This window comes from Leucopleurus acutus, assembly GCF_964270905.1.
Source record: "Leucopleurus acutus genome assembly, chromosome: 2".
Taxonomy (NCBI): Eukaryota; Metazoa; Chordata; class Mammalia; order Artiodactyla; family Delphinidae; genus Leucopleurus; species Leucopleurus acutus.
The window spans coordinates 128658385-129124138 of record NC_139143.1 but is presented as its reverse complement, the minus strand read 5'-3'; the positions used below and the strand labels follow the sequence as shown (position 1 = coordinate 129124138).

General features: G+C 37.6%; 4 protein-coding genes across 5 annotated transcripts; 2 read left to right on the top strand and 2 right to left on the bottom strand.

The window, feature by feature from the left end:
• Positions 1-6757: 6757 nt before the first annotated feature.
• On the top strand, positions 6758-14646 carry FPGT (fucose-1-phosphate guanylyltransferase). Of its 2 annotated transcripts, XM_082863247.1 has the most exons (4): positions 6758-6876; positions 8213-8380; positions 9537-9629; positions 11679-14646. In XM_082863247.1, the coding sequence occupies exons 1-4, from the start codon at positions 6795-6797 to the stop codon at positions 13133-13135; spliced, it is 1800 nt and encodes a 599-aa protein (XP_082719373.1). In that variant the 5' UTR covers positions 6758-6794; the 3' UTR covers positions 13136-14646. The 2 variants fall into 2 exon arrangements, with proteins under 2 accessions (XP_082719373.1, XP_082719374.1); XM_082863248.1 differs by lacking the exon at positions 6758-6876 and having other exon boundaries at positions 8237-8393.
• Positions 14647-33007: 18361 nt separating this feature from the next.
• Positions 33008-318729, top strand: TNNI3K (TNNI3 interacting kinase; the record flags this gene model as incomplete). Its single annotated transcript, XM_082863164.1, has 26 exons — positions 33008-33090; positions 38186-38338; positions 38947-39055; positions 49250-49335; positions 50144-50241; positions 71257-71367; positions 118733-118831; positions 122613-122751; positions 129179-129323; positions 129409-129513; positions 133306-133400; positions 133997-134146; positions 146832-146918; positions 147492-147548; positions 148501-148593; positions 148680-148737; positions 148864-149058; positions 149794-149898; positions 217286-217338; positions 217656-217708; positions 221547-221679; positions 234909-235018; positions 260471-260530; positions 263686-263855; positions 315344-315423; positions 318653-318729. Exons 2-26 carry the CDS (start codon positions 38299-38301, stop codon positions 318727-318729), a joined length of 2508 nt encoding a protein of 835 aa, XP_082719290.1. The 5' UTR covers positions 33008-33090; positions 38186-38298.
• On the bottom strand, positions 240411-253671 carry LRRC53 (leucine rich repeat containing 53; the record flags this gene model as incomplete). The annotated part of the gene is given in 6 exon segments (XM_082832897.1): positions 240411-242704; positions 245377-245874; positions 250483-250914; positions 250917-250980; positions 250984-251270; positions 253584-253671. Coding segments are annotated over 6 exon segments (3663 nt in total).
• A 21706-nt stretch (positions 318730-340435) lies between the features above and the next one.
• Positions 340436-459320, bottom strand: ERICH3 (glutamate rich 3; the record flags this gene model as incomplete). Its single annotated transcript, XM_082859163.1, is given in 20 exon segments — positions 340436-342663; positions 348154-348279; positions 362406-362855; positions 379615-379845; positions 384809-385107; positions 390374-390560; positions 397998-398178; positions 406009-406227; positions 410562-410720; positions 415367-415495; positions 417108-417179; positions 420835-420960; positions 423409-423502; positions 458125-458173; positions 458176-458205; positions 458208-458379; positions 458381-458413; positions 458415-458453; positions 458457-458541; positions 459316-459320. Coding segments are annotated over 20 exon segments (4914 nt in total).
• Between the last annotated feature and the right edge of the window lie 6434 nt (positions 459321-465754).

Genomic DNA, 465754 nt, shown 5'->3' with positions numbered 1-465754 from the left:
AGCTAGGAAATCTCCAAACAGGTGGAGATTAACAACACATTTCTAAGTAACACATATTTCTAAATAACACATAGGCCAAAGAAGATCACAAGATAAATTGTTTAATATTTTTAACGAAATGAAAATAAAAATACAACTTATCAAAATGTGCAGGATGCACCAAAGCAGTGTTTAGAGGGGAGTTTATAGCACTGAATGCAGATACTACAAAAGAAGAAAGATCTAAAAATAACAATCTAAACTTCCATCTTAGTAAACTAGAAAAAGAAGAGAAAATTAAATCCAAAGTAAGGAGAATAAAAGAACTAATATGAATTAGAGCAGAAATCAATGAAATTGAAAACAGGAAATCAACAGAGAAAATCCATTAAACCAAAAACTGGTTCTTTGAAGAGGTCAATAAAACTGATAAACCTCTAGCCAAGCCAAAGAGAGAGAAAGAGAGAGAGAGAGGACAGAAATTACTAATATCAGAAATGAAAAAGGGGATGATACTACAGATCCTGTGGACATTGGAAGGATAATAAAGAAATACTATGAAGAACTCCATGCACACAAATTTAATAACCTAGATGAAATGAACTGATTTCTTAAAAGAAATAATCTGCCAAAACTCACACAAGAACAAATAGACAATCTGAATAGGTGTATACCTATGAGAAATCGAGTCAATAATTAATAACCTTCCAAAACAGAAGCATCAAGCCCAGATGGGTTCATTGGGAAATACTACCAAAATTTAAGGAAGAAGTTACATGAATTCTCTACAATCTCTTTAAGAAGATAGAAGCGAAGCAAATACTTTGTAATTTGTTCTACAAGGCCAGCATTATCCTAATACTAAGGCCAGTCAAAGACATTACAAAACTACAGACCAATATTTCTCATGAAAACAGATGCAAAAATACTAAAAAAAATTAGTAAATCGAATCCAACAATGTATAAAAAGAATTATACACCTACCACCAAGCTGTATTTATCCCAGGTATACAAGACTGGTTCAACATTCAAAAACCAGTTAATGTAATCCATCACATCAACAGGCTAAAAAGAAGAATCACAGATGCAGGAAAAGCATTTGATGCAATCCAACACCTATTCGTGATAAAACTCTCAGTCAACTAGGAATAGAAAAGAACTTCCTCAACATGATAAAGACTATTTACAAAAAGTCTACGGCTAACATTGTGCTTAATGGTGAGAAATTAGAAGCTTTACCACTAAGATGAAGTCCAAGGCTAGGATGTCCCTTCTCACCATTACTTCCCAACCTTGTACTGAAAGTCCTAGCTAATGCAATGAGACAAAAAAAAAAAAAAAAGGAAATAAAAATGTACAGACCACATCTCTGTTCACAGATGACATGATTGTCAGTGTAGAAAATTCAAAAAAACAGACAAATACCCTTGGAACTACTAAGTGATTAGAGCAAAGTTGTAGATTCAGGGTTAATACACAAAAGTCAATCACTTCCCTATATACCAGCAATGAATAAGTTAAAAACACAATACCATTTCCATTATCACTACCATAAATGAAATATTTACATATAAATGGAACAAAATATGTACAAGATCTATAAGAGGAAAACAAACAAACAAATGCTGATGAGCAAATTCAAAGAATAAATGAATGGAGAAAGACAATGTTCATGGATAGAATGACTCAAAATTATCAAGATGTCTGTTCTTCCCAACTTATCTATAGATTCAATACAACCCCAGTCAAAATCTCAGCAAGTTATTTTATCGCTATTGACAAACTGATTCTAAAGTTTATATATAGAGGCAAAAGACCTCCCAGTATCTAACACAATACTTAAGAAGTACAAAGTTGGAAAAATGATACCACCTGACTTCAAGACTTACTATAAAGCTATAGTAATCAGGACAGTCCAGTATTGTCAAAAGAAAGATAGATCAGTGGAACAGAATAGAGAGCCTAGAAACAGACAGACATGAATACAGTCAACTCATCTTTGACAAAGGAGAAAAAGCAAAGACAGACTTTCAACAAATGGTGATGAAACAGCTGGACAGCCACATGAAAAAGAAAATGAATCTGGACACAGACTTTATACCTCCAGAAAGAATAATTCAAATTGGATATATGACCTAAATGTAAAACATAAAACAATAAAACTCTTAGAAGATAACTTAGGAGAAAACCTAGATGACATTAGGATGATGATGACTTTGTTAGATACAATGTCAAAAACATAACCAATAAAAAAATACTTTATAATCTATAGCTCATTACTATTAAAGACACGATCTGCAAAAGGTAATGCCAAATGAATGAGAAGACAAGTCACAGACTAGGAGAAAATCTTTTGCAAAAGACGCATCTGCTAAAGGACTCTTATACAAAATATACAAAGAACTCTTAAAATTCAACAATAAGAAAATGAACAACCAGATTAAAAAATAAGCCAAAAACCTTAACAGACACTTCAGCAAAGAAGATACATAGGTGGCAAATAAGCATATGAAAGTCTCTCCTTAACACATATCATCAGGAAAATGCAAATTAAGAAAACAATGAGATACCATAACACACCGATTAGAATGGCCAAAAGTCTAACACTGATAACACAAACTGATGACAAGGATGTGGAAGAATAGGAACTTTCATTCATTCTGGTAGGAGTGCAAAATGGTATAGCCACTCTGGAAGACAGTTCGGGGGTTTCTCAAAAAACTAAATACACTCTTACCATAAAATCTAGTAATTGCATTCTTTGGTATTTATCCAAAGGAGTTGAATACTTATTTTCACACATAACCCTGCACGTGGATATATATAGCAGCTTTACTCACAATCACCAAAATTGGGAGGAATCAAGAAGTCCTTCAGTAGGTGAACGGATAAATAACCTGTGGTACATCCATACAATGGACTGTTTACTCAGCACTAAAAATAAATTAGCTATCAAGCAATGAAAAGACAAGGTATAACCTTAAGTGCATATTATTAAGTGAAATAAGCTAATCTAAAAAGGCTCATACTGTAGGATTCCACCCATATGACATTCTGGAAAAAGCAAAACATGGAAACAGTAAAAAGATCAGTGGTTGAAGGATTTGCAGGATTTGGGGAATGAGGGATGAATAGGCAGAGCACAGAGGATTTTTAGGATAGTGAAACTACTCTGAATAATATTATAACAATGTATACATGTCCTTATACTGTGTCCAAACCCATAGAATATAAAACACCATGAGTGAATCCTAAGGGAAACTACAGACTTTGAGTGATTGTGATGTGTCATTATAGGTTCATCAATTTTAACTAATGTATCACTCTGGTGAGGTATGTAGATAATGGGGGAAGCTATGCATGTGTGGGTATATATGAGGGTATACTGGAAACCTCTGTAACTTCTTCCCAATTTTGCTGTGAACCTAAATCTGCTCTGAAGATACAGTCTTTAAAAAAATTAAGAGAGAAAGTAAAATAGAAGTTTAGGGGAAAAAAGTTTTCCTTTGCCCTCGAGAAAGATGGTAAGGGTTCCTTCAATAGGCTACTGTGGGAAAAATTAGGGAAGAAATAGTCTGAGACCAGGCTAACTGAGTAATTACACTCAAAGAAAGGAAACAGTAAAAAAGAGATTTTTGCTTTACACTCCACATCAGGAAGAGTAAGAGGAGAAAGACTGGTTAAACAGAGATGATGCACAAGTAATGGAAAAGATGAGAGCCCCAGCATGAACTGGCCAAGCCATGTACCTAAGCTCCATGGTCCGTAATCAAGGACCTGCTCCATGTGGCTTAAGCTTCTTTTTATGAAGAAGAAGAAAAACTTTAATGTGCTTCTCTACAACTTTCACACAACAGTCATATCCATGCCTATAGTAATAAAAATAACCTAACAGGCATTAATTGTAGATAAGCACAAGGCATCTTATTGGGGTGATGGAAATGTTCTATACCTAGCTTGTGATCATGGTTGCACAACTCAGTACATTTACTAAAAATCATTAAAACTCACTTACAGTATGTTAATGATAGTTAAAGCATACCTCAGTAAAGTTCTTAAAAAGTCTATCTCACTTCTTTTCATGCCACTTCTTCAGATACTCTCCTCCTATAGAAAAAAAAAAAAAAAAGCCCAAATGCCTCCAAAAAACATCTTTTCTCAACTTATTATAGTTTGGTTTGTCTGATGTCCCCCCCTTTTTTTTTAATCAACAAATCTTTGAAATCTTTATTTTAAATCATATTTGTTATCATTTTGATGTCCCTTTTGAAATGTGGAATTCAAGATCAAACACATCATTTCCATTTTATACAGAATAATGGGTTTACTACAGACCTGTACTGACATATTTTATTCTGGTCACAGTAGCTTATGACTGTTTAAACAACCATTATCACACTGTCTGATTATATAAAACCTAAACTTAAATAAAATCCTTTGACTTTTTTACCCACTACAATCAACTGCCAGAAATTTACTGCCACTCACATAGTATACAACTTTTTCATTTTTTATTTAAAAATTAATATTAGTGAAAATTTGAAGAAAACAGAAAAGACAGAAGAAGGACAAAAAACATAGCCGATATAGTATATTTACGTCCAGCACATTTTATGTAATATAATCATATCAGCAAAAAAGTAGCATCCATTTCTATGGCCATTCTTCCCAGGTCCAAGAAATGCTCTAACATACATTTAACACTCTGTTATAGAGTCTATCACATCACCCTGTTTTAGTCCCCTCACAATTCTTATCATTTCTTAAGTTTTCTTATTTAGTTACCTTTTTCAGCATTTACCTCATTAGTATGTACAATCCCTCAGTTTATAGGCTCTATTGCCCTTTCTTTCCTTAGGACCTCATCTAATTCTGTAGTTTAAAAATTAACTCCATCTATATGCTGACAACTCCCAAAATTATATCTCTTAAGTCCGGACCTGTCTTGTAAACTCCAGACTCATGTATAATGCAAACACATATACATACAAACTCCCATAACATATGCACTGCACATATATACATCTGTTTACTTTCCACATCCAAAACCAAATTCTGGACTCTCCCTACTACCCCAATAACCGTCCCTACTTCTCCATCCATATCCTTTCCCATTTCAACTGGTGGTCGCTCCAGCCTTCAGGCAGTTATCCTTGACTCCTCTCTTTCTTTCACATTCCACAGCCATTCCTTTAGCAAATTGTATTAATTATGCCTTCAAACATATATCCAGAATCTAACCAACTTCTCATCACCGCCACTATTCCCATCCTGGCCAAGCCTTCACCAACTCTCACCTGTTTTGCTGCAGTAGCCTCCAAACAAGTCTCCCTGCTTCTATCATTGCCCCACTCTCCGCTAGAGTCTATTTTCACATTTCCATGAAATGCTCCTTTTAAACATAATGTAAGTCACATAAAACCTTGCAATGGCTTTGTTTCACTCAGTTAAAAAATAAAATCCTTTATTTAAGCCGTTATCTCACTTTCTCTCTTGCTACTTCCCCTTTTGTTCTCTCTCACCTCACTTAAGTCTTTTGTATTTTCTAAATGTTCTTATTAAGAATGTTTTGTTTTTATTAACAAAAAAGAGAGCTTTTAAACAATAAAACTATGAAAGCATAATCTCCCTTTTCACTCAAATTCTTTCGCTCTAAGTACTGAATTAAATAACAGGGTCAATTCTGTAGAAGAAAAACTAAGTTAAGTTCATGGTAAGAACTTGTAAGGCCTTGAATGCCTATGTTCCTGATGAAACTTTAATGAAAGACAGGCTTCTCAACTAAATTAAACTGTATGGTGCGGTAGAATGATGTCGGAGTTTGGGATTGAAATATCTTGCTTAAATCTTCTCTCTACTACTTAACTAATTGTGAGAGCCTGACTAATTCACTATTCTCTCTCATTCATAGCTTTCTCACGTGTAAAGATAAATAGAAGAATCTGTAAAACTCATCATAAACTTGGTGTTTTACAAGAGAAGAAAGTTATCTATCGATACCTACCGAAAACACATCCACTAAGGCCAACTTATTCCCAGGAATGCTATTGAAAGTTCTAGATTAATCTGCATACACAAAAGGTTGCCAGAGAAACAGCCAAAAAGCCCCAAACGTTAAGGGCCTCATTGCAGAATTTTATACAACTTCCAAAAGCCTCTTAAGTGATCTCAAAACTGAGAGGTGTGGAGTGGCTCACTCTCTAGTAACTGCAAGGGCAAAGAAGCCACAAAGCTTCCTGAAGAGAGTACAGATTTTAAAAGTTCAGACTATGTATGTATCTGGACCTGGGGTTGGGGCAGATGGCTTCAGACGACGACCCAAGGGGAAGAATTAACTCTCAAGAGGTCCTTGGGAACTGCCCCTGGCTAAAACAAACCACGAGTTAGAAAGGACGAACGGCCTTTGAGAGAAAGCTAGAAGCTAAGTTGTAGTTTGAACTTCTCCTTAAGCGAGTCAGTTCTCGAAATTTCGCCGCCCAAGCAGGACAACTCACCGGGTCTACCGAGCTGCAAGGCTTTATGAGTTGGTAACAAGCGGCCCAGACCCGTCACAGTCCGACAAATCACTAGGTGGCCATTTATCCGTTCCGGAGGCCGTTGCTAGGGAAACGGAGCGAAGCCCGGGGCTCACCCCGTCGTGGTTTTCCTTAGGCATGACAAAGAGCTTCGGGGGCGTAGTTACGTGAGTGACGCACGTAGGGGGCGGGACAGAGACGAAACCGGACCAAAGAACGGGTTACGTCCCAGGGCGCATGCGTGCGGTGCTGGGCTGCGGGATCGCTGGAAGTCCTCGGCGGTGTTGGGGAAAGTGAGCTATGGCAGCCACGAGTGCCCTTCCAGGCGTATCTTTGCGAGAAGCCACCCAGCGAAGGTTGCGGAGGTTTTCAGAGCTTAGAGGTACCAAAGGAGGAACCCTGGCTCTCCCCGGCAACGGACAGGGAGGGCGCTTTACGTGCTGGTGTATTTGCTGGACTACCACTTCCTTTTATTAATCACTTGCGGGCCTAGGACGCTGGCCCAGGCGCAGTTAATGTTCCTCTTAAGTTTTTTATTCTTCTGTCACTCTCCTTTCTTTACGTTATGCTTGTTGCTTTCTTTAAGTTTATTCCCAGTTGCTTATATATAAATATATATATATATATGTATGTATATATATGAGGAGGAATGAGAAGACAGTTATTAGCCTGACTAGTGAAGCTATAAATCCAAGTTATTCGTTTGGTTAGCTCATTAGCAAAAATTATTTTAAATAAACCTAAAAGATCTAAAGCATAGTGATTTGACTCTTACAAATCCGATTTTAGCTTTCTTCCACTCCCTACCTACTTCACCAATTTGTTCCATGATGTGAACGCTTACTAAGTGAAAAGCGAAACAACACGGTGAAATTATGGATTAATAATTAAAAGGGGTAACTTTGTATCAAAATGTTTTTTTAAAGGACTATGCCACTTGTCATTTCCTGTACAACTATCTAATTGGTCATATTTTTGTTGACGTTACTGCTTTAAAAATACAGAAAATAACACTTGGATTACAGTAAAATGTTCAGGACTATTAGATTCTAGCTGACTAGAATTTGTTAAAAATGCTTATTTGTCTTGTTTATCAATAAAGAAGAGCTTCCAACTGTCAGCCAAAAGTTCATTCTCTTATTGAGTTCATCAGGGAGCTGGGAACTTTTCTGTTATCCAGAATTTGGTGTCATTCTCCAGTAACCTTTGTAAACTTGCATGGCTCATTTTAAGGCGATTAAAAAGTAAAGTGCCCACATTTATGAACACCAACATTGTAGCAATGGGTCCTTGGATTTAATCTTTCTTAGCCAACAAACATTAAGTGGTCCCTGTATGTGAAAACTGATTTTCAAAACTGGAGATTAATTTATTCCTTTGTCTCCTCTCTTTATTTAAGAATTGAGCTCATCTTTAGCAAGTCAAAAGTACTTCTCTTAATCAAGAAACATTACAACTCTCAGAAAATCTAAATAAATGGGACTGTAGACCATAAAAGGAGCAAGTAATCTAAAAGGAAAAAAAGTAGAATTTGTGAACAATCCTCATTAGAACTATTTTGAATCCTACTAGCTGACCACTCATTATTCCCTAATTCTCAAAAGCAGAAGATACATTTTTGAAGATACTATTACCTCTTTTTTCCTTCTTTCCAAATAGGTAAACCTGTAACAGCTAGAGAATTCTGATAATATTTATCACTTTCTTCTTACACATAGGCAAACCTGTGGCAGCTGGAGAATTCTGGGACATTGTTGCAATAACAGCAGCTGATGATAAACAGGAACTTGCTTATAAGCAACAACTGTCAGAAAAGCTGAAAAAAAAGGAGTTACCTCTTGGAGTTCAATATCATGTTTTTGTTGATCCTGCTGGAGCCAAAATTGGTACACATTTATGGTCAGATTTATATAATAAATTGTGGGCAGAATAATCACTGAAGAAAAGCTTTCCTGTGGCTTACAGTTTATACTGTGTGTCTTACCACCTATAGTCTTTAAAAATTTTTTAATTTTTATGTAAGTTCACTATTTTTTAAGAAAGATAAAAGGCATGGCAACTGTTTTTACACATTGTGGACTTACCATGAAAAACTTCCAGAATGTTATGTTACTTAAAAGAGAATTTTATTAGTCTTAATAAAATTTACTCAGGTGGTGAATATTCTTTTGGACCTTTTCAGTAGGACTCTTAAGGTCCCTCTGAACTACACAATTTGCTCAGAAACTTACATGAAGAGATCAAATCAGAAAAAAATAAATATTTGGCCTCTTGGGACCACAATGCAGAATGCGAAAGAGCACAGTCTAATGGCATAATTATCATAGATGTTTACTTTTAAAAACCAGTTTGTCCACTTTGCCTTTTGACCTTACCTTGCAAATAAAAATACATGCTATTTTCCTGGGGGCCATTTTCCATGTGATACTTAAAGCTGAAGCTCATTGATACCAGAGTTAGGGTATCTGTATCTGATACTAGCATGTCCTAATTAGCCAGTGTTTTAATCCTCATAAATATGTGGTCAGTACTTTTCTGATTCCCATGTTTGAATGAGATTCAGGCACAAAATGTTAAATAACTTGCCCATGGTAACTAGTAAGTGGAAGTTACATTTAAGATGTTTTTTAGGAAAACAGGTTCTAAAAATCTTTTTAGAAAGTAAATCTAACACATATATATGATCATATGGGAGAATTATTTTAATGGGTTTTACAGTTCATTACTCCAAGTGAACGTGTAAACTTACAGTCTTATAGTGTTGCAGATTGCTTAATTTATCATTTCTTTCTTTTTACTACTATTTTCAGGAGAAAATTAACTTTTATTACCAAGGGCTCATCTCTGGGTTTTATTACTAATTATTTAATTGCTAAGAAATGTGTATTTAATTTGATTGTTCTGCCTATACCTTTGGTCTCTGCCTGGTTAATTGTAGCCAGAGGTCATATCCTCAAAGTTATAACACTTAAATTTACTGTAATAACAAAGTTTTTGTAACTTTATATGAAATAAATTGAGCTTTTTAACTTTGTTTTCAAGGAAATGGAGGATCGACACTTTGTGCCCTTCGATGTTTGGAAAAGCTTTATGGAGATGAATGGAATTCTTTTACCATCCTATTAATTCACTCTGGTAATGTTACACTTTACTAATTTACATTTTCTTTTAGTATATTACCTTTTATATCCAAGGGGCCTTTTTCTCCATTACTAATACTATCCCCCTTTTTTTTTTTCTTTTGTCTTTGAAGTTATACTGCTTTGGAAACAAATATTTTATGCTTTCCTTGATATTTTTAGGTTGTAAGTAGCATAATATTTTTCACAAAATTTAACCTTAAAATTGTAGATCACATACATCCTCAACTTTCATGTATTGTTTTTGGTATACATATCGAAAATTATTTTCCTAAGATAGAACTCATCAAAATATGAACATTTCTTGACAATGCTTTAGAAAAGATTCTTGCTGTAGGGGAGAGGCTGGTTTAGTACTGTGATTACCAGACTTTACACAAAACCTGTTAACACATTTTTATCTAGTTATTGGTGACCAAAGTCCATAATCCTTAGGAGTTTAAAGACAAAAAGAAAAGGTGGTGACAGAACATGGAGTTGACAAGAAAGTATAAAAGAGGGAAAATCACACACCAAAAAAGGGAACAGAAGGGTAGGAAAGAAGTAATCTCAGAGTATAATTTTTTAAATTGGACAGATTTGGTTGTATGAAAATTTGGGTTATATGAAAGAGACCTCTGTTATTTTTCCTCTATGTACTGGAGGCTGGCGAAACTTTGTCATGGACTTGTACCAGTTCAGGAACAGATATTTTAGAGCCACTCATCCACATGGTTACCAAGGCACTTTTCATTTTTTAGGATTCATATACGGAACAATGATTCTTTTTAAAGATGATATCAAGTAAAACATCCAAGTTCTGATTTTAAGACTAACTGAAAAAGTAAAAGAAAAATTCAAATTTACAGTTTTATTCCAGAACGAGTATTATTATTAATTTAGTAAAAATTAAGTTAGACACCAGAAAATATATTTTAATACAATCGATCCTTGCAAATATATAATAATGCATTGATCTGTGAGTGGTGCTGAACCCTCACACAGTCTAAAATCTGCATGTAACTTCATAGTTGGTCTTCTGTATAGGCAGTTCCACTCTCCATAGCCACAGTTTCTCATCAGGGATTCAACCAACGTCGGGTCATATAGTCTTACAGTATTTATTGAAAAAAATCCTCATGTAAATGGACTGGTAGAGTTCAAACGCTTATTGTTCAAGGGTCAAGTGTAATTAAAAGTAGGTAATTCTTACAATGCTGAACTTTACTGTTGGTTAGTATTTGGAAAATGAAAAAGAAAGTATTAGCTCATTGGTTGAATGATGTACTCTGTAGTAAGTGCTTTGCATGTATTGTTGATCTCATAAAACATGATAAAGCAAGTATTTACATCTGCTGATTTAGTGTTAAGTCCAAAGATGAACAATTAAAAAGTGGTGAACCAGAATTTGAACGCATTTTTGTGTGACTCTTTCTACTATGCCTCTCACTATAATTAGTTACGTAAAAATGATGTAAGCTATTTAATGTACTTAAGCGAACACACTTTTCAAGGAATTAAGTCATAAGGCTCATCTTAGAGGGAAAGGCCTTTTAAAATTAAAAACAAATATACATTGTAAAGTGCTTTCAAATAAATGCACCTTTACTTCCTTTAAGTGTATGTAATTGAGGAAACACATTCCATCTGGAAATTACTCTTTAATAGATAATTATGTATATTAGTTTTTTGTGACTTTTTTTCCCCATGAAGTGGATTTTTAATGTAGACGTTTAAACATGGTTGAAATTTATTGTGTGAAATGTAGATATAAGGTCATATTTTAGCTCATTGTCCTTTTTACTTGTTATCCAGTTGAGTTAAAACAATTCATAGTCTGTAAAGCATGTTACAGGTCTTTCCTAATCTAGAACTGCATTATAGCAAATCTCTACAGAATTGCTCTGTGAATTTGTCATCTGGAATTTATTATTCTTTCCTGGGATACAGTAATATATTGTATATTTTAAATATCTTTAGAGATATTTTGAGTTGTAACTGATGCTCCTGGGTTTTTAAATCTTATAAACATTTTAAAACAGTTATTTTGTTTAATTTTATATAGGTGGCTACAGTCAACGCCTTCCAAATGCAAGTGCTCTGGGGAAAATTTTCACTGCTTTACCTTTTGGTAGCCCCATTTATCAGATGTTGGAATTAAAACTAGCCATGTACATTGATTTCCCCTCACATATGAATCCTGGGATTCTGGTTACCTGTGCAGATGATATTGAACTTTATAGTATTGGAGAATCTGAGTATATTAGGTTTGACAAACCTGGCTTTACTGCTTTAGCGCATCCTTCTAGTTTGACTGTAGGTACAACACATGGAGTATTTGTCTTAGAACCTTTTAACTATTTAGAACATAGAGACCTCGAGTACAGAAGTTGCCATCGTTTCCTTCATAAGCCCAGCATAGAAAAGATGTATCAGTTTGATGCTGTGTGTAGACCTAGAAATTTTTTTCAACAAAACTTTGCTGGGGGTGACATACCCTCTCTTAAATTAGACCCTGAGTATGTCTACACAGACAGCCTATTTTACATGGATCATAAAACAGCGAAAAAGTTACTTGCTTTTTATGAAAAAATAGGTACACTGAACTGTGAAATAGATGCCTATGGAGACTTTCTGCAGGCTTTGGGACCTGGAGCAACTGTGGAATATACCAGAAACACATCAAATGTTACTAAAGAAGAGTCAGAGCTGGTAGACATGAGGCAAAGAATATTTCATCTTCTTAGAGGAACATCACTAAATGTTGTTGTTCTTAATAACTCCAAATTTTATCACATTGGAACAACTGAAGAATATTTGTTTCATTTTATTTCTGATAGCAATTTGAAGTCAGAGCTTGGCTTACAGTCCATAGCTTTTAGCATCTTTCCAGCAATACCAGAATGCTCTAGCAACAAATCCTGTATCATTCAAAGTATATTGGATTCAAGAAGTTCTGTGGCACCTGGCTCAGTTGTAGAGTATTCCAGATTGGGGCCTGATGTTTCAGTGGGGGAAAATTGCATTATTAGTGGTTCTTATATCATAACAACAGCCGTCGTGTCTGCACATTCTTTTGTGTGTTCCTTAAGCTTGAAGATGAATAGACACTTAAAGTATTCAACTATGGCCTGTGGAGTGCAAGACAACTTGAAAAAGAATGTTAAAACATTGTCAGATATAAAGTTACTTCAATTCTTTGGAGTCTGTTTCCTGTCATGCTTAGACATTTGGAATCTCAAAGTTACAGAGGAACTGTTCTCTGGAAACAAGACATGTTTGAGTTTGTGGAATGCTCGTATTTTCCCAGTTTGTTCTTCTTTGAGTGATTCAGTTACAACATCCCTAAAGATGTTAAATGCTGTACAGAACAAGTCAGCATTCAGCCTGAATAAATATAAGCTGTTGTCCATTGAAGAAATGCTTTTCTACAAAGATGTGGAAGACATGATAACTTATAGGGAGCAAATTTTTCTAGAAATTACTTTGAATAGAAAACAGTCTGATTTAAAGACATCTTAAATATTGTATACTCTGCCTTTCTTGATTGAGCAAGATTGCAGATGCAGGAATTTTCTGTAGACTTGTTTTTTAATTGAAGTGAATTAATGAAAATTATATTAACATGCTTGCTGTAGCATAAAATTAATAACAAAAATAAACCATTTTTAGATGAAAGAATAGCTTAAGGATGTAAGTTCAGAAAAGTGATTTTTTTTATATTTATCACTATTTAAATTTTTCTTTTATAAAGATGACTTGTGGAACATTATTTTGTTCACAAAATACTATAATTGTTTTAAAGGTAATTTTCTAAATATACCTTCAGAATTTTTTCATCTTCTTTTGGGCTTTGGTTCCAATGAAGTTCGATGTGTTCATTGGCAGTTCTCTCCTCAAGTGTATTAGACCTATTCTGATGAACTAATAAAAATGTCATACTGTAGGGTCTTCAAAGCACTGTAGGAATACTGTAGAAGTACTTTTTCAGAAACAAATCCATGGCTAACAGAGTCAAATTAAATGAATGCTTAAAATATTGTGACAGTCTTAATTAATAAATAAGTATTAATAGATGCAAACCGTTCTGAAATTGATGATAAAAATCTATGTGACTTATCAGCAACCCTCAGTTATGATATTTATGTATATATTTTTCAAGTTTCTTCCCAAGGAGTAAATAAAGATATATGGTAGCCATTGTTTAGCATTTACTGATTTACTTGCATAGATTTCAGAGGATGTTATGTGTTTGTCACTCATTAAAAGTTCAATGCTGTATTTCTAATCTAATTAATCTAAGGTGTCATCAGTTCTTAAGAATCGCCATTATTTTATGTTCCACTGAAAAAGAGAAAACACTACCAATAAAATATGCAATGCTTTTCTTGTTACTTGAAGTTTTTATTTATTGGAAATCTTTTTTAAAACCACTTAAATATAGATTTATGTCATTTAACCCTTTTACAAATACATGTAGAGGAACAAAAAAGTGAAATATTAAGATACAGTCAAGACTTTTCTGAAGCTTCACACCTAGAGTCAAACTTTTCTAAAGAAATTTTCAACTCAAGAGTGGTTGATATCCATGTGCTATCTTCTAATACCATCTAGTACCATCTTCTGTGCTATCAAAGGTATTGATAAAACTTCATATTCTACAAGTGCCACCACCACACTGATGCCTGGATTTACCTTCAAGCTATGGACACCAGATACCTGTTCTGCAAGTGGATGCTGATGCTGTTATTACTTTACAGAGTTGTTTCACTTTTACCTTAGTTAATCACATGTCTCTAGAATGTAGTTCTGTTTAACTCAGTGGGAGGTTTCTGACAAATTGGTGGTCACCACGTTAATCATATTCCTGCACAATGTATGGATTCTAGTTGCTTTGAAATGTTATCTGTTCCAAAGAATTTGGCAGTGTCTCTTTCCTTGATATGCATCGCTTGGTGTGTAGTACCACACATGTATCACCAGCAGTGTATCTATCTCAACCAATGTGATAACCACATGCATGAATAAGTAATAAATTGGACATTTTCTCTTGATTTATCATTTTTATTTAATAAAATCACGGCCCTTAAATCGTATATTTTCAAGGTTTGTGAAGGACAGCTACAATTTGTAACTAAATATATTCTGTAAACTTATTGATGAGTTAATAATTAACAATGATCAAGAAGGCATGGAAAAAAATGCAGCTTTTTATATTAATCTCCCTTGGGCATTTGTCTTGCAAACTAAACAAATCAGAAATAAAGAGTGTGCATTAATGCATACTAAGTGGGAATAAAGCTTTGAAAATCCAAGTTATATGCTGCTGAAAATCACAAAAATTTGATGGAATGAATCCAGAATCAATTCTCACAAGCTGTGATGATCCACTCATCTTCTGAGGCTAAGCAATACTACCTATGTTATATAAAGGTTACCAGATTTAGCACAGAGCCAAAATCAAAACTTGCCTGCTGCAAAATATATGTATAGCTATCACAGCTGGTAACTGGTGTGCTACACATGCCATTCACATACACCATAATGCCTTTTGGACTTGAGCAACCTGGAGACCCAGAATTTAGGAAACTTGTTGTAGTCTAGCAGAATTAAAATAGAAAGAAATAACTAAGAAAAAAATATTAATTTGTTCAAAATTGTCTGAGGGATTTCAGGTGTTCTTTTTGTTGTTTAGCTGAATGAAACACAAGTCTTCATCTATGTCTATAACTAAATTATTAATAAAGAAAAGACCTTTTTAAAGGTACTTGAAAGTTACCTTTATAAATTCACTTAGTGCAGGAGAAATAATTCAAGCTACTATTAGCTGCTTAGTTTAACTTAAATTTTTTGTGCCTATAAAATATGTTTAGACAAAGCTGATTTCTATTGTGGTTGAGGAACACAACTTTAGTTGTTTATACTTACTGAAATTGTATTATTAATACTCTTTGTACTGAACTTTGTCACAAGTCACTAACATTCTCCTTCCCTTCAATACCAGTGTGCTGAGCTCCAACATGCTAGTGTTTGTGTTCCCATTTGTCTGTATTCATAAAAATTTTGGACTAGTTTATTTGTTTTTTGGGTTTTTTTTGTTGTTGTTTATTTGTTTTTAGACTTTTTTTGTTTATTTGTTTTTATTCAGACTTGCCAGTTTGGCTGTTCTATAATAGACTGCAATTTGGGATCAGGTTGAAAATTGGAATAAAGGATCTAACTTAAAAATGGGCAGAGGATATGAATAGACACTTTGCTTCTGGAGCTTTGGCCTGAGGGGCAGGCTTCAGGTTTATCACACACCTAGAGGCCTACCAAGCTGCTCTCAAGGAACATAGGCTATGTACACCATCTTGGTGCTCTCCCACTGCCTCGCCCCAGCTCATTGGTATCTCCCAGGAAAGAGCTCATTCACTTGTCTGGAGCCCTGATTTTTGCAACTGCTGCATAGGGGACACCTCCAGATTACCTGTCTCCGGTGGCCAGTAGGGCTTGGGCTTGTGGTCCCACAGGACAGTATATATTTGCATACTCTTGAAAGCTGCTGCATGAAGGTCTGGCTTCCAGTCAGCCTGAATCTAGGTACTGATATCCTCCCCTGTGGAACATTGACAGGTTTGGAGCATCCTTATCTACTAGGAGCTATTAAAAATATAATAGCTGCTTGGACAAGCACAAAGGTTTGAGGGACAATCAAGAGCTGAGGTGGGTTGAATGACAAGGTTGACCTCCTACATGAGATCACTCCTTCAAGACAGGGTGAGGTGGTTATTTCATCTACTGTATAGAAACCAACAGAGTGTTAAGCAAAATGAGAAGGAAAAAAAGATGAAGAATATGCTCCAAATGAATGAATAAAATAAAACCTCATGAAATTACCTTTAAACAGAGATAAGTAATTTACCTGATAAAGGGTTCAAAGTAATGGTCACAAAGATGCTCACTGAATTTGGGAGTTATAATGACATATACATGTCAGTGTAACAAAGAGCTGGTTCTTTAAAAAAATAAAGCTAACAAATATTTAGCTAGACTCACCAAGAAAAAATGACAAAGGGCTTAAATAAGTACAATTAGAAATGAAAGAGGAGATGTTACAACTGATGCCACAAAAATACAAAGGATTATAAAAGACTACTGTGAACAATTAAACGTTCACAAATTGGACAAGCCAGAAGAAATGGATAAATTCCTAGAAACACAACTTTCCACAACTGAATCATGAAGAAATAGAAAATCTGAAGAGACCAATTACTAGTAAGGAGATTGAGTCAGTAATTTCAAAACTCTCTACAAACAAAAGTCCAGAGCCAGACTGTCTCACTGGTGAATTCAACCAAACGTTCAACAAAGTTAATACAGGAGCTTCTCAAACTCTACCAAAAAGTAGAAGGGGAAAGAACACTTCCAAATTCATTTTATGAAGCCAGTATTAAGCTGATACCAAAACCAGTCAAAGACACCATAAAAAAGGGAAATTACAGGCTAATATCCCTGATAAACATAGATGTAAAAATCCTCAACAAAATATTAGCAAACTGAATTCAACAATATAGTAAAAGGATCCTACACCATGATCAAGTGAGATTTATTCCAGTGATGCAAGGATGGGTTGACATCTGCAAATCAGTCAACATGATATATCACATTAACAAAAATGAAGGATGAAAATCATATGATTACCTCCATAGATGTAGAAAAATCATTTGACAAAGCTCAACATCCATTTATGGTAAAAACTCTCAATGAAATGGGTATAGAGGAACTGCATCTCCATATAATAAAGACCATGTATGAAAAGCCCACAGCTAACATCAATTTCAGAGGTTAAAAGCTGAAAACCTTTTCTCTAACTTCAACGAGAAGACAAGGATACCCACTCTTGTCACTTTTATTCAGCACAGTTTTGGAAGTCCTAACCAGAGCAGTTAGGCAAGAAAAAGAAATAAAAGACATACAAATTGGAAAGGGAGAAGTAAAATTATCACTATTGAAGATGGCATGATACTATATATAGAAAACCCTAAAGACTCCACAAAATAAACTGTTACAACTAATAAAAAAATTAGTAAAGTTGCAGGATACAAAATCAGTACACAAAAATACGTTGCCTTTCTATATACTAATGAGAAACTATCAGAGAAATTAAGAAAACAATTTCACTTACAGTTGCATCAAAAAGAATAAAATATCTAGGATTAAATTTAACAAAGGAGATGAAAGATCTGTATATTGAAAATTATAAGACATTAAATGAAAAAGTTTAAGAAGACACAAATAAATGGAAAGATTCTATGCTCATGGACTGGAAGAATTAATATTGTTAAATGCCCATCCTACCCAAAGCAGTCTACAGATTCAGTGCACTCCCTGTCAAAACTCCAATGGCATTTTTCACAGAAATAGAACAATCCTAAAATTTGCATGGAACAACAGAAGATCCCTAATGGCCAAAGCAAGCTTGAGAAAAAAGAACAGAGCTGGAGGCATCACACTCCTTGATTTAAAACTGTATTATAAATCTATAGTAATTCGAACAGCATTTTATTGGCATAAAACCCACCACGTAAATATACAATAGAGAGCCCAGAAATAAAACCACACGTGTATGTTTGATTAATTTATGATAATGGAACCAAGAGTATACAGTGGGAAAAGAACCACCTCTTCAATAAATGGTGTTGGAAAAACTAGACAGCAACATGCAAAAGAATGAAACTTCTCCATTATCCTGTGCCATACACAAAAATTAACTCAAAATGGATTAAAGACTTGAAGTATTGGGTTGGCCAAAATGTTATTCAGTTTTTTCTGTAAGATGGCTCTAGTAGTGCTTAGCTGTCTTTAACTTCATTTGAAACAATTTTGTTAGATTGTATTGTGACAGCTCTCATATCATCATGCATTAAAAAAAAAACATCAAAATTGGTAAATTTTTGTGTAGCCTTTTTTTTTTTTCGGTATGCGGGCCTCTCACTATTGTGGTCTCCAGTTGCAGCGCACAGGCTCCAGACGCGCAGGCTCAGCGGCCATGGCTCACGGGCCTAGCCACTCCACGGCATGTGGGATCTTCCCAGACCGGGGCACGAATCCGTGTCCCCTGCATCAGCAGGCGGACTCTCAACCGCTGCGCCACCAGGGAAGCCCTGTGTAGCCATTTTAATATCGAAGATGAAAGGAAAAACATTTTTGGCATATTATGCTTTATTTCAAGAAAGGTAAAAATGCAACTGAAACACAAAAAAGATTTTTGCAGTGTATGGAGAAGGTGCTGTGACTGATCAAACGTGTCAGAAGTGGTTTGTGAAGTTTTGTGCTGGAGATTTCTCGCTGGATGATGCTCCATGGTCGGGTAGATCAGTTGAAGTTGATAGCGATCAAATTGAGACATTAAGAACAATCAGGGGCTTCCCTGGTGGCTCAGTGGTTGAGGGTCTGCCTGCCGATGCAGGGGACACGAGTTCATGCCCCAGTCCGGGAAGATCCCACATGCTGCGGAGCGGCTGGGCCCGTGAGCCATGGCCGCTGAGCCTACGCTTCCGGAGCCTGTGCTCCGCAACGGGAGAGGCCACAACAGTGAGAGGCCCGCGTACCGCAAAAAAAAAAAAAAAAAAAAAAGAACAATCAGCATAGTACCACACAGGAGATAGCTGGCATACTCAAAATATCCAAATCAAGCCCTGAAAATCATTTGCACCAGCTTGGTTATGTGAATTGCTTTGATGTTTGGGTTCCATATAAGTTAAGCAATAAAACCTTCTTGAACATATTCCGCATGTGATTCTCTACTTAAATGTAATGAAAATGTTCTGTATTTAAAACAAATTGTGATGAGAGATTAAAAGTGGATACTGTACAATAATGTGGAATGGAAGAGATCGTGGGGCAAGCAAAATGAACCACCACCAACGACACCAAAGCCCGGTCTGCATCCAAAGAAGTTGATGTTGTATATATCGTGGGATTGGGAGTCCTCTATTATGAGCTCCTTCTGGAAAACCAAATGATTAATTCCAACAAGTACTGCTCCCAATTAGACCAACTGAAAGCAGTACTCGATGAAAAGCATCCAGAATTAGTCAACAGAAAACTCATAATCTTCCATCAGGATAACTCAAGACCGCATGTTTCTTTGGTGACCAGGCAAAAACTTTTACAGCTTGGCTGGGAAGTTCTAATTCATCTGCCATATTCACCAGACATTGCACTTTCAGATTTCGATTTATTTTGGTCTTTACAAAATTCTCTTAATGGAAAAAATTTCAATTCCCTGGAAGACTGTAAAAGGCACCTGGAACAGTTCTTTGCTCAAAAAGATAAAATGTTTTGGGAAGATGGAATTATGAAGCTGCCTGAAAAATGGCAGAAGGTAGTGGAACAAAACAGTGAATATGTTGTTTAATAAAGTCCTTGGTGAAAATGAAAAATGTGTCTTTTATTTTTACTTAATAGAAGGAAACTTTTGGCCAACCCAATAATACCTGAAACCATAAAACTTCTAGAAGGAAACATAGGCAGTAAGCTTCTTGACATAGGTCTTGGTGATGATTTTTTGAATCTGACACCAAAACAAAAGCAACAAAAGCAAAAATGGACAAGTGGAACTACATTAAACTGAAAAGCTTCTGCACAGCAAAGGCAAACATCAACAAAATGAAAAGGCAACTTACTGAACAGGAGAAAATATTTGCAAATCATATATCTGATGAAGGCTAATATTCAAAATATACGAAGAACTCATAAAACTCTATACCAAAGAAACAAATGATTTGATTGAAAAATGGCCAGAAGATCCGAATGGATATTTTTCCAAATAAGACATACAAATGGCCAAAAGGTACATGAAAACAGGTTCAACATCATCAGTCATCAGAGAAATGTAAATCAAAAGCACACTGAGATATCACCTCATACCTGTTAGAATGGATATATTTTAAAAGACAAGAAATAACAAATGTTGGAAAAGATGTGGAGAAAAAGGAACCCTTGTGCATCGGAGGAATGTAAATCAGTACAGCCACTATGGAAAACAGTATGAAGATTCCTCAAAAAATTAAAAATAGAATTACTACATGATCCAGCAATTCCTCTTCTGAGTATTTATCCAAAAAAATGAAAACATGAATTCAAAAAGATATATGTACTCCCTTATACATTTCAGTATTATTTATAATAGCCAAGATTTGGAAACAACCTAAGTCTTCATTCATGGACGAATGGATGAAGAAGTGGGATATATATATATATATATATATATATATATATATATATATATATACACACACACACACACACACACACATAAACACATATATATAATGGAATACAAAGTGGAGTATTGTGGAATTAAAAAAAACAAAAAAAGCAACAAACAACAAAAAAAATAAAATTAAAACCAACCTCATAGATATGGAGAACAGATTGGTAGTTGCCAGAGGTGAAGAATGAGGGGTGGGCCACATGGGTGACTAGAGTCAAAAGGTAGAAACTTCCAGTTATAAAATAAATGTCATGGAGATGTAATGTACATTATGGTGACTGTAATTAATAATACCATATTGCATATTTGAAAGTTGCTAAGAGAGTAGATCTTAAAAGTTCTCATCAGAAGAAAAAACGTCTGTATACATGGTGATGTATATTAACTAGACTTATTGTAGTGATCATTTCACAATATATACAAAATTTAAATCATCATGTTGTCTACCTGAAACTAATATAATGTTGTATGTCTATTTTACCTCAGTTAAAAATGCCCTCAAAATGGATTAAAGGGATAATAAATGCTGCTGATTCCCTACTGCATTGATATTTGCAAAAACAGGAGGTTAAGGGGGAAACTACCTGTGAATTAGTCACTGCCATCATCTACCTGTGCCACAGCTTGATTATTGACATTTGTGTCTAAAGATGTTGAACCCAGGGACGTTATTACCCATGTAAGTAAATGATTTGAAACTAACAGACAATGTTTCCTTCTGGGCTGGTTGGACAAATAGTCTATCTTTTGAAGCCTCTGGCTACAGGAGTCTAGTAGCCTTCCAAAGTATAAAATCCTATCATTCAAAGAGAGCAATTCATCCCTGATTGTTGCAGATTGGTGCAATCCATCTGCTACTGTCATTTCCTAGCTCTCTATGCCAGAATTATATTTCTTTAACTGTGCTTTAATGCATCGCTGAGACAATCAAAACTCTAATGTCTATATTCTTTGGGCACTCTCTTATGGTGTGTTACCAATCTGCTTGTTGAATCTCCAGCCTCCTTAAAGGCTCTCAAAATCTTTGCTACAACCAACACTTTGTGGCTAAGTAATGTGAATGATTTTTAAAATGTCCTTTCTTCACTAGTATCAGCTCTTTTCTCTCTGCAGATCATTCAGATGGTTCAAGTTAGTTTTCATTTACCATTTCATTGTAGGAGAGTATCACGTTGCCCTGAAAAGAATTAAAGAATTTACATCTTGAGGCAAAAATCTTTTAAAACACAACTCTGGAAATCAAGTAAGTATTTGTTTCATTTGCAGGTTGAGAAATGTTGCACTACTCAATGAAATTTTACATGATTGGTTTCTTTCCTATTATGTTTAGCCTTGGGGTTTGAGAAAGTAAATTATATCCACCAATATGCTATTCTTCAGAGAAATTTCAAACACTTTTAATAAAGCCTAGAACTAGAAAACTTTTACTACACAAAGAAATAATGAGTATAGCAAGTGGTCTAAGTACAGTTTTAAATGTACAGGTGCACTGACAGGATCATAAATTAACTTATGAAATTCACTGCTTATATATCAGTGAGATCAATTTTTAATGAAATTTAATAATAAAGATCATCACTCATTATAATTGGTTAAAGTTAATAGAGTTTCTAATTAACCATTATCCAGTCAGATCAGAAACTGTCTGTGGAAGCTAGTCTATGAGAAGGGAGGGAGAAAGTGTAGAAATTCTTTTTTTACTTGTTACAACTGCTGGTGTTTAAATACAAAATAAGTTTTTGCCATGAGTTTAGTAGAAAAAGTAGATTATTTTGTTCCCTGAAAAATCTCTTTCCCCTCACTATATATGTATGTAAATCATGTAGATTATCTCTGGAAAGTTTAATCCTTCTCATTCTAATAGGTTGCCCAGTTCTGCTCTCTCCAGACCATATTCCAAACACTAGGCTGATCTGCACATATTCAGACACATCAGGATACTTAACAGAACCTAAGGGCTTTTCATTACCAAGATACACTTTCATTAGCAGGCTTTACAGATATAAATAGACATTTCCCCCTGTTATAAAGGTGCTTTCTTTAACTTTGAAAGTTGAGCATAAGGTAAACTAGTACAGCCAAAATGTGTTCCTGTTATTACTGACTGACTGGGCACATGTCCTTACTATAACCCTTTTCTAAGTAATAGCCTCTGCTACATATTTTTGGATGATGATTTACTGTGATTATGGGAGGAGGCCAAACTTAAAAGATGCTTTGAATAGTATTGTATAAAGAGAATTTTTGTCTATAAAAACTAATATATCTTACTCTTATCAACTGAGCTTGAAGCATTTTATTTTCTACTCTTATGAAATCAGAAGCCCTGTAAGACTCTGTAATCTTGTCTGTGTCTTTGCTGCAGTATACTAGTGACTCCAAAGAAGATACAACTTCTGAAATGGGTTCTAGGAATATAGTATATTATTCCTGAAGTTGCCTATCCGCAAATGAACGTATACAGTACTTTGAGTTTTCTAAATCACCATCATTTAGCAATAAGATCATTAAAACATGATCTTCTTTGTAATTTTCCATTCTTTTGAACAGGGATACTACTCCAACAATTCTCTCTTCTCTCTTGTATCAACAGTTTTCCCTCTCTACTGGGTCGTTCTCATCAGTACATAAATATATTGTTATTTTTCTAATTAAAAAAAAGAATTCTTTCTTGACTCCACTTCCTTCAGCTATTACTTCATTTCTCTGCTCCCTTAACACTAAAATTCCTAGAATAAATTATCTGAACTTCCATTCTGCAATATATTTTATCCCATTCACTCTCCAACCTAATTCAGTCTTTACCTCTTTACTTTACTCCACTGAACTTGCTCCTCTGAGGATTTCCAGGACTCTTTGTTTTGATAAATCCAGTAATATCTTTGCAACAGATAGTGACTAGACTTATTATCGTGTTGATCATTTTGCAATGTATAGAAATATTGAATCTCTGTATTGTACACCAGGAACTAACATAGTGTTAAAAGTCCATAACACTTGAAAAAACAAGCAAACAAAGAAGCTGATAGGAAAAGAGATCAGATCTGTGATTACCAAGGGCAGGAGGTGGGGGGAGAGGGAATAGGATGATGGTGGTCAAAAAGTACAAACTTACAATTATAAATAAATACTAAGGATGGATGTGATATACCACATGAATAATATAATTAACACTATATGTTATATATGAAAGTTTTAAGATAGTAAATACTGAGCTCTCATCAGAAGGAAGAATACTTTTCCCTTTTATTTTGTATCTATATGAAATGATGGATGTTTACTAAACTTACTGTAATCATCATTTCATGATGTATGTAAGTCAAATCATTATGCTGTCCACCTTAAAGTTATACAGTGATGTATGTCCATTATGTCTCAATAAAACTGGAAGAAAAACAATTCACTATTCTATCTAGTTCTCATCTTCAATCCAGTTCAGCAGCATTTGTCTCAAGTAATCACTCCTTCTTTGAAATGCATTCCTCATTTGGCTTCAAGGAACCCCACACTACTAGTTCTTTTCCTAACTCATTCATCCCTCTTTTGAAGTCTCCTTAACTTGTTCCTCATCATCATTCTTACCTCGTATCACTGGAAAGTCACAGGTCTTTGTGTTTAGGTTTCTCTACCCACATTTACTCCTTTGGATATCATTCATTCTCATATCATCTGTGTGCTATCAACTCTCAAATCTATATTTGTAATTATGAAAGTATAATTCTCAAAGATGTTAAAAATGTAATTCTCCTATAAATTGTGAGCATTCATGAGAATGCCATTTAATTCATTAATGATTAAATCAGTAGGATGATGAAGTTGGTTTCATATTGTTTCAGATGTTACAAGGAAGAAAGTGTTTATACAATATTAGAAATAACTTTGCTCAATAATAGAGTGAATTGTCTTATGAGATACTAAGCTTCCTAATGCCAGAAGTATTGAAGCAAAGTGATTGGAATACAATTTACACAAGAGTTTTCCCAAGAAGTACTTGTTTTAGGTAAGAGGTAGGATTAGATAATGGCTGCTGGTTAAGTGTTCTGGAAAGCAGGATCTGAAATGGAGTTTAGAGTGCTGTACATTTCTTAATAAGTGCTCTTGAGACTAATAATTGTTCAAGGAAGGGAATAGAAGCAGGATTGAGAAGAAGAGAGGAGTCAAGCTGTGATGCAGGCCCAATGACAATCTTGATTGGCTAATCTCAGGAGGAGTTCTGGTGTCAGAATGGCACTTTAGTGCTGTCCTGAGTTGGACCAGAGTGGCCACAATTTATAGCCCAAATCAATCATCACTGGATATGGCCATCTTGGGAAGGAGTATCTTGGGCAAGATAGATCTCTGTGGCTGAGGCAGTCTGTGAATGGGGCTGACAGCTGAAATGTGTCTACTGACAGCACTCCTGGTAGCTAAAGTAATAAGGTAATAAGCCCTTCATTGAAGAAAAAATGTGGGTGCCACATCACAGTGTCCCCTACAGTAACCTATAAAGTCTAACCCAATGCCGAGATTCTCTTTTTATATGCAACTATTTTAATAAAACATTGCATGTTGTAATTCAAGTTGAATTATGATGACTTCCAAACTAAGCATGCCATATTATACATAGTTTAAGTGGACTCAATCAATGATGAAAGAAACTATGCTTTAGTAGATATGTCAATCATTGATTTATAGAAGCAATTTTTTTATAATATATGTCACAAATCTACATGATAATCCCAAGTGCCAGATTTTACTTTTGACTAGCTGAGCAAGCTAAAATATTCATAAATTCACACGGAGCCAGATGGCTTCCCACTGAATATGCATTTGAATGATTCCTGTACATTATTTATTCCAAGAAGTGCCCAGAATACACCATCATCATAGCAGGGACTCCTAATAATTTTGTTTCAGACAGGAATCAAGGAATAATAGGTGTCCAGTGCTTACCATATTTTGGATTGAGCTTTGAGTCCATGTGTGTTTAAGAATTACTAAGAGCTCTAAAAATTCAAATGTATAACACAATAAAATTGTTAACCATTTTTTATTAAGTTAATCAATAATTTTTGGAGGGTGTATATTTTTTTCTTTTCAGTTTGAAATTCAAGATGTGAATTTAAAATGAAAACATAATTTAATTGGTTTCTTGACAATATTTGGACAAAAATGAAATGAAAAATTTCTGATTTTTAATTTTTCTTTTTACTTCATAGGGTTTCCTTTTCATTGAAGTCTGCTTTTCCCTTTTTAGAGTTTCCTGTTCTCTAGAGATAGTTTATCATTGTCATCTCTCTTGTGCTTACCCTTTCTTTTTTCCTTTAACATTGTCATCTCTCTTGTGCTTACCCTTTCTTTTTTCCTTTAAATATGGTAAGCAAGCACAGTTGTTTTATAAGCTGCATTTGATAATTCCACTAGCTGAAGTCAGTGGGGATCTGCTTCTGATTCTTGTTTTGCAGCTCACGTTGCCATGCTTTCCTGTGTGTCAGATTAATTTTGTTTGCTGCTCATTGTCCTTGGTAAAGTATCTGTAGAAATTCCCCATGGCCTAAGATGAATGGACCCTGCCCCTGGGGCTTTGCATTTGCTTCTGTCAGGAGACTGGAGAGACATTACCAATTGGTAACAATCTTAAACTATGTTCAGCTGAGGTTCTCTAGCCCCAGGCTGTGCACATCCACAGGACATATCCATAGTGAGCATATTTAGGGCCATAATTTCTCAGGGACTTTATTTTACTTTCTTTTTAATTTATCATGTTTTGCTCAATGCCGAAGCAGCCTTTCCACAATTCTTTTGGTCTGGAGTATAGTATGACAGATTTACTTCTAGTTGATCCTTAATCTGAAGGCATATTTTGAGGGGAGTTCCAGCTTAATATATCAAAAATCCCCTCTAAGAATTTCCAACATGTGGGAGCCCTGGGCCACCCTGTGATTATTTGAAACCTAAGACCAAATGTGTGTTTTTAGCAAATTCCTCAAGGCAAAAATGTACTCCATTTTCCACTTATATTTCTTAGTTCAAGCTTTTCTCTAAAATGGTCTGTAAATACTCCGTTATTATTTTTATTTCTTCATTATTTTTGTGATTATTACCTTTATATTTTGTTTAAAATTTAAAAATCAGTCATCTATTCTCATTTATATGAAGCATAAATTATAATTCTTTAATTGACTTATTATTCAGTATTTTCCCTAGTGATGGTATATTTTTAATAGTAGAGGGCATGGTATGTTAGTGGAGGGGATGGCACCAGTAGATGGTATATTTTTGTAATGGATGTCATGGTCATGGACTATAATGATCATGGAAATGCTAAATTTAGGAAGGGTTAAGAAGGAAAAAATGGGTTAAGGTAAACATCTAGAGCTTCAACCCTTTTAGTCCGTATTAAAGAAACCATATAATGAGGTAGACAGCCCAGCACCTAGCATAATGCCTGTTACAGAGATGATAAACTAAGTGTTTTACAGAGGAAGTCAGGGAATGCCTAAGCAGACAAAGGCATGTTCAATGTATGTGCTTTGAAGGAGGAAATGAATCTACATAGTTCCTTCAAAAATAAGATGATAGTTTCAGATAAATAATATAGACCACTGCTATGCCCTCTCTAACTTCAAATTATCAAACGTATATTGAATGTTAACTATGTGTCAGGGCCTTTGCTACACACTAGGGCTATTTTTCCTTGCTCTCAGGGTTTTCCAGTCTAGCAAATGATAAGACAGGGGAAGAAAAAGCCATTGCAGTCACTTGTGATTAGAGCTACAAGAAGCAAACTACAGGATGTTATGGGAGCTTCCAGGATAAGGGACTAACAAAACTACATGATCAGGAAAGGCCTCTTGGGGGAAGTGACGGAGAATATGGTTGGCCTGTTTATATTTCTTTTATTGTTTTTGTGGCGGGTAGGAGGAGGGAGAATGAGCAAGGAAATGTATATTAGCAGTGAGAACAGTGTTTGTGAAGATTGGGAGGAGAGAGTGCCTGGTCATAGGAGGGTCTAAAAGAGGTCCAGTCTGAAGTGTAATGTGTGAGAATGAGTGGCTTGGGGAAATGTCTACACTTTAGGTTAACTTCGGGTCTTTTATAAAAATGTCTAGGTACCTTATTAGAAATTAAAATGCTGACCAAAAATAAGATTGATAATCTTTTTCAGAGAAGAAGGGAGGAAGTGATGTAGTTGTAGCAGTGGTGGTAGTAGTAGCAGTAATAGTAGTACTAGTAGTAGTGTGTGTGATGGGTGAGGGTAATCGTTCTAGTATTTGACTACCAAGTGACAAAGTTGACACTAGACTCTGTTGAACAGTAAGAAATAGGGAAGTAAAAAAAAAAAAATCCAGTGTATCTCCACAGATCACTTCCTAGTAAAACTATAAATTAAGGGAAAGTGGTGATTCATGTGATAAGTTTTCTTAACCATAAGTAGTACATGCTGAAATGTGTAGAACCGAACCAAGAAAAAGCTGGGAAAAAGAAAGTTCACAAGCAGGTTAATATAATATAGTATTTCACAGAGGCTTATTTACTTTGAACCTGAAAAAAAAAAAGCTGATTGAATGCAACACTTTAGTATTTAATCCTGTATTTTATATTCTCTTTAAACACATATTTCTGGGGAATGTTTTTGTTTAGGCATGAAGAGCTACCTTTTGTCTTTGTCAGATTTTATCATCATCTGTGCTGAACTAAAAATTCAGTATGCAGGTGACTTTTATTAATATATAAATGATACCACATATGATGTTATTATATCAATCTGATTTAAAGAGCAAAAAGAATGTGTTTCTGTAGTAAGATACATAGTAGAAAGCTACACAGTAGAAAAATAACATCAGTAATAACCAAAATACTTACATAAATACATATTTTTATAGCCCATAATCAGATATTAGCAAAAGCAATGAAACCATCTTCAAAGTTTTCCAGTGAGTCAAAATAGAATAAAATCTTCTACTTAAGCAGAAAGCTCAATGTAGAGCAAAGTATAGAAATTGGACAGTGTTTTAGATTGGTTCCTAGGTTACCATTAGCTCCCTGTGATCTGCATTAAGCCATAAGTTAAGATATATGAACACCAAAGGCCACTGGACAATGTAAGTTTGGAATGGTTTGATAGAACTTACTAGAAAGCCTTTTGCAAATTTAAATTTAAAACAAAATACCTTCTAAGTGGGTAAAAATGTGCAGCCCATTCAATTATGATATCTAGGAAAATTTAATGGAATTGTTAAAGGAGCATTTAGAGAATATGTACAATTACTGTCTTTAGCCAGAACAAATATATTTCATAACCCATTTCTGTATTTCCAAGAAAAGTTTTCTTTCTTTGATTGTTCTTTCTTTCCTGATAATGAGGTAGGTGTCCAGCATTGAACACTACATATCAAATGTAATCTCAAGAGACTTACAACAAGCAAAATTTTTATTATCCTCTCTATGAAATGATGTCTGTCTTTACACCACTCAGTTTCCTCAATGTTTCTTGCCGTAATGTACCAGGAATTCATATACAGTTTGCATAGTCCTCTCACTGATAGACACTGGCTTATGCTACTCCCCAGGTGCTTCTCTCCTCTGAGAATAAAAGTTTTCTTATTTTTCTAAGCTCTCCTGGTTTGACTTTTTTTTCCTTTTGAAACTCTTATTAGCGTTCCTGTTCCTATTTTTCCACCATTGCTACCACTTTATGTACTGTTATTTGATATTTATGACTTTGCCCAACTTAATCTCATCAATTGTTTAGTCTCAAAAAAATCAAAATTAAGTTTAAATTACTTTGATCCCATCAGTTTTGTTTAGTTTGTTTTACTGTATAGAGCAATAATAGGGATTTTAATGAACATCATCTTAATAATTTCTCTGAACTCTCTAATGATATAATGATTTAAATTGTGTCCAAGCTCTCAATTTATCATATGCTCAAGCTTAGTTATTTCTGTTCCAAGATTTTAAAAACTCCACAAGAAGTAAGACCTATTTAAGTAATGCTATGTTCAAAAACCCTTCTTTAAGGCTTCCCTGGTGGCGCAGTGGTTGAGAGTCCGCCTGCTGATGCAGGGCACATGGGTTCGTGCCCCGATCCGGGAGGATCCCACATGCCGCGGAGCGGCTGGGCCCGTGAGCCATGGCCGCTGAGCCTGCGCATCCGGAGCCTGTGCTCCGCAACGGGAGAAGCCACAATAGTAAGAGGCCCGCGTACCGAAAATATATATATATATATATATATATATATATTTATCTTTGCATGGAATTTCAAAATGCTGCAGTATTTTGTCTACAGACTTGATGATGGCTTCATCTGTATTCACTTTACCTCTGTTCCAGAACTGAGAAGGGAAATATTCAGTAGAATTTCCCTTACTGAAGGGATTTATTCTACTCACTTCAATTGGTTCAATCTAATTCAGTTTGATTCAATTTAGTTCAATTCAATTCAATGCAAAACGATTAAATTTATATCTATATCAATCAGGCACTGTGCTAGGCTGTTGGGAATGCAAAAATGAGTAAGACATAATTTCTGCTCTTAAGTTGCTCACAGCCTAACAGGAGAGATGAATGCATTAATTCTGTCTTCCGTAACGGATGCTTTAATAGAAGTAAGTGTTGCCCTCATATAGGCTTAACTCAGAGTAGGACTTTACAATGTCAGTTTGTTTTATTGTTACTCTTGTAAAAAGTATAAATATATATATATATTTATATATATATACACACATATACACACTGTATATGTATATAATGTATACATATTTATGATATATAATCTATATGCACTCACATATATAATTGTAGTGCATACTTGCAAATATAAATGTTTGACCATAAAAAAGGAAGAGATATAATAACCATCCTTAATAACATCAAAGGATGCTGCCCTGATAGATCATCTTAAGATGATTTTGTGAATTAGTACATGTCCAGATTCAATAGAAAACATGAGAATTTTGGAATAGTTCAAAGAGAGGAAATGTGGTGTTTAGAGGATCCATAGATAACTATTGTGATTAGTTAATAAGTTAACCATTATGTAGCTAAATGAAATGGATGCCTTTCAGCATTATGAGAAGTGAAAGTTTGAGAAAGATGACCATGGAGTTAATTTGTTAAACCCCAATTGTTGACAAACATTCATCTCTCACTGTTCCAAATCCTCACAAGTTCCAAATCCTTCATAGCCCTTCACCAAAGGCTCCATCATTTTTTCCATGGCTGCATATATGAAGAAGGAAAATATGGGGACAATTTTAGGTTAACTGTTTGTGTAATCAGACCTAGACCTCAACTCGGAAAACTCTGGGCAACAATTAGGAAATGTTATCACATAGTAGATCAACTTAAACAATTAGAATTAAGACTTGGAATTTAAGTCTAGTATATTCCACCATGGCTTAACATACCTAGCCATGTGAGACACCCAAGTTGCATTATTTGCTCTAGATCTCAGGGGAGATTGTGATCTTAAAAAGTAACGTTTGTATTATGGTAAGAGTGGGGATCCTCGGGCAGGATGGAGGTGCTTCTAACAGTTTCTACCACTCTGTAATTCACAGAAAGTGTCACTAGTGTGGTTGACAATTTTTAAAAGTTTTTAGACTGAGATAAATCTACTAATTCACATCTTCCTTCCCCACATTAGAATGAAGCTCAAGTGCCACAATATGGGTTCCAGAGACAAAGCAGAATCTAGATACAGCAAGAAGAAGGTGGCATACATAGTTTATGAAGTTGTAAACACCCCTCAAGGTGCTGACACCTAAACTGAGTCCTGAAGTAGGAATACTACTTTTCATGGGAGACACGGGCAGGAATAGTAAAGGCAATCACTCTCCAGGTTACCAAACTGGGAAAGTACAATACACACTTCAAATGTAGTGTTAACTTCTAAATAAGGCTTTACATTAAAACAAATAGTCTTGAAGTTCACGACAATTATAGCCTACTCTTGATAATCCATGTTAAAGAAGGGGGTAAAATTGTGAAGAAAACATGTGTAACTTGTTCACAAATTCTAATTGAAAACATAATTTTTTATATGTACTTAGATTATTAAACTTGAATTCTGAATGGGAAGGATATATTATTTGGATGCCAATAAAATTAGATGTAAATATATTAGGGCATATATTGACTATATAAAATTGGAAGCACTTGGGTTTATTATCAAAAGTCTGCCTGGTATTAAAGATATTCTGAAACATTACTTGCTATAACAAGTCCCCTAACAACTGGCTTCAGAGACAATAGCCCCTGCAAGAAGAAATCAGATATCGGGTGGACCTATAAACTGTCCCAACCAAATACTTTCACCCAACCAAAAGTATTGATCTGTTAATGAAGATGTGGGTAAAAATTGACTTTTTTTACCCCCAACAACTTTACACTAATTTAACCATAGCACCCCTTTTAATTTATATTTAGGACATTCAAGATTATATGTTATAAAATTTCAGCTGTGAAGGGAACCAGCTCAGTTCCACAATTATAATATAACATGGATAGAATACATTTTACAATTCAGTCATTGTCAGTTCTGATTGGTGGTATACTGAACTGGACAATGTAAACTGAAGGGAAATCAAGAATTTTGAGTACATGCCAAAGGCTGATGCCATTTCTGACACTGACATATGATATCAAATGGGAAGAAGGGGGGCATGAAAGTGTATGGCATGATAACCATTAATCACTATTCTCCCACTAAGAAGACATAGGAGGAGATATAACAAAAATAATGATAACTGTGCTTAGACAGACTACTTACTGAGATTGTTTCTGCTTGGAGGGACTAAACAAAGAACTGTTCATATAGAATCACTCAGCAAGCTCTCTAACAACCACATGTTATATAGATCCATTTTTGAAACTTTAAGTAATTTGTCTTACCAACATCAAATTAGTTTTCACTTTGAGGAACAGCCACAACTGGCTAATTGATAAGTAAAAAAAAAACTTAAGTAGAACTAATTTTTTTCCTTTCTCCACCTTTTTTTCCTTTGTTTTTAAATGACAAACCTCAAGACATGGAAATAAGGTATTTGCCCAAAGACAATAATTAGTTATTAATTGAACTATAATTACAACACAATGTTATTTCCTTAGCAGGCCAGCTGACTCTTAGGAGGGGGGAAAGAAGAATGAAGAAGGAATGGAAGTGGCCTGAGTCATGAAGTTTAGATTGTTCTGATGGTTTCAATGCCTCAGAGAAATATTTTCCAATTGAAAGGTAGGTTTTATTAAACGTATCTTCTCATTACGAGTCATGTATGTCTCTATCATTATACAGATGCTTTATTACAATTGCCTATTTACATGTCTATCCCTGGCCCCGTGAGCTCTTTGGAGTGCTTGGTACAGTGCATGCTTATTGAATGAATAATGAATTAATCAACGAATAAAGAGCTAAGCTGACAATTGAAAGAAGTACTATCAATTTGGGAAAGAAAGTTTTAGCCAATGACAGAGATATTACTGTTTAATTTAGATTCTTTATAAACTTTACTTCATGTTCACCCAGCAACAAAGGAAGGCACAAGAAAGATTAAAATCTTTTCATTTTCAGTCATAGTATATTAGAAACAAAAAGAGTAATATTTTTTCTTTCTTTAATATACTCTTACAGTTAGAGATATTGAGAACACCTGTTTAAATTACTATGTTATTGATTTTTTCACATTTACTTTCATTATTATATAATAGTTACTTTCAATATTATATAACAAGTCCTATTCATTTTTGAGGATTAATCTGAATATTACCTCAACAATGTTCAGATTCATAATGGTGATTTACAGTTCCATCCAACATACCCTAAATTTAGATATTCCAGTGGGAAAGAGAGGAAACTTGTTTGACAAATAAGAATCTTACAAATTATGCTTGTTTAATGAAAAAATATATTGTTTAGAGAGAAATTAAAGAATGATTTTAATTGAATAGGTATAGACATCTTAGTGCTCAATTTTTCTTTTAGATAACTTTCTTTCAATATGAGTAATTTAATGTTTATTAAAAGAAGGAAAAAACCTAAATATATACCAATTAGTAATTCTCGTTTACTGTGTTTAAAGCAATGATTCTTTTAATTGCTTGTCAACCAGATGCAACACATCAAAAATTTAAACTTTCCTAAAGCTTGGGCACATCTTAACAAGAACTCATATACAATGGAAGAATGATCTAGCTTTTAGGTGTAAATGAATTCACCATCCTAAATGTGATAAAAATTATTTTAAGTGTATCAGTTTGATTTCTTGGGATACATGTTCTTTATAATTTCTCTGTTAGAATCATAAAGGTAGGAGAAGTGTCAAGGTCAAATTTGTATTTTTCATCTTAAAAGCATCCTTTTAAGTATTTATGAAGAGACTAGTATAAAATATAAATAGCAGATGCACAAGTGTAGATTGGGATAAATAAATCATATAACCGAAAATAAAGGAATTCAAAAAGAATGTAAATAGGCTTATTGAAGGAGTATTAGAACATATCTATGTATATGCTGAAGTGTTCTGATAAATCAGTTGAAAAGATAAAGGCATTAACATTAGATTTAGGCAATTCAGTAGAACACGAAGGTTGGTCAAAAAGGAATAGCTGAAGAAATAAGGTATTTACTAAATCTACCCTGACATTCTGACTGAAAAAAAAAAAAAAAAAAAACACAAGCAAGTGTAAAAGAAAAAGGAATGCTATTAGTTATGTATTCCTTAGAGCCTTAGAGAAGGCTTTTCCTTATAAGTTATAAACAAACATTCCTGGAAAAACTCAAATGGTCTTGTTAAAGAATTACTGTTTTTTGGTCTTATTTATTTATTGTTTCATATTTTCCTTAATTAAAAAAAATTAATAAACCTTTTTGTTAAAACAGTTTTAGATTTACAGAAAAATGGAGCAGAAAGCACAGAGTTTCCATATTCCTTCCTTCCCCCCTCCTGGCCCCCCACAGTTTCCCCTATTATTAACATCTTAAGTTGGTTTGGTACATTTGTTACCATTGATGAGCCAATATTAATGCATTATTATTAGCTAAAGTCCATAGGTTACATTAGTGTTTTACAGTTCTGTGGTTTCTTCCAAATGTATAATGGCATCTATCCACCCTTAGAATATCATACAGGACAATTTCATGACCCTGAAGTTTTCCTGTGCTCCACGTATTGCTCCCTCCCGTTCTCCCTGCTCCCCTGGCAACCATTCATCTTTTTATTGTCTCCAAAGTTTTGCCTTTCCCAAAATGTCGTATAGTTAGAATCATATAGTATACAGCCTTATCTGACTCTTTCAATTAGCAATATTCGTTTAAGGTTCTTCCATGATTTTTCTCGGCTTGGTACCTCCTTTCTTTTATTGCTGAATAAAGTTCCACTGTATGAATGTACATGCACATTCGTTTATCTATTCACCTGTGAAAAGGCATCTTGGTTGCTTCCACTTTTGTGATTCAGCTTTACAATATGACACTATATATGCACAGCCAAATCATCTATTGCCTCACTGATTACCATAGGATAGAATCCATTGAGAATGTGAAGCAATCTTATTTTTCTCTTTATTTCAGTTTTCTCTCCTCTTTTCTCTTACGTGGAATTCAAAGGCTCAAAAACCTTCCAGTGAGTATGCATCTCACTTTAAGCCATTTTAAAATAGTGCTCCTCGAAGTAAGCTACAAGTAGCATCTACGTTAGAATCACTAAGGGTGCCTGTTAAAATTCATATTCTAGGCCCTACTCCTGATCTACTGAATCAGAATTTCTGGGTATGGAGCCCCGGTTTCTATTTTTTTTTTACAAAGCTCCTCAGATAGTGTCTACTCTCACTAAAGTTTGAGAAGGTGACCATTTTTGTAATTAGGTTGTGTTTTTGATAATATATGACATTCTGCACTTCTGGAAATCTCACAACTGGTAGAGTTCAATTTAGAGCATGTTATCAACTCAAGGTAAAAAGAATTTTTACAGAATTTTTTACAGAGAAGCGGAGGAAATATTTTCTGCTTCCATGTGGATGCCCTCCAGGATTCTTTAGGAAAGAAAAGCAGGATTGTTATCCTGGATCATTTACTTATTCCAGCCTTTTCTTCACAGCCCTGAAGGCACCTCCATTGCCCTCAATCCATGACCTAGACTCACAGTCATAAAAGGGCTAATAGATAGTGTTCCTTTGGAAGTAGGAAATTCAATAACATTTAATATGTTAGGTATTGAGATTATCATTTTCATCATTCTTTAGCAAAATTTATTGCCTCAGGGTGTAGAAAAATTCAATTGAGTTGCTGATTGGATTTCCAAACTCAGCAAAAATTGTAGCTTTGAAAGTCTAAGCTTTCATTTGTAAGAGCCAGCCTTTCTGAGAGAATAAAAATATTTTCAAAAATTAAAAGGAAAAGTTCTAAAAATCAGTGCATTAAACTTATGTACTAAAGAGGAAATTGGAAAGACAACGTAAGATGATATAAGAACTAGCTTTTCTTTCATCGGTAGAGGCAACACACAAACACACACACAAACACACACACACACAAACACACACACACACACACAGGTATAAGATTGGAAGTAGTGGAGAGAGAAATAAGAAAGAAAATCGGGAAAAATAAACAGATTTAGATGTCCTCAAGAAGGTCAAGAGCCCTGGCTCCCATCCCTGTCCCTCTGGATTCAAGGTATGAAAGCCATGGAAATCTGAGAGAAGGACGCTTGTGCATTATTTCCCAAGGTGTAGCCCTGGGAGATTGCAAGCCTCTTAAAGAAGACTATCCAGTTTGGTCTTTAGGACTGTACTGAATGCTTGGTCTCCAGTACCAAGCATTTAGGAAGTCTGGTGCATAGGCTGATGGGCCTGAGGGCAGCATGTCTGGGGAAAGCAAAGACTTTCTGACCTGAAGGGATGGGGGTCACACAAGTGCTGAGAGAAAGCTGGTGTAACTGAAGATGTCTGGCCTTCAAACAAGGAAAATGCAGAGTGCATGGATCAATTAACCAAAGGCCACCACAGTGTAACAGACATCAACGGCCATGGCAGCATATACTGAGGAGGGGGGATAAGGAAAGTTATATCCAGGGGAGGACAGAGATGTCCATAACCCCAGATACCTGCTTCTCCAACTGTATCTGATCAGTATGAAGACCCTCCATCTGGAACTTAAATTACCTTTGCTGAGAAAAAGTAGTGAGAAATAATAAATTTGTCTAAGCATTTGCTTCAAAAGGAAACAGTTGTTTGAACATTCAACTATAATAAATATAAAATTCATACCTATTACATTGAAACTATAGCCTCTGGAGATGAATTTCAAGATTGAAATGTATATATTCTAGGTATACTTACATTATCCAAAAGAAATATATAGTTAAAAATTAGATAACTTTTCTTTCTGGGTTTTCCATTTATTCTCCATCTTACCCTGAGTTCATTTATATCAATAGAAATATGCATGTACAAAGAGAAATGCCCTCATGAAGTAAATGGAAGGTGAATTAAAGAGGACTTATGGGAGACATCAATAATAATATCTAACTTGGACTTTAGAATCATATAGACTCAGAATTGATTCCAGATTCCTCCACCTGCTAGCAAATATGGATTTTTCTCATCTATAACATGAGAATAATATATACCTTGCAGGATTGTATGAGGTATAAATGACAAAATGTATGTAAAGCATTTAGACTAGTGTCTGGCACACTGTAAGCATTCCATCTTATTATTTGTGATATTATTCTTGTTATTTTATGAATTGCTATTTGTAGAACTCAGTGTCATATTCTTAACTATGACTCTTATGGTCAACATAATCAACAAGTGGTGTAAATTAATCATGGTCTATGTTGAGAATTTCTTCCTACAAAAATAATTTTATAGCTCTACTCTAGGCCAAATTTACATTCATTTCTATTAGTAGCATGCCATAAGATGTGGCCAAATTTACATTCATTTCTATTAGTAGCATGCCATAAGATGTGGATTTCCATTATATATATACTATAGAGACAAGTTCTATCACCAGTCACTCTTTTCCAATTGTCATTACTTTGTCTCAGGAGAAAATGATCCTGAAAGAAGATCTAGGTAGTTTTAATGGCTCTTTGTGAACCTCAGATGTAACTGAATCATTTTCTAGATTAAAGAAATGCCCATCAAGGTATATATGGGTAGATAGCCAATTGATGAAGGCAAATAATCTTATGGAAGCATTTACTATTTATCTTTGATACAGCTCTTTTAAACAGACTGATTAATTCCCTTTATGATTTCACCCTTGAAAGCACAAACTATTTTGTTCTTTGTCACTGTTGTATGACATTCCATTTGGCGGTCAGCTTATTTTTAGCCAGACTATCAAAGTATTTTTCAACTGGACTGCCACTTCACTTGAACTTGGAATCTTGTAACCTGAGGAACTGCACTTGGGAAAAGAAGAATCTTCTAACAAATGGGAAATTATAAATCCAGACCAACCCAAACTTGTACTGGTAATTATTCTTATATCTTTAAATATAATATAGTTCAATAGTTGTTATATATAGTTAACATTTCACTGGAATATCTGCTAATTTTTACAAGAGTATAAGATAACATATTATATGAAAGTGTTAAGAAGATTATCTGAACTCAAATTATTTTTCTCTGAAAGATCTTTAGAGAAAAACAGAAAATTTCTTATAATTTTCTGTTTCTACTAGTTCCTAGGTATAATGTTGTAGAAAAAATTTTGGAATACTGTTGAATATAGGGATTTTAGGATTACATCTTAAGTATCTAGTATTTAAAACCTAAAAATTCTTGTCTAGCAACTAGAGATTGCTATAATTATAATGCAATAAAATCAAATGAAATAAGTCAAATATATTCTTCTATGTAAATATATTATCCAATATCAAATGGGTTCTTAATTACTACGATTCAATATGATTGCATTTTAAATGTAAACATCTGCATTTTAAACTCACAATCAGTAATTTAAATTAAGTATTGTATAATTCAGAGTAAAAAACAGAGTTTTAATCACTTGTATGTTATGATCTGTGTCTACATTTTGCAAAAGAGCTATGAGTCAATCCCTTTTGTTTTTCCTTACTAGATGAATGGAAGAAGAAAGTCAGTGAATCTTACGTTATTGTAATAGAAAGATTAGAAGATGACCTGCGGATCAAAGAAAAAGAACTTACAGAACTAAGGCATATATTTGGGTAAAGTTGTCAGTTATTATTTCTCTGTATAAGTGTTTTCATTGTTGATCTAGTTTTTAGCTATATCTGTGTTTAAAAACACAACCCATATAACCTCCTATGTTAACCTTAGAATATAAGGTTATCTCTTCCTGCCCATTCATATAGCCCCTAAAATGCAAATATCTTATCTCCTTAAAATATGCCTTGCTGTTCCCATCACTAAAGTTTAAAGAGAAAAGAACCTAAAGGCTAGCCTTTGAATACAAACTGTTGCTGATCTGAATAATCTTCTCTAGAATTAGATCATTCTTGTGAGCCATGCCAGCAACAAACAGTAAGACTTCTCTTCCCAAATGGTGGTAGAATATTGGCCACATTTTTCTTTTTGGACTACTAGAGAACTCCAATTTTAACAAACCCTTTGGTCTCTTGACATTGAAACGCTGTCTGTTAATGAAACTGTGTATCATTCTTCCCCTGAACAATCATATACCAATGTGTAATATTGGCTTCAGGCTTTCAGTGGGTTTTGTTCCATGATAACAAGATAAAAATAATCTGGCATATTGTCACAACCTTGTAAGACACAAAATGTTCAGAAAAGAAGGGCAGAGCCTTTATATACACAAGCAACCTTTTGGAGAAATTGAATCTTGGCATTGAGAAACAATGTATTTTGGAGAGTCAATTTAAGTTAGCTGCCTGACTGAGGAAAAGTTCCACAAAGGCCAATTAGCCATGTTCACTTACAGCTGTGTTATTCATGTAACCCACTAATGACAAAGGACTCTAACCATTTTACTCGGAAAATAAGTGTAAAGCAATGACCAAATGACATACTTTTCAAAAGAAATTTCAGATATAGTAAACATACAAAGCTCACATAACTGGCAAATAAAATTACCCATGTATAATATAGTTTATATAAAATTTTTCAGTGGGTTAATAAGGCCTTCATAAGTATTCAATTTATGGTTTGGGAAGTAGTTAATTTTCCATGTTATTTAGCCCAAAATGATTAACTTAGCTTTGACACTCATGATGAGATACACTGGGATGACTTTTGCAAGTATTATCATATGCTCACTTATGGGAAAATATTTGAAAGTCCTGTAGAGATGTGACTGGCACTTTGGTATAATAGATTTATACATACATATTAATTTTGTTGGAAAAGAGCTATAAATGTAGAACTTAATCATAAACCCTGTAGCTCTTATTGACAGATAAATATGCTGAATGAAATGAGATCAAATTGGAGATTTTCCTTAACTTTATAAAGTTAAAATCTCATTTATTTGTTGTTATTTTTTAAATTTGGGAACTATTATGCAAATATGTCAAGACTAATTTAAACAGACATATCCTTTTAAGGATTAAGCTTGAAATGTACTTTTTTCTCTTACCACATCAACAACAAGCAGCTGTTTCTGCAGGTCCTACTGTAGCTGGATTTATTGTGCCAGCTATATTCAAGGTGTTATTCCAGACACATCAAATATAAACCATTATTTAATCTACACCATGACCCTGTGTGATAGATAATATTACTTCTGGTGGATAATAAAGTAAGGAGCAGAGACGTTGGATTTGTCAAAGTCATATGGTCAGTAAGCACTGGAACTGGGATTTGTAGCAAGGTCTCCCCAGCTTCCTACTACACGCTGATTCTTGCTCCCAGAGTTTCACAATCTGGTTGAAGGGAAAGGCATATATAAATAACTCACAGAAGACAGCCTATGACAAGTGCTAAGTGGAAGAAAAAACAAGATGGCTTTCAAATACAAAAAAAGAAGGGTTGTTTTCTTGATTTATTCATTGGTTTTGTAAAGCATTCCAGATAAAAGGCATAGTTGAGGAAAGATATATAGGCAAGAATGGATGAGTACCATGGAAAGTCTACTGGTAGCAAGAAAACTTAATGTCTTGACCATTTTACCTAAGCTGAGTCAGAAAGCTGTGTCAGTCAGCATAAGGATTTTGCAACCATAGTTTTAAATCCAGTTTCTTTTATTTACAAGAAATGTATCTTTGGGTATATAACTTAATCTCCTTGAGGCTTATTTTCATCTGTAAAATGAGGTTAATAATAACGACCTTACAGGACATTTGAAAAATGATGTCAAATGCTGAGTACAGAGACTAACACACAGTAAGCGTTGAATAACTAATAACTATTATCATGATTGATTGGGTAAATAAGGGCAGTTTGAAAGACTGAAGACTTTATTACCAAGTGAGAGTAACAAATAGTTTATTCAAAGTTAAGAAGTGAGAAAGTTAGGATAAAGTGTTTTTATATCAAGAGGATGTTTTCAAAAATAAAAATGTAAAATGTTAGAACAATTCAAAATGGTGCCAAAATCTGAAGTATAACTTTTAAAGATTGTAATCAAGAGGTATTTGAAGAATTTTCAGACTAGAGTATTAGAAGGCTCATCAAAATGGATGTCAAATTCCCTGAGAATAATGGTAGGGCATTTTGAGGAGAGGAAGACTGGTAGCCTGGTTCTGAAGCCATTAAAGAACCTACAGAAATGTCCCATTAGCCAGAAGTGATAATAATGAGGCTGAGGAGAGGATTACCCACAGCCTAGAATCATGTTTCTCCAAGGGCTAAGGACCTCCTGCAGTAAAATAGCCAGCAGTTCTTGCAAAAATTTTAGAATCCATGATTCTACCCCATATCAAATGAATTAGAATCTCTGGGGATGATTTCCAGAGACCTGAATTTTTAACAAGCTCCCCAGGTAATACTTTTGCATGCTAAAAATGATACTTCAGCTAAAGTTTGAAAACTACACTTCTAGAAAGATACCTAAGTTGCACTGAGAACTCTGTCTGTGGTGATGTGGGTGAAGGGATGAGGAATATGAAAACAGAAAGCAGGCAACTAGTATGGTCTGCAGAGAGTCAAGGGAGCAAACAAACAAACAACCAGAACCAGAGCACTCTGCTTTGTCTGCTTCCATCAAGGCAGATAGCATCATAGGGAAAGAAAGTCGATCCTGCCTAGGGCAGAGTTCTAAGGATTTTCTTTTCTCTAGAATAATATGATGGATGACAAGGAAAGAAAAGAATGGAATATTGAGAATATAAATTGTCTTACTCATTGGCTTACACACCAAAATTTTCAGAGTAGTTGGGAAGTTTAAACATAATATTGTATGAGATCACATTTAATCGAGTATCTAGGACATTTTAGGTGTTAAATCTTAGAATCTTTCTTTCTCATCTTTATTCATGCTTTATGTGATGTAAGAAATACTTCTGTGATGGACACCCGTGTAATGCTGCTTGACATCAGGCTTCCTCTAAACATAAAGATAGAAGGAAAACTATAAGGTGCCTAAAAAGGAGTATTTAATACTAGAGTCATAGATCACTAGTGTAAACATAGATTTGCCTGTGGTTTTTCTTTTTGCAGTTTTTTTGGTTGTTTTCACTTGTTGACAAGTTTCTTTATAGCATTCATGGTAGATACTAATTCCATTCATTAAAAGAGATTTTCTGCATCATAAAGCAAAACTTATGTCACCTCAAATACACAACCTCCTGGAATAGCTTTCACCCACAATATAGTACAGAGCTATATAAGTTCTAAACTTAAAAAAGACAAACAGAACTAAACCATTATCTTGCTTATGCCAATTTATAGCAGCTTTGAAAAAAGAGCTGGCTATGGGAAAGAAGAGGAATGGAAATTGAATGTTCCTTCATCTTCCACAATAAAGTTGAATTCATTCATAATTTTGAACATTTGTTGAGATAATAGAGGAGAGACTGGAACAAATGAGGAAATAGAGAAGGCAGAAGAAGGAAAGACAGAAGTGGTACACTGGAGTATATTGTGTGGTTATTTCCTCCTCTTTGCTCTCTCTGATCTTTACATTTATCAATATAATAGCAGTTACTACCTGGTGCTGTCTTTATTCATTTTTATTATTATTTTATTTTATTATTTTATTATTATTGTCTAACCACTAGTATACATGTTCACTAAAGGCAGCTTCTTTGTCTACTTAGCTTTATTTATATTTGTATGTATTTGCAATAACTATTTGTATAGCACTTGAAAGAAAAACAAATTAACAACTTAGCACCTACCATATGCCAGGCATGCTTCTAGGTATTTTAATATGCATTAGCTCATGTAATCGTAAATGTATATATGTAAGGTGCTTTGAGCTCGGTGACTGGCACATGGTAAACACTCAAAAATGTTAGTTAAAAACTAATCGTCATTGTTTATGTTCACATTCTTCTGGAGTAGGTATTGAGCTTGCCATTTTATACCTGAAGAAAATAAGACTAATCAAAGTAAACTGGCTTGAGCCAGGTTACACAACTTGTACAGTTGTGCAGGGATTCCACCCATCTGTACTTCACTTCAAAATGTATGATCTTCATGATCTTAGTTCTCAAACTAGGAAGGGGAAAGAACTATGGATAAGAATTATCTTTGACAACTTTTCACCTACCCCGTGCCACTCTACAAGTTTGCTATGTCCTGTGTACTAGAACTGTCCCTGCATGTGGGAGTGGAAGAATATATTTTACACTCCCACTCCCACACCTTGGTGATACACGGGTCCTTACATGAACTTTGAAAACCACTTACATGATGGGTCTCCACATGCAACTTTTAAAAGGCTTCCAATTAAATTATTTTGTTTCAATGTTTTTAAATCTTTAGAAATTTTAGAACTATGTTTTTCTGATTTCATTGTCAAGCCTACTTTTAATCTGCTTAATCTGTAATATGTCTATGAAGAGATTCCAAAGAAGTTATAATTTTTCAGTGCTATGACTTTTCAACATAATCAGAAAAACCCTATTTTTTCTCATTTTTAATCTCATTTTGACATTGAGTAGATATACCTTGGTCAATAATGCTAATATCTCACTTTGAAATTGATTAGATTTAATAAATAAAAGTAGTCGAGAGGATGCTCTGTTCCATGGGAAAGCACTTGCACTATTTAGAAGAACTGAAAAAGAAAAAAAACAAAGGAAGTTTTCTGAGATGTACTTTCCTGCTTATTTTCTCCCTGAAAAGTTCCTCTGGGCCCAGCTGCAGTCCACCATACTTATGATCCAAATGAAATATCTTCCAAAAACCTACTTTTTCAGAACTATAACCAATTATGAAAATTAGCTATTATAAAATGAATAGCTCCAGAAAATTCACAGACTGACCTTACCAAAGGAGAGTAAAATTTTCTATCAAGGTGCTAAGTAGAGTATTGAGGAAGTAAATTCCATCTTAAAATAAATAAAATTGAGTGAAAGGATTATTTGGTATGTTTGATAAGTGCATTGTGTTAATTAGCAATGAAACAGAAAACAACAACGAAAAGACCTCAAACCAAAAAGCAGAGACTTCACATTGTCCCAAGACTGTCTACCTCTCTATTTCTTTTCTTGCTTGTCTAGGTAAAACTAGCTAAGTAATAGTTTTACAGGAATATCTTGTAAAAAACCTTGAAGCAGCCTGATATCAAACACTGTTTCTGTCCCTGTCTCTGTCTCTTTCTCTCTAGTTTAGTACATCACTCGCTCTCACTATCTCTCCCCCTTTTATCCTCCCGCTATTCTTCCCTCCTATCCCATACTGCCTCCATCTTCCCTTTCACTTTCCTATCCCCCTTCTCAAATGCAAAGCAAAACAATAAAAAAGTTAAAATAATATCAATGCTTTAGAAATAAAAGTTATTATAGCAGCTAGTATTTATAAAAGTCTTAAAAGATCTAACCCATTTAAACCTCACAATAACCCTATGAGATAATAATTATTATTGTACCAGTTTTATCATCCTTAATTATTCTTACCCTGCCACTGTAGCTCAATAATTGTTTATTGTATGAATGAAAGAATGAATATGCTTCATATTGTCAGTTTGCAGATTTGATCTGGAAGATATTGGACAAATATGTTTCTGGATGTTTCTTGGGGATATATCTTGGGAACAGATCTTATTGATGATTCTTCTGTTTTTATTGTTTGGGGGAAAATCAGCAGCAGCCATCAAGAACTGCACAAGAAGTTACAACCAGCCATTTGAAACCTAAATTATCAATTTTGGAAACTAGGTGATCCGTAACAAATTTTTACATTCTTTCTACTTTCTTGGCCTTTACCTACATTTCAGCCAATGAATTAATTTAAGAAATTTTTCTACCTATCTGAATATTTTGGCTTTGGCCAAGTGTTCAAATGTTACATTTTAATAAGTTTCCATTTGTGAACATGTCAGATATCCTCTTGAAAGGATGAGGTCATGAGAAGTTTAATTGGATCACAAAACTGCATACTTTTCTGGATAAAAGGTAAAGGCTAAGAAAAGAGTTCATTATGCTACAAGAAAGAAAGTAACCTTTGTGCCCAAAACTACCATTTTTAATGATGAAGGACAGAATTTACTATTAGAAATATATTCATATAGTGACTTCATTTTAATTAGGAACTTCATTCATGCACCAGCAAGCACTGTGAACTCATTAGGATATGTTAAGTTACAGTATGGCATGGCAGGTGATAAAAAATGTAAGGGAAAATTAAAAAATAAATTGAGCTTAGGATATTAGAATACATAAGTGATGCTCAACTGGCAGTCAATTTGACACATACAGTTCCTTTAGAAGAGGCAAAAGAAGGGAAAATATCTCCCCTAGGAATGATTGCTTTAAAATCTCGAATATTTTAATTGCATGTATCAAACATTTGACAGGAACATTTGACTAGAAGTTAACAGAAAGTGAGAATTAGGATTCAAGTATAGCCCCAAAGTAACTCTCATTAAAAAAAAAATTACATTCCAGTTATTAAAGTTAAGATAAAAATGTTACTATTAAAATTGTGCTTAACTGACAAACACTGTGGGAGTCTATTCTCTGTTTATTCATTTTGTTGGTATTAATAGAAGTTGCATGAGTTCAGGGAAAATAGAATTCAAGAGGAAAATGAAAGTAAGAGACTACAGCTCAGTTTTGACAAGGAGCTATTTAGGACTGTATACTGATTTACTTATGAATGGTCAAATCTAGCATAAGATTCAGTAAGTTAAAGAATGATTGTTGAATAAAAAGTCTCTAATATAATTCATACTTTCAGTCTTATTTATGTAAACAATATACATTCATTTAGTGTTTTTTTTTTTTAAATAAAGCAATAGACTTTATCACCTTATTTTTTCTGTTTATTCAGTGTTTACTTTCTTTGCAAAGCTTCTTGGAGCATTAGAGATCAGGACTAATGCTAAGGTCAACTGCAGGATTCTCTCTATTGTGCGTGTTCCCAAGACTGATGCACTTAAATGATCCAGGAATTAGTGAACAGTTCCTATCAAGTAGACTGTTGAAAACAACCTGAAATGAGCATTAAGAACAGAGGTGGAGCACACAGTTGGGTGTTCAGTAGGTGTCGTGCCAGACTGATTGAATATATCATCAAAGTTAGAACTTGGAAAAAGAAAGCAATTGAGTCTACCTTCGCCATAAAATGATTTTCAGCACAACCATTTTTCCTTTGGATTTTGTTGTTCTTTTAATATCTCCAGTGTTGAAAATGCCTTCCCCATAGTAATGATGCTACTGGACTTGTATTACAAAACTGTGATTCTAGTAGTTGCTCTGAATCACTGATAGGTATTAGATGTCACAACAGTCAACTTGGTCAAAATAGGGAAATTTTACAGGTTGTGAAATGTGAGAGGTCAAAGAAGTTCAAACTTGGTTTGAAAATTGTGCTAAAGTTCTCTCAAGACTTAGACTACAAAAGGAGAGTTGTACATTCACAGTAAACTTGCTAAAAATAGTAATGATAACATATCATGTACCAAGTACTATAGTAAGCACTTAATTCCATTTTTCTTCACAACACAATGTCATGTGAATCATTTTAATAATTTTATAACTGAAGAAAGTGAGACTTGAGGAGGTTAAATAACTTGCCCAAATTGGAGAAAAAGAAAAAAAAAAAAAGCACTACTTAAAGACAGGAACAGGATACGATTTCAGTCCTGGTGTGAATACAAGGCCCAAGATTTAAGAAGTACCTACACTGCTGAAATGATTTTTTCCACTTTTAAAACATCAAAACATGGTATGTATTGCTGTATAATATTAGAGATACACATTGAAAAACTAATTTTTCTCAAGGGTTTATTGCTACAGAGGCGCTCTCAAGCTTTATCTTCTTTCAGTATTTGCCATTCAGTTTGTTATAGTTAGCTCAAAAGAAAGTGTCCATACTTCCTTCTCCCTTTTTCTCTTAGGCTGAAGGTTGTATAGTTCTTTACATTTAACAGAAGGCTTCCCTCTCCTGCCCCACTCCAATACTTTGTTTTCTGTCTTGTGTTCTTATTGTGTATTTCATTTGCTAGATAATGGAAGGACCAAGGAAGGAAAGCCAAAGCAGCTCAGAGCTTCTGAATCACTGTCAATCAACATCTTCAACTGCTAGCTACAGTTTTATTTTCCTTTTTATTTATGTACACTAATTTCCTATAAACTTTAAGCGAGAAATCAAATCTACCTAGCTTTAAAAGCAGAGTTCAGCTCTTCAGAAAACCTGTACTATTTGAAATCATAACCACGGAGAAGAACTATGAATGCATTTCCAAGTTGGGCTGCTGAGTGTACTTTATTTAGTAGTACCTATTAGTTGAATTTCTCCAAGACATCTATAATACACCTGGCTTTGAGGATTTAGATGTCTGACTCAGGCAAAGGCCACATATTTCCAAGAACCATACTATTTTGTAAAGTTTCTGTTCATACCATGAAATAGCTATACCATTTACAATTAGGCTCCTTTGGTAGACATTTTAAATAGTGGTATTTTCATCAGATTTTTTTGTTTGTTTGCATTGTTCATTCAGCTGGGGAAGGTGCAGATAGAAGTGAGTTAAATTCTTAACTATTTTTCATGAAATCCTGGGCTCCTTGCTATATTATATTAGCAACATTTGTAAAAATGACTTGGTGTTCATTGTACTTCAACGTGTGACATTCCAAAGCAAGTTGAGGTATATTTCTCAATGTGAGTAACTATGTCTGTGGACTTTGCTACTGGGAAGTTGAATATGGAAAGCAAGAAAGTGAAGAGGGTGAGAAAGTTCTGCAATATTTCCATGTCTATGAAAACAAACCACTGGACTTGCCACTTCTAATTAAAGCATTTCACTGAAATCCTTCAAAATCCCTGGAATTAGAGGCTTCTCTTTTTAGCAGCAGCCTGGAGAATAGCACCTTTTCTTTTTCTGTTTTAAAATTTCAGTAGCTTTTGAAGTTCTTAACTAGGTGCCTTGATGATAATGTTCTGAATTTATAGTACCTTTCAAGTGTAAGTACTTTACAAATGATATGGAAGGCTCATTCACCAAAGACTTTGCTATCTCACTAAAGCTGCTGGAGATTTAAATAGGTAGGAGGCAGCTTGAAATTAACCTGGGAGGCCAAAGATATGATCTCATTTCTACTGAAAAATGTCCTGGCAGTACCAGTGACCTCAAGAGGTCGAGAATTTTAGCTTTACATTTTTTTCAAAGGCTACCTATGGTTCTCTAGGGCCCTGCTGGTGCAGTGGTCTTTGTTCAAAGGCAAGGATTTCATTAATTGAATCACTAACACTACTTCTCTTCTCACCTGGGACTGTATCATAGTACCTTATCAGAGTTTAGACCTTCTTTATCTGTGAAATCTGACCCAGTCAAAGTATAAGGAAACTTTGCTTCAGGCAGAATTTGTAATACATTGGGACTGTATTCCTTTCTCCAGTCTCTTATCAAATGATACCTTTTTTTTTTTTCTTTTTGGAGAGAATTTCTTGAATTTCTCCCTAAATATTATATAAGGTTTTGATTGTGAGAGAAATGGGTTTATTTTCAAATACCTGTGTTTTCTACTTATACACAAATTTTAATTCATTAAGGTGTCCTGAAAAGTTCAAATTATATGTAGAACATAGAACTTGTATGATAGTCTTTAATTTAAACTTGGTCTCTCAAACTTTTAATATTATTTTCTCTTGATTTTAGTTATTATTCATCTAGAGGTATACTCAAAATTCTTTTCTCTAGGTACAAAAGAATCCTAGAAAAGATATATTTCTGAATTTGTAGTAACAGTATTCCCTATTATAATTTTTCAAATGAAAAATGATAAACTAAAAGCTGAAATTTATAATCATCTGTAAAATATTTTTTTCAGTTCTGATGATGCCTTCAGTAAAGTCAATTTAAATTACCGCACAGAAAATGGTCTGTCTCTACTTCATTTATGTTGCATTTGTGGAGGTGAGTGCTTGGAACGCAATACTTTATAAGCTGGCTATATGTTTATATGGTCAGTGATTTGAACTGCTTAATAATCTGCAAGAGAATTCTATTCATACCTGATTTCCTCATTTGCTTTGCCCCTAGAACCCTGATAACCTTTAGCTGAAGAAGTAACTAAATACCAGGCAGATATTACAATTGATTTAGCTCTGAATTTAAGTTTTATTGTGCTCCTACCTTGAATCAAATTTGCTTGGGGGGAAAAAAAGTATGTTTCAGTATCGGGCATGGCAGTCATGGATAAGGTTAAATTCAGAAGCACTTAAAGCATTTCCCAAAATATCATCAAGCAGTTGCTTCACAGTCTGTAGTAAGATATGTGGAAGGTAATAAATGCCAAAGATAAAATCCCGAAGTGAAGATTGATCAAAGTGAAGACTAAGAGTTTAAATTCCGCTCATATCTTGTTATGTTTGGTTCATTAATATATCCCAAGCACCTAGGATGGTGCCTGGCTTATAGTAGGTACTCAGTAAACTTACTGAATTAGTGAATGAATAGTTTTTTGTTAATCCAAACTAGTGTCCTTTGAACTCAGTTTTTAAAAGAACACTAATGTATAGTATTGATACTAAACATATCCCTTAACCACTCCTCCCAAACAGACCCTAAGGCTGTCAGTTAACAGAAAACTTTACAAATGGCCTCCAGAACAGCAGTCTGACATCTTCATACATCAGTGTGATATTTATCATTAAGTTAAAGAGAGATTTTTAAGTCACTTAGTCTATCCCCACAATTTAACTTTTTTCATTTTTTCTCTAAGGCAACAAGTCACATATTAGAACCCTTATGTTAAAAGGTCTCCGCCCATCTCGACTGACAAGAAATGGATTTACAGCCTTGCATTTGGCAGTTTACAAGGTACAAAAGTTTTGTATTAGAACCAAAGATGATGTGTAGTAGGCTTTTTTTTTTTTGCAAATTAGTGATCATGGAAAATATGCAGAGTGACCACAGAATTACATTACTGGATAAACTTCTAGCTAACTCTTTGTTGAGCAGATATTATCAAAACACATTCTTTTTTTATTGCTTTCTGTGTTTATCTCATTTAATTTTCACAAGAACCCTGAGAATGAATACTATTATTATCTCCAGGGTTACATGGATAGCTAGTGGTTAGCCAGAATTTAAGACTTGGCAATCTGGTTCTCTTGCCAGAGCTCCTTACAAGGAGACCAAGCTGCCTCTGTGCAGAAGATGAGGCTGCATTTGAGGATGAAAGAAGCACATTGAAGCTGCATTTTTCTGCATGTTTTCCTTAATAAAAATATACCTCTAGGGTTCTCTTTAGCGTCTTTCTTTTATTTCTCCTACTTTTGCTTCAGTTGTTTTTTTCCTTACATTAATCCTTGGTTCCAACATAATCTCAGTACCTGATCATAAAGTAAATATAGAAGTAGATTGGAAAGGCTGGGATACTCAGTGTTGGGACAGATCCTTGAGATTGTCATAAATATGAATTTATGTAACATATAAATTAAATATAAATGTTCATTTTCTGATTGTAGTAAGTTTCAACTTACTCTGTACTTATTATGAGCTAAATATCACTCTAGGTTTTATATACATTATTTCTTCTATCATTAAAATAACTTGGTGAGTTTCATATTAGTCCTTATTTTACTGAAAAGAAAATTGAAGATTAAAGTTGGTTATCCAGTAAATGTTAGGATAATGATTAGAATCAAGTACAGTTGAGTCTTACTGTTATATTGCAAAATATTTTGTTCTTTCTCAATGTCATGTGAGTCTGTGACAGGATTTTATTTCAGTTTTGTATGTGCAGGTGTGGTGGTGGCAGAGGTGGGGGCTGGGGACAGCCCTTTGCTTGTATCTGGATCACTTTCACTTTGCAACCCTCCCCCAACCTTTAGAGAGTTTATCACTGTGGGGGAAGAGAGCCATATTTTCCCATGATTCACATTCACATATTCCTGTGATTCACCATGCAAATGCTCTAATGCTCATCCTTTTTCCGGCCCCATCAATGCCTAGTCAATTTGTCCGATTCCTTCTGGGAAAAAGTGTCAGTAAGTGCTAAATTGTCTTAATACCTACTAATCATCCTACAAAACTTGAATGGAGACTGAGTTCAGGGTGTAGGAAATAGAGTCTGACACCGGCCTTTTTGCTGAATGGCAGGAGGTTAAAGTAGAAGAGCTTCAAGGAATAGGAAGCTGGTGGTGGATAGTCAAGGTGGTATTGTGAAACCATGAATTCTGAATTTGACTGTCTGGGATATTCTCTCTGTATTAGTTCATTTTCCCAAGATTTAGCATGACACAGCCACACAAATGGGTTCTGAATGATCTAAGGCTACAATCTTAAGAAAATATAGTTCCTCCACCTCTGTTTATCAAACCTAAGTTTCCATTTTTAGAGTTCTCTTTGCTCTAGTTATTCTGTTTTCTTATATTTTACAGAAGGATATATGGACTATAACTTTTTTATAACAAATTTAAACAAATTTAGAATCTTAGGACACAAGGTAGGCAAAGATTCTTAAGAGGCCATAACAGAATGCATGATTACTTATTTCTTAACAAAGATAAAAACAAATTAACTTTACCATTCCACTTTAAACATAGAAACAATATAAAGTAGCCATTCATACTACTATTGTATTAAATATAGTTCTAATTATACCTTCCCTGGACGACTGCAGTAGGCATCTGATTCATTTTGGGCTGTGATTCTCTTCCCCCATATATTTTAATTCTTATTTTAGTTTTTTTTTTTTTTTTTTTCCTGTACGTTTTTTTTTTTTTTTTTTTTTTCTGTACGCGGGTCTCTCACTGTTGTGGCCTCTCCCGCTGCGGAGTACAGGCTCCGGACACACAGGCTCAGCGGCCATAGCTCACGGGCCCAGCCGCTCCGCGGCATGTGGGATCTTCCCAGACCGGCGCACGAACCCGTATCCCCTGCATCGGCAGGCGGACTCTCAACCACTGTGCCACCAGGGAAGCCCAGTATTATTTTAAACAAAATAATTTCCAGACTATTACAAGAAACTCCTATATACACTTTATCCAGATTTATTAATTGTTTATATTTTGTCCCATCTCCATCATCACTCTATTTTTTTTCAGAATCATTTGAAAGTAAAGACAACATTCCCTATAGCTACTAAATACTTTTATCTTTATTTCCTAAGAAAAAGGAAATTAACTTACATATTCACAGTACAATTATCAAAATCAGAAAATGTGACATTGATACTATGCTCTTTATCTAATCTATACCCAAAATGCAAATGTGGTCAGTTATCCCAATACTGTCATTTATAGCTGTTTATTTTTTTGTTGTTTAGCATTCAATCCAGAGTCATATATTTTTAGTTTTCTTGTCTCTGTAGTCTCCTTTAAACTGAAGGAGTTTCTCTGCCTTTCCTTGCCTTTCTTGATCTTAGTATTTTTGATGCATACAGAACAATTATTTTTATACAGTTCTTTGGATTTTTAGAAATATTGCAATTGAACTTTATTGTTAATACTCACAAAATGAATAATGTGATTTTCAAATCGTTTTATTGGCCACATTCAATTACACACCCCCGAATGCTGGGCCTGCCTCAGACCTGAGTATTTTTCACAAATGAGGGCATCTCTGCTTTCTAGCAACATCTTGACCTTTTTTTTTTTTTTTTTTTTTTTTTTTTTCTTCGGTACGCGGGCCTCTCACTGTTGTGGCCTCTCCCGTTGCAGAGCACAGGCTCCGGACGGGCAGGCTTAGCGGCCATGGCTCACGGGCCCAGCCACTCCGCGGCATGTGGGATCTTCCCAGACCGGGGCACGAATCCATGTCCCCTGCATCGACAGGCGGACTCTCAACCACTGCGCCACCAGGGAAGCCCTGGTTGGGTTTTTTTAAGGGGTCAAATTTATTGAGGTATAATTTATACACAATAAAATTCACAATTTTAAGTGTACAAGTTGATGACTTTTGAAAATATATATATTCATGTACCATCATTGCTATCATGATATAACACTTTTCTATCATACACAAAAGTTCCCTCATACCTTTATGCAATCAATTCCCTCCTCCATGTCACCTGACCTCTGGAAACCACTGATGTCTGTTCTATCCCTATAGTTTTCCCCTTTCTAGAATTTTATATGAATGCAATCTATTCAGTTTGTTTTCTTTTATATATGGTTTCTCCCACTTATCATAATGCTGTTGTTGTGTGTTTAGTAATTCATTTCTTTTATTGGAAAGTTGTATTCCCTTATAAGGATATACCACAGTTTATTTAACTATCCATCTGTTGAAGGATTTGTTGATGGTTGTCTTTACATCTTGACTATTATAAATAAATTTGCTATTAACGTTCTTGTACAAATCTTTGTTTGAACTATGTTTTTATTTCTCTTGGGCAATATCTAGGAGTGAAATTGCTGGGTCATATCATAAGTGCATTTTTAATTTTAATAAGAAAATGCCGAACTCCTTACCAAACTAGCTACATCATTTTCCATCCCATCAGTAATGTATTAGAATTGTAGTTGTTCCACATCTTTGCCAACACTTCATATGGTCAGTATATTTTATCTTAGCCATTCTATTAGGTGTGTATTCGTATCTCATTATGAATATATTGAATTGCCCCAGTGACTAATGAAATTGAATAGATTTTCATTTGCTTGTCACCAAATTTTTTTTGGTATAGTGTCTGTTGAACACTTTTTCCCATTTTTAAATTTGCTTTATTGTTTTCTTGAATTGTAACAGACTTTTATATATTCTGGATACAGATTCTTTGTTGGATATATTTTTTGCAAAAAATGTCTCCCATTCTAGGCTTGCCTTTTCATTTTCTTAACAATGTAATTTAAAGAGAAAAAAGTACTATGCATTATTTTTTAACTGATGACTCTAGTGATTACACTATGGATCCTTAACATATCACAGGTATTTTTGTTAATATTGGCCTACTTCACTTTAAATGTAAGACCCTTTCAATGATATAGTTCCACTCAATCTTTATTCTTTATACTATTGTTACCGTATACCTTACATCTATACATGTATAATCTCCAATACGTTGTTAGAATTTTTCTGTTAAGCATTAATATCTTTTAAAGAAAGTAAGAGAAGAGAAAATATCTTTGGTTTTCAGCAGATTGGTTATAATAATCCTATGTATGATTTCCTGTGTACAATGCTTTTTGAACATTGAGTTTCTTAAATCTGTAAATTCGTTTTCATCAAATTCAGAAATTTTGACCATTATTTTTTCAAATATGTATGTTAGATTGTTTGATAATCTTCCAAATATTACCAAGTCTCTGTTCATTTTTTTCAATCCCCTGTTTTCAAAATTTGATTATTTCTGTTTATTTGAATTCAGTTTCAACACCATTTCTCTGCCATCTTCCATCTGATTCTAATCTACTAAGAGTTATTCATTTCAGATGTATTTTTCAGTTCCAGAATTTCCACTTACTGTTAAAATATAATTTCATCTTCTCTGCTATGATTACTCATCTGTTCATTTATTTTTCCATATTTTCATTTAAATTCTTGAACCTATCATTAGTGACTACTTTAAGTGCCTTATCTGTTGTTTCTAACATCTGGATTACCTTAGTGTTTGTTCTATTGAATGCTTTTCCTTTTGACTACATGTTACATTTTCTGGTTTCTTTACTTATCAATTTTTATTGCATGTTAGACATTATATATTATTTGTTACAGGAAATCTTCATTATGTCATCTTCCCTTAAAGGTGTTGAATTTTTTTTCTCAGGCAGAAGGCTAGGGCAATCATGGAGTATTGTGGGGACTTACTTTGTATCTTTCCCTTCTCCCAAGATCATAGTTCTTTCTTCATGTTCTTCATTGCCTGAGAATAGTTGTGTCATATATTTTGTTCCACTTTATAGATTTCAGTTGTTAGTAGGGAAAATCCATACAAGTTATCCTGTCATGATCCCATATATTTTTAGATTGCTTCTAAAGTGATCTGCATAAGACACAAATCTACAATGTCAATGTTCATTTAAAACTTTCTATGGTCACCCATTGCCTGTCTAATAAAATTCAAACTCCTAAATTAGATATTCAAGATCCCTTAGTTCACAGTTTTGCTGAATTTACTTTCCAGACTCTTTTTGTGCAGGCTCTGAACTTCCAAACCTAATGGTTTTCAAATTTAATGTGCATGCGAATCATATGGTAACTACAGGCTTAAAATGAATATTTCCCTCTCCATCTCACACCAATCTAATTTGGTACATCTAGGGTAGGCTGAGAATATAAATTTTTTATCAAAGAGTCAAGGCAGTTTTGATGCAAGCAGTCTAAGGCTACATGTTGAGGATCACAGTTCAAGTCTTGCAACTCAAATTGTGGCCAGAGAATCAGCTGCATCTGCCTCAAATGAGAGATTTTTAGGAATGAAGAATCTCACTCCCTATTCAACCAGAATTTGCTTTTTTTTTTTTAATCCCAGAAAGCAGGTTTGCAGGCTAAAGTTTGAAAAACACTGTTCTAGATTACTGCATTCTTTAGATTAAGCACTTTCATACTTCAGTGTTTTTATTCTTGTTATTTCTTCTGCTTAAATACTTTTTAATTTATTTTCCTGATAGGAAAGTATTATTTATTTAAAACCAAGATAAACTGAGTCTTCTTGAGCTTTCTTGAACTCTCAGATTTTACTGTACTATCTTTTGGGTTTCAGTTACACATTCACATTCTTTTTTATTACAGCACTTGTAATTATTTGTTTATTTCTATATTTCACATGTTGGACTGTGAAATTCGAATTTGGTAGTGAGTCTTTTTCTTTCTGATTCCTCAGTGTATAGGACCTGTAAAAGATCCTTGACAAATACTCTTGAGAAATTAATGAGTACCCAAACATTAGTACAAATAATACTTGATATTTATTGATATAATAATGTACCTTAATAAATACTGTTAGCTTAAAAGCTACACTATTCATGTTCATATCTCAGTTCTAAGACTTAATAGTGTTCATCTTCAGGCAAGTTACTCTCTCCCACTGTCTCTCTGAAATGGAGCAAATAGAATTACCTATTTCATTGGGTGGTTTACAATTTTAAAAAGGACAAATCATATGCAGTATGACATGCAGCAAAATACTAACACATAGTAAATACTTAATAAAAGCTAATTATTATTGTTGAACTTCTATTTCAATAAGCATTTAATAGAGACCTAATGTGTCAGCTATTTTACACAGAAAAATAAAAAGAAAAGGACCATGTCCTCTGTATTATTGCATACTGAAGAGATGAGAATACCTAATAATAGATATCAAAGAAATGAAGTCTATACTTAGATCAATGGACTCCAAACATTTTTTATCATATGCCGTATAAAATTAGCACCTCAAAATGTATATAATTGTTCATAAATTATAATCATGAATAAAAATCACCAGTAAATAGCTCAAGGCAAAGTAAACTCTTTGGCAGACAGTGTTAAAATTTGTGGACATAAATTCATACTTCAAATATCATTTTTGATAATATCAAAATATTTTGACAAATTTATATTCAAAGATAATTAGACTGCCATTAATTTTACCTAGAAATTTAGCTTATACAAAGCTCAGGTAAGTAGAATGAAAAACGCAGCTCTGCCATTTTCCTTTTCTTCTTCTTACATTAATAATATGTATTTGATCTAGTTTCATCACAGGAATTTTCTGAAGATAATATGCCATTTTTTTAAGGATCAATTCAGTTAAAATAAGATATTAAAATCTATAAATCCACTGAATTTGGCTCACATAGCTATAATGAATCCTCATATACTAAATGCTAAAACTCATATATTAAATGCAGGCAACTCTCATCTTCTCTCTATTTGGAATTCCAAGTATTGATTTCTTATACTTTGAGTACTGTATGTAACACATGACAAACTGATATATGAACTGAGACCACTAGTGTAAATTTTCATGTTAAATATTGGTAAAATTTTATTATCTTTATATAAAAATAAACATAAGCAGAATTTCTAGTATTTTCTTCTTGCACTTTAATGAATATTTCCTTACAAGACTCTTGTCATATTTGCATTCCACTTTGGGGCATACTTCTTTAGATGGTCTCTACATTGTACTCCTAAAATGAAACACAAGACTTTGGGGAAAAAATTGAGATTTATATAGTTTCAAAGATTTTAAATAAGAATGTTAATGAGGCTTCCCTGGTGGCACAGTGGTTGAGAGTCCGCCTGCCGATGCAGCAGACACGGGTTTGTGCCCCGGTCCGGGAAGATCCCACATGCCGCAGAGCGGCTAGACCCATGAGCCATGACCTCTGAGCCTGTGCGTCCGGAGCCTGTGTTCCACAATGGGAGAGGCCACAACAGTGAGAGGTCCGTGAACCTCACAAAAAAAAAAAGGAATGTTAATGAACAAAAGTTTATTAGATCATCTAATTTAACCTCACATATACAGACAAACCACTTGATGAAATTTCTTTGTGAATAAAAAGTAGCATTTTGATTAGTCAGATTCTTTTTAGCATTTCACAGGATAAAAGCAGATATTGAATGATCAGTTATTCCATCCTGTAGATGTCTAGCAAGATCTCATTCCAGTCATTTAGAAGAATTATTTTATATATTTATTACAAAGGGGAAGGACAAGGAAGGAGGGAAAAATTTAATTCAAGCCTATTTCTGTCTGGGTCACTAGACCTAGGTTCTTATTGCTACACAGCCATGCCTATCAGAAAACTCTGTTTTCTAGTCCTGGTGATTCATAGCCTGGAAACCACTGTATCTTTTGTCCATATATATATTTTTTTCCATAGCATATGTGTTTGATTGCAAAGTTGAGAGATTTTTTTTAAACTGTCCTAAATCCAGGACCCAAAGCACTTTTGCATACTTAACTTCCAGTTAAATTGCTACTTTTTAACACTGACTTGATCCATACTTTAAGGAACTAGGGAACATTTATACCCACAAATTAGAGCAATCTTTAAGATGGATTTCTTTTTATACTCACATTTCTTCTTAGTAACCAAATACTTCATAATCTCTTTCTAAATGAACATGTTCTCAATGAAAAGATAGTGGGATTATAACTAAAGATGTTAACATATCCTTCAGTTCTTATTTTGGACAGCACTATTTCTTGAAGAGGATTCCCTGACCCCATCCCCCCAGGGCTGGATTACATACCATGTACTCTTAGCACCTTATCGCACTGTAAATAATGCTATATTTCACTTTCTGGTTACTTCTCTTCACCTTCCTCTAGATTAGGGGTCACAATCTCTCATGCTTTCAGGAATGAGGCAGTTAACATAAATAAATGAAGGTGTTAGATAATATAGCAAAGTTAAATGGGAACTAATAGACTCAATGTTTTTGAGATACAAAAAGCAGTGGACACTATAGCAAGTTAGAGAATTTATGCCCTATGTGAAGGGAGCAGTCAATATTCAGGTCCAGTTAATCGTTGCCATATAGGAATGTAAGCCCAGTATTGTCCCAAATTTCAGAAAATCAGAAATTATATCAAGTTTCCTGATACTTGTTTGTTGGCCATTAATTCACAAATTTTAGTTTTAAATACAGGTACACATATACAGTACAAACCATGTACATCATTTCCCATTGAGGCCTGTTTGTAACCTCTGATAGGAATTATGAGCACTGCTAAGGCAAGGACTGGATCTAAATTGCTTATTATCTTATTTGAGCACTTACAACAATTCCTCATATATATTCATCAATATATGTGTTACATAAATAAATGAATAAAGTTATAATTCTGTGGTGACTGGGAAAAAGGAAAGTACTTCAAAGGAGGAAGAATTATGTTGACATTGAACAAAATAGTGTCCTATTTTGGTCATTAGAATTGGAAATTAGGAAATTGTCAGATATCTCTGTAAGGGATATTTTAGTGAATTTGTGGGAGTAGAAAGTATGAAAATGGATTGAAAATAAATGGTGCTAGGAAAAAGGAGGCAATGAATATTGATTGCTCCTTCAAAAGGCAATATTGGGCAGTGTCTTGATAAGTGGTGGGATCTTGGAAAGATTTCTACGATAGTGTTTTTGAATCTTTTTTTAAGGTCTTGACTCTTTGGATAAACATAAAAATTCACAGTCTGTTAAAATTTTTTTAATTAAAGAATAAAATATAAGTGAAAGCAAATTAAAGAAATTATAATATTCAATTTGCTTTTTCAAACAGCATGTATTTGCATTCTCCCAAACTTCCAGAGATTCTGATTAGCTCCTCCCTGTTAAATCATATCTATATTATTGAAAGAGAAGACAAACATACTCAAAGGCCAATTGGAAGCAGCCCACAGGAAGAAAGTGATTATGGGAAACTGGAAAAGGGTCAGCAGAGGTGATGAGAAAAAAAAAAATAGGGCAAAAGCAAATTTGGAGATATTACCCTAGTAAGAGTACATGTACTCAATCTAAGAGTGTGTTCCTTCTCTTTTTTCTTTCTTTTTTTCAAAATTTCAAGCAAAGTCAAGTATTTCCACCACACTGAAGTCTTTAATCATTGATATCTTTTGTGAGGATAAATTCAGAATTATTTCAACAAGAGGCATGTAGGTGTGAGCAGTTATTTTTACACTGATTAATGGATCCTTTCATTGGCAATGTCTATGACACATGAAGCAGCTTTAGTCCATTAAATTTTTATACCTAGAACTAAATATATTTCATACTGAAGCCCTGCATAGTTCTTTGTCCTAGAAGAAACCTTAATGTTCTTTGAAGACTACAAAACTGCTTATATTACTTTTATCTTTACAAATACAAACAGGCTATAACAGTTGCTATGTTGGGTTAATTAGGTTTATGAAGAAAAAACTGCTTAGGTAGGCACATTATTAACATATTTATTTATATGTCTTATTTTCACACTCAGAAACGCTGTCTTCTTTCCAAAGCAAGTTTGGTTCTGCCTTGCAGCTTGATGGGACACTTCAGGGAGCATTAATATCAGAGTTGGATAGGATATTACAGAAAACAATTTAGTCCAATTCAGAAATACGTCCAATCCCAGAAATACTGGGAAACGTCCAGTATAGGTAAATCTATAGAAACAGAAAGTAGATTAGTCATTGCCTACAGCTGAGGAGGATTGAGATGCCGTAGCTAAAGGTACACCGTTCCTTTCAGGGTTGATGAAAATGGGGGGGCTTCCCTGGTGGCACAGTGGTTGAGAGTCCGCCTGCTGATGCAGGGGACATGGGTTCGTGCCCCGGTCTGGGAAGATCCCACATGCCGCGGAGTGGCTGGGCCCGTAAGCCATGGCCGCTGAGCCTGCGCTGAATATACTAAAAACCAGTGAATCGTACATTTTAAAGGGGGTAATTGTGTCTGTGTGTTATATCTCAATAAAGCTGTTACCAAAAAAAAAACAAAAAGGAAAGAAATTGACATATTACATGATTTTTTATTTTTTGTAATTTTTTAACATCCTTATTGGAGTATAATTGCTTTACAATGGTGTGTTAGTTTCTGCTTTATAACAAAGTGAATCAGCTATACATATACATATATCCCCGTATCTGAAGTGGGTCTCTTGGAAACAGCATATATAAGGGTCTTGTTTTTGTATCCATTCAGCCAGTCTATGTCTTTTGGTTGGAGCATTTAATTCATTTACATTTAAGGTGGTTATCGATAAGTATGTGCATATTGCCATTTTCTAAATTGTTTTGGGTTTGTTATTGTAGGTCTTTTCCTTCTCTTGTGTTTCCTGCATAGAGAAGTTCCTTTAGCATTTGTTGTAAAGCCGGTTTGGTGGTGCTGAATTCTCTTAACTTTTGCTTGTCTGTAAAGTTATTGATTTCTCCGTCAAATCTGAATGAGATTCTTGCTGGGTAGAGTAATCTTGGTTGTAGGTTTTTCCCTTTCATCACTTTAAATATGTCCCTTCTGGCTTGCAGAGTTTCTGCTGAAAGATCAGCTGTTAACCTTATGGGGATTCCCTTGTATGTTATTTGTTGTTTTTCCCTTGCTGCTTTTAATATTTTTTCTTTGTATTTACTTTTTGATAGCTTGATTAATATGTGTCTTGGCATGTTTCTCCTTGGGTTTATCCTGTATGGGACTCTCTGTGCTTCCTGGACTTGACTGACTATGTTTTTCCCATATTAGGGAAGTTTTCAACTATAATGTCTTCAAATATTTTCTCAGTCCCTTTCTTTATCTCTTCTTCTTCTGGGACCCCTATAATTCAAATGTTGGTGCATTTAATGTTGTCCCAGACGTCTCTGAGACTGTCCTCAATTCTTTTCATTCTTTTTTCTTTATTCTTCTCTGCAGTAGTTATTTCCACTATTTAATCTTCCAGGTTCTTCTGTTCTTCTGCCTCAGTTATTCTGCTACTGATTCCTTCTAGAGAATTTTTAATTTCATTTATTGTACTGTTAATCATTGTTTGTTTGCTCTTTAGTTCTTCTAAGTCCTTGTTAAACGTTTCTTGTATTTTCTCCATTCTATTTCCAAGATTTTGGATCATCTTTACTGTCATTACTCTAAATTCTTTTTCAGGTAGATTGCCTATTTCCTCTTCATTTGTTTTGTCTAGTGGGTTTTTGCCTTGCTCCTTCATCTGCTGTGTGTTTCTGTGTCTTCTCATTTTGCTAAACTTACTGTGTTTGGGGTCTCCTTTTCACACGCTGCAGGTTTGTAGTTCCCATTGTTTTTGGTGTCTGCCCCCAGTCACTAAGGATGGTTCAGTGGGTTGTATAGGCTTCCTGGTGGAGGGGACTGGTGCCTGTGTTCTGGTGCATGAGGCTGGATCTTGTCTTTCTGGTGGGCAGGACTGCGTCCGGTGGTATGTTTTGGGGTGTCTGTTACCTTATTATGATTTTAAGCAGCCTCTCTGCTAAGGGGTGTGGTGGTGTTCCTGTGTTGCTAGTTGTTTGGCGTAGGGGGTCTAGCACTGTAGCTTCCTGGTCATTGAGTGGAGCTGGGTCTTAGCGTTGAGATGGAGATCGCTGGGAGAACTTTCGCTGTCTGATATTATGTGGACCCGGGAGGTCTCTGGTGGATGAATGTCCTGAACTTGGCTCTCCCACCTCAGAGGCACAGGTCTCACACCCGGCCGGAGCACCAAGACCCTGTCAGCCGCACGGCTTAGAAGAAAAGGGATAATAAAAGAAAGAAAGAAAAAATAAATAAAATAAAATAAAGTTATTAAAATAAAAAATTAAAATATTTTAAAAATAAAAGAAATTTGAAAAGTAATAAAAAGAAAGACAAAAGAGAGCAACCAACCAAAAAACAAATCCACCAATGATAACAAGCGCTCAAAAACTATACTTAAAAAAAAAAAAAAAACAAAAACACAGACAGACAGAACCCTAGGACAAATGGTAAAAGCAAACCTATACAGACAAAATCACACAAAGTCCATCGCTTCAATTTTGGGATGATTTGTTGTCTGTTCAGGTATTCCACAGATGCAGGGTACATCATGTTAATTGTGGGATTTAATCTGCTGCTCCTGAGGCTGCTGGGAGAGATTTCCCTTTCTCTTCTTTGTTCGCACAGCTCTCGGGGTTCAGCTTTGGATTTGGCCCCACCTCTGCATGTAGGTTGCCTGAGGGCATCTGTTCTTCGCTCAGACAGGACGGGGTTAAAGGAGCAGCTGATTCGGGGGCTCTGTCTCACTCAGGCCGGGGGGAGGGAGGGGTACGGAATGTGGGGCGAGCCTGCGGCAGCAGAGGCCAACCTGACATTGCAACAGCCTGAGGTGCGCCGAGCGTTCTCCCGGGAAAGTTGTCCCTGGATCACGGGACCCTGGCAGTGGCGGGCTGCACAGGCTCCCGGGAGGGGAGGTGTGGATAGTGACCTGTGCTCGCACACAGGCTTCTTGGTGGCAGCAGCAGCAGCCTTAGCACCTCAGGCCCGTCTCTGGGGTCTGCGTTGATAGCCGATGCTCCATCCGTCTCTGGAGCTTGGTTATGTGGTGCTATGAATCCCCTCTCCTCGTACACCCCAAAACAAAGAGGCAAGAAAAAAATCTATTGCTTATTTGGCAGTTCCAGACTTTCTCCCAGGCACACTCCGGCTAGCTGTGATGCACGAGCCCCCTGCAGGCTGTGTTCACGCAGCCAACCCCAGCCCTCTCCCTGCGATCCGACTAAAGCCCGATCCTCAGCTCCCGGCCCCTAGCCACCCCGGCGGGTGTGCAGACAAGCCTCTCGGGCTGGTGAGTGCTGGTCGGCACCGATCCTCTGTGCGGGAATCTCTCCACTTTGCCCTCAGCACCCCTGTTGCTGCGCTCTCCTCCATGGCTCCGAAGGTTTACCCCCGCCACCCACAGTCTCCACCCGCAAAGGGATTTCCTAGTGTGTGGAAACCTTTCCTTCTTCACGGCTCCCTCCCACTGGTGCAGGTCCCATCCCTATTCTTTTGTTTCTGTTTTTTCCTTTTTCTTTTTCCCTACCCAGGTACGTGGGGAGTTTCTTGCCTTTTGGGAGGCCTGAGGTCTTCTGCCAGTGTTCAGTAGGTGTTCTGCAGGAGTTGTTCTACATGTAGATGTATTTCTGATGTATTTGTGGGGAGGAAGGTGATCACGTCTTACTCCACCATCTTGAAGGTCCCCCGCATTGCATGATTAAACATCTTAGAGTCAGAGTGGACTGAGACATAAGGTGAATATTCTCATTGAATTAGGTCAGTCTTGGGGACAATACATTTAATATAAATATATAAATTTGTAAGGATATGGGGTTTACTAACATTTCCACATGCTTTATTCCATTTTGTCCTCATTGCAGTTACATAAGATGGATTAGATCCAGCAGGTATTAGATCCCTTTTCTGTGAAGAGCACATGGTCAGGGCTTGCACATGAAAGGCAAACATTTTGGAGTAGAAGGGTGGTTGGGGGTGGAAGGTAACATATCATTCAGAAAAGCATAGGATTCAGTCAGAAGACCTAAGTTCAAATTCCAGGTCAGTTTTGATTTAAATGCACATTAAAAGAAAACATTTTATCATATGGTATGCCTGTTTAGTTCTTGAATAGCAAACTCTGAAAGGGATTTAGGAGTGCAAGAGATTTATGTGGAAGTGACACCTGTGAAAGGAAAAGGAAGGAAGGAAGAAATGTTGGTCAGCAGGAGCTGTCAGACCACAGTGCAGACTTGCTAAAATCTCTGCCAGCCCAGTGGGAGCTCCAGAGCACACATTGCCGTTTAGAGGGGTGTCACATTGAGTGGAAATGGCTAGGTCTTTTTACCACCACCTTTCTCAGTCACTGACTGGGGGCCACCATGAAAAAATCGTAATCTCAGCTCTAATGCTGCAGTGAATCCTGAATGAGCTAGCTGAGGGAAGCTGCCAGCTAACCACCCTCCTGGCACACTTTCTTGAAGGGAGATCTGAGTGGCGCATCTCTACATCTTCCAAACATGGGGAGATTCTCATGATTTTATAGTAAAAGAAAAAGGGAGATTACCTACCTCTATGTGTAGTATGAACTCAATTGTGTACATAGTAATTGATGATAAAAATTGTTTCAAACATTGTGATAAATGCATTACATGATTTGATTTAATCCTCACAACTCTATGAGATTTATACTATTATGAACTTCATTTTACAGAAAATATAAAGAACCCACAGCTCAAGAGGTTAAGAAATGACTTCCAAATGTAGGAAGTGGCCATCCGTATGCAAATACAGGTTTGCTTTGCTGTGCTAATCTGTGCTCTATGTAGTTTTATGAAGGTACATACCTAGGAAAAAGAATGAAAGAAAATAAACACACACATAAATGATAATAGTGATTAATGGTAGGACTGCAGGTTATTAAATTTTTATTTATTCCTTTATTTTCTATATTTTCTTCTATGACATATTTTGATTATCTGTTCAGGCAAAACCAACTACCCCAAACTTAGTCCTATAATACAACAATCATTTTATTATTCTCATGGATTCTTATTTCAGAAATTCAGACAAGACATAGTGGGGATGGCTTGATTCTGCTCTACTGTATTTAGGGCCTTAGCTGAGAAGACATGAATGACTGGGAGTTACTCCATCAGCTGGGGAATTAGAATCCTCTGGAGGCTTCACATGTCTGGTGCCTGGGCTGGGGTGACTATAAGGCTGGTCTTAGATGGGTCATTTGATTGGAGAATCTTTATGTGCTATGTACCTTTTCCATATGGCCTAAGCTTCCTTACAGCATGGTTTCCTCAAGTTAGTCAAACTTCTTACATGGTAGCTCGGAGCTTCAAGAGCAAGTTTTCCAGAAAACAAGGAGGAAGCTATGTGACTTTCTATGGCCTAGCCTTGGAAGAAACATAGCTCACTTCTGCCATAGTCTTTTTTTATTTTTTAATAGATTTATTATATTTATTTATTTATTGGCTGTGTTGGGTCTTTGCTGCTGCACGCAGGCTTTCTCTCGTTGCAGTGAGTGGGGGCTACTCTTCATTGCAGTGCGTGGGCTTCTCATTGCGGTGGCTTCTCTTGTTGCGGAGCACGGGCTGTAGGCGCACAGGCTCAGTAGTTGTGACTCACGGGCTCTAGAGCGCAGGCTCAGTAGTTATGGTTCATGGGCTTAGTTGCTCCGCGGCATGTGGGATCTTCCCAGACCAGGGCTTAAACCCATGTCCCCTGCATTGGCAGGTGGATTCTTAACCACTGTGCCACCAGGGAAGCCCTGCCATACTCTTTTGGTCACAATCCACCCAGGTGCAAGGAGATGGGTCATAGATTTCACATCTAAATCATAAGATTGTAAATGAATGCTTGCTATATTTTAAAACTTCCAGAGGGCATATTTCCATAAACAGAAGAAAGTAAAATTTAGACATTAAATAGTCCCAGTTTAATTTTTATTCTGGAATAGAATTGGCAAAAACATACGTGTGTGTGTGTGTGTGTGTGTGTGTGTGTGTGTTTAATTTATGTAATTTGGTAGTAGAGAATCTGAGCTCTCTGACACTAATAGCTACTTTTCCTGGATTTATCTATAGTAACAATTACAGAGTTAACAAGAAGCAAGAGAGTAGATTCTGTATTAGAGTTTTATGCGTAGGACAAAGTTGGAGTCGATACCAGTACAAAAAATTTTCATCCATTTACATAAATCTTCAGAGGTCTATTGTACCCCCAATTCTATTTTTCAAGGAGATAGTTGGACTGATTTTTTTGTCCAAGCTTCACCTTTCCACATAAGGATTTTCCTTTGTTTAAAAATAATAAGTATTGTACATGTGAATGCATTACAGAGGCTTATTTACCCCCACAGTTTAGAATGCTTCTGTGTGGCCCACTGAATAATAATAATGTAAATTTGGCTAGAGAGGGAAAAACCTAAGGGAAAACCTGTCAGTTCCCCAGAATAATATTCCTAATGCAAGTCTTAAGAGTCTTTCTTTTAAAAAACTTGCCCTCAGATACTTTAGTATATTGCAGAGTACAAGTAATAAGCGAGATCAGCTTTATAATATTTAAAATTTGCCTGATGTTTTTATTTTCTATCAATTTCCTTTCCAGGAGATGTGCACCAGATTGCTGAATTTTAAAATTATTCCATCAGGAAACAATATTTCTATAGAGTAGGGGAGAAATATTTGGGACTTGTCAGTTAAATACAACAAAATACAATAAAATGGTATCCTCTCAACTGTTTCCTTGAGCTTGGCACCAAAGAAAGACCAGTGAAAGCACTATGGAAAGTCAAAAGTGAAGTATGGACTTTGGAATCATACAGACCTGAGTTTGTATCTAGCTCCAACACTTACAAACTACTTACGGCTCTGCAAGTACTTTAAATTCTTGAAACTGACTGTCATCAACTATAAAATAGGGTTTATAATATTTTTCTCATAGGTAAATTGTGAAGTTGGAAAGAGATGATTTTACTTGGTACTTAACCCATAGTAAATAATTTATAAGTAGCAGTGATTGTTTTGTTACATTTTAGCATAGCTTGGTAAAATTAGAGTTCTATTTTTATAGTACTTAATAAATATTAAGATATATTTAGATCAATCAGAGGTCAGCTTGAGAAATCCAACAAAGATGGGAAAGGGTAATTTATTACTTTTAACTTTTGTCCACACTATTTGCCTATTCTGAAGGAATCACAACACGCTTTCTCTTAAAATCCACAAATTCCAGCTAAATAAAATACAGACAGTTGAGGAAAAGATGAACGTGTGTTTACAAGAATCTGCCTGATAGATAAATATTTCATATGCTCCATGATTTTCATATAATTTATTTTAATTTAGCCTAATATGGTACTTGTCATAAGGTAGATGTTCATTAATAAATATTAGTTGAATTAAAGAATATCCATCTTTTTAATGATTTGTATGAGTTCTTCATATATTAAATATACAAACCACTTGTCAGTTTTATATGTTGTGTATATTTCTCCAATTTGTCATTTATCTTATAATATTGTGTTTTTCTAATACTTTTATTTGCTCATACTTCCCTCTATTAAAAAAATGATTTTATGCTTAAAAATACCATCTTCACCTCCCTGCATTTAAATGCCTGTCCATCGGCAAGGAAAAATGTTTTAAGGTGATGGCTTTCCCGTTTATCTAGACTATTCATGTCTTTAGCCCTCCCCATTCAAAATTAAAGGTTATTGGTGAGGTGGGAGTGAATTTCTGTGAATTGTTTTTTTTTTTTGGAGGAGGCAGAACTAGTAGACGTTTCTTAATTTCCAGTACTGGTTCAGAGCTTTTTTATGTTTTATTCTTTTGATTATTTCCATGAGTAACTAGTGAAGCAGAGTGAAGTGTGGGGAGGAAGTAAAACGAAAGGAGAAAGAGGAGCTAGACGATGGAGTCAAATCGATATCTTTTTTGGAACCTATACTGAGTCATAGACGTCCATGTCTAATGGTAATGAATTTACTTAGTATTGTTTTGCCAGGTACCATTTAAGTGCTTCAGTGTATATGCATTATCACATCAATTGTGGATATACAGTTTATATGTGCATCAAATCAGGTGGATACAGTTATTGTCCCCTTTTTTTTATAACCGAGTAAGTTAGTGTAATGTATTATGTAACTTGCCTTAGATTACATAGTCATTAGCAGAGCTGGTATTCTAACTAGGGAGGCTAATTCTAGTACCCACAATCTTAACCCTGCATCGTAAGTATACCAAATTTAACATGTGAAAAACAAAACATTTTATTTCTGCCTAAGAAACTACCTTTTCCTGTTCTTCCCTATCTCTGTGTCATGTCATTCTACTGCTATTTATTGCTCTTGGAAAAAATTTGAATACACAATACAGTGGCCTGCAAAGTCCTACAAGATCAGATGTCTTTGACCTTATCTTGCACAATACTTTTTCCTTCTTTTATTTCTTAATCTTATACTCAACACTGGCCTTAAACACACTAAGCTTACTTCCATCTTAGGACTGTTGCACTAGCTATTTCCTGTCATTTAATGGCCATCCTCGAAATTGTGACTTAGATTTCCCCTTTTTGGAATTTACCATTTATCTCAAAGTTTACCTCCTCAGTGAAGCTTTCCCTGACTACTCAATTTAAAGTAGTCATTTTATCATTTGCCTCTTTCCTCTTATAGCCATTGGTACTTTATGACACTGTATATAATATTTTTTTATTTGTTTATTTTCTCTGTCTCCTCTCACATATATACACAGTAAAAATATAAGCTCCATGAAAGCAGGGATTTAACTATCTCTCTCACCTCAGTGTTCCCACTGCTCAAACATTGTTTCAACACATATGTTGTGAGCATATTTATATATTCAAGAAGTTTTTGTTGAGTGTATGAAAGGTTTATTGAAAAGGAGAATGATGTGGTCAAAACTGTGTGTAAGAAAATTTATCTGCTAATAGTGTAGATGATGGACTGCAATGAAAAAAGGCTTAGTCAAGGAGACCAGTCAGGAGGCTATGGAGGGTGATGTTGGAAATAAGGAGAAGAAATGTGAGAGGTACTAGTGAGTCAAAACCAGCAGAATTCTGAAACTGATTGAGTTGAAGTGACTCAAGGTCAGTTGGAATAAGAAAGTGCCATTAATGTGAATAAGGAATGCTAGGAGATGATAGGTCACACTTGGGAAATTATGAATGGTATTCACAAGAGCGCTTTTGAATTTTTAATTTGAGATGCCATTGGTAGGCAGGATATATGGAATTTAGACTTAACAGAGAAGTCAGGACCAAAAATGAAGTTATCAGATTGTATAAGAATTACCAAAGGTGGCAATTAGAATGAGAAAATAGCTTAGGGCTAAGTTCCTAAATCAGTCAATTTTTGGAGACAGAAAGGATATAGATAAAATTAGCTTACCTCAGTGGAAAAAATGTTGGGTTTTTTTTGTCTGTTTGTTTGGTTTTTTTAGAATGGAGAAAACGTTAAGTCTGTAAACTGAGCAGAGGGAGGCAATGGAAGAGTAAAGGAAGATGAAATCTTTAACTTTCTTGCTAGAGCAGGTGTAGAGTGGAAGATTTGGAAACTATAACATTTTTTTATATGAAGTTCTTTGCTAAAGTTTTTCAATTTTTATAACTTCTCAACCTTCACTTATGTGTGACAGCATTAAGAAATCAAACTTCATTTTTTAATGGAAGGATTTTCTTTTTTTTTTTTTTTTTTTGCGGTACGCGGGCCTCTCACTGCTGTGGCCTCTCCCGTTGCGGAGCACAGGCTCCGGACGCGCAGGCTTAGTGGCCATGGCTTACGGGCCCAGCCGCTCCGCGGCATGTGGGATCTTCCCAGACCAGGGCACGAACCTGTGTCCCCTGCATCGGCAGGCGGACTCTCAACCACTGCGCCACCAGGGAAGCCCTGGAAGGATTTTCTTAACTGACAGTATTTGAAATTTTATGTATATGCATAAATGCAATGCCTATCCCATGAAGACTTGATTTTCTTGCCACTGGGTGTGTTTGAGATATTGATGGGCCAAGTATTATAGAAGTTGTGGTTTGAATTCTCACTTTGAGAGAGAGAGTTAAACATGAAGAGCTTTCTTTGCATTCCCTTCCAGATCTGGAGTTTTGTGAATATGTGGCCCTCCACATTACTCTTTTGAGTGTTCTGACTTATAAAATGAGGTTTATAGTAGTAATTTTTCATAGGATTACTTAGAGAAATATTTAATTCATTTTTTATCAACAACTATTTTTGAAGTCTCCATGTGCCAGGTTTAAATAAGTTAATGGGTATGAAAGTTTAATTACATAATAAAAATTCAATGAATGTTAATTTCTATTAATATTATTAAAAAGCACCATGTCTCTCCAAAGATAGAAATACAGTGCAAATAATAGTGTGAAGAAAGGAAGGATTATTTTGGTCATTGCATAAAGTATTCTAATTTAAATGCTCAAGCAATGTTTCAAACATTTTCACTGAGAGAAAACATTTTAATGAGTCAAGTTAAGAAAGACACTACTGATTAATTACATATAGAGCCCATGACACTATGTCATTAATTATGTATAGGACCCATGACACATATGTGTTAGAGAAAAATCAAGTACTGAACTACCATGAAGTGGCCCACTGCAGCCAGTTCAATAGTGCAGTTTCTGGAGAAAGCACATTTATTGGACTGACCTACATGTACGTTTGAGTTGAGTTTGCAAGAGCCTCACCATAGGTAAATGTCCTTTCTGTCTTTCATGGTCAAGTGGTAGAAGATTGATTATAATTGAACAGCCTGTCATCTGTTCCTACATTTCAACCATCTGAGAGCTGCTCTTTGCTTTCTCATGTGCTCTTGTGCCAGAAATCACACTTAAGTTTTCTTTGAGCGCCTAAATTGGCTGACAGTCAGGGAATCAATATATCCTGTTGCACAGTGTTCAAAGCTGCTATTGAGAGAAAAGTAACACTAAAGATGTGTTTCCTTGCAGGATAGTGCAGAATTGATCACTTCTCTGCTTCACAGTGGAGCTGACATACAGCAGGTTGGGTATGGCGGCCTCACTGCCCTGCATATTGCTACAATTGCTGGTCACCTGGAGGTAAGTCATATCTTGGCCACCTGTGAAAACAAACCTACCTCTTTGGATTCTTGTTTTTAAATGGTGGCTTTTGAGATTCTAGGAGTTGGTTTAATTTTAACTAATGAACACACACACATTTCTTTTGGGGTTCAAATTAAGCTATATAAATATTCTTTTGATAGTAAATTCAGTCTATTTTGTAACAGTGTAATCAAACATCAATTAATATAAAGATGGCTGGATATACAGAGGCTATATAGCAGTGATTAAAAGCATAGGTATTGGAGTCAGGCAACTGTTTCCACCACTTGCTATATTTACCTCAAGCAAGTTACTGTACCTTCAGACACCTCTGTTTTCCTCATTTATAAAATAGAAATAGTGATAAGCCTATTGTAATGATTAAATTAGATAATTGGTATAAAGCACTTTGCAGATTGCTTCATTCATGGTAAGGACTCAATGAAAAATTATTCATTAATTCATTCACGTGTGCATTATTTGATTTATTAAGCATCTGTTGTGTGCCAGATACTGTTCTAGTTACTGAGGTGAGAGTAGCAAGTAAAACAGGCAATTGTTTGAAATTTAGTTGTAGTGTTGTCTATCCCTCTAGGTGTACACAAAGCACCGAGCTGATCTCCCTGTGCTAGGCGGCTACTTCCCACTAGCTATCTATAAGGAAACAATAAGGAAACAACAAACAATAAGGAAAAAATATATAATGTTAGTAGTGAGTACAAGAAAAATAATAAAATGAGGTAAAATGAAAGCAGAGTGAAGAAGTGGGCACCATTTTAAATAAGCTATATAGTGAAGCTATCATTAATATATATAGTAGTATCTGCAAAGGCCCTGGGGCAGAAAATAGCTAAGTGTATTGGAGGGGCATGAGTGAGCCAAAGTCACTAGTGTATATGGGCTGGAGGCAGAGTGATGGAGACAAAGTCAGGTGATGGTTACAAACAAGACTGCAGTGTTTTAAAGGCCAGAGGAGGAACTCTGGCTCTTATCTTAAACTTAATTGTTGAAATATTAATTTCATGTATGCAGAGCACTTTAATTTACATTGTTTATTTAATTTACTGAACATATCCTCATGAAATAGTTTTTATTGTCACTGCCATTTAGTAGTTATAAAACAAAGGCTCTGTACAGTAATTGTTTTTACAGATTACAAGGCCATTGAGAAAAAAAAGCCATGTCTGGAATCTTGGTCATTTTACTCAAACTTCCATGATTTTCACACTCTATTAATTGTGGTAATCACATGTAAGCTCAACAGTGTAATAAATAAGCAGTCTTATGTCTTCATTATTAAGTAGTTATCTATTTCTCCCTTTTAGTCATGTTGCAAGTTAAAGTGTACTTTCCTCACTTACACACACATGCACAATTGTGAACAAATAGAGCTGCATATAAAATCATAAATAAAACCTGTAAAATAGGTGTGAGTCATCCCTCTTAACAGTGTAAAGTTGAAGGGCTCTTCATTCAATAAATATTAATATATCTCAATGGGAGCGAAATAGTTTCCTTCATGTTGACATTTCCACTCCTTACTATATTTCCCTGAAAATAAATTATCTTATTTCCCAGAAAATAAATCTTTCTTATGAAATTTATTATAAATATAAATGAATTTGTATTACTTATTAGGAGAGGGGAAATCCCATTAGAATCACTTAAATGTAAATGGTTTCCAAAAAAGAAACCGAGGTTAGTGATAAAGGGAAGGTAATTATATGAAGTCTGGGTAGAAGAATTAATGAGGTAGACATTAAGTCCCAGTGACTAACACATTCAACCTCTTAATGCCAGGAAAATGACAGAAGTTTGGTTTTTTTTTTAACATCTTTTTGGAGTATAATTGCTTTACAATGGTGTGTTAGTTTCTGCTGTATAACAAAGTGAATCAGCTATATGTATACATATATCCCCATATCTCCTCCCTCTTGTGTCTCCCTCCCACCCTCCCTATCCCATCCCTCTAGGTGTACACAAAGCACCGAGCTGATCTCCCTGTGCTAGGCGGCTGCTTCCCACTAGCTATCTATTTTACATTTGGTAGTGTATATATGTCCATGCCACTCTCTCAATTCGTCCCAGCTTACCCTTCCCCCTCCCCATGTCCTCAAGTCTATTCTCTATGTCTGCGTCTTTATTCCTGTCCTTCCCCTAGGTTCTTCAGAACCTTTTTTTTTTTTTTTTTTTTTTTTTTTTTTTTTTTAACATCTTTATTGGAGTATAATTGCTTTACAATGATATGTTAGTTTCAGCTTCACAACAAAATGAATCAGTTATATATATACATATATTCCCATATCTCTTCCCGCTTGCATCTCCCTCCCTCCCACCCTCCCTATCCCACCCCTCCAGGCGGTCACAAAGCACCGAGCTGATCTCCCTGTGCTATGCGGCTGCTTCCCACTAGCTATCTACCTTACGTTTGGTAGTGTATATATGTCCATGCCTCTTTATCGCTTTGTCACCATTTACCCTTCCCCCTCCCCATAGCCTCAAGTCCATTCTCTAGTAAGTCTGTGTCTTTATTCCTGTTTCACCCCTAGGTTTTTCATGACATTTTTTTTTTTTAAATTCCATATATATGTGTTAGCATACGGTATTTGTCTCTCTCTTTCTGACTTACTTCACTCTGTATGACAGACTCTAGGTCTATCCACCTCATTACAAATAGCTCAATTTCGTCTCTTTTTATGGCTGAGTAATATTCCATTGTATATATGTGCCACATCTTCTTTATCCATTCATCCGATGATGGACACTTAGGTTGTTTCCATCTCTGGGCTATTGTAAATAGAGCTGCAATGAACATTTTGGTACATGACTCTTTTTGAATTATGGTTTTCTCAGGGTATATGCCCAGTAGTGGGATTGCTGGGTCATATGGTAGTTCTATTTGTAGCTTTTTAAGGAACCTCCATACTGTTCTCCACAGTGGCTGTATCAATTTACATTCCCACCAACAGTGTAAGAGGGTTCCCTTTTCTCCACACCCTCTCCAGCATTTATTGTTTCTAGATTTTTTGATGATGGCCATTCTGACTGGTGTGAGATGATATCTCATTGTAGTTTTGATTTGCATTTCTCTCATGATTAGTGATGTTGAGCATTCTTTCATGTGTTTGTTGGCACTCTGTATATCTTCTTTGGAGAAATGTCTATTTAGGTCTTCTGCCCATTTTTGGATTGGGTTGTTTGTTTTTTTGTTATTAAGCTGCATGAGCTGCTTATAAATTTTGGAGATCAATCCTTTGTCAGTTGCTTCATTTGCAAATATTTTCTCCCATTCTGAGGGTTGTCTTTTGGTCTTCTTTATGGTTTCCTTTGCTGCGCAAAAGCTTTTAAGTTTCATTAGGTCCCATTTGTTTACTCTTCTTTTTATTTCCATTTCTCTAGGAGGTGGGTCAAAAAGGACCTTGCTGTGATTTATGTCATAGAGTGTTCTGCCTATGTTTTCCTCTAAGAGTTTGATAGTTTCTGGCCTTACATTTAGGTCTTTAATCCATTTTGAGCTTATTTTTGTGTACGGTGTTAGGGAGTGATCTAATTTCATACTTTTACAAATACCATATGCTAACACATATATATGGAATCTAAAAAAAAAAAAGGTTCTTTTAAAAATGTAAAAGAACCTTTTTTTTTTTTAGATTCCATATATATGTGTTAGCATATGGTATTTGTTCTTCTCTTTGTGACTGACTTCACTTTGTTTGACAGTCTCTAGGTCCATCCACCTCACTACAAATAACTCAATTTTGTTTCTTTATGGCTGAGTAATATTCCATTGTATATATGTGCCACATATTCTTTTCAGAATATGTTTTGCAAAACAAAATCCTTTTTGTCTAGTACTGAGCTAATCACATTTTTGAGTGATAGAATTATAACAGGGTCAAAAACAAGGTGGTTAAGAGCTTGGTCTCTTCATCTCCTATTCAAATAACTGTTTTCTTGCTTTATCATAGTATGGAAGGAGATATTATATTGATTCTACCAGCCTTAGGGCAGATTTTACCAAAATAATTCCAAATAGATCTCTACTCTTGTCTCATGGTTCTCCATGGGTTCTCCAACTTCCTTCATTAGCTCTGATATAACATTTAATGACTTTTATAGTCAATCATGGATACTGCATAAAGCAGGTATATATACGTTAGTCTTTATTCTCTTCTTATCTAATGAGCTAATTAAGTTACAGATCATATAGGAAAATGGTATCCAAAAAACCTGAAAGTATCATATTCAAAATACAGAATTTTTTAATTTGAAATATTTCCTTCACAGCTGTTAATTGCAATACCCACTTTTAATGCATTTCCCCACACACACACTCATTCATCCATTTAGCAAATATTTTTGAGCCTCTACTTTTTCCATAACATTGTGCTAGAATATGGGAATGATACAAGAAAATAAGGCATAGATTTTCCCCCTAAAGACTTTATAGTGTAGCTGGACACACAAAATAAATACACAAGAAAGTTTATATAAGCAATTCAAAAGTAAAATATCAATATAGTCATAACTATAGAAGAGAAAGAGTCAAAGATCAGAGTGGGTTTGATATTAGGAATAATTAGAAATATGATCATTACATAGCAAGGAATGGCAAAGAACACAAATTTAGAAGTGTTAGGATTTTACTGGGAATAGAGATCAAGGTGGACTAGAAGATTTAGGGAAGGATTTATGAGAGGTGGTTTGAAATTGGGCTGAACTTTGAAAAGTGGTAAGAACTGGACATAGAAAAGAAGAGGAATCATGTCTAAAACTGAGGACAAATGAGTCGAGTACATTTAGGGGAGAGTGAATAGAATGATAGCATGAAACAGATTGTGAAGGGTCCTTGTAGGATGTTAGGAATGGACCAGATTAAAGAAACCGAAGGGCTTCCCTGGTGGCGCAATGGTTGAGAGTCCGCCTGCCGATGCAGGGGCCACAGGTTCGTGCCCCAGTCCGCAAAGATCCCACATGCCGCGGAGCTGCTGGCCCGTGAGCCATGGCCGCTGAGCCTGCACGTCCAGAGCCTGTGCTCCACAACGGGAGAGGCCACAACAGTGAGAGGCCCGTGTACCGCAAAAAAAAGAAAAAAAAAAAGAAACTGAAAATGGAAGTCCAAGGAGTTTAACTCAATTCAATAAGTAACTATTATAGTTTATGATGTACAATACACAAGACTATATGGTATGGTAGATAAACAGATGGATAAAACACAGAAGTTCCCACACTTAAAGACACTTACAGCCAATAGGATTTTTTTCCACTAGGAAATGAGGAGCCATTGAGACTTTTTGAGCAAGAGAATGATTGGAGACATGATAAATAATGTGTTGAAGAGGATTTCTCTGATTTCAGTATTTAGTGTGGATTCCAGAGTGATGATATGATGATTAAATAGACAAAGATAAAGGATTGGATAAAGGATTCAATTCTGAGGAAAAACCAGTTACCTCCAGACACGTTGATTTGCTGATCACATACAAGTTTTCAAGTGGAAATGTTTGTTAATCATTTAAAAATATACAACTAGTATTCAGTGGAGAAGTTGGGACTTAATGAAAGTTTTTGGAAATTATATGTGATATTTGCAGCCATAACAGTAGCTGAAATTTGGCCAAGGGCTAAGCCTAAGAGAACATCCACAGAGACTTTAGGAATTGCTGAATAGCCATTGAGGAGACAAAGAAGGATTGGTCAGAGTGATATGAGGGAAACAAGGATAATGTAGTCTCACAATAATTAAGGGTATAGAGAGTTTCAATAGATAAAGATCCTGGGTATCATATGGTGTAGAAATGTTGAGTGCAATAGGGTAAAATATACATAATAGTATTTATTTGCTATACCAAAAATTTAGATGCTTATTCCACTCCTAGTTTTTACTCTTGATTAGCAGGAATGGTGGCAATGGATCAGTGGGAGTTTCCTTTCATTAGTAGTCACTTTCCTTTATTGCCCACATTTTTCTGTGAAACAATAACTGATGCTAAATCTGACAGGCCTCTTTGTCTACGCATATCAAATTCAGACCCTCCATTAGTGTCTCAAGTGTGTTTGTCCTCCCATAATTGTAAATTCTATTAAACAGTTTTACAATAAAATTTACATTGACTAGGCAGCTGTCTTCTTCAATAATAGAGGAGAACACGTGTTTCAAACTCCTAGGCATGCTGACTGCAATTTGAGACTCAGATTTAGATTTACTGTGCTCTGAAAAGCAGGCAAATATTGGTTGTCCTGAGTCTCACTACTTCTCCCTGACTAATTTATCCATCTATCAATACATATGCATGTGCTGCTTTATGCAAGGCCGGAGATTCTGTCGACAATCAATAAACATGCATTAAACCCTCTTCTCCCCTTTGAGTCCAGAGGGTACATGAGTCATATACTCTCTCAAGCATGGAAAATGAGAACAATTAACTAACATGTGATAGTGTTTTATCATTCACATACGTTTGTCATTTGGTTCACCTGTGAGATAGTTACCTTTAGACTCAGTTTACCAGTGAGGAAACTGAGGATTGAAGAAGTTAAATGACTTCCACAGGACCATGCAGATAATAAATAAATGAGATGGATAGGACTCAAACCTGGTTATCTGACTTCACATCTGTAGTTTTGTAATTAAAAAAAACAATTACTCCCTTATGACTCTTGTCTGTATTGCTGAAACAGGGCTTGCAGCCATAAGACACTAAACAAGTATTGAGAAAACGAAACAGAAACTGAATATGTTACTATCTAAGGCCCAGATATTGCTACATGTACAATTAAAGCAATATTAATTGATTCAAGTATAACTGTATATGGCACTTAGTAAATGGGCATAAGAACCCATGGAGATATAATGCATGTATGTGAGTATTCAATACACACACATACCCTCACATGCACACACATACATACACCCCAAGTGTACACACCTCACTTCATACTTAGTCTCGAGTATCTCTTTTAAAAGCTGTTACACTTTGGTGTTTCACGCAGTCGTTTCTGCAGTTATCAGGAGACAAATCAATTATGTGTAGCTTTAGGCAACTGAATAGCAAAGAGAAAAGTATGTCTGGGATGATGCAATATATAATGTATAGGGACAATGGAGTGTTTTCTTTTTCACAGAAAGGCATAGTTTCATATATACTTTGTGCAGATGATAATATTATTTTCATAGTTGAATTTATTCTATCCTACCTCATCTCATTTTTGGATTGTAAGCACTTACTCAAGCACTGCTTCACAAATGCTTCCCAGTTCTTTTGGAATTTATATCTGATTTCAAGGAAATGTTGTTGATGTTGTTCCAGTTCATTCTTAACTAAATCATCTGAATGTTTCAGGAGAGAGTTTTGTATACCAAGAAGCTTCTGACCCTGTTATTTCCTTTAAAATGGCTTGAGTTTTCTTTCCAAAGGCACAAACAAGTGAATTCTTGGAATTATAAAATGTAGTTTCTCTCTCTCTCTCTCTCTCTCTCTCTCTCTCCCTTTTAAAGAGATAATATACTCATGTTTTATAGCTTAAAAGTATCAGATATGCCTCCAGTTTATGACTAGGCAATAATCCCTTATGAACTTCATCTGGAATCAGAAAACTGACTTCATCTTCATTCGAGATTTTATCCTCATTTCCCAGATGAAAAAACTGAGGCAGAGAGGAATTACGTAACTTGTCCAAGGTGACAGAGGTAATAATTGGAAGAGTGGGTGTTTACATGCTGTGTGGTGTCAGAGCCAGCTCTCACAATGCTACACTGCCCTTCTGTTAATCCAAACAGCAACTTCTCAGCCCACCTGACCAGAATTTAAGCTTTGGAAGTGGTAGATAGAAACTTAGAATTTAAATGTCAGGGAAATGTGCTCTATTCTCAGCTCTGAATTGTCTCAAAGACTAAGCACATCAAGGTATTCTGGTGCCTCTTTATATGAAACCCATTCTTCTAAGCTCTATTCCTTATCTCTGATATTTCTGCATTACATTTTTAAACAGCTTTGTTGAGATAAAATTTATATGCCACGTAGGTCACCCATTTAAATGTACAATTCAATGGTGTTTTTAGCAAATTCACAGAATTGTATAATCATCACTATAATTTTAGAACATGTTTGTCACCCAAAAGGAAATGTAGTATCCAATAGCCATCAGTCCCATCTACCCTTCACTGCTTAGACCTAGACAACTACTAACATACTGTCCATCTCTATAGTTTTGGCTATTCTAGACATTTCATATAAATGGAATCATAAAATATGTGATCTTTTGTGATTGACTTCTTTTATTTAGCATAACATTTTCAAGGTTTATTTATTTCAACAGGGTTGGTTTATTTCAGAATCATGTTATAATTATAAATGCCTTTATTTAGCAAAACAGCAAAATGTATACAGTTCAACCAGTAGTGTAACTGGAGTTCCTTTCAACTACTCCTCTATTTTCATTATAAATTGATGCTGGAAGAAAAATTTCAACTAAACCTTCAGGTTCTAAACCTGCATTATGTGGTCACAGCATGTGTTCAAGTTGTCAGGCTAGGAACACCTCCATTAGAGAAAGTGGCCAAGTAGGGCCTCTTCCTGAATGGGTGTACCACCTCTTACATGCTAGATAAGGCCCCTGTTCAAGATTATCAATTCCCCTGCCTACCATAGACTCACTCTTTAGATTTTGAAGCAGTTATAAATTTTAGGGCACCTCTGTAAAAATGCAAAATTTCCTAATCCTTGAGGTTAGCTCTTACAGTTAAAATCTTAGTAATCAGTTCATACACTAAAACCTTGCTAATTGAAATATGATCCACTGACCAGCAATGTAGGATCATCAGGGAACTAGTTAAAAAATAGAATCTCAGACCTACCTAAAGTCAGCACTTTAACAAGATTCCCAGGTGATTGATACACATATTCAAATTTAAGAAACACTGTCCTAAAAAGTATTAGGAGAAATAAGATGTAAAGATATCTGAGAGAAAGGTAGCTTGAAAATATGAATGAATAATTAGTAAGAGGTACCACCTTCGTTTGTTTTACAATTTTGCTTTTGGCTGACCCCAATTCAAATTATCTTAATAACTTTTGAAGCATCATTCAGGGCTTCTTCTAGAGCTCAGGATAATGACTACTCACTATGTGTAACATGTGCCTCGTACTATGACACATAGTAGGCACTCCATGCATATTAACCTCTCTTTTCCTTTCTGAGATGTAAAATCTTATAGGAGCAGTATTTAATATAAATGAAAGTTTAAAATATAACGGAGATACAACACAATAATTATAAATAACCCAGTTAAAACATAGGCTCAGGATTTGAACTGACATTTCTCCAAAGAAGGTATACAAATGGCCAAGAAGCACATGAAATGATGTCCATCATTAGTCTTTAGGGAAAAGCAAGTCAAAACCACAATGATATACCACATCATATCCAGTAAGATGAATATAATAAAATAAATCATATCAAGAATTGGTAAGGATATGGAGAAATTGGAACACACATACATTATTGGTGGGAAGATAAAATGGTACAGCTGCTTTGGAACAGTGTGGCAGTTCCTGAAGAAGTAAAACATAGAATTACTATAGGACCCAGTAATTCCACTTTAGGTATATACCCAAGACATATGAAAACTTGTACATGAACGTTCATACCATTATTATTCATGATAATCAAAGAGTAGAAACAAATGTATATCAGCTGATGAGTGAATAAATAAAATTTGATATATCCATCCTATGGAATTTTATTCATCAATAAAAAGGAATGAAGTACTGATACATGCTACAACATAGTTGAACCCTGGAAATGCCATTAACGTGTGAACGCTGATGTGGTAGGAGGGGTGTAATGGACTTATCTTTTTAACATCCATGATTATTTATGCGTATATTTGTAGCTGGGCAAAAGGGTATGTGAATTTTATATTTTGATAATTATTTCCAAAAAGCCTTTCAAGAAGTGGATTTATTTACCTTTTACAGTATGAATACCTGCTTTCCTTTGCATAAAATAGCAATATCTATTATCTTTCCCAATTATATAAATAATAAAATCTTGTTAAGTATAAGGGATACACTGTTGATTCTTTGAATTCCTTATCCTATAGGCTGCCTATTTTTGTATTAACTTTTTTTTCTTACTGACTTGGAAGATACCCTTGTACATTGAAGATTTAAGCTTTGTCATATCTGTTGCAGCCTGTTTTATTAGTTTCCTCTTTAAACATTTTTTAATATATGTTTTCAAATTTATGTGACTAGATTTTTAATTTTTTGCTTTGTGGCCTCTGCTTAGAAAGACTTGGTCCTTTAAAGACTGTGTAAAAAGGAAATCACAAATATTTACCTCAAGTACTTTTAATTTTGTTTTCCCCCCCATATGTAGATTTTATCAGGAATGTCTTTTAGTATAAGGAATGAAATAGGAATTCAGTTTTTATTTTTCTTCCCAAAAGGTTATTCAGGTAGTCAAACAATATGTATTGAATACTCCTTATTTTCCCCTTTGTCTTGTATTTGGGTCTATCTGTGTATTCCAATGCTAATAGCAAACACAACTCTTTTATTAGTTAGTGTACCTTTAGGTTATGTTTTAATATCTAAAAGTGCAGGTACCCTCCCCTGGCACTTCTTTGTTTTCAGAATTTCCTGACTATTCTTACATTTTAAATTTTTATATGAACTTTAGAGGCACTAGATTACAATAGTAAAAAGCATGGACTCCAAAGCCAGACTCTCTACATTTAAATCTCAGAAAATATCTGCCACTTACTAGCTGTATGTAAGTAAGGGAAAGTCATTTATCCTTTCTGGGTCTCAGTTTTCTAATTTTAGAAAGGAGATTATATTATTACCCACCATGTTGGCTGTGTGTGTGTGTGTGTGTGTGTGTGTGTATTAAGTGACTTAATATATGTTAAATCTTAGGCACTGCCTAGAACACAATTGCTAACAAAGTAGGCTATCATTTTTTATTTGTTCTATTTTGTTTCTGATTTTATTGTTATTTGCTTTTTTTTCCTAAGGAAAATATGTGATGGTATCCTAACTAGGTTAAATCCTAATTTATATATTAATTTAGGAAAAATAAATAATCCCATAATATTGGGTCTTCCTATTCAAGAACAATATGTTTCTTTCCATTTATTTAAGTTTCTGCAGAATATTTCCCTTGTGAGTTTGTTAAAATTTATTCCTAGGAATTTTATCTTTTAGCTGCTAATGCAAATGACATTGTTTTGTTTGTTTGTTTGTTTGCGGTACGCGGGCCTCTCACCGTTGTGGCCTCTCCCGTTGCGGAGCACAGGCTCCAGATGCAGAGGCTCAGGGGCCATGGCTCACGGGCCCAGCCGCTCCGCAGCATGTGGGATCTTCCTGGACCGGGCACGAACCCGTGTCCCCTGCATCGGCAGACGGACTCTCAACCACTGCGCCACCAGGGAAGCCCCACTGTATTTTTAAAATTTGTTATAGTTTATATATAGGAAACTTTATTGATTATTGATTTTTAATTTTATAACCATTGAACTTACTGATTTATTGTTTCGAGTAGATATCTTAGGTGAGTCTTTTGTGTATTCCTGGTTGACAATTATATTTCCTAGATGTGGTAATAATATTGCTTCCTTCTAATAATTAAAATCTTGTTTTTCTCTTTCCTAATTGCATTGGCTGATGCTTCCAGAACAATTGTCATTCTTCCATTGAATGATTTTGTACTCCTAGAGTGATACAATTGGTCAAGGCACATTATTCTCTTAGCTTGCTACTAAACTTGTTTTGCTAATATTTCATAAGTGAAGTTAGTCTATGGTTTTCTTTTTTGTGTTATTATATTAGTTTGCTAGGTCTTCCATAACAAAATACCACAGACTAGATGACTTAAATAACAATTTATTTTCTCACAGTTTGGAAGCTAAAAGTTCAAGATCAAGGTGTAGGCAGGTTTTGTTTCTTCTGAAGCTTCTCTCCTTGGCTTGCAGATGGCCTTCTTGCTGCATGTTCACATGGTTGTATTGGTGTACAGATGTCTGGTGTCTCTCTCTCTCTGTCCTAATCTCCTCTTCTTATAAGGATACCAGTTGTATTGGATTAGGGACCACCGTAACTTAATTATGTCTTTAAAGATCTTATCTCAGAATACAATTACTTTCTGAGGTACTGGGGTTTAGGGCTTCAACATATGAATTTGACAGAGTTCAGGACCCATTCAGTCCATTGCAATGATCTTTGTTGGGCTTTGGAATCAATGCTGGATTTGTAAAAAAGTTTAGAAACTTTCTCTCTCTGGGTCCGTCTGTCTGTATTTCTTTCTCTGAGATTCTGGTATGTAACTCTATGTGATTTCACAGTATGCAGCACTGTTAACTTATCTCTGATTTCTCCCAAATTTTGCAGACAGAGGAACAAATCCTATATGAACATAATGGGCTACCACAATTCAGGTACAAAAAGCATAGGCAAGGACCAACTATACGAGTCAATGCACATCATTATAAATTATTGCTTAAATATTACTCTATCCATTAATGATGGATAGGTATTCTTATCACTATTCATTGGTATTAACTTTAAACTTGGTCTGAATAGTCATTTGCAGTTCCATGATGGCAAAGTCTGAGAAAGCTTCATGTCAAATTCGTTAAGTCTGAAACTAAACACACAGTCTTAAATAACTGAGACTTGATTTAGGAACACTATATCTTCTGTGGCATTCAAAAGTGGTTTTCTCAGAAGTCGAAGCCAGAAACTCTATGCTCCAGTTACTGAATGTGCCCTGTGATACAGAATACTGTTTATTAAAGGCAAGGAGGCAGTCTCCTACTGTCTAGGCTTTTGGTCTGGAAATTGAGACAAAATCATAGATCATGCATCATAATCAGTAATTTTATGGTCTCAGAAACAATGCTTTAAGTATGTATTAATTGTAATAATGATGTAAGGGTATGCTAGCTAAGTGTCACTTTTCTTTTTCGCACCTAAGTCTTTGCCATAGATTCTATAAGCTATTATTAAACATTAAGTATTGCTTTCTGGGTAAGGTAAAAAAAAGCATAAGCAGGAAAACTTTATAGGCTAATAAAAATGTAAATGAGATGTTCATCAGCTTGCTACCCTAGAAAATGATGAAAGAAACATTACCTGAGAAATTAGATTTAAAGATTATTGCTAATCAAATCAATCTGAATTAGAAATCCCTTTGTTAACAGTGTTTTTTGTGAATTTGCCTCTCTATGCCAACGCTTCTATGCACTGAATTGATTCCAACATCCTAGGTCCTTCATACATTAAAAAAAGATAGATAGATAGATAGATAGATAGATGTAAATATAGATATAATGATCTTTATATATCATATATAATTCATATATAAATTATACAATTATCAGCTACAGAAATAATTTCCTTGTTAGGTATATAAGAAACAGCTATATATTTTGATGCATCTGCACTTAACTTTCTTTTCCCATGCCATACTCCCTACGGTATTTGAAAACTGAGTTTTGAATCAAGATTTCTATAGCTTAAGTCACATCCCCAAAGTTTCAGAGCCTCCAAGCTTCCTATGTCTCAGGAGGGCAAAAAATTATTACTCTTCTTCCCCTCAATTAGGAATACATTGGAAGACCAATATTTTCTACCTGACCTTCAAATCCAACAGTAAATAGATAACAGTAAAGTAGATTGTGGGTTCCAAGTAACTTTCTCTCAGGAATGCTTCCTTCTGGGATGGTATTTAGGGAATAGAGTCCTTTAAGTATTCTATCTTCTTTGAACATTGAGTGAGTTATTCTCCTTGATGACTCCCTTTGGTGGATATCCAAGAAACCTTTATAAATTTGCTGAGGTTAGGTAGAGTGAGAGGCTAGAACTCCCATGACTGGTGCTAGCAGCTACCCTCTCTCACAGCATCTCTTTTCTGAGATGCCCCTTAAGGGCACTCAGCACCTCTGCCTCATCACATGTTCCTGCACAACTGAATATCAGACAGATGTAGCTATTGTTAAGCATGGATCAATTAAGAAAGGCACATAAAGCCTTCTAGAGTTACTTTGAGAAGCAATTCAAGTGTAACCCCTTGTAGCATCTTTAACCTTGCTGCCCTTTTCCTTTTTTCTGTGCCCTGAAGCCGGCTACTAACTAACTTCCTAATCTCTGGGCTAAGCTATCCCATAATTACTGCAGATCTCCACACCTGGACAGGTCCTGACAGAAGTTGAAAAATCATTCTCGTAATTCCCTCCTGAAAAGGTATGCATTGACTATCCAGGAAACTTGGAAGAAATTCCAAATTAAATAAGACAAAGGGCTATGAATGCAAATCTTTTGTCTAGAGCTGTAAAGGACTGTCGTCATCCTCCTGTACTTCTTGTAGTAGTACTCTGACTTATAAGGCTGTCCCCCAATATTTTATAGTTCACTTCATCCTAAAAACTAAAAATGTACCAGGTTCTCTAAAGCATGACTTTGATAAAGTCACTCCTCTGACCAAGAACCTTGGTGACTCCAAAATACACCCAGAAGTAATGACCCAGCTCTCCTACCTTTTCAGCCATGGGTCCTCATATTCTTCATTTTGCAACCCATGCTCTAAATTAAATTAAATGACCCATTTATATGCCCTGTGCTTTTTATCACACCATAGTTTCTTTATAGTTTGCCCCTCCCACCCATCCTCAAAGTTCAGCTAAAATGACACCTTCATGAAAATGTTGGATCCCTCTACCTTGAGGTGTTTCTATGCTCTTAACAAGCACAGCACTTTATACCTTTATTGTAGCATTTAATACTGTGTGTTTTATAAACATGGTTTTATTTGATTGTTTTATTATATATTTTTCTTGAGCATAGGAACTGCATGTTAAAATCCTTACAGCCTCACAGGTACAAGTTTTGTGCTTTTGCATATAGTACACATTTTTAATAAATGTTTGTTGAATGACTAAATTAATGTTTAAGTGTTATTTTAGAAATTATACAAAATGAGTAAAATCATTTCTCCTCTCAATAAATGCAGAAGAGATTCTAATGATACCTTTTATGAGAAAAGTAGCTTACCAAATCACAAGCAATTTTTCTAAATAGCTTCATACAAATTACTCTTATAAATTCTATAAAATGAAGTATACAACCTATGCAAACAAAACTAATGATCAAGTTTTACCTTTAAAATTTTTTCCCTGTCCATTCAGTATATCTTTTGACCTATTTAAAACATAAAGGAGGAATTTGGACTTAATCTAATGATGAAGCTTGACCCTAACAAAAGAGAGTAGTAGAATTTAAATTTAATTCTACTCCACAAAAAGGGAACATTCACTGTGAGATCTGCATGTCTCTCTATGACTTGGCTGAACTTTACTAATCCCCATTCTAATCAACAGTGTTGTCTCTAATCTAACATGAGAATTGTGCTCTCTGGCATAAAATCAGTTACTGACTCACAGTGCTGTGCTATCACACAGCCTCAACATTCATAGCTTGTGATCCATTTATGAAATGTCAAGATAAATAAAGATCTTTGGATTATTTATATCCACTTTTCCCCCCCGCTGATGTAATACTTAGAGAATTACTATATGTCTAGTCCCTCTCCAGTTTGATTTTATATCTTTTAGTGTAATTGGTTGCCAAAGTGAATACACAACCTTTAAACTGATGATGCTAAGAAGGGTTGAAATGTGTTGTTCTAATACGGACTTAAAAAGTTAAGTTCTTCTAACTTTTCTGTGTTTTCCCTGTGAATCTCCTGTGAGTCAGGCAAATTTAGAATTTCCAGCTAAGTAAGCACTTTCTGAGCATTTCCACATATGAGGTAATATACCAACTATGGAGTGACAGGGATGTATAGGATGCATTCTTTGCTTAAGATATTTTGGCATTCTACATTTCTTTCTTTTTTCAAGAGATCAAGTCTGGGCCCTTCCTGGAATTATTATTGTGTCTAATTTTGGTAACTAAGCCTTTCGAATCTCTCTGAGCTTACATAACATTTGTAATTGAACAAAACCCAGTACCAATATGTGAATAATAAATTTACCATTGAAACACTGCTGTCAAATTATGATAACTTCCTGCATTTTTGGCCTTAAAAGTTTGCATATGTTATGATCCAGCAAATCCACTTCTAGAAATTTATTTTATGGAAATTATAAGAAATTGAATTGCAAGTGTGCCCATGTAAGATAAGTAAGTAAAACAAGCTAAATGCCCAGCAATAAACACTGACTAAATCAAAAAGGTACTTGGTAATGAGAACCTACCGTATAGCTCAGGGAACTCTACTTAATGCTCTGTGGTGACCTAAATGGGAAGGAAGTCCAAAAAAGACGGGATGTATGTATATGTATAGCTGATTCACTTTGCTGTACAGTAGAAACTAACACATTGTAAAGCAACTATACTTCAATAAAAATTAATTTAAAAAAGGTATATGGCACAGTTGGATAGTCTGCAGTCATTAAACATGACATTGTGCAAGGCTATACATTGACATGGAAAGAGGTAAACAAGGACTTGTGAAATATATAATGTTATTTAAGTTTACTTATTACATTTAAAGTTTTTTTCCTATCTTATTACTATAGTGAATACATTTTCTTAAAAAAAAAAATTTACAGAAATGACTATACAATTAATGGCTACCTCTCCCCAGTCATTGTTACCCGAAGGTAACTGCTTTTGATATTTTGATGGATATTCTTCAAGATATTTTCATATATACATATCTTCTTCAAAAATAGAATCATACCAAATGCTTCTAAAGCATCTTTTGCTTATTTAAAAAATACTTTGGACAGCTTTCCAACTGTGCAATACATTTTTTATCCTTTCTAAAATTTATTTTTATTGAGGAAATTATCATGCATATACAAGGATATATATAAACTTATAAGAGCTTCCTCATACGAGCTTTATGTGACCTTCTGGTTTCATCTTGTTTCCCTAGAGTAATTGCTCTCTCTCTCTCTTTTGACTTATAATAACTATTCTCTTGCTTTCCTAGATATTATGTATATGTATGTGTACATGTATAACATCATGAACATCATGTTTTAAATTTTTTATGTTTTGAGCATTGTGTAAATGAAATCACACACATAAAATTTTTGTGACTTAGTTTATTTTGTTCAACATTATATTTGTAAGATCCATGTTAATTTGTATAGCTGTGATTCATTTATTTTCCCACAATTTATTTATTCAGTTTAATCTTGAATGGATATTTGAACAGATTTAAATAATTTTCTATTACAGACAAGGTTGTAGGATAATTTTTGTACATGTTTCCTGGAGTATTATCATAAGATCTTCCCTAGGATATAAATCTAAGAATTGCTGGGTTATAGAGTATGTGAATGTTCTAGGAATTGAACTATTTTACAGTCCCACCCAGTGGATGACTGAATATGTGAGTGTTTTCTTGCTTCACATTGTCACCAACATGAGTATAGTAGACTTGTTTTTTCCCCCAAAACGGTAGCTATGGAACACTGTTACATTTTGGTTTTAATTTGCATTTATCTGATTACTTATGAGATTGAACCTTTCTTATATGTATGTGGCTATTGGAGTTTACTCTTTCTGTGAAGTGCCTTTTTGTATTTTTCCATTGAATTGTAAGTCTACTTTAATTGATTCATTGGAATGATTTTCAATGTATTATGAATAATAATAATAGATTTATACATGTTTACAGGGGTTATTATGTGCCAGGAAATGTTCTAAGCACGTTATACAAATTATCTTGTTTTATCTAGGGGATAGACATCATTGTTAGTCTTGTTTTACAAATTAAGAAACTGAGATGTAGAATGGGTAAATAACTTTATGTAGGTCACATAGCTAGTAAGTGATGTAGATGGTGTTCTATCCTAGGTTGTATGACTTCACAATCCCTGACCTGAACCACTGTTATAAACTGCCTCTCCTTTCTCCTTTATGGTTGTATGTGCTATAAATGGCTTCTCCTGATTTATGGTTAATGCTTGCATATAGCGTTCAAGAATCCCCCAGACCTAATTTCATGAAGCTATTTTCTTCTTAAAGTTCTGCCGTTTGTTTTTAATATTAAGTGTTTTACCCATCTAAAATTGATTCCAATTTATGGTATGAGGTATGGGTCCAGCTTAATTTTTTTCTATGTTCAATTGTCTCAACATTTATTAACAAGCCTATATTTTCCTTATTGATGATCTACAATATCAACTCTGTGATATATTGTGTCTATCTGTGAGTCTGCTTCTAGATTTTATTGTGTTTGATTGGTCAATTTGTCTATCCATAGAATATTATCACATTATCTTAATTAATAGAAAAAATCTTAGACTTTCTATATAAATATTCAAACATCACAAAAAATTGCTTACAATATCCTCTTAGTAATTTTAGTTTTCTACAGTATCAATAGTGGTATATTCTTTTTCATTCCATTTCATTTCATTATTTTGGTGTCTCTTTTTACTTGTCACTCTCATCAGGAGTTTAGCAATTTTATAAGTCTTTTCAAAGAATCAACTTCTGGCTTCATTGTTTATTACATGTTTGTTTTCTTTTTCACCAACTTCTGCTCATACCTTTCTTTCTTATCTTACCTTCAAATTTATTTGTGTTAATTTTTGCTATTTGTTTCCTAATTCCTTAAGGTGGATGCATAGCTTAACTCACTGATTTTTAGCCTTTTTCTAATAACGTTTAAGGCTATACATCTCAATATTCTATTTTAACTATACTGTTCAAGTTTTGGTATGTCATATTTTGTTATTATTCAGTACAAAATATTTTCTTACTTCTACTCTGAATTCTTTTTGACCCACACATTAGTTAGAAGTAAGTTTCTGGGCTTCCCTGGTGGTGCAGTGTTTGGGAGTCTGCCTGCCGATGCAGGGGACATGGGTTCATGCCCTGGTCTGGGAGGATCCCACATGCCACGGAGTGGCTGGGCCCGTGAGCCATGGCTGCTGAGCCTGCACGTCCGGAGCCTGTGCTCCGCAATGGGAGAGGCCACAGCGGTGAGAGGCCCGTGTACTACAAAAAAAAAAAAAAAAAAGAAGTAAGTTTCCAACTTTACAAACAATATTTTTTATTTACCCTTTTGTTATTAATTTTTAAGTTAATTTGCACCATGGTCAGAAAACTTCATCATTAGTTTTCCCAGTATTTCAAATATATTAAGTGTTGCTATATGGGCCAATATATGGTCAATGTTGTGACTGTTTCTTGTGCTCTTTCAATGAATATGCACTCTGCCGTTGTTTGTTACTGTTTTGTGTGTGCCAATTAGGTCAAATGTTTGTGTCCTTCATATTTTTTATATCCTTTTGGGTGGGGGGGCTTATTCTGTCAACTATGTGTTAAAATCTCCCACCATGACTGTGCATCTGTTTCTTGTTTTAATTCTGTAAGGTATACCTAGTATATACCTAGTATATATACCTAGTATATTTTGGTGCTATCTGTTATTAGGTATGCAGAAATTTAACATGATTATAGTTTCCTGGGGAAATGATCCTTTCGTTACAACGAATAGACCTTCTTTATCTCCTGCAATGCTTTGCTTTACCCAAATAGTCTAATTTTTCTTACCAATTTTTCCTGCTTAGAATTTATTGGGCATATCTTTTTTTATCCTTTTAGCTTAAGCCTTTATAAATACTATACTTAGAGGTGTTTCTTATAAATAGCATAAAATTGAATTTTATTTTATCCTGACCCAATATTCATTTTTTTAATTTAAAGATCAATCCATTTGCATTGAATGTTATTACTTATATATTCAGTGTTAAATCTGCCAGTTTGTTTTGTACTTCCATTTGTTCCATCTTGCTTTATGCCAAAAATTAGGTGTCTGTAATCTTGATGGTCTGTTTCTGGACTCTTATTTTGTCCTACTGCTCTATTTGTTTGTTGTATGTCAAAACCACTCTGTCTTCATTGTGGAAGCTTTATAATGAGTTTTGATATCCAGGAGTATAAACGTACTAATCTTGTTCTTAAGATTTTTCTTTGCCAGTTTTGGCCTTTTACATCCATTATAATTTTAAAAATCAGTTTGTCAGTTTCTGGGATGTTACAACTGTGTTGTTTTTCATTTATTTACTTTAATCCCATATTCAAAATATACTCACCCCTCCAATGTCACTACAAAAGCCATATTTCATTACTACATCATGCTCAGATTCCAGAATCTCATAAGATAAATTAGGTCCAAATGTAGATGAGGCTCCTTGAGTTCAGTATCTCTACTATGATTTATCTCAATCTGAATTCCTGTGAACTAAAGAGACAAGTTATCTGTCTTTCATACACCCAGCATACAGTGGCGAACTAGGCATAGATTATCACAATAGGCATACCTGTTCAAAAAGTAGACAATGGGGCTTTCCTGGTGGTGCAGTGGTTGAGAATCCTCCTGCCGATGCAGGGGACACAGGTTCGTGCCCAGGTCTGGGAAGATCCCACATGCTGTGGAGCGGCTGGGCCCGTGAGCCATGGCCGCTGAGCCCGCGCGTCCGGAGCCTGTGCTCCACAATGGGAGAGGCCACAACAATGAGAGGCCCATGTACCACAAAAAAAAAAACAAAAACAAAAAGTAGGCAATGAAGGTACACAACAGACAACCTGATATTGCTATCACAAAGATTCAAACACCACAACATAGTCAGGGAATGCAAATAGTAATTCTTGATTGTAGTGAGCTGTGAGGGCCCTTGGGCATTTATACAATTTTGAAGGTAAGCATTAAAGTAATAAATTGTGGTGTGTGTGTGTATAAGTTGCATTTAAATATAAATGCACAACTACAAATTGATAACTACAATTTTTATTATGCTATATATTAGCTAATATTTCATCATTCAACTTTGGAGTTAAATCATCTAAATTCTTAGAGGTATCATAAATCTGGAATAGATCAGGTCTTAGGTATTTGGATAAATCATCTATCGTCCTTATAAATCCTCAAATCATATCATAATTTTATACTTATCAAGTTTGGGCTATGAAAACTGAGGTTCTTCTCCCATATAATATATAGGACATGCTTTCCTGTACCTTATATGAGAGACACATGAGGGAATAATACTTAAGGTCATCAAAATAGTAGACATCTCATGGTTAATGAAATTCCTAAAACATTTTAGTTGTTTTAATTTAAATTCTAAAGGAATCAGAAAGTGTCCATCTTGGCTTATAAAAATAACATCAGTATCTCTTCTTGCAATGCCATAAATAAGACAGCAACTGGAAGATTTATTATTGATCTATGTTTAATTTAAAATTGTTTTTGGAATATAGGAAAAGTAGTGAAAGGAAACTGACAGCTTTGAAGAGATATATGGTCTGAAACTCTGTACTACATCACTCATTTTAAATTAAGACTTGATATTATTCTTTCTGAATTATATCAGAGGTGGAAAGAGACAAGTGAAGTCCTGTTCTTCAGAGGGGGAAAAAACAGAAATAAAGAACCTCTTGAATTATTGATTTTGTGAAACATGTCACATTATTTGCCACCATAAAGATAGTAGCCTCTAACCTGAGGTGTGCTGATTAGTGATGACCTTATGTGTTTGAATGCTTATGGTTATTGGCTTTTGCACTTACATGACAGAATATTGAAGTGTATTTTTCACTTAGATAATTTATCATTGTATATGTGTATAATCTGTTTATCTTGCTATTTATCATGCTGCTAGTGTGAGCCCAAGTTTTACAGTTACATGTCACATAAGCAGACTAGCATTTTTGAAAGAAACATCTTGATATAGTATATTTCCACTAACGGTATGTCATTGGCTAAATTATTGGGAAGTAAAATATAACACAGATTAAGCCACCTGTCTGTGAAAACAACTTTTATTGAGTGTTTTCAAAATGCCAGTTATTTTCAAAGCACTTTACATTGATTATCTCTTTATATACTCATAATAACTCTATAAGATAGGTGGTATTATTATCCTCATTTTAGAGATGTGGAAGCCAAGTCACCCTATTTGATGTGGGAACATTTGAGGTGGAGGAAACAATACAAACAAAGTCACAGAGGCAAGAAACATCATATGTGGGGGAATACAAGCAGTTCTGTGTCTGGACTTTGAAGTTTAAGATAAGGGGATTTGGAAAGATGATGCTAGAGAGTTAGGCAGTGGCTCTTTTATGGTGAGACTTGTATGTCACCTTCAGGGGTAGGAAACCAATATTTGTTATATTGTATTAAACTGAATTATTTGCTGATATTGGCATCTAAATAAATATGTTGAGTTAAAGAGGTACCAAATGACAAATTTTTTTATTCTTTTTCTTCACATTACAAAGCTTTCCAAACTTTCTAGCTAATTTTATAACTTAAAATTCTATATATTTGTTTTCCTTTTGAGTTCACAGTTGTGGCTGGAGAACTATCTTCTTCACCTCAATAATTTTGTGGGCAGGATTAAATGGAATCTGTCATAATTTCCAAGAAACAAAAATCTAAGCAAATCATTAGACATCTAAGGACATGGTAAGAAACATTTCTGAAAAACTTATTTGGCCAGAGGTGCATTAAATCCAGGCTGTGGACCACAAGAATTGTTTTTGTATGAAAAGTCAACTTTTAAAAGACCTAGAACATTCACAAAGTTATATATTTTACAGTGTATTTATATAGCTACATATATCAGTATCTCAAGTTTCTAAGGGTTTGCTTTAAACACAACTCATACGTGACCTCCAGCCAATGTTAGTTACCATTCCTGATAGAAACACCTTGAGTGGAATTACAGAATTATCATTTCAGTATTAGAGCTGAAGATTGCATCACATAAATTATTTGCCAGAGAGCAAAGTGAAAGTCAGGAGAGTGTCTGGAGAGGAGCGTAGAGCACTAAAATCTTAAACCCAGAACGTTGGTGCTCTATGTCTAGTAAAAACCACACTTCTACTAAGATATTACACTAGAATTGAGCATGATTATTCATAATTCCTATCCCAGTTTTGAACAGATACCAGTCCTGAGGCAATATACCTATTGGTTAATACTGTGGTAATGCTCTGGAGACAAATTTAGGTTTCCAGTGTCAATTTTTCTGTTTACTACCTGATTGGCCTTGGGTTGGGGTGGGGTGATTGCTTTACCTCTAACCCTAAATTTTTTTCTCTCTAATCTAATCATGATAACAATATTTACTTTGTACGTTGTTGTGAGGAATAACTGTAATGAAAGAACCTAGAACTCTGATACTGATATATGCAGGTTCTGTTTCCTTTATTCAGCATAAATACGCTGATGAAGTGTGATTGCGTATTTCAATGTAAATGTATATAGGAACTCTGGAAAAGATATGACTATAAAATACATAGACATTCCCTTTGTTTTGTTTGTGGTAAGAACACTTAACATGAGATCTGCCCTCTTAACATTTTGAAATGCACAATACAATATTGTTAACTATGGGCACTATATTGTACAGCAAATTGCTAGAGTGTATTCATCTAGCATAACTGAAACTTCATATCTATTGAACGACAACTCCCCATTTTCCCCACCCACCAGCCCCTGGCAGCCACCATTGTATTCTCTGCTAGTTATACATCATATAAGAAGAATCATGCAGTATTTGTCCTTCTGTCCTTCTGGCTTATTTCACTTAGCATGATGTCCTCAAGGTTCATGCATGTTGTTGCCTATGGCAAAATTTCTTGTTTAAGGCTGAATAATATTCTATTGCAGTATATAACACATTTTCTTTATTCATCTTTTGATGGACACTTGGGTTATTTCCATATATTGGCTATCTTGAATAGTTCTGCAATGACCATGGGAGAGCTAATATCTTTTTGAGATACCGATTTCAATTCTTTTGGATGTATATCCACAAGTGGGATTGCTAACTCAAACAGTAGTTCCATTTTTAATTTTTGAGGAATATCCATACTTCCATAGCTGCTGTGCATTTTATATTCCTGCCAACAGTATACAAGAGTTCCTGTTTTTCCACAACCTCACCAACATTTGTTCTCTTCTTTTTTTTTTTTTTTAAATAACAGCCATCCTAACAGGTGTAAGGTGACATCTCATTGTGGATCTACGTTTTCTGGATAATGATATTAGGCAATTTTTACATTCACGTTGGCTCTTTGTGTGTCTTCTTTGGAGAAATGTCTGTTCAAGTCCTTTGCCCATTTTTAGTAGAACTGTTTGTGTTTTTGTTATTGAGTTGAGTTCCTTGCAGATTTTGGAAATTAGTCCCTTATCAGGTATATGGTTTGTAAATATTTTCTCCCATTCCTCAGGTTGCATTTTCATTCTGTTGATTGTTTCCTTTGCTGTGCAGAAACTTTTTAGTTTGATGTTGTTCCACTTGCCTGTCTGTGCTTTTGTTGCCTGTGCTTTTGGTGTCATATTCAGGAAACTCTGGAAAGTGATGGATATGTTTATTGCCTTGATTGTAGTGATAATACCATGAGTGTTTTCATATATCCAAACTCATCAAATTGTACACATTAAATATATGCAATTCTTAGTGTATAAATTATACTACAGTAATACGGCTTAAAAATCAAATATGTACACATTTCTCTCTTGTCTGTTAGTAAGGAGTGATATAGAAAATTGGAAGTAACCTAGATAATTTCAGAAAAGGTACGAAAAGAGATCAACAGCAATAGTCATATTAAATGCTCAGGTGGAGAAAGAGTCTAACAGAGAATTCAAATTCACAGAATAGTCACAAGTCCCCAAAACAGAATTGAAACTGAGTGTGGAGAATTGACCCACTGTATTCTGGGAGATGAAGTCTTTGGATGACCCTAGTGTGTCAGAGCTGCTCGTCAAAATCTATGTTCTTTCCTTCTTCCTGGATGTTCACGAAGCCTTCATTTCCCAGTCTTTCTGGCAGTTTGGTGTGGCCTCTGACTGAGGACTCAGTGAAATTCAGGTGCACCATTTCCAGGTGTGGCCTCCAAAAACTCCCTTAGCTGCTCCTCCATATGATTTTCCCCTTTTTGTTGACTAGAATGAAGTCACCTCTCAGAGAAACCTTGGAAACCATTTGGTGAAAATAGCAGAAACTTCCAAACAACTGTGTAGAAGAGGGCTATAATGCCAGTTTGTTTACCTATTGATTATTGGTAAATGATCAAACAATGAACTTCTATTGGGTTTGAGACATAAATTTGAGGGTCTGTTTATTATAATAGCTGGTGTTACCATATTATAGTTATTAATTACAATGATATGGTAATGATATAATGAAAGTTACAGTATACTGAAATAAGACATCTGCTGTTCATTTTTGTGCGCCTCCACAAGAGGAGGAGGCATGGAGAGAGGAGTTGAAAACGGTAAAAGGATGGAAAGAAGTGGACTCTATCTCTAGATTGTGTCTAAGTCAGACTGTCAACTTTGACATTGATCCTCAGGCAGGATGCAAGCAGTTAGATGTTCTTTGAGAGCCAGATTAAAGTGAAAGCACTCTGGAAGCCTACCGTGGAACTCACAGGAAGCAGACTCACACAGACATTAAGTTCAGGATGTTTATCGGAGCCTGCTTTCAGGATCAACACCTATCGGGAAGGGGAGAAAGTAGGACTGAGCTGGGGAGAAACTGGACTGTGATACAGTCTCAACAAAAGCTCAGTCAATCCCTTAGAGAGCTCTGAGGATGGAGTGACCTCTGAGAGTTTTACAAGTTGGAATGAGGAGGCTGGGCTTTTATATTGGCAAAATAACCAATCATTAGATTCTAATGGTTGCAAGGCAGCTCTCTTTAGCCAAGGGAAATCTCCAGAGAAGGCAGACAGCTGAGGGCTGTGCTGTTGGCCCATCAGTATTCCCAGCAGCTTAGGTAATACATTCTTCAGACATTACCAAGCCTCTTATCTCAGGTGATCAGGACCCACTGATAAAAGAGAGAATTTGGGCTTCCCTGGTGGCGCAGTGATGCGGGGGACACGGGTTCGTGCCCCAGTCCGGGAAGATCCCACATGCCGCGGAGTGGCTGGGCCCGTGAGCCATGGCCGCTGAGCCTGCGTGTCCGGAGCCTGTGCTCTGCAATGGGAGAGGCCACAAAAAAAAAGAGAGAACTTATATTCAAATACATACTATAGTTGACTATTTTGTTTTCATTTAACATATAAATACACATTTATTCATAACTCTTTTGATATGAGGCCAAGGCCTTTACTTTAAATGCAAGTCACTAGGTTGGATTCAGAATCCTCTTTCCTGCTTAAACAACCCTTACAATGGATCAGCTACAATTTATTGTTTTAGTATCTTTTGAATGAAATAAGAATTTAAAGATATATGCAAAGTAATCTGAGTATAAAATCTTGATAATTTTTATCACGACTTTTATCTGGTTATATTTCATTAGTCTTCTTTAATATTCATATAAATTACATATATAAAATAACAAGAAAACTAGCATTATCAAATTTGAGATGAAATATGACTTATTTTTGGAAAGCAGATGGTTCAGATCAAAGGAAGTGAAGTTCTAGAAAGAGACCTACCAGTTGCAAATGTTTGGGCAATATATCACCAGTCTCTGTTTTACTTTATAAGCAGCAGTCACTTTGGAACAGGCTATGTGAGCTCCCACTGCAGCTCTTGTTGCTATGCTGACTTTTTTCCAACTTTATTGAGGCATGATTGACAAATAAAAATTGTACATATTTAAGTTGTACCACATGATATTTTGATATGCATATACATTGTGAAATAATTACCACAATCAATCTAATTAACCATCATTTCACATAGTTACAATTTTTTGTGTGTGTGATGAGAAGACTTGGGATCCACTCTCTTAGGAATTTAAAGTGTACAATACAATACATTATTATTAACTATAGTCATCAAGCTGTACATTAGGTCTCCAGAACTTATTCATCATATAACAGTTTTTAGCCTCTGACCAACATCTCCTTATTTCCTCCATCCCCTTAGTCCCTGGTAACCACCACTCTACTCTCTGTTACTATGAGTTTGATTTTTTTTTGAGTCCACATATAAGTGAGATCATGAAGTATTTATCTTTTGTGTCTGGTTTAATTCACTTAGCATAGTGTCCTCTAGGTTCATCCATGTTGTTGCAAATGGCTGGATTTCCTTTTTCTTAAGGCTAGATAATATTTCATTATATATATTTATATTTTCTTTATCCATTCATCTGTTGATAAGCACTTAGGTTGCTTCCATATCTTGGCTACTATAATGCTGCAATAATCATGGATGTGCAAATACCAGTTTGAGATAGTGATTTTATTTCCCTTGGATATGTACCCAGAAGTGGGAATTGCTGGATCATATGATAGTTACATTTTTAATTTTTTGAGGAACGTCCATACTGTTTTCCATAATTGCTGTTCCAATTTACATACCCATCAACAGTGTACAAGGGTTTTCTTTTCTCTATTCGCTTATCTTTTGACTTTTGGTAATAGCCATACTAACAGGTGAGGTAGTATCTCATTGTGGTTTTGATTTGCAAATTTCTCTGATGATTAGTGATGTTAAGCATCTTTCATATACCTATTGGCCATTTGTGTGTCTTCTTTGTAAAAATTTCTATTCAGATCCTTTGCCCATTTCTTTTTTTTTTCTTTTTTTTTTTTTTACGGTATGTGGGCCTCTCACTGTTGTGGCCTCTCCCGTTGCGGAGCACAGGCTCCGGACGCGCAGGCTCAGCGGCCATGTCTCACGGGCCCAGCCACTCCGCGGCATGTAGGATCTTCCTGGACCGGGGCATGAACCCGTGTCCCCTGCATCGGCAGGTGGACTCTCAACCACTGCACCACCAGGGAAGCCCTCCTTTGCCCATTTTTAAATTGACTTCTTTGGTTTTGTCTTGTTTTTTTTTTTTTGCTCTTGAGTTATATGAGTTCCTTATATATTTTGGATATTAGCCCCTGACCAGACATATGCTTTAAAAACATTATCTCCCATTCCTTGAGTTCCCCCTTCATTTTGTTAATTGTCTCTTTTGCTGTGCAGAAACTATTGTGTGATATAGTCCCACTTTTTTTTTGCTTGTGTTGTTTGTGCCAAAAAATCATTGCCAAGACCTATGTCAGGGAGCTTTCCCTTATGTTTTTTTCTAGGAGTTTTATGGTTTCAGGTCTTATGTTTAAGTCTTTAATCCACACTGAGTTGATTTTTGTGCATAGTATAAAATAAGCACTCAATTTTATTTTTTGCATGTAGATATCCAGTTTTCCCAATATGATTTATTGAAAAAGCTATCCTTTCCCCATTGTGTATTCTTGGCACCGTTGTCAAAGATTAGTTGAACATGTGTGCGTGGGTTTATTTCTGAGTTCTGTATTCTGTTCCATTGGTCTAAGTGTCTGTTTTTAAACTGGTACCATACTGTTTCGATTTTTATCACTTTGTAATTTAATAATTTGAATGTAGTGAGTGTGATACCTTCAGTTTTGTTCTTACTCAAGATTGCCTTAGCTATTTGGGCTCTTGTGGTTTCCATATAAATTGTTTCTTCTATTTTTGTGAAAAATGCCATTGGAATTTTGATAGGGATTGCACTGAACCTGTATACTGCTTTGAGAAATATGGACATTTTAACAATTGTAATACTTCTAATCCATGAACATGAGATATCTTTCCATTTATTTGTTTCTGCAAATATTAGTACAACTGATTTTGTGTTTTGATTTTGTTTATTTCGTGTCTTGCATTTGTATTGAATTTACTTAACGATTTTTAAAGTTTTTTTAACTTGGTTAGGGTTAGCATTAGGGTTATGGTTTAAGGATTTCTATATATATGTCCTCTGTAGAGCAGGCCGCTGGGTCCATACCAGTGTACACTGTGGGGTCCTCCATTGTGAAAGCTGTGGAGAGTCTGTGACTGCCATCTGCTGTAGAGGCTATTGAGGTCTTCAGAGAAAAGGCTGCTGGGATCCTCTGCAGTGCAAGTCACTGAGGACCATGGTGGTACCCACTGTGCGGTTGATACTGATATCCCTCACCCTTCTTTGTTCCTAGCCCTCTCCAGACATCTCAGCTATCCCAATCTCCTCATAAATCCTATGAGTGTGATTGTTCTCCAGTTTTTGCTCCATTGCATTGCTGCTGGTTCTTAATTGGACTGTTGGGCCATCCCAGGGCTATTTTCCTTCATGGATAGCAGTCTAACTGTTGTCTTATTGCTGGAGGGACAAAGGCTGGTATCTCCTACTCTACCATCTTGCTTTATCACTCCCAGATGCTTCTTCACTATGCTGAATCTGCCTTGCTTCTGAGGATGTAGCTGACTATATGTAACATGATGGGAAATCAACGCCTTCCTGTCTAGTGCACAAGTATCTGCCATGCCTCCTATTTGAATTTGATGACATGATACCTCTTGTTCATTTAGTTTCACTGATGGGGTACCTCATTCTAACCAAGATGATAGAGAATGGTCAAGTACAATAATCTCCACCACCTCATTGTATTTTCTCCTTGGTACTTACAAACAAAACAAGGCTAACTTTTAGACAGCTGTAAGTCAGGTGGTCCCCAGTTAAACATTATTTCTTTTCAGGATAGAGATTTCAAATTATAGAACACTTATTGCTGGATTAGTTCATTTTTAATTTTTTTCACAACTAATCTTAAAATGCAAGATTCATTGACTTTGAACTATACTATATATGGTAAATTTAGAGCTGTTTGATATTTGAAAACATAACTTTTAATCATTATTCTTCTTTCACAAATGTGGAGCAATTTAGGAGTTAAAGTGAGTTATACTAATAAGTTTTCAGTTCTCATAACCAGAAAATTAATTCAGAACTTGTAGGTTTCTAGGTGTCAGGAAAAAAAAATCCGTCATGTACAATGGAGGGTTTTTAAAATTATTAATTAATTTCCCTCTTAGTAAAAAGAAAAAAGTTATTAGTCCAGTTATAAGTCCGCTTGATTTCAAATGAAGTAGGATTAGATATGTTATGCTCCCTATTTTTTATATGAAAATAGCTATAAATATATTAACACAGAAGAATATAATACCTGAAACATGACAAAAGTAGATGCAAGCCCTTCTTTTTATAATAGACTCCCAGAGCACATTTTATGACAGTATCAAAAGCAGTAAATTGTTTTTAATATGGTTAGGAAATTTCTGTTATCTGGACCAAATTTGAGATTTCTTTGTTCTTTGGACATTTTATCATGTAAATGGGAGTGAGTCTTGCCATGGGTTTGAAAATGAAATTGAAATTGAAATTGAAATTGAAATTGAAATTGGTCTCTGAATACTGAAGTTTTGTGCAGAGAAAATCCCCTGCTTTTTATATAAAGTTCTGTGCTAAATGATGAATACAATATATATTGTGTAGGTGTGTGTTGTGAAGGAATTTACAAACTTCACAGCTTTCAGGCCTAATCATGAGTGATTAAAATATAAATGATAAATCTTTGTATATTGCCTCTCTAACTTTATAAAATTAATAGCCTTTATAACCTCTGTGATTTCCATTTCATATCGTATGTATTAACATTCTATGAGTTCCCTGTTCCCTTGCTTTTTTAAAGAAGAACAGCTTTTCTGGGGATATCTGATTATTATATTGATACTTCTTGTGTGGAAATTTACACGTTTATTCATTTATTTATTTTTTAATTTATGAAGCATATGGTCATAAAAGGCAAGTCAGGAGGGAGACGTAAATACAGAGAAATAGTGGAACCTCTCTTTTATAGATTATTAAAAATAGGATAAATCAACATCAGTCTCACTTGTTATAAGCAGTCACCTGCCTAAGAAGCCAGCAACTGGAGGTCCTTCTGGCTTCTCAGTGATCCTCTATCCCAAGATGTACATGCCCTATAGTGTATGGCATTGGCTGCTTTGGGTCCAGGGCAACACATTTATATAAGATACAAGGCTTATCACAGAATGTGTTCATGGAGTTGCAGCAGAGACAAGTTAAGGGCAAACAAAACATAAGGACAAAAGTCAGGGTGTCTTCTACTGAAGTTAGATCTACTGAAGACTGATCATTTCTTTGCAGACTTACTAGAAGATGGTGATGAGGTCTTTTTCATTTGCAATCTAAATAAACATAAAGAATTTAAATTAAGAGGAGGGCTTAGATCAAGAGGTCAATTCCTGATTATTCTGGACTATTTTCTACTTGGCAAAGTGGTCAAGCTAACCTTGCCATATGGTCTTTTTGGCCATTTCTGTCTTTATCATCACCTTGATTGGATGGTTAGGAAAAGAAGAGATCATGGCATCTGGCCTTTTCACTAGTCACTGATTAAAGGTTCCATAGAGGAGAAGGGGAGAATCTTAATTAAAATGAGAATCAGGGATTATTATAATAATTATAATTACTACAATAATTATCATGAAAGAGTCACAAAATATCTTTTACTAAACCTCCACTAATTGTGACCAAAATACAAGCATATGGAAGTGTATTTCTGGAAAGAAGCCACAACTCATTGGAACTTCTCTCTTATATGAATGCTACATAGTCCATGATTTGCATACAAAGTGTTTATAGAAAGAAATTAGGTTTTGTCATGATTTAGTAATGGGAATTTGTGGCATAATGAAAGAGAGCTCATAACAGCAAGTTTACAAGTAAAGGTGTCTTTAAAGAAGAAAAAGTAATCAGAGACAGTGAAGAGTCCATTATTGGCCTGCTATTCCTAAGCCTGGTGTTTAAAAACATTATATATTTTCAGCCCAGCGAAGAACCACTAGAGAATGAATAATGTATTTATTGTGCATTTCAAATGTATCAAGTATTCCCAAGCAAAAATATATTTTTATTGCATATTTCAGTCAACAAATGCCTACATTTGTACATTGCAACGTTAGTAAACTGGACTGAGACTTGACTGGTAAATATTGTAGATTTGATTTTCTCAGTGTATTTTTGACAAATATGACTGAGTTTTTAGTTTCTTGTTTTAATTGGATCTGTTAGAAAACAAGATAGTTTGCCCCATTATTATTGCTTTCCTAGAGGCAATTTTACAGCTATGATTATAAATAAACTTCTATTATAAAGTCTTATTTCCCAAAAGACAAGAAAATAATCATCATTGGTTCTCCCTTGTGTGAGTTTCATAGTTTCCGGCAATATGTAAACCTTAAGAGTTCATGTTCCCTGTTTAGACTTTTTAAGGCTTATCTTGACTTATAAAACTTTTCTTTTGTTATTCTACAAATTTTTCTTCAAGAATATTTATAGTGTAGAAGATGTAAAAATTGACTAGGGAAGAACAAATCAAGTCAGTAAATGCTTACTGAGCATTTACACACAAGAACGTAGTCTAGTTGTGGTAGAAATGGACAAAAGTATAAAATATAACTTTAAATGCCATCTAGGAGCTTGCAATGTGGTAAAGAAATCAAAGAGTAGAATATAATAATATGTATTCATTCTTTCTTTCACTCAGTTATTCAACGAATATCTACTGAGGAACTAATAGGTTCCAATATCTGTATTTTGGCACTGGTAATTTAATGATGAGTAAAACTTAGTCTCACAGAGCTTACAGTCTGGTGGAAAACATAGGCAATCAAAGAATCACACAAACAAACAGAATTGCCACTGTAATAAGAGCTATGAATGTCACCATGGTCCTATGCCTCAAAGAGGGTAATTTAGTCTCCCTTCTTCTGCCCTTTCCCCTCAGCCTATTCTGACAAGGCAGCCTGAGTGAGCCTTTTAAAATGTATTTCATTTAGAATTTGGAAAAGTAACTTCCACCTTTTTATTATTTGTTGTTTCTCAACTTTAAGTTCCTCAGACATACCAGGCATGCTCCTGCCTCAGGGCCTTTGTATTGCTCTTCTCACTGTCTAGATTGCTCTTTTTTACTAACTGAATATTTTACTCCCTTATCTTCTTAAGATCCTGGTTCAAATGGAATTTTCTCAATAAGGTTTTCCCAGATCATCATTTTTTAATGAAACGTCAAATCTCTGGCACTCTCTACTCTCTTTCCTCTTTTATTTCTCTCCAGCACTGATCACTATATAACAGCCTATTATTTATTTACTCTGCTTTACCATCTGTCTCCTGTGCTAAAATATAAGCTCAACAAAGACATAACCTTTGTTGTTGTTTTTTTCTCTCTGTTGTCCTCAGACACACAATTAGCATTTTTAAAATGAATATGTCCATAGTCATTGAGGTTAGGAGTGAATCTCTGAGTAACTGTTAATTTGGCTTATAACTTAAGGACCTAAGTAGATGTTAAGCAAGTAAAGAGAAGAAGAAATAATACTGATAGTAGCAGTAGTAACAATAACAATTACCTTTAGTGCTAGCTAAGTACTAAGTGTTTTACATATATTAACTCTTAATCCTTTAAATAGCCCTTCAGAATAGGTAGAATTATTATCTCCACTTTATGGATGAGAAGTTGAGACACAGAGAGAGCTTTCCAGGAAGAGGAAATCATATGTGTAAAAACTTTCTGACTATAGGAAATACATCGAGGAAACAGTAAAAGTGTGTGTGTGGATGGGAGCTGATAGAGTTGGGGTATGTGGTGGAAAAGGAAGAACATGGAGAAAAAGGTTGGGGGCCAGGTGACCAATGGATTTATTTGTAGAGTGACTCATACTCCTGATTCCTCAGGAAAGTTCCTGTTCATACCTGTTGGCCTGGTGTGATTAAGTGAACCCCCTTTTACTCTCAAAATCTCCCTGGGTTGGATGATAAACTGAGTTAAGGAGTTCTCTCTCCTTCCTAAGAGTAATAAGAAGCCATTAAGAAGTGGTAACGTGATCAGATTTCCATTCTGATAAAACAACTCTAGTTACAATGTTTAAAATCAACTGAATTTGAAGAATTTATGCAGGCAGGTATATTTGGAGGCAATAATCTATAATGATTGCCTGGGTATGGGTGGCATTAGTAGAGATGGAGAGACAAACACAGATTTGCAAAATATTTAGAGGGTAAAAATCAAACTAATTTGGTGATGGGTTACCTATGAGCGGGATGTAGGAGAAGTTGGTGTCAACAAAAACTCCTGGGTTTCTGGTGTCAGCAACTGAATAAAGGATTTCTACTTCATTGTGATGGGGAACAATGGAAGAATATCATGTGTGTGTATCTTTGTGTAAAATGGAAGGTGGAGGGTTGAGGATCCATAAATGTGAAGATTTTAAATGTCAGTTACATGATAAATGATCAAATAAGATGTCTAGTCAGTAGGTAGGATTTCATTGTTTGGATATGCCACAGTGTTTATCTACCTGTTGCTGGACATTTGAGTTCTTTCCAATTTTTAGGGATTACAAGTAAAGCTGCAATGAAGATTTCTGTACAGGTCTTTGTATGGACATGTGATTTTATTTATCTTGGGCAAATATTAAGAGTAGAATGGCTAGATCATTTGGTAGGTTTATATATAACTTTTTAAGAAATTGACAGACTGTTTCCAAAGTGATTGTACTTTGACAAACTGTTGTACTATTTCACATTCCTACCAGCAGTGCATAAGGGTTTCAATTATTCCATATCCTCAGCAGCAACACTTGGTATATTCGATCTTTTAAATTTTAACCATTCTAATAGGGAATGAGTGGTATCTCATTGTGCTTTTAATTTATATTTCCCTAATGTCCAATGAGTTAAGCATATTTTTATGTGCTTATCTGCCCTTTGTATAACTTCTTTGGTGGACTGTCTGTTCAAGTATCTTGCCCATAATATTATTTGGTTGAAAAAGACTTGATTTCCTCATTGTGTTAAAAAGATATTTTCACTAGATATAGGATTCTAAGTTACTTTTTTTTTTCAATTTTGGTATTTTAAACCTATTACTTACTGTATTCTTACTTGCATTATCTCTGACAAAAAATCTTGTGTCCTTTTTATTTCTGTCCCTCAATGTGTGTTTTTCTCTGGCGCCTTCTAAGATTTTCTCTTTATCACTGATTTTGAGCAATTTAATTATGATTTGTCTTAGTATAGTTTTCTTCTTTCTTGTGTTCAGGGTTTATTAAATTTCTTGCATCTGTGAGTTTATAGTTTTCATTAACTTTGGAAATTTTTCTGCCATTATTCCTTTAAATACTTTTTTCTGTCTCCTCTTCAATTACATGAATATTTGTCTGTTGGATGTTATCCAAATCCTCAATGATGTTCTTTTCATTTTTTCAAAATTCTCTTTTCCCTCCGTATTTCATTTAATAGAGTTTCCATTGCTGTATCTTCAAGTTTATTAACTTTTTCTTCTATAATGTTTAATATACTACTAATCCCATCTAGTGCATTTTTATCTCCCATATTATAGCTTTCATCTCTCAAAATTTGATTTTGGTCATTTTTATATCTTTTGTGCGTCTACTTTCTAAACATATAGAATACAGTATTAATAACTATTTTCTTGTCCTTGTTTGAAAACTCTAACATCTGGATCAATTTGGGGTCAGTTTTGATTGATTACTCTTTCTCTTCATTATAAGTCATATTTTCCTGCCTTTTTCATTCCTATTAATTTCTGATTGGATTCCAGATATTATAAAATTTATTTTGTTAGGTGTTAGATATTTTGAATTCCTATAAATAGTCTTAAGACAACACCTCCATCTCTACTGGGATGCAGTTAACTTACTTAGAAACAATTTGCTCCTTTTAGGTCTAGCTTTTAAGATTTGTTTGGTGAGAATGGAGCAGTGTTCAGGGCAAGGCTAATAACCAACTACTGAGCACTGAGGGAAGTCTGTTGTGAGTATTTTACCCAATGCCCCATGAATCATGAGCTTTTCCAGTCTGGGTGATGAGAATAGGCATTATCCCTGGCCTTGTGTGAGCACTAGGCAAAATTATCACTAATCTCTGTTGGTTCTTTTCCCAGTCAGCTGTAGTTGCTTCACAAGCACACACTAATCAATGCTCAGCTTTACCCTCTAAGGATACCTTCTGCAGATCTTTGTATTTCTCTCTTTATGCAATTTTCTTGTGTCTAGTACTCTGTCTTATGAATTTTAGCTACCTTGGCTTCTCCAGACTAGTCCTTGTTACTCCATAATGGATGCATCTAAGAAGCTTTTTTTTAATGCAGATTTTTAGTATCTAGCAATTCTGATTCAGTAATTCCAGGGAGGGTATCTATAATAAATTCTTCTTATAAAGCCTCAATGTCTTTCTAAAGCTATTGGGATATTTAATCACTTGTCTCAGTGATGACATCAATGAACCTAGAGGTCTAAAAAGATTTCATGAGGCAAGTAGAATTTGAAGTAGGTTTTAAGAAATAGTAGAATTTGGCAACATATATTTTGTGCTAGGTACTGTTGGATGATCAAATATGTTTGAGGGATGAATGAATTGATTGATCTTCGTTTTTTCACTTAGCAAACTTTTACTTCAATTTCCAGGTACATTCCCCCTCTACAGATTTATCTATCTTTCCCAGACGAAATTTATAACTTATACCTCCTTTCTTTTGTTATGATAGCCCAAATATTATCTCCATCAAATCCATCTTTATATCATAGTCATTTTGTTTTGTTTCTTCTACTAGCCTGTATATTGCTTTTGAACAATTAATTTATCTTTGATCCCCAGAACCTAGCACACTGCTTAGAAAACTTAGGTGCTCAAAAATATTTGTTGATTTGCACTGCTGTTCCCCTTTTAATATTCAGAAGTGGGCAGTAGGAACTATTTTAATGTAGAAGTCAGTTATGACCTGAATATTTTTAGTAATGAATTGACAGGCACAATAGTATATTAGCTAACTTTTGCTGCATAAAAAATTATCCCAAAACTTTGTGGCTTAAAGCAACAAACATTTGTTATTTTGCCATTTTTGTAGCTCAGGAACCTCAGGGTACCTTATCTGGGTCCCCTCACTTAGAGTCTCTCACAAGGTTTCGGGTGGGGCTGTAGTCATCTCAAGGACTAAATGGAGAGAATCCACTTTTGTGTTCACTCTTGTAGCTGTTGGCAGGCTTCATCCTCCCGGGCTGTTATCCAGAGACATCAGTGCCTTGCCATGTGATCCTATTCATAGGAAAGCTCATAATAAGACATCTGGTTTCTATCAGACAGAGTAATGGAGAGATCAAAAGAGGGCAAGTTAGATGAAGTCACAGTCTTTTTGTAACCTAATCTCGGAAGTGACATTCCATAACTTCTGCCATGCTCTATTCATGAGAAATGTCAAGCCCACACTCAAGGGTACTATTTAGCCTCATAGATAATAATACCACTTATGTTTTCTCAAAAACAATAACAAATATATACATAGATGGATTTATAGAGGGATTATGTGTTATGTCTGGAAGATAAGGGCTTTATTAACCCAAGAAACTTGGCATGATTCTATACTCACGTTATTTGGCCCTGTCTTTTCTTAGAATCAAAGAGGACTAGCAGGTAGATATAGTGGCAATTCTATTCTCCAAAAACTAGCAACTCTCTTTTGTTTAAAAATGATTTCCAGTATGCACTCTCTGGATGTCTAGCATTCCAGTGGTACCTCAGAGGTTAGTCAAGGAGAAAGGAAGGAGTGCTAAGCTCATGCCCCTTACATTCAGGTGCCACCCAACCCAATTCTATCATAGTACCTCTGCTGAGTACTTATGCTGAGTTCATTAAGTAAAAGTTTGAAAAATTGTTTAAAATGTTTGAGAAACTGGGATTCTAGAGCAATGTTTTTTGGCTATAGCAGTATAATATGGCATAGTCATTAGGTATGTGGGCTCTGGAACCAGACTGCCTAGGTTTCTTTGTATCCAGGTTCTGTCATTTGCTACACATGTGAAGGGATTGAGAAGTCTGGACTTGATACCACCCACAGTTATTTCTTGGCCCTTTCTGTGTCTGAAGCCAAAACTACTTGGGCAGATTTCATATTGCGCTTCTTTTCATTTTCATTGTAGGCTTCAATTTTTAGTCACTCTGTATTTATCTTAGTTTAACATGACCAATGGAATGGTTAATACATTTACCACCATTATTCCTACTGTTTTCTGTCCTGATAATAGGTCTCTGACTGAATGATGTGTGTTCTTTTAATAAACTTCTTATCTAGAAAGAAAATTATCTATAATTGATTTCTATACCTGTCAATGCATACTGTTTCATAATTAGTTAAAATATTTTTACAACTGTGGATTTACCAATATCATTGTGTCACTTATTCTAAGTTATTGCAGACCAACATTTTCAATTATTTTGTTAAATAAAGAGCCTGTAGGATGTAATTGATTACCTACATCTGCTGTTCTAAAACAAATTTAGGTAGTTCAACAAATAGTGAATTTTCTGGCTTAATTAATGAGGAAGCTCAAAAAGGGAATCACTAAATATTCCATATACTGTGCTCATAACTGTTAACTCATTAACTGTGCTCATAACTGTTAACTCATTAACTGTTAGCTCATTAACTGTTGATGCTGTCTTTTTTGTTTTTAAATTCTAGCTGCTGGAAATTAATTGATCATTGAAATAATTTTTAGAAGGATTCTTATTACTCATTTTTATCTAAGAGCCAAAATCTTTATGTGTTCCTTCTTACGTTCTATTAGTTTACTGCAACTCACCTTCAAAGTGTAATGTAGAAGTTGATTTTTCAAGTAGAGGCAAATTACATGTTTTCAATAGGTGACTTGGGCTGGAGAACAAAAGTCATGAGAAAACTCTTTGTCATATGGTACTCGCACCTCTCCATGATTATAATGTCCAGAGTGTGTGCAGTGTTGGGAGGAACATCACTGAAGGTGAGCCTAACTTGTACTACAGTTTTCAAGTCTCTACAATAGCAATATAGTGAAAAATGTTGGACCTTTGGCAAGTTATAAAAATAAACCTCATAAGAAAAAAATTGTGGCTTTTGAAATGCATAGAACATGATGTATTCATAACACAGTGAACATTGAAAGCCTGTTTTCTCAGCCAGGGATTTTAAAATAAGACCCTCACATAAGGAAATGCTGCAAAAAAAGTATATCTATAAGGAAGAAAATAGCACAGCAAGATGATGATTAGCTGAAAGGCTCAGATAAATTTGCCCCTCTTTTCTTAAAAGTTTCTCTTCCATGGGCTTCCTTAACAGGCATTCCTTTGTTCTCCTTCCTTCCCACTTTTTAGCCATAAATATCCCACAAATATGTCCTCTTACCTTCTGGAAGGGGTGTTATCTCCTAGCTTTAATTATTACTTTTCTAAAATGGTACCACTTGTATCTTCTGCCTTGGCCTCATGGCTTCTCATCACTCTTCATCCACCAGCTTTTCTATTTATGCTATCATAATTTCCTGAGAAGCTATGGATTTATATAATCAATGGAATTCTTTTATTATATGTATATAAGTTGATATATCTTTAAGCTGTATTTCTACAGCTTAAGAATATGGAGCTTCCCTTTAATTTCTTTGATAATATTATCTTGTGGAATCATTTTCTGAGTAATTTTCAAACCAAATTTAATTTTAACCTGAGATAATAAGAGGAAGATCACATGAGAACCTCATTTCTGTGACAGCCTGAAGAAACTATTTTCCAATAAGTTTTTGTACTCAAATATTTAATTTGAGCTATGTCAGGTTAAAAAAAAAAGTCATTACAAAAATAGTGTTTTAAGTGAAAACCTCTATAACTATATGATAGAGTTCTCACTGAACAGTTGTAATGGGTGTCCAGAAGTCAGTATATATACATAAAAATAAAAAATTCTACAGAAAATAGAGCATAAAGTCAAAAGAAGTGCTTATTAAATTAAAGCAATGCTACCATCTAAAATGCTAAGTAATGTAAGCCTTGAATCCAAATGGATAAGCAATTAGTGGTATTTTTAACTGGTACAGCTTTTGGTAGTTGTTTGAAAACTCTAGTTTTGTTCACATTTGATTGAGGCATTGACCCTAATTGAAACAGCTGTGGTGTTGGAAAAGATCACAATGAACTGCTAAGGGGAATTGGAAGAAACTAGTTATGACAAGTGATTAATCGGAGAGATAGAAACTATAGGTGACTTACTTCACTCTGTACTCCAATAAAGATCTATAAAAATAAATAAATAAATAAATAAAATACCTAGACAGAAAAAAAAAATATATATATATATAGGTAATGTTCCTACTTCCTAAATTCATGAATTAGGCACAATTTTATCCTCATGCTCATTTTCCCATATAGGCTTCCTCTTTTACAGTCATCATTTATTGATAACTTCCATCATCTCTCCCCATCCCCAGTATGCTGAGTCATGTGATTCTACCATCTTAATGCCTCTAACACCCATTCTCCATCTCTAGGCCACTACTTCTACCTCAGATCATTTTTATCCTTATCTCTTTCTTTTCAACTTACTGCAAGACCCTGCTAACTGACCACTCTAGTCTTGCTCCTTCTTCAATCCATTTGCTAGACTTTTACCAGAAGGATCTTTTGAAGATGTAAATCAGAATATATTTTGCTCCTACTTGAAGTCTCTTGGTGAAACCCCATACGGAAAAAATTTAAGAAAAATCCTAAACTTCTTGTCCTTGTATATATAACTCTTCAAGATCCCTAACATACAACTTCTACTTAGAATCTAAGTTTTAACTTTATTTTTCAGTCATCTGCAAACAATTACAAAGTCAGGATCATTCTTTTTTTTTTTTTTTTTTTTTTTTTTTTTTTGTGGTACGCGGGCTTCTCACTGCTGTGGCCTCTTGCACTGCAGAGCACAGGCTCCGGATGCACAGGCTCAGCAGCCATGGCTCACGGGCCCAGCCGCTCCGCGGCATGTGGGATCCTCCCAACCCGGGGCACGAACCCGTGTCCCCTGCATCGGCAGGTGGACTCCCAACCACCACACCACCAGGGAAGCCCAGGATCATTCTTATTGATATACTGGCTATATAGGTATCCTTGAAAATCCTTGAAGAGCAACATCAACCAAGAGCTATATCCTGTACAGGACTATCTGAGATGGCAAGGAATTACTAGCTGGCTCCAAATAAAAGCACACATAAGAAGAAAAACAGTGGACTTCCCTGGTGGTTCAGTGGTTAAGAATCCACCTGCCAATTCAAGGAACATGGGTTTGAGCCCTGGTCTGAGAAGATCCCACGTGCCGTGGAGCAACTAAGCCCATGTGCCATAACTACTGAGCCTGCGCTCTAGAGCCCGCAAGCCACAACTACTGAGTTCATGTGCCACAACTACTGAAGCCCACGTGCCTAGAGCCCGTGCTCTGCAACAAGAGAAGCAACCGCAATGAGAAGACCACGCGCCGCAACGAAGAGTAGCCCCTGCTTGCTGCAACTAGAGAAAGCCCACGTACAGCAATGAAGACCCAACACAGCCAAAAATTAATTAATTAATATCTTTTTTAATTAAAAAAATACAGTATGGGGTAGTATGGTACTTTGGACTCCTATAGGTCTGAGTTTAAACTTTGGTGCTTTTCCTTAAAACTGTGTAATTCTTAACCTTATTTTTCCTATTTTTAAAATGGGGCTGTTAGTAACAATTCCATGAGATTGTTGTGACCATTAAATGAGATATTCTCATTTAGCTCATAGATATTCTCAAAGCACACATTCTAATGCTTCATTCACATTAACAAAAATCAAAGGACAAGTGATAAAGATGAGATCAATGCAGGGGACGGTATAAACCCAGAGTAAAAGTAATTGGGAAATAGAGGGGAAATATATAACCAGACTATGAGTTGCCAAATAAGGTAGACCCTGTATTGGAGGAAGTCTGGGAAAAACACATGCAGCTGGAGAGAGGAGAGAGAGAGAGAGAGAGAGAGAGAGAGAGTGTGTGTGTGTGTGTGTGTGTATGTTTGTGTCTGTGTGTGTTGTAGAAATAGTAGCAGTAGTAGTAGTAATGATAGAATCAACTAGAGAATGTATAAGGCAAGATATAGCTAATAACTACCACATACTGAATACTTATTCTTAGCTTACCAAGAATATGTCCCAAATTCTTTCCATGTATTAACTTAATTAATACAAGAGAATTAAAGCAGACAAAGGAAATCAGGAGAAAACATAAGATTTAGTGAGGAAAAAGCAACACTTAAGAAACACTTAAGAGATGAACAGAGAGTCACCTCTATAGAGGAACAATAAGAAGTTGGCAGAGAGGTAGGGACCAAACCCAAAGATCGTTATGTCAATCAATCTAAGGGAGGATCGGATCTTAAGAGGAAGACAAATAGTAACAAATGCTGGAGAAGTATTAAAATAAGGAAAAGAGCCAAGAGTGTCCATTGGAATTGACAATTAGTAGGCCTCTGATGTCATGTTCTAGAGAAGTGAGGTCTGAAGTCAGATTGTAGGTGGGCTGAGGATTGAATAGGAGGTGAGGATATGTGAATGAAAGGTGTAGACTACTCTCAAAAGAAATTGAAAATTTTAGGAGAGAAGGCAATGGTTCTATGGGACACAATTGGAACTGGTTATTGAAAGTTAGAACTGGAAATAATTGAAAAATTTCAAATCTAAATCCACTTGCATGTTAATATCTTTGGAATCATTTTGAATTCCTGAGACATAAACTTTAGAAAACATTTTCCTCTAAAGCTTTGATAATACAGATTTTCTACTAAATGGAAATGGATATTAACCCAGAATAGCTTCATGGTTCTGCTCTCTATAAGTCTCAGTAATAAAGGTTAGATAAAGATATACAGAAGAGAAAACTGTAGCTTTAAACAAACTATAAATCCTAAGGAAAACATCAGTGTAGGTTTGAATTTGAGGAAAACTCCAAAGAAGTCATAGGAAATGAGATATCACTTAAAGCCCAGAAAAATTTAATTTCAAAGTGTAGATATTTATTGAAGGTCTACTTGGTAGTATAAGACACTATATTTAATTTTGGCAATTTCTAATCTGATTGATTGCCATTTTATCCCATGTAGAATTTACCTTATTCTACTTTCTCTTCCATGAGACATTTAGTCCCTATTGATACAGTCATTTTTTTCTTCTTCATCGCTGTCATTGATTTTCATAAGATGAAGTTCAGAGGGAGAGCCAAATGGGACCAACTCAATAAGTTAAAGTCCTACTGTAGGAGAAACATTCAGCAAACAAGAACAATGAGGACCTTTGTTCTTGTAGGCATTACTTTTTAAATCTCTGGAATTTTAAATCATGAGGTCTGGCTATTTTAGTTAGAAGGATTAAACTCCAGTACCTCAGGTGAAAAATCTTTTTAACCTGGAGTCAAACCTTCTTGTACTTCACTGAGACAAGCTTAGAACATGAAAAAATAGTTTTAAAAAATTGATATTGTTATAATAATCATTTACCCACAGTGATAATTAATGAAAAGATTAAGTTGTGAGGATAAGTAGTATAAGTATTTAGAGAAAGAAATGCTAAATACAGTAAAGGATTTGTGGAAGGTTCTCAGAGAACCTGGGAACTGAGCTTGGCCTTGAGACTGGGTATGTTATAGGCAGAGAAAGAGAACAGAGGTTTTTTAGGAAGAAAGAGCAGAATGTATGAATAAGTGTTTAAATTACAACCTGGAAATTGTAGAGACTCTACTTGGATCTTTTGAGGAGTCAACTGGCAAATAAAAATATCTTTAAAGGGTAATGTATACAGTAATTCCCTTCTATCAAAACAAAGGGTTCTGATCCATTTTTTTGTGCTCAAAAAATGACCACTTAATGATAGGCATTTTTGGTGCTTATTTCTTCCATCAGTAAAGGATACCAAGTTACTAGCCCAAGTTATTAGCCCCTTGGTTCTTTAATAATAATAGTACTGATATATATGTCAGTTATACAAATCTAAGTATGATAAAATTCATTTCTATAAAGAGTTTAAAGATTATTAAGATATCCTTTCTGTGATAAGACTTGTGTCAAGTATACAATTTCACCAGTAATTTTGTTATTGTTTTGGGGGAAAGAAATCAAAACTATGTATTTTCTCAAAAAATTTTAGTACAACAGAATTTTATGCCCTGCAAAAATCTTAATGAGACAGTGTATGTAAAACTCCAGTCACAGTTCCTGGCATGGAGCAGGCACTTAGGATTTGCTAAAGGTTAATTCAAAATAAATGATCAATAAATGTTCATTGAATTGTTTAAAATTTCTATCATATAATTGGGTCCTAATTGTTAATGTTTAACTTCCCTTCTGACTGATGGTAGATATATATTCCTTTTATTTTTTTAACTAGAAATACAGTCCAATTCAACCATTATTTGGATGCCTATTCTATGCTTAGCATAGTGGTGAATAAAAGAGATTCAGTTTGGGACTTCATGGGACTTCATGTAGTGGAAAACAGGTGAAGTTGACCTACCAGCTCTTTCAGGTTCTGGAGTAGGGGAAGCATGGTTAAAATGATTTGATAGGGCTTCCCTGATGGTGCAGTGGTTGAGAGTCCGCCTGCCGATGCAGGGGACATGGGTTCGTGCCCTGGTCCGGGAAGATCCCACATGCCGTGGAGTGGCTGGGCCCGTGAGCCATGGCCGCTGAGCCTGCGCGTCCGGAGCCTGTGCTCCGCAACGGGAGAGGCCACAACAGTGAGAGGCCCGCGTACCGCAAAAAAAAAAAAAAAAAAAAAAATGATTTGATAGATATATGTTCCAGCCTAAACAATATGAGTGCATTTGTCTTAACCACATGACAGACATATTTGTATATCACGATACATTATATCCCCATAAGATTGCTAGGAGATACACTCCCTATCATGACTCGAAATATAAGAATCAATAAATGCATTCAACTTATATAAATAACCTGTGGAATTATTCAGATAATTCCAGTGTACATTGCTCTCAATAGTTAAATATTTCCTTGAATTTTAAAACAAACTAAATAAAGCCTATAGTTCAATAATGACTCTGTGTGGTTTCATTAAAACTTACATTTTGAAAGTTTCTTAGAAGGCCAACACTTCATAATTAATGACTGTTCAGCAAAAGGTTGACCTTCTGAATGACTGGATAAGTGCAAACTTAGGAGGAAAAAAAAATTGCTTTGGACTATTTATTCAAGCCTAAAAGCCATTATCTTTTAGAATGAAAGTAAGTTCTAGAACTATGCCTAAGAAATTGGCTCTATATTTTAACATTTGAGAATCCTTTTTACAATAAAAATTCATGCCGTCTACTTTCTTTTATGCTATATATAAAATAAGAGAATTTGTAAAAAGCTTCATTTACCTTGATCGTTTGTGACCTCCTTTAAAGGTTCCCAAGATTGAACTCACAGGCATGTGAAGTCTGATACCAGACATTTGATATAAATGGCTCCAGCATTCTTTCCAAGCTGAATCTACAAAGCTTCTACTTTCTACTCTACTTTCTACTCAGAAAGCTTCCTCTTATCTGAGATTGAGTCAGTTAGTTCATTTACTTAAAGGTTAGTGTTAATGAGGTCAAGGTCACAGGAAGGGCCTGATGGAAAGAAACTTCGAAGTCAAACAGGCCTAAATTTGAATTCCAGTTCTGCTTCTTACTAGTTGTAGGACCTCAAATAGGTTACAAAGCCTCCCTGAGGCTCAGTTTCTTCACCTTTAAAATGGGAGAGTAGAACATATCTTTCTATGTTTTGGAGTGAAACAGAGGCACTCCAGTTACCATTTATGCACTCAGTTCAGGGTCTGATACATAATGTGCCCTCAATAAGTGTTAATTGTAATTTTAATTTTTTTATTAGAAAAACAACTCACTGTACACATTGTGTATTCTGTTGATCATTAGTCAGCAATATCCAAATTTAGCAAAAAGCATTGTTCTTGGAGTGTATAGAAGCCTATACACCTGCTTATTATATTTTTGGACCCACCAGTAATTTCAGCTGTTCCAACAAGAATTCCTTTTCTCTTCGTATGACAATTACAATCAGTTGTAATGCTACCCCACTGATTGAATAAACTGTAAGAATAATCATGTAAAATAACATCATTTCAGTTCATATATGCTCAATAAATGGTGTATTGACACATGAACAAATGGATGATTGAATGAATGAACTATTTAATACTCTGGAGCACTTGGAAACAAAGCTTGAGGTGAGAGACTAGAGATTCACTTCCCTGCTAACACTGACTTGCTCCATGACTTTGAGAAATTTCTTAATTCCTTTGATTCTTGATTTCTTCCTCTTTAAAACATACTGGTTTGTTATGTAATGTCCATGACCCCTCACCACTTCTGAAGGGCTCTGATTCAAACAGGCAAGGAAACTTGACTTAGGAGGCAGTTTGTTTCTAGGAACAGAAGAGGTGTGGGAGCATATGTTCCTTGAGCTCTTGGATCTCATCTTCATGTTCTCTCTTCTAAGTCTAACAGACTTTTGAAAATTTCCCCAAATGTGTATTATTTTACCAACTGAAGAATAGAGAGTGCATTAAGAAAATTCACAGTGAAAATGAACACATCTGGAGGAAATGATTTCAATCAGTTTTCTAGAGAAAAGAGTCTTAGAGATGAGCCTTTAGTAGAAAAAATCTAAAGGGTGAGCAGATTTGTTGGCAATCTGTGCCTTTCATTGGCCAATAGCTCCTTCTAGTTTTTTTTCACTCATTCATTCATTTATTCATTCATTCATTCAACAAATTCGTGTTGAATGATTACTATTTGCATGGCAACATGCTAGTGTAGGATTATAAAGATGAATTTGATATATACTTTGTCCTTAAAGAATTTGCTCTTTAATAAGGATAAGGCATGTATATAAATTTTTAAATGTTCTAAATGACATGAAAAAAATTTAAATGAGATTTAAAAGGAAGGAAGACTTAATTTTAGCAAGTCAGTTGGCAACGAAGGGAGGGAAAGTAAAGAAATCTTGGAGGAGATGGCATTTAGCTTGTGTTTAAACATCTGTAGATCGGACAGAAGAGAACTTTTTTTTTTTTTTTTTTTTGCGGTACGCGGGCTTCTCACTGCTGTGGCCTCTCCCGCCGCAGAGCACAGACAGGCTCCGGACGCGCAGGCCCAGCAGCCATGGCCCACGGGCCCAGCCGCTCCGCGGCACGTGGGATCCTCCCGGACAGGGGCACAAACCCTTGTCCCCTGCATCAGCAGACGGACTCACAACCACTGCGCCACCCGGGAAGCCCTAGAAGAGAACTTTTGAGTGAGGAAGTAATGTAAACAAAGACTCTGAGAAGTAGGAAATTGAGTGCAGTTTGTTTGTACAGTTGGGTTTATGAAAGGGAGTAATGGGAAATACATTTAAAAGGATACCATCAGATTGACAGGACCTTGAATGTGATAGTGAGGGGCTTGGTTTTTATTTTCTAGGCCAAAGCTAGCCATTGGAGAGTGCAGAGAAGGGAGGTGGAAGAAAATTGTGTTTTAAGATGGTGACCCCCGAAGAAGAGTTGTACATTGTAATTGTAAAATGAATTTTGATGGGCAGATGCCACCAATGAATCTCTTAACCCAGCTCTCCTTCTTGTCCAGGCTGCTGATGTACTACTGCAACATGGAGCTAACATCAACGTTCAAGATGCAGTTTTTTTCACTCCGTTGCACATTGCAGCATACTATGGGCACGAACAGGTAAGTCAGTGGCATTTCCGAAGCCTGGGGCATCACTTAAGTGTTCCAGGGTTTTCTTGAACTGTACTAGGTTCGAAGAAAGGATATTTAAGATATCCTTTGAATTAGTTTTGCCATCTGCTCATCAGTTCCCCCCTTGAAGAGCTTTTGTAGATCCATAGAAACATAGCAGCTACCAAGTTATACATTTTTACTGACTACTTTAGTACACGAGGGAGGCAGTAGAGTATATGGGTAAGTGGGTGGCTATAGAAATCGGCCTGAATTTGAAAAATTACTAGCTTTATGACCATGTGTAGGTTGTATAATATCCCTGATCCTCAGTTTCTTGTCTACAAAATGAAAAAAAACTATTAATAGCACCTACCTCATAGGGTTGCTCTTATGATGAAATATTAATTTAAAGTGTTTGGCAAATGCTCAACAAATGTCACTGGGATGATACTAACACTAACAATAAAACAAATCATAAAGCCCATTCCAAAAGTTCTCTGAAAAAAGATAACTTTTAGAAATGGAATTTCCTCTTTTCTAGTAACCTGGCATGTGGTAGGCTAAAAAATGTCTACCAAAATATGTTTACATGTTCACGTTCTAATTTGTGGAACCTGTGAATGTTACCTTAAAAGGGACTTTGCAGATGTGATCAAGTTAAGCATCTTGAAATGGGGAGATTATCCTGGATTATCTGGGTGGACCTGATGTAATCACAAGGGTCCATATAATAGAGAGCAGAAAATCAGAGTGAGTAGTAGGAGATGTGACAATGGAAGCAGTACATTAAAGTGATACAAGAAGGGGCCACAAGCTAAGGAATGCAGGCAGGCTGTAGAAGCTGAAAAGTAAGGAAATGAAAGCCTCCAGAAGGAATGCAGCCTGCCAACACCTTGATTTTGGACTTCTGACCTCCAGAACTCTAAGAGAATAAAAATGTGGTTTTTTCATCCAATAATTTTGTGGTAATTTGCTACAGTGGCAATGGGAAACTAATATATGGAATAACCTAGATAAACTAAAAAACAATCACTAAATGTGCTTTAAATATATAATTTGCTTTAAATATATAGTTATGTATCAGAAACATATTTATAAATTTTGATAATCTGTAATTAAGTAATGATACGTATAGAATGCTTTAAAGTTTACAATGTAGCGTCATTCAACAAATAATTTCATTTGACCTTCGTGACAACCTTATGAACTTAATAAGAGTTACCATGTGAGCAAACTCATACTATGGGACAGGCACTATGTTAAGGCCTTTATGTGGATTTTTTTCTAATTTTGCCCCAACCCTAAAATCAGCTGTTATTTATCCCTTCTAATCAATGATACACATGGAGCTTACTCAGGTCAGGTAGCATGCCAGAGTCATGCAGCTAATAAGTAGAAGAGCTGGAGTATGTATTCAGGTCTGTCTGATCCCAAAACCCATCTCCATTCTTTTGTACCGAAGAGCCTCTTCTTACCCCTCTTCTATCAGTGAGCGAAATCATAAAGTCCAGGCCATTTACTGAAGTAGTGGAGCTAGAACTCAAGGCCTGGTGCTGTAATTCCACAGTCCGTTGATTTTCAACCTTAACATATTGAAAGAAAAATTTTATATGCTCTTTTAAAACACCATCTTTTAGCTATACTCAAGAAACTCAATAGAACCAAATAAAACAGAAATACAAATGTAATTAGATAATCAAAACTTAACTGTTCTTTTGACATTCTGTTTTTACTCTTCCTCATTTTCTCTCTCTAGATCTGGTCTCAGTTATGCAGCAGAATTATACCTTTTTACCTTTGTACAGGTCATGCCATTGCACTGCCTGAGGATCCCAAGTTGAAAATCAAACTTCCTTGTGTCTCTGTGCTGTTCTAGTCTTTGTGCCTTTATTTCTTTGCTGGCTGGCATGTGCCTGGACAGTCTCAGACCTGCGAAGTGTGACCTCTAACTAGGGGAGACTGCTCATTTCATTGATAGGCTGCTCAGACTGCACTGGGGTGCCCTGGAGAGCTGAGCACTGAAAACGCTTCTGAAAGTACTGGGTCCAAAACTCAGGTGGCGAAAAAACTTTACACTTTTCTGACTTCAGGCACAGACAGGATATACACAGTGCCTGTTATTTGTAGAGTCATCCTCTTTGACGATTAACCTCATGACCCAGCAGAAACATAAAGAGCTTCTATGCATGTTGTGTGGAGACCTAAATTTGTTTACTTTCCCTGAATATATAGTCACAGTATTATAAAATTATGCTAAAATGTGGATGGCCCTTTTATGATAAGGGACTCACTTTCTATGTGCAAAAACAGCACATAAGTAATTTATGGAAGCTATTGTCATTTACTAAAATATGCTGACAGGAGAATGGCACATTCGATATACAAATGTGCCTAATGTGCCATGTTCCTTGCCATTTGCTTATTTACTTATTTTAAGTGGAAGAGTATTTTAACAACAGCAGTAGTTCCTAGGTATATAATAATAGTGCTTAATAGACAATCGATTTCAAAGATAGTTTAACTCTATCCATTATAAAGTCACATAATCAGAATTTATGGAGCCTGTGTAAGTGGAAATATCTGCTTAGGAGTGCAAGGTTCTTGAGACTAAATGTCTACTGTTCAGGTTTCTCTTGAATTAAGTATTGGTCTGCCCGTTAGCCAAGAAATAGATAAAATACATGTGTTCCACATTGGTGCTACCACTTCTGCTATCATTTATTGAATACCAGGCACTTTTCTAAGTGCTTTATGTGTAATAACTTATTTAATTCTCACAACAACTCTATGAGGCATTCCCATTTTAGCAACGAAGAAACTGAATTTTCAAAAGGCCAAATAATTTATTCAAGGTGACATACCTAATAAGCAGAAGTCCAATTTCAGAACCTTTGTTTTTTACCTACTGCATGCACTAGGAAGTTTTCCCACATCCCACCCAGCTAATTTTTCGCCTAGAATTTCTATCGAATATATACCATATTCTTGAGAGGCTTCTGCTCAAGATATATTTATTTGCTGCCACAAAATAGGTTTAGAGCTTGAATTCACTTTTATGCTGATGCCACAATGGTCAAGACTTTTGAGGAGTCCTCCCATAACTGTTATTTTAATGGCATGGGTGCATCCTAACTTATCTCTTGGGATCACTATGATGAGTCCTAAAATTCACAGAGGAGGTAATGTCAATTTTAGAGAAATTATTTGGAAGGTTCCTAAGTGAATATATAAATAATTTGAAGGAATCCCATAAATCACCTGAAACAACCCCTGGAAACTCTTGAGTTGTTTCTTACTTCATCTCTCTCTGTCCTCTTGGATGTGAATCTCAGCTAATTTGGGAAGATGCTGGGTGCTAGTGTGGCTATCTCCTGTTTACTCACAAATCAAAAAAGGACCCAGAACCCCAGTAGCAAGATTACCATTGGTGACCTATGTATGGAACCACTATGAAAATCAAGAATCAAGTAAGCACTGCTGGCTCTGGCCAGAAGGAAACTTTGGAAAAGATTGTTCAGAGAAGATTATGGGTGACTTGAGAGAAGGTTATTTATGTGTTGATACAATGAAGACCCAACCCTGAAATTGCTCCAGTTTTAGATTTCTTGCTAGGTGATATAATAATAAATTCCTTACTGTTTAGGCCAGTTGAGTTAGGATTTTCTGTTATTTTCAGGCAAAAATTATCCAAGCGAAAACCTAAATGATATGTCTCCTTCCCTATTGCTGAAGGCATTGCATTACTGTTTGGCATTTGATACTAATTTCAAATGCATGGATCCTTTAGGTAACCCGCCTCCTTTTGAAATTTGGTGCTGATGTAAATGTAAGCGGTGAAGTCGGAGATAGGCCCCTCCACCTAGCATCTGCAAAAGGATTCTTTAATATTGCGAAACTCTTGGTGGAAGAAGGCAACAAAGCAGATGGTAAGATTATGTTTAGAAGAAGAAATTTGCTATCTTTTACTTTATGTATGCTTTTTACTTCTACTTTATTTATTTATTAGAGAATAATCTAAGTTGATTAATCTTGTACTCGTACTAATTTGTTCCACAAGTCATAATTTATTATTTTTAATATATTAATTAAACCTATATGTTAATCCTTCTTTACATATTTTAGCTCAACTCTTAATGTATTAGGTGCTGCAGTAAAAATAAGGGGTTTTCCTGAATTTTTCCTACTTTTTGTTATTCACTAATCTTTTTTTAATTGAGGTAAATTTTACATATAGCAAAATTCTCAAATCTTAACTGAATATTGACTTAAGTGAACATTTGCTTGTGGATACACCCATGTAAAAGCCACCCAGATCAAGATATAGACATATTTTCATCTGGAAAGTTGAAAATTTTTCACCTGGAAAGTTCCTTGTTGCCCACTTCTTAGTAACTAGCTTTTGCCACCAAAGATAATCAATATTCTGGCTTCTATTGCTATAGGTTAGCTTTTTTTCTGTTCTTGAAGTTGATATAATTTTGTGATTGCTTTCTTTTGATCGACAAGATGATTTTGACTTTTATCCATGTTGTTGCATGAATCATAATTTGCTCTTTTTTATTACCGAAAATTCTATGAATTTCCCACAATTTAACTGTTTATCCGTTCTCCTTGTAATGGAAGGTTAAATGTTTCTAGTGTTTGACTTTTGTGAATATAGCTGCCAGAAACATTCAATTCTTCTTGTGAATATATGTGTTAATCCCTCTTCGTTGTGTGTGTGTGTGTGTGTGTATTTAGAGAGAGAGAGAGAGAGAGAGAGAGAGAGAGAGAGAATTACTGCATCAAAGGGCATGCACATGGTTAACTTTTTAGGAAATTTCAGACAACTTTCCAAAGTGTTTGCAATATTTTTCACTCCCACAGCTGTATATGAGAGTTCCAGTTGCTCCCCACATCCTCCCCAGTATTTGATACTACTGTTATTTTTAATGGAAATAGAGTTAGAATGTGATCAGGTTGGGGAAAAAAACCTTTAGAATACACAGAAAGATTTTAGATGCATTTAGTAGAATAGAATTTCCTGCAACTTTTTAGTTTTTAATTACAAAATGAATTTTGGAAAATTGAAAGTATTGAAAAAAAGCTTTCTCTTTTTTTCCTCTTCCTCACAAACTTAATTTTTTGACACAAATTCACTCAGAGTTACATCTTGTCATTAAATTCTCTCAGGCATATCCAGCATTCTGACCCCCAAGAGACCTAATTAAAAGCCCAGCTGTAAGAACTGCTGGCCTTTGCAGCAGAAATGATGCACATTTCCAAAAGCACAAGGTTGTCAGATCTATAGAACTGCCATTTCCTTGGTCCAAAATTGAGATTGATATTCAGTTAATAAAACTAATCAATGTTTTCATTACTCTAAGGAAAACACAAAGGCTCCCAGAGACAACTGTAGCAAGAGGCTAGGGCAATTTCATTTCCATGTTGGAAACAGGGCCATTTTATTTGGTAACGTTTGAGAAACGTAGTTTGTATCATTTTCTGAGCCAGTGTATAATAACTCAGGAATTTTTTCTATAGCATTATCATAAACAACTTGTGTTGTCAGGATGCAAGGAATGCTGTTGTCTGGACCTTGTTTAAGCAGTCTATTTGATTCTGTTGGTTTAGGATAGGCAGAGGTACACCAATGTGAATCACCGAACACATAATTGTTTTTGAAACTGCCTCACTCTTCCAAGGGGTCAGGAACCGCTCACATTTTTCCTTTATTATCAAGGCCAACCTCAGCCTTTTATTCCTCTGCACAACTCCAAAGCTCAGTGGTGTCAAAATGAGTGTCATTTATGATCAGCATGTCTCCAGGATCAAAGGACTCTTCTACAAAAGGCATTGAAATGTGTACTGCACCTGGATTCCCGGTACATACCAGCGTCATATAATTTTTAACATTTTCTTTCTGACTCACACAAGCACTACATGCCTCCTACTCAATCATTTAAAAAAAATCAAGTGACATGACTCAGATTTTTAAGTATTTTTACTTCCTTCTAATATACACTTGATATTTAAGTCCCTTTTGCACTTCAACCAATTGCAAAGAATAAATCAGAAAATCTTTTGTGCTGGTGGACACTGCACAAGATTTATTATCAGCTGGTTTACTTATTCCAAAATGTATCTAAGCCTCCAGATGATTTATTTTAGATCTGGACTTTGCCTGTGGTTAATGGACATAAGGGGAAGAATAAATGAATGACCCCAAAAGGAGTGCAATTTGAAATCTGGTATTTACAGCATGTTTCCGTGGTAACAGAATGTCACAAATGAAAATAAATTCAAGTTGCAAATTAGCCAAAATGTATTTCCGAAAGCACGTTCCACACGTTTGTGAGGTTGACCTATTCAGTCACATATGTTTTAAGTCTCTAGTCTTCTTCCTTATACCTCGTAGGGCAATTAAAAAGGAGAACTGCAATGCTTATCGAATGAGATTGAAAAGGTCAAAATATTGCTGGACTCCATAGGAGGAAAATAGAGACACAATTCTCACAATCTATCATTTTAATAAGTTAAAAATGGAAAATGTTAAATTCAGAAACTATTAATTTTTTGTCATCTGAATGTTGAATGCTATAGTTCTCTTAACTGGAGAACTGGATACTAGAGAAAGTCACAAAAATTTCTAGGGCATGGTCAGTAAGGAGAAGTAATTTATTTTTAAAAATGTGTCTTGTCAGAACTATCACACAGATTTGTTACTGAAAATTTATTTAAGACACACTTGGGAGTTGCTTTAGAGAGCTGGTGAGAGGTCCTAACATTGCTGGGTGAATATGGAAATGTTTATTTTATCTTTAAGATCAATGAGCAGAAATAAGCAAGAAGTAGCATCCAGCTACCTACCCATTCATCCAATCTTTCTTTCAAAAGACATTACTGAACATTTACTCTCTTCAAAGTAGAGGACTAGTGACCAAATATTTTCTTAATAATGATTTACATGTATTCCTTTGCTTGAAATTTTCCTTTACTTAAATCTCTAAATAAGATGTTAGAGCAAACAGAATATCATTCATACATTCAGTTTTCCTCAGGTAAGAATAATAATATATGCACTTTTTGTTTTTGCAAATTGGTCCAAGACAAAATTAAGGGATCAGAAGGACTGAAGCAGAAATACGGGTATATATATATATATAAACTGCATCTGATGCAGATTTCTCCTGGCTTGTCCCTTTGGTTGGTATTTTATATCTTCTTTGATGAGAATAATGTCTAGGCCATTGCAGGTAATTCACCAAGTAAAGAGTCTGCTTTGAAGTTTATTGATTCAACTAGAGAAGAATAATGTTGGGTGGGACCAGGCATGGCTAAAGGCAAATTATGAATTAATGGAATATTGTGCTTCATTCTGCTTTACAATGTCCCCTCTGGCCCTCAAGAACTCACATGTGACCTCCTGATGCCCTGGACTCCCTGCTGTCCTCAAGCTTTGACTCATGGTATTGACTTTCCCTGGCTTCCAGCAGAATGTGAACAAAGGAAAAGTATCTTAAAAAGGAAGATAATCAAAACAACCGGGAAAATTCTTCTGAAGGAAGTGTGTCCTTCTGAGCCACTCATTAATAGAAAAGATTCAAAGATTTATTTTTCAATAACAGTCTTGGGAGGAGGAGTTCAGGAACTTTGTTAAAGATTTCCCTTTGGCTTAAGGGCTTGCAGGTTGATAAAATAAGAATTATTGTCTACAAATATAGCAGCTATAAGGCCTAAACCAGTGTTCATTAAATGTTAAATGATGATTATATTTGAACTTTTTAAAATTAACTCTTATCTTGCCTTTCTTTTCCTTCCAACCCTTCATCATTAAAAAAGTAATTTGATCAATTCTTTTGGCTCTATGGATAATTTCTTTTATAGATATATAAGAATGAGAATGAATGGGATTTGTTAAGGGCTATTATTTTCTATTTTGAATAAAGCACCCTGTACAGATGGACAAAGTAGTAAAATAATAAAACAAGTGATTGTAGAGCAGTCGATCTGGTTATTTTTGGTTTTAAAAATTGTGCTAAAGCAGATCTAGAATTTAGCAGCTTGGTGTTGATTTGTTATTACTTCAGGCCTGTAATTATTGACTATTCAACTAGATTGTAACTTATTTGAGGGTATAGACTCTATGCATTTATAGCTTATTTGCCTTAGCACCACTTAGCAAAATTCTAAGAGGGAAATTAGTAAAAAGGGAGAGTGAAGATTTTTATTAAGTATCTAATTTGTGATAAGCATCATGCTAGACACTTTCTAGAAATGATCTCCTTTAATCCTTTCAGCATCCCTGCTGCACCAATAGTGTTATTATATCCACTGTTACTTATAAGAAATCAATATCTCCAACACCTAGCACAGTGCTTGGTGCATATTGATTATTTAATTCTTGTTGAGGAATGACTATGTGTCAGTCAGGTGTTCTTATCTGCAAGTGTTGGAAACTAATACTTGCTAATTTAAGCATGAGGGGAAATATTAAAGGATATCAATTAGCACACAGAATCTTCCCCAGGACAGAGTAGAAAGCCAGGTTTGGAATTTTCACAGTGAGAAATGGTGTCCAGAATCACACCCCAAAACTAATCCTTTGAAGGCACACTGCCACCCCAGCTAGGCACACACACCAACACTTGTGTTTCTGGCACCAACAATGCGGGGCACCCAGTCTGTGGCTGGGCAACAGTACCACTGGAAATTAGATGGAGCTATTCTACCACTGCTACTTTGCCAAGATAGAATAGACTCTCCTTTTGTGTGTCATCAGCTCTGATGTCAGAGTCTGAAATAACATGTTGATTGGAAGAGCCTGTAGATAAGAGTCCAACCAGGACGTGGTTGAGAGTGAAAGGGTCACTATTAAAAATTATTCTAGGATAACAAGCCTAAACCAGGACAAATGGTCACCCTCTACTAATTCTGTGCCCCTAACTGCAAAGGAGGCTTGGAAAGCATATTTTCAGCTTCTATGATAAAAGGTGATCTTGGCCTCTAGTCAGTACTTTCAGTCTAGGGAATTTCCCAAATGTCAGAAGAGGTTATAAGTCTGGATTGGACAAAGAGAAGGTCAAATGCCCACTACTGAGTAATCAATTTAACAGTTAATGTTAAAAAACTATCTTAGATAATACAATTAATAAGGTCTTCCTCACTCTAAAACTTGCTGCCTTTTCATTATACCATGCTTTGTATACCGCAACATGACATTTCTCAGTTAAGGGGACATCAGAACCTCCTACACAGTATTGCGAACATACAGAGTACTAGGCCCCACGCTAACATATTGAGCCAAAATTTTGGGAAATGGTGCTCTGTCCAGAGTATGAAAATTTTAACATCTTCTATGGGGGTGAAAGGGGAATCAATTTGAAAGGAGATAATTGTGGAAATAAGGCTATGAGTACCTTTTAGATACTAGTTTCCTGAACTCTTCCATTGTGCAAGGTAAATTTTTTTAACATCTTTATTGGAGTGTAATTGCTTTACACTGGTGTGTTAGTTTCTGCTTTATAATAAAGTGAATCAGCTATACATATACATATATCCCCATATCTCCTCCCTCTTGTGTCTCCCTCGCACCCTCCCTATCCCACCCCTCTAGGTGGTCACAAAGCACCGAGCTGATCTCCCTCTGCTATGCGGCTGCTTCTCACTAGCTAGCTATTTTACATTTGGTAGTGTATATATGTCCATGACACTCTCTCACTTCGTCCCAGCTTACCCTTCCCCTCTCTGTGTCCTCAAGTCCATTCTGTACATCTGCATCTTTATTCCTGTCCTGCCCCTAGTTTCTTCAGATATATGTGTTAGCATACAGTATTTGTTTTTCTCTTTCTGACTTACTTCACTCTGTATGACAGACTCTAGGTCCATCCACCTCACTACAAATAACTCAATTTTGTTTTTTTATGGCTGAGTAATATTCCATTGTATATATGTGTCACATCTTCTTTACCCATTCAACGGTCGATGGACACTTAGGTTGCTTCCATGTCCTGGCTATTGTAAATAGAGCTGCAATGAACATTGTGGTACATGATTCTTCTTGAATTATGGTTTTCTCAGGGTATATGCCCAGTAGTGGGATTGCTGGGTCATATGGTATGCAAGGTAGATTTGATTAGATGCATTCCATAGATTTATGGGAGCTAGAAGAAAACCTGCTTAATGTGGAAATAGGCTATAGGATAGAATTCTAACTTTTTAAGTTGGTGGCACTTAATTTCCTTTATTATTGTCATTAATTGGCAATTTCCAGGAGTCTCTCAGGCACTTAGAAAAGTCCCTGATACTACACATGAGCAGGTTGAGAAATAGAGGATTCCAGATAACATATGTTTCCCTTTCTTTTGATGACAGTGAATGCTCAGGACAATGAGGATCACGTTCCACTCCACTTCTGTTCTCGCTTTGGACACCACGATATAGTGAAGTACCTGCTCCAGAGCAATTTAGAAGTTCAGCCACATGTTGTTAATATCTATGGAGACACCCCTTTGCACCTGTGAGTATTATGTATACTTCCATAGGTACTGCAGGTATACTACGTGTACCTTCTTACTATTCTCAAAATATTTTCTTAACTCTAGGGCATGCTACAATGGCAAATTTGAAGTTGCCAAGGAGATCATCCAAATATCAGGAATAGAAAGTCTGACTAAAGAAAACATCTTCAGTGAAACGGCTTTTCACAGGTAAAAGAATATTTAAGTGCAATAGCCTGTAAACTTAGCTAACACCCTACAACACTGGAAGTCATGTACATGAAGCAAGAATGAATAGTGGCAGATGTTGCAATCAGAGAGCAAGACCAGAGGGTGGCCAGAGGACAAGGAGCCCAAGCTAGATGCACAGAGAAAAGGTAGACGCAGATGCTGCAGTCAGTACAACAGATGGGGCCAGAGCCAGATGCTGCCTTCCTGGCAGCAGCCACAAAGACAGGGACTGATGTTGCCAAGGCAACAGGCATATCAACATCTGTAAGCATATTGCTCCTATTCCACTACACTCTGCAGAAAGCTGCCAAAAGGAGCAGTGCCCATAATCCTCTTCCGACAAGAATATCATTACCAGAATTCATCAGCATCAAATGTGACATTTTTTCCTTACCACTTAAACCTTATGTGCAAATGTATCTACCTATCTAAGACATCCATCTGTCAGCCTGTAAGAGCTTAGTCAGGGTGGCCACTGAGGTACCTAAGAAGGCATTAGCTCCTTGCTAGGAATCGATTACAGTCCTTTGCAACGTGCTCTGGAAAAGCACCCTGAAGGAGCAGCTGGGTTTGGAAAAGCTGTGACAAAGAAAAAAAGAGAGAGAGAGAGGGAGGGAAAAGTTTGCTAAGAACTCAAGCGCATAACTCCCTAAAATGTCCTAAAGGAAAGCAGATGTTTTATAAAATTTAAAACCCTCATTTTTTAACAGGTTACTGTTTTGCTTATAAAAATAAAAACATAGTCATTTGAATTGAGTAAACCTTGAATATCAGATTATTTACCTACATATTACAGATCTCTTGGCTAGTTAGCAACCTCTAAAACATGCATTTGAGACTAGTATGTTATTTACGTAGTGTTTGTCCTGTACTAGTGAATAAGAGAAATGGGACACTTTTTTTTAATACTGAACTAAAATTAAGCTTACACTTCTGCATCAGGCATCAACTTGTCAAATTTCACTTGGATTTCCAGATTTTTCTTATCACCCAAAGAGGTCAGACAAAAGGGAGGTGAAGAAAACTACCATTTATGGAACAGTGAATATGTGCTGGATGATTTGCATCCATTATCTCATTTCATCCTCCTAACCATTTTATGAAGTTGGATTTACTATCCCTTTTTTACCAATGAGAAAATTGAGGCTCAGGAAAACTAAGTAACTTGCCAAAGATTCTTATGGCTAGAAAAACATGTATTACATGCCTGACTAATTCCAAATCCTGTGTTTTTATATATCTTCATGTTCTAGTACCAAAATATTTGGTCTGTTTTCTACACACTCTGTAACAGAACAGATGCAAGAACTCTTCAGATCATGCCTTCAAAGTGTACCAGTGGAATTTGTCCCTGAAGGGGACAGTTGGCAGAACTGATATGTACGGGTTACTAGTGTCCTCTACCCATTAGGTCATTCTTGTGGAGGCTGACACCACAGGCTAGTTTTCAAATAATTTTGCTACTTTGTGCACATAAATTGAAACCGACTATAATCAGAGGGTTATTGTCACCTTCAGAAGATTGTCTATATGACAAGATTAGTGAAGTGAGTTAAAAGTAGGTATCCAGTTGTTTTATTTTGTGCAAACCTGTGGCTGCTAGGAATAACATATTAATATTTTCATTCTATTCATTTTAAGTACATATTTATAAAAGAAATTCTCCTTTTACATAAGGAACTGACTACAGTTATGAATTTTTCTATGTACAAATCACAGTGCTTTACACATGGTCAGTACTTAGTACATTCCTGTTATTGTTTTCATATGTCTGTATGTATACACATTTGTATACACACGTACACACACACACACACACACACACACACACATATATATGTTCTGAATTTGTCATTTCCTATAAATAGTTGATTTGAACAGAAATAATGAGGTAATTCAGACAACGGAACATTAAAAGTATAGTGTTGGGCTTCCCTGGTGGCGCAGTGGTTGAGAGTCTGCCTGCCGATGCAGGGGACATGGGTTCGTGCCCCGGTCCGGGAAGATCCCACATGCCGCGGAGCAACTGGGCCTGTGAGCCATGACCGCTGAGCCTGCGCGTCCGGAGCCTGTGCTCCACAACAGGAGAGGCCACAACAGTGAGAGGTTCGCCAACCGCAAAAAAAAAAAAAAAAAAAAAAAAGTATAGTGTTAATGGTCCTATTTATAATACAAATAACTAATGGTGATATGATCTATTACACTGAGATGGTTGTTTTTTATTCACTTAATTATTCAAGAAAGGCTTGTTAAGGACCTGTCTTGTGTTGTTGCTGGTAGGAACATTAACATGACACAGTCCCTTCCCTCCTTAAGGGAACTCTATCATAAGGTATCAAGACACACAGAGGTGTATTCATTACCATAACACAATATGATAAGTGCCATAAAACTGAAATTACAAGGAAGCAGAGGAGATAGCAATGAACTCAGCCTTTGGTTCATGAGAAGACTTCATAGAGGAAGCAATAGTTCAACTAGATAAATAATGGCATTTATTTAAAGAAAATAATAATATCCCATGAGAGAAAAAGGATTTAGGTAAAGTCATCCCAGGGAGAGGAAAGAGTAAGACCCAGTGAACTACCACTTATAGAACAAATCTGGAAGGAAAAAACACTGTTTTTCTGTACTCTACCTCAACATTCAATACCTCACTTCTGAAACACATGATACCAGTTTTGTGTGAGATTTTTCTGCACCAAACAATTCTCCAGTTCTCTACAGACAACGAATGGGTGTCCTAAAATTCATTTCAGTTTGGCACTGCCTACCTGAAATTAGCATCAGATCTCACAAGACTGCTCCTCTTCCCACTTCAGGTGCAATCACAAGTCTAACTTGTCACCTAAATCTCTCAGAACCTTCCTGTGTTCCCCCATTCCATTCAGTTGCCCTGCAGAATGCCTAGAAAAGAATTAATATCATAGGAAATATTTAATAAGAAAATGCTAGAAATTTTATACAGCTCCTTTCTTTTTTTTTTTTTTTTTTTTTTTTGCGGTACGCGGGCCTCTCACTGTTGTGGCCTCTCCCGTTGCCAGAGCACAGGCTGCGGACGCGCAGGCTCAGCGGCCATAGCTCATGGGCCTAGCCACTCCGTGGCATGTGGGATCTTCCAGGACCGAGGAATGAACCCATGTCCCCTGCATTGGCAGGCGGACTCTCAACCACTGCGCCACCAGGGAAACCCACAGCTCCTTTCTTGAAGGCCCATATTTGAGAATCTTAGGATTTTATTGCTTTATGTGCTTTTTTTCTCTTATCACCTCCTTCTCCTCTCTCTTTCCCTCCTTCTCTCATCTTTTTGGCATTTGTATAAACATCTGCATCTAGAATAGCCTGGGTGAATCAGGGCTGCTTTAATTTTTTAGGGCTACCATAACTAAATACCACAGACTGGGTGACTTGAACACCAGAAATTTATTTTCTCACAATTCTAGAGGCTGGAAGTCCAAGATCAAGGTGTCAGGTTTGGTTTCTTCCGAGGCCTTTCTCTTTGTATTGCAGACGGCCACCTTCTTTTTGTGTCTTTACATGGTTGTCCCTCTGTTCATGTCATCTGTATACTAATATTCCCTTCTTATAAGGACACCAGCCATATTTGGAGAGGGCCCATCCTAATTATTCCATTTCCACTTAATTACCTCTGTAAATTATACCTCTTTAAATTATAGTCACATTATAAGGTTATGGGAGTTAGGGCTTCAACATATTAATTTGGAGTACATACATTCAGCCTTCTATTTTCCCTGTGTTATATTTTTGCAGTGCTTGTACCTATGGCAAGAGCATTGACCTGGTTAAATTTCTTCTTGATCAGAATGTCATAAGCATCAACCACCAAGGAAGGGATGGGCACACAGGTAAGACTGTGGTGAGAACATCACCAGTTTCTGATGCATGTGAATGCTCAAGAAAAGTGGTGGGCTCGGGGGTGGGGTGGGGGTGGGAGTGGTCAACCCCAATGAGGGGGAATATTTTATCAATGACGTCATTTAAATTGATGGTGCATGGTGATAGTAAAAAGCAGACTGACTTTGCTCAGTTTCATTATTGTGCTAAAGTATCTACAGTCAATGCACCCATTATGATCTGCACCAGGAACAGACTGATCCCACTGCCTTGCCCTTGGCTTGCTGCTGAAAAAAAACCCTTGTTTGGGGTCTTTGTTCTTTGATTTGTACAAAGTTGCTAACATTTATTCTGGTAATTACAGTGGATAGAGAAATACTAGAAATTGTGCTAAGCAAAAGGTAGTCTATATAGATCAACTAGGTACTTCTTTTCCTAAACTATGTCTTGTTTGCTCAAAGACAGAATTAATTCTTTGTCAAAGAAATCAACCCTTGCTGTATATCTCTGGCAACAATTCTATTATGTGGTAGTGACTGTCTTTTGAAAATTGGGTTTCAGTTTTCCCCTTTTCTCTTTTCACACTTTCATTCTTATTCTATCATAGGATTGCACTCTGCTTGCTACCATGGTCACATTCACCTGGTTCAGTTCTTACTGGATAACGGAGCTGATATGAATCTGGTAGCTTGTGATCCAAGCAGGTCTAGTGGCGAAAAAGATGAGCAGACATGTTTAATGTGGGCTTATGAAAAAGGTATACTTTTCACCATTGCATCTCTATAGTGATAACATTGAACTCTGTGCACAGATTATGCCAATGCATCAATAATTCTTTTGCTTGCATGACTTGTATACTCCCATTTCCTCTGGAGATTGTATTTGAATCGTTGGAGACTTGGATCAAAGAGTACAATAGGGAAAGCAACTCCTGGGCTGCAGATGAGCTGAAGGCATTCTTGGTATTGGCATTTTGAAGGGAGAAGGAGATATCACATTTCTAGATACTGGAGAAACAAAATTGTGATAGGTAATGATAGCTACTTTCTTAGAGTAGATGCAGAACTAGTCTTTACCTCTTATATAGGAGAATTTTGATGTGGATTCAAATTATTAAAAATGAAATTAATGCAAAGAAAGAAAGGGAGTATTTGTCATATCTAACCCTGCTATCAATGCCTGCACTAGAAAAAGTAAGGCAACCGATGTTTAGTGCTTAAGTATAAACTTATTTGAGCTCAAAGAGGTGAAAGCTTGGGCAGAACACCTGGTTTTAAATCAAACCATGTTGCTTGATCTTGAGCAAGTTATTTATTCTTGCTAAGCTTTAGTTTTTCATCTGAAAAATGAGGACAATAACAACTTCATAAGATTGTAAATATTAAATTAGATAATATGTGCAAATTGCTTATAAATGTGGCTGGCACAAAATAAATACCTAATAATTGGCATTTCAGTAATAATAACAGTGGTAATAGTAGTAGTCCAGAAATAAAGATTATTAATAGTGAATTTTTCATTTTAAAGGAGAGGAAACTAGACACAATTAGAAGGTCAAATAGCATCTTTGTCATTGTTATTACAATATACTATACCTCTTAAGAGAGCTCTACATAAATGCATAAACTCCAACAGAGTGTAAATTTTCAGGTGACATGGAACAGTACTGAAATCAGAGTTACAGCTAAATACTGTAAAATATATCAGACTTTGATGCCTGCATTGTCTTATTAGGATGTTTAAAGTATGTAAATAAGTATTCTTATCTTTTTAAATGTTAGAATCTTAGAAAACCGTACTTAAAAAGAGCAATTACTAAACTGGAAGATTTCTTAGGCTACCAAGAGGATCTAAAAGGTTTTCTACCTTGAAATAGGACGTGGAGGTCCATTAATGAACAGAGAGATGAAGTTTGATGGATAGAAATAGAGAGCTATTGTAAGCGTATAGACAAGGAGAAAGAAAAACATAGGTCTGAAGACTGCTAGTGAGGAAATGATATAGAAGTTACTTTACTATAGACAAGTGAACAGACATGGAACAGCAAGGAATGAGTTAAGATATAGGCCTGTTATGTTTTTTACTTTTTACTTGAGTATTGTATAAACACACACGCGCATGTGCACACACGTACTTGCACATTATAGCTCAATGAATTTTCACAAACTGAACTCACTCAGTGTCCAGATGAAGAAACTGAACATGGTCAGCACCCAGAAGCCCTACTTACATTGTCTTCCACTCACTCCCCAAAAAGGGTACCCCTGCCTTTTCGAGGCATAGACTAGCTTTACCTCTTTTTGTACTTAATATAAGTGAAATGCTATGCTATATATAACTTTATGTCTGGCCTCTTTTGACCAACAGTTTGTGAGATTCATCCATATTGTTGCAGGTAGCTCTAGACTGTTCATTCTTGTATGGTATTATGTTTTTAATTATATTACAATTCATTCATTCTGCTTTTTCAGGGCATTTGGATAATTTTCAATTGGGGACTATTAGGAACACTGTTGTTTTACGTGTACATGTCATGTACGTGTCTTTTGATGAATAACTATATACATTTCTGTTAGGTATAACTGCCTTCTACTTTGTGTAAAAGAAAGTCCAGGTAATTATATATTTGCATATCAGTTGGAAAATCTTACATATTCTGAAGCCTCGAGAGGGCTTACTAAGTTCTAGTTATGTTGCATTTATTCCAATGATTCTCAGACAGTGTCTCTCAATAAATTTGAGTTTCAGAGAAAGACTGTTTACAAGTCATTAGTCTTCCGGAAGACAGCTCCGAAGTAGCTGCTGCAGCTTATCTCTTCACAGGGTTTGGCTTTGTTTGTTTTTACTTGATTGAGAGTAATGGTTGAAAACTGGCTTTACTTTTATTTTTTGTGGAATTCCACACTTTATAAAACAGTGAATCATTGTGTAAGCTCCTAAGATTTCCTACCAAATGACAACAATAAAAATCCTTTAGCTTAGAGGACTTACCCACTGGTCTCTACAATATATGCCATACTTGTCACCCTTATTTGTTCAACTAATGTGCCAGGCATCAGTGTTGCATTTCATTATTACTATGAATTTTAACAAATTGAATGTTACTACTCAGGAGACAGATGGATGTTTTGCATATGTTCTAGGGCAGAGCAAGTTAAACCAACAAAATAAATTTGTTGCTATTTTCTCTTGCTAGAGAAACGTTGCATTGTTTTCATGTGTTCAGGGAAGATTGAAATGGCCTTGTTAAAATATTGTCAGCAGTGCACTGTCCCTGTTTTCTTTGGCTTTGCTTTCTCCTTCAGAGCGGGAGTCACCAAATTAATTGATATGGCGTACCAAGGATTTTCTTGAGCAACTTGGAGATGGAGTTGAAAAAGCACTAAAACTTCACTTGGAGTTCTTTCTTTGTGGAATAGAGATGATGTAAAAGTGGCCCCATCATGGCTTGCCCTGTACCCTATCCAGTCCTTAGAAAACTCAGAAGAGACTTCATAACCAGGGTCTGTCTATTTAAAAATGAATACTTTTGAACGTGCCCAGTTTGAATAGCTCATCTTAGTCTACCCTCTTAAGATAGAACTAGGAGGCTTTCTCAACAGCACTCATCTCTGAATGGTTAGAAGGCAAATTTTTCATCTGTCCCAAACAAAAGTTTTAGCTGACCCTCTCTGCTATTCTGTTATAGCACATTCAGAGGTGCTTTGGAGTTCTGAAAAGAATTATCTACTATCTTTTGGAATATTTTTAGAAAAGAGTTTACTCACTATGACTCCCTGTGGGATCAGGTATGAAAAATATTTTCCATTTACTTAGCCCTTTTAACCTAAAGATATCAAAATCAATCTTAGAAATAATTTTCCTGGTGACCTTGGTTCTAACCAGTAACCAGAAGCCTACTGGTTTAAGTTTCAATATTTCACTGCCAGATTGCTCAGAGCTCCAATTTTATAATACTTAGAATGTTTCCTCTCCCCAGTCTGTCCTCCCTCTTCTTTTCTACCGTTCCATCTGAGAGTAGCCATAGCTGTCTCACTCACTTGGATTTGTTCTGCTCTTTCCCTTGGGTGCAAAGGACTTCTATGAATCAATTTAAATTAGCCAGAAGAAACAGCCAGCAGCCTGCTTATGTTCAAATCCTCTGCCCTAATCACCAGTAGGGAAAACCCATTGAAAAGACCTACACATAATCTTACATCCATTGCATTAAAGATGAAACTGCTGAATTGAAAAGATCTCAGCCAATTAGAATTGCGCACATAGCTCAATAGTGTGTCTGGCAGTTAGATTTGAAAAGGCTGCCTTTGACAAAGAAAAGCACTCCTTTATGTCAGGCTGTTTAGGGTCAGAAAATAACCCAAACTAGAAACAGAACTAAAACTTATTTGCTTCAGTACTGACACCAGTTAAAGTAATTTACAGAGGCTCCTATCCCAATATCTAATTACCCAGAATACAATATTTGTATACAGCAGAACTACTCTAATTCACAGTGACAGGGAGCTGCAGTTGGAGAATTAGTGAGTAAGTGAGCAAAACAATAAAAATCAAGGTTCCTGTACCAGGATATACACTTTGTTCATTCCTTTTGACAAGTGTAGTGTGGTGCGAATTATTTATAGTAAATGTACCATAGTGTATTCTCTAAAAGTAAGAAGTCTTACAGTTGTGAGTTTCTACAGCTTTCAGCGAGTAAAAAATAACTAAGAGATAAGGGTGAGGGAGGAGTAGAAGGAAGAAGAGGTGGCGTCCTTAAATATTTTGATAACTCTTCATCCATGGATTATAAACTCCCAAACTTCTTCTATATTGAATTCTTACCTCTTTGGAGTTTACTTAGTTTAATGAACATAGTTTAGTGTGCTAGGGTGGATTGGGTTGGGATAGAGGAAGGAATAAACAAAAGATTTAGATGGCATTTTAAAATCTATGTGCAATTTTGTGTCTACTGTTTACCTTTCTACATGTTTAGTTAACTCTATCTTTTAAAAAATAAATAAATAAAATAATACCAACTCTCATTAGAATAGGAAGAACTTTTACTCTTATGGGGGATAACACAAAAATTTTGAGACATAATAACTGTGTAAGAAGCTACAAACATTAACACAAACAGCAGAAGAGAACTCACAGTAATTAATCACTTATTACATATGCATACATAATATGTATATAATTTAATTATCAAAATAACCCTTTAAATTGGTATTACCTTTGTATTACAGATAAAATGTTTGAGACTTGGAGGTGTTGTCACACTAGCTCGAACCACACAGCTCTTAGGTGGAGAGCTGATACCAAACAGAGGTCTGTCTCATTGCACAGTTCAACTGCTTACCACCTCACTCAGAATCAGATAGATCTAAGTCCAAATCCCATACTTATTACTTAATGACCTTGGGCAGGTTATTTAACTGAGCCTTAATCTTCAAATTTAAAATGAGTAAATTAATAACCACTTTAAGAATTCTGCTGAGGGTTAGCGATAAGATGTAAATGTCTGGATCACAGATTCTCAATAAAAATAGTGGTATCTGTTGTTATTAAGTGGATAGCAGAGATACAATCATGCTCCCCAAAGCTTCCAAATCTTACAGTCTTTCCTCATTTACAACATGCTTTAGTGTCCAGTAAGAAATATGACATTGACATATTAGGATAATGGTCATTTTCTTTAAACCTCCTAATGAAGCATTTTATCCCTGCCAAACACCACTAGACAAACCCGGAATATATAAAAGCTTGTGTTATTTGGTTGTATATATATTTCTTGTTTATGACTTAAGTAATACCATTCATTTAAAACTTAAAATTTAAGGACTACAGCAAGATCAAAGAGGTTTTGAAAATCACTAATCAAAATATTAAGCAATTTAAAATCATTGTTCTAATATGTATAGTTGCATGCAAATATATAACATAATATTTTAAAATTTTAGTACAAATTTGCAAGTCTCTTTACTACAGCAGGGTTTTCCTCCTCAGTCATGGAGAAGTATCAAAGATTCTGTGGCCATGTTTTCAAAACATCACACCATCTGACGTGCTGGATCCCTTTACTTGGATACCTGAGGAGCAATTAAAACTCAACAAGTCCAAAGTTGAACTTAATATCTTTTTTGTCCTCATCAGTCGGGTTCTTCTACCATATCCCTTATTCATTATGTCATTTAACGGCATTGCTGTTCACTTAGCACCTGAGTCAAAAATCTGGATTGATGCTTGACTACTTTTTCTCTCTCAACCTCCATTCCCCCATATCCATTCAATCAAAAAGTCTTTTTATTTTACTTCATACTTACATTTTGAATCCATCCTTTTTTTGTTGTTGTCACTGTTTTAATCCATAACCTTATCCTCCTTCTCCTGATCCATTTTAATAGTCTCATAACTACTTATTTTTTGTCTTCGGCATCTTTTGATTTTCTAACTGTAGTCTGAAAGAGGTATCCAAGCTGTAAATAGGACCATATCATTCCCAGCTTAAAATCCTTCACTGACACACTATCACCTTAGGAAAAAAAAGTCTCAGTTTATTATCATGGCATACCTGTGCCCTTCTTACCTCTCAAACCTCATATCCAGTCCCTCCTGGCACATGAGTGACCCCACATGCTGCAATTGTCATCACATTCACTAGATCCCTACCATTCACTAGGGTTTCACTCTATGCCAAGCACATTCTACATCACATTATCCCATCAAATCTACACAACAACCCTGTTAAGCCAGCACCTGTTTACATGGTAGTTATGCAAAACTACTCGCTCCTCTATGCATATCATGTTATTCCATGCTTCCAAGCCTTTTCTCAAGCAGTCCTCTCTTTCTCTACACCCTCCCACCCTGCCTACCTGACCTCACTTCTTAAATTTCTTAATTGTATTTAACCTTCAAGACTCAGTTTATGGATCCTCTCTTCCAGAAAGTCTCCCCTGACATTCCAGCCTAATACACACATCCTTTCTTGATGTTTTATTGTGCCATACGCACATTTCTATCTCATGTTGAAACACTCTCCCCCTAAACTTTTTGAGAACAAACATTTGGGCTGTTAATCTTGATCTTCCAAAAACTTAGTTCAATGGCTGATTCCTAATAGCTGCTCAATACACATTTGTTGAAGTGAAATAGAGAATGAGCAGATATTTCAGTCATAACATTCTATTCCATGTCTCACTAAATGGCATCTGATCAGTCATAATATAGTTGATCTTTTCAAGAATACTAATTACCGCTATTCTGTTTTCTCTGTAGGGATTTTTGAAATATTATAGGTTTTTTATTAACTGAACAATCCTAGTACTCAAATTAATAGGCAGAAGATTTTAAAGAATATTCTAAATACAGCTCCTCTTTCTATTCATTGGAACTGCAAAATTTTTTACTCTGACTAGAATTCTTTTATTTTCCTTTTTTGCTTAATCAACTCATGCTTATCTTTCAAGTTCAGCTTAAAAGACAGTTCCTCAAGGAACTCTTCCCTGACCCCTCCAGCCTATTGTAAAATAGCATCGTTATGCACATTCACAGCATCCTCTACCTTTCCTTCCTAAAGCTTGGCTAAATACAATTTTGAGTGAACATTTATATATATTTTTTCTTTTCTACTACACAACATTCATTACAACAGTAAAGAGCATTTCTGTTTCAACATTACACTCTCGTACTTTGTACCATTCATTCGTTCATTCAAAAAGAGTGTTATAAACTTAATATGTTCTAGACAGTATACTAGGAACCGAGGTAAAACAGTGAGTGAAACAGACAATATCCCCCTGCGCTTAAAAAGTTTGCATTTCTAACAGAAAACACAGGTCACGAGCAAGATAACAAATGGAAACTATCAGATAATAATAAGAGCTATGAATAAAATAAAAAGTAAGTAAAAAGTTGCTAAGTAAAAAGTAAAGTAAAAAGTACAAAGATGGTAAGTAAAAAGTTCAAGGACACTAAAATGGAAAAGTCACAGAGGGCTTCCCCGGGAAGATGTTGTTTGAGCTTGTCTCTCATGGGCACTCAATAAATATTTGTGGAAGGAAAGGGAAGGGAAAATAAAGGCAAAATGGGGAGGGAGAAAAAGAGGAAAGAGGAATGTTAAATGGCTTGGTTTGTATATAATGTCCTTTTGGCAAAAGCATTCATCCTTGTGGATTTTATCTCAAGATGAAGGAGGACTGGTGACATTCTTGTCTGGGCCTGGTGATTAAGGGATAAGAATCATGGAGGAAGCAGGGGGTGTGTTCTCTTTCTTGTGATATCAAAGTAAAGTATCTTTCAGATTTAAGTCATGAGAAGATGTAGCAAGTCTGGAATATTTGTTGCCTCTGATTTAATTGTCAGTGAATGGGACCTGTACTGTCAGGAGGAAAATGAGCCATAGAAGTGCAAACATCAGGGGCCATCCTCTGATCTCACTTTTCAATGTTTCTGGAAAGTGCATTTTTAACATGATGGGAAAGGGGGATAGTAAAATATTGAGCAAAGTCTCTTCAATATCATTGCTGTGAGAGTTTTATTTTTTGAGGCACATGTAAAGAATGGCCCAGGGCTTCCCTTGTGGCGCAGTGGTTGAGAGTCTGCCTGCCGATGCAGGGGACACAGGTTCGTGCCCCGGTCCAGGAAGATCCCACATGCTGCAGAGCGGCTGGGCCCATGAGCCATGGCCACTGAGCCTGCGCGTCCGGAGCCTGTGCTCCACAAGGGGAGAGACCACAACAGTGAGAGGCCCACATACTGCAATTAAAAAAAAAAAAAAAAAATAGCCCAGACTGCTCTTTTGATGACCTGGGCATATGGTACATACAAGATCAACAAGAATTTCTTGGCTTCCATAATTAAGATCAAATCTCCATGTTTTCTACTTAATCTCAGACCCACAGGGTGTCAGAATCACAAAGGTCTTAGTACTGGTGTCATTCACCATTAATCTTCAGATCTAATTCTTAAAATGATTTTCGTAGCAAGCTTTCTTCTATGTTCTTAAAATAATTTCTCATAGCGATGAACAGCATTCATTGTTTCTAAGATGAAATGGTGGAGACTGAGAGACAACCTTATAGGGAAATAATAAAATTTGTACTTTTTCTTCTTGAATAATTAGGAATCCTCTGTTGTATATATGCCCGTGATGTAGATACTAAATTCTCCATGTAACAGCCCTTTGGATGGACTTGTAGCCTTAAAGAACAACCTAGGTTTTAAAATAAAGAGCTATTCAGAAAGTTTGGGGGGTGGGGTGGGGAAAATCACTCCAAATGTAAGGAGTAAAGGAACATAAGAAAAAGACAAATGAAAGGGGAAGCGTGGCATTTTGGGAATATAGACAAGACTGGAAGAGTAGGGAGCAGGAAATGAAAGGCACTTCAAGCCAGCAGGAGAGTCCCATTTGCCAAAACCCTTGGGGGCACTAATGAATAATACTCTGAAAGTACAAATCATTATTCTAACTGCATTAGGCTAATATCATAGCAACCTCCTATTTGGGTAAAATACTTGGATGTAGATAGTACATTCTTAGATATGGGAAAACATTTTATTTAATTAGTGGGACTTCGATTATCTCTGGACATGTTCCATTAGTGTGCCTTGGTTATCTGGGTATATCCATTATCAGGAGTTTGGCTTACAAGTCCATTTAGTGAGTTCCATCAAGGCATTTTTCTGCTTAACCCCTCATAGCCAAGTATCAGGGAGCTGGGTCCTAGTGGTTTTCAGGTTTCTTTGCATACACTTGTAGTTTGTCAGTGCAGTGAGAGCAGAGGAGAATTTCCCATACATGTGTGCTTCAGCCCACAGTTAGCAGGAGGTGGGAAATCAGGCGGAGATGCCTTCCAGAGCCAACGGGGCCTCTTGGCATTTCCCTGGCAGCCTCATGCTTATCACCAGCCAGAACTCAGGCACTCATTAGGCTCTTGATGAAAAGCATCCTAAAGAAAATGCCAGCAAATTGTACCACTGCGCTGGCAGGAAATTAAAACTGCTCAGAGCAAGTGGAGCCAAGAGAGCTGTTGAGATGAAAGGTAACATCAAGGGTGTGATCACTGACTCACACAGGCCTTCAGGATTCAAGATGTGGCTTTCTGCTTCACTAGGGAAAGCAGGAGGCCCTCTCGGCTGTCAGCCACAGTCAGTCCAGCAGAGGGGCTGGGACAGGTGAGGAGGTGGGATCTGTGAATTAAGCTTTGTTGTACTTGGGTAAATGCTTGTGGTTTGGGTTGTTTTCTTTCCCCAAAGGAGCCTGTCCTAGGAAAAACAGAAATAAGAAAAAAAAAAAGCTTGCTTTTGATTTGTTTTTCCTGGTCCCAAACACTTAAAGATCAAATTAAGTAAAATAAAAACTCCAAAAGCACCACAGGTCCTGTTAAAGTAGGAGCAGACAGTGTGGATAGGAGCAGATAAAACCTTAGAACCTAAGAATCTAACAAGGGGACAGATGAAGGGGTGTTTTAATTCCAGAGGAAATTCGTGGTGGTGGTGCTAATTTATCCTTAGGCTCAAATGGCCATTAGCAATGGGGAAGAAGGAAAAGCTGCACCAACAGGCAAACAAAGCACACTGAGATTTGATTTTCATCACAACTAAAGGTGGTAGGCAGAGCAATGGCCCCCAAAGATGCCCGGGTCCTATTCCCTGGAACCTGTGAGTATGCTGCCTTACATGGCAAATAGCAAAGGGAATTAGGATTGCAGATGGAATTAAGGCTGATGACTAGCTGACTTTGAGAGAGAGAATATCCTGGATTTTCCAGGTGGGCCCAGTGTAATGACAGGGGTCCTTAAATATGGAAGCAGAAACAGAAGCCAGAGTGATACAATGTGAGAAGGACTCAGGCCAGCTGTTGATGGCTTTGAAGATACAGAAAGGGGGCCACAAGCCAAGAAATGTTGGTGGCCTCTAGAAGCTGGAAAAGGCAAGGAAACTGATGTTCCTCTAGGAGGAATGCAGCCCTGCCAACACCTTGATTTTAGCCCAGTGAGAACCGTGTCGAACTCTGACCTCCAGGACTATAAGATAACAAAGTTGAATTGTTTAGGCCGCTAGATTTGTGGTAATTAACAATGGCAGCAACAAAAATTGAATATATTGGTATTTAGAAAATTTATCTGAAGTTCCGAAAATGAGTTTCCAAGTTCATTTACAATTCTTGAGGCAAAATAGTGAAGCAAGAAAGCAGTGAAAAGATCCAAAAGGCATATTTATGTGTTAGAACTGTTAGGCATATTACATATATAATCTCACTTAGTCTTTACAACAGCCTTATGAAGATGCATCATCAGTTGTAATCTGTAAACAAGGATATGTTTGAAAAGTAAAGACAAACCATGTCCTTCAGTTAATTAAAATCCTCTAGTAGTCCCCCATCTCATCTGCATTAACACACAAACTCCTTATCCTAACCTATAAAGCTATAAAGCTCCACATCAATAATTTCAAAGTGTGGACTGCTGATCAGCATCACCTGGGACTTTGTGAGAACAGCAACTCTCAGGTCCCACTACAGGCCTTTTCAATCAGGATCTGAGAGTAGGGCTCAGGAATCTGTAGTTTAACGTGCACTCCAGGTGATTCTCATACGATAACATTTGAGAGGCACTACCCCACATGTTGTGCACTCACCGACTTCTCCAGCCAAGCCTGGTACCACTCATCCTTGCTTGCGATGCTCCAGCCACACTGGCCATCTTTCATTTTCTGAACATGTCATGCTTTCTCCCATTTGGGGCTCTTTTCATTCTCTTTTCCTTCTGACTAGTAGGCTCTTCCTTTAGAAATTTACCTGTTGGCTTATGTCTTTCATGTTTTGAGGTTTCCCTGATTGTGAGCACATGAGAGTCCAAAGAAGGAGTATTGATGGGACTGGTTCCCCATTATTTCATCATAACCTGTGTCTATGATTTGAGAAAATCATAGATCTGCCAGTCATGAATAGAAAGCTATGGATGATAAGAAGATGGACACTAGCTGTTAACTCCGTAGATTTAGGTATTGCTACAAGTTTTAACAATCATAGCCACAATTCTTTTTTTGCTTTTTTTCTTGAGGAATCTGGACTTGGAATGTTACATTTGAAAAAGCTTTTAGTGCTGATAAACATCTTAATCATTTCATCTTATGATCCTGCATGCTCTATTAATTTTAATTCTTTTCTGAAGGGAGGATTTAATAAGCAGGCACAACTCACAGCATATACTCTATACATTAGCTAGGTGTATTCAAACCAGTGTTAACTCTGAACCCTTCGTGGTGGATAAGCACTTATACTTTTTCAGTTTCTAAATTTTGCCCTTTGTACAGTGAGTTCTGTTGCATTTCACAAGTTTCTTGGCAGGGTCTTTAAGGTTGATTTTGTTTTCTTCTTGTATAAATTAGCTACAGTAGATTATTTTCGCAGTTAAAGCATAAGATAGTATCAAAGTGTAGTTCTATTGAAAATTGTTTCTACTCAGAGGAGCATTTAGCATTTTTATTTTTTATTTAGCATTTTCACAATTATAAGTCCCTAGTACAATTAACAAACTCCCCAATTTTGGTGGTGTTATGTAATAGAAATTTATTTCTCAGTCATGTAACAGTCCAGGGTGGGTATTTCTGGTCAGTGGATGGCTTTCTCCCCTCCCGTATGGCCTCAGAGCCCTCTGCATCCAGCCAGCAGATAGGGAGAGGAGAGAAGACTCACTTATTTCTTACAGTCCAGGCCTGGAAGTGATTTCACTTTCGCTCATATTTACTTGATGGGAATTTGTCGCAAGGCCACAACTGGCTGCAAGGGGGATACGGAGTTGTTGTCCCTGGGTGGGCAGCCATTCCCAGTGACAAAATCACTCTGTGAATGGGAGCTACAAATATTGGTAGGCAGCCAGCTGTCTCCTGCCACAAAAACCTATGCAGATTATCTTAATGCCCTGTTATACTGCAGTTGCCAGCCAAATGTGATGCTCAATCACAGCAAATACATCTCTCCTTCCTGGGTACCAAATGTGCTTTTCGCCCTTTTAATCGTGCTCTTATTATATACTCCCATAGCACTTGATATGTACTCATTTAGAAATTCTCATCATTTTTATTATTTGTTCAATTACACTAAACTTCCTGAGGGTAGGACCATAGTTGCCTTGTTCATTGCATCCCCCATACCCAGCATAGTGCCTAAAATAGCACATCACATATATCAGTCTTGTTTTTTGTTAATTGAAGTGTACTTGACTTACAATATTATATTAGTTTCAGGTGTACAACTTAGTGATTCGATACTGTTATGCATTACAAAATGGTAGTAGAGTTTGAATGAATGAATGAAAGCACTAAATTCCTATTGCAATGTATTACCTCTTAAGATTAATCTTGTTTCAAGCTACCTTGGTTACTTTTCGATCAGGTGGTGAGCTGAATAAATCAAACAAGAATTAAGACCCTTTGTCCTTCTTTGTCTTTTCATAAAGGACATGATGCAATTGTCACACTCCTGAAACATTATAAGAGACCTCAGGATGAATTGCCCTGTAATGAATATTCTCAGCCTGGAGGAGGTACCCCCTTTCTTATTAAATTTTCATTGTTAGTGCAATATTGTGCCTAAAGGTAAACCTGTGTTTCTATCACCAACATTCTGGGGTTAGGGATGAAGGCATGTCAGATCAGCTTTATTTTAAGAAGATTTACGTCTGGGTGAGGCTGAAAATAAAGAAGCCCCCACTTAGGCTACTTTCTGACTCACCAGTCTGCAGTTCCTCCAAGTTTTACATTCTCTGGACTGGATGTTTATGAGGCTGGTGCATGACTGGGAAGGCCTGGGTAAGCTGAGAGCAGTCATTTTCCATTTCAGTAATCTATTAAGACAGAACAGAGAATACTCATATGCAGACACAAATTAAATCCACTGGAGTCTGCTAGACCTTGGATTTTTATTTCTAATCATTTTATGTACCCTCTAAATAAACACTTGCTGTACAGTTTCAGTATCTAGAGAAAAACCTAGAGTTAAGTTATAGTCTCACTTGGTGTTCTTAGCAAATTTCTTTTGTCACGTGCTACTTTTCATAGTGTTTAGCTTTTATGGAAAAAAATGTTTGCTACCTTTAACTCTATAATTTGATTTCTAGATGGCTCCTATGTGTCTGTTCCATCCCCTTTGGGGAAGATTAAAAGCATGACAAAAGGTATTTTAATATGGGACAGTTGTTATATTTTATTACTAACAATAGCTATTGCCTCAAATATGATAACTTTCTATTTTGTTTTATATATTACAAATGACTATTTTGCAAACATAAATAATATTATTAACAGACCGTTCTTTCCATAATTAACCTCATCTGCTATGTTATTTTGCATATGTCCTCTTAGTTCATGAAGGTATAATGGTGAAAATTCCATATGAATATTAAAAGAAGATCAAATTCACATAGACATTTGTATTTTTAATGAAATATAAATTATAAATATTAATATCTTTAAGGGGAATTGGGAAAAGGTTTGTCATAGGGAAAAAAATTGAAAAATAAATTATTTTTCAAAAGATCCCAAATAAGTAATACTTTGGGAACTTTTCTGAATGTATGCTATACACAGAAATTAATACCATTGAATCAGGAAAGTAAAAAATATTCAACTGTAAATTTATATTTATTTAGAATTTGAAGTTTTAAAAAATTATTTTTGGTTTTGAATGTTTCTTCTGAATAATTCATATGCTTATTTCCTAATTGGCATCTCTTGAAGGTTTAGTTTATGGATATTTGACTAAGCTTTTTGTGACAGGTTGCTGGGATTGACCACATAAGACTCTTTATATCATGATGTGATATGGACTGTTCTCCAGAGTTGCCACATCATACAGACAAGCTAGTGGTTGACCAAATCAGGAATAAACCCTTAGCTCCGATAACAAAGGTCGGGTAACAGAGACAGAGAACTAACGGGCTTTTAATGTAGGGGAATAGGGATCATTTGTGATAAGGTTTTAGTATCTCCAAGTAGTCAATTACAGTCGGAAAATTAAATGTTACTAGGGTATGATGTTTTTGGTTAAGTATACAGGTGCATGTGTGTGTAAGCATCCACATGTGTGCTTTTTATCTTAAAAAATAAAATAATAATTCCTGTTTGCAGAGAAGGCAGATGTTCTCCTTCTAAGGGCTGGATTGCCTTCACATTTCCATCTTCAGCTCTCAGAAATTGAGTTCCATGAGATTATCGGCTCAGGTAACCTAAGAAAATACTAGTCTGTTTCAGTTTAATGAGCTCAGTTTAATAATATGTGTTTACTTGTTTCTCTTAAACAATTTTAGGTTCTTTTGGGAAAGTGTATAAAGGACGATGCAGAAATAAAATAGTGGCTATAAAGCGGTAAGCAAGCAAATGAGAAAATTTAGCATCCAAGTAGAGCAGTAAACTCTGAGAAGTATATGCATGGCTAGCCCCTTGTTTTGATTCATCTGTTGACTGAAGACTTCCTGTTGCTGTCATTTCCAGTTATCGAGCCAACACCTACTGCTCCAAGTCAGATGTGGATATGTTTTGCCGAGAGGTGTCCATTCTCTGCCGGCTCAATCATCCCTGTGTCATTCAGTTTGTGGGTGCTTGCTTGAATGATCCCAGCCAGTTTGCCATCGTCACTCAGTACATATCAGGGGGTTCTCTATTCTCCCTCCTTCATGAACAGAAGAGGTATGGTCTCTGACTTATCATTTTACATGTCATTGGAATTACAGTTGCAACACCTCATACGCTTTCTGCTTAGGTGAGCTGTTACCTTCTGATATCTCTGAGTGCTAGGAAATGTGACATTTTAAAGATGGCTAATAATTTATGTCCAATAATTGTGTTTTAATGACTAGAAAGATTTCTGTGCTTTCTTAACAGGAATTCAGTTTAAGATAACAAATTCAAGGAATTTAAATTGGTAACTGAAGCTTATAATAATTACGCTAAACTTGACATACCAGTAAAGCAGATATGTCTAAGATCAGAATAAAATAATTACCAGGGGTCACAGTATTTATTTTTTAAAGTTTTAAGAAAGAATAGTCTTGCACAAGTCTAATTTGAATTCACTTCCTAGATCTATGCATATGATAATTAGAATGTGGTTTTTACTCAGTGATTCGATTCCATTTTTATGTTATTACAAAGAAATTAAATATAAAATTACAAAGATTATAAAATCAAGTTGACTGTTTAAATAAGAGGGGTTGGTATCTGAATTGATCTATAATTAAGCATTATCAGATGTAGAAAAGCTATTTTTCCAAATTTGTTGAATTTTTAGCTTAATGTTCAATCAAGCAAAAACGGCTGAAATTATACAGAATAACAAATCACACACACTACTGATTCCTTTTAGAAAGGTATGGTATTGGCTTTGACCATTTCATCCTCATTAAATCTATTTTTAAATTCTAGGATTCTTGACTTGCAGTCTAAATTAATTATTGCAGTAGATGTTGCCAAAGGTATGGAGTACCTTCACAACTTGACACAGCCAATTATACACCGTGACTTAAACAGGTATTTTTTTCCCTCTAAATAATGAACTTGGAACTGTGTAACTTACTAGGAGTCTAAGACAGATTTCAGTGAAGATACATTTTAGATTTATTGCAGAACACAGTTTTCTACTCTGTGGGTAAGGGGACAGGCTCCCATAAGCCTAGGGGATAGGAAGGTTTGTCATTGTCTTTTACAGAAATAGAAAGCTGTATAACTGCCTCTCAGGGACCTTTCAAATCTGTGAAAAATATGCAGAAAGACTATGACATCTGTAAGATTCACCAGCTAGCTAGTTCTCAGGCCAGTAAAGTCAGATCAAGGATTGAGATCAATGACCATTATAGAATGTCATGTCTCATACAAAGTCAGGTATTATAGTAGGACCTGTTATAAAATTATCTGAAATGCTACTTTTGTGCTAACATTTTGTTATTTTTTTCTTATAATTATAAACTCAGCCAAAACACAGCAGCTCATTTACCTAGTTATCATGTGAAGATGTTTTCATGTGGAATGGAGACTTGAAACAAATATAGAACTAGAATGTTTTGGTGGTGGAACCCCAAGGTTTTCTCTTTTTTTTTAAATAGTGAATGCTTTCTCTAAGAGAAGTCTTAGAAAAAGGCTGATACACAAAAGGAGCAGCTTTAGTTGAAGGCAGAGTATATGGTGCAAAATTCTGTTCATTTACCACTTCCCACTGCCAAAGAGGGAGATCCTTGAGCCATCTCTCTGGAATCTCAAAGGTGCTAAGGAGAATATCTGGAAAACCACCAATCTGATAAACCACTGGTTTATGAAACAAGCTGGATTATTCAAAATCAATAACTTTCATTTCATGGTTGCCAGTAAGTCAAGTAGATCCCATATATGATCCTTTATACAAAGCCCACAGTTCTAAAACTGCTTAATATTCATTAATTACTCCAGTCATTTGTTCAGTAGCTATTTGGGTATCTGCTATGTTCAAAGCCTTTATACTTAGCACAGTAGAGCCAAGTGAAACTTCCATAGACTCCATTCTCAAGGAGCTTTCCTACTCTAGTAGAGGAGAAAAATACCTAAATATGCTCTAGGTATAAAAATAACAAGTTCTCTTAAGGAAATAGTGGAATATTTTCTATAAAATTTCAGAAAGAAGAATATTAATTACTTCTGAGAAATTTAGAACAACTTTATGGAATAGGTGACCTTCGGGCTTGACCATAAAGGATGGTTAGAATTTGGAAGAATATCCTAGGCTTAGGGAAGACATGAAAAAATAAAAAAAGAGATTAGAAAGTTAAAACCATGTATAGGAGCACTGAATAGTTTCACTTCAGTAGATGAAATGTATAAATGTAGGTAGTGTATTTAATGTGTGAAGAGGACTCTTGGGAAAGAAAAATAAACTGAAACAAGAGCACAGAAATTAGTGAATGCTAGAGTAAGGTAGTTTAGACCTTGTTCTGTAAGCAAGAAGGAGGCACTGAGGATGTTAGAGCAAGGAGTCACAAATTTGGGACTGTAGTATGGAAAGATTAATTCAGTGTCTTTATAATAGATCAACTTGAAGGGAAACTAGTGAAGCAGTTGTTGCAGTGATCTAGATAAGTAATGAAAAGCAGAAGTTCACTAATGGCAGAGGAAATGAAAGGAAGAGACAGATAGGAGAGATAAAATAAATTAGATATGAAGAGTGGTTGAATCTTAGATATTGGAAGTAAACATATATAGGACTCAATCTATTTATAGTTTTTTACTAGTTTTCAACAAAAAGTTATTTCTTCCCTGTTATTTTCTTTACCTCTCTTTTAAAAATATTTATGTTAATAAACATTTTTTCTTTGGGTTTCAGTAACAATGTTCAGGAAACAGATTTAGGTGATAAATTAACATAATTCCAACCGGTGATTTGTGAGTTTTAGGAGTATTGTTTCGTTATCCCAACCATCTTTGCATGTGTCATTGAAACAAATATGCTCACTGAAAGTTTTCTCTTGCTGCAACGCTTCACTTGTGGGGCAACTGAAAGTGTGTTCTGTTGCCCTGTGAGTAAGTGTAAGTTGTTGCCACCAGGTTATAAAGCAGGACCAAAAATATAAATGTTGTTGATTAAAAGTGAAAATAGAACATGTATTATGTAACAGATATAAGTTTATATTTACCATTTTTTCTGTCTCTAATCTAACCTAAATACTTAAATTGTGCCAAAAAGTCTTCAAGTCTTATGAAACACTATTTCATGGGTGCCTTCAATATAATAGAGTACCAAATTCTTGCATTTATTATTTGTGGACTATTTTCTACTGCTCTTTAATCTGGTAGCAATAAAACATTTTTTCAGTTTAATGCAAATGTAGCATGTGTACTGCCCAAAAGAGTCTAAGTCCTTCTCCTCAGGGTTTCTTACTACAATCTGGTTAGGGACATAAAACATATGCCCAGGAAGCAAATTAATTGCCATTTAAGGTGGAAAATGATTAAGGGCCAAAATGATTAATCAGTAATTTTCAAAGGATTTTGAGTAAATTAAAGATCAAAGTAGAATGGAAAGCTTCCTGGAGGATGTAGAGCTAAAACTAGACTTTGAAGGATAGGCATGTATCTTTCCTCAGTCTTTTCATAGCATACTAATCCTTGTATTTGCACAATGCTTACAAAGCCCCTCCCATTGAAAGAGGTAGAGGGAAAGATGTACGTCATAGAGTGAGGAACTCAGGCATTACATTTGTATTGAAATGACCTGTTTCCATGTTTCTCTCCCCAATTTTTCTGGGCAGGTCAGGGCCTCAGGAACAGCAATCCTGCGCTCTTCATCTCAGATTTCCAAAACTAAACATAGTGTCTTACACAGAGGTGTTCAGTCAATGCATTTTTAACTGAACCAAATTCTTGAGGCATTTCGATGAATGTCATTTCAGAAAGCAATGGCCTAGTTGGTACAAGTATGACTCCTTGTAGGTAGAGTCTGACTAACTTGCCCAATACCTTTTATAGTTCTAAAAGAAAGAAGTTGTTTGAGCTTACAGATCAGCCCACAGAGAGGGGACACTTCTATCTTTGGTTTTGTGGTTGTTAATTTATTTGAGAGAAAGGAAAACACTTTGCCTTTTCCCTTATAAGTTTCTTACCATATAAATCAAGGAATGCTTAAGGAAGTGATTCTTTCCAATGATGATGATGAGAATTTATTCAGTGCTTACAATGTGAAAGACCTCTGCTAAGCCCTTGTTATGTATGCACTCATTTAATTTCACAGCAATCCTATAATAGTTATTATTATGTCCATTTTACTGTAAGGAAACTGACTAAAGATATTAAGCCCACAGCCACATGCTTATAGCTATATTATGCTGACGCAACCACAACAGCAAAACCAAGTCAGTACAGAGAGATAGGAGGAGGCTGGGTGATATTGGATGAGCATCGGCCACATTGATCAACCTTGCTCTTTGTACTTCAGTCCTATAGGCGCAATTCCTGTGACCCAAACCATTTCTCATACCATCTCCTTGTGCTTCTGTGTTTCTGCTTTATTTCTTCTTCTACACCCCATGTTCTGCTAGTATGGAGCAGAAGTTGCATATGAGGCATACGGATATGTCTTCTTTGGCCCATAATGTTTAACTATTTTTAAATGTGTCGCTTTAGGCAGGAAGGTACTTTTCAATTTGTCATAGACCCCACCACCTACCAACTTACCAGTTTATACCTTGTCCAACTTATATGCTCATTTTGTGGCATTGGAGCTTACAAAACATGGTTTATAGCTAAACATTTTAATGTTTTTTACTTAATACTAGCAGCTATCTTTGTTTTCTTGGTAAAGTCCATTTTCCAAATTTTTTGATGTTGAAACCAAACATCACTGCAAACATCAAATAAATGGTCTTTTCTGTATTTAAGTAAATAATATAACACTGTAATCAATGAAACAGTGATGTTTCCAACAGAGTGGCCATGGCACTCCCAAGAGAGATATAGAAGAAGCACTATAGAAATGCCAGTTGTTATTGTGATTAATCCCTCACTTGTTCCTTTATAGGTCAAGAATGTGGATGGAAAAACACTCCACAGTATTCTCATCCATACAGATATTTATTTTTATATAACACAACTAATTAATTGGGGGTCTAGGTCTAGATCTGAGGGCTGTTTTTGAGTGTCAGCTTATTCGAGTGACTATAAAGGAAAATAATTAGTGATAATTTAAAAACAGCCAACTTGCTGATGACAAATGACAGATAATTTTAAATGACAATGCTAGTAAAGGCTAAAAGAATTTTAATTTTGAAGGTGGATTTAACTAAGTTAGTGAAGATTTCAGAAGGTATTAAAGAAAAAATTGATTAAAATTTTTAATAATTCTTTTAAGTTGATGTATGTGTTTGCCTTTCAGTTGAATACAAAATATAAAAACCCTGCATTTTTTTAAAAAACAGCAATCAAGTACAAATTAACAAATTATTAATTGTTTTTCTGTTACCTATTAGGTACAATTGTATTCCTTGATTCACATAGATTACAGAGTTTGCTCTCAGCTATTCCTTTCGCTTGTGACTTTTCTAATAAGTGATTATACAGAAGGAATTTAGCATTCACTGGCAAAAACCATCTTGCAAAGAATTCTGAGTACTTGAATGCAGGCCAATTAATTGATTACATTGCAATATTTATGGTAAGTCTTAAAAGAGAACCCTTGAAACTCATGAAATTCTTCACAACTCTACTTTTGTAAATCTCTAGTATAAAACCAGTCACAAGTGGCATTTTTAATTTTGTCTTTTTTTTCACTTATTTCCACTTTAAAATTAAATGAATTAATTAATTAATATAAAATATTTGAATGGTTGATGTGAGCCAGCGTCTATGCTATGCCTGGAGGCACAGCTGAGGATGACAGACCCGTAGCCCCTCTCCAGCAGAGCTTAGAGCCTAAGTATTATTTCCCAGTCATAAGAATCACCTGGGGGCCCTCATTTAAAAATCAAAAACTCCTTCCTAAAAGGCACAGATTGAGAATGTCCTAAATTGGACCTGAGAATCTATATTTTTAAACAAGATTACCAGCCAATTCTTATAATCAAGCAAGGAGAGAAAACATTGTTCTAGTTGAGTGGTTCTCACATTTGGCTACACATTAGAATCTCTAGGAAAACTTTAAGAAAACCCTGATGCTACTTAAATCAGAATCTCAGAGTTGGGGCCCAGGTGTCATATTTTTAGAGAGCAATACAGGTGATTCCAATATACAGGCAGCATTGAGAACTACCTTCTAGTCTAATACCAGTTACTCCTCTTAACCATTTGCTATACAATCTCATCCTTCTCTTCTTCCAGGGTGGAGTGGGAATATTGGGAAATCAAGTCACAATGTAATTCCAAATGTTTTGTGAATCATTGCCCTAAATACAATATAATCATTCATTCATTCATTCAATAACTAACGCAAAAGACAGATCCACATGCTCATGATACCTATGGCACAGAGTAGGTTCCAAGATCCAGCAGTTTCCATGGGAGTTGTGCTATGTATACTAAAGCATTCTTGAGCACCTAATTTATAATTCATACTTAATATTAGAAAAGTTCCCAGGAGTGCAGAATCTTCATAAGCAGCCAAACAGAAGTAAAAGTTTCAATATTAGACAACTGAAGTGCACACAGTTCATACGAGTATTCAAGGCTATAAAACCCTGGAAGAATATAGACCTATGTATAGTAAATCAATACACACATATATAAAGACTCACATAAATGTATATGTGAATATTATACATCAATGCACATATAAGCATGCACATTTTCATGTTTTTGTAATGCTTCCATTCTTTCTCATCTGCAGTTCTGAAGAAATTAAGCCCTATGGAAAAGGATTTGAGAGATATTTTTCTCAATTCTCCCAAGGATGAGACCTAGCTGTTACCATTTGGGATTCATAGAGAAGTTAATTAATTACATACAAGGGATGCCTTGGGGCTTAGGGCCTGAGGGCTTAAGGGGTGCCTAATTATGAAATGTCTATATCCAAAATTGTAAGATGACTTCAGATTTTCAAAATTAAAAAAAATATATAAGTAATCAGTTTCAATCTGTGTCAATTTCATTACTACTATGAGTAATGAGGGGAAAAAAAAACTAAGCTATACAGCTTTCCAAGATGAAATTTGGATTTGTTTGGCTAAGGTATCTGCTGCAATAACAGACCTCAAAATGTATAATGTTTCAAAAACAATAGAAGTTTGTGTCTTGATTGTGTGAATTAACAGGTTGTTGTGGAGGTCCCTTACCCATGAAGTTGTTCAAGACCCATTTTCAGCATGTTGCATCTAGGGTCTCCTTGAGGATCATCTCTATTCAAGTGAGCATAAATGGGACAAGAATATGTGAGACATGCATGAAATGCTTTGTGGGCCAGGTATCAGAGTGGCATATGTCACTTTCAGTCACATCTCATTGGCTAGAGCTCAAATGGCCATGACTGACTGCAAGGAGTACTGGGAAATGTAGTCCAGCTGTGTGCCCAGAAGAGGAAATGAGTTTTGATAGGCAGCCAGCAGTCTGGGTTACATTCGCCTTATTTGCACTAGTGACAACAGGTACTAGGGTTTGGGTAGAAGGGAGATCTAGATTTGCCTGAATTACTTGCACAAACATAATGTCAACTGCATACTAAATATTTTTAGTTTATAAACACATTTTCACAATGTATAAACTAATACCACTAATTGGGAGATGTGGTGAAAGCTACTCAGTAAAGCATATTATATATAAGTTAATTTTGAAATAATTCTCATTCACTTTTTTTTTGTTACATTAAAAACATGAGAATAGCTTTGGGAATGTGGGGACATGTGTCCCTGAACCTAAACATGGTTCAAGAGTAAAAAACATGTACTGTAATAAGATGTAATAGTATGAAATAGGCTATATAAATTCAAAAACATCTCACAGTTCCATTTGCTCTAGGTCAATGAAAACACACACACATTTTTCTTTAAAAGTGAAAATTAAAACACAGACTCTGATCACTCTACTCATAGAACCTTATTATACCATATCCATCTGAAAGGGTTCCTCAGACATTTAATTCTACAAATGAATCCTATTTGCAAGGCTTCCCTGGTGGCACAGTGGTTAAGAATCTGCCTGCCAATGCAGGGGACACGTTCGAGCCCTGGTCTGGGAAGATCCCACATGCCGCGGAGCAACTAAACCCATGCACCACAACTACTGAGCCTGTGCTCTAGAGCCCGTGAGCCACAACTACTGAGCCCATATGCCACAACTACTGAAGCCTGTGTGCCTAGAGCCCGTGCTCCGCAACAAGAGAAACCCACGTACCGCAAGGAAGAGTAGCCCCCGCTTGCCGCAAGTAGAGAAAGCCTGTGCGCGGCAATGAAGACCCAACACAGTCAAAAATAAAATTAATTAATTTTTTAAAAATCCTATTTGCAAGCTTCACTCAGGTGTTGATATTCAGTCACATTTTCCATTCCCACGTCTGACATGATTAAAGTCAGTCTGTCTGTCCTCGGCTCCCTGAACCTCCAGATGAAGCAGACAGTTCCCTCTGACTCTCAAGTGCCTACCTGTTATTTAAATAGAAATTCACTGTCCAGCTCATCCTCCTCTTCTCTGATAGTAGATCCACCCCTGCCCTCTAACCTGATTCCCACAGTTCCCAGAGGGCCAGATGTGTCCCAAACATTCTCAGCACATTTCAATTTGGTTCCTCATCCTGAGCCAAAATAGCAGTCCCCCCTCCTTACTCTATCCTATAAGGTCCCTTAGTCCTGAGTTGTGCTTTCTTTGTACTCCTGTGGAAATAGCTAAAGTTTCCTCCCAGGCCCAGTTAAAACGTTCTTCCTCTCTCAGCTGCCTCCATTAGAATGTCTGGTTTAATTTTGGCTGCATCCACCAATTCTAAAAATAGTGCTCGTACTTAACACCTCATTAAGTAAATTCCCTTAGACACATACTCCCTTTAAATTAAAACAGGTATATTTAAATCAGAGGAAAAGCTCCTTCATTCTGCCCACACTATCATACTGCTAACACAGACCTAGTCAAACCTGCCATCTTTCGCTGAAACTTCCATCAGAATCTTTGCCTCAATCCTCCCAGTTAGACACATCCCTGAATCTCACATCTTAGAGGTGGATTCTTAGCCACGCTCTGCCATTTGACACCATACACAAGATTATGTGTGTGTACAAAATAAATGTATCTGTGTGTAAAGAGAACACAGAAAGTCAGGGTTTGGCCAAAAACAGGAATTCTGTGATACCAAAATTCACTTTTGATTTGACATAAAAATGCTACTAGTCTGCACTGGAACCCGGCCTTAGACTTTCTTACACCCATGCTTTTTGTGGTGAAGTGGTTCAGTCTGCTGCCTCTTTTCTTCAGTACAACAGGGCCATACCCTGGGAATTCCCAAAGCCAGAGACAGGAGTGCTTTCCCTGTGGCAGGGTTACCTTCTGTCACCCCAGGGTGGAGCTTGGAGGAGAAGGGATGCACCTTTCGGCCTGCCAAAACCTTTCCAGTGCTTCCCTATGACTGGCAGTGAACTTGCTGGCCTGCAATTTTCTAGTGTTGCTGGTTCCTCACATTGCCATTTTCCATCCTTTGGGGATATGGCCTGTATAGAGTCAGCTTTTGAAAATGTCAACAAAGGCTTTTCTCTGTTCGGCCTTGTTCTCTGCTCTCATTTCTTGGGAGGCACTGTGAGTGCCCCTCTTGGCACCATGTCAATTTCCTAAGCAGCCAACCTTTCAGTAATGATATTAATGCCACCTTGTGGTTATCTGTGCATTTCTCAGTTCATCATTTTCAACCTTTGCTTGCTGAGATTCATTTATGTTGTTGTGTTCTTCAGATCCTGGAGTTTATAATAGAGAGCAGCCTGACTCGGAGTCCAGAGCCAGAATTGCTAGCTAATAAATGAGGAACAATCTTAATAGGTAGATAGTTTTCCACTGATTGAATTTCAATAGCTCTACCTTTAATGTGGCCTAGAAAAAGAGATGCAGAAAATTATAAATTTTCTTGCCTTGCTTGATATTTTCTGTCTCAAAATCCTCCTTGTCAGCCTTGTGAGGAAGCAACTCTTCCAACAATGTTAGTCTTCTTTTGACTTGCAGCATGAACAGTTCTGGGAATCTGTGTTGGTGTGGGTTACCACCCTATTCGAAGGCCACAGGATGAACCAACTGAGATTGCAGGCTACGGAACCAGACCATGCGAGTTCAAATACCAGCTGTGTTACAGCTTACCTTGGGCCATTTGTTTAAATACCAGTTTCCTAATTTGCAAGATGGCAATAATAATACTTACCTTATTGGGTTTAAATGAGAAGATGCATTAGATATTATTGTCATTATTTTTCTTAAGGAATATTTTCACTACTTAATATTCTTGAATGCCCAAGTTTCTTTACTGAATTAAATATTTCTAAGGACCTGTCTCCCCTTTTGATTGTAGTATCACAAACTTTGTTTATAATATCTCAGATGGCTAGTTTCTTCTTGTCATGAAGATGTAAGAGCTAACTGGATTGTTTGACTGAAGATCTCATATATATATATATATATATATATATATATATATAAAGATGGGCCAGGGAATTCTAATCCTGTATTACTTTCTTCACTGAGACCTCTCCATCCCATCATGGTTCAAACTTGCAACAGAGATTCAGTTTGACACTCCCATTGGGTTGATGCAGATCTATAACAGAATTTGGATAAAAACATAGCTGAGGGTTGACAGGGTTATTTGATTATTCAAGATCCTTCTCAGTGATTGTTCTTCCTAAGGCTCATTCACAAAACTTAAGCATACAATTTAAACATCTGCCATTCAATCATTCAACAGTCATTTGTTGGGAACACAATGGCAGAGAAGGGGAAGCATCATCAAAGGCACATAGCAGAGTTCATGCCAGGAAAAAATGTCAAGTAGGAGAAGCCCTAGTTTTGCAGAGGATGTATGGAGCATCTATGTAGTTAGGCATCTCTCCTTCCCTATGCCCAGTTAGCTCACCAGGCTACTCAACTGGGATATTGTCCTTCTCACTCTAAGGAGCAGGGATGTTGTCAAAGTTAACACTGAGAAGGTTGCCCCCTGCTCTTCTTTCAATAGTCAAAGAAAAGAAAGAATTCATCCCTTCACACCTTCTTGATTCCCAAAAGACAGTCATTTTTCTCATTTCTATTTCTGTTCTCATGTGTCACTGTTGTGATGTCACTTGACTTCTTTCTGCCTCAGATTCCTCATTTGCAAATGGAGATAATGGTGTCTATGTCTACCTTCACAGAGATATCCTTGCAGTTAATAGGGGGTGTCAGGGCAAAAGTACATGGAGCACGTTAGAGAAAGACTCTGCAAGAGAAATCAGTATATCGTTTTTATTAATCACATGGAACTGAGTTGCCAGAAAGTCTCAGAATAAGGTTCATTTTGCATCCAACTGCTGGATCTCTACTATTTGTAGAGTAATCTGGATTATCTTCTTCCCACTGAGGGTGAAAGGTGTTGTGGTTATTAAATGGTATGGGAGACAACACACTTCTTTTCTGAAAGGCTATTACCTTGACCAGCATGGAGAAAAGAGCATGTGAGCCTCACAGAATGATTAGAACTCTTTAATCCTAAAGGGATGGTCTTTGTATCAATTACATTTTAAGCCTTGTATGTGAAGAACGTATTCTTAGTCACTAAATCCTCTTTTAATGGCTTTAACAACCTACAGAAAGTTAGTGAAAAGCATGCCTGGTGCCACAGATGAAACAGTGTTAGAGCATTGATGATGTCTGTCTTCTTTTCTTTGGGGAGGGAAATCCCCTTCTAAATTCTTAAAATAGCAGTTGGCTTTCATTAAATCTATTCAGAGTTAAGGGTCTGAGGATCTTGAGTGACCCCTTTCTTTGGGAACGGAGCACATTTTAATAGGCTTTTTCCTGTCTGTGGTCCCTGAAAGATTTAGCGGCTGGCAGACCTCCTGAATTGCTGGGATTTGTAAAGGAAAGGATTGATTACATGCTTCATCTAATTCTTTCTCTTTCTTTAATTTCTTTTTTCCCATTTCATACAAAGAATGAGAAAGATATTCTGAGTTTCCTCCTATTGAGATATGGTTGGCCTTTAGGGCAGACATTTTAGCACTGAACTTTTATTAACCTCTTCTGGGTTTGACAAAGTTTCTTTATTTTTTTGCTTCCTAAATATGAGGCTAAAGAGTTTTTATTTACCAAGCCTGTTCCCCAGCATTGTAAGCAGTAGGGAGAAAAAGGTTTGGGGGGTTTTCTTTTGTTTTATTTTGCCTTTCTGTTTTTTGTTTGTTTTGGGGTGTTTTGTTTGTTTGTTTCTTTTATGTCTTTATCCACTGAATTGCATCTATATTCTCTATCTGAAAAGGTAAATTTAATATAGAGCTTAACACACACTATTCGTTCTGATGAAAATGCCCACCCCACGATACCTTCTTCCCTTCTTCCCCTCAGTGTCCCTTCTCCCCCTCCTCCAGTATCACTTTTCTCCTGGCTAATTCCTATTCCTTCTTCCAGGAAGTGCTTCTAGGTGTTCCTACAGCACACCATGCTCTTACTTATCTCAGGATAGCACTCTTAAAATTGCTCATGTATTTGAATCTATTCCCTGCTATACACTCAGGACAGGGGCTGTGGATTTTATTCCCAAATGCTTAGCCCAGTGACTGGGCCCTAATAAAAGTTCAAGTAATATTTGTCAAATGCATGAATGAATTAATAACATTTTAAGGAATATGAGAGTATCATATATTAATGTTTCTTTGTGCCAGGGATTGAGCTCAATATTTCCAGGCATTGGCTTATTAAATATTCATAACTCTGTATGATAGCTTTTTTAAAAAGATGAAGTATAGAAAGGCTTAAAAACACTAAGCAAATTATCAAGGTGATACAGCTAGTAAGTGACAGACTAAGGTTATTCCCCATACTATATACTCATATAGTCCAAAACATAGAGATATATAGTCATTTAGTCCCACAAACCAGGAGCGGCTCTGACTGAACAGCTAAGCTATTTGAAAGATTGCCTTACCAAGGGAGGTGTAGTTTATAGAATTCATAACAGAAATGAGAAGGTAATTTTTACTTAATATTGAACAATTCAAGTAGCATTTAATAATATGAAAGTCATTCTTTGGCTCAATTAAGACTGCTATCCCACAGGTCACTTACCTGGCTGTTTTGTGCTGCAGATAATTATTTGCATGCTAGTCACTAAAGCTTGTCCAAAGAAACAGTGAAGACTATAAGAAAAGAAAATGTAATCAGCTTTTTGACTGCTCTGATTTTCTAATTCACACAGGTGAAAAATTAGCCAAACAAGCTGGTTTTGCAATATAGATACAGCCCAAGACTATCTGATGATTCTTAAGAAAAATACAATCCCGAAATTCTAGTAATTTCTAGTCACTACTGACCATGTAGATTTGAGCCAATACCTGCTTTTTCTGAATTGATTGATTTTCCTTCTCAAAGGCAACATTTTATTTTCTAACCTGCAGCATTTCTATGCCTGACTGGAATATTTTTGCATTTGATTAATGTTTTCATTTGACTTTCAATGAGGTATCAAAACAGTTTGGCTTGTCACAGTCAAATTATTTAAATATCCTCTGAAAAGAGTATGTGGGAACTAAAATCAGATTCATGTGAACCTGAAAAACCAGTGGTGACATTTCCTGAACTTGTTATATTTTTATGTCTAAATTAATCGTTTCACAATTTTGCTTTATGTTGACACTCGACTTCTTAAATACAGTGATTATTGGATGCCTTAATGGAAAAGTTTTAATTTTTAACTGACCCAGAAGTTATTTTCTGGCAAGGATTTGTGTTCCTTTTTTAAATATTCCTTGTAATTTCAACAGCACAAATATAATATGCCATCTACTTATATTAAGATTTTTCCCCCTTTTTTTTAACACAAATCCCTAAGTTATCCTTTTCACTTCTTAGTTACTTTTTACTCCTAATTGATCAGAATTATCCCAAATATGGACTCAAATATGGTCAGCGTTCTCTGTCTACATTCAATTTATGCCATGTTAAAGAAGGCAACATTAAAGAGTACCTACCATAAGATTTCATTTACATACAATTTTAGAAAATACAAACTAATCTCCTGTGTCAAAAAAGCAGATCAGTGGTTACGTAGGGCTGAGTTGAGAGAGGAATGAACTATATCCAAGGAGAGTGAGGAATTCTGTTGAGGTGACAGAAATGTTTTGTATCTAATGATTGAGACAGTGGTTTCACAGGAGTATATGTCTCTTAAAACTCACTGAATTGTTGTCTCTAAATAGATGAGTTCTTCCTTCTAATGTGAATACAAATGAATTGTCTAATGTAAGTAGTAAATATTAAGTGAAATCCTTAAAAAGAGATAAGCAAAGTAATATGAATTGTACCTTTCTAATCATGAACAAAAGGTATGTATTTGCTCTTCTTAAAACCATAAAAAGGAGAAACAAACATTTGCCAAATAATCTCACTGAGGATATCAAAACCAATTCTAGCTAGAGAAGAAGAATCAACATAACTGGACTGGAAGAAGAAAGGTTTACTCAGATGCCGTCACTGAATAGAAATCTGTATCACACTAAGGTCAAGTTAGGTGTCTGCAAATGTTAGCGTTCAGTCAAAGGACCGTAGACATTGACAGGAAGGGAGATGAGAGAGTGTCTTTGAGACTATGTGCTTACCCTCTATTTACTCTTGCTGGTTCTGGTCTGATGCAAATGCTATTCAGTACCAGAATTTACTTCTCAGCCAAATGTGAAAGTGCATATATTGAATGGCGAAGAAAAGGCCCAGAGTGTTTATATGTCATCAAAAAACTGGTGGGATGAAGACATTAGATCTCAAAAATTACAAACTGGCAGATACAACATCTGGAAAGAAAAAAACTACCCTAATATCACTAAGTTGATTAAAAGCAACGTGCTGCTAGATATGCAGCATGAAACTGTGGATCATGGGGGTGCAGCCTGAATGGCTTTTTTCAGTTTTCAAAATGTCATTTATGAGAGAAGACATCTAAAGTATCTAATGAAAATTGATGCTGTGATTCAGGAAAGATACAATGAAAGAATTAATTTACAATCAAGATCATGGAAGTGAGACTGCATAAGCAACATAACTCATGTGCAAGAAATATAAAATCAGATTCCTTCAAAATTAGAATTGTAAAGCACTTCTATATAAGTGTGAACAAATGAAAAAGTATATGTCAAATAACTGGTCTGTGAAAAAATGTTCTCATTTGCACTCTGATCTAAGGTCAGTGTAGCCCAAATTCAGAAAATTGAATTGGACAATTCAGAATTAGTTGGGACAAGGGCATGAGCAATGTGAATGTTTAAGCTTCAACAATAAACACAATGAAGTTGTGATAAACTGAATCTTCTCTTTATGACTATAAATAACTCAGAAATGTATAGTTCAGATGGTTCTCATTTGAGCAGTAGTTTATTTAGTTTGCTAAACTTAGCTGGATACTAAGCTTCTCTACTCATTTGCAGGGCAAGGCAGGTTTAACCACTTCAGAGAGCCATTTGTTTACTTGAAAATGTTAAAATTTCTATAAATAAGTTACACGGTATGTTTCAACTATATATATATTATTCTAATTTAGCAAATACATTTAACAAATAGTTTTTGCTACAAAAACAAACAAGCACTAAAGGAAGCTGGAATTGTCTAGTTTCAAAGTCTTACCTCTTTTGGTAAAATGTCTCAACAATTAGAGATTACAAATACCTTATTTTATGTATTTTTTATTTTTACTTCATATTTTTCAGAATATTTTAAGGAAAAGTATGTTTTTTGTCTTTTGGGGTTTTTTGGTACATAAAACCTACTATAGTGAGAACTAAGAGAATATACTCGGTGAAAGAACCCCCCCCCCAAAACAAGCAAGTTAATTAATACATTTAATTAAAATTTATATTTTGAGCATTTGATCAATGAAGTGCTGTTAAAGTCATAAATTGGTCAAATGCTTGTATAACCAGTAAGTTTACACAACTTTATGCACAAGAAGTTTCTGCTTTGGAGGCCAACACTCCGAAGTGTGATTTGTTACGAAAAGAGGACTTTTGAGACTTCTCAAACTGAGGCTCTTCTCTCAAAAGTTGGGCTTGGCTTGCCCGCACTAGCTTACAGTATCATTTCTTGTATGAAAAAGTTACTGTAGGTTTGGGCCAACAACATAGAGACTAAGAATTTAAGAATTAAGGTGGCAGTTTTAAGAGCAGTTTAGTATCAAAGAGAACCTATATCCCAGGTATGTGCATTTTCAAGTCAGAAATATCAAGGCTTGATCTGCCATTTCCTAATGCTGTAATGGCTAACAAGTTGTTTCTAGACATCGGTTTCTTCATTTATAAAATGGGGAAGATATCTACCTTACAGCAGTGTCTAGCACATAGTAGACATTAAATAAATTTTATCTCCTGGTTCCAGACGTAACTTATTTGCATGTATGTTTACCAAGGTTCCAACTCTTATATATTTGCTACAAATAAGAGTTGCAAAGAATATTTCTCAAGAAAAATACTTAGTAATTATTTTTCTGACTTCTCACTCTCCCACTCAACCAAAATTCCTGGTGATCATAACATGTTTTGTTTAACTCAGCTAATCAGAGTGGGGTGGATGTGGAGAGAGAGAGAGAAAGAAGGAGAAGAAGGAGGGGAGGGAGAAGAAGAGAAAGAAGAAGAAAGGAGGAGGATGACAACAACGACAACGAAGAAAATGTGCAGAGGCAATAACAACGAGAAGAAATAATAGCCTGAAGGTCATTATTAAAAATGTACCTCCTAAAAGTCAAACCATAAATAGTCTCTTTCTCCTCTCTTCTGCAGTGACAGACCTTACACAGCCACCTGAGATGCAGATAGGTAAAAAGGAAATATTGGGTCACCATAAATAATTCATAGGTGTATAATTGAGAGTTAACAGTACCCTACTTTTTGTTAATGTTTTGTTTAAACATAGCTTACATCTTCTGACTTATCTGGGAAAAAAAGAACAAGGGAAATGGTTGTTATATTTAGACATTTTCAGGGTATTTTATTATTATTATTTTATTTTATTTTATTTTGCGGTAAGCGAGCCTCTCACTGTTGTGGCCTCTCCTGTTGCGGAGCACAGGCTCTGGACGCGCAGGCTCAGTGGCCATGGCTCACGGGCCCAGCCGCTCCGCAGCATGTGGGATCCTCCCGGACCGGGGCACGAACCCGTGTGCCCTGCATTGGCAGGCAGACTTTCAACCACTGCGCCACCAGGGAAGCCCTATTATTGTATTTTAATTCTTGGAAAATCTACCATCTAATCACATGCACAGAATCCCATTCGAAACTTTCACGCTGCCCTGAGAAGCATCTCTCAGGGATGTCTCTGCTCTAGGCTTTCAAATGGGACACGACTGGGAAGTCCAGGACAGTGCAGGAGCTACCATTCTTGCTAGGAATTCTTGTTCCCTGTCTACAATATTTGCATGCTGCCTGCTGCAGGCAAATACTGCAAAAGTTTAGCCATCCTCAAAGCACCCATGCCACTGTAAGAACGTTGTTGAGTGGGGAGAGCACGTCCTACTTCATTGTTAGCTAACAAGCAAGGGGATAGACCACAGATTCAGGACGCCATAAGATAAAATTTCATAAATCTCTCTGGCAATGTTACAGAGAGTGGCTTGGTATAGAAGCATTCACCATAGGTTGGGAGAGTTAAAATAGCCCAGGCCAGAAGTCATAAGGGTATGAACTGAGACAGTAACAGTGGGAAAGTAAAGGAGTGTAAGGATTAAAGATCTATGGTAGAGATGAAATTGACTGGATCTGGTAACTGATCTGAAGTAAGTGTTAGGAGTAGAAAGGATTGAAAGATAGCAAGATGTCAGCCATGTATGTTTGAAATGCCGGTGAAATAATCATCATTACTTTATGTAAAATTGTGAGAAATATGGTATAGGGCATTTGGAAGTTGTCAGGAGTCCCACTGTTTTAGATGCAGAAGCCCCTGTTTCAATTTCTTGCTGGAATGGATTCTCTACAAATAAGGATAATCCTCCATTTCACGTTTACTCACTTGGTTGACTTCCTGTATTCCACACTCTTCTCACAACAGGCTTTGCAGTTTCTATTTTCTGAGACTTTCAAATAAATGTGAGTTTGTATTGTGACCAAGTACCTCCCCAAATGCATAATTTTCCTCCTTTATCATTTTTGAAACAAATAGATGAAATGCAAAGAAGCTACACTGATGAGATGTTTAATTTGAGGTTTTAATTTTGTGAGCGCTGGAAAGCATAACTAAAGTTCAGGCCGTACATAAGTGTCTTCAGGAATACAAAATAAGCTATATTTTGTATCTAGAATTTTGAGAACATTTTCTGCTTAAACACAAACCTCTTATAGCTGTTTTTCTTTGTTACACAAGCACCCTGGGCAGAAGAAACAGAACATGTAGTCCTCACAGAGATGGCGAGTAAACCGCATGGTTGTTATTGTGACAGCTAGTAGAAAACAATATGCTGGAGGAGAGGTGGTGGTGAGGTGAAAAGGTGGTGGAGGTGAAAAGGAGTGGGCACTGGTTTTATATTTCTTTTATTCTCAGAATTGCAGGGCAGTTTTCTTCAATTTCATTCTAGATGATATCTCAGATAATTCAAACAGTGTGGAGAGAAAGGAATAATGAATTCGAAGGAGATACAAATAGGCTGGTAAAGACTGGGAAAAATGTGAGCACAGAAATGATTTGAAAGCTTAAAAAAAAAGTTATTTACAAGCATTTCTCTGGATCAGCATACCATGTAAGTATTAAAAAAAAAAAAAAAGAAACGCACAGATGTGACTCATTCATCAAGATGGAAGAGGAAAAAAAAAGTGAGTTTATTTTAGATGGTGCAGAAAGCTACTGAAATGGCTATTTCATACCTAAAAATGCAAATGAAAATTTCCCAGGCAATTTCAATCTCTTAGGCAGTGTCTAAACACAGAAGCCAGTTTGAACAAAATTAAGGTGAGTCAAGTAACAAGTACTCACAATATTGCTTTTTTCTACTCTTTTTGGAATAGTATTTTAGATCTACAGTATAAAAATAGTAAAAATATATTGATTGATTGATGCATTCATTCAATAAATACTTATTGGGCTTCTATTAGATTGAACCATGTGAAATTACCCTTTTTTGGTCAAAGTGGTTGCAAATTGACAATAACATATGATTCAAGGTAATACTATCTTTGAAATAATGGAGAAAATTTCTTTTATAATTGAAATCAATCAATATGTATTTACTGAAGATGAACTGTAGATTCAGGACTGCACAGATGTTCCAAATCAGTGGTAGAAAATATTTTGAGTATGATAATCTCTTTTAGTATTAAAAGTTAGACTTCAGGGGATGCTGTTGTACCTTTAGAGTCCATCAAGTGAGAAAATGCATAACCAAGTTGGCGTAATGTCAATAACACTTATAAACAATATTTCTGTGTTTTTTTTACTACAGCAGTGCTACATATATTTGAAAAATAACAGCATATATATACACATATGTGTAAACAGTATATATATATGTATATACACATATATATGTATGTGTGGTACATATACATTTATATATTTAATTTCTAGACAAAGCTTATTGCAAACTTGGATTGTTAGGCTATATTAGACAGCCTTTTTAAGTTGCAAATTGCAGAAAACCCAACTCAGACTGGCTTAAGCAAAACAGAAAATGATTTTTGCTTATGTAACTGAAAAGTCCAAGAATAGATGTGTTTTAAACATGGCTAGATCTAGGATTTCAAGTGATATCATCAGACTTCTTTTTTATCAATCTCTAGGCTTTTTTTCTTACTGCCTTACTTATTCTTGGCTTTATTCTTAATCTTCAACTGGTGGCCACCGCGGCAGTGTAAAGTGGTCCTCTAGTTCCATATTACTAACACATGTCCTAGAATTGTATATCTATAATAGGCTCTGAATGGCCTTGCTATAGCCTCATGCTTATTCCTGAGCCAATTGCTATAGATAGGAGAATGTGATGTTCTAATTGGCCAGGTAATTCATAAACCACTCCTAGGATCCTATATGTACATGAACCTCATGAACTAAAAGTAAGGAGGGAGAGAAATTCCTCAAGGAAAATAAAGAAGTGTGAGTATATGCTAAACAAACAAAAATAAAAGTTTTCCAACTGTGTAATCCCTGTGAAATAACTCCTTTGCCACTAGGGATGATGGTATATGGTTTGACATCACTGCTATAAAGATTATACAATGAAAGATGTCTGTATAGCCTTGCCTTGTTCTTACAGGTAATTGGCTTATTCGTTTATCCCACAAGAATTAATTGAGAATCTATTGTGTATTATGTTTTGTACCAAGAGATTCAAATTTGACTAAGACATAGTTTCTGTTCTCAAGGAGCTCTAAACCTTGACAAAATTGATAAGTGATAAACCAACTATTATGAAAGTACAGAGGAAAGTTTAATCAACTCTGTACAGAGAATATGAAAGAGCTCACAGGCGTAGTGATACTTGAGGTGGAACTTAACAGAATAGGAATTTTCAGCCAGAACAAACAGTAGAACAGCAGTGATTAAAATAAGCAAGGGTAATTTGATGCTTAAGAGGGATTCCTAAACTATTACTACTGTATGAGTTGAGAGAAGAAGGTACATAAGGGTCAGGAGGGAAAACTTTGAGTGTTCACACATACCACAGACACAAATACCAATGGGGTGAGGAGTGTCTGGAGCAGTTTAGAACATTATGGGGATTTAGAGAAGAATCCTATACAGCATCTCAGATTACTGCTTGATACTACAACTTTTCTCAAGAGCTATTTAACAGTAGAGAAGCCAATTAAAAAAGGGAGGAAAAAATGGGTTCACCAGTGCCTCCTGGTGAGAGAGAGAGGAATGGGAAGAAATTCACATTACTGCAGCAATGTCTTTGGGAGCAGAGTACTGAACCATTTCAATTTCTCGGCCTATGAGGAAAGAAGAAAACATCAGAAAAGTTTTGTGTGATTTTTACAATCTAAAATAGAGCTGACCTCAGTAGCATTTAGAAATAGGATGTCAGGAATATTGAAAAGTTTTAGTCTTAAATTCAAGATTCACTTTCTTTTCAAAGTTGATGATGAGCCTTGTACTAAAAGTCAGTTTTTAAGTAGCTGTTTTGGACTGGCAAAGGGATTGAGTGAGCATAGCTTCTATGGGTTTTTTTTTCTTCTATACAGATACAGCTATGCCAGAGACATAGATATGTTTCCTTCTATAATTCATTCAAATCCATGTGCACACATACATATGATACACTGAATGCTATATTTGTTGATTTTTCCAGGTCATAGAAATTCTGGTACTTTGTACATTTCTTTGTGATGAGGTAAAGAAGAGATTTTTTTAATGCATTCATAGTAGGAAAAAAGATTTTCTAAATTCTTTTTCTTTATTGGTTATAATACTTAACTATATAATTCAGCCCTTTGTTATTCACAAGTAGTATTGAATCGTTAATAACACTATCAATGAAAAGGCATGTACCTGTCTGCATTTTGTAACAAAAAGGAGAATATATAAATAGCTTGCCATTGTTTGGTAAATTCTACTGCTCAGTTATGGGGAAGCTAAATAATCCATACTTCATGTGAACAAGTTAGAAAAGAGCATTTAATGAGCTATAGAAGGAAGTATTTTCAGAGTACCACACTCATTTTCAGAAATGTTGCTGAAGAGGCAATTCCTCAAATATAATTCTCCCATTAGGATGTTAAGAGAGATAATAACAGCTAAACACAGAAGGAAATAAAAGAAATAAGATGTCAAATATGATCAGATCTGTCTTTGCCATATGAATTCGAACAACAAAATTGCTACGTAATTATTTTAAAACTCTGCTTATTTTATTTTTCGATATTAAATTCTTCAACCAAGGGTCTGCCAGTACATTTGGATCATCCATAGTATTTGCACTTGAATGGAACTCATTACTTTAAAAGGAAAGAATGCAATTTCGGATCTAACCTTATTATTGCCATCTTAAATGATATTCATAGAGATGATACAAACTTTAGATTGGTATATATTGAACATTGAATGATAAACTCAAGTTGGAATAATCTGTGTTCTCATCTTTCATATTTTTAGTTTATTTCTTTGTATTATAATAACTAGCTTTTATTCCATCATAAAGAGTTATCCAACTGTAGATAAATGAAAATGATACTGGGTCAAGTGACCTGATTTCTTATATCAACTCATTACAGAAATTTATGTGACTCTTGGAAGTGATAGAATGGGGCATTATTAAGATAATTCAGTAGGCAACCCAGGAAGCCTAAAGACTACCCTGATGGTGATTATACCTCTCTTCCTTTAGAAGTCCCTGAGGAAATTTAGTACAGAGACCAATGACAAAGCAAGGAATGGTAAGGAATTCCTGGCTCGGAATTTGGGCCCAAAACCTACTGAAAAACGTGTTTCTGCTCTGGACCATATAGAAAACTCATTTTCTCCCCTGTACTAGAAATACACTGAAGTCTTAAACTGTGGTAGGTCAGATCTTGAACCACCAATCATTACCCCTTCCCTGATCCTGATGTGTAACACCATGGATTAGTTTTGCCTGTTTTTTAGCTTTATATATTATATTCATAGACACTGTTTTTATATCCGGCTTCTATTGGTCAACATTCTTTTTGTGAATTTATTACAGGGTTCTTGGCCTCCTTAATCAATAGAAATTGATCAGAGCCCAGACAAGAAATTCAGGCAAGGCTTTATTAGGGCCCCTGCTGCAGTGGGGGGAACGAGAACAAACAACAGGTTCCCTTGCTTGTTCGCTCCCTGAGGGGGGGCTGGCGAGCTTGTTCCTTGTATGGGGTAAGGGTAGGGGTGTGTCCACGGGTCTGGCCCGAGAGGTGGCTTAGGCGGCTTACCCACACGTTAGGTGGTGGAGTGTGCAGGGGGCGTGTGCAGGGGGCATGAGCAGTACCCTGCTTTTGCTCCAGACCCCCTGCTTTTGTTCCGGGCTCTTCAAAAATGGCAGCTGGGTTTTCTGGTCTCTTTGTATCTTTTGTCCAGAATTTGCCCCAATGAGCATGCACGCAGTTACTTTTAGTCCCATATAGTTTCTTTGTATTTTGTTGCTAGAGGAAAGGTGTGTCCAGGTGCAAGCATTGCAGCACTGCAGCAAAGGGGCCCAGGTCCCAGCATGTCTCATATTCATCCATTTAAAACACTCTACAGTATTCTATTCTTTTTTTCTTAATAGATCTTTATTGGAGTATAATTGCTTCACAATACTGTGTTAGTTTCTGTTGCACAACAAAGTGAATCAGCCATATGCATACACATGTCCCCATATCCCCTCCCTCTTGAACCTCCCTCCCACCCTCCCTATCACACCCCTCTAGGTGGTCACAAAGCACCAAGCCAATCTCCCTGTGCTATGCGGCTGCTTCCCATGAGCCAACTATTTTACATCCGGTAATGTATATATGTCGATGCTACTCTCACTTCACCCCAGCTTCCCCCTCACCCCACCCTCGTGTCCTCAAGTCCATTCTCTATATCTACATCTTTATTCCCGTCCTGCAGCTAGGTTCATCAGTACAATTTTTTTTTTTTTAGATTCCATATATATGCATTAGCATATGGTATTTGTTTTTCTCTTTCTGACGTACTTTACTCTGATTGACAGATCCTAGGTCCACGCACCTCACTACAAATAACTCAATTTTGTTTCTTTTTATGGCTAATATTCCATTGTATATATGTGCCACATCTTCTTTATCCATTCACCTGTCCTTAAAAAACTAAAAACAGAACTACCATATGACCCAGCAGTCCCACTACTGGGCATATACCCTAAGAAAACCATAATACAGTATTCTTTTCTACAAATATACTTATTTTTCCATTTCAGTGTTGATGGGGATCTGGGCTATTTCCATAGTGTAAGAGTATGCTGTGCTGAAGATTCTTTACATGTCTTTTGGTGGTCATATGCATGCACTTCCATTGGTTATTTATTTAGGGATGGAACAGGGAAATTCCCAAAGGGGGAAATTGACCCCTCAATTCTAGGCTCACATCTCTGGGTTTCCTTCTCCTGCTTATCTTAGCCCCTTAATTCTGCACTGTTTTTTAGCCATTTTGTGCCTTCAAATAGATTTTTTAAATGTTTGTATAGCTCCTCTCAGAATGAAGTTTGAGGTGCTATAACCAAAAGTGGAACTCTGAAGACACATCCTCTTTTAACTGATTTTAACTTGTCAACATAAAGTTTCAGGTTCAATTCCATATAGCAAATAGGATTATATTTTGTTCTGAATTTTCTTGCTTCTGAAGTAACATTTGTTTCTCTCTTCTTCTGTATTACTGCCAAACTTTGGGTATCTCATTGCTAATTTAATTAGGCATTGCTGAACATATAGGGGGATTCAATAAACATTTGATCAATAGATTCAAAACAATAGCAAGTTACCTGAGGGGGTAAAAAAAAAACCCATTGTATTTGCTATAGCTATCAGAACACCTACATGACAAGTGAAAATAAATCAGTAGCTTTGTTTATACAGCGCCAAATATGCAGATTTGGGGAAATTCCTAAATAATCTGCTGGGTTTTCATTTTTATATGAATCTTTGGCATCATGTACACAGCCACATGGAAATTGGGTTCCTTGTTAAGAATTCTTGTGCATAGTTAATGAGAAACAGAGTTGAAAGACTTGGTTGAAGTCCATGCTAATTACATTACTGTGGATGATGGAAAATAAGCTATTTGTTTTTAAAGTGCTACTTCTGTGCTTCATCTTACCCGCATCCGATTCTCATTACCTTTATTTGAGTAAGGAGTTGAAAATTGTTCCGTCTCCTTTATGTGTTATCTACTTAGGAAAGTATGTCAGTTAAGAAGCTGGTTCCCACCCCAATATCCTACTATTTGAACTAGATTAACTACTTCCTACCCATGCTAACACCTTAGTTCTGGCTCCAAGTCAGGATGTTTGGATAAGGATTCTAATAAGCTAATGCCTCTCACCTAGGAACAAGAGGTAATACATATCTGAGTCACCTAGAAAGACTTTATTAAATATGAATTCTTACCCCTATCTATTTTATCACACCAAAGGATGTATCAGAATCCATACTTCCCATTGCCCCTAACCTATTGAGACTTACCACCTTAGGAAATATTGGCTCAATATTGCAATCTTATTTGCTTTTTTTTTTTCCCTGTAATTATTTCTCTATCTCTCTATATCTGTTCAATTCCATCAGGATTGATAGCTTAACTTTTTATATCTAGTGTCTCTTAACTTTGCCTTTTCTTCCCAGCAACTTGATCCCTTAGATATTTGACACTGCTTGCTAAGCTCCAAGTGCCTCATCTTATTATCTTGGCCTATGCCAGTGGTTCTCAGACTACCATCTGGAAGGCTTATTAAAGTACTGCTTTCTGGACTCCATTCTCAGAATTTCCAGTACAGTAAATCTGTGTTAGGGCCAAAACTTTGCATTTCTAACAAGTTCCCAGGTAAGACTGATGCTGCTAGTTTAGGAACCACATTTTGAGAACCACTGGCCTATACTGATCCCCCAGTTCCCTACAGTTCATCCCCTATATGAGTCACTTATGTTTGGGCTCTAATTCTTATCTGTATTTATAGCCCACTATATTCCTGCTAACTAAACTCCTGTTTCTGATTCTGGTTTTTTTTTGTTTTGTTTTTCTGGGGGTTTTTTAGCCCTGAAAGCAACCAGAGCTCTGTTAACTGATTTGATTGATTCATTGATTCATTCACATTATTTATTCATTCCATCATTCATCACATATTACTTAATGCCTAGTATGTGACAGTCGTTGTCTATACAAATGAGAAAAATACATACTTTATTATTAAGAAGGTTATAGTTTAAGAAAGAGCGATCATTGAATAAGCTGATGTCAGTACAATACAATAAGTTTTATGATCATATTAAGCTTGGGTTCTACAAAAACACATAGATGAAAGATCTAACCCTGACTACACAGGAGCAGAAAAGGCTTCTAGAAAGAGAAGGTGCTTCAGTTGAGCCCTGAGGTACCAATTTGAGTTATCCAGTTGACAAAGTCAAGGCACCCAGAGAGGGTGGAGCACATACAAATAACTGTGAAACACTTAAGAATCTCAGTGTGGTTGATCAAAAGGTAATAGATGTGAGTCTAAAAAGAACATGAGGCTGAAGAATTAAGCAGGGGCCAAAATATACAAGGTTGTTTAGGCCAAGCAATGAGTATGGATCTGTGGGGAGTCATTGAAGGATTTTAAGCAGGTAGATGATCTGATCCTCATTACATATTTAGAATTAGAAAGTGGTGAAAAATACTACTCTTAGGAAAATAAGCAAAGCTCTAAGTAAATGATAATGAGAAAATAAACCAAAATAGTAAAAACTGATATTCAGTGAACTAAATTTTTAAAAACTATTAATGAAATAGCCCTTATACAAATTCATGACATAAAAAATAAAAATAGCAAGGATTATTTCACTATCTTATGGCAGAACCAATTGGCACACCAGAAGGAAAAATTGAAGAGGCTAGCTAGACAAAAGAATGAAGGTTAAAAAGAAATTTTTTTTAGAAATGGAAAGAAAGAAACATGATTTCTTATGATCAACTGTTAGGTTCCCTGTAAACATCTGAGTAATGATAGAATAAACCAACTAAGGTAGTATTAGTCCCTCATGATTTTCAAAAAGACAATTGAGTGCTAATTTGAAGTTTTTACATCTGAATGTTGACCTTTTTCTTATATGAACATCTTCACATTTAGTTATATTCATTAATTAGTTTCTGCCAATTTGTCACTGCTGCAAAAATTTACCACAAATTTAGCAACTTAAAACAATATAAACTTACTACCTCACAGTTCTATGGGTAAAAATCTGGGTTGGCTTGGCTGAGTTGTTTGTTTTTTTGTGCTTTTTTTGGCAAAAAGAAAAAGAAAAAAACTAAACAAAACAGGGTGCCGGTCGGTCAGGCTCTTATTGGGAGGCTCTGGGAAGAATCCACTTCCAAAGTCATTCAGGTTGTTGGCAGACTCAGTCCTTGTGGTTGTAGGACTAAAGTCGCTGTTTACTTGCTGGCTATCAGTTGGGAGCTTCCCATAGCCCCTAGAGACCTCTCTCCAGTCCCTGCATGTTGGCCACCACATCTCAGAGCCAGCAAGGCACACTGAATCCTTCTCATACTTGGGATCTCTCTGAGTTTTGCCACATCTCTTCTGACTCCAGGCTGAGAAAGTTCTGGGCTTTTAAGGGCTGTGGTGACTAAATTGAGCACTTCCAGTTAGTCCAGGATAATAACCCTATTTTAAGGTCTGTAACTTTAATTCCATCTGCAAAGTCCTATCTATCACATATAGTTAACATATTCACAGTCAAGGGGATGAGAGTGTCAACATCTTGTGCAGCCCATTCTACATACCACAACTCATATTAGGCCTTTCCATTTACTAAGGTAAAGAGAAACCATAGTCCAGTGTGAATGGCCTATGCCATTTACCATTGTCATTGCAGAATTTCTCTGCTTCTCCTCTGTTGACACAAAGAACCTCCATAAATAGGCCACATGAGGCTAACTGCTTTAAGATTACCTCTTTACTTCTTTCTTTCTCCTCCTTTCATCACTCCATTTGTCAAAATTAGTGTCTTTAGTATCAGTGAAAATGCCTTTGTGTCAAAGCTGTCTACAATAAATCAGTTGTTGATTTGAGCTCTTTTTAAGCTAATGAACACACAAGATTAGCATGTATATTTGAAGGCATGATATTCGATGAAAGTCAAAGTTAATGAGAGAATCAATGAAGATTATTTGCTCACATTTTTGCCATCCCTTCCCCACTAAAAGTCAACATTGCATGACAAATAATTCAACTATTGATGATGTAGTTAATATATACTATCAAGTCTACCAGGGGCTTCTAAATATGCTATTAACTCAGAACTCCTTGGAAGATGTAATTGTATAATATTCTTTATTGCAGTTATTATGCTGCTTTGCCTTCCAGCAGGGATTTCTGCCATATCAGATACACAGAAATGTAATTCTGATACCTAATGTGTAAAGGAAATGTGATGGCAGGTATCAATAGGGAATTAAATTAGTATTAACTTTTACTAAAATTTTGTTGAGGGAAACATTTTTTAGGTCTTATGATTAAAGATTTGCATTTTTGCACTTGATACAATCACAGGTTTTATTGTTATTTTGTTTTTCTAAAAATATATATTGGAGTAGAGTTTAGCTGGATCCTTATGTCTTCTTCAGACTCATACAGTTTCTTCATTTTGAAATACTTGGATCGTTATGTGTTACTTTCTTTTAGTATTACAGAAAAGATGGAAGCACAAGCCACATTCCTTGGTGATTTGGAAGAATTCGGCAAGACAAACAATTATCAGAATATTTCTCCTGTCTTTGCTGGCCTTTTTCTGGTTCCTTTTTTAAATCTCCAGAAAAGAAGAATAAATTTAATTTTTTGTAAGCCTAAATCCTGTGGTGTCAGAGACTGAGAGAAATACTTAAGATGCCAGGGGGATGAAAAGTACTATGCCCAACATAAAAAGCACTGCTCTCTAAGTACAGAGAATGTTACAATCCAAGTAGAGATGACGTCGTCTGATACCTGACAACTCTCTGGTCTCTAACCTTCATCCCCTTTCTGTGTTATGAATTGTGCAGGATGGTACAAAATAGAACCTCTTCTTAGGTCCTGGAGAAAGAGTTGGGGCTTTTGGCTTCTCTAGATCTGCTAGAAGCTAATGTAAGGAGACACCACTTATGATGCCTAAACAGGATAAAGGTGGAACTCTGGCATTAGAGCAGCCACCTACTCCTTGAGCAGGCCCTGCTGGGCGTGCTCATGGTTATTACCAAATTTATCTCTTTCAGTTCCATGATGTCACTCATCATCATAGATCTCACTCATAAATGTGAACTACTTTACTCTCGGCCTCAGTCACTGCTTGTACCACTACTACCACCCCCATGGCCAATATAATAAGCATCCTTCTCCAAGAAATCCCCGGATTCCTAGAAACCCCTCCTCTACCACTTGAAGAACAATATGTTTTTCTCTCAACCTCACCACACATATAATGGCTACATATGAGAGCCTTATACTTAGTAACAAACAGTCAACCTTGCTTCCTACCACGAAGTTCTATAGGTATGTGGGTGGGATTCTGAATGCAAAGCTGATGACAATTTTTCAGTATGGCTAGCCTTTCTTATGGAGTATTGGCTTTAGAAAGGACCTTAGCAGTCACTGAAACTCATTTACCTCTTCCACTTAGTAGCTCATGGATAAGATCAAATACTCCATTTTATTCACTCTCACTTTCTTCTTCCATAAAAATTGGAATTAATATTGCCATCTGCACAGTATTCCTGTTCCAATGAAGACTGAATAAGGATATGGTTCTAAGATACCTTTCATACTGCCAGGTGTGTAGCAGATATGTAACAAGTATGTCTCCTTTCCTCAGTTCTCTCCTTCTTGCTTTTGTCAGGTTTGCATTCTTATTTTCCCAGTCATTCATTCTCTCTAGGCAATATACATCTACCTGACACATTTTACCCTCCCACAAATCAAATTCAGAAAAGATAGACCCCTAATTTTGTGTTCCTTATTAATCAAGTTAACTAACATTAGTCAAAAGTCATAGGCCTAGAATGTTAAATCCTTCTTTATTTAGTGTGTCTTGATAAACAAATCAAAAGTCCCTGCTTCAAATCCAAATGTAGCATAGTGTTAATTTTTGAAGTCCTTCAGGCTAAGGTTACAGTTTGACATTCAACTTGACAATTTTATAAACCAAATCTGTATACTTTGTGGTATTTTGGTATTGTACTTTTTTTAATATAACTATAGTTAATATAACTATAGTTAATATAACTATTAACTATAGTTATATTATATTATACTTTTTTAATATAACTATAGTTAATATAACTATAGTTAATATAACTATTAACTTCCAATTCTTTATTTTAATAATGTACGACTTAATACTTCCTAGAGAGGTTATATTAATTCCCCCCAAATCACACAGAGAGTTAATGGTAAACAGAGATTAGAGCGCTGCCCAACTCTGCCTGTTAATCCTAGTGCTTCTTCCACTACTCCAGTCTCCCTCAATATTTGAATTTCCCAAATTTCATGAGAAAATAAATGTTGTGTCTCTTAAGAAGTAGAAAAGTATATTAATTTCTAGCAGAATAAGAAATTTCTATTTTTATCTGCATTTCACAATTGACCTCAAGTTATACTACAGCTCTTTCATAAACATGGTTTCAGACCTTGTCCTGTATTTCTCTTATGAGCTCACCATGTAAAATTAAGCCATGAAAGACCAGATATAAACTTGACATCTAAGAGGAGAATGGGGGAAAAAAGCCTAGTATTCCTTCCAAGATAAAATAGTATAATAGCCAAGATGATGAGATAACTGTCAAAAGCCAATAGGGATCTTGAATTGAGATTTATTCTTTGAAGGCCTAACTATACTCTTAGGGTGCTCTCAAAATCAATAGTCTCGTATGAATGATCACAGCCTAAGAATGGCTTTGAATGATCTCACCAAGAGTTTCAAACAGACTGATTTCTTTCAGTGCTCACTCATGTCCTGTGGCAATTAAGAGACTGTTGAAAAAGAAAGGTTTCTCTCCTTGACAAATGGTGGGTTACTGTGGAAGGAATTTTTTGTCTTTATGTAGTTGTACCTTAGAGCATACATTGCATGCTAAGTTTCAGGGCTGGAAGAGTACTAATGGTCTTCTGCGTTCAATTTTATACCATAAAATTGATGTTTCTGGCAAAATGCATAGCATCACTAACTCTATCAGCTCCTAGGCTTTTATGATATCTATATACCATAGGTTTTTATATTTGAAGATTTCTCAGTGAAGGAAAACAGCATGACCATTCCATTAAATAATAAGCATGGCTGTAAGGCCCCTGAACAGGTAAGGTTCTATTCAAATGCTAATTATCATCATTATAAACCATTTGGGTTGCAACTAAGTGCGGATACCCTGAGATAAAAACTTTTTATCTAAAAGAGAGGATAATAACCATGGGTAAAACTCATTGGCTCTTGTACATATCAACCCGAGACAACCCTCAATTAGAAATTCTCTTAGTACAAATGCAGCAAAAAGGGGTCTAATGAGTCTGTCAAATAGGTAATAAACACTGTGGTGTGCATTGAAGAAAAATCTCCCCTCACCCCACATACGCATATGCACAACTCTTGTCCAGAAATAATGGCTTTAAAGAACTCCGCCTGCTGCCTGAAATTCTGCCAACACATTTATTCACTAAATCTTTCTTGATTGCCTATTATGTACCTTGCCCTGAGGAATAGAAGAATGAATACAAAACAATCACTACTCTCAAGAAGACAGTAGGATAGGTAAAGAAAGAACATTCAAAAGAAAGAATAACACAAGGGATACAGATAAAGTAGGGAAATATTAACATCTAACTGCTAGAGGAGTGGGCATGGGGGAAGAATTAATAGAGAAGGTGTGTTTGAATCTGAACTTGAAGGATGGACAGGATTTGGAGAACAGGCATTCCAGGTTGAGGGAATTAGATAAATTAGAGAACTGTTTCCTAATAATGTTCAAATACCTCTTGAATGTATGCCTATCAATTGATGCCAGGTGACTCAGATTAATTTACTAGATTCAACAATAAGACAGGTAGATGAGTCAAGGAAAGCTCATGGCTTCAAAATCTTTCTTTAAGTTTCTACCTGTGAGAATTTTTTAAATGTTACATTTTTTCCTGTCTTTAGAGAATTAACAAACAAAAACATAAATTCATTGATTCCACTTTTCCTTCCAGTTATCCCAGTAGGTCTCTCCTCATCACAGGCAAGCTTCTAATAAAAATTGGAGACACCAAGCCATCTCTATTTCTTCTCCCATTCCCTATTCTGTACTCATTAATCTGAATTTCTACCTTGATTATCCCATGCAATGTTTTTTTTCAAAACCGTGACTTTAATTATGACTTTAGTTATGATTTCAAAATTTTGTCTTTGGCACAGACCTCTCCTCTGTGCTCAAGACCTAAATATCCAACTACGTATTTGGCCTTCTCACTTGGATAAGTAAAAGGAGTCGTGAACGCAAAATATTTACCACCAAGCTTGTGATCACAACATTGTTCTTATCCAATGTTTCTTTTCTCAGAAACGGTACTGCCGTTTACCCAAGTGCACATACCAAAAGTTTTAGAGTCATCCTGCATAATTTCTTCTCTCTCATTACCATATCCAATCATACCAAGTCCTTTGATTTTTAACACATAAGTAGCTTTCAAATTTACTTGCTATTCTCTATCACTTTGCTACCCTCTTGGTTTGAGCTACTAATATCTCTCCCTTAGTGGCTGAAATAGGCTCTCAACAGGCCCTCCCAAATTTCTTCTTCCTCACATTAATCAGTTCTCTACTTTGTGTCTGGGATGACTGTTTCAGAATATATAATCAATTATGTTACTTTTTGGCATGTTGTTATGTTAAGCCCACCCCACCGCAGTGAATCATGCCTCTTGGGTATCCATATCCCTGCGTAGTCTGTTCTTACCCCAATTCAAGGCTCGGACAAGTGACTAAATTTGGCCAAAGGAGAATCAGGAAACATGACACAAGCAGAGGTTTGATAAGTGCTTGTTCACTGAGACTTGCCCTCTGGAACACTGCTGTTACCATGTAAAGAAACCCATGCTAAGAATGGGGAAGAGGAGGTGGATGCAGCTAAAACTGGGGAGGAGGAGGTGAATGCAGCCAGTGTAGCAGGTTTTTGAATATTTGGGATATTCAAGATTCCTACTAAACATTGTCTCACCTTGACTCTCTAATAAAAGGCCATATAATTTTGTACTGTTTCTTGGTCACACTCAATCTCGATTCCCTGTTCCTCAAATATAGACCATGAGTTCTAAGTGGGCTAGATAAGCAAATGTAGGTAACTCAGGAAAAGACAGTCATTATGGCTAGAAAAGCAATTCAGTGCAAGGTTATAACAGTGATGTCCAATTAACAATGACTTGATTAATCAGTTGGTCTGTTAAGTCATTCATTTATCTGTTTATTCTTTCACTTGTAAGGTAACCATCTATTTAAACATTTATTAAATGTTTACCATGTGTCAGGCATTGTCGGAACAGAGAAAGGAATAAGACAGGCTCTTCTAAAAAGCATTAAATAACAAGTAGATAGATATATTGGTTACACTCATAAGTGTGCTGAACCCAGAGGAAAGTTCTTGTTAGTATTAAGTAATCACTAGAAGATGTGATTTGTTTAACTTTTCTAGCCTTTGCCCAATATACTAACACAATACATTTCACTATATAAAGCTTATTTCATACTTCTCCTAAACAATTCCAAGCTATAGTGGTTTCTAACATAGTGGTAATCAATTTTAAAGGAGTGGTCACAGGAGAGCCACATATTCTTCCTGAATTTCAAGAGTGTTGTAAATTCTGATTTGTTAGTGTTCAAGAAATTAACTGATCTCCTCTGATGAAATGTCTTTAATGCAAATTATACATGTCATTGCGTTTAACGTAATTTTGAAGATTCAACTGTCATGGAAGTTAATTGGAGGCCCTTTAAGTTCTATATGAAGAATATTGAGAGTTCTGCCTAATTTGAATGCAAGGAAGTACCAAAAATATGTTTATAGTGGGGTAATACATTACACTTGGTTTTTTAGTGTGCATCCAAGTTAGTTTACTTTTTAGTGTTATTTCCTAAAAATGCTCAAGATGTCTTTCAAAGAGAATAGAAAAGAATGTGTAAAGCTAGAACAATATATAGTTTACAGTGCAATCAGTTGCAATCAGTTTTTTCAGCTGCATGATTGCAGGGAATTTAAAGCCGATATATTTATTTTGCATTTAGAATGCCTTAAGAGATATACTATCTATTGGATTACATAACGATGAGCAGTCCTTTTCAATGGCTATTTGCTGTGTGGTAGCAGAATAGAAGCATTCTGCTAGTTTTAGTCTCATCAAAACCAACTATAAAATTTTTGAATTAGTGGATCACTGAGTGCATTGAGAGTTAACAATTTTATAATTGAGCTGTCGTGTTTATTAGTATTGTACTGGTAGCATCTGAACTGACCACATTTTAAAAGTCCTTTGAAGTTTTGATTTGAAAATGTTCCAACCATACATAACAATCTATGCTGATTATTTTACGACTTTGATTATATAGTACCAAATGTATTGTGCCTTTTCTCTAAAAGTTATATTTTGAAATTATGATGTAAGAATCTAATAGCAGTTCATTTAAAAGAATAAAATATGCATGGAATTTTGCATGAAAAATTATCACAATGAATGAAACATGGCCATTTTGTCTAGCACACGAATCTTAGCCTTTCTTTTAGTTCTACTTTAGATTCTTATTCTGCTCGTGAATTTACGTCGAGTAATACGCTGATAATTCTTGAGTGATGTTGAGTGCATTTTACATTGTTCTGCTTCTATTACCATCCCACAGTGCTCATTTTAAAATATCTGTATATAGAAATTAAATTAAGTTTAAGAATATTGGTTGTGGGCTTCCCTGGTGATGCAGTGGTTGAGAATCTGCCTGCTAATGCAGGGGACACAGGTTCGAGCCCTGGTCTGGGAAGATCCCATATGCCGTGGAGCAACTAGGCCCGTGAGCCACAACTACTGAGTCTGCACGTCTGGAGCCTGTGCTCCACAACAAGAGAGGCCGCGGTAGTGAGAGGCCCACGCACCGCGATGAAGAGTGGCCCCTGCTTGCCACAACTAGAGAAAGCCCTCGCACAGAAACGAAGACCCAACACAGCCAAAAATAAATAAATTAATTAATTAAAGTACCCTTAATTAAAAAAAAAAAAGAATGTTGGTTGCTTGTTATAAGGCAAATACTATGTTAGTGCAAAGATTCTAAGCTGAATAATAAATTTATTCTGTCATCATGGAACTTAAAGTCTTATAAGGAAGACAGACAAGCAAATCAAGAGCTACAAAAGACATCTAACCAATCTGGAAATTCTGTCACCTCTTTCTTGAACATATGTCCAGAACTGGACCATTTCACACTCTGTGCACCACTACCATCCTTATCCCAACCACTCTCGTCTCTCACCTGAACTATCAAAGTAAATCTCTAATTTATATTCCTCTTTCCATTCTTGGTCCCCTCAACTCTTCATTCTATTCTCAACAAAGCAAAAAAAGGCAGGTTTTTTTTTTTTTTTTTTTTTTTTTTTTTGCGGTACACGGGCCTCTCACTGTTGTGGCCTCTCCCATTGTGGAGCACAGGCTCCGGACGTGCAGGCTCAGCGGCCCTGGCTCATGGGCCCAGCTGCTCCACGGCATGTGGGATCTTCCCAGACCGGGGCACGAACCCGCGTCCCCTGCATCGGCAGGCGGACCCTCAACCACTGTGCCACCAGGGAAGCCCTTTACTGACTTTTTTTAACATTTCCTTGCTATTTCCTTATGTCTTTTGTGTATAGACTAAGTTTTCTTTATATTCCTTTTCCCCAGTGATTTGAACAGTATACACCCTGTTCTTGGTTCTAGGTTGTGGTCATCTTTACATTTTTACAGACCACTGTTGAACTCTTTCTCTCTGTTTATTATGAGGGAGATGGGAGTCCTAGCTTTTTGGCCAAGCTGTGACTACTACGTATGTGTAGCCATTTCTGGTTTCCCTTTCAGGAGAGGCTACTTTTAGATGGTTTGCTTGACGAGCTCTGTGTACAGAAAGAGCACAAAGAATTATCAGTGTGGAAAAGGGAGAACTAGCATAGATCAGGCTCAGTCTGGTCCTAGACTCCTCAAGTCTCAGTTTTGAAATCTTTAAGGGACTATACATTAGAGTAATAGCTATTCTTTTCATAGCAACATTCTGGTTCTCAAATGTCCGAATATGGCACATAATGGTGAGAGGGAATTTTTCCTGCTTTGACATGAAGCATAGCACAGTTTGGAATTCAAAGACCAGAAGAATTCAAAGAGCTGAGTCAGTGTTTCAGTGCATGATGTGCAGCAACCTCTGGTAATAATCACCTTGCACATCATGGTGGGTACTACCAAAAGGGACCATGGTGTGGTGCCCTGGAAGGGCTGTGCTAATGATAAAGCGTAATGAGCAGAGCTGAAGCAGCAGGGACTGTTGAACAGGCATGGAGCAACTGAAAAGAAGTATTTGTTAGCACATATGACATAGTTCTAAGCCTCCTAGAAATTATTAAAGTAGACTTTTCCAGGAGATAGAGGTCTTAAATTAGTAGTTGGGGTTGTGGAAAGAGAGTTTATATAGTTAAATCCAAGAACAGTATTATAACTTTGGACACCCCCAATTGAAAGCAAGGATTCTAATATGCTTTTATTTTTCCACTCCTTAATATTTTCTAATATTATTTGAAATTAGATACATATATTTTTATTAATACATTTTTCATACTTTTATTAAATATCTTGTCTTTCAAGAGTAATTTTAACTCTTGCAATTTAATTTTGTTGTATTCACCACCCTTATTTGGAAAAACCTACCTATTTTGCTGGTATCAATGTTCTCTGGAGTTCTGTTATACTGCAGTTTCTCCATTTCTATCATTTTATTTTCTGTTCATTTCTTCTAGAGTAAATCTTTGTGTAAGACTCCATGATGTATAATTTGAACCTTTGAATATCTGCTAATTTCCTCCTAGTACTCTTATTTTATTTATTTATTTTTGGCCGCTTTGGGTCTTCATTGCTGCGCACAGCCTTTCTCTAGTTGTGGCGAGTGGAGGCTACTCTTTGTTGTGGTGAGCAGGCTTCTCATTGCGGTGGCTTCTCTTGTTGCGGAGCACAGGCTCTAGGCGCATGTGCTTCAGTAGTTGTGGCACACGGGCTCAGTAGTTGTGGCCCATGGACTCTAGAATGCAGGCTCAGTAGTTGTGGCGCACGGGCTTAGTTGCTCCGCAGCATGTGGGATCTTCCCGGACCAGGGCTTGAACCTGTGTCCCCTGCATTGTAAGGTGGATTCTTAGCCACTGCGCCACCAGGGAAGTCCCCTCCTATTACTTTTAGATATTAATAAAGGTTTGGCTAGGTTGTCTCTACCTTTTTACTCTCCACTGAACTCCAGAAGCTTATGGTTAACTTCCCACTGGTTATCTCCACTTGAACATTTAAAAGATATCGCAGAATATATCAGATAATGTAATTTCCAGGGCATAATAATGGCAATGGTAGGAAAATATTTCTGTTCTTAGGAGATACATAATGAAGTTTTAGATGTTATAGCAACTATGAAAATGTGCTGCTCAGATCTTCTATTGTGGGGAGCATAGTTGACTGCTCTGATTGCTGCTCTTATCGTTCCACCTCCAAGCAGTCATCTTAAACCATGAGACAACACATCAGAGAGTGCAAAGCAGAAAAGAAAGGAGTCTGGATTCCTAATGTCTGCAGTTAGCACAAGAGCCCTAGACTTTCTACTGCCAGGATTCTTTAATAAGAGAGGGAAACAAACTCCCATCTAGTTAAAGATGTTGTTATTTGCTATTGAGTTTATTTAGACAGCTAAGTTAAACTAAAACCAAAGATTTGATTTCTATCCCCACTCCCAAATCAACATTCTCCTTAGTCCATTCTTCTAGATTCTTAGGGGAAAAATCTTCCAAAAATCTGTATTTATTTATTTGTCACTGAAGTATAGCTGCTTTACAATATTAGTTTTGTTTCAGGTGTGCAACATAGTGGTTCAATATTTTTATAGATTATGCTCTATTTAAAGTTTTTACAAAATAATGGCTATATTTCTCTGTGCTGTACAATATATCCTTGCTGTTTATTTATTTTATACATAGTAGTTTGTATCTCTTAATACCTTACCCCCATCTTGCCCCCCCTTTTCCTCTCCCCGGTGGTAACCTCTAGTTTGTTCTCTATATCAATGTTTGTTTGTTTTGTTATTTACATTCTTTTTTTATTTTTTAGATTCCATATAAATGATAACAAAGTGTTTATCTTTCTCTGTCTGACATTTCAGTAAGCATAATACTCTCTAGTTCCATCCATGTTGTTGCAAATGGCAGAATTTCATTCCTTCTAAGGCTTAGTAATATTCCATTTTATATATAGAGAGACATTTTTTCATGTGCATGTTGGCCATCTGTATATCTTCTTTGGAAAAATGTCTATTCAGCTCTTCTGCACATTTTTTAAGTAGGTTGTTTGTTTTTTGATATTGAGTTGTATGTAGCTGTTTATATATTTTGGATATTAACCCCTTATCAGTTATATGATTAGCAAATATTTTCTTCTATTCAGTAATTTTTTTTATTTTGTCTATGGTTTCCTTTGCTGTGTAAAAGCTTTTGTTTACTTAGATCCCATTCATTTGTTTTTGCTTTTTTTTTTTTTTTTTAGCCTTAGGAGAGAGATCCAAAAAAATATTGCTACGATTTATGTCAAAGAGTGTTCTGCCTCTGTTCTCGTCTAGTTTTATGGGTTCAGGTTTTACATTTAGATATTTAATCTATTTTGAATTTATTTTCTATATAGTGTGAAAAAATGTTCTAGTCTTATTTTTTAACATGTAGCTCTCCAATTTTCCCATCACTACTTATTGAAGAGACTGCCTTTTGTCCACTATATATTCTTGTCCCCTTTGTTGTAGATTAAGTAACCATAAGTGTGTAGGTTTATTTCTGGGCTCTCTATTCTGTTCCATTGATCTATGTGTATATTTTGTTCTGCTACTATGCTGTTTTGATTACTGTAGCTTTGCAATATAGTCTGAAGTTAGGGAGTGTGATACCTTCAGTTTGTTCTTTTTTCTCAAGATTACTTTGGCGACTCAGGATCTTTTGTGGTTCCATACAAATTTTAGGATTAGTTGTTTTAGTTCTATGAAAAATGCCATGAGTATTTTGATAGGGATTGCATTAAATCAGTAGATTGCTTTGGGTAGTATGGATATTTTAACAGTATTAATTCTTCCAAATCAAGAACATGGGATATCTTTTCATTTGTTCATATCATTTTCAAATTCCTTCATCAATTTTTTACAGTTTTCAGAGTAGAGGTCTTTCACCTCTTTGGTTAAGTTTATTCCTAGGTATTTTATTCTTTTTGATGCAATTTTAAATGAGATTTTTTTTCTTGCTTTCTTTTTCTGATAATTCATTATTATTGTAGAGAAAAGCAGATTTCTGTATATTAATCTTGTATCCTGTAACTTTACTGAATTCACTTATTAATTCCAATAGTTTTTTTGGTGTAGACTTTGGGGTTTTCTACATGGAGTATCATATTATCTGCAAAGATTGATAATTTTACCTATTTCTTTTCAATTTAGATGGCTTTTTCTTGTCTGATTGCTGTGGCTATGACTTTCAAGACTATGTTAAATAGAAATGGCAAGAGTGGGCATTCTTATCTTATTCTTGATTTTAGAGGAAAAGCTTTCAGCTTTTCACCATTGAATATGATGTTAGCTGTGGGTTTTTCATAAGTGGCCTTTATTATGTTGAGGTATATTCCCTCTGTATCAACTTTGATGTGAGCTTTTGTCATGAATGAATGTTGAATTCTGTCAAATGCTTTTCTGTGTCTGAGTTGATCATGTGTTTTTTTCGTTCCTTTAGTTAATGTGGGGTATCACATTGATTGATTTGTGAATATTGAACCATCTGTGCCTCCTTGATCATATACCCACTTGATTGTGGTATATATGATCCTTTTTGAATACACTATTGTGGAATAGTTTGCTAATATTTTGTTGAGGATTTTTTTTTTTTTTCAGTATGCGGGCCTCTCACTGTTGTGGCCTCTCCTATTGTGGAGCACAGGCTCCGGACGCACAGGCCCAGTGGCCATGGCCCACGGGCCCAGCCACTCGGCTGGCATGCGGGATCCTCCTGGACCAGGGCACGAACCCACATCCCCTGCATCGGAAGGCGGACTCTCAACCACTGCGCCACCAGGGAAGCCCTTGTTGAGGATTTTTACATCTATCAGTCAATAGACATATTGGCCTGTAATTTTTCTTTTTTTTGTAGCACCTTTGTCTGGTTTTGGTGTCAGGGTAATGGTGGCCTGGTAGAATGAATTTGGGAGTGTTCCATCCTCTTCAATTTTTTAGAATAGTTTGAGAAGAATAGGTATTAGTTATTCTTTATGCATTTGGTAGAATTCTTATCTGAAACCATCTAGTCCTGGACTTTTGTCTGCTGGGAGTATTTTTTTAATTACAAATTCAATTTCACTCCTAATGATCAGTCTGTTCAGATTTTCTACTTCTTCCTGATTCAATATTGAAAGTTTGTAAGTTTCTATAAATTTGTCCATTTTTTCTAGGTTTCCAATTTGTTGAAATAAAACTGTTCATAGTTTTCTCTCATGTTTTTTTTGTATCTCTGTGTTATTGGTTGTTATTTCTCCTCTTTCATTTCTTATTTCATCAATTTGGGTTATCTCTCTTTTCTTCTTGGTTAGCCTGTCTGGCTAATGGTTTTTCAATTTTGTTTATCTTTTCAAAAAACAGTTCTTGGTATCATTGATCTTTTCTGGCTTTGTTGTTTTGGTGTTGTTGTTTTATGGTTTTTGTTTGGTCTTTATTTTATTTATTTCCTCTCTTTATTATTTTATTCCTTCTTCTGACTTTGGGCTTTGTTCTTCTTTTCTAATTCCTCTAGATGGAAAGTTAGGTTGTTTACTTGAGATTTTTTCTTGTTTGTTGAGGTAGACCTGTATCACTATAAGTTTCCCTCTTAGAACTATTTCTGTTGCATTCTATAGATTTTGGGTAGTTGTGTCTCGATTTCATTTGTCTTGAGGTCTTTTCTGATTTCCTCTTTGATTTCATCATTGATCCATTGGTTTTTAGTAGCATGTTACTTTGTCTCTACATATTTGTGTTTTTCCCATTTTTCTTTCTGTAATTGATTTCTAGTTTCATACCTTGTGGTTGGAGAAAACACTTGATATGATTTCTACCTCTTAAATTTTTGAGACTTGTTTTGTGGCATAGCATATGATCTGTCCTGGAGAATGTCCCATGTGCACTTGAAAAGAATGTGTATTTTACTGTTTTTTGATGGAACTTCCTGTAAATAACCAGACTATTGTGTCACTTAAGTTCAGTGTTGATTGATTGATTTTTCTGTCTGGATAATCTGTCCATTGATGTAAATAGGGTGTTAAAGTTCCCTACCATTATTGTCTTATTGCCTATTTCTCCCTTTATGTCTATTAATATTTGTTTTATATATTAACGTGCTCTTGTACTGGGTACGTATATATTAACAAGTGCAATATCCTCTTCTTGTATTGCTCTCTTTATCATTATATAATGTCCTTCTTTTCCTTTTGTTATAGACTTTGTTTTAAAGTCTATTTTGTCTGATATGAGTATTGCTACCACTGCTTTCTTTTTTCCATTTGCATGAAATATCTTTTTCCATCCTCTCACTTTCAGTTTGTGTGTGTCTTTAACTCTGGCATGACTCTTGTTAGCAGCATATATATGGGTTTTGTTTTTTAATCCAAAAAGTCACCCTATGTCTTTTGATTGGAGCATTTAGTTCATTGACATTTAAAGTAATGATTGATAAGTATGTACTTATTACTATTTTGTTACTTGTTTCCCAGTTGTTTTGGTAATTCTTCTGTTATTTTCTTCTTTTAGTTTCTCCCCATATAGTTCGATGATTTTTTTTAGTGGTATGCTTATGTTCTTTTCTCTCTAGTTTTTATATATATATTATAGGTTTTTGATTTGTGGTTACCATGGGGTTTATATGTGTTGACTAATAGCTATATCTACTTGTTTTAAATAGGTAGTCTTTTAAGTTCAAATACATTCTAAAAGATTTACATTTTTTACTCCCCTTCCCCAAATTTTGTGTTTTTGATGTCATATTTTACATATTCATGTTTATCCCTTTACTGATTCTTGTGGTTATATTTGATTTTACAATTCTTTGTCTTTTCATCTTCATACTAGCTTATATAAGTGGTTGATCCTCAGCCTTTACTATATATTTGCTTTTACTAGTGGAATTGTTCCTTTCCTATATGTACTTCTTATTATAGCCTTTTCTTTTCCACTTAGAGATGACCCTTTAACATTTCTTTCAGGGTAGGTTTAGTATTGATGAACTCTTTTACTTTTTGTTTGTCTGAGAAGTTCTTTATCCCTCCTTCAATTCTAACTGATAATTTTGCTGGGTAGAGTAACCTAGGTTGTAGGTTTTTCCCTTTCAGCACTTTGATGTATCATGCCATTTCCTTCTAGGCTGCAAAGCTTCTGCAGAAAAATCAGCTGTTAACCTTATGGGGATTCCCTTGTATATGACTCCTTGTATATGTATTTTGCCATTTTAATTATGATATATCTTGGTGTGGGTCTGTTTGGGTTCATCCTGTTTGGTATCCTTTGTGCTTCCTCTACCTTGATATATGTTTCCTTCTTCAGGTTTGGGAACTTTTTAGCTGTAATTTCATCAAATACATTTTCTTCCCCCTTCTTTCTCTCTTCTCATTTTGGGGACCCCTATAATGCAAACGTTGGTACACTTGATGTTATTTCAGAGATCGCTTAAACTGTTCTCAGTTTTTAAAATTTGTTTTTCTTTTTGCTGTTCTGACTGGATGATTTCCATTATTGTATCATCCAGATCACTTATGCACTCTTCTATATCACCTAGTCTGCTGTTAGTTCCTTCTAGAGTGTTTTTCATTTCAGTTATTGTATTCTTTTGTTCTAGTTGATTTGTTTTATATTTTCTAGTTCCTTGTTAAAATTCTCACTGTGTTCATCTGTCTTATTCACTAATTTCATTAGCATTCTTATTACTAGTGTTTTGAATTCTTCATCTGGTAAGTTGTTTATTTTTGTCTCATTAGTTGTTTTTTCAAGGGTTTTCTCTTGCTCTTTCAGTTGAGACAAATTCCTCTGTCTTCTCATTTTGCTTAACTTTTTCTGTCTCTATGAAATTAGGTGAAACAATTACCTGTTGTGGTATTGAAGGGTTGTCCTTATGAGAGAGCAACCCTATACAGTCTCTGTGTACTCAGTGGCTTTGATGGCAGAGCTGGATTTGATGTGAACTCAAGTCTCTTTCCTCAGGGTGTGCTTGCAGCTATCATATTGGTAGGAGGTAGGGCTGGAGATGGAGAAGCCAGGGCCATAGCCAGGTGTGAGCTGGGGCTTCCCCTCTGCTCTGTGGCTGTTTTCACCCTATTGGGGCAGGGGGTGGGATCAGATTCCAAGTTGCTGGAGCAGAACCCTGAGTGTTGGGTCTGATGTGGCTCCATTCCCTTTAAGTGTGTATTCTTCCTGCTTCCAGCACTGACACCCTCACCCCAAAGATGAGGAGCGCTGGAACAACAGGGGCCAGTGTAGGCACTCAACTTGGGCTGTGGCAGTCCAGATGGGGTCAGGAGCCAGGACTGCTTCTGATGCACTGCCTGTGTAGCTCCAGTAATGGCTTCCCCCACCCTGCTCAGATGCTACTTTGAGTATATAATTCTCCTTTGTCCCTCATGGCTGAGCTCTCCCCTTGGCCTCTGCCACCTCTGGCCCGCTGTGGAGTTGTACCACAAGGCAGGCAGGGCCTGTGCTGGCTCTCAGCATGTGACAAGGTGCAGGCTATGGCGATCTGGCACCATCAGAGATCGGGACTGCTTCTGGTTTGCTGCCTGTTATAAGTGCCAGTAATGGCTGCCCCACCCTGCTCAGATACCACTTTGGACCTGGGCTGCCTCTGTGTCTAATGGCCAATTTCTTTCCTGATTCATGGTAGCCTTCATTCCAGTGAGGAGCTGTGTCATGAAGCAAGCAAGGCTGTAGCGTTTGCTAGGCTCAGGCTGGGGTGCACGCCGAGCAGTCATGGGAAACCAGCCAGTTACTTATACATTCTCAAGCCACACTCTCACTCTAAACCCTGATTCAGAATCAAGCAAGCATTTGCATGCTCCTCACAAGCAAAGTCCAGGCTTCCTACATCCCTCCTGTTAGTCCCACTGGCCTCCCACCAGCCAAGGGAGCTTGTCTTCCCTGTATCAGACCCCAGGGCTGGGGCACCCAATATGTGGCTGGAACTGCTCACTCCCCAAGGGAGGATCTCTGCCTGTATAATCTCCCTCCCCTTCTGAGTCTCTTCCCGGGAGCACAGGTCCAGACCTGATTGCTTCTCCTCCCTTCCTAGCTGATTCTGTGTGGATCTTTCTCATAGTGTTGGTTGCACAGGAGTCTTTATGCCAGTCTCCAGTTTGTTTTCCATGAGAATTGTTCCACATGTAGATGTATTTTTTGATGTGTTCTTGGGGGAAGGTGAGTTCCACTTCCCCATACTCCAGCATCTGGATCTGATCCTATTATCAGATCACTTTGAATTCCCTTCACTTCAATCTCCCTAACCCATGCATCATGTCTATCTTGGATTATTGCAATAGCCTACTAAATAGTCTCCATACTTCTGCCTTTGTCCCTATTATTTAATTTCTAGAGTGATACTTTTAACAGATGGGCTAGATCATGGCACTCTCAGTTCAAAACCCTCCAGCCTTCCCCATTTCACTAAAAGTAAGATTCAAAATTTTAACAGTGTATTCCAAGATCCTGTGTGCTCTGCCCCCGACCCCTTCTTAGCTTCAGCTCTTACCATGCCCCCCTCAGCTCAATTCTCTCCAGCTGGCCTTTGGGCAGTTGCTTAAAGTCCCTAAGCACACTCCTGCCTCAGAGCCCTGCAACCTGTAACTTCTGTCAGGAACCCTCAGCATCAGATATCGTTCTGGCTCACTCCTTGACTTTCTTCAAGCCTCTGCTCAAATATCACCTTTTCAGAGAGGGTTTCCTGACTCCCCTATAAAAACTAGAATTCCCATCTCCATATTCCCTTTTCATCTTACTTTATTTTGTTTCTTTTCATGACATTTATCACTATATGATATATAGGTATTTGGTGTCTATCTTTTCCACCTTGAACGTAAATCTTATGAGAGGAACATTTTTTTTCTGTTTTTCTTACTGTTCTGCATTATCAATGACTGTAACAGTACTTAGCACATAGCAGAATTTCAAAAAATAATTTTTAATAAGTGAGTGGGGATAGAATGATTTGGTTAAAATCATGTTACCCCAAAGTGCTGCAGAACAGTATTCCATTGTCTTCTGGCATGCAAGTTGTCATGCAAAAACCTAAAGTAGACATGATTTTTATCCCTTTTGCTTAACTTAGTTTCTTTCTTGGATGCTTATAGGATAGCTTCAATTATCAAATTTTTAATAATTTATCAGGATATATTTAGATGTATCTGAATTGTCCTACCTAATAGGTAGTAATAATTGTCACGGAGAATTCGGATGCCTTCTCCTAGTTCCTCTTTTTTTCTGGTGTCCTTTGTTTGAAAATGCTATGCCTGATTTAGCAGGGAATTATTTTTCTATCCAGTCCATCTATGTTAGTTTCCTATGGCTGCCATAACAAATTATCACAATCTCGGTGGCTTCACACAGCACAAATTTATCCCCTCACAGTTCTGGTGGCTGGAGGTCCAAAATCAAGACATCAGCAGGGTTTCATTCTTTCCTGAGGCTCTAGGGGAAATTCTCTTATAGCTTCTGGTGGTTCTTGGCCACATCATTCAATCTCTGCCTGTCTTCAAATTGCCTTCTCCTCTGTGTGTTTGTGTCTCCTCCTCTTCTGTCTCTTATAAAGACACTTGTCATTGGATTTAGGGCCCACACAGATCCAAATAAGATGATAATAATAATAAGACTCCAAATAAGATAATATTCACAGGGTCTGGGGATTAGAAGATGGACATATCTTTCTGAGACCACCATTCAATTCATTACACTATCCATGCTGCAGTTAAGGGGGTTTCCTTCAAAAGATTAGCAAGTGGGCTTTCCTGGCGGCGCAGTGGTTGAGAGTCCGCCTGCCAATGCTAGGGGACACGGGTTCGTGCCCCGGTCTGGGAAGATCCCACATGCCGCGGAGCAGCTAGGCCCGTGAGCCATGGCCGCCGAGCCTGCGCGTCCGGAGCCTGTGCTCCGCAACGGTAGAGGCCGCAACAGTGAGAGGCCCACATACCACAAAAAAAAAAAAAAAAAAAAAAGATTAGCAAGTCACTGATTTGTGCCATTGTATATTATGTGTATATCACAGTGCTATTGTGAATTTGTGTATATATATTTGTGATGTGTGTGGACACATATGTGTGTGTGTTTGGGGTTTTTTTATATTTGAAAAGGAAGCTCAGGTGTGCCTAGTAACAAGTGTCTACAACTTAGATAATCAGGACCTATATTAAATGATATGATAGATAGTTCCTCAGGCAAAAGTTTCATCCCAGTTTTCTTCCAAAAGGTAGAAATTTTTGATAACCTACATAGGATATTATCAAAGTAGCATAACAAATGGAAACTGATGGCAAAAGCTAAGTATTATTTTATTTATTCATTAAATACATATTTCTGGAATGACTGCTAGATGCCAGGCACAGTGCTAAGTATAGAGGTAATTAACAAAGATGCCACAATATCTTAGCAGAGTATGATATAATGTAAATGTCTATATATCAAAATAGAAAATACTAAGTATCCAAGAAGAGGATGAAATCAAGTGGCAAGGGAGTCAGGGACAGAGACAGAAGACAAATATTTTAGGAGCGATGTGCATTACAAAAAAATAATAGATTATTTTTTAGAGCAACTTTAGGGTCACAAAAAAATTGAGAAGAAGTCACAGAGGGGCTTCCCTGGTGGCGCAATGGTTGAGAGTCTGCCTGCCGATGCAGGGGACATGGATTCGTGCCCCGGTCCGGGAGGATCCCACATGCCACGGAGCGGCTGGACCCATGAGCCATGGCTGCTGAGCCTGCGTGTCCGGAGCCTGTGCTCCACAGTGGCAGAGGCCGTAACAGTGAGAGGCCTGCGTACTGCAAAAAAAAAAAAAAGAAAAAAGAAATTAGCTTTGAAGTGGGCCTCAAGGAACAGTCTACAAATATCGGCTGAGAGCTAATCGTGCGCCAGGAAATTTCCTATACACTGGGATATAGTGGTGACCAAGACAGGCAAAGAGCTTATGAGCTTACAATGCAGTGAGGAGGAAATGAGGCTGAGACAAAGGGGGAAAGAAGTGTAGGTCAGGGAAAATCTTGGTAAAGGCCAAGAGTTGGGAATGTGTGCAGTCTGTAAGAGGAGTAAAAGAAGGATGTACTTACTAAATTGGAGACTACATGCTGGAGTGTCATGGGGGGAAACTGAGCGGAGGTGGTGTTGGATTACAAGGGAATTTGAAAGCCAGGGAGGGAATTCCAGGCTTGACACAAAAAGCTAGCAGGTTTTTATATATAGGATGCAATGCTCTAAAAGCAAGGGACTAGTGTTCAAAAATAATCTGAGGTACTGAAAAAAAAAAAAAAAAGTCATTCCTATCCCCACACATGCATAGTGTCCCACATTGTCAACATCCCCCAACAGAGTGTTACATTTGTTACCGTTGATGCACCTACATAACACATCATCATTATTACCCAGAGTCCAAAGTTACATTAGAGTTCACTCTTGGTGTTGTGCATTCTGCAGATTTGAACAAGCTTATAGTGGCATGTATCCACCATTATGGTACCATACAGAGTAGTTTCACGGCCCTAAAAATCCTCTGTGCCTTGCCTATTCATCCCTCTCTCCCCACTAACCTTGGCAACCACTGATTTTTTACTGTCTCCATAGTTTTGCCTTTTCCAGAATGTGATCTAGTTGGACATACAGTACATCATAGAGTATGCAGTCTTTCCAGACTGGCTGCTTTCCCTTAGTAGTATTCGCTTAAGTTTCCTCCAAGTCTCTTTATGGCTTGATCATTTCTTTTTAGCACTGAAAGTATTCCATTGTCAGGATGCACCACAGTTATTTATCCATGCATCTACTTTCAAGTTTTAGAAATTGTGAATAAAGCTTCTATGAATATCCATGCACACGTTTTTCATGTGGACATAGTTTTCAACTCTTTTGGATACATACTAAGGAGTGCAATTGCTGGATCTTTTGGTAAGAGTTATGTTACGTTTTTTTTTTTGCTGTACGCGGGCCTCTCACTGTTGTGGCCTCCCCCGTTGTGGAGCACAGGCTCCGGACGCGCAGGCTCAGCGGCCATGGCTCACGGGCCCAGCCTCTCCGCGGCATGTGGGATCTTCCCGGACCGGGGCACGAACCCGTGTCCCCTGCATCGGCAGGCGGACTCTCAACCACTGCGCCACCAGGGAAGCCCTATGTTACGTTTTTTAAGAAACTGCTAAACTGTCTTCCAAAATGGCTGTATTACTTTGCATTCCCTCCAGCAATGAATGAGAGTTCCTGTTGCTCCACATTCTCACCAGCATTTGGTGTTGAGATGTGCATTTTGTTCCTTTACCACATATGTATGAAATGATTAAATAAATAGATTAGCATGCATTTTTATGCGTATGTAACTACCAGAGGTGTAGAAATCTGTGTAAGTATAAACCAGAAAGTATGTGGAAGAAATTCTAACATACTCGGAGGAGTAAAACTGCAAATAAACATTTGCTCGATGTTTTCTATGTTTAAATTTATACATTTAAAAGCTGCGGTTTGAAAATAAACATTTTAGATTTCATATATCCCATCTATCTAATTGCTCAAAGAAAAGGAGGAAAAGAGCAAGAAAGGATTCTAGCAAGACTGCCAGAGGCAGGTGCTGGGATTTGCTTCCATGAAGTGTCTTTCCTGACTTTCACTTTGCCTTTGAGGTTAGGCACAGGGATTGAGAAATACTTCAAAGAAGTTTTCTGGACATCTATGTTTTGCCAAGCTGTTGTAGCTTTCTCAAAGCTTTCAAAATTATCAAATACCGACATACATCTCCAACATCTCCATTTACTTTATCAGGAAAAGACACTGCAGACAGCATCGTAACTTTCAGAATTCTTTATCATGTCATAAAGCAACAGCAGCCAAGATATCTCCACTCAAGCTATAACAAGGCAATGTTGACATTAAGATGTAATGTTCCACAGATGCCAGTTTTAGCAATAGCTATAATAGGTGTCAGAGGAAACATTATCACATGATAGCTCTTTCAAGCTGGAAATGTGACTTTTATCCATCTTTGAAGGTAATTGTTTGACTTCAAGTTTACCTGCCACCTTCAAATGGGGAAAGTTAGTTTGTTCTTACGTGTACTGTCTGTAATTTTAATTAGTTTTGCTCTTTTTCTTATCTTGAACATGTTTACCTCTGTCCATTGTCTTCATCAGTTACCTATTAGCTTCTAGGTGGGAGAGAAATTACTGGAACTTTCTTAAGAGTTCCTATGAAGTTTAAAGGCTCTTCCTGCTAGTTGACAATTCCTACAACACTGCCAGCATGGATAGTATCTATGGAGTGCCCTGTGTGCAGAAAAAAATCCTAAAACTTCACCAACTTCTAATCCCTGAATATTCAAAGACATAGAAATGAGGGCTCATGATTTTAAGGTGCTTACAGCTGGGTGGAGGATGCAGAAATATACACATGATGAATGGTTACATTTATATAGTGTTCTACATATTAATAAAGTCATACAGACTTGTTTTTCATCCTTACCATAATCTGAAAAGATAGCTCTTATAGATAAGAGAATTTCAGGTAACAACTAATTTGAATAATTTTTTTCAAAACAGACTCTTTATTGGGAGAGCTAGATTAGAGTCCAAGTCTTGTTTCTCTAAATCCACTGTTCTTTCTACTACACTATAGCTGGAAGGGTTTAAACTAGGAAGAAAGATGATTGTAAAATAAAGAAATTGGTAGAGACTTCACAGGAGAGGTCTAATTGCTAAGGATAAGAGTACTGACATCACCTGAAAGCTGGCAGGAGTAAAGATATAAGTCATGTCATTCAGGTGGGTGCCTGCTGGGCCTTCTCAGGCCCACTCTATAGATTACCACCATAAGCACTCTTGCATGGAATGCCCTACTGACAGCCAAACTCTCTATTTAGCAACCTTCTGAAAGCTTCCTTCCCACTTGAGCAAAATCTGAAAAACTGAAGAGTAACATGTAAGTCAAGGAAAGAGAGCTGGATTGTTTTGCTTTTTAATTTATTCAGTTCAATAGGTTCTTTTTAGGACCTATTCATCCTAATAAAGGGTTTTCTAAATCTGGGGGTTAAATCAACCCTTTTGAGATATGTAATGACTTGTAATCTTTGGAACCAATAAAATTTTAGCACATCTTCTGGAAGACTTAATGCTTTAAGGTGATTTCTACCTAAGGTTATTTGTTCTTTTGAGCACAGTTTAAAATTGTTCGTACATCCCCATTCATATGTCATAAAATGAGGATATACGTATATTTTTTATTCCATGAGGAATGTATCATTTGTTTATTTGTGTTGTCATCTTTGTGTCAGGTTTATGTGAATAAACTATGAATGTTTTCACAAGTATTATTTCATTTAATATTTATCTTTAAAAAAACTCACAATGCTAAAGAAGAGAAATTTGAAGTTCAGTAAATTAATTTCTTCCCCCAAGTCACTCAGTTGACTAAATGGCAGAGCTGATATTTGAACCCAATTGCTCTGATTCCCAAAGCCTTACTCATTCCATGTTCCATAAATGCCCTGTAGCCAACCTCCAAGGGTCTGAGTCTGGGGCCACTCCAAATCATCATGTCCTCTGGAGACCAGACACTCAAATAGATGTTTGCATTTGTTTCCTTGACTGTACAGCATGTGTGGATAACATTTATAAGATTGTTGTTTCCATCATCATTGAGTTAAATAGAAGGGCTATACACAAATCAAAACCAAAGCCAAAAACAACAAACAAAACAAAAAACCACTAAATACTTTAGGAACAAAATGTTCTGCAGCGCTGGGTAAGTACAGAATACAGAGTATCCACAACATGCTGGGTAGTAGATGTTTTTAGAATAGTAATCATTTGTCACTTCCATGCTGAATGCAAAGACTGGGTAGACGGTAAACTTGAATAAAATCACCGGGTATCTTTTGGCTTTGTTTCAGCTGGTAGATTCATGAGTAACCCAGTCACATAAGGTCAACGTCATGAAATATGCATGTTGTTGAACTATTTAGTCACATATCATATTTTCTATTAATACATTCTCATTAGATTTTCTAAGCACTATCAAGGACATTCATCCTTTCATGCTCCAGCTAAGCTCCCCCTTCCAGTCCCTTCCATCACCAGCACCCCTACCTAGCTGCTCCACTCCCACACCTCACCTCTCTCCTTCATTTGGTCCCTTTTTGCTTCCCTCTCCATGTCCAGCCTTTTCTCCTTAGTCATCATTTTCTGTCCTTTGTTACATTTACTTTCTTTAATTTATAGACTTCACTATTTTAACGCTCATCCTCTTTGCTTTCAGAAAAAACAGTATTCAAAATAAATGTTCCTAAATTAATGCAACATATTAGAAATTAGGCTGTACCTTCCAATTTAATTTTTCTTAAACTATTCTCTGTGACCCTGTCAGAGCATGTGTGGAGAAAAGTAAATGAATTTTCAAGCCAACTAGATGTGGATTCTAGCATAATTCTGACACTGTTACCAAATGTGTGGCCTCAAGGAAAATTATTTTAAGTTTCTCAGCTTCAATTCCTCAGCTCTAAGTCGAAATATTAATACCACCATAGAAGGCTACTATGGAGACTAAATGAAATGAGGAATTCAAACTACCTAGCTATGTTACCTTAGGGAAGTTACTTAACCTTTCTGCAATTCAATTTTTTCATGTTTAAAATGGTATAATTATTATACCAACCTCATTAGGTTGTGTGACAATTAGATAGGTTAACATATATTGCTTAGAACTATGCTTAGCACATAGTTCTATTTAAGTGTTACTTACTGTTATTACCTAATATCTAACACCATGCCTAACATTGAAAGATCTCCTATCGATCTTTTCTACAAATGGGATTCTAATCAACATTATTGACTTGTCCATAGGGAATAAGTGCTCAATATGTAGGAGGCATAACTGGACAGATGTAGAACATATTAGAAGGTAGAACTGATGGTACATGGTGACATTTTTAAGAAGGGATCGAAGGACAGGGAGGAATCAAGTTTGGTTCCCTGGTTTTTATTTGGGTAACTCAATCATGGTGATAACTTTCACTAAGAGAAAAGAAGCAAGCTTTGGCCAAGAATAGGAAGGGCTTAGGATAGAATATGGTACAAGGACCAACAGCCTGTGGCATTTAGCAAAACAGAAGTTCACATTGGAAAAAAGAGTTTTTTTGGAGTGGCAGGATAAAAAGTGAGAATAGCGTATTGAAGAGGGCATAGTCAGTAAAGAAGTAGAAGCAGTAAATTTAAGAAAACCCTTCAAGAATATGGACCAGAAAGAGGAAGAGAGAAATAGAATGTTGTCCAGAGGGTTACTTTGAAAAAGGCAGGATGTTGTATTAGTAGCTATATTGATTATTCACAACCATAATGTTTCTTGAGCTGCTGTAATTTGCCAAGTCCTAGGAGGCAACATATAATAAAATGTTTTAAGAATAGTTTTAATGTATCTGGGGGAAATAAGAGATATATAGAAAAAGAAGAAATAAGAAAAGAGAACATATTCTAAATACCAAATGTATGGAACTGAAAATAATGTTGTAGGCATTCAGTTTCAGAGTCCCGGACGTGGGCTAGAATATTTGGGTAAGCTTGTTCTTGAAGCTGTTGCTTGCACAAGGGCATGGGGGGAGGGGTCAATGGGGTGAATAGAGCTTCAGGCAGAGCAGTCAATGATCAGTGGGGGAAAGTACGAAATGCTTATTCAGCTCATCTCCTTATCTTTAATGGAAAGGTGGGTTTGTTCTAAAGCTTTTTCTGTGTTCAGCAGTATAGTAGATGCCAAATAAATATTAACCAAATATTTGTTGGGTAAATGCTGATTATACAGGAAATAGACGGATAAGAATTTGCCTGGAATAAGGCTAAAAAGTGAAATCAAGGTTTTAAGTCTCAGAGAATTTATTTTGAGTCACAAATTTGGATCTATTTTAGAAAATAGAAAACAACAGTTTGGTCAGAGTAGCTACAGAATTCAATTCTATGGAATTTAGGAAAAGTCAATGCTGAATATAACCACCCCTTAAAATCCCTAATCATTCTAATTCTTTCCTTACCTTTACTTCTCTAGGATCAAGAAGAAAATTTAATTCAATAAGAGTTTATTATCGATCACCAATAATTTCCCTGGTTCATGGATCTTGTGCCCGTGGAGCTTATAATCATATTGGGGTCAGGTGCTGGGAAAGCCAGGATAAGAAGAGATCACTGGACTGGGTGCTGAAAAATGGGGATATTTATTTAGAGGAAAAGTTGGAAGTGAATTCACATTTGGAGGAGACAACAGGAACAAAGTGAAGGAGAGAGGAAGGAAGGCCCAGGGGCCATGGTGGGGACAGCCACGCAGCATTGACAAAGTGTTAGAACTAAAATAGCCCTAAACCTTCATGGCTGATGAGTTACATTTCTGTGACTAATACTCTATCCCCCAGGGATAGACCATCTAGTGTCTGGAAAAAAACTAAGAGCCCCTCTTCTCAGCAACCAAAGAGACGCTGAACGATTCGGCAAGTTTAAAAAAGAAATAGATCTGTTCATTCCTTTTGAATTTTCAAAGTGTCCTTGAAGGAAGGCATGCAGGATTAAGTACATTTGTAACCTGCCCTTTTGCAGACATGGGCACTTCGTCTCCCTGTGCTCCCTGAGAGGGATGGAGACGCCATAGTAAAAGTCGTAGCGTCAGATTAGTCCAGTAGGTAAACGGTTTCCTTTCTTGATTTACCTACAAATCCCTGCTTCCCGAAGGACCGCAAGCAAGTTCCCCTGAAGCCACGCTGTTCAGAACACTCATCTGTGGCTCATTCTGAGAGTTAGGAGACCCTCCTTAGAGGCCGAGCTCTGCAGGAGCACAGCCTCTGTTTGTCAGAGACAGAGCCTACTCACCTGCTCTCATGGAGCTGCCCGCTTCCGACGCTGCTCTGTTTAATACGGAAACCTTATTTGTTGATAAAGCCCAGCTCTCCTCTCAGCTGTTATTTTTAAGCTCAGCCCTCCTCTGCTCTACACGTGTACACCTACTTTGGGGTCTTTTAACAGGAAACTTGGCACATAATCAATGGTGTTTGTCACGCCGAACTCAGAGATTTTTCTTCTTTTACTTGTATTTCATATATTTCAGTTCTTATTCCATGCTCTCTCTGGCCTTTTCTTTTTCCCTATTAATGTCTAGGAATTAATTTTAACATGCAGAGATAGAGGGTTTATCACAGACCTTTTGTGTCTCAGTGTTAAATAGATGCTCAGAAGGCCCATGGCACATTCCCGAAGAGTTGGTACTGGATCTGCTCTCTTAAAAGTGGGTGAGAGGGCTTCCCTGGTGGCGCAGTGGTTGGGAGTCCGCCTGCCGATGCAGGGGACGCGGGTTCGTGCCCCGGTCTGGGAGGATCCCACGTGCCGCGGAGCGGCTGGGCCCGTGAGCCATGGCCGCTGAGCCTGCGCGTCAGGAGCCTGTGCTCTGCAGCGGGAGAGGCCACAACAGTGAGAGGCCTGCGTACCGCAAAAAAAAAAAAAAAAGTGGGTGAGAAGAGTCCTATGACACTTTTGGGTACAAGTGAGTCTGGGTCGTTTGTAGTTGGTGCCCTTAGCATCTATGTCTCTGTATTTAACATGGGCTTGGGTCTTCAGAGATCAGGCAAAGTGAAGTAAGTGAGGCAGGAAAATGAACAATTAGTCAGGAAATCCAGTAGTGACCTTGACAGAAAACAAAGCTCTTCAAATTCTTCCTTTATAAACAGATCATTTAATAATTTCTAATATCCTTTCAAATTCTAAAATATTGCTTGCTATACCTCTTCTTTGTCCTAAGTCCCCCAAGTTTTTGCTTTCATATTATTTTCTGTGTTTTGTTTTGGTAGACTTATGTACTCTCCTCAATGTAAATAAATACCCAGTGCATTTCAGGGTTTACATACAAAGTGGGGTTTGCATACGAAAGTTAGAGGTTTTAGTATTATTAAAAATCACTGTGTTCGGAAAAGTGACTAGGAAGCAGTATTTAGATGATAGTGGAAGCACAAAAGCTGGAAACTTTTTTGATGCTTTTGGCTTTGTGGTTTTATTTTGGTAATCAGGCTAGCTAATCATTACTTTTCTAACTCTTTGATGTCACATATCTTTGCCATTTTCATCCTTCCTCAAAATCCTGACCATGTGCTTTGTGGGAGAAAAGTTCCCCCACTGTCCTGAGACTGCACCCCCCCAAACATAGGTTTCACAACCAAATGTCTGAAGCCAAAACCCCCTGTTCATCCAGGGTCCCAGTGCATTAGAAAAATGTTAGATCCTGTGAAGGAAACATAGTCAATATGATGGTTTCCAATATTCCCTTTTTCAATTTTAAATTAAAATAAAACAAATGATATGTAATGAATGCATAGCTGTTGATGTCTGTGATATCGATTGTCCCTTTGTCATTCAAAAATGTTCCATTTTGCAGTTTGTGTACCTAAGATTCCTCATAAGATTACGCTCTGTTAAGAAGAATAAGCAATAACTTTAGTGTAGAAATGGAAATCATACTTGATTGTTGATTCTAGGGCACTATTTCGCAAAAACGTCACAGTCAATAGTGTGTGTGTGTGTGTGTGTGTGTGTGTGTGTGTGTGTGTGGTTAGATTTATTCAGGCATTATCACTGCTCCACTCGCGTTTCATGGTGCTGAGCAAATAGTAAGTGAAGAAGAGTATGGAGTTTTTTCACATTACCCTCAATAAATGGGTTTAACCACAACATAAATCTTATAATCCACCTCTTCAATCCCACTGGCAATGGGACAAATCCAGTAGTTTTAGAAGTAAGCTTTCAAATATACTTCTACTGACAGACTGGAGTTTGTTTTAAGAAAAGTCAAGGTTTTGCAATCCTTTGCATTTATTGGAGTTTTCTGTTTCCATGGTTTCTGAGCGTTCACTGAAATTAGGCTTTCAGTGTTTAGAAGTTCATGATATGAGACTTTGGTTAATTCCTTCTCTCTTACCTAGATTATGTTCAAGATTAGCATATTGTTATTCCTGAATGAGCTTGGGGGAGCTATCGTTCTGTCAACATGTTTCTTCTCCTGCATGCCTTTTCCAAAGGACCAGGGCAGTCTGTATGAAGCCAAACTAGGGTCACTTTTTGGCAGCAGGGAAAAATAAAATTACAGTTCTTATTTTTAGTGAAGAACTACCTTCAAAAGATTAATAGAGAAATCCAGGCTTAGGCTTCTCTGGCCTTTGGCAAGGAGGGTGCCCTGATGAAATAAAATCTTAAAAATGAGTTTCAGAGGCTTCACACTTCCTGCAGAAGAACAACAACAAAATTTTCTTTTCGTGGTAGGCATCCTGGAATAGTTTATGTTGAGCCCCAAGGTACAAAGGATGTATCAAGAATATACGTAGGGGCTTCCCTGGTGGTGCAGCGGTTGAGAGTCCACCTGCCGATGCAGGGCACACAGTTCGTGCCCCGGTCTGGGAAGATCCCACATGCCGTGGCTGGGCCTGTGAGCCATGGCCACTGAGCCTGCGTGTCCGGAGCCTGTGCTCCGCAACAGGAGAGGCCACAGCAGTGAGAGGCCCCCGTACCACAAAAAAGAAAAAAAAAAAGAATATACGTAGAGGCTTTATTTAGCTATGAAGCAGAGTATGTGATTTCTGATGTTACTATACAATTGTTACCAGGTTTCTACATGCAGCCAAAATTGTGGAACCCTCAAGTGGTTGCTGAGGGTCCCATTACCACATAAACATACATAATAAGTAAATATCAATAAGTTCTCTGAACCCAAATATGCTATCTCCATTATCTGGGGCTCAAACCCAAGACCTCCAGCAGTTACCCCTCATGAAGATAATGAGTTTTTGATTAACTGTTGTTACCTAATGAAGTAGGAAGCAGAGATGATAGAAAAAAGTCAGAGGCAGAAAGATACCAAAAAGAAGAGACTATGAAAATATGTGTAGACGACAAGGCGCTAACTAGATGATTTGGAAATATTTTTTTAGGAAAGGGTACAGAGCTCCAAAGCAAGTAGATGTGAGTTGCTCTGCATTTCAAGGGTCTAGCTAACACCTTAGATTATACTTGAAACAAATTGGAAGCAGTTCAGAGTATGGGGGTCACATACTCAGAGGTAAAGAAGCCACATTGAGTTTGGCAGTGGCAATTGCTCAAGGATGACTGGAGAGGAGAGAATAATGTGGTTGCCTATGCTGGAGGTCAAGAAGGCAGTGCTCCCCAGAGAGGGGTCTTAGGCAGGAAGAGAGTCCCAAGTGATCACGTAGCACTACCACCCCACCAGCAAAATGTGGCAGCAGGCAGATCCAGGGCCCCTCAGCATCAGGTCTGAGTGATTGCTTGTCAGGCATATGTGTTTGTAAACTAATGACTTTCACAGTGTGATGAGATTGAAAATGAAGCCTAATTGCTTCCACTGATTTAACCCTTGGAATGCTTCCAGGCATGCCGATAGCCATGTGTCTTTAATCATGTGAGTTAATCACCATCAGGCATATAACAGAAAGCAGTGGCTTATAGGAAGTCTGGGAAGCATTGCTGTTCTGTTACTAGATTTACAGTTTGGGGGCTGTCATCTCTTCAAATAAGGACACTGAGAGGTTAGCCATGCAAACTAGTGTTCGTTAGTAGCCACTGACATAGGCAATTACATGGTTGTATAATTCAGAAAAAAATGAATGAATATTTATGCGATTTTTTTAAGTGGCTTAAAAAAACTCTTAATGGCAGTGGAGTGAGAGTTGCAAGTCACCTTGATCCTTCTAAGGCCACCATGAACTTCGGTCTTGCTCTGGAAGAAAGTCAGAATTGGAAAATCGTCTCATAAACAGGCCAGTCTGATTAATAGTGACAATTAGTACTGGACTATAGTGCATAGCCAACTGATTATGAATCATTTGAGCACTTTAGGTAAATTTTCAATACAGGCAATTAAAATGAAAAGACTCATGATGCTTACATAATGACTTCATTAAATTAATTCAGTTCTGAGGTTGGAGAAAATTTTCTTTTGTCACAAGGAACCAGCAGAATTTAACTTCCATTCACTTTTGTTTAAAAGAAAACTGGAGAAAACACTTAAAAGATATAAACACACACACACACACACACACACACACACACACACACACCACATTGAAAACAGCTTGCTCTTTTTCTGAAAATGAACTGTTATTACTGTGGAAGAAAGAAGTGAAGGTCAGAGCATGGGTTGTATTCACATCACTTATTTGAATGAAGTAAATCTTTCCCTCAGTTACATTCTGTATTCTGCTAAGTGCATGCATTGTTGAGGTTAAAAGAACTTTACTGTGGAGTGATCTGTAAGGGACAGACACTTCAAAAAAGATAAATACTCAGTTCTGTTACATAAACAATTGACCCAAATCATTTGCTTCATGATGAAAGACGAAGCTGGAGCCAAGTCCAAATACTGCAGTATCAATGCAGTCAGGGAACCAAAGATTCTTTTAGGTGAAATGCAGTCATTCAATCAAGCAGCAGTAGTATTGTACATTTAGACAATGAGAATGGAAGGAGAAGAGATCTAGGGCTAAAAGTGAGTTGAAATATTCCATAGTAAAGTCAGTTTCTTTTTTTAAAAAAACTTTTTATTTTATATTGGAGTACAGTTGATTATCAATGTTGTGTTAGTTTCAGGTGTACAAAAAATTGATTCAGTTATACATATACGTGTATCTATTCGTTTTCAAATTCTTTTCCCAATTAGGCTGTTACAGAATATTGAGCAAAGTTCCCTATGCTATACAGTAGGTCCTTATCAGTTATCTGTTTTAAATACAGCATTGTGTACATGTCAATCCCAAGCTCCCTAACAATCCCTCACCCCACCCTTCCCCCCTGGTAACCATAAGTTCGTTCTCTAAGTCTGTGGGTTTTGATTCAGGAAATCACTTCACTTTCAAGACTCATCACTTAATACCCAACATGTACACGGCTGTATGGTTTACAAAGCACATTTGCCTTTAAGTCATTACAAACACTCCGTAAGCTAGGTCCTATGTTTATTAACAACAACCAATACTGGGATTTCTGTGGTGGCACAGTGGTTAAGAATCCGCCTGCCAGTGCAGGGACATGGGTTTGAGCCCTGGTCCAGGAAGATCCCACATGCTGTGGAGCAACTAAGCCCATGCGCCACAACTACTGAGCCTGTGCTCTAGAGCCCACACGCCACAACTACTGAAGCCCACGCTCCTAGAGCCCGTGCTCCGCAACAAGAGAAGCCACCGCAATGAGAAGCCTGCACACTGCAACCAAGAGTAGCCCCTGCTTGCCGCAACTAGAGAAAGCCCGCGTGCAGCGAGGACCCAATGCAGCCAAAAATAAATAAATAAATTTATTTTTTTAGAAAACCTATTTAGCAGTTCACAGTTTACAAAATTCCATGTGTTATCTTTTTTAATATCCTTCATTCCCCTCACAATTTTTAAAGATAGGAAAGGAAGACTTGAAAAGTTCAAGTATTATGATTTAATCACAGGACTAGAAACAGCAAAAACCAGGTATCCTGAATATGGGTCCTTGTCCTACATACTACCTCTTATCCCTCCTATTCTTAAGACTCTTTCTTCTCCTTTGTTAATGATCTTTTTCAGAATTAATTCTTACATTCTCTGGATTCTTCTCTAGGTCGTTCACAGTGAAAACTTTAAATTCTAGCTTGTGATGGTAATGTCTCTCCCTTTTATTTTGCATTGCATTCCCAATCAGACTGCATTCTCTTTGAAGGCAGACACTGCAGTTTCTAGCCCAAAACTAGACCTTCACAGCAGGAAGAGTAAAGCTGAGCAGTGCTCACAGGGGTGACCATGATTGCAGCTTATCATTTCTCCTACAACACAGGATGACCCAGGGCAGCAAGAAAGCCGTTTCAGCTGCTGACACTGCCAGGTTGACCCGGCACACTTGTCAGCCAAAGAGCTTGCTTCTGAACGTAAGCCTCACTTGTAACAACAAAATCACAAGTTAGCAAATAACATGGGCTTTTAAAATCATACTCACTTAGATTAAGTCCAAGTGTTAAATCCAGAAATGCCAAAAAATCGCTGTAAGAATTAAGGACCAGTTGACCTTTATCTGCTTAACTTCCTTTAATGGTTTTACCAAACTCCCTGCTATCTGGAGAGCGCTCCTCAGTGACACTTCGCCCTTAACCACGTGTCTGGAGAGTTTAGAAGGCAAGCAGTGTGTGCCGGTGGGCGTGGGCGCTCTTGTGTGTACAGATTGGTGTATTATAGTAGCTGTTCTCTGCCTTCCTCTCGGGGTAGTCTATCTGATCTCCTGCCCCTTACCTCCCCTGGATTCCTTTCCCAGGTGGTAGGATTGGGGTTAAGGTGCTAGTGCCAGCAGTTACTGACAGGTTTCTTTATCAAATTCAAATTAAAAGGGTCTGACTCAACTGTTTCCACCAAATGTGACCATGTGCATGAAGGTGCTCTGTAAAGCATCAGATATAACAGCAGACTCACTCCCCAGAACCTCCCACAAAAGCAAAGAAATAAAAATGAACCTCCCAAATGGTGTTCTGGGGGAGAGGAAGTCTCAGAATTCCCATCGCCTTTCTTTTATTTCTCTCTTTTGATCCTGATGATAGCTTCCAAGCCACTGACACTCCTCATATGCCTGGCTTATTTCCCAGGTCGGATTGCAAGTACCCGTTCACAGTGACTGTGCTTCCGTCCTATGTATGACACATTAATCACACTCTGGGAGGGAGGAAGGTTAGTCTTTGCCTGCTGTGTCTTAGTGGTACAGAGGTGTACTAGATTACTTTCCATGTAGCTTGTTACTTCAGTCTTATGACCTTACAGTCATACACTGAACACAGGTATTTTAGACACTAGTTGGTAGACCATTCTTCACCCAAGCAAAATTTCTGGAATATCTGTCCAGAAATCCAGCCGTAGCAGTTTGGGCTCCTCAGGGCCCATCCAGAGGATGCAAGGGTCAGCTTCTCCTAAGAAGGGCAGACTTTGGAGACTGAAATTTGACTGCTGGATTCACCTCTTACCAGCTGTGATACTGGCCATCTTACATAACCGCTCTGAGCCTCCATTATCCATCTGTAGAAGAAGTATGCTAATACCAACCACAAAGTGGCTCCAGGAGGAACGTAAAAATCTTGAAAGCACCGGCGTGTGCCCACAGGAGGCTCTCACGCAATATTTAATCCCTTCTCTCTTTACTACCACCCTTTCTGTTACTGTCACATGACTCCCACAACTTCCACTATTCTCACCCTTCTCAAAACTTGCAGTTCACGACATATCTCAGTAATAAACCCTTGAGCTCATCACTAATAATTATCACACCACTTCTATTATCCCAGCTCCCAGGTCAGCCCTTTCCCTAGGAACCCTCCGCTCCAATGCCAGTGACCTGTCAGATTACCTCTCTGACTCTGATATGACACCCATCAGGAGGCATTTGTGCTGTCACTAATTAGCACAGATTCCATCAACTTCATCCTTACTTGTCCCCCTCCATTTGCTTCACTCTAGATAGGAAGTATGGCTTAGCACTAAACTAAAAAATTAATGGGTGAATCTTAGAGGTAGTTCTAAAAATTAGTTTTCTTTGTTACTGAGCATTTAAAGAAGAAATGGACAGATCCAAAAGACTATCTTGAGGTGAAGAGAACATTTCATTTTATTCCAGCACTTCCCAAAGTGCTCTCATTCTGCAATGACATTTTCACAGCATCCTTTTTGACATTTGGCCCCATTTGCTGCTATGAACTCACATTGTCCTTATGTTCCTAAATTGTCACTACATCTTTGTTTTGTTTAATTTGCTATTGTTTGTTAGGGACAAAAGAGTTCACTTTGAATGTTATTTCAGTTTAGTAAAAATAATAGCTATTTATCTGGTGAGTCCAATCTTGCCAAGCACAAAAATGACTTTAGTCAAGTTCCTTAGCCTCCCAAGTCAGCCACTATACTTTTCATAAAAAATTCACAGGATTTTTAGTAAGACAGCCATTTCAATTTGGATATGTTATTGCTTTCTGCTTAAGTATTCCAAACTGGAAAAGTTGAAGATGATCCTAAGTTTTCTTTTTTTTTGCGGTACGCGGGCCTCTCACTGTTGTGGCCTCTCCCGTTGTGGAGCACAGGATCCGGACGCGCAGGCTCAGCGGCCATGGCTCACAGGCTCAGCTGCTCCGCGGCATGTGGGATCCTCCTGGACCGGGGCACGAACCCGTGTCCCCTGCATTGGCAGGCGGACTCTCAACCACTGCGCCACCAGGGAAGCCCGATCCTAAGTTTTTTGTTCCCTTTTTTTCTCTATATCTAAGCTGTCCCAAGATCTAAACACTTCTTTCAAATATTTTGATGGATTCATCCTATTTTTTTTGTTTTGTTTTGTTCTCCACTTTACCTTATTACTTTTGTCTTTCAGTACCTCAGATTATTTTTGAACACTAGTCCCTTGCTTTTAGAGCATTGCACCCTATGTATAAAAACCTGCTAGCTTTTTGTGTCAAGCCTGGAATTCCCTCCCTGGCTTTCAAATTCCCTTGTAATCCAACACCACCTCCGCTCAGTTTCCCCCCATGACACTCCAGCATGTAGTCTCCAAGTTAGTAAGTACATCCTTCTTTTACTCCTCTTACAGACTGCACACATTCCCAACTCTTGGCCTTTACCAAGATTTTCCCTGACCTACACTTCTTTCCCCCTTTGTCTCAGCCTCATTTCTTCCTCACTGCATTGTAAGCTCATAAGCTCTTTGCCTGTCTTGGTCACCACTATATCCCAGTGTATAGGAAATTTCCTGGCACATGATCAGCTCTCAGCCGATATTTGTAGACTGTTCCTTGAGGCCCACTTCAAAGCTAATTTCCTTTTTTTTTTTTTTTTTTTTTTTGTGGTACGCGGGCCTCTCACTGTTGTGGCCTCTCCCGTTGCGGAGCACAGGCTCCGGACGCGCAGGCTCAGCGGCCATGGCTCACGGGCCCAGCCGCGGCATGTGCGATTTTCCCGGACCGGGGCATGAACCTGTGTCCCCTGCATCGGCAGGCGGACTCTCAACCACTGCGCCACCAGGGAAGCCCAAAGCTAATTTCTTTTATAACTCCACTGTTTTCTTTGAATTCTTATGTTACCCACACTCATCTAAGCTTTCGTGAGCTGAATTTAAGGTCTTTGAGGATGGAATCTATAATGTTCATCACTTTGCATCTCTCATAGTGTCCTTTTTTAAAAACAACATATAGTTATTCTTTTACATTTGTGGAAGTCAGAGGATCAAAATCAGTTTTCCTGGGCTAAACTCAAGGAATCATCAGAGACAGTACTTTCTTCAGGCTCTAGAGGTGAATCAGTTTCTTGCTTCTTCCAGCTTCCAGAAGCTGTGGCATTCCTTGGCTTCTGGATGATTTGCTTTAGTTGCTGCCTCCATCATCACATTGCTTTATGATTGCTAAATCAGTCCAATGTTAGCATATATTTATATGCTTTTATCTTGATCTCTCTTTGCTGGGAAACCCAAGCAAAAGCAACCGTTGTTATTTGAAAGCCACTGGAGAAATAAGAAAAGAAGAAAAGCTAAAAAAAAAAAAGACCTTGAGTTATCCTTCTTTGTATGTTTTATTGTTATTCTTCTCTCAAGGTTCAGGTCGTCAAAGAAGTGGTATTAAGAAGGCTGAAGTTTCTAAGGCAAAGTCAAGTTAGCAAGGGTAATTAACATTGCTATTGAGTTTGTGTTATCCTAAAATTCAGTTAGTTATCTAAGGTTTTGACTTAAACCGTAGATATAGGAAAAACCTCTGTAGGGAATATCCTACAAACTTGACACTTTTCAAAAAAATTTTATTAGCGTAGAGTTAATTTACAATGTTGTGTTAGTTTCAGGCATACAGCAAGGTGAATCAGTTATACATATACATATATCCACTCTTCTTTAGATTCTGTTCCCATATAGGCCATTACAGAGTATTGAGTAGAGTTCCATGTGCTACACAGTAGGTCCTTATTAGTTATCTTCTTTATATATAGTAGTGTGTATATGTCAATCCCAATCTCCCAATTTGTCCCTCCCCACCTCTTATGCCCAGGTAAATATGTTTTTTTTCTACATTTGTAACTCTATTTCTGTTTTGTAGATAAGTTCATTTGTACCTTTTTTCTTAGATTCCACATATAAGCGATACTGTATGATATTTGTCTTTCTTTGTCTGACTTATTTCACTCAGTATGACAATCTGTTGTTCCATCCATGGTGTTGCAAATGGCATTATTTTGTTCCTATTTATAGCTGAGTAATATTCCACTGTACATATGTAGCACATCTTCTTTATCCGTTCCTTTGTTGATGGACATTTATGTTGCTTCCATGTCCTGGCTATTGTAAATAGTGCTTCAATGAACATTGGGATGTTTCTTTTCAAATTATGGTTTCCTCCAGATATATGCCCAGGAGTGGGATTGCTGGATCATATGGTAGCTCTATTTTTAGTTTTTAGGTTTTTGTTTAAACATCTTTATTAGAGTATAATTGCTTTAAAATGGTGTGTTAGTTTCTGCTTTATAACAAAGTGAATCAGTTATACATATACATATATCCCCATATCCCCTCCCTCTTGTGTTTCTCTCTCACCCTCCCTATCCCACCCCTCTAGGTGGTCACAAAGCACCAAGCTGATCTCCCTGTGCTATGTGGCTGCTTCCCACTAGCTATCTATTTTACATTTGGTAGTGTATATATGTCCATGCCACTCTCTCACTTTGTCCCAGCTTACCCTTCCCCCTCCCCATGTCCTCAAGTCCATTCTCTAGTAGGTCTGCATCTTTATTCCCATTTTGCCCCTAGGTTCTTCATGACCACTTTTTTTTTTTTTTAGATTCCATATATATGTGTTAGCATATGGTATTTGTTTTTCTCTTTCTGACTTACTTCACTCTGTATGGCAGACTCTAGGTCCAGCCACCTCACTCCAAATAACTCAATTTTGTTTCTTTTTATGGCTGAGTGATATTCCATTGTATATATATGCCACATCTTCTTTATCCATTCATCTGTCGATGGACACTTAGGTTGCTTCCATGTCCTGGCTATTGTAAATAGAGCTGCAGTGAACATTGTGATACATGACTCTTTTTGAATTATGGTTTTCTCAGGGTATATGCCCAGTAGTGGGATTGCTGGGTTGTATGGTAGTTCTATTTTTAGTTTTTTAAGGAACCTCCATACTGTTCTCCATAGTAGCTGTATCAATTTACATTCCACCAACAGTGCAAGAGTGTTCCCTTTTCTCCACACCCTCTCCAGCACTTATTGTTTGTAGATTTTTTGATGATGGCCATTCTGACTGGTGTGAGATGATATCTCATTTTAGCTTTGATTTGCATTTCTCTAATGATTAATGATGTTGAGCATTCTTTCATGTGTTTGTTGGCAGTCTGTATATCTTCTTTGGAGAAATGTCTGTCTAGGTCTTCTGCCCATTTTTGGATTGGGTTGTTTGTTTTTTTGATATTGACCTGCATGAGCTGCTTATAAATTTTGGAGATTAATGCTTTGTCCGTTGCTTCATTTGCAAATATTTTCTCCCATTCTGAAGGTTGTCTTTTCATCTTATTTATGGTTTCCTTTGCTGTGCAAAATCTTTTAAGTTTCATTAGGTCTCATTTGTTTATTTTTGTTTTCATTTCCATTTCTCTAGGAGGTGGGTCAAAAAGGATATTGCTGTGATTTATTTTTTAAGGAACCTCCATGCTGTTCTCCGTAGTGGCTGTACCAATATGCATTCCCACAAACAGTGTGTCTTGATAATGTGGAGAAAGTAAATAGTATGCTTTGGGGAAAGGTTCATAATATGACACAAGAATAATTCATAAAATTCACTGATCACCTACTATTTGCCAGGCACTTTTCTAAAATCTGAAATGCTGGCCTAGATGAAGTGGATTCTATATCTTCTCTGCCACTAGCTACTTATATAATGTCTGTTGATACACTTAAATTCTCTGAGCTTTGTACTCCTCCTCTGGAGCTAAGAGGGTTAAACTAGGTTAGTTCTAATTTATCTTCCAATCATATGAGTCTATGAATTTTAAATATTTATAGAATGATGAATGATATTCAATAAGTACTTGCTGATTAACTAATGTAATCTTTACCCTTCCAAACTTGTGACTCTCTATTTTAAGTTTCTTTTATTTGTTCAAGAAATGGTTATTGAGTGATAAGGAGTATAAGCAGTGTGCCAAAAATAAGCACATGCTAAAAATGATGGCGATACAACAATGAGCATAATCCCTGCATCCTGAGACATCCTGCCTCTTTCATACCAGGAAGCACTGGGCAGCCCAGTGACCAAATTCACTTGTTTCTTTTGCTAGAAGAGTAAAATTTTGCTAAACATTTCACTACCCCAGCTCCAGTTAGCTGGTATTGTCATAACATAAAATATTTACTTTAGAGAAATTTAAACAAACAAATGAATAAACAAAATATTTCCTAGACATGTAACTTATTTGGGGGCTTCTCTACATGCATAGTTTTAAGCTATTGCCTCAAGGACTGCTATTTTTGGAAAAGGTGAAGCTTAAGTAGGGGTTCTGTGAGCCTTTCCCTGTGTTTAACTAAGGCAGCTCCATTTACAAATCTGTTTTCTATATTGAGAATATGCTGCTAATTGTTTTGATAACCATTGTTCTAGATAATTAATTTGAATCAAAATTAAATTAATGGATAGGGTACTATACATATAATCATTTAATTTGACTGGTGATTCATGTTCAGCATGTGTTTTAATGATATCTATGAAATGTAACACTCATTATCCTTTGATAGGCTAAGGGATTGTGGTACAGGAAGTCACCTAAATCCTTCAAGGAATCTAGTGGTACAGCATTTTGATGCATTCTTCTTGCTGCCTTTGAACTTCCAGAGAGTTCCTGATGCTGTAGAGTTCTTTATCATGATAGTGTCATTCTCATAGCATGTATTAATTGGTAATTTACAGCTAAAGAGAACATATTGGGGTTTTTGTTTCAACACCCTATGTTACTTCTACACTGAGCTCTTCCAAGCAAAAAAAATCTTGAACACATTCTAGATTTTTGGTAGTTGAAAAGAGGATTAAGTGTATACCGTAAAAGTAAAATTCATTTATGATACAAGAGAAGTTCAAAACTAACTTTCTTATAAAGCTCAACTCAGCACCTGGAAGCACTTATATAAATGGTTCAATATCATACTGGACTTATTTGGGACTAGAAAATAATAAAATTTTCCTTTTTTGATCATGAAGCAAAACAATTAAGTATAGAGCAGATAAATTAATATAGTATGGCCTATGTGCACTAAAAGAAACCCAGTAGGAGATCTCCTAATGCTGAAATGACTCATTTAGAAGCCAAATGTGAAATAAGCATAAAAAAAGGCATTCAGTAAGAAACACTCAAAGGCAATCTTGGGTCACAACACATTTGTCCTAAGGTATCCCACAACTCAGTTCACCAATATGTGGGAGGAATGACCTCTCTTTGGACTGCCCCAGCCTTGATTTACTTCTTGAAAAAGATAGCCTTGATCTAGCTTGAATTCTGGTTTGGAAAGGAGACTTTGAAGACCTTTATATGTTTTCCTCTCCAAGACCTTAAAAAGTAGATTAGCCAGCCTCATTTCACAGGCCTTAAAAACACTTCTTTGTCCTGGGATTCTAGCTAGAACATAATGACCAAGACATTGTCCATAAAGAGTCCTTTTCCTATTCATGTCAGGTGCTGCCTTGAACTGTCCTTATAAGCCTAGGGTTCTAGCAAGCTTATTCCTTTGCTCTGACTCTGATATGCTCACAGGTACATTTTACTATTGCCTGTAGCCAAATTTTATTAACGAATGAACTTCAAAGAGCTGAAAAACTGATCTTCAGCTAATGGGTCTTTTTGACATGTTTAGAAGGTTTATCTAAAGTAGAATACTTTGTATACTTTCAAAGTCAGATATAAAATGACCACATTTTATAAACATTCCTTTCAGATTAGCAAAACTAAGAAAACCAGAGTCACTAATCTGAGATGTCTGTTAGCCTTTTGGGAGTCATTTATCCTCTGGGGAAAACAAGTGATGATTAGCGTCCTCTTCATTGAGAGGCCATTCAGATTAGGAAATAGTATACTCAATATCTACTTTTTTTTTTTTTTACAGTCACAATATTCTTCTCTATGAGGATGGGCATGCTGTGGTGGCAGATTTTGGAGGTGAGATTTCCATGAATAATGCCCAAAATGGCATCCGTTTCTTTCTCCATTACTCATTGGTGCTGATATTATGTGATGAATCTGAAAATGGATTTCACACTGACAGCTATACTTCTCTAAGTCATTCATATTTCAATGAATTTTAAAAGTATATCATTTATTTCGGTTTTTCCTCTTTCATATTCTCAGCTAAAAGAAAGGAAGTGAAAATTTAAATAAGATAGAGGTTTCTTGGGATTTCAAACTTTTAGCTGTAATCTTTGACCTTGGTTTTAAAATATTTCCTTTGACATTAATTTGTTTTCTGTTTCCCTCAGAATCAAGATTTCTGCAGTCTCTGGATGAAGACAACATGACAAAACAACCTGGGGTTTGTTGCTGTTCGTGTTCCCTATAATTATGAAACAATTGAAATGTGTAAACTCAGCATGAGAAGAAGGGAGATGAAAGCAGCTTCAACTGGAAGAAATGTCATTCTCCCAAGGGCGGGATAATGTTTTATGTTTCTATTTTCAGTAAGCCCCCAAAAGAACTATTTCAAGGCTCTGTTAGAGAAATAGATTAGATATATATTTGGAAAATGTTACAGAAAAAATAACAGAATTTGTTTCAAATATAATCGAAAAGTACATGGCAGGCATGGATAATTGGCATTCATGTTTAGATCTCCTTATTAAGTGGTAGAGTTAACATTTAATAGGTAACCATAAAATCCATAGTTTACCCGTATCTACTAACAATTCACAGTTTTCCATTTTAACATTGTAAGGCAATAGGTGATATAGTCAAGCATTAATGTTTAAGAAAAATATAAATGCTAACATCTGAAGCAAGCATAATTGTACTCAAAATGTCTGCAATTAGGTTCATCATGTGCCTTCTCCCATCCCTTCCGCACAAAGAAGTGCACTGTTCTTTCTGGACTAGCTGTGTTATTTAATTATCCAAGCTTGGGCTAATTTTCTGTTCCTTCCTTTTCCTGCTTCTGCTTACACACTGCTCAATCACTTTTTCTGTTTGTTTCTATTCCTTTTCTTTATTAAAGTTCATCCCAAATTCTCATTTACCACTGCCTCAGTTTGGGTCCTCTCCATCTCTTTTCTGGACCATTGCTCTAGGCTTCTAACTACAGTCCTTTCTTCCAGTTCATTCTTTGCAACATCAGCCAAGTGTTGTGTTCTGACAATTCACTTCTTCCTATAAACCATCAATGATGCTTAAAATGTTATACCCCCCCGCCAGATGTGACCCCAAGGCTCCTCTGCGACCTCCTCTCCCACTAAACTTCTCTCAAGTCCCTTATGCCCCCGGCATACAAGCCATCTGGCTATTCCCCAAACATTTCATTCACTTTCACAGCCCTGTGACTCTGCCAGCATCATATTCTCTGCCCATGAAGCCCTTCACTGTACCCCACCTGGAGGAAGTCTACTCATCTTGCATGGCCCAGGAAATTGTATCCATTTTAAGTAACTTCCCTCCCATAAACTTCCTCCCCCCCTTCTCCTCCCCACACACTTTTCTCTCTGTGCTTTTGTAGCACTTTGTTTGCACTGCTAGGTAGTACTCTGACTCACTCAACAAACATTTATCAAGGACCTACAGTGTGTCAGGCATCGTGCAAAGGGCCAGGAATACAAAATGCAAATAAAAGCTTAGTCCTTGATCTCAAGTAACTCATTTTCTGTTGGAAAAAACATAGTAATAAGCAGATAAGATTGAAAGCAGTGGGGACGTTCAGTGACAGAGATGTGACAAAGCATCATGGGAGCTCAGGTGGAATGAATAGGGATAAATAAATTCAGACAGAGTGAACAACAGCATGAACAAAGGCACTGGGGAGGATGAGAAAAACCAGACCTCCTGGGGACTTCAGATAGCTTGGCATTGTTGGCATGCTCTGTGTGAGGAAGACAAAATGAGAGATGAGTTAAGAGAGGAAGGGCAGGAACGACATCATGGACCATGTTGTATTGTAAGTAGGATTAAGCATGCTGGTTTCCCCAATTAAATTTCACTCATTCATTCAACAAGTATTTATGGAATACCTACTAGATGCCAGACATTCTAAGGAACTGGGGATATTGCAGTGAACAAAGTTCTTGTGTTTATGGAGCTAATATTCTAATAGAAGAAGATAAACGTTGAACAAATTAACAAAATATATACCAGACGGTGATGTGTTATGAAGAAAAAACAAAGCAGAGTATATGAATGGAGAGTGATAGGGGGAGCCATTTAGATGAGAGAAAGAGAAAGATAACGTTTGATAAGAGACCTATGGTGGAGTTATCCATGAGAGGAGAAGAGCAGTGTAGAAGGGGGAACAGTAATATCAGAGGCCCTGAGGCAGGAGAGTCCTTTGTGTGTTCAAGGCCAGAGTGACTGGAGTGGAGTAAGCAAGGAGGAGAATGGTAGGAGATGAGAGGTGGGAAGAGTGAGTCCTTTATTGACAGGACAAACAGATCTCATCTAGTACCTTTAACATAGAGATAGCTAACTCAGTGGATCTCAACCATGGCTGCACATTGAAATCACTTTGGAAACTTTGTAAAAGCATCCTTACTGGAATCCAACCCCCAGCAATTCTGATCTCTCTGGCCTGAGGTTGATCTTGGGTACGTGTATCTTTTAAAAGTTCCCCTAGGTGATTCTAAAATGCAGCCAGTTGAGACTCTCTGACTAAATAACCTTTTGTCAAATGGAATTGAATTGAATTTCACCAATAGCAAGTAATATTCCTTTATCCTAGCAGTGGAGTCTTTAAGCACAGCACTACTCTAGATTTATTTTGAAGGTTATTTTCTTTCTTACTAGTTATGTGGCCTTATGTAAGTTTGCTAATTACTCTATTACCCGCCCCTCGTGAAAAAAATGGCCATACTGTATGCCTACTCCCCCTTATGCAATGTTGTGACACAACACATAATATGCTATATAAATGGAGGCTATTTGGAATGTGAAAGCTCGTGTGGAAGAATTGCATATAAGCACCATAATCGAAATGAAGATATTCTTGGAAAGGTGCAATTATGCATGACTTCAAAATAATGTAGACACTTCAAAAGAATTATCAGCAGGCAACACTACACACAGAATTTCACTAGGAGTAATAAAAGAATACTGGTTTCTTTCAGTGGAAATACAAAGAAAGCAGGTATTTGGCAAAATCCATTGATATAGCTATGAAGCCATGGGGTTTTAGAGCTGGAAGGGGCTGCCTCCTCAGTCTTGCCCTTGAGGAATCTGAGGTCCAGGAAGCATAGGAGACTTTCCCAGAACTGCCCAAATAGTCTGCAGTAGAGCCAAAACTAGAATTTGCATCTCCTAACTCAAAATCTAGTCCTTTTTTTCCTAAACCACAAATAAACCAAATTTATGCATCCCAGAACGGAAACTTATATTTAAAAATTAAACGGAAACTTATATTTAAAAATTAAAAATACATAACTGCATGTAAAAAGGGTGTAAATGATGCCGTGAAAACATGAGGGTAGACCTTTGTACAGGGAAACTCGTAACGTTTTATGGGCTTGCTTTCTGGAATATGGCGCAAACAGCATTCAGAAATAACACTGCTGGGCAAACAAAGGAGATGGGGCAGACCTGATCCTGCCAGTGAGGAATCTGCTTCACACGAATATTCTGGGCACTACCCTCAGGCCGTTTCTCTCTTCAGTCATCAGGGCACTATTTATGGGTCTAATTTAGTGACTTCCTAAACTACAACCTGAAGCTCTAAAGGAGGGAAGCTTCCTCCCACAGTGCGTGACTCACCCCCAGGGAGGCATAGAGTTCTTGGATGAACCCATGGATGGCTATTCAGAAGCTTGTAAGGCTTCCAGGGGAAAGATGCTCAGAGTTACACAAAAAATTGCTGCTGCTGTGATCATCATTTCATAAGAGGCAGTGTTACTTGGTGATTAATATTGTTACAATATTTTGGAAAGAATTATGGATTTCATGATCTTCCAATGATAAAAAGAAAATGCCCTTTAAAAAACTAAACAGCAGCAGTAAACACACTGTTTTTGTATGAACGGGCCGGTTTATTGCGCACACTGAGGGCAGTATCGATGTTATTTTAAGTTTATATTTTTGAGAACTTCGAGAGAACACTTAACAAATCCTCACTAAGAAGAACACTATTCTACAGTAGAAGAACTAAGCACTTGGTACATGACTTGTGGATGTTTCTTGACCCACAGAACCTCCGCTGGATGGCTCCTGAGGTGTTCACACAGTGTACACGCTACACCATCAAAGCTGACGTCTTCAGCTATGCTCTGTGTCTGTGGGAACTTCTCACCGGCGAAATTCCGTTTGCTCATCTCAAGCCAGGTAAGCCATGCCTCAATTAAAGTTTCTCTGAGGGAATTCCCTGGAGGTCCAGTGGTTAGGAGTTTGTGCTTTCACTGCCAAGGGTGTGGGTTCAATCCCTAGTCGGGGAACTAAGATCCTGCAAGACGCGGGGTGAGGCAAAAAAAAAAAAAAAAGAAGTTTCTCTGATTTCCAGAGTTCTGTGCATTTTCACAAATTCAAGAAACATTTTTTTTTCCCCAAAATGACTATTCTTGGTGGATTGGCAAGGTGAGAGGTAAGGAAACGGTCTCAAATTGTTTAAAGGTGTGGCCCAATCCAGAAAACTTAATGGCCCATAACTATGTGGTTTTAGATACAGGCACACAGAAGTGTAGGCATATTTTATTATTAAAGTTTAGGGCTTTGATGTATCTGTTGTTAATAAAACAAGCAAATGATAATGGCCGTGTGGAATGTGGGTACAAATAATGTGAACAATGCAATATTTACTTTTTGAGATTAGATTTAGAAGTGCCTTTCTGATGTGCATATAAGAGTGAACTGAAAGTAGCAACACATAAAAATAACCTATCAGGACTGCTTTCTGCTTGTCTCACATTATACAAAAGAGAATTGGTTTTTCTAATTTTGTATTACATATATAGATGCATTCTAAAAATGGAACTTTGTGAGTGAGCCTATAATTTTGTTGTTGATAATATGCATGATACTCTGTGTACATGTAGAAGGTAGAGGTAGGGAATCTAATCACAGGAAAAAATGTACAACTATTTGAGGTAAGTTTTATTTGCATCTCTCTCTCCATTTTATTTGGGTTGCTCTTGTAGATACAACAGCACTGTCACACTGTTTACTTACTTGTATCCACTGTGAGTCTAAAAACTCCTTGACTTTGCATCCCCGGAACTTACCATGCTTGAAAAGTTGTTTTCAAATTAAATCGTAAATAAATTTTAAATGAATTGTATTGTAAGCTTCTTAAGTGGCCACCCTATCACAATATATCAGATGGATCAAGTCAAAAGGGATGTTAGGGAAAGACATATCTTACAAATGTGGATGCTCACGAGTTCAAAGTCTTAACCAGGATCACAATATTTATTAGTACTCATGTGCAGAGCAAAAGCCATAACTCATATTGTCTATTCAAGGCATTTTCCCCCTAATAACCATATGGTCTTTAATTACACTCTGCATAGTGTCTAACAAAGTACTTTTCACAAATTATATGCTCTTTATTTAATCGTCCTAATCTTTCTCTATATGCTTTTATGGTTTTAAATGATGAGATCTGGGCCTTATTACAGGGTGGATGAGAAGACTCTATTTAGAACTGGACCAAAATTGCTATTTGTAATGTCTTGCTCTGATATGCTGCTATCTCTCTACCTCTTAGAATTTGCTTTCTGGTAAGGCTTATGAGTATATGTTAAAAATCCACTATAATTCTAGACACATTGTAGTATTTTCACAAGAGAGAGATATGTCTCTCTTCCTCTCACCTCCTGTGTCAATCCATTCACATCCAATCCATTCCTGTGGATTTTACATCCTAAGGACATCTTGGATCTACCTACTACTTACCGTCATCTACCACCATCCTAGCTCAAGCCACCATCTTCATCATTTAAACTATTGCAATTGTCATTTTTAAAAATCAGGTTTAACTTATATAGTATAAGTTGTAGTATCACTTATGTAGCAAAATTTACCATTTTAGACTAACATTTCAATGAGTTTTAACAAATATATATTTAACAAATATATACAGTATAATCACAGCTACAATCATAATACAGAACATTTCTGTCACTCCAAAAAGCCCCCATGCATCTTTGGAATCAATTCACTTTTCCCACCTCCAGCCCCTAGCAACCACTGATCTGATTTATGTCCCTACAGGTTTGCCTTTTCCAGAATGTCATATAAATGGAGACATGTTAGTACATTTATTGGTAATTTATTCTTTTTCATTCCTGTGTAATATTCCATTGTGTTGATGTACCTCAACTTATTCATCCACTCACAAGTTGATGATCATTTGAGTTATTCTCACTTTAGGGCAATTATGAATATAATTGCCAAAACCGTTCAGGTTTTTGTGTGGATGTTTTCATTATTCTTGGATAAACACGTAAGAGGTAATTACTAGATCTTATGGTAAGATTTTTTCCAAGGCATTTGTACCACTATGACTTCCCACCAGCAGTGTATGAGGATTTCAGTTGATCCACATCCTTGCCAGCACTTTTTTATTGTCTATTTAAGATAAAATATTAACCATCTGAGCAGGTATATAATGGTAAATAATTGTGGTATTATTTTATATTTCTCTAATAACTAATAACGTTGATAATCTTTTTGTGAGTTTATCTGCTGCTCATATCTCTTTCTTTGGTGAAGTATTTGTTCAAATTATCTTATATACTAATGAGTTCTTAGATTCTAGGTAAAATCTTTCATCTGCTATGTGTTTTGCAAGTATTTTTCTCTAGTCTGTGATTTGCCTTTTCATATTCTTACCAATGTCTTTCAAAGAGCAAAACTTTTTAATTTCAAAGAAGTTTACCTTATCAAACTTTTAAATATTTTGTGAATCCTGTCTAAATTATTCTTGCCACACCCAAGATCACAAAGTTTTTCTCCTGTGTTTTCTCACAGGAATCTTGTAGGTTTAGATTTTATATTTATAAGATTTATTAGGGTTATTTTTTTAACACTACAAGGTAAAAGTTGAGTTTGTTATCCTTTTGTTAATTTATTTGTTTATTTTTCAATATGGATCCCAATTTTTCAGCATGATTTGTTTAAAAAACTTTCCTTTATCCATTAAGTTATTTTGGTGCTATTGTCAAAAATTAATTGACCACATATGTGTGGACTCTATTCTGTTCCATTGATATAAGTCTACCCTTATACCAATACTACAATACATTGATAAGTTATAGTAAATCTCAGAATCATTTACTATGAATCCTCCAAATTTGCTCTTCTTTGTTAAAATTGCTTTTGCTATTATAGGGTTTTTGCTTTTCTGTATAAATTTTAGAACCAGCTTATCTATTTCTACAAAAAAAAAAAAGCCTGTTTGAATTTTGATTGAAGTGCAGTGAATTTGTAGAGCAATTTGGGAAGAATTTACAACTTATGCATATTGAATCTTCCAACTGATAAACATAGTATGTCTCTCCCTTCATTTAGGTCTGATTTCTGTCATCAGCATGTTTGTAGTTTTCATCATAGAAACCTTACACATATATTTTTAAAATTATTTCTATGAATTTTGTGTTTCTTGATGCTATTTTAAATGTTTTTTTTAAAATTTCAATGTATAATGTGTTTTGCTAGTATACAGACATGATTAATTTTTAAATAACAACCTAGTACCCTACAAATTTGCTAAATTAACTTATCAGTTCAAGTACCTTTCTTGTACATTCTTTGGGATTTTGGACATAGATGATTAGGGCATGTATAAATAAAGAAAATTTTATTTCTTTCTTTCAAATATGTGTGTATTTAAAATCTTTTTCTTGCTTTCTCACACAGGCAAGGACTTCTAGTACAATACTGAATAGAATTGGTGAGGTATATACCCGTATCTACGTCTAAATTTTTATCCACCACCACTCTAGTTCAAACTGCCATCTTTATCACTTTAACTACTGCAATAGCTCTTTGATCATTCTCTCTTTATTCTTCTCTTCCTCTCCAATCTCTACACATCCACTAAAATGACATTTTAAAAACAAACCTGATTATGTGACCATTGCTTAAAATCATCTATGGCTTCCCATGTTCTTAGGATTAAATCTCAAAATTCTTACTATGTCCTGCAACACTCTACATGATTCAGTATCTCTGACCTTGCTTGCACCATTTCACTTTCTATGCTCCAGCCACTCCAAACCTTCTTTCCTTGCTTCCTTGAATGTGTTGCATTTCCTCTGGCCTCTGGGCTCTTTCACAAGCTCAGTTTCTTTGGTAAGTGCAATTAATGATGACTCCACAGAGATTACTGTGAGGATCAAATGAGATGATTTTGTGAACTTTGTCAATTGAAATCTCTCTGCACTGTAAGATGAAAGATAAGGGCAAACTGTAATACAAGGTCGAGGCTTCCTATGATTCTGTGCTTGAGTGGAGTTCTCATTCTCCAGGGAGCCCATATAAAAACTTCAAAGTCACCATTAATTTTTCTTTCCTTCTTTTCTTTCTTCTTTCCTCCTTTTTGTCTTTCTTCCCTTCCTTCCTTCCTTCCTTTTCTTTTCACTTGTTTTCTTACTTTCAATCCCCCTTTCTAAATATCTTTCAAATCTATCCACTTATCTTGCTCTCCACTGCTACTTTCACAATAATAATTTCACAAGTAGAATCCTGCACAGTATCTTAAATGGTATCCTTGTCTCTAGTTTTGCTCACCATCTTTTTTTCACCAATTGCCATACTATAACTACATTTAGCTTTCTAAATACTCAAATTTGATTATTTGGCTCCCCTTACTTAAAGTCTTCAATGTGTTTCCTTTGTTCTTAAGATTTAAAAAATTTCATAAAACAATCTACAAAGCCCCCATAGTTATGCTTCTTCTTTCCTCCCCAGGTCTACTGCCTGCTACTTGCAGCCTGTCCTCTATGTTCAGCCACAGGGAACTATTTCATTTCCCCAACATGACACATTTCCTCTCACTTCCGTGTCTTTGCACATGTTAGTTGTTTATCAGACACACTCCTCCCCGCTTTTCATCATACTAACTCCAATTTACTCTTAGGCCTTAGCTTAAATATTACTTCTTCCAAAAATATCTTCCTTAATTCTTCAATATTCAGTTAAGTGCAGTGTCTTTGCAATTTTCTCTGCTTTGTTACCCTTTGCTAATTATAAAATGAATAGTTCAAAAAGATAAAGATCCCCTCTCTCATGGGCCCTCAGGAATATATACTCTTTTTGGAGGGAGAATATTATATAATAAAACAGTTAAATATCTTGCCTAAGTATAACTTGAATCCAATATCTCAGATACTGGAATTTATAGTACTTTATTGGCAAAAGAGGTTGTTCATGATAGACACTGAATTTTTTAAAGTTGGACAGTTACCATGCATCAAGAACTGAGGCTGTTAATATCATCACAGTGGTTAGGCAGTCTAGCAAATGTTCAGCAATAAATTATGTGAAGGATCAGATTCAATATAAGCTACATATTAGCCATTTACAATGAGCAACAAATCCATGACTACAGTGTGGGACAGGATTATCAATTATGGGAGTAGCAACATTACACATGGCTTATCCTCCTGGATTTAACAGAATCCTATCTCCTGGGTGAAATATATAAATAGAATGCAAATATTAGCATTGACTCCTATGCAAGTGATGAGTATGCCTTCAGAAGAACTTGAAGTTAGGGTCTCTTTTACATAGTATATGTTCAAATTAACCTTATAATCTCAGGTTTAGAAAAAAATGAAAAAGTCATTACATTCACTGTCCCAAGGGTCACAAGATCAAATGCCTACAGGATCAGGGGAAGCAAGAAAACCCTTGATGCAGGATAATGTGATGAACTGGAAATCACATGCTCTGACTCAAGGGGACAGCTGCTACCCAGCCCCAGCCAAACAGTGCCATGAAGGAAGTATAGGGATGCTTGCTCACTGTTGCCATATCAACTAATTTCTGTGTGTTTGTTCAGATATCGAAAGAGTCTTAAATATTGGCAATTAACTCAATTTTTAAGAAAATATTTTTCAGGCTAAAGAGACTTGGCATAAGTGTAAGAGCATGAGTCTTGCAAGCTTACTCAAACTGCTTAACCAAGCTATACTTCAGTACCTCAGTGTCTTTATTTTTTAAACAGGGATACTAGTAGGACTTGCCTCAAAGGTTTGGAATGATGTCTGGCAACAGTAAGCACTCAATAAATATTAGCTATTATTATTATATTAAGCCATCCACAGTTCTGGCCAGAAACTGTGCGAGAAAACAAAGAGGAAAAGGGCATTCCCTTGTAGTGCAGAGACGGCATGAGAAAAGTACAGTCAGCGGAGTAAATCCCAGCTAGAGGGAAACACAGAGGGCAACAGCTGCTCCTTCGAGGGCTCTCCTGCCCAGACTGGTGGTGGGAAAGTAAATCAGGGAAGGATTCTTAGAGCAGATGATACCTGAACTGCATCTTTAAAAGATGAGTACTATTTAACTGGTTAATAGTGGGGAGATGGTGAAGGCGTCCTGGCAGAAAGCAGCCTGGGCACGGTGCAGAGCATGAGAGATTCACACATCTTTCAGTAGCGATGAATCAGAGAATACAAGGGAATCAGCAGCAAGATACATGCTGTAAATGTAAAGCTAGAGCTACATGGTGAAGGGCCTTCTGTGTCAACAATGGAAGTCACTGCAGAATTTTAAGCAGGGCAATAGTACAACTCTATTATCTTAGAACGCTCCCTCTTGCTACAATGCAAAGGCTGGATTGGAGAAGTTTGAAACAGAGGCAAGGAACCAGGTAATCTAGAAGAGAATGTATAAAATCTTAACTAAGGTAGTGAAGAGAAAGGAGAGGCTGGTTTTGAGAGATTTTAACAGGACTTGCGGACATATTGAGGTGGAAGCACCAGGGAGAGGGAGGAGACCAGGAGGACTTCCAGGCTTCTGGCTTAGCCAGCAGGAGGATGATGGATACAGGAAGAGAGAAGGGCAAGGAGCCACGCTATGAAGTCAAGCAGAGAGACAAGAACCAGGCAAGATGAAAAAGGAGCTGGTATGACCTGGCAAACAAGACCTGTCCTGGATACATTTTTAAAAAAGAAACCAGCACCTGCTTCCCATAGCTTATTTCTCTCCTGGGCCTGTCTCCTTTGGTACCTCATGAAAAACTAAAGAAGAAATCTGGGATGAATTAATCCATCAGTCTGTATTTTATCCAATCCCATTCCCTTATTACCAGGTACCCAATTTTGTGGATCACTTTCAGATTATAGTTTGCAGCCAAAGAAGAGAGCCTGTTATTTTTCTTTTGTTTTCATGTGTGGTGCCATCTGGTTCACAAGAACTCAGCTCAGTGTCCTGGGTTTCCTTAATGCCAGACTCTAAGTCTGGGACATGGCAGCAAATTAAGAACATCTGCAGATTCAGTCTAGCCAGATTCTGGTGAAACTTCATATTGAGGCTTTACCTCAGAGTTGCAAACTGCAGTCCAGTAGCCAAATATGGCTTGCAGACATTTTGTGTATCACAGGTGGTTTTAAAAATTATGAATTAATGTAATTTAGAGACCTAGTTATGTCACAGGTCTCATATATTTATAGCCATTTGCATTTGCTACACCTGCTTAATATTAGATGATTATGTTCTGCTCATATATAATTAGGATCCTAAAGCATCTTAAATGTAATACCCTCAAAGGGCATAAGCACATTGATGATGTGGACTGTGCTTTGACAGGTGATAGGAAAATAGGAGTGAACTAAAGTTCTGAAATCCTATGTTTGCTATGCTGACATCTTTATCAGTTTATCACTGAGAAGAGTAATGCCAGCCACTCACTACACAGATCACTGGAAAGATCAAATCGGTCCAACGGATGGTGATATTTCTATGAAAATAGCTGATGTTAACATGCCAATACTTCATTACACTGACAAAGACTGCAATGAGAACAGACAATGGTGCAAATTAATCTATTCTTCTGACAGTCTGTAATGAGAATGGGATGTGGTTTAAAAAATTAAGCCATTCTTAGTACAATCTCAAGATTGCAATCTCATGGTCTCTCTCAGATGCTGTATGCTCTGGTGATACATCACTGAAAAGTGTCAGTTTAACAAAGAATGTGCCTTAGCTCTTGCTGGGATGGTAGAATGCATTTGCTTTGTCTCACCACAGCCCTGCCCATTAAAAACTATGAAGTAGAATCAATTGTATTTTTTAGAACACACATACACACCAACTAGAAAAAAAATTCTGGCAATTTTATCTTAGTCAAAACTTACAAACAATATATTGTACTTCATTTCTCTCTTTTTTACTTTTATAAAACCTAAGAGAGGAAGCGATAAGTTAACTTTAGGAATTCAGAAGCTAGTACCAATTTATCCAAAAGCAATATAAAGCTGATTAAGTTCATCATGGAGAGCTGCATAGTCATCCTTTCTATAATGGCCACGTTGCGTTATAAACTGGGACTGATGACAGATGAGGTGCTTTTTTTTTTTTTTTTTTTTCCTTTTTGCGGTACGCGGGCCTCTCACTGTTGTGGCCTCTCCCGTTGCGGAGCACAGGCTCTGGACGCGCAGGCTCAGCGGCCATGGCTCACGGGAGCAGCCACTCCATGGCATGTGGGATCTTCCCGGACTGGGGCACGAACCCGTGTCCCGTGCATCGGCAGGCGGACTCTCAACCACTGTGCCACCAGGGAAACCCAATGAGGTGGTTTTTAGCCTTGTGATTTGCAGTAACTCAATGCAATGTTTCACTTGGTATTCATGCTCAAAGAAACCTCACAAAGAACTAAGATTTCTCATCTAAACAGAATAGAAAATATACAATAATATTTTTGATATCTAGTTCTCTAGGTTCAGACTGAAAGGAATCAGTCAGAGCCTTAGATCTGTAGATAATAATTAAAGCAACCATAACAGCTAACACTTGTTGAGAGCCAACAATGCAACAGATGCTCTATGAAGACTCTTTTAATTCTGCCGATAAGCCGTGGATCAGGTTCTATTAGGATAAGATGTATGCTCAACATCACATGCTGGTAAGAGGTGTAGTCAAGACTTAAAGTCATGTCTTCTTGTCCCCAAAGCCCACACTTGTCACCATTACAGTGTGCCCTCACTGCTTCATCTTACATTTAGAGAAATTAATACTCACAGAGGCAAATTGGCTTAATTAGGATCTCCCAGAGAGTTAAAAGCAAAGACAGACTGAAAATTAGGCCTCCAGATATGCTAGTTAAGGATATTTCTTAGTATTTATACTGCTTCAGTTTATTGAAGCCCCCTCCCAAAATGTTTTGAACAAAAGATAATATTATGGACTAAATATGCCACCAGATCTCAATAATTTATCTAAGTATGTTTTAATTTCACATTAAACTAAACATTATATTCATTCTACAGTGTTTCTTCATAGCTATGCATTATGTTCTGTCCTAAAATCATAATAATGGGCAATATATTAATTGGCATTAATCCATCATCTTCATTCATTTGTACGGTAAATGTGTACTGCGTCCTGTATACCATGATCTATATTATTTCCAATGAAATCGTATTTTGAACTATCTCATTTATTGATTCATTCACTGCATATCTATTGAATACCTACTAATTGCCAGTCACTGTGCTAAGCACAGGAGACACAACGCTGAAAAGACACAGTGCCTGACCTCAAGGAGCTTGTGATCTATTTGCAGAGACAAGCAAGTAAATAGGCAATTAATTTTAATATAATACATACTATTGTAGTACAGAGTGCTATGGGAGCCCATAGGAAGGTCATCCAGAGAGAATTCATCTAAGCTAAAACCTAAATGACAGTAGATGTAATGCAGAGAAAGAGGGTAGGGAAAAAGGAATTACAGGGGAAAAAGAATCATATTTCACAACTTATGATTGAACCATTTAATCAGTGAAATATACAGTAATTCATTTCTTTATTATTATTCATCCATTTACCAATTTCTTTGGAAAAGCATAACACTTCGTTTTTTTCTGCCTGTTGTCACTCACATAGAATGTTCAATACATTTTGAATACATGAATGAAGGTTAACACATGTTGTATTGAATGCTTGTTCTGTTACTGGCCTCTTTTGAGAGACAACAATCACAATCTCCTTTCATTTCTTTTCTTGATAACGAAGAACTTGAATCCACAAATCAACACCATGGTTATGCAGACCCTTGAGGTTGACTCACAAATTTGTGTTTAATTTGTCTCATTCAGGATAATGGGAGCTATGCTCTAGAATTGTGCTGTCCAATATGGAAGCCACTAGACACACATGATTATTTAAATTTAAATTTATATTAATAGAAATTAAGTAAAATTAAAAATTCAGTTTCTCAATCACACTAGCCACATTTTATGTGCTTAATAGCCATATGCGACAGTATTGAACAAGAGAGAAGGACACTTTCATCATTGCAGAAAGTTCTTTTAGACAGTCCTACTCTAGAATCTAGATTATAAATTTGCCAAACTATTGATAACTATCTCAGGGTAATACTGAAGAAATAATAGGCACTCAATATTAAGTTATTGATATTTTCAAATGTATCCTTATTTTCTCTTAATAGCAAAGTTTCAGTCGTGAAAGTGGAAACCAACGTTTACATAAATCATTTCACATATTTTATGTAGCAATCAAGGTAAAAATTGATTAATGGGTGACAGTCTCTTTCCTGAATCTGGAATACCAGAAAAGTTCCCAGCAGCTATTGTAGCATGGCCACTCAGGCAAGACTGACACAGCAATCTCAACGGTGACAAATTTCAATTCCATGACCCTTCACATTGCATTGCCCACTTTCTGGCAGAGGTGCTAATGAGTAGTATCACTGCCAAGGGTGCGTAAAGCAAAAGGGAGAAGGAGATGCCGAGACCTTGCAGAATCTACTTTGAATAATGAAGAATTAAATATTGTTCATCTTAAACTGATTTTTCAGACACAGTGTCAAGAAGCAAACAAGTAACTTTATATACTTGATATCACAGTCTAAGAGTTTCAGAGGAGACGTTTGGCACCTGCATCTGAGTTTAACTCACTTTATGAATAGTCCCTCCCCACCCATTGGGATATGTATAATTAGTTTAAATGTGTTCACTACACCGGTTTATGTGCTTATAGCTGTACCAGCTCAACAATATCCAGCTGATCATAAGGTGAAAAAGTAGAGTTAGAAGATCAATGATCATTAAGCATCAGTTTATTTGTTTGCTTATTTATGTACCTCATTCCAAAAAGAATTAAAAATAGTCAAGAGTAGCTACTGGAAGGAACCTAAAAAGCCTAGGTTTTTGTGACACAAAAAACATATTTTTTGAGTCATGTTAAGTTTGCTAAATATGTTTTGAGCAGTCTTTTGTTTCTTTGTTTTCTTAGTGTCAGCAACTGTACTTGATAGTGGCCAGAAATGGTTGGAAAATGTGATAATGCAAATATGTTACAAAGGGCATTGAAGACAAAAGCAGGAATGAAATTCCTGACTCTGCCCTCAGCCTGGAACCATTGTACAATTAGATGACTGTTGCAAGGAAATATTGAAATTCCAAGTGGGCAAAGGGCATGAACTTAATATTTTAAATACAAATAACTAATAAATATCTGGGAAAATATTAAGCCTCACTACTTATCAAAGAACAAAATATAAACAGCAGCAAATGAGCTGATATATTTACCTCTCATATTAGCAAAATCTTTTATAAAATGAGAAAACCTAATTCTGATTCAGGTATAATGACAACCTTCTCATACACTTGTTATTGAGAGTATAAATTATTACAACTGTTTAGGAAAAGTGTTCATCAGTATGTATCAAAAGTCTTTAAAGTGGTTGTGCCCTTTGACATATTAACTCACTCCTCAAAGTACCATAAATGATCTGTGAAATTGGGAAAGTCATATTAAAAAACATATTCTTTGAAGTGTTTACACTCAAATTTGAACAACCTGAAATTGAGAAATAATTAAGTAAATCAAACTAAATGCAGAGTCAATAAAAATATGTTAACATAGAATTTTAATAACATGAGAAAATGCTTACATTTAATTTAGGGGAAAAAGTATTACATAATTGTATATTGGACATGCGCTCCGTGATATGAAGAATATATAAGAAATGCTCAAAATATTTTAACAATTGCTTCCTCTGAATAATAGGATTTTATTCTTTCTAATTCTCCTAATTTTCTGAATTTCTATGAAAAACAAGTATTAACTTTACATTTGGCAAAATTATATAGTAATTCTGAATGATCCATAAAGCAAAATGTTAAGTTGCATTGTATATAATTTCACTACATCTGCTGGATGCAGATCTATAAACAGAATTTAGCTGGAGTAAACTTTGGTGGAAGAGAGATAGTAGTTGTGGGTCACATCTCAAAAGTCATTAAGATATAGACAGATGATTGTGACATCACAATCGAGAACACAGGCAGCAGTATCCTGGAACTTTAGCATCCCACGGGTGCAGAGCAATTTTTCAGAGGAATAAAAGAGCTTCATGTGTTGTTTACAAAGTGCTTTCAATGTGAAATGGCTGAAGATAGCATGAAATCTGAAAAAAGAAGTTGTGCCAACTACTGGTTATATTAAAATTTTTATAAATTAAAAACTATTTACATACACCACACACACACACAACCCACACATAACAATAGCACTTACCTTGCACGCATGGTTTAAAAGGATCGAAAGAACTTATGTGTGTATCTATCATGATACTTGGTACAAAATGTGTTCAATAAAAGTAGCAAGAAGCTTGGTTTCCTAGGGATTATAGAAATCACTGGTTGCAGAACAGAAAAATAATCAGCACTCAGGAATCCACAAAGATGTCCTGAGAATCACAACACAGTGATGTGGAGTTTCAGATGAGCAACATTCAGACATCCAAGCAGGTAGGCCACACTAGAGAGTTCAATCAATGGGAACTATTAGCTAAAATGATGGATTTGGAGTATCTAACAAGAGTTCAGCAAATAGTAACTACTTTATAAATATTAAAATTTAAAATCCCAACAATCTTGTAACCAGTAACCAGAGTTAAATGTAAAAAATAATCTATTTTGCCCAAGTGATACAGGTGCTCTCAGGGGTACAAAGTTCCGGGCATCTTGTCTTGCTATGTGTAGTATAAGCTCTTTAGCCTGGGATTTATGCATTGTATAGGCTGCTCCAATCTGCCTTTCAGTCTTTACTTCCGGAAACATCATGTACATACCCTGTGCTCCTTGCTATTTGTTCCTTTGTCTGTTCCTTTGTTCCTATATAAATCCCCTCTGCTCACCATTTGTTGAATGAACAACCGAAGAAACGAACAATTATAAAGATAAACTTACAGTAGCATATTATCCACTATTTTGCTTAAGCATATAAAAAAAAACAGCATAGAGGCCTCTTTGAATCTCTGCTGATGTTGCACAGATTGATTTTTAATTATTTTTTTGTTGTCTGTTCGTATGTTTCTTGAAATAAATATGTGATTTTCAAGACTGACGTGACCATTTGGTTTGTAGCGGCTGCCGCAGCAGACATGGCTTACCACCATATCAGACCTCCCATCGGCTATTCCATTCCCAAGCCCATATCATCTCTGCTGATGCGAGGGTGGAATGCATGTCCCGAAGTGAGTAATTTTTACTTCATCTTAGAAAATGTGTTATGGTCAACATCTGTCACAAATAGTGTAGCTCCAAAGTCTACTTTCAGTGTGTATTTTAAGACTGTCAAGGCAGGAAGACTGATTTGCTTTCTGCTCTTTAGTCTCTAATTGCCTCAAGAAGTCTGAGTATCTCATATTTCTTTGCTGTTGCTCTCTGATTCTGAAATGTTTCTCACAACTGATTAGTAAGAGACCCTGGTATGACAGATGACTCAGTCTCGTCTCAGCTGCAATTTTATTAACTACGCCTGAACCACACTTAGTCACTTTTTTCAAGAAAGAAGTTTGGCACAAGATGGATTTGTGTGGGCTCTTCACCATGAGGCAGGCCTGCAGGTGAAGACCCCATCACCAGTGGTCTTCTTTGAGCCCTGGCTCAAGCAGGAGGCTAGCCCTGGTCCTAGTCCTTCTCTAACTCTCTGAGTGGCTGTATGACAAAGTAGCTAAGAGCATAGATTTAGAGTTTAAATGGAGGAATCAATATTAGGGAAGGGGACTTCCCTTGTGGCGCAGTGGTTGAGAGTCCGCCTGCCGATGCAGGGGACGCAGGTTCGTGCCCCGGTCCGGGAAGATCCCACATGCCACAGAGCGGCTGGGCCCGTGAGCCATGGACACTGAGCCTGCGCGTCCGGAGCCTGTGCTCCGCAACGGGAGAGGCCACAACAGTGAGAGGCCCGCGTATCGAAAAAAAAAAAAAAAAAAATTAGGGAAGGAATAAGTAAAGTAGGATACGTAAACAGTGAAAAAAAATTAATACGATCATAGATCTGAGAGAGTAGAGGGGAACAGTCATATAATCCCAGAATGAAATCCCAGATCATCTGTCTGTAGGAAAGGATTCTCCCGAAACGTACCAGACAGATTGGTGTCTACTTTATTCTCACAGATTGACAAAGGAGGAGATTTCACAACTTCTCTCTTGATATCACCGTTTTATATAGTGTCTACGAATCCCCCTGCCAGTATGTCTGATGTCTATTGAAATCCTTGTGTTTTGACGTCAGCCCGCATTGATTCTTCTGCTCTACGTGGAGGGAACTAGTTCACACTCTTCGCACTGGAGATCCTCATACACAAAGGCCCAATAGCCCTTAATTATCCGGTCCAAACCATCCTAGTTATTGTTATCCTTTTCTTATATGACCTTGATTCTGATCCTTCCCAGACACTTTACCTCTCTTCAACAAGGGAGCAGATAAAGTAGACTGTTGGTATCTCACCAAAGGAGAAATAGAATAAACCCTAGTCTAGATGTTTGGAGAGAAAGCAAATTTCCCATTCTGTTTCTAAAGGCAAAACCAGACCACGTCATTACCCAATCCTATAAGTATACACAAAAACTCTTATGAAGAAAAAGGAAGATAATTATGGAACATGGACTGAGTATCTTGGAAGAAATAACCTCTTCCTCTGACCATTTAATTCACCAGATTATATATTTATTTGTGTAGAATCTTCTTTCACTACCAGAATGTTAGCTCCATAAAAGCAGGGACTTTTTTGTTTGTTCATTTTGTTTTCTTTGCTGCTGTAACCTCCTTACCTAGAACTGTATCTAGTAGATGCTCAAAAATATATGTTGAGTAAATGAATGAATATCACTATTGCTTATCAATGCTTCCAATCCCCTCATCTGAAATTCAATGTTTAGAAAATTGTCTTGAAAAATTACATGACTTAAAATAGTTTGGGGAAAGCTTTCTTTGTCTTTCAGTATGAATCTCAGGCATATTTTCTGGGAATGACTGTGTCAGGCACCTAATCCAGAATTTCCTTCTCTCCTTGGGGTATGAAATATTCTAAAATATACCATAACAATCAAAGTGAATCCCTTTTGTTTTTATTAACTGACTCTTCATGATTATAGATAAGGGACATGGAAGTTTTAATTTGGAGTAAAAGCAAGTCATTGGCACTTCTAAAAGCATTTTTTAGGTAGGATGGGTACCAGAAGTAACAGTTTGGAAAATGAGAAAGAGAAACCAGAATAGCATCAAAGGAAAATGCTATTAAGGATTAAAAATAAAAATACTAAGAGGGCAAAAATTGAGTGCTTAGTAGAAAAGTCTTGTTGTTAAGCAGGGAAGTACAGGGCTCTGGGGATGAGGTTCTCCCAGAGGAGGATGGAGAGAAAGTATAATAGGAAAGCTAAGTCTCTGACTGGCTGGCAATATTTGTACTTGTCAGTCAGGTGGCTCCCGGTTTGGCTGTGGTATCCATCTCAGCATTATAAATTTGAGCTGCTTCTGTATGTGACATGCCTAAGTCATCATTGCATTGCCCAGTAAGGTCTTCACCTAGTCAGTAAGCTAAGTACTGAGGAGAAAGGGAACAATGGGCTAGTTTTCACTCTTTCCTTAAATAATTATTTACTGAGTCTCTACTATATACAGCCCCAGGGATGGGTGAGGAGATTCAATGGAGATGTGCTCTTAATGGCGCTTAAGTTCTAGCGGTTATATGGAGATTAATAGAATAAACACATTACTGGTTTTATAGTTACAAGCCAAGGTGAAGGAAACCAAGATTAGATGAGAATGAATGCTAAAGGAATACTAGCAAGTGGGGGACAAAGAGCTAGGTCAGGGAAGCCTTCCTGGAAGAGGTGATACTTGAGCTGAGATTATAAGCAAATAGGAATTTGATGAATGAATGGGGTTGGTGAGAGAGAAAGAGTTTAAGGAAACAGAACATGGGCCAATTCATTGTGAGAAAAGACACAAGGGAGAGACTTAGTTATTGGAACATTGTAGCTACTGAGGGGCTATACCAGACCCACATTTGAAACAAATTCATATTTAGATCTAAACACTAACATCATGCTGCCTGGTCATTGTTTGCTAGGTTATCAACTTCACTTCTCATTCTTTGTTTTATGTCTGTCTTTGCTTCATTCCTTAAATTTGAAACACATTATTGTCTCCTGTGCATGTCTTCTTAGTCAAGACCTATAAAAATAGAAGAGGACAATGAAAACACTAGCCTATTAGAGATAGAGGGTGCTTGCTGGAAAACAGTGAGAAGTGGGAAAAAGTTCTGATAATTAGATGGAATCAGATTTTGGAAAGCTTTGGAAACCAGACTAGGGAATTTGGACATGAAATTAGACAATTATATTTTGTCTCTAAAGTAGTGAAAGATATGATAAAAGTAATTTTCTGGAAAGTTCATCAGAGTTTGGTATGAAGGATTTATTCACTTAAAGAATTGTATGTAGTTCCTGTGGTGAGGCAGGCACTGAATTATCTCATAGTGTGCACTGGAATAGCTAAGCATTGTTTCTTAGTGTAGGCTGTGTATTATATGCTCCACATTACCCTGGAATGTTTGTTAAAATGAAGACTCTGGGATCCTATTCTAAATCTACTGAATCAAAATCTCTGGGATGGAGCCTGGGACTTTGCATTTTAACGTGCACCCCAGGTGATTTGTGCCCAATAAAGACAGAGAACTAGTGGGGTGACACAGAAGCAAAAGACAGTGAAGTCAGAGTCTAGCTGGGCTGCTATTGCAGTAGTAATCCAGTTGGTTACAACACAAAGACTACAATGGTTACCATGGGGATTCGGGCGCAGGGGTAAGTGTGAGAACTACTTCAAAGGAAACATAACAGAAGGAGGGAAAAGACCGGATTTAGGAAGTGGATGAGAGGAAAGAGTCCAGGAGAACTGTCATCACTGCCTTCTGAATGAAAGCTAGTGAACAGAGTACTTTTAAGCCCTTAGATATGAGGGACATTGTTGGCAGTGACAAACAAAGCTAACAGCTCTGCAGTAAAATGAAGGTGCTTAAAAGAAAATAGGAAAAGGGAAAAGAAAGATAGTTACAGAGAAAAAGAGTAACCTGCTCTACAAAACTGAGGGAGCTGGCAATTAGAATACACTAAACTTAATGTGCAAGAAAAAGTTGGCATAGATGCTCTTCTTACCTTCAAGGTGCTTGACAAAAGGAAGTGGGATCCGGGGAGGCAGACAGATGGCATAGGAGTTGAGCTCGAGGAGGGAGGGGAGAAGAGTCAGAGTTAAAAGCAAGAACATTTTGAATCCAGGGAAAGAAGAGAGATAATAAGTTTAGGAAGTTTTCAAAATAAGAAAGTTGTCATTTGCTACCAATTCTGAATAGGAAAGAAAACAGGAAATGGGGCATGTAAGCAATATTTACATTGTTCTAATAGCTTTTAAGCTTTATAATATTGCCGCATGTAGCTATAAAGATATAGAGACTTCGATATAGAGACAGGGGAAGAGAAAGTTAGTTGCATTTGTGACCTTTTTTCCCACTAGAAAATATGAAATATTATAGTATTCTATACCATGATGTTAGGCTTTCAACATTTTACTAGGATATCACTAATAATATTGAGTATACCTCTATCTTTCAAATAAGTGTGGCTTTGAATAAGAAATGCTTATTCTACTATGGCTTTTAAATCTAATATTTATAAAGACATTTCTCTCCTGTGCATAAGGAAGAATACTCACACCAAACAGTAGTGGCATGCCAAACTCAAGAGCTCAAGCCTTGAAAGCTTACATGCTAATGGGTTATTTAGTTTTCAAAATCTTAAGTTAATAATAATTGGCAATAAAGCTTGTTAATATTCCTTTTGTTCTGGAGCGATTGTGTTGATTTTGAAGTCCCATTTGTTCTAAAATGATTGAAGTCGAGATCTCCACCTAGTGGATTTATAGGATTTTACAGATTTTACAGAAATGACCTACTACATCTGGAAATCCTTAAATTTTTCTCTTAGAGAAATAACAGTTTTTAAAGACTTCTACTTAGGATCTAGCATAATTGTCAATAGAACAGTCGCAAATGGTTGAAATATGCCAATATGCATATCAGCTAGACTACAGTTAACAAACAAAGCTCAATTTTTATTTTCATACCATAATTAGGAAAACAGATCAGGCACAAGTATGAATGTATAATCATCTATGTCGAAAGAAATATTGTAATACCACTAATTGAGATGTGTATAGTAATTTCCATAAAATAATCATCAAGTGTAAATCTGCTCAAGTACTTTTTCTTATTTAATCTTTCATTTGCTTAAGGCTTTTTTTTTAATGTTTGTTTTCTTTTCCAGGATGAGGCACAACTCTTCTTTCCCATTTTCCCATTCCTTAGAGAAGCAAACTCAATTAATTGTGTCAAACATATCTCGTGGCTCTTTGATTTTTGCATTATATTCAACTGTGTACTTTTATCTTATTGATAACAAAGAGTTAGTGAAGATTTTTCCTCCAAAATACTGCATTTGAAATGCATGCAAAGGCTAGGGAGTGTCTGTGTGTCCTTTTGAAGAAAGCTAAAGTAGAAAAGGATTATTATTTGAGTTATTTTTTTCACTTTATTCTGCCTCTAAAGGTGATGAATTAACGTATTCAGCAGATGGTGGACACAATGTAGGTTTAGGAGCAGAGCTTTCAGCTTCATTTATTCTTCTAAGAATTAGAGACACCCTATTTTCTGCCTCAAAACTAATGTCTTTTAACTCTGGTAATGTCTCCCCTGTCATTGCACCTTCTTTATGTGCACTGTTATCTTTATCTGTTTGAAAATCTTGAACTTCTCTCAAATCATGCATATTACTGTTAATTTTAAGATCTATTTCACTACAAGGTAGTCTATTTTTGGTTTCATGGGAACTTGTCATTCTCAAATCCTTAGCTGTAATAGTCGCCTCAACAGAGTTTGAATCATATAATATATGTTTTTCACTTTTTCCATTTTCCCAAGTTTGTTGCTTTTCTTTTGTGGTGCCATTTAAGGTCATCTGTGTGGTGCTAATTAACATACTAGAATTTGCCTTGCTTTCATCGAACATTTTTTTCTCTTCTTTCCCTACTATTTTTATCTGCAGTGCTTCAGTGCCATCATCTCTGGGCAATGCATTTGTGCTGTCAATTCCTTTTTCACTACTATTGGTTAGAGGCCAGATGGCTTGAGTACTAAGAGAGGTACTGATATCCTTGGGAAGCTCTCTTTTATTTTGGTATGGAATAGAATTTGTCTTCATAAATGTAAAGTTGCCCTTGGATTGTGTCTGGGAAATAGGAGAGGAATCATAAGTTTCTGTTTTAGGAAGTTTCTTTTCTACATCATTTCCCTCACCCATAACACAAATTTCCACAATTGGATGTGATATTTTGGGTTCTGTCATTAACGTTTTTTCTTCGTTTCCAAGTTGTTCGTGACTTGAGAGTTGCTCTGCATGTTGTAAGGTTTGATTTTGATCTAAAGTGTGTTCCTTGTAGGTTTCAGTCCTGTGGATTTGATTCCCCAGGGACAAAGAAAACTGATTTAGCTCACTGGTCTTTGATTTGTCCTGCTCCATGTTTTCAGTGGGCTCTGTCACCCCTTGGTCAGTAGCCCCCCTAAAATGGTGGGATGGTAAAATACCCCTTCCTATGTTTTCCAAAGTCGCTGGTAAATAACAAGGAATGCCCAGTGCAAGGCGAGCTGCACCTCCCACTTGCTCAGTCGAGATGGGGGAGTGTGACTGCCTGTGTTCAGTCACAGTGGGTGTTGGCTGACGCAATGTTGATGGGTTTCCATCAGGAATATGACCCGTAGGGTGACAGTTGCCTTCCATAGAGCTCTGGTTGGCCACTGACAAGTTGTCAGCACTGAAGAGAGGAGCCTTTTTAATGTTTTTTCTGTAATATGGGGTCTGCTTTGGGGTATGTTTGAGAGGCAGCCGTTTTGCAGTGAATCTAACATAGTTGTTACTCTCTGACTGTTGGTGAAAATCTGCAGAGGACACAAGGTTTATTTTGGCTTCTTTCTCAGAAACTTTGGAGAATTTATTAGAAGGTGACAATACTTGTCTGCGTTTCTTTGGGAATTCTGGCAAGGATTTTTCTGGATGGACTCTAACTTTTCTAAAAGGGTTTAAATTTAATTTTATCCTTAAATTTTGTCCTTTAATTTTCCCTTTGAAGTCAGATTGATTGGTTCTCCTCTTTTGCAGAATTTGTGGATCAGTAAGCCATTTTCCTCCTTTGTTTCTCTCCTGAGGATTGCTACGTTTTTTGAGATCCAAGTTGGTCAGGTGGTTACTTTGATTTTTCTGCTCTTTCCAATGGCTTGATGTTTTGGATGACATCACCAAACTATTTTTTTCTACTAAATCAGGATGATGGAAGCTAACCCTCTTAGGGGAATATGTTTTCTTGATTTTTGTTGATAACCCCAATAACTCCATGTTGTCCTCACTCATCAGGAATTTTTCTATTGCTCTGTTAATTTGGATTTGCTCTTTCTTGGGCTTCGAAAGTTCTCGACGATTTGGCTTCCTTTCTTTCACATAATCTTGAAATTGATCACAGGACACATATTTACAGATAAGACAACTGTTTGGCTGCAAATACCCGGGCCTGCTTCGTGTTAACAGCCCACAAGGATCATCATATTTTGATCTATGTTTTTGTAAGGTTTTTTGTACAGAGTGTTCCTCAGGCTCACAAGGCTTGGATGATGAGCCTGTAATAAAATGTCTCAGCCTGTGTGGTTGTAAGCCATTGTGTCTTTTTTCTATTGGAGGCTGCCATGATTCATTTGTTAAATGCTTTTCAAGACTTTCTCTTGCCAAGGCTGAAGCGGATGTTGCATATCTTCTACTAAATGTGTCACTGCTGATATCTGCTGAACAATAAATGCAGGAATTTAGCACTGAGCAGAGTTTTATTACCCCAACCAAACAGACGCTTAGAAGCCTTATGAGAGGTGCAAAAAGGATTCCTCTGGTTATGGCAATTCTTGAAAATTTCCTAATTTTTAACCAAATCCTCAAGGGACATTGGGCAGTTTGGTGTGTTTGCAATGGCACTCTTTATGGCCACATTTTAATCAGTTGTGATGCTGATGTAAAAGTTGTGGAATTAGAAATTAAAATATTCATAGTTGTAAATCTTTAGATTAGTTGTCCATTAGGTTAGCTTTAAATATGAATAATATCTAAATTCTCTCCAAGTGGCTATAGTAATTTTTTTCTCAATTCATTTACCACTTGGGACTAAATATTAGGAAGAACATAATAAAATATTGAGTAATATATAGGTTTCAAGCAGATAATAACCTCAACAATAACAGAGAAATACTTGTGATGTTACTGGTTCCAATAAGGCAGAGTCCGTATCTGGTTTACTTGGCATCACTTAATATTCATTAAATATTTGTTAAATGAATATGTGGTTTGGACTATGGCCTGGTCTGTGTTGAAAGAATCTGTCTGAGACTCTTAAATGGTACATGTTAATACAATATTTATTAATGATACATGTTAAATAATATTAATGACAAAAATATTAGTAATATTTCACCATTAATTGAGCATAAGAGGTAGGCATTGTGTTAAATATTGTGCATTCATTTTTTCATTTAAGAGACCTGATCCCTTGGACAAGTCCTATTTTCCTAGCACATTTACAGAGGAAGAAACAAGTTTAGAGAGGTTGCATGTTTTCTCCCAGTCACATGTCAACTAAATGATATGGCAGAATTTGACCCAGGTCTGTCTGATACTAAACCGTATCCTCTTCCACAATGCATATTAAGTTTAAAATTACATCTTACCAGTGTACTTTTTCTTGTTTTGTGAAATTGGTTTATCCAAAGGAAGAAAGAAGTATTCCTTTCAGTGATAGAAAGAAAGAGGTGAAATAAGCCCCAACTTGCATCCAGTTCTAATCTAAGATCTAACTTCAACTCTCTGAGTAACCTTGAAGAAGCCATTTACTCGCTGGATATCAGGAGATTAGACTAGTGGGAACTTTATGTGGGTATAAAATTCTTCCGGGGAAAGAACTGCTAGCCTTTAACATATTCTAAGAGAGTTCTGTGGCTCAAAGATAAATATTAAAAGCTATTGGACTAGATCACCTCTAAAATCTCCTCTACCCCTGACATACTGTAATTCTATATTTCCGAGTTAGAAGCCCTAATTAGAGTGATATTGCCTCTTACAGACTTCTATTCTGGAGCAGGTGTGGTCTTGAACGTTTTCTCTCCAATAACTGTCCTTTCCAGCTTCAGTACAATGCCTGGCATGTAGCAAAATTTCAAGTCTTTCTTAAAAGTAATTGTATTGATTTGACAAACCAGCATTTGTGTGAAACAAGAAACTGGGTTTTAAATGGTTAAGAGGCCACTTTCCCTTTAGTATAGGAGTTTCCCACAGAGAAGTGAAGGCTCTGGACAAAGCTAAAATGAAACATCTACCTAAGGTATGATTCTATTGAATCATAAGATTGAATCATTGAATCATGATTCTATTGAATCATAAGGCTAAGTGCTTATTGCTTTATAAAATAAAACCTATCTGATTGGGTTTCTATGGCAGATGTTTTCTTCCTTAGCCATTCCTCTTTTCAGTCAAATCATCAGGCCCCCGAAACTGGTAAGATCTGAAGTCTGGGGGATGCAATGGCATAAACTCACATCCTGCTTTATACCACATATGGAATAACATACAGTTTCGTTCTTTTCCAATTGTCCCCAAATCCATCCTTAGGGCCAGATCCCCATGGTAAGAATTTCTTGGTGCAGCACCTCTGTCATTCATATTCTGAGAGGAAGCTCTGCCTGTTGTAAACCAATTCAAATAAATGACAGGAACCTCTTGACAGAGCAGCTGTCAAAGGTTTCACTGTTGAGCCTGAAAGCATTGCCTTACTATTCAGGGAGAAAAAGGAAGACATTTAATTCATTGCCTCCACCTAAATATTGACATCGCCCATGTACCGTGGGTAGATGTCACAGCCAGATTCACTCGGCTCCCAACATGGGACAATGAATTAAGTCCTGACTTTCCCTGAACTGGGAAGTTATCATCCCTGACAGCTCAGCAAGCAAAGTATGTGTCTTGACATCATTCCTGAAATGAATCACTAGCATTAGAAGGCCGATTCTTCTAACATGTCATGCTCTGGGAAGGTTGCTTACTGTAGAACTAGCATTAGACTCGAAGGATGTTGGAATAGAAGCCAATACTCAGCCTCCTATAAATCTTAAGAGCACCATTGCTATTTAAAAGGCTTCTTAAAAACAAACAAACCAAAAAAACACATTGTTAGGTGTCGGGTCACAAAATTCACTTGCCGATGGGCACAAGGTGTACTCTCAGCTCCTGAGGTTGGGAAGTGTTCATCTACACCTCACTCCATACACACAGATACATGTCCATTATCTTTAGGAGAGGAATAGGCTGGTGCCACGATGATTTTTATGGCATTTCTCTTTTGAGGAAATCAAAGGAGGCTACCCTTTCAGAGGCATTTAAACAGAGTGGGATTTTCTAAAACAAGACAACTCACCTATTGTTCTTGTTACATGCTGTGGCAGAGTTTGAGGTTGGACTTCCCCAGGCTCACGATTCCTCAGCTTTTCAACTCTCTTTGGATAATATCTTGTAGGTAAGCTGGCTTCATTAAAAGCTGCCATATTCCCAGGAGGCTCTGAACATCCTGACTGCAGCAGTCTGCCACCAAAGCAGAAGAAAGTACTGTCTGCCCCATGGCCCTTCCCTTTCAGGTTAAGGGCTGTGGACTCAGAGGCCAGTACTGCTTGATGGCTGTTTTCCTGTAAGAGTGGCATTTCCTTTCTGGACCCCACAATGGACATGACCTTTATCTCGTTTTCCTGGGTTAAGTGGCAGTTACAGCATCCCTCAGCGTGGTAATTTCTTGCCTCATGATCACGCAGGGATTCATCGAAGGTTCTGCAAGGAAGGTTTTCTGTGTGTTCATTTGCTTTGCCTTGTTGGAGTTTCCAGTTAAATACAACTAAACCCAGGCAAGTGAGACCAACAGCTCCTGTGACAAATAGAGAGACTATTAAAAGATAACATCATAGGAAGAAACATATAAATCATCAAATGTGAAACCCACAAATATCAAGGTTAATGGCTTAAAGGGTGTCGAAATGGGTGGGAAATCTATCACCATTTGGAAAAATATTAGTCCAGACAGAGGATATTTAATCGACATTGTTCTGTTTTCCACTTTGGATCATTCTTTGTATTGATTAAAAATTATAAGAAACAATACCATCTGGAATGTGTTTGACAGAAAAAGGGTTTTTTTTCATGGACTGAAATTCATTCAAGATAAAATAATTCCTGCATTAAAATTCCTTTCTGCCTATGGGAAATGAAACTTCCTATTTCTTAATCCCATAGTCAATAAAAATAACCACATTTAGCATTATACCCTGAAATTCTCATGTATAATAACCTCCTCCACCCAAAGAAAAGAAGATTCTACAAGCTTTTGCCATATTTTAATCACCTCTAAAGATTCATCCCCTATCTCAGAATATATCATTGGCTTCTATTAGCATAAAGGTCAAACTCCTTGGCATTCAAGACTCAGTATATTCTTGCCATAACCTTCTTTCCTAGCCTCATTTTTTATCATTTCCCACATTCAAACACTATGTTTCAAACTCTTCAATTCATTAGTCTTAAAATGTACTTCTAAGCCTTTGTGTATTCTCTATGATGCTTCTAATACTTTCTCCTATCTCTGCTTATTTGAATTTCATTTATCCCTTAAAATCTAAGTCTTTTGCTATTTTTTCCCATCTTGCAAAGATCACTCCCTTCTTTGAACTACCACAATAAAATTATTGATCTCTAATCTCAGAATTCCTGGTACAGTCATTTCATGTTCTCTATAGGCTAGCTTATCCTCTAAATAACATTGTAAATGGCAGTGTTTCTCAAACTCAAGTGCAGAGTCTAACCTGTTTCTACCTCACTGTTTCTCATCTTGACAAACGGCATCCTCAACGACATAGATGTTCATACCAAAGTCTTTGAGTTACACCCAACTCTCTCTCTGACACAGTGATTTCCTTTTTTCTTGGCACTTATAACAGTATAAAATTATTGTGTTCACTTATTCATTTGCTTGTTCACTGTCTGTCCTCCCCTGCTAAAATTAAGCACTATGAGGAAATGGATCTTTTCAGTCTTATTTGATATTGTATCTCCAGTGCTCTCAACACTGGCACAGAGGAGGCATACCAGAATTGTTTATTGAATATTCTTAAATAAACAGAAGGAATTCTGTTTATGAATCCTAATAATGAAACGCACTGAGTGGTCTCATCTTAAAAATCTCCAAAATGATGATCAGGAGGACATGGTGTCAGTATAGACTGAGTTTGGAGTTCTGCGTTCAGAGTTCAGCTTTACCTATAACTTGCTGTGTGACCCTGGGCAAGTCAGTTGCCCTGGAAACCTCAGTTCCCTGACTCTGGAGATGAGGACAGTGAATAAGATGATACCAGCGTTCTAGACTCCTTGATTGCACTATGCCTGGTTCTCTCCACTGCAGACAACTTTAATGAAAATGTGATGATATTTTTTAAACTTGAAAGAAAAGAGAAGGGGTCAGGCATAGTTGTTTCATTTTTTTCTGTTAAAGATGAAGATTAACCAAATAGAATAGCAGTTTCTGGCAAAATCTGCCAACCTTTTTGTAGCTTACTGGATCGTAACATTTTAAGCCCCATTTTTATTTCTTTGACAATACACTCTTGGAAAGTGCTACAACATATTGAAATTATGAAATCTCTGTTAAAAACACCATGTTTTTTAAAAGTAGTGGCAAAAGTTAGATCAGAACATTTTAATTGCCAAATCCTAGAGTCTGGGTTTTTCCAAAGGTTTTGGTTTTTAAATGTTAAAAACATGAAAATAATAAAATTTTAGAAACATCTCTGTATCTCTTACGTGGAGTAAGAAAACTCAGGATTCAAAGCTCTGTTCTGATACTTTTCTTGGGAACATTTTCTAACCTCTCTGAGCCTTATTTTTCCTCCTCTATCAAACAGGAATAACTAATACTACTCAGAGATCAAGTGAGATAATATATGTGACATGTTTAATTCAGTATTTTGATATAGTAAGATTCAGTGAATCGTCATTGTTATATGTTATTGTGGTTGTAATTGCTGCTGCTGCTTTTTAGGCTTGGTATTGTCCTATTAGATCCTAAAAGCCTCAGCTGTTAGGAAAAAAAATCCAAAACAAATCATTAAGAGAATACTATGTATGGCTGATGCAGTTACTAAACCAAATAATAAAGGAAAGAAAGACCTAAATTTCTTAAATGCATGAATCAGCCACTGAAATGAGAGTAGGCGTAATCTGATTATGGGGTAGAGTTTCTCAGTAAATCGTGTCCAAACCACGAGGAACCACTCACTCTCCCGCTATTGATGCTAGAGCTATGTCTGTGTCACATTACCACTCAGGTATGGTCACTTTCTATTCCTGCGGAGAGCAAAAACAGCAGATTAAGCTCGTAGGTAGGCTGAACCTACTATCAAGAAGATGGCTGAATTTTCATTGCCATGGGCATTGTTGCAATTTTTGAGAAGTATTCTAAGAATATTTCTGAGTTAGAAAGACAACAAAAATGCAAAATTAATGATAAAAATCTCATTGAAGAATTGGAAATGTTAGAGCTTCATGAAAGCTTTCTCTTTTTATCCTCCAGTTCACAGAATAGGAAGTGTCAAGAGGTTAGGTGCCAATTAGCCACTTATCAGTTTTAAATTCACCGAATATGATTTTACATATTACTTGGAATTGTGATGATTTATCTATAGCCAAAGAAGACAATAGAATCAGAGGCCAAATTTTAGTTCTAAGTCTTTTTCCCACAATCTAGAGGGATAGATTATTGACCACACTTTCACTTCAGGAGGAGTAGCACCTTCAAAGGAGTAAATCGGTATCAAAAGTCAGAGCTGTTTTAAAGAGGAATCTCACTTAAAAACAACATCAAAACAACACAAAAACAACACAAAAAAACACAACAACACACAAAAAATTACACTTTTATGGTAATTTCACACACAATAACTTAACATGCATGTAATAATATTCATAATTTATCAACATGTTAAGCTTCCTATCATTTTGACAAAGCCTTTGGAACCTTCCAGAATTTTTATCTATTTCTACACTAATGCACAGTTGCTAACTTGGCAAAATCTTCTCTAAAACTAGACATAAAAGATACCTATAACATACTAAGTATTCTAAGAAACACATTTAAGGAGAAACTCTGTTGCTCTAGTGCTTTTGTCTTTTGTGGGAAATTATTTCTTAGCACGTAAAATTACTGACATGGTTACACATTTTCTAAAACAATTTATCTTCCTGAGAGAATTCCAATTCACTTCCAAGTGAATTTGATTACTGCTGGTGGTAGTTTCACTGTCTAGACCTGACACTGGTCTCCATCTATCCTGATTAAAAGGAGCTAAAAATCTGATGTTCAAGTGATTCACTGGAAACCTGCTATGGAATAATTATTTATGGCACATATTCAAAGTATATCAGTTCAGTCCTGAGTGCCATTTGCAAGCCTCTGGTCCTCCAGTGTTGGGGAACCCCCCACAAACACACACACTTCTCATCACCGTGGCTACCCACAGGTACAAAGGATTTCACCATGCACTGAAAGCATACAAACATCTAGATATCTTGACAAATCTCATGCATATTTGATCTTTGACTAATGCCACAAAGCATCACATTAGATCATTCATCCAGTGAGTTGTAATGATAGCTGATGCATAGTTTAAAAAAATTTTAAACTACCATAGAAAATTTAAAGGATTGGATAGTATTCTCTTCTTAGTCAGTTGGGGGGTGGGGTAATGCTCCAAGTTTATAAACAAGTTAGACAAACAGAAATCTTAAAAGAATTCAAAACCCCCAAATAGAAGAAAACCAAGGCTCATAGCAGATTAATCACTTGCCCAAGTCACACAGCAAGTAAGAGCAGAGCCAGGTTTCAAACCTGGATAATCTAACTGCGGAGCTCATGCTTGTATAAGCTGTATATATGCTCTTGTATAACCTTATAGAGCTTGTATAAGCTCTATAGTACTTATACAAGCACTATAGAGCAGGATGCACCTGGTTGTCATAATAGCATCTCCCCCTGCACTTGGTAAAGCCCACTGATTCTCACTCCACCACAGAGAAGCACACCGATGGGAGTGCCTTGAGGAAATAGACTATGTCTCATCACTTTTTTAACCCCTATCTCCCAGCATCTTAGTGAATGTACCAGTACTGAAATATAGACTATTCCCTCATTACAGACAAGAAAACTGAAGTCTGAATAGCAGGTTAATGTACTCAAGATCACAGTGCTAGTTATACTAGGACTAGAGCTCTTGAATTCTGGTTCAAGACCCTTTCCTCTATGTTAGACAACTTCTTTGCAACAGGTAGTTTTTTCAACCTATGCCAAATCAACTAACATCCTCCCACACTACTGACAACCTCTCCCTTCCACAAGCCCTGGAAACATTCCCCAGTTGCCTGAGAAAGGCATCATTTAGTGTACTTCAAGAATATGGAGAAAAGCTGGGCACAATTCTCCCTGTCATACCTGCAAAGCCAAGGACAGTCAGCAGGGCCACATCCTGCCCTGGGAAGAGGGGACTTCTGTCTTTTAGAGCCAGAGTGAGGTTGGCAGCCTTGGAATTGCAGTTAGTCTCAGACAGCCTTAGCACACTCTTTGCAGTGGCCACAGCCATGGTGGATGGCTGACAATTTAGGTCCTTGGCATTCCTGTGCGTGTGAGCAGAAGACTTTACGTAGTTTCTTAAGAACCAGGCAAGGGGGTAGAGATCACAAGTGCAGCTCCACTGGTTCTTATCTAAGCTCAGAAGGATTAACTGCTTCAGTGGAGTAAAAACACCGGGCAGGACTACTTCCTGTAGTCGAGGCAGCGGCCGGAAGGCATCTTTCCCAATGTAGGAAATACAACTGTTAGATAAATCCAGATGCCTGAGACTGTGGAGATCTGTGCCTCCGAAAGGTCTGTCAGTTTAGTGACCTGATTGCCATCCAGCTGTAGCCGGGTCAGGCCCCTGGTGTTTCGGAATCAAGACCCTTGCGGGGCGCGGAGAGCGTTATTGCTAAGCGCCAGCACCTGCAGACTGCGAAGCTTGCTGAAGCTGTGATCGGTAAGCGAAGAGCTAGATATTTGGTTGTGCTCCAGCAACGACGTCCGCAACTTTGAAAGGGTGTGCAGGGCGTCTTCCCGAACATCCTCGATGCCATTTCTGCTCGAGGAGAGCAGAGCAAGATTAAACAAGAAGGACAGATTTGTGCTGTCTATAGAGGAGAGATATCCATCAGTGATGATTAAAACCCTCGTGGTCACAGGGGCTGCTGTGGAGAAGAAAAGCACAGACTAGAAGCGAGTACACACACGTGGGAGGGGAACACAGTGGAGAGCAGAGATAATCAATACCCTCTGAGTACAATCCTATCACCTGGGTAAGAACAACAAACAAAATGAAAATGATTCTCTGATTTCTCAGTTTAAGGGGAAGGTGGCTCTTTTCAGAATGATGGATTTTTATATTCTTTGTTACCATGACATGTTTATTTGAGAAACACAAACCCATCTGTTCCTTTAGATGTTAAGTTTAATTCATTGTTTTGGATTATCATCATTGATGTTTTTTTGAAAGTGGCTTTTCAGGCTTTCTCTCTGTGAGGCTGTGTACTGACCTGCTCCAGCCCTGCTGGCCCAAGACAGAGTCACTCAGCAGCCGAGCCTGTATCTGAGCTTCCTAACCAGTTTTCCACAAGCAATGTATATTTATGCTGTGAAGCCAATCATCTTTTCTCTCAAACATAAAGGTGTGGATTGGGGTGGCAGAAGTGAGAAGGACCGTTGGTTTCTGCTTTTTAGCTCCAGGCTAAAAGTTGGCAACTTGGTAAGGATCTATGTTCTCTCCAGACAACCTGAGGATCTGTCAGTGGGGTTCTCATTATAGTCTGGGCCATCTTGGCCTCCTGTCTAATATCTGTTCCCTCCAATGAAGTCCATCATGTAATGACAGGTGGTACTCAGGGCTTCCAACTGTTAAATCCCTTCACCATAATCACCCTAGAGCTATCACTGCTCTGTCATTAGAAATCAAAGCATTTTAACTCGATAAAGATGTATTATAATCAGGAGTTATTGTAACACATCTTTATCATGCTAAAATTGTTTTTACTGCAAATGACAGTGTCATAAAGATGGAAGAGTCCATTGTCCCTGGGAGGTCTACAGGTGATATTAGAACAATCACCCATGGGGGAAGCAAATCACAATTCCCTTATGAAATTCAGACTACATCACTGAAACAAAGAGATTTTAAAAAATGTAAAAGACAAAGGATTTCCACAGTGCCTTCTTTTGGAAGAATTGCTCCCATCTCCATAGCACGAATCATGGGGCTTTTGTTTGGGGGTGTTATTTTTTTAGTATTTATTTTTAGTATTTATTACTGATTATTTGAATTCTATTAATTCTAACCAGTTTGGCATTTTGTTCCTTTCATCATTGTTTTTCATGTGGGCTGAGGGAGTTTTGTTTTTAAGGATCCTCAGTCCTCTAGAGATTTCTGACTCAGGGAGCAGGCTATTGTTTCTGTCAATTACTTCTTGTCTAGGACCAGACAGGCTCCACTTGCAAATCATCCATTTAAGTCTCTGTGTTTATGAAATCTAACTTCACAAATGTGACACTTTGTAAATGAGAAGGAATATATAGAGGTGTAGCAATGTAGATGAGCAATATTTGTTTCTTACAAACAGGTATCTCTGATCAAAATTTAAAAATGTAGTGAAGTCAGATCTATTTGAGAGGATGGGAGTTTAGTGTTTGTTAAGTGTTTTCTATACAGATCGGAGACGACGAACTAGCCTTGAAACTGTCTCTTTCCTGTCAGGAATGACAATGCCATCTACCTCTTAATTCTCATGGGGTCATAGGATTTTAGAAATGAAAGAACTCATTTTCTTCCACTCGATCTTAGATTTGTTTCTGAAATTTTTCCATTGGCATGGTTTATAGCTTGTTTATCTCTTCTTGGATATCAGGATGTAAATCACATTCTCCTCAAATTTGTTAATAAGGTGTCTTATTAAATTGTTGACTTTAGCAAGCAATATGTAATGAATACAGGCAGTGTATCTTGTTAGCATTTCTACAGCTCATTTACTACCAATAAAAAAAGACTACACTTTCAAAATTAGATGCACTTTGATAATAATCTGTTTTGCTGGTACATCACTTAATCTTACTAATGCTGAACAATTGCACTTCACGTTCCTGATTCGTTGATATTTCTTCCAGCCTGTGGTAGGTTTCAAATCTGCACAGAGTGTGGACAAAATATAATTAAAGTGATCAATTTTTTTCTTTTATTAAAAAAAGTATGTAACAATAAAATGGTGGTATTCTTTTATAAGAGCAAAATACCTCAGTTACCTCTGAAGGTCTTAAAGTAGTTTTGGTTAAGACCACCAGGGACGAACAGGAAAATAAAATAATATTATCAATCTTTAGTCACTAAAGAAAGCTTGCTCTTTAAAAGTTTACCTCTTTCAGACTGAGCTGAGAGATCAGTCAGTACAAAGAAAGGCATAGCAATGAATTTGTCAGGTACACTGAACACTGCTTTTTAGAGTTACTGGTTTTATTACCTACTGTATAGGTTATCTGGTGACAGAGGGTTACATCCTTGGTGCACACCATACATGATGCAGGGCAGGCTGCCACCAACTGCAGCATAATAGCAAAGAGATGAGCCATCCACCTGAAAGGAAAGTAGAAAGCAATGCACATCATAGTGTTGGCATTTATTATCCAGGGATTTCAGTATATTCAGCTCATGAGGCATTTTGGTGATTTCTGCTTTTTAATGGGCACTTTGACTTCTCACATGATGCTAGATAAATGGCTGAAATCCTTAATTTGAATAGAATTTAAACTGAGCCGTTATAAGGAGCAAGGATATAGTGTGCAGCACAGAGAAATATGGCCATGATTTGTAATAACTTTAAATGGAGTAAAATCTATAAAAATATTAAATCACTATGTTGTACACCTAAAACTAATATAATATTTTAAATCAACTATGCTTCAACAAATATATATGTATACCCACAATAAACAAAAGCACAAACTGAACTGTTAAAGCATTTGACCATAAATTCAGAGAACTCACATCCAAGGCACAGCCATTAATATAGATTATTAAAAAATTAAGTTACTTTGTAAAACACTTGATAGTTTGTTGAGCTTTTGCAAATACATTACCTTATTTAATTCTTTTAATTTGGCAATTCAATTTGAAGCTGAGAAAACTGAAGTTCAGAATGGTTAATAAACCATCCAAAGTCACATAGCTATTAGGTATTTAACACCAAGTCTTTTAACTCCAAATCCAGTGTTCTTTCTAGTATGCAGAACCTAATCTCAGGCACTGAAACATATATTTACAATGAAATTATTCTTCACAGATAGAGAGAGAGAATGAAGGAGCATTAAGATCACAAGCTCTACCTAGCTTTGAATTCAGCTCTCCTATTTACTGACTATACTATCTTAGATAAATTATTTAATTTTTCTTATTTTTTCCTTTTCATGTTTAAAATAGAAATAATAAATGCCTACATTACACAACATTATGAGTTAGATAAAATGTTCTAAGTGTTTAGTAAGTATCATAGTTTTACCATTATTTCAGCTCTCCAATGAGATATTAACACCGTTTTGGATTTAATGTTCAAAAAGAAGGCCATTCATTTATAATGTATTCCCTGATTGGTTTAAAAAAATACTTAAAGCAAATTATAATAAAAACCTTCTACCCATACAAAAAGTTTGAAAATAAAATAAAATGTAAAAAAACATAAAACTATTAATTCTATCATTCTTTCAACAAGTATTTATTGAATTCCTTCTGTGCTCCAGGCATTGCTGAAGGCACTGGAGATAGAATAGCGAGTGATAAACTCCTGCCCTCATTGGATGGACATGCTACGAAGGGATGTAAACAATAAACAAAAAATATGAAAATATGTATTAAGTCATCTGGTGATAAGTTCTATGGAATAAGTAGGGCAAATATGGTGACAAGAAAAAACTGATAAAGTAACATTTGAACAAAGACCTGGGAAAGATGAAGGGTGCTGATCAGTCCAGGTGGGAAGCATGGTAAATGCAAAGTCCCTGAAGGCATGTGTGCTCTCAGCCTGAGGAAGTCAGCGTGACCTGCTACACAAGAGGAAGAGGAAGCCAGGAAATAGCAGGGGCAGGCTGTGCATGCCTTGGAGATGAATGCAAGAGCTTTGGTTTTTTATCCATATAAGATGAGAGTAATTGGAGGCTTTTGTGAGTGGCATTACTTCATCTGTAACACATTTTTAAATAATTATTTTGGCTACTGTGTTCGTTACTATAGCTTTGTAATACAGTTTGAAATCAGGGAGCATGATGCCTTCAGCTGTGTTCTTTCTCAATATTGCTTCAGCTTTTGGAGTCTTTTGTGGTTCCATAACATTTTTAGGATTGTTTGTTCTATTTCTGTGAAAAATGCCATTGGAATTTTGATGGAGATTACATTGAATCTGTAGATTGCCTTGGGTAGTTTCAACATTATTAATTCTTCCAATCCATGAGCATGGGACACCTTTCCATTTATTTGTGTCTTCTTCCATTTCTTTCCTCAATATTTTGTAGCTTTCAGTGTACAGGTCTTTCACCTCCTTGGTTAAATTTACTCCTAGGTATTTCATTCTTTTTGATGCAATTGTAAATGAGATTGTTTTCTTCATTTCTCTTTCTGATAGCTTGTTAATAGTATACAGAAATACAACAAGATCTTTGTATATTGATTTTGTATCCCTGCAACTTTACTGAATCTTTTTATTAGTTCTAACAGTTTTTTGGTGGAGTCTTTAGGGTTTTCTATATCAACTCATCCACATACAGTGAGTTTTATTTCTTCCTTTCCAAGTTGGATGCCTTTTATTTCTTTTTTCTTGCCTAATTGCTATGACTAGGACTTCTAATACTATATTGAATGAGAGTGGGCATCCTTGTCTTATTCCTAATCTTAAAGGAAAATCTTTCAGTATTTCACTATTGAGTCTGATGGTAGCTGTGGATTGGCTACCATGTTGGGAACATACTTTTAATAGGCAAAGAATAGTAGCAGCAAAAGTAATTAGAAGGAAACTATCATAATACAAGCAAAAGATGATGGTTTAGACAAGGATGAGAGGTAGTCAGATTCTGTATAATTTTTTATTATCATGATGCAATTTAATGTAACAAATTTGAGCTCAACTAAGCTATCCTGTGCAGTGGAACATGCTAGGTATACAGGAGTAAACAGGCCTTTGCTTACCCTCAAATCATGTTCCAGCTAGTGATATAGACATGTAAATAGCTAGTTGTAACACAAGAAAGAATGAAATAAATCTAAATAATAGTGAAAAATTATTTTGTGAAATCCTTGGACACTTTATAAAGGATGTGTCTTGTGAGTTGGACTTGAAGAGGGCAGAGGGTTTCTACAGGCAGGAATAAGAGTTAGATAATTCAGACTGAAAAAATAGTAAGAACAATGTCCTACATTGAGCAAAAGATCTAATCTCAGTTCACTTCTTTTAGCCTACCTGGGCTGCTTAGAGTCTGCCCTATGCATATGTGGTTCAGAGGTCAGCCAGAGAATTAGGCAGAGTTTATATGCATATTCTGGGGCTCCCTCTCCCAGACCCCTTTCTTCTAGGATTTCCCCTCATTTTCTAGTGCTTACATGTGATAAGCAGGATTCTAGGATGGCTCCCAAGATTCCTTCCACTTTTTTCCAGGAATACCACCTACGTTTGAGTTTGGACAAAACCTATGAATATGATGAGATATTACTCCCATAATTATGTTTCCTCATATGGCACGACAAAGATTATTCTGTGTAGGTATGACCTAATCAGATGAGCCCTTTAAAAGCAAAGAATATTTCTCCAGTTGGTCACAGGGGAAAAAGTTTAGAGAAACATGCCCTTGCTGGCCAGAAAGAAAGCAAATGGCTATGTTGTGAACTGCTTATAGGAGCCATGTGGCAAGGAACTATGGGGATCCTCTAGAAGCTGAGCGTTATCCCTGAACAACAGTTGCAAGAAAACAGGGACCTGAAGGAAATGAATTCTTCCAGTACCAGTGAGCTTGGAAGAGGCCCCTGAGCCTCAGATGAGAATCACAGAGTGAACTAACACCATGATTTTAATCTGGTGAGGCCCTGAGCAAGGGACCCAGTTAACCTGTACTAGACTCTGACCCACGGAGATAATAAATGGGTATTGATTTAAACCACTTGTGATAATTTGTTACAAAGCCATAGCTAATTCACTCTACCCTAGATGCCCTGAATTCTATCTTCGGGTTCTTCAAGCAGGCAAAACTGCAGGCTTGCCGCCATCAGAATTTTAATTGCTCTCTAAGATGCAGATGGGGCCTACCCTTAGGGAAAATTTTGTAAAAAAAAAAAAAGATAAGAACCTTATCCTATGCCATTCGTTTCTTCTGTGACTCCCCTCCAAAATCTACCTGCTCCTGTTCACTCTCTGTTTCTTTCAGGTCACAGTCTTTTACATTTTATCCAGAGTTTACAGTTGTTATCTGGGGGAGGGTTGATCCAATATAAATGCAGTTTGTTCATTCAGATTCTAGATACATTTTGAAGGCAGAATGATTATGATTTGCTGGTGAATTAGAAGCAAGAGTATGACAAAGAGAGAATTCAGATATTATCCTGTGGTGTTTGGAAGCAGAAAGGATAGAGTTGCCATTTACTGAAGCAGAGAAGACTATAAATGCAAGAAGTTGCATATGTGAGTTAAGAGTTCAAGAAAGAGTACTAAGCTAGATATAGATATTTGGAAGTTGTTTTTTAAAGCCATGAGACTGAATTAAATCCTCAACAAATTAAATAGAGAAGAGACCCAAAGACTGAGGCCTGGTGCAATTTAAAATTTAAAGATAAAGAGGAGAAGTGAAATCTAAAGACAAGACTGAGAAATAGCAAGTAATAGTGAATTAAAATAATGAGAAAATAGTGACCTCAAGTCCAGTTGAAGAATGTTTCAGGGACAAAAGAATGATTATTTGCATTTAATGCTGTGCCAAGTAAGATGGATTTAGCAATGAGGAGGTAAATCTGTATCCTTGACAAGAGCAGTTTCAGCAGTGTTATAGGAGAAAACCTGATTGGGATGGAGGACAGACGGAAGGAGAATAAGAGTCTGCAAATTTAGGCAACTCTTTAGAGCAATTTTGGTGAACAGAGAAATGGAGTAGTAGCTTGAGGAAGAAGTAGAGTCAAGAGTTTTATTTTGTTTTTGTTTATATGTTTTTAAGATGAAAGAATTTATATGTCTGTAGGTTGATGGGATAAAACAATAGAAAGGGAACGCTGATGATGCAAAAAATAGAAGGGAGAATTATTGTCAGAGCAATGTCCTTGAGTAGGTTAGCAAGGATAAGATCTAGTACACAGTGAAGGAATTGCCCTCGGATAGAATCAGGCAAAGTTCATCTGTAGAAAAGGGAGTGAAGGCAGATGATGTGAGTTTAGATATAGGTGGGTGGTTGAAGTATTAGCGGGAACTAGAGGTTTGAGGAAAGAGGAGAAGGTGCAAAACAGCCATTTAGAGAGTGAGAGAGAGTGAGCTAGGTATACAAAATAGACTCTCTAAACAGTACTGAGGGTCCACTTCAGGTTAGAGGGTCATAATTTTGAAATAAGAGCCGTCAGGATGGATTTAGTCAAGACTAGGATTTTTCCAGCTGTGTACAAAATTCATGATAGGGCAAGGGAGTTGAGGCTATGTGGGATGGAGTGAATAAGATTGCCAGTGTAATCTAAGCTAAATCATGGAGGAAATAAGGTGACTGGATGATGGTGAAAAGATGGTAACAGGAACAAAAAATAGGGGAAACATCGGATGATAGACAAAAAGATAGAACAATAGTAGCAAAAACATGGTTTTTAAGGCTGAGTGATATATATATATATATATATATACACACACACAGGGGTTTATTGCACTATTTTCCTTTACTTCAGGGTACATTTGAAAATCTTCACAATGCAAAGCAGCATCTTCTTAAGTGGTAAGATGGTTTATGCAGTCAAAGTTGTTGGAGTCAGAGCTCCGGACAAAGTGAGCTGGGTAGAGAGGAGGTAGAGCCCCAGGGCCATCTGACGGAAACTGTGAGGATGCAGAGCACGGGGGAGTTGCAGGCATCGCTGGTAACAGGGCCTAGGGTATGAATGACCGGGGAGCTAAGTGACCAAGGGAAGGTGGAGGATAAGAGCATTGCAGAAGAGGAGACAAAGGGCCCCAGAGGTCAGGCCACCTTAATGATTATCTGCATGGATAATAAAAGCACTGAGAGTAGTGCTAGAGAGCATGACAGTGAGCCAGATGCAAAACCTTCAGAGAAAGGAGAGGGACTCTGGGGAAAAGCTTGACAAACTGGTGGCTCTTCCAGGAGAAACCATTTGGAAGTTACAATGTCAGTGAGAAAGACACAGACCCCCGCCCCCCGCACCCTGCTTACCCCCAGTACCATCCCCACCCACCTAGAAATACAGGAATATGTGAGAGAAAACAGCTTCCTCTTGAGAGAGCTCTGGGGGAAGCAGTGTCCTCAGGGGAGGGCTAGATATTAAGGGAGAAATTGTTCTACTAAGAATCTAAATTAGTTGGTTACTGTACCTGAATGTTAAATTGGGCTATCCACCTCCTGGCAGTGAAAGTTTCATAAAGGGAGAAATGATAGGTTATGTAACATGTCCTTAGGACCTGAAAAAAGAAGGCATATAATTTCTTCAAAAGAAACCAACTTTTCTAAAATCCCGAGAATTTTTTCCTTAGATCCATAATCATTTATATATCTCTAGCAACTAGAACAAAGCTTGGAATATAATCAGAATACAAGAAATGTTTATTTGACCAAACTCATCTGACACTAAGGTTCATAGTGGACAATATCTTTAATGACAGTTTTTGAAGATTAAAAGCTCATCTTAACCCCTAATGTAGGGCATAGTCATGAGGTTGCTATTGATCTTAGTTTTGAATCTGAGACGGTATTTTCAAAAATAAAGCTAATTATAAAATCAACTGTAGCAGTTCTTTCCCTACAGACACATTGAACAGTGTATTATAGGGCACTGAGATAGTTAATAGTTTTTAGTATTCACTTTTATTCTTTGATTTTGAAGAGGCAAACCTGCCGCGTTAAAGCACACAAAGCTAATTAAAGCTTTTCCACTATTTCATTATCTGAATGTAGTTGCAAATTCTGACTTAAAACTCTTATCAGAGGGAGACTCAACATCCCTCCATGAACAGCAAGTGAACATTCAATTAACACTTCAATACAAGTGTATTTTAAATAAAAATCTACTTTATTGTTAATCTCATTCTTTGCACATGCAAATATCCAATTTTAAAATCCAAAGACAGCTGCATCCCTTTTATTCTTTGGGGAAAAGAAGTCTTTTCTTTATTTACAGGGAAGACCTGAATTTTCTGAAGTTGTTACCAAGTTAGAAGAGTGTCTCTGCAACACTGAGGTAAGAACTTTGGCTTCTGAAATATGTCCATTACAAAAGCTTGAATATCTAATGACATTGGGGAATGTAGTTAAGGTGGTGCTTGTGGAAAGAAAGTGTGTGTCCATAACTCCATTCATATTTTCACCCTGTCAATTAAGTTCTTAGGGTGGAGGAGAATTGACTGCATCTGTAGGGCAAAGGCAAATTCAGAGTGAATTGGGGCCCTTCCAACAAATAATCAGGCAAGCAAATGGACATGGGTATGCATAGCTTAAAAAATTGATATATAAAAATTTAAAAATAACAAATGTGTTAGAAGGTAATTATGTAAATCATTACCTTCTATACAAAATTTCTTACAAACAACGAAATGTAAGCTAAAACATTAAGCCATTGTCCATTTATGTTCAATAAGAACCGGAAAAATTATTACTAAAATTAGCACATAAATTAATTGGGAGACATTGCTTTTATACCACACATATTTTACATAAAGTGATGTGTGTTGGTAATGAGACTAATGGAATTTTCTTTCCTTAATATCAAGGAGCTGTTTGCTTTAATTTTCTCTATAATTGCCTTAATTTTCTATACACCTGTTCAGGAGATAGCATTTGAAAATAGGCAAGGGAACTGAAACATGAGCATTAATTCAAAAATAATAACATATTCCCAAATGCAAGTGAGTGCTACAGGAGAGAGGGATGGACATCACACATACAGGCTCACGTATAAACGAGTGTATGGAGGGGCAAAAATGGGGAAAAACAGCATCAACCTGAGATTGCACAACTAAATCCCAAAGTGGAACCATCCAAGGAAAGTTTTCTTTCCTTAAAATCTTAACAAAGAGTGACTGGAACCTAATCTTTTTTTTTTTTAATATTTATTTATTTGGTTGTGCTGGGTCTTATTTCTGGCAGGCGGGATCCTTAGTTGCAGCTCGTGGGCTCTTTAGTTGTGGCATGAGAACTCTTGGTTGTGGCATGCATGTGGGATCTAGTTCCCTGACCAGGGATCGAACCTGGGCCCCCTGCATTGGGACCACGGAGTCTTAACCACTGCACCACCAGGGAATTCCCTTGAACCTAATCTTTTGGAAAAGTGTTCCAGGTCTGCGATTACTGCCTGAAGTGACATGAATCTTTACTAGAACTTACAAAGAGGAAGCTTTACTCTTTAAACATAAAACTTCCTTTCCCTTCTCTTCAGTCCTGAAACAAACGAGGTGGAGAGAAGTAGAAGTATATTTGGTGGGACTACAGCAGCCCCTACTAACAAGAGCATCTGCCAGAGGCTTGGGATGTTGAGAGATGCTTTTCAGGCTTGAGTTCCAAGTATCTTCTCACTCTGAACCTTTGTGTTTGACAGAGCAAGGCTGTGCCAAGCCTGGGATATATCCAGTTAGATCAGAGAGAGAATTCCAGAAACAGGGACAATGGTAGGATCTGCTAAGCTAGCTAGTCTTGTTATATTGACCAAGCCTCTTAGCACAATCTCCCCTAGTAGAAAAGACGAATAACTATGGGCTATATGCAAAGAGAATTTGCTGAACTGCATTGCACTAATTAATGAACTAGAATCATCTTTAAGGATCTTAACTTGTGTAGCTCCATAAGGCTCTATCCTCTCTACTCTTCAACTTTTTAGTCAGTGGTTAAGATCAAGGTGAGGAAGGCTCTGCTCATCACATTTGTAGATATAGTAAAGTTGAGAGAGACAACAAATATTTGAAAGCAGGAAAAGTAGTAGGACATGTCTAAGAAATAATTTAATAGGAATAAATATATCATCATACACCAGAGTCAAAGAAACAATAGCAAAAGAATCAAATGTTGGAGATATGGTTTAGGAGCATCATGAAGGTTAGTGGATAATAAGCTTTTGGTGAGTTAGAATATGAAGTATCTGTCTTGCATCTGAATAAAGAATGTGATCATTCCTCTCTCTCCTGAGATGGCCAAACAAAATAGTTCCCAGTTATGTCCTTTTAAAGGGATAATTAAAACTGGAACACAAATTTTAGGGAATAGAGATCAGAGTGGTGAATGGATTGAAAATCCTGTATGTGAGAGCCAATTAGAGGAACCAGGGATGCTTATCCCAGAGAAGACAAATCTAGCATGAGTCAACAGCTGTTTTTAAACATCTGAAGAACTGTCATATAGGAAAGGGAATGGCCTAGTTCTCTGTGGGCCAACAGATGGAAATGAAGTACAATAATAGAACTGGTTAATTGTGAGGAAGAACTTTCCATTGGTCGGAGCTGTCCTAACATAAATGAATGGATCTGGAGACAGTGAGTTCCCCATCACTGGAGGTTCCCCATCAGATTGCATAGCTGACTTGAAAAGGATGCATAGAAGAGATTAAATCATTGAAGAGTTTGAAGGTTCATTTCAATACTGACATCACATGATTCTCGGAGCTTTACTTAGAAATGTCTTGGCTACTGTGAAGAGTTTAGAATTTATATATATTATTTTTTTTAAACCAAAGTCTGCTCTCTACATGTCTTATGAAATTATAATGTCAAAGCACTAATATTCTCAGTCGTGTTACGTAGAGTGCATAAGTAACAAGGGTGTCAAAAGTTCAAGAAAACTACTTTCTTATTTTTTCCTCTTCTTTTTCTCATTTTCTTCCCTCACACTCTTCTATTTTCTAACTATACTAAACTATTTGTAAATATTATTTAAAATTCTCTTACAACAACTCTATTTAGTCCTCATGCTTGCTGGACATTAAAGCAGCCTTCATTTTATAAAATGGATTTTTGGGAAAGTGTGTAAATCCATTTTATGTAAAGGGAATAACTGTAAGCTTCCAATTTAAAGGAACTCTGCCATGAACCTCATCACCATAGTGAAAAATGTAGAGAATCTTTTAACCATTAAATAATAATGTTCTATTTTATGAATCTGATTTGAGCCTACTGTGTTTTGTTAAAGACAAGCATAAGTTTTATGGGCCAGCTCTTATCACAGAACTGGGTCAAAAAAAGCTAGCCAGGTGTTGCCATCAGAGGCTGAAAGGAAAAGTAAGCTGAGATGAATAGAAATTAAAATATGAGAAATCCTCGAATGGAAAGTTAAAATAAATCTGCATTCTATACTATGATGTTAAGCCTGTTGGATTTATTAATTGATTGAAATTGCCCCTCCTTCACTCAGCTGATGTCGCCTGCATCAAGTAACAGCAGTGGGTCTCTCTCACCTTCCTCTTCTTCTGATTGTCTGCTGAGCCGCGGAGGGCCTGGCCGGAGCCACGTGGCAGCTTTACGGAGTCGTTTTGAATTGGAATATGCTCTAAATGCAAGGTCCTATGCTGCCTGGTCCCAAAGGTAAGTGGTAGTTGACAGTTACACAGTAAAGTCAGATTCCAGAATTTCATCAAGATAATCACCTGATTTGCTTAGTATCAACAGGGAACTTACCACCCCTGTGGCAAATTTTGAAAGGGGAGTTTTGAACCTATTTTTCTTTTAATATTTTGACCAAAAATTAGAAATTTTGTTGTCTGTTAGTCTAGGTTCTCTAAGCTTCGGGTTAACTCTTGCTTAAGCAAGAATTGTCTAACTACAGCAAGAACTGTCTAGCTACAGCAACAAAAGGAATTTATTGAAAGTATTCTGGGAGTTTCTTATGGAATTTAAGGAAGAATTTCTTGTGTGGGAATCAAGAAGCAACTCTGAAGGTCTGAGCACCAAAAGTTCAGTGTTCTGAGAATTACCTTATGACCCAGCAATTCCACCCCTAGGTATATTTCCAAAAGAATTGAAAATAGATATTCAACAAATACCTGTACTCAAATGTTTATAGCAGCACTATTCACGATAGCCAAAAGGTGGGGAAAAAAAAATCCATCAACAGATGAATAGATAAAAAATGTGGTATCCATACAATAGAATATTATTCAGCCGTAACAGGAATGACGTACTGATGCATGCTACAGCATGGATGAACCCTGAAAACATGCTAAATGAAGGAAGCCAGGGACAAAATTCACATATTGTATGATCCTATTTATATGAATATCCAGAATAGGTGTACTAGTCATTTTGGGTAGCTATAACAAAATACCATAGATTGGATGGTTTAAACAACAGAAGTTTCTCACCATGGAGGCTGGAATCTGACATCAGGGTGCCAGCATGGCTGGGTTCTAGTGGGACTTTCAAATTTTCCTGGTTTACAGATGACCACCTTCTCACTGTACCCTCACATGGCAGAGAGAGCTCTGGAGTCCTTTTATCTTTTGATAAGTGCACAAATTCTGTCAGATCAAGGGCTTCATTCTTCTGACCTCATTTAACCTTAATCACAACCTTAAAGGCCCTATTTCCAATACAGTCACATACGGGGTTAGGGCCCCAACATATGAATTTGGAGGGAGGGGGGACACAATTCCATCAATAGCAATAGGTAAACCCATAAAAACAAAAAAGTAGATTGGTGGCCCCAGGGTCTGGGTTGGGGAGGAGGAAATTGGGAGTAACTGCTTAATGGATATGGAATTTTATTTTGGGGGGATGAAAATATTTTGGAATTAGATAGAGGTGGTGCTTAGAAAACATTGTGAGTATACTAAATGCCACTGAATTTTTCACTTTAAAACTATTGATTTTATATGATGTGAACTTTACCTCAAGGAAAAACAAAAGCCACAAAAAAAAGTTCAAGCAAAGGGGCAAGTCAGAAAAAGAGGAAAAAAGAGTTCAGCTTTCTTCCATAGCAAACTGTGCCATTTACACGCCCCAATCTCCAATACACAGTCTCCTGCATCCTACGACATTCCTTGAGCAAGTCGCATAGCTGAGTCCAACATCGATAGGGAGAGAAAATATACTCAGCCTCTAGTGGGAGGTCCTACAGAGTCATACGGCAAAGGGCATAAATACAAAAAGCATAATGAAGTAGGAATAAGTACAGTCTGCCATGCGAGAAAATATGATTGGTCCCTTTGGATTATATGGCCACCTCTGGTCTAAACAAATGTTGGAGTGAAGGTGGGGTCATATTTCATGTATGTAAACCTGGTCGCCAATGGCCTGATCTGGATGGAGAACAATAAAGGCAGGCACTGTGAGCTCCATGGATACCCTAAAAAGTGCATACTGCAACTCCTGGAAAATCAGAAAAGACTGGTTTAAAATCTCTGTCCTTCCACATGTGCTCCAGAGCATTTGTACATGAGCCATTACACATGCGCACTTATACACACACATGCACATATACACATTCACACATTCTGTCATCAGAGTCAACATTTTTATCCTGAAGGTGAGGAAAGATTATCTGGATTTAGCAAGGATCCTATACCATCTACAAATTGCTACTGTTGCCTTTTTAGCCATAGTTATTATATTCCTGGTCTGACAAAAGAGTTGCAGCTGCAGCTATGAAGAGATGAGAACCTGAATCATGAACTTTAATCTATGGAATGTCATGAAGTTAAGTATCAGCATGCTTGATTGATAACAAGGCAAACTGAACACAATTCTTTACTGGACTCCAGTCTCTCACATAATTTCATAAGGGGCTCATAGGCCAAGATTAGATTAGGTTCAGTCACAACATCATCTTCAATTCCATCTGCTCTTCTTCTTCTTTACTTGTGGTTTTAAAATTAATTATCTGAAGAGACAGATTTTGGTATTTCCAAAGCATAGTCACCCAAGCTTTGTCCACTTGAGGCAGAGGTTAAGAGGATGAGCTGTGGAGTCAGATCTGAGGTTCAGTCTTGGCTTTACCACTTAAGAGCTCAGTGACCTTGGGCAAGTTACCTACATCTTATATGTAATATACAGATAGTAATACTAGCTCTTAGGATTGTTACTGGGAGAGGCAGTATTGTCACAAGAGTGACTGAGTGAAAAATGCCAACAGACCCAAGCAAAGGGTGCAAGTTCCCATAATGTAGGTAAGTCACACAACTTATAATACATAGACAGCTACCCAGATGGGAGGCACAGCAGCACACCCAACTGGATGAGTTGGGGGTGGAGGGAACACAGCTGCTCTGGCCTTCAAGAACCTGGAAGAAGGTACACCACTACTCCTAAAACTGCCCAAACAGGGTGGGAAAAAATCATCAGGTGTTTTGAGATGCTCCCTTTGATATTCTCACATGGTTTTTTATACCCCCCTGGCCCTTCGGGACAGTTATGGAACCCTGATAAGTACTTGTCTGTCTACTTGGTACAAATTTCTCTTAACAGCCTAGCACACCCTGAGTATTTGTTGTGAGGGTGCATTGAAGGTCAGTTTGTAGTTGTATCACTCCTCTAGTAAGGTCAATCTTTGGACTGCTTGAAATCAACTCCAGAAATAAGTAAAGCATTTAGCTAAGTTGTAAGATGCACCATGTAAGATGCACCATGTCTGTTATTCATATCTGTAACCCTAGTAGCTAGCAGTGTAATTGGAATGAAGTCAATATGTAACAAATATTTGTTCTGAGGATAAAAAAATTGGATAAATTGGCTCAATAATTTGTAATTATTATTATTTTGGAGCATAATCAGTCAATAAGCTTTAATTATTTTCTCTATTCTTTCCTTTAAAATAGCTATCACTATTGCATTTCTACTGCATGCCAGGCACTATTTTAGACACTTTGAATACTCATTTAAGTAAACCTTAGAAGTTAGGTATTCCAATTTTTATAGATAAGGAAACTGAGGCTCAGAAAGGGTAAGTAACTTTATTAAGTTTATTGAAGCAGAATTGGAGTCCTCACGCAGGACTCTCCTATGCTTTCTGAATTTCTCTGGCACAGGAGGTGTCACTTTTCAGAAGTTTGATGTATTTTGCCAATACTTGTATTTGCTGGACTTCTTCCAATGTCTTCTGGAAGTTGGTCAGGGAAAGAATTCAATTACTCCTCCCAAGCCTGCCTTTTCAGCATGTGTATAGGAAAGAGCAAATGAGACCAGAGATCAATAGGTTCTTAAAGCCAAAGAATCCAAGGATCCAGCAGGGTCGTGAGTTTAACAACCTGGAATTCAGCCGGCTCTTTGGCTGCACATTAAGAATCACCTGGGGAACTTTTACAAGTACCAGTGTCCAGGACCAATTAAACCAAAATCCATGGGGATGGCATCCAGACTTCAGGAGCTTTTAAAGTTTTCCAGGTGAGCCCAATATACATCCAAGCATGAGAAGCATGCTGAAAGAGAATACTACAATCTAACCTTCCAGTCAATCTGATGCAACTGATGGGATAAACAAAAGAGGACCGTGAGTGCCAAGGTGAAACAGCAGCTGTGACAAAAGGCGACCATTCTGAAGGCTGATAACCTGTGTGGTCTCTCCCAAAAGTCCTTGCAAGGTGCTAGCAACCTCTGATCTAAGAGGCTTTCTAACTAACTCATTACAATCACACAAGGTGTAATTTTTAGCCCAGCATTATTTTTTCTTAAATAGCAACAAGATATGGCCTGTAGTCCTCACCCAAACTGTTCCCAATTTTGGGTCTCGGAGCCCTCAACAATGTCTTAAAAATAGTGCATTTATTTTTTCAATTTTGGGGTTATGAAAGTTACAGCCTGTAATTTTGTAATTCTTGATTTGGCGGGGGTTTTGGTTTCTATTTCCACATTTGTTTTTAATTATTATTTTCCTTTATAAAATAAATATCAAGGTGGGAAACTGTGTCAGATATCTTCTCCAAAGGTAATAGACATTTGTTAATTCCTGCTGCAACCCCAAACTGATGAAATCTGAGTTTGGGGAAGGCACTCCTGAAGTTCTGCCTCTTTTAAAATACTTTGTGTCTTTAGATATATTTGGAAAACTAAGCATGTGGCACTTGCTCCTCCCACAGGGTATGAAATCTCCCATCTTGTACATGGATTACATCATGTAAATTTAGAAATGACAAAGTGATACACAACCTTTCAGATGTGAAAACCAATCAGTGTTTATGTGGGGCTGGGCTCTGAGAATAGAACGCTATGACCTAGTTAGCTGTCCAGGAGAAGAGAGCAGAGATCCAGAGATTGGAACTGTGAAACAGATTGATTTGGAATTAATTTTTCACATTACAAAAGGGTCCATGAAAGGGTTCCTTTAAATAGAAAGCTTGCCTAGTGCACTTAGAATGCAATTCAACTTATAAAAGTTGAATATGTTATCAAATTTTAACTTACACATAGTTTTTCCAGAATGCAGCAACTGTGTAAGATGATAGCACCATGAAACCAATGCTCCTAGGAGGAAGGGAAAAAGGAGCGGTGAGGGGCTTGTGTCCACTCGCTTCTGTGGAGCAGGATGGTTTATCCAGTTTCAGCCGTAGTGTGGTGTCTCTTCACCACCGAAGGGCAAATACTCCCCTTTTTAGTCTACTACCTCTACTCCATGCTTCTTTGTACTGAAACTTCCCTCAGGCCCCTTAAATATTCACTTTTCTTCCAATCCCTTCTTCATTCCCAATTTATTTCTCTTGCCAGCTCACCACAATCAGCAGTTTCAACCCATGGCTCCAACTCTCTGTCTCTCGCTCTCTGTGTCACACACACACACACACACACACACACACAGTTAGCCCCCAGTCCATATGTCCAAACTTGGCTGCTCTGCTTTCTTTGTCATGTCTTTAAATTCTCTCCCTCGAGTCCCAGCTTCCCCATGCCATAATCCACTTAACCCTCTACTGCCAGCGTAATCTTCCTTCTGTAGACGTCCAATTATATCACTACCCTACTTTAAAACTACCAATAATTCCACATTGCCTCTAAAATTAAGTGACGTTATGTCATCCAGAATCCAAAATGACCAGTGAAACACATTTCCAGTTTTACCCCGCAGTGAACATCAGATGTTCCAGTGGTTCTAGACATTGATCCCATCACTTCTCTTCTCAAAAAATTCTCTAGGGTTTTGGGAACTGTAAGACACATTTTTTGGTATTTTGGTATTTTTGGTATTTCCCAGTGACAAGGGAGGTGCCAGTGATATTTAGTGGGGGGGGGGCAGAGTGTTGAATTTCCTACAATGTTTTGGATCCCACAAAATAAAGAATTATCCTGCACAGAATAGCAATAGCATCCCTGGTGACACACACTATAGACAAACTAGAAGTTCTACTATTTCCCATACACACCCCATGTTTAATTTACTGTCAACCTATTCCTATATCCTATTTTTTAACCTCAACAGTCCCGCCCAATCTTATCAAAATATTAATCAGCCTTCAGTAATATCTAGTCAGCTTGATCACTATGTCATGAAAGAGCCTTTTCTGGGACTAACTCCTCCTCAGTTATGCCTTACCAAAGGCCACGGTAGTTTGTGCCACTTTATACATTTGTGTTATTTTGTCTTTTATTATGATCATTTATTTTTAATTCCCCATTAGTTCATAAATACTTTAAGGGAAGAAATTTTCTTTTGTGTTTTTTTTTTCTGGTGCCTACAATATCTCATTTATAACTGAACTGTAAGTGGTGAATATTAAATGTTTTTATCTATAATAAATTAGAGGAATCATTAGTTGGCCTATGAATACCATGCTTTGTATTTCTGAAATTTGAGTAAAACTGTGGCGCTCAGAATTTTGACCCTTACTTTCTGGTCAAGTTCAAATTTTTTTTGTCCAAAAACAATGAACAACCAGTTAATTCAAACTTCTTTCCATCCCACCCCCTCACTATTAGGGCATTAAATATCTGCTTACTTCTTTGTAATAAACAAACGAATAGAATTTGGAAAGAAGGCACTGACACATTCATTCCCAGTGTGTTTTAAAAGGGGAGTTTGCTTTGAGTTGAGGTAGTTGAGAAAGGTTTCACTGAAGAGAGAGATGATGGAAATATCGTTCAGGTATAAAGAGAACAGGATGAACAAACATGAAATAACGACCATGAACTTTCTTTTCCTCCTTTTTAAAAAGAATAGTCATCCCTTTCTCAGTGATCTATAAAAGAAGTTCTTTCACATATCAAGGATCTACATTTAGATAGGTCTGTTTTCAGTTTTTCTATTCTGTTCCATTGGGACATTTGTTTATCCCTGTGTCAGTTGTATACGATTTTAATTACAATAGCATTATTAAACTCTTGATTTCTGGTAGGGCACAGCCCATCTTGACTATTCTTGATTATTCTTGACTTTTTTTCTTCCATATAAATTTTATAATCAGCTTGCATTTTTTCACAAAAACATAAGATTTTGATTATAGGTATTTTAAACCTATAGATCAATATGGGAAGATATGACATCTTTATGATATTGAGTCTCCCTTTCCATGAACATAGTACTTTTTGTATTTATTTAGATGTTCTTTAATATCTTTTAGTTAGGTTTTATAATCTTCTCTGCAAGGTTCTTATACCTTTTGTCATGTTGATTGTTACATTCATTGTGATTGCTGAAATAATTTGAATTCATTGCTACCATATTATTTTATTCTCTCTGGGTTTTTTTCTCACTCTGTCCTTTGCCTGTTTTCCTTTGGATTATTTGAATAGGCACTCTGGTTTTCTGTTCCTTAGTGGGTACCCTAGAAACTTTAACATATTAAACTTAATAAATTTTATATTAATATACTTGTCCTACTCCCAAATAAAAGAGAGATTTTAGAGCATTTTAGTTTCATTCATTCCCTCCCAAATTATATAATTCTATCCATTATTTTATTTTATTATGATTTTTCTAATTCCATAGCTTAGATATTATTTTAATGTTTTACACAGCTATGGTTTATTTAGACTTAAATAACGCAAGCTCAGTAGTTATGGTGCACAGGCTTAGTTGCTCTGCGGCATGTGGGATCTTCCCAGACCAGGGCTTGAACCCATGTCCCCTGCATTGACAGGTGGATTCTTAACCACTGCGCCACCAGGGAAGCCCTCTGTTCTCTATTTTATGGCCCCGTAATGGGAGATATGTAACCAAGTTTGGAAAAGCTATGGGATCTCTCATGAAGCTACATAAAAACAGAGGGATTTTAAAATCTGCTGGGATGTTTGATGTCAGAAGAGGCTACCCAGGTAAAAGGCCAAAAAGAACAGCCTTCCTTCACAAGAGCATTAGTTCATGAACACATTTGTCCCCTTAGGTAACTCTCACCTGAGATTCTCTTATCTTACTATTGAACGGGAAAGGAGTTTTCCATTCTGAAAACACCTTTATTTTCCCTCTTTCTTGAGGTATATTTTAGTGGATATGGGATTTAAGGTGTTTAATTATTTTCCCCTGAAACTTTAAGGTGCTTTTCCACATCTTTGTTGTTGTTGCTGCTGTTAAAATATTATCTGTGAATCTAATTGTCATTTATTTTATTTTTAATCTGCCCTTTCTAATTGCTGTTAGAATTTCTCTTTGTTTTTGGTATTGTACAGTTTAACTATGTTGTATACAGGTATGGATTTATTTTTATTTATCTTGCTTTGAATTTATTAGATGTCCAGAATCTGAAGATTGATATCTTTCATAAATTCTGGAAAATTCTCAGTCACTACCTCTTCTAATATGTCTTTACCCCATCTTCTCTCTTCTCTCTTTATGGACTTCTAATTAGATGTATTTTAGATCTTCTCACTCTATTTTCCACATTTCTCAATCTCTCTTTTTTTTTAAATTTTCCACCCTTTACTTTCTCTATGCTGCTTTCTGGTAATTTCTTCAAATCTATCCAGTACACTTGGTAGCTGGATCTAATACGCTGCTCTCTTCATTGCATTTCTAATTCAATTCATTTCTAATATCTATTCCAATTCTAGAAATTGTATAGCTTTTGCAATTTGACTAGACTCTTTTGAAAATCTGTTTCTTCTACACACTTCTAAATTATTTCTTCTTTTCATACACATTTATTTTAGATTCTATTAATATATCTGAATATCTGCTATTTCTCTATCTGAAGTTTTTGGATATAATTATGTAGTTCATTGTTCCTGATAATTCTTGCTCCTTGTTTTAAAATGTATTTAGAAATTTTTGTTTCTATTGTAGCTCATATTCCTTGGAACTTTATCGCTGGCAATTTTTTGACCTTTATTTGGTGTACGTTACTTCACAGATGATTTGCTTTTGCTCTTTTTGACTATCTGGGGACACTAACCCACCAAACCACTTAAAAACTTCAACTTGGAGTTTTCCATAAAACACATGTAGTGATATTTTTGTTTTAAAACTTGCATGTGAATGGGCTTGTGGATCGGACCTCTCAGGGAAAATATTTCATTTTTTCATTTTTCTCAGTTTATCTGGAGCCAAGGATGACATAGAGCAATTATCATCTGTATCTTCCTATGTAGAATGGATGTTATTATTCCTGGCTCACCCAATCTTGGTGTTGTCCTTCAAAGATTTTAGCTTTATACAGGTGTTTATTAACTGACCTCCCACCTGGCGTGGGCCCATGCTATTTCTCCCATGTAGTCCAATAAAATTCAACCTTTAGACCCACAAGAATCAGTAGAATAGCTTCTTCATGGCACTTACATCTGCCTGGAGGTATAGTTTTAGCCAATCACTTACTTTTTTATTGGTATCTACACTAAATTGTAAACATCATGAGAGCATGAATATCTCTCCTTTTCGATTCTGTGTCTCCAGTACTTAGAATAGGGTCTAATAGTTGCTAAATACATACTTGTGGAATGAATGAATGATCATGATAGGCCTCACAACATGATTCCATTTAATCCTCACTTATGAAGTAGGCCTCCTGGTTTCCATTTTTCAGTTTGTTTTACAACTGAGACTCCAACGATTTAAGTAATTTTAATGAAACTGTATAGTGGGAAAAAAATGGTAATTAATAGTTGAATCTGGGCCTATCTGGTGGTGTTTCCATTACACCATGCTGCCTCTGGAGACTATGCTTGGCTAACATGTTTGAACTGTCTTTAAGAAGCAGAAACTTCTAACCTCTGGTTTGGGCTTTGAGGATAATCAGCAGGGAGCTATCCAGAGTACTGAACTACCTGCCTGGAAAACTCTTCCAGCTTCAATGGAACGTAGCTCATTCTCAGTCTATGGCCAGTACAGCCTTTGATTGAAGGAAAAATTTCCCTTCTCACTCTGACTACCTCTGATACTAGCCACTTTACCTCAGCTTATGCCTGCTCATAACAGATCTTTATAATCAGCTGCCTGCACTGATACACACCTAACCTGAACAAAACAAATTCCATATCTGCTGCCTCATTCACGAGCAGACCGTGGCCTAACCCTGTCCTCTCTCTCTTCTTTAATCATGTCTCTGGAAACCAGCCTGATTCCCTGGCCACATTTCTAGAAGCAGCAAAAACTAATCAGGACATATAAAAACGTAAACTCCTTCCTTCTAAATATTTGGGGACCAGTTTTGAACATTACTTTAGTATGATTTCTTTATTGAATTAAGTACCTTGTAAAACCAGACATCTTTTTCTCATTAAATGTACTCTCTACTATAGTAGTCAATTGAATTCACTGTATTAAAAACAAAAAAAGAATCTTTTAGCTGATATTTTTGTTCAACAAAATAAAACCTATCCAGTGATGAAGGTTTCATGAGTTTTTCAGTCCTGGAAATGAAGACAAACACTGCCCTTTAACTCATAAACACAATGAAGGCCCAGAATCTTTTAGCTGATGCTACATAGAAATAATTTTAAGATCTATAAATTTAAGAAAATAATAAAAAGCATCTTTGGCTTTCTGAACTCTCTTTTAGTTGTTAAACATTGTTGATTTAAAATATCACATCTAGTGTTTACAAAAGAACTCAGTGTGTATCAGAGCATCACATTAATACCTAATCCTCAATTCAGCAATGTATTTTGAGCTTGTAGAGAGTGGTCTAACTCACTTAAGTTCTATGGGCCTTGTTCACATTGTTTGTATAGTGAGGAGAGTAAGACATTGCTTGCCTAATCAAGGGAGAAGACTTTTTTTCTCAGGACAGTTATCACCTCTGGGATGTATAATTTTTGTGACACTCACTTTCTGAAGGTCAGTAATCAAGCTCATTAAGGGTCTGTGCTGGAAAAATATAAAAGCCAAAGGAGAGCAGCTGGAATCTAAGCAAGTGGCGTGATGCCTGTCATTTGCCTTTTATCTCTTTCTTTTTAAGCTCAAATCTGTCCATAAATTTTTTCTAATTAACAAAAGCAGAAAATTTCTTAATGTCATGGGGTATGGGGTTGAGAGAGATAATACATAGCTACACATGTTGTGTGAGGTTGTGAAAGTACTTCTTATACCTCTTCATTATGTGCTTGAATGTCATCTACTAAGGAGGGAAAATTAAAGAAAGTGGAGGAAGTTAAAACTATTTCCATAAAGGTCAAAAAATAAGCATATCCATCTATTTATATTTATACAAAACCTCTTCACCACAGCCCTAGGTACCATACCCAGAAAGCACTGTAGTGAAATAAGAAAACAATTCCCAGAGGCACACATACACACAAAAAGTAAAAGGAAGACAGAAGACTGTAAATTGATTGCTGGTGCTCTCTGCATCTCATGTTGCTGATATCCTACAAGTCATCAAAATTGGAAATAGTCTGTTCTGAAATGCAATAGGGCTCAGTGTAAGAACTTCCTTCCAGCTAATGTGGACCTACAGCGGTTGTGTTAGTAGCTCTTTTCTAGTTGCCTTGCTCTCTAGCGCCACCTAGCAATCAGTTGACAAAGCACGGGTGAGGCCTTCGGCCCTCTGCTGTACTGAGGAGACAGGCTTAGAGATTTCACTGAACAGAGGCATTCAGCCTTAAAGTTAGGAGCAGGTGAAAATGTCAATTCTTTCCTTCAGTTCCTTGACTTTAAAACCACCCTTAGTTTGAAACAGCCTTTCTCCATGAAAAATGTAAAAGAAAGAACATCAAACAAAATATTCTGTTCAAAAGAGGAAGTGATGAAAAATAGGAAATTAATAAAAGTGAAGATATGAGAAGAACCCTACATGTGTAAAATTGACACCTTTTTATAAGCTTCAAGGACCTGATTTATTGTCAAGCAAAAAAGATTTGCATGAAAAGAGTGAGCAAGTGACATATGTAGGTTACTACATATGCACTTGAGAGAAGGAAAGATGCAGCTCTTACGGTGGCTGATGCTGTAATCTTGGGTTCTTTTCTATCCTTCAGCAGTGCTTGTTAGCAACCTAAAATGGGCTCCCTCATAACCCAAAGGGTGAGCCAGAGTGCATTTCCCTCTTCAAGCATTTTGTAATACTAATTAACTAATTCCCAGCCACAGGAAGGGAACCTGCAAAGATTCGCCCAAGGCAAACTGCTAAATAAATGGTGACAGATTTCTCAGTTTTCAATTAGGTGAAATGACATATTGGGACAATGACTAGCCTGACTTTCTAATGATAAGAGTTTTATGAGTTTTTCATTCCTGGAAACGAAGAGAAACTCTGGTCCTTTCTCCATTCATAACCAAAACGAGGGCCCAGACCCACTCTTGCCTTCATCAAAGCACACAGATCCTGCTTTTGGCGGTGATGGTTGTGCACGACTGAGAGTAAAAGACCTGGTCCAAAAAAGCTGCTTTTGATACTGCTGCTGCTCTACTGAAATGTCTGACAGGACACAGCACGGGGACCAAAGAGAACAACTGGCCTAATTAAATCTGTGCAGGCAGCCCTGTGCACTGTTCAGCAGCCCTGACTCCAGCTCGGGCCCCGCCCTGCTCCCTCCTGACTCCAGTGTTTGTGCCGAATCTCTTGCTAGCATGGCAACTGTTGCCATGTTTGCAGTAATAAGAAGTGGGTGATGCTGGTGTCTCTGTAATGCTTCAGATACAAGAGCAGAGATTTCTAAATAGATTTCTGAAGAAGCTCTTACAATGGCACTGCACAGTTTAGCAGGTTTAATTCCTCATAGATTTTTTTTCTTCTTTTCACCTTTACCATCTTCCAGGTAGACTGAATCTAACCCTCATACAATGCAAAAACTGCAACATCCTTCTTTTGCTTGCCAGTATTTGAAACAGGAAATTTCTCATTAGAGAAGACATTTCACAAATCATTGTTTCTTATTATCTCCTTGAAAACCATGAGATTGAGTTTTTCTTAGTATTTAGGTAAGCAGTTAAGACAGCCTGAAAAAATCATGGACCCAGGGAAAAAAAGGTATTAACCAAAGTGGAATGAAAAACGTCTATCATTAATATTTTTGATATTGTCTGAGCATTTTCTATTAATGAGCAGGTGTTTTAAAGGCCTCAATTGCAAAAAAAAATACCAAGAATGCACTAATGGAATATGTTTATTACCTTTTTAATCCTTTTCCAAAGAGACAGCAAAGAAAAAAAAAATTAAATCCTCTATATTTGGCATTAATCAGGGACCTATTTGCCAACCAGTGTTAATGGCCCCCCCTGCATGTCAGTGGATGCCAATACAGCCTAAGACCTAGGAGAGAGATGTCAGAGATGAAGCCATGTGCACTGATGACAATGTTAACCTGGTCAAAAAAGCAAGAGAAGGCACATTGCATGTTTTGATCACTTACTGTGTTCCAGACACTATTACACATTTTCTTGTATGCCGGTCAGATCACTGACTTATCACAACTCTTCTACAAGTTAGGAGTTATTTATCAGTATTCTACAAATGAGAAAACTGGAGCACAGAAAGGATAAATGACCTTCCCAAGGCTTTGTAACTAGTAAACAGCAGGGCCAAGATTGAGCGTAGATCAGCCTGACTCCAAAGCTTATAATCTTTTCACTACTTGCCGAGCTGCTGCAGTGTGAGACAGAGGGCTGCCCTCATACTAATCAACCCTGTGGCGTGAGCAAGTCCCTTCCCGCCCTGGGTTTCAGTGACTATTCTGAGGCATGTGAACTGGACCTTGCTACTCAAGGTGTGGCCCACAGACCACCAGCTTCAGCATCACCTAGGCGCTTGTTAGAAATTAAGACTCCTAGGCCTACTGAATCATAATCTGCATTTTCAAGATTTTAACACGTGACTTGTGAATGTACATTAAAATTTAAGAAGCACAGGACTTGCCAATCTCTGTGGACACTTCTAGCTCTAGTATATTTAGAATGCTGTCCCCATTGTCTCTATATTTCTAGATCCTACCCCTTCTTCAAGGTTGCATCACCTCTCCCTACAAGCATTCCTAATTCCATCCTTACACTTGATGGAAAGAGTTTTCTCTCTTCTAAGAAAGGTTTCATTTACCTTACCTCACTTTCTACTTAGTATCATGTCTATGTTGTGTAAGTTCCTTGAGGGGGATACCCAACCATGTGAAATAATTTTATACTTGCAATACCAACTGGCATAGTCCATTACACTAAAGAAAATATGTTGAAAGAAATGTTGAATGAATCATTATCTGAATTTTGTTACAGATATCATATAGTGCTCCAGTTGCAAGATCCCCGTATTATCCATTATCCATTATCCATATGTCAAGGCAATCACATTCCAACTTGCAAACAGCACACACAAGAGCAGGTTTCAAACTTCCTCACCCCACCTCCACCTTCTTAGCACACAGATACATGGAAGAGTCAATGAAGGCCAAGCTCAGCTCCAAAATCTCTTCTTCTTGGAAGTCTCCCTGGATACCTTCAATTGGCTAGATACACATCATGTTTGTTGCCATCTTATCCCGTGCATATCCCATCAGAATCAGAAACTATATTATAATAATTATAATTATTTCAGTTGCCCCCCTACACACAGACACACATAGTAAGTGGTAGGTACATGTATCTTAAATGAATGAATGAATGGCTCAATCAATGCAAACCTTTTGACTGACTCTAAAGTCTACTTTTTGTTCCACATTAGGGTCCATTGAAACTAAGAACATGGAGAAGCACAGTTCTGTGGTGAGATTTAAGCACTTGTTTTAGCCACACTGGCAATCCCTAACAATACAGCACTTTAATTTAGTGTCACATGAGGTAGTCATCCAGGCACACGAGCCCTGATGCATAGGAACTTGAGTGCCTTTTAGACACCTCAAGGTTGAAAATCGAAGCACTGTTTGTTTTCTTTCCTGTCTCAGTAAGTCAATCATCCATTTTACATAGTGCCTGCATCATACCAGGAGTTTTCTAGGAATTGGAGAAGTCAAAAAGGGTACATAGTACAATTTTTCCTCCCTTTAAGTAGCCCAGTATGGAATATAGACCCCAAATGTATTTATAATACAATGTGATTATACAGTATAAGACTCTTGGGTCATGTAAACACAGAGGGAGGTATTTATGAGAGTGAGGAGAGACATACCATTGGCCTTGAGGTATGTCCAGCAGGTTGCCCATTTGTCCTTCTCTGGAAATGACAGTGAATTAGAGAGTAAGAAGAACACTAGCTATGGATTGCCAGGCAATGAATCTATACTGAAGAGGAGAAACACTGAAATATAGGATAAAATAAGGAAAGCTGGTGGGGCACGGACTCATTAGTGGCACATGGTATAAATTTAAACAGAATTTATGGGAAATTTGTTACCAGATGGCAGAGAAGGAAGACCCTGAGCTCACCTCCCCCCATGAACACACCAAAATTACAAGTACTTACAGAGTAACTTTCTATGAGAATAACCTGAAGACTAGCAGAGAAGGTCTTCCACAACTAAAAATATAAAGAAGGAACCATAATGAGAGAGGTAGGAGGGGTGGAGACATGGTATAGTGAAGACTCACACCCTCAGGTAACTGACTGACAAACAGGAGGATAATCACGATTGCAGAGGTTCTCCTCAAGGAGCAAGGGGTCCAAGCTCCATACCAGGTTCCCCAGCCCAGGAGTCCTACACTGGGAAGATGAACCCCAGAATGTCTTATTTTGAAGGCCAGTGGGGCTTGCATATGGGAGAGCCAGAGGGCTATAGAAAACACACTCTACTCTTAAAGGGCATGTGCAAAATCTCATATACTCCAAGTCCCAGTGCAGAGGCAGTAATTTAAAAGGAACCTGGGCCAGACCCACTTGCTGATCTTGGAGAACCTCCCAGAGGGGCAGGAAGCAACTGGGACTCCCCCATGGGGACATAGATGCAGGCAGCTGCTGTTTTTCAAAGCTTATTCTACCACGAGGACAGTGGTGCTGGCAAGTGGAGTCTTCCCACTAGCCTATTAGCTCCGGGTTTACCAGCAGGTCAGCACGAGGCCTGGGACCCTCCAGGCCACACAGTCAGCTACACTGGGACTCAGCCCTGCCCACCAGTGGGCTGGCAGCCAAGAGGGCTGAGTGCTAGCCCCACCTACCAGTGCACCCAGAGTAGTCAGTCACATCACAACAGAAGAGCCCATGCAGCCACATAGAGGGCACCCTTAGAACATTAGAGGGGAATATGCTGCTCAGCCTCATAGGATGTCTCACACATAAGGCCACTTCTCCAAGATTAGGAAATTTAACTGAGCTACCTAATGCATAGAAATAAACACAGAGGGTTAGGCAAAATGAGGAGATGAGGAATATGTTCCAAACAAGGGAACAAGACAAAACCTCAGAAAAAGAAAAAAACAAAGTGGAGATAAGCAATCTACCTGGTAAGGAATAGAAGGTAATAATCAAGAATTCAAGGTAATTATGCTCAATGAACTTGGGAGAAGAATGAATGAACATGGTGAGAAGTTTAATATAAAGTTAGAAAATATAAGGCAGAATCAAACAGAGCTGAAGAATACAATAACTGAAGACAAAAATCCACTAGAAGGGATCAAAAGTAGATTAGATGATAGAGAGGAATGGATCAGTGAACTGGAAGAAAGAGTAGTGAAAATCATCCCAACTGCACAGAAATGAAAAAAGAATTTTTTAAAATGAGAATAGTTTAAGAGACCTCTGGGACATCAAGCATACTAACATTCACATTACAGGAGTCCCAGAAGTAGAAGAGAGAGAGAAAGAGGCAGAGAACTTATTTGAAGAAATAATAGCTGAAAACTTCCCTAAGCTGGGAAAGGAAACAGACATCTAAGTCCAGAAAGCACTGAGACTTCCAAACAAGGTGAGCACAAAGAGATCCACACCAAGACACATTATAGTTAAAATAGCAAAAATTAAAGGTAAAGAGAGAATCTTAAAAGAAACAAGGGAAAAGCAACTAGTGACATACAAGAGAACTCCCATAAAATTATCAGCTGACTTTTCAGTGGAAACTTTGCAAGCCAGAAGGAAACAGCATAACAAATTCAAAGTGATGAAAGGAAAAAGACCTGCAATCAAGAATACTCTACCCATCAAGGCTATCATTCAGACTTGAAAAGAGATAAAGAACTTTACAGAATAGCGAAAGCTAGAAAGAGTTCAGCACCACTAAACTGGCTTTACAAGAAATGTTAAAGGGACTTCTCTAAGCAGAAAAGACAAGACTACAACTAGAAATATGAAAATTATGAAAGGAAAAGATCTCATTGGCAAAGCAAGCATATAGTAAAAGTAGTAGATCAACTACTTATAAAGCTAGTGGGGGGGTTAAAAGAGAAAAGTAGTAAAATTATCAATATTCACAGTAAGTAGTTAAGGGATACACAAAACAAAAATGTGATGTCAAAAACATTAAACATTGGCCAGGGAAGTAAAAACGTAGGGTTGTTAGAATGCATTCAAAATTAAGAGATCATCAACTTAAAATAATCACCTATATATATAAGTTGTTATATATGAACCCCATGATAACTATAAATCAAAAGCTTATAATAGATACACACACAAAAAAAGACAGAGGAATCCAAACATAACTAAAGATACTTATCAAATCACAAGGTAAGAGAACAAAAGAATCAAACAAAAATGGGCTACAAAAACAATCAAAAAACAAAATGAAAATAAGTACATACTTATACATAATTACTTTACATGTAAATAGACTAATGCTCCAATCAAAAGCCATAGAGTGGCTGATCATGTACAAAATCAAGACCCATATATATGCTGCATAAAGACCTCACTTCAAATATAAAAACACACACAGACTGAAAGTGAGTGATGGAAAAAGGTATTCCATGCAAATGGAAATAAAAAGCTGGTGTACCAATATTTATATCAGACAAAATAGACTTTAAAACAAAGACTGTAACAAGAGACAAAAAGTACAGTACATAATCAAGGGGTCAATCCAACAAGAAGATATAACAATTGTAAATATATATGCACCTAACATAGGAGCACCTAATTACATAAAGCAAATATTAACAAACAAAGGAAAAAGTTGACAGGAACACAATACTAGAAGACTCTAATACCCCATTTACATCAATGGACAGATCATCCAGACAGAAAATCAATAAGGAAACATTGGCTTTAAACAGCATATTAGACCAGATGGATTTAATATATATATAAATAACATTCTATCTAAAAGCAGCAGAATACACATTATTTTCAAGTACATATGGAACACTCTCCAGGATAGATCACATGCTAGGCTACAAGATAAGTCTCAGTAAATTTAAGAAGATTGAAATCATATCAAGCATCTTTTCTAACCACAAAGGTATGACATGAGAAATCAACTATAAGAAAAAGCCTGCAAAAGAAAAAAAAAATACATGTGGAGGCTAAACAATATGCTACTAAAGAACCAATGGGTCACTGAAGGAATCAAAGAGGAAATCAAAAAATGCACAGAGAAAAATGGAAACACAATGTTCTATGGGACACAGCAAAAACTGTTCTAAGAGAGAAGTTTATAGCAACACAAGCCTACTTCAGGAAACCAAAAAAATCTCAAATAACCTAAACTTACACCTAAAGAAACTAGAAAAAGAAGAACAAACTAATCCCAAAGTTAGTAGAAGGAAGGAAATGATAAAGATCAGAGCAGAAATAAGTGAAATAGACAGTTAAAAATGGAGAATATCAGTGAAACTAAGAACTGGTTCTTTAACAAGATAAACATAATTGATAAACCTTTAGCCAAATTCATCAAAGAGAGAGGGTCCAAATAAAATCAGAAATGAAAGAGAAGTCACAACAAACACCACAGAATTACAAACAATTATACACCAATAAAATGGACAACCTAGAAGAAATGGATAAACTAGAAATGTACAATCTCCTAGAAATGTACTAAATCAGGAATAAATAGAAAATATGAACAGATTAATTAACAGTAATGAAATTGAATCAGTAATGAAAAAAATTCCCATCAAACAAAGTTCAGGACCAGATGACCAGATGACTTCACAGGTGAATTCTACCAAACATTTAAAGAAGGGTTAACACCTATCCTTCTCAAACACTTCCAAAAAAATTGAAGATGAAGGAGTGTTCCTTATTCTACAAGGCCAGCATCACCCTGATACCAAAATCATACAAAGACACCAAAAAAAAAAAAAAAAGAAAATTACAGGCCAATATCACTAATGAACATAAAGGCAAAAATTCTCAACATTAGCAAACCGAATTCAACAACACATTAAAAGGATCATATACCAAGATCAAATGGAATTTATCCCAAGGATGCAAGGGTGGTTCATAACTGCAAATCAACCAATGTGATATATCACATTAACAAACTGAAAATAAAAATCATATGATCATCTCGATAGATGCAGAAGAAGCTTTTGACAGAATTCAACTTCCATTTATGATAAAAACTGTAAACAAAGTGGATACAGAGAGAATATACCTCAACATAATATGTGACAATCCTATGGCCAACGTCATACTCAACAGGAAAAGGCTGAAATCATTTTCTTCTGTGATCAGGAACAAGACAAGGATGCTCACTCTCTCCACTTTTATTCAACATAGTATTGGAAGTCCTAGCCACAGCAATCACACAAGAAAAGCAAATAAAAGGAATCCAAATTGGAAGGAAGAAGTAAAACTGTCACTGTTTACATATGATATGATATTATATATAGAAAATCCTAAAGATGACACCAAAAAACTATTAGAACTAATAAATGAATTCAGTAAAGTTGCAGGAGAAAAATTAATATACAGAAATCTGTTGCATTTCTATACACTAACAACAAACTATCAATTAAGAGAAATTAAGGGAAAAATTCCATTTACAATTGCATCAAAAAGAATAAAATACCTAGGAATAAATCTAACCAAGGAAGTAAAAGACTTGTACTTGGAAAACTATAAGACATTGATGAAAAAAAACTGAAGATAACACAGACAAATGGAAATATATACTGTGCTCATGGATTGGAAGAATTAATATTTTTAAAATGACCATACTACCCAAGACAATCTACATATTCAATGCATTCCTTATCAAAATTCCAATGGCATTTTTCACAGAATTAGATAACATAATTCTAAAATTTGTATGGAACCACAAAAGACTCCAATTAGCCAAAACAATCTTGAAAAAGAAAAACAAAGCTGGAAGTATCACATACCCTTATTTCAAACTATACTACAAAGCTACAATAATCAAAACAGGATAGTACTGACACAAAAACAGACACATAGAGCAATGGAACAGAATAGAGAGCCCAGAAATAAACTCACACTTATGTGGTCAATTAATCTATGACAAAGGAGGCAGAATATACAATGGGGAAAAGACAGCCTTTTCAATAAATGATGTTGGGGAAAGTGTACTTCTACATGCAAAAGAATCAAACTGAACTACTTTCTCACACCATGTTAAAAAATAAACTCAAAATGGATTAAAGACTTAAATGTAAGACCTGAAACCATATAACTCATTGAAGAAAACATAGGTAGTATGGATTTTGACATTGGCCTTAGCAAGAAGCTTTTGGATCTGTCTCCTCAGGAAAGAGAAGCAAAAGCAAAAATAAATAAATAGGACCACATCAAACTAAAAACCTTTTGCATAGTGAAGGAAACTATCAACAAAATGAAAATACAACCTACTGAATGGGAGAAGATATTTTCAAACAGTGTATTTGATAAGGGGTTAATGTCCAAAATATACAAAGAACTTATACAACTCATTATCAAAAAAACAAACAATCCAATTTTTAAAAAATGAGCAGAGGACCTGAATAGACATTTTTCCAAAGAAGACATACAGATGGCCAACAGACACATGGAAAGATGTTCAACATCAACTAATCACCAGCTAAATGCAAATCAAAACCACAATGAGATACCACCTCATGCCTGTCAGAATGGCTATTATCAAAAAGACAACAAATAACAAGTGTTGGTAGGATGTGAAGAAAAGGGAACCCTTGTGCACTATTGATGGGAATGTCAATTGGTACAGCCACTATGGAAAACAATACTGAGGATCCTCAAAAACTTAAGAGTAGAACTACCATACAGTTCAGCAATTTCATTTCTGAGTATTTACCTGAAGAAAACAAAAACACTAATTCGAAAAGATATATGAACCTCTGTGTTCATTGCAGCATTATTTACAAAAGCCAAGGTGTGGAAGCAACCAAAGTGTCCATTGAAAGATGAATGGATAAAGAAGACATGGTATATATACACAATGGCATATTACTCAGCCATTAGCTTTCTGCTCACACTAACATATCAAATAAGAAAGCTTTCAACTGAAGGTAACAGAAAACTCAGTGATAGTTGTTTAATAAAATAGGGGCTCGTTTTTCACACATAACAGGAAGTCTGGAAGGAGATAGTTATGGGCAATGGTACTGCTGCTTGCTGGGCTCTAGAAGACCCAGGCTAATTTTTTTCTCCTTCATCATTTTCAGCATATTGATCTGTCTTTTTCATGTTTGTAGGTGCTTGGTCACAAAATGACTGCAACAGCTCCAGGCATCATGTCTTCATTTAAAGCAGACTTAGGGAGCTAGCAGGTACCAGCATGGTTTTCTGTCCTATATACTTTTAGCAGGAAATCAATAGCCTTCTGGGAATATCAACTGCAAGTTAATGGTCAGAACCTGGCATGGAACAGGTGTCAGGTAGAAGAGAGGCTCAGGAGGAAGGGGATGATTTGCTGATAACAGAAGTGGAAATTGGTGTGCTATGCTAGAAAAGGGCAAGCATCTTGGAGCCAGAGATATCTGTGTCAAATCCTGGTTCTGCCTCCTAAGCACAGTGTGAACTTGGGCCTGAGCTTATTAAAATAGTTATCATGATATTACCTTGCCTGATTTTTGCAAGGATTGGAGGAAATACTTATAAAACACTTCAAATCATCCCTGGGAAGTTTGTGTTGTTTGTTTTAAACTAGAGCTAATTGTCCACTACTTCATAGATCTACTCAGAGATGTATAAACACCATTCTGAGGCTGAGAAGAGAAAAATTCTGTCTGCCAGGAATTCAGAATCCTAATTCAGGCACTCTCTTCTCCTTTTTATCACTTATTCTCTTTGAGATAGTAGAATACTCCTTTTTTCTCATTAAATAGCAGCTTTACCCATAAATTTCTCATAGCTTGCCCTGACCCATCTACACTACTTGTTTGTCAAATTCAACATCGTTGACCACTTCCTAGTCAAGCTGCCATTTGGATTAAAGTCAGGGTTTCTGGATGTTTTCTATCCAATAGCTATTTGCATGAAAATGACAGAAATCAGGGGAAATGACTTTCAAGGATTTCAATTTTTCTTTCTTTGTAATCCCTGAAAAGAAAACTGTAGTTAATTGTAAACGTGCCTGCTAAATGCTAGAGTGCTACATGAAAATGGAAAAGATTTAAAATGCTTTAGAAACAACACATCTAAATATACTGTTTTTACCCAAATGAGCATTTTTCATTCTGTAAAAGAAAAAAAAAATCCTTTATCGTTCAGGACAACATGAGCCTTATACATTTTTCTTCAACAATATTTTACCAAATCAACATAGAGAAAACAAATTATGGAATCATAAAATAAGTAAAATAAAAATTGATGACAGGGCTTCCCTGGTGGCGCAGTGGTTGAGAGTCCGCCTGCCGATGCAGGGGACACAGGTTTGTGCCCCAGTCCGGGAAGATCCCACATGCCGCAGAACGGCTAGGCCCGTGAGCCATGGCCACTGAGCCTGCGCGTCCAGAGCCTGTGCTCTGCAACGGAAGAGGCCACAACGGTGAAAGGCCCGTGTACCGCAAAAAAAAAAAAAAAAATTGATGACAAAACACCATGTTAAAATGTTGGTTGTTGTTTTTGACACATGACATATGTTAAGGAATAGAGTACTTCACTGTGAAAAGTACCTGTGAAGTACTCTCTGGTACTGAGTGATTTGAACTTCATTTTTTTAAACAACTTTTCTGTTCCTTGTGTATTCTTTTGCTATTTTCCTTCTATTTTAAAGGGCAGACAGTTCTGAGTTTAAAGACTACTTAGAAAAGTTAAACTACCTTATTCACCTCCAGATTTTTACTTCCTGAGATCTTTAGCATGAAGGGCAATAAATTACCATCCTTTTCTTATATCTGGATGGAAGGAGAAAAGTGAGATAATTGAAATATTATCAAGTTTCTTGTATTTTTTTTTCAATTACTGACCACTGAATTAGGCCAGCACCTTACACTATAGTTTGTCCTAAAGATCTATGTGTTACATTTGTTTAAATAAACTCCTCTTTATCTTAGAGAAACAGATATAGGAACTTGAACAGTATATAAAGTTTAATTGAATATGGCTAGAATTGAAAAATTCATGGAATTAATCAGTTAACTCACAAATATGTGTTGGGCTCCTACTAGGTACACAGAACTACATCTGGCCCTATCCAGAGAGCCTCCAATATTTTGATAGCTAGACTTGTATACAAACTCTTGGCAAATTGAATACATTATCATTTGTTCTTTCCTACCTCTTTGTCTTTCCCTTTTTTCTTTATTTAAAGGATTAACAATATTTTACACATTGATGAGAAAATTCCAATGAGTATGTCATGTTCCCTATTCCTCTAGCCCCTTCATTTCCAGGGCTAGATTCTGTCGCTTTTTCTCTAGGTTGTTCCACTGGAGATGCATTCATCTAACATTTACTAAGCATCTAGTATGTGCCAGATTCCGTAATGGATATTGGGAATACAAATATGGATAACATATCTCCCTAGCCCTGAGAGAATGCAGTCTAGTGGGGAGGTCAGAGAAACCAACAGGAAGCTAAGTACTGAACCAGGTGTGGCATGCCCTGGGAGTCTGGGGAAGGTCAGAGGAGGCTTCCTGAAGCCAATGCTATTTAACTTGAATTTGGGCGAATCAGCCAAGCAGAGGAAGGAAGGAAAGGTATACTAGGGAAAGGAAGCAATAGGGGCAAAATTAGCTAGATGAGAACCAGTGTGATGCATTTGGGAAATAGCAAAGAGCTGGGTGTGACTAGAGCAGAAGAGATTCATGGAGATTTAAAGTGAGCAGAAGTAGAAATAAGAGAAGAACATGGAGACAAGGGAGTTCAGTATCCAAGGAATATTGGAAGGAAGAGAACAGCTTTCCTTTATGTAGTTTCCCATCCAGTTGCTAAGACCTCAGACTTTGCATCCAGACAGCATGTAAGGCTTTGGATGGGACTAGATACAGCAACCAGTAGTCTTTGTTGAGACTGCACTGGAGCATGTCTCTAAATTCCACGTGACTCCTAGTGAGCATGATTTCTGCAACTGTGAATAGAATGGGTCATTGGAGAGACTCAGGTGGGTAGAGAAAAGGTGGTAATATAGATGAGACATCAGTGACATAGACACAGTAAAGCTCCACCATGACCCCAAGAATGGCCCCTGGGACTATGCACACCAGATGGCACTACAGGGGTGGCTCTCGACACTCAGCTAATTGATGACACCATGCACATGATCATCTGTTTATGAGGCTGTCTCTTTAAATGGTGAAGACAGTGAAATAAAGATGTAAGGATCCAGGCATCATGATTTAAAAAAGAAAAAGAAAGAAATTAACTTACCCAAAGGTTTCACAACCTGTAGTTTGCTTATCCCTACCTTGAAAGGTGGATGATGAAACTGAGACCTACTGAGGTAACGGCCCAGCATCTCAGCCGTATGCCTTATTCCTCTTTACATGCGTCTCCACTCCCATCTACCTCCATCCTTCAATGACTAGAGTAGCTCCTGGCACATGGTAGTTCCTCATCAAAAGTTCATTGAGTGAAAGAACCAGCACCTACCACTGACAGAGTGCTATTTATACTGTTCCACGTTCCCTGTTGGGAACTTCATACTTTGTCCTTCAAAATGGGCATGCCACTGCTGCAGGCCTCACTCCACATGGAAAAGTTCTCTCTTACAAAGCCCTACGACTGGGCAGGCCGCGTGCACCCAAAGTTGGCCTTTTCTGCCTCTCACCTGGGAAAATGGCTCATCATGGAAAGTCATAGATGACTTTTGCCATCTTCTGAGCATTACTCATGACAAGACACTAGAAGAAGAAAACAGTCTTGACTCTTTAAAGTTGACGCTAGTTTGTGATGGTTAACACAGGCTTTGTCAAAGCATTTTGTTGTTAGATCAACCGAGCACATGGGTTCCTCTCCCAATATGTTGACTGGCCTGAGATCACAGCTCAGGTGCCTGAGACGAGGAATTGGCTGTAGAGAAAGAGTTGGCACGACCCAGAGGGCCACATGTGCTTTTCTGGTTCATTCACTCAGCTGACGTTTATTGAGCACTTCTAGTGGGATTTGGGAATGTACTTGACTAAGACCCCATCCTTTCTCTCAATGAACAAATAATTTTAACCCAGTGCACTAAGTGCTCTTGTCAGAGTGAGTCCGTGGAAAGGTGGAGACACAAGGGCACTGCCAGGAGTTGAGAACCTGATGGTGACTCTCTTGCAATGTTCCCTCAGGAGAAAAGGTTTGTTCAATAGGCACATGCCTCTTCAGCATCCTCCACATCTGCAGAGAATTTTGCATTCTCACTGCAAGAGTAATTCCTTTTCCGTTCCTCCCTCTTCCTTCTTCTTTTCTTCCCCCTTTTTGTCTAAACCAAACCTAAGCAAGTCTGCATTATCCAGAGGCAGCTGGTGCTACAATGGAAGAATGTTAAATGTTTAACATCTTGTCACTTGCAAAACTGATGGAGTCATCCTTTTTGTTTCAGAGTTTCATGTTTAGGGGTTGAAAAGCTAGATTGATGAGCATTACCAGAGAGAAATATTTTTTGAGAAGTAAGTGAAGCTGATGACACGTTACTTTACAGTTTAGTGAAATTCAGCAAATCTAATTCTATTATCCTGTCAAAGCCTCACAAAAGGGAGACCTGAAAGCACATTTAAGATGAATCTTTAAAGATTTCGGAAGCCACAACCACATCTGCAAAAATCAGATGCATCTGGTGCTGACAGACCTTTGTTTTTTGATAGACTAAAGGGAGTAAATAATCTTCCAACAACTAATTAAGTTTAAATAAAATTATCTTGGTGATGCAGCACCTGCCTCTTCCGCCTTGAAAAGATTGTCAAGCAGTAAACCATAACCATGGCTTCTTTTTTTAATTCAAAGGCTTTTCAAAGTTTACATGGCCAGATTTGTCCAGGCACACCAAAACAGAAGTTTCCTTTATGAATCAGAGAACAGAGTACCGAAAAGCAGATTTTATAGAGCACCTAAAGCCAGATCACTTAGGCCCTTGTTTATTTTCACAATCAAGTATGAGATACAGTCTAATAAATGCATTCTTACCAAAATGTCAGGAGTGATTGTTTTAAAGCATTTATTCGCAACTCTATGTTTTTGTTTGAGGTTCACTAGCTGACAAACTGAAAGGGCTTTATCATGCTTTTGACAATTGGTGTGACTGTGTACATACTTGTACTGAAATGTTCGTTATTAAGTCCCAGAGAAACATTGACGTGAAGGTTCCTCTTAATAGAAATTGACTTTTTCTCTTTCTGCTATTTAATAATCATTCATTAAAGAAGGAAATTCTCAATAGAATTTATTGAGAACTTACTATGGACTGTACATACATTATCTAATTTAATATTCCCAGCTACTTTGCAAGGTAGAAATGTATCTCCATTTTGAAGATGACAAAGCTTGTCAAAACAGGAAATATGCCCTGAGATGGTAAATAGGGAAGCTTGGGTTGACCTCAGTCTGACTAATCTGACTAATCCCAAAGCTCATATGTGCTTTTTCCAGGACAGCGTAAGAAATTCTCTTTGGAACTCATGATGAAAACAAACTCATGGCTATGGTTTAAAATGTGAGAGGGATGTCCCAGGTTGAATTGTGTCCCCCAAGAAGATATGTTGAAGTCTTAACCCTCAGTACCTCAAAATGTGATCTTATTTAGAAATAGGGTTGTTGCAGATGTAATAAGTTAAGGTGAAGTCACACCGGAGCATGTGGGCCCTTCATCCAAAATGAGTTGTGTTGGTATAAGAAGAGGAGAGATGCACAGGGGAATGCCATGTGAAGACAGTGAGGCAGAGGTGGTGGCATCTACAAGCCAGGAACACCGAGAATTGCCAGCTGTCACCAGAAGCTGGAGACAGGCATGGAACAGACTCCCTCCAAGCCCTCAGAAGGAACAAACACTCCCAACGCCTTGATTTTGGACCTCTAGCCTCCAGAACTGTGAGAACATTAATTTCTGTTATTTTAAGCTGTCTAGTTTGTGGAACTATGTTACAGCAGCCCTAGGAAACTAACACAGGGTATAATAGAGCTATACCAGGACCAGCCTGAGACTTGACGTTAGGCGGATGCCCTGCATGAGAAGTAACAGTCACTTATTTTTCCTTCATCATTTGTGATTGTACAGAAAACCCACCCCTAACCCAGGATGAGAATTGAAAAACATCCTTTTGGTGAGTTCTCAGAAAAAAAAGTATGACTAACCAAAGTTATGGTTAACCTGTAACATTTTATAACACCCACACGTGTCCCAAGGACACTGGGAGAGGAGGTGTTTTAACTGAACTTTCACCGGTGCCTTTCTGATGGTCGATGTTTGCAGCCCGTCCTACAAGAGGCACAAGCGAAGGCCTAACTAGGGCAGGGGTCAAGAAGAGATTGCAGGTAATTGAGGTCAGACACAACTGAGGTCGGGCAGGTGACTGACATCCGATGTAGCCAAACTAAGGGGATCAAGGTTTGAGGCGGGCAGAGACAACAGGTGAGGACTGGAAACTGAACACTGATGGAAATTACATTAAATTAAAAGCTGGATCTGACAAGGACATTCGAGCTAGGTCAAACAGTAAATATAGAATCTAAGGTAAGTCTGAGGTTTTTATGTTCAGAAATCTAGTCTCCCTCAACTGGCTCTTTCTTTAGTCTGGAGATCTTCGGTTCTTAAAAGAACTGTACCCCTACCCGTGCTAGCCTAATGCCCAGTGCAGCTAGTTTACCTCCTTAGTTCCCTCAAGATGCTGATATCTGACTCAGCAGAGAAGGAGGAATTTGCCTTCTGTGGAAAACGTGAATGGAGAGTCCAAAGTACTGACGTCCTTAGGAGCCTCATGGAGAGGAGGGAGAGATCATCCACCTAACCCTTGATGAAGTCGTCCTCTGGGCATCTTGGAGCCAGAACTAGTCTAAGAATGTAAACTTCAAGTGCAAATCATCCATAGCTATACTTTTTACTAGTGATAACTTTGGTATTTCAAGATCTTTAAAAATCTGGCCATTTCTCTTTGTTCTAAAATGTCCCATTAGCCAGAAAAAAATTAGCTCAGGTTAAGACTAGTCAGTGAATGCTGCTGTCCACTCATTCATTCACTTGTTTGGCTAAGCATATTTGCTGGAATGGGGAGGGGGTTCCTAACTTCCAGACGTTTTGATAAATGCTGGTTCCTGACTTAAGATGATAACAGTTCAGTCAGGAAGGCATTATCAAGTCCATAGAATACAATACAAAAGTGCCTGTAATCAAGAGAGCAAGTGCTTCCACCGTGGGGATTCCTGTGTGAGGGAAACCGTGAGAAAGTTTTCTGTGGGTGAAGCCGCTATGAGGCAGGCAGCAGCAGGGTGGAGAAGTAGACCTGGTCTGTGCTGGGGACCTGAGCCATGGGGCCTCGACAGAAGGTTGCATGCTCAGCCTTGTTTTATAGGAAGATCGTTTCCACAGCTCTGCTGTGGCCTCGAGGCGGGGAAGGGGCTGCCTAGTGGCAGAGGAAATTCGTTATAATATTGTCCTAATCAGGCTTTAGTTAATCTTGCTGGGTTTAAAAGAGGAACGACGAGACTTGGGGAGTATTGCAGGTTACAAATAACATGGTGCCTATTTAATATACGAAGATGGCGTTACGTATTCCCAATCACTATTTCAAACATTTTATTTCTCCAGTACTGATAATGGATATGTGCCCTCCATATCTACACTCTTTTTCCATCCATTATTATGACAGGTTAAGGCAGCTTATTCCTGGGATTTTCCAGTGTTAGAATATTCTTAGACAATATATCCTTACTGACAATTCACACAAACGATCTCAGTAATTGTTAACCACATGATAGACAATATTTTCTTTAGCAATCTCTCTCCAAATGTGACAGAAGTCTAAAAGAAATATTTACAGTGCATGTTCCCATAAGCAGAATTATAGGAAACACTGATAACAATTCAAAACAGAAACACCATTGTCTCCAGCTCTGTTGATGTAGATTATTCATAGCATGTCCCCATTTCAGCAGATGCAATTCATTACAATGTATCACAGGAATCATTCTCCACACCTGTGGGCACTTTTCAGGCGCAATGTATCTGTAGGGGTAATTCTTTTAAAGGAGGTTAATAGCGTTAATCCCATTTTACAGATGGGAATAAAAGCAACTGGTTTATCATATTTTCTCAGGTCAGAGAGTAAATCAGTGCCTCATTAACATTCATTAGAATTTTCACTCCATTTAATTTCAAACTAAGCTCCTTCCCTAAGGCACTTAATTAGTATCAAGAATTTTCTGGCATTTACTCCACACTGATACTCACGTCGGTTGAGCCCATATATGAGCAAGGCACTGGGTTAGTGGTACAAGACCTTCCAGGAAATAGTGAGTGGGAGAGCTGAGCCAGCCTGCAGAAAATAGGATCAGTGTAGGGGGTAGCCTTTAATAACAACAGCTAGCAATAGTGATATTTATGGAGCGTTCCATATGTGTGGACCCTGGGTTGAGCATTATTTATGATCTGTTATTTATAACTCTTAGTGGCCACCTCAATTCGACCCCATTTTTAAAATGAAGAAATGGAGGCTCAGCGGGTGACTTGTGTAAGGAATACTCTAAGTAGAAAAAGAATTTGAGACTATACCGTCTGAGGCCAGAGTTCATGGTCTCAGTCACTAAGCCAGAAGTTCTCAAATTTTAGTATTCATCAGAATCATCTGAAAGGCTTCTTAAAGCACAAATTGTCAGAGTTTATGCTTGGGTATGTATGATGCAGGGCCAAAATTTTGCATTTCTAATCAGTTCCCAGAGATGCTGAGGCTGGTGATCCAGATACCACACTTTGAGAACCACTGCTTTAAGCAATACTTAGTGTAATCATCTCTGACTGTGTTCAGCACAGCGTGGGAAGCCATTCAAAGTTTTTAGGCAAGTCATGACCTGGCCAGAGTTCTGCTTTTAAAAGATTAATCTGTCAGCTCTGTATAGGGTACTAGAGGACAGATGGCAAACCAGGAGTTTTCCATGTCAGGCAAGTAAAAACAGAGAGAGAGTAATAGATGTGAGGAAGCATTACCTCAGTGGAGTGGAGTGAGAGGACTTGCTGATTGATTGAGGGAAAAGGAGTCATCAGACGTGACCCTCGGCTTTTTGGTCTGAATGGTTAGAAGAATTGTTGCACCGTTACTAGAAACTGAGAGGACAGAGGGAGATCTACCTTCTTGTGTATTTCATCTGTTTCCATATAGTTTCCTACCATTTGCTGTCTTTATTTACTCTTTTTATTTATGAGATTTCCAAAGCATTTTCCTTCCCTTTACCTGTGGGACCAATGTATCCAAAGTGCACCTGTAGACTCTTGCTCTCCTCTGAGATGCTATTCGTATTGCCAGAAGACCTCGGAATCTCCCACTTTCCCCGTCAATTCCTCCTTTATAGCATGGCAGTGTAGCTCACACTCTGCTCAAGGACCTTAATGGATTCTACTAATCATGACTGAGTTCATGGTTTCTGTGTTTTACCTGCAGCCTGTCTGGAGAACACACTGTCAGTGACAGAGGCCTCGTAATCCATCATGAACGGTGTGCAAATAATATCTGTTTTTAAGTTCAAAATTACTGTATTGGTGTTTTGGTCTCACATTTTGCTTTTATGTAATTTCTTTTCCATAAATAAAGAATGCGTTTTTAAAACCCCATTTACAAATAAGCATCCTTGAGGGAGTATTTAGTCTTCAGTTTAAAACAAATTATCTTACCTTAAGGGTACAATTTTTAGCAGTCCTTAAATTGATTTTTCTAAACTAAAATAATAAGGAAGCTAGAATAATAGGAAAGAAAACTTCTGAGAATCTCTTTCTAAAGTGAATGGTTCTACAAATCAACCCCACAGAATGTATCTTTAAAAGAAAATTAGATTTTATACATGGAAATTTTCTAAAGCGAGGATAGGTATCTGTAATGAGGATATGTTATGGCTGAGATAAACCAAAGGGGTTAACGTTTATCGTGTTCACTATTCTATTGTGAAATGCTTGTTGTCTGTGCTTTATGAATGACAATTTGTTTTTTCAAAAAACTGACTGAACTAGAATCTTTAGTGTCAAAATGTAAATGCATGACATTTCAATACACTCAGAGTTCACCTGCTACTTTTCTTAAGAATCTGAGACCATCTCCCATGATTGCCACCAACTTTCTTCCTCAGTCCCTCCAAACCTCTCAAAAACCTCATGAATCCTCTTCTCTTTACCTTCAGATAGAGAAACAGTGCCCCTCCTTTCTACAGCTGGCACCTCCCTCTCTCCCAGGCCTTGCTCCCTCCACTAATGTCCCTGTCACCTCCTCTGCCTCTGGCTCGTTCTCCCTCAGCCTCTGCTTCAAACTTCTCTCTCCCCCACCAAAGCTGGTGTCTCACAACTTTTAAAAAATGATAAGCTTATCATTCCGTCTCCATTTTTAATATAATGATAGCAAAAGAGGGGGAAGGAGGAAGGGATCCCTGGAACACAGTAAGAGGTTTTGGGGTCTGGTCCACTTCAGGGTGACAAAGAAAGGAGTCCCTCTGAATTGAAATATGTCTAAGCAGCTGGGTTGGGGGGACTTGAAGTCAGTCTAACAGAAGGCAGGGGAGGCCCTCACTAAACTAGACCTGGAAGTTCCATGTGTAGCTGAGTCATTTTGGGGTGTTTGCTTGGGGGCTTCAATTTGCTCAGTTTTGAATAGTGGTGATGTGGGAGGCAGAGGGAAGCTTGAAGAGTCCCCAGCAGTCCCATGGTGGTGTCGGGGTCTGATCCATGAGAGCGCAGATCCACTTCCTCCGTGCTCTAGGCGTGCTGACTGGACAGTGGTCTTACAGCCCAATCCTCAGCTTCAATTTCAGAGCGTTTTTAGAAAATGTCCTCTCTCCATCCCGTTAAGGGTTTACAGAGGTGAAAATGATGATATATATGGAGGCTACAATCACGATATAGTAGTGATTAAGACCAGACTGTCCCAGTCAGACAGGCTGGGTTCACATTCAGGCCATAACATTTCCCACGTGTGATGTTGGCCAAGCTGATTATAATTAACCTCTTTCTATTTGCTGCCTCATCTATAAAATGAGGAAAATAATAGTACTTCATGATTATTGTGAGGGTTAGGTGAAACCGTCTATGTAAATCACTTAAAACAACAGCACATAGTTACTGCTCAGTAAATGTGAGCTATTATATGAAGTATGTATTCTTGTACCACAAATTCCTACTTTATCGTACACATGCAATGCACACACATATATATTCCATATTAAGTGCTACTATTTCCATAAAGCCTTTTTCATTTCTTCCTTCCTCTGTTTAGCAAGTAATTAGTAGGGACGCACTATATTCCAGGCACAGAGGATACAGTGATGAGTAAGATGGACCCAATCCCAGTCCTACAGAGTGGGTGAATGGGCATTTCAGCAAAGCATGATAAGTTTTATGACAAGAGGGAGACAGAGGCTAAGAAGTGAATATATGAATGAATAAATGGGTGAATGAATGTTTCTAGCTATTTTTTACTTAAATGTTAAGTGTTTTGATCCCTGAAAATAAGTAAAAATTTCTTTAAAACCTGTGCTAGTGTATTCATAATGCCATTTCTACTATGAATCATAACTGCTCCAAAGCCCAGAGTGATTGTGGGTCTGCAGTCAACTGTTGTTAATCTTCTAAACAGTTAGCTGGGATACAGGTAGAGCAAAAAGTCCAGTTGAGGGAGATATTTCGATATCCTTCCAAAGATAGATGGTGGGAAGTAATTACTATCTGTCTCAGTTCCTACCCTTCTCACTTTTCCAGCTCTCTCATGCTGAGATTCACTGGCCAGGGATCGTTCTTTTTTAAAAATCTAGTTCAGGTTCTATTGTAAACCTATCATAGCAGGTGATGCATTCACGCCCGTGATGAATCGGGGCCAGACACAAATAGAAGGCTGTGGACTCAAGGGTTTCAAAGAGAGACGTTTAGGGCGGTTCTGCACTTGGAGCTGCTGCTTGCACTTGCTCAGAGCCAGATTCCAAAGGAGGCAGCTGCTGCAAATGCATATAAAAAAGGGAGCATGTTCCTGGCGTTCCTATGGGAACCTGCGGCAGCTTGGATTACCCATTCCCCAGACACCGTTTCTTTTTAGCTTGGTGTCTCATATTAAAAGGGGGACCGAGGGATACACTTCCTGAGGGGTACTTGGGGGACATTTGTAGTGGGAGTTGCATGATTCATTCTCCCAACATAGTATAGAAGACTTACTACTGAGGATATTATACATTTAAAAAGCAGTATGAAAAAGAGGGACTCTGTCTTTTTTCCACATATTCCAAAAATGTAAGCGGTTGTTTTTCTAAGTCCCTAAAGTGTGCAAGTGTGTGTGTGTGTGTGTGTGTGTGTGTGTGTGTGTGTGACAGAGACAGAGAAAGAGAAATATCTAAGGAAGTAATCCCAGAATAACATTATTCATTTTCTGATTTGAATATTGATTGCGAGATTTAAATCTGGATAAAAATCGGTGTTTCTTCAGGTTCAAACTCTGTTGCCTTTTTACCTTAGCCTCTGACTTTAGTGGAAACTTTGCCTATAGAGGGAATTCGAGATTAGACTGTGAACACATAAAACCTAGCACTGCATGATCCAAAGCTTCAATAGGTTCATGACCAGAAGCCCGAATTTCTAACACCGAGCCCACTCATCCACTGGAAATTGAAAAATCCAAATTGCTAATGAGAGAAAGAACCCCATGTGTTCCCTTGCTCCAGCAGATCACAAGGCTTTCTCGAATGCAGCAATGCAGTAGAGCAGAAAAACAGGGGGCCACCGAGTGTGTTCTGATCGTACTCCTCCCGTATTAGTGACCAGGTCACTCACCTCTGCAAGTAACCTGACCTCTCTGCCCTTCAGTTTCTTCAAATAATAATAATAGTAATAATAGTACCACCCATCCTACATGGTTGCTGGGAAGATGAAATGAGAAATTAAATATATATGTGAGATAGATGTTCTAACATTTAGGATTTTAAAAAGTGCTTTTATAGGCATGATCCTAATTGATACTTGTGTGGAACTTAATGGCTTTGTAGAGCTATGTATCACAGAATGGTGAGTATGATATTTGTGTTTTGCTATATTCTCTCTGTCATGTGTCTAAGAAAACAAAGTAGTTCTCCGAAGCCACAGTCCCAAAGGCAGGGGTGCATGTGGAGTTCTTGCTCTCCCCAGAGAAGTGTTTTTGCAAAATGTTGGCATTTGGCAACAGCCCAACTGTGGCCAGCCACAAACAAAGTCAGGTGATTTTTTCCTTCAGTGTCCACAAAGGCGTCAGTGAATTCTTCTATGTGAAAAGTCTTTAAAACACACAGTAACTATGTGGTACTTGGCATTAATAGTGTTTGGAAGCATTCAAAAGAGCCTGTTGGGTATTTCAACAGCCTGATCTCTGCCCCATTCAGCTGGTTATGGAAACCTGCAGCGGAGCTGCCTCTGTGGGCCTGCCTGGAGTGGAGGGGGTTTGGCCCTTCTAATAGTGAGGTGCAGGCCCTCTGCCCCTGGACCTGGATGCTGCTGCCTAGTCCCCAAGGCTGTGGCCAGACCTGGGGTAGAACTAACTGCTAACTCCCTGCAGGGCCTCCTATTGTATAGGAAAATGCGTTAACGAAAGGCCACATAAATTATTTTTTCCAGGAAGAATTTCATAAAAGATTTTCCATTTGTCTCAGTTCTGAGAGCTATGAGCATTCTTATTTAATCATTCATTTAGCAAATGTTTATCCAGGGCTTAGACTTCTAGGTTCTATGGTTACTACAGCAAATGAAACAAACAAACTAGGAGTGACAGACACTTTTTTTTAAAGTAAATTATGTAGTATATTAAAGCAGGGTTAAGGGATAGAGATTGAGAAAGAGATGTATTCTGTATTTTTAAATAGGATGGTCAGGGAAAGCCTCACCCAGAAGGTAACCTTGGAGCAAAGCTGTGAAGAGAGAGAACAAGAAAACCACAGGCCCCCAGGGAAGAACATTCCAGATTATAAGAACAGCAAGTATAAATTCCTCGAGGCAGATCGTGTCTGTGAATTCAGGGAACCGCCAGGAAGCCAAAAGGAGCAAAATAGTCATAGGGAAGAGTAATAACAAAGTAGAGACGCAACGGGGGCCAGATCATGAAGGAGGTGTAGATCCTTGGGAGGACTTGGGATTTACTGAGATTGAGAGACATGCCAATGCAGGGATTCAGCAGAGAAGTGCTATGATTAGGCTGCTTCCTAAAAGGATCACCCTACCTGTTGTACTTTATGGCACTGAAAGGAATAGTGGTCAATTAATTTGCTTTTTAAAAATTTTTTATTGAAGTATAAATTTTTATTGATTTACAATATTATGTTAGTTTCAAGTGTACAATTAAGTTATTCAGATATATATATATATAATATATATATACTTTTTTCAGATTCTTTTCCATTATAGGTTGTTATAAGATATTGAATATAGTTCCCTATGCTATACAGTAAATCCTTTTTGTTTATTTTATATATAGTGGTATATATCTGTTAATCCCATACCCCTAATTTATCCTTCCCTCCCCCCTTTCCCCTTTGGTAACCATATGTTTGTTTTCTATGTCTGTGAGTCTGCTTCTGTTTTGTAAATAAGTTCATTAATTTCATTTTTTTAGATTCCACATATAAGTGATAGCATATGATTTTGTGTTTGTCTGGATTACTTTACTTAGTATGATAATCTCTAGGTCCATCCATGTTGCTGCAAATGGCAATATTTCATTCTTTTTTATGGCTGTGTAATATTCCATTGTATGTATATGTGTATGTGTGTGTGTGTGTGTGTGTATATATATATATATATATATATATATATATATATATGCCACATCTTCTTAATCCATTCGTCTGTCAATGGACACAGGTTGCTCCCATGTCTTGGCTATTATGAATAGTGCTGCTATGAACATTGGGGTACATGTATCTTTTGAATTAGAGTTTTTGTCTTTCCAGATATATGCCCAGTAGTGGGATTGCTGGATCATATGGTAGCTCTATTTTTAGTTTTTAAGGAACCTCCATACTGTTCTCCACAGTGGCTGCAATTGATTTGCTCTTTTAAATCTACTTTTCATTCATACAATTGTTTAGTAAATATTTTATTTAGCAGAGGCTGTGAGCTAGGTACCAGGGGAGACAGACAAGTTTAAAAAGCAACGATGAAGGCCTTCCCTGGTGGTGCAGCGGTTGAGAGTCCGCCTGCCGATTCAGGGGACATGGGTTTGTGCCCCGGTCCGGGAAGATCCCACATGCTGTGGAGCGGCTGGGCCCGTAAGCCATGGCCGCTAAGCCTGTGCGTCCAGAGCCCGTGTTCCGCAACGGGAGAGGCCACAACAGTGAGAGGCCCGCGTACCGCAAAAAAAAAGCAACGATGAAAATGTGATAAAGAACATAGCAAAGAGGGCAGCTGACCAAGTGTTGTGCAGGAGGAAGCCCGGGCCTGAAAGCTAAGTAGTGTTATCCAATGGGAAAGGAGAAGGAAAGAATGCTATAGGCAGAAGTGCTCATGAAAATGAGGGCGGTGTGTGTCAGGGATTCTTCTACCTACTTTACATGTATATCATCATATAATGCACACAAAGACCCTATGACTATGGTAGTTACTATATTATTATCCTCTGTTGTGCAGAAGGAAAGCGAGGCACAGGAAGATTAAGTTACTTGCTCAAGGGCCACAGCTAGGAACGGGAGGTGCTGGGACTGGAAACCTTACTCTGTTTGACTCAGACCTTAGGCTCCTGACCACTTGGCCAACCTGCACAGAGCACTGAGGCTGAGAGATGGAGCTGCAGAAATGACCAGGAGTTCAGTTCTGCCAAACTCATTTTTAAAATATGTGTTGAGGGCATACTCTGTGCCAGGCCCCAAATGCCAGGGTGACAGGAATAAATAACAAAGCACGGTTCCTGTACCACAGGCGTATACAGTCTGCTGTGCCACACATCAAGGCTCAATAAATACCAATATAAAAATGGCCATGCAGGGCTAGCTGTGCAGACAGCCACAGAGAACTTCTTAGAGAATCCACAGTCGTGTTCCTGCCACCTCAGAAGGCAGGGGCAGTGGTGGGCCCAGCAGGCACTGTCAAACCCCGGGGCTGCCCCAGGAGTCAGAGAAACATCACAGCACATCAACCCAGAGTAGGGTAACAGCCCCCATATTGCTGGCATGAGAGAGCTTTTCAATGAGAACAAGGCACCCTAGCAACCTAATACTATTTTGTTATTCAGGGTCTGACAGCAAAGAATACACAGAGGAAGACAGGAAAGCTTTGGTGTTGTGTGATGAGGCGAAAGGTCCCAGAGGTTTGGTATACATTCACTTAAAACAAAACAAAACAAAACAAAAAAACATTGCTGATAATTTTGTAACTCCTTAGGGTGTTTCAAATGGTTTGTGAAGATCAGTGTTCTGCATGTTCAAAGAGTTTAGGGAGTTTTAAAATCTTCCCATTCAGACTGGCCTGTCATAAGGAACAAAGGAACATGGAATTTCTGGCAGGGATCTGACTTCATACAACAGAGCCTAGAGATGTAAAATCAACAGAGATGGCCTTTGAACTTTCCTCAGCCCAGAAGGGGAAAGAATACATACTGCTCTGTAGGTGCCTCTGTAGTTGCTGCTTTCATCTTGCATCAATACAATTGGTTTTATGATTTTTATTTACAAACCCACCCAGTGGCCATTATTACGAAGTAGTGGTTAAAAGGTTGGGCTCAGATGGACCTGAGTTCAAATTCAAGTTCTATCACTTCTAAACTGTGACCTTGGACAAGTTAGTTGATCTCTCCAAGCCTCAAACATCTCCTCTATAGGATGACAATAAGAATATCCGCTTCTTCACAGGGTTGCAATGAGGGGTAAGTGAGACTACAAATTGTACATGTACAGTAAGCACTGAATAATTGTAGACTATATATTTTTTCTGTTTTGTCATTAGCTCATGTATTTTAGTCTGGATTAGCCCTCTTCCAAAAGAAACTGTTACAATGAAAGAGTGGATTCCTACTTTCACTGAGGTTGTGTTGTTTGGCCCAGAGGTGGAAGGCAGCTTAGGGGAGCAACACAAATAGGGTTTATCTATTGCTCTAAAGCAGAGCTTAATAAACTATGGCCCACAAGCCAAATCCAACTTCCTGCCTGTTTTTGTAGAGTTTTAGTAGAACACACTCATACTTATTTACATATTGTCTATGTCTGCTTTTGTGCTACAACATCAGCGATTGTTGAATAGTTGCAATAGTTGTGGTCTACAAAGCCTAAAATATTTAGTGTCTGGCCCTTTACAGGAAAAGTTTTACAGAAAAAATCCAATTTTTCCAAGTCACATAGCTCTGAAAACACATACATTGGAAATTCATCTCCTCAAGGGAAAATATAAAGGGTACCTTCAAGAAGTCAGCACATTTACTTCAACTCATCAATGCCAGGTGCGAGTGTGAGTCCCCGGGGGTTAAAGACTCGTAAGGCAGCATCCTTCCCCATGAAGAATCCACAGTCCATTTGGGGATCAGGTGAATATGCAGTGAGCCAAATTCTGTGCCAATGATCAGAGCAAATGGCTGGGGCCACACTGAGGCCACTGTGGTTCATTCTTCCTTTCCACATGGCCATCAACTCTGTCATAAAAAAGGTGAATTTTGAACAGAGGCTCTCTGTTTTCCTCCATTTCACTTTCCTGTCTGTAGGAGAGTACTGAGAACCACCGAATAGATGAGGATTATCATAATGGAGAGTCATTCTTAGAATTTTCTGGCAATGATGTGGAGGGTGGAATGGGCTGGGCAGGGAATAGGAACAGGAAGCCTTCTGCAAAGCCCACTGCTGTCATGCATGAACTGTCAGGGGAATACAGCTTATCCTTGAGTGGTGGCTAAAGAAATGGAAGGAGGTTGAGCCATGAATCAGAAGTAAGCAAACAAAGTTAAAAATGGATGAAGTTGCAAGGAAAGAATCATCATTCGTTCATTCAATTATTCATTGTATTCTTATTTATTGAGTGTATAGTACATGACAATCAGTTTAAGGCACTGAGGATCTAGACACAGAAACACCCAAGAACATACTAGTCCTTGCCCTATGCAACTTGCACTCTAGTTGGGTGAGGCATGCCATCTTAGTTTGCATCCCTCCAAAAACAGACCTGCTTTTCTCAGACATGGTATCAAGAAGCACAGGGAAAGAAAGGGAAGGAAGGAAAATAAGTAAGGGGCACGTTAGTGCATAAGTCACTGCTGTGTGTAATTGAGGTTTAATCTCGTCTTATAACCAATGAGGGTATAGAACATGCCTCAGAATTTTCCCGGTGAGCAGCAAGAAAGCTGGAGTATTGATCCAACAACTCTTATTCCTCATTGATTTAGGGTCATTTGGGTATGGGGGGGAGCATTAGCTCTCCCCCTCCTTTAAGGACAGACACAGGAAGCTATAAGCATGTATAGAAACATCTGAAGGTACTTCTCCAGTAGGCCAGGCATGTAAGCAGAGTACTGTATCCACCTATACAGGTGACAAACAATGAATAAATATTCAGGAAAACTGAGATGGTGATAAGTGCTATGCAAACAATTAAAACAGGTTGATGGGGTAAAGAATGACTGGAAAGCTAGTTTAGATGGGATGGTTAAATGGCAAACACAAGGAAGACCCTGGGAAACAGCATTCAGCAGAGCTAAAAAGCAAATGCAGAGTTTATAAGACAGAAACAAAGAAGAGGAATAGAAGGCCTCTGTGGTGGACAGAGGGTAGAGAGCAGGGGGAGAGTGGTACAGGATGAAGCCCCAGATAGGCAGAGGCCAGACCATGAAGCAAGGGCAGGACACTGGGATGTTGTTTTCCACGTGCGGGGCAGTCACTGAGGAGTTTTAGGCAGGAACATGACATGATCTGATTAATATTTTTTAAAGTTCATCCTTGTTAGTCTTCTTCTCTCTCTTCCCTTCCTGAATGTTTAATACCAAAAGCCATTAGACGGGGCTGAGCGAGGTCAATTTCCCCATGGGGGTGGAGCAGGATGTCTGAGTCCAGGTAGGGTGCAGAGAATGTCCACGTGGATGATGAGAGTGGTGAATGGCAGCTGCCCGGCAAAAGGTTAGAAGCCAGAGTGGAAGGGTGACAGGGTTTCCACAGGGGTTAGGGCTGCCCAGCCAACGTGCTCGAGCCCAGGTATGATGAGAAGGGCGTCCACATGGGAGAGCGACCTGGCATGAGAGATTGGAGTCCAAGCCTGGGAGGGAGGAATCGTGGGAGGGGACAGTGAAGTAGTGGTCCCACATGGAGTGTCAGAGCCCAAGCACAGTGAGAAGGATGTTGACACAGGGAAGTTGTGGCCACTGTGGTCCCGTGCAGATCGAGACGGGGATCTGCACAGGAAGGTACCAGGTGTGAAGAAGTTGGAGCATGAGAGTGGTGAGTGTATAAGTGCAGGTAGGCAGTCCAGTGGCAGTGACTGGAATCCAAGCAGGGTGAGGAGGGCATCCACTTGGGGCACCCAGGTGGGGAATATCCCAGAACAGGGTGTCAGAACACAAGATGGGAAGGAGGGCATCCTTGTGGGGACGGCAGTGGGTATGGGATGTTGGAGCCCAAGTGGGGTAAAGGAGGGTGTCTGTGTGCATTGAGGGGTGGGCACGCAACAGCAGCCAAAGATTTATACGTTCGGGGCACTGATCAAATAAGTAAAGATATTAAGAATAATGGGAACCAGGGTTCTCATTGTCAGAGAAGGCATTATAGGTATGGGAAGGCAGGAAACTAGGAGAGACCCTGTGATGATTTGAATTGGAGATATAAGTGTGAATTTATCATTTGAGGGCAAGGAAGAGGTCTAAATGTGTTTACACATGTGTATATACATGTGTGTTCTCTAGCTTTGCCTGCTCAGTGAGAGGACCTGGGGGCATACCAAGCACCTGGATCTTGATTTCTAAATACTCTTCCACTAAAAGGAAACAGGATACTTTGGAGAAATGGCAGATTTCAAGTCTGGGACAAGGAATGTATAAAATATGCCTGGAACGTCTTGCGCCAGAAAAGAAAGAGGTACTCAGAGAAAGATGGGTATATATCAAAGGGACAGCTTGAGGGGGCTCCTGCATGTCAACTATGAGATCATGTGAGCATTAAAATAAATAACGACCATAACATTATTATCCATTGAATGAAATAGCAACTTTAAATCCATACAGATATAGATAAATGAAGATAATGAAAGTTGGTTGAGATATAGGATCTCTCCCCACAAAATACTTATTAATTACAAAGAGAAAAAGAGCAATTTTGTAGTGGAGAGTCCTGTCAGACACCACCTTGATCGAGTAATCAAAATTAACAGCACAATAGTGGGATAAATCAAATGTATGAGATACAATGAAAAGAATACAGCATCACTTCTGTGGTACTTCTCACCAAAGATGCATAATTTTAATTTAATTATTAGTAAACCTCAGATAAAGCCAAAATGAAGGACATTCTGCAAAATAACTGGCTTGTCATCTTCAAAAATGTCATGAGATTCAAGTAGAAACTGAGAACGTCCAGATTGAAGGAGCTTAAAGAAATATAACTGTGTTTTTCTGAATTGGATCTTTTTGCTATAAAGAACATTATTGAGATAACTGACAAACTTGAATGGAGTCTGAGAGTTGACAGTGGAATGAAATGGCTATATTGTGCTTATGTAGGAGAATGTCTTTATTTTAGGAATCCACTAATGTATTGGGGAGATTATAGCATCAGATTGGCAATTTACTCTCCAATGGTTCAGGTGAAAAAACATACCATAGTTGCAACTTTTTTTGAGATTGCTTCAAAATGAAAACTTAAAAAAATATATATTCGCTTTGGCCACTTAATTTCCTAGGTCTTTGCACATGCCCCTACCCCAGCCCTTTCCCCAGAATTTCCCCCTTGGGAACCCTTGCTTGTCCGTCATGTCATTTCCTCTGTGTAGCGAGGGTACCCTTTAGAACATGTACCATGTTCCCTGGCATTAACGTTTACCTGTCTATGTCTACAGTTCTATTTACCCCAAAGCGTAGAGTCCATGCCCATCACACTCATATCTGTATCCCTAGTACTTAGCACAGCACCTGGCGTTGTGCTTGATGAACAACCATGCGGAGAGGGAGAGAGACAAGATTATAGGTGTAAATTTGGGAAACACTTCTAGAGCCAACAAGGTCAAGTGGGGAAAGGAGGAGATTTGGATACTGCCTAGCCTAGGTCTGAATTATACAGCTGGGTGACCCTAGACAAGACTTAGACTCCCTGAGCCTTGGTTTCCTCGCGTGTAAAATGGGTTGTTAGGTGAAGCAAAGGTAATAAGGTTTGTAAGTCATCTAGTTGAGTTCCTGGTGCTTAGCAGGTATGCAACAAATTTTAGTTTCCCTTTTCACTTAAAAATAAGAATAAAAACCATCAAAGAAGACTAGAAGTTTAGAACTCCAGCTTATATGCCTGACTTTACTGTAAACTTAGTATATGAACTTGGATACGTTATTTCACTTTACAAGGCTTCAATTTGCTTCTCAGTAAAATGGAAGGTGGAAAAATGGAGGGAAGAGGAGTGGGCTTAACGACTGTCATGCTACCAAGATCTCATAGTTCTAAAATTTAACAAGATTTTCCTTCTGGGTAATAGTGAGTACAGACAATGAAGGATAAGAAAGATTCTGCTATATTTAAAGGATGCTCCTCAGTTTAAGCTTAGCAGGCGAAGTCCGCCTGCTGGACTGTACAATTGACTCGTTTATACCTGTTTAAAGCAGAGGTAAATTGAGAGGTGGTAGCGTTGTTAGGTTACTGTTGAGCACATTAATAATTTATGAGCCATCCAGGAATTAACACACACTTTCAGTTCACACTGCATTTTTCCTTATTCATAATTCTTTGCCTAATTGCTTTTTCCTTTAAAAATAAGGGAGCTGAGACCTTGGATATTTGCCTAATGGCTCAAACAGAGCCATGACCCATTGCCAAGTCTTTCAGTCCTTTTATAGCCTGGGGACATTTGCCATTGAAAGAAAGCTGATGGGTTTGATTTTCCTGAAAGAGATACTTTGCACTGACCTCTGGCCCCATTAGATACTTTGGTCATTGCCCATTCACTGTAATGGGTGCAATAAATTTGTTTTAATTTAAGACATTATCAAGTAGGGAATATTGACAAAGACAAAACAATGTTTTGAAAAGAGCCAGGACGAAATCATGAATAAATAAATATGTTGAATTTAGCTGATAAATTAACAAAGGTTTATTCATAAGAGTCTGACTAGACCATTTCAAAGTTAGGCCAAAGGTGATTCCATTTCTAATAGAAATGTCGTCTTTCTCTTTAGGCCAGAAGAAATGTGTGCATCATAGAAAGACATTGCAAAGTGTAGAAAGGCACTTATCCCTTCTGACAGATCTGTTTTAAATAGATCTGTTTTCAGCTAAATGCCAGAAACAGCCCGATGAGTCTAGTAGCCTTTTCTACAGCAGGGCATTTATTTTCTTTGTGTAAATACCTTCATTAGGGATCTCAGCAGGCTGTTTCTCCACCTTTTCTTTGTATTAGTCCTTTAGAGTAGTGTCAAAGCACTGAAATTCTGGTTAAGTATTACCTGTCTGTGTTTCCTTTTGAGTGAAAGAAATGACTCTTAACTTGGGTATATTCCTTTTGAGGAAGGGGATAAGGGTGCATATGGCACTGATCCTTACGCTAATATTCTTACACAGGTAACATCATTCGGACAGAAAGCAGAAAGAGCCAATAAACCACAAAGCATATTTGCAAAGCTGTGAGGCCTTGGATGGTGTTGTTTTATGCAAAGTCCAAATGGCTAAATCTTCCAGGTTACAGGTAACCCGAGAGCATTTTTAGCTGCATAAAAACTAATTGGAACAACTTGAATGGAAGAAAATTTTGCCTGAAGTCTTTAACCACGCCGGTAACCTAATCGTTTTCTGTTCAACTTAGGGCAGTTTTAGGAAAATGAATCCATGCATGCAGCTTAGGAAACCTTACACAAGCTCAGAGAGTTCGGGAGAATCATAAAAATCTCATTTAGAAAGTTTGGTGTGTGTGTCTCATGTTTTGACATCACTGCTCAGGGACAGGAAAGCCATAGTTAGATAGGGGAAAGTATAATTTTTTAAAAGGTCTAACAAAGCAAGACACAAGAAAGCTGATTCTGGTTTCTCTATGATGATGAGGAATATTTCTCCATGAGGAATTTATTGATCATCTTTATATGCAAAGGATCCAAAACTTTGTAACTCATGACTACTTCAGTGAACTCTCCACATGGTAACACACCAACAGTTTGACATGTGCTGCTGTTAACTGAAGTGTATTTTAGAAGAAAAAGCATGGACTGGAAGTCTGAAGACCTTTTGATCAAGTTCAGTTTCTGCCTCTTGCTAGCTCTGTAAGTTTATGCAGGTTATTCAAACTTCTTGAGCCTGACTTTCCACCTGCATGGAATTAATACTTTCTCAGACACCTCATGGAGGTTTTGTAAAAATTCTTTAAGCTAGTCAATAGAAAAATATGTGCAAGGTATAAAGCCCTCTGCAAATATAAGAAATTATTTTTATATCACTATGATAGGATAATGCCCTAGGTCATTTTATTTTTATTTGGTTGTTTTAATTTCACCCTTGCATGTAGACTACATGCATTTGCTGTAATTCACCAAATCAAAATCCCCAGCTCTGCAAAAGCTACACTTGGAAGAACATGATAAAAACAGTTTCGTTTGGACTGTATGCCCATCTAAAGTCTTCTTTGGAATGTAATTCAGTCAGAAGAAATTATGGCACTAGTAAATATTCTGAGAATTCATGAAATTCCACAGCCCAAACCATGATTCACTGCTTCAGTACCAAAAGCATTTGGAAGCCACAACACTGGCTGCTTCTGAGGCTCTAAATGGGGCCACGTGCACTCCCTGTGGCACGGCCTGCTCCCACCACTCAGGAGAGATGGCACTCAAATTCCCTGGAGTCTCTTCAAACAGTATTTTTCTTCCTTCCTCGTGGACCTTCCTTAACAATGTACCTTTCCTTCCTCGTGGACCTTCCTTAACAATATACCTTTCTGGATTAAGAGATGACATAGTGTTTTAGGGTTTTTCTCCACCCCTCAGGCATTCAACATGAGTATTCTACAAATTTATCTTATATAAAAACTTTGTGAATCAGCGCTGAATTTTCCAGTACCAGCCTTAAACAACCTGTCATTCAAATCCTTAAGGATGGGTTTATGTGAAAGTGATTTCTCCACACTTGCCTTTGCTTCATCTTAGATGGCAGTGTGGTTCTTCCTTTGAAAAAATCACTAAGGGAGATGGTTCCTTCAGGCAACTAGCATGGTTCAGTTACTATATCAAATGAAACGTCTATAGACAAAAAGCTACAGGGCTTCCCTGGTGGTGCAGTGGTTGAGAGTCCGCCTGCCGATGCAGGGGACACGGGTTTGTGCCCCGGATCTGGGAAGATCCCACATGCCGCAGAGCGGCTGGGCCCGTGAGCCATGGCCGCTGGGCCTGTGCGTCCGGAGCCTGTGCTCCGGAACGGGAGAGGCCACAGCAGTGGGAGGCCCGCGTACCGCAAAAAAAAAAAAAAAAAAAAAAAGCTACAAACACCAGCTTGAGTAGCAGCAGTAATGTGTAGCCAGGTATGCTGTGGCATGTGTGTGGGACTCAGGCATTCAGCCCTGGCCAAATGTCAGACAGTGCAGATAAAAATCTTCTGCCTAAGTGGGAACCGTGTAATCTCACTCTGTCTTTCCAACACATCGGAACTAGTTTCACAAAGTCTACGTGGTTCCCAAAATCCTTCTAAAGCATCATAGAATGTAAGAAATAGAGGTCATGTGACCTCCAGGTGGATACTTGGATTCCTCTGTAGCACCCTGCGCTACCAGATGCTCCAGCCATAGCTTGAATATGTCCAGGGATGGGACAGTACCTCCTTCTAGAACATCTCAATCTATTTTTGGACAATTCTAATTTTAGGAAATGTGGTATTTTGTTTTAACTATTCCCAATGTCTAAGGCTCTACTTAACCTGTGGGGAATGTCACCTATCTGAGGTCTGTATTGGTTCTGAATATTCAACCAGTGGCAATCCCATCTACCCACTTGTCATCTGGCACAGATCTCCCCTTGTTACTTACAAGGCAATCAGGAGAAACTCTGCCCATTATCTGAATCTAGCTCTATGTTCTAACCTATGGATTTCCCCTTTAAATTTATCCTTACCAAAAAGAAATAAAGCAAATCTAGCATGATTTTTTTCTTACTAAAGCCATGCTAGCTTCTAGTAATCAGAACTTTTTAAAAATGTACAGAAAAACTCTGTTTTAATATTCCTTTTGGGAGTTTTGCCCATATGTGCATTAACCCATCAGTTTAGCTTGTAAACTAACTCCTGCCTTGAAGAATTGAAGCTATATTTGGGTATATTCTATCTGCTAGTACTTTTCCCATTCTTCACAGTTCCTCTGTATCTTACATATATATTGATTTACTTCTCATTGGATAATATTTTTGCTCAACGTGCTTGTCCTGAGTGTCGCTATCTCTGCATTCATTTCAGCCAACATAGCCTCATATTTTAGTTTTGAATGTCCTTGTTGTCTCTGCTCAGGGTACATGAGTGACTGCAAACAGGCTATTTTGTGCTGACAAGCCATAGTCTGAATGGTGTGCAGACACAAAAATACAAATTGCATGTTTTGGATTTGGGTTTGAACTGGCCTCATTAGCAGCCAATCTACTAGGTAGTCTATACCCATAAAGCATGGATTGAGAAGCAAAAAATAATTTCTGAATTTTGGTTCTGCTCTTCATGCTGGATAAATTATTCATTCCCTAGTGCACCTTTATAAGAAAAAATAGCTGATGATTATGCTTACCTTTACAGATACAACACAGAGCTAATATGAACTATTTAGCCTAAAATAACTGAAACATTTTTAACACCAAAATCAGATATATCAATATAATGTTGTAGTATGCAAAAACTAACCTAAAGACTATCTTGTTCTCTTTAAAAGAGAAAGTTTCATTCTATTCCCATAAAAGGTATACATAAAATTACATTATAGTATTATATATCATTCATATATATGCCTATATATGATATATATTATCCTTTTAGCATAAAGAAAGCTACCTAGGTGACCAGGAGTATGAAACACTGAAAAATTGAGTGTTTTCCTTACCTGCCATTAGTTCACATTTACTTTCACTGAATTCATGGGGCAGCTGCATCCTGGAAATGCCTATTTTCACTGACCACAACTTCAGCAAACGGAGGTCCCGGTGTGTCTCTTAAACTCTGGGCTTCTGTGAAACTCCTGGTGAAGTCTGGATACCCGTGGGTTGAGGTAAACTAGTTCCACTGATCAGGGTCTGGTTTCTTCTGCTTTGTTTGACTTGGGTGTGCTTAGCTTCCATCTGTCTGTCATCCTAGAATAGCAGCCAGAGACAGCCTGTGTGTTACCTCTTGGGCAGGAAGTTTAAGTCCCCTGGCATGAATTGCATTCAGCAACTAAATAAATAAGATACCTTGGAGATGGGCTTTTATTCATAGGAAACCAGATAGCCTTTTTGATGATAAAATATTTATTCCCTATTATCCTCTTGTTGCCAGGACTACTGCTTATGGCCCGTTTCTTAAGAGGAGCTAGAGTGATAAAGAGGTTATAGGAATTAGTAGGGTAATTTTTATTTTCAAGAATATCTTGAATGATATTATATTGCCCAGAACTGAGTGTGATTTGTCATTTAATGTTGATTGAGATCACACCATGTCCCACTTTAAGTCAATACTTCTTCTTTTTAATCATTGTTTTCCTCTAAGAAACAACATCTTCACTTTATAGCTTAAGAAAGTGACCAAACATAGTCACTTTTAAGGCAGCTAAATGAATTAATCAATGTGAATTCATGTAAGTGTTTAGAAAAATCTAACTACTCAAAATGAACATTTTGTGATAACTTAACTTTATTTAACACAATTTTATTATTTTAACTATTTACAAAGTACCAGCTAAGTCCTATTGGAGACCCAAAGGTGTTAGGGTCTCTGACCTGCAGGAGCATCCTGTTTAGTAGGGTATTAGTATACAAATACAGATCATTCTACACCAAGGCAGACTCTGATAAGCACTGTGCTAGGAGTACAAAGTACTAGAAGGATATGGAATTCTGACTGGGAGTATCCAAGAGGACTTTGAGGAAATGCTGTCTTTGAGTTGGAACTTGACAAATAACAAAAGTAGGTAACATTTATTGAGTGCTTCCTAAATGTCAGCACTGTTCAAAGTACTTTAAACGTATTAATTCCTTTAATTCTCTTGATTAACATTATAAGCTAAGTCTGTTATAATTCCCATTTTACAGTTGTACAAACTGAGGCACAGAACAGTTAAATAATTTGCCAAAGGTCATAGAGCTAGTAAGTGATGGAGTGAAGTTTCAAATTCAAGGAGTCTTGCACCAGAATGCTTACTGTCATTCTTAACCATAACACCATACTACTTCCTGTCAGGGAAAAATAAGATGTCACCAAGCAGATTCACAGCAGCAGCTCAGCCACAGCCATGGAGAAAGGAAAATTCAGGAATGTTTGGAAAGGCCAAAGTTTATTAGTGTGGCTTGAATGTGGAGAAACAAAAGATGGATTTAGGAATTGTAGACTATAAGATATACACAGAATGCAAGGAGGTTTGGATTGCAGCAGGTTGGATTTGCAGGTCTGGCCTGAGGAACAGCAGTGGGGAGCAGGGAAGTGCCTGGTCAGATTTTTGTCAGAGGAAGACCTTGTGGAGAGGAGGATTGAGTGACTGAAGAGAAGGACATCCTTTAGGGATCTATTAATTAAATCATTAAAAAAACAATTTTTGAGCTTCTCCTATGTGCCAAGCACTGTTCTGAGTGCTGAGCATATAGCAAGGAATAAGGGAGACAAGATACACAAGGCTTCCAATTTCATTGTTTGAAAGAATATGGAAATAAATGGATGAATAAGCAAGATAATTTTATATAGTCCTGAAAGAAAAAAATAGGTCAATGTGATATAACAGAAAGCGACCATTGACAGGGGAATGGCCACTTTGGAATGGTGGTCAGGGAAGGTCTCTCTGAGCAGGTGACATTCCAACTGAGGCCTGAATGACAGAGGAGCCAGTCATGGGGAAGGAAGGGGAAGGGTTCAGCAAAACAGGATTTGGGTTTATGAAGAAAAGCAGAATTAACAAATGCAAAAGCTCTGGATTGGGAAAGAGATCGGAAGTTTCAAAGGACAGAAAGAACGCCAAAAGAAGTGCTTAGCAGAGATGGGGAGGGATACAAGGCGAGGTTGGAGAGTTAAGCAGGGCCAGCGCCTTGTAGGTTAGGGTAAAGTATTTGTGTTTTATTTTAAATGAACTGGGAAGCAATTGGAAGGTTTTAAGTATGTTTTAAGTAGTGAATGGCTTACTCTGTTTTATATTTTGAAAAGATCACTCTGGGTAAAATATGGATAATGGATTATAAGGGGGCAGAAGTGAAAGCAGGAAAATCAGTTAGGAGGCAAATTGCAGAGGTCCAGAAAAGAAAGAGATTATATGGCCTAGACCTTGAAGGAGGAGAGGTGGATGGATTAGGGTTACATTTTGGAGGCACAGTTAAAAAGATTTGGATTAGGTGCAAGATATGGGAAAAAGAAAGGTACCGATGATGACTCCAAGAATTTTGAACCCACTGAATGGTGTGGTGCCTGTAATGAGCTAGAGAGAACTCTAGAGAGTTCTCTAGAGAACAGGGGGAGTTACGAGTTCTGCTATGGACATGTGGGGCTGTTCGGGGGGGTAACTAGGTCGCCTCTTTGAGGATACTAAAATATGGATGAGAGAGGTGGATACCACAGGAATTACAGTTATACCATTAACTGACAAATGTGACTAGATATCAGGGCGAGGGCTTTGATAACTTCAGGTTTGAGTCTGAAAAGGTAGAAAGGAAGAGATCCCATTAACCAACATGATAGAGTAGGAGAGGTTTGGCAAAGAGAAGGCTTAATGAAAGCCAGGAACCATGAGGAAATTCCCATTTGAATAGTGGACAAAGGTACAGACTTTAGAATCTGAAAGACTTGGGTTTGCATCCTAGGTGAGCCCTTTACCAAACCCGTGTAACAAGTTACCTGGTTGCCTCAGCCTCCGTTTCTAATCTAGAAAATGAGAGAAATGATTTGGTAATGATAAGATAGTGATAAAGAGTAAATGACAGGCTTCCCTGGTGGCGCAGTGGTTGAGAATCCGCCTGCCGATGCAGGGGACACGGGTTTGTGCCCCAGTCCGGGAAGATCCCACATACAGCGGAGCGGCTGGGCCCGTGAGCCATGGCCGCTGAGGCTGTGTGTCCGGAGCCTGTGCTCCGCAACAGGAGAGGCCACAGCAGTGAGAGGCCCACGTACCGCAAAAAAAAAAAGAGTAAATGAAATTATATATGTAAATGCTTAATACATAGGAATCATGCAATAAATACTATTATCACTGTCTCTTATAATTACTATTATAATAACAATATAAAAATAGCAATAACTGTTGGGATGTGTTTTATTTCTGTTGATTATTACTAAGATAATAATGTTCTGACTATTAGTTCCTTTTAAGCAAGGCTTGCAAGGATATTAATCCAGATTTGATATTCAACTCTTTCTTTTGCTATATTTAATCATCAAAACAAATTACAGGGGCTTCCCTAGTGGCGCAGTGGTTGAGAATCTGCCTGCTAATGCAGGGGACACGGGTTCGAGCCCTGGTCTGGGAGGATCCCACATGCCGCGGAGCAACTGGGCCCGTGAGCCATGGCTACTGAGCCTGCGCGACTGGAGCCCCTGCTCTGCAACAAGAGAGGCCGTGATAGTGAGAGGCCCTCGCACAGATGAAGAGTGACCCCTGCTTGCCACAACTGGAGAAAGCCCTTGCACAGAAACGAAGACCCAACACAGCAAAAATAAATAAATTAATTAATAAACTCCTACCCCCAACATCGTAAAAACAAACAAAACCAAATTACATATTATTTATGTACTTTTCCCAATTTACAGATCGATACACTAAGGCTCAGAAAGGGTACCATGTGTAAGGTTACACAGCAAGGAATTGGAGCCCACCTGGAAGAGCCAGGACTCACACCTAGATCTGACATGCTCCAAATAATCCTGAACTCTTTCCCAACAAATCACCAGTAAGATAAAAATACCATTGTACCACTTTGCCAGTTCTCTGGGATCTATGCTGAGTGAATACATTCTGTTTTATAAAAATGTTATTAGCAAATCACCACCGTGGTTTTCACAGTGTCTCATGGAATTTTCCAGTGCTGGACAATGTGCCTCTCAAGGCCTGTCTTTGGAGGACATGAAGAAAAGTCTTCAGTTCTCACCCATTGACAAATATGGTAAGTATACAGATTCGTCAGATTGACTAAGGAAACTACCCCTAGGAAGGTGATGTCTGTTTGATAATGAGGGAGAAAGTATTCTATTTTGTAATAAGTAGAGATGAAGGGTACTTTAAAAATATTATATCATAAAAGTGCAAACTTTGCTCTTGTAAGTCTTGTATAAGTCTACAGTTACCTTTGCATTTAATAATGTGTGCATAAGTGTGGAAGTGTATGTGGAAGTATATGGGAGTGTGTGTGCCCGTGGGAAAAAGTACAGCTCTTTTTTGAAAATAATCTCCTGCACCTCGTGACATTCCAAACACCTTGTTTCCACCTTATTGAGTCTACTACCTCTACACCTTGTTTCCACCTTATTGAGTCTACTACCTCTACACCTTGTTTCCACCTTATTGAGTCTACTACCTTGAAGTCCCATATTGTGCAGGTATAGGGAGGAGGAGAAAACTCCTCCCTACAGGAGGAGATGAATTTCCACAATTACATCATATCCTTGCTAAAGAGGAGTGTTTTCTCTTTAGCAAGTGCCGGAGGGTAAAATGTGAACCCCACTATTCGCTCAAAAAGCTGGAGAGGAGGTGAGGGTATCACTGATGGGATCTGTTTTGCACAGGACTATTTTAGAAAGAATTAATAAAGCTCTTTGAAATAGTTAACATAGCTCTGTGCTCGCCCCAGGAAGCCAGAGGATAGGCAGCACCCCTTATCAGCTGCCATATAAATGTGCCAGGCCTGTGATGTCCTTTCTCCCACCTCTAAGCCTGAGAAGCTCTATATTTAATTGGAATTTTAGTACAATGGGCTCATTTATTCATGGGAACTTCCTTTGACAATATGGAGGACTGAAAAAATGTATGTCAGTTAAAGAGAACAGATTTATTACAAGGACTGGGTCTGTGGGAGAATAAATTCGGTGGTGTGTGCCTGGTTCTGTGATATAGATGGCAATAGACCCTGCAGCTTTAGAATCCTCACCAATGCACCTCGGCTGCAGAGTATCATACCTAAGGCAATAGGAAGCCTCTAAGAAACGAAGAAGAAAATTGTTCTGGATAGATTCGACAAACTACTTGGGAACACTAAAGAAAGGAAACTTTGTGCTTCCGACTCCCAGTACGTGTCTAGAATGCAGTCGAGTGCTTTTTATCATCAGCTTTACAACATAATTGGCCAATCCAGTAACGGGGGAAAATGTGCTCTAAGTGTCACATCATCACATTTTTTATAGATATAATATCGTTTTTTCAAACCTTTACAGATGTGACTGCACAACCACAAAATAGAGGGCACCCTTTGAAATGTGTGCTTTGACCAGAAGTCTTTTCTTTCATGGAGTTTCAAGATGAAGCATTTCTTAACGATCTGTTTCTTAAAGGGATAAGACGTTGAGCAGAATTCCTCAAAATGAAGTTAGACAAAAGTGATGCAATGATTTTAAAAAGTAGGGTTTTCCTATGCATATATTGTACCCGGGGTAGAAGAAAACATTAGCATGTTTGAATGGAGTGACAGTCCCAATAGACAAAAAAGATATATTCAATATCTCCCGCTAGGAACATCACATCGTATAAGAAAGAACTCTTTAACTGCCCTCCATTTCTACTTCATTAACTAGTTGTGGTATAACAGCAACTTTATGAACTGTTTCTTCCCCACCCACAGAACAGGGCTAGAGAATGAGGATAAAATTAAGTACCTAGCTGTACTTGAGACCTTTCACCCTGAAGTAACAAAACATGTAGACATGGTTCAGTCTTTCCTTAAAGCCTGTGTTCAAATTTCATTTGGTCCCTCTTAAGCTGAGTGACTGCACAGAGTCTGTCCTTCAACTCTGGTGATGATGGTGTCAATAATAAAGGTCAGCATCCATGCCCTGCTGATTTTGCTACCTGTCTCCGAAGGTGAACCCTCCCACACTAGAAGGATGGATGCTCCCAATCAGATTTCCGCTGGAGTCCTATGGAGAGAGAGGCATGGAGCATCATAGGCCAGAAAAACCACATGTGGTACATTAAAAGGTTGATTATAGTAATGAAAGGATTACGTGCTTATTAAAGCATCTGTCTATGCCTGGGATGAAGTTCCAGTTTCAGTCTGGACAAGAGGAAATATCTTTGCTCTAAGGTGTAGATTTTTAGTCCGCCTAGAATTAGGATTCAATAATGTGTATCCTGCTTCCCCTAACCTAATCTCAGCTGGCCAGGGCCAGCCCCACTAGCAGGAGAGGACTGGTCACAGCAGCACTGGCAGCAGTGGTGCTGCCTCTCGGGAGAGTATATGTGCTGCCTAAGAGATTTTGACAGAGACCTTTCTTATGAAAATAAATATGCCCATCGAACTGCATATTGCCAGAAGTCTTAATGAAAATGTGGATAGCTGAGTTGGTTCTGAAAACTGAGCTATCAAAGGGAAGCAAAAGCAGCATTAGCTATTGACAAATGTTCCCATTTTCACAGAAACAATGAATGGTTTCCCTACTTGGAATGGAAAGGTAACTGCTTCCCTGCTCATGTCCTGCGTTCTCTAGGACTGTGGCCAGATTCTGAGGCACTAGCTCAATTCTCTGGACACACCCAGGGCTATTGTTTCAATGAGCATCAAATGCCACTAGTATTCAGACCTAAGCACTAAAAATTGGACTTTCAGATAGAAAAAAAAAGAAAACAACCAGAGCCAACCTGTTATAGAGAATACTCTTTCCTTTTCTCTACTGCCATCTCCACCTCCCTTTTCAGCCATCAACGGCTTTGCACTCACTATGTGTCAGACACTGTGCCACTTGTCTTATGTGCATTACCAGCCTTATGACTTCTCCCCTCTACAAATGAAGACACAGGCTCAGAAAGGTTAACAAAAATCACAGAACTGGTAAGTAGTGGAGGCAGGGCTTAAACCCAGATTCACCTGACCTGAAGCCCGTACTTTTAGCCATCATGATAAACCACCTTCCTGAACTGTACCCTTCTTTACTCCGAATTCAAAATGTCACCTGGCCAAACACCCATCACTGATGTTCCTCTGGTCTCAGCTCTCTGTTTTCATTGTAAATTCTGCTTTTGTTTTACAATTGCTTGTCAGCAACTCTTGTCCAAACTCTCTGTTCACATGAGCCAGGAGAGGCTGCTGGGCAGCTGTGCGTTGCACTGGCTGAGGCTGGTTAAGAGAAATGGGGAGATGGGCTGAAAGGCCGATGAGTAACAGCTGAACTTCTTTCCTGATGCAGGCTATGTGTCTGATCCCATGAGCCCGATGCACTTTCACTCTTGCCGGAATTGTGGCAGCTTTGAGGACAGCAGCTGACAGCATTCCGCATTTACCTAAGGAGAGTCTTCCCCCAAACTGACAGCAACAATTCTAACCATGGCAGCCTTGCTTCCATTTATATTTTACCCTCTAAGGTCTCCTTAAATTGGCTTATTCATACTGGTCCTATTTAATTCCCCACCACAAGTTGGGCTCTGGATTTGTGGCTGAGGAATGAAATGCAAAGGAGCCAAAACAAAATTTATTTGAAGAATTGTTTTTAATTTTGTAAAGGAAAAAATAATTTTATGTTGTTGGTTGGAGATGGGGCCTTAGTCGTTGGTGGGGACTTAACAATTGTTATGTTTTCATAGACTGAATTAAGTAGACGTGTTTGAGAGTCATGTGTTTGATTTCTTAGAATATTGTTCATTTTCTTATCTCATTATGTTACTTAAAGTGTCCAGCCCTGTGATTAAAGGTTCTTTGGTGACATACAAAATCGACTCAGAAGTGTATTTCATTCCAACAAGACTTCTACTGAGTACACCTTTCTTTCAGATATATTGGTAAAAATACATATTGATCTTCAGATCAAGAAGCTTGCAGAAATACAACACTTATTATTTGGCCTCCTCTCTACATGGTACCTCTGTGCTCTGCTTGGGTGACCTGTTGCTGTCAGCACCGAGGTGTCACAAATGCCATTGGTACCATCATGAAACCGACCCATGCATGCAAAGCTGCCATTCATACCAGGGTGTGGCACAGTGCACTGGGAGGATGGTTGAGGTACCTGCTACCTTCAGAAAAAGAGAAGTCTTCCCTCCACACTCCCAACAAGGAAGACAGGAATGCTTCTACCAACAAAATAGTTTTGCCATTGAAAGACAGACCTGGAAAAAGACAGACAGGAAACCATGAAAATTCAGTGTTATAATTACTGCTATTCACCTTGGTAAGGGAAATAACATTAGTAAAGGAAGATCGGGCATCCTCTAAATCAAGGTTTCTGGATCTCAGAACTATTGGAGGGAGTAATTCTTTGTGGGAGCTGTCCTATGCACTGTGGGATTTTTAATAGCTTCCTGGCTTCTACCTCCAGATGCCAGTAACAGCTCCCTAAGTCACAGCAATCAAAAGTGTCTCCAGACTTTTCTTAATGTGCTCTGGGGGACAAAAATCTCCCCAGGTTGAGAACCACTGCCCTAAATCCTGAGATTAGGGGGCTGAAGAGGAATGAAAGAAAGATAGAGCCTGACTCTGACTGGCTGCGTTTAGGCAAAACTGCTCCCTCCTCCTCCTTAGTAGTGTGGATCCGTAGACAAATGGAGCTCAATGAGTGCTGATTGCTCCTTCTATGTCTGTGGCAAGCTGCTCCGTTCTCCCCTTGCCCCTACCAATTAGAAATTATGTTGCTTGCGGGCAATTTCTATCAGAACAGCAACATCCCCTGTATTCCTTCAGAGCCTTTCCTTATGACCTGTGGTCGCAAAGTTGAAAGTCCCCACATGTTCTGAAGAGCTTGGCGACAGCCCAATGCGAATCCAGAGGTAGCCGTGAAAACCATGGTACTTCCAATTAAATGTATCCTTTTTCAAAAAAAACGGTCATGAAGAACCTAGGGGTAAGACAGGAATAAAGACACAGACCTACTAGAGAATGGACTTGAGGATATGGGGAGGGGGAAGGGTAAGCTGTGACAAAGTGAGAGAGTGGCATGGACATATATACACTACCAAACGTAAAATAGATAGCTAGTGGGAAGCAGCCGCATAGAACAGGGAGATCAGCTCCGTGCTTTGTGACCCCCTAGAGGGGTGGGATAGGGAGGGTGGGAGGGAGGGAGACGCAAGAGGGAGGAGATATGGGCACATATGTATAACTGATTCACTTTGTTATAAAGCAGAAACTAACACACCATGGTAAAGCAATTATACTCCAAAAAAGATGTTAAAAAAATATACATCCTTTTTCAGCACCCAGCCTTTTCACTTTCCCACCCAATTTTTCTGGAGTCACAGGTACTCTATCCCACCAAGCAAGTTGCCAAGGGGCTTTACCATAAGCAGGACCAAAGAGCTTGAAGTGACCATATTGGCAAAACGCCTTCTGGCAAAGACAGAAAAAGAGAAAAAGGGGGCTGGATAAAGAACACCAGTCTCCACAGATCTCTCTCTCCTCCTCTGCTCTAGGTACTTTAGGAAACCAGCTGGCACCAGCCTGGGAAACTTTGGGGCTTAATCCTTTTGAGTTGAGTTGAAAGGAATAACTTTGAAAGTTAAAAATTTTTAAATATATACATACATACCAATTTTAACTAAAAGATTCACAGTAGATGTAATGCTGAATGTGTGTCTAATCAGGATTAAAGCAGGAATCCTCCCAGGTTTCCACTGAATGGAGGTCAGATCCAGAGGAATGACTGCTTCTGAAATACCCCTCTTTTAGAGGAGAATTTTCTAGAACAAATTTGTCAGGTTCCCTTTCTTTGTTTCCTTTAATTAATCACCTCCTCTCTCCACACTATATCTCCTCATGTTGCTGCTTCCCTCTGGCTCTTGTTAAGTATCTGTGTCTTGATTCCTGAGAAGGGTAACCTTTTCACAGATGCCAACCTATAGCTCACAAACCCTTTTCATTACTGCACTTTTAATGGGGCCCAGGGATCATCTGAGAGCTTGTCTCGAGACCATGGGGATTTTTGTGCTTTTTTTTTTTTCTCCTTGCTGAAAAAAATGTCTCACTAATTGCTTTCTTTTTGTGCTGGTAAAAATGAACTTCTATGATCGTGTTTTTGCATGCTTAGCACATTAAATTTTTTTTTCCATGTGCATGCAGCACTGAGCTCACTTAGAAGATGTTCAATTAGCTATAATTGTAAGCCAAATTACAGCAGCACCAGGAGAGAGTTATTCCAACACAGTGATTATTTGGGTTAAATTATTTCCAAAGCTGACATTTCCCTGGGAAAGAGGAAAAAATGGGTGCCAATAGTAGGAAAAAGGGCTAACACTAGACAATCCATCTGAAATGAAGGACTGATTTCTTTCTCTCTCATGCTCTCTGCCTTTCCTTAGTTTCTTCTTACCTTCCTTCCATCCTTCCTCCTTTTCTCCCTCCAACAATAATCATTAGCTTTGGAGTCACGTGGACCTTCTACAGTAGTTTTGTGACCTTTGGCAAGTCACTTTACCTATCTGAGCTTGTTTGTAGGATGGTGATAATAAAAATTATGTTGTAAAGTTGCTGTAAGGATTGCAAATAATATAAAGTGCATTGAATAGTTCCTGGCACACCATAGTCAATATTGTAAATGTTGTTGTTGTTTATTTTTATATTATGTCACCATGCAGCCAAAGAGCTATTCTACAGAAGTCGAGCATGAGAAGGGTAGAGATTTTTCTCTCTTGTGGAAATAACCATCAACATCCCTAAAAACCCCACCTTTGCAAACAGCAAACTGCCAAGCTTACGCTTTTGAGGCAGTTGGAGCCAAGATGCATCAGCCTTAGACAGTGACGTCTTATTTACACCTGAAATAAAATCTGAAGAGAAATGAAATCCTTTAAATCAAATACAAGAATCAGAAAGAATTTCTCAAACAAGGGGGATGATAATTAAAAATAGAAAGAAAACACATTTACTGAGTATCTGCTATATGGCAGGAAGTGTTTTAGATGATTTTAGGTGTATTTTTTCAATTAGTTCTCAAAATTGCTCTGGAAAGGGAGAATGCTCTTCCTGATTTTTCAAGTAAGTAACAAATCCAAGCTAGCATAGAATGGAATCAGGTTTCAAAACTCGGCTTGTCTTGCACTAGCATCCATGAGTTTTTCACTACACAGTACTGCCTCCACTGTGATGGAGAAAAAGGAATAAAAATAGGAAACATTCACAATCCAGAATTGTGGTAAAAGCAAACAAATCTTCAGTTCTGCAGTCCTGAGGAAAATTTTGGGAATTACCCAGGAGAAGTTGCAGGGACAAAAATAAAAACAACCAAACCTGGGCTTCCCTGGTGGCACAGTGGTTGAGAGTCCGCTTGCCGATGCAGGGGACGCGGGTTCGTGCCCCGGTCCGGGAAGATCCCACATGCTGCGGAGTGGCTGGTCCCGTGAGCCATGGCCGCTGGGCCTGCGCGTCCGGAGCCTGTGCTCTGCAACGGGAGAGGCTGCAGCAGTGAGAGGCCCGCGTACTGCCAAAAAAACAAAAAACAAAAAAACAACCAAACCTGTCTTGATTACTATGGCTTATGATTGCAAAGTAAAACCAAAAAAAAAAAAAAACACATCATCATTTCCTCTGTTTTAATTATGGAAAAAAGAGGGCTAGAACAATCTCAAGGTTCAAAAAACATACATTATTATTTTCTAGGCACAAAGAGCCAGAAATGATTGACAGAAGCAAGACTCTCACTGTGATAAGCAGGAACAAAACAATTATGAGGGCAAAGCACAGTAATTAGGGAAGCCAAGGAGTTTCACATTTTCCTCTCCTTATTAGCACACTGGTTAGGGAAAGTGAGGAGAGATGGTGTAGCCATTACCAGTAGGATTTGAATACCTTTTTCCTTCCCAGTTTTGTGTTGTTTGTAGTTACTCAAGCATGCAGACTGCAGAGCTCCCCCTGATCAATTTCCTTCCATATTTCACCAGCCACAGGGGCAAAGATGAACCATTTGACAATTGCAGTCCCTTCACAGGGGATCAGTTGAGGGCTCAGCTGCTGCAGTAACAGACTGTGGTCCAAGACTGTCAGCTCAATTAGCACCATATGCAAAACATGATGGAGAAGCAAAGTTCCTCTCCCTCCTTGGACATCCTACCTTTTAGAAGACTAACTAGATACAAAAAGAGCAGGGGTTGTACCTTTCTCCTCAGGCCAGAGATCCAAGGCAGCACAGCAGCCAACCCAACGGCAGGGTACTAATTAAATTAGGCTTCTAGAATTAAAACACTGCCCCAGGTGCCAGGCCCCACTGATGAGGCTAGGTCTCCAAAGCACTCTCAGTCTAACTTTATGTTTAATTAGTGAGATAAAAGAATAGTATCTCAAATATCTGTCTTTTAATCAATGGACTCATATGCAGGAAAAAGGTATCTTTGCCATCTTTAAAGAAGGTTTTGAAGCTCACTAATTTCACTAACTTCCATCGCTTCTTTTATCTCAACTAATCAGGAAAGGGTGAGATTCCAGCCAGATCACAAAATGCAATGAAAATAATTTGAATGTTGGTTTGCCCTTCAGTTTTTACTCATAATAATCCATGGTCTGCTTAACACCACTTCAAAAATTAATCCACAGTGAAGAATGTCAGGTTCTTCTTTCAGAGGTTTTCTTTTCCCATCCTGAAATTCAAATCAGTCAGAGGGAACAGAATTAATGTCCAGATTGAGGATAGTTTGAGGTGAGAAGAATAAAAATGGACGGGACACTGGATGACATATGTTTATCCTGTACCAGGTATGAAAGTGTAGGAGGCAGAATAGCACAGAGAAGTTCTCAAACTTTAGCCTATGTCAGAATCACTAGAGGGTTCATTCAAATGCAGATTGCTGGACCCCGCCCCAGGGTTTTAGAATCCGAAGTTTTGCAGTGGGACCCAAAAGGGTGCATTTCCAACAAGCTCCCGGGAGACCTGATGCTGCTGGTCCCGGGACCACACTTTGAGAAGCACTGGCATTGTAGTGAGCTTTCGAGTCAAGCATGGGTGAAAATCTGGTTCAAGCCCTCACTGTGTGTGACCTTCCATGGGCAAGTTACTCAGTCTTTCTGACCTTCGGATTCCCCATCTATAAAGTGGAGACAATGATTCTTACCTCATAGAGAGGATTAAGTAAAGTAATGCATGAAAATCACATATCACAGTGCCAGGCACATGATAAATGTTCTATAGCAATCAGCCATGCTTAATATAACATTACTGGGAGAGCAATCAACCAAGCACTAAGGGCTAATCTTTAACTTCCTGGATGCTAATGAAAGGATTATGGTTTGAAAGAATTTAAGTGTTTGTAAGACAAATAAACCATATATTAGCATCCTATAATCCAGGTTATACAACAAAAAGAATATGAGAATAATGTAAAAAGCACATGAATAAAATTATAACCAAATTTGCAGTGCAGTAAAGTTAAATATAAATGGTTAATTACTAATGTCTCCAAGGAACATGTATTAGACTCCTCTTCTGTGTTACCTCAAATCTTCTTGGTCTCACCTATGCCATTGGCCACTGAGTCATCTACCATCACCACAAACCAACTTCCTGTGGGCACAACTTGACCACACCTAGCCTCATATCAAGCCTGGTTCCTATCGCCTTGTACCCCTCCCCCCAGATCACTGCCATTGGAGCACCCCTGTTGCCCTGAGGAGAGATGTCACAAGTTCTTGAGGCCTTTGCAGCTCAACCTAGCAGTTAACACTTGGGGACCTATGGAGTAAACCTTTGACCGATAGGGATCAGGGCCAGGGAATAAGGGCCCTTTAGGGATCAGGGCCCTTCTCCATCACACCCCAAATGTCCCAAGGCACAGTCATTCTTAGAGTCTCAGAAGAGAGTTTAGTGAGACTGACAATCAGTTGCCCTTGATTCCAAACACTGTCCAGCTCAATACCACACTGTAGGATTGGCTCTCCCTCCTACCCTTCCTCACTCCTGCTCTCCTCATTCCCACTTACATGGGATTGCTTTCCCCAAAGAAATAGTAGCACATGAGGTTTTTGCTCAGGCTCTGCTTGCTAGAGAGACCAAGCTAGGATAGACAGTATGTAAATAAATGAATTTTGACTGCTAGTTTCTCCTTAGTAAGGAGCGGTTTGTGGAATGAAGGAGTGAGCAATTGGATAATTAAATGAGAGTAAGAATGAATTAACAAAGAAATGAAGGGATTGGGTAGACTGCTGGGCTGAGATCATTTTAGCCTTGTTTCTTTCAGCCCCTTTGACTCTCCTATTGTCTTTGTTAAAAGATAAACTGTGGCATTTAAAAAGATTTAAGAATTTATTTGAGCAAAAGTTCATTTAAAATGGCAGTGCCAAATCGGAGGTAGTTAGGAGCAATCTACCTGCAGGAACCTGGGGCAAGACTTTTATGGAGAAGAAACAGAAACAAAGCAAAGCAGTTATTTGATTGGCTCTAGCTTAAGTGGTTGCCTTATCTGGGAAAGCCTAGTTGGTTGTTTGTGATTGGTGGTCCTTAGATTTTGATTTCTTAACCTTGAGGCATTTACAGGTTTAGGTTTGGGCTGCTTATGTAGGTTGGTAAGGCGTTAGAAACACCTGTCTAATGGCTTCCTTGTTTAATTAATTTAACACTGTTTTCACGCTTTCACAGTTTCTGTTTTATGTGTGGGATGCTTGATTATGCCCTTTGTAAGTAACACTGTCACCAGCAAAACTGGCTCTGTGCTGCTAGGGATCTGCTACCTTCACTCTAAATTTGTATAAGTTGATTTTTTCCTCTCCCTGTTTAGTTGTTATTTCTCTCATTCTACCAATCTGCTTACTAATTTTTCTACTTTATCAGTATATTCCTATTTAGCATTCTCATTATTACTGCTACTCTTTCTCCTCCCTAGTTGTGTGTTTAGTGTCTCTACAAGTTGGAAATGACTTTTTACATGCCCTTCAGGGAGTTCTTTCATTTGTATGAAAATGACCAGTTTCCTGGCATTGCCAGGAGGGTACTAACCCCCCAAACAAACTCTGTCTCTATGGTGCTTCTTGTTCTTTCAATTTAATCATCCCTCACCCCTTGCTTGGAAGTCTAATGAATGAAATGATCTGTCATTGCTTTTGCTTTTAACTCTTCAATGCTCCTTAAATATGGGCTCCATGCAATTTTTTTCAGTAGCAGTCACAAAAGAATAGGGAAGCAAAGCTCAGATTTTGTTAGAGTCAATCCCCACCTACCATGTTACAGTTCCTCCTTAGTACAGTAATTGCCTGCCCATCCTTCAAGCCATAGTTCTTCACATAGACAACAAGGAAGCTGAATAAAATATGAACAGAGGGACTTCCCTGGTGGCGCAGTGGTTGGGAGTCTGCCTGCCAATGCAGGGGACATGGGTTCGATCCCTGGTCCAGGAGGATCCCACATGCCGCAGAACAACTAAGCCCAATGCACCCCAATTACCGAGCCTGCGCTCTAGAGCCCGTGAGCCACAACTACTGAAGCTCACATGCCTAGAGCCCATGCTCCACAACAAGAGATGTCACTGCAGTGAGAGGCCCATGCACTGCAGCGAAGAGTGGCCCCGGCTTGCTGTAACTAGAGAAAGTCCGCACACGGCAACGGGGACCTAACACAGCCAAAATTAAATAAATAAAATAAATAAATTATTTAAAAAAAAAATGAACAGAATAGGGCTGGATTGGAAAGTCACCAAATTAAAGGCAAAGACAAGGATGAAAAGCAATGGAATAAAGGCATAGGGTTGTTAGTCTACCGCTCAGTTCTGCGGAACCCTAAATGTTCAAGTTTTTTGGCATCCACATATTCACCAAAAGTCTTCCATTTCCTGTATTACAAAGTCAATGCTTTCTGGGGGCAAGTTCAACTGGTCAAATCTATGCAAAGCAAGCACATTTTTAAGAATTCTAGCAATTAAAATAATTGGCTAGCTAAGAAAAGACTGTCCTAGTTAATTGGTCTCCACTGAAGAAACATTAGGCTTAAGGGAAAATGTATGTTTAATAGAAGTAATAAGTTATTAACACAAATGGAAATCCTGCAAAAGGTAAAACAGTGAGTAGTGAAAACTGTTCAAGTTGCTTGCTAAAGCTAAATTAGTTTGTTCCTTTCTCCCACACTATCCATTAAGCTGTTAACTGATTTAAAATATTAATAGAGTTCAGGAATCACAGAGAAACACCTCCTTAGTTGCAATTTTTCTGTCAGATGTCTTACTACTGTATCAAAAATGATTATTCATAGTACAAGCATATGCTGCAATTAATCAAAACCATACTGCACAGCAAACAGGAGTGTTTACAAATGTTCCTAGAGTTCTTAGCCTGGTTAAAAAACAGATCCTGTATCCCCTTATAATTTTAAGTGATCTGCCTTAAAAGTCATGTTTTCTCTTGTTTATATTATAGATTCCATAGAGTTCAGTTTTCCTGTGGTGCTAATTTATGGTATTTATTTTGTAAACCCGGCATTAATAACTATCAAAAAAAAAAAAAAAAACCCACCATGCATTTAAAGGGAGCTATTAGTTGCATCTCCAAGGAGAAGATGACTAGTTTTCTGTGCCCTCGTGCAGCTGCCTGTCACCCTGCTGGGTCACTCAGGGGTTTCATAATGTACAGCAGGCAAATGAGTGTTTGTTATCATTTCTTAGGGCTTTGTTGCACAATGCCTTTGGAGAACTGGGATAAACCACGAGTGTGTCACACAAAGCCCCTTTTTCCCATTCTTTTAAGGCCTGGTCAGAGACAGAAGCAACATCCTCATTCACACCCTCTTGTCTCTAGACCTTACCCTAGTTTCCACTCTGCCCTTTTTTTAACTTTTTATTTTAGATAATGATCAATTCACAGGAATTTCCAAAATAGTGTACAGAGAGGTCCTGTGTATTCTTCACCCAGTCTCCCCCAGCGGAACATCTTGCATAACTACGGTGCAATATCAAAACCTGGAAATAGACATTGGTCTACTCCCCTTTTTATTTTTGAAAATTTTTTATTTTATTTTTTGACAGGAAAATAGGATTTATTGATGGATGTGAGTAAGGAGGGGACAGTGCCATGGGTGTCAGGAGCACAGGGCCCGCCATTTGTCCAGAGGGCCATGATTAGGGATGTATTTGACTACACAGCCTGAGCCACTTTTCTGTCACCATGTTTTCAAATTCATCAGCAGTAAACTTAGTAAATCCTCACTTCTTGGAGATGTGGATCTTCTGGTGGCCAGAGAACTGGAACTTGGCCCAGGGTAGGGCCTCAATCACATCTCCTTGTTCTGCAGCTTGGTGCGGATGGACATTATGATTTGGCTACCGTGCCCTGGGGCTTTCCAAAGGCACTGTGCATACCTATCTGGAGCCTAGACTGGGGACAGCATTGCCAGTCATGAATGTCCACTGGAAAGGGCTGCTGCCAAGGTCCCTTAGGGCAACACATACAGGCAACAGGCTCATACACTACCCTACCTAGGAGGCTGCTGTTTGCAACCATTGCACTCCAGGCCCCCACGGGGAAAAGAGCATGGAGGCTGAATTGGCTGCAAGGTCTACTCCCATTTTTAAAGGGGCCTATTACTTACCTCTGAGTAGAAAGAGTCCCTGAGCCCATCTTATTTTACTAGCTACAGTGGACAAATTACAAAAGAGTGAAAAAAGAAATGAAAACTGAGGTATTCGTAAGGTAGAATACTCCTTTGCTTCTCTACTAGAAAGTTTCATACAACCTAATTGTTTCCTTGACCCATATGTGAACTCTTCCTTGAAGTTGATATAAGGGAAGAAATATCACTAACAAGAGCATTACAATTTTAAATGCCACTAAAAAGAACATTACAATGTTAAGTGCCAATAACAAGAGCATTGCAATTTAAAAATCTCTTCCCAACCATTTTAAGACAATTGTGTTAAACCATCATTTAAGAAGCTTTAGTTGTGGAAAAATTTAGTCTCAATCGCTAGTAATTTCATAGTCAACCCGAACTTTATTGGGAATTTGTAACTGTGAATATTTGAAAAAATATATTCTCTCACTTTACAATTAAATGATATAAATATTTTGAAGATTATGTCAAAAGTCTGTCTTTCATAACATGAGGACTCAATAATTTGAAGGGCTTTCCCAATATAAGTAGAACCTGCATAAAATTAAAATTTTTACTTTATTGCTGAATTTGCAGTGAATAAGGAAACACTTGAAAAAAAAAAAAAAGTGAGCTAAAACCATCAGTGATCAGGTAAAGACAAGGGAAAAGCAAGGTTGCCCTGAGGGCAATGGGCTATTAGTACTGAAATTGGTGACTAAGCCTTGTGCCAACAATGAGGGGGAAATTTATTAAAAATTGGCACATTAAACTGGACCCTGAAAGGATTATTCACAAACTAAAATTAACACAATATCACAGACAAATGAGAAACAAACCACCATGAATGAAAGTCAACAGAAATAACAAGCTACAGTTCCAAACACCGAAGATATCAGATATTAGAAGAATCGGTTTCGGAATAGAAAGTAGATACACATACAGTACTTAAAGAAATCCTAAAAATAAAATGACACAAAGCAGGAAAAAGTTAGCAAGCAGCATGGGACCATCAAAATGAACAGATAGATTTGCAGTTTTGTGGTTAAGGGAGAGGGTGTTGGAGTAGATAATACAATCACGTGCCCGGTAGTAAAATGAAGAAATAGGTCTAGTGTTGGTAGTAGACATCTGGTGGGTTGGGAGATGTTCTGACTAATAAATGAAAATATAATATCACTGTGCATCTATTCATATATTTTTTAATTTGTTTTGCTCTTATAAGAAAATTTGCTCTTAATACTATTGATGATTATTGCCACTGTAATATTATCCTAGAGTTTTATCATGCAGTTTTATAGACCCTTTCTCCACTTTAAATGTTGATAGAGGTGGTACAGATACATATACCTTAGGTTTTTGGCACCCTTTGGAGATTCAATTTAGTTTCTGTATAAGTTGTTTTTATATTTCTCTTTTTTCCCCTGTAGTCAATTACGTTTCATTCTTATTTTATGCCTATTACACAAAAATATCAAAAGTTTTTGTGGATACCAGTGACTTACAATAAATAGTAAGTTTTAACAATTCTATATCACTTTTTAGCTATCTAATATGGATTACATATTAACTCATTTTGAATATTTCAAAATCAATATTGAATTGTTGTATTTCAGTATGTCTCTCAATATGCTTTGAATATAGACACGACTAAGGCTTACTGATGGACTTGACATGGAATGCAAAACAGAGAGATGAACAGTTTTTGTGAAAAAAAATGAACAGGTAGACTTGGATTAAAGATTAAATACAACTTTTAAGAAATGAAAAATAAAATTATTGAAAGTACAAGTACAGTGAATGCATTAAATAGAAGATTAGACAGATAAATAGAAAAGAATTGGCAGATAGCTCTAAAGAAATTACACAGAATACAACTTTAAGGAACAAAAGGTGAAAAAGTCTCAGAACTTTTTTGCTCATCTCTAAAATAGGAATTAAAATACAGTCATTCCTCAAGGTCCATTCATGTTACTGCAGATGGTAAGATTTCATCTTTTTATGGCTGAGTAGTATTCCACTGTATATGTATTATACCACATCTTCTTTATCTATTCATCTGTTGATGGATACTTAGGTTGTTTCCATATTTTGGCTGTTGTAAATAATGTAATGAACATGGTGGGTGCATACATCTTTTCAGACTACTGTTTTTGTATTCTTTGGATAAATACCCAGAAGTGGGTCATATGGTAGTTCTATTCTTAATTTTTGGAGAATCTCCATACTGTTTTCAATAGTGGTTGCAGAAAAACTAATAAACAAACATAAAATAAATGAACAAACCAAACCAAAAAAAACAGACACATAGACACAGAGTAGTGATTACCAGAGGGGAAAGGGTGAGGGGGGCAGAGAATGGATAAAGGGGATCAACTGCATGGTGATGGATGGAAAATAAACTTTTGGTGGTGAGCACATTGTAGGGTATACAGAAGCAGAAATATAATGGTATCAGCTTAAAGAAAAATGCACAACATAAAAGTTATTAAGTTTTATTTGGGGAACTTACTAAGGACTATAACCTGGGAAACCGGTTCTCAGTTTAACCTGAAGAGGTAGGGGTGGAGCCAGGATATATACGAATTTTTTGGCTGGGAAATATGTATAGTCAAGCATACATATTGGTAACACTTCACTGCTAATCATAAACAACAGTTAATCTCAAGTTAATAATTTTAGTGCTTTTCTATGTATGGGAAGATGCAAAAATCTAGGGTCAATGAAATTCTTCCTTAGATATGTATCTTAACTATCTAGGTGAATTCTCCTTAGGGTGCTCTGTCAGTGGGTGACTGCAATGGATTGTGACTTAACATTTGTATATTGGGGTGATGAGCAACACTGTTTGTTCTTTTTGTTTACATTATACACATAAAACTTATATAATATTATAAATCATTTTTAGCTCAATTAAAAAAAATACAGTCATCCCTTAGTATCCAAGGGGCATTGGTTCCAGGACCCCCCCCACCATGGATACCAGAATCCAAGGATGCTGAAATCTCTTATATAAAATGGTGTAGTGTTTGAATATAATTTATGCACATCCTCCTGTATGCTTTAAATCATCTCTAGATTATTTATAATACCTAATACAATGTAAATGATATGTAAATAATTGTAAATAAAATGTAAATGTTATGTAAATAGTTTCCAGTACATGGCAAATTCAAGTTTTGATTTTTGAAACTTTCTGGAATTTTTAAAAAAATATTTTCAATCTGCCATTGGTTGAATCTGCAGATGCAGAACAGAAGATAGGGCAGGTACAGTGGGCTACAGAGGGACAACTGTACCTGCCCTATCTTCTTCTGCTTGCCACTAGATTCTACTTCATGAGAACAATGCAAGGTATGTGTGATAGTAACCTATAAGTGGAAAACACTATTATATACCAACAGGTAAAATGGAGACTACCTCTGTCCCTTTCTGTCTCTTTCCCTCAGGCTATCCTTATCTAATTTATTTTTCTCTTTGTTGGTTCTCTTCAAATCGTTCTTGTTCATTATACTCTGATTTTCCCTGGACAACTGTTGAGAGGCAAAGTGAATATAATCTGTGATTTAGCCCTTCCCCAACCCCTTAGGATCAACTGAGGCACCTGTTTGCCAGGTGTGGACTGGACAGGTGTGGAGCTATTTATCATACTGGTTAGAGGTGTGCAGCTGAGAGGCAACCCCTTGACTTGGGTGGCTCAGGGTGTACAATCCTTTTCAAGGATTGAAAAGTGCACTGAGCCTTAGGAGACACATGGGCTAGGAATTGCCAGGAGCACAAGTTCTTCTACTGAGAAGGGACACTCAACTCTCCATGGCTGTCCAGAGGCTAATCAGCCACAAATCTACTGAGACTCAGCTTCACAGATCCTACAGTTTGCAAATGGAGATTAAGATTTGAAAACAACAGAATCTAATTGCTATTGAGAAGCAATCCCCTCTAGAAGAGGCCTCAGCAGCGAAGAGAAGGATATTTATTGTAGTCTAATAGGGTATGACTCAAATACAGCCTCTCAGGCAACAGAAAATGATTCCAGCATTATCCTTGCAATTGTAGTGGTACTTGTGTGTTGGAAGCCCTCATCTTTGTGGTGTGAAGGGCAGGATACAAAGTTCTGGCTAAGAGAGTAGACTCTAAAGCAGTGGTTCTCTACCCCAGCTGCACGGGGAACTTTAAAAGAGACGGGTAGGGCTTCCCTGGTGGCGCAGTGGTTGAGAGTCCACCTGCCGATGCAGAGGACACAGGTTCGTGCCCCGGTTTGGGAAGATCCCACATGCCGCGGAGCGGCTGGGTCCGTGAGCCATGGACGCTAAGCCTGCGCGTCCGGAGCCTGCGCTCCGCAACGGGAGAGGCCACAACAGTGAGAGGCCCGCGTACCGTAAAAAAAAAAGAAAAAAGAGACTGGTACCCAGTCCTACGCCCAGAGATTCTACTGGTCTGGGTGCAGCCTGGACGTAAGGATTTTTCAAAACCTCCCAGTGAGTTCTAATGTGCAGCCCAGGCTGAGAACACTTCAGAACGCTGGTTCTCACAGCTCAGCGTGCATCAGTGTCACCTGGTGGCCTTTTTAAAACACAGTTTGAACTCTAGCTTCTCAAGGTCTGGTCCCTGGCTCAACAACATCAGCGTCATGTGGGGATTTGTTAGAAATGCAGATTCTCGGTGCCTTACAGCCCTAACTAATTGGAAATTCTAGGAGTGGGACCCAGCAAATTTGAATTTAAAAGGCCCTCCAGGTGATTCTAATTCAAAGCTAAACTTTGAGAACTCCTGCTACAGACGGAGCCATTTTTTTTCTGGGTTAACCCCCTTCTGTGACGCTTCCTAGCTTTACAACTTGAATATGTTACTTCTTTTTGTGTCCAGCTTCATCACCTATAAAATAGGGCTAATAGTACCTTCCTCATAGCATTGTGAGGCTTAATGAGTAAAGAAATAAAAGAGTAAAAGAATAAAATGAATAAAATAGTAAAAGCATAATGTGTTAAACTGTATTATACCGATTTAAAGTAGGCTTCTGAAATCACATTAACATCTACCTTTTCATCTCAGTAGTTATTCAGAATCGAGATCTGTGGAGAAAAGCCTTGGCTCCAAAACAGTAATCACCTGGGGAGATTTTTTTAAGTCCTGTTGCCCAAACCTCACCCCCGGAGATTAAAAGAAATCTCCTCCGGGGAATTCTAAGGTGTAGCCAAATTTGAGAACCAGTGATTCAGATTTGAGTTTGTTAAGCCAATTTGTTTATGCTTAGATAGGTTTGTAATTTGTTGAGTTCTCCTGGAGAGTTCGGTGCTTAGTAGGGAGCCACTAACATTATGATTAGTTCAGTGGGGAGAGTTTCCATTCATTTTCAAAGATTTCCTTTTCTTTAAATTAATCGATGGCAGGTGTGTGTGTGCACATGCGTGCACCCGTGTATGCATAAAATAACTAGTATGTGGTGCTTCTGCTGTCTCTAACCATAAACTTTTGCATTCTCAGTGGGGACTACAAACAGGCAATGACAAACCTCGGGACATCTGTAATTCAGACGACCAAAATATTTCACTTAAGCCGCATTTGAAAACTTGTATTTCAGCATTTGCAAAGCAAGAACAAAATTAGCTGTTCTAAAAAACAAAACCGAAAAAACACCAAGTTTTAGAGAGTGCATTTGATTAGAAATTTGGATTCTGTACCTCTAACAAGAAAATCTCACTAACGAGGAGCAGCATTGTGAAGTGAAAGAAGCTCTAGACTAGAGATAGGAGTTGCAATCCCGTTTTGTCCCTCACCAGTGTGTAGCTTATTCCTCAGACCCGCTGGGTCTCTGCTTTCTCAATCTGATACCTACAGAGGTGCTCGTGGAACTTTTGATCTCCAGGGTCCCTATTACCTCTAATGTTTTATGAAAATAATGACCATTTTCTCTTCAGTCCACAAATTCAGATACTCCCTGCATCCTATCAACATCCATTAAATTTAGGCTTAAAAACTTCTAGAACGTGTAACAGAATTACCTCTGCATTTTAGTTGTCATCCTTTTACCAGATATTTATTGAGTGCGTGCCATGTCCAGCCACTGCTCTTGACACAGGGAATTGAACATGGACCAGAGCAGACCATGTCTCTTCTCTCATGGAGCTGACATTCTATTGCACAACAAGTCAGCCTGTGTTACAGGAAATGTAATTGTCACAACTCTACAGTTCCTTTTCCCTTCCTCACAACATCTCACACTTGCATTCTAACAGATGGACTGGAGAAGATGGTGACGGTGTGGAAGGAGAGATTGAAAACCTGGCTAAAGTGAAGCTTTTTAATAATAGTCTTAAAAAGAGAGGAAGGTTGTAATAAATCATTCTTACTCCACCAAGGAGTGAAAGGGCAATTAGTTCCTTTGTGCCAGTTGTTTCCAAACTTTTGTGACTGAGGCACATTTTTGAAAACAGAAATGTCTGTGGCATATGAAACGGTGAGGATTAGTCTCCTTGGTTATAGAAGCTGATTGCTTTTCAAAAGCACAGGTTAACAAATGACAGTCCTCGGGCAAAATTTGGCAGTCCACCTTTCCTTGTAAATAAAGTTTACACACCCATTTGTCTAAGTATTGTCTATGGCTGCTTTTGCCCTGAAATGTCAGGATTGAGTAGTTTTGACTGTGTGTACTGCAAAAATCACGGACTGATGAAATACCAAAAATGATTTCAGTGGCTTATCAGCTGACAAGTCAATTAGGTCCTAATTTAATGTTCTTGAAAACAAAGAATTGAAAACCCCTTGACTTGCAGAAGGATTTATTAACCAGCCATTAAGGTCATTCCCTTTCTCAATATCTGCACCATATTTCAAATTGTTCCTTTGTCATTTGTGTCATCCCAGAGACAACACAGTAAAATTGGTAAATGGATGAAGAGTTGGTCTCTATTATGAAGAGAGAATGGGAGATTGGCAAAAGGGAGATTAGTCTTGACTGCAGGCTAGCTCTCAGACAGGTCCATTTTATGGAGGTTGACGTCTACAGAGTAGCCTTAGCAGTGAATCCCTTGAAAAGCTTCATCTCCCCTCAGAGGTACACCCACACCAGCTTGAGGGTCTCTGTGTCACATTTGTACCAAGCTCCTGAACAAGTGTGAGATTTCTCCTATAATTTTGCCCTTTCTATGCCCTTTAATCATAAGCAGATATTTAATAGGACCAGAAAACATTTGACAAAGGAGACAGAGAGCTAGTTCTTATATATTCTTTGGTATCAGCGGTATCAATATCTTTGGTATTCTTTCAGGTATCTCTGTGTACCTCATTTTCCCTAGTAAAAAATGGGGTTTGCATCACTCCAAAATATTATAAGTTTGCAAAGATTATTAAACAGTCTGAGACTTCTGATAAGAATTTCAAAGGGAATGTGCATTCTCAAACATCCAGCATTTTATTGTAGAGTTTATGTTTTCTGTTATTTTAAAGAGCATGGTTTTCCTGTCACAGGGCATGATATTAGAGGGAAGGAGAAAACATAATAAAGAGGGAAAAATGAGTGAATTTGAGAGCCACTTTTAAACAATCCCAGCTGTATTTATTCCCTGTTCTTTGTACCTCTTGCTGCTGGCCACGATAACTGGGAATATCTTTCAAATGACACAGGTGGTATAGGAGACTAGAAGAAAATATTACCCAAGGTCAGAAGTGGTCTCTCAAGGGCCACAGTCCTTGAAGCTGTTGGAATACTTCACATGCTAGATGAATCTTTTTACAGCCTTCTTTTCTTTTCTCAAATAATGATCTCCAATGGCAATCACTGTGGCAAAATTATTGATCTTAGAAGTTTTAAACTACTCAACTATAATTTAAATTTACAACACAAGACTTTACAAAGCCATAGAAAAGGCTTAACTCAAGAAATTCAAATAACCTCATTCTGTCTATCTTTACTTCGGTTGTCTATTTCTCTCTTGAATTATTTAAATAATCTATCATATTCTTTGATCAATAATGACTGGAACTATAACCCTTTTCTTATTGATAAAAGACATATGCATGAGATTTGATTTTTACTTCTACAAGTAAACAAAAATATGTAGAGATTCACATTTAGTATCTTAGTACCTATTTAATATTCCTCTTCCTAGAAGGAAGTGCATGTGATTAAAAAAGTCGGAGTTTGGAGTGAGAACACATGAGATTGACCATGATTTTAGACAAGTCACTTAACTGAGCTTCTATTTACTTATCTATGAAATAATGATAACAATTTTCCTCTCTGATATTATTCCGTATATGTAAAAGACATATATGAACGCAGTCAGTATAAACACATATATTCAAAAAGTACAGCCCAATGAAAATAATTCTCTCTGCCTCTATGGAGTTTAAATTTTGTAAGGAAAAGAACAAAGAATATTTTAAAAATCTGGTCTTATTTATAAAGGACCATTCATGTCTTCTCTGTAAACATATGGTTTATTTATGCTTTTAATAACGAAACTAAGATAAATAATCAGTTCAAACATAAAATAATTTTATCAATATAGTATTTGCAGAGAAAGAATTCACTTCATCGAAATATCACAACACTGAATTTCACAGTCAAACCCACATGCAGACTGTAGTATAATTTCACAGAAAGTTTTGATGGAATGTGTTAAATACAAAAATAATCCAATGCAATTTCCATTTAGCACATTGTACAAAACTCATTCTTCAATGGAATTAACAAGTTTACAATCTTTCCCATAAGGTGCTGTGTATTCAAAGTGCTCTGTAGCAATGAGGTTGAGATCAGCGAAAAATACTGTAGAACACCACAGTAATACAGCTCAGTAATAAATGAAATTGGATATAATGTAGATGAAATCCACTCATAAAATGTAAGACAATGGAGATCTGTGATGTGCCATGAGTGGTGCTCGTCCCCAGTAGGGGATGGGGCTGAAGGACTTCACATATATATCATTACATGCCCAATAAAAATGAGTTTAAAGTTGAGGTCATCACTTTTATAAGTGAGTACCATTGCTTAGAGAAAAAAGAAAAAGAGAGAAGAGAGACAGATGGTAAAAGAGAGACAGAGAGACAAAGTACACAATGCTTCTGCAATCCATTTTCCAACTGAGACCAATCCTCAAAACAATCAATAGTCTGTGACAGCAGTTTTCAGACTAGAGGGTACATGAGAATTACCCAGAGGGCTTGTTAGAACACCAATTGCTCTGCCCCACCCACTGAGTTTCCAATTTAATGGGTATGAGATGAAGGCAGGAATTTGTGTTTGGAACAGTTCTGGGTGATGCTGATATCCTGATCAAGGGACCACATTGTGAGAACCACTGGTCCATTATACCTTTGATCACTGAATGACTCCTTTATTAAAATGAAACACATCTATAAAGATAAAAAAAAATAAAGATAATATGCCTGGTCCTTAGGGACACAGGCCAGCCAGTATGGATTGTATAATGATTAGGGCAGCAGTACTCAATTTTGCCTACATAGTAAAACCAACTGAAGAATTAAAAAACAAAAAACTGATGCCTACACCCATCTAAAACTAATTCGATCTGAACCTCTGGGGTAGGGCCAGGGATTGAGTCATTCATGAAAGTGCCCCATGAAAGTCTAATGTGTAGCATAACTGGAGAATCACTGCTTTAGGATGTTTTCTTTCACCTCCTCACATAATGAAAAGATGGCCAAACATATGTGCCCTTTGGGGGCACTGGCATATGAACAAAGAAAGATATCACAAGGAAATCAAAATCCCCAAGGGGCACACTGATACACAACTATTCCTAGTGATATGGGGGCAGGGGTAATTTAGGAAGAAGTTGTGACCATGGATTTGCAATGCACTGCAGGGTTAGTTCACAGGTTTGAAATAACAGAACTTGGGAAGGTGAGCAGCATGCTAATTTAATCCAAGTTGAGTGACACCAACCGGAGTCTAGAGTCTAGAATGTTGCTGTATGGACTGATGTGCAATGTTTACCTGCTATAGTGGTTGTTACTCATTTTACGTAGCTAAATTATTTACTACATTGACTTAAATTGAGTGGCCCTATAAATAAGGCCCCCCAGGAGTGAAATGCCACAAGCATTTACCTGTCTACCTCTAAAGCAACACTACAGAAACACGCAAAAACAAAGGGCAATTTTAAACAAGATTTACACTTAAAATTACTCATCTGGCATAAATAGAAAGCATGATTATTTCTAAGTGTAAGTGAATAGATATGCCATGGAATCCTTTTCTGGAAGGACTTACAGGTCTGGAGCAATCTTTAGCACTGAGTATACAGGGAAGGACGTTTAGAGCTCATTTTCACAGGCAAAGCCACAGATTGTAAATAAAACGCTCATGTGTGAAACTGGGACTAATGTGTGATTATAAATTAAAAGGAATTTAAACAAACCCCAGACATCAGGACTGGGACTTTCAGGTAATCTTTGGTAAAAGTCAAACATTTGAAAACTATCAATTTGATTTGAATATAAACATGTTAACTATGTAGACTTAGGTATCAGCCTCCTCCATTAGGAACCAGCACCCTAGGGAACGTCTGAGCAGCTCTTCTCAAGGTACTTGAGGTGCTACAGACCAGCATTGGCAGACTGGGAACTGCTCAGACAAGCACAGGGATTTAAAAAAAAAAAAAAAAAGAGAAAATCTAAAGTCCTCGTTAGCTGATTCACTTTGTTATAAAGCAGAAACTAACACACCATTGTAAAGCAATTATATGCCAATAAAGATGTTAAAAAAAAATCTAAATTCCTGGTGAGATGCTCAGGTGATCCTTCTCCTCCACTCTAAGTCTTCCAGAAGACATCTTGAAAATATCCTGAAAAATAACAAAAAGGATAGGACTATGAATATAATCACTCAGGATAGTAGAAACCAGGCACTAAGGATATGAGGGCATCAGGGAAATAGCAGGAACACGAGGAAATGTTGGAAATAATTTTGGTCTTTAGTCTTCAATATTTTACATATATACATATATTTTAACACATTTTAAATATTTTAATATATGTTGCAGATATATGCTATATATATTTATTAAACTGCACAAAAGTGCAGAATGGAGACACAGAGCCCATTTAAAGGCAGACAATCACAAAGGGAAATTAATTCTGGAACAGAGTTTAAGCCTTTCCTCCTGTGACCTGTCCTTGTGGCACACTCTCTCCTCTGCACCCATCTCTGGGGCCCTGTAATGGAGGCAAGGAGGATCTCACTGCTTCCTAGAGCTGTGCTTGCCGAGACGGGGGCTGTGACTTAGAGTTGCGAAGGGAACAGAAACTGGTCCCTGTGTGGCTTTGGCCACCCTGTCCGTCTCACCCAGCCCCCTGTCCTGATGGGCTTGGGGCTCAGCAGCCCAGAGTTGAAGGGTGTGTGTGTGCAGACACTGAGAAAGGGATGAGCCAACCCAAAGGGGGGATCTATTTAATCCTGCAGACAGGGCAGGCTTAAACTCACCATCAGCCGCAAAGTTTCTTAGGCCTTCCTGGGGTTCAGCGGAACATCTGGGTCTTCACTTCCTCTGTGCACTGCATGCTATCGCTTCTCTCGGGCCCCAGTGCAATCGGGCTTTCCAGGGAGTGTTCCTGCGTCCCGTGCACTCTCTCTCCTGGGCTCTGACCCTCTCTCTTGGGAAAATTCCAGTCTGAATTCTTCAGCTGCCCCGGACTCCACACGGACTCCGCCTCCTGTGTGGGTTTAGCTTCCCCTCCCTCCTGAGCCGGCCCTGGCGGTGGGGCCCTCCCTTCCAGGTCAGAAGGTTGCCCTGGAGCCTCGACCTCAGCCTCCGTCTCCCAAGTCACTGTCGCCTCCTCCCTGCTCAGCACTGTTTCCTCTACAGCCACCTTGTGTGCAGCTGCCGTTTCTCCTAGTGTCTCATCCACACTGTGCCAGCTTTCCTCCCCAGCCGCATCTGAGAAGGAGAAGGCTTCATGCGCTTCTGTTTGCCCCCCAGCTGTCTTCGAACCTGCCAACGCCTCTCGCTCTGCGGCTGGTCCTGTCCCTCCTCCTCCTTGGTGGCGACCTTCCCCAGCTACAACCACGCCCCGCGAGCCCCTGTCCCCCTCGGTGTCCCCGTTCTTCATCAGCCCGACCCCCAGAGTGGGCTCTTCAAAAGCCACCTCCTCTGGGTCCTCACCCATCACTTCTTCACTGAACTTTCCTGCCATGGAGGATTCTCCCTCGGGAACATCTTCTTGTGTCCTGGCTGGGACAGCCGCTCCCTGTGGCCCCTGTAAAGGCCCTTCTTTATCCCTCCCCTCCCAGCCCATCAGGCTGTCTTGATGTTTGGCTGCACACTCCCGGGCCTCGCCGGCAGCCCCGGGTGTCTGTGCCTGCCCTGAGAGCTCGCTTTCAAGGGCTCCTGACATCCCCCCTCCTGCAGGGCTCGCGCCCTCGTCCTGCTCTGCGAGGCCCACGTTCTCCCCGAGGCGCAGCCCTGCTCTGCCTCTGCGCCCTGTGTCTCCAGCTTCTCTTGGTCTTTCTCCTTCTTTCCCCCAAACCGTTATGTTTTCCAGGGACTTTTCAAATCCAGGGGATGCTTCAGACATGGTCAGCGAATCCTCTCCTTGCGGCCCTGCGTCTTCAGTCAGTTCAGATGCCCGCACGGCTGCTTCCTCCTCAGCTCCATGCCCCATGTCATTTTGGGGGGCTTGTGTCTCTTCCTTGGGTCTTACTTCCTTCATGGGTTCCCCCTCTTCCTCTTTCAACTTTTGCTCTTCTTCTAAAGTGTCTCCATCCTGAAGCGCCTTTGTCCTTGCCACCGCTTCCCTCTCAGATTTGGTTTCCCCCAGAGGTGTCTTTGGCCTCTCAGCTTTCCTTCTCTCGCACGCTGCACCTGACTCCTCAGGTGACATTTCTTTCCTCTCATCTTCCTTCTTAGACTCTGACTCTATCTCAACCTCCTCCCTTTCCACAGGGCCCTTACGAAGTTCTTCAAGGCTGTCCTCCAAAACCCCCATCCGAGTTGCCTGGGCCTTCACAGAAGTCCAGGAGCTCAAGGGAGTTTCCCTTCCCAGAACTGCCCCCCTCTCCTTGGCTGGCGCCTCTCCCCACAGGATGGCCTCCTCTACTTTCTCGGGTGTAGCTTCTCCGGGTCCCACGTCCTCTAGGTCTGTGGATGCTTCCCCCTCACTGTCCTCCACACCTGGCTCTGCAGACCCAGCCTCGCTCACAGCCGCTCCCTCAGACTCTCCCTGCTCCGGCCTCGCTGCCTCTCTCAGGGCTGCTGCCTGGCTTGTAAGCACCGCCTTCTCCTCACCCTGCTCCCCGTCAGAAGCTGCCGTCTCCGTCTCCAGCACCGTTTGCTTCAAGGCCTGCTCCTCAGAAGCCTCCCCTTCATTCAGACCTCCAGAATCTCTTGCTGCTTCTTGTCCTCTGGGGTCTAACCCCTCCTTTTGTTGCCTTCTATCCCCTTCTGCTTCTGCCTCTGCCCCACTTACTACACCCTGAGGGATCGTTCTTTCCTCTGTAAACTGTCCTACTAATGCTGGCTGCTCTACTGTTGGCTTCCACTGCCCCAAGGGAACCTCATTAACCCCTGCTTTTCCCCACGGTGCTGCATCCCCTTTTTCTTCTGTGTCAGCATCCCTGTGTTGGGGACCTCCATCTTCCTCCACTGCTTCTTTCTTCTCCAGTGTATGCTCTTCTGATGCAACTTGCTTGGATTCCTTGTTTGAGCTGAGTGCTGCCCTTTCCTCCACCGCTAAATTCCTATTCAGTGCTATAAGATAAGGTTAGAAATCAAGGTTACTTTAATCAAAGTGCAGGGAGGAGATATTACAAAAAGTCTTAGATATATAAGAGATATTTATACATAATATCAAGGGGCTACTTATATTATCTATACAACATTTTCTTGGTTCTAGGATGCCATTGACTATAACGTGTACCATGATTTAACAATGGCTTTTCGTGATGAAAAGAAATGGTATCACATTTAATGGGCACATTGGTATTAAAGGAAAATTGAACATCAGAAATGTTGAAAACAAACAAAAAGTGCATGTCTTAAAATAATAAAATCTCTCTCTTTCTCTCTCTCTCACACACACACACACACACACACACACACACATATCCCACTTTCATTTGAAATATTATGACTTGCAGAAAAAATTATGCAACAAGGAAAATAGTGAGGACTTAATCTTAAGAATCATTGTTCCCTACAGCATGTTAATCTTAAGAATCATTGTTCCCTATAGCACCATAATATGCCTGTTAGCTTATGTTTCTTGTACTCGTATGGGCATTTAGCAACAGAATCATAATACAATGTGAGCTGATCATTCATTATCCCACACATTACTCCCATTAAAGCTACTATATCTAGATATAGTCATCAAATAACTTTGTAGTTCAAGGTAAGACTTTTTACTAAATACATAAATTTGTATTATAGGTCAGAACACCTCCCATCTACATTCAGAAACTGATTTGCCTTTGGCAAAACAGGATCACAGAGCAAGACAGGACTTTTTAGTCTGGGACAATTTTCAATATAAATAACCTACTTGAAGTATTTCATAAGTTCTCATCCATAATTTCCTGTAAATCTGGGTGTTCTAGCTTTCATACTTCAATAAATACAAGTTCAATATGTTTCTTAGAAGGCTTCAAATAGATTTCTTATTATTTAGCAAATAGATGTATTTCTGTTGCAATGATCCATGCAAAATAAATAAAGGCATTTCAGGCCAAATACCCAAAGCATTTAAATTTTCCAATTGCAGAATAATACTTAGGGAGATAGCTTCTAAAATGGTCACCTTAATGTTTTCTATCAATCTAATTTTTTTTCATTTGTAAAACACACTGGACTAGGTGCTATAAAATAAGTTATAAAACCAGGGTGTCAACCTCCAAATTATATAAATTTATAAAGTAGGCAAGTGTGTCTTCCTCACATTTTTTTCTCTTGCTTGCCCTTTTGTCTAGCCATCTCACCCCCACCCCATCACCAACAATCTCCCAGAAACCTAAAGCCCTAATCTTACTCACTTCATCCCTATTCTGATACCCCATCTGGGAATGTCTTATAACTCCAGTTCCTCTCCTGACACCACACCTGCCTGTCCTTTTTGTTTTTCCTTGGCCTCTTGCCAGCTATTAAAATAAAACATTTTGAAGTAAGACAATAACAGCACATGTTACATTTCCCTTAAAAATGCATTTGGGGGCTTCCCTGGTGGCGCAGTGGTTGAGAGTCCACCTGCTGATGCAGAGGACATGGGTTCGTGCCCCAGTCCAGGAAGATCTCACATGCTGCGGAGCGGCTGGGCCCATGAGCCATGACCGCTGAGCCTGTGCGTCCGGAGCCTGTGCTCCGCAACGGGAGAGGCCACAACAGCGAGAGGCCCGCGTTCCGCCAAAAAAAATAAATAAATAAAATAAAATGTATTTGGAAGGTAACTTTATTCAAATGAGTAACATAGAAACTTCAAGTCTATCAGCAGGGATGGTATTGAGTTTTATAGGGAGTCCTCAGCATACCACAGCAGTTATTTACTAAATATAGAACCAAATGCTCACTCAGAGAACATGGAGCCAACTCACTTGAAAGAATACAGTTTGTTTTATTTTGTTACAGATTATTACTGGATTCAAAACAAATGAAAACCATCATTTGGAACAACAATGTATCAAGTCCCTTTAGTAGTATATGTGTTGTTATTCAAATTCCTGCATGAAAGTATATTAAAAAGTTGTCAGAGGAATCAGGCTCCCTGACTTCAGACTATACTACAAAGCTACAGTAATCGGGCTTCCCTGGTGGTGCAGTGGTTGAGAGTCTGCCTGCCGATGCAGGGGACACGGCTCGTGCCCAGGTCCGGGAGGATCCCACGTGCCGCAGAGCAGCTGGGCCCGTGAGCCATGGCCGCTGAGCCTATGCATCCGGAGCCTGTGCTCCGCAACAGGAGGGGCCACAACAGTGAGAGGCCTGCATAACGCAAAAAAAAAAAAAAAAAGCTACAGTAGTCAAGACAGTATGGTACTGGCACAAAAACAGAAATATAGATCAATGCAACAAGATAGAAAGCCCAGAGATAAACCCGTGCACATATGGTCACCTTATCTTTGATAAAGAAGGCAAGAATATACAATGGAGAAAAGACAGCCTCTTCAATAAGTGGTGCTGGGAAAACTGGACAGCTACATGTAAATGAATTAAATTAGAACACTCCCTAACACCATATACAAAAATAAACTCAAAATGGATTAAAGACCTAAATGTAAGGCCAGACAGTATAAAACTCTTAGAGGAAAACATAGGAAGAACACTCTATGACATAAATCACAGCAAGATCCTTTTTGACCCACCTCCGAGAGAAATGGAAATAAAAACAAAAATAAACAAACGGGACCTAATGAAACTTAAAAGCTTTTGCACAGCAAAGGAAACCATAAACAAGATGAAAATACAACCCTCAGAATGAGAGAAAATATTTGCAAATGAAGCAACTGACAAAGGATTAATCTCCGAAATTTACAAGCAACTCATGGAGCTCAATATCACAAAAACAAACAACCCAATCCAAAAATGGGCAGAAGACCTAAATAGAGATTTCTCCAAAGAAGATATACAGATCACCAACAAACACATGAACGAAAGCTCAACATCACTAATCATTAGAGAAATGCAAATCAAAACTACAATGAGGTATCACCTCACACCAGTTAGAATGGCCATCATCAAAATATCTACAAACAGTAAATGCTGGAGAGAGTGTGGAGAAAAGGGAACACTCTTGCACTGTTGGTGGTAATGTAACTTGATACAGCCAGTATGGAGGTTCCTCAAAAACTAAAAATTGAACTACCATACAACCGAGCAATCCCACTACTGGGCATATACCCTGAGAAAACCATAATTCAAAAAGAGTCATGTACCACAATGTTCACTGGAGCTCTATTTACAATAGCCAGTACATGGAAGCAACCTAAGTGTCCATCAACAGATGAATGCATAAAGAAGATGTGGCACATATATACAATGGAATATTAACCATAAAAAGAAACGAAATTATTTGTAGTGAGGTGGACGGACCTAGAGTCTGTCATACAGAGTGAAGTAAGTCAGAAAGAGAAAAACAAATACCATATGCTAACACATATATATGGAATCTAAAAAATAATTTTAAAAAATGGTTCTGAAGAACCTAGGAGCAGGACAGGAATAAAGACGCAGTCGTAGAGAATGGACTTGAGGACACGGGGAGGGGGAAGGGTAAGCTGGGATGAAGTGAGAAAGTGGCATTGACATATATACACTACCAAATGTAAAATAGATAGCTAGTGGGAAGTAGCGGCATAGCACAGGGAGATCAGCTCGGTGCTTTGTGTCACCTAGAGGGGTGGGATGGGGAGGGTGTGAGGGAGACACAAGAGGGAGGGGATATGAGGATATATGTATACGTATAGCTGATTCACTCTGTTATACAGCAGAAACTAACACACCATTGTACAGCAATTATACTCCAATAAAGATGTCTAAAAATAAAGTCAGTTATGAAAAATATTTAAAGAAAGTCCTCTGTTTTGCTAAGCTGGCCTCTAAATTTATGGAATTAAAAAACATTCAGAAATACAGGGTAATAAAATTGACTAGCCACCATGTAATAATATACTATGCCTAAATTCCAGGAGAGAAAGTGCTAATGGCATCCAGATGAGCTATTACATGCACACACACACACACACACACACACACACACACACAGGGGAGTCAGACATGACATTTCTGAAGCAAGGGAGAAAGAGTAATTGAAGCTCTTCTAAGAAATATCAGTACAAAAATATGACGTGTTCTTGATAGCAACCTCATGGGCTTTTGGGGGAAAAAAATAACGAATATAAGAAAGTGAGCAATGTTCACAAACAAGGGAAATCTGATTTAGTGGCTGAGTGTGTACTTGGGAGTCAGGCAGACCTGGGTGAGAATGCCAGCTCTGCCACGTAGTTGTACGAACTTGGGAAATAACACTTCTCTAAGCCTTCATTCTCTTATCCATATAACAGGAATAGCAACACTTGACTCACAGAATCCTTGTCAGAGTAAACCATAAAATGCTTAGCACAGTGCCTTGTTAGGAAGCCCTAACAAACCTTCCTTACACACTCCCCTCCCACTGCGTACAATGTATGATATTTTCTTGCTTGAATTGGATTTAATAGACAACAACTACTCTACCTGCCTTGCAGAAGTTTGGGGAGGTACACTACAACTCCTCTGGTTGAACGCCCAGTACGAAAGATTTGGATTCTCGAAGCTCAGTGTCCTTCTGCCACTCAGCCCACTGCAAGTTCAAGTGTCACCTGGTCCTCTCCACATTGCTCCGGGGAAACGGGAGCTCAGGGAACCAGCACAAGTGCAAATCGTCTGGCTGTTTCTATTTATTGTGAGTAATAAAGTCCTTTTTCTCTGACCGAGGAGTTTTGTGTCTTCTGATATAACTGTGGCTGGCTAACTTATTTACTTGATAATAGAGTGAAATCTCATATACCTCCCAGCACTTGATGCCTGTTATTAAAAATTGGAGGTGGGGGTACTGTGACCATATGAGGAATAAAATGAATCACCCTCCCCCTGCCAACTGCCACACACACATACGTGTATTCAAATCAGGGTGTTTTTTAAAATTCATCCACTAAATATAGGGAAACCTGATTTCAAGGGCACGGGCTGTTTGACCAGATATGTATGAGTCATGGTCTGTTGAATCACTCTAATGTGCACTCTTGCAGCTGGAATACTCATCACCAAGAGCCAGGTCATTTGCTGATGGCAATGAATATTTCCTGAATTTTAAAAAATAAGGAGTTCAAGTAAATCCTCGTGAAATGTGCCTGGGCTCTTCATGTCTCCAGTGGGTCAGTTAGGTATATCCACCTACCTGGTCAGTTAACTGGGAGGCAGGCTAAGAAATAAGAGTGGTCTGAAAATCCCTACCAGTATTTTTCATTATCTGAAGTCCTTTTTTAAAAAATTCTAAGCACCACTGTATTCAAAAAAGAATGATAACTTTCATATCTGCTGTCAGCTCCAAAGCTCCCCTTAATGCCTCCACCTCCTGCCATCATATTCACTAGTTGAAAAGAAAATAAAGGTGGTAGAAGGAGGAAACAAGGATAGGAAGATGAAAGATTGAAACAGCACTGTCTTTTGCAGAGGATTTCTGAAGGTCTTTCCTAGGTAATGATGTGCCCTTACCTGCACCTGTGTCAATCTCCACCTTCCTTGAGTGCTTCTCTCCTCTGTCTGCACTGCTAACACCAGACTCAGAGTCATAGTGGCAGTGGTAGCCGGGACCTACATCTTCAGCTACTACCTGTCCAACTGATTGGAGACCATATAAAATATCAAAAGGTGTTAAAACAGGTCATGGGAACATTGTAAGTGGAACAGCAGCAAGTGGGATTAATTTAAAAGCATTCACATTAAAATATGACTCTTTTTAACATTTATTAAGATTAAACAGAGTTCAAGCTATGATTTCAAAAAGAAAACACAATAGAAGATCATGAAGTAAAGAAATCCATGTAAAGAAATACTTGCATTAAAAAAAAACAAGGCAACAGCCAGAAGCAGTGATGGATTTGCCAAATACACATGCAATGAGATGACTGGAAAGGAGTTTAGTTGCCTTTTGCTTTTTAGAAACATGTTATGGCTTTTATAATCCCAATCATCACGGTTCTATTAGATTTCTAAAACTACCAGAACTGACTATACTATAAGTATTTCATCCATTAGTAGATTTTAGTGATTTGACCCCAATACTCACTCCATGTGACCAGAGCAAAAAAGCTATTGCATGATTCTTATAAATTTGACAGTAAAAGCTATTGTAGAGATTCCTGTTATCTGCAGCTGATTACTGGCACTGAACTTTAGGAACACAAAGACCTAAGAAGTTCAAGTCCCATACTGTATCAGCTTGGGTAAGTTCTTTGGCCTAAGCCTAAGCCTCAGTTTACCCATCTGTCAAAAAGAGATATCTACTCAGTGGTTATATTGGGAGGATTAAATGAAATAATACCTGTAGAACATGCTTATATTTCACTTATTAGCAAGTTCCTGAGCACCTAATAAATAATAATAGATGATAAAATGATGAGCATGTCTATTATAAGTATTATCGCCCAACCTGATAATTCTCAACAACACTTTAATATCCATTAACATTGTCTTTAGTGTCTGACACACCCCTGTCTATATCCCTTGCCTATCATCTGATGACCTGTGTCTCTAAATCCCTGACATCTTTCATTATGCCACCTCCTGGTTAACAAAAGTTCACTCAAATAACACTAGACCTAGATTTGCCCTCCTAGATAAGAGCACAGTTTCTCCAAAATACCCTTTCCCCCCTCCCTCCCTCCCTCGCTCTCTATCTCTCCCTTTCCTTCTCTACCTACCTTCTCTCTTCCTTTCTTGCTTTCTTTCCTCTCAGATATTCTGAGCAATTTGGTCCAAAGACTGTACTTCAAGAAAAAACACAACTAGAATGTGGACCCTTGCTCAGTTTAAGGTGGATTGCTAAGGAGCAGTTAGTTACTTACTGATCCCTCTGTGTTTGGAAACAAATAGTGAAATATCTGCCTCATGTGGCTTTTGGAGAAAAAATGGAAAGACTTAACTATAGTAATCTTAAGATAACAAACATGGAAATGAAAAGAGGTGCATCACATAGTTCCAATGTATTCTCTTTAAAAATTTTTTTGAACATCAGTTTTCCTCATTCATCCAATACACCAAATAAAAAATGTCTTTTACAGTAATTTAAAGATGACATCAACTCATGAAACTTAGGTTATAGTTGGATTTTTTAAAACCAAGTCAACTTTTAGTTTAGTAACTTTATAACACAGTACCTATAAGTTAAATATCATCTTACCCACAGCACTGTATAACTAGAGAGTTTAAATAAATAGTGTTTTAGGTCTTTGTGTATAAATCTGCTTTGCTGACTAAGCAATAGAAATCCCAAGAATGGTAGGCAGGAGGGTGGGAGGAAGCCTGATTTGGTATCAATTACTGAAGCTTTGTTTCATCAGAGCCAACAGGACATCTAGGTTTCTCCCCCAAGTAGTCCACAGGCTAAAAAGAAATATGGTTTATTTTACAAATATTGAATCATTATGTTGTACACCTGAAATTAATATAATGCTGTATGTCAATTATACATCAATTGAAATTTTTTTCAATATGGTTTACAAAAATAATAATAAACAATTAGCAGCTATTGAACCAAAAGACTATTCTAAGAAGCCAAACAATACTAGCATAATCTGAAAATTACAACTCACTCAGAATTGCCTGAAGCATGTAATCCTTCTGTCTCAGGACTGTAATCACCACTTGCCCATGTCAGCTGGCTTGCCCCTGGAGGGTTAGGCTTTGGAAGTCGATGAGAGCCTGGACAGTTAGGTGCTGCCTGCTTCAGATTCAGCAAGAATGGGACACTGGCCTGAGCATTAAGGATTTATTAGGTGTGAGATCAGAAAAGACCCCACTTGGTCATTTTTTTCTCAGATGTTCTTCTGAAACTGAAACTTAAAAGCAAGACCTTGGCCAGTGTCTGACTTTGACTGTTTTCCACCTACAGTAAAGGAGGACTATGCATGCTGAGACTCCCACACCAGCAATGTGACACATCACCCTGTTTCCTCTATCTATTTAGCCCTTCATCCCTCAAGGCTCCGCTCCTTCACCTTGCTGTAAAGATGACCATTAAAGCAAAGAGAGTTGTCAGTTCCCACAGCATCTGTAGCAAAATGGAAGAGGCTCAAACAGAGAATTTCAAAGAAAAATACTTTTTCCATTCAAATGATATAGGATATTTCAAGATGTTTTTAAAATACCAAAATATTATTGCATTCCAATGTGAGCTTTTTTTATTATGAAAACAAACATATTTTAAAATAATATAAACATTATACTTCCCCAAAATATGAAAATAGTACATATTCACTATTTAAAGCTTGAAACAATAAAAAGTACAGAGAGGAAAACAAAAATATCCTAGTTTCACCACTCAGAAACAAATACTAGTTAATATTTTGGCAGATTTCTAAGTATTTTTTACTCTTACTTAGATGATATTTTGTATCCCATTTTATTCATTTAGCAATATATTGTGACTATATCCACATATCATTAAATAAGAACTATTCTTCAATAACTGCACAGAATATTCTAATAAGGTTTTACTAAAATTTGGCTAACCAACTGTCTAGTGTTAAATATTCAATTATTTCCATTTTTGTGATTAAAAAGCTACTTAAAATACTACTTATAATTATTTTATTATTTCTGACTATTGCCTTAGGATAAATTGTTGGAACTGGAATTGCTGGGTTAAAGAACATGATAATTTTTAGAAGCTTTTGATATATGTTTCTCTTTGTACTTCAAAAAAGGAGGTATCAATTAACAATTTCACCTATAATGATGAGAGGCCTTATGTCCCTGTACTATTGCTGACAGTTCTCAATTTCCACCAATTCTTTCTAAATTTGATAATTTAGTTATTGAAAAGTGGTAGCAAGGATATGGCTTGCAATATTAGTAGGCAAGCTTTCCAAATTCATTCCCTCTCCTCTGCTTGCTTTGAAACTACACAAATTGTTCCCATTTTAAAACATGCTAAGAAGAATAACTGAGGCAGAAGAACGGATAAGTGATGTGGAAGATAAAATAGTGGAAATAACTACCGCACAGCAAAATAAAGAAAAAAGAATGAAAAGAATTGAGGACAATCTCAGAGACCTTTGAGGAAACATTAAATGCACCTACATTTGAATTATAGGGGTCCCAGAAGAAGAGAAAATAAAAGCGATTGAAAAAATATTTGAAGAGATTATAGTTGACAACTTCTCTAATATGGGTAAGGAAATAGTCAATCAATTCCAGGAAGTGCAGAGAGTCCCATACAGGATAAATCCAAGGAGAAACACACTAAGACACATATTAATCAAACTATCAAAAATTAAATACAAAGAAAAAATATTAAAAGCAGCAAGGGAAAAGCAACAATTAACATACAAGGGAATCCCCATAACCATCTTTTGGAAGAAACTCTGCAAGCCAAAAGGGAGTGGCAGGACATATTTAAAGTGATGAAAGGGAAAAACGGACAAACAAGATTACCCAGCAAAGATCTCATTCAGATTCGATGGAGAAATGAGCACCTTTACAGATAAGCAAAAGGTAAGAGAATTCAGAACCACCAAACCAGCTCTACAACAAATGCGAAAGGACCTTCTCTAGGCAGGAAACACAAGAGAAGGAAAAGACTTACAATGACAAAGCCAAAACAATTAAGAAAATGGTAATAGGAAAAAACATATCGATAATTACCTTAAATGTAAATGGATTAAATGCTCTAACCAAAAGACATACACTGGCTGAATGGACACAAAAACAAGGCTCATATATAGGCTGTCTACAGGAGACCCACTTCAGACCTAGGGACACATACAGACTGAAAGTGAGGGGATAGAAAAAGATATTCCATGCAAATGGAAATCAAAAGAAAGCTGAAGTAGCAATTCTCATATCAGACAGAAGAGACTTTAAAATAAAGACTATTACAAGAAACAAAGAAGGACACTACAGAATGATCAAGGGATCAATCCAAGAAGAAGATCTAACAATTGTAAATATTTATGCACCCAACATAGGTGTACCTCAATACATAAGGCAAATGCTAACAGCCATAAAAGGGGAAACTGACAGTAACACAATCATAGTACGGGACTTTAACACCCCACTTTCACCAATGGACAGATCATCCAAAATGAAAATAAATAAGGAAACACAAGCTTTAAATGAAACATTAAACAAGATGGCCTTAACTGATATTTATAGGACACTCCATCTAAAAACAACAGGATACACTTTCTTCTCAAATGCTCATGGAACATTCTCCAGGATAGATCATATCTTGGGTCACAAATCAAGCTTTGGTAAATTTAAGAATATTTAAATTGTTTCAAGTATCTTTTCCGACCACAACGCTATGAGACTAGATATCAATTACAGGAAATAATCTGTAAGAAATACAAACACATGGAAGCTAAACAACACACGACTTAGTAACGAACAGATCACTGAATAAATCAAAGAGGAAATCAAAAAATACCTAGAAACAAATGACAATGAAAACACGATGACCCAAAACCTATGGGATGCAGCAAAAGCAGTTCTAAGAAGGAAGGTTATACCAATACAATCCTACCTTAAGAAACAAAAAACATCCCAAATAAACAAACTAACCTTACACCTAGAGCAATTAGAGAAAGAAGAACAAAAAACCCCAAAGTTAGCAGAAGGAAAGAAATCATAAAGATCAGATCAGAAATAAATGAAAAAGGAATAAAGGAAACAATGGCAAAGATCAATAAAACTAACAGCTGGTTCTTGAGAAGATAAAAAAAATTGATAAACCATTAGCTGGACTCATCAAGAAAAAAAGGAGAAGATTCAAATCATTAGAATTAGAAATGAACAAGGAGAAGTAACAAGTTACACTGCAGAAATACAATGGATCATGAGAGATTTCTAAAAGCAAATATATGCCAATAAAATGGACAACCTGGAAGAAATGGACAAATTCTTAGAAAAGCACAACCTTTCAAGACTGAACCAGGAAGAAATAGAAAATATAAACAGACCAATCACAAGCACTGAAATTGAAACTGTGATTTAAAATCTTCCAACAAACAAAAATCCAGGACCAGATGGCTTCACAGGCGAATTCTATCAAAAATTTAGAGAAGAGCTAACACCTATCCTTCTCAAACTCTTCCAAAATATAGCAGAGGGAGGAACACTCCCAAACTCATTCTATGAGCCCACCATCACCCTGATACCAAAACCAGACAAAGATGTCACAAAAAAAGAAAACTACAGGCCAATATCACTGATGAACATAGATGCAAAAATCCTTAACAAAATACTAGCAAACAGAATCCAACAGCACATTAAAAGGATCATACACCATGATCCAGTGGGGTTTATCCCAGGAATGCAAGGATGCTTCAATATACACAAATCAATCAATGTGATAAACCATATTAACAAATTGAAGGAGAAAAAACATATAATCATCTCAATAGATGCAGGAAAAGTTTTTGACAAAATTCAACACCACTTTATGATAAAAACCCTGCAGAAAGTAGGCATAGAGGGAACTTACCTCAACATAATAAAGGCCATATATGACAAGCCCATAGCAAACATCATTCTCAATGGTGAAAAACTGAAAGCATTTCCACTAAGATCAGGAACAAGACAAGGCTGTCCATTCTCACCACTATTATTCAACATAGTTTTGGAAGTTTTAGCCACAGCCATCAGAGAAGAAAAAGCAATAAAAGGAATCCAAATTGGAAAAGAAGAAGTAAAGCTGTCACTGTTTGCAGATGACATGATACTATACATAGAGAATCCTAAAGATGCTACCAGCAAACTACTAGAGCTAATCAATGAATTTGTTAAAGTAGCAGGTTATAAAATTAATGCACAGAACTCTCATGCATTCCTCTACACTAATGATGAAAAATCTGAAAGATAAATTAAGGAAACAGTCCCATTTACCACTGCAACAAAAAGAATAAAATATCTAGGAATAAACCTACCTAAGGAGACAAAAGACCTGTATGGAGAAAACTATAAGACAATGATGAAAGAAATTAAAGATGATACAAACAGATGCAGAGATATTTCATGTTCTTGGATTGGAAGAATCAACATTGTGAAAATGACTATACTACCCAAAGCAATCTACAGATTCAATGCAATGCCTATCAAACTACCAATGGCATTCTTCACAGAACTAGAACAAAAAATTTTGCAATTTGCATGGAAACACAAAAGACCCTGAATAGCCAAAGCAATCTTGAGAAAGAAAAATGGAGCTGGAGGAATCAGGCTCTCAGACTCCAGACTATACTACAAAGCTACAGTAATCAAGACAGTATGGTACTGGTACAAAAACAGAAATATAGATCACTGGAACAGGATAGAAAGCCCAGAGACACACCCACGCACATATGGTCACCTTATCTTTGATAAAGGAGGCAATAATATACAATGGAGAAAAGACAGCCACTTCAATAAGTGGTGCTGGTTAAACTGGACAGCTACATGTAAAAGAATGAAATTAGAACACTCCCTAACAAACACCATACACAAAAATAAACTCAAAACGGATTAAAGACCTAAATGTAAGGCCAGACACTATAAAACTCTTAGAGGAAAACATAGGCAGAACACTCCATGACATAAATCATAGCAAGATCCTTTTTGACCCACCTCTGAGAGAAATGGAAATAAAAACGAAAATAAACAAATGGGACCTAATGAAACTTCAAAGCTTTTGCACAACAAAGGAAACCATAAACAAGACAAACAGAAAACCCTCAGAATGAGAGAAAATATTTGCAAACGAAGCAACTGACAAAGGATTAATCTGCAAAATATACAAGCAGCTCATGCAGCTCAATATCAAAAAGTCAAACAACACAATCCAAGAATGGGCAGAAGACGTAAATAGACATTTCTCCAAAGATATAGAGATTGCCAACAAACACATGAAAGGATGCTCAACATCACTAATCATTAGAGAAATGCAAATCAAAACTACAATGAGGTATCACCTCACACTGGTCAGAATGGCCATCATCAAAAAATGTACAAACAGTAAATGCTGGAGAGAGTGTGGAGAAAGGGAACCCTCTTGCACTGTTTGTGGTAATGTAACTTGATACAGCCAGTATGGAGAACAGTATGGAGGTTCCTCAAAAACTAAAAATTGAACTACCATACAACCGAGCAATCCCACTACTGGGCATATACCCTGAGAAAACCATAATTCAAAAAGAATCATGTACCACAATGTTCATTGGAGCTCTATTTACAATAGCCAGTACATGGAAGCAACCTAAGTGTCCATCGATAGATGAATGGATAAAGAAGATGTGGCACATATATACAATGAAATATTACTCAGCCATAAAAAGAAACAAAATTGATTTGTTTGTAGTGAGGTGGATGGACCAAGAGACCGTCATACAAAGTGAAGAAAGTCAGAAAGAGAAAAACCAATACCATATGCTAATACATATATATGGAATCTAAAAAAAAATAAATGGTTCTGAAGAACCTAGGGGCAGGACAGGAATAAAGACACCGACATAGAGAATGGACTTCAGGACATGGGGAGGGGGAATGGTAAGATGGCAGGAAGTGAGAGAGTAACATGAACATATATACACTACCAAAGGTAAAACATATTGCTAGTGGGAAGCAGCTGCATAGCACAGGGAGATCACCTCAGTGCTTTGTGTCCACCTAGAGGGGTAGGAGGGAGACGCAAGAGGGAGGAGATATGGGGATATATGTGTATGTATAGCTGATTCAATTTGTTATACAGCAGAAACTAACACACCATTGTAAAGCAATTATATGCCAATAAATATGTTTTTTTAAAAAATGTTAAGTATCTTGAGCAATTCTATATCAGAAGAACGTTTTGCCAAGAACTTTTCATTTGAATTTTAAGAACATAAGAAGGCAATAAAAGCTGAGTAAATATATATGCAGGTTTATACCAAGTTCCCAGTCACCTTGAAAACTATGCGTGTTCTTTGATCATTCTTTGTGTAGCCAATCAATTATCTTCCCAACAACTCACTATGACAAAATTCATGACTTACATCATCTACCTATACAGTAAAGATGTTCCTGTGTTACCTTTGTCATTGAAACATTGCTTACAAAGATCCAGGATTAATCACAACTCAAGACCACAGCTGTTCGAAGATAACATACTCAGAAAGCTAAATTCTATCCTCCACACAGTAGCAAGAATCTTTTCAAAACTTTCAGCTCATGTCATTTGTATGCACTAATTTTCCAATGGCTTCCTACCTCAGAATAAACTCCTCCCAATGGCCTATAAGTTTTTCCCTCTGGCCTCATTTCCTCCAGTCTCTGGCTTGTCCATTCTGCTCCTGTCACACTGACCTCCTTCCAAATTCTTCACTCAACAGTGATGCTCCCAATTTAGACTCTGTGCATTTGCTGGGCCTTCTGCTTCCTGTGCTCCTTCTTCACATGACAGAGTGGCTCACCCCTGCACCTCATTCTGGTCTTTGCTCAAATGTCCCCTCACTGAGAGAGGACAGCCCTAAAAAATACTACCCCTTCCTCAAACCATCACTCTATGTCCTTACCTTGACTTTCTTTTCTGCTAGCACTTAGCCCAGATGCCCCATTACATGTTTATCTTTCACTTGTTAGGCACATCTCCTCCTTGAATATAATCTCCCATATAGGGAAGGACTTCGTTATGTTCACACCAGGGACAGTGTGGCATAAAGCAGATACCTAACAAATATTTCAGAAGAAATCTATTGAAACAAACAGCTATATGCTTTCACAATTCATTCAGAAATTGTATTCAGACTGCAACTCGTAACACGTGATTTTCTTGTTCTTTCATTGAGACCATTCTATCCTGCCTATGTGATGATAAAATTGCATTTTACTTTAGTCCTAACAATTTTTAGGTCTATATTACCTGGCCAAGCACTATGACTTCCGCTGATTCATATGTAAAAGTATAAAATGCCTACTTCTACATACATTTTACTTTATACTATATGATACTTTATTCTTAATATATTATTTATATTCATAATGTATAAATTATATTAATTTCACAAATCCACATGAATTGTTCCATCATTAAAACACCATGTGTCACAATGCATTAAGACAGCTTAAACTAAAAATAACAGAGAAAAATAAACACACGAAAATAACACTATGCCCTATAATACTGAATTAACTCTCAAGGGCACTATCTCATTGTAGCTAGCAATTATAATCTTTTACCTTATCCACTTCACTGCATATGACATATCTTTTATATAAATTCACCTGATCTGTTGGTGGACTGGACAAAGCCCAATTAAGTGTGACATATTATAAAATAGTTAGAAGGAAGTTATCGTTTTATGTTATCAGCCTGAAAGGTAAGAAGGCATTGACTGTAGTACTTTACAAATTTATCCATTGCTATGATCTTAAGTGAAAACAATTCAGATTAAGTTGTATTAACTTAGACTCAACGAAACATCATTCATTGTACATCATTTTTTCAGCCCATAGACTTATTCTTAACATAATCACAATTTTTATTCTAGGTCTAGTTGAAATTGATTAATTCAGTGCTATACAAAATGAGATAGAATCTTTTACACATTATCTCAGCCCCCATTTCACTGCAATCTAAGGTTCTAATCAGGGTGTTAAATAAAATACACACATTTCAATCTTCACCAGCCTTCTGATCTAACTCATATAAGCTGTGACCTAAATGACCTTCATTTCAAGCATATAACTTTGATTCTATCCCTCTCTCCCTCAGCCACCTTACTGAAGGCTCAGTTAAGGAGGAGGAACCACCATAACCTCTTTGCTTGGCATCAATATCAATATAACTCACGATACTTTCAAGACCTGGTTTATTTTATCTGAAATTTTCTTAGGAATATAAAGGCTTTTGAGAATATCTGTTACTTCCTTTAGTCTATTATTCTAAATATTTACAAATTTATTGCATCATTTCCTTGAGTTTATTTTAAAAACATTAGCACCCAGCTGTCATAATCTACTAATCCTTAGGTTTTGATACCATAATCCTTCTACATCGTTCTGAATATTTTACATGGTCTTTGTATTATTTTGCTTATTAATATCTTATTTTCCACTGTACTTTATTCACTCTGCCTCTGGGCCTCTGTAATCCAGAAATTTTGTTCTTTTGTGGAAGATGGACCATAGAACAAATCTACCAGTTCTTACACAGAAGGCAACATATTTTTAAGAAACGTTGCAAAGTTATGATACTAAGGTAATACAATGGCATAACATATACAGTAAATAAGAATAAAAATACAGTTATATGTGCTGATATAAAAAAATATTCAGGATACAGTGTTAAGTGAAAAAAGCAAGTTGTAAAACAAAAATGTATCATGTTTCCATCTGTATATAAAAATAAGGTCTGTATATATATAATATATGAATGCACTTATATATGTGTGTATATAGAGAAAATTTTCCGGAATCATGCACACAAAAAAACTTTTCCACAGTTATCTATCTCTCAGGAAAAAGAATAAAGGCCAGGGAAGGAAGCCTTTAGCTTTCATCTTATTCTCATCTATTCTGTATTGTATAAACTTTTCAACCAATCTTTTCTAAGAAAAAATTTTTTTTCAAAAACCTTAAAATGTCTATTACCTTTGATCCAGAAAGTAAACTTCTTGGAACCTAGCCTAAGAAAATAATTATTAATTCAAATTATCGTAGGTAATAAGATACTAGACTACTACTAGTAGTAGTAAAAATAGGAAAAATAGGGAAATGTTTACATTATGAACAAACCACAGAATGGAATAATACACAGACATTAAACATATTCATGAAGATTACATAATAACATAAAAATACTTATGGTATAAGGTTAAGAATAAAAAGCAAAATATAACATTTTATGGAAATATGAAAACATAACTTGTAAACTCTAACTTTAGAAATAAAAAGACTGACCATATGTTAAAGGTGATTTTTGTGTGTGATAAATCTATGGATAATTTGAAGCCCTCTTTTCTCTATTTTCTAAATGTTATTTCATAAGCTGTTAATGAAAAATAAACACTGATAAAGAGGTTTGGTACATATATTAGAACATAAGAGAGATAAATAATCATAAACGTTGCCATCTAGTGTTGAACCCACCTCAATGAAAAGATAATAACAAAATGTTTTAAAATTATAGATGTCATCAAGTCAAGAACACAAGTTTCCCATAATAGTTGAGAAAAATAATAAACCTATACACTCTTCATTTCACAAATCCAAAGGGGGGAAAATAAAACCCACTCTCGGGCTTCCCTGGTGGTGCAGTGGTTGAGAGTCCGCCTGCCGATGCAGGGGACATGGGTTTGTGCCCCGGTCCGGGAAGATCCCACATGCCGCGGAGCGGCTAGGCCCATGAGCCATGGCCGCTGGGCCTGCATGTCCGGAGCTTGTGCTCCGCAACGGGAGAGGCCACAACAGTGAGAGGCCCGAGTACCACAAAAAAAACCTCACTCTCTTCCAAGTGATATGATCCCAGTCGAATACTTCTGTTATTCTATCTATCCCCTAATTTCAACCTATATCATGTGCATCTTATTTTACAAAAAGTTGTCTACTTCCATAAATCCAGGTAAACAATCTAGTTTTCTGAAGTGGAAATAAAAGAAATACTAGTAATAATGTCAATGTTGCTACTGAACTTTAACATCCGTACCTTTTTGGTCAGCAGTTTGCCAAATTGTACAAATTTTCTAGATTATACATTACATGTACCAGAATTGAATGATAAAATCCAAGATCAAAAATTTGAATTATTTTATAAAAGGGCTTCAAATGTATGTTAATAAGAATCTTTACTCACATATGGCAAAATCATTTTGAAAATGTTGGGGGTCTTAATGTTATAATTCTAAGGCAGAGGTTGGCAAACTTTTTCTGTAAAGGGCCAAACAGTGAATCCTTAGGGCTTCGTGGGCCACAGGGTCTCTGTTGCAACTACCTAACTCTGCCCTTGTAGAGCAAAAGCAGCCACTAAGAATATGTAAATAAATAAGCATGACTCTAGTCCAATAAAACTTTATTTTCTGGCACTGAAATGTGAATTTAATATAATTTTCACATATCACATATTCTTCTTCTTTTGATTTTTTCCAACCTTTTAAAAATGAAAGAAAAGAAAAGAGAAAAAAATATTCTTCACTCACAGGCAATACAGAAAGAAAAGGTGGTAGGCCAGATTTGGCTTGTGGGCTGAAGTTTGTCAAACTGCTCATTCTAGAGTTTCTGTTTAACGTATTCCAAGGTTATATCCCTTGCTACTTCCTGCTGTTTGGCATGCTTTATCCTCCTCCATTCCATCTTCAAAATCTTATCTAACCTTTAAAGCCTTCCTCAAATATGTCCTTCACGAAAACTTTCCAGGTGACTTCATCAAATGAGTCCTCTCTTCCTTTGAAGCCCCATAACATGTGTACCTTCTCTGGTTTTACATGTGACTACTGACCTTGTCCAGTTATTGGCATGCCAAGCCTTCCTCTTAACATTTTATGGAAGGAACCCTCTCTTACACATTTCTTATTGACCACAGTGCATAGTAGAAGGTTAATGATAATGACTGAATGGAAAGATAACTATTCAACATCCTCAATTCTTAGCTGTAGGTACCAGTGGTTTAATAACAGCTTTTAAGTTTCTAAAATAAATGTTATAGACATTAAAAGCATTCATAAGTTTTCAAACGCAGATGAATTTTAGTACTATTAAAATGTGACAACAAATTTTACCTTGGAGTCAAAAAGAATTCCCACTATGTTGGCAGGGTAGACAGATGGGAGAGATTAAGGAAAGGCCCGAGATACAAGTTATAGGGCACAGCGTACTATGTGAGAGCCAAATAGCTGCAGGCACAACCGGCCATCCACAGGACACAGCTCAATCCTTTAACTGTCCTCCTAAAGTTGAGAAAAGTATCAGACCTTCCATGTGTCTAAGGTACTGGGGCCTGATCATCCTAGGACATGCTTCAAGACTTTCTATGTCAAATGGAACTGTCTAGCACACCCAAGAAACCCCTGGATCAGAAAGTTACTCCGTTTCAGAGAACTTAAAGTGCAGTTTGGAGTTTTCTATGAAATTTTTATATTTTTATTTAACTATAAATTCCTATTGCACAGATAAAATTGGAAACCTTTAGAAACTGGCACCACTCTCCCTGAATTCAAATCCTAGGAATGCTTCTTATTAGCTGTATGATGCTTGACATCTTACTTAACCTCTACAAACCACAGTTTTGTCATCTGTAAAAAGGAGATAATGATAATAGAACCTAACTCATGGGGATATTGGGCTGTTGTGAGGATTAGACGAGTTAATATATGTAAGTGTTTAGCACTGGCACATAGCAAGCACCTATCAATGTTAGCTACATATACATATAAATGCATATTTGGATAAGAACAAATAGCATTGCTAATACTAAATAACTTCTAAAAAGCTACACACACCCTTGCCTTCAGACATGTATTGTGTTTTATTTGATTCTTGAGATAGAACTGTCATAGGAAGGAATTTACAGAAAATAGGAAACAGGCTACTTAAGAATTATCAAGTAATTTTTTAAATGCAGTAAAGGAAAACAAGCTGAAAATACATGTATGATCATGTGACATAGAGAGAAATAGGAAAAAGTTGAATCCCTCCGGCATTAACACAATAGTATTTCCCAAGCTTTGGCAGAGTGCAATGACCAAGATCAGCTTCCATGCATAGAGACAATGGCAGGTCAACTCAATGGCCATACTTACCACCTTTATCCATCCTACGGGGACCTGCCTTTTTGTCCTTCACCTTAGCAGCGCTTCCTTCCCAAAGGTTACTCTTACTCTTTTCCTTGTCTTCCTTGGAAACATGTTCCCTGGACTTCTCAGATAAGCCCTCTGCAATCACTCGGGTTCCTTTCTCTGCTTCTTCTTCAAGAACATTCTCCAAGTTTTCCTCTATTGGCAGAGACTTGGTCTCCACATCTACTTTTATTATTTCTTGGTCTTCAGTTTCGATTTCTAGAGAATTCTCAAGTGGAAGGTGGGTTTTTCCTGGCTCATCATTTTCACTCAACTCCTGGGTAGATGGACTTCGGACACTTTCATTTGGACTGTTCTCAGCGTGGGCTTCCCTGTCCCCCAGTGCAGATTCATCCTCACTGCAACTAGAATATGGGTGACTTTTGGATGAGGTTGATGAAGCAGTTCTTATATCTACAAAAATTAAAAATGACAACATCATTGCTTGTCCATAAAGGGAAATTTAATAATAATAATTGTGGGAATTATGCTAGTAATTAATCATACTAAAATTTTTAATATAGTTTAGTAGATTTGATACCCTTTCCCCATACAGTCCACATAATCATCATGATAAAGAAAGACCTATGTAATCTGTGAGTCTATACAATTTTCAATACGAAGTCATATTTAACTGAAAACCAATTGTATTTGTTTATTTGTTGAAAGCCATTTCACTGGAAAACCTTTGTTAGTATCTATTTTGTTATAGAAGAAATTGAATAATCTTTCACTTGTTCAGCAAGAGCACTTATCTCATTATCATCTTGGATGTATCCACAGTATTCTCTGTGCATAAAGTTTAAATTTTTATCTACTGTAACACCCGCCATACTGGTACACCCTGGTAGCTCGGTATGGTAAGAATATCTATGCATTTGCATAATACCTAGATACTTAATACTTTGAGATAATGCTTGTGTGTGTGTGTCTGTGTGCATGTGTGTGTGTGTGTGTGTGAGATCTGGTCTTTTTTATGGGTTCCCCAGAAGCAGACACTGAGATGAGGACTCATGTTCCAGTGATGTATTAAAAATATGCTCCAAGAGAAACTCTTCTGGGTGTGGGTAAAGCAGGGCAGGGAAGGGAAGAAGTCAATCAAGAGAGCTATTTCAAGCAACATCTCAGCCTCAGCCTGATCCCATGGGAACCTCTGAAATCTAAATTATATTAGAATTTTTCTTCCCTTGAGGAAGGAGCTGGGCTTCCACACTCTGCTCCAGTCAGACATAGCTACAGGCCACCCTGGGGGGAACATGAACTCTTGGCACTCCCTTGCTCTTTGTGCCTGAGGGTGAAGCAAACCCAGTAGCCCAGGGCTGTCCTCTGAAGAAGACAGAGGATGCAGAAGCTGGAGATGGGCATACAGAATCGGCAAAAGAGATTCTAGGATATCTATGCAGTACATTGATGTGATGCTACAGACATGCAGTCTGGAAACTTACCAGAGCCAAAAATGGTTTCGTATTTATTACCCACAAAAACTTTTTAAAATCTCCAAGAAAGTAACACACACACACTGACTCTGTAAGGAAGATGCACTGCCTTGGGCCAGAAAAATACAAACTTGCCTTTCACTTTTTTAAACAAATAGACCTGTGTTTATAACTTTTTTATAGAATATATTTTTCAAATGAAATAGCCCATACTTACAAGCTGCTTAGCTTTCTTGTTTGCTCTTCTCTGTGTGCTCCTGATTCTTTTTTCTGTTTATGTTTCTTTCTGCTTGTCAGCTACCCAGATGGCTGTAGCAGCTGAGGCAGAGTTTAAGGGAAGAAATACCTGTCTTTACTCTTATCCTCTTCCCTCTAGCCCCAATGGCTCTCCATGACAGGGCTTAGCATTTTAAGTATAGTCACTGAGACATACTGAGTTCCCACAAAGATGTGAGAGATTCTACACAGCAGTAAAAAATAAACTCCAAAAAGCCTTTAAGCAACAGAACCCCTTAAGTACAATTCCATTTGTTCTTATCTTCCAACTACCTTGACAGGCACCAGATGACCACTGTTTCTCAAAGGAATCACATACTTCAGCCACTCATTCTTTATCTCCATTGTATAAGATCTGGATGTGCTGTCTCTCGGCGGGGAACGTACAGATCAAGGACAGTCGTTCTATCTTATTTGTACTAGTTCAGAAATTTCAGGGACTATGATTTCCCCCTCTCTTAAGCATCTCACATTTGTTTTTTAAAAAAGAAAAACAACTCCCAGTGTGCTAGTGGTTTGTTTGATCAGTGGTTTTCATTAATTGCACAATTAGCTAGGATACAATGTTATAATGGTTCTGCATGTCCAAAAATATCCGTATCTACCATCTGAATGTTGACACCAGGACTCTCACTTTTGGCTCTGAGAGTTGTTCACATAATTTAAAAAATGAGTGCTCCTCTTTCTTTAGCAGCTTCTATTAATTGTATTATTTTATTTCAAAGGCTGAAACATGCTCTGGTTCAATTTTGAGTCCGTGCTTAAGAAAGATCAGGTGAATGAATGGCCGCTGAGTGGCAAGGCTACCTGACCTCCCATAGAAACTCATTTCAGTTTTCAAATTTCTCTCTAACCTCCCTGTATAATTTCATTTCACTCTCATTTCTCACTCTCATTTTCATACAGACACTGGGGCCAGGCTGTGCCTACAAAAAAGCTCAAAATGCTTTAGGGCCATGGAATGGGATTTTCTACACTAATTTTATATATTCTCTTAGAAATAAAGTTTTTATGTGAAAACTTTTATATAAAGGAACATTTTATATAAAGGAATTTTAGGGCCGATATATAAATTGTAATTTTTATTTTTCATTAGGAGGGAAAAAGTTGTCTTGGAGGTATGTTAGAAAACAGCTCTGCCTCCTACCAAATTCCATGTATCTCTCCAGTGCTCCCTCCAGGTACTGATGCTAAGAATCTGCCCTTGGTCTTCATGGTAGGGACCTGATCTGCACCCACTGCCTGAGTCCTTGGCCAAAGCCAGTGTGTTTGGTGCCATGATTCTACACCCTAAGCAGGATCTCTGACTTTTCTCTTTCCACATTCAATCAGTCCCCAATCCTTCACTGTTTTCTCTTTTCATGTCATCATAACTGTTCATTGATAACTATTCCTTCTTTTCCGTCACTACTATTTCACGCAACACGAACTTGAGAGAAAATACTATGTTTTTCTGTAAGACAAACTTAGGTGTTCCAATCATGACTAAGCTACTCATTAGCTTTGACTTTGGTTATGCTACTTAACTTCTCTAAGGCTCTGTTTTCTTGGCTGTAAAATGGGAATCAATTCCAATTATTGCTCTCCATAAATCATTGCAGAAATTACCTGATAAAAATTAATCTCACCAAATCAAATAATCATTGCTTTATGATTTTCAGTCTTCTTCTCTCTCTGATATCATACATGATAAGTATATTCTAATAAATTTCTTTCTTGTGATTTCACCCTGTATATCACATTAAGCATAGTAGTCACAGTTACCACTTATTGAGGAAAAAAATAAAACCTGATCATGATTATACACCTACTCTGTACCAAGCACTGAGGTAAGCACTTTACAAACATCTCATTTAATCCCATGGAGTAGTTAGTTATCTTCTTTTTCTAGATCTAGAAAGTAAGGCCCACGGAAGTTAAATAATACCCAATGTCCATTAGCTATAAAGGAGCAATTTTTGTAAAATACTTCTTTTGTAATGACCCATTGTATTAAAACCAAGACCACTCTATCTGCCAAAAGGCCTTCAAACAGAGGGCACCCACTGTCATGAACCCACTATTGCTTCTCTTAGCTAGATTTCCACTGTTACCACTCCAGGATGACAAATGGAAAATAGTTTTACATATTCTACTATATATGTGTCAGTAATCTCCACTGTTTGCACTGCCTGCCTAGTCAATTTGATATACACCTGACCAAAGGTACCAACCACACACACACACATCCATAGTCAGCACCAGTCCAGCAAATTCAGGATGAACTCTGCTCTCTCTCCGTAACTGAGGTCCTGAGTTGTCCTCCATCTTCCTAGCCACTTACAGAGATTCATTCATTCACTAAATGCACATTGAGCACATCCTATGTTTCAGGCAATGTTCTGGTATTGAGGACACAATGGAGTAAAAAGCAGGCCAGATCCCTGCTTCCATAGAGATTACACACTCTAGACAGACATTGCTTCCTTTGGCATGAGTACAATAAATCAACTACACATATTTATTAAGGTATTTGTTCATTCTCTTAACAGTGACCATGGGTAGCTCTCTCAGAAGCTGTTGTACTCTTATTGAGATCCATAGCTACGTAGTTTGTTTTGAACCAGTGACAAGTCCTGACCTCAGTTTTCAATCATTCCTTCACCCACTAGCATGATGCATTGTTTTACTAGAGTTTAAATTCATTATTTCCTCCATTAATGTCCTGATTTTAACTACTTTGTTTTTAGCTTACTAGCTTGAAGCCCATAGAGACACCTCGATTTAAGTTCACAAATTCAAATATGAAAATTCAGTTAAAAATTTAGATCACTCCAATAACACACCATGTATCTCAACCCAGTGGACCCAATACTGCTCTGAGTTCTAACACAAATTATGTCTCTTTCCCAATTCCTTGGTCCAAGGTTTCACAGAAAAATCTGCATAAGTGTCACACCTATTTTCTTCAAATTAGCCTTGACATATGAATTTTTATGTCCTACTATTCCTTATATTAACAGTTGTAGATTATACTCATGAGTTCATTAAAATCTGTTCATATTTATATTAGATACTGTGGTTTGGTCAATATTTTCATGTACAATAATACCTGATTAGACAAGTACTTTGTACTCAATATCATCAAATGAGTGTATGCTTAATGACAATAGAAGCAGAAATCACTGAATTCCATCCATGAACAGTAACTAGTTATTTGGTGTAAGGGAGAACATATGTCCTCATACTGGTAATTCATTATCAATTTACCAATGAGACAAATATATACATTACTTTGTGTATATATATATATATATAAAGTAAATGCAGGAGGAGAAGAAGAAAGCTTAAAAGTTCTCCTTATTTACCTTTAACTGGATTTTCTAAATACTTAAAATACCGAGAATATAATCAAATCATGTATCACATTTTGCTGCTTAAATCTTTTTACATTTGTCCATTAATCTAGTCAACCAGCCATGCATTTCACAAGATTTTATTGAGTGCCTCAGTAGTGCCATCACTATGTACAGGGCAGATTCAAAACTGTAGAGAAATACCTCATAGAAAAGTATTTTATGTAAACTAAAAGATGATGCTGCATTTAAGTATTCACCTGAAAGCCATGACTTCCTACTTCAACAATCCAAAAGTGAAGATGAATTGAGGAATTCTTACAATTAAGAAAAATTAAAATGTGACTAATCATGCAAAACATCACAGACATAGATTCTAGCCAAAAGCTGCCTACAATCTTCCCCTAACCCTCTCTGGTCCGAGGAGGAGTCAAGTGACACTGAAGTCCACAGAGCGTTGGAATGTACAATTTCAACACAGAAGGAGCAGGCTTCCCTCATATGCTCCTTCAATGTACAATTTCAACACAGAAGGAGCAGGCTTCCCTCATATGCATCCCTTCAAACCCATAGTCAGGCCCAGAAAGGAAGAGTGAGATACTGGAAGTCAGTAAATCAAGTAAACAGAATATTTTTGTGATTCTGAGATTTTCAAAGTCTTTAAGGCCTACTTATTCAACAGACTGAAAAATAGCACAAGTAAAATACTATCTTTCTTACTAGAAAAAAATTTCACTTTAATTCTTACGTTCTTTTCTTTGTATTCTGGGAACAGATTCTCTCTCTCCCTCTCTCCCTCTCTCTCTCTCTGTCTCTGTCTCTCTCTCTCTCTCTCCCCTTCCCCCTGTTCTCTTTCTCACAAGGAGCTACTTAGTCTTTACCTCTTACTCATAGGTACTATCATCCAAACTGTCCCTAAAAGTCTATTCTCAGCAACATGACACTTTTCCCCTCAACTTTATAACATTCATCTATGACAATATATTTTCAACTGGTGAATTAGCTCCTGGGGTTGCCAACACAAACACAGAGAAAAGGAATCTGTCATTCTTTTTAAACGATGGGAAGTCTCACACATCATTCCTAAAGCAGGGTCCTCTCTTAGTGGGCACGCAGTCCCTGGCACTCCATCACTTGCAGGCTGCTCAGCACAGTGTATTCATCAAGGCGGGCCGATGCAATTGCTCACTGGCAGTTTAAATGGGGCCGACTTGTCACAAGAGTGACAGCCCGGGCAATTGTTTGCCCTCTGGGAACAGGTGCAGGCAGGTTCAAATGAAACACATCCAAACACTAACAGCGAGATTCTTAATCATGTCAATAAAAAGGATGTACCAGTGTCTAGGATTCAGTGGTCACAATATGCCTCTTACACTTTTGAAGATGAAGTGCTTTCTGGCTTTTCAATAGATTGTTCCAAGGAATCTATCATGTCATTATCATTTTTAATGCACATTTCTTGTTTGCTGGATGAAATATCTAATTCTGATACTCCTCATGCTACAAAGCATGTTTTTGAATAACACAGGGTCAGGTTATCAAAATAAAGGGATGGAAAATAAAGGAGCCTGGTCGTGGAGGAAAGAAACAGTAGTAAGCAATAAAATTTTACTTCAGAATAATGGCAGAGCTTTAATGTAAATACTGAGGATGCAAAGGAGCTCTTTAAAAGTATTATTTAATAACATCCTTATTGAAAAAACAAAATAAAATATTTAGCCAGTTTAATTTTTGGCTCTTAAATCTCCCAACATTGTGGACTAGATTTTATATGTTCTGATAGCTTTCATTACACATCTATTTAAAATATTATATGTTCTATATCTACATAATGCAGCTAACTCTATACAATGTTTTTAATAAAATTCCAGTAATAATCATATAGTATAAATGTAACTAGATATCATGGCACTAACAAAAGTATTTTAGTATTCTTGGTGTTAATCAAGTAACTGCTTAATATTCACAAAATATCTTTAGGAAATTACCTCTGTGAGGAATAACAAAGACAACATACAGTCCTAGCTTTTGTAGTATAATTAATTTGTGTGTTATTAAATTAGCTTGAGGGGCAAAATTTAACACACATGAAACAATGAGTGAAAAATCAACTACTGAATGATAGAGTTTCATAAAATAAAGAGCTCAGTGAAGGCTGCCGAAGTAGGAGAGTCTCATGGAAGAGGAAGGGGATGAATTGGAAACAAGCAAAAGGCCTGGAAGTGGATTGGGGGAGTCCATCCAGGAAGGAGAGAGGTAAATTTGGGTAAAATTAGAAAATGTCCATTTTAATTTCCTCCGTTTAAAAGTAAAACAAAAAACAGAGGCTAAAAAATAGGATAAGATGAAGAGCTCGAGATCTTGAAGATGGCGGAAGAGTAAGACGCGGAGATCACCTTCCTCCCCACAGATACACCAGAAATACATCTACACGTGGAACAACTCCTACAGAACACCTACTGAACGCTGGCAGAAGACCTCAGACCTCCCAAAAGGCAAGAAACTCCCCACGTACCTGGGTAGGGCAAAAGAAAAAAAACAGAGACAAAAGAATAGGGACGGCACCTGCACCAGTGGGAGGGAGCTGTGAAGGAGGAAAAGTTTCCACACACTAGGAAGCCCCTTCGCGGGCGGAGACTGCGGGGGGCGGAGGGGGGAGCTTCGGAGCCGCGGAGGAGTGCACAGCAACGGGTGCGGAGGGCAAAGCGGGGAGATTCCAGCACAGAGGATCGGTGCTGACCAGCACTCACCAGCCCGAGAGGCTTGTCTGCTCACCCGCCGGGGCGGGCGGGGGCTGCGAGCTGAGGCCGGAGCGCAGGGAGAGGACTGGGGTGGGCGGCTTGAACATAGCCTGAAGGGGTTAGTGCACCACGGCTAGCTGGGAGGGAGTCCGGGGAAAAGTCTGCACCTGCCGAAGAGGCAAGAGACTTTTTCTTCCCTCTTTGTTTCCTGGTGCGTGAGGAGAGGGGTTTAAGAACGCTGCTTAAAGGAGCTCTAGAGACGGGCGCGAGCCGCGGCTAAAAGCGCGGACCCCAGAGACGGGCGGCAGACGATAAGGCTGCTGCTGCCGCCACCGAGAGGCCTGTGTGCGAGCACAGGTCACTCTCCACACCCCTCTTCCGCGGAGCCTGTGCAGCCCGCCACTGCCAGGTTCCCGGGATCCAGGGACAACTTCCCCGGGAGAACGCACAGCGGGCCTCAGGCTGGTGCAAAGTCACGCCGGCCTTTGCCGCCGCAGGCCCGCCCCGCATGCTGTGCCCCTCCCGCCCCGCCGGCCTGAGTGCGCCAGAGCCCCCAAATCAGCGGCTCTTTTAACCCCGCCCTGTCTGAGCAAAAAACAGACGCCCTCCAGCGACCTACACACAGTGGCAGGGCCAAATCCAAAGCTGAGCCCCTGGAAGCTGTGAGAACAAAGAAGAGAAAGGGAAATCTCTCCCAGCAGCCTCAGAAGCAGCGGATTAAAGCTCCACAATCAACTTGATATACCCTGCATCTGTGGAATACATGAATAGACAACCAATCATCCCAAATTAAGGAAGTGGACTTTAGGAGCAAGATCTATGATTTTTTTCCCTTTTCCTCTTTTTGTGAATGTGTATGTGTATGCTTCTGTGTGAGATCTTGTCTGTATAGTCTTGCTTCCACCATTTGTCCTAGGGTTCTATCCGTCCATGGTTTTTTTAAAAAATGTTTTTTCTTAATAATCAATTTTAATTTTAATAATGTTATTATACTTTACCTTCGTTCTTTCTTTCTTTCTTTCCTTCCTTCCTTCCCTCCTTTAGACAACGAATCATCCCAAATTGAGGAGGTGGTCTCTGACAGCAAGATTTATGATTTTTTCCCCCTTTACCTCTTTTAGTGAGGGTGTATGTGTATGCTTCTTTGTAAGATTTTGTCTGTATAGCTTTGCTTCCAACATTTGTCCTAAGGTTCTATCCGTTCCTTTTTTTTTTTTTTCTAAATAAGAATTTTTTAATTCAATAATTTTATTATACTTTATTTTATTTTTACTGTATCTTCTTTCTTTCTGTCTTTTTTCCTTGTTTCCCTCCTTCCTTCCTTCCTCCCTCCCTCCCTCCCTCCTTTCTTTCCTTCTTTCCTTCTTTGCTTCTTTCTTTCTTTCTTCCTTCCTTCCTTCCCTCCTTTCCTTCTTTCTTTCCTCATACTTCTACTAATTCCCTCTACTTTTTCTCCCTTTTATTCTGAGCCATGTGGATGAAAAGCTCTTGGTGCTCCAGCCAGGAGTCAGGGCTCTGCCTCTGAGGTAGGAGAGCCAACTTCAGGACACTGGTCAACAAGAGACCTCCCAGCTCCACATAATATCAAACGGAGAAAATCTCCCAGAGACCTCCATCTTAACACCAGCACCCAGCTTCACTCAACAACCAGCAAGCCACAGTGCTGGACAACCTATGCCAAACAACTAGCAAGACAGGAACACAACCCCACCCATTAGCAGAGAGGCTGCCTAAAATAATAATAAGGCCACAGACACCCCAAACACACCACCAGACGTGAACCTGCCCACTAGAGAGAAAAGATCCAGCCTCATCCACCACAACACAGGCACTAGTCCCCTCCACCAGGAAACCTACACAACCCACTGAACCAACCTTAGCCACTGGGGACAGACATCAAAAACAGCAGGAACTACGAACCTGCAGCCTGCAAAAAGGAGACCCCAAACACAGTAAGATAAGCAAAATGAGAAGACAGAAAAACACACAGCAGATAAAGGAGCAAGATAAAAATGCACCAGACCTAACAAATGAAGAGGAAATAGGCAGCTTACCTGAAAAAGAATTCAGAATAATGATAGTAAGGATGATCCGAAATCTTGGAGATAGAATGGACAACAGAATGGACAAAATGCAAGAATCAGTTAACAAGGACCTAGAAGAACTAAAGATGAAACAAGCAACGATGAACAACACAATAAATGAAATTAAAAGTACTCTAGATGGGATCAATAGCAGAATAACTGAGGCAGAAGAACAGATAAGTGACCTGGAAGATAAAATAGTGGAAATAACTACTGCAGAGCAGAATAAAGAAAAAAGAATGAAAAGAACTGAGGACAGTCTCAGAGACCTCTGGGACAACATTAAACGCACCAACATTCGAATTATAGGGGTTCCAGAAGAAGAAGAGAAAAAGAAAGGGACTGAGAAGATATTTGAAGAGATTATAGTTGAAAACTTCCCTAATATGGGAAAGGAAATAGTTAATCAAGTCCAGGAAGCACAGAGAGTCCCATACAGGATAAATACAAGGAGAAATACACCAAGACACATATTAATCAAACTGTCAAAACTTAAATACAAAGAAAGCATATTAAAAGCAGCAAGGGAAAAACAACAAATAACACATAAGGGAATCCCCATAAGGTTAACAGCTGATCTCTCAGCAGAAACCCTACAAGCCAGAAGGGAGTGGCAGGACATACTGAAAGTGATGAAGGAGAAAAACCTGCAGCCAAGACTACTCTACCCAGCAAGGATCTCATTCAGATTTGATGGAGAAATTAAAACCTTTACAGACAAGCAAAAGCTGAGAGAGTTCAGCACCACCAAACCAGCTTTACAACAAATGCTAAAGGATCTTCTCTAGGCAAGAAACACAAGAGAAGGAAAAGACCTATAATAACGAACCCAAAACAATTTAGAAAATGGGAATAGGAACATACATATTGATAATTACCTTAAATGTAAATGGACTAAATGCTCCCACCAAAAGACACAGATTAGCTGAATGGATACAAAAACAAGACCCATATATATGCTGTCTACAAGAGACCCACTTCAGACCTAGAGACACATACAGACTGAAAGTAAGGGGATGGAAAAAGATATTCCATGCAAATGGAAACCAAAAGAAAGCTGGAGTAGCAATTCTATATCAGACAAAATAGACTTTAAAATAAGGACTATTAAAAGAGACAAAGAAGGACACTACATAATGATCAAGGGATCGATCCAAGAAGAATATATAACAATTGTAAATATTTATGCACCCAACATAGGAGCACCTCAATACATAAGGCAAATACTAACAGCCATAAAAGGGGAAATCGACAGTAACACATTCATAGTAGGGGACTTAAACACCCCACTTTCACCCATGGACAGATCATCCAAAATGAAAATAAATAAGGAAACACAAGCTTTAAATGATACATTAAATGAGATGGACTTAATTGATATTTATAGGACACTCCATCCAAAAACAACAGAATACACATTTTTCTCAAGTGCTCATGGAACATTCTCCAGGATAGATCATATGTTGGGTCACAAATCAAGCCTTGGTAAATTTAAGAAAATTGAAATTGTATCAAGTGTCTTTTCTGACCACAATGCCATGAGACTAGATATCAATTACAGGAAAAGATCTGTAAAAAATACAAACACATGGAGGCTAAATAATACACTACTTGATAATGAAGTGATCACTGAAGAAATCAAAGAGGAAATCAAAAAATACCTAGAAACAAATGACAATGGAGACACAACGACCCAAAACTTGTGGGATGCAGCAAAAGCAGTTCTAAGGGGGAAGTTTATAGCAATACAAGCCCACCTTAAGAAGCAGGAAACATCTAGAATAAACAACCTAACCTTGCACCTCAAGCAATTAGAGAAAGAAGAACAAAAAAACCCCAAAGCTAGCAGAAGGAAAGAAATCATAAAAATCAGATCAGAAATAAATGAAAAAGAAATGAAGGAAACAATAGCAAAGATCAATAAAACTAAAAGCTGGTTCTTTGAGAAGATAAACAAAATAGATAAACCACTAGCCAGACTCATCAAGAAAAAAAGGGAGAAGACTCAAATCAATAGAATTAGAAATGAAAAAGGAGAGGTAACAACTGACACTGCAGAAATAAAAGAGATCATGAGAGATTACTACAAGCAACTCTATGCCAATAAAATGGACAATCTGGAAGAAATGGACAAATTCTTAGAAATGCACAACCTGCCAAGACTGAATCAGGAAGAAATAGAAAATATGAACAGACCAATCACAAGCACTGAAATTGAAACTGTGATTAAAAATCTTCCAACAAACAAAAATCCAGGACCAGATGGCTTCACAGGCGAATTCTATCAAACATTTAGAGAAGAGCTAACACCTATCCTTCTCAAACTCTTCCAAAATATAGCAGAGGGAGGAACACTCCCAAACTCCTTCTACGAGGCCACCATCACCTTGATACCAAAACCAGACAAGAATGTCACAAAGAAAGAAAACTACAGGCCAATATCACTGATGAACATACATGCAAAAATCCTCAACAAAATACTAGCAAACAGAATCCAACAGCACATTAAAAGGATCATACACCATGATCAAGTGGGGTTTATTCCAGGAATGCAAGGATTCTTCAATATACGCAAATTTATCAATGTGATAAACCATATTAACAAATTGAAGAAGAAAAACCACATGATCATCTCAATAGATGCAGAGAAAGCTTTTGACAAAATTCAACACCCATTTATGATAAAAACCCTGCAGAAAGTAGGCATAGAGGGAACTTTCCTCAACATAATAAAGGCCATATATGACAAGCCCATAGCAAACATCATCCTCAATGGTGAAAAACTGAAAGCATTTCCACTAAGATCGGGAACAAGACAAGGTTGCCCACTCTCACCACTCTTATTCAACATAGCTTTGGAAGTTTTAGGCACAGCAATCAGAGAAGAAAAGGAAATAAAAGGAATCCAAATCGGAAAAGAAGAAGTAAAACTGTCACTGTTTGCAGATGACATGATCCTATACATAGAGAATCCTAAAGATGCAACCAGAAAACTACTAGAGCTAATCAATGAATTTGGTAAAGTGGCAGGATACAAAATTAATGCACAGAAATCTCTGGCATTCCTATATACTAATGATGAAAAATCTGAAAGTGAAATCAAGAAAACACTCCCATTTACCATTGCAACAAAAAGAATAAAATATCTAGGAATAAACCTACCTAAGGAGACAAAAGACCTGTATGCAGAAAATTATAAGACACTGATGAAAGAAATTAAAGATGATACAAATAGATGGAGAGATATACCATGTTCTTGGATTGGAAGAATCAACATTGTGAAAATGACTCTACTACCCAAAGCAATCTATAGATTCAATGCAATCCCTATCAAACTACCACTGGCATTTTTCACAGAACTAGAACAAAAAATTTTGCAATTTGTATGGAAACACTAAAGACCCCGAATAGCCAAAGCAATCTTGAGAACGAAAAAAGGAACTGGAGGAATCAGGCTCCCTGACTTCAGACTATACTACAAAGCTACAGTTATCAAGACGGTATGGTACTGGCACAAAAACAGAAAGATAGATCAATGGAACAGGATAGAAAGCCCAGAGATAAACCCATGCACATATGGACACCTTATCTTTGATAAAGGTGGCAGGAATGTACACTGGAGAAAGGACAGCCTCTTCAATAAGTGGTGCTGGGAAAACTGGACAGGTACATATAAAAGTATGAGATTAGATCACTCCCTAACACCATACACAAATATAAGCTCAAAATGGATTAAAGACCTAAATATAAGGCCAGAAACTATCAAACTCTTAGAGGAAAACATAGGCAGAACACTCTATGACATAAATCACAGCAAGATCCTTTCTGACCCACCTCCTAGAGAAATGGAAATAAAAACAAAAATAAACAAATGGGACCTAATGAAACTTCAAAGCTTTTGCACAGCAAAGGAAACCATAAACAAGACCAAAAGACAACCCTCAGAATGGGAGAAAATATTTGCAAATGAAGTAACCGACAAAGGATTAATCTCCAAAATTTACAAGCAGCTCATGCAGCTCAATAACAAAAAAATAAACAACCCAATCCAAAAATGGGCAGATGACCTAAATAGACATTTCTCCAAAGAAGATATACAGACTGCCAACAAACACATGAAAGAATGCTCAACATCATTAATCATTAGAGAAATGCAAATCAAAACTACAATGAGATATCATCTCACACCAGTCAGAATGGCCATCATCAAAAAATCTAGAAACAATAAATGCTGGAGAGGGTGTGGAGAAAAGGGAACACTCTTGCACTGCTGGTGGGAATGTGAATTGGTTCAGCCACTATGGAGAACAGTATGGAGGTTCCTTAAAAAGCTACAAATAGAACTACCATATGACCCAGCAATCCCACTACTGGGCATATACCCTGAGAAAACCAAAATTCAGAAAGAGTCATGTACCAAAATGTTCATTGCTGCTCTATTTACAATAGCCCGGAGATGGAAACAACCTAAGTGCCCATCATCGGATGAATGGATAAAGAAGATGTGGCACATATATACAATGGAATATTACTCAGCCATAAAGAGAAACGAAATGGAGCTATTTGTAATGAGGTGGATAGACCTAGAGTCTGTCATACAGAGTGAAGTAAGTCAGAAAGAAAAAGACAAATACCGTATGCTAACACATATATATGGAATTTAAGAAAAAAAAAATGTCATGAAGAACCTAGGGGTAAGGCAGGAATAAAGACACAGACCTCCTAGAGAATGGACTTGAGGTTATGGGGAGGGGGAAGGGTGAGCTGTGACAGGGCGAGAGAGAGTCATGGACATATACACACTAACAAATGTAGTAAGGTAGATAGCTAGTTGGAAGCAGCTGCATGGCACAGGGATATTGGCTTGGTGCTTTGTGACAGCCTGGAGGGGTGGGATAGGGAGGGTGGGAGGGAGGGAGACGCAAGAGGGAAGAGATATGGGAACATATGTATATGTATAACTGATTCACTTTGTTATAAAGCAGAAACTAACACACCATTGTAAAGCAATTATACCCCAATAAAGATGTTAAAAAAAAAAAAAAAGATGAAGAGCTCAAGGTAAATGCCTCTAAAATGTACATTCTTAAGGAAACAAAATCCTTTTATTGGGGGGACTTGCTTTAATTTTAGATAAGTGGACATTGGCTGATTTGGAGAAATGTTATATTGTTTTTTTCCAAAATCCAGGCTCTGAATTTTGCGTCTTGGCTCCACCAGTTTCTGGCTGTGTGAGTTACTCAGTCTCATCATTTCCACGTTTCTTTACTAGTGAAATGGAGATTAAAAGTACCTGCTTTTTTTTAAGGTTTTTTGAAGTAAATCAGATAATTCATGTAAAATATTTAGCACAGCACTTAGCACAAAATAGTCTTAATGAACAGTACCTATAGGATACCTTTTTAAACATAAGATTCCAGTTATTTAAATGCAAGTAGTATTCAGTGTTAATGTTGACCCATCACTATCAGTTATTCAATAATTACAGGTCTAAATGATTAAAGCCTTCCCTTGAAGTAAGATTCAAGTACTGCCTACATCCTTGTCTGCTTAAACAGAAAAAATTACTCTATCTTGGAAAAAAATCCATTTGATCCCAAGAAAGCAAGTTGATTATGCAGTACAAAAATAATCCCCAGATTACCATATGTTGAAATAATGTACTGACCCTTTGTGAAATCAATATTTGATAATTCACCACCATTATTGAATAAATTAAAAACTGAGTCCTTCTTTGTTCTGAACTGGTTATATTTATATGCAAACACACTTTCAATCTTTTTCCAGGTCCAAGTCACTTGTATAGTTTCTTTAAAATTTGATTCAGGTGACATCACTTTTCCATAGAATTCTTAAACTTTTTCTATGTCATATAGGAATATAAACTTAAATCCAATATTCATATTCAAAATGAGGGAAAAAAGCTATGTTTTGGCATGCCTAGAAACATAAAATGTAACTATTGAGAAATTAAAGAAAAGGCCTAATTTAAGACTTTACAAAAATTTTTCAATGCTAGATCATTAATATAGAGTAGTTCTTTCAACTATAATAAAATGGCAGCAAAACTTGTTTTCAAATATATTGCAAGTTAAAATCACTCTAATTTTTCACATTGTGCTTCACTGTTTACTCTGTCAGGAAGTTCAGGATTAAATTTTTAGTTCAAGCATAGTCATGGTCTCATGTGCAGTTCCTAGTAAAATTATCTTCTTTCTTACTCTAAATAATTTCTGTTCTTTATTTTATTGTCTTGTATATGTCTGCATGAAATTTTAGAATAGGTTTGCTTGAATTCGTTCTTGAACAGAATAGAACTACAAACTAAATATTTGTTCTTGTGATTACTTTATTACTTAATTTACTCTTATTTTGTATAATCTCTATGTATTCCTTGAATTAAAACTTTGAGATCTTATACAGAAATAAGTTTGAGAGGTGAAAAGAATGAGGAAAATTGACAGCAATTCAAAAAGTCATCATAATGTTACCTCATTCTCTAGTCTAAAGCAAACTACAAAGAGATACACATACTTAAATATAAGACAGGGTTATTATTATCACCAATAAATGCCCAGAATGTACCAGGGAAGATATTTTATTTACTAAGACCCACATAGCCTTGGCCAAACCCTTTCATGGGACAAAGCCAGAAATGTTTTCCTTCTTTGGACATTATTTTGGTAATTTAAGGTGTTTAAAAAGGTCTTAAATATTTAAGATATGCCTCAGATAATGAGGGTTTCTTTATCTACCCGAAAAGCTCTGTATTTTCCCTGTGAACATTCAGAGTCGTTTTAGGTTTGAAGATTATAAGGGGTAAGCTTTGCCAAGAGCAATAATCCTTCCATAAACTAATATGCCAGCATCTGCATTCCAGGTAAGTTAAGAAAAAAATATGAACATAAGGGAGGAATTTTCAACTTTTCCCTTAATTGAATGGGAGCTACTTTTCATTTTGCCAAAGCCACAAAAATGGTGTATATGTGTGTGTATATAAGAGGAGATAGTTTGAGATGAAAAAAAGGTAGTAACTTTCTACGTAAATAGAAGATGTGTCACTACAAGCTTCACGTGACACCCTGCTGAAAAATCCCAGCAAACTAAAGAAAGAGAAAGGATTGAAGAATGACTCCATAATTTGGATATCTATTGGAGAGGGGTTGATCAGCATCCTCGGTTAGGGAACCAGGTTCTGAACAGTCTCTTAAAGAAGATTATCTCATTAAATATAAAGAAAAGAAAAGTAGTGAGTACACTTGCTAAACAGCCTATGTCAAATGATAAGCTAATCAACTTGCCATGTTTATCCTCTTCCAATTCACTCTCAGAGCATCCATCAACCTCATCTTTCACACTGTCATCAGCATCTGATGCCTTCCACGAAGTTTCACTCTCCTTTTCAGCGTCTAAAAGATCTTTTTCATCATCTGAGGGTGACTTTGGCATTCCATTCATTGGATCATCAGCCTGTCCTTCATTAGCTTTCTCATCTTGTTTCTCCTCATCTGCTTCGAAATCTTCTTCATATTCTGAGAAAAGAAAAGCTCCACTATGAGAATGAAAATAGAATCCCTAATACTTAACCCATTTCATTTTAATGAGAGCTTTGACTCCATTATCCTCTCCTCTCTGGGCCTTTCTTCACTTCTTTTTCACACAGTTAGTGAACATGGAAAACTAATAGCAAATGATCAAAGATTGCAACCAGTTACGTATACAAGAGCAATAAAGAAATGAAACTCCAGGGCCTTCCCTGGTGGCGCAGTGGTTGAGAGTCCGCCTGCTGATGCAGGGGACACAGGTTCGCGCCCCGGTCCGGGAAGATCCCACATGCCGCGGAATGGCTGGGCCCATGAGCCATGGCTGCTGATCCTGTGCGTCCGGAGCCTGTGCTCCACAACGGGAGAGGCCACAACAGTGAGAGACCCGCGTACCGCAAAAAAAAAAAAAAAAAAAGCTCATTTACAAATGGACATCATCATCTACAATAACCAAAATGGACAAGAGAAGAACTTCATAGAAAACAATAAATTAGAAATAAATTTAAAAGAGAACAGGATTATAATAATGAAAGTTAATTTGGAGACCCAGTGAGGCCATATTTCATAGGAAGAATGTTCAAAATATTTGGATATCAAGTTAATGAATAGTGAAGTGGAAAATATTCAATTAATCAAGTCCAAAGGCCCTGAGAAGTAACACTGTGAATAGCACATTCTTTGAGAGAACCAAATGGACATTAAGAAAAGGCATTATGAAGGATTCTGTATCTGGGCCAGAACTGAAATCATATGCATTATTCATCCCTACAATCAATAAAATAATTACATTCCAAGGATAAAAATTCTTATAAAATAGAATATTCCTGTCACAGTCATAAATTTGCTTCATTTCTTCAGAAATGTAACACATCTGTAGCAGAAAAAGGAAACTGTCACATCAGATAAACGCCATCTGTCCCTTGTGGTTATAATTTTTCACCTTTCATATTTAATTGTTCCCCTTTTTCTTCCGCCAAAAACTAAAAATCTTGAAGTGACAACATGCCAAGGATAGAGAGCAAAAGGATTTCATGCAGAACCAATTAAGCAAATAAACAATTATCTTTTAAAATAAAAATTACAGGAAAAATAAAGTTTTCCCTATTTTGTGTGTTTTAGTTATTAGATAGTCTGGCTTCTTCTCCAGCAGTGGGGGCCTTTCGGGTAATTACTTGAGAGCTGTCCACTCTGCCACAATGAAGGAAACTTAATTTAGAAATGCATGCCCTGTGCATATGAAGAAAGCTCTGTTAATGCAGAGAAGGGATGAGGGCGATGTGAGAAGAAAAGTGAGATCAGAAACTGTAATGAAAAAAGGCAAACAAAGAGAACTCTCCACGAGAAAGTTTTCAAGAAAGAGATTTAATATGGAGAAAGAGAAATGTGAATCAGTAGAACAAAATTATAAAATAAGCAAGAAGTTGAAAAAATTAGTTTATATTGCATGATGGAAACAAGACATACTAATAAAAACAAATATTTTGATTCAAATATTTCAGGCCAAGTAATGGGATAGCTTCTCACTTGGTTTAGTCAGCTGTCAATCAATAAGACTTTATTGAGACCCTTCTATTTGGAAGAGGCTAAAATTGCAAGATAAAAGACATTACAGTAACACAACCCCTGCCCATCAAGGAATCTCCAATTTTTGTTGAGGAAATAAGACGTAGGTACACAAGAAATACTGTACTCATGTTAGAAGAGTTTTTATACATGACCCTCAGTAATGTTCATTTTAGCACTATTGGGCTCAATTGCTGTAGATTTTTATATAGGACTCATGATTAATTATGTGACATAGTGTCAAATAAGTGGAATAGAGTCAAACAAGGGTGGAAAGTCATTTGGAGATTGTGGAAGACTTCCTAGGAGTGGTTGAAGTTAGCCACAGAATTCACACACAGAGAGAAACACATTAGAAACAAGAGATATTTGCTGCTGGTCACAAGATAAGCAGGGGCCAGACAGTACATGAGTAAATTGCTGCAAGTCCATCAACAGTATTACAGCGTGGTGAAATATGAGGGTTCTGGAGTCAGGCTGTCATGTGTCCAAGTACCAGTTAAAGCACAGCTGTGTGACCTGTCAATTTGCTCAACATCTTTAAGCTTCAGTTTCTTCACCTATGATATGGGTGGTACCTGCCTCACAATGCTATGGGGACTATTAAAAGCAATAATCCCTAAAATATGCTTAGTATATTGCCAAGGACAGTAGGCTCCTAATAAATGTTAGAGATTAGTAGTAATCATGATTGATTGGGGGTGGAGAGAGTTGGTCATAGAATAGGAGCAATCACACACAATGTGTGCTTTATCCACAGCAATACACTTTAATGGAGGCACCTGGTTAAAATCAGAGTCGTACAAGTGTCCACAATTAGGACACAATCGCAGTTATATTATTGAAGCAGACCATAAAACCGAAGGACCATGTAGTGAACCACAAGAACAATCCCTGAATCCTATTCGGCAGGAGCTTCAGTGTTTTCTCTCAAAACACAAAATTCAAGGCTGCCCTGGCTTTGTTCTATCATCACACTTAAATATTAGCCTTCTATTAACCGGGAACACTGCATTAGCATCACAGCTCAAAGCACACCTCCTTTGTCTCATCTACTCATGTTTTCAATATGAATGAACTAGTGGCATGCTTTCTGTATCCCTTTTCATAATTTCTTCTGTTTCCCCATCTCATCTTTCTTCTTCCAGAGAAGGTAATTAGCTTGTTGTTTACCATCCCCACTAATGAGGAAGCAAGTCAACGCGAGGTCAACATCAATCCCTCCGCAGCTCTCCCTCGCTGACCTCCTCACAGGCTTCTTGCTGCCCTGACCATCAGCGGCTGTTCTACAGAGAGCTGAAGCCTTGCTGCGCTGTTTCTTCTTTCCTTAAATGGAAATGGGCATTTAAAGTCCATTAAGGAGCCAACACAGAAGGAAGGACTTGGGAAAAGCTGTTTAATAGTCATAAAGTATGCTACTCATAGCACAGGCCATGTTGGTTTAAGAAAATAAAATACAGAAATTGAACATGGCCTAAATAAACATACCTGTATGTTGTGAAAGTTAAAACACGAAAACACATCCCATTTGTTAATTGCTCTGCTGTTGCTATTGTTATCTACAGATATTGTAAAATTTTCAGTTTAAGATAAGAATAAAGACTAGAAAGGATTATGGAGAGAGGTAAGCTGGGTCAAAGTGTTAGGAGGGAAATTTTTTTTAGATAGTCACATTATTTCAGTAATAAACAGATATAAAGTCCAATGCTGTAACAACTCTGTAATTATTTTCTTGGATTTCTGAAACTGTTGGGCGGCAACTAGAGAAGGTGGGGAAGAAGAGACCTAGGAGATGCCCCTTTCCTGATACCAGCCCTTCCACACTCATCCCAGCCAATGGCTAGCGCTCCTCTAATCCAGGCTTTGTCTCCTGGGTGCAAGAGGGACACTCAGGCAGCTCCCCTTTTCTGATTCTTTGGACATATCACCCACAACCAGGTAACATCAAGGATAGCTTGTACAGCAGAGGAGGTTATACGTACAGTGTTTGAAAGTTTGGGCTTTGGAATTAGACAAGCCTGAGTATTAAAGGGTAGCAGAGTATGCCACCCCAAACTATGCCACTTGGGCATAAGGTTTATTTTGAGCTGAAGGCAATTGAGAAGTAGTAAATAGAAGAGAAGCTCTCTGCCCTCCCCCCATTTCCCTAAAAGCAGGACATACATTTTTGAAGGTGTCTCCCCTCCTCTCTCTCCCAGCAAGGACAAAAGTTAATCATAGGAGACAACTCTGATCCTTAGCAGCCCAGAGATGGCACCAGAGGAATCAACATAACAAACTTCACTAGAACTAGCCCTTATCTTCCATTAGTTTCCACATAATATTTGCCTTCCCACAATTTGTTGCCCCTGGAAGCTCAATGTCCTTTTCCTTTGCCTTGTCACTTCTTGAAAAAATGTATTTTTATTTTATTAAGATACCATATAAGCCCAAGTTCTAACCACCCCTTTGAGTTACTCAGCTGAGTGCTCCCGTACATATGCACGATGCACCTGCTAATAAACTTTTGCTTGTTTTCCCTTTTTAATCTCTTTTGTCAGTTTCATTTACAAGGATACAGTTAATGAACCTAAGATGGGTAGAGGGAAAAGTTTCTCCTTTCCTACACTATGAAACTTAGTTCTGCTACTTTCTCTCTGTATGTCTGAGCCTCATTTTCTTAAAATGGAGAGAGTAATAATATCTACTACATCAAAAGGTGAGGGTATGTATATATATAAGGTAAGGAGATATATATATATATATATATATATGTGTGTGTGTGTGTATGCAGTTAGAGGGGGGAAAGAAACGAGGAGAAAGAGGCAGAGGAGAAGGATGAAGAGGAAGAAGATGAAGAGGAAGGAGAGGAGAGTGAGGGGAAGGGATAGGAGGGGAGGGAAGGGAAGAACAAGAAAACAAGAAATGCGGACAAGCTCCAGGACCCCAGGCCTACATCAAATGTTTTCAGTTATAGAATACTCTATCACTATATAATCATATAGGTTGTTCCTACCTGATGCCAAAGCATCAGTTTCACCAAAGCAAGTACATCAAATACTGAAAAAAACAGGCAAAATTCTGTTCGGTGAAATGGTCTCTCCCTGCATAAGTGAACAGAGCCTCTGGCTCACACAGACGCAAACTCTCCTTTCCCGCCTTCCCCTCCAAGCACCTCCAACCCCCTGGAGTTAGGCTGCCCTCCTCTAAGACAGGCCACACAGAACTCCTTGCAAAATGGTTGAGAAGGTGGTCAGGGATTCCTCACCTGCAACACAGTTGCCTGAAGATCAAAACTGAGTAACAACATTTAATGGATATTTTTGCAAATTTTTATAATCACATTGTAAAGTCTTAAACAAAACGACCACACCAGGCAACAGCAAAAGGACCCAGTGTTACTCATTACCATATTTAAATATGTTTTCTTGGTCATCTTCCCAGACTTCTTGTCCTGGCTTTTCTTTACGTTCCATTTCTTCGACAGCAGTTCTCACTTCGCCGATCCCTGTATGTAGCTCTTGAGCTGAAAAAATGGCTGAAGCTGAGGTTTTGCTCCCCTTCATCTCTCTCCTTGGTATCAGGTACTCTCTATCCTTCCTCAGTTTCCCGTCACCCTTCATCAATCCCTCTCTTCTCTCAACACTCTTTTCTTTCCTAGGTTTTGGTGAAGTTGTTTTTTTGTCAAGGCCCATTGCAATAATGCACCTAGAAAAAATATTAACATAAAGTGTTGATTAACCTTTATATATAGCACAATGGAACTGCAAAGATCTTTAGATCACTTCTCTTATTCCAGTAAGAAATGTTACAAGACACATATTTATCATAGTACACAGAGTTAATTAAAATAAACTACTTTCTCCTTATTAATACCAAAACCTTGTAAACACAACAATTCTTAATAGTTTTACCCACAGTAATTACACAAGAAAAGAAAGCAACTTAACAACAATGAATTATAGTCTCAAACTAAACTTTGCGCCTTAAAGTATATATTTGGCCTTATAACAGAGATAGATAGATAGGTAATTTAAGTCCTCATATTAGAATTATGTGATAAAAGAACATTCAGGTTTATCAATAAAAGGAAGCTGAGATAAAAATTATCAGAAGAAAGATGTCATTCGGTCTTTGATAATTTATTATTCCAACAAGACAACAACAAAAAGACTTACATACAAAATTGACTCTAAATAATTATGATTGAATTTTTAAGAAACACAATCAGTTAAATATTTTTGTGCCCTTTAAATAAACACTTCAGGAGCCTGAATGCTCATTTTAACAGAACTGTCATTATTGCTTTTAGAATGGCCTTTTGAAACCTGTACCACAATCTTTTGGTGATTTTTCCTGGCAATAAGCTTTTGTTTTGGAAAATGGCAATAATCTATAGAGGTCATAAAGTCATTCTAAGTCAAATCTGGTGAGCCAGCAAATGATCTGAATGTTTTAAGACATTAAAAAATATTTTAAAAAATCAGTTATAACAAAAGTAACATTAATAAATTCTTCTATAGCTTTTATCCTATCTCTCAAGTTAATATCAAAATAGGAATTCCAATAACTGTAATATATACATTAATAAAAATGATGACTATGATAACAATAAGAGCATCCAGCACTCCTTCTGTGCCAACCTCTTTACTGGGTACTTTATATACATGGTCTTATATGATATATTCCCCTACAGACCAATAACTTAAGAACTATCGTTATCACTTTACAAATGAGGAAACTGAGGCTTCAAGGATTCCATGACTTTCCCAAGTTCACCCAGCAGGTTAGTGATAAAGCTGGCTTTCAGCTCAGGACTGTTAGACTCCCATCACCTCCCACTGAAGTACACCCATATGATTAGATTACAGGTATAGCCTTCTCAGATGACTAGTTACACAGACAAATGTTACACTGCTGGGCTTACCACCAGGGCGTGCTCACAGTCTCCTCACAAAGACTAACAGAATGTGGAGAAGTTTTCACCAAGGCCTGGAGACAATCCCTGACCTGAAAGAGGTGCCTGGCAGCTACCAGTCTCCCCACTCCTCCTCTAGAACTTCACACATTCCCTTCTCTCCATGTCACACAACTACTGGGGAACTGGGTCAGTTAGAGTGGGGTCAGAATGCAGTCAAGACTTTCCAGTCCAGGAAGAATAGAAACAATATGTAAAATCTGAAAATTGCCTCTATGTGAATCAAGTCCAATGGCAATTTCTTAAACTGAAGATATCACTGAATTTCAGCCATCCTTAGACTAGCAATAGCATAGGAATTGATCTTAATTCATTCTCCCAACAAGTAAATATGAGAACTTAGTTATATCACTTATCCTTTCACTATCTCCCCATAAAATAAAGCTAAAAGGATATGCACTCAAAGTAACTATCAGGCTGTGAAAAATGGGATAATCAGAACATACTTACCTCAGCCATATTAAGCATGATAAATTATTTCTTGACTATAATGATGATATACGTAGCACACTGATTTCCTTGGAATAAAGGTGTCATGAATCTTCAGAGACTATGATTACTAGCATTCCTTCTGTTCAAGCTATTCTTCCCTTATCAATGGCAACACCAAATACATTGATTTGGAGCCTCTGATATGCTGTTACTTTTAGTTTATGTTGTGACTGTGTAGAGGCTTTGATGCCTCCCTGCTGCATGCACAGACTTTTTATTGCCCATCTGCTTAAGGGAATTAGGCAAACAAAGTGGATAACATCTGTGCTCTCCTCCTCACTGACTACCTATTTGACTTCTGAGTATAATATGAGGTGTTGATTCTCATTACTAAAGCTCAAAGCAATCTGCATTCTCTTGGTTACGCAATTCTTTTTCCTGTGTTTCACTTTAGCAACTGAAAGTAACTACCATGACTCTTCAAAGAGTTCCCATGATTGAGCGATGGATAAAAGTGTGGAACCTCCATACTTTGGAAGTGAACACTGCTAAGCTTTTCTTGTTTTCTAAGGACCTTAAACAGGTAACTCCAAAAATTTCTAAATCCTTCCTCCTTAAGCGAGAGAAGAGGTGTGAAAGAGTCATCTAGCAAGTGGGACAGTGAATGGTCTAGGGCAATGTATCAGGAATGCCTAGGTATATTTAGGACCTACCTGAGGTTGCTTTTCTGTTCCAAGTCAAATATGTGTTCTCCATATATGTGGACAAGTCATTTGTGGGCAAGTCATTTGTTTAACTCCCAGGAAAGCTAATGAGTTTGTATACAATCATCCATGTGTGAACACATTGCACTCTTTGGGAACTGCTGTATAAATCCAAGCTATAAAATGTTTGGTCCTAAACACTTTCTATCGAGGTTTAATAATCAGTGCCAAAATCTGATGGATGGCATCTACTCTCCTTTCAACACTTAACTAGCTTCTGTACAATTCTTTATATGATTTCACTTGGTTCTCTCTAGCTTCTTTCTTTGAAGTTTTCAAATAATAATAACAAAATGGTTGTGATGTTTAAGAGTAAGTTCTATTACCCTCAACTAAAATGCACAGTTCTCATAAGACACTGGTTTTCAATTTTTTCTTAGCTTCATAATCAGCTGAGGTTAAGGCTCCAATCACTCTTTGACTGGAAAATAGAAATAATCAGCAGAGAACTTCCAGTTGATCCCAACACAGCCACCAACTTGCATCTCTCTCTGCCCTATAAGCCGTCTTTCTTCCTGTTACTACAGAAGAATGCTTCCTCTCATCTAAGGCTAACACCTCCATTTGAGCCCTATATCCCATCTCCTCTAGTCTACTCAAGCACTTTGCCCCAGCAATTTCTCTCTCTATGTCACGCCTGATCAATGTGTTTTTGTTCCCCCTAGGGTATCAACCCTATCTATCAGCTTATAACCATATTATAATATCTCCCATCTTAAAATATAATAAGCCCCCTTGGGCCCCTACATCCTCCCTCCTGGCTGCCACCCAGTTTCCATCCTTTAGAGCAAAACTCTTTAATAAGAGCTATCCATCATCTCTGGCTTTAGCTCTTCTCCAATCATTTCTTAAACCCACTCCAAACAAGTCTGCATTCCTACCACTCCACAATAGCAACTAGTGCCAAGATCACCAATAACCAACACATGACCAAATAATCATGCTCAATCCCGAATTTTCATTTTGCTTCACCTAACCACACCTCCGACCCAGTTGATTATGTCTTATTCTTGAAACATTTTGTTCATTTCCAGGACATTGCTTTCTCTGGGTTCTCTGTCTAATCACTGGCCTTCCTTCCTAGGTTTTTCCTGGTTCCTCTTTATCTTCCTCACCTTTGAACTAAAGTGACCAGAGCTTATTACTCAGGCATCTTCTCTTACTGCATTCCATTCTTAAGCAGTCTCATCCCATCTTATGACTCTAAATGCCATCCATATGTAAACAATTCTCAAATTTATATATCTCCAGCCTGGACCTCTCACCAGACCCCAGATTCACAGATCCAACCACCTACTCAACATTTCTACTCGCATATCTCATAGACGTCTCCAACTCAGGGTGTCCAAAACCAAAATCCCCTCCTTCCACTCCCAAAGCTGCACCTTCCATAGTCTTCCCCATGTTAACTGGGCATCTTTCCAGTTGTTCAGGTTAAAAACTTTTCAATCATCTCTGACTCTTCTCTTTATCTCATGCCCTGAATCCAATCCATCAATAAATCCTGTAAACCCTACCTTCAAAATATGTCTAGAACCTAATCACTTGTAACTCTTCCTACCACTCTCTCTCCTCTGGATTAAAGTAGTTTCCACCCTTCCCCACACCCTCCCTATTTTATTTTTCCCATAGGAGCTACTATCAGATCATGACAGGCCATTGCTCTAAACCTACCTGAGAGGCTTCCCATCCCTCTCAGAATAAAAGTCAAAGTCTTTGCAATGACCATAGGACTCTACATGACTTGACTCCACTGTCTCTCTGACAGTGACATCTTCTATCACTGTCCCTTTCTCACTTTTGCTCTGATCACACTAGTTTACATACACCAAGCATAATCCTGTCTCACCCTTGGTATATGCTTTTTCTCTACCTGAAAACCTATTTGAAAAAGGAGACATTTTTTTCTGGTTTCTGCTCGAAAGACATCAGAGAGGCCTTTACTGACCATCCTACATAAAATAATACTGCCTTTTGATACTTGTCCCCCCTCATTCCTTATATCTCCCTTACCCTGCTTTGCGTTCATCATGCATATTACCATCTAATATACATTAATTGGTTGTTGTATTATTGGTATATTGGCATGGGGTTATTGGTATATTATTTTCACTTCCCCTGTCGGAAGGTGCTCTATGGGTCAGGTTCTTTGGTTGGTTCACTGCCATGTTCTAGCTTGGCACAGAGTCAATTCTCCATGAGTACTTTCAGGAAAAAATTAAGCAAAGCCTGCAGGAAGATCTCCTGACTACAAACAGAATGTCCAATATGAAAACTGATGAATAATAGTCAAAACTGACCTTTTATCATGTATTTTTTTATGTCCGAGATTGAAATTAGGGGCATGAGAGTGATCATGGGGCTACACGATAATGCAGGCACACCTCTATTATGCAAAACCTATAATATGCAATTATATAAGCCGGATGCTTGACACATGCTCTGGAGCGCAGCTCAAAATAAATTACTACGAGGAATGAGGGGGGGAAAGCCTCTCTCTTTCCCTTTAGAGGCAGAACGTAAAGCATCATGAGGAAAGGAAGAGGTAGAAAAGAAACAGAATTTGAAACACCACCAGCTTTTATGCCCACTATATAATAAATCTGAAAATCTACTTTATATCTTATAATTTTAAATACAACACACAGGATTGTGATAAACAACTTTTAACTTAGATATTTTAGGCTCATCTACATTGATATGATTCTTAACAAATTGTGCTGAGAAATACATCAGTAAAAGCATACAAAGAAAAATGTAGCAAAACTTGCCCTCTACCAAAGGACATTTGTTTCCATACTTGTAGCAAGGAGATGATCTCTCGACACACACAAACCCAAAGTAGCCTCGTTTGCCTCCAAGTCTGGAACCTTTTCGATGCTTATATTCACAGCAGGAACTTAACCTGTCCACCTGTATCCCGTTCAGGAAAAAGGTGAGACTGAAGGGGAAACCATAGTGTCTTTTGGAAATAAACTGAAAGGTCTCTGGAATTTAAAAAGGAAATACATTAGTGAAAGCAACTGACTTTGAACTAACATGTTTTAAATCACATTTTTCTGTTATATAAGTACAATATTATTTTCTAGATCTCCTTTTTAACTTGAGGACAATTTTTTAACCACAAAAACACATTCTATTACTTATATATATAATAAATACTCCAAGGCATTATAAAACTCTTTGACTTGTAATAAAATAATAAAACCTAAAATTATATGAGCATTTAATATGGCCAGGCATTATGCCTAATTACCTTGGGTGTGTTATTTCTCAACAACCATATGAAGTGGAAATATTACTATCATTAGTTTCCATAATGCAGAAATTTAGGTTTAGAGCTCAGTAATTCAGCCAAAATCATACAATAAGTGGGAGAGTTAATGTTTGAATCCAAACATCTCTCTAGATTCCACGCCTCTATCTTGCTATGTTATCTAGCAATAAAGTACATAACAAAAGGCTGCTGTGAGTTCAGTAATGCTTTTATATGACTATTTTTTTACTCAGTAATGCTTTTAAATAAATTTTTGTCTTTAGTTGTGACTTGAAACATCCTGATACATGTATGGATGAGGCAGAATTATTCCATCTTCAATCCATTCTCAGTTCTGCCTAGATTTGAGACCCCTTCTTGATCCCTAACCCACCCAAAAGTCTCACCAATAAATTAAGAACCACTGCTTGGATTTCCTTGGTGGCACAGTGGTTGAGAGTCCGCCTGCCGATGCAGGGGTCACGGGTTCATGCCCGGGTCCGGGAAGATCCCACATGCCACGGAGCGGCTGGGACCGTGAGCCATGGCTGCTGAGCCTGTGCGTCCAGAGCCCATGCTCCGCAACGGGAGAGGCCACAGCAGTGAGAGGCCCGCGTACAGCAAAAAACAAAAGAACCACTGCTTGCAATTAAAAATTTTTAATCATTTCAAGTCTCTATAATGCTTTTTGAAGAAGTCTCACCCTATACATCCCAAAACCCAATTCTGAGAAACTCTATGTTACAGAGTGACTCAGAAACCTGCTTCTCATGACACTTCTAATGTTACTTCCTACAATAAGCCTCCCTGGACTCTTCCACTTCTACCAATAATAGGCTTGATAACTTTTGCCTCTCTTTTGCAATATTTCCGATTGTTACACTTATTATTAAAATATGGCTACACCAGTGGTTCTCAAGTTTTAGTGTGCATCAGAATCACCTGAAAAGCTTATGAAAACATAGATTTCTGGGCCTCACACCAGAGTTTCTGATTCTACAGGGCACAAGAATTTGCATTTTTATCAAGTTGCCAGGTGATGCTTTATGCTGCTGGTCCAGGGACCACACTTTGAGAACCTTGATCTAGATGTTTGCTGCCCTGCATGTTTGTGAAATCCATGAGAGTTTAAATTTCATTTCCCCAGATCTCAGGACAATGGCACAGGAAGCTTCCAATAAATAATTAGTGAATCATTATTTTAACTCATTCTTTCATAGTCATCTAGAAATACTTTGTATATACCATACTATGCCCCTAAAAAATCTAAATCAGATGCAACTTATACTAAAGAATAGACTTATTGAAAAGGTAATTCCATCATTTATACCTTAGTATCTGTGATGTGAAATTAAACAAAATAAGAAAGAGAACATTGGCAAGTTAGTTTCTGGAGAAACTAAGGTACAATAGATATTAAAATCCACTTGTCTTTATATATGGACTTTTTTTTTTTTTTTTTTTTTTTTGCGGTACACGGGCCTCTCACTGCTGTGGCCTCTCCCGTTGCGCAGCACAGGTTCCGGACGCGCAGGCTCAGTGGCCATGCCTCACGGGCCCAGCCGCTCCGCGGCATGTGGGATCCTCCTGGACCAGGGCACGAACCCACATCCCCTGCATCGGCAGGCAGACTCTCAACCACTGCACCACCAGGGAAGTCCCTATATATGGACTTTTTAAGTGCTAACTAGAAAGCTAGTTTGACTGCTCTTATTACAGAAACTTGAATGAGACATTCATGTAATATGATCCATTCTGCTGCAGCATCACACCCCTTAACTCCCTAAGGACCCAGCCCAGGAAGAGAGTAGACTCCAGGAAATGCTGAGAATGGGCACAGGAGATCAGCTCTTGGACACGACTGCCCTTCTATTTTGTACCCACATGGTTGGAGAGCACATCCATATATTATTTCATTTCTTCCATTGTTTTTCAAACTTATTGAACAGAAATTGACACCCTCTACCTTTGGTCTCTTGTTACTTATTTTGTCATTTTATATTTTAAAATTTAGTGACACTTCCCAACCCTGACTTCATGGTTTCTGCATGGAGTAGTGGAAAGATTATAGACCAGAAATTAGAAGATTTTGGTCCATGTTCCAGTTCTTCACTTATTAGTTGAGTATGCCTTGATGAGACATTTAACTTTGCTGCATTTCAGAATTCTCATCTATAAAATGAGGGTGGCAGGGGGAGTGCATGAGGAAGTGGAGTGGAGGGGGTGACTCAGTTTACCCACTTCACAGAGCAGTCTTAAATATTATAATGGGCACTATTAGAAAGCATCCTATAATATTTGTAAAATGTAGTTATTCGTTGTTGACTGACAGTGGTAGCACTGTTTTAGGCACTAAAGAGACATAAAAATACTGAAGAAATATCAAACGTGTTCTCCTCCCTCAAGAAGTTATAATTTAGCAGAAGAGACAAAAAGCAGTGTACCAGACTTCTAGAGTAAGGTCACCAAATCCTCTTCCCTTAAAATTTTGTCTCTGAAAATGGACCAAAGACTTAGAACGCACTGAGCAGCAGTTTTTCATGAAAAAGTACTGAACTTTTGGTATGAACAGTGGGAATCTGTGGCATTCTTGCCTAGGGCTACTCCCATTGCCCTCTCCTGCCACTGCAGTTCTAGAAGGGAAGGGCAGGCCATAGGTAACCAGCAGCTTCACTGTCAGTAGAGGCCGACTTGATTTGGAGCAGAAGACAAAAAAACCTTGGTCAGTGGCATTACTAGTAATAAGCAGCAATCTCAGAGCAAACTGACAGGGAAGGTCAGAGGTTCTGCTGAGACTGTAGTTCTAATTAGGGCAAGCAACAGGTCAATGGACTAGCCAGAAATTTAACAGGGAGATACAGGCAATAAGGCAGTCATAGACACGTTCAATAAGCTTTCTGCACATCTCCAGCTAACTGGAAGCAGCATGGATTGGAGTTGGCCCAACTTATTCACACATCCCTGTCCTATTGCAAGCTTGCACCTGTGTACAAACGAAACATTAGAATCTGGTGGAAAATAAAAGTTGGAACAGACTTGAAAACTGCCTGAACTTTGAATGTACTCCTGAACCCACCACAGTGTGTTGAATATTGCCCTCCAAAAATTCATGACCACCCAGAACTTCAGAATGTGACCTTATTTTGAAATAGGGTCTTTGTAGATATAATCAGGGAAGGATCAAGATGAGATTATCCAGAATTTGTTTTGTCCTAAATCCAATAACTGATATCCTTATAGGAAGAGGAGAGGATACACACACAGATACACAGAGAAGAATAACATGGGAAGATAAGCACAGGTTGAAGTGATGGAGCTACGTGCCATGAAACACCAAGCATTGTGGGGAATCACCAGAAGTTGGAAGAGGCAAGGAAAGATTTTCCCCTTCCGCTTTCAGAGGGAGCATGGCCCTGCTAAGACCTTAATTTTAGACTTCTGGCCTCCAGAACGTAAGACGATAAATTTCTGTTGTTTTAAGCCACCAAATTTGGGGACATTTGTTATGTCAGTCCCAGGAAACTAATAAACCTACACACAGATTCACTGGCAGAAGATGGAGGCTATATTGGCTCAAAGTGCTTGAACATGACCTCTGACAAATCACTGAATGTTCACTAAACTATGAAAACACAGAGACAACCCTAAGAGATTAGCCTAAAAATAAAAACAGAACAAAAAAAAAAATCTGAGCAGAGACACCAGTGGCTGTATACGAAGGAGAGGGGACATGAATTTCACAGCTTTGCTCTAGATAAGCTACTAAACAAACAAACAAATAAAAAACCCAAGAATAACCTTCCAGAGGGAAAGTGGGAATTCGGAATCCATAGTTGCTCTAATAGATGGTCTAAATTGTCCTGTTTTCAACAAAAATATCAAAAGACACAAAGAAACTGAAAAGGGTATGACCCATACTCAGGAAGCAAAAGCCATCACACCCACTCCTAGGAAGCTGCTCAAGAGAAATGACAACTGATGTCTACACACAAAAAAAAATGTCTTTGTATATTCATTACAGCATGACTTGTAATAGTCCCAAACTGGAAACAATACAAATATCCATCAACTGGAGTAGATGAATAAAATGTGGTATATCCATGTAACAGAATGTATTCTCAGCTATAAGAGAACAACTATTGACAGATGCTACAAATGGATGATTCTTAAAAACACTATGCAAAGTGAAAGAAGCAAGACACAAAATACTACCTATTGTATGATTTCATTTACAAGAAATGTCCATAGAAGGCAAATCTGTAGAGCCTGAAAGCAGATCAATGGTGTCCTAGGGCTGGCTATGAGAGTGAAGATTAATTGCCAAAGAGTGAGCACAAAGGAACTTTTTGAAGTGATGGAGATGTTCTAAAACTGTGATAATGGCTGTACAACCTTATAAAATTCCTAAAAATCAGTGAGTTGTACACTTACAGTGGATGAATTTTATGGATTGTAAGTTACACCTATTTTTAACAACTAAAAAAGTCAATATATGATAAAGAGTAATAGAAAAAAGAAAAAACAGTTAATGTAAGTCAAGGTACAATGAAATGCTTTGGTTTTAGGTATTATTAAGAGCCATTGTCATCAAAAGAGAGGGATAAAATGGAATAAAAGTCAGTTGGGAAAGCTTCACAGTCTTAATCTGAATCTTAAAAGATGGATACGGTTTGAACTTAAAATACGATTTTGAATTTAAAATCCTTTGTCCTATTGCAGACAAAGGAAAGAGCACAGGAAAAGACAAGATAACAATGTGGGGCGGGGCGGGGGGTGGGGAGGCAGGAGGCAAGGGGCTGGTGAAGCAGCCGCTGTGTTTGTGAAGAAGTAGTGAGGAATGCACAAATAGGTACAACAGGATCAGGTTATGGAAATACAAGAAAATGGGGCAGAAAAGGAATTATAAGAGAGCCAGAAAAAAGTTACTTTGTTCTTCGTATCCACATGAACCCTGGAGGCCAACGTCTGCCTTGTTTGATAGGATGAATGATAAATAAAACTGCCTGTGAAGAACTGTACTCTTTACAAATAGCAGAAATATTCCATGACTTCATAGGTGTACATAATAAACAATCGATCTGTGGCCTGATGTCTAAAATCAAACTGCAACATATCATGAATCACTATGATAATAAAAGATGCACTTGCCATGCTCCCAAATAATTAATTGTATTGTTATTCTCAAGAGAAATTAATGAATGCTACATTTTGAAGGAGTTTACTGCTCCAAGCCTAACTGTAAAGGCCCTTTTTTTAAAACAGAAGTCTTCTAAAAACCTATTCACATTTCACTGAATCATGCACAGCTTTGATTTGTAAAAAGGGCAGATTATTTTCAGTCCAGCTAAATTGCTAAGATTGCTGAACCACAAGTCAACTCTGAGTCACCCAACTTTTCAATTTTGAACGATTACTTTCATGGCAATCAAGGGCAAGCTGAGACAAAACTATTGTGTGGACAGGATTCAATTACTTCAGTCCCCATTCCAACCTATTATTCAAGACTGTTCAATGACATAACAAAAAGTCAGTTCTGGGATCAATATGCACGCAAAATAACACGTAGCCAAGTAACATTCTCCCGTAACCTTTGGTTTTGCAATCTTATCACAGAGTGTACATCATCTCCCAGAAAATCATTCAGCTAAGCCTTCTTTTTTCATCTGTATGTGCCACATTTCCCAGCAGTCAAGTAGCCATTTTAAATGAACTCTATTGATTAAAGCATGATCTAAGACCCAGGAAAATTTCATTATGTTAACTCCAATTTGAGACTGTAGCTAATTTCAGCTATTCATCAAAATTAATAGTTGAAAGTGATACTTTTAAAAAATAAGTGTATCTAATCACTATTATTAGGGGTTTCATACGCCTCCTATTATGGAGATATAGGAAACCCTTTGCTGCTGAGAATAGCTAACTGGGGCTGGATAGTACTAAACAAGGATCTTGCACCTAGTCAGGGGGCTGGGATCTGCTCTCAACCCTGCTCAGAACTGGACGGGTGACCTTGGGGGACCACTGTACCTCTGGATGCCTCTCATTTTCCTCATCCACATAATGGAAGGAACGAACTCTCAGATGTCATGACAAAATGAAATAAAGTAAATTACGTTTCAGCTAAGTACGTAAAATGGGAAAAAGTAGTTTCTGGCATTATTTTTTAAAAAGAAATTTTATAGATTTTTATAAAGAAAAATGTTTTTTCATTATAATACAATATATATAATTCATTATATAATTCATTATAATATATAATATTTTACTTTAAGTCAAAACCAACATTAAAGTGTTTATCCTTTCTTATGTTGGTAAGTTTTCAATATTTTATCCCTAAATATGTATAGTTCTCTTTAAGCAGTTGAATTTTTTTAAATCAATAGTCACTGTTTTTGATTGATGAAGGAAATCAGAAAAGCCAAAAGTAACAACCCCATGTTTTCCCCCAACTCCTCCCTTTAGTCCCTAAGTCTATATCTAGATTACCCAAATATAAATATTTCTTTTAATCAGTAAAAACACTATTACTTTCTAAACAGAGTGTCTTAAGCAAGGAAACAACAAACATAATCCTGTAACAACTCTTCCTTTTAATTGCTGTGCCACAGAACTAAATATTGACAAAAAAACCACTTTGGTACAATATGTGAAATCCTATATTGGATACAAAAATTATCTTATGCTAACAAACATGGATTTATGATAAAAGGGAAATGAAAATGTAATAAAAACATGTAGCCAAATTTTGTACTGTATTATTTAGGTGTGATTCACCCTGAGGTTTATTGGATTTGTGATTTTATCTCAGCATAGTTCTAAAGAACAAATTGCCAATCTGGTATTTTTCTCTTAGAATAAGGTATGATGCAATTCACTATGGCAAGACAAACAGTTAACTTGTAAATTGGGGGACAGTTTACTCGTACAACATTTTAATGATCATATATCTCTATTTCAAATTCTTTATTTCACAATCTGCAAGAGTAATTGCTGCTTCAGTTTCAATCATGGAGCAGTAAATCTGGATTTACTTTTAGGCAGCTGGTTAATAAGTCCCTGGATATGCATAATTTCATAGAGTGATTAAAGTCATTTTGATATTATACCAACAATAGCTTATCTAGAGCATCAACTGCAAGCAATTAAAACATTCACATTTTATGTGTACCTTTTTCAAGCAGTTTGCCTGTGTAGACACACAGGTTTTCCCCACCACAGTGCTGCTGATAAACTTTTATTTCATCCCGGAAATCTGAGTGATCATAAGCTATGTGCACATTTTTCCCCAAATAGATCATTGTAATAGCTGCATTACTATGCAGTGGTGTTTTGTGAATCCTTCTTGAATCCTAGAATAAACAAAAAAAGGGGGCTTATTAACGAATTACCTTCTAATCAGAGTGTGATCACCTTCTAATCAGAGTGTAATACAAAGAATAGAAAAGGCTATTTTTATGTACCTTGCAACAAAACCCTTATAAAATGTCAATCTATATACAGTGCACAAAAAGTCAAGCCCATTACAAAACAAATGCCTTTAACAATTATAGCATATATACATTTTGGCTTTGTAGTTTTAATGTAAATTCTGGGGATTTGGACAAAGTTTGTCACCTTTTATCTTACGTGGGTGTCTGTGTTTTACATGCAACAAAAATATCAGTGACGGGAAGAGGAAACTACTCTTGGTTGTTTTTGCTAGTTCTCAAATAAAAATTCAAATCAAATTAATTAAATAAATATTGGTGACATAATTTTGTTCTAATTCAAATTGACATTAACTGTAATTTAGCAATTGTTTTTGTAATTGAGTGTTATGTTTATACTTGAGCACTGACAATACATCCTTCCCTGAGCTTATTCTTTGTGGGAGGGAGATGCACACATTTGATTCCTTCTATGGTCACTCTCAGGATCAGGAACAATGTGTGCTGGGTACCTGGGGTTATCCAGCTTCACAGGAGGCATTCAGTTCAATGAAAAACCAACATTATTAATATTATTCTTAATATCAAACAATAAACCCAACAAAAAATATCACCTCATAAACCTACCTGATATTCTATGGCATTGACCAATTTAAATTACTTATAAAATAAACACTAAACTTAAATACCAGAGATTAAATATCCAATGCCTTGCCTCCTAGTTTATATTCTGAAGTATTTTCACAGTAGTGAATAAGTAGTGTTTGCCTAACCTCTAAGAGGAAGACCTGGAAAGAGAAGCAAGAAAAGGAAGAGGAAGAAGAGGCAGAGAAATAGGAATGGCTCCTTGAGAGACTTTAAGAGGTCCTAGTAAGAATATCGTAGGTTTCTAGAACTATACAGATACCAGGCATTACTTTTAATCTACTTCACTTTTCTAAAAATCAATTTTTAGCTAAATGAAAAATGTGAAGAGACCAACTTTCAGTGAATCCAAGGCAAGTATTTGAGTTTGATCTCACTGAATTACAGATGCCGTGGAAGCATGCATTTTTTTAAGAATGACAAAGCTGCAAAAAAAATTTCTGAAGGAACTACTAAAATACTTCCATCTCCAAAGCCATTCCCTTCTACCTCAGAGGATTTTTTTCTCATTCACTCCTATTTCTTTGAAGCAAAAACCAGAAGTAGTAAATTTGATGAAATTCAGCAAATGACAGTCTGAAAAGTGTAAATGGGCGGGAGAGTCTGAGATTTAAAATTTGAGCAAATTGTCTTGCCTGTGGACAGAGCTCCCAAATAGATAATCAAGAGAAATATTTCAGGGACACCAGGAGCCATGAACGTAAATCAGCAAACTGGATAATTCTTTGCAGATTAGAAACATCTCCTTGAGTCACAGTTGAAAGCAAAGGGATGATGGCAGGCCTGGCTCTTGGTTACAAAGTCATCTCATGTTTCCTCTTGCCTGAGCAACTGTGGAACGTGACATGCACATGTGCAACCCAACCCACAATCACCAGCCTAAGGCAAATTCAGCTCCAAGCTCCCTGGAGAGAACATTTATCATGGGCACACTAACCAACTGAGAGCCCACATCCACCCTCACCCTGCCTCTAACACTCTGGGCCAGTATTCCCCTGCCCCAGCACCAGGTACCAGACAACTCAGGACAGCCCAACACCAGAGCCTGCCAAAATCATTCATACTATCCCATCCTATGCCTGCTTACCGTGCATTGCCCAATTCTTCCTCGGAAACCACAACAGAGGCTCTTTCCCACCTTTCCCTCCCACGCCTCTCCTGACAGCCCTGGTGCTTCCCTGGGTGGCCCTGCATGGCCTGGTGTGATGGTTAATTTTATTTATCAACTTGGCTGAGAGACAGTGCCCAGATATGTGTCAAACAATATTCTAGATGGAATTCTGACTAAAATAAACAGGCATGTCCCTTTCTCTTGAGAACTGTAAGGGACAAACTGTCTTTTTAAAGGCAAGTGTCTTCTGACCTATAAGTCTCAACACACCCGAATAATCATAAAACTGACATTTTAAAAGTCAGGCAGAAGAATTACTCGCTTTCATTAGGAAAGGCGAAGCTAGTGAAAGGTTTTAAGCAGGGGAGAAACATGTTGGGAGCTATTCTACAAAGTTTAATTTAACATCATTATGTAGAATCTACTACTACTGAGATGGACTCTGCTTACTCTCTTCTCCCCCTCCTGCCTTTAACCCTCTGCTTCCTGATTCAATCTGCTAACTTACTACTCACCTTTCAGACATCTGTAATTGCACAGGGCTTATCTGGAGTCTAGGAAGTAGATAGGGAGCCTCAACCAGATATGGAGAAAGCCCCAGACTAGTCCATGCCTGGAGAAGTTCTTTGCTTTCTCTATCATAAAGCATATAAAAACTTAAAACAAACTGTTTTATTTTTTAATTGATAAGCATAATAATTAAGTAGGTTCTTATTTGAAAGCCTGTATTTTCACATATATAAACACTATTTATAGTACCATCCACATTTTCAGTAGGCTGCTGTGTGGAGTAGGTGACCAGCAGTCCTGAGTGGAAACACAGAATTTCTGCAGATGATGAGGTAAACCTCAGAGCAAAATCTAACTAGTCACATAGATTCTGTAAAAGCATTAAAAAAAACTCTGCAGGTATTATATCTCCAAATTATAAAGCAACAGGGCACAGAAGCAATGTGCTGGGCTGTAAGATCTACACCCTATCATTTGGTTTCCTAGACTCCAGATAAGCCCTGTGTAATTACAGATGCTTGAAAGGTGAGTAGGAAGTTCATGGATCATGGCCTAGAGACACAGACCACAGAAGCCAGGGACCCTGTTCTATACATTCACAGAGGAACAGGTGGCCACCAGCAAGCCACATTTCTTTACCGCTTTCATTTACCTCTTTCTTACCTTTTAAGAGCATTTGAAGGATGCTTTGGGACGGTAGTCATGAAATGAAAGAATGAATTTAATGTGTAAATTAATCATGAGAGCCATCTCTCCTTAAATGAATCTTTTCTAGATCAAAATAAAATAAATCTAAATACTAAAGTAAAAGTGCACGATTGGCATGGATGAGATACTCAATGTCATCGGTCATTAGAGAAATACAAATTTGAAACACAGTTAAGATACCACTTACCCACTAGGACAGCTAGAATCAAAAGACAGTAACAAGTATTGCTGAGGATGTGGAGAAATTTGAACCCTCATACACTGTTGATGAAAATGTAAAATGGTGTAGTCACTTGGGAAAACAGTTTGGCAGTTCATCAGAAAGTAAAATTTGGAGTGACCATATGACCCAGCAATTCCACTCCTAGGTATACATCCAAAAACTTGCAGGCAAATGCTCATAGCAGCACTACTCATAGCCAAAGAGTGGAAACAACCCAAATGCCCATCAACTGACAATGAGATAAACAAAATGTGGTACAACCATATGGTGGAATATTATTCAGCCACAAACAGAAAGTACTGATACAACCTGCAACATAGATGAACTTTCAAAACATTATGCTGAGTAAAAGAAGCCTGACACAAAAGAATATTTATTGCATGATTCCATTAATATGAAATATCCATAAGCAAATCAATAGAGACAGAAAGTAGATTAGTAGTTGCTAAGGGGTAGGGAAAGGAAGATTAGAGAATGACTGCTTATGGATATGGGTTTCTTTTTTTCTGGGGTGATGAAAAAGTTCTGAAATTAGATGGTGCTTATGGTTGCCTAACTTCTGAATATAATAAAACCATGAACTGTACACTGTAAAAAAAATGCATAATTTACCACACTGTGCCAATTTTATTCTAAACCCCAGGACCTAGGAGCTAGTGACAGGTCCAAGAGACATCTAGAAAGCTACCGAAGCCATGTGGAAAGGTGACCGCATTTTGAATAGAAAGACAAGTGTCAAGGTCTAAGCCTATGGTGATGGCCAGGTTTAGGGGTGAAGATGAAAGAGGCACAGAGGAGCAAGATGAGAGGTCAAAGGAGAGAACAAAGAACCGTGAAAGTAGAGTGCCATGGAGGCAAGAGAGGGAAGCTTTGAGGAAAAGGCAATAACAGCATAAAATGCTACTATTAAAGACAAATCATGGTAAGTAGAAAATACAAACTAAGATGGTAGAAGTGAATCTAAATATACCACTAAATAAAATAAATGTCATTAGACTAAACCCACTTATTAAAGGAACAGAGATTCTCGGGTTGAAATAAATGCAAAGCACACATATGCTGCATAAACACATTTAAAGTCTAAAGCTTTAAAGACATTGAAAAACTGAAAGTAAAAGAAATATATATGTATAAATATAAATATATATTTATGTATATATATACATATATATTATCTAAAGAAAATACGGAGAAATACTATTAGACAAAATAGATTTTAAGGCCAAAGTAATAAGAGATAAAGAGGATCATTTTTTAATAATAAAGAATATCTTCACCAGTAAGGTAAAGTATCCCAAATCTGAGAGCATATAACCAGGTATTCTCAACATTTACAAAGCAGAACTTGACTAATTACAAGAAGAATCTGACAAATCCACAACTACAGAGAATGAATTATCACTAGAACTCAGGAACTAAGAGACCAAGCAGATAAAAAAGAATGGTAAGGATGTAAACATATGAATGACATAATTGGACATTTCTTACCTATTGAACATTTATAGAACTCTGCTCCCAACAATTAAAGAATCACATTTTTTACAACGACTGAACATATCTTAGCCCACAAAGCAAGTCTCCACAAGTACCAAAGAATCAAAATCATGCAGAACAAGAATAAGATGCTTTCTAAATTACATTCAGTGAACTAAAAGGAGTTCTAGGATTTAAAATATGGCAGGAAAAGAAAAATGTCAATAGCTCACAGATATAGAGAACAGATTTGTGGTTGCCAAGGGGAAGGGGGGTGGGGGAGGGAAGGATTGGGAGTTTGGGATTAGCAGATGCGAACTATTATATATAGAATGGATAAACAACAAGGTCCTACTGTATAGCACAGGGAACTATATTCAGTATCCTGTGATAAACCATAATGGAAAAGAATATGAAAAAGAATATATATATGTATAACTGAGTCACTTTGTTGTACAGCAGAAATTAAATAGAACATTGTAAATCAACTATACTTCAATAAAATTTTAAAAAAGAAAAAATAAAAATTTAAATGGAATGTGTGGAAGATAAAATTGAAGAAATCTCCCAGCAAGTAGAGCAAAAAGGCAAAGAAGTAGAAAATGGGAGGGAAAAGCTAAGAATATTAGAGCATCAGTCTAGTAGTCCCAACATTCTCAAAATAAGGATTCCAAAAAGAGAGAACAGAAGTTAAAAAAAAAAAAAAAAAAGACCAAGTCAGACTGAAGCCCTGTGAACTCAAGAGCCAGACATGCTAAGGTCTGTCAGAGCCAGGATGCCTGCTGACACCTGCTGTGTTTCCAATCTGAAATAGAATGCCCAGGGGAAGCCAGCTCAGATGCTTATCCGTGCTTCACTTGTCATGACCACAGGGTGGAGAAGTTGCTGCTCTCTCCTCTGTGCCCAACTACAGAAGCCCATTTGCCTGATCATATTCCTCCCGGACGTCCAGTGTCTGGCCCACACGAGGACCTCATTAGATGCCTTGACTCTAGTGAGCCCCATTTTTCTAGGACACAATCATGACCTGACCTCTCTCACTTCCCCACAAGGGGCTCTTAAAACTGTCAAGGAAATAAACCTAGATAGTGACCCAAAGACTCTATTCAGTTTATTTTCTCCTAGATATATTATTCTTTCATTGCAATGCTAGGTTTGCGCTTATTTTGAAGTTTTATGCATACAAGTAATAGAACTCCAAAGAAAAGCAGAGACTCAGTTAACACGTTTGTCAGAATAGTGGTTGTTCTGGGAAGGAGAAGAAGATGTGACAGGGCAGGAAACAGGGGGTTTATCGTATGACAAAAGTGTTCTACTTTGTTGGAAAGTAATGGCATATACACAGGTGTTTGATTGTTGTTTAACTTGAACATATAGATTTTACATATTCTTATGGTTTATATGAGATTTAAACATGTTTTATAAAGTATGACCAGGTAGAGTTCGCCCTAGTAATATATTCTAGCATCAGAAAATCGAATGCTGCCACCAAATGAGGATGATGAGGAAGTCACCATTTTTGCAAGTGGGGGCCACAGCCTTCAAGAGAGCATGTTTGTTGGCCTGGTAGAGAACAATGCCAGCATTCAAAGAATTCAAAGTAAGTTTTAGTGGATGTGGTAGATTCTATCATTGCCCCCAAATATTCACTGCATGTCTCTGTGAGAGGATGATACTTCCACTCCATTGCTGTCAGGCTTTGGTAATGGAATTCAAGTGTAAGTGACATGTGTCACTCCTGAATGGAATCTTCAGAGCATTCCATGGCTCTGCTGTCCACAAGGCCAAATACCCCAGGACAGGGACTACTCATCCAGTCTGGGTCCCAGAATTGCCATTGACCAGCAACAGACAATAATGAGAAAAAGAAATTAAATGTAAGCTGAGTTGCCAGGGGTTGCTTGTTAGACTGAGCTACAGTAAACTACTCTTCAGAGAACTCTGCAGTAGGAAAGGAGAAAACAGAAGTCTCAGGCTACAGAATGTGAGGAAAGGACTTGGTTACTCTATGCCTGGGTATGTTGAGAGACACAGATGAATACTAGAGGAAGGAACAAAAATCCAAATAGGAGAGGAGAATGACAGACAGTGCAAAGTGCCATGGCAGTGGAAAAGGGTAAGATCAAGGAACAGGGCAGAGGGTGGGCCTCGGAGATGAGGGGTACAGGCTCTCTCAGGGACCGTAACAAAGAAAGAATTAGTGAAAGGTGGATTGAAAGGAGGAAATTTGAGCAAGCACAAGGAAGACAGTCTCAACTTTTAGAGAAGGTTATTGGTGAGGCAAGTTATTGGTGAGGCAAGCTGCTGGGAGGGAACTGTGGACAAGGGATAAACAGAGCACTTGAACGAGGCTGGTTTTGGAAAGCCAACATGCCGTCAACATGCAATGTTGACACTTCGCTCCCTGATTCTCCATCAGGTGAAATGTTGATCCAGCAATCTGCTAATAACCACAAAAGTTACATATAATTGCTATTAGTTGTATACTTACACTCCAAAACTTAAGAGATCTTTTGCCTTCATACTAGCCTGTATCTGTATAAAGTATAACTGGCCTTAGGACTATTTTCTTTATCAGTATTTTAAGGAATGATTACAACAAGCTACAATATATTTTAAGAACACTGAAAGGAAAATATTTATAAATATTATACGGTAATTTGCCAAAATTATTAAAAGTGAGTGTTAATAATTATTTTATATGGTACACTGTGTTTTTCGATATATTTAAGTCCCTGAATATTCACAAATTAAACGCTAAAATACTTCCTGACATGTGATTGAATGGGCAAATTAAAGGAAATAAATGATTTGGAAATGGGTATAATACAAACTAAATTGGAATACAAGATTTACTTGATTTTTTTCTCAATTATGCTAAATTACTCAACTGAATTACTCAAATATTTGGTTTCAGATTCATTCAAGCTTACAATTACTACATTTATAAAATTATTATATTTCTTTATGCAAGTCATTTTGCATTCGATTTCCCTAGATTCTCTTAGATTTCATCTAGAAATCTAATAGTGCAATGTAATCGGTGCTAAATTAATAAAAGAAAATTTGATTCTATAATCACCCTGGTAAAGAGAGGTTCTAAGCCATTTGGAGCAGTGGTTGGACGAACTCTTCTCCTTCTCCATGTTTCAGGTCTATTTTCCCTTGTGATTTTTCCATTAGGGGGAGGAAGTGGAGGAGGAATAGGCATCATGTAACGGTTAATCTTTGGAAATCGATATTGATTCATTCCCTGTGAATTGTCCATGGAGTTCCTGAACTTCATCATTGCCTTCTTGCCCTGTAATCACATTTCATGACATAAGAACAAGTGAAGTAGAAGTGGTGACCCAACATAACCCAAAATTAAAGACAAGACTGTATGATTGACATCGTGTGCAAACACAACTGATATCAATAGACAAACTTAAAACACTTCAATCTGTTGAAAAATGGCATTTTGTAGTACCCATAGCAAATTAAATTTTCATGGATTTCTAACCTTATTTAAGTATATTTTTTAAACCAAACATACAGTGATGGCATTTTTATAGTATTTTGGGGATTTTCCCTCAACAATCCATTAAATCTATGGGGACCCAGTACAATTAAACAATTTAAAATCAAGAAGTTTGAAGTGTTATACTTTGAGATAGGATTGGATAGTTCACTTAACGATAGGGTATTTGCACATTTTTTACACTGATTTCACCCACCCAGGTGTTATAACATTCCTTGATAATATGGTTTCAAGGAACCAAAACCCCAGACTCTGACCCAAAGTCTCTATTCAGCTTATTTTCTCCTAGAAATTCAACTTGTGGGAATAAATTTCACCCAGATAACTACACAAGTACACTTATGTAAATGTGTATAAGGATACACACAAACACACACATGCACACACACATATGTCTAAAAAATTTAGTTGATCAGTTTGGGATTGACATGCCCATGCTGCTATATTTAAAATAAAATGCCTTTCCATGAAAAAAAGAAAAGAAAAAGAAAAGTTTAGTTGAACCACTAAGTCCATCAGTAGGAGGATATTTAACTAAATTTTGCTTTGTTCTGATAATAGATTCTCATCAGGCTTTAAAAAGAATAGTGTTAGTCTATTTGTCCAGAGTCCTGACATAAAAAGGTCCATGCAGTGTGATCTTACATTTCTTTTAAATAATTTATATGTGGATTTTGATAAAATCAGGGATGACTGGAAGACTCGGAACACAGGGTTGCCTTTGTGGATTTGAATCATTGGGGGGTGGTGAGGGCATATAAGTTTAGTCAACATGTATTACCTTAATGATTAAAAGCACCTAACGTATAAACAAAAACTTTATGTTTCAGGTATATTTGAGCCTCTGAACTTTCACATATTGATAATTTTTGTATATCTGAGGTAGTTTCCCAAACTTTAAAGTATCTTTAATCATTTTTATCCATTTTTTACCAATTTATTTGGTATTGTTTTAAATTCATTTTCAGCCAATTTATTCTTTATTTTGAGATGCTTAAATTGTGAAAAGTTATTTTTACGAAAGGAAAGTCATTCCCCAAACATTCTCATTGCTGAATAAACAAAAGCAGTTTAAAGAAAAGCATGTATACGCCGTATTTTGATTGAAAACAACATTTATGTGAAGAGAAAGGAATTTAAATAGATATTCACCAAGGGGTTTAGAATTGTTAGAATGCTTGACATTGCAGGTATTATTTATGCTCTCATTTTTCTTTTCTTATATTTTCCAATTTTTCTGTGATGGTGTGCATTGACATCGTAATAACAAATATAAATTAAAGAAGTGAAAACAACATAATAAAACAATAAAATCAATGAATCCAAAACTTTTGGGGCCTGGGGGTTATCTTTTAATTTTTAAGTAGTTATCAATCAATGGCATACCTTATTTGGAAATGGTTTAGTAAATTTTAAAAATTAACCTTCTGCTCCTTACCTTGCTTTTTCTTAGCCCAAAGTATCTTGGACATCTTCCCATGCCAGTATAAATAATTTACCTTATTTTTTAATATACTTTAATATGCCATAAAATTTTTAAACAATAAATTCTTAGGTGTCTTCCAAATGTTCACTATTGCAAATATTACAATACTAAATATTCCTGAATCTGTTTCTTTCCACATGCATGTGTGTTCCTAGGATAAATTTCAATATGCTAAAATGCTTGAGTATGTTCATTTAAAATGTTAATAGATATTCCCATATTGCCTTCAGAAATAGTTGTACCAATTTCTACTCCTATCAAGAGTGTATAAGAAACTCTCATTCTAAGGATAATCATTTTCAATCACACCATTAATTTTACTCAGTAGCATCTCAGCCAGTCTGTTTTGACCAAATTGCTTTTGCCTAAATCAAAGCTCCTCACCCCTGATACTTAGAAAATTCAACCTGCTTAAGTCTGTTGCACCTTCAAACAATTCCCCCATGCATATCTTTTACTCTTTTAGTGGGTGCTTACTACATACTCCGCAATCATGCAGACTATTATTCTTTAGGAATTTCTTGTCTGATTTTATATTAAGTAATTTTCGTCATCAATGCCATTGAAAGAATTGCATGTCCTTCCTGGCAGTATATTTTGCCTATGTACATCACAGTATAAGCTGCAAAAAGTTAGAGAATTTTGTCTGCTTTGATGGTTGATATATCACCAATGCCTAGAGCAGGACCCAGTCCATAGTAAGTGCCCAATAAATTCCACTGGATGAAAAATGTAAGTTTACCTAGTTGAAATTAACATGGAATTGATCTCAATCTTGTCGGCATGTGTAAGCTACCATTAAGTGCAATCCCTCACTCACTCACACCCCAAAACTTGGAAATGGTAGACTAAAAGGCCCTGTGCAGATTTAATTAATAAATCTACCCAGTGGCTCAGAGCAGGTTTGGAAAATCACCTAAAAGAAAAATCGTTCGCTAGTCAGAAAAAATTAAATATTACCTGATTGACAGTGTTCACATATCTAACATAAAGATGGGTCCGATCGAAAAGAGTTAATAGATATAGGAACTTAGAAAAGAATAAAATCACCTTGGCAAATGTGGAAAGTGCCCATCTGAGTACTAACTAAGGGACAGGAAATCCATTGGGCTTTGAATATTTCCGGTCCTAAAGGCAAAGTTATCCCTGGAGGATATAGAGGGCTTTAGCCAAAGACCTTTGAGCTTTCTGGTACCTTTGCCAAGCCCATTCCTAAGAGGAGACAGATGCATCAAGCTAAGATGACCTGATGCCATTAACATTCCATTCTACCATATTCCCTCATTCTGATTCCATACTCACCAGGCAACCTTCTCATTGTGATCTGGCTTCCCATGTAGGTCTGCCTATAAGGGGAAAATGTACTGCTCCTACAAGCTTTGATTTAATTGTTATCTGATGAATTAATGGTCCCTAATTATGATTTGATTCCCTATTTTGATTTACTATAGTGAGAAAAAATGGGCTTGTCATGTGTTATTTTAGTTAGCTTGAGACAATCTCTCGGGATCTGACTATTCCTGGACACTAGCTTGAAATGGGAAATCTCTGGACATTTAAAGTGGAGACCAGATCCAAGAAAGTGTCAACCTAATTGGCTTATGACCCAATTAGTTCCCGCCTAGCTCTAAGCAGTCGTCCCAGACAAAATGCTACCACTTTTGGTTTAATTTCTCCTTCTTTCCAAGAAACTACTATTAAGTTAAGTAAGGTTTGTGAAAAATGCTTCACAAGGTGAAAAGCATATTAAATGGATTTAAATATTATTTATCATTTTAGGGTTATTTTTGTACTTTTAATGTGAAAAACAATAATTTATCTGTCTGAATTAATTTCTTAGTGTCAAGGTCATCTGTCAGCTTTAGATTAAAATATCTTAATTTCATATGTCATATGTTTCCTAATAATTAATGGAGCTAAATTCACCCATTTGAGCATAATTACAATTGTACTCATAACACAGATTCTATCTTAAGCTGGCAAATGTTTCTTCTTGGTCTTAAAAATGCAAACAATACCTTCCCTAATTACTAAATGTCCCAATTATCCTTCCCTTTTAAGTAACTCATATTTTATGGCTACCATACCTCCTTCCTGTGCTCTATTAAAATAAGTGAAAATTACCTGAGATATAACCTTGAAAAGGAAGCATAGTCAAGCTTCTGTGTGTGATTAATTCAGGATATTTTTAAAGATGGACATTCTTTTCCTTCTATATCCAACCTTCTCCAGAGTCAAACTTGAAGCAATTTCATACACTGATGGTAAAGTAAGTCGGCATGCAAATGCAAACCTATTCTTGGAAAGTTTCATTTTCTAGGTTTCATGCATTTAAAATTTGGAAGCAGTCAAAACTTGGTCTATTCTGATAGAAGTCATATCTAGCTATAAAAAGTTCCTCTTTGTTTTTCACACAACCTTTCAAATTCATGAGAGATCATCTTAAATTATTACAAATCTATTCCTTACTCTTTTGCCCCAAAACACAGAAATTATAGGCCTTCCAATTAAAGTAAGAAATAATTAAACAGACTTACATGGCAAGTGCTTAATAAGTGCACAATATATATTTCACTAAATAGATTAATTGAATCTAGCATCTTAAAGACTGTGAAGAAAAAGCATTTACCCCAATGGGAAATGGAGCTTCATTTTCCAGCAATGAGGTTTTTGATCTGGACCCCGAAGTTACCTTTGGAGCAGTTCCTACTGCAGGATTACTGGGAAGAGGTTGTAATCGAATTGGAGGCTGCATATTTCCTGGGGCAGTGTATGGTCGAGGGGCTGTCTAGACAATTAGGGAAAAAAATTCCATTTAAATTAGTATCTTGACATGTTTCCAGGACAAATTAATAGCTCAACAAATTGCCTAGACTAATTAATGGTGCCTTTTTACTGAACAGATTAACCTTTAATTATGTCCTTCCATTATACATACTCTTATGACCCACCGTATTTGTTAAAACATATGGTGTGGAAGTCCTCTACACACCTAACTGCCGCAATTGTAGAGTATTTTGGATAAAGGAGATGTTCTCTGTTAGGTTCCTGTATTTTATTCACACTGTGAACTCGCTTACAATACCTAACTGATGCTGTACATTGAATGGCTTTGTTCAATTAAATGTTAAGTTGAATAATGTTCCTAATTTAGACATCTAAGGGCCTATGATTAAAATGAACTCATTCCTGTTTAAATGTTTTCAACATCAACTCTAGTACGAGTCCTTTAGGTCTTCAGATTGGTGCTGAAGTAAAAGCAGACAATACAATTCAAAAAGAGGGAAGACAAGTACTTACTTCTAATGCATTACCATTTATTCAACCTCTTCCTTGAAATACCAGGAAAACAAAACTGAAAAATTGTAACTGGCAACTTTGGAAAACACTGTCAAAATGGAGACGTTTTCCAGGCTGGATAGTTTCCATTTGCCCCTCTTCTCTGTCTCCTCTGTTCTGCTCTGGCTGCTGGGAGTTATTTCTTTATGGACTACGTCAACTAACCTCAGGATTCCAGTTGGATTTGGCCAATGAAAGACACTGGCAGGAGATCAAAAGACAGGAGGGAAGGAGACTGGGGTCTTAAAGCTCCTGGACCCTTCCCAACCAAGGTTATGATGGGCCAGCTGGGTCCCTCCAACAAAGTCCACAGCTCCTATCAGGAAGTCCTCTTCCAGAAGCTGCCAGCTGGTTCTGGTATCCAAGTCCTCTCTTTCCCCCTAAGCCTATGTGGTGTGGTTTCCCATTGTATTCACCCCAGCCTGCTTTACATCCCCAGCTGGTTTTCCTTAACCCCACCTGCATCTTTCTAAATAGTTTCTTTATTAAACCCTTCCTAATTACCCTATTTGTGTGAGCCATCTGTTTCCTGCTGAGACCCTGACGGATGCATTTTCTAATCAAGAATGTACTACAGAGAAAACCAAAAGTGCCGGTTCAGAGTATTAGATGTGTCTTTTGGAGCACTGACAGAACATTGCAATAAAGATCAGCAATGTTTCAAAAATGGAAAAAACAAGATGTTTGGCCTAGTTGTTCTATTACAATAAAACAGTAGAAAACCTGTTAAGAATAATACATGCAAATTTGGGTAAGAGGGTATGAGAACAACAGTATATAAATGATTAATGAATAAGATTTATTACATTGACTCATGGTGTAATGGTGACAACAAATATTCAACTCTGGAAAAGTGTTGTATAAATACATAAAAAATGGGGATAGGGCAATTCCCACCAACCAAAAGTTGGTCTTAGCGCCATCTTGACAAGCATGTTATATGTTGCCAAAACTCTGATTTTGTTAAGTTAACACTTATTGAATTCCAACTCTAGTCACTGTGAGATGAAAAAGTAATTTTTAACATCTAATGGCAACACGAGACAATTAGTTTCAAATGAACCACACAAATACTGCCAAAGAGACAATAACAACAAAATACCTGAAAACTAATAGAACTTAAAACTAAAAGTTATTTGGAATAAGCCAATGAGACTAGTAAAAATTAAAGTTTCACAAAAGTAATTACATTTTATCCAAATGAATGAGCAAAAGAAGAAAATGATAAGGAGAAAAGAGGAATGGTAAATTTGAACATCCAAGTAAGAAGAGCCAGTTGTGAGCCAGACATGGGAAGGGGAGCAAAGAGACTATTCCCCAATATCTGTTTTCCTTTCTTCATGTAATAGAATATTTATTAGGGAACATGCCTATCACAAATAAAGACTGTATTTCCCAGCGTCTCTTGAAACTCCATATAGATGTATGCCTCAGTTTGGGTCAGTAAGATGTGAGCAGAAGTGCTATATGAAACTTCCAGATCATGCCCTTAGAAAGAAGAAATGTGTCTTCACTTTCCCCTTATCCCCTTCTCTCTGGCTGGAAGAGCCACACGGTGATGTATATACCATCTTGGTATACGTGGATGAAGGCAACACACTAAATTTGTCAGATCAATGACACAAAAGGAGTCTGAGCTTTTGATGCCTCATAGAGTAGAGATGGTGCAGGAGCTGAGACTCATGCGTGTGTGTTGAGGCGGGGAGCGCATCCTTACGTTAAAGTCGTTATTTTGGTCTCCGCATACAAACCTAGACAAGAAGCCAAGTGGACTGACTAAAGCAGCGTTTGGTTTAAAGAAAAAAGACATAAGCCTCTATGAGCCAAAAGGTGAAAAGTCTTAAAATCCACAAAAAGAAATCAGACTAGAAGTTTTCTGAACAAAGGGATCAGATCATGCAAAAGAATTCTTTTGACCTCTGTAAAACAAATATGCCTTAAAACCCACTCCTGTCAAAAAATCCAACTGAACACAAAAACATTGAACGTAGGACTTGGAAAGCAGGTTACTCTAAACTAGAACATGATCTATTGGCTGCTGTGCGCTAGATGTTACTTCCCCACATTTGCATTCAGTTAGATGAATGTGGCAGTCAAATGTTTAACCGATTACATGTATCTCTAAAAACAAATCTGTGCCGTTCAACTAACAGCTGTGAACTACAAACTGTTGTAGTTCACATCAGGAGCCACCTTAAATTTGCTATATTTTAAACTGTTCGCAATATATTTTCTTGGAATATATATGGCATTGTAGCTTAACATTTTCAAAACTGTACCTGAATGTGAATTGAAATTGACTACCTGGTGATTACACAGCTTAGCTGAGCATTTCTAATTCTTAGAAGATCTCTGGGGGTGAATTTTCCAAGCATGTACAAAATTAGTTGAATAACTTCCACAGTTTTAATGGCATGGTGCAGCTAAAAGCCTACATGCTATTTTGAAAGTTTAGGTGCAATTGGTGACCAAGTGAAGTAACTATTCACCGTATGCTCTCCTTATTCACTCAAGAAAATTTAAAGAGAAAAATGGATGGCAATATCCCAAAAGGATTATTATCTTTATTCCAATGGCACCTGGAGGTCAGGAATCCAATTCGGAGGATATGTAACCAAGTTAGGAAAACAAAAAAGAAGGACTTGAATTTCTGTAACATGGGAACTGCAATTCCAAGATCACAATAGGTATCCTCTATGAGGCAGCAGCACCGCAGGGGGTGATCAAGTGAAGAATCCTGGCTTACCAGATAGAAAGGCTGCTAAAGTGCTGGTGTCAGTGGTTCCTGTAATTTTTAAATTACTTTCTCACTCCTGCCACATTAACATCTCCTGGATGTATCATAAACTACTTATTGAGGCTGTTCAGCTGGAAAATTGAAAAGAAAGACTTTCAAGGGTTTTTCCTCCCTGAAACAGGTAGGAAGATAGAAAATGGCCCTTGTTTCTTTTGTTTCACCCAGGATAAGCTTTTGAGAGTCTAGTGAATTTGCCACCCAATAAAAGAATTATTTGTGTACATATACATTTAAATGAAGCCTGGAAATATGATAACAACAAAGGGAAGATGGTTGCTTTTCATAACTTGAAAAGCAACCATCGAGAAATGTTCATCGAGAAATGTCAAAACATATTTACCTTTTGAAAATGTCAAAGCTTAACACTATATGTGATGAACCTACTTCAATAATCTGTGAAAGTGTTGCAATTCCTCTACAAATATTGTGGAATCCAAAAAAATGTTCATGCTAACAAGGAAATACATGAGACCACACAAAGCCAGAATAAAGATGTCATCAAATCAATTCATTTAAAGCTGAAACCATCAACCGCCAGGAAATATTTTGCAAATCTTTTCCTGTATCTATATTGTTTCAAGCTACCTTATGTTCCTTCAAGCAAATACCACTCCTAGGTTATAAATGAATCGAAGTGGAATGAAATGTCAGTGTGCGATTTCTTTAAACATAATTTCTGTACATTTAATTATTTTTATCTTAGACTGTGTGCATATACTTTTGATAAAAGAAGCTCAGATGTAAGTATCTGGCCCGACACGTTGTGCAGTACCATTGAATTTGTATGCATAAAGAAGCTTTAAGATAAGGTAAGAGTAGAGGAAACAGCAAGAAAAAAATCCAGAGGTCAGAAAATATAGAACATGCATGGAACAACCAATGGTTCAGTTGTGCTGCATTGTAGGGTGCTAAAGGGTAATCGTGGGGAAAAGTATTAGGATAGCCAAATTGATGTCATGTGGCTTGGGGTCTTAAATGTCAGGTGCAAGAGTCTGGGCTTTTCTATAGGTGACACAGCGCCAGTGAAGGTATTTGGGCATGTAAGTAACATAAGTAATCTGCACTTTAAGAAAACTAATCCAGCAGTAACAAAATGGATTTGACAGGGGTGATATTGAATGAAGGCGGGACAACCAGTAAAGACAGAGTTGAATGGATACAAGATTATGTTTTTACTCAGTAGGATTCCCAAGATGATACAACCATGTACCCAGAGAACGTTCTTTCTGAGAGTAATACAAAATCATGAATTAATTAGTTGGCATGGTGCAGGTCAGAGTGTTATTAACGTGACTCACCAGTGTTACTGGACTGGAATGTCCTTCATCAACCAGAACACTATGGCCATGATTAGTCTTGGGGCCAACTGGGGGGTGGGGAGACAGGATTGGCATGTTATTTCCTATAGTCCATCCTGCGTGCTCTCCCTAGAATAAGAAAGTGATTTAACAAACCGAAGCATAATTAGTAATCTAGGTTACGTTAGTGCCTGCCAGATAAGAGGTGTTATATGACTAGAGAAGTTCTTTCTCATTCTTTTCAAAAGTACTCCCTCCGAGGACCATCATGATAATCAGGAGATGTTTCCACAGCTGTACTGGGGACTTGGGTGTGGTAGTGAAAGGCAGGAAATTGAGTATGCTTTATCCAAAGAAATAGCTGTGCTCACAGTAACAGCTAGAGATGCAGTGTATCCTTAGTTTCAGCAATAATATTTATTAATCTGCTTTAAGCAGATCATTACAAGAAGCACAATGTTCCTCACTACTCTGATCAGTAGAGACTACCAGAAAGTATTATTTTTCTGCCTTAAAAAATTATTAAATAATGCCATAAGCAAAGGGTTATATATTACATATGGGGGACCTAAAATATAGGTCTTTCGCCAAGTGTAGCTATAGGTGAAAATGTTATGAATAAAAACCGTACAGAGGAAATGAAGTGTCTATCAGGAATTTCTGCCAGTGCTAAAATGTGCCCATGTATCTGGTTAGTATGTCTGGCAATCTGGACGAGAGTGAATAGAACACTGTTTCAGGAACCATTCTCCAGTAACTATTTTTTCGATCAACATTTCGGCAGTTAAATTATAGAATCTATCAGTCCTCGATATAGGACACTATTGGTAAAGTTGACTTAACCACAAATCTCTACACACCAACTTTTCTGATTTTGAAAAACTGACTTATTGTCTGTTATTTAACAACACTTTTGTAATAAGAGTATGTTTTGACTAAGATAAAATAGATTTGAGTCTATCAGACAAGAGGGAAAATTACTGTTTCCTATGGCGAGTTATTCCACAGAAGCTTTACGAATATTCATCAGTTTGTGAAATGTGTCTTAAGCCCCACATTTGTAATACCCTGAAAATGAAGAACAACACGTGGGTTTGAATGGCTCAAGAAATTGAGTAAAACTGCCAACCTGAACTGAAACCTTTCAAGCATGCCTAATTGAATCTCTCATCTCTTGATTTAAATTTACACATCTTCTAAGTTGACTGCAAAGATGAACTATCAAATGCAAAGTAAAAAACAACGAATTTTAAAATGCCTTCACAAAATGTCTAAATCTTAAGCTTTTGTTTGCTAACGTAGATCTTTCCTACCATATATTTTCAAGGGTCACATTCACATGAAAATGTGCCATTGGATAATTCTTAAAATGCCCCATTTTCCATCCCATTGGGAATAGCACCATCTATTTTTACCTTTTATGACAAACAAATCTTTTGGCCTCTATCACAAATCAATCAAGAAAATACAAAAGCAAAATTTCAAACTTGAGAAGAACGGTTTCAAGTTTTTCTTACAATGACTTGTGCCTTATACAGTTTCTCTTGCACACCAGCTCCTATTTTGTCATGATCTTCTGTAATAATAGTGGCCAAGGTTTAAGCCTGGTGGAACGATCATTTGACCTCAGTTATGAGTTACCCCAAAATAAAGTGCCCCCAAGCCACTTCAATAATAATACCATTGGCCTTCAAAATCATGAAATAATATTATGAAGTAAAAGAGTTATGTAGCTCCTTACCTTAAATCTCTGAATTCGCTCCTTCCTAGCTAATGTCTCCAGTTTCTTTCTAATTTCAAGCTGATGGTAACGCTAAGCACACAGGAAAGAGTGGAGGAAAGAATCATATCAATTGTAGCAAAGAAATTTTTAGAGGAAAATAATCCCACTATCTAACTGTATTCTCATTTACCCCTCTTGTCATTGAGATGGAGAAGAATCACCTGCATAAGTGTGCAAGTGGGAATACAAATTGGTACAACTCTTTGGAAAGCCAATTCCTAACATACATTAGGCAGTTAAAAGTGTTCCTACTCTGTAACCCATAACTTTCATTTCTAAACTTAAGGAGAAGTCTGAATAATAAAAAAAAATGTTTTATGCACAAATATGTTGTCTGAAAGGTTGTTTTCTTTCTCCTTCAAAGCAAAAATTCAGGAGCAACATAAACTTTAAAGAGAATGGTTTAAGTTTTTGTTGCATCCATATAATGGAATAGAATATAATTATTAAAATAAGGTTCCTAAAGATTTGGGGGTTTTTTTGTTTTGTTTTATTTTAAAGCACTTTACTGAGGTATGATTGACATACAAAAAGTTGTACATATTTAATGTGTATAACTTGATGACTTTGGAGATAAGTATATACCTGTGAAACTCTCAACTACAATCTATGTCATAAACATATCCATCACATCTAAAGGTTTCCTCCCACCTTCTTTATTATTATTAGTTTGTGATAAGAACACTTAAGATCTATCCTCTTAGCAAATTTTTAAGTGTATGACACAGTACTGTTAACTATAGGCAATAGATCTATATAGTAGATCTCTAGGGCTTATTCATCTTGCATAACTGAAACTTATCCCCGTTGAGTAATACCTCCTCATTTTCCTCTCCCCCAGGCCCTGGCAACCACCATTACACCCTCTACCTCTATGAGTTTGACTAGTTTACATTCCTCATATAAGTTGGATGTGGAGAAAAGGGAAACCTTGCACATTGATGTTGGGAATGTAAATTGGTGCATCCACTGTGGAAAACGGCACGGTGGTTCCTAAAAAAATCAAAATTAGAACTACCCTATGATCCATCAATTGCACTCCTGGGTATATATTCAAGAATTGAAATTTCAACAATCTCATGTTCATTGCAGCAGTTTTCACAATAGCCAACACATGGAAGCAAGCTAAAGGTCCACCGACGGATGAACGGATAAAGATGTGGTACATATATACAATGGGATATTATTCAGTCTTTAGATTTTGTTTAAAAAATGGAAAATACATGTAATGCTGATAAAAGTAGGATGCAGAACTGCACAGAAACACAATTTTATTGGTCAAGCTCACATTACGTGCGTATCTGTGTGCTGGGAAAGTGCATCATCTCTTCTTGAACAATTCCAATTGCTAAGCAGTCTCATTTTACAAATGAAGAAACTGAAGCAGAGGGTCGTGAACTTGCCCCAGGTCATACATCTAGTCAGTGGTGGAACTGTAATTTGAATCTTGGTCTATCTGACACTAACTTCCTGTTTGGCTTTTTTTTTTTTTTTTTTTTCATAAAAACCCAGTAGTCATCTTATTGAACCATTCTGCAGCTTGAGACCGCCCTGGCTTCCAGGACACCACTCTATCAGGTTTTCCCACTGTTTGAAGGTTCTTATCTTGCCCATGTTGTTCTTCCCAATTTCCTGCAACGCACATACCACGAAGCTAGAAACCTCAGAGTGGCCCTGGGTGTCTTCTTCCCCGTTCCTCATCCAGGCAGTGTCGGTCTCTCTCCCTGTTCCAGATCCCTGTGGGCAGCGGCATTGCCCCAGTATGTCCACTACTGCTGTTAGCCCACACCCTCTGGCAACAGCTTCCTAGCTGACCTCCCACCTCCAATCTTTTCCAGCTCATTAATCCATCTTCCACATTTTTAGCAACATCATCTTTCTAAAACAGCTCTGCTCATTTATTTCACTCCGTGCTGAAAAATGTTTCATCGTTTCATCACCTACACTGCAAACCTAGCTGGGAATTGAAGGCCTCCAGAAACAGGGCCCCAACTTATTGGAGAGTGTCACTTCCTGCCAGTCTTTCAACCAACTCACAGTGTAGTCTGGCCTCAGTGAGCTTTCCTTTCCATCCACAATGTCCCCTCACACCTCTGTAACTTCACACCTGCTGTCTTCACTCTCTGGAATGCCTTGCTTATCTTTTCATGTCAAGTTTCATTGAGTCCTCCAGGTTCAGTTCAAAAAGCAGGACCTCTGTTCAGCTTCCTCTGACTCTCACAGAGGCAAGTCATCATTCCCTTCTTTTCTGAGCTCAGTCTATTTGTTCCTCTCTTCTAGCATTTGATCACTTTCTACAGCATTTTTAAAAAAATTATATCTCACAGCTACATCACGTAGCCCCATACTGGTACATGGTAAGCTTGCAGTTAATGTTTATTGCATGAATGAATATGTGAATAGTAATACAACAACATTAGTAAACAGCATCAGCATAAACTAAATGTGAGACAAATGTAACAATTTAGAAATATTTTATTTTTAAATTATATATATATAAAATTATATATTACACATTAACATTTATCTAAGCTATTTATTCCAAACTTTAAGAATACACAAAGACTCTTTAATAACAGCACATTTAACAGTTATGATGTGTGCATTACAGGAAATTTTGGAAAACGAAAGTTCAAGAATCAAGGCTAAGATAGAACTTGGTGCCTACCGATTAAGTTTGAAATTATGTATAATTAATTTTACGCTGTACTATTTTTTCAACATTAGTTGTAGGATTCCAACTAATACTTTTATAAGGAAGTGAATTTGGGAGCCATAAACAATGATTCTATGTAATTCATGCACATGACATAAATCACAACATGAATTCCTAAATGAACAAATCATATACATCCGAAGAGAGCACAACACTTGCTCAATTTAATAGTAGCATAATAATAAATATTTTGAGTGGCACTACACTTAGTATTGGTTTACTGATGATTCTATAGTTGGTCATAAATGTTTAGTGCACCCACAGGTCAATGGTTTTATGAGCCAAGTTTTCTGATTTACAGCTACTTGGTCAAGCCGAGAAGTGACATGCTTTTTCACAGACATTAAAACGGTATTGATGCTTGAAACTACAAGTTCCATGGAGCGAGGCTAAAATAATTTATCGAGTTAGCTAGATATCCTTCTAAAAATGCCATGTCAGACTGAAAAAACAGTTGTTGATACTTGGGTTGTGAATCTGTGCTGACCAACGTGGCCTAAAGTAGGAGGGACAGCAGATGTTTCAATGCCTGCTCCTTGAAATTTAGCATACGGCTGAGCTTCGGAGCCTTCAAAGAATAACAAATCCGAAATAATTCATGGCAGTGGAATTACTGATATTTAAACAGATGTCACTTTTTTTTTTAGCAAATGGAAATTGAGGTACAGATGGTGAGGGCTGGTATGTTTTAAAGTAGCCATTACGGATTAAAACTCTACATTTGTTAAATTAAATATCACAAAATATACAATGATGTCCATATTTTTCCCTAACTGAAATGAAGAAATGCTTACTTCAGTGTCTTGTCTCCTCACTACCTAGAGAGATATAGAGTATTTCTCAGGTCACCTTGTTCCATTCCTTTTTAATGAAATATAGGAAGAATTCCCCTGCTTCTGGGTACAGAAAGTATTATTAATTATCATATTAATAAATATCAGTTGTAAAGAAAATAGTTAATACTTGTACCTCCATATCAAGAACCTTATGGAAAATAGCCTGGGCTAAGCACTCCCGGATATATTTTTGGTGATCCCTCTTCATGATATTTAGCTTGTATTCCTTTTCAGAAAGTATCCTCCCATTTCTTGTGATCTGTCATGAATAAATAAAACATATATAGAAATACAAAGCAGAAAATGTATTGTTAGTTCCCTAAGAGAGAGAGATGGACCGTCAGTTGATCAGACAGAGAAGGAAGCAGCGTCTTTTAAGGCTAATGAGGTGTAGTGCTATGGCTGATAAATTTTCACTTTTAATGAATGTTTCATAAGGAAAAAAAAAGAGAAAGGCAGTCTCATATACCCATCATTATGAAAACACATACAGGTGGTGCACTTGACGTTTAAAACAAGGTTTTCATTAGAGTAACAATTTTCCCTTAATGGAACCCAGGTGTTCTTTTCATTTCTTTTTTTGAACACGTTGGGGAAGAAGGTGTGGGGTGCTACCTTGAAACAGTGAATAGGAGCAGTGATCACAGGACTGATGATCTCACAGGAAATACTTTGAAGGGCAAAACATGTAAGCTACAGAGGATCTCATCAATTTGTTTTTAAAATAATTGGTTTCATTACTTTGTTTTCACACTGCTTTTCTTCTTTCACTCTCTAACCCAGAATGTAATTTAATTTGCTGTGATTCAGATTATACAGTACTGCAGATATAAAGTATTTCAGATTGGTTTCAAGTGACATCACTGCAAGTCCCAGGAGTGATAGTTTCTGAATTTTATTTACTTGTTTTTCTTTTATTCCTTCCTATGGGCATATTTGTTCTATTTTTCTACATCTTCCCTAAACTGAGGATGTTATCCTTCCTGGAATGTTCATCTTCCTTTTCACTTATTTAAACCCTGCTCTTCTTTCCATACCTAATTCAAGTCCACATATTTCTTAATTTTGATAACTAGTTTTTTAGTACTGTTGTTGCAACCTATTGGAGTATCGAGATCAGCTAGAGTTGTGCTACGAGTGATTATTGATCATCTTTTTTATGAATGCATTTTCTAATGGAAGAAAGCAGTGTGGTTATAGAAAGTGTGCTTGGAATTACGAATAACTCAGTTAGTCTTTGAAATGTGTTGTCCATGGGATATCATGTCATGACTATCCAACCAGGAAAAACTGTTGAGAACTTCCTGCACTGCCCCTCCCTTAGCAAGTAACTTGTCATTGATATTTCTCCTCTGGGAGTATCTAATCTCCCCAACTAGACTGGAAGCTCCTATAGGGCAGAAGTTCTTAAACTTGAGCCAGCATCTGAAGAATCACCTGGAAGACAAGTGGAAAAAGACTGATGGACCCCACCCCACAGTTTCTGACTCAACAGATCTGGGCTGGGGCTCTAGAATTTGCATGTTCTAACAAGATCCCAGGCGATGCTGAACACTCCCGATTCAGAGACTGTATCTGAACTGCTCTAGAGAAAGGGCTGCGTCCTTCCTGTTTGAGTTGCCATGCACATAATCAGTGTTCAATAAGTGCTTGTTAATGACGTTGATAAGTAAATACAAAGTCCTTCCCATTTATATATGAAGCTCACAGACTTTTATCTGAAGAAGTAGTGTCAATGCTACCCACAACAATTACAACAACAATTTATTACACATCTCTAATTGCTACAACAATCTTGAGAGCGGGGTATCATTATCTTTATTATCGTCCTTCAACTGAAGAAGTTGGAGCTGAGAAAGTTAAGTGTTTTCCTGAACATTCTGTCTTGTAAATGGCAGAGCCAGGTTTCAGCCAGGTGTGTCTGATAACAAAGCCCCAGGAGACAAAAAGCAGGCTCTCTGAGAACTACCCAGACAGAGTGCCAAGCACACAAACAACAATTAGAAATGCAATGCATATCCTTTCAACACCATGGCAACAATAGTTAAGGAAACCCACAGTGTTTTAAGAAAGTAAACAGCTAAAATCGTTAGTCACACTTTCTATAACCACACCCCTTACTTTGAATGGAAAACTACAGTGTTTTTTAAAGGTTTTACATTATAGACATTTAGAGAACTGGAAATTTTCTGGAAATGATAGTTTTGAAGCTAACGAAAGACACTAATGTATCAATAAACCATCACATGAAATGAAAGAGTTTTTAAAAATTTAAAGGAAAATTTTGAACTGTTCATGTCTTCCACACCGTATCCTGTGATTATTAAAAACAATATTTTTTTTCTGAAGACAGTAAAGTCTTTTCTATCCTTACTCCCTAACAGTTCCTGGTTTATACAATATGTTCAATAAATATGGGTTGAATAAATGAGTGGGTAAATAAACAAATGACATATGCTGTTGAAAACTCATAGGGATTTTCCTCAATAATTTATAAGTTGCCTTAGCAGCCATCATGACCTCTCTTCCTATCTTTTGAAACACAGCCTCAAATATATAAATCAGAGCTTTGGAAAGGAAGTAATTTTTCTAAAATGAGGGAAGGGAAAAGATGTCACCGATAAGCTCAAAGAGGAAACCAGAAAAGATAGGGAATTATTGGATTTAATGAAACAAGAGGGCAGGTAGAAATGAGACCAAATCTTACCAGCCCTGATCTCAAGAGATGCCGCCTTATCCTTGTATTGTTAAAATATCCAGCCAGGTGTTTATCCGTAAGACTATTATATGCTGCAAGTAATCTGGAACAGAAAAATGAAACCATTAAGGTTTTATGAAGTGTTGCTTGATAACCAAGGCAATTCTTGACTCTCATCCCCAAACTGTGCATAATCATTCATTCATCCAGCCAGCCAGTCATTTACGTATGTGTTTAAAAAACAAGTATTGAGCACCTACTGTTTTCTAGGTTTGATGATAAGGACTGAGAGACAGCCCTGATGCTGTTTTATCCCACAGACAAGTACGGAAATCAGACATGAACAATTAAGTTGGTTATGAAAAATCCAATAATAGAAACATGCAAAAAATCATGGGGACACAGAGAAGGAGGCCACCAACTCCAGTTGTCAAGAAAGTCTTCGTGGAAGAAGCCTGATGGAAAAGTAGGGGCTTCCTCAGAGGACCCTTCAGCCTCTGGTTACACACCCTAAATTCTAGTCACTCAAACTTCCTTGCGCTCCCTAAACATATTCTCTCCTGTCTTCAGGACACGATGTACAGTACCACTACTGGGAAGTCCTTTCCCTCAGCAGATATTAGCTAATGGAGAACATCTGTGATGCACAAGCATCTCTTCTCCCAAGAAACATCCCCTGATACAAACTGGGTATGCTGTGTTACCCTCCCCTCTGTTCCTCTAAGACCTTGTGTTCCATTACACATCCACGATATGTTACTGCTTATTTCTTAGTCTACTCCTGTTGGTTTGCAAACTGGCACACACATAGAGAGGGCAAGGGAAGAGTGAAAAAAAAAGGCAGCCACTCCAGATTGGTAAGTGGCAGGATTAATAAGCAAAGGAACTTCCTTAAGAGGCTTGTCTTGGGCAGCTGCAAGATGAGTTGCTCTCCGCACCTGCCCATGAGAATCTTAAAAGTTTATATAGAGGCCTTAACTGGGTTCAATCATGTACAAGGTCTCGATGACCTCCACAACATATTGCTCTCTTAAGTCTGCACCCTTGAAAATGGTCCCCACTGTGGGAATGGCGGGCAGAATGTATGCATTCCAAGGACAGGGGAGAGGGTAAGGAGCCTCTGATTGCCCAGGTCCGGCTTGAGGCAGTCACATCCTTTCAATGACCTCCTCCAATACCTCTGCTAGATTTGAAGGCCAGGATGGCGCATTATTCTCCGCATCCTTACTTATTTATTATGTACCTGAATAACGATGTGTTCAACACATGAAGATACAGTTTTGTTTGGGACTCATTCTTATTGGTATAAATTTCAAACTAAGCTTCAGCTCAGCGTTTAGAAGTGTTAACTTCCACATATATATACAGACAATTTCATTAATTCCACATCCAGAACCAAAAAAAAAAAAGTTCATAGATTACTGCTGATTTTTACGGTCTTTCATTTAAAAGAGGACAAATTGGTTCCTTGGTTACATGGTCAATATAAGGCTATAAAACAAAGTTTGAAACTACTTTTTCTAAGTTTTAACCTATCCCTCATTAATTATTATCTTACGAAAGCAGGCACACATATACATATACATGTATGTATACATGCATGCATGCATGTGCATCCGTGTGTGTGTGTGTATATATAAATATATATATACACACACATACACATATAAATGTGAGTGTGTGTATATAGAGAGACACAAAGAGACAGAGGGACAGAAAGAAAACACGCAAGCCTAAACGTGGTCCTAACATAAAGTTGTCCTAAAACAAATGCACACCCTATTACCCGCCACAAAGATTTATAATCTATACATTTCATGAGCAGCTGATCCCTAACTTATTCTGAAACAAGAACAGGGACTCATAGAATCGAGTAAATATCATTAGCAACAATTTTATTTAGCTATTTGCACTGCCTTAATTACATGGAGATGGTATTGGTGGCCTTTTCCTGTCTCTTTTCTCCTTAATGCCCATCTCAGGAAAGTTCCATGCTGTCAAATGGTAAGGAAAGTTTAATTTTGTCCACAAAAGAGACTGAAAAGCAGTTACAAAGCCCAGAAGCCAAGGTGCCACATGAGAGTTGCAGACCCATGAACAGCTGCAGAAACCATTATTTCACTGGGTTTACGTAAAAAGACAACCTGAGAGCTTCAGTAATGCACATACAAAACCAGCCCCGGATAATGCTTTGAAACCATCTTTTAAATGAACTGTCTTGGTGTCCTATAGTTCATCAAAGGTTTCCTGTCTCCAAAAGGTCAACGTTGTATCCCTTACCCTTTCTGAATCTCAGAATACCTTTTCAGCAACTCATTTCAGAAAGGTGAGCAGGTGTCTCTCAGTCCTAACAATCATGATTCCACAGTTCACAGATTCTTAAGATAAATCATTAGACTGATATCATATATAGTCTTTTGTCTGTTTTTCAGGCTCACATTTTAAAAAATCAATAGTTTTGGAATAGCTATGAGTGCTAAAACCCTGATTAAATGTAGTAGGGTCAAAATGTTAAGATAACGTGGACCTCCACTTCCCTGTTGACTGTAAAATATCCCATTCTTTTAATTCAGACTTTGAAACACTTCTAATATTTAGGTCTTAATAACAAAGCTTAGCCAGCTTTGGCACTACCTCATTCTAATTCTGCTCTCTCAGGCTCCTATTGAATGAGTCTGTGTGTGTGATGCCCCTCCAGTCTTACTGACAAGTGGAATAGGTCCAGGTGAGTTGAAATCCTTGCACACAATGATTTTCTCACCTCTTCCTGTTTAGGAAAGAATGAAGGTCCCTGGTTGGGACGCCATTTTTTTTTTTTTTTTTTTTTTTTTTTTTTCTTTCTTAGCGGTACGCGGGCCTTTCACTGTTGTGGCCTCTCCCGTTGCGGAGCACAGGCTCCGGACGCGCACGCTCAGCGGCCATGGCTCACGGGCCCAGCCGCTCCGCGGCATATGGGATCTTCCCGGACCGGGGCACGAACCCGTGTCCCCTGCATCGGCAGGCGGACTCGCAACCACTGCGCCACCAGGGAAGCCCTGGGACGCCATTTTTAAAGCATCTTTTTCCATGACTATGAATAATAACCAGCTGGGTCTCCCCAGGATCAGCCATTTCTTTTTCAGGCAATGCCTTAATTTTTTTAACTGAAACTTTAGATAAATGAATTGTTTGCTAACAAGAAACTATACTAAATTATATACAGGTTTAGTAAAATGGTTATTATGGACTGAATATATGTTTCCCCCCAAAATTCATAGGTTGAAACCCTATCCCCCCATGTGATGGTATTAGGAGATGGGGCTTTCAGGAGGTGACTAGGTCATGAGGCTAGAGCCCTCATGAATGGGATCAGCACCCTATAAAAGAGACTCCAGAAAGCTCCCTTGTCCCTTCCACCATGTGAGGACACAGGAAGAAAATGGCCATCTGTGAATCAGGAAGCGAGTTCTCACCAGACACTGAATTTGCTGGTGCCTTGATCTTGAACTTACCAGACTCCAGACCTGTACGAAATAAATTTCTGTGGTTTAAGCCACCCAGTTTATGGCATTCTGTATAGCATCCTGAACAAACTGAGACAGCAGCTAATGCAAACGTTTCCACAGTCTACATATAAATGTCAACCTCATTCTGACCAACAAGCTTCCTTCACAGGGAGAGAGTAATAATCCTGTGGCTCGGTCACAACCATGATCTGTTACAGCCTTCCCACTCTGCTCCTCTTCAAGGGTGCTTGGTATGGGTTTGCAGCCTCCCTTTGCACGTACTCAATTACAAGAGCTTTACTGACCCAGCCACACTTTGATTTAGTAGAGCTCTTCTCATCTTTCTGCCTTTCCTCTCCACTCACTGCTACTGTTTCTCCTCACCACGCACATTTCTTCCTTGCACTCAGCACAACCCTGGGCCAGATGAGGTCACCTCACCTGGGCTTTGGGTTGTGTTGCACCTTGAGTATTCTACTCCCCTTGTAAGTTACTGCCTGCATCTGTTGCCAAAGCTGGACTTCGTGGTCATGCTGCCTCAGTCCTGTGATCCTCTCCTGTTCCAATCCACAATATCAACAACCACATTGGTCACAGCGACCACCCGGCCACTGTGACCACATCACTCAAAAGCCATGCTGTTCACACAAAGGCCCATAACTAACTGGCCAGACCAGCCTGACTCGCTGGCTTCTTTATATGACGGACAAGACTATTTACCAACCCCTGTTCACTGGGTAGAGAAAGACCTCCTTTCCGGTTCAACGCGCTGGAAAACACTGTCTCCCAGGAAACAAAGCAACCCTATCTCTATGATGGTTACCATTTCCCCCACTTCAATACACACCTCCCTGTCCCTGCAGTGCCTGAGTATTAAGGAGCAGCTGCTGAATCACTGGGAGAGCCGCCTTCCCAGCTATAGCCTTTCAACGCTTGACCCCTGAACCCCTGCTGCCCACCATGTAGATGACGTAATTGGGGCTCTGAACTAATAAGGTCAATTCCTATCAAGCCCTCCATTTGCCCCCAAAGAGAGAAAGAGTATTCCATAGAAACCCAGACTAACAGGAAAGGCACTATCATATTAATCAGAAAACCTTTATTGTATACTATTCTCAAGGCATTCTGTCCAGCACCAGGGATCCAGAGATGGCACAGACACTACATTGACAGTGCTCCCAATTCAGTGGGGAGGTATGCATGCACATACAGTGTGTATGTGTGTGTGTGTGTGTGTGTGTGTGTGTGTACTTGATTTCTTCCTGTGTCATAGGTTAATTCTTTCACAAATAGTTACTGAGTGTCCCCATGTCAGACACCGCGCCTTCAGCTGGGGAAGGAGTATAGTATCTCTATCCCATTCTGCAGATTACAAAGCTCTTCCACATACGTAGTCTCATTCGTTTGCTTTCAGGCCTCTGGAATGTGAGTAATATCTAACTGTCACAGCTTTTCCATCTTCCTAAGATGGAAAAGCTCCAAAACAAGATTATTGCTCAACATGAGTGAGTCCAAGGAAAACATGCTGAAGGTAAGGTCTCCTGGACCATACTGATAGAAGAATCTCTTGAACCCCAACCTTCTCTCCCAGCATGCTGGACCCCACACTGTTTACTTGTGTGGAGGGAGAGGGATGTAGTGGTCAAGACTCCAGCTCCAGTCCAATCCTGGCTCCACCATTACTGGCTCCATAACCGGGAGCACGTGACTTAACTTCCCTGTCTATGCCTCGATTGTTCTGCCTTCCACAAGACACTTGAACACTCACACAATTCAGCCAAGTTATTTGCCACTTTACAACAAGGATCACCTTTCCTCCAGTTTCCAATAACATATTCCTCATTTCTGTCTGAGACTCCATCAGAATGGCCTTTACCATCCATATTTCTACCAATGTTCTGTACATGATGTGCTGTGTAAGAAGATGGATGCTTCCTCTCCAGCTCCCTTTTCAGAATCACCTTAAAAGTTCCTTCAGGAGAAAATATTTTCAAACCATATATCTGATAAGTGGTTAATATCCAAAATATATAAAGAATTCATACAACTCAATAGCAAAAACAAAAACCTAAATAATCAGATTAGAAAATGGGTAGAAAATCTGAATAGATATTTTTCCAAAGAAGGCATACAAATGGTCAACAGGTGCATGAAAATTTGTTCAGCATCATTAGCCATCAGGAAGATGTAAATCAAAACCACAATGAAATATTACCTCACACCTGTTAGGATAATTATTATCAAAAAGACAAGAGATAACATGTTTTGCCAAGGATGTGGAGCGAAGGAAATCCTTATGCACCATTGGTGGGAATTTAAATTGGTGTAGCCACTATGGAAAACAGTATGGAGGTTTCTCAAAAAATTAAAAATGGAACTCCCATATGATCCAGCAACCCACTTCTGGGTACATATATATAGGAAATAAAATTACTGTCTCAGAAAGGTATCTGCACCCCCATGTTCATTGCAGCATTATTCACAATCAAGACATGGAAACAACATAAGTATCCATCAACAGATAAATGGATAAAGAAAGTGTGATACACACACATACACACACACACACACATACACTTGAATATTATTCAGCCATAAAAAATAAGGAAATCCTGCCATTTGTGACATGAACAGAACTTGAAGGCATTCTGCTAAGTAAAATAAGTCAGATTGTGAAAGACGAACACTGTATGATCTCACTTATATGTGGAACCTAAAAAATCCAAACATATAAACACAATAGATTGGTGGCTGCCAGGGGCTCAAAGGTGGGAGAAATAGGGAGATGTTGATCAAAGAGTACAAACTTCTGATTATAAGATGAATAAGTTCTGGGAATCTAATGCACAGCATGGTGACTTCAGTTAACAACACTGTACTGCACACTTGAATGCTGCTAAGAACATAGATCTTAAATGATCTCACCACAAAAAAATTGGTAATTATTTGAGGCTGTGGTAGCATTAACTAAACTTACTGCCGAAATCATTTTGCAATATATATGTGTATCAAATCATTACCTTGTATACCTTAAACTTACACAATGTTATATGTCAATTATATCTCTATAAAGCTGGAGAAAAAAGGTTTTGCATCTCACAACTTTTCCAGCCTCTACCTATTACCAGTTCCAAAGCTGCTTCTACATTTCTAGGTATTTGTTATGGCAGCACCCCACTTCTTGGTACCAATTTCTATCTTAGTCTATTCACGCTTTGTAACAGAAATAGACTGGGTGGCTTAAACAACAGACGTTCATTTCTCACAGTCCTGGAACCTGGAAGTCCGGGATCAGGGGGACAGCATGGTCGGATTCTTGTTGAAGGCCCTCTTCCTAGTGTATAGATGGCCACATCTTCTCATTTGTTCACATGGCAGAGAGAAAGAGAGTGGTAAGCTCTCTGATGTCTCTTCTTATAAGGGCACTAATCCCATCACAAGGGCTCCATCCTCATGACCTATTTCCCGAAAGCCCCATTTCCAAATAGCATCATATTGGGGATTGTGAATTCAACATATGAATTTGAGGAGTATACAAACATGAGACCATAACAGAAGGCATAACTGTCTCCATTTTGTAGATGAGGAAAACAAGACTTAGGTTAAGTCACTTGCCAAAGATTATGTAACCTAAATCTTGTTCCTGATAACATACACCAAATCACAGTGAAACACACTTATAAGGGCTTGCTAAGGTGGGGACCAGGATGCTAAGTATAATAATGAAAAATTGTGAATCATTAAATATTCACAGAGATATAATTCCATCAGTTTCTAGTACAGAGATAAGAAAACTTTAAATAAAAATTCTTCAGATGAAAATTAGCAAATACATACCTGTCATTTATAATTAGCCATATCATTAGCATAAAAACAATGTACTGAAATCTTTAAATCATCTTACTCTCTTAAATATATATATTTCTGCAATCTACTTTATACTACAAATTACCTGGTACACTTGTTCAGAGAGAACATAAAGAATGTTTTTAACACAACCAGTTTTATTTAGCTCAAATTCTTGTGACTTAGCCCATCTGAATTAATGAAATTTGTATTCATTTATTATTGCTCTGTACAAAACTATCACACGCTAGTAGCTTGGAAACAACACAAATTTATTATAGTTCTGGATGTCAGAAGTCTCATACAGGTCTCACTAGGTTAAAATTAAGGTGTCGGCAAGGCTGCATTCCTTCTGGAGGCTCTGAGAGAGGATTCTTTTTCTTTCCTTTTCCACATTCTAGAGGCTGCCCACATTCTCTGCCTACATTCCTTGGCTCCTGGCCCCCTTCCATTGCCAAAGCCAGTCAAGAATTTCTCATGATGCCATCTCTTTGATTCTGGTTCCTCTACCTCCCTCTTTCCCATTTAGGGACATTTGTGCTTACTTACATTGGGTCCACCCAGATTAATCCAGAATAATCTTCTTATTTTAAGATCAGCTGCTAAGCAACCTTAATTCCATCTGCAACCTTAATCCCTCCCTTGCCATGTAAAGCAACATATTCACATGTCCTGAGGATTAAGACATGGACATCATTTAGAGGCCATTATCCTGCCTATCACAAGGTCTTTCTGTATCCAAATGTCAGGAAGCAGAAACACTGGACACTGAATGTGATGGCGTTTGGGCTATGATGTATACTGTCCAGTGATTTATCATGCCAATGATCCCCACTTTCAAAAAGTACACTTCCCAGGTAGAAAAGGCAGTTCTTGGAGCCACACCAGGATGTACAAAACAAGTTGGGACCTACTTTGCTGATCTAATTTTGATATGCCACATGTAAGCACTAAGACAAAAGGACAAGAAGTACACCAAGGAACATTTCAAACAATTTACATTTTTTTCTCATAAGGATAATAATAGAGAAGTAACTTGCTTTAGGTGAATCTAATTTGTTAAAAGACAGATTATCCCATAGGACATAATTATATTCATGTCAAACACCATCTATTCAGCACTTAACACATTTCATTAAATTCAAGTAATTATTATATAGAACACTAAGAAAGAAGAAAGTTTTACCAATTATACTATGACATACCATTGACTGTAACCTGCAAATGATTTTAGTAATGCGAAACGTGAAAAAAATCATTTAGTATTAATGAAATAGATTTCCACGCTTGTTTACTACTACACATATTTAGACACACCTGGGAAAGAGAAAAAAGAAGGGATATAGAAGAATATGGAAGGGTCCCCACCATTAAAAGTCTCAAAATGAGGTTAGAGAAAAGGATTTTATGCATAAAACAATTAGAAAGCATATAAAAGTATACTTAAAAAGCACTCACAGTGGTGTTTTGGAGCTTGCCTATACTGGCTCTCATAAGACAATTGTTAAAATGTTCAGGAATTTTGCAAGCCATTCTCAGCTTGAAATTGGCCAGCTTGGGAGTATTTACACCACAGAAATTGGAAAACACTACAAATCAGGGCTTTTTTCTTTCTGAAAAGCCAGTTCACCAGCACACCAATGACTAAATTTAAAAATAAGTGGCAAGATATATCACATGGGATAAATCAAATGATTCATTATATGAGCCACATGTATGCTTTACATCCTTTTAATCCAGAAATTCATCTTTTGTATGTAGTATTTGACCAAAGGGGCTCATATTCTTATTCAACTGTTTCCTATCCCTAATAAAAAAAAAAAAACATAAGGACTCCCACAAATACACTGACATTTTTCAGCAGCATTTTAAGAAATGTTATGCAAGATATCTCTTTACATTGCCACAAATGGAAAGGTTCAACTCACCTACCAATCTGGAAAAACTGATTACACTATTTTATGCTTAACAGAATCAAGTGAGACTTAGGTGAATGAGCACAGTTTTATTACTAAGGATGAGAAGCCGAATGAAGAGGTGCTTTGCATTTCAGAGGTTACGAAATCTGCAATTTGTAGAGTTTGATAGTGTCCAAAGAGGGTCTATATCAAATTTCCACTGCTAAGGCAGGCTTCCAGGCAGATAAAATGTTTCTGCAACTCACATATTAAGTGCTTGTACTGGGAAAGTAAGTTAAACAAATCACAGGATACTGCGGCTTGATTGCTTTCATGCTACAGTTCATGAGGAATGGAGCTCCATCCACCAACACAAACACCTCTCTTACTGTCCATCAGAAAAGATTTGCAAGAATCCACCAAATTCCCGCTCTACGAAGAAACTCAAGCCACCCAAGTTGAAGATTTTGAATCTCAGTAAGAGTCTTAGCAAAGAAGTTAATAAAATCTAAATTGAAACAACTTCCTCAAATAAAATATCTGAAAGCAACACTAATAACCAGAAAAAGCTTTTTATCATTAAAAACTGCATGTCTGATATTTAAGAGTGAGAAAACTTAAGAAATATGTGACCAGACACCTCAACTCTTAAGAGGCGCAATGATTTTCCTGTAATTATTTAAGGCAAATAAATCTCTAATACTTCCTGCCCAAAGTAAAAGAAAAGGATGAGATTTAGAGCCAGAAGGCTTGAGGTCAAATTCTAACTCTACCCCTTAAAAGATGCCTGACCCTGGAGAATTCAATCTTCTTCTCTTTACAATTATTATCACCATGAAGTAAAATGCTGTGACTGCTTCCTGAAGTGGATGATCTATGTTTCCTGGCCTGGAAATAGATTTACCTGGAGCTGTTACATCATTGGATTATAGAAATTCATATGTGAAAAGGTCTAGTCAACTCCCTCATTTTATATTCAGGAAACTGAGGTTCTAGAAGTAGGCATGATTCATCAGTAAACTCAGATCAAAGTCCTCAAAAAGAAAATGCAGAATGTCACAGGAGTTCCCATAAAATTGTCCCTATCCCTTTCCTAGGGTCCTTGTCTTTCTACCTTCCACCAGAATTTCTTTCACCCATGTTTAATCACTCCCTTTAGATTCATATAAGATTCTTTCCTGTATGCTTCTCACAAGTTGTAGAATGGAGCCATGCCCACAGTAAACACTCAGCCAAAACTGGTTGAATGAATGATTAATCAGTTAATAAAAACAAAACATATTGGTCCAATTCCTTGACCTATAACCTTTTTAAAAAAAATCCCTGTGTAAGAATCACATTTCTTCTGCTTCAGGATAATAACTGAAAATAATCTATAACAAAACAGACCCAAAAGCATGCTTTATATATTTGGACTTTTTTTTTTTAATGCAGAATGCTCAGTGTGGATGAGCACACATTGCTGACAATGTTAGTTTTGTTGTTTTGGTTTTGTCAAATAAGTGCCTTTGCAGTGTGCTACAAAATTGCATTAGAAGAAAAAGTTCCCAGGGAGACAGGAAAAAAACCTTTTGAGGAAACTTGAAGAACGACCAATACAGAAGAGCAATTGACATAAGGGTCAATTATTTTCCAAGCCCTTATAAGAAAACTCTTTGCCAACTAAAATTAAACCATGAATCTCTGCTGCCTGCCACTTTATAGAGGGTGACTGAACTGATATTGTATAAATGATTTTATATTACATTCTTCATTCTTTTTTATTTGCATCCTAACCTGCCATATCTCAGCAATTATGCTAAATATTGATTTACAATCTCTCAGTTTATTCTAACGATGCAGCCAGATGTGAACCATCATATTGTTTTATTTATGCCTTTAATATGATGGTTTGGAGTGACTAGTAAAAACAAAACTAGTCTCCAAACTATGCTGACTGCTGGCAAGATAGTTTTCCAATGTTCAGAGATGAGGCAATAGGAAAACAGTGCATGAGGAATCGGCAGGCCTGAGACACACTAAGGTTGACTAGTTCCTTATAAGAACTGATTTGAGCCTCCAAGCTCTTCTCTGGAGACTTAAGAATTTTATATCTTTGAATAGCAACAACAAAAAAAATTGTGGCCACTTAAAAAATATTCATTAATAGAAACATAATATCCAAATTAAGGGAGAGAATGAGGCTGTTTGGAGGAAAGGTGACCAGCAGGAAAGTTCCAGAAACAAATCATTTTTATCACTAGCATTTATTGATCATTTCTCTTTTTTGTAGTGTACCATAAACTCTCTCTATAACATGCACTATGTATTTTAACTCTCAGAACCACCCTGCAAAGTACTGTTATCCTCCCTCTTCACAGATGAGTAAACTGAGATGTAGAGTAGTTAGATAACTAGCTCACAACTAGTTAAAGGCAGATTCAGGATTCAAATGAGGGACCGCTCTGCTTTAATCACTAAACTGAACTATGTTCTATGAGGCACAACTGTCCAGTGGAGCTCAGCCCGGGGAACGAAAGGCATGTAGGGCGTCAGATAAGTGAACAATCAGCCTGTAAAGGATGCTAAGAAGGTAGGACCATCACAGATGATGATTGAAAATTCTGGGAGGATATTTTGGCTCAGTAAAGGAAAATTGTTTAAAAATCAAAGGAAGGGCCTGTAAGACGGTGTGCCCCATGCTCCTGGGACTGGATGGTTTTGTGACAGTACTGAAGGGTTTTAAGCAGGGAAATGGTATGACCAGATTTTTTTTTAACATCGTTATTGGATTATAATTGCTTTACAATGTGTGTTAGTTTCTGCTATATAACAAAATGAATCAGCTATACGTATACATATATCCCCATATCCACTCCCTCTTGTGTCTCCCTCTCACCCTCCCTATCCCACCCCTCTAGGTGGTCACAAAGCACCAAGCTGATCTCCCTGTGCTATGCGGCTGCTTCCCACTAGTTATCTATTTTACGTTTGGTAGTGTATATATGTCAATGCCACTTTCTCACTTCGTCCCAGCTTACCCTTCCCCCCTCCCTGTGTCCTCAAGTCCATTCTCTATGTTTGCGTCTTTATTCCTGTCCTGCCCCTAGGTTCTTCAGAACCAATTTTTTTTTTGTTTTTTAGATTCCATATATATGTGTTAGCATATGGTATTTGTTTTTCTCTTTCTGACTTACTTCACCCTGTATGACAGACTCTAGGTCCATCCACCTCACTACAAATAACTCAATTTCATTCCTTTTTATGCCTGAGTAGTATTCCATTGTGTATATGTGCCACATCTTCTTTATCCATTCATCTGTCGATGGACACTTAGGTGGCTTCCATGTCCTGGCTATTGTAAATAGTGTAAATAGTGCTTAGGCAAAATATCACCAAGTAGTACCAATACTGCCACTCCTTGATGTCATAGCTGATTACCTTTGGGAAGCCTCTTTTTTCCCTTCTCATAATCTAATCTGACAATTTCTATGGTGACTCTCATTCGAATTACTTGTAAACAAAATTCAAATTCACTAAAAGAATATTGAACTTTGATTCTATGTGCTTCTGGATGCCCATATTTTCCAAGGCTAGTTTTATGCTCGTATTTAATATTCACCCCTTCTGCTGGGTCAGTGATAATCATGGTAGACAGCTCTAGGTATGGGGCTGACCTGTCAGGGAATAATCAACAAACACCTATGGGCAGGTCCACAAGCAGCTGTGCACTTGGCAAAAAAGTGCTGTGTTTTCTAAATGTACTTTTGATATATCACATGAGGGGAAAAACTAAAAGTGTACTGAAGAATTTCTATCACACTTCTGTTGTTTATGCCCACCAAAGTTTAAGTTAGTTTCACAAGGGCTGGTTCTTTTAAAAATGTCCTGCTGTTTCTAATCATTTTTGAGACCATGTTACCAGTGGGTTGTCCACTCACCCCACCCTCTGGAAACAGAGAGATAGTTTAAGTCTTCTATTGTTACTTTTACTCTATAAGTTTCAACAAGTTGTTTAATCACATTATCCTCAGTTTCTTCATCTGTAAAAGGGGGGAAATAATAGCGCTTCTATTAAAGATTAAATAAGACAAAGCCAGTAAAGCACCTAGTGCAGTGCACGGCATCATTCGCTACTGTAGTGTTTAGCAAAGTTTTATCCTTAAATGAACCATATATACATTTGCCTGTGCTCAGAAAGGGGTAAACACACCATGCTTTGTGATCACAGAGGAGGTACATCAAGACTTGAGAGTAGGGGGACAATTCAAAAAACCAGAAATGAAATGAAGTCTGAGCCAGTAGAAGGAAACATAATAAATGCCAGGCCATGTGAAGAGGGGGTGAGGGAACTTGACTGTTCTAGGAAAAGGGAATATATGCAAAGGCCCAGGGGTGAGAAAGCACCATGGTCCCAGTCTTTACCCTATACTCCTGCATGCACACACACATACACACACACACACACACACACACACATACACACACATACACACACTTCCAGAACCCCCATATGAAGCATGGAGGATTCCACTGTGTTTCAAAGGCCAGAGGATAAAACTGAGAGGAGGGTGGTCAGCATGCCAGCTGCCGGACATGCAGGTGTTTCATACAATTATTTTATGCAACAAATACAGAGTGCTTATTAGGTAACAGGCCCCGGGCTGTTGTAAGGTTACAAAGTCCCTGCCCTCAAATTATTTAAAACCAAGAGGAAATACAGGCATACCTCAGAGATATTGTGGGTTTGGTTCCAGATCATCACAATAAGGCGACTATGGCAATAAAGCAAATATCATAATAAAGTGAGTTACATGAATTTTTTGCTTTCCTGGTGCATAAAGAAGTTATGTTTACGACATAATTGTAGTCTATTAAGTGTGCAATAGCATTATATTAAAAAAAGTAATACCTTAATTAAAAAATACCTTATTGCTAAAAAAACGTGCTAACCACAGTCTGAGCCTTCAGTGAGTAATCTTTTTGCTAGTGGAGGGTCTTGCCTTGATGTTGACGTTGATGTTGTTGTTGACTGCAGGGTGGTGGGTGCTGAAGGTTGTTGGCTGTGGCAGTTTCTTAAAATAAGACAACAATGAAGTTTACATCAATTGACTCTTTCTTTCATGAACAATTTCTCTGCAGCATGTAATGCTGTTTGATAGCATTTTACTCAGAGAACTTCTTTCAGAATTGGAGTCAATCCCCTCAAACCTTGTCACTGCTTTATCAATTAAGTTTATGTAATATTCTAAATCCTTTACTGTCAACAATCTCCACAACACCTTCACCAGGAGTAGATTCAGTCTCAAGAAACCACTTTCTTTGCTCATCCATAAGATACAACTCCTCAACCATTAAAATTTTACCATGAGAGTTCAGCAATTCAGTCACATCTTCAGGCCCCACTTCTAATTCTAGTTCTCTTACTATTTTCACCACACTTCCACTGAAGTCTTGAACCCCTCAGAGTCATCCATGAGGGTTGGAATCAACTTCTTCCAAACTTCTGTTAATGTTAATATTTTGACTCTTCCCATGAATCACAAATGTTATTAATGACGTCTAGAATAGTGAATCCTATCAAATAATAAGAATCTTATTTCTTAAATATATTTCTTAAATAATTGACTTAAAAATTGAAATTACTCCTTGATCCATGGGCTGCAGAAAGGATATTGTGCTAGCAGGCATGAAAACAACATTAATCTTATCATACATCTCCATCAGAGCTCTTGGGTAACCAGGTGCATTCTCAATGAGCACTTGTATTTTGAAAGGAATCTTTTTTTCTGAGCAGGTCTCAACAGTGGGCTTAACATGTTTAGTAAACCATGTTGTAAACAGATGTGCTGTCATCCAGGCTTTGTTGTTCCATTAACAGAACAGAGGCAGAGTAGATTTCACATAATTCTTAAGGGCCCTAGGATTCTCTGAATGGTAAATGAGCATTGGCTTCAGCTTAAAGTCACCAGATGCATTAGCTCCTAACAGGAGAGTCAGCCTGTCCTTTGAAGCCAGGCACTGACTTCTCCTCTCTAGCTATGAAAGTCCTAGATGGCATCTTCTCCCAATGTAAGGCTGTTTTGTCTACATTGAAAATCTGTTGTTTAGTGTAGCTAAAGTTTTCTGGTTTGGTTTTGTTCCTGGAAGTTAGTAGAAAAGCAGTTGTATGTGGTTATATTAGTGTCAAGATACTTAATTTGCTGACCTTATTATTTCAGAAAAAAAATTGTATGTATTATATTTGTGGGAAGTTAAAATAATGCTTTGAGATTTTTATCAAATATGGAGAGTAGGTATTTATGAAAAACAAAGAAATGTCTATTTTTATCTCCTTGTTCCCAATTAATGTAAATAAATTTTAAAGTGCATTAAAGCAATGGTAAAGCAAGAAAAAAAACAAAAGGGCAACACCTTCATGAATTATCTTAGCTAGATCTTCTGGTTAACTTGCTGCAGCTTCTACAACAGCACTTGTTGCTTCACCTTGCACTTGTATGTTATAAAGCTGACATCTTAAACCTCGTGAACCAAACTCTGCAGCTTCCTCACCTCTCTCAGCTTTCATAAAATTGAAGAGACTTAGGGCCTTGCTCTGGATTAGGCTTTGGCTTAAGGGAATGTCGTGGCTGGCTTGATCTTCTATCCAGACCACTGAAACTTTCTCCATATCAGTGATAAGCCTGTTTCACTTTCTTATCATACATGTGTCCACTGGAGTAGCAATTTTCATTTCCTTCAAGAACTTGTCCTTTGCATTCACAACTTGGCTGACTGTTTGTCACAAGAGGCTTAGCTTTCAGCCCACCTTGGGCTTTTGACTTACCCTTCTCACTAAGCTTAATCATTTCTAGCTTTTGATTTAAAGTGAGAGATGTATGACTCTTCTTTCACTTGAACACTCAGAGGTCATTGTAGGGTTATTAATTGGCCTAATTTCAATATTGTTGTGTCTCAGGGAATAGGGAGGTCCAAGGAGAGGGAGAGAGATAGGGGACCATCTTGTCAGTAGAGCAGTCAGAATACACACAACATTTATCAATTAGGCTTGCCATCTTACAGGGCTGGTTCATGGAGCCCCAAAACAGTTACAGTGGTAACATCAGAGTTCACTGATCACAGATCATGATAACAAATACAATAATGAAAAAGTTTGAAATATTGCAAGAGTTACCAAAGTGTGATACAGAGACATGAAGTGAACAAATGCTGTTGGAAAAAATGGTGCCAATAAACTGCTCCATGGAGGGTTCCACAAACCTTCAATCTGTAAAAAAAACACAATATCCTTGAAGCTCGATAAAGTGAAGCACAATAAAATGAGGTATGCCTGTAACGGCAGGATAGTCTGATGTGCTACAATCATAACGGTTTATCATGCCCAGCATGCATGAACTCGTTTAATCTTCAAATCACTCTATGCATCAGATTTTTAATCCCATTTCACAAACAAGTGAACTATGCCCACACAGGATGGGTATCCCAGAAGAACTGAAATCTGAACTGGGTCTTGAATGACAAGTCAAGTGTTGAGGGAGGGAGTAAAATGTAAATGGGTGATGACAGGGGCAGAGGTGCTATCCAGACTCATGCTAAGAAGGGGGAAGATCATATACAAAATGTCCCAGAGAGACAGAGCACAAATTCCCAGTACTCAAGTTGAAACTTGTTAATTATTTACCATAGAATTAGCACAACCAAAGAGAGTTGAGTTCTGTAGTATTATTAAATCTTCAATTAAATCAGTTACATATTATATGTCAAATAGGCTTTAGTGGGTTGTCTTGGCTTAGAAATCTGATCACTATTGATACTTGACCTTGGAATATAATCTTGGATAGGTGCAAAGAGCCCATTTAAAATAAAACAAAAACAAACAGCCACTAATGAGGGCAACACCAATAAAGCTACCACACATGTTGGGTGGGAAAGGGTAATGTAATCAACCCCTTTAAAAATCTTTTCATTCCTCTAAAATATAATTCTTATGTGCAGCAGTAAGGTTTAAAACGGTAAGGACATCTGGTCAAAGGTTAAAGAGGTTGACTAAACTTTAAATGATCAAGCATTAAAAAAAGTACTCATATCTCACCAGTCCTTCTAGCATTTGTCAATGTCAAAGTAATGATGCAGTTTCCTGAGTTTGTCCTGAATCCTTGAATTAGATAAGAAAAGTAAGTATTCTGGAGAAGTAAAAATGCTCTGGGTTAGAGTTTCCATTTTTATAAAAATTCTCAGTTGCCCAGATCATGGTTTCTTTAAAGGGGAAGCCTCATTTACTGGGTTATGAATAGGTGGATCAGAGCTCATTTTTACTGTAAAAATTCATGAATTTAAGAACAGGTTACTATTTAAAATAAATTAGTTTAATTGAACAAGAAAGTGATTTATGGTCTGGAAATACATTCCTTGTTTTCCCTTCCAATTAGTTTAGGCTATCTCTGCTTATTTTGAGCTGTATATTTATGTATTTTTGGTTGATGTACTTTGAGAATTAAATCTTAAGGATGTGTTAACTAATCTTATTATAGTAATCACTTCATAATATATACATATCTAAAATCATCACTATTGTACATCTTAAACTTACATGGTGTTATTTGTCAATTATATCTCAACAGGCTGGAAAAATAAAACCAGAGAAAGAAAAACAGACAAAAAAAGACTTAAGCAGCATATGCTTTGTGCAAAGATCAAAGTAAATACCCATCAGCTGCCATTCACGGAGTCTCAAATATGTGCCAACAGTCCTGCAAAGGAGGTATTTATCTGCCCCATTTTTGAATGAGGAAAGTGAGACACAAAGAAATTCACTTCTTGAGTTCACATAAGGCATAACTGAGATTCGAACCTATGTCTTTCTGACTCCAAAAGTATTCCTCTCTCTACTGTAGCATGCTTATCTCATATTTTTTAAATGAAACATTGAGTTTCCTTTTGGAATATCATTCCTTTTCACTTAGAAGAACAAAAAAAAAAAATAAGGACAATTTTCAGACAGTTCCAACTCTGCAGATACTTCAATCCCTTGCTCGTATCTCCTTTGCAATGCTCTAGCCTTCTGCCCACACTCTCCACTACACTTTCCTAATTTCCTTGGGTCCCATCTCCCAGCTTCCTTCTTGAGCCCCCTGGTTCCTGTCATAGGACTTTGGGATCTGCTTCCTGCTCCATGTTCTTGCATTCGGCCCTGAAACTTCAGACTTTTTCCCTCCCCTGAGTCAACAACCTCACTAAGGACTGGAACCTCAAACCCCTCTCCACAGACTGTAGCCTGAGATCAGCCACTCCCTAAGCGTACATCCAATTCTGGAAGATTCCAGCCAAGGTCAAAGCTCTCCGTCTCAAGTTTGACTGAGGGGAAAGGAGGCTTTGTAAGAAAGAATTAACAGTTATAACCTTATGTAAATGCCTGTGAATTGTGGTGAAAGAGTCATTTTCTGGCAGTTCAAGACAGAGATTCCAATTTCAAGGAGAAGAAATACTCAAACTCACTTTTGAAAAGGTTTAGGAGATGAACAGAAATAAATCTGAAATTAATTTCTGACTTAGAATTGAAGGCAAAGATCTTTCAGTTAAAAAAGAAAATCCTTGTGTGCACACTTGGTATTGTATCTGAGGTTCCAAAAAATGAGCAAGAGAAAGTAAGAGGAAGTTAGAGACAAAACCAAATTTGAGGTATCGACTTCTCAGGCCAGGCCAGCTTTTGCTTGGTTTTATAGCAAAAAACATGCCTTGCCTGCTCCCAAGAGCTTGTCAGCTAAATAAACAAGCAACGTTATTGTCTCCTCTCACTTATTCAAAGTCACAACTGGCTACTATTGCCCTGGCAGTGATGATTGTAATTATAATACTATGTTTTTATAATACTAGAGAGTACTTTGTACTTCCTTAAATGTGTCCAGATGTTTCTCCCCTCTTTCAAAACTCATCCCCCAAAATTTAATCTCTCTAGGATGTCTTGTCCAATTAATCCAACTCTACATCTAGCTCAGGACTTGGGTATGGCAGTTCTCCTACAGAAAGCTGGGCATACTCACGTATGTTGCATCTAAGCTACCAGGCACTAAGTTAGCACATTAACACTTACTATGTGCCAGGCCTTGTACTAAATGCTTTAAAGTATTTCATTCAATCCTCACAACAACCTACAAAGCAGACATATGTTCCACCAGGATGAAAAAAGCAAGAATCAGAGAGACGATATAGAATTTATGTAGGGTCACACAGCAGCTATGTAGCCAATCTGAACTCAGACTATACACATCCAGAGCCAGACAGCTCATCACTAAAGCTCTGTGCTGGACACTGCTCACTGGCTACCAGAAGCCATTCCCAAACACTTCTCCCTTGCCTATCGCCCACAGAAGTTAGGAAAGTCAAATCTATTCTTTCCCACTCTCTCTCTTGTAACTAGGCATGTTCATTGATGCAGTTCTGGGCAACAAGGTATAAAAGAAAGTCTACTGGAAAGTTCTGGAAATGTTCTCCTCCCAGATTTTGAAAAAAATTTTCGTTTTTTGCATCCATCTTTTTCCTTTTTGTTTGGGATGGCTTTATAAAGCTACTGCGCATGGATCTAGGGTAGTCATCTTGGTACCATGAGGAAAAGACCCAAAAAATTATAGAGATAAGGATGCTGATATTACGATAAAATACAATTGCCTCCCTCCAGACTACTTGTGAAATAAATAATAAGTGTTGTTATGTTTTAAGCCACTATTCATTTGGTTTTCTGTTACTTGCCGTTGAACGTATTCCTGACTGATACCTACTAATCATCCTGCTGCCCGAGGATGGCAAAACTCAATGAAGGTTAGTGACTTTTAAATCTTTTTTAAAAACTCACTATTCAGGCCTTTTCCAGAACTCAAATGAATTTCTGGAACAGAATACGTGCTGAATATGGTAGCTTACTGACTAGCATTTAGTAGGCACTCAGTAAATATTAATTGAATCGATGAACAAACATACTCTTGGGACTTACCATAAATGATCACTAAAATAGGTGACATATGTCAGCAATTACTGAGCTAAGTCCTGGGGATACATGGAAGATGTAGAGGGGTGTGGTCTGCACCCTCAAAGAGTTTGTAGTTTATAAGGGAAATATGAAGACAACTGGAACGCTATGAGGGAAGGGCCCACATGGTACTTGTTGGTTAACTTTAAAACAGTAGTGTCTTAGAAACAGCTTTTTAAAACAGTGGCGCTTTGTTAAAATAGGAATAATCACTTTAAAAATAGGAATAATGCACGGGAAAATGGAGAAGAAAGAAAATGACCAAAATGCTAACTAGGATTATTTATGGATGATAGGATTTCAAGCAATTTTTACTTTCCTCTTTGAATTTTTCTGCTCCAAGTAGAAAATTTTCAAAAAAAAGATAAGTACAAGGAGGAAAATTAAAAATCTCTTGTGTCACTAGTACCCAGATATTTGAGATCCCTTCTATTAATCTAATTTATAGCAGATTAGTTTTACTTGAATCTAAGCAACAGAAACAATATTATTATAAATATCTTGGAGCAAGCTATGAAGAGAGACAATCTTAAAGTGAGAGCCACATAATATTCACAAATATGAAATATAATCCATAGCATATAGAGAATGCCAAATTAACTGCTACTATAAAACATTATGATTCAATTCAATTTAAAATCCTTAGTTTTTAATGCTGTTTCATAACTACTATGTGCAATTTATATTGTCTGTTTAGTTCCCTGCTGTGTCTTCCCTTGTTTCAATATTTTGCCCTAAGAATTTTCATTAATTTATAAATATTTATTATTATTATAAGACAATAATAACAGTCATGGAAAAATGGATCACCAGCTTAAAAGATTCAGTTTTCTACCCCAAGTAGTGTCAGACGGAGAGGTGGGAAGTCATTTGATTACTAATCAGACTTAACAAAAGAAAAGCTTAATACTTACCAGTAGAGATCATTGACTTACTGCCGTAATTATTTCTCCTCACTAGTCCTTTAATCACATTTTCCATTTGCTTTTATTTTTATCTACCTTTTTGAACCTCTGGCTTCCAAGCTCCACTCCCTATGACCCTCATATTGTTCAATCGTTTATTCTCAGTGACCCTACACTTCTCATAAAAACCATCTTCAGCTTTAGCAGGACCAAGTGGGGAAAAAAAAGCATCAGGAGTTGAAAAGAGGTTGTATTAGTGTGCTAGGGCTGCCATAACAAGTATTGAAGACTGGATGGCTTAAACAGAAATGTATTGTCTCACAGTTCCAGAGGCTGGAAGTCCAACTTCATGTTGTCAACAGGGTTGGTTTCTTTTGAGGACCATGAGGGAAGGATTTGCTCCAACCTTTGTCTTAGGCTTACAGTTGGCCATTTTCTCTATATATCTTCTCATAGTCTTCTCTCTGTATGTACATGTCTGTATCCTAATCTCCTCTTCTTATAGAGACACCAGTCATATTAGATTAGGGCCCACCCCACTGACCTCATTTAACCTTAATTAACTCTTTAAAGACCCTACCTCCAAATATAGTCATATCTGAGCTTCTGGGTGTTAGGACTTCAACATATGAATTTGCAGGGGAGGGAAGAGACACAATTCAGTCCAAAACACAGGTATAAAAAGAAAGGTGATCAATTTAAGTATGTCACATGGATTTAGACAAAAGTAACAAAGAATATATTTCCTGGGTACACAGAAACACAAGCTGCTGCACTTTGATTCTGAATTATGTGCTGACAACCATAAAATGATCACTGATGATCCATCCAAAGAGGGAACAGATACCTTCTGGATCCTGCCACGTCCATTCAGGTAGCTGGGATGGATGAGAAGAGGATAATGAAACTCTATAAAGAGAGTACCCAGAGCACGGGGCAGAAGAAAAAACTGCACCTCACGGTAATCTGCCCATAGACCAAAAAAAAAGAGTTAACCATACAAAAGGGACAGGAGATAAGAAGAATGAGTGAGAGGAGACCTGCCAGACAATGAGTAATTATTAAAAACTCCAGATCCATACATCTACACTTTGAAATGGAATTCACTTTTAAAGTATGTTTCTTGTGGCTCACTATAAAAGCAACGATTTGTATCTTACATTTGGGTTGACTTTTTTAGTCAGCACAAGATACAAATGTACTATATGGTAAAAAATTACCCTTAAAAATTTAATTAATAAAGTACTATAGTCATGGTTTTGGGTATACCACACTATTCAGTAATTCTTTGTATGCTTAAGTTTGAGAACAATGGAGCTAGGTGAAAGCAAGGAACTAAGGGAAAATCAAAGTGCAGTGTCCATACACTCAAATAATTTGCTTTCGAAGACACTAACCAAGTCTTGTTCAATGTGGTCAGTGAGACAGGCTGAGACCTGAGACCCTTTGCTGCAGTGCTGCAATGCTTGCACCTGGACACACCTCTCCTTGAGCAACAAAATACAAAGAAACTATATGGGACTAAAAATAGTTGCATGCATGTTCAGTTGGGGCAAATTCTGGACAAAAGATACAAAGAGACCCAAAAACCCAACTGCTACTTTTGAAGAGCCTGGAGCAAAAGCAGGGTACTGCACACATCCCCTGCACACACCACCACCTAAAGGGTGGGCTAAACACCTAAGCCACCCCTCTGGCCTGACCTATGGACACACTCCTACCCTCACCCCATATAAGGAACAAGCTCGCCAGCGCCCCCTCAGGGAGCGAGCAAGCATGGGAATCTGTAGTTTGTTCTCACGCCCGCCTCCTGCAGCAGGGGCCCCAGTAAAGCCTTGCCTGAATTTCTTGTCTGGCCTCTGACCAATTTCTGTTGATTAAGGAGTCCAAGAACCCTGGTCGGTAACATGTTGGGTTGGCTAAAAAGTTCGTTCGGGTTTTTCCGTAACATCTTATGGGAAAAACCCAAACAAACTTTTCAGCCAACCTAATACTTTGTGGCAACCATGAAGGGACTATTGTTCCCTTCCCAGAAGAGGATCTGGGCACCTCTGGGACCACCAAATGCAGCTTCCCTGTGGGTGACAAGTGGCCACCTGAACCTCTTGCTTCAGCGTCACCACATTTGGTAAGTCTGCCTTCCTGGCCCCTGGAGGCCTCAGTACCCTCATTCAGGCAATGCTTTCCCCCTCCCCTTTGTCCTTTTTCTCTCACCACTTTTCCTTTCCCCTTTGTCCCTTTCCCTTTCCTGAAATCTCTCTATTTCTCTCTCTGTCCTCTCCTCTCTCTTCTGTCTTATCCTTCTGAGAGAGTGGACTCAGACAGCAAAAGCATCACTCCTCTCAGCTTGTGAGACCATGCTCCCTTCATCCGGCAATGGCTCACCTTGACAGGCAACAAACAGAGGTGGGAGAGGCTCGCCTCACACTGTGCAGACCGTGGTCCAGCGGTCTCTCCCTGACCAGAGATTTATGGGAGTGATAGAGGTTCAAACCTCATGTCTTGTAGAGGCTGGAAGTCTGATCATCCCAATATTCTCACCTTTATTTTCCTGCCACCAAGAGAAGTCCTGCTGGGAATGGGCTGAGGCGGCAGATTTCTGTAAACTGGTGTACGTGTGGGTGAGAGTCCCACCTGAGGGTTGCAGTCCCACAGACGAAGTACAGCTCGCTGGTTTCCAGGTTTGATCACCTCTCCTCCCTTTACCTCTCCCTTGGTCCTCATACCTGCACTCCCATCCCCTTCATCCTAAAAACGTTTTGTTTGTGTCTTTAAGTTTTGTCATTGGTATCTTTGTTTTATGTAGTCTTGTCTGTCCAACTGCTCCCGCAAGTGTCGGCTGACATTGTGGGCACAGTGGAGCACGCAAGCTTTGAAATACAAACACAGCCCACATTGCCTGAGACACCAGCCTGGGGTTACTTAGCGGGATTTTAAAGAACAAAAAGGAAAGGGGAGGGGCTTGCATCTCTCTCCTCTCCCTTTGCAATGTAACTATTCTGCCTGGGCTCCCAAGAACTACCTGATTCATCTATAGTCCCCCACCCTGAAGGGAAAAAAGGGGCTATTTTAAATTCAAGTGGGAAAACTGTGAGATCTCTGGTTCTGTAGAAATTGGTTTGTCTGGCTTTAGCTTGTGGGTTTAGTTAATACAGACCTGCCTTTAGAGCCATCAACATTAAGTATAATACTTTCATTGTACCTAAGGTTATTGGAAGTCAATAAGGGCATATTGTTTCTGTTATAAAATCTGTCAACCAGGAAAATAAACTGATATGATTAAATTTTTAAGTAAATGTAACTGGGATAAGAAATTTTTGGTAAACTCTATAGGAATAATTATGTTTTGGAAATGTGCATCTAAAACAGTCTCTCCAAATTTTGGTAATTTGAAACTAAATTAAGTTAAATTATAAGAATTCATTGAATATTCAGGCCATTTCAAATAAGAGAAAATATTGGAACATTAATTGCTAAATAGGTCTAAATTTACTTACTTTTATCTTCTTATGAGACAGAAATTAAGCTGTTTGGTGCCTCCTTGAGATGTTTTTCTACCAATTTACGGAATGCTAATGTAAAAGACAGTTCATGGCTGCTTAAGGAAAGTAGGATGTGTGTTTTCAGAAAAGAAGGTATGAGGAATGGAAATATATTTTGTTAAAGGAAAAAAGGTGATTTTTTCCTAGAGCTGACTATTTCTGAATGGGAAAAGAATACGGGATATATTATGGCTACATGAAGTTGCAGAAGGTTTGAGAAAAAGGAACATTGGTTAAAGAATTTCATAGGTGGTCAGGACTTTCTAAGGCTGGATTAAATTTAATTAGGAAAATGAATTTTATTAAGAGTAGGTTGATAGAAGACTGGATTTGGTTTCTCTCATAAGAGAACAAAGTTTTCCTGGAATGCTGCTTTTAATAACAGATTGTGTGAGTTCCTATGCCTTGAAGCGATCTATATTTAATTTTGAGTTTTTTTCCTCACCTTAGCTCAAGGAATAAGTATTGTTTCACAGCACCCTATGATCCTATCTAACCGGGCGTTTTAAAACTTTTAAAAATTTTGACAGACTTCCCAAATACATCATGGTTATTCTGGCCCACTTTTGCACCCCAGATGAAAAGGAGTGTATACTGAGAAAGGCCAGGGAACATGCAGATGGCCTACTGGCCACCAATCCATACCACCAAATTTATCAGGTGGGTGGGGATGCAATCCCAGAACATGACCCACACAGGCACTACGAAGATTGTGTAGGCCAGGCTAGGATGAGACATTATACTACTTGTCTATCAGAAGAAATGAGAAGGTGTATGGTGAAGCCTGTAAATTATGATAAGGTCTGGGAGGTTACACAGGAGAAAGATGAAAACCCGGTAGTCTTTCTGAGCTGGGTGACAGAGGCAACTCTGAGGCTTTCTCAGGATGGCTGGGTTCTGTCGTACCTGGATACTAAATTATGGCCTAATAGCAAAACCCCTATATGAGGCTCTAAAGGGAGAAGAAAGGGAACCCCTTCGATGGAATAGGGACCACCAGTGGGGCTTTTAGACTCTAAAGACTGAGTTGAGTAGAACACCAGCACTGGGGTTTCCAGATTTGGACAAGCCCTTTACCCTGTAATTTCACGAGAGGGCAGGAATAGCTCTAGGAGTCCTGACCCCAAAGCTGGGACCGGATCAGAGACCAATGGCTTACTTTTCAAAACAACTGGACTCAGTAGCCCTGGGATGGCCAAGCTGCCTGCGGGCAGTGGCAGCCACAGTCCTGTTGGTTAATGAGGCTTCCAAGCTCACCTGGGACAACACTTAGATTTTTTAACCCCTCATCAGGTACAATCTGTGCTGGAGGTCAAAGGACATCACTGGTTGATGGGGGGAAGGTTAACAAGATATCGGGCCCTCCTAATGGACACCCCTGACATTACCTTAAAGGTGTGCCAAATGCTGAACCCAGCAATTCTGCTTCCAGTGGCCAAGGGTGGAGACTTATTGCATCAGTGTATAGAGACCAGAGAACAAACTCACTCCAGCAGGTCTGATCTTCTAGATGAGCCTCCTGACAGCCCCGAGGTTGAAAGGTTTACTGATGGGAGCAGTTTTGTAGAAATGGGAACCCAAAAGGCGAGGTAGGCCATAGCTAGTCTAGACGAAATCACAGAAGCCAAGGCCCTGCCACCCCAGCCATCAGCCCAGAAGGGTGAACTAAGTGCATTAATGAGAGTTTTGCAATTAGAGAAGGATAAGAAATTAAATATTTTCACTGACTCTAAATATGGGTTCCACGTGCTACATGCTCATGCTGCCATTTGGAAAGAAAGAGGAATGTTAACCGCTAGAAATTCCCCCATAAAACATAAAGATTTGATTCTGGCTTTTTTCGAAGCAGTGCAGCTCCCAACCCAGGTAGCAGTAACCCACTGTAGGGGCCATCAGAGGGACGGATCTTTTGTGAGCCATGGGAACAGCAAAGCTGATCAAATTGCAAAACAGGCAGCTCAACTGCAGGAACCTGAACAAGTTATGGCTCTAGTGATTGGCCCCCCTGAGCTCCCTAGCCTTCCCCAGTATTCCCCACAGGAACAAGAAAATGCTGAGAAATGGGGCTATGAGAAGGGAAGCACAGGCTGGTATAAAAAGGAGAATAAGGTTCTAATCCCTGAGGCCCAACAATGGAAACTCACTAAGAGCTTACATGATGCCACCCACTATGGGAGGGATGCACTATGGGACTTGATGCAAAAGGCTTTTTCAGGGAAGGGGCTTAAAAGAACAGAAAAACAAGTAACACTTACCTGTGATTTATGTGCCCATAATAACCCACAGACCCATCCAAACCCCACTTCATTACTCAGGCCAATTCAGTGCCGAGGGACATATCGGTGGAAGACTGGCAGTTAGATTTCACCCAAATGCCCCCACGATCAGGATATAAATAACTTCTGGTGTTTGTTGATACTTTCACAGGATGGGTTGAAGCCTTCCCCACCCAATCTGAAAAGGCTATGGAAGTCTGTTAGTCCCTTTTAAAAGAAATAAATCCTTGGTTTGGACTTCCAAAGTCCCTCCAGAGTGATAACAGGCCCTTTTTTACAGTCAAAATCACACAGGGGTTCACAATGGCCCTAGGGATAGACTACAAGCTACACATCTCTTGGCACCCCCAGTCTTCAGGCAAGGTAGAGAAAATGAACCATACTTTAAAGAAAACCTAGCAAAGTTCTGCCAAGACACTCATGAGCCCTGGACCAACTTCTTCCTATTGTACTCCTCAGGGTCTGTGTAGCCCCCAGGAGTGGTCTGAGGCTTAGCCCATTTGAAACGACCTGTGTGGGGTGGGGGGGGGCTTTTCATACTACTAACATTCTACTGGATGAGGAAGTGAACGAGGCCCTGAGATATATTATTAATGTAGGACAAGTTCAGAAGGCAATCCAGGACTATGCCAACAAGGCACTGACAGCTCCCACTAAAAATACAGAGGAAGGAGCAGTTCCTTTACAAATAAACCCCAAGGACCAAGCTCTTCTTAAAACCTGGAAAGACGGGTCCCTCGAAGACCAACGAATGCCAAAATGGAAGGGCCCCTATAAAGTAACTTCAACCACCCCCGCTGCTGTCAAACTGCAAGGGGTATCTAGTTGGGCACGTTTGTCCAGACTAAAGCTTCTACCTCCAGAAACCCCACAGGTCAAAACAGATGAATACACCAGTGGAAGAGCTGAGATACCTATTCAAAAGCCAGACACCACCAACAGGTAAGTAAAACGATGGATGTAGGGAGCTGGCTCCTATTTGAAACCCTAACGGGACTTGGAACCTCTCTCGTTTCCTTGGTTGACGTGGCTCTTGACAATTGTCTGGCCCTTGATTACCTTCTGGTAGAACAAGGTAGAGTTTGTGAGATAACTAATACTTCCTGCTACGCTTGGATCAATGCGACAGAACAGGTAAAAATTAATATGAAGGAAATATACGCCCAGGCAGAGTGGTTTCACAATTTTGGCAGGGGCAATATCGCCTCCACTGTCTGGTCAACAGTTAAAAAATAAAAACCCTCCCAAAGTTAACATGGTTCCTTCCCTTTTAGGCCCTTTAATGGCTATTGTTGTTCTTCCCCTTTCTAGCCCTTGTTTATTTAACGTTTTTTTTTTTTTTTTTTTTGCGGTACGTGGGCCTCTCACTGTTGTGGCCTCTCCCGTTGCGGAGCACAGGCTCCGGACGCACAGGCTCAGCGGCCATGGCTCACGGGCCCAGCCGCTCCGCGGCATGTGCGATCCTCCCGGACCGGGGCACGAACCCGTGTCCCCTGCATCGGCAGGCGGACTCCCAACCACTGCGCCACCAGGGAAGCCCTATTTAACGTTTTGATTGAGTTTGTGTCTTCTAGGCTCCAACAGTTTGAAGTAAGGCTCAGGATAGCTCAAGGGATTCAACCCATTCCAGCAGAGGGTGGCCCAGGTCCCTACAGCTCCTTGGAACAGTCAACAAGGGACTTCTACACCTCTAGGGTAGGCTAGGGTCTGCGGCCCCTGTCCCGCAGGAAGAAGTTTCAGAAAAAGACAGCTTCGGCCCCTTACTGCTTAAGAATAAGGGTGTAGAGTCTCTCAGGGGGTACTGAGACAGGCTGGCACCTGGGGCCCTTTGCTGCAGTGCTGCAATGCTTGCACATGGACACACCTTTCCTCTAGCAACAAAATACAAAGAAACTAAATGGGACTAAAAATAACGGCATGCATGCGCAGTTGGGGCAAATTCTGGACAAAAGATACAAAGAGACCAAAAGTCCCAGCTGACACTTTTGAAGAGCCCGGAGCAAAAGCAGGGTACTACACACACCCCCTGCACACAACACCACCTAAGGGGTGGGCAAAACACCTAAGCCACCCCTCTGGCCTGACCTCTGGACACACCCCTACCCTCACCCCTTATAAGGAACAAGCTCGCCAGCCCCGCCTCAGGGAGCTAGCGAGCATGGGAATCTGTTGTTTGTTCTCACGCCCCCCTCCTGCAGCAGGGGCCCCAGTAAAGCCTTGCCTGAATTTCTTGTCTGGCCTCTGACCAACTTCTATTGATTCAGGAGACCAAGAACCCTGGTCGGTAACATCAGGACCAATAACTGATCACTTAAACAAAAAATTAAATTAATGAGATAAGTATAGATAAATACATTTACCTTAAATCGTTTATTTTAATTGAAAGCATAAATGTATGTCCTTTTCCGTAGTGCCAAGGGTTTCACTCTGAATGACTCAACTGATTCTCCTCTTTCCTCATCCTTTTTAAAAACATAAATCATATTCATAATAGATGATTTGGGATTTCAAGTTTAGAGAAAGTTGATGAAAGACACTTGCAAACCAGTATGGATGTGGAATCCTATTTTTTTTTCTTTTTCACAAATTTTACCCCCGCCTAATTTGACAGTTTATTTTAAACTGATGGACATTTATGGAATCATTCCAAAGCATACAATATTTTCAACTATTTGTGTGGGGAACTGAGTAAGCCATTGGAGGGAAATTCAGTCTGCATCCTACTTCTCTTGGTCTGTACCAAAATTAGCAACTAAAGTTTAAAAGATTATTTAAGTACTATGTTCCAGAATCTGAAGTTTTCATTGAAAATGATATTTCTGGAAACTAAAAGTCTTGAAAATAGATAAACACCCCAGTTCAAGACTATTTGAGGTTGACTTTAGAATTGAAAATTGAGTCAGAAATGTTTTATTTTCTTGTCTCCCTGAAAAACTTTTCATAGCTATTAATAATCAAGATAAGTTGGGGAAGTCTCTACTTCTTACAGCTAGAGATCCCTTTCTTCATTAGACTGGGAGAAAGGAAGTATGGACTGCTACAGCATCCTGCATTTGACAGCACCCTGTGTGCTAAACCAGAAGTTTAGAAACTGGGATATGTACTCCCCTGGGATACCCAGAGACTTTCCTAGGGGAACCCAGGCAAGGATTGTCTGAAGGGAATCAATTTCTAGATGCTCAGGTTTCCTCTGTACTCTCCTAAAACTGGTCTGCCTAGAAATGCACCTCCAAGCCATGTTGATCCACCTCCCTCCTTTCCGTTTTATAATCATCTTTCTACTTTCACAAAAGAAAGGCACACCTCTCACCATATGGTGTCTTCTTAGGGTGTACTTAACTTAGAAAAACATCTGAGACAAAGGGACAATTTGAAGTATTATGTAGATGTTGATACAATAAATGGTTTTCTTGACTTGTCAATAAATATGATTGCAAGTAGTTTCCAAGCCTTTGCTTCCAACACAACTAAAGGAGGACCTGATTGAGCTGTAATTTGAAAAATCAGTGAAAAAAAAAATTTTGGTGACAGATCACTATGTGATTTTTGGCATATAACTCTGAAAAATTCAAAGAATTGAGTGATGTTGTATAACAAACAACAAATCCCTTTCCATTCCCATCTAGTTATGTGAAAGGTTTGTCAAGCCAAGGGATAAGAAAAAAGAACAGACTCTATAACAAAATTATCAGAGAGGAAATCAAGACAAATCAGCATGTTCAATTCACCTCGTTTAATCAGAAACAATTTACTCCTTGAAGTCAAGTTGTTAATATTTAATAGGAGGGTAAATAGAAACTACCCAATTTGAATTGAAATGTTTAATTACTTCAAATCTGAAATTCTGTGTCACAGATAATTTTGGTGGTAGGAGTGGTGAGCAACAAAGAGACGAGACCCCTACTACAGTTATACAAAGTACTACACTGTTTGCTAGGAAGGCAGAGATACCATAGTAAGTCTCATTAACATCCAACACCATACATAGTTACAAATTGTGTGTGTGTGATGAGAACTTTTAAGATCTATTCCCTTAGCCACTTTCAAATTTAAAATACAGTATTATTAACTATTGTCACCACGATGTACATTACATCCACAAAACTTATTAACTTTATAACTGGAAGTCTGTACCTTTTAAACACCTTCACCCATTTTTCTACCCCCCACCCCCTACCCATAGCCACCATCAATCTGTTCTCTATATCTATGAGTTCATTTTGTTGCTGTTATTGCTGTTGTTGTTTTAGATTCCACATATAAGTGAGATCATTTGGTATTTGTGGTGATCATTTTGCAATATATACAAATATCAAATCATTACGTTGTATACCTGCAACTAATATGTTAATTATATCTCAATTTTTTTAAAATAATAAATAATACCATGTTGGATTAAAAAAAAGGCAGAGACAAAGTGCAATGGACACTCCATATGTAAATGACATAGTGGGTTTATAGTCTTTGTCACTTTTATATATACACATCCACTATTTAAAAATTGACAATTTTACCTATAGCACTTTGTATTCTGCCTTTGATGAAATAGGACTGAGTGATCAGGGAGTACTAAGGATGTGTTCATTCTTTCTATACCACACTTCAGTATACTCTGTTACTACAGAAACACTTCTTTACATTAAAAAGATATAAATTAAAAAGTCTAAACCAAAAAAAAAAAAGCTTCTAAACCTTGGAACAATCTTTCCAAACATACAGCATCTTCTGCATTTTTATTTTGTTGAAAACTATAATGCTTCCCATTCTTCCAGTTCCTCAAAGCAAATTTACAGATGAGTGTGACTATCTCTACTCAGAGCCAAGCATATCTTTCACACAGGGAGCGCAGTGCACATGGATTCAGTGAGGATCCTTTGAAGGAGTCAGAAGAACCATATCATTTTATCCTCATGCATGACTGAGAGGTATAAAAATCCCCATTCCACCTCTAGGACTAGTGCACAACCCACAAACACCCACACAAACAAATAGCAACTCAGGATGAGATAGAACAAACTAGAGGGACTATCAATTGAAATTTTCCACTCTAAAACAGTTTCATTAGAGATGGCAGTGCCAGAAACAGTATTTTATAGTTGACTTCCTCCAAATTACAATGCAGCTCAGAATCAAAGTCTCTATTATAATCTTTGGCAGAAGTTTTTAAGACCATTTTTATTTACTCCAAACTATTGGAACGAAGTCAGCACAGGGCCTTTGCAATTTGTATGTCAAGTGTTTCCTGCTGTAATTAAGGAAGCAGTGGAACTCAAAGGAAGCACCAAAAGAAAGCATCAGGGCGTCCCTTATTGATTGGTGGAATTTTAGAAATTTAAAATTTCTGTTTTGTTGTAATTGCACTTTATTGTCACTTTATTCTTAAAATGTAATAAATACAAACTGCTTCAGTAATGATGGAAAAGCCTTCTCGGCTTTAATGAAAACCTTTTATTTGCTACTGAAACTTTTATTATTTCCAAATAGTAGCAGGCAAGAAAAATAATGACTACTTATATTGAGGGAAAACTTTAGCAATTTGAATAACTTTGTTCTTGGGTGACTTTTACGGCATTAAAAGTTGTTATATTTATTGTTTTCATTTATTTTTGATGAACTGAAACCAAAAAATATATACCTGTAGACACCATCACAAAATTATTTTCTAATTATACATCAAAATACTAGATAGCTATGTACAGCTATCACCTGTCAGAGGTTGGTCTGATCTGGGTAAGAATTTCCATGTATTTAGGGCTCCCCTACATCTCAGCTGTTGACCATGAGAGGCAGCTAGTGTAATGGTTAATCACACAGGCTCTGCAACTGGACTCCTTGGCGTTTTATTCCAACTCTGACCCCTCCTATCGTGAAATCCTTGGAAATTTCTCAGTCCTCTGTTTCCTTATCTGTGAAAATAATGGTGACTAGAATCTGCCTCGCGGAGTGAGTGGGAAGATTAATGAGGTATTTCTTGTTACACAGTAGACTAGAGCCTGGCACATGGCAAGCACTTGATAAATGTTTAGCCCTAATATGGTTTTCTTTTGTGAATGTGTCCACCTCTAGACTGGACACACTGTCAAGATGATATCATTCATTCCATAGACATCTGTTGAGCATTTCTTTATACAGGAATAAGCAAAGGGGGCACAAAGATGAATGAGATATGGTGCCTACAGTTTTAGTGCAAGATTATTATTGCATCTTACTGTCTTTCTTGCAGAGTACCGTGAAGCACACTCTTTCCCGAAATCACACATTTTCCTTTTTTTTCCATGTGCTTGGAACTAATGGAGCTTCAGAAAAATTTCACTTTAGTTTCTGAAATCTTAATCATGCACAATTTAATAAGCAGCTACAGGTTTTTTCCACATTTGAAAATAGATGATTAAATGGCCTAATCAGATTCTAACTTAGCCAAAAACCTGAAAAACATAGGAAGACAACCCTAACTGATACATTCATTTTCCTGAATGTGGACACACTGCAAAGAGCAGCTGCAGAAAAATAGTGCCATTTACATCCCACTGACCCACAGCAACTAAAACTGCACAGGAGTTCAGCATCAAAGCGTTCAAGTACCTAAACTAAACTCTGAGATAAATAAGAAGCTTGTTTAGAACAGCTACATCACTTTCCAAAAAGTTATGAAACTGACTTCCAGTATGGTACCTTATATGCCTTTAGGTTTTTCAAACATTTTAGTTTATGTCTAACGCTCAGAGAATTCATTAAAAAGTAAAATCTTTAAGTTTGACTATAAATCCAAAGCACAACGACTACTGTGGTATTTCAGACATCACAAACTCCAAATGATCTTAAATATGTTGTCCTCTGCTAATTTGCTGCGCTTGAAAATGTGCAATAAATTCAATTAAAAAGGAAAGCATCTTCAAATTAGTTGCAAGATCAACTAGGATATTATCTGCTTACTAGATGTATCATAATAAAAAACCATCTAATATGCATGACACTGTTTAATTCAGAAGGAAATTGGATACTCCGTCTTCCAATAAAAGAACCAAGACCGGTTGGGGGTTCGTTGTGTTTTGTTTTGTTTTGTTTCTCTTTTTTCAACAGCCAGTAAATGACTGTTAACTTCCTAAAACAGGTTGAATAATTGCCAAAATATGTCTTCTGAGGAGTCACCCTGCCCAAAGCAACGGGAGCTCATGTGTAAACACATAGGCACATAGCTTCTTCCTTCTCACCTTCCTGCGTCACACCACCTCCCCTGGCCACAATACTTTTAAAATACCCCCTATGATCCTTTTGAGATCGGGCAGATAAAAATCCTGAAATTAGGGGTACCCCTCACAATGAAACCTCGCTCAATATTATATCAACTCACACCTCACTTGTATGCAAGACGCCGCAGTGAGGATTTATCTCTAAGCCCTGATTCTCCAAATGAATGCATATGCTGTGACCTCTATTATTGCATTAAAACACGTATGTTCCACAACACAGGATCCTCTTGATTCCAGCTAACGTCCCTGCTTAATGTATGCGTTTTTCACATCCATTTTTTAATCCTTCCTGAGTGAACATTTCAAAGCGAGCGAACATCAGTGAAAGGCGAGGGAGGAGATACGAAGCCTGGGATTTCTGCCATCCTCGCTGCGACCCAGAATCAGTATTATTTTTCTCCTCTCCCCAAGCCCCCTCTCGCCCCCTCTCGCCCCTTCCCTCCGCAGCAGGAGGGGGGCGGAGGGGCCGCTGGCTGCGTCGCCACCTGCCGCGGCGTGGAAGAGCTCCGTTTGTCACTTACCCAGCGGGGTGAGAATGGCTCATTTTTGCAGGATCCCTTTTGGACCCGCGACGGGTGCGGAGGGTGGGTGCTTGGGGCCTGTGCACGCCGACGCCGCGACTGTCGCGCTCGCGGGGTGGCTCCGCACTGCGGTCGCCCGTGCGCGGGGCATTGGGGCTGGGCCGCCGCCGCCCCTGGGCGCCCGGGCTGCACGCAGCCTCCCCGGCCCCCACCCTCCGGCGGTATCCACAGCCTCCCTGTTGCTAAGGCAGGAGGGAAGGCAGGCGCGGAGGCTCTGCAGAAGCCCGAGGCGCTGCTGGAACTGAGCCTGGGGAAGCTGGAAGTGAAGCTCAGCTTCCAGCCCTTTTTCTGGGCCCAGATGTGGGAGGAGACCCAGGCCTCTGCTCTGTAGCTCTGGGCCGCGGGGTCCCTAGGCACCTGAGATGTGAAAACACACACACGCAGGCACGCACACACCCTGTTTAGGCAGGTGTGCTTCCTGCTAGGCCCTGGGGAAGGGAGGGCTAGGTGATGGGCCGAGGGTAAGGTAATTAAGAGCAGGGAGCAGCTACAGTGTGCTGCCTTGGTTTCCAACTGTAAAACAGACCCTAGATTGCAAGTTCCAGGAAAAGAAAGCTTTGAGTTTTGTTTCTGCAACTGCCAGAGATTGCAATTGGTGGATCTCCTCCTTGGAAAATCCCCATCCTTGCTCCTAGCTGAGGTCCCCACCTCCAGCAGGCAGGACTGACAGTTCTGACATTCAGAAGGTGGGAAAAAAGCTGTTACTCAGTGAAGCATGCTAGCACCTGGAACTGAACTTGTATTTGAATCCAGTAGCGAGAATGCAGGGCTTAGACAAAGAAGCCCGGATTTACGTGAGAGGGCCTTGGTGTGGAAGAAGTTTAAAGCACTGGATTCAGATGAGCTATTCCTAGTCCCGTTTTTGCTTCATCAGGTTCTACACTGGGTGATTTGATCGCTGGCCTCAGGTTCCTCATGTGTAAGTGAAGGGCTGGACACATCCACGGTGACTGAGCTCTCAGTGGATCTCAATTCTATCTCAGCCACACTTACGAGTTGGAAGGACATCAGCTCATTAATGGCATTCTGCTTTTCCACACATCATAAAGGCCCATCGAGCATGTTAGAGTCCAGCCTCCTTTGCACGACATTCAAGGCCCTTTATCATCTGTCCCCAGCATCCTTACCAACCTCATTGTGACCACTTTCTCTACCTCTGCTACCCTAAACTCTAGCAAGACCAAATTTTGCACTATTCCTCTCATGGGAACATGCTTCCACCCTGACAACCTAACAAACTTCTATTGATCCTTCAACACTTACCTCACACCCTGCCTTCTCTGACGTCCCCAGGTGAGTTGATGGCTCCCACCTCTGGGGCCCCACTCTGCCTGGACAGACCTCTGTCTCACCCTCACTTTCTGATCTATGGCTGTCTTTCCTACTTGAACCTGAGCTTCTCTATTTCATGGTATGTGTCTATTTTATTTTTCTGTATTCTCAGAGGCAAACAGCAGTTCAACAAATGTTTGGAGTATAAATGAAGGAAAAAAATCTCTTCAAAGTGGTAGCATTTTTATTGAGTACTCACTAAATTCTCTCCTCCGCCCTTTATTGAGCACTTACTAACTGTTCATTATCTCATTTAATCCTCACCTCTACTCTCTGAGGTAGGTTTTCTCCTCCATTTCATAAGACAAACTAAGACACAGAGAAGTTAATTATTTTGCCTGAAGTCTATAATAGCTCCTAAGTGGAAAAACCAGGATTCAAATACAAATCTGATTCCAAAGCCTGTGTTTTTAACAATTACAAATTCCTTTTCCCATAACTCTTGTGCGTTGCTGCAGAAGTCAAATTTTCTATACTGTCAGAGTTTTCTGACCTGAAAGACCAAGAGCCATCTCAGTGGAGACAAAATAGGGTTCTAGCTCAATAGCTTAGATCCAGAGATGGAGGACTCAAATCTGCTTTGGGAAGCACATGGCTAGAGCAGCTGGAGAGGGGCAGAGGCTGTCAAAGAAGGAAGATGTGAGATGTGAAAGTGGCACCTTATGCTTGAACAAGGAAGTCTTATAGATACCTAATCACTGCACAGCCATAAATGGGACTTGAACCCACCCTTTCCCCTATAAGCTTATCCCCATTGACTGTCGTTCCCATTGGATGGTGTCCTTAATGCTTTCTGTAAGTAGATTTCACCCGGATAAAAATTGGGAGGGAAGGGGGAGGGACTATAGAGAGACTTTATAATTTTCCCAAGTGCTACCAACCCCTAAGGATGGTGTAAATAATATAATCTTATATAGGTACTAGTTGTTACATATTAATTCATTCGTGCAAATAGAAAATGGTAGTCTCTCACTGGTGGAATGAGAAAGGAAATTAAAATACACTATTTACATACTCAGGGTTCCATAGGAAAGACTCCATGGCACTCCGCAGACGGCAAGGTACCCTCAGCAACATGTATTAATTCATAAATGGGGTTTGAGTTCTCCACCCCTGTGAGCTGCACAATTTCACATCCCTGATGAAAACTGCAAGGAAGCTACTAATTTTCACTTCAGAAAATGCTCACTGTGAGACTGTATTGGGAATTTAGCCAGAAGGAATTTTTATGTTAATTTCTAGGATGGAGATAGGAAAAGGGAAAAAAGAAAAAAAGTAAATTAAACTGTTTCAGAGACCAAATAGTCACAGGAGTCATTTTCATTTTCTCACAGGAAAACAAGTCCCCAGATGTCCCCAGTAGTATCATAAATTTATAAAAGATTTCTGTTTTGTAGGAAGACCTGTGGAATTAGGGTTTGGCGGCAAGAGATTGATAGAAGCAGGAGAGAAGAAAAGACAAGAATTACTCCTACAATGCTAATTAGATCTCTGCTTTGGTTGAATAGGAGCTAGACTTGAGAATCACAGATCTAAACCATTAGTGACCATCTCCTAGGTCAGGGGTGGGAAATCTATGGGTCAAGGGTCAAATCCAGGCTGCTGCCTATTCTTGTACATTCCACAAGCTAAGAATGGTTGCTACATTTGTAAACGGTTAGAAAAAATCAAAAGAAGAATAACATCATAGGATACATGAAAATTACATGAAATTCACATTTCAATATCCATAAGTAAAGTTTTGTTGGAACATAGACACACATTTGTTTGTGAATCACCTGTGGCTGCTTTGGTGCTACAAAGGCAGAATTCAGTAGTTGCCACAGTGACCTTATGACTCACAAAGTCTAAAATATTTACTGTTAGCCCTTTACAGAAAAAGTTTATCCACCCTGGTTTAGATTGTCACTGCAAGCAGAGAGATAATTTACCCTTCTAGACTTTGAGAACAGATATCACATCTTTCATCTTTTATCCCCAGCACCTACCACAGTGCTTCTCACAGAGTATGTGCTCAATAAACAAATGAAGGAATGAATAAACAGATGGGAGGAATAAGTTTTCCCACGGGCTTATCTTTCTCCCACAGATAAAGATCAAGTCATTGAGATTTTCTCCTCAGATATAACAGACATGCCTGATGATTTGATGTGATCCCAGGGCTCCCTTCTTTTAGCAACACCATATAAAACTCCAGCAAGAAGTAATGTAAGCATTTCATCAGGACACAGTTGTAGACGGTTAAGTTTACAAGAGAGCTTCCTAATACCTTACATCCTTCAACATTAGCTTGGGTCCTTCAAAGCTGCAACATTGAGAAGTTGGAAAATGAAGAACAAATGTACAAGGATTAAACTTCAAACCTGAATTGTTTTCCAGCCTTCCCTAATAAGCTTCCCTAATTGACTTAATTTCAGTGAGCCATTTAGTGAAGCATGGCATTAGGTATAGGAAAGGCTGAGAGGCATGTACAATGGATAGAGCGACAAATTCAAGGGGGAATCCCTAATTCAGAGTTCTGAGCAACCAGGATAGGCAAGATGTCTCCAAACCCTTCTACCCTTATTTCTGAGCTGGGTGGAATCTACAGACAGATTGGAATGGGGCAGTCACTGGAGTCATTTAGTGGCCATGGGAAATCAGTGGTATTTACTATGCCTGAGGTCTCAAAGATGAACAGAGGTCCTGTCTGCTCTGAAGCTTGAAGTCTATTGGCTACACAGACATGCAGACAAAGAATGACGAGGTGCCAAGTGCTGTGATGGAAGTACAGATAAGGTGCAATACAGAGGTGCCTTCTGACTAATGGTCCTATCCTACCCCCATCGCCCAACATTTCCAGCCATGTACCCACTCTTTGTGATGCTGAACACCACTTCTCACTAATCACATTATTATTTCATCTAGCCTTGACACCCTGATTATTCCTCACCATCCTCTCCCAGGGATTCTATGCCAGGAGAGGAAAAAGACTGGCCCTGACAGAGAAGAGAGAAACATAGAAGCTGTTGGGGAGGCACAACCACTAAGGAATCTGTGAGGAGAATACAGGATATTTGTGTTTTAATTGTCTTCAAACAATTATATTACTGATAAATACATCCCCATTCCTATCCCAAAAAATTTGTCTAGGGAAGTCAGGGAAGGACTCACAGAGGAGGCAGTACGTAAGATGAGGCTTAAAAGATGTGTCAGAGTTGGCCAGGTAGATGGGGCTTGGGGGGAAGAGGATGTCTTCCCCAAGCCAAGACCTCCCCATTTAAGCCTCTCAAGCTGACGGTGGACTCAGTGTCTATAGACCCTGTCCTAGTTTCTGTAGCCCCAAAATTAATGGAGGTTGCGATTTGGATGAGAAAAAAGGAAGAGGAGGAAAAGAAGAGGTAGAAGTTGATGGTTTCATGAAGGAAATGGGAGTTGAACAGGACTCAGATGTGTCAAGCCCCTGCTGTGGGGCCACCCCCCCCCCCTTCTGACACAATGTCTATACACTCGGTGCTGTATATGCATATACTGTGTTGTTTGCATGCATATCTTATCTCCTCCAACTGCAGGCTGAGTTTCTGCTCTCTCTTCAGCCCAATTGAATTGCCATGAATTTAAGTACTTAATAAGTATTTGTTAAATAAGTGATACAAGGAGTGTAATTCATGTTTTCCTAGATGCTCCATTTGAGGAAAGGATGTAAAGCAGGTGACATAATAAGAGTCATAATAATTCTTTCCCTGGCTCTGGCTCCACCCATGTATGAGTGAATTTGTTAGATGTTAACAAGCTCACCAAGTCTGTGATTATCCACCATTAGCCAAAAATGCTTTCTAAGTCACAGACGTTGAATCTGGGGAGAGGAACGGAGCAGAGATCTCACAATGGCTGGATGCAACGGAAGACTATGTTTGCTTATTTGGTCCAATGTTTCCTAAGCAGCTATAGACGGCTGACACTACTGTTTGCCATGAGAAATAGCATATGTGGAGTCCATAGAATTTCACGCAGGCTCTGCTTGGCCTAATAGCAGAGAATATCTGTTGACTCTACTGTGTAACAGGCACTATTAGAAGTGCTTCACTCCTTGGATCCTCACAACTGTAAGGTGGGTGTTATTTTTATTCCTGTTTTACAGATGAAGAAACTGAGATTCAGATAAGTTAAATATCACCTGCTAAGTGGCACAATTGAGATTCAAATTCCATTTTCCGTGATTCCAGAACCCACAATTTTAAACACTTTGCTCTATTCCCTCCCACCTTCCAGAGGTAAGGAACATAACCACGCATGGGGAGGGTAATAATTGTAAGGTCACTGATCCAAGGAAAGTTGTTCTCGATTGTACCAAATATTCTCCCAGCTTTCCCCATGCACAATGGCTCAGTAATGTGGCTGGTGAAAAGAAACCAAAGACTAGGAATTTCATTTATTACCAAACATCTGTTTTCTGACGGAGTATATAGGATGTTCCACATCCTCTAGCCCTTAAGAGCAACAATCTCTAAAAAGTTTTACAGCTTCCTGTGGTTTAAATGGCACTGGCTCTTCAAGCATCTTCAGCACCGATCTTCAAGCATTCTGGCATCGTAAACTGCTGACTGAATTCTCTTTTCTCTAGCCAGAAGAAGAGGGGGAATGTATATACTCTATACAATGGAGTTGATTGTATAGAAAAAAACATTGCACTTCTTAAACTCAGGTTAAAAGTAGACTCGTGGCATTGAGCAGAAGACTGGGATTGTTCATATAGGAGGTGGACGATAGAGAAGCTCATGAAACAAACAATCTGAACTGTAGTATTTATTTTTAAATAACAGCATAGCTTTATGACCTACTAATTCATATTACAACTCAAACTAGATTAAGGTCTTAATCCTAAAATTAAGGTGCTACCTGATACGGTCCTTGAGAAACAGATATTGACTAAAGGTTTCTTTTTGGTAATTCACAAATTAGTTTCATGTAAATGAGCACCCCTGGAGGAGCCTGAGTATGCTTTCACTAAGAATTGCTCAGCCAACACTTTCTCCCTAAGAGCACAAAGGTTAAAAAAAAAGTTGTTTCATTGTTGGAGTGATCATGGCTTCTGAATGAGTGAGACTTTCCTATCACAATAAAAGAAATGGACGCGTGGACCAAGCATCAAAAACATACAAAGGGGAAAATACCGTCCTGGAGTGCGAGCTGGAAACTGAGATTATCCACCAGTCAACTAACTGCGGGAAAACCCAAAACAGTGAAAATATATCAACAGGTAGGCAGATTAAAGGAGCAAAATCGTGAGCTCCTGAGCTCTACAAATTCATTTGGGAAGAAAAATCTGGTGATTCTTTGAAATATGGATTTTGTAACACAGTTCCCATAGCTGACCCAAAGTCAGAATTGTGGGGTTTCTCCCTTCCTCTGAGTTTCTTTTTTAAGTAAGTTTTTCTCTCGTTTAATAAAGTCCGCTTCAGATCCCACAATTTGGTAGAAGAGGAGGAATCATGACAACAGGGTTTATTGTCTGCACCTGCACAGGGCTGTTGCCATAGGGAGCTTTCATCCCTGAGCTAAATGGTTGGCCTAGGCAAGGATCCAGGAGACGGGCTCTGTTGATCCAGAGCTCCACATCACTGGACATGAGAGCAGGAAATTGCATGGCCTTGTCCCTCTGATGTGTTCTATAGGCTCACACAGGAACTGAGACTATTTCCTCAGCTGTAACCCAAAGGGAAAAAAAGTGAAGCTGTTAACACTGGGGTGTGCTGTGGTATGGAGAAGTTTTGGCAAGCAGGGAAAAGAAGTCAAGAGGAAAAATACAGCTTTACTGACTTAAAAGGCAATAAGTGACACAGAAATAGGCAAAGTCTTAAATGGAAGGTACTTAGTTTCAATTATCTACAATCACAAAAAGTAAGAAATGCATAAGTCCCCTTCACTTTGCTTGGCATCACGTCTTCGCACTTAAACTTGAGCGGTTATGCATATATGACATTTAGATTGTGGGAATTTCTTCAGATGTACCAATGAAGTCATGTTATGAAGAACTGGTTTAAGAAAAGGTAGAGACCTGGGTCTGAACTGGAATTCTGTCACCATGTGAGGTGCTTCTATTCACCCATATCTGCTTCTTTTCCACTTCAGATGGGGCTTGCACGTCTCTGTCACCTTGACATTAGGCCCGGCCATAGGTCTTGTTCTGGCCAATGAAATATGAGTGAAAAATGTTGTGTGTTACTTCAGGGTAGAATTGTTTGAGGGCTCCTGCAGG

Bases quoted from the DNA above. Each gene is read 5' to 3' on its own strand.
- FPGT (XM_082863247.1), top strand. From the start codon at position 6,795: ATGGCAGCCACGAGTGCCCTTCCAGGCGTATCTTTGCGAGAAGCCACC. The intron at 8,381-9,536 runs GTACACATTTAT...TTTGTTTTCAAG, and splicing joins TCCTGCTGGAGCCAAAATTG to GAAATGGAGGATCGACACTT. The intron at 9,630-11,678 runs GTAATGTTACAC...AATTTTATATAG, and splicing joins CATCCTATTAATTCACTCTG to GTGGCTACAGTCAACGCCTT.